We start from the raw sequence: 576,716 nt of genomic DNA on the forward strand, positions 1-576,716 counted from the left end.
CGAAGAATCAGACACAACTGAGCACGTGCCCTTTAATTAGTTTGTAACTTACTTGGGTGTATCAAGTAAAATGAACTTCTAAATGCTATTGGCACCATTTGTTACGCTTTCTTTATCACACATTCACTTTTTATATATAATACGGTATTTTTCCTGGCTGCCAAGTATGTCTCCGTGTCCCTTCTTGAACTGGGACTGTGCTGTCTCATGGAGTGGATTAGACCTCCTGAGTGTTGGAAGATTCCGCGACATTCTCTGCTGGCAGACTCAGAAAGATGTCTGTTTGGAACATATGTTTATTCTGGTTCCAGGCCCTCATGAGACTACTTGCCCTTCTTGCCCTTGGGTTCCTTGAGATACCAGTGTATCCTGCTACAAATGTCCCCTTTTTACTTGGGCCAATTTAAACAGGTTTCTGTAACTTGTGACTGAAAGAATCCAAAGGTAAACTTCACCTTTATAATGGCCTGAGGAACATCCCCAGCCAGTGAGGCTGTATTTCTACATGTCACGGAGATTAAAATGCTGTCCCCAACATGGTGTCAAAAAGTTACCTGCCAACAGGGTCAGCAAAAGACAGGAAAGCCTTCAGGACATCCACGTCCAGCCACACATACCCACCCTGCCACCACATCGATGGAGGTAGGTACCCCAACACTATGCTACAGATTCAGACAAAGCCTGAAAGCCAGGCTGTCTGACCCATTCAAGGCTCCATCAGTGCAATAGGCCATGGTAAGACCGAAAACCAGAGAAAATAAAGTATGTGGAAGTGATTCTATCAGTTCCATAGGCCGTTGTAAGACCAAAAAACCAAAGAAAATAAAGTGTGTAGAAGTACTTGAAAAAAGCCATAAAACTATATTATTATTGCCTTGTTTAATTCCAAAAAGGATATGGAATAGCATACAAAAATATTATTTTTGAATATGTCTAAGGATCTCTGTCTTAAGATCATAAAAAGACTATCAATCGCATTTTTCAGCCTATAAAGGCATTAAGAGTAGAGATTGCTCTGCACTTGCCCTTGACCCTACATGATACTTCATCCCTTGTTTTCTTTGAAAAATCCTTAATATTACCTTGGGTTTTACTGATTAATTGGCTCTCATTTGGGGAGGTGACATGTGACACATTTTCTTAGATATTAAGTACATGAGGGGAAATCTGGTAACGTTGGTGTGTGTTTCCCGTTGTGTTTGGTTTGCTGTCCTAGAGAAGGCAAGGGTGCCAAGGGGAGGTAGGAGAAGGGCTGGCAAGACAGAGCAAAAACTTGTGACTTCACTCCCCCAGGCAGAGGGAAGAGTGACTCAGCCGGACGCTCCATCTACAGGAAAACCGTCCAAGCTTGCGCATTTCCCATCAGCCCTGCACCTACTGGGATCTCCTGGCTGGCATGGACTCTGTATGGTCACCTGGTGTCCCCGGTGCAGGACACCCCGGGGCCTTTTTCCTACTCAGTCAGTGCCAGTGGGTGGGGCCGTCTTCCAGTTACAGGCAGAGCTAATAACAGCAGTCACTCCACCTGTGGATCGTGCAACACAAAGCATTTCAGAAAGCTTGAACACACAGAGAGATCTTGCCTAAGCAGAGGGACGCGGCCTTTTGTGCAAAGAGGCACAAGCCAATTTAGAAAGTGAAAACACTTGAGAATTCGACGCCCCTTCGTGCTGCTCCAGGTTTACTGCTGGCTGTGCCCTGGCCTCCCTAGTCTTTACCACTTGCTCCTGGTCCTTCTTGTAGAAAGACTCCTGGGGTGGCCACATTTCTACCTCTTTCCCCTTTCTCTGTTTTCTGGGAGGTGACTCTGTGGAAATCCACCTCAAATGCATGCACAGGCAAACGAAGACCCAGAAAAATGTGCTGGGGCCATTCTAAACACTGAAAGGTTAACACGGGGAAGAGAAGCATCTTTGAGTTCCAACACAGGAAACTCCTTTTACCCCTGTCCTTCTCAGAGGCTTGTCAACCAGGGGATGTGTGCATGCATGCTCAGTCATGTCTGACTCTTTGCGACCCCATGGACTGTAGCCTGCCAGGCTCCTCTGTCCATGGGATTTCCCAGGCAAGAATGCTGGAGTGGGTCGCCATTTCCTTCTCTAGGAGATCTTCCTGACCAGTGGATACTTCAGGTGAAATAGAGGCAAAGTTGTTTTGTTCTCACTGCTCACTGTATCCAGTCCAAAACAACCTCTGCTGGCAGCTGACCGCCTATATTTATCAGGAAATGCTGGTCCCCTTGCTTTTACCACCTGCCTATTCAAACATTTAGAGCAACAATTTACATACATCCCATTAGAAGTTCTCCCCAATTCAAATGAGTAACTGCTAGAGGAGATCGTTTTTCCATGACCTGGAGATTTGCTTGAAAATGAGGGGATCTTAAGCAAAGAAAGGCAAGTGATAGGCTTATGTTGATGTCCCAAGCTCACTCCACTGTATGGTTCAATGGTAGGTGAAGGTAAAGTCTACGACGGGCCAATAGTTCATCTCCAAATTAAATGTCTCATGGCTCTTTCTGGTCTGGAGAATGCATGTGATGCCCCAGGAACTATCCAAGTGGCTTGTCCATGCCTGGTGGATACCTTAGCACTGGTCTTGGATTTCCTGAACCTAATGGGCCTGTGAACTATTCAGATAACTCAGACAGAAACTGGCTGATTTAACAAATGCTTCTGTGAGTAACTGTTGCATGCTACGGACCATGCCAGGCCTCAGATGTGGGAATTTTTGCATTGTTTCTCATCTGGATCTTCCTGAGGAAACTCAGCTCTCAGAAGCTCCTAACCTCGTACACGGTCTTAGGTCTCCTTAGAGACTCAGATTTTTCAGCTATGAGTCCTTTCTTCTGTGTGAGACCTTCCCTTTGAAAAGTCACAGGGAGAAAGGGAAGTAAGAGGGTCTGGGGGCCCCTTTCTTCCTTGAAGCAACCCTCAATTGTGTTCTCTGACGAGGCCTCTCTTCGTCCAGGAATGCACCCTGGGTTCTGGTTCCTCTGATAGGAGTGAGTTCTATGCACATGTGGGAACTCGCAGAGGAGCAGATTGCTTTAGGGCATTTTGGAGGCTCCTTGTAGGGAGGTTCTTTCACTTCTCCAGTGTTGTTTCCAGTGTTTCAGTGATGGTGTTGCCCTCCATCAAGGTTTCTGACTGCATTAACTATTGGCTTCAGGACAACAAACTATCCCCAAACTCAGTGGCTTAAACCAGTAATGATTACTATGTTTTGCGATCCTGTTGGTTGGCTGGGCAGTTAGTTCTGCTCTACATTCAGTGAGCTGTCACTTATGTGGCTGCATTTAGTTGAGAGCTTGTCTGGAGCTGGAACGTCCAGGATGGTTTCACTCACACGTCTGGCCCCTCAGCTGGGGCTGGAAGATCAGGGAGCTGACTGGGCCTTTCCCTCCCTAGGCAGACTCTCGTCCTTCAGTTCTCCACCTAACCTTATCCATGGTGGCCAAATCCCAAGAGGCCAAATCAGACCCTATCAGGTCTTATAAGTCCTTGAGCTTGGAACTGACCGAGCATCCCTTCCTCCACATTCTTTTGCCACAGATGATCTCTGTTTAAGGGGAGGAGAGAGAACTTGCTCTGTGTTGGGAGGGGCGGCATGACCTCACACGGAGGATGGAATTGTTGGCGCCATCTCTGAAAACAATTTGCCACACTAAAGAAAGAGAGGAAGTCCACAAAGTGATACATGTTTGTATGGCTCAAAGAACACACAAACTGTAATTTTCTTCAACGTCAATGGGCTTCCCTGGTGGCTCAGCTGGTAAAGAATCTGCCTGCAACGTGGGAGACCTGGGTTTGATCCCTGGGTTGGGCAGATCCCCTGGAGAAGGGAACGGCTACCCACTTCAGTATTCTGGCCTGGAGAATTCCATGGACTGTATAGCCCCTGGGGTCTCAAAGAGTCGGACACAACTGAGCGACTTTCACTTTCAATGTTTATATTGTCTCATGTTGCCCCCTTGCAGGATTTCCAGCAGAATCAAGTAGAATGCCACTTTATTGACCATAGTATATTCTCATTAAAATCAAAGGCCTTTAAAACTAATCTGTAGAGACAGAAAGCAGATCACTAGTTAGTTGCCTGGAACAGGGGGGTTGGGAGGGGGTTGACAGCAAAAGGGTATGAGGAAACTTCTGGGGGTGATGGAAAATATTCTCTATCTTGAGTATTTGTGGTGGGTACACAATGAGTTTGTCATAACTCATTCAGCTGCACACTTAGAACAGGTGCATTTGATTGCATGTAAATGATACCTCAATAGGGCTGGTTCAAAAAATCAAAACTGACTTACTAAGAATAATCAGAAAGACTAAGTTTGAAAAAGTGGTTAAACAAAGCCAGTGTTCGGGGTATACTATATTTACAAACAATAGCAAATTCCTTCGGGGAGGGAAAGGAAGCAGCGGGCTTCGAGGGGATGTTTTGTTAGTTACAAAGCAGGATACACGTTACCATGTCCTCCTGCTGTAATACTTAAAAACATTTGCTATCATTTTCAGAATGTTGAGTGGGTGATTTTTGGTATTTTATAGATTATTGAAGAATGACTACATCCTGCTTCCTGGGGTGCGGGAAGAGCTGGGGTCACCTCAGAGCAGAAACAAACAACAAAATGTGTTACACCATCTCAGAATTAAACTGGTACCTGCCCTAGGAAAAGCTGAGTGGTGAACCTACGGGGACTTCCCAAACATCATGAGTCAAGATCCTGCAAAGCTGACGCGTTATTTGGGCTCTGAGGGGCAAACTGGGTTCTGAGGGTCAGGAAGGGCTGTCTTGGAGGACGTCGGGGTGTGGTGGGTACATGGGAGTGTTAAGCGAGTTTCATCTGCCAAACACATCTCCCCCTGGACACGTGGTGACAGCACCAGGGACTGCCCAGCTCTGAGATCCAGCCCTGGAGAAACAGACTGTTTGGGTGAGCAGAAGAGGGAAGAATGTTTAGATTTTCTTACGCATTACAAAAGCTACTCAAGAATGCCTGCATCAGGACTTCTCTGGTTGTCCCGGGGTTAAGACTCCACCTGCAAATACAGGGCACATGGGTTCGACCCCTGGTCAGGGAACAAAGATCCCACAAGCCGTGGAGTAACTAAGCCTGTGTGCCACAACTACTGAGCCTGCCAGGCCTAGCGCCTATGCTCTGCAACAGCAGAAGCCGTGGCAATGAGAAGCCTGCACACCACAACCAGAGAGAAGCCCCTGCTCACTGCAACTAGAGAAAGTTTGTGTGCGGCCACAAAGATCCAGCACAGCCAAAATGAAAGAAACCAAAGAAATGGGAAGGTCTTAACATTTCTCCCTCCAGAGACTTTGGATTAGGATGTTTCAACCTTAAATCGGGGCTTCCCTGGTGGCTCAGTGGTAAAGAATCCACCTGCTATGCAGGACGGAGAAGGCAATTGCACCCCGCTCCAGTACTCTTGTCTGGAAAATCCCACAGACGGAGGAGCCTGGTAGGCTGCAGTCCATGGGGTCGCTAAGAGTCGGACACGACTGAGCAACTTCACTTTCACTTTTCACTTTCATGCATTGGAGAAGGAAATGGCAACCCACTCCAGTGTTCCTGCCTGGAGAATCCCAGGGACGGGGAGTCTTGTGGGCTGCCATCTCTGGGGTCGCACAGAGTCGGACTGAAGTGACAGCAGCAGCAGCTATGCAGGAACTGCAGGAGACATGCATTTGGTCCCTGGGTCAGGAAGTTCCCCTGCAGGAGGGCATGGCAACCCACTGCAGTGTTCTTGACTAGAGAATTCCACAGACAGAGGAGTCTGTTGGGCTACAGTTCATGCGGTCGCAAAGAGTTGGACATGAGTGAAGCGACTTAGCAGCAGCAACTTTCTTAAATGATAGGTATAAAAATGTCTAAAGGTAGATTACACAATGGGGACATCAGAAAACCTCCTCTCAACAATATTGTGTAAGGAAAAAAATCTTCCTAGGACTAGCATTCTTCCAATGAAGCCATATATTAAACCACTCCCGGCACGTCCGTGGTGGTCCAGTGGTTAAGATTTCACCTTCCAATGCAGGGGCTGTGGGTTCAATCTCTGGCCAGGAAACTAAGATCCCACATGCCTAGGGGCCAAAAAACTAAAATGTGGAACAAAAGCAATACTGTAACAAATTCAATAAAGACTTTAAAAAATAGGAGGAAAAAAAAAACACACCACTCCACCTTACCTGCCCCTTGTAAGACCCCAGAAAACACGAACAGCATCCCCTGAAGGTTGTGGATCATCTAGAGACGTGATTTCATAGTAGCTAAAATTCCTATGCCTTTCTGAATGTCCATTCGTACTTGGTTCTGGCTTCTTTTACGCTTCTAAAATTCTCAAAAGTCTCTCGACAACCTTTAATTCGAGGGTCAGCGTTCTTGGTGCAGGGTTTCCAGGACACCCTTAGAAGTAAAGGCACAAAGACAGACAGACGCACAGTACCTCTGTTTCCCACGTGCTTACGAACTGTCAAGTGACTCAGAAGGCCCAAGCACTAACCCTGACAGAGTCCAGAGGGAAAGGATGACTTCATCCGAAGCCAGCCCAGCGGAGAAGGCGCATCTGTCATCTCCCTGACAGTGTTCCAGGCTGAGCGCGGGCTCCTGGGAGCGGGATGCGTGTCACGGCTCCGCTCACAGCGGGCTGCCTCATCCCCGAGAGCTCCCAGCCCCAGAAAGGTCAGGAACACTTCAGGCACGTCTCCCCAAACCAGAAATGGGGACTGGCCACCCAGCCCTGCAAGAAACTGACTCTGAAGGATGTTTTCCCGCAGCTCCCTCTCCTGTGCCTGAGGAAACCATGTGAGTAATCCCTCACCTCTTCCAGATGGGCCCTTCTGCAGCCACCAAAAACCCATCCAAAGCTTTCCTTACTCATGTGGACCGAGGTCTCTCTCCACGGCCACTCAGGACTTAAAGGGGACCAGCTGTTCTGCAGTCTCCCCGAGGCTCTGCAGCTGTATTTGGGAATTGATGTACACTGTGGTATTCACTCCTGTTCCTCCAGCACAATTCTGCCTGGATAGAAAAACAAAAGGCTTCACCTTCCAGCTGCTAAAATTGACCAATGACTTACCATCATGCCATGAAGTAATATATCATTCACAACCCTTAATTGCAAACAACAAGAACAACAACAACAAAAATCCCCATTGCAAGGTTAACTAGCAAACTGATTTACTGAAGGATATTGTATGGCTTATGGAATGCTCTACAGCCTGGAACAATATGCAAATCACCTTCCCACCATGACTGGACTGCAGGTGCCACTGGCACTTTAGATACGGAGATAGAGCGGCTACCCCACCTCTCCCCTGCTATCCCGAGATCCAAATGAGTGCTCCCCTCAGCCGCTAGGAGAGAATTTCTTTGTGCTTTCTCACAAAGGTGCACCTGATTGATGGAAACTGGGTCACATGCTTGCATTCTAGCTACAAAGCATCCTGGGAAATGTAGTTCTGGCCTAAAAGCAGTGTTAGTCACTCAGTCATGTCCAGCTCTTTGAGACCCCACAGTCTATAGCCCACCAGACTCCTCTGTCCATGGGATTCTCCAGGCAAGAACACTAGAGTGGGTAGCCATTCCCTTCTCCAGGGGATCTTTCCGACCCAGGGATTGAACCCAGGTCTCCTTCATGGCAGGTGGATTCTTTACCGACTGAGTCACATGTCTCTGCTCTTTCCCTTCACCCAATGAACTCACCAAATTTCCGCTGTAACATTACTTCCTCCAAGGAGCCGAGCAAATCCTTTTCCATGTGCCCCCATAACTTTGGCCCTTCTCCATCCACACCACTCACGTTATGTGTTCAATGCCTGATTCATTCTTCAGACTTGACTCTAGTAGGGCAGGAACCATGACTATTATTCACTGCCATATCCCCCAAACCTGGCATATAGTAGGGGCTCAGTCAAGTACTGGTTGTTGAGACAGCAAGGCCACCTGAAAGACAGGGGCCTTCCAGGATAGCCTGGCGTATGTGAAGAAACAATGTCACAGCTGGGGGAGTGGTCAACCACAGAAGCCTGGGAAAGGGAAGCCCAGGGTAAACGTGGCAGAGACCAGCCAGGCACCATGGGTTGCTTGAGCTCAACATCATAAGCACCTATGATGTGCCACTGAGCACCTACTATGTGCTAGATACTAAACTAACCAAAGAGTAAAACCTTGTGAAGTCTAATGTGGGATTTATAGGTAGTCCAGGGGAGAAAAAACTGTCAGGCTTCTACAAACTCTGACTCTCCTAGCAGGCATTACAGTCACCTATTGTTAAGGGTGATGTTCAAACTATTTAAGTGATATGGCAGAGGTGCTGACCAGTCAGGAAAAGATCCAGCAATTAATAACTTTTGGAGTCATTGGGAGGAACTTCCTGGTGGTCTAGTGATTAAGAATCCACCTTCCAACGCAGAGGATGTGGGTTTCATCCCTGGTCAGGGAACTAAGATCCCATATGCAACTCCCAGAGACCACAGCTACTGAGCCGCTGTGCTGCAATGCAAGATCCTGAATGCCTCAGCTCAGACACTACACAAACAAAAAATAAATTAGAAAAAAACTTTTGTGGTGTCATGGAGTATATATTTTGCTGAATATCCACTCTGAACGCAAGCAGAGACCCCTACCCTTTACCCTGGAATTGTACTTCTTACCATACTTGCTCTGAACAACACCCACAAAAGAAAGGCCCCACCCCCACCCCATTCCCCACCCACGTCTGTTGAGTTGATCGGGCTGATAGAACTGGAGCACCTTATTTCTCATTGTAAGTGATGGCTTCATGGCACTGGTGTCTTGTGAACCTCCTTAGGTCCTAGCACCACTGAGCTGTGGTGACCTCCTTTCTTTAGGGCCAGCCTAACTTGTGAGCCCCCTTCCCTGCAACTCTGGACCTCTTGGGGGTGCCAGGCAGCTGTTTTTGTTGGCTGCCATCTGCGTCTATGAGTGTGTGCTGGATCAGAGCAGGTACGGTGGCCTTTCAGAAGACAGGCCTGGAGCAGTCTTCTAACAGGCTTCTTCTGATGTTGCAGTCATGCGGGGACTCAGTACCCAGTAATTACAAACTGGTGACAGATTCAGTCTCAGATCTCAATACCAGACACAGGGCAGATAGCCAAGGGCTGCTACCCGGAGGCTTAGGAATTAGTATGAGAATCAAGCAAGAAGGCGATGGCACCCCACACCAGTACTCTTGCCTGGGGTAATCCCATGGACGGAGGAGCCTGGTAGGCTGCAGTCCATGGGGTCGCTAAGAGTTGGACACGACTGAGCGACTTCACTTTCACTTTTCACTTTCATGCATTGGAGAAGGAAATGGCAACCCACTCCAGTGTTCCTGCCTGGAGAATCCCAGGGATGAGTGAGCCTGGTGGGCTGCCGTCTATGGGGTCGCACAGAGTCGGACACGACTGAAGCAACTTAGCAGCAGCAGCAGCAAGCAAGAAAGTGCTGAAAGGTGGGAGCCTGGAGTGTCAGGGAATGGGAAATTAGGCAACCTCTGTGCGTGCGTGTGTGTGTGTGTGTATGTGTTCATTTTCGTGTTTCAAAGATGCAGCAATTTGTGCTTCTGTGTCTAAAAGACCCCATTTGTGTCAGACTAAGTAGTGCCGGGAGCCCCCCTCCCAACTGTTGCTTGGGCTTCAGGTTCTCCAAAGTGGATTTCTTTTTCAGCAGTCTTAATCCTGGCTCTCCCAGACACGAGGAGGGTAATGATTGATCCTCAAACGTGTTGACATCAACTCTTTCCAAGCACCATTAGAGCTGGGGGCACCATACAAAGGCTGAACATTAGCTACAGACTGGCTGCTGGGCTGTCCTTAGAGAACAGTGGCAGTTGTTAGGGCTGTACAGTGTGCTATGTGTGTGTTTGGAGGTAGTGTTGAGAGAAGCCCCTACAGCAGGGAGGGAAAGGCACAGCCAGACCCTCATTTGGGCGCTTCGAGCCCAGGAGGTTTCTCCCAAGAGCTGTGAAATAAATGAAAGCCCTTTAGAAGGCCGCCTGGCCCAGGGGAGTCACAGAGCGTCAGCAGCAGGAGGCTGAGGACAGAATAGGCAGCAGGGGTTAGAACTGGGGTGGGGGGTGGACATCCCTGCTGGTCTAGTGATTAAGAATCTGCCTTCTTATGCAGGGGACGCAGGTTTTAGGCCCGGCCGGCGAACTGAGATCCCACATGCCACAGGGCAACTAAGCCTGCATGTCACAACGAAAGATCCGGCATGCCGCAACTAAGACCCAATGCAGTAAAAAATGAATTAGAAAAGAGCTGGAGTGGGGGCTGCCGGGAGACACCATGCTTCAGACTCTAAGATGCGGATTGCCCAGGTGGCTCAAAGAAGTGGTCTCTAACTGAAACAGCAAAATGCATGGAACTCCTGCATGGAAGAGAAAACTCATCTTAGAACTCTCACATTCGGTGAATGGCACGAGAGGACACAGGCCAGAAGAAATTTTCTCAAAGTGTGGTTTGAGGATCCTCTGCCTGAGAATAAGTTTGAAACCAGGGCTTCCTTGGTGGTTCAGATGGTAGAGCCTGCCTGCAATGTGAGAGACCCAGGTTCAGTCCCTAGGTTGGGAAGATCCTCTGGAGAAGGAAATGGCAACCCAGTGTTCTTGCCTGGGAAATCCCATGAACAGAGGAGCCTGCTGGGCTTGTTTGGGGTTGCAAAGAGTCCATGGGGTTGCAGAGTCGGACACGACTGAGCGGCTAACGCACACTGCCTGAGAATAAAATAAGGTGTTTGCCAAAAAGGCAGATTCTTGGGCCACACCCTGGGCCTACTGAGCTGGAACCTCCTAGCGTGGGGCTTGGGTGTCTGCTCTTTTATCTGGTGACTCTTAAAACCAGCATGGTCCAAGTGCTACCAGGAGGTCACACAACCCAGTGAGGAAGCAGAGGGGATGGCTTCTCAGCTTACTAGGAAGTACCACGGAGGAAGGCAAAGCAGATAAACGCATCTTCCTTTGGATCCTGAAATTTTTCTTTTGTTTTAAAATTTTACTTTGGTTTTGAGAACTTAAAATGTGAAGAGACAAAGGCATGGCTTCTCCACCTTCCCCATCAACCCCCGTCGGCATTGAGTACTCTGTGAAAGGTGATCTGTTTTACCCCACCCTCACAACCCATTTTCCGCAGGAACTTGACTTCTAGAGGGGTTCTCGGCCAATGTCTCCGAGAGAATATGCTGTTCCTGACTCAGTGGGGTCTCCAGGCCTGAATACCCAAGGCCAACACAGAGGACTTAAAAATAGAGGCAGGAGGTGCAGTCAGACAGAAAGGAGCTGGAGGCCTCCCTGGATTGACACAGAATGATCCGAACAAAGGAGCCTGACGCCCTCTAGTGGCAATAAGCCGCTTCACAGCCCTGGTGGAGGGGCAGACACACTGACAGGGCTGGATGCCCTCCAGGTAGTAACAAACGTTGGGTGACAAGGCCCTGGAAACGCCACCTCCCTAAGATTCTTGACTAGGGGTAGAAAGAGGAAAAGTTGTGCTCCCTGGGTTTTCCTGCTGCCATGTGATTTTAGAATGCACTGCCATAAGGCATACTGTTTTCACGAGTGCCTTCCATTATCACTGGATTTTAGACTCTTGTCATTATTTCTTAGGGAGATTAAGGCTCGGTAGTTGCTCAATCATGTCCGACTCTTCGAGATCCCATAGACTGTGGCCTGCCAGGCTCCTCTGTCCATGGGATTTCCCAGGCAGGAATACTGGAGTGGGTTGCTATGCCCTCCTCCAGGGGATCTTCCCGACCCAGGGATCAAAGCCACATCTCATGCATCGCAAGTGGATTCTTTACCCTCTGAGACATCGGGAAAGCAGGCCACTACTAAAAAATCCACACACAACATATAATCTGTAAATATATCCAAGCACCTCAGACTGCTGCAGAGAGAGATCTGTCTTTGGGAAGGCTATTCTCTCACGGGGAGATCAGAGATTTAGGAGAGGTCTCCAGGGGATGGCATAAGAGGAAGGAGAGGCATCCAGACCAGGAAACCTGGCTTAATCATTCCAGGTACTCTCTATGGGGACAGGTGTCTCTGCTGGCTAAATTGTCCTCTCATCTGAAGATATCAGCTCAGGTACACTTGAATCAGAGAAGGTACTCCTTTGTATACATTCTGAGAAAGAAAATGCACAGAAGAACAACTGATATAGGTCAATACAAATAAGATTCTAAAGTGCCTACTTTGGATTTGAAGGAAATCAGATTGTGACTAAAAGACACCAGGATTTTTGTAAAAGCTTAAAAAGTAAGCGCGAATACCACCACACAGCCATCAGGACGGCTACTATGAAAAATTTTTTAAAAAGAGACAGAAAGACCAAAAGAAAGAGAGAAATGAAAATGTCTTGCTGAGGATAGAACTCTTATGCAATGTTAATGGGAATGTAAAATGGTGCAGACATTATGTGGAAAACAATTTGGTGTTTCCTCAAAAAAAATTAAACATATATGATCCAGCAATTCCAGTTCTGGGTATATACCCCAAAGAATGGAAATCAGTGTCTCGAAGAGATATTCGTCCACCCATGTTCATAGCAGCATTGTTCATAATAGTCAAGAGATGGAAGCAACTCAAATGTCCTCTGATGAATGGATGGATAAATACAATGTGGTCCATCCTTACTATGGAATATCCTTATCTTAAAAAAGAATGAATTCTGACACATGTAATAACATGGATGAACCTTGAAGATGTTATGCTAATTGAGATGAGCCAGACACAAAAGAACAAAAATTGTGTGATCCTACTTATATATATGACTACTTATTCCAGTAGTCATTATGGATGTGAGAGTTGGACTATAAAGAAAGCTGAGCACCAAAAATTGATGCTTTTGAACTGTGGTGTTGGAGAAGACTCTTGAGAGTCCCTTGAACTGCAAGGAGATCCAACCAGTCCACCCTAAAGGAAATCAGTCCTGATTATTCATTGGAAGGACTGATGCTGAAGTAGAAACTCCAGTACTTTGGCCACCTGATGGGAAGAGCTGACTCACTGAAAAAGACCCTGATGCTGGGAAAAGATTGAGGGCAGGAGGAGAAGGGGACGACAGAGGATGAGATGGTTGGATGGCATCACTGACTCGATGGACATGAGTTTGAGTAAGCTCCGGAAGTTGGTGATGGACAGGGAAGCCTGGCGTGCTGCAGTCCTTGGGGTTGCAAAGAGTTGGACACAACTGAGCGACTCAACTGCCATATACAAGAGGTACCTAGAGTAGTCAAGTTCAGAGACAGGAATTGCATGGTGGTTGCCAGGAGCTGGGGGAAATGGGGAGTGGGGAGTTGTAGTTTAATGGGGATGCCATTTCATTTTACAAGATGAACTGCGTTTTGGAGAACTTTGGATGATAATGATGTGTCAATGTGGGTTCGTGAATCATAACAAATGTACCACTCTGGTGCAGGATGTCGGTAGTAGGAAAGGTTGTGGAGAAACAAGGGACTATATGGGAACTCTGTACTTCCTGCTCAATTTTTCTGTGAATCTAAAACTGCTTTAAAAATAGTTTAGTAATTAAAAAAAAATTTTGCAGATGGATAGTGGTGATGGGTACCTAACAATGCAAAACATACTTTAATACTACTGAACTGTATTCTTAAAAATTGTTAAGATGGTAAATTTTATGTTATGTCTATGTTACCACAATTAAAAATAAAATTACAATAAGAAAACAAAAAACAGAAGCAGAGGTGGTCTAGGAACAGATTACAATTTGGGAACTTTAGAACAGTATACATTTTAAAATGTTATAACTAGATTTTAAAGTGTTTTAAAAATATATTTTAAAGTCTATTTTATATGAACAAGAAACAATTTTTTAAATTTCAATAAAGAAAAGTTTCTAGAATAAGATGGTTATTAGGCAAAGACAAGAAGAACATGCGGTAGGCAAAGGGAAGGAAGAAGAGGGAATAAATGTCAGGGCCCTTGCTCTGAAGGAGCATCACTAGGGGCTTGGAAGGAAGGAGGCATGGAACAAACACGAACTCAGCCCTCACCTGGGATCCTGGTGAATCACTGTGACTGCGCTGATGTCATCAAGGGAGGAAGTACCTGGGCAATTGTTGGGGAGGAAGATTGAGAAAAGATCTTTTGTACCTTCCACCCTTCAGATACCTTTCATCACTACTCATCCTCCAAACCATCCAGTGAGAACAAGAGAGATGAAAATTAGGAGGAAAAACATGCAGAAATAGTAGATGCAGGGTTAGCATTTGCTTTTCACTTTGAGCAGAAGGGAAGTCTGTAAGTGCTGCTTAGGTCCAGGCTTTAAGGAATAATGCATGCAAGAGAGGGTGGTGACAAGCCAACAGGACTGAGTTCATCCAGAGAGCAGTCCCTTCAGAGTCATCTCTTCGGGGAATGGTACCCACCACCCAGTGTCCGTCAGGAACTCTGATGGCAAACATTTCTAAAAGAGTGGACCAGACATTTCCTTTAATACTTTCTCTGTTGGCAAATCTTTATCCTGTCTGGGGTAGATTGAACTTTTGGAAACAGCCACAAGTTATTCACAACCAATTGCTGTGAATTACGAAAACCATAGCTGATTTCCCCTTTGTGGATCGTATGCTGATTCTTACATCAATCTGAACAGAAGCAATCTAAAGCATGTTCTAAGCCAGGCACCTGTGCAGTGCTTCCCACAGCGACTAGGGAGGATAAAAGTTACTTATCGAGGTAAGCTGGAGACACACAACTGTATCCTATCATCATGTTTTGCAGCATTCACAGTTCCCAGATAATTCTCCTCTCATGGTTTTGCTGCTGCTGCTGTTCAGTAGTTAAGTCGTGTCCAGCTCTTTTGTGACCCCATGGACCGCAGCTTGCCAGGCTCCTCAGTCCATGGAGTTTTCTAGGCAAGAATACTGAATTGAGTTGCCATATCCTCCTCCAAGGGATCTTCCCAACCCAGGGACTGAAACCCATCTCCTGCTTGTCAGGCAGATTCTTTACCACTGAGCCACTTGGGAAGCCCCTCACAACTTTAAACACCCTCAGAAAAGTGCTATGAATATCTCTGGAAGATCAACACTAATTTCCTGCTGCTTCTTGTATCTGCAGATGTTGCTGTTGCTGACAGTGGTTGTCGTGTAGACCTAGCTTTGAAAAAGGCTCTGAGATCAATGTTCTTTTCAACTTGTACCAAGACCAGCTGCTCTTTGAGAATAAAGTGCAGATGCCACTAAGCCTGGCACTGGGATAACTCTGTAAATCAGACTCAGGCACCCCTTACCTCATGTACTTCCAACTGCCCTCAGATGCCCCGGTGTGATGCACCAGAGCCAATCATCAAACCATCATTTCCCCAAAGATCCATATTTATCAGATGTACAACACTCCATGAGTATCACAGGATGGTTATAATATTCCACTTAGAGCATTTTCCTATTTTTCAAATAGCTATTTGGCTTTGTCTTCTTTTGAGTGTTTCCAGGACTGTAGTTTTAATTTCAAGGAAATGGGCTAATTTTGAGCTGTATTAATCAGAAAATGAGGCCATTTAGACAAAGATAGTCATGTGCAGGAAAAGGACTGGTGCCCCTTTGAAGAGAGGGTGACCCTGGGCTCTCAGCTGAATATCTGCCTCCTGCTTTTCTACCATCTCTTGTCTTTGGCCCGAAGCAGCAGGACCTAGAGGCAAAAAGGTCCAGGAAAGGAATTTAAGAGGTGAAAAGAAAGCCCTTTCCTCTCTACCCCTGGAATCCAGCATTCTCCCCTCCAAATTCTGGACAGATTAAAGAGAATTACAGAAAAAATAGAAAAGAAAAATGTTTTCAAATTTCTATCTAAAGCAAAGACTCTTTAAGCTTTGGATAAAAGAAAGTATTTTAGAAGACAAGAAAAATGTTTTCAATCTTTGCTATTTACTTTACAATACTGCATGTTTACAATAGACAAGAAAAGAGTAGGGGAAAAACCCAGTTAAATGTATCTTATTTATCTTTGACCATCACCTTAAGCAGCACTTATTTTTCAGATATTGGAATGCCATAACAAATATAAATATATATTAAATACATTTTATACAATGTATATATTGAAATTTACATACAAAAAATTTTGTATTTATATTAGATATACAATTCAATGAGTTTGGATATATGTGTAAATACTCATGTAACCACCACTCTGACAAATAGACAACAATTCTGTCACCCAGAAAGTTCCTAATACCACCTCCCAGTTAATCTTCACCCCCTATAGGAAACCACTGTTCTGATTTCCAGCCTATAGATTAGTTGGCCCATTCTTAAATTTTTTTACAAACGCAATCACACCATATGTACTAGTATGCCTGGCTTTTTTTACTGTAATACTTTTTGTGATTTATTCATGTTGTTGCATGTTATCAGTACATTATTTTTTATTGCTGAATATTCTATTGTACAAACATGCAACAATTTGTTTATCCATTCTGTTGATATTAGAGCTGTCATCAGTTTTTGACACATGAATAAAGCTGCTATGGATATTCTCATTCAAGACTTTTTCTGGACATTATGTTTTACTTCTGTTGGATAAATACTTAGGAAAGGCATGGAACATTTGGGTCATAGTGCGGATGGATGTGTAACAGTTTTCCATGGTGACTGGGTTATTTAACACTTCCACTGTGTAAGCGTGTCAGCTGCTTACTGGTTCTCACCACATTTGGCATTGTCAGGGAGAGAAACTGTCAGGGCAAGAAACTGTCATTGGAGTTTAAATTTGCATTTCCCTGGTGACTAATAATGTTGAGCATCTTTTCACTCCTTTTTTAACCACGTTTATCTTCTTTTGTCAGGTATCTGTTGAAGTCTTGTGCTCATTTTTAATCGGGTGGTCTGTCTTTTTGTTATTTATTTATTCCATTCTTTACATATTCTTGATGTAAGTGTTTTGTCAAACATACGTATTGCAAAAATTTTTCAACAGTTTGACTTGTCTTTTGGTTTTACTGCTGCTGCTGCTGCTGCTAAGTCGCTTCAGCTGTGTCCGACTCTGTGCGACCCCACAGATGGCAGCCCACCAGGCTCCCCTGTCCCTGGGATTCTCCAGGCGAGAACACTGGAGTGGGTTGCCATTTCCTTCTCCAATGCATGAAAAGTGAAAGTGAAGTCGCTCAGTCATGTCTGAGCTCTTTGCGACCCCATGGACTGCAGCCTACCAGGCTCCTCCACCATGGGATTTTCCAGGCAAGAGTACTGGAATGGGGTGCCATTGCCTTCTCCGTTGATTAATGGTGTCTATTAGAAGAAGAAAATTTAAATTTCTAAAAGGTCTAATTATCCATTTATAATTTGTTTAGTGCTTTTTTGTGTCTCTGCTCTGAGAAAATATCCCTAATCCCGAAGTCATGAAAATAATCACCTAAATTTTTTTCTAGAAGTTTTATATTGTTGGCATTTATGTTTAGGTCTATGATAGGGGACAAGGTTCATTTTTTTCTATACATTTATCTAATAGTTACAGCACCATTTGTTGGAAGGACTTTTTCTAATTGAATTACATTGGTAACTTTGTAAAAAATCAATTGATCATCTAAGTGTGGACTCTCTATTCTCTTCCATTGATCTATTTGCCTTTGTGCCAGTACCATCTGTCTTGATTACCATTGTAATCTTGAAATCAGATTTTGTGAATCCTCCAATTGTTCCATTTCAAGATTGTTTAAGCTATTATAGGTTCTTTCAGTTCAGTTCAGTCGCTCAGTCGTGTCTGACTGTTTGCGACCCCATGAATCGCAGCATGCCAGGCCTCCCTGTCCATCACCAACTCCTGGAGTTCACTCAGACTCATGTCCATCGAGTCAGTGATGCCATCCAGCCATCTCATCCTCTGTCATCCCTTTCTCCTCCTGCCCCCAATCCCTCCCAGCATCAGAGTCTTTTCCAATGAGTCAACTCTTTGCATGAGCTGGCCAAAGTACTGGAGTTTCAGCTTCAGCATCAATCCTTCCAAAGAAATCCTAGGGTTGATCTCCTTCAGAATGGACTGGTTGGATCTTCTTGCAGTCCAAGGGACCCTCAAGAGTCTTCTCCAACACCACAGTTCAAAAGCATCAATTCTTCGGTGCTCAGCCTTCTTCATAGTCCAACTCTCACATCCATACATGACCACTGGAAAAACCATAGCCTTGACTAGACGGACCTTAGTTGGCAAAGTAATGTCTCTGCTTTTGAATATGCTATCTAGGTTGGTCATAAGTTTCCTTCCAAGAAGTAAGCATCTTTTAATTTCATGGCTGCAATCACCATCTGCAGTCATTTTGGAGCCCAAAAATAAAATCTGACACTGTTTCCACTGTTTCTCCATCTATTTCTCATGAAGTGATGGGACAGGATGCCATGGTCTTTGTTTTCTGAATGTTGAGTTTTAAGCCAACTTTTTCACTCTCCTCTCACTTTCATCAAGAGGCTTTTTAGTTCTTCTTCACTTTCTGCCATAAGGGTGGTGTCATCTGCATATCTGAGGTTATTGATATTTCTCCCAGCAATCTTGATTCCAGCTTGTGTTTCTTCCAGTCCAGCGTTTCTCATGATGTACTCTACATAGAAGTTAAATAAGCAGGGTGACAATATACAGCCTTGACGTACTCCTTTTCCTATTTGGAACCAGTCTGTTGTTCCATGTCCAGTTCTAACTGTTGCTTCCTGATCTGCATACAGATTTCTCAAGAGGCAGGTCAGGTGGTCTGGTATCCCATCTCTTTCAGAATTTTCCACAGTTTATTGTGATCCACACAGTCAAAGGCTTTGGCATAGTCAATAAAGCAGAAATAGATGTTTTTCTTACATTTCCATTAAAAATTTTTAATCAACTTGTCATTTTCTACCAAAAGACACTGAGATTTTAACTGGCACAACATTGAATTTATAGATAAATCTGGAGAGAACGGACATCTTCCTACGGTAGGTAACATGGTGCCTTTCTCCATTGGTTTAGATTTCCTTAAATTTCTTCATGATTGTCAGGTGGTTTTCATGGTAGAGTTCTACATGCATTTTGAGAACTCTTTTTTCCTAATTTTTTTTGCTTTTGGATGCTATTAAAAAGAGATTTTTAAATTTCCATTTTTATGTGCTTGCTGTGAGTGTATAGTAATATATTTAACTTTTGCATACTGACCTAGTAATCTGTGACCCTACTAAACTCACTTATTAGTTCCAGTGGTCTTGTTTCGTAGATGCTTTATATGTGTTTGTGTCAGCTGTAAATAGTTTTTCTTCTCCCTTCCCAATCTTTATGCCTTTTATTGCATGGTTGCAATCATTATGGCTCTAGTACAATGTTGAATAAAAGTGAGAACATCCTTGCCTTTTTCTTAGGAGAAAACATTCAATATTTCATCATTATGTATATTAGCTACAGGTTTTTCATAGGTGACTTTTATCAGAATGAAGAAATTCCCTTGTGTTCCTAGTTTTCTGAGATTTTTATTATGAATGAGTGTTGCATTTATTTTTTCTTTTTTTAAAAATGCTTTTTCTATACATCTACTGAGGTGGTCACATGGTTTTTCTTCTTTATTCTGTTGGTACAATAAATTATGTTGATTGATTTCCAATATGAAATCAACATTGCACTCATGGGATAAATCCCATTGACTTGATGTATTGTTCTTTTTATACATTTCTGGATTAAATTTGCTAACATTTTGTTAAAGATTTATGTATCCATATTCATGAGGGATATTGATCTGTAATCTTCTTTTCTTAAAGCATCTCTGTCATATTTTGGCTTCAAGATTGTTTATTGCTGGTGTCATCAAATTGGAAACTCTGCCCTCCTCCTTTGTGTTCTGAAAGGATTTATGTAAGATTGACACTATTATTTTTTCCTTAAATGTTTTATTGAATTTACCAATGAAACTATCTGGCTCTGATGTTTTGCTTATGGGGAGATTTTTAATTAGAAATTCAACATCTGTAATAGACAATATTTGTAAAAAGGGACCATTAAATTTTTGTATTTATTTTCATGTCAGTTTTGATCATTTGGATTTTTCAAGAAATTGTCTCATTTCATCTAAGTTGTCAGATTTAGTGTCATTATTTATAATATTCATTATCTTTTTAACATCTGTAGAATCTCTGATGATTCTCTTTCATTGCTGATACTAATAATTTATATTTTTTCTCTTTTTTTCTTCTTAATCAGTCTTCCTAGGGTTGTCAACTTTATTAATCTTTTTCAGAGAGCCAACATTTGGATTTGTTAATTTATTATTTTTTAAGGTAGACATGATGTCCGTCTAGTCAAGGCTATGGTTTTTCCAGTGTTCATGTATGGATGTGAGAGTTGGACTGTGAAGAAGGCTGAGTGCCGAAGAGTTGATGCTTTTGAACTGTGGTGTTGGAGAAGACTCTTGAGGGTCCCTTGGACTGCAAGGAGATCCAACCAGTCCATTCTGAAGGAGATCAGCCCTGGGATTTCTTTGGAAGGAATGATGCTAAAGCTGAAACTCCAGTACTTTGGCCACCTCATGAGAAGAGTTGACTCATTGGAGAAGACTCTGATGCTGGGAGGGATTGGGGGCAGGAGGAGAAGGGGACGACCGAGGATGAGATGGCTGGATGGCATCACGGACTCGATGGACGTGAGTTTGAGTGAACTCCGGGAGTTGGTGATGGACAGGGAGGCCTGGCGTGCTGCGATTCATGGGGTTGAAAAGAGTCGGACACGACTGAGCAACTGAACTAAACTGAACTGAAACTTACATTCTTTTATTTATTTATTTTGGCTGCGTCAGATCTTAGTCGCACATGCAGGATCTTCCATCTTCATTGTATCTTTAGTTGTAGCAAGCAAACTTTTAGTTGCATCATGTGGGGTCCAGTTCCTGAAAAAGTGGAAGAAAGTTAGTCACATGGTCGTGCTCAACTCTTTGCGATCCCATGGACTGTAGCCCATCAGGCTCCTCTGTCCTTGGAATTCTCCAGGCAAGAGTACTGGAGTGGACTGCCATTTCCTTCTCCAGGGGATCTTCCTGACCCTGGGATTGAACCCAGGTCTCCTGCATTGCAGGCAGATTCTTTACCAACTGAACTTTAAGTAAGTAAATTAAATGTGTACTTTTAAATATAGATCATTTTAATGGGCTTAATATACCACACTGCTGTGTGAGATAGCCACACCCAAAATGAAAGCTGGCCCTCCTGCAACGTGTAAGAAGAAATCCACAAAAGCCATTCTTTGTACTATGGCAGTAATATTCCATGAACGCTGTCTGTAAATATATATTAGAAGAAAAGAGAAGTGTTGTAGCAAGGAAAATAATCTGCTAGTTTCAAAGTATAGCTACATCTCTATTTCCTTTCTATGCAATTATCTTACATATTTTCAAAATGTGTTATCTGCAGAGAGCTCTATGAATGCTATTAGCATAAGTGGTCCTCAAGCCAAAAATACTGAAGAGGCTTTAAAAGACACATACTGCAAACTGCCATGCATTCTGTTGCTTTGTGTGAGACCATTACCTGCGTATCTGAACTTGACTAAAGGTCTGACCATTTATGGTATAATCCCATGAGGTTTCTCAAATGCTTTAGTACTATCTGATACATGTCAAAAGTGGATTATCTGGTCATTTCCTGTCACTACTCTCTTCCCATGAAAAGTAATTCAAACTTCAAACAACCTTGGCGCCTGCACCGGAAGCGAAGTTTTAGCCACTGGATCAGGAGGGAAGCCCCTATCATTTGTTTTTTATTTTGTTGATTTCCGTTCTTATCATTATTATTTTTTCTGCTACTCACTTTGGGTTTAACTCACGCTTTTAGTTCTCCAGGTAAAACAGGTCATTAACTTTAAATCTTTCTTCTTGTAAGCATTCACTTCTATAAATTTTACTCTAAGCACTGCCTATCTGCAGTCTTTAATTTTTGATATATTGTATTTTTATTCAGCTTGAAATAGTCCCTCACTCTTCTAGTGATTTCTACCTTGTCCTATGGGTGCTGCTTAGCACCCATATGGGTCCCAAATATGTGGGACTTTTCTAGTTATTATTATTGATTTCTAATTTGTTTCTGTTGTCAAAAGAGAACATACTATATAAGACTGAAAGGTACCAAGACTTATTTTATGGTTCAGCATAGAGTCAATTTTGATAAATTTTCCATATGTACTTGAAAAGAATTGATGATGTTTGTGATAGACTGAACACTGGCTCCAAAGTTAACTGTGCTCTATTTCCTAGAAACTTATGTGACCTTATATGATGTATTAGTCAGGTTCTTCACAGAAACAGAACTAATAGGCTGTGTGTGTGTGTAAAGTTATAGAGAGAGAAAGAGATTTTAAGGAACTGGGCTTGTGCAATTGTAGAGGCTGGAAAATCCAAAATCTGCAGGGTAGCTGGCAGGCTGGAGACCTAGGAGAGAGCCGCAGCTTGAGTCCAAAGGCCATTTGCTGGCAGAATTCCCTCTTCTTCGAGGGAGGTTGATATTTTTCTATTAAGGCTTTGATGGATTGGATGAGGCCCATTCACATAACGGAGGGTAATCCATTTCACTCTAAGTCTACTGATTCAAATGACAATCTCATCTAAAAAATGCCCTCAGAGAAACATCTAGAGTAATTCTTGACCCAGTGTTTGGATACTGTGGTCTAGTTAAGTCGACACACAAAATTCACCACCACACATGGCAATAGTCTTTGCAGACAGGCTTATGTTAAGAATCCTGAGATGAGAAGATTATCTTGGATTATCCATGTGGGCCCTAAATGTGATCACAAGAGTACTTATAAGGGAGCAGAGGGAGATCTGATTAGAGAGATGGAAGAGCAGCTGATGTAATGGTGAAGCAGAGAGAAATGTGAAGAGCCACGAGCCAAGCAATATAAGCTGGAACCTGTAGGAGGAAACGGGTAGAAGCTGGAAAAGGAAAGGCAATGGATTCTCCCCTAGAGCCTCTGGGGTGGCACACCCAGGCACCTTGGTTTTGGCCCCATGAAACTCATTTCCGAAGTCTGACCTTCAGAGCTATTGATAGAAGAGAGTGAATGTGTGTTGTTTTGAGCCGACTAATACAGATTTTGCCTGGAAGTGGGGTGCTGTTATAGAAGAAGGCAATGGCACCCCACTCCAGTACTCTTGCCTGGAAAATCCCATGGACGGAGGAGCCTGGTGGGCTGCAGTCCATGGGGTCCCTAAGGGAAGGACACAACTGAGAAAATTCACTTTCACGCATTGGAGAAGGAAATGGCAACCCACTCCAGTGTTCTTGCCTGGAGAATCCCAGGGACGGGGGAGCCTGGTGGGCTGCCATCTGTGGGGTCGCACAGAGTCGGACACGACTGAAGCGACTTAGCAGCAGCAGCAGGGATGCTGTTATAACAAACACCTGAAAATGGAGTAGCTTTAGATTTGCGAAAGGGATAGAATCTAGAATTCTGAGAAACATGATAGAAAAAGCCTAGATCGTTGTGAGCAGACTATTAGTAGAAATATGGTTGTTAAAGACACTGTCAGTGATGGCTCAACCACAAGTGAAGAGCACAGTAGAAAAGCCCACGCAATCTTAGAGAATACCTAGATTATCTTAAACAGACTGTTGGTTAAAAAAAAACGTGGATGTTAAAGGTGCTGCTAGCAAAGGTTCAGAGGGAGTGAGGAACATGTGACAGGAAACTGAAGGAAAGAGAATCCTGACTCTATCAAGGCAGAAAGCCGAGCGGCATTGTGTCCTCCAGGCCTGAAGGCAGCAGAGCTTGCAAACAAGGCACCTGGATGTTCAGCTGAGGAGGTTTCCAAGCAAAGGGCAGAAGGTGCAGCCTGGCTTCTTCTCGCTGCTTACAGTAAAATTCCAGAGGTCACAGATAAGCTGAGGGAAGAACTGTTAAGCAGGAAAGAACCAAGACTTGATGATCATGGGAAACTCTCAACCTATCCCAGATTGCCAAAGATGCTAATTCGGAGATTGACTGTCCGAAAAGCAGACTGTGGAGAGAAGGCCGAGGGTGTGGTGGGAGAGCCACGTTAGCACTGAAGAGATGAGACACGTGACTGGGCATCCCCTCACCACTTGAGCAGAAGCCAGAAGCCAAGAATAAAGGTGGGGGACTCCAGGAGCCTCTTGTTTCATGGTGCGAATCTCCATGACATACACAAGGGTTTTCAGAATGTTCGAAAATCGCCAACTCAAACTGAGAGGGTGAAATGAAAGAAAGTGGTCACCAAGCTTCTATAGGCCAGAAACAGGCAGATAAACCTACTCAGCTGCAAACAGACGCCACACTTTCAAGAAAAAGGAAGATGGGGAGGCAGGGGGCAGGGCAGGGAACCTAATGCGAGTTTGGCTGGTGGGGTTTCAAAGTTGCTTGGGGCTGGTGACTCTCTTTTTCTTCTGTTCTCTCCCGTTTCTTTTGTATATTTATTTGGCTGCGTTGGGTCTTCGCTGTGGCAAGCAGTATCTTTCATTTCAGTGCACAGACTTTCTAGTTGCGCTGCCTGGGCTCAGTTGTTGCGGCGATTCTCCCTTTTGGAATGGGAACGTCTATAGCTGTTATCCTGTACCTGTCCCACAACTGTATTTTGGGAGCAGATAACTTGTTTTCTAGTTTTACAAGCCCAGAGATGGAGAGGAATTCTGCTCCAGGATGGATCATACCCAGTGCCACTGATTTTAGATGATAAACATGATGAAATTTTGAGCTTTATCGCTGATGATATTTAGACAACATCTGGGGCTTGAGATGCTGCTGTTGTGGGTTGAGAAGTAGGAAGACACCTGGATGGGACTGTTTGGTGTGCAGGAGACATGACTATGAGAGCTGAGGGTTGGGCTGTGGATGACTAAGTAATGATCCCCCAAAATATTCAGGTTCTAATCCCTGAAACTTGTGACTATTACCTTATGTGGCTTTAAAGAAAACCTCGGTCCTCCTCCAGGGCATCTCCCTTTCACTCTCACACTACTATGACATTCACAGCGCTCCTAGCACTAGATGTGTGAGAGTTTTTCCCACACTAAGCAATTCTTATGACACTGGCTAGGTGTCTGGTTTCTTCTGATCTTTTGTGTTAGCTCAGAAAATATTCATAGCAATTATCTGAAAGAGGCCAACTTAAAATCTATCATTATGCAATGCCCTTCATGGGACTTTCCTGGTGGTCCAGTGGTTAAGATGCCACACTTTCAATGCAGGGGGCCCAGGTTCAATCCCTGGTCAGGGAACTGTCCCACATGCCACAACTACATCAAGAATTCACATGTGTGACCAAGACCTGTATCAGCCAAATAAAGAAATAAAATGCCCTTCATCTCTGGTGAAGAGGTCAGCCATGGCTTTGGGGGGAATTTACATGCAGATTTGGGGAGCCCTCTGGGGGGGGGCTCCCCTCTTTGGCTCCTTCTTCCCAGGATGGCTTCCCTCAATTTCCAGTTATTCTGCCGGCCTCAAACCCCATACACTGGTCCCTGACTATGTGCCTTAGGATAAGTCTGATTGTGTCTATGACTCACTGTGGCTTTCTACTTGACAACATGTAATGAAATTAAATATTGTCCCAATGTATACACATTAAAGGGGCTTCCCAGGTGGTTCAGGGGTAAAAAAATCCACCTGCCAATGAAGGAGATGCGGGTTTGATCCCTGGGTTGGGAAGATCTCCTGGAGGAGGAAGTGGCAACCCACTCCAGAATTCTTACCTGGAAAATCCCACAGACAAAGGAGCCCGGCGGGCTACAGTCCGTGGGGTTGCAAAGAGTCAGACACGACTTAGTGACTGAGCACGCACGCACATGCATGTGAAAAGGTAAACTGACGGACATTAAAAAAAAAAAAAAGTTTGAGTTCATGTTGATTTGAATTGGACAGCACCAAACCAAAGGTGATGAAGAGCTTTCCACTGACAGGAGCTAGGGAGGGGTTTGACAGAGAAGAAGCAAAGCAGGGAGATTATTTGATTGGCCAAAGCGGAACAGTTAGTTGCCTTATTTGGAAAAGCCAAGTTGGCTGTTCGCAGTTGGTGGCTCTCAAGTTTCATTTTCGCTGATTGAAGTGCATTAACTCTGGCTTAGGTTTTGGTTTGCTTGCATGGGGCACCAAGGCATTAGAGCCAATTCAGTCTCATGGCCTCCTTGTTTAATTTCCTTAACATCCTTTACATCTTTCCCCTCCATGTTCAATGAAGTCATTCTCCACTAAGTGGGAATGACTACTGGACAGTTACTCCTTTCCTTCCTAAACCCAAACGTGTAGAATGGTACACAAAACCAAGAAAATAGCAAAGCGGAAGACAGGCTATTAAAAAAATGTTTTCTGAGCTGTCTACAAAGCATACAGTGTTAACTTCATAAATCTTGTAAGAACATGACACGATGATATGCACATCCTTAAAGAAACAAACACCAAAATGCCAAGCCCACCCTCTACGTAGCGTAGAAACATGGAACGAAGGTAGAGGCCTGAGAGAAAACAGCTTCAACTGGATGGTTTTCCAAGCATGATCTGCAGACCGCTAGGGCAACATGATTTTCATACTAATACTAAAACTTGATTATTACTCTTTCTCACCATGTTGACATGGGCACTGATGGAACAAAAGCAATGGTAGATAAACCTTCCGGGGCCTGAGTGTGGGGGAAACTCAGTGGCACAAAACAGTACTGGTCACCATTATAACAGTCATGGCCACGAATCAGTGACTTTTTAAAAGTGCCAGATTCAGCTGAAAACATACAGAAGCAAGCAGTAAAAATTGCCAATTTTGTCTAATCTCTACCCTTGATTGTGTAATATTTTCATATAACATATCTGCATAATATTTTGAATATTCTGCGTAGTGAAATGGAAAGTCGGCATCAAGCCTTACTGCTACAGTCTGAAGCGTCTTGGCCATCTCCGTGAAAAGCACTTCTGTGATTACACTCTTACGTAAGCTGCAGTAGCTGCTTTCTCTAGAGAATATCATTTTTGCTTGGAAGTATGACGGACAACTGAAAGTTATTCAGACTTGTGTATCTGGCAGACATTCTCATGAAAATGAACAAAGTGAGCCTATTATTTCAAGGAAAACAACTGATGGGAAAATGCTGACGGCATGTGTGGCTAATGACATGAGAATTCTAGAAAACTTGTGTCTGCCATAGGGACTTGAAGAGCTTCCCAGCTATTTTAGAGAAGACTACTGGTGATATTAAAATTTTGTATTTTTAGATCATATAATGAAGAATGTCAACATTTGGAAGAGTTGCATAGTTCAGTGAATCAATGTTTTTCTAGACACTCAATATATGATGTTATAAAATCATGCATGGGTAAAAAGATCCATTAAAGTGCAAGAGAGATCAATGGATTTTAATGTAACGGATATGAAAAGTTCATTGATATCATTTTGGGCTCCACTCTGCAACTAACAATTAGGAAATTACAACTGTTAAATTTAGTGTAGTATCAGAATGATCCCCAGTGATCTGAGAAGGCTACTGAAGCTCTCTTAGATTTTCCAACTTTAACAATACACAAGGCCAAATTTTCTTTATATACTTCAACCAAAGCATCATATCACAAAAGACTGAATGTAGAAGTAGATGTGAATATCCAATGGTCTTCTTAGAAGCTGGACATTAAAGAAATCTGCCAAAATGTTATGTTAGTTATCTCTTGATGTTATTAAAACAAAACCAAAAACTAACACAGTCACTTAACAATACACACTGCCTTACAGTTCCCCAGGGCAGAAGTCCAATACACCTCTTATGGGGCGAACATCAAGGTGTCAGAGGGCTGTGCTCCTTTCTCAAGGTTCTAATGAAGACTGTTTCTTTGCCTTTTCTAGCTTCTAGAGGCCACATGCTCTCCTTGGTTTGAGGTCTCTTTCCTCTCTATTCAAAGACAGAAACACTACATTCCCCTCTGACTCTTTAGTGGTTGCATCTCCTTTTAACCACAGCCAAGAAAGGTTCCACACTTTTAAGGATTCATGTAACTAAATCCACCTGGACAATCTAGGAAGATTCCCCATCTCAGGGTCCTTAACTCCAATCACATTCACATATCCCTTTTGTCATTTAAAGTCACATATTCACAGGTCCTAGGGAATAGGGTTTAGACGTTTTTTGAGGGACATTATTCTGCGTACCACAAATGTAAAACAGTGTCACTTTCCTCACTAATTCTTTTAGGTAAACACAGTTATTTTCATTAAAATGTTAACATATCACTGGTTGTTATTACTTTAAAATGAAAACATTTTTTAACTTTCTCAGTTTTAATTTCTAATGTGATAAATATTGATAGATACAATTCATATAAACAAAAGCTTTTTTGGAATTCTCAGTTTTAAGAGCATAAATTAAACTTTTAGCAAAAAAAAAAACAAAAACAAAACTTTTAGTAAAACTCAAAATGGATTAAAGACTTAAACATAAGACCTAAACCATAGGTTTTAGGAAATCATAAAACTCCTAGAAGAAAACATTGGCAGTATGCTTTTCGACACTGGTCTTAACAATAATTTTTTGCATCTATTTAAGCAAGGGAAACAAAAGCAAAAATAAACAAATAGGACTACATCAAACTAAAAAGCTTTTGCACAGCAAAGGAAATGATCAATAAAATGAAAAGGACACCTACTGAATGGGAGAAGGTGTTTGCAAAAAATACATCTGATAAGGAATTAATATACAAAATATTTGAATATAATATATCCAAAATAAACAATTCAACATTAAAAAGAAACGTAATTAGAAAACAAGCAGAGGAATTAAACAGACATTTTCCCAAAGAAGATATACAGATGACCAACACATGTGAAAAGATGCTCATCATTAATTATTAGGAAAATGCAAAGCAAAACCACAATGAGATATCACCTCACACCAGTCAGAATGGCTGTTATCAAAAAGATAAGAGATAACAAGTGTTGGCAAGGATGTGGAGAAAGGGGAACCCTTGTGCATTAGTGGTAGCAATGCAAATTAGTGCAGCCACTATGGAAAACAGTATGCAGGTTCCTCAAAAAATTAAAAATTATTTACACTTGGGCTGCTTCCCTATCTTGGCTATTGTAAATAATAGTACAATGAACACAGGCGTGTGTATTTGGAGTGTGTATACCTCTTTGAAGTTGTGCTGTCATTTTCTTTGGACAAATAGCAGGATTGGATTTGCTGGATCACATGGTAGTTCTATTTTTAATTTTTTGAGGAAGCTTCAAGTCCCCTGAACAACAAAACCTGAAGCAGAAGCCATCCCTTACTGAACTGAGGTCAGGCTCAGAAAGGCGCTTACTCATCCTTCACAAACCAGCATGCGAAAAGCAGCTGAGAATGAGTCTCAAAGGAGAAGCATGAAGGGAATTAATTCATCAAAGATCATGCAGCCACAGCCCAGCCAATGCTCTGATGTGGAACCTTCTAGGTGGGCTAGAGTGGGCTTACGCATCAGGCCAGACACACTTGAGGTTCTCACTTAATTCTGCCCCTCATTATCCATGTACATTTGGGAAACCAGTTTTTTCTCTTGTCAGCTTCCATTTCTCCACATAAAAGAGCAATAATGTTCCACCTCTCACAGGGTTGCTCTAACAGTTAAAATAAGATAGATAAAATGTAAAGCACATAAAAATGGGATCCAAGAACATCCACTCCCTATCCCTCTTTTTCTTGCCTTAATGGCAGGAATCTAAGAAATGTACAGGCCCTGCTCTAGAGATGGTCACAGGGAGTGAGGAAGAGAAGCCACTAGACCTCTATAATCCCTTGCAGTAGGTGCTGTGCAGAGGGATGCTAGCAGTGAGAGCTGCGTGTGCTTTAGCGCAGCCAGTGGGGCAATGGTGTAAGAGGAACAGGGCTGGAAGCATCTTGTGTATTAAGCAAACTTTGGTTTAGTTCCATGTGAGGGACTCACAAATAACAAGATAAAATTGCTTTTCCTCCCTAAGACAGAGTGTTAGTTGCCCAGTCATGTCTGAATCTTTGTGACCCTATGGACTGTAGCCTGCCAGGCTCCTCTGTCCATGGAATTCTCCAGGCAAGAATACTGGAGTGGGTTGCCATTCCCTTCTCCAGGGGATCTTCCCGACCCATGGATGGATACCCAGTCTTCCGTATTGCAGGCAGTCTCTTCACTGTCTGAGCCACCAGAGCAGCTTGAGACAGAGTAAGGAGGTAAGCAATTTTAAGCTAGTGGCTAGACAATTATCAAAGACACAGCTCCTTCCATTTTACTGATTCTCTATCCCCATGGTTGACATGGTCCAAGGTGGCTGCTTGAGCTCCAGCTATCACTACCATGTTCCAGATAGCAAGAAGAATGAGAATAAGGATGAACCCCTTCTCCTTCCAACCTATTAGCCAGAACTTTCTCACACAGCTTCACCTAGAGTGATCTGTGAGATTTCTGAGTGGAGTGGTTCATGGACAGTGGTCCCCATGTCCGGGGCTCTGAGAAGAGGACTAAGTTGGAGATTCATCAACACAGAGGTGACAGCTTGGGTCATGGCTGGATTCCCCAAGAAGAGTGTGCACGGTGAGAACAGAACCCCACTGACACCTGGAAGCAAAAAAAGGGCAGAGGAGGTGAAGTTCACCATGAAGGAGGGAAACAGGAGAGCATGGCTTCAAGGAGAAAACTGTTCAATCAATAGTGTCCACTGGTAAAATTGAGGCTATTTAGGAATGATGTTATGGCAAATGACAGACAAGGAGCTTCAAGAATCAGTCCCTCCACTTAAGCAACCATTAGGCTTATAAAAACTGGCAGAACCAGCTTTTTTGGACTCTGGAATCTAAAAAAAAGAAAAAAAAATTAGAACAACCAGAGGAGTGACTCATGAAGAAAGAGGCTGCTAAATTTCAGTAAGAAATTGTTGCAGCATTTTTGCTTACCTACCCACCATCTCCCATTCTCCCAGCAGCAGCCAGGAGGACAAACAGCCTGAATCCTTGCTGTGGCTTGCTGGTGCCAGACTGGGCTACACAGACCTCGTTCTCAAAAATGTGGTTTTCCATTGCGGCCCAGCTGGCAGTCCCCTGAGGCACTGGTACAGAGGCTGACCTTTGCTTCACTTCCCTCAGTCTAGAGTAGCTTCCCAAGGAGCATCTTTTGAAAGGACTTAAAAGACATACAGAAGCTTCCCTGGTGGCTCAGACAGTCAAGAATCCACCTTCAATGCAGGAACCCCAGGTTCGATCTCCCTGGGTCATGAAGATCTCCTGGAGAAGGGAACGGCAACCCACTCCAGTAATCTTGCCTGGAGAATTCCATGGACAGAGGAGCCTGGTGGGCTACAGTCCATGAGGCAGCAAAGAGTCAGATACGACTGAGCAGCTAACACATACAGGACCCATAGTTGTCTGCGGCAAGAGGCAGCAGATAGGTTAAGCAGCAGATCAACCAAAAAGTCTGGAAGGGGGAGGCTAAGGAGGAAGATACTGGAAGCAAAAAGGCTTTGAAGTGCCACCTCTTTTACCAGGGAGTCCAGACTGCAACACACAAGTCCAGGGCTAGACACAGGCTCAGAAAAGATCCAAGAGGACCCTAGGCTTGCACTTTTGGCTGAACTTCCACACAAGCAGAAAGTAAAGAGTAAGGCAGAGTTCAGGTGGCCTGGTTAAGTGCAGCAGGAGTACCCAGTTCAGGACCTATCTATAAAGACCAGGAGAGGTTTCTTCTCACTTTGGGAGTGGGAGGAGTTGGCTCCAGGTGTTTAAGGAGATCTATGTCAAGTCAGTGGCTGACCAATGAGATAGTGGAACGGTAGCCTCAGTGATTACATGTGACAGGAATACAGTCTGCACATGGACTCTACTGAAATGTCCATCAACGGAGAAATGGATAAAGAAGAAGTGGTACATATATATACAATGAAACATTACTTAGCCATAAAAAAGAATGAACTAATGCCATTTGCAACAATATGGATGGACCTAGAGATTATCATACTAAATGAAGTAAAACAGACAGAGAAAAACAAATATCATATGATATCACTTACATGTGGAATCTAAAAAAAATGATACAAATGAACTTATTTACAAAACAGAAACAGACTTACAGACTTTGAAAACAAATTTATGGTTATCAAATGACCAACCTAGACAGCATATTGAAAAGCAGAGACATTACTTTGCCAACAAAGGTCCGTCTAGTCAAGGCTATGGTTTTTCCAGTGTTCACATATGGATGTGAGAGTTGGACTGTAAAGAAAGCTGAGCACCGAAAATTGATGCTTTTGAACTGTGGTGTTGGAGAAGACTCTTGAGAGTCCCTTGGACTGCAAGGAGATCTAACCAGTCCATTCTGAAGGAGATCAGCCCTGGGATTTCTTTGGAGGGAATGATGCTAAAGCTGAAACTCCAGTACTTTGGCCACCTCATGAGAAGAGCTGACTCATTGGAAAAGACTTTGATGCTGGGAGGGATTGGGGGCAGGAGGAGAAGGGGACGACCAACGATGAGATGGCTGGAGGGCATCACCAACTCCATGGATGTGAGTTTGAGTGAACTCAGGGAGTTAGTGATGGACAGGGAGGCCTGGCGTGCTGCGATTCATGGGGTTGAAAAGAGTCGGACACGACTGAGCGACTGAACTGAACTGAAGTGAACTGAAAGGGGAAAGGTGGTGGCAGGAGGGATAAATTAGGAGCTTGGGATTAACATATGTACACTGCTTGTGTAGTTGGTAAATCATGTCTGACTCTTTGCGACCCCATGGACTGTAGCCTGCCAGGCTCCTCTGTCCATGGAATTTTCCAGGCAAGAATACTGGAATATGTTGCCATTTGTTACTCCAGCTGGGGGGTGGGGGTGGGTACCACTGCGCCACCTGGGAAGCTCACATTACAATACTGAAAGTTCCCAAAATAAGAAATATGCCTGGGCAGTCCTTTCTTGGGGATTCTGCAGAGATGGTTCATACATCAGTTAGAGTTGCAGTTTGTGTCCCTTGAGGATCCTTATACTTTTAAGAACCTATTACTTAATAATTCTTTCTGTTACTTGTAATTAATTTCTCTAATTCATCAATGGTTATTCCTTGGATCATTATTTTGTCTGTCAAAATGATGACTTGCCCCATTTCCATCTTGGACTAATTTCCATTTAAACAGCTCTTTTTAAAATTTGGATTTTTTCCCATGTATCTATAGCCCATTGATTTCTGACAAGGAGGCCAAGACCATTCACCAGAGGAAAGAACAGTCTCTTCAACAAATGGTGTTAGGACAATTAACCACATGCCTAAGAATGAAGCTGGACCTAGACCTCATACCATATACAATAATTAACTCAAAATGTATCAATAATCTAAATGCAAGTTCTAAAACCATAACACTCTTGGAAGAAACACAGCGGTAAATTTTAATGACTCTGGATTTGGCAATAGATTCTTAAATATGACACCAAATGCATAAGTAATAAAAGAAAAAACTGATAAACCAGACTTCGTCAAAATTAAAGGCTTATGTACATTAAAGGGCTCCCCATGTGGCACAGTGGTAGAGAATCCATATGTTAACGCAGGAGATGTGGGTTTGATCCTTGGGTCAGGAAGATCCTCTGGAGAAGGAAATGGCAACCCACTCCAGTATTTTTGCCTGGGAAATCCCATGTTCAGGCTCGGTGGTTGCACCGGGTGGTTGCAGTCCACAGGGTTGCAAAAGAGTTAGACATGACTGAGCAACTGAGCACGCAGATCCATGTGCATTAAAAGACATTATCAGAAAGTGAAAAGAGCCTACAAAATAGGAGGAAATATTTGCAAATCATGTATCTGACAGGAGTCTGATATAGAGCAAATATATATAGAACACTTATAACTCAGCAACAAAAAGATAACCTGATTAAAAATGGGCAAAGGACTTGAATAGATATTCCTCCAAAGATATATAAATGGTCAGCAAGTGCAGGACGCTCAACATCACCAATTAACAGGGGGATGCAAAACAAAACCTTTATACCCCCTAGGAAGGCAACAACAACAATAATAAATTTAATGGAAAATAACAAGTGACGAATGATGTAGAGAAACTGGAACCCTCTGTTCATTGCTGGTAGGAGTGTAAAATGGCTCAGCTTTATGGAGAGCAGCGTGACGGTTCCTCAAAAAGTTAAAAATAGAATTTCCATATAATCTAGCAATTCAACTCCTAGTACCCCCAAAGAATTGAAAACAGGTACTCAGACAAATATATGTACACATATGTTTGTAGCAGCACCACTGACAATTGCCAAAAGGTGGAAACAGCACAAAGGCCCATCAGTGGAAGATCAGATAGACAAACTGTGATATACATGTAACTGAATATTATCCAGTCTTAAAAAGGAATGAAGTGCTGATCCACGCCACAATGTGGATGAACCTTGAAAACACTTATGCTAAGTGCCAGAAGTCAGTTACAAAAGGTCACATACCCTATGATTTCATTTATATGAAATATCCAAAATAGGTCAATAAGCTGCCAGGGACTGAGGAGAGAAGAGGATGTGAAGAAAACATTTCAGTGGGTGGGAGGTTTTATTTTGGATTGATGGAGATGTTTTGGAAATAGATCAAGGTGGCTGGGATTGAACCACCTACATATCAAGTGAAGTCACTCAGTCGTGTCCAACTCTTTGTGACTCCGTGGACTGTAGTCCACCAGGCTCCTCTGTCCATGGGATTCTCCAGGCAAGAGTACTGGAGTGGGTTGCCATTTCCTTCTCCAGGAGATCTTCCCGACCCAGGGATCGAACCCAGGTCTCCTGCATTGCAGGCAGACGCTTTAACCCCTGAGCCACCAGGGACGCCCACCCTACATATAGGAATGTATAAATACCATTGAATTATACACTTTACATGGTTAATTTTACGTTACATGGATTTCCCCTTAATTTTTTAAGTAGACCTACTCAGAAATATCAGATTACTGACCGACCATCTCAACTCACCCCATGGATCCCAAATCCTGGAAACAACTTTGGTCAATTCTCAGGGCGTGGGTAGCGATTTCATCCATGCTTAATTTGATCTAGTGCTCCTGGTAGTTTGGAAGCTCTAGAAAATAGACCAGGAAAATTCTCAAGATGTTAGCTCACACCAGTCTCTAGCGCTCCCTTTTAAATCCTGGGGGTGGGAGGAGGCGGGGGGATGCCGGAACCTAAAACTGCAAGACAGGAGACTGTCCACGAAGCAAACGCACTACCGCCCCATGGTGCGCAAAGCCCTCTCACATTACAGGTGCGGCCTCCACTCCCTCTCAGGTCAGTGCCCAGTCCAACGTCAGGTTCATGCCCCAGTCCCTGCGGCTCACGGTGGGAAGCCCGGCCCCTCGCCTACGCGGTGCCCGGGCTCCAGTGCGGCCGGACGTGGACAGGGGAGCGTGGCGTCGCCGACGGGGCGGGGCCGGGGCGGGCTGGGGGCGGGGCCTGCGCCGGCACCGGGTCTGCCGGGCGCTCGGCCAGCGGCGTAAACACCGCTGGAGCGGCGCGGCGGAGCAGGTGAGCCGGCTGGATGCGGCGCGCGGGTGGGGGCCCGATCGCCCGCCGCTCGAAGGGCGCGAGGTGGAGCTGCACTCCGCAGGCGGGGCCCTGCCCTCCGCACGCCCCTCGCCGCGGCTGGTCGCGCCTCGGGGCGGTTCCGGGGAAGCGGCCCCAGCGGCTGGGGAGGGGAGGGCGCCGGGACCGCTGCGGTGGGGGCTGGCCCGGAACTGGCGAGTGGAAGGAGCGCGGAGAGCGGCTCCAGGCCTCGGGCCTTCAGCGGGGCCGAGTTCTCCCCGCTGCCGGAGCCCCCGCCGGAGTGGGCGCGGTGCGATCTGTTAAAGGGCCGGGACATTTAAAGGAGCAGCGCACGTGGGTCTCAAAGGCGTGCGGACGCGGCACTGTGTTCCTCCCTCCTGGCTGGACGGGCGCCCAGTCCTGCCGGCCTGCGACACGCGGCCCCGGGCTCTGCTTGGCAGTGGCAGGAGGGGAGGCGGAGGTCTTTCCCCCGGCGTGAGGAACAGGACCTAAGGACGGGCCTGGAGCCCCTAGTTTTGTTATCTGCGATGTTTAGCTGTTTTTTGACCAGGCATTTACAGCTCTGAGGAGACTCCCAGAATCTAGCTTTTGAAAAGCTGAATGAACCCGAAACAGGAGCTAATTCCCATCCCAAATTTTATCAATGAAGAAACTCAGCCCTCAAAGCTAAAGTGACTTTGTTCAAGGTCACGCAGGTAGGATATATGAGAGCCAGGCTTCGAACCTGTTGTTCTGGACTCTAGTTCTCGTGTCCAGACCTGGGACTAGAGCTCAGCCCTTGGGCAGCTGGATGAAATGCCCCAGTCTGTGACTTAATGAGTGTTCCCTTTTGACGGTGTGAACTGTGGATTGTTGCAGCAGCTGCATCCTCATTTCCAGATGGGGAGCCTGAGAGGCGGTTCCATCCAGAGCAATCGCAGAGCCGCGTTGACCCAAAATTGACAGCGTGGGTTACCAGTCTGTCCTGAGAGTAACTGATCATTATGGACTGGAGCTCTTCGCACATGGATGGCCCTCAGTCAACATAGCCCCTTCTGTAGACACCTGAGTCTCCAAGGACTTCGGCTAAGACCTTTGGTAGTAATTAAAGGCTTTGTATAAGCTGCTGCAGGTGTGTGAGCCTCAGGTTCCCCTCTGGGTGAATGTGGCTGTGTGGGGTCAGGAAAGTGTGTTAGCAGCTATGTTTTCTGGGCCCAGCTGGTGAAGGGGCCTGAAGTCCTGTCTTCAGCTCAAAGCTGCAGCTTCAGCCACTCATGAGGCAGGCCATCCAGGCAGGCCTTGGGTGAATGTGGGAGCATTCAGGGCAGAGGCTGGAGGTGGGGGACTTTGTGGGATGTTACTGTGGAGTAGGATGATGGTGCCTTGGGTTTTTAGGAAAAATTCTGTATCATTTGGTGTTGAAGTATTTATGTACCAAGAGTCTCATGTATGCAGGGTTGGGAGGTGATTGCTTTGAGCCTGTCTGTTTGAGGAAGAGGAGGACAAGGAACAGCCTGGCCAGAGGCTGCTGCTCAACTGTGCCTCGGGGCCCTTCGCCCCGCCCTCCCCACCCAGCTCCTCTGTGCCTACTCACAGCCACTCTGCACACATGCACACAGGCTTTGCCAGAACGAGAGGTTCCACCTACCTTGGCCCCTCTCTTACGTCACTGATGGTAATAATGACAATAACGTCACTTATAAGTTTGTTATATACAAGAAAAAGCCATTTTGTACAGTAGTTGTCACAGTTATCTAAAGAGTTTCCATCACACTGAAGTGGAAAGGGGAAGCTAAGGTTTACAGAGGGGAAACTAAGGTTCAGGGAATTAAGGACCTTGTCCTGTTTGTGGCTTCTGTGACTGTGAGTGCCAGCATTTGAACCCAGCTGGCTGCGTCTTCTGCATCTTTTGAGTTTTTGCTTGGGAGACCTCCCACTCTCACACCCCACCCATGTGCCTGCATGACTGCCCAGGACATTGCTGTGGGATCTCTGTTAGAACCTACTTGGCAAAGCCAAAAAAAAAAATTTTTTTTTAAAGAAACTAAAGCATTGTGTGTATAGGTCATCTTATGTTTCTATTGAAGACACATTCGGCTGTTTTTCAGCTGTTGATTTGACTTTTACACACTGTTTAGTTGGTAAGACTGGCAAGGCAACAAATGTTTCTACAAATATTTCCACCTGTCCCTGGACTCCAGCAGCTGGGGGTGGGGCTGGGGGTGGAAGGCAAAGGGCTCTGAGGTTGGCATACCCTCCATGTTGCCCCTGGCCAGGGCCTAGGGGTTTCTCCTCACCTTGAGCTGGCCGCATCTGACCTGGCCTTCAAGCCTTGTAGAATCAGCGTTGGCTTCTTGACCAGGAGGTGGTGAGGCTGCTGTGTGATTACAGTCTGGGCAGAAGTAGTTTCAAAGTGATCCTCAGTGAAGACCGGATGTCTAGGAGGGGGATGATTACTGTCCATTCTTTCCATTGCCTGGGAGAATGGGTTGCTCATTTGTCTTTGCTAAAATACAGTCTTCTGGAACAATGGGAAGAAAAGTTTAAAGGGCACTCACTTTCTGCTGTACCTTAACCAGAAACTTTCTGACTTTTTAAACATGAAAGCAATATGTGTTCACTCTAGAAAATTCAGGAAACTTTTTTCTTCAAGTCATCTGTTAGCCCCTAGTCCAAAGAACCACTCTTAACATGAACTTCCTTACAGTGCTCTATGCACATACCTGTATTCGTATATTAAAATATTAGAAGTAGGAAACTGAAAGTGCAGTTTTATCTCCTGCTTTTTGTGTTAATATCTTATGCCTTCAGAATTTTCCCTTCATTGAGTGTTCTTGGAAATCCACTGAGTATGTGACCCTCTCAAGTACTTGGAGCAGCAGGGAAGAGCTCCTCAATGGAAGTTTGGAGACCTGAGCCGTAACTGTGGCTTCTGGTCATGGGCCCTTGTCCTTTTGTCCCTCTGGGCTTCAGTTTTCCCAAGTATGAAATGGGGTGCTGACTGGATGGCCCGGAAGGTCCTTGCCAGCTCTGACCTCAGTCTACGGACGTGCCCTTTTGTTTGACAAAATGTTCAGGTTGCCAGTATGCCCTGGGCTGGGGCTGAAGAGGAAAACACCCAGGGCCTGAGTGAGGCGTGACCTTGGTACTCAACTTATGTTTGATGGTTTAGCATTTTTGTAGCTTTCCAAGGGGGCCATCAGCAGGCTTCTGTTGTCCGATCTCACTGTGTCTCTGCCTTTATTTCATTATAATTACCACTTATTGAACATCTACTCTGTGCTGGACACATTACACATTAGCTCTAGTTTTTACAGTCATCTTGCAAAGTGTGCCTATCTTACTTTTTACACAAGAGGAGGTGGGTCGTGTGAAGTTAAATTATCCGAGTATGTGGTTCAGATCCATTGGCTAGCTGATTCAAACTCTGTCCGTTTCTAAGGCTCAGCTTTTTGACTGCTGTCTTGGTGCTTTTCATTGAAAGCAAAACCACGATTTATGGGAGGCTGCTCAAAGGTGGCTCGGTAGCGCATGGCCAGTGTGGCTAGCTTTGCAGCATCCCTCTGTCACTTCCAAACTGCCCCTTTTCCAGGCTCCTTCAGGAAGTGAGAGAAAACGTTTACTGAGCACTTTTGAGTAGGAAAGGGCAGACAGAGGGAAATCTAGAGCCTGGGTCAAGGTTCAGGAGGCCTCAGAGGGTCACCTGAGGCCTGTGACTCAGGAGAGTGGAGCGGTACTTCAGGGCCTCCCTGGGGGACGTGGGCCCCTGCTCCAGCTGAGGCCGCCTCCTTGTTCTGGGGAAAACCATCCAGCAAGTGATGTGCATCACATTATGGGCTGGATGGATGGACAGATGGGTGATGGTCAGCCAGGCCCATACATGGTCAGGTGCCTGGGCCAGGGGAAATAGGCCGGCAGGCAAGCTGTGGGAATTTCTAAGGGAATTTCCTCACCCCATATAAGGGAAGGCTGGGAACGCAGGAGTCGTGGGAGCTCTATGAAGTAGCCATGTGACCATAGAAAGTGACCTTTTTAAAACCATTGCTGCCCTCTTTGAGGGAGCACTGAAAATTAAAATGAACAAACAAGACAAAACAGAAACAGATTCAAGTTGATGTTTGGCAGAAGCCAACACAGTACTATAAAGTGATTATCATTCAATTAAAGATGAATTAATAAAAACAAAAAAGTAATGCTGCAATGAATATGGGGGTGCATATATATATTTTTTGAATTAGTATTTTTGTTTTCCTTCAATAAATATCATAAGGAGAATTGAAAAAAAAAAAAGCAAAAATAGACCAGCAGATCATGGTTACCAAGGGGGAGGTGCAAAATAAAAGAGGATTAAGAGGGACAAACAACCATGTATAAAATGAATGATACAAGAATGTAATGTATAGCGCAGGGAGTATAGCCAGTGTTTTACAGTAACCTTATATGCAGTGTAAATCTGTACAAAATTTTAAGTCACTGTGTTGTACGCCTGAAACTACGGTAATGTTGTAAGTCAACTGTACTTCAATACTGCAAGAAAGGAGTACTGTTAGGCCTGCGGAGACAAAGAAAGCAAGTACTCGGATCTAAGCCTTTCTCTTTGCCCCCCACTGTTGACTCCCAATTTTCTTTTGGAACCGAAATTTCCATGTTTTTTCTTGAGGCACTCTTGTTTACGATGGAATTTAAAAATCGATTTCCTACTTAGGTAGGAATCTGTTTCCTAGTTGGGTCCATTGGCCTTAAATTTTAAGGTGAAAACCTTTGCATTTTTCTGAAATGAAAATCAGGTTGAGGAAATTGGGTCACCAGGGTTCCATAATAATTGCAGGGACTGCTGACACAGGCAAGGTTGGGGAAATTCCCTGGGTCAGACTCCCTTGGCTTGCCTCATTCAGCATTTGGATCCCATTCAGCTGATTAATGGGAGTGAATGGTGGCTTCGTTGGATGTTTGGTTTTACATCCTAATCCAAGGAGTTTTCAGCCACAGTGCCTTGTTGTGGGAAGGGTTTCCAGGATGTAGTCTGGGGCACCTGTTCCTCCCAGTGGCCTCTCTGCATTATCCTGTTGCTTCCTCGGAGAGAGTGGAGAGCTGGTTGCTATGGGGTTGATAGGATTTGACATCAGCAGGAGGAGAGTCGCCCAGCCCCACCCCCACCAGCCTGTGAGTCAGCCTCCCGGCGGGAGTTCTTGGCGTCACTAGTGCTCTGATGTGGACAAACATCTAGCAAGACTGTTTATCTGCATTTTTTCCCTCCAAGGATTGCAGAGTACCTTCAGGCTTCAGTTCCAATTTAGAAGCCAGAGGAATCCATCCCAGCTGCTCTGTTCTCCTTCAGGAGCCAGGTAATAAGAGGGGTTAGGAGAAGGTGTGAGAGCGGCTTCCCAAGGTCCCCTGGGTCCAGTGAGAGGGGATGTGGGAGAAGGCAGCATGGAAGAAAATCTGCCTAAATGTTGATACTTGTTATTTCCCTTTTAAAAATTAATAGCTTTACAAAAAACAGCAGACACAATTCATGTTTTGTTATAGAAGTTTTTAAAAATGCAGAAAAATATCATGTGTCACCCGCAATCTCACTATCCAAAGATAAGCCCCTTTAATGTTGTATAATATTTCTTGCCAGTCCTTCATATATATATATACATTTTCTAAGAAAAATCAGATGGTTATATCTGTGGTTTTAAATCTACTAAATTTAGCATCTTGGGTTTTTTTTTTCATGTTAGTAAATATTCTTTGAAGTAAGATTTTTACTAGTCATAAATCGGATGGATATATTATCATACAAAGTCAGACATCTTAGTCATTTTCACTTTAAAAAAATTATAAATGACTGCAACAACCATGTTTTCAGATAAGTCTTTTATAATTTTCGTAGGACAGATTCCGAGAAGTTAGCATCTCAGGATCAAAAGGTATGAGTGTTTTTAAAGCTCTTGATGTTTGCTGCCTTCAGAAAGGCTGGTGCAGTTTGTGCCAGGGATGCTTGAGACCCAGTTTTTCACACCCTCCTTCCAGGTGGGCATTGCATGCGTACCTTGTCAGTCAGATCACTGCATTCTCCCCCTGCAGCTCTCCTAGTCCGAGAAAGCTCCTGTTGCTCTTCCTCCCCAGTGGATCTCAGCCCAGCCACAGGATATTCAGGAGAAAGGACTGCTCGTTCTTTCACGCCTGCATTCAGCGAGCAAGTTGTGCAGAGCAGCAGGTGTGCTAAGGTGAGTGAGGCCCTGCCCTTGCGACAAGGAGGTGAACTGTTACTGGGCACTTTCAGTCCCAAGTTTGGGCCCAGGCTGGGGCATCTCGTTACTTGGCAGGAGCAGCTCCAGGGAGGGTTTAGCACCAGCCTAAGAATCGCCCAGGGACTGTCTCAAAATGCAGATCCCTGGACCTTTGGCCAGAATGATACTTAGGATCTGCATTTTAAGTAAGCACCCTAACGTAGTGTTTAAGAGCACAGAACTTGACCACCTCAGTCCAAGGATGACTTTGAACTTATCACTTTTAAAATCTTTTTCCTCATCTGTAAAATGAGGAATAACGGTAGCACAGTAAGTGCCCTGCATCGAACAAGTTCTGTTCCAAGAGGCCATAAATCCAATTTGTTTGTAAGTCCAACAAAGTTAGCCAAGGTACCCGTCTAACAAAATCGGCTATATAGTACGATACTGTAAGAGGTTTATAATACTTTTCACACAAATAATACATAAAAAGCAAACAAAATTTTTAATCTTACAGTAAAGTACCTTGAAAAGTACGCCATACATGTGAACTCACGCTACTGGCATGCAAACTCATGTTCAAATCTCTAAAAGTGTGCAGGTTGAAGGTTCATATGTAGGGGACTGACTGTATCTTGTTCCTGACTTGTGTTTAGTACACAGTGAGGGCTCAGCAGCTGCTCTGCCACCACCCTTCAGGTGGCCTGGGCCATGTTGAGAAACAGCATCTCCAGCATCTTACAGCTTTCTGAAAGTCCTAAGCCATGCCCTCAGATGCTGGGAGCCCCAGGAAGCACCTCCGGCTGTCCCCACCTCCTCCAGGCCCAGAGGGCTGTGATTAGGATGCCCTTGCTCCAACAGCCAAGACCAGCTCTTCCCGGCTGCAACCTCTCCATGCCCTGCTTTTCTGGGAGTCCTGGGCAGCATCCATGGAGGGAAGGAATCTGCTCAGGGAGCATTTGTTTTCTGGTGAGGAGGCCATGCATTACATGTGGTAGATGGCAGAGCATGTTTTGTAGTTTTCTGACTTTCTCCCTCTGCAATGCAGTTTCACATGGAAGGGATATAGTCTGTTTTTAAACATGCTCTCCCTGGGTGTGTCCGCAGACTTTGGGAGGCAGACGTGTTTTCCTGGGATTTGGTGTCTGGCTGAAGAAATGGAAATTGGAAAGGACTTAACTCCTACTTGATCGTGGGTCCCCTGCTTTTCTCTCTCCACCTGCCCTGTGGCTCCCTTTCTCCTTTAAGAAGCATCTTAGCCTCTTATTTGTCCAATCCCTTCATGCTTTGCTCCAGGGACTGAGGCAGCCTGGCTGCCGGCAGCTATGGTGTTGAAGGATGAGCTCGCCTCTTCCCTGGGGGCTGCAGCCCTGGCGTTTAGATGCAGGAACTCCTGATCCGCTCCTCCAGTCACTGTGAAGATAAATCCCAGGGCCTCTAAAGGCGTGGGAAGAACAGAAGGAGGGAGATGGTAACTAAATTATTAATTCATAGCCCAGACAAAACAAAGTATTGAAAGAGCCGCTACACTGTTCAAGATAGGATGTCCTAATTTAGCTTGGGGTGCAGCCAGCTCTGTGTTCCCTGTCGCTCAGCGTTGCCACAGGGTCAGTGAGGGCATCTCCTGGGCCCTGGGCAGGTGTATGTTTAGGATTTATCTACCGGGGCCCACCCTTGCAGAGGAGCGCTTTAGAGTTTTTCTGCCTGGGTCTCCATTAGGTAATTTTTTTCATTACTGTTAGCATAGATGAAGGATGCTAAGAGCTTCCCAGCGTCCCAGCCCTGTCCCTTCTAATGGGGCTCTTAGGTAGACTCTGCTGGTCCCAAGGTCTGGGTGCTGAGGAGCAGATCCTCCTCCTGGGTCCTGGGCGGCACCGCTCCTGGGGGCTCCGGGGAAGAGGCAGGAGGGTTCAGCCGGCCCTCTGCTCCCACCCAGTGCACTCTGGTCACATCCCTCCTTAATTCAGAAACCTTGGCTGCTCCCTGCCCCGGCTAGCTTCAGCCTTCCTCCCCTGGCCAGGCCCCCACGCCCCTCCCTCGGATGGTCCCACCTCCCATCACTGCCTCCGTGGTCCCCACGCTTCAGCCACCTCAGCCTGCTGGGTGTTTCAGAATTTCAGTCAAGGCCCCCATCCCGCCATCTGTTTACGAGGCTGCTTCCAGGTGCCCCACCTACTTCAGCCTCTGCCCAGCAAGATATTCCTAACCTTGTGTCTCATCTCATGTCCCTCTTCCTCCTAAAGACTTGAGACGTCTACTCCCCGCTGTTGATAGACTGCCCGCCAAGTCTTAACTCCAGTGGCACAGCGTCCTGTCACCTCTCCTGGAAGTTACCTTATTCTGCTTCCTACGGATGTGACTACTGCTGTCGCTCCTATACTTGTTCCTCTGCTGAACCCAGGGGAGCTGAGCTTGCTCATTTCGAATTCCCTGTAAGAGCTACGGGAAAGCCTTCTGTAAGGGCCTGAGTTGGTGAGCAGGATCAGGCTCTGCTGTGGGCCTGGACTTGGGGATGGAGCTGAAGTCCAGCTGGAAGTAATGCAGGCGATGGCCTGGGGCATTGTCTTCAAAACAAAGCAGCAGCCTCAGAGCCTCTGCCAAGGTGAACAGAACTGGCTGCGTTGGTGGAAGAAACCTGCCTGCCTTCTCCACTTGAAAATCATAGGGACTTCCCTGGTGGTCCAGTGGTTAAGACTTAGCCTTCCAGCACAGGGGATGTGGGTTTGATCCCTGGTTGGGGAACTAAGATCCCCAACCTAGTGGCCCCCTTCCCCCAAAAAAACCCAAAACACAAAACAGAAGCAATATTGTAACAAATTCAATAAAGACTTTAAAAATGGCCCATATATTTAAAAAAAGACACTGTAGAAATAGAATAAAAAATGATCATAAATTCTGAGGGCCACTGACATGGAGATGAGCTTTGAGACGAGGGCAGACCTGACCGTTCCTACTGGCGTGAGTGTCCCCAGGGTCCCAGGAGGCAGGTGATGGGGGAGCTGGCCCTGCTGGCGGCTCAGCTGACCTGCCCAGGGTGTTGGTAGGTGTTCGGGCTGCCCCAGCGTCCACATGATGCTGCTGGGTTCACACGCCACTCAGGGCAGCACAGCAGTGTCGAGGGGACAGGCTCCCTCCTCTGTGGCCCTTTCAGCTTTGGTTTTTCCTGTGGGTCCTGCCCTCAGCTATACTTCCCCAACACACGCAAACACATGCACGCTCCTCTCTTGTGGTCTCAGCTCACTGCTCCCGTGCCCACAGCACCTAAACCTATGATTCTCATCTCCCTCTCCTCCAGCTCAGACCCTGGCCCTCAGCTGCCTCCCAGTCAGCTCCCCGCTTTCAACCATTTACATTCAGCAGCTTTCCTGACACCTTGTTCTCCCACCTCCTCCATTCTACCCCCTGCCTGATCATTGTCCTGGACTCTGTCCTGTTGTGTCCCCAACATCTTGTCTGTATGGATTCTCTCCCCTCACTCCCATCCATCTTGCTGCTACCTTAGGCCCTGTTCACGACCCATCATTGTCTCCAGGGAGCTTACCTTTCCTTCTTTTTACTCTTTTTTCAATCAGTGACCAGACTGAGATTTCTAACCAGAGATCTGATCTGTCACTGTGTCCTCGGGGGACAAAGCACACCTCCTTAGCATGGCGCTGGAGACCCTTCACTTGTCCACAGCAGCGCCCCCCTCCCCAGCCCTGGCAGTGCCAGGCTTGGGCTGAGATGCTCTTCACGCCCTCTGTCCTTCCCTCCCGCCTGGGAGAATCTGTGTCCATCACAGGATGGTATCTTCTTCAGAAAACACTCCTGATCTCTGAGATTTAGTCCCTTCTGTTCCTTTTAGTGAATGCTTGGATTATATAATTTGCCATATTGGATTGGTTTTTCTTCTTTTAGGACAGACGTGTCCGTGGCACATGATAGATGGTGGTCAGATATTTGTTGATTGAACACATGAGCGTGCTGAGAGTTTAGAGAGGCCCTGATGTTTCCGGTTGGTAGTTTCGCCCCCATGGCCTGGATCCTCTCTAGCCAGTCCCTCTCAAGACTGCTGCAGCCTCAGTCGTGGCTCCTGGGGACTGTGCTTTTTTCTTAAATGTTTATTTATTTATGGCTGTGTTGGGTCTTCATTGCTGCTCAGGCTTTTCTCTAGCTGCAGAGAGCAGGGGCTCCTCTCGTTGCGGTGCACGGGCTTCTCATTGCAGTGACTTCTGTTTTGGAGCGTGGGCTCTAGGGCACGCAGACTTCAGTACTTGCAGTTTCCAGGCTCTAGAGCACAGGCTCAGTAGTCGCAACACATGGGCTTCATTGCTCCTCGGCATGTGGGGTCTTCCCGGATCAGGGATCGAACCCGTGTCTCCTGCATTGGCAGGTGGATTCTTTACCACCAAGCCACTCGGGAAGCCCTATAGCAGCCCTTTGACAAATGCATCCTGGATGGTCACCTGTGGGCAGGACCTGTGTCCAGGTTTTAAAGTCACCTCTCACTCTCCACTGTCTTTGCCTCTCAGGAGAGTGGCATGAAGACCCCTGTGCTCCTTTTCCAGGCATTTCTGGAGGCAGGGCCATGCTCACATTCATGGCCTCTGACAGCGAGGAAGAAGTGTGTGATGAGCGGACGTCCCTGATGTCAGCCGAGAGCCCCACGCCGCGCTCCTGCCAGGACGGCCGCCAGGCCCTGGAAGACGGAGAGAGTGCTGCCCAATGGGTAGGTTCCTGCAAGCAGCCGTGGTCTCCCGACAGGCCGCCGGCGTCCCATATCTCATGGATGGTAACCAGGCCTTCCCTGACATGGGAGGGAGGGGAAGTGAAGGTGAGAACTGGCCAAAGGGGCGGGTGGCCCACCGTGGTGGATCCTAGGTCTGCGAGGGCTTGATCGTGGATTCTGCACATGCACCGCCTGTCACAGACCGACTGTAGTGGACTGCGTGATCCACCCCTGCCCTGCCCCTTCGGTTCACCTTCCTGAGCAGGCTACTGCTCCCACAGGAACCTGAGAGTGAGTGGATGCTGGGGCAGGCAGCACAGAGGCTGGAGGGAACCTTTTTTTGGCAGATGCTGGAGATGGGAACCGAGAGATTAGCTGATTTCGTGTTTGACTTTTGAGCTGGGGATGTGTTTTAGTTCGTTCAGGCTGCCATAACAAAAATACCATAGACTGGGTGGCTTATAAAGAGCAGAAGTGTATTTTTCATTGCTCTGGAGGTTGGGAGGTCAAGGTCAAGGCGCTGGCAGATCTGGTGTCTGATGAGGGCCCACTTCCCGGTTCATAGGCAGCTGTGTTCCCTCTGTGTCCTCACAAGGCAGAAGGGTTAGGGAGCTCTCTTAGACCCCTTTTATAAGGGTACGAATGCCATTCTTGAGGGCTCCACTCTCGTGACCTAATCGCCTCCCAAAGCCTGTATCTCCAACACCATCATGTTGGGCATTAGGTTTCAACATATGAATTTGGGGGTCACAAACATGCAGCCCATAGCAGAAGGGGTATGCTGCACTGTGAGCTTGCCTCTGCAGCCCAAAAGGCAGGAGATTATAACAGTATGAAGTGGAGTGCGTACTTGGGAGAGTCCCTTAGTCAAGCTACCTCCCTCCTCATCAGGGTAAAACAGTGTCTGAATTTGCCTAAATCCTATTCTCTATTTTGCCCATTCTAGTATTTTTCTTTCTTCCAGCCGGCCTCATTCCCCTTTGCTATAACTTGAACTCACTTCTTCTCCTGTCCTCCTTTGGGCTCCAAGAGAGATCTTAGCAGCTCAAGGCCACAGCCCCGCTACTCCTTAGCCAGTTCTTGCTCGTTGTTTTCTTTCATCTCCTGGACTTTTTGTGCGTTTCAGTTGTTTCAGTTCCTGTTCATTAACAGTTTTCCTTTCCTTCTCAGTTGAATATCTAGATGGAATTCCCTCTGCAAAAAACTGATACCAAAGAGCAGTCCTTTTTGATTTCTGTTTCACTTGGCTTTGTCTTGGCTGTTACTGTAATTAACAAGGCAGCCAGTGATCCTGAACTGTCACAATTCTGAAACACATTCTTGAAGATCAGCGTATGTCAGTGTCTGGCAGGCATCCTAACCTCCTTTGCTGCCTCCTCATTTATACTCTCCCACTTTCCCTAACCTGGATCCTCCCACATGCTCAGTGCCTAGTTAGCCTCTGGTTCAAAGCTGCAAAGTTTGTGTGCTTGATTTTGGCGGGGGCAAATATTTCAAAGTCATTTCTTTCTCTGCAAATTCCCAGTGCCTTATTTGTTAATACAATCAAAGAGAGTCCCCATGTGTGCTGACCGTTCTGGTTTGTGATTTTTGAACCAAAAACGTTTAGTCTCTGCCTTCCTCCCGTCACCTGGCCTAGCTCCTTCCAAACTAGTATGGCCATGTGACCAGAACTGAGTCCCTTCACTGACGGAGGGGACAGATCTGCAGACCCATTCTGCAGATTGTCCTCGTCCACGGCCACCGTGGCCTCCCTTCCTGCATCTGTGGTGGCTAGTGCCAACTCTCAATCTCTAGTTGTCCTCATAAACTTCTCAATGTCCTGGAATGCCACCACTCCCACATCTAAACTACAGCCCACAGACTGGTTCTTACATCTGAAAAGCGACATTCAAACTTCGCGTTTCCAGGTCACACACACCCTTGCTCTGTGTCGGTAGGCCTCCTCTGTGGGGTATTCCGTGGTCCTCACAGCATGGTTTCCCACAGAGAAGCCAGGAGAGTGAGGAGGACCGTGAAGAGGAGGACCCTGACCGCTACGTCTGCAGTGGGGTTCCCGGGCGGCCGCCGGGCCTGGAGGAGGAGCTGACTCTCAAATACGGGGCAAAGCATGTGATCATGTTATTTGTGCCTGTCACGCTGTGCATGATCGTGGTGGTGGCCACCATCAAGTCCGTGCGCTTCTACACAGAGAAGAATGGACAGCTGTGAGTTGGGGGCTGGGGGTGGGTGAGGGAGCGGGACTTGGGGAGGAGGGTGTAGCCTGTGTTGGCCACTGTACCTGCGGCCCCATGGCAGCCACAGCAAAGAGCAGGGGTGGGGAGCTGCCCGAGTCCCCACCCTGGTTTGTCCAGAGCCTCCTGGTTGTGTGACCTGCCAGGCACCTTCCTAACCGCTCTCGGCCTCAGTCTCCTCATCTGTATGATGGGTTTGATAGCAAGGTTACCAGGAGAACCGAGAGAGTTAATCCACGTGCAGTGGCCCTGCACCCTGCTCTCACTGCAGGAGGCAGGTTCTCTGCTCCATCCCAGGTGTGGCGGTGCCACCCATCTTGCATGACCATGGACAAGTCTCTTTCTCTTTGGGGCTCTCATTCATACTCCCATGAATGTAAAAACTAAAGAGGACCACACGATTTCTGAGCTCACTCCCAGACTCACAAGGGAGATTTTGTTTATCTTAATAAAGAGAATCCAGGAAGAAGCAGCAGCCTGGGAAAATGGGAAGCTTCCCTCTGCTCCCTCCCCTAGCCTCCCATGGTATCACTGCTGAGTATCTTCTTGAAACTTTTTTTTTTTAAGGGAGTTTTTGTTACATTTTGTTTATGATTTTGATAATGAAAGGAGTAGAGAAAGAAGCCCTCACCCTCAGGAAGCATATAGTCTGTTGGGGACTCAGAGCAGCTCAGGCAAAAAGCATTGAGACCTTGAGAACTTGGCAAGCAGTTTGCTTCCCTAAGAGTATGGGATCAATGAATTGCCTCCTGAGTTTATAGCTGCCGTGCTGTGATTCATGGGGTCACGAAGAGCTGGACACAACTGAGCGACTGAACTGAACTGTGCGGCTACTGGGCTACATTGGGTGTGGGTAGGGGTAGCAGTTGGGGTGAAGGCATCCTAGGCTTGATGGGGAAGTGGGTACAGAGCTGGGGAATGGGGTCAGCTGTTATAAGCACTTCCGGGAGAGGTTTTAGTTAGTATGGGGGCCCGGGAGGCTGTGGTAAAGACCAGTCAGGCCCTCCCGTGTGGCTGTATCAGCTCAGTTAGAAGCTGGAGTTAGGTGCCAGGGAGGCAGGACAGCTGGTGAGGATGGTGGGCAGCACTCACCAGGGCAGCCAGAGTGCTGTGCTGAGGGCTGGGGGTGCCCAGGATGCCTGCATCTCCCTGGGTTGGGGGGTGCAAGCCGGCCGGGTGCAGAGTTCCAGCCCTTGTCTCCTTCAGCATCTACACGCCCTTCTCTGAGGACACCCCCTCAGTGGGCCAGCGGCTCCTCAACTCCGTGCTCAACACCCTCATCATGATTAGCGTCATCGTCACCATGACGATTTTCCTGGTCGTGCTCTACAAGTACCGCTGCTACAAGGTGAGCTGGTCTGCCTGCTCCCTGCCTCCTGCCTACCTGCCACGCCTCAGGGCCTCTCATGCAGCAACCCTGGCTTTCATGCTTCAGGGCCTCTTAGAAGCAACCCTGGATTTCATGCCTCAGGGCCTCTTACGCAGCAACCCTGGATTTTTTTTTTTAAACAGAGTTCCTTTTTTCCTGTTAAATAGACCTTGTGTTTTAGAGCAATACCTCATTTTATTGTGTTTCACAGATACTGTGGGTTTGTTTTTTTGTTTGTTTTTTTTTTTTTCACAAATTGAAGGTTTGTGGCAAACCTACATTGAGCAAGTCTGTTGGTACGATTTTTGCAACAGCATTATTTTCTAATTAATGTTGTTTTTAACATTTTTTTTAGATATAATGCTATTGCACACTTAATTGACCTCAGTATAAGCATTAACGTTTGCATGAGGTGGGAGACCAAAAAATTTGTGACTCTCTTTCATGTGATACTCACTTTATTGTGATCTGAAACTGAACCCGAATATCCCTGAGGTTTGCCTGTACTTTCTCCCACCCCACTCCTGCCCCACCACGGGTTACCCAATACTCCTGTGCTTACCACTTACACTTAATCCCACTTAACTGAGTTCCTCCTTGCTGTGTTCATAGGGTCACTTCTCATATTCAGAAGTTAATTTTATTTTGCCTCTCCTTCTGAAGAAGTCAGATTTTCTATTTTAGGCTCCTTTCAACATATACTTCCCTTCCAAGCTTATTTTTATTTTCCCATTTGCCTTTCAGCTGGGGGTGTACAACTGCTATACCGAGGTCTTCCAGCTCCTAGAGACCTTTGGGTGGGCCCTGCTCTGCAGAGCAGCTCTGGGGAGAAACAGGGGAGTTGAGCCCCACCTAGCCCAAATTGTTCACAGAGATCTATAGCTTTTAGGCACGAGTTTCAGGCTTTTCTCCCGAGGAAGGCTTTGAAGCCATGAGGACTGAAAGGAAGTTGAACAAGACGTTACTGATTTTTAAACTGTTCACACGCAGGCGTGTGCAGCACTGGATATTCAGGCTGCTGGCGTCTGTGGAGCAGGTAGAGAGAGATGGAGAGCCTCAAATAGAGGGACTGGCTGGGGGTGAGCAGTGGGAGGGGCGTGTCCAGGAGCTGGAGCTGTCTGTGTAACCGAGGCAGAGTTTGTGATCAGGGCAGAGGTGGCCTTGGATGTTGGGAAGTAGGGTGGAGGGCTTTTGTTGGGAGCAGAGGCTGCGGTGTGCATGAGGACGAGCCAGGAGCAGGGCCGGGGAGAGCCGGCAGTGCCGTGGTCAGCAGCTGTCACGTGACCACGCTGGGAACTGCTGGGAGGCCGCCGAGCCTCCATTCAGTCAGATTTACTCCACAACACGTACAAGAGGTGACGGTGGTCTGGGCAGGCTCGGGTGGGGTGAGGAGGATCAGCACATACCAGCGTGCCCCTTCCGCTTTGAGCAGACAACCAGGTGGCCGCTGCGGTCCCCAGTGGCCCAGGCTGGTGACTGATGGGTCTGTCCTATGAGGAGGCAGGTTGCAGTGACTCCCCCCCTCACCTTTGACCCTCCCTTATTTGGGCCAGGAGAGGAGGAGCCTGCCCTGAGCACGCTGTCTAAAGTAGAAGCACCCCGCGGGTCTCTTGTCACTTTGCCCAGCCAGTTTTTTTTCACAGCCCTTTTCTCTTCCTGCTAGTGGGTGTCTGTGTCTGTTGTCTCACTGCCCGCACCTGGGGACATAGCACGTGGGAGCAGAGACCCGGCCAGCTTTCTCTCTAGAGCCTGGAATGTGCCAAGCGTGTTCTTTCCAGGTGAACAAGTAGAGAGCTAGGTGTTTAGGCATGAAGGATTTCCAGCTCCTTTGTATGCTTGCTGGGTTACCTGGAGAGAACACCTTGAATGTCTGTGCCCTCCTTACCTGTAAAACAGCCACCTTCCAGCATAGTCAGGCGGAGCCTAATGAGGAAGGGTTTCCAGGCTTGGGAGTCAGTCCCGAGGACCAGGGGCCTGGGGGCCTGCAGTCATGATACCTGTTTCCACCCAGTTCATCCACGGTTGGCTGATCATGTCCTCTCTGATGCTGCTCTTCCTCTTCACCTATATCTACCTCGGGTGAGTGGCTGCTGGAGGGCAGCAGGACCTTGGGTGAGTGGCTGCCAGGGCCAGCAGGTCCCCCGAGACCCCTTCCCGGTGGCATGGATGGGTCTGAAGGACCCGGGAGGGAAGGGCTTCCCTCGGGCTCCATGCTTGCCCCTTGTTGCTGCTCCAGGAGCCTGGCCTCCTTGACACTGGAGTGGAGGGCCACACGTCTCCTTCTGGTTCCTGATTTAAAACAAAGACTCAGAGTCATCACAGAGAAGGCTGTGAACCCCAGCAGAGACAAGGATCAGAAAGGCCTCAAAATTTACATTCCAATCTTTGGGCTGGGACGGGGTCCCTCCTAGTTTTGGGGGAAGGTGGTCTCTCTTGCCCTGGATTTAGGACATCAGCCTAACCCCGGGGCCCAAAAAGACTGCAGGCACAGGAGAAAACACTTTTCCAAAGATCTTTTCCTTGGGCAGAGGGTCGTCCAGCCCAAGGACAAGATGTCGGTGTAATCCCCACCTTGTTTCAGAAAGTATTTCAAGGGGTTACCTGTAGGGCTCATGGAAATGGGGAAAGCAATGTTAATAAATGAGCCCAAGATTGGGAAAACCCAGGCTGGGACTTGATGATTGAGGGTGTTGGACTGCCTGCCTCCGGGCCTGACGTCTCCGGTGAGTGTCCCAGCCCCCGGGCTCCACTTTGGTCCCACAGGGAAGTGCTCAAGACCTACAATGTGGCCATGGACTACCCCACCCTGTTCCTGACCGTCTGGAACTTCGGGGCGGTGGGCATGGTGTGCATCCACTGGAAGGGCCCCCTGGTGCTGCAGCAGGCCTACCTCATCATGATCAGCGCGCTCATGGCCTTGGTGTTCATCAAGTACCTCCCGGAGTGGTCCGCCTGGGTCATCCTGGGCGCCATCTCCGTGTACGGTAGGTGGGCCACAGGCCTGGTGGGAGGCCGTGGAGTGACATCCAGGGCTGAGTCCTGACTGCTGGACAGGCTTGGTGGGTGCTGAGACGTGGCCCCCCCACCTCCCTTCAACCCCCTAGGGAGGCCTGGATGGTCTCCCTTCTGAGAAGTTCACCTCCATAAAAAACAAACCGGGTCCTATGGAATCATGACTGTTGACATGATTACTAATAACAGCAAATGTTTACTGAGCACTCACGCCCTTATGCGCTTTGCACTCCAGGTCATTTACTCCTCAGGACAACGCTGAGGCTGGGCACAGTACCAGTAAATAATGAGTAGCCCAAATGCGAGCTGCTCTTTAATTAGTATAATCTTGCCTCGGTATCCTTGGGGGACTGGTTCCAGAATCCCCTGAGGTGCCAAAATCCAAGGATGCTCAAATCTCTTACATAAAATGACATAGGATTTGTATATGACTTATGTACATCCTCCCAAATACTATAAGATTTTTTTTTTTGGATGTAGACCATTTTTAGTCTTTATTGAATTTGTTACAATGTTGTTTCTGTTTTATGTTTTGACCTTTTTTGGCTGTGAGGCATGTGGGATCTTAGCTACCCTACCAGGGATCAAACCCACACCCCCTGCATTGGAAGGGGAAGTCTTTACCACTGGGCCAGGGAAGTCCCCTCCCAAATATTGTAAATTATCTCTAGATTACGTATATAGTACAACATAAGCGATATATAAATAGCTGTTAATAAAATGTAAATGACATTTATAATTGCCAGTGTGCAGCAAATTCTGGTTTTGGGAACTTGCTGGAATTATTTTCTGAAATTTTTGATCCACGGCTGGTTGAATCTATGGATACAGAACCCAGAGATCTGGAAAGCCGACTGTATTAGTGAGATTACCATCACCAGTACTGCTTCTTACATTCTTAGGATAAGGAATTTGGGGCTCCGAGAAATGGGACTTCAAGCCCATCCTCTGGGTCTCTGAGCCACAACAACAGCAGTCCCTGTTTGCAGTTAGCCCACTCAGACCCCACCATGGGCTCCAGCCAGTGCTCTAGGCACTGAGGGTGAAACCCAAGGGTGGGGTTGCTGAAACAGAGGGGCATGGTTGGAGAGCCTTGCCCTGAGGTTCCAGGATACACTCACCCGTGCCTGGTGTTAGAGCGCCGGCTCCTATCTGGGGGCTGGCTGGGAATAAACGTCTTTCTTAACGTGCCAGGGATGACTTTGCTTTCTCAGATCTTGTGGCTGTGCTGTGCCCCAAAGGGCCACTGAGGATGCTGGTGGAAACCGCCCAGGAGAGAAATGAGCCCATTTTCCCTGCCCTCATATACTCATGTGAGTGACCCCCGTGCTTCCTTCAGATGTGGGAACCAGGGTTTGCATTGGCCTTGGCTTTCAGAGTTGATAGGGAGACAGTTAGCCTTCTTCCTGATCAAAGGAGGGGAGGTAGCCTTGGTGACCCCAGGAGGGGTCCACCTTCCCGAGATGAAGGCAGGCTGCGTCCTGCTGTGGCTCAGGAAGAAGCTTCGACATTTAGAACAGGAAGAGGGCTTCCAGGAGTATGGCTTTCCCGCAGTTGCATCTCACCCAGGCCACCCACTCAGCCCTCCAGGCCCCTGGAAAGGGACTTTGGGGAGGGACTGTTCAGGGAAGGGGTCTGGGGAGGCGGGTGGCAGGATGCCTGCTTTTCCCTGGGCTTTCTCAACAACTGAAGTTCAGTCTCTAAAGAAGGGCTCTTGGGGTTGCTGCTGGACTCAGGGCCAGTGTGCAGGGATGTCTATTTATAAAAGCATCAGCAAGGATGCCCTGACGGTGGGCATTTTGTGGTGGGCACTGTGCTGGGTGTTGCATGTGCAGCGGAGTCTGGGCCCCCAGAGGCCCCATAACAGAGGCCATAAGCAAATACCCACAGGGATGAGGGTCCCATGCAGGCTTTCTGGGGACACAGACTGTCCCACTTGCCTCCCAGGCCCCGGGGGCAGCCATAGTTAGTAGTGTCTGAGGCTGGACCCTTTTCTCCTTCCCCAGCTGCCATGGTGTGGACCGTAGGCATGGCCAAGCTGGACCCTTCCTCTCAGGGAGCCCTTCAGCTCCCCTACGACCCGGAAATGGGTGAGTATCAGGGGACTGACAGCCCGTCATCATGGGGGGTGCTTTTCACCGCACCCCGCCCAGCCTGCCTGGCCTCTCTGGGAGGCACAAGGACAGGAAGGGCAGGGAAGACTGTCTCTGGGCACGCACACCCTAGGGATCGGGTGCAGGTGGAACTTCACTCCTGCCTTGGCCCCACTTTTCTCCCTTCCCTTCCCTTGCTGTGTGGTCTGGAGAACCCTCTTTGTGTCGGGCTGGGCGTGGTGCAGAGTGGGGCAGGGAAGCCCTGGGCTCAGAGAACCCTCTGACCATCTCTTGTCTCTCTCCCTCCTCACCTGACAACGGACACCCAGAAGAAGACTCCTATGACAGTTTTGGGGAGCCCTCGTACCCTGACGTCTTTGAGCCCCCACTGCCTGGCTACCCGGGGGAGGAGCTGGAGGAAGAGGAGGAAAGTAAGGCGTCCAGATGGACGGTCTGCGTGGGCCTGGGGTAGGGCTCCCTGAGGTCAGGGAGGAGCCCGTTTGACATCAGAGATGCTTCACAAAGTCAGAGAGAAGCCTGCCAAGGCGCAGTCCTATGGGCAGGCCACGGGGGCTTAATGCCCAGGCTATCTCATGTGTGGCAGACGCTGGCTGCATGCCCACTCTGCACTGGGGGGTGATTGTACGGGTGCTGCTATGTGGACCTGGGCACTCACCACTCTTGGGAGCTGGGAGGACCGCACAGAAGAACATAGGGTGGTAGGGCCACTGACAAGGCCGTTGACCTGCTTGCGGGGGTCAGAGGAAGTCTCTTGAGGAAGTAACTTCTGAGCTGAGCTCCAGCGGCTGAGGACGCAGAGGGGGACACACAGTGCAGGGGGGTTCGGTTTCCAGCCGAGGGCGCCTTGGGAGCAGTGACCCTGGGGCTGACTCAGAGGAAGCGGAAGCGGGATGCTGAGACCCAAGTGCAGAGATGGGGCCGGGAGACAGACAGGGGCTCCAGGGGCCTTCTGGATCAAGATGGGGGCTCTCGTCTGTGTCTTGTGAGCGGTGGGAGCTGTGGGACGGGGAGGGGTTTGAGCTGTGCAGGAGGAGGGAGACGACGGGCAGGGCCAGGGCTGTGGCTGGTAGAGTGTGTGCTCGAGTAGCCTGAGGCCGTCCCAGTGCAGCCATGGGGTCGCAGGCGTGGGCCCTGTGTTCTGGGAGTGAGCTGAGCTGCGCAGACCCGCACTGCCCCACACTGGGGCTGTGGAGCGTAAGACGGGCAGAGTTGGGATGCAGGCTTCCCCCAGGCAGAGCCCCGAGTGGCTGGGAGCAGAAGGAGCAGGTGTGGAGGACCATCTTGAAGACACGCCCAAAGACCTTCTGACACATGGTTGTTTCCAAGCGGATTAAAATAGCCGGCCAGCACACGCATATGGACCACGAGCGTGTGCCGGGAGGCCCATGGGGCCAGGGAGATGCTGCTGCATTAACACAGCTGCTGCCCTTGAGAAGTTCCCCACGGAGCAGCCCGAGTCAGGGGAGGCTGGGTAAAAAGTACTCAGGACGGATGTGGGGAAGGCAATAGGCTGGAGGCTGGCCTGGAAGGACAAGTCAGCAGTCACCCAGTACACAGGCAGTGGGCCGGAGGCAGGCCTGGCGCTGAGCCTCTGCCCGAATCAGCATGGGTCCCACGTGGGCACCATCCCACACGACCACCCACCTTTCACATGCCAGCCACAAGCTCTGGGGGTCTCCAGGCCACCCACACTTCTGACCGACTGGCTACAAATCTGGGGATTCTCACAACTCCATCAGGTTGGAAAATTTACTAGAATGACTCTCAGAACTCAGAAAATTTCTATATATACCGTTACAGTTTTATTGATATTATAAAAGATACAAATGAGGACCAGCCGGCCGAATGAAGAACACGTCACATAGGGTGAGGTCTGGGAAGGTGCTCTCTGCCCCTGGGACCCGGGAGTCACCCCTACCCCTGCACATGGATGTGTGTATTGAGTTTCAGTGTCCAGAGTTTTTACTGGGGTCTCAGTACACAGGCATAATGGATTGAGTCCTTCCTCATGACACTGGACTTCATCTCCAGGCTGCCTCCTCTCGCCAGACTCAGCCTAGCCTGGAGTCCCAACCTCCTTATCACATGGTTGGTCTTTCTGGTGACCAGTGGAAATGGCAACCCACTCCAGTGTTCTTGCCTGGAGAATCTCAGGGACAGAGGAGCCTGGTGGGCTGCCGTCTGTGGGGTCGCACAGAGTCGGACACAACTGAAGCGACTTAGCAGCAGCAGCGCCATCCTCTCGCTTGCATAAATGATCCAAGGGGCTGCTGGACAATAAAGACACTCCCATCACTGGGGAAATTCCAAGGATTTGGTCTCCCTCCCAGAATGAAGGACAAAGGCTGGTTAGATTCTGTTCCACAACAGTGCTGGCAAAGGCTCAGATGAGAGGGGAGGAAGCCATCTGGGAGCTCTGGGATGTTTGGTGGCCAGAGAAGCTGGGGGCTGGACCTTCAAGGGTGAGCGGTACTCGTGGGAGCTCAGGCTTCATCCTGGAGGCTACGGGGAACCATTAGGGGTTTGTTGCGGGGAATTAAAGTGAGCAGAGCTGCATCCCAGGCAGATCCCGGGAGGCTGCGGGAACACAGACTGCTGGAGGATTGGGTGAGGGAAGAGCCAGAAGGGCTGACTCGGGCACCACCACCGGCATGGGATGCACCGGGGGGACCCGGCTGGACAAGGGATGGGCAGGGAGGCATGGAGAGGGATGAGAGGGGGGGCCGGCAGGTGGGAGACTTTGGAGGACCTCAGGTGGAGAAGCCAGAGACACACGAGGGGGAGTAGTGCTCAGGAAGGTCAGGGTTCCAGGCCCGAGGAGTCACCAGGATATACTTGCTGTCAAAACCGTGGGTCCCCAGAAGGTACCCAGGAAGGGTGCAGGGTCAGAGTGGAGACCAGATGGCCCGCGTGGGTGATGTTAAGGGGATGAAGGGAAGGTCGCTTGTGGAAGATCCTGGGGAGTAGACAGGGCAGGGTGCTGAGATAGACAGCATAGGGGGTGTCCATGGGGCTGGGTGGTGGCCTTGCCTGAGCGCATTGATTGGGGGATGTGGGACTTGCTGCCTCAGGTCTCTGAAGTGCATGCGAGGTGAGCTCAGTTCCTTTGAGAAAGAACTGATTGAAAACGGAGAGAGAAGAGAGCAGGCAGAATAGGGAGGCAGGAGTGGGGGTGGCATCAAGAGACCCACAAAAGCAGTCCTCTCTGTAAGAGGGCAGAGCTTACATGCTTGCCAAAATGAGGAAGTTGGGAGTGGTGGGGGGGTGAAGGAAGGGACAGACTAAGGTGAGCTGCTTCTTGCTTGGAGCCCAGAGAGGAGAGAGGAGTGGGATCAGACGGGGCAGAGCATGTCTCCTTGATGCAGACCCACTCAATTCCTGTCTGTTTCATAAGCATTTCTATTGTCCATGATGAATGAAATTATCCTATAAGAAGGTGTACAGGGCAATTGTACTGAAGGAAACAAAACATTCTAGAAGCTCATTTCCTTTTCAGTAATGGATGCGCTAGTTACAAGTTACGTTTATCTTCACTGGTGGCTCAGTGGTAAAGAATCTGCCGACAGTGTGGGAGAGTGGGTTTGATCCCTGGGTCAGGAAGATCCCCTGGAGAAGGAAATAGCAACCCACTCCAGTACTGTTGCCTGGGAAATGTCCATGGGGCTGAAAGGGTCGGACACGACTTAGCGACTACACCACAACAACAGAGTTGATTGACAATATACATTTACCTCTTTTAAAGAGACATTAGTCTCCAGAGGACCTCAGGTATCATATGTGTTCTTAAAAGCAATGAAATTAAATTTCCTAAAAAGCATTTATAATTCATACTCAGTGCTCAGTTGGGTAACTTCCCACCAGCTCTGGACAATGGATTTTATTCACTCTTGTCTTTACTCAAACCAAGAACCAAGCACCAGTTTTGCATGAATTATCAGAAATGCTGGCTTTGCACAGCTCAGAATGCAAGTCAGCCAGACCACAGGTTTCCCCCTTTTCCCCACTGGCTGCTATTTTTCTGAGACAGCTAATCCTTGTCCCAGAGTCCAGGTGAGGTGGGCTAGGCAGTGACACCACCCATCAGCCTTCTGAGGTCCCCAGCCTCTGGGCCCTGGGTCCCCTGGGCTGGGCCAAGTGCCTGGGCTGTTGGCTGGGGTCAGCCTTGGCTGCTTCCTCCGGGGGCTTCTGAGACCTACGGGTTCCCTGTCTCTCCACCACACAGGGGGCGTGAAGCTGGGCCTTGGAGACTTCATCTTCTACAGCGTGCTGGTGGGCAAGGCGGCCGCCACGGGCAGCGGGGACTGGAATACCACACTGGCCTGTTTTGTGGCCATCCTCATTGTGAGTGGGCCCGGGGTGCTCCCCACCCGCCCCTGGACAAGTGGGGGTCTTCCTGGGGGGGCCCAGGGAGTTTTCAGATGCTGCTGTCCCTCGGAAGGGCTGGGCAGGGTTGACAGAAAGATCCTCAGGATGAGACCAAGGTTCACAGGAGGATCTGGTTGTCAGTAGGTGCAGGCACAGTGCAGGGAGGGTGACCAGGAGCTCTGGTGTTACCGAGTGTGCGTGCTGGGTGCCAAGGTCTTGGCTAACTCTGTGTGTTTGTCTCACCGCACCTGTGAGGTAGGGATGGTGACCTGAGATATTTTGAAGATGGAGCAGGGTGAGGGCCTGGCCATGGGCACAAAGCTGCGAGGCCTGAGCTGTGATTTCAACTCGGGTCTCTGACTCCGGGGCTGTGTATTTTCCCTCCACAAGCACCCAGACATCATGCAGTTTTGAGTCCCCCTGGGATCTCTTGGGGCTTGAGAGGGGGCCCCTCACTTTGAACCCCAGCGGTGAAATTTGAAGGCCCCTGTCTTCACTTAGGGGCTTCCCAGGTGGCGCTAGTGATAAAAGAACCCACCTGCCAATGCAGGAGACACAAGAGACGCAGGTTCAATCCCTGGGTCAGGAAGATCCCCTGGAGGAGGAAATGGCAATCCACTCCAGTATTCTCCCCTGGGAAATCCCATGGACAGAGGAGCTCAGCGGACTACAGTCCATAGGGTCACAAAGAGTCTGACACGATTGCAGAGACCTAGCACACATGGTCACTTATCATGATCAGGTACACGTACTGGGGACACGTCCTGGGATGACTGGTGGAGGTGGAGGCCCTGAACGGCCTCAGTGCTTTGCCTGGTGAACCTTGGGCATCACGTGGCATGTTAGGACCAAGGCTCCAGTTCTTTGGACATTTCTGTTTGCCCACAGTGTGTGTCAAGGACCGGGTTGGAGACACCCAGGCTCCTCCACTTCAGACTATCCCTGAAGCCCTGCTCTCCCCGGGGAGAGGACAGGCACTCTAGGTCCCTGTCCCCACCTTGGCCCACTGCCTGCATCGGCTGGGGCAGGGACAGGATAGGCAACCACCGCGCCTGCTTGCGGCGGGGGGCAGGGGAGGTGGTCACTTGGCATCTTGGTTCCCTTGGTGTCCGCGGAGAACACTGGTGCCTTTCAGTCAGACCCGTCCAGTTCTTGTGTAAATACATGTCCCCTGGGGGAGGGCTTCATGCCGTCAGGTCACACGTCACACGTTGCACGGCCAGGGGAGGTGGTCTGGTAGCAGCGGCCCAGGTCAGAAGGCCTGCTTGCTGGTTCATCCACTTGTGGGCAAGGCGTTGGTCCTGGCTGAGAGCCTCTGCCCCCACGCACCTCGCAGAGCTGCCGAGAGGACCAGGCGAGATGCTGGGGTGTCAGGGCTCCTGAGCCCACGCCCTGGGCCGTCACTAAGTGCTCCCCTCCCCCCGTCCACACCGGTGGTCACCTCCTCCCGCTCCCCCCGCCTCTGTGTCCTGCAGGGTTTGTGTCTGACCCTCCTGCTGCTCGCCGTGTTCAAGAAGGCACTGCCCGCCCTCCCCATCTCCATCACATTCGGGCTCATCTTCTACTTCTCCACGGACAACCTGGTGCGGCCTTTCATGGACACCCTGGCCTCCCATCAGCTCTACATCTGAGGGGACGTGGGCACCATGGGCTGGAAGCTGTAGGAAGCGGTGACCGGAGGCAGCTGTCTGATTTTACACTCTAGTGCCATATATTTTTAAGACTTTTCTTTCCTTTAAAAGAAAGTGAGAATGAAAAAGGCTTGTGTTAACTTCGTGAAGAGGAAGGGCCAGCTTTGTGGTGCTAGTGGTTTTGTCACTAGGCCTGGTTCAGCCCGTCGTGAGCACTCGCTTCACCGACAGGAAACCCGGAAAGTCGGGCCAGAGGAGCTGAGGGTGGTTCCGAGACATGGGGGGCGCGGGGAAGGCCCCCTACTCTTACCCCCCAGCCTGGCGTCCTCGGAGAAGGGCCCAGACGGAGGACGAGGCAAGGATGTCTGGGACCAGGAGGCCATGCCCAGGATGGCACGAAGAGCCTGGTCACTCTGGAGAGGAAAAGCCAATTTTCTCTGCAAGGAATGTTCTGATGCTTTGTCTATGATGTCATCATTATTTGATTACCTTTAGAGTCCTTGTCACAGCAGTCGTTGCTGGGAAGTGTCTTAATATTACCATCAATAAATAGCTGAATCCTGTCACAGTGCTGGGGTTCGGTCTCTTTGTCAAGTGTGGGCCCTCTCCCTGTCTCTCCTGGGAGAACGTGTGTGCCCTGGCCATGGAAGGGAAGAGATCTGCCCGGTTGTGAAGGAGAGAGGCTTAAATGCCCCCCTTTCTGCATCGTCTTCTTGAACTAGGTTTCCTAAGCAGAGGCATGCTGGCTGGCAGCTGGGCAGGTGCCGGGCCGGCTGTCTTCAGAAACACTGCAAGGCTGTTGCCAAAACACCGGAGGAATGCGCAGTGCTGGTTCTCAGCCGTGGCTGCAGGGGGTGGGGAGGGGGCCGGGGGAGCCCAGGAACCCGTTCTCCCTTCCTTCTGTGGTCATATCTCTGGGCACTCCATGGGGCGAGGTGGGGGTGCAGATTGGTTTTTCCTTTTTCTTTCTTTTTTTTCCCAGATGGATCATTTTGAAAGTTTCTATTGAATTTGTTACAGTGCTGCTTTCTGTATTTTGTTTTGGCCTTGAGGACTGTTAGGGTCTTAGCTCCCAGACCAGGGATGGAGCCCACACGTCCTGCACTGGGAGGCAAAGTCTCAACCAGTGGATCACCAGAGAGTCCCTTTTTTTTTTTTTCCTCTACATCATTCACAGGCTGCAAAGAGAATCTCACCCTCCTACCAGGACTTGAGCCCCTGGAGGCTTCACAGAGCAAGTCACTGGGAGTGGGAAGCATGGCTGTCAGACTCCTGAGAGAACACAGGTGCTGAGACTGCTGCTCAATCTGGAAGCGCTGTCTGCTGTCCCAGAAGCGCCGCGAGAGCCGCAAAGCTGGCTACATATCACGAGGAGATGAAAGAATTGTATTTTGGTGTTGTGACATAGCTTTCTTTCCCGCCTGGGCTGGGAGATAGACGTGGAAGCCGAAAGGGCAGACTCACTCGGCCTGGGAGTGGCAGTTCAATCTGGCTTGTCCCTGGCTTGGGACTCAGGGACTGCTGTGAAAGCCGAAAGTAGGGAGAATTTTAAGAGGGCTGGTGTGTGAGAGTAAAAGCTCCCTGGAGATTAAAAGGGAAGAGAAACTGGGGAAAAACTCATTCAGTTTGGCAAGTAGGGCGATGTTTATCTTTGATAGAGTAGTTTCAGGGTAGGGCTTCTGAAGAGGAGGTATGACAACTGCTTTGACTTGTTAGGCTTAGAAGGCCTTTGTCAAAGCCCTGACCTGGATGTTGGGAGAGGAGCCACATTTAGAGGCTAAAGCAGAAGGTGGATACTCTTGCCTGGAAAATCCCATGGACGGTGGAGCCTGGTAGGCTGCGGTCTATGGGGTCACACAGAGTCGGACATGACTGAAGTGACTTAGCAGCAGCAGCAGCAGAAGGTGAAAGTGAACAGTGAGGGGAGGAGAGGTGAGCGGTGCCCTGGTTAGATGTTAAGATTAATGTGAAAAGTGAAAGGTAGTTGCACAGTCATGTCCGACTGTAGCCTGCCTAGCTCCTCTGTCCATGGAATTCTCCAGGCAAGAATACTGGAGTGAGTTGCCATTTCCTTTGGGGATCTTCCCGACCCTGGGATCAAACCTGGGTCTCCTGCATTGCAGACAGATTCTTTACCAGCTGAGTCCATAGGGAAGCCTAGTGAAGACTGGGAAGAAACAAGTGTGAGAAGGCAAAAGGGCGAGAACCCTTGGAGAGAAAACAGAGATGCTTGAGGAGACTCTGTGGGGAAGCTTGGTCCCTGAGTAGCTGGGAGACGGGGGAACCCAGCAATTAAGTGGAGGAGATGAAAAAGATACCCCAGACATGCTGCGAAGAACAGAGAAGTGGTATGCAAACACCTCTGCCCCAACCTTACCGAGCCAGCCAGTCGCGGTTCAACCCAAGCGCCGGCTTTCCCTCTGTGCCGTCCAGCACCGTGGGAATGAGGCTGCCAGGTGTGTGGTGAGGCTTGTCTGCGCTCTCTGCTCTCTGCGCTTCTTGCTCCTTCTGCTTTCTCCATCACATGCTCACTTGGCTTCTTGTTGGCCCCCCCTCGCCAGAGCTCATTAGTGCAGTCCCTTGTGCTGTGTCTCCTCTGTAAGGCCTCGAGATGGGGTAAATCCCGCTTTCCTGAGTTTCCTTATGGGCTCTGGAATAAAATGATCAGCATTCAAATTTTGGCTCTGCCAGTTACTTACTGTGTGACCTGGGGGCCATCTTTGAAACCTCCTGAGAATAGGATTAGGTTAAACTGTATATAACGAAAATAGCAGCGATTTAAACAAGATGGCTATTGTTCTCTCACAAACAAGCAGCTCATGGAGGTCATGATAGCTGGACCTATACCATTATAGGTATCAGGGGTCAGGCTTCTATCTTCTTGTTCAGTGTCCTCAGTAGGTAGCTTTCACCTCATGGTCCAAATTGGCTGCCAGGCTCTAGTCATCAAGTCAACACTCCATCTGGCATAAAAGGAGGATAAGAAAAGGATGCACTTTCTCCTCTTAAAGTTGCCCACAGCACTTCTGCTTATATTCTGTGACCTTGCTACAAGGGAGACTGGGAAATATCTTTATTTCAAATTACTGTATATCCATCTAAAGAGGATAAGGAAGTATGTGGCTATGGTATATCTTCTGGTTCATCAACATAGATCTTGAAATTAGCAATATAGTATGAGAGAACAAGGTCATGAGGGAGTGTGGACCATAGGGTGGGTGTCTTCAAAGAAGGTGGAAATGGGAGATGACAGATGACAGCCAGGGATTAAGGTAGATGGTCTCTTAGGATTTTTAGAATTTTTTTAGTTTTGCTTTTTTGAGACTTCTGTTCAGTTCAGTTCAGTCGCTCAGTCGTGTCCGACTCTTTGTGACCCCATGAATCACAGCATGCCAGGCCTCCTTGTCCATCACCAACTCCCGGAGTTCGCTCAGACTCACGTCCATCGAGTCCGTGATGCCATCCAGCCATCTCATCCTCGGTCGTCCCCTTCTCCTCCTGCCCCCAGTCCCTCCCAGCATCAAAGTTTTTTCCAATGAGTCAGCTCTTCACATGAGGTGGCCAAAGTACTGGAGTTTCAGCTTTAGCATCATTCCTTCCAAAGAAATCCCAGAGCTGATCTCCTTCAGAATGGACTGGTTGGTTCTCCTTGCAGTCCAAGGGACTCTCAAGAGTCTTCTCCAACACCACAGTTCAAAAGCATCAATTCTTTGGCACTCAGCTTTCTTCACAGTCCAGCTCTCACATCCATACATGACTACTGGAAAAACCATAACCTTGACTAGATGGACCTTAGTTGGCAAAGTAATGTCTCTGCTTTTGAATATACTATCTAGGTTGGTCATAACTTTTCTTCCAAGGAGTAAGTGTGTTTTAATTTCATGGCTGCAGTCACCATCTGCAGTGATTTTGGAGCCCCCAAAAATAAAGTCTGACACTGTTTCCACTGTTTCCCATCTATTTCCCATGAAGTGATGGAACTGGATGCCATGGTCTTTGTTTTCTGAATGTTGAGCTTTAAGTCAACTTTTTCACTCTCCTCTTTCACTTTCATCAAGAGGCTTTTTAGTTCCTCTTCACTTTCTGCCATAAGGGTGGTGTCATCTGCATATCTGAGGTTATTGATATTTCTCCCGGCAATCTGGATTCCAGCTTATGTTTCTTCCAGTCCAGTGTTTGTTATTTTTTCTAAACTATTTTCTTGTGCTTTCTCTTTGTCTCTCTACCCATCCATATTCTAATTTATCTCTCAGCCTTCCAACACTTGATTTTTTGGCAATCACATTTTTAAAAATTTAGATTAATTGACATATATTAGTTTCAACAGATGTACAACATAATGATTTGATATTAGTATTTTTTTAATTTTTTATCTTTTTTAAAATTTATTTTTTAATTGAAGGTTAATTGCTTTACAGAATTCTGTTGTTTTCTGTCAAACATCAACATGAATCAGCCATAGGTATACATATGTCCCCTCCCTTTTGAGCCTCCCTCTCATCTCCCTCCCCATCCCACCCCTCTAGGTTGTTACAGAGCCCCGGTTTGAGTTCCCTGAGTCATACAGCAAACTCCCATTGGCTATCTATTTTACATATAGTAATGTAAGTTTCCATGTGACTCTCCATACATCCCACACTCTCCTTCCCCCCAGCCCCCCTACCCCGTCCCACTATGTCTGTTCTCGGTTGTTCTCTATTTGTATTCAAACAAATTCAGCTAAAGTAAATGTAAAGATCTAATTGGCTTTATTCAATGATTTATAAATCAGGCAGCATCCTATCTTGCAGATAGAAAGGAGCTCTGAATTGCTGTACAAAATGGAAGACTTTTATTGGCAGAACGAGTCAGGACAAGGAAGTTAAAAAAGAGTAGATTCTTTCAGGGAAGATCACCTGCCTTTGGGGGATGGCAGGGGTCTAGCTGGCAGATGACCTCACTAGTACCGACCAGGAAATTCCTGATGGGCAGGTTAAGATTACAATTCTGGACACACTGTAATTAGATATTAAGTCTTGGTTTGGCAAAGTGGATATAGCACAAGTGACTCTATCTGGGGCCTGTTGTCTCTTTGTTAAGAGTATATATTATGAAATGATCACCGCAGTGAGCCTAGTTAACATCTGTCACCAAACACAGTCAACAGAAGTATGTGTGTGTGTGTGTGTGTGTGTGTGTGTGTGTGTGTGTGTGATGAATGGCACATTTTTAAACATTTCCCCAAAGTGTTCACCTCTGCTTGTTCCTTTCTCACAGCTGATCTACTAATGTTTTGATAAAGATAATATCATCTCAGATCTCTCTGGAAAAACTAATTGTTTTAAAAAGTGTTCTACTCTGAATCCTCTCAGGTTTTCTCTAGGGTCATCTTTTTCTTCATCTGCCCATCCTTTTCTTTTTTATACCTGTTCTAAAGTGGCCGATGATTCTTGCTTGACGGTTCATATTTAGCGATGAAGAACTAGAAGGATCTGGGAGTGTGAGTTGGGGTGGGCTGGGGAGCTGTTCAGTCGACACTCCTTGCCTCCTGTATGGGCCTCCATGTGAGGGGCCTGAGAAGCCTTGACCTGCTGCCTCCCTTGGCCCTGCCCTCAATCCCATCTTCCCCATATCCCCACCCTCCATAGAGGAATCCCCTCCACGGTGCACAGGAGCTGCCTGTTCTCAATCCTTGGCTCAAGTCAGCTGCTGCTGCTGCTGCTGCTGCTAAGTCACTTCAGTCGTGTCCGACTCTGTGCGACCCCATAGACAGCAGCCCACTAGGCTCCTCTGTCCCTGGGATTCTCCTGGCAAGAACACTGGAGTGGGTTGCCATTTCCTTCTCCAATGCAGGAAAGTGAAAAGTGAAAAATGACGTTTGTGCCCAACTCTTAGTGACCCCATGGACTGCAGCCTACCAGGCTCCTCCATCCATGGGATTTTCCAGGCAAGAGTACTGGAGTGGGGTGCCATTGCCTTCTCTGAAGTCAGCTGCTAGGGCAGCCAAATTGCAACAAGACCTGCTTGAGTATAACCTGTGTCTCCCTCTACCTTCTCATTACTCTAAAAAAATTGTATCTCCCTAAAGGAAATATACATGAAATTCCTCTGTAGTCACAGCTTCCTAACAAGACTGTGTTACAATAAAAGGTGTTTGGTGCCTAGAAAGTCAGTTTATAATCAGCTACCTATAGCCATGGCCAGCTGCCCAATTTACCTCTCTGGATATCAGTTTTGCACATTTATAAGAGGAAGGTTTAAAACATTAGTGATCCCCAAATTAGTGATCTGAAGAGTAGCAAAGGTGATCCAAATTGTACTTTAAGTTTTTTAAGAAGCTATGGCATAAGTGGGGCATCCCAAGTGGCGCTAGAGGTGAAGAACCCACCTGCCAGTGCAGGAGAAGCAAGAGACATGGGTTTGAGACCTGGGCCTGAGACCTGGGCCAGGAAGATCCCATAGGGAAGGAAATGGCAACCTGCTCTAGTATTTTTCCCTGGAGAATTCCACGGACAGAGGGGCCTGGTGGACTACAGTCCATGGGGTCACAAGAAGAGTCAGACATGACTGAGCGACTGAGCTCACACGTGCATGGCATGAGTACGTGACTAGCTTTGCTTCCCATTTTGCAGTGTTGTCGAGCCCAAATAAATAATGATCATCAAAGCATGTGAAAAATCATAGTGTACTTTATAACCAGAAGCATGATTCTAAACTAACAACAGTAATTATTAATGTTACAGTGAGACCTGAGTTGCCCACCTCATTTCCACTGATGTAGGAAGCCTCTTGAATATGTTATTTTAATGATTCTCTGAAGAAACATTTACATAGTAAAATGTGGCACCCTAAACAGTTTGGCGGTTCCTTAATAAGTTAAACATAAGATTGTCATATGACCGAACATTTCTACTCAAAAGAATTGAGGACAAGTGTTCAAATACTTGTACGAAATGTTGATACATCACTAGTCACAATAGCCAAAACTTGGATAAGTAAAATGGGTATATCCTTACAAGGGAATATTCAGCCATAAAGAGGAATGAAGCATTGATTCCTGCTACAGCATAGATGAAACTTGAAAACACTAGGATAAGTAAAAGAAGCCAGATACCAAAAGCCACATATTATATGATACCATTTATATAAACTCTCCCAACATGAACTCTCCAGAAAAGGCAAACCACATAGACAGGATGGAGATTGGTGGCTGCCAGGGACCAGGGGGAGGGGGCAGTGGGAAACGACTGCTCATGGGCATGGGTTCCTTTTGGGGTGATGAAAACGTTCCAGGGCCAGACCGTGGTGATGTTTGTGTAACATTGTGAGTGTACTAAATGCCACTAAATTACATGCTTTAAAATGTTCAAAATGGTAATTTTATGTTATATGTATCATACCACCATTTCTAAATTTTCTATTAAAAAAACAGAACTTCCTTAAAAACAAACAAACAAACCAAAAAAAAAAAAACCAAAGTGCATGAAGGGACTTTCCTGGTGGTCCAGTGGCTAAGACTATTTGTTCCCAATGCAGGGGTCCAGTTTATATCTCTGGTCGGGGAACTGGATCCCACATGCCACAACTAAGACCCAGTGTAGCCAGATTAAAAAAAAAAAAAGAATGCATGAAAAATAAAGCAAGTGAAGTTGTCTCTTAAAAATCTTATCTCTGAAAGGGAAAGAGGGAAACAGTGATTCAGTCAATATTCTTCCCATCTTCTCTGTCTTACAAAAGTTCAGCTCTGTTAAACATCAAAGAAAAAAAAAATGTGAAGACCTTACTACATGTTTCTGTGGATGTTTCCTCTTGGAGTAGAGGCCACCTAGGGTGCTTCCCTTCCCAACTTCCCAAACATGGGCTCTTGAGCTGGGAGAGGAGGACTCTTGAGTCAGGATTAGTTCTCAGAATGTGGTCCCGGGGGGACAACAAAGTCAAAACTATTTCAAAATAATACAAAGATACTCTGCCTTTTTTCATGCTTCTCTCATGAATGTACACAGGAATTTTCTAGAAGCAATTGAATGCAAAAGAAATGAGGGTCTCGCTGTCTTCTATTGAAATATTGTATTCTGTCAAAGAGAATTGCAAAAATGCAATAAGTGCTGCTCTTTTATTAAAGTTTCTTTTTCCCTTGCAAAATAGTTTTTTACCTTAATATGTATGTTAACATGAAATGTTTAAAGAATTGCTATGTCAATATTTTAAATAGTTTCTCAGTTTTTCTAAAATAATTTCTAAATGGAGAATCAATCCATATGGGGTCTTCAATAATTTTTATGAGTGTAAAGAGAACGGGGACCAAAAAGTTGGAGCACCACTGGACCCCTAAGTCTGCTACTTTGACCAGGTCACTCAGTTGAACTGTCTTTCCCCGGCTTCTCAAGGGCTCGTTTGCCTTTAATTTTCCTTCAGTTAGTGCTGAGCCAGGATGGCCACACGAGGGCAGCAGACTCCACCTGGAGCCACAGGGAGGCCCTCAAGCCCTGATGTGCAGGCTTCAGCCTGCAGCCCTGAGTTCCTGTCGGATCTGGAGAAGCGAAGGTGATAAACCCAAGTCCTTGCCTGCAGAAAATGCTCCCTCCCAGTGAGCTGAGGAGCCAGGAGAGGACTAGACTTGATTCAGTTACAGGCCCAGGCCAGAGGCTGACCACACTTCAGGGGTTGACATGCTTGGGAATGAACATGACCTTGATGTCAAGCTGAGTTAAGAAGCCCACTTTTCAGGTTCTCAGCTTTAATCTGGATGTGCTTCTTCTCATCAGCATAGCCCATGAGGAAGGGGCATCTGGTCTTCTTACTGTTAAGTAGCGTGTAGTTACCATAGTAATGGGGTAAGCACGGCAAGAGAGGAAGCCAAGAAATTCCTCTGCCCTTTGATCTCATCTTGGATGAAGATAGAAAAGGCATATGTTATGAAGGGCCTCATTTCTCAGCCGTGGAAACTCTACCAAAGGAAAAAACATCTCCTGGTCATTTAACACAGGCAGTCCTCTCACTCCCCGATAGTTAGTGGTTCCAATGACCTCACCGATAACCTTAAAGCAAACTGGCATGAATAGTTGGCTTGAATGCTGGTCAGTAGAAAGGGCATGGGATCTAAATTTGTAAGATAAGGCTTCACCTCCCAAGTCTCCTGGCTCCTGGACTGTCTTTTCTCCCTTTTCTTATAATGTCAACCCCACGTTGTTTTCTTCCCCTAAATATACATCATTATATTTATACTGATACATGAAAAATCAGCAGCTTCTGCTAAAGCATGGTCTAGCAGTTAAGAGCAGAGTTTTGAAGAGTAGGCAAAAAAAGAGTAGGTTGTATTCCTGGTTCCATCATGTGTTAGCTGTGTGAACTTGGGCAAACTGCTTAACCTCTCTGAGTCTCAATCTTCTCAGCTGTAAAAAGAGGCTGATGAAATGTTAAATCATGTGACGTATCTAAAATGCTCAAATCAGTGCATGGCTCATAGTTAGTGCTCCATAAACAGGAGCTGTAAACATCACTGCATTTGCAGTTCACAGCTTTCTCAGATGCCAGAGTCAGAAAGAATCTCAGAAATCATCTAACTCAATATTTCCTAAAATGTGTTCAAAACACTCCCTTCCCTCAAGATATTCTATGAAAAGGGTTCTATGGCCAAATGTGATAGGAATTTAAACATCAGGGTAGTAACAGGGCTCAGCAATGGCTCAGTGGTAAAGAATCACCCTGTGACATGGGAGACCTAGGTGCGATCCCTGGGTTGGCAAGATCCCCTGGAGGAGGAAATGGCAACCCACTCCAGTATCCTTGCCTGGAAAATCCCATGGACAGAAGAGCCTGGAGGGCTACAGCCCAATGGGTTGATAAGAGTCAGACATGACTGAAGCGACTGAGGAAACGAGTGATATTAAGGGCTCAGAGAAGTCACAGAGGAAAGAAAGCTGTTGAATTTTGATTATTCCAGCACTTGTCAACTGATCTGACCACAGAACCCTTTTCCTACACCACCTCTTAAGTTCTAGGTTGGTAGTATCGGTACAACACATCCTAACCATCTACCAATGCAGTGCAGAAATCCATCCTATGATTCTCCCAACCAGTGATCCAGGAGGTTTGCTGGAACATTCAGAGACAAGGAGCTTACACAAATCATAAGCAATAGGTAACACTGAAGGAGGGTTTGGCATGTGCCAGGCGCTACAGTAAGCACTAGGCGTGTACTAGTTTATTTAATTCTTATAATAACACTAAGAGTTGTTATCTCCTTTTACAGGTGAAGAAACTGAGGCTTAGAAGAGTTAAGTAACTTGGCCTGAGGTCACATGGCTAGAAAGTACCAGGCACAAACTCAGGTTGACCCTTTACCTGGCCCTCCCCCCCCCCCCCCACCCCATACCGCTTCCTGCAGCTGCTGCCTCACCGTTGACTGCTGGAAGTTCCTTCCTTGTATCAAACTAAGATTCAGTTCCCATCACTTCCCTTTCTACATGTGTCCACACAGCAGTTTCAGCTTAAGTAATCCAGCATCTCTTTTGGACCAAAATACTCAAAGTTGAAGACAATTGTGTCTGCTCCACTGTATAAAATACAGTAGTTGCATTTTGGGGAAGTCACACATTATCAAAAAACAACTTTGTTTAGGGACGTTCTTATCTAATGTAAGAACTATTTTAAGACAAGGTTAGGAACAAAAAAGAAGCAAGTATAGGGACTTCCCTGGGAGTCCAGTGGATAAGACTCCATATTTCTAATGTTAAGGGGCATGAGTTCAATCCCTGGCTGAGGAACTAAGATCCCAATACCGTGTGTGGCTTAAAAAAAAAAAAAAAAAATCAGACGAGGTTAGGACAGAAAGTTTTAGATGTACAGTAACATAATTAATCTCTCTGCGAGTGGTTTGATGACAAAGCTGTTTTCATAGCTCTGGTTGGATTGCTATTAACCCTTAAACATCCTTGATTACCTCTGGCTTTTGCTCTAGGGTATTAGTCTTGGTTCTCTCTTTCTCTCCCCACACCGGCACCATGTTAATGCAATTTCTCACCAGTCTCACCACTTCTATTACCTGTATGGCTAATTACCTCATTGTTTACCAAACCAAGCACAAAGCCACTAAAACCCAGTAGCTGGACTGTTCCTAACAGTCTTTTTTCCCCCCTCATATGCTGTGCTGGTTTCCAGTTTCCATCCACTTATAACCAACAGCAGTCTCAAGTGATGCAAGCTCCTTTTTGTATTTAATCAGTTTCATTCTGGCCAATTCTAGTTCTGAAAACACCACTGATGGAAAAACACTTGAATTCTCAGTGTAGTTTGACCAACATAGCTTGGAACTATCACTTTCTTGTCCTGAACTTGATTAGTTCAACTCAAGAGTTCATATTTTGGTTTAGTTGCATTATCTCACAGGTACATATGGAGTTTGTCTTCAACAAAAATTAATACCCCACCCCCCACCCCCAGGGACTTCCGTGATGGTCCAGTGGTGGATGTCATGCCTAGAACTGTTCAGGTTCATCTGATTAGACCTAGCTCACTGTGCCAGCCTTTGGTTATCACCTGAGAGGCTGACTTTCCTTCAGCCTGGTGTGCTCTGTGAAGCTGATCATCATTACCCCAACATCAACACTTTCCAACAGAATGTTCTAGAATGATGGACATGCTGTATATCTAAGCTGTACAATACAGTGGTCACTAGCCATGTGTGCCTATTGAACACTTAAAATGAGGCTAGTGCAACTGAGGGACTGAATTTTAAAGTGCATTTAATTTTAGTTACTGAGATTTTGGGGGCGGGGGTTCTGTTTGCTTGTTTTTGGCGATGTGGCATGTGGGATCTTAGTTCCTTGACCAGGGATCCAACCCGGGCTCCCTGCAGCAGAAGCACAGAGTTTTAACCCCTGGACCACTAGGGAATTCCCCTAAATTGCATTTAATTGGATGAATTTAGAACCAATTGTTCACACATGGTTAGTGGATAGCACGTTGGACAGTGCAGATGTTGACCTGAGACTAGGGTAAAAGTGTTGAACAGGACAAAGCCTATTCCTGCCTCTGCAGACCTAAATCTGGATTGGGGATGGATGGTCATTCCGTGATCAACAACCACATATATTCATAATAACTGAGTCACAATTTTATCTATGAGTGCGGTGAATAGCATTGAAATTCTTTTTCAAATACCTTGTGGAATAATGATGTCCTATCAGCTTGGTGATTTTTTTTTCTGTTTCAAAGAATAGGATTTTTTCTCTTTTTGTGGAAGTCACATGCTCACTGTGGCAAAATATAGGGAAGTACATGAAGGAAACTAACAACGACCAAAAATTCTGCCATCTGAGATCAGTACTGTTGACATTGCTGCCTATTTTATTCATCATTTTTCTATGCTGATATTTTTCACATCACTGAGAGCAGACATTCTCTGATATTTGCATCCCGATTTATCACTGACAGTATTTCATATGTATTTTCTTATATCATTATTACTCTTCAAAAAACAGTTTTAAAGTCTGTACAATAGTTCATCGTGGAACTGAGCTGCAGGAGTTGCTTGTATATTTTTGAGATTAGTTGTTTGTCAGTTGCTTCAGCAACTCCTGCAGCTCAATTCCAGAAAAATAAATGACCCAGTCAAAAAATGGGCCAAAGAACTAAGTAGACATTTCTCCAAAGAAGATATACAGATGGCTAAGAAACACATGAAAAGATGCTCAACATCACTCATTATTAGAGAAATGCAAATCAAAACCACAATGAGGTACCATTTCACACCAGTTGGAATGGCTGCGATCCAAAAGTCTTCAAGCAATAAATTCTGGAGAGGGTATGGAGGAAAGGGAACCCTCCTACACTGTTGGTGGGAATGAAAACTAGTACAGCCACTATGGAGAACAGTGTGGAGATTCCTTAAAAAACTGAAAATAGAACTGCCTTATGACCCAGCAATCCCACTGCTGGGCATACACACCGAGGAAACCAGAATTGAAAGAGACACGTGTACCCCAGTGTTCATCGCAGCACTGTTTATTATAGCCAGGACATGGAAGCAACCTAGATGTCCATCTGCAGATGAATGGATAAGAAAGCTGTGGTACATATACACAATGGAGTATTACTCAGCCGTTAAAAAGAATACATTTGAATCAGTTCTAATGAGGTGGATGAAACTGGAGCCGATTATATAGAGTGAAGTAAGCCAGAAAGAAAAATACCAGTACAGTATACTAACGCATATATATGTAATTTAGAAAGATGGTAACGATAACCCTGTATGCGAGAGAACAAAAGAGACATAGATGTATAGAATAGTCTTTTGGACTCTGTGGGAGAGGGCGGGATGATTTGGGAGAATAGCATTGAAACATGTATAATATTGTATAAGAAACGAATCGCCAGTCTAGGTTCGATGCAGGATACGGGATGCTTGGGGCTGGTGCACTGGAATGACCCAGAAAGATGGTATGGGGAGGGAGGTGGGAGGGGGGTTCAGGATTGGGAACACGTGTACACCCATGGCGGATTCATGTTGATACATGGCAAAACCAATACAGTTTTATAAAGTAAAGTAAAAAAAAAAGTTCATTGTATTAATGATTAATAATTTACATAACCATTCCCCTATTGCTGTCCTTTTAGATCGTATATAACTTTTTGCTATTATAAATAAAATAGTGAGAGTTCCCTGCTGGTCCGGTGGTTAGGACTTGGTTCTCTCACTGCCAGGGGCTCAAGTTCAATCCCTGGTCAGGGAACCAAGATTCTGCAAGTAACAGTATAGCCAAAAATAAAATAAAATTAGTGAATACATCATTTGTGCAAAATAACTCTGTCCATAATTTGCATTGATTCCATAGCACAAACTTCCTGAAGGAGTATTATGAAGACTAAAGACACAAACATTATTAAAGATAATCCTCTCAAAAGAGAAAATGAGGTTAGCTGACTACATGCTGGCTCTTCATGGACATTGCTTTCCTTCTCAATGTTCAAGGCCACCCATCTGACTATCTCTTTGAGCCACTCATCCTGTATTCATGTCAAGTTCATCACTGTGTACTTTCTAGATTCCAGTTTCTTAGTCTTTATAAATATCGGGATGATAGTGCCTTTCTCTTCAGCCTTCCAGTAGCTCTCCTGGGGCATCAAGGTGCTGTCTTCCTATCAGCTTCCATATCCTCTAACTGATACTGTTCCTCAACTTTGCACACTTGATAAGGAAATTGAAGAAGTGTGTGGCAGAGACTGCTACCTGCTGGGCAACACCTCGCTGTTGCCTTCTGGCTCTTCTGAGAGCCCACTTAGACTCCATTCCCACATTCCCCTGCAGGAGGTGTGACCACATGATCAGTGGAGGGAGTGTGGGCAGAAGTCTGCGTGCCACTGCTGGGCCAGGCCCACTGATCTCCCACAGGAGTGGAGAAGGTCCCCAGGGCAACCTTCAAGTCATGTGATGAAGATGCTGGAGCTGTTGTTGGCCAGTGCGGAAACACCCTGCTGACCCATTTACCTACCTGTGGGTGTATTTGACTGTGGAGCTGTTTTATCTTTTCCCCCAGGGGATCATTTGTAACAGGACCAGTCAGTCCTACTTGAGCTGTCTTGCCTTTATTCTTCGATCACAAAATCAATCACACCTAACTTTTTCCCAAATACCATAGGAGTCTCCTTCCTGAGAGTTGGACCATAAAGAAGGCTGAGTGCCAAAGAATTGATGCTTTCAAGTTGTGGTGCTGGAGAAGACTCGAGAGTCCTTTGGACTACAAGGAGATCAGTCCTAAAGGACTGATTCCAGTCAATCCTAAAAGAAATCAACCCTGAACATTCACTGGAAGGATTGATGCTAAAGCTCCAATACTCTGGCCATCTGATGCAAAGAGCCGATTCACTGGGAAAGATCCTGATGCTGGGAAAGATTGAAAGCAGGAGGAGAAGGGGACAACAGAGGATGAGATGGTTGGATGGCATCACCAACTCAATGGACATGAGTTTGAGCAGACTCTGGGAAATAGTGAAGGACAGGGAAGCCTGGCATGCTGCAGATCCCCCTGGCATGGGGTCGCAAAGAGTCAGACACAACTGAGCAACTGAACAACAACTCCTTCTTGAGTCTTGGCGCACACTGGACCATCTAGCCGGCCTTCCCCATGGTCATACACTCCTGGGTGACAGTGAGATTTCGGTCATTTTCCCCTGATGAGCAAACTCCCCTGGTTGTGCAGAATTAGAACCGAAATGCTGCTCCTCTTTATTTTCTCTGCTTTCTAAGGAATGGAATTGTCATTTAGGCAAGAATTTAGCAGAAGCTGTATCACAGTTTTAATAGAGTGATAAAAAAACACTTATACCCCCAATTGCCTGGTACATAAGGACGGTTGATCTTGCTGGATTATTTCACACCTTGATTAGTTTGAAAGGCTGAGTTTGGCAGAAGGAATGGTAAAGAAATAAACGACTCCACAGAATACAGTAAGAAGCATTTGGAGTTCTGGAGACAGTCTCAAAGAGAAGGGATAAGGGGAAAGCTAAGAAAGAAAGTGAAGCCACTCGGTCATGTCCTACTCTGCGATCCCATGGACTGTAGCTTACCAGGCTCCTTAGTCCATGGAATTTTCCAGGCAAGAGTACTGGAGTGGGTTGCCGTTTCCTTCTCCAGAGGATCTTCTCAAACCAGGGGTCGAACCCAGGTCTCCTACATTGCAGGCAGACGCTTTATCATCTGAGCCACCAGCAGAGCCCTAGAGATGGGAAAGTGAGGGAGAGAAAAAAAATCCACTAACTGGAAACTCCATGAGGGAATCAGCTGATAGAAGTCCTCACAGAATGGGACAGCTAAAAGACTTCCAAGGACAGCGGTGTCTACTCTCTGTCTGACGTCACGTAGATCCCTTTCATTCCCCAAAGGGGTCAGCACAGCTCTGCCTAGGGACGGTACACAGATGGTGAGACCGTCCACAGATCAGTGGACCTCAGCACTCTCAGGGGCTCAGGGCCAGAGGTGACTGTGTACATAAGCCTCCTCCCACCTTCCACCCTGGCCTCCTGGGAATTGGTCAAATTTGGGGGGCAGGATTTTAGGCTTCCATAGCATGTGGAATGGATGTTTGAACCAATCTTATTCAGGGAGGCTTCAGCTGACATCTGAGTCACATAATAAACATGGTCATTGCTAAAAAGAAAAAAAAAATAGTGGTAATATCACAAGATTAAATTAAGAATTAAGTAGGTAGCTCAGGTATTTGGCACCTTAGAACACTGAGGCCCAGAGAGGTTACGTAAGGTACCCAAGAGACCTACCTGATGTAATGGTAGAGTCCTGTTCTGTTCTCAAGTTCTCTGGCTCCTGGTCCCTTGTTCTTGCTCCATGCCCAAGAGGAGAGAGCGATGCTGCAGGGCTAGAAGCAGGACAGCTCCTCAGGCACTGTGTGCTCCTAGGACCTCCTGACCCAGCTCTTCCCTGAGCTGTTTGGGATCCATCAGTGACTAGTTCCGCCCCTGAGCTGAGCTCAGGACTATACCCGGTGGGAGTGAGGGAGAGGTTCCTTCCACTTGGGAGACACATTTTCCCTAATAAAGGCAGGGCTTCCCTGGTGGCTCAGAAAGTAAAGCATCTGCATGAAATACAGGAGACCTGGGTTCAATCTCTGGGTCAGGAAGATCCTCTGGAGAAGGGAGTGTCTACCCACTCCAGTATTCTTGTCTGGAGAATCCCATGGATAGAGGAGCCTGGCAAGGTACAGGCCATGGGGTCAGAACAAGTTGGACAGGACTGAATGACTAACGTGGGCTTCCCAGGTGGTGCTAGGTGTAAAGAACCCACCTGCCAATGCAGGAGGCATAATTGACCCAGGTTCAATCCCTGGGCAGGGAAGCTCCCCTGGAGGAGAGCATGGCAACCCACTCCACTATTCTTGCCTGGAGAATCCCATGGACAGAGGAGCCTGGCAGGCTACAGTCCATAGGGTCACAAGGAGTAGGACACGACTGAAGCAACTTAGCATGCATGCATGAGTGACTAACATTAACACACTAAGGGGATGCATGTAAGAAACAAATTCATCACAATCTCATCAGTGTTCATAAAGATATTTTATCTGAATGTCAGAAGGTTTTCTTTGTTCCCATAAAAGGATTTGGGCCCCTGAACAAGAGGAATGAACCAAAGGCAGAGAGACATTGGGGCCATCTGGGTAGAGAGAAAGAGAGTGAAGAAAGAGAGTTTGTTTATCACCCCAGTGTTCTCTTCTCTAGATAAGGAGGTGTGTTGGCTGGTGAGGAGGGGCGGAAGTTTCTTGAGTGCAAAGTGCCAAGGCACAAACCCTGAGATAAAAAGTCATAAATAGACCACAAGCCTGACCCAGAGCCAGGCTCAGTGTCCTTGGGCTGTAGGACTTGCAGGCCAGGGCCCAGGTGGGGGGGCCAGGGCTGGGCAGCTGCTGTGGAAATTTCCATGGGCCATCCCCCAGCGTTTGGGAAGCTCTAGAACTCCTCATGGCAGGAGGAAGACACAGGTTATAAAAGAGGCACAAGATGTGGTCCCAGGTCACAAGCAGCTGAGCCCCTAGAGAGGAGACTTAAGGATGATGCTTGCCAAGAAAGCAAGCTAATCAGCAGACTAGAAAACCTTAACGTTGTAAATAAGGTCAAGGCATGGAACCTTGACCAAGAAAAAGTCAAGATCGCCTTCCAATTATTCGAACCCCATTTCACCTTCTAAGAAAGATGTTGAAAGTACAAATTTCGCAAAAAGCTAAAAGCTGATTTTATTACTGTAAGTACTGTTACAGAGTCCCAAACAGCACATGATTTTTTTTTTTAAGAAAAAAATGTGTAGTTTACCAGTTGTTAGAGTCCGAGATATTCTTAAAAATTTAGGTTACAATTGCAAATTATTTTTAATACAGAAATTAGTTAAAACTTATCAAAAACATCAGTTCCATGTTGTGGTAATTATTCACAAAAGCTTTAAAATGTGCAATTTTATAAAACCAGATGTTGCCCTCATCCCAGGAACTGAAGATGTGTATGTTTTTCCCTCTCCCTAGGAAGATTCAGGCAGAGGGGTGTGGTAGGGGGAGGTTTGTGCACACTCTGTGCATACCACATATATGAACCTACAATGTTCACAGTAGGGCTGCCTTCCCGATGCACTGGCTAGGATGCTTTGGGTTGCAAGTAGGAGAAACCATGAAGAGAATTTATTAGTTCAGATGACTAAAGAGTTAAGTTAGGGAAGCCTTCTAAAATGGTTTAATCAGGGGTCTGGCTCCATCTCTGACTCTCTCTGCCCTGCCCACCTTTGTGGGACCAATTCCTTTTTAGGCTGACTTTCTTACTGGGTTCAAGATGCCTGTGAATAGCAGCCCAGTTGGAATTGAACAGCTCAGTAAAATTCCTTGACAATTAGTCTAGGGAGAGAAAGACTTCTGCTGCCTGTAGCCATTGTGGGGGAGTTCCATGCTTTGTTCTGATTGAATCACCCTAAGGAGCAATCACTACTCAGTTCAGTTCAGTCGCTCAGTCGTGTCCGACTCTTTGCGACCCCATGAATCACAGCATGCCAGGCCTCCCTGTTCATCACCATCTCCCGGAGTTCACTCAGACTCACGTCCATCGAGTCCATGATGCCATCCAGCCATCTCATCCTGGGTTGTCCCCTTCTCCTCCTGCCCCCAATCCCTCCCAGCATCAGAGTCTTTCCCAATGAGTCAACTCTTTGCATGAGGTGTCCAAAGTACTGGAGCTTCAGCTTTAGCATCATTCCTTCCAAAGAAATCCCAGGGTTGATCTCCTTCAGAATGGACTGGTTGGATCTCCTTGCAGTCCAAGGGACCCTCAAGAGTCTTCTCCAACACCACAGTTCAAAAGCATCAACTCTTCAGCGCTCAGCCTTCTTCACAGTCCAACTCTCACATCCATACATGACCACAGGAAAAACCATAGCCTTGACTAGGTGGACCTTAGTCGGCAAAGTAATGTCTCTGCTTTTGAATATACTATCTAGGTTGGTTATAACTTTTCTTCCAAGGAGTAAGCGTCTTTTAATTTCATGGCTGCAGTCACCATCTGCAGTGATTTTGGAGCCCCCAAAATAAAGTCTGACACTGTTTCTTCTGTTTCCCCATCTATTTCCCATGAAGTGATGGGACCGGATGCCATGATCTTCGTTTTCTGAATGTTGAGCTTTAAGCCAACTTTTTCACTCTCCTCTTTCACTTTCATCAAGAGGCTTTTTAGCTCCTCTTCACTTTCTGCCATAAGGGTGGTGTCATCTGCATATCTGAGGTTATTGATATTTCTCCTGGCAATCTTGATTCCAGCTTGTGCTTCTTCCAGCCCAGCAATCACTATGGGCATGCCATATACTGTCTGGCTCAGGCTCAAAAACCTATCACTTTGGCAAGTGTGTTGGAATTGGCATACACCACAAGGGACTGCCCCTGAAATTGGATAAGGTCAATCCCACTCACCAATAGTGATTACACAGTGGGGAGGGGGACAAGAGGTGTGGGAAAGACACTCTCAATGTCTACCAGAACTTGGTAGCAATTTAAATATACATATTTAAATATTAAATATATTTAATAATATAAATAAATAAATATATAAATAAATAAAAATAAAAATATATTTAAAAATAGATATAAATATATAATCATAAATAAATATAAATATAATAAATATATATAAAATAAATATAAATAAAAATATATATTTATAAATATATATAAATAAAAAATATATTTTTAAATATAAGGACTACTTGCTAGGCACAAGGCACTATAGGAGGTATTAAGATATGCAGTTTATAATTTATTAGGTATAAAAAGACAAGATGAAAGAGGTATGCAAATGCTAAAAAAAGTACTAGAAAGGTAATGGAGAATGCAAAGGAGAGAGTCAGACTGTTTCTGGGTGAGGTGGTCAGAAGAGTATCATGTAGAAAATCACACTGGAATTAGGTCTTAAAGAATAAGCAGCATTTTAGAGATTACAGGTAGGAAGGGAGGACATTGGAAGCAAGGCAACAGTTGGAGCACAAGTTCTAGGAGCTGCTGCAAAGGCAAGACATTACCCCACTACAAAAAGATCTTGGAGTCCAGATGATACCTGAGTAAATAGGATGACCACCCCACAAAGTTAGGGTGCAAAACAAACCTTTTCTTTTTCTCCTGTAAAGAAAATTAATTAATTAATCAATTCCCCATTTGCATGGTTAGCAGGAACTTCAGAGTCTCCTTCAGAGTCTCCTCCATGGGGTTACTTCACTTGATCTTCTTCAAACCCAAAGGCTTACGCAGTCCAAGGCAGTGGGTGGGGCTGGTCTGACTTTCACACGTAAGCAAGGACTACTGGTCTCTGGCCAGCCTAGCGGCCATATGAGTCCCCAGGTCTCTGTGGCTCCCCAGGAAAGACAATCCCAGTCCTGTCACCTTGAGTTTGGGGAACAGCACTCCCCACCGGTGGTCCAGGACCATGATCTTGGAGCTCTGCCCCTCAGTTAAATTCCCGGCTCCTCCGCCCTCCCAGGGACTCTGGGTAAGAGGTGGTTTGGGGTCTCCACGTGGATGCATAACTCCCATCTGCTCTGCTTCCCTGGGGTCCGCGGGACCAGGAGGCAGGAATTTTTCCTTCTCAGCTACACCTGCCCTGTAACATTACAGCTTTCTGCACTCCCTTTTATGATTGCCTCCCTGCATACATTTCCCTACCACACACAGTCACTCCTGGGATCCTTGGGGTGGGGACAACTATGTGAGATGCTTTACCATGACCACAGTATCCATCTGACACCTCTGTCATTGGCACAGAGAAAGAAAATAAAACCCAAAGTTCATTTGCCAGTGGGACCCGCTGCCCTACCCAGACTTGCAGGTTGACTGACACCTTAGTCTCTTCCACAGGTTGTTTATTTCACCCAACGGAAGCAGCCCTCCTGCCCTCTTACTGGAAGTTCACGTTGACTTTCAGCCTTCTTGGTCATTGGCAAAACGGAGCCCTGTGTGTGCCCTTGGTCTGTCCTCTCCTTTAGGTTGGGATTTTTTTTTCTTGCAGCCCTCCTACCTGCCTTGATTGACATTCCTGCCTGTAGACAGCTCTTTCTGTTTGGGGGCACACTGTTCCTCTCCTTTCTAACTTCCCTCCACAGCTTCACTCTCTTAAACACCGACCCTGGAAAGCTCAGAAGGACCTGGTGCAAGAGGTTGACACACAAGCAGGCTCTGCTCCTGGTTCTCAGCTTCCAATGTGTTTGTTGCTGCTCTAGTCCACAAACGTGGCCCTGAATCTGGAAACTACTCCTAAACTTAAGTGAATTTTTTAGAAGTTTTAAAAAAGTATTCAGTGACTATTTGAAGGAGAACAAAGTAAAGTACATATTGAGCGACTAGGATGGCTGCCCAGACCCACTCGAGAATTTAAGGACAAGAGAATGAATTACATACTCTTTTCAATTCAGAGGGTGCTCTTTCCCAATTCCTGTCACATAACCAGTTATTTCTTCCTAACAACATTAACTTAAAATCACAACGGGGGGTGGGGTTGGCCTGACTTTCACATGCAAACAGCAGTTGCCTGGAGCAAGGTAGGGGGTGATGGAAAGAAGGGCATGAAGGACTTTTTGGAGGGAACAAATTCTCCTATATTTTAATTGGGGTGTTGGTTACATGACATATTCATTTATAAAATGTATAAACTACAGACTTAAGATCGGTGCATTGTACTGCATATAAATTATATTTCAACTTTTATTTTTTGGCTACTCCTTATAGCTTGTGGGATCTTAATTCCTTGACTAGGGATTGAACCCAGGCCCCTGGCAGTGAAAGCGCCGAGTCCTAGTCACTGGACTGCCAAGGAATTCTATATATTAGTTTTAAAATAGAAAAATTAAACTGATGATTAGGCACACTTGGCTGATGTCCGTATGCGGGAGTATGTTGAAAAGAAACTAATATGGAAAAGAAAAATAATACCCCTACTGTGAAAGTAGACATGTGCTACAAGTATAGCCTAAGAAAACAGAGAGAAAAGCAGAAAACCTTTCAAGCTGGCTGCGCTGGAATGCTTCCAGCTGTGGGGATCTGAGCCTTTTCTGTAATAGGTTTAATCACTTCTAATTGTGCAGTCAGCTAATTACAGTCATTAGTCTTGCCTTAGTGGAAAAGGCTTGGGAATCCCTTCCATTTATTCCCTTAGTGGACTGGCTTGGACTTTTCTGAGTCCGGTGACCTCCTCAGGTTGCGGCCTGTGATGGCGCATCCCTGGTGCTCCAGAGATGATCCATTTTCACCCTGGGGTGTCTGGGCTTACGTGACTAATCTTGGAGCCAGTGAGTCATGGTGTCAGGCCTCAGAGCACAGCGAGGGCACTTGCGGCCTCTGCACTGGCACTGCTCTCTTGGTGTGCCAACCCAGCTTTGCTTAGGCCCAAATTAATCACATTTTGAAAACAGGATTATTCACTGTAGCGCTGTTTGAAATAGCACAAGGACTGTAACAGTCTGCATGACCATCAGTAGGAGACTGGATAAATAAATTACAGTTCATGCACGTAACGTAATACTGAAAAAAGAATGAGGACGCTTCTCCATGTACTAATTTGGAAAGAGCTTCAAGCTATACATAATCTTAAATGAAAAAAGAGAGTGTAGTGTAGAGTGTGACCGTTAGTATAAAATATGAGGTTTTATGTTTGTATTTGCTTATATATGTCTAAAGAAATTTTGGAAAGAGAGAAAAAAATCTTAATAAAAGTGGTTGCATTTGAGTGAGGAGGTTGTAGGGGTGTGGGGGCATTGGGTTGGGGAGTGGTTGGGAGAGACATGGAATAGGGGGAGAATTTTCACAGCAAACCTTTTCAAATAGTTTTTTTAAAAAATCATGTGAGTGCATTTCACTGGTGGTAAAGAACCTGCTTGCAATGCAGGAGAAGCAGTTTCAATCTCTGGGTGGAGAAGATCCCCTGGAAAAGGAAATAACAACCCACTTCAGTATTCATACCTGGGAAATCCCATGGACAGAGAGCCTGGTGGGCTACAGTCCATAGGGTCACAAAGAGTTGGACGTGACAGAGGTGACTTAGCATGCTCAGTGGAAGACTAATCTATTAAAATGTTCATAAGTTTATAAAAATAGGAAAAAGTTTTCACCTTATCCAGCATTCCCACACAGTAGTTTGAGAAGGTGTCCTAAGAAATTCATGTACTTAAAAAAGAGTGGAATTTGTTGTAATTCCTACTTTGTTACAGCTAAGGAATAAAATAGATACTAAGTGATTGATTTCCTGTAATAGAACCCTGGGGGTGTGGGTCTGCACCCAGGGCAGCCTGTGGAGAGGGGTGTGCAGCCTGTGACCCAGTTGCTCAGGCATCTTCTCACTCCTCCTGAGTGGGTGGTTTTGACCATCACACAGTTATGAGCTGTTTTTATTCTTAACCACGTGTGGTTTAAAATATATGTGAAATGGCCCAGGAATTGACGAAGATGCTTGCTTGACCAAACTTTAGTCAGGCTCCTGAATATTCTCCTAGGCCCATCTGTGTATTTCTTTGTAAAATCCAGTTTTATCAAGAACCCAGCTAATCAGTTTAGCAAGAACCCCCATCTTCCCTATCTGATCACTCTTGATACCTGATCAGGCTGCTCATCTGCCACGATCTCCCAGGTGTGCATTGATAACCGGTGCCCGCCTTCAGCAAGAATCCTTTTAGGTTAATTTAGCTAGAATTGCCTTTACCCTTCATGTTTCCTCTTAGTGATTTTCCATACACTGAGAACTTCCTACTCCAACCCCCAACCCTGCTTCTTGGCTATAAACTCCCGTTTGTCCATGCTGTATTCAGAGTTGAGCCCAGTCTCTCTTCCCTCTTCAAATTCCTACTGCAATGGTCCCGTACCTACAGCAATGGCCCTGAATGATGTCTGCTTTACCATCTTTAAACAAGTATCATAAATTCTTTTTTCTTTTACAGAATCAAAAATAAATACTGATGTTGAACACTACTAGGTAATGTAGAGCAAGAAAATCATAATTCCACAAATATGTCCCAGAATCTTTTCTCCAGGCCTGAAAGTTATGATTTATTAACTTCTTAGAAAATTAAGCTTTTTTACTTTAAAATCTAGTGTTAAAGAGAAAATACTGCAATGCGTATACAAATTAATTTTCTGGGTATTATCAATAAAGATTAAACTCTGACTTATTTAGAAATAAAGATGTAATTATTAAGTAAACTAGCTGATTTTTACTATGGGTTAGTAATACCAAGATGGTCTATGGAGTAGAAACACCATAGCTAATAAATTAGACGAAATTTCAGAAAATGTGGTCCTTTTAAATTTTTTTCATTTCAAAATCTAGCAGTGATTTTCAGGTTATGTATGATAGCAATTTAGAAAAAAAATTGATATCAATGCACTATCTTGCCAAATACATATTACAATGTTGGGTTTATCAATCATTTATTAAGTAAAAATAATAACTAAAATTATATAATGTGTACTACATGGTAGGCACCATATTATGCACTTTACATATATTAATTCATTAATCCTCAACAACTCTATTACATATAAATACTAGTATTATCTTCATTTTACAAAGGAGGGAACTGAGGCTCAGGAAAGTTTAGTAACTAACTCAGGTTCACAAGTAAGTAGCAGAGTGGGGATTCTAACCCAGACATTCTGGATCCAGGGTCAATGTTCTCAGCCATAAATATTCATTGAGCATTTACTATTTGCCAGGAACTGTTCTAGGTTCTGGAGGTACAACGGTGAACTAAAGAAACAAAGATTTTGCTCTCTAAAACTTACATTCCAGTTGGGGGATACAGACAAATAGATAATATGTTTAGTTCAGTTCAACTTAGTCGCTCAGTCACGTCCAACTCTTTGCGACTCCATGGACGCAAAAAGCAGCATGCCAGGCTTCTCTGCCCATCACTAACTCCCGGAGCTTACTCAAACTCATGTTCATCGAGTCAGTGATGCCATCCAACCATCTCATCCTCTGTCATCCCCTTCTCCTTCTGCCCTCAATCTTTCCCAGCATCAGGGTCTTTTCAAATGAGTCATTTGTTTGCCTTAGGTGGCAAGAGTATTGGAGTTTCAGCTTCAGTATCAGTCCTTCCAATGAATATTCAAGACTGATTTCCTTTAGGATGGACTGGTTGGATCTCTTCGCAGTGCAAGGGACTCTCAAAAGTCTTCTCCAACACCACAGTTCAAAAGCATCAATTCTTCGGTGCTTAGCCTTCTTTATGGTCCAACTCTCACATCCATACATGACTACCGGAAAAACCACAGCTTTGACTAGATGGACCTTTGTTGGCAAAGTAATGTCTCTGCTTTTTAATACGCTGTCTAGGTTTGTCATAGCTTTTCTTTCAAGCAGCAAACGTCTTTTATTTTTATTTTTTATTTTTTTTTCAAACGTCTTTTAATTTCAGGGCTGCAGTTACCATCTGCAGTGATTTTGGAGCCTCCTAAAATAAAGTCTCTCACTGTTGCCATTGTTTCCCCATCTATTTGCCATGAAGTGGTGGGACTGGATGCCATGATCTTAGTTTTCTGAATGTTGGGTTTTAAGCCAACTTCTTCACTCTCCTCTTTCTCTTTCATCAAGAGGCTCTTTAGTTCTTCTTTGCTTTCTGCCATAAGGGTGTTGTTATCTGCATATCTGAGGTTATTGATATTTCTCTTGGCAATCTTGATTCCAGCTTGTGCTTCATCCAGCCCAGCATTTCACATGATGTACTCTGCATGTAAGTTAAAGGTAAGGTGGTATGGTATTCCCATCTCTTGAAGAATTTTCCACAGTTTGTTGTGATCCACAGAGTCAAAGGCTTTGGCACAGTCAATAAAGCAGAAGTAGATGTTTTTCTGGAACCCTCTTGCTTTTTTGATGATCCAACAGATGTTGGCATAATATGTTAGGTGATAAAAAAAGTTCTAGGAAGAACTAGAAAGCAAGATAAGGGACTAGAGAGTCCTTTTAGAACAAGTTAAGGAATAGGATGGGTCATATTTTGGTAGGATGATTAGGAAAGCACTCCCCAATGACATTTTGTCAGAGAACTCCATAAAGCATAGGAGTGAGCCAAGAGGATGTCTGTGGGATGAGCATTCCAGGCAAAGTGCAATGTCTCACATGGGACTGTTCTTGGGATGTTAGGAGAATGCTGAAAGAAAGCCTTTTTTGGTTGGAATAAAATTAGAGGAGAGGGCAGTTCAAAATAACATCTGAGGCACTTTCCTGGTAGTTCAGTAGTAAAGAATCGACTCGCCAATGCAGAAGACACAGGTTTTGATCCCTGATCTGGGAAGATCCCACGTACCTCGGAGCAGCTAAGCCTGTGTGCCACAACTATTGAGCCTGTGCTCTAGAGCCTGGGAACTGCGGCTACTGGGCCCATGTGCTGCAACGACTGAAGCCTGAGTGCCCTAGAGCCTGGGCTCTGCAACAAGAGGAGCTATTGCAATGAGAAGCCCACACATCACAACAAAGAGTAGCCGCTGCTGGGGACTAGAGAGAAGTCTGGCAGCAATGAAGAGCTAGCACAGCCAAAAACAAACAAACGAAACGATTTTTTAAAAACTCCATAAATGTTTAAAAGATACCTGGCGGTAGGATCATGCTGGGTCTTGTAAAGCAATGCAATGATTTTGGATTTCATTCTGAGTGAGATGAGAAACCATCAGAGGAGTTTGAGTTTAGAAATAACATGATCTGACTTTTCCTTTCCAACAAAGAGACAAACAGAAAAGGATCACTGTAAGGGGATTTTTGGAAACAACACCAGTTCATTGGCTATTTAGAATAATTCAGGTGAAAAAATATGTTGGTTTGAACTAGGATGGCAGTGATACTGAGGCAAAAATTGGCTGATTCAGGGTGTATTTTGTAGATAGAGTAGAAGAATTTGCTCATGGATTTGATGTGAGGTATGAAAGAAAGAGTGGAGATGGAGAATGCCAGGGTTTGGGGTCTGAGCACTGAATGAAGGTCATTTATTTGAGGCGGGGTCTTAAGGAAGGAGCAGGAATGGGGTGGTAGATCAAGGGTTCAGTTTTGGACACTCTTTTGAGTTTGTTACCTAGTGGACACCATAGTGAAGATCCTTATAGTATGAAAAAGAGGTCAATGCCTGAGATTACAAATTTGGAAGTTTTCAGGTTATGGGAAGTGGATGAGCTCACTCAGAGAGTGGGTGTAGACAGAGAAGGGGGTATAAGGATTGAGTCCTGAGGCCCTCCAACATTTACAAGTTAAGATGATGAGGAAGAGCAGCAATTGCAATTGAGGCTAAAAGGCTGGTTCTCAGAAAGATAGACAGGAGAGTATAACGTTCCAGGGGCTAAACTGACAAAACTTTCAAGAGTGAGTGGAAATGGCAAAGGAAGGGCATTTGAGAATTCTGTCCTCCACAAAAAAAATTACAAAACTGGCAAAAATATTCAAAATCTTTTCAGAACTCTGCAGGAGTGTTTACTAAAGAAAATGGCTGAACTAGGGAGTAGTTTGAAATATAACAGTTGACATTCCCGGTTCAAACTGGCTAAGGGAGCATAATAGAGCTGGAACTTTTCAAAGCCAGTTCTCAGAGAATTGTCATTATTCTACTTGTCTGGTATTCTCTGGAAAACACCACTTGCAAGGCTGTCTGTGACCTGACTCGAGCTTATTCAGTATGAAAAGCACTTTTTTCCTAAGAAGAATTTGTCCAAAAAAAAAAATTACAGATATGTGTTTTATCTTTGCAGCTGCCTGAGATAGTGGATCACAGTTGAGACAAATAATGGACTATCTAAAAAGCTTAAGGAGAGCTGAGGAATGAGATGTCCACAGGGACTGTGAAAAACTGACCTATTCTTGGAACTCTAGAAGGCCACACACATGGCAGGGCTGGGCACATGCTTAGGGAAGGCCCTAAGATCTCACCTGTGACTGTGAGACTCTGCACAAGCAGGAAGTTAGATTGAGGAAGCATTGTCAACTGCCTGGTTGAGTGTTGAAAGCATGTCCCAACATGCACACAGAGTCTCTCAACAAACACTGGATGATTTATTAGTTCCAGGCATTTAAGGAAATCTGTCTTATCATTAGTTGACCTTAAGTTAACTGAGTAGAGACATCAGTGGCCATACACAACAAAATCAGACTTTTTAGAATTAGTTCAGAAAAATCACTAAACAAAGAACAACAATAACAAACCCTGGGTTTATATGCAAATAATGTCGCACCAAATAAGGACTATAAAAAGATAGAAATTATAAAGAAAATAGTCAAATAGAAGCTTTAGAGTTGAAAAATATGATAACTAAAATGAAAAACTTACTACAGGAGCTCAACATAGGATGTGTACAGGCAAGAGAAATAATCAATGGACTTGAAAACAAGAACCAATTCAGATGATCCAGTTTGAAGAAAAGAAAGAGAGAGAGAAAAAAGAATTTTTTAAAAAGTAGCAGAGCCTCAGAAATCTGTGGGATGTCATCAAATATAGCTTCATACATAGAGTGGGAGTTCTAGAAGGTAAAGAGAGAAAAGGGGAACAGAAAAAGTGTTTAGAGGAAATAATGGCAGAAAACTTCCCAATTTTGAGAAAAAAACCATTAGTCTATATGTCCAAAAAGCACACTGAACTCCACATAAACCCACACTAAACTCAAATAGGATAAACACAGGGCTTCCCTGAGGGTCAGATGGTAAAGAATCTGTCTGCAATACAGGGGACCCAGTTCGATCCCTGGGTTGGGAAGATCCCCTGGAGGAGGGCATGGCAACCCACTCCAGTATTCTTGCCTGGAGAATTCCATGGGCAGAGGAGCCTTGTGAGCTACAGTCCATGGTCTTTCAAAGAGCTGGGCATGACTGAGGGATGAAAACACACACACATACAATAAACACCTAGACACATGATAATCAAACTGTTAAAAGAGAGAGAATCTTGAAAATAGCAAGAAAAAAGCAACTCACAAAGCATCAAGCACAAAGATCCTTAATAAGATTAACATCTCATTTCTCATCAGACGCATGGAAGACAGAAGGCTGTGGCATGATATATTTAAAGTATTGAAGGAAGAAAACCCTGCCAGTCCAACATTCTATATAAATAAACAAAACCACGGTCATTCATCACTAGTTTATACACTCTGTAAGAAACAGCATCCATCAGGCAGAGATAAAAGAACAATAACTCAAATCCACATGGTGAAATATAGAAAATGGTGAAAGAAACTATACAGGTAAACATAAAAAGGGCAGCAAAAGTCTATTTCTGTTGGTAATTTCACCTGATTTTTAAAAATCACTGCAGGGACTTCCCTGATGATCCAGTGGTTGAGAGTGTTCTTTGCAATTCAGGGACATGGGTTTGACCCCTGGTAGGAGAACTAGGACCCCACATGCTGTGGAGCAACTGGGACCATGCATGACCACTGGAGAGCCCACATGGGACAACTAGAGAGTACAACTAGAGAGCTTCCGGCAACGGAAGCTCCCACACGACTTGACGAAGATCCCGAGTGCCGCAACTGAGACCAGTGCAGCCAAATAAAATAAAGTAACTGCATAAAGCAACAATGGTAAATCTGTGGGGGTGGGCATACCATGAACAGAGATATAACTTGTATGATAACAGCACAAAAGAAGGGGGAGAATGAGCCATATGTATGTATGTGTGTATATATAAAATATACAAAGTTTTTGTATATTATTGAAATTATATTTTTGAAATCATTATTGAAATTAAGTTAGAATTAATTTGAACTAGCGCATTATGTTAATTATACCTCAGGCAATGGCTAAGAAAAAGAGCTGGGAGTGATCAATTGTGTCAAATGCTGCTGATAGAGATCTAGCTATGATGGAATCTGAGGACTGACTGCTTGATTTGGCAACATGAAGGTCACTGGTGAGCAGGGTGGGGCGTAAAGCAGACTAGATTGGTCCAAGTAGAATGGAAGAAAAGGAGGGGGAGAAGATTATTTTTTCTTAAAAAAGAAAAAGGTAATTCTTTCATGAGTTTGCTGAAAATGGGGAGAAGAGAAATGGAAGTGGGATGAAGAATGAGAGATTAAAGTTAACGGGTTTGTGTGCTGATAACAATAATTGAGCAGAGTGAGAAAAATTGATAATTGCCTTCTCTGTCACTGTTATTAAGGAAGAAATTTTGAGATCAGAAGGGAATTATTATAGCACCTTGCTTCTTACCCAAATGTCCCAGGAATTGGCATCTTTGGTTATTGGCAGAATATGTCTATATATACGTGTGTATGTATGTATACACATATTCATGTGTATTGAATAACACTGTATTAATATATTATGCCCACTAGAAAAGATAAAAATTAAATTTTTAGAGGTTTAAGATAAATTTGGAAAAAAAAGTCAATAAATAAGATGGTGTATCATATAACCACTAACACCTCAGGCACTCAGAGCAAGGTACATAGTGAATAAAATCCATGCTTCAATTGACTTTTTGCTAATTTTGAATTTTCTGGCTGTCTTTTTATCAGCTACAGTTAGATTCATCCTTGCTCTTACTTTGTAGTGAGTTTATACCTAGAAGAGTAGCGATGATCTTTCTTTGTTTTCTTGTTTACTCTGCCTGCATTAGCATTATCTTCCAACTGGGTTTTTTTTTTTTTTTTTTGGCCCAATTTCTTTTTTAACTTTTTTATGGAGAATTTCAAACAAACACAGCATACGAACACTAATATATCCATCATTCTCCTTCTTCATTGATCAACTCATGACCTCTCAGCCCTGTAGTATTTTGTAGTATTTTGAAGCTAATCCCACATATTGTACGATTTCACCTGGAAATAATTCAGTGTGTATATCTAAAACACAAGGACTCTTAAAAAAAAAAAGAAAGAAAAAACCACCTAACTACCATGCCACTAGCGTAACTAAGAAATAATTTGAAGGAATCTTTAACTTGAAGTAATGGAGGAATCTTGGCAATAAAAAATCAGGTCAGGAAAGAAATGTGTTTTTAGCATAAAAAGCTGAGGTCATTAATTCACAAGGAGTAAGATCGAAATAATATCAATCTGATGAAGATTCTTTCTTTGCATAAACTAGTTGGGGGTTACTTCTCCAGTAAGCTAGAGTAGTGGTCTCTGATGAAAAACTAATGTTTATGGTAGTGGATTATGCTGGTCTTCAGGTACTCCGTGTGTGCTAAGTTATTCACTAGTCACTCTTTGCGACCCCATGGACTGTAGCCCGCCAGGCTCCTCTGTCCATGGGATTCTCCAGGCAAGAATACTGGAGTGGGTTGCCATGCCCTCCTCCAGGGGATCTTCCCTACCCAGGGATCCAAGCCTGTCTTGACTTCTGTATTGGAAGGCGGGTTTTTTGTTTTGTTTTGTTTTTTACCTCTAGTGCCACCTGGGAAGAGAAAAGTTAACCCTGGCATTGCTAGCAGAATGAGACTGAATTGGCCTGGAAGCAACCAATTCCCTCCCACAAGGAACCAAATCCTCTCTCCACTTTCAAAAGCAGAAGCTGGAGCTGATGAAAATCACATCCTCATCCAAGTGAAGTCCGATGGAGGTAGGGTCTGTATTGTACATTACAGGAAGGGATGAACCAGGGACTCCACCATCCCATGGGCAATGATGGTGGGTCACTAAGCTGGCAGGAGTTGAAGGAACGTAGGCGGCCGGGAGGAGCAACCCGACCTCCAAGGAGCGGTGGCTGCATGGGTGCAGGAGGGCCTAGAGGAACTATCCCATGTTGAAGGTCAGGAAGGGCGGTGGTGAGGAGATACCCCTCGTCCAAGGTAAGGAGCAGCGGCTGTGCTTTGCTGGAGCAGCCGTGAAGAGATACCCCACGCCCAAGGTAAGAGAAACCCGAAGAAGATGGCAGGTGTTGTAAGAGGGCATCAGAGGGCAGACACACTGAAAACATACTCACAGAAAACTAGTCAATCTAATCACACTAGGACCACAGCCTTGTCTAACTCAATGAAACTAAGCCATGCCCGCGGGGCAACCCAAGCTGGGCGGGTCAGGGTGGAGAGGTCTGACAGAATGTGGTCCACTGGAGAAGGAATGGCAAACCACTTCAGTATTCTTGCCTTGAGAACCCCATGAACAGTATGAAAAGGCAAAATGATAGGTTACTGAAACAGGAACTCCCCAGGTCAGTAGGTGCCCAATATGCTACTGGAGATCAGTGGAGAAATAACTCCAGAAAGAATGAAGGGATGGAGCCAAAGCAAACACAATACCCAGCTGTGGATGTGATTGGTGATAGAAGCAAGGTCTGATGCGGTAAAGAGCAATATTGCATAGGAACCTGGAATGTCAGGTCCATGAATCAAGGCAAACTGGAAGTGCTCAAACAGGAAATGGCAAGAGTGAACGTCGACATTCTAGGAATCAGTGAACTAAAATGGACTGGAATGGGTGAATTTAACTCAGATGACCATTATATCTACTACTGCGGGCAGGAATCCCTCAGAAGAAATGGAGTAGCCATCATGGTCAACAAAAGAGTCTGAAATGCAGTACTTGGATGCAATCTCAAAAACGACAGAATGATCTCTGTTTGTTTCCAAGGCAAACCATTCAATATCACAGTAATCCAAGTCTATGCCCCAACCAGTAACACTGAAGAAGCTGAAGTTGAACAGTTCTATGAAGACCTACAAGACCTTGTAGAACTAACACCCAAAAAAGATGTCCTTTTCAGTATAGGGGACTGGAATGCAAAAGTAGGAAGTCAAGAAACATCTGGAGTAACAGGCAAATTTGGCCTTGGAATGTGGAATGAAGCAGGGCAAAGACTAACAGAGCTTTCCCAAGAAAATGCACTGGTCATAGCAAACACCCTTTTCCAACAACACAAGAGAAGACTCTACACATGGACATCACCAGATGGTCAACAGCGAAATCAGATTGATTATATTCTTTGCAGCCAAGGATGGAGAAGCTGTATACAGTCAACAAAAACAAGACCAGGAGCTGACTGTGGCTCAGATCATGAACTCCTTATTACCAAATTCAGACTGAAATTGAAGAAAGTAGGGAAAACCACTAGACCATTCAGGTATGACCTAAATCAAATCCCTTATGATTATACAGTGGAAGTGAGAAATAGATTTAAGGGCCTAGATCTGATAGATAGAGTGCCTGATGAACTATGGACTGAGGTTCGTGACATTGTACAGGAGACAGGGATCAAGACCATCCCCATGGAAAAGAAATGCAAAAAAGCAAAATGGCTGTCTGGGGAAGACTTACAAATAGCTGTGAAAAGAAGAGAGGCAAAAAGCCAAGGAGAAAAGGAAAGATATAAGCATCTGAATGCAGAGTTCCAGAGAATAGCAAGAAGAGATAAGAAAGCCTTCTTCAGCGATCAATGCAAAGAAATAGAGGAAAACAACAGAATGGGAAAGACTAGAGATCTCTTCAAGAAAATCAGAGATACCAAGGGAACATTTCATGCAAAGATGGGCTCGATAAAGGACAGAAATGGTATGGACCTAACAGAAGCAGAAGATATTAAGAAAAGGTGGCAAGAATACATGGAAGAACTGTACAAAAAAGATCTTCACGACCCAGATAATCACGATGGTGTGATCTATCACACCTAGATCTATCACACCTAGAGCCAGACATCTGGAATTTGAAGTCAAGTGGGCCTTAGAAACCATCACTACAAACAAAGCTAGTGGAGGTGATGGAATTCCAATTGAGCTATTTCAATACCTGAAAGATGATGCTGTGAAAGTGCTGCACTCAATATGCCAGCAAATTTGGAAAACTCAGCAGTGGCCATCGGACTGGAAAAGGTCAGTTTTCATTCCAATCCCAAAGAAAGGCAATGCCAAAGAATGCTCAAACTACCGCACAATTGTACTCATCTCACACACTAGTAAAGTCATGCTCAAAATTCTCCAAGCCAGGCTTCAGCAGTACATGAACCGTGGACTTCCTGATGTTCAAGCTGGCTTTAGAAAAGGCAGAGGAACCAGAGATCAAATTGCCAACATCTGCTGGATCATGGAAAAAGCAAGAGAGTTCCAGAAAAACATCTATTTCTGCTTTATTGACTATGCCAAATCCTTTGACTCTGTGGATCACAATCAACTGTGGAAAATTCTGAAAGAGATGGGAATACCAGACCACCTGACCTGCCTCTTGAGAAATCTGTACGCAGGTCAGGAAGCAACATTTAGAATTGGACATGGAACAACAGATTGGTTCCAATAGGAAAAGGAGTGCATCAAGGCTGTATATTGTCACCCTGCTTATTTAACTTCTATGCAGAATACATCATGAGAAACGCTGGACTGGAAGAAACACAAGCTGGAATCCAGATTGCCGGGAGAAATATCAATAACCTCAGATATGCAGATGACACCACCCTTATGGCAGAAAGTGAAGAGGAACTAAAAAGCCTCTTGATGAAAGTGAAAGTGGAGAGTGAAAAAGTTGGCTTAAAGCTCAACATTCAGAAAACAAAGATCATGGCATCTGGTCCCATCACTTCATGGGAAATAGATGGGGAAACAGTGGAAACAGTGTCAGATTTTATTTTTTTGGGCTCCAAAATCACTGCAGATGGTGACTGCAGCCATGAAATTAAAAGACACTTACTCCTTGGAAGAAAAGTTATGACCAACCTAGATAGCATATTCAAAAGCAGAGATGTTACTTTGCCAACTAAGGTCCGTCTAGTCAAGGCTATGGTTTTTTCTGTGGTCACGTATGGATGTGAGAGTTGGACTGTGAAGAAGGCTGAGCGCTGAAGAATTGATGGTTTTCAACTGTGGTGTTGGAGAAGACCCTTGAGAGTCCCTTGGACTGCAAGGAGATCCAACCAGTCCATTCTGAAGGAGATCAGCCCTGGGATTTCTTTGGAAGGACTGATGCTGAAGCTGACACTCCAGTACTCTGGCCACCTCATGCAAAGAGTTGACTCACTGGAAAAGACTCTGATGGTGGGAGGGATTGGGGGCAGGAGGAGAAGGGGACGACAGAGGATGAGATGGCTGGATGGCATCACTGACTCGATGGACATGAGTCTGAGTGAACTCCGGGAGTTGGTGCTGGACAGGGAGGCTTGGCGTGCTTCGATTCATGGGGTCGCAAAGAGTCGGACACGACTGAGCGACTGAACTGAATTGAGGCAGTTAAGGGAACAGTTAGCTTGGGAGGGAGCAATGAATACCCTTTGAAGCCCTAAATAGGGGCTGGAAGTTTCTCTTTAGTGTGCTAAAAGGGAGCCACTTTCCTATTCAAGGCAAGGTCCCTATAAGCCCTGTACTATTTGCGGCAGTTCCTTGAAACTTGTCAAAAACTCCTTAATTATCTCTCAGAAAAATATGCTGTATTTTGTGTGGAGAAGACTGGGGGGTTGGGGCAGCAGAACTTGGACTGGCAAGAGAGTATATGAATGTTCCTGCAGAGGAGATCCAGCACCCTAATGATCAGGCCATGGAAATTCACAGTTCCCCCACGCAGGACCCGCAGGCTCTGTTCTGCCCTGCAGGCTACATGTTGCCACAGCTCTGGTCCAAACTGTGAAGTTAGGTTCACATCTGTATTCTGTTATTTTTAATACCCAGCCCCCCATTTCTTGCTTGGAAAATTTCATGGACAAAGGAGCCTGGTGGGCTCCATGGGGTGTGAAGCGTTGGACACACTGAGGAACTAACACACTTCACACTTCTTTTTTTCACTTCTCCCCCTCCTTCATTTCAGGCGTCAGCATACAATGGCTTTCAAGTTTTCTGACTAACAATAAAAATAAACCAGTTTCATTAGGAGGTTGAGATTAATATATACAGACTACTATATATAATCAACAAGGACCTACTATGTAGCATAGGGAAGTCTACTCAATACTCTATAATGACCTATAATGGAAAAGAATCTGAACACAACATGGTAAATCAACTATTCAGTTCAGTTCAGTTGCTCAGTTGTGTTTGACTCTTTGTGACCCCATGAACCGCAGCAAGCCAGGCCTCCCTGTCCATCACCAACTCCCAGAGTCCACCCAAACCCATGTCCATTGTGTCGGTGATGCCGTCCACCCGTCTCATCCTCTGCCATCCCCTTCTCCTGCTGCCCTCAATCTTTCCCAGCATCAGGGTCTTTTCAAATGAGTCAGTTCTTTACATCAAGTGGTCAAAGTATCGGAGTTTCAGCTTCAACATCAGTCCCTCCAATGAACACCCAGGACTGATCTCCTTTAGGATGGACTGGTTGGATCTCCTTGCAGTCCAAGGGACAAGGGACTCTCAAGAGTCTTCCCCAACACCACAGTTCAAAAGCATCAATTCCTCGGCACTCAGCTTTCTTTATAGTCCAACTCTCACATCCATATACGACTACTGGAAAAACCATAGCCTTGACTAGACCTTTGTTGGCAAAGTAATGTTTCTGCTTTTTAATATGCTGTCTAGTTTGGTCATAACTTTCCTTACAAGGAGCAAGTGTCTTTTAATTTCATGGCTGCAATTACCATCTGCAGTGATTTTGGAGCCCAGAAAAATAAAGTCAGTCACGGTTTCCACTGTTTCCCCATCTATTTGCCATGAAGTGATGGGACCGGATGCCATGATCTTCGTTTTCTGAATGTTGAGCTTTAAGCCAACTTTTTCACTCTCTTCTTTCACTCAACTATATTTCAATATAAAACTTTAAAAACTAAACTAGCTTGCATAATGTTATATTTTAATTCCTCAAAATCGGCTCAGCATAAAGGACAATGCTTTGACTTGAATATTTCTCTTTATGATCAGGGAGTGGAAACTGTCAGTTGGGGCTCGGGTCTGAAACACTGGTTGACGCGGAGACTTGGGGCCACTCCGCTTCAGTCCACGCACTTCCTTCCGGGGTAGCTCCGAGTGGTCCGCGGGGTCCCCTCCAGCTCCTTCCACGTGCTGGTGGGGCCCCGCTACCTAGGGCCCCCTAGAGGACACAGGCAAATAACCCCAAACACTGCTAGGGCCACTGCTAGGGCACGCCGGCCTGAGGCGTGGGAGGCCGGCCAATGCTGCCAGCCCAAAGCGAAACGCAAGTGGGCGGGGCCGGGCGCCGGAGGCGGACGTGCCTTCAGCAGGCCCGCAAGGCTTCCCAGCTCTGTGAGTCCCTTCTGGGGAACCGGGAGAGGGCTCCTCTCCTCATTACATAACGGCCTGAGCGGAGCGGGCCCGCTGTAGTCGCGACGGCTCCTTCCTCCGCCTCTACAAAGCCCGGGGAGTACCAGCCCGGGACAAGACAGCCGACAGCGGTCACCGCAGCTGCGTTTGCCGTCCCGTCTGGAGAAGGCAGAGGTCTCCGGGCACACGCGAGATGTCTCTCTAAACCCAATGCGTGGTCCTCAGTCCGGCTTTTTCAACTAGGGGAGAGAGCAGCAGCGAGGGGGAAGAATGGGAGGGGCCCTGCGCGCTGAGGAGGTCTCCCATTGGCTCCTCTCTCTCCGCTCTCAGACCCCATTGGCCGCGGGTCGAGCGCACGGGCCGAGCACGCTGCCCCGCGACGCGCGGCGTTGGGCTGAGGCGGCGGCGCAGCCAATGGGAGTGGCCCGCGGGGCAGGGCTGAGGGCTCTGGGTCTCCGGGCGCGGGCGAGTTGGTAAACAGATCCGGAGCGCGTGCCGGGCGCCAGCGCTGAGGCGAGCGCGCGGAGGTTGCGCGAAGGTGACCGCGGATCCTAGCTTCCTGCAGCCGGGTAAGGCTGCTGCCCGCCGGCCGCCGCGTGCCCTGGGCGCCGCCTGCCTGAGGCCAGAGCAGGGCTAACCTCCCGCTTGGGCCCTTCTTGCATCCTCAAGTGACAGCGCGGCTTCCCCTTTGCGAGTTTCATTTGCCCCGAGTTCCGGGCCACGGCGCGGTGGGCGCGCTTCAGAGTGCAGGGTGGGCGCCTACGGCTGTCTGCTACCCCCGTTCCCACAGCCCATATCTGTCTCGGGGAGGGTGTGAAGGCTCCCTGCCAAAGCCTTGGGTCCTCGGAACTCGCCTAGCAGCCCTGGTGACCTGATGCCTTGTTTCTTGGTCGCCAGTACTGCTTTCCTGCCTCGCTTTCTTACGATGACATTTCTCTTCACGCCTAGACCCCTTTGCACTGTCTCAGGGGCGCTAATTGTCCCTGGCCTGAGGTTTGTGTCAGAACGTTGACGCCCTTGGCCCTAGCCAGCTGTTGGGTTTCACTGGTGAGGGTTTTGTATGAACATGGGAATGAGGGTCCTTTTTGGTTCTGTTCTCTGTTGGCTTTTCTTTGGCCCGTCCTCCTGCTTCTTCAAACACTGGGGTTCTTGTCAATGGTCGTGCCTTTCCCCAGTGCCTGCCCCTCTGCCAAACGGAGGCCGGTCCTCCCATGTACCTTGTGGGATGGGGAATACTGCTGGGGGGGCCGGTCTGGATGCTGGAACTCTCCATTTGGATGACAGGTGCCAGTCCTCTGAAGGCTGAGCGGCTTCTGTGCAGCCTTTCATCCTGGGTAGGGCCTGCAGCCCATTGGGAAACTCATCTATGCTCAGTTGGGCCTTGGGTGTGCGTGACAGAAGACTGAAGAGTTGGACCTGCCAGGCCTAACTTGCTGTTGAAGGATTTGAGGGTGCATGATGCCAGCTTGCCAGCTGTTATGCTGGCAGGAGGGCCCATCTCTGGAGAAGGTACAAAGCAGGAGGGTGCGGGGTGGGGGGGGGGACTGGTGATTCTCAGGGGAAACACCTTTATGATTGATGATGGCTTTGGGTATTTTCAACTTTGAAAATGATGCAGACAAAACAGGGTTATGATTTGGGGCCTGACCTTGGACAACTCAAAGGAAAAGTGAACCAAGGTGGTCTGAATGCTTCCCTGTGTGTCGCATAAGCCAGGGTTTCTCAATTTTCAGCAGCATCCCTGGCCTCTATCCATTAGATGCTAGTAGTACCCCGCTCATCTTCCCCCACTAGTTGTGGCAACCAAAATTGTCTCCACACATTGCCAGATGTCTCCTGGAGGACTCAGTCAACCTTGGTTGAGAACCACAGAGATAAAACTGTAAGAGTCTTCCTGTGCTGCCAGAGGCCCCCTGGGACCTGTCCATGAGCAGCTGAGAAGTTTAGGTAGCAGATAGCACTGTGCTCTCTGTCCTAAACCAATGATAGAAGCCATGTTGGTTGGCCTTCAAGGGAATTTCCTTACCCTCTTCTCCATACCTGGGGGGATAGGAGTGAGATAGGAAGTTAGAAACCTATGGGCATTAGCTGAATGCATGGCAGAGACTGAATCCAGAATACAAAAGAAGTGGGGATGCATACTAAGTCGCTTCAGTCGTGTCCGACTCTTTTCGACCCTATGCACTGTAGCCTCCTCTGTCCATGGGATTCTCCAGGTAGGACTACTGGAATGGGTTGCCATGCCCTTCTCCAGGGGATCTTCCCAACCCAAGGATCCAGCCCAGGTCTCATGTCTCCTGCATTGGCAGGTGGGTTCTTTACCACTAGTGCCACCTGGGAAGTCCAAAAGAAATGGGAGACTTGTGGTTTCTGTCTTTGGGGACTTTGCAAGACTGTGGGAGATATGCATGTGAAATAACCATGGGGTGGTTTGTAAACCGTGAGCAAAGAAGTTTAAGCTGTCAGTGCTGACTGAAAGGCCAGTTCAGTTTTCCATAAGTGGCTTTTGCAAAGGGATGCTTTGCTCATCCTCACTTATTTACTAAGACATCTATTACGTTTTATGATGTGAGAGGGGGCTAGGCCCATGTCTGCAGAGAGAAAGTGTCTGCATTTCAAACATGTATGTGGGTGTATTTACTTGTACCGTGTACACCTCCAGAAAGAGGCTACCCAGAAGTGTACTGGTGCAGAATGGACACATGCTTTTCCCGTTGATTAAAGCATCAGAGACAGTGTCAGAGACAATGAGCCATTTGTTTTTGCAGGGAAAGTCATTTTACTTCTGAGTCTAGAGTTTGTCTTCACTTTAACCCAGAATTTATGCCCCAAATTCCAAAGTCCCAAACTGATGGGGATGCCAAAAAGTGAAGAAACAATGATTATTGGACAGGAAAAACACCCCAAGTCCCTATCGTGGATTTCCTTTTCTTGTCATTGATTGGTCCTATGGGGATGTATCAGGATTTTCCCATAACACTCCTTGGTTTACTAGGGGGTCTTTTGGGTACCCTTTCTTGCCTGTAGAACAGAATCTGGACAGGGAGGTCAGTCTTCCTTTCTCAAAAAGAAGTTTAGAGAAGCTTATTATTGGGAAGCTCCAAACTCGGCAGGATGATTTTCCATCAAGAGCTGTGGACACTGAGTCATTATCTTTGTCAGTTGAAACAAGAGCTGTGTGCAAAATTAGACAGGAATATTTAGAGAGTTGTCTTGATCTGACAGTGGCATCTGGAAATAGTTCCAGCATTCTTGCTAAACAACAGCCAGGAACTTGGGAGAGCCAGAGAAAGAAGAGCCGGTGGGAGGGGGGAATGTGAGGGTCCTGCTCCATTAGGAGTTGTGCCCATGCAGGGAGAGGGAGTAGTGGGAATGGGGTCTGCTGACTCTGAAGCAGGGTCAGGACCCTGAGTGGGGTGCATCTGGGTGGGCTTCTCCCCACAACTTTCAAACCTGAGTGGTGTGTTAACAAGCATGTTGTTCATTGTGGGGTTATAGGCTCCTGAGCTCTTGACCTTTTTGCTTTGAGGTCATGGGCCTACAGTATATTTAAAGTTGGAAATGATCCTGAAAAAAATCTTTTTATTCTTCATACTTGAATATGACTTATTTTTTTTGTTCTGTCCATGCAGAGAAGGATTCATGAGAAAGTTGAGAGTTTTTCACTCAACTTGCCATTTCAGAGTATTGTAGATTCTCTAATAGTGACTGAGTTCTTGTCTCCAGAGCCCTCAGCTTGCTTTCAAAAACATTGTCCCATTTCCTTCTGGGTGGAGGGAGAGGGGCTGCGTTTGGTCCAAACCTGGGAAATCGTGTGTACCCTAAGGGTTGGTGCCCCTCCATGTCCTGCCCTGAAGAAAAGCCCTCTGTGACATTGTGGGTGGGCTTCCCAGGGGGCACTAGTGGTAAAGAACCCACCTGTCAACGCAGGAGATGTAAGAGATGTGGGTTCGATCCCTGGATTGGGAAGATCCCTTGGAGGAGGGCCCGGCAACCCACTCCAGTATCCTTGCCTGCATGGACAGAGGAGCCCGGTGGGCTACAGTCCATGGGGTTACAAAGAGTCGGACATGACTGTAGCACTTTAGCAGCAACAGCAGCAGCTGGTTATTTACTCCTTGTTGAACAAGTATCAGTTGATTGTATGCCTTGAGTGTGGCATTGGAAATATAAAACTGAACAGTTCCCTGGGTCCCTGGCCTCTGGGAATTGTAATAAAGGTATGCAGATACCACCTAAGCACCCTCAGTGTGGTTTGGGCTAGGGACTCTGAGTGAGACCACTTCTGGCTAGTGACTCTTGGAGAAGGCATATTAACTGGGACACTGAGGATGAGCAGGATTTTAGCAGAAAGAGGCAGGAGTGTAGAGGAGTGAGGGGCCGGTGCTTCCCAGACTCTATGCTGAAGGCCAGGTTTTATTTTTTCCCAATTTGCTGCAGACCAGTACTTTTGTAAAACACACTAAAAGTGTCATCAGTTTAGTTCAGTCGCTCAGTCGTGTCCAATTCTTTGAGACCCCATGGACCACAGCATGCCAGGCTTCCCTGTCCTTCACCAACTCCTGGAGTTCACTCAGACTCACGTCCATCGAGTTGGTGATGCCATCCAACCATCTCATCCTCTGTTGTCCCCTTCTCCTCCCACCTTCAATCTTTCCCAGCATCAGGGTCTTTTCCAGCGAGTCAGTTCTTCACATCATGGCAGTGCTAAATTGCTGTGAGGGTTTCTGAGTGCTTGTGCTTAGTCACTCAGTTGTGTCTGACTCTTTGCAACCCCATGGACTCCTCTGTCTATGGGGATTCTCCAGGCAAGAATACTGGAGTCAGTTGCCATGCCCTCCTCCAGGGAATCTTCCCAACCTAGGGATCGAACTCAGGTCTTCCACATTGCAAGCGAATTCTTGACCATCTCAACCACCACCAGGGAAGCCCAAGAACGCTGGAGTGGGTAGCCTGTCCCTTCTCCAGGGGAACTTCCTGATCCAGGAATCTAACTGGGGTCTCCTGCATTGCAGGCAGATTCTTTACCAGCTGAGCTACCAGGGAAGCCTTTCTAAGTGCTTACTCCTATTATTTCATCAAGGATGACACCTTTAGTCCCAGGACCGTTCTTTGAGTGGCATCTGTCCAGGCAGTGGGCTCTTTGAGCAGAAGCCTTGGGGCCGGGGACTGCCTGGTGGGGGTGAGTGCAGCTTGGTAGGAGGATCAGGAGTTGAAGGGGAGCGGTGGGGGCCTGAGCTAGGGAGTGGATGGGGTGGGTCCCTATTTCCTATTGAAGTAGCCTGTGCAATCACCCTTAGGAGTTTAGAATAGTCCACTAATACTTCTGTTGTGGCATTTTATCTCAGCAGTGGGGTCAGGGGGCCAGGCGGGCTTGGCCTAGCCCTCCCACTTCTCAGCTGATTATTCAGGCTGGAAAGGGTTCCCTGAGCGCCCACAGCTCAGCTGCAGCCAGAGGGTCCCTGACAGAGAGGGAGGTGGCTCCCTGCCCTGGCTTATGTGCAGTGGACGTGAGTATCCGAGGGTACTGGGCAGACTGTGCAGGACTGGGGGCTGTGGGGAGTGGGGGCGGCCCTCTGCTGTGGGAACCCAGGGTGCAGTGCTACTGGTTCTGTTGGGAGAGGGCTAACAAAGTGGATTCCTGTGCTGGGAGGCCTAGGAGCTGGGGCCTGAAGGGTGCCTGGGTTTCTGTGGGAGAGAAAGGAACCAAAGCTGAGGCCCGAGCAGGAAGGGGCTAAAGTGGGTGCCACTATGGGGAGGGGAGGGCACTCAGTAGGCAAACTGTGCAGAATGGGGACTGGATTATGGTGGAGGGCTCAGGGTAGATGAAGGGGAGGCTAGTGAGGTGGCCTGTGAGAAGTGAGGGCGGCCTGAGTCCCAGGTGGCAGGCCTTGGGGAGATGGAATGAAAGCGTAGATTCCAGAGAGTGTAACTCTGTGCAGGTGGAATCTCTTAAGTGACTGCTTAACCTGGGCTGCAATGTCTAGTGGGGGGAGCACTGTTTGGGGCGGATGGTGGTATCAGTGCTGAAAACAGGGTCAGGCGAGGAGGAGCTGGACTGGCGGAAGGAAGATGGTGATCGTTTTAGAAGCAAAGGGGTCGAGGTGCCTTGTGGGACTTTCCCCTGTATTCTTTTGTTTTTAAGGTACAGCTTGCATACAGTAGGTTCACACTTTCTGGTGTGCAGTTGGGTGGCTTGGTAAATGCATAGAATGATGTAACCATTATCACAGTCAAGGTCTAGAACTGTTCCATTCCCCCTGCCCCCAGTTCCCTGGACCCTTTCATTGGTGTCTGTAGGACTTGGAGGGAGAGATGTCATGTATGTATAACTGGTTTGGTTCTGGAATTGATTCAGTGGTTGGGATGGCCTGCCCCAGCTGGGAATGGCATGCACAGTCCTGGGGGAGCCGCCAGCCCATGGGGAGGCTGAAGCCTGTCCCCAGGGGACAGTGTAGGAAGCCGGGAGGAGAGGCTGGGGACCAGGCCTGGGGACACCTGTGCTGTGAGGATGAGGAGCTAGTGAAAGAAGCTGAGCTGAGGGGCTGAGAGTGAGTGATGGAAACCCAGGTCAGGATTTCCCAAGAGAGTGTGGGGCCAGCAGGAAAGGCTGAGGAGGATGGTGTTGGGGTGGCTTAGGTGGATGAAGCCATCAAGTGGCCATTGTGAGTGTCATGGTGTCGGGGGTGATGGTGGTGAAGAGCTTGGGATCTGGGCCAGGCAGCCTGTGCTGAGGGAGAAGGAAGGACAAGATGGGAGGTGCCCTCTGTCCCTAGAGGCATTGGCAGGGGTGAAGCTGAAGGAGAGACAGAATCAACAGGAGGTTTTTTCATATTTGGTGCATGAAAGCTGAGAGCAGGTTTGTGGGCTTAAGGGCGGAAGCTTTTGTGGAAGGAGAGGTTGAAGGCAAAACAAAAAATAGGTCAGAGGCAAGGTTCTAGAGGAGGAGGGAGAGGGAAGAATGGGATGGCAGCGTGGGGAGGAGACAGGATGAGGAGATAGGAGATAGGGGAGGCTGGGGGAGGGCTGAGGCCTGGACCAGGGCTTGAGGGCAAGCACAGCTGATTGCCTCTGTTTTAGGGAAGCAAGATGTCAGCTAGACGTGAGGGAGGCCCTCTGCTTGATGTGAGAGGGGAGACTGGTCTGGGGTGGTGCTCAAAGGGGAAATCAGGCTCCTGGAAGCTGCTGAGGAGGGAGGGGGTGTGTGTGTGGGGGTGGTGTGTGTGTATGTGTGTGTGTGTGTGTGTGTGTGTGTGTGTGTAAGTGGGGCAGGGAAGTGTTTCCTGGTTCTCTGAGAAGGGGCCCAAATCCCTTCCCTGCTTCCTGCCTCTCCTACTGGACTTTTCCAGAGATGTTGCCTGAAAGAGGTCCCCACCTCTCCACCCCTGAGAAGCAAGTCTGCCCACCCCCGCACCCCCTACTCCACCCCACCCCACCCCACCCCCACCACACACACACACACGCTTGCTATTTTCATAGAGTGTCTAGAAGGGTTAGCACTCAGATTCTTTTGAGTGTGAAAATCTGTGTGTGTGTGTGTGTGTGTGTGTGCACGTGAAAGTTGCTTCAGTCATTTCCGATTCTTTGTGACCCCATGGACTGTAGCCTACCAGACTCCTTGGTCCATGGGATTGTCTAGGCATGAATACTGGAGTGGGTTGCCATTGCCTTCTCCAGCAGATCTTCCCAACCCCGGGATCGAACCCGGGTCTCCCGCATTGTAGGCAGCCGCTTTACTGTCTGAGCTACCAGGGATGACTCTAGACCCTGTTAAATCCCAATTTTTAGCACAGCCCTGGGTCATCCTGATCCGCTCAGGGGATAAAAGGCCATGACCTAATCTCAAATCTTGAGGTCATCTAGGTCAGTCTCAGCTTCTTATACACGAGGAAATGAGGAAGCTCAGCCCAAGGGAGAGCAAGAGTGCCCAGTGTCACATGTGGCTGGTGCCCACAGTGGGCTTCGAACCTGGGGCTGGCTGGCCGCAGAGGGTTCCTGCGATCTGCTGGGCGAGATGCGAGGTCCTGGGGATTGTTCACACACACACAACTTTTACGTTAAACCCAGATCCTGGGGTTAAGCCTGGTTTGCTTTCTGCCTGGCACATTTTCTCTGTTTGGCACCAGGCCTGGCTCAGGGGAGGGTGAAGGTAAGAATAGGTTGCCCTGTGACCCACAAGTGGTTACTGTTTGACAGATTCTGGAGCAAACATCTCCCATCTGTGTGAGATCAAAAAAGCAGTTTGTGGCTCTTGCTCCCTGCTGTGTTTATAGCCAACATTTGCTAAAGCTGAGGGCTGGGTACCATGTATGGGTCACGCCTGCTATGCCCCCGTTGCAGCCCACATGAACTCACTGTTAGTGGGCCAGACCTGCTCTCTTTTCCCCTCTTCCCTCCCACTCTTCTTCTAAGGAGGGAGTGGGGCCGAATAGGGTATCCTGGGTGGGCCACACCACTCCCTCTGTGTCTGCGTGTCTGCCTGTGCATAGGGGCAGGCTCCCAAATGTCCCCTTACGAATGTTCTTCCCTGGCTTCTCCCTCTTCTGCCTGTTAAAACACTGGGGTGCTGATCCTACTGCTGTGTCTCTGCCTCTGCGTTGGGGGTGGTTCACAGTGATTGTGGACAGAAAGCGTTTCCCAGGTGCTTAGCATCCCTGGGGTCACTTGAGTTCTGGGTTCAAAAGATGGAGCTTGAGAAGCTGGGGAGCCCCTGGGTGCCCATGGGTGTGACACTCCTGGTGAGGGTGTAGAGCAGCGCCTGCCCTCAGCAGGAGTCGGGGTCTGGGTAAGAGAGTCCCCTCTCCAGGAAGGCACCATGCAACCCCGGGAGACGGGATGGGTACATAAAGAGTCATACAGGGCATGGCAAGATGACCTTAGACCATTAAGAGATGAGGGACTTTAGAGGAAGAGAGGTGGCTTTAGGATGGAGCAGGGGTCTGCTATGGAGCGTCTGATGTTTCATGAGGATGAGTAGGCCTTTGGCAGAGGAAAGGGTGTTCTGGGGGAGGCAGAGGGCGCAGCATGTGGAAGCGGGAAGACGTGTGAGTGTGTGTGTGTGTGTTGGGGGGGGGGTATGTCCGTGTGTGTGTTGGGGATGAGCCATTCTGGCTGAAGCCCTGGTGTGGGGGAGATAGTGGGAAGTAAGCACTGGAAAGATGTCTTGTGGTCCACAGTGAAGAAGCCTGAGGGCCAGGCCTGGGCCCATGGCCTTAGTTCTTCCGGCAAAGAAGAGTGGAGGTCAGGGAGGAGGCAGCCGCCTCACCCTCTGTCTGCCCTTTTCTCATTCTCTACCTGCATACAGTCATCTGTCTAGAGTTGTCCCTTGTAGGTTAACTCACTGGTTTTAAAAATTCTTGCGGTTTTGTGTACACTTCTCTGCTGGCTCAGATGGTAAAGAATCCACCTACAATACGGGAGATCTGGGTTTGATCCCTGGGTTGGGAAGATCCCCTGGAGGAGGGCATGGCAACCCACTCCAGTATTCTTGCCTGGAGAATCACCACGGGCAGAGGAGCCTGGTGGGCTACAGTCCATGGGGTCTCAAAGAGTCAGACGCAACTGAGCACAGCACACAGTGCCAAAGGGCTGCATGGGCTCTCCGTGGCAGGAGTCATTAATTTAGCCTTCATACCAGTGACATGCCCAAGTGTCCGTGTCTGGCCTGCATGTGGTGTTTGGAAGTGCTGCTGATGAAGGTTGGTACATGGTAGGACTGGGGCCACGTACCCAGTGGAGTGCACACCCAGAGTGGACCCAGTGTGAGGCTCCTGCCTCTTTCTCCCACTGTGTCTGAGACAGAACCAGGGTGGGATTGCTGGTGCTGAGAAGCCCGACACCCTCAGTCTGGTAGCTGAGCAACTTTCCAGTAAGGCAGTTTGGCCAGGTGGCGCTTGAGAGCCCAGCCAGCTTCTGGATTTTTATGACTCATAATTTTCTGCAGCCAGCTGGATACTTTCCAAGGCATGAACTTTGTTGTGTTTCCGGGAGAGTGACTACTGATTTAAAAACATGTTTCTGACCGGGGTGCAGTTTTATTATTTGTTCTCACTTCCTAGGCCACAAGAGGAAAGGGCTGAGGGAGCCTGGGGTCAGGCAGGTGTCAATCGGCCAGCTCTTGACAGTGTTGGGACTAGAGTTCTCTTTACCGTGTGGAGCTCTGCCTCATCAGCAAGTCGAGACCGTAATTCCATACAGGGTTGTTGTAAGATGAAAGTGAAGTGAAGGTTGCTCAGTCATGTCTGAGTCTTGATGACCCCATGGACTATAGCCCACCAGGCTCCTCTGTCCTTGGGGATTCTCCAGGCAAGAATACTAGAGTGGGTTGCCATGTCCTTCTCCAGGGGATTTTTCCGACCTAGGGATCCAACCCAGGTCTCCCACATTCCAGGCAGATTCTTTACCATCTGAACCAGCAGGGAAGCCCTGGTTGTAAGATTAGGAGTAACACAAAGTGACGTATGCAGGCAGAAGGGGAATAATGACTGTTAGCTGTTCTTATTATTAATATTATTTAATTGAAATGTTTACTCTGCATTGAATGTTTTAAAAGGTTAAGAATATAAGTACTGAGAGCGTTCTGAGGGTGGGGGCTCTTACTTGGTGCGGGGCCCCACGCTGTGCAGTGCCTGGCAGGTAACACAAGTGCTCCGTGATGTTTTCAGTGTTGAACCAAGGCTGGTAGACAAATGGGGCATGTTTATACTGAATGCAAGCAGGACTCTGTCATCAGGAGCAGGAATGTGTCTCAAGCGGCCCATGGGACATGCCAGCACCCAGCACAGCCTCAGACGCTAGCTGGCACTCAGTGCCGCTTGTGGAGTGACCACAGTAAGTTATTTTAGAGGAGTGATCTCGAAATTATTCTAGAATACAGCCCTTCTTCCCAACCCAGCAATTTACCTTTGAAAAAATAGCCACTGCATTAGTTTCCTATTGTCGTTGTAAGAAATGACCACAAACTCAGTGACTTAAAACACTACCGATTTATTATCTTAACATTCTGGAGGTCAGCAGTCTGGTGTGGGTCTCACCTGGCTAAAACCAAGGAGTCAGCAGACCCTCTGGGGGCCCAAGGACAGAGCCGCTCCCCTCCTCTTTCCACTTCCGAGAGCCGCCTGCCTCCCTAGGCCGTGCCTCTGTCTTCACAACTGCATCGCTCCCACCTCTGCCTCTCTCGCATCTCCCTCTCTGACTTGCATCCTCCTGCCTCGCTCATAAGGACCCCTGATTACGCTGGGCCCAGGTGGATAGCCCTCCATCGCAAATTCTTTAATTAATCACACCTGCAAAGTCCCTGTCACCACATAAGATAACTTAGTCACAGATTCTGGGGATTAGAATATGTGTGTTCATCTGTGTGAACATGTCTGGGTGGCCATCATTCAGCCGGCCACAGCCACCCACAGTATTTTGGCCAGATTTACACAACCTTATAAATACCTGATTTTAGTTTAAGAGAAACTCCTCAACTACAGCACCAGGGTCCTTACTCACCTGTGTGACACTGCAGATGACCTTTGTGTTTGTGTGGCCTGTGTGTATGTCGGGGGGAGTGGGGGTGGAAAGAGTCATCGATGTGTGAGATGTGAGCCTCCCTCAAGAAGCTTATTATTGAAAAGACTTCTATGTGCTAAAGGTAACTTACAAATGGGGCAGAATCTGACCAGAGCTGGATTGGTCAATCAATGGAAAGTCTTAAGTTCATAAGTGCTGAGAAAAAATGAGGGCCCGATTTAGACATATGTCCTTGAATATATTCAAGGAATGTTGAATATTTTCGTCCATTTCAAAGTACTTCTGTCTCTCTTATTTAGATTGGACTTAGGCCATCGTTAGTATCCAGGTGAGGTTATAGGAAGCAGGTTCAGGGACCTGGAGCATTCTGGCTGATCAGAGCAGAGCTGATGCCCAGGCCCAGAGGCTGGCATCACGCAGACAGTCTGCATGGGTGATGGGTGCATAGGTGAAGTGCACAGGTGAAGGAGTAGGTGTGTGCATGTGTGTGTATGTGTGTGGTGGGGATACACAGGTGTGAGTACAGATTGGACGGGAGGCCTGGGTCCTGACTTCAGCCTCCACCTTCAGGCTCAGGAGTTAGGGGTTTATTCTGTAGAAAACTAGGAGCCATTTGAGCCGAGGGTGAATCGTGATGCAAAAGGCTTTGAGGATTAATCTGGCGGCAGATGGGCTGTAGGATGGAGCCAGGGAACTTGTGGGCGTCAGGGGTTTCCCTGCACTGTCCCTCCCTGAAAATACCTAGCGAAAGCCTCCCGTGCAGTTATCTTCTCTGAGAGTGGCATCGACCGTGTTGAGGATTACCAGCGGTATTTTTATCCTGCTTGTCCTGGGCACTGGTTGCAGGCTGCCAGCACGCCGGACTGCCTTTCCTGAGTAATGCCTCACACCACAGCCGTAGACGCCACACTGGTCCCCAGGAGAGGGTGAGTCTGCCCTCCCTGAGTCACATCTGGTACCGTACGTGGCCCGGCTGCTGGGAGTGTAAATCAGTAAGAGGGTTGTCCACACTGGTCTCATTCATGCTCTCTCTGGTCTCACCAAGTCCAGACCTCATTCCAGAGTGTCTGTGTGGTCTTAATAATGATCATCAACTAGCAGGTTCTGAGCACCTTCTGTGTGTGCCAGGCACTCGGGCTCCTAAGTACTATTATATGGATTATCTAACCCACTCCTCTTGAGAACAGATGAGGGAAACTCAGGTGCAAAGATGAGCTTAAATGACTAATTAGGTCAGCAGCAGAGTCAGAATTTTAACCGGGAGTGCCCAGCTCCAGAGCATCTTGACTGCTTCATCAGTATCACTTCCTGAACCAAATCTTTTTTAATCTTCTTAGCAGAATACGTTGGTTCATAATCAGACAGTGAGACTGCACTCAGGACCCCATGCTCGGCATGTTGGTGTTTGTAACCAGTTGCGTTTGCTCCCCAGTGAGAGGAAAGGTCACCTGGGGCCCCCTGAGGTACCCACCTGTGCTCTGGAGGCCTGGGCTGTGCAGGTTCATTCGTGGCCTGAGTTTCTCTCTGGATTGTCATTAGAGGCTGGAGCTTCTCCTGCTGCTGTTTTTTCGATTCCCTCCCGCTGCCCCCAGCCCATTGTCCACTTTGGGGCAACATACCAGGGAGTCCTAAGAATATCTTAATTTCCCAGTGGGTGAAGAATGGAGGCTTGCCATCAAGGATATCACTCTTTTGCTTGTTTTCTCCTTTTACCTGTTAAATGGTTGCGGGGCTCCTGAGCCATGATAGATTCGAGTTCTAGCTCTTATTTTGACTTTGGGCAAGTGGTGTGACTTGTTGTGTGACTTTGGGCAAGTTACTTAACCTCTCTCTGCTTTAGTTCCTTCACTGTACGATGGACATAATAGTAGTACTTCCTTGAGTGAGGGGACTTCCCTGGCAGTCCAGTGGTTAAAACTCCAGGCTTCTAATGCAGGGGTTGTGGGTTCAATCCCTGGTCAGGGAAGAAAGAAAAGTAAGTGAGGTAATACACATAGAACACTTAGCACACAGCCTGGCATATAATAAACTCTCAGTAAATAAGAGAAGCTACAGTTATCATCATTATGCTGGTCTTCTGCTCCAGATGTTTGGGGAACCAGTGAAATTCACTGGAGAATGTCAGAGTGCCCGCTATTCAACAAGCTCCTGAGTGTGTTAGCATAAGAGTCTATACTTTTTAAATGGTTTCCAAAAAAATCCCTATAGTCTGGAAATGGCTTTTGAAGGAACATGAAGTTCTTAGCGCAGGAGACAACTTGAGGCCCAGAAATAAACTTCTTTCCTTACAGGGGACAGTTCCACTGTGCCAGCCAAGGGCTGCGTCTTCAGCCCCGCGTGGAGTCTGTGGTGAGCAGCCTGGACCAGGGCAGGAGGCTGCCCTGTCCTGCAGCTGGGGGCTCAGTGGGCGGCTGAGAGTGGGAGCAGCAGTGGGCATCCTGTCTGCCTGGCTCTCCCCTCCCAGGCACACACTGGTGCTTGCCTGGCAGAGGGGCCCCCTGTTAGGGATATGGTGAAAGTTCTGGAATGGAGGACTAGATGATGGAGGTTAAATGATGATGGATTTATAGCCATTCAGTCTCAAGCAGTGGACTGACAGTGCACTGGTCATCTTAATGTGAGATGAGGAAACGCGGGAGGCAGCTGTATGGCTGAAAACCTTGGGAAAGGCAGGAGGAAGGAGAACAGGAAGTCGGCATCTGACCCCACCCCACCCCTGGCCTGACCCCTTCATTAGCAGCCCTCAGATCATCCTGTTCTGGGCGAGCCAGTAAAAGGTGGTCACCTCAGAGCCCCTCCTCTGTTCAGCCCCTGCCTGGGGCCTCTGGGTAGTGGGCAGCTCTATGCCTGGGAAGGTGCCCAGCTCGGGGTCAGGAGCAGAGCTCTACTGAGGTGTGCTCACCCCAATGCCAGCTTTGGTGGACTGCTCTAACTCCAGTGACCTTTCCAGATTTCCTGGGACAGTTGAGGTTATGTTTTACTCTGTTGCCCTAGAATCGGGGTCAACACACTTCCCTGAAAGAACCAGATAAGGGGATATTTTAAGCTTTGTGAGCCATAGTTCTCACTCGCAACTACTCAGCTTGGTGTTATAGCTTAAAACCAAATCAAACTAAAAAACCCCAAACAGCCGTAGGTAAGACATATCAATGAGCTGTTGACAGTACCTAAAGGAATGAGCAGTAATCTGTGTTCCAGTAAATTCTTATTTTAAAAAAAACAGGCAGCAGGACTGGCTTTGTCCCCTTGGTTTGCTGACCCCTGATCTAGAAGGGCACCAGTCATATTACATCTCTTAACTTCTGGTTCAGAAAAATGTGATCACTGCACTTACTACATTATTCTAAACTAGGATCCTGTTTTGGGGGAAAGTACCCATTAATTGTTTCTGTCTTTTAACACAGGGCCAGCATTAGACCTGCCTGTGCCAAGTGATTTTCTCACCACTTCCTGAGAAGGGCAGTTGAGCTTCTTTCCCGAAAGAGGGAGGGCCATGTTCCATCTTCCGGGTGGCCTGGTAGGGGCAGTTGTCTTCTGATGAAGGACAGTGGCTAAACGAGGGTGTGGAGAGGCCTTATTTATAGCTTTCTGATCTGCCATCCAGCCCTCTGCCCATCGCACCCAGGACAGACACTTGAGGGACGTGGGATAGTTCCTTTGAATCACACCTCTGTGTGCTTGCTTGTATTTTTCATCTTAACAGTAGATATTGAAGATTATTTTTTTTGTAACTTATTTTCTGTTATAGAAGTAGTGCATGTTCTTTGTTGAAAACTTTAGGAAATAAAGCAAATGAAGAAAGTAAAAAGAATTTTATTACCCCACCACCCAGAGAAGGCCTGTTTTGCATGTTTGCTATCTATCACCCATCACCCTTCTTTCAAACTTCTTTCCTCCTCCTTCTATCCTTCCAAAACAAAGGATAATATTGTTGTGTAACCTGCTTCCTTCCTACGTGGGAATATATGGTAAACTTTCTTATTTGCCAATGAACACCTTTCATAGTGTCACTTTAAGTGGCTGCACAGCAGTCCATCTGTGGGTGTACCACTATTTATGCAGCCAGCCTTAGTGTTGTGATTTATGTTCTTGTGGCTGAATTATCACACAGTCAATGTTAAGGAAATGCAGTTTGACAGAATTTGGCAGGATGCTTGGATAACTCCCAGAAAGGATGGCCTGGGAGGGCGACAGGGAAAGGGGACTTTGTAGTAGACACTCAGGTTGGGGTATTCCAGAGGTCGCTTGTAGCTGTGGGGCATGAATGACCCTAGTAGCCTATTCCCCATTGTGGAAGCTTGGCTCACCAGGTCTGGCTGGGACTGACTGAGAGCGGAGGGGTGGGTACGAGGTGGGGTTGGAGCGGGGCACAGGCTCTTTTTCTTTGTCTCTTTTCCTGGGTTCTTCTTCCTGTTTTCAGTTGGCTTTGAAAATTGATGTGTGTTAGGATATTTCTGAACCTGCTGATGAATGGGCCCTCAGGCCAGACCTCACTAGGGCCAGTCTCAGATACTGGCCCCTGGGGTGTGATTTTAAAGGCCAACATGAAGGGCACATCTACAGAAGTTTATGGATTTGGGCTTCAGAAGTTTAAGTCTTTTCTGTAACACACACACTCTTATCAGTCCTTGGAGGAAACAGTCCCCTGGTGTTTTCATTTTCTAAGAGGGAAAGCAAGAAGGAAAAATTTCAAGCATGTAAAGGAACTTTCCAGTGTCCATGCAGACTAAAAATTGTTCATGCCCAAAGTAAAAAAAGATTACCCTTGGCCACCTGTGAGCCCCCATCCTGGGCCTCCTGGAGGTCACTAAACGGTCTTTTCCCAGGAACACTAAGTTACAGTCTTGAGATTCCTTTGGTGGCTGTCTCCTTTTTCAGTTTCTTGAGGAAGAGGAATGGGGAAGGAAGGGGCAGTGGAAGGTTTCCACTTAGGGACAAAGCCAGACTTTTAGGGAGCAGCAGGGAGAAGCTTTGAGGAAAGGGTCTCTGTTTAGACTTCTGTCTGGCCTTGAGTGTGGGCCGCCTTGGTTCCTTTTTCCCTAGTCTTCCAGGACAGGATTCTTACGGTAAGTTTCCAGGACCAACAGCAGCAGCAGGTGGGAATCTATTAGAAAGGTAGATTTCCAGGTTCCCTTTCAGACCTAGAGAATCAGAAACCTGGGGTTGGGGAGCTGCAAGCTGTGTTTTAGCGAGTCTCCTGGGTGATTTCTGATGCCCTGCTAAAGTGTGAGAACTGTACCTCAGACAAGGCTCCTAGGAGACCTTTGATTCCATGTGTAGATTAAAAGCCGCAAGCAGGTGTGAGCCTGTCCCAGAAAAGGTAGGCTTTCTTAAATCTTGGGGGGACCAGCTGAGTTCATTTCTGTCTGCTCTGTGTCAATGTGGTGTGAGTTGCTGGTGACATGGAGAGGAGACCACAGGTGTGGTCTGTGCCCTCCTTTGGCTCACAGCTCAGTGTGGGGGACCCACAGGAGATTTAGAGCACAGTCACTGCTACCTGGGGATGGAACAAGGAGCTGTGGAGGGACGTGGGTGGGCTTTGGGGATGGGACATGTTGGGGAGAACATCCCAGAAGAGGTGCTGTTTGCGCTGAGGTCTGGTGAGAAGGAAAGACATGCATTCTTGCATAAGAAAGCGGGGGTTGGGGGGCAGAGAGATCAGTTAGGGGCTGCTGTGGTTGCCCAGCTGGGAGCACCTGGGGGGGTTAGGAGAGGTGGTCGCAGTCCTCAGGATGGGTATCCTGGGTGGGCGGGTAAGGGGAGTGAAATCAGTTCCGGATGTGCTGAGCTTGATATCCGTGGGACACTGGGTGACGTGCATGCAGCAGCCGAGGCTTGAAGCCTGCTCGGGAAGGCTTGTCAGTGAGCTTCACACACACTCCCCAAGACAAAGGGCTTGCTGTGCAGCTTGCTTTGGGGTCCTTACACCAGGCATCCCATGGCTTCCAGGCCAGCTCAGGATGGGAAGAGATCATAGGAGGGTGTGCTCGCTTTTAGAGAGACAGACTCTGGGGCTTTCCTTGGATGGGGGCTGGTCTGTCTTGTCACACTTCATACTTACAGAGGGGATTGAACAGTGGCTTAATAAATTTATTCTCTGTCCCTGGCTTACTGTCACCTTGTGAGAAGAGACAGGTGACGGATTGTGAATTCTGGCAGTGAAGGAGGGGCTTGGGGATGCATATGGGAACCCTCCCCCCAAATAAAATTCTCCCATGTGGGTCCGGATGGAAAAATTTATGGTGACCTTATTTGTTTAATGCTTGTCAGGATTGTCTGTTCTATGTAAGTATGTATTTTGTATCCCCGCATGGGGTATGTATCCCTGCATGGGGATACGCCACGCGGCTTGTGAGATCTTAGTTCCCTGAACAGGGCTTGAACCCAGGCCACAGCAGTGAAAGCGCTGAGCCCTAACCACTGGACAGCCGGAGAAGTCCCATTTATTTTTAAAAAGAACACAGCTCATTGTCCTGCTGATACATCTTACTGTAACTGGCCAGGTAGGCATCACTTGGTGGATTTTTTTTTTTTTTTTCAGTTCTGGAGGCTAGATTTGAAGGCCTTCACACCACAGGTAATTTCCAGCTAAAGGATCTCAGAGTCTGTTTTTCAGCGTGAATGAAGGCTCGTGGGGAAGGTCAGAGAGTGAAGGTTCAGCAGGAAGATTTCCTCTCGGAGCGTGAGGATTCTCATGTCAGGGGGCTGTGCTTCTTTCTCAGTGTCTGCCCCTGGGGAGTGGTGAGCTGCATTTGTTCCAGTTCTTTCTCTCTAGACAACAACTTTGTTTACTTCCTTTATAGCCCATTAGCATGTTAGACCGGAAAAGGGGCCTGGAGACCCCCTCCCGGCCCCCACCCACTCGCAGCGCCCTCCTGCTGGGGAGGCGGGCAGTGCGCTGTGTCCGAGGCTGGGCTGGCTGGGCTCCCAGGCTTTGCCGCTGCTCAGCTGCCTCCCCTGCACCTGATCCTCGTGTGTTAGTCTCAGTTGGCCTCTGGTTGTTGCCGTGGTGGCCGTGCCCATTATAGATGTGTGTGCATGCCACTGCAGCTGTGAGCGCTGGGGCCAAGGGCAGGTTCATCCCAGGACCTGCGCAGGCTAGTCCAGAGCACCAGGGGGGAATTGTGTTGAGAAAATAGACCGAGTGACTTTATTTTAGTGCTGGTGCCTTAGTGGGCGCCCCTGAATGTGAGTGCCCACCCTCCACCCCCACTGCTATATTCACTGGTGCTCGCTCAGAGGAGAGCGGGCGACGCCCAGGTTGTCTGGGTGCATGGTGCCAAGTGGGTGAGGAGCCTGAAAATACCCTTCATCCCTGTATTGTTCCTCAGCAAGGTCCCCCAAACCCGTTTAAGAACCAGCAGGGTGAAGCGGGCCGGGGTGAGGGCTCTAATACTTGAAGCTGAAATCGTGATGAGGATAAGATTTGAAACTTGTGGTTAATGTGCTTTCGGGGCTTTTGCTTTTATTTACCTAAGATCCTGATGAAAGTGCCTGCTGGTGTAGCTGAGTGCCTGGTGCCTGTGCATTCCTGCAGGGGTTTTGCACCAACATTCAGGATAGCTGAATTCTGAGTCACGTTGGGGTTCTGGTGTATTAGAAGTAGGATTTATGAGAGCCAATTTTTGAAAATCAGAAGGTGAACACAGTTCTGGAAAGGTATTTCCTCTGGCAGTTGTCCACCTTCCCATCCCTGCTCCTTGAGGGTAGACATTCCTTTGTCAAAAAATACCCGGTATTGACTAAGGTTTGAATGTTTCACTTTGTACGCAGCAGAGCAGCATGTGGGGAGGTTTGGGGGCAGTGGTCCCTGCACGTTAGATAAATATCCTCAAGGGGGCTGGCATGGGCTGCGATTTTGAAATATGTGTCTACCTACGAATCTGTTCACGAGGTCAGACTGTTTGTGAACAGCATCTGTTAACGTGAGAAGAGGCAGTATTGCCCCACAGTAGTGGGAAGGTGTATTTCCGTGATGTCATTGCCATGTGGATGGAACCTGCCTTCCCAGGGGACTGGCTCTAGTCCTCCTCCTCCATGACGGCACTCGCTGTCCAGGGTGAGACAGGCACCCATGGAAAGTTCTCCGGTATGAGGATTCAACCATGCAGGCAAGAAGTGAGGCATAGCGAATTAATTTTTCATTTTTTCAAAGATGACATATTTATTTGCCACTTTGAAAGTGGAATATGTGAACTAAAAGTTAATGAAATACAGTTAGGAAAATAGTGAAGGAGACTGTTATTACTTATATTTCCCAAATGCAGGAATTTAATTTAAAAAAAAAACGGTCAGGAGCCACGCGGCAGAGCAGTTCTCCTGGGTTTCCTTACTCTGCTGCTCTTCACCCGGGTGCCCTTTCCCAATAAAATCTCTTGCTTTGTCAGCAAAAAAAAAAAAAAAAACAAAACGGTCAGTTTATTTAACATTTTTTTCCTCTTTTGAATTTTTAAAAAATCATCATTGTAATGTAGGTGTCATCCTGGCCCATCAGGTACTATGCTCAGGGCTGACATACTTAGAAACCAAAAGAGTTAGGACTGGACTCTGGTGGTTCCAGACCTGCCTCTTCAGAGTGCAGGACCATACCTGGGTATTTCACAGTGGGGCCATTCAAGCTAGGCAGGGGAAATTGGCCAAAAAACCCACTTATCTGCTTTGCTCTAGCAAAACTTTAGTTATGTGGTTATGATAACTTGGATGAGAAATTTAGTAGAATTAGTTTTAAGCCTAAAAACAGAATGAAATAGGTCTATCAGTTAGCAGACAAGGTGAGGTTTTGGACTTATCGAGGCTTGTGGCCTGTGAGGTGCTTCCCCGGTGGCTCAGTGGTAAAGAATCTGCCTGCAATGCAGAAGCCACAGGAGACGCAGGCAGATCCCGTGGAGGAGGGCATGGCAACCCACTCTGATATTCTTGGCTGGAGAATCCCATGGACAGACGAGCCTGGCGGGCTACAGTCCATGGGGTCCCAAAGAGTCGGACACAATTGAAGCGACTTAGCATGTGTGCACATGGCCTATGAGAGTCTCTGCTTGGTTATCTGGATTGGATTTAGGAGTGAGCAAGGGGAAGATCTGTTTCTGGGGACTGCTGCAGCAGAGGGGTATGGTGGATGGTCCTGGGACCACCTGCAAGGGTCCTTCTGAACAGATGGGGCTGGGGCCCCGGCCTCTGCCATTGCGTGTCCCTGATGTCTCTTTCAAAACCTCTCTCTTTGTGAGTGAAATGTGTCATGGGTGGGACTGGGGGCAGGGCAGCTGTTGAGCGCTGGCACCAGCTGCATTTGAGCTGTGATTACGTGATCTTTTCCCAGTCCTGGACATTTGGTCTGTGGGGCTCACACTTGTTTATTGCCATAGGAGCAGGAGCCCAGAGTGGAGCCCCGGGTGTGAAATAGCACTGGGTGATGGGCAGGGCTAGCTTCCCCCCTCCTTCCCGTCTCCCTCAAGGGTATGGTCACCTTCCAGAAACCTCCTTGGCTGTGATTAGGGTACAGGAGGTTCATTTGTGTCTAATCAGTGCCTCCCTGTGGGAGTGCCTTGGTGTCTGTGGACTGAGCGTTTGGAGCTGAATGGCCTTAGCCAGTTCCTTAATGCCTCTTACTTTGGTTTTCTCCTTTGTGAAATGGGGGCAGTGATATCCATGTCATTAGGTAGCTTATAAAGATTAAAAGGAGATGGAGTGTGGAAAGCACCCCAGCCTAGTGTCTGGGAGCTGTCTTCCTATGAAGGTGAAGGGGTCTTTGAGGGCAGGTTGGGTGGGTTGTCTTAACTTTCCAGGCTCCTGTGTGTTTGTGGGTTTCTCTTCTTTTAAGTAAAAGTAGCTGTGCCCATGCTTAGAAGCTGAGCGGATCCCTGCAGGTGTCTCTGGACTGACGGGCTGCTTCCCCGTGAAGGGCGGACAGGAGCGAGCCTGCGTCTTTGAAGTCCCAAGGGTTCTGATTGAGATCCTTGTCAGTGCTCTGGCCTGACCTTCCTGTCTGCACTTCTGTTAGTTAATCTGATGAGAATCCTGAAGGTGTCTCTGGGACGGTCCCCTCCCTCTTGCTGGCCCAGCCCTGCGTCCAGGGTGTAGCTGCACTTCTGGGCCTCCTTGTGTTTGTTCCCAGGTTTGTTCCTGTGGGTCTCCTGCCCACTGTACCTTCACACCGATCCTCTTGTCTCTGGGACTCCTGGTGGATCCCAGCTCCTCCCTGCCCCCTGGCCAGAGTGCTCCTTCCCACCCTGGAGTCTCCAGCTCCTTTCTTTTGCCTGTTTTTTCTTCAGCGGCACCCCCTCATTTTAGCTTATCTTACCCTTCCCAGCAGCACAGCCCCAGGTAGGTCTTGAGCAATGCCTGGGAGATTGCCAGCACCGCCCCACCCTGTGAGGCATGCTGTGTGCACTGGCTTTCCACTTCTTCACTGCTGACATAAAGAAACGCGCTTTATGCTGCGACCCAGTAGAAAGGAGAGAACAGCTGGCACGCGCGTGGAGGGGACCCAGGTTTCAGGCCAGGCCCTGCCGGCCTCGTTCCTGCACAGTGTCCTATATCATGTTGCTGGTTTTTAATGCTGGTTAGGATTTTCCAAGAGCATTGCCTGAGTGTGGGGAGGGATTATGGCTGTCCCTTGGTGGGCGTCTTCAGGGGCTTCAGGGCAGAGCAAGAGTGCCTGGGCATGGACAGACAGCCCCTGAGGATTGGGGTTGAGGGCCCCAGAGGCCTGCAGGGAGGAGTTCCCTCCCCAACCTACAGTCTAAATCAGGGACTCCCAGATTCAAGTCCTAGTTCTGCCACTTGGTGGCTGAGCAGCTTTAGTTAAATCCCTTCACCGTGTGCCATGAGGTGAGGAAACATGGGCCCGGTGCGCGGCCCCAACTCCACAGACCCTCTCTCTGCTCAGCGCCCTGCAGCGTGGGGAGCCACTCAGTCTGCCCTGGGCCCTGGGCCCTCCCTGCCTTTCTCTCAGTCAACCCAGGGGGGCAGGTCACTGGAAAAACCAAACAGCCAGAGTTTGGGGTAGAGGGGTCCGTGTGAGTGTGACCCTGTGTGGGGCGTGGAGCCCCCACCCTGACTTGGCCCACCCCACTCTCTTCCAGCCCTGCAGGATGGCTGCCATGTTGGGGGACGCCATCATGTTGGTCAAAGGCTTTGCCAAGCTGACCCAGGCGGCCGTGGAGACCTACCTGCAGCACCTGGGCCTCGGCGGGGAGCTCCTCCTGGCGGTCAGGGCTATGCAGTCCACCGCCGCAGAGCAGGTCGGCATGGTCTTTGGGCAGGTGCAGGTAAGGAGGCCGCTTGGCGGTGGGAGGGGCCCTGGACTTGGAGGTCTTGGTGAAACCAGGGGGTGAGCCAGGACACCTCCAGGATGGCCGTCTCCTTGTGGCCAGGGCCACACAGCCCAGTGTTTAGCGTAGCCCACGTCCTTCTGGGTGTGAGGGGGAGGCTGCTGCCGTGTGACTGGAGTTTCAGTTATAGGAAGCTTCACAGATCTGGGAAGAACCCTAGGAACATGAAGCCCAGCACGCTCTCCAGTCTGACCAGTAACTCACCAGCACTTACCCTGTGCCTACTGGTGCCAGGCACGGGGCGCAGAGGGGAGAGACAGGCCCCGCCCTGTGAGGGGCTGCCTGTGGTTTGCTCTGTTCACTCTGCCTGGCCTGGGTTCAGTTCCTGGGCCTGTCCTCAAGGTACTGAAGAGAGGCCTTTTTAATTTGGGGAATTAAAAAATGCCACAAAGATGAAACTCACGGTCCCCTGTGTTCTTAGGAGAGGCAGCTGGAAGGATCCCAGTGCATCTGGAAGGCCAGATACCCTTCCTTCTCTGAAGCAAACAAGTACTTTATAAGACAGAGCACCTTCTGCCTGCCCCTCTGGCTTCCGTTAGTGTTTCTTTGTTGGTCAGCTTTGTAAAGCGACGCGAGGTCTCCCATGTGTGGGTGGGTGGGGCAGGCACATGTTGCTGGACATTGTGCCTCAGCATCAGTGTCACAGGGTCAAGTGTCAGCAGGTCTTCCGGGGCTTCGAAACCCTTGCCCCTCCCTGCCAGCCACCCCACCCCGCCCGGCCGGGCTGGGGTCTCCGGGAGCTGACTCGGGAGCCCTGCCGCTTTCCAGGGCAGCAGCCTCGCCTCCCGCCTCGCTCTCGTCCCTCCTGTTGTCTCGTGCTGAGACCTCGACGCTTTACTGTCCAAGGGGAGGGCTGTAAGCAGAATGGAGCGCTGGAGCCGTAGTGGTCAACAGGGTTGCTGTGGCAGAGCGCCGCCCACCGCGGCGTCACCCGCCTGGTCCACACCCCGTTCCTGACGGTCTGAGGGCGTGGGGAGGGTCTGCGTGTGCTTGCGTGGACGTGTGTGCACTCACGTGTGCCTGGGCACGTGTGTGTTGGGAGCCATGCTGTGAGGGAGCCCCGCTGCTGCTCCTCTTCCATCTCTGCCCTGTCCTTCTAGGCAAGGACACGCACGCTCCTCCAGGCTCTGGGCCTCCCCTCGGCCAGTCTTAGGTTAGGACTGCCAGCCTCCCCTCCTGCTCTCTGAGGTCCAGTGGTGATACCGTGTCTCTGTCTACACAGACGCCTTCACCTCGCAGAGGTCTTCACTCCTGTGGTCTCTTACGAGCCTCACCGTTGTCCTGGGAAGGGTGCAGGCCCAGATGCTTACCCCCCTTTTCAGATGGGGAAACTGAGTCTCAGCAGTCTGATGTGGTCATTGATTGGCAGGACCGGAATCCTGTGTCCTCTTCACACGCTGTCTCTGTCCGCGCCCTCTGCTGAGGCGGGGCTGTGCCCTGGCTGCCTCGCTTGGTGCCCCGGCTAGTGAGGAGCCATCGCCTTCCTGTTGAACGTTTGCCTGTGGAACACCCGAAGTGAAGTTGTCTCACTTGGGCCTCCTAGGAGCGAGGAGCGTGTAAGGTGTGGGCAGGCCTCCCTGAGAGGCGAGGGAGCTCCCCGCCCGCCCCTGCTGCCCTCGGACAGGCCGGTTCCTGGTCCTGGGAGAAGACCAGGCCACGCGCCGGCACAGGCACTTGGCAGTAGGAGGGAGTGATGGCCCCCCGCCTGGAAGGAGGCACTGCGCGGCAGTCTCCAGCGCGCTCCACTTTGCCTCTGCACACTAGGAGGGTGGAGGCAGATAGCCCAGAAGCCGCTCTCCCTCTGCTTCCTCAGGGGGTTTGCTCACTGACTCATTCAGCAGACACTCACTGGTCCCCTTGACACGCTCAGGTCCCTTGAATTCTGCATAATCAGGTCATGGTAATGCAGGGCTGGTGGCCAGCAGGGGAGTTACAGGAGTTACGTGGCTCGTGGGACCCTGCCCCAGACTCCCTCTTTCCAGGGCCTCCCTGGCCACTTTGAGAGGTGCCTCTTGATTCCAAATACAGCTCATTTCTTCTCTGAGGAAGGTGCTGCCAGGTGGCCTTGGGGCAGCCGGTGGGGCCAGCCTTGGCTCCAGGTCCTTGCTCTGCCTGGTAGGCCATGACCAGGTTATTTCAGCTCTCTCAGCCTCAGTTTCTCACTTAGAAAGAGGACAATTCTGAAAGAGATGGGAATACCAGAGCACCTGACCTGCCTCTTGAGAAACCTGCATGCAGGTCAGGAAGCAACAGTTAGAACTGGACATGCAACAACAGACTGGTTCCAAATAGGAAAAGGAGTACGTCAAGGCTGTATATTGTCACCCTGCTTATTTAACTTCAATGCAGAGTACATCATGAGAAACGCTGGGTTGGAAGAAGCACAAGCTGAAATCAAGATTGCCGGGAGAAAGATCAATAACCTCAGATATGCAGATGACACCACCCTTATGGCAGAAAGTGAAGAGGAACTAAAAGCCTCTTGATGAAAGTGAAAGAGGAGAGCGAAAAAGTTGGCTTAAAGCTCAACATTCAGAAAATGAAGATCATGGCATCTGGTCCCATCATTTCATGGGAAATAGATGGGAAACAGTGGAAACAATGTCAGACTATTTTTTTTTTTTAAATTTTAAAATCTTTAATTCTTACATGCGTTCCCAAACATGACCCCCCCTCCCGCCTCCCTCCCCACAACATCTCTCTGGGTCATCCCCATGCACCAGCCCCAAGCATGCTGCACCCTACGTCAGACGTGGACTGGCGATTCAATTCTTACATGATAGTATACATGTTAGAATTCCCATTCTCCCAAATCATCCCACCCTCTCCCTCTCCCTCTGAGTCCAAAAGTCCGTTATACACATCTGTGTCTTTTTTCCTGTGTCAGACTATTTTTGAGGGCTCCAAAATCACTGCAGATGGTGACTGCAGCCATGAAATTAAAAGACGCTTACTCTTTGGAAGAAAAGTTATGACCAACCTAGATAGCATATTGAAAAGCAGAGACATTACTTTGCCAACAAAGGTCCGTCTAGTCAAGGCTATGGTTTTTTCTGTGGTCACGTATGGATGTGAGAGTTGGACTGTGAAGAAAGCTGAGCGCCAAAGAATTGATGCTTTTGAACTGTGGTGTTGGAGAAGACTCTTGAGAGTCCCTTGGACTGCAAGGAGATCCAACCAGTCCATTCTGAAGATCAGCCCTGGGATTTCTTTGGAGGGAATGATGCTGAAGCTGAAACTCCAATACTTTGGCCACCTCATGTGAAGAGTGGACTCATTGGAAAAGACTCTGATGCTGGGAGGGATTGGGGGCAGGAGGAGAAGGGGACGACAGAGGATGAGTTGGCTGGATGGCATCACTGACTCGATGGACGTGAGTCTGAGTGAACCCCGGGAGATGGTGATGGACAGGGAGGCCTGCATGCTGCGATTCACGGGGTCGCAAAGAGTCGGACACGATTGAGCGACTGAACTGAACTTTCTTCCACTGGTGGGCATGTCTTATCTTCTAGATCCCACAGTATCTTACCAAGCTGGGAGTGAGAAGGCTTTGGGGTCTGCTGCTGTTTCTGCAGGATCTACAGGCAGTGCTCTGTGTGATGAATCCATTTCAGAGAATCCTGGATTCAGGGAATCCAGGCCACTGACCTCCCTTCAGGAGTTGGTGCTGTTCTAATTATAGCCTTCTCAGCACTGTTCTCTTGGCCCTGTCTGTGCCTCACGTAACTCTGTGACTGGGGGGAGCCCTATTTTCAGAGAAGGAAGCGGCAGAGAGGGGTCAGGAACTCGCCAGGCCACTAGGGGTTCAGAAGTGGAAAGACCCCGGGCCTGAAGCTCAAGTCTCAGCAACTGTTAACAGGGAGACCTGATGTGTCACCCTCCTTGCCTGCGCTGTGTGCGCCCTGCTTCAGGAAGAGCCAGGCCTGGTTCTGGCTGTGACAAGCCCTCTGGCGAGAGCCCCTGAGGGGGCACCCAAGGCTGACTGGTGGAGATGCAGCAAGGCACTGGCCTTGGGAGGCAGGGTGGGCCTACCTGTGTGCCGCCCTCCCCTCTGCTGGTCAATGGTCACGCTTTTACTTTGCAAAGCTTTCCCCATCTTTTGCCCTGGCTTGCCCTCTCCAAAGCCCCTGGTAGCCTCTCCTTAGTCCAGATTTACAGGTGAGGCGCATGCTCCAGGTTGGTGGTCACTCATATGGTCCGGTCTGGGCACCCAGCAGGGGCTACATGGGACTGGCTTGCCTGGCCCACAAGGTGGGAGCTTGTGTGGAATCTGGTCCTCCTGGATCCAGGCTGCTGCTCACCTCTAGAACGGGCCATGGGCTGACACGGTAGAACCCTCTGGAGGGTGTGCTGTCCTGGGTGGAACAGGGCGCACACAGGGATTTGCTCCTGGCTGCCCTCTTGCTCCTCTCACGCCAGCTTTTGTTTCCTGCAGGGTCAGGAGAAGCCTGAAGACTATTACTCCGAGAGCCTCGATGACCCTGAAGGAGCATTCCACTTCTCAGGGATGAGGGCCGAGAGCACCTCTGAGGATGTCTCTGCAGCCTCCTCCCCGGAGCAGTCACCTCCGCCCTGGGCTCATGCCGCAGGCAGCGAGGGCCCTGCTCCTGCCTATGCTGCCAGCGGACCCTTTCGGGAAGGCGGGGTCCCGGGCCAGGCCGCCTCCCCTCTGGGCAGGGTGAACGGGAGGCTCTTCGCAAGTCCCAGAGACCCATTCTCTGCCTCGGGCCTTCAGCGGAGGGTCTACCACCAGGACCAGTCGTCCATGGGCGGCCTCACGGCTGAGGACATTGAGAAGGCCCGGCAGGCCAAGGCTCGCCCCGAGAGCAAGCCGCACAAACAGACAGTGCGTGCAGGAGGCCCCTGGGGTGGGGCTGGAGTGGTTCCCACAGTCCCGCTGTGTCAGGCGCAGCCTCTGGGGACACTGTCCAGGTCTGTGGCCTGGAGTTTCAGGCACACGGAGGCCTCTTGTGGGTGGAGTGTGCTGCTCTTGGGGTGGAGAGGGGCTGTGGGGGCAGCATGGACCCTGAAGGTTGGTCCTGTCTCTGGTCACTGATGCCATGAAGGGCTCTTTCTCTTCTCCCTCTAGCTCAGTGAGCATGCTCGCGAGCGGAAGGTACCAGTTACACGGATTGGGCGGCTGGCTAACTTTGGAGGTAAGGTGCCAGTCCTGGTGAGAGGAGCTGAGGTTGCCATGGGGCCTGCATGAGGCGGGAAGGATGGGGACCCAGGGGCGTCCTGGGGAGGGTGGTAGCTCCTGTGTTCGCCATTCTTGGATATTTTCCATGAATGTGAAAACATTTATGGGATCCAATGTGATTGTGAGTGATCCAGTTGCTACCTCAGCTCACCCCTGGGGATCAGTGGGGTGTGGCTGATGCTGTGCTGTGACTGCAGCTTTGCTTCTTGGGGGGCAGCGTCTGCAGCATCAGCTTCTCACTCAGGCCTCTGGAGGCCCTGCAGAGAGGAGGCGGGACAGTGGGGCTGCTTGGCTCCTGGACACAGTAGTTTTGCCCAGTCCCTTGGGGAGCCATTTGCTGATTCCCACGGGGCTGCGGGCTCCAGTAGAATGGTATCAAGGTGTATTGATCCTGAGCTGCTGCTGTCCCTTTTAATACACTGTAGAATTGTGAGTTTGTCCTTTCCTTTGGGAGTTTGTGTGCAGTACACCTGTGCTCTCTTTGTCCATATTGGAGGATCATCTTATAATGAAGATTCACAGCAGTTGTATCTACTTTTGTGATGTTGTGTTGTCTATCTGGTGCTTATTTGCTGACCAAAATATTTCTGTTGAAAGTGCCATCCTTTGCGATGGTTCTACTTGAAGATGGAATGACTTCTCTAAAGCTTGCTTGTCCTTAGTAGGTTCTCCATTCATACTTTAATGGAATTATGGTATTAGTATGGCAGTCAGCTGTGGCAGCTTGATTGACATACCCTCGCTGGGCAAGTGCAAGGCTGTGTGTGGCAGAGGTCTCACTGGCTCCTGTCGATGCCAGTGCTGACTAGTCATGAAGGCCCACTCACCTGTCTGAGCTGTTACTGCCTGCGTTTTGCTTTCTTGGTCTGTACGTCTCCCCTCCTGTAGACTGTACATCAGGCTCTTCTCCCTGGCTGCTCTTCTCTTTTGAAAACCCATCTTCCTCCTTGTTCACAGTTGGCTCTGTGTTCCTGGTCCTCTGGGAGCTGGCCTGATGGGCCAGTGGGCTTTAACACTGAACAATGGCTGGCTGTCCACCTTATGTTCAGAGCAGACCAGGTTAATTGGATAGAATTATCTCAACTCTCAGGTTTTCTTCCATAACTATTATCTTAAAATTTGACATCTGCTGCTACTTATCTTTTCCAGAATCTGGCATCCAGTGTCATCTGAGTTTTAGTACAAAATTATTGCTTCATTTCACATTCATGGGCTAGCAGTTCCTCATAGAACATTGCACCCCCCTGGGGTGCCACTACCAGAATGGGTTTGAGAGTCGCTGCTCTGATGGTGTCCAGCGGTCCTCATGCCCAGAAGACACGGCACTTCCCTGCTTTGCTCAGTGGCTGTTAGCTGGGATGTTTATTATCATTCATATTGAGGGGAGGTTCTGTTCTCTCCTCCATGAGTCTGAGGAACCGTTCTCTTCTTGCTCTGTAGTTTTTCTCTGTAACCTGTAATCCTCTTCCCCTCACTCCAGACCAGAGCTCATCACAGAACCCTGTTGCCGGAAGGCTGAGTTTGACTAACATAGTCTAGAATGGGCGTAAGCCTCTCTCTCTCTCTCTCTCTCTCTCTCTCTCTCTCTCTCTCTCTCTCTCTCTCTCTCTCTCTCTCTCTCTCTCTCTCGTCTTTGCAGGGATGGAGTAGTAGAGGACCTGTTTGGGAAAGCGGTCAGGATGAACGTCATGATGGCTGATTAGAATTTGATGGAAATCGTGGAAAAGCCAGAAAAAGTCAAGCCCTTTTGAGGGGTGGGTTAAGGACAGCAGACTGAAGTGAAAGCAGTGGTAGAGGAAGGTGTGTAGGACAAAAAGACAACTTCCTTCAAATCGGGTGCAGGGCTTCCCTCAGGGTGTGGGAGACATGGCCACCAGAGGGAGCTGGGGTTGGGTAAGCAGAGGCCCTGGTCTCTGTAGGGGCTTTGCACCCTCCGGAGCCTCCTGAGCCCTTGCTGACAGCTGCCTGGTGCCCACAGCCCTCCTTCAGAGTCTCTGCTGAAGATTTGCTCACAGCTGCGAGTTGCTCATGCTGTCCATGCAGTTGACGGCTCATGTTTCAGGACTGGAGGGGGCAGGATGGGAGCAAAGAGAAGCCAGGTCTGGAAAGAATGTGCTGTTCTGGCCCCAGAGGTAAATTCTGGACCTTCTGTCCTATCCAGAGGTTTTCAAACTGTGGGTTATGACCCTTAAGTGAGTGTGAAATCAGTTTAGTGGGTCAGGACCAGTGTTTTTTAAAACAAGTAAATAGAATGGAATTGAAGAGAAAAGGATCAGAGTTAGTATCATAGATCCTGAGAACTTAGAACATTGCAAAAATATTTGTTTCAGATATGTTTATGCTATTGATCCCTGTTCTTCATTGCATTGTATATGGCTTACTGGTGGGTCATTGTCTAAACAATTTGAAGTGACACCGGTTTACTTTCTTCTCCTAGAAAACACTTTGAACCTTTTTTCTCCTCACAAGGGTGAGATGTTTTGAGGTGGAGAGTAACAGACTTTAGAAAGTTTTGTGAGGGGTATGAAGGAAGGCTGTTGCTCTCAACCTCAGGGAGATAGGGTTGTGTTTGGGAATGTCAGCAGCAGGTATTCAGCTATATGGAGGCAGAGGCAGGGGCTTTCCAGTTGGGATGGCACATTTTGATGCCGAGATGGGGCAGGAACTCTAGGTCCGGTTTGGCCATAGGATGTCATGGCTGTGATGCTGTGGGCATGGTGATCTGTACTTTTGTCCTCTACTTTTAGAATTTTCGTTTTGCTTTTGGTTTTCAGCAGTGTGACTGTGACATACTTGGGTGTGATTTACTTTGTTTTTACCCTGCTTGGGATTGCAGAGCTTCTTGAATCTGTGGCTTGATGTCTTTCATCAATTTTGGAAAATAACGGTCATTTCTTAACATATTGTTTCTGGCCTGTTCTCTTTCTCCTCTGTTTCTGAGACTCCTTACACATATGTTAGTTCTTTCCCTCTGTCCTATGTGTCACTTCTGCTCTTTTCTGTATTTTTCATTTGTGCCTCAATCTTACAGGTTCAGAAAGATGTCTTATCATCTCTCCTGCACCTACAAATAGAGAGAGAGCTGGATGATTATGGAAATGAGACTAACAGATAAAGTGAGCACTAAGGAAAACTTGTTTCTCTGGTGGCTCAGTGGTAAAGAATCTGCCTGTCAGTGTAAGAGACATGAGATGTGGGTTCTTTCCCTGAGTTGGGAAGGTCCCCTCGAGAAGGAAATGACAACCTACTCCAGTATTCTTGCCTGGGAAATCCCATGGACAGAGGAGCCTGGTGGCGGGCGGGGGTTGCAAGAGTCAGACATGACTGAAGCAAATAAACAACAAGAGAAAACTTACCAAAAGGAGCTGAGCACTGTGTGCGTAGCACTTTGCTGATCACTAGGACCTTCACTTAGGAATTTACAGTCCACATCATTAAGGCAGAAGGGAGAAGAATACTAAGTAAGAGAACTAGAAAGAGGAACAACAAGTGAAGAAGCAGGAAGCAATAAGGATATTTAGGTTCTGCGTGGAAAGGATTTTGAAATATGATGCATGAAAACAGAGGCCAGTCTGAGAAAACAGTGGGCCAGGAATGAAGAGTACAGGGAACGGACTCTCAGAAATCCTCTTATTTTTAAAAGGTAAAAGGTTAAGGACTCTTACTCCCAGAAAAATACATTGCTTTAAAAAATAGTTCCCAAGACACCATTGAATTTCCTCAGTGATTTTGTAAGAACAGTGTTCTCACTCATGTTAGAAAATCGGTGAATGCAAACTGATCGCCATGGCTGCTTAATTTCGTAAAGATTCTGATAACCCTAGGCGTCCTGTTAATATGTCAGCAACAAAGCTCTCTCTGAGCTCGTTTGCTCCCTTTCCCACAAAGCTTTTGTGTCATTCCCGCATCTCGCTTGGCGCAGTAGTAAAACTGAAAACAGAAGATTTTGGGATAAGTGGGCATAGTTTGGTGATTTTTAAATTTTGCTAAGTAAGAACATTTAAAACAAAACCTATCATCAACTATGAACATCATTTAATTTACACTTTTTTTGAAATTAATTTTTATTTTTAAAATTATATAACATATCATTGTAGACAATATATATTCTTTCTTTCTTTCTTTTTTTTAAACTTTACAATATTGTATTGGTTTTGCCGTACATCTACATGAATCCGCCATGGGTGTACACGTGTTCCCCATCCTGAACCCCCCTCCCACGTCCTTCCCCGTACCATCCCTCTGGGTCATCCCAGTGCACCAGCCCCAAGCATCCTGTATCCTGCATTGAACCTGGACTGGCAGTTCGTTTCATATATGATATTATACATGTTTCAATGCCATTCTCCCAAATCATCCCACCCTCTCCCTCCCCCACAGAGTCCAAAAGACTGTTCTATACATCAGTGTCTCTTTTGCTGTCTCGCATACAGGGTTATTGTTACCATCTTTCTAAATTCCATATATATGCGTTAGTATACTGTATTGGTGTTTTTCTTTCTGGCTTACTTCACTCTGTATAATCGGCTCCAGTTTCATCCACCTCATTAGAACTGATTCAAATGTCAATTTATACTTTTAAAGGCCATTTAACAACATAAAAGTACAAAGGACATGCTCCCAAGATAAAGGATGGTAAATTGAGTAACTGAGTTTTGTTGGCGGCCTCATTCTGTCTTCTTTGTTTTCAGATGTAGACCCTGCTGTGTCTTGCCAGGGGCCTTGCCGAGTTGGTTCAGCAGTGCGGATGCCAGTGGACCCCTAGGCTGCGGTGGGGGGTGCAGCTCTGTAGGGGTGGGAGTGTTCACACCTCCTGCAGTAGGACTGTGTGTTCTGAGCTCCTGGCATGAAGCCGTGTGTTGACTTGTCTGAAGTCAGGCTTCCCCCACTAGCATTTATTGATAGGACACTTGATTTTCATTGAGGGTGCGGAGATCTGAGGTCCTGGTGTCGACAGCGGCTGCCCTGGTGTCCCTCGTTGGGTGGCACTCAGTGATGCCAGCTTTGCTGCTTGACTTCCCGAGGACGCACGCTGCGCATGTGCTGTCCCTCTAAGCAGCCAGCGCTCCTCTGTGCCTCTGAGGTCACAAGACTGATGCCCCGTAAGTCCAGGAGAAGTTAGCAACCTTGGCAAGGGTGAGGGAACATGGTTTCCTGCATTTCCCAGGAGCATATAACTTCAAAGGCACTTTGAATCTGAGTCTGTCACCCTTGAACTCGTCCCTTCTCCCTGATCCAGCAGAGGGGCCGTCAGTTCTTCCCCCCCTCACCCTGGCCCAGTTCTGAGAACCAAGGAGAACACTCACCCTGCAGGGAACTTCCTCTACCACTCCTTCCTGTTTGCCTTCCTGCAGCGCTGTGGCAGGCCCTCCCAGGCCTGGAGCTGGCATGGTGTGGAGGATGCAGGAGATGAGAGCGAAGGTGGAAGTACCAAGGGTTCCGGAGCACCTTGAAGCAAAGGAAATTTCCTTGTCCACTGCCTTTTCTGTGGACTTTCTTGTTCTAAGAGATCAGAAGGACCGTGGGATGTGTTGATAAAAGTGAGGCCCCAGAGCAGTGCCTGGCACGTGGGTGGTGCAGTGTGAGTGAAGCTGTTTTTCCCTTAGGTTTGCCCCTCACCGCTGCAGGAAATCTCTGGCCAGCCTTGCTTGGTAAACATGCCTGGGGGTTCTGGCAGGTAAATGCGGAACATTTCCTCACTTCTTTCTGCTCTCAGGCACCTCTCACCAAGCCTTCTCACAAACACCGCTGTTTACTAGAAGGTGTTTTATTTTTACTTTTTCCTTGACTTCTGTGCCTGTGTGGGCGGAAGCCCAGTGGTTGCTCAGAGGGGACATATTTATCTCTTGAGGACCTGCAGAGGGCCTCTGGGGCCTGGGCTTCCTGGTCACGAGGAACAGGCCCAATTCCCTGGGAAGCAGCCCACTGCTCCCAACTCCTCTAGGGAGAACCCTGCTCCCTGCAGCTACTTACTCCTTCCGTGTTTCTAGCTTGAAAAACCTCCTCTGGTGAGAGAAATGTAGGAACCTTCTTGAAAAGGGTTGGCGCCTTCTCACAGCCTAGGGTGGTGGCCAGGCTGCTGACAGTGGCCGTGGGGCTGCTGACCTGGATCTGTGGCTGGTCTCCTCTGGGACCTCTGAGCAGCCTATGTGGTCCAGGCCAGGGCTGCCTGTGGGTCAGGGGATGGATGGCGCTGCCCTGAGGGCTGGGGGGCTGGGTGTGGGTGGGGATAAAGGTGACACACAGAGAGTGAGCGAGCCTGGGCTCAGGGTGTCCTTACCAACTCGGGGGATCTGAGACAGAGGTGCCACCTGGCTCTGTGGGAAGAAGGAACCTTCCTGCACCCTGCCCTTCTCTCTCCACGAGGCTCTGAGAGTCCTTTAAATCAGCCGTGTTGGGGACTGGCAGGAGGGCCAGTCTATTCCTGGTTCAGTAGAGCAGGAGCTCTGAGGTCAAGGTCAGGGCTGGCTGGCTGGCGGGGCTGCTCACCTCCCGGGCCGCAGTGGGGAGCCTGTCTGTTGGCAGTTCTGCAGGCCTGGCACCAGGCTGGTCCTGAGGGAGTTCGCGGGGCCAGAGGAGGAGCCTGCGGCTCCTTTGCATTCTCCTTTGCAGAATGTTCCCTCCGTGATTCAGTGTTCAGTGACATGTCCTTGGCTTGGAGAGCTTTGGCTCTGTCCCACAGCCTAGAAGTGGCCAGAGAAGAGTCTGAGGGGCCCAGCAGGAGGCGCGGGGGGCTCTGCAGAGGGAGGGGCGCGGCGTCTGCTCGCAGTGGCCAGGCTGGGTAGCCTTTGGTGTGTCTGCCTCTCTCGTAGGCTTCTCTTTGGATTTGATCTACCCAGAGAAAAATCTTGGGGCAGAGAGACACTGGTGAAGGTCATTAGGATTTGAAGGTTAACGTTCCCATTATCATTATTTTGCTAAGTCAGATAGTGTGATGAGTGGGGTGGGGATGGGCAGGCAGCAGGGAGTTAATATTTGACCAGAGATGCGGCTCCGGCTCTGTGCTCAGTGTCCCCTGGGGCTGGGTTGGGGTGTCAGAGGGAAACAGGCCACAGCATCTCCATTCAGCACACCAGGGTGTCCTTGGGGGCATCTCCAGATGACTGTGGCCTCTTCCTGTGGCTGCCAGAACTTGGCTTATGCTTGGCATGTGCTGCTAGGCCCTTGAAATGTGGCTGGTCCAAGTTGAGATGTGCTCTGAGAGTAGAACACACCTTGGGTTTGAGGGCTTAGTGTAAGAAAAGAGTAATATATCTTTTTAACAACGTTTATATAGAGTACTTGTAAGGGATGGTATGTTGAGTTGCTGTTGTTCAGTTGCTCAGTCATGTCTGACTATTTGCGACTTCATGGAGTATATAGCACACCAGGCTTCCCTGTCCTTCACCATCTCCTGGAGCTTCTAAAACTCATGTCCATTGAGCTGATGATGCCATTCAACCATCTCATCCTCTGTTGACCCTTTCTTCTGCCTTCAGTCTTTCCAGTATCAGGGTCTTTGCATCAGGCCAAAGTATTAGAGCTTCAGTTTCAACATCAGTCCTTCCAGTGAATATTCAAGATTAATTTCCTTTAGGATTGATTGGTTTGCTCTCCTTGCTGTCCAAGGGACTCTCAAGAGTCTTCTCCAACACAACAGTTCAAAAGAATCAATTCTTCAGCACTCAGCCTTCTTTATGGTCCAACTTTCACATCCATTCATTCCTGCTGGAAAAACCATAGCTTTGACTAGATGGACCTTTCTTGGCAAAGTAATGTCTCAGCTTTTTAATATGCTGTCTAGGTTTGTCATAGTTTTTCTTCCAAAGAGCAAGTGTCTTTTAATTTCATGGCTGTAGTTACCATCTACAGTGATTTTGGAGCCCAAGAAAGTAAATTCTGTCATTGTTTCCATTGTCTCCCCATCTATTTGCCATGAAGTAAGTGATGGGACCGAGTGCCGTGATCTTAGTTTTTTGAATGTTGAGTTTTAAGCCAGCTTTTTCACTTTCCCCTTTCACTTTGATCAAGAGGTTTTTTAGTTCTTCTTCACTTTCTGCCATAAGGGTGGTGTCACCTGCATATCTGAGGTTATTGATATTTCTCCTGGCAATCTTGATTCCAGATTGTGCTTCATCTAGCCCGCCTTTTCTCATGATGTACTCTGCATATAAGTTAAATAAGCAGGGTGACAATATACAGCCTTGACATACTCCTTTCCCAATTTGGAACCAGTAAATTTTTTCATATCCAGTTCTCAACTGTTGCTTCTTGAGTTGCATACAGGTTTCACAGGAGGCAGGTAAGGTGGTCGGGTAATCCCATCTCTTTAAGAATTTTCCACAGTTTGTTGTGATTCACAGTCAAAGGCTTTAGCTCAGTCAATGAAGCAGAAGTAATTGTTTTTTTTCTGGAGTTCTCTTGCTTTTTCTGTGATCTGGTGGATGTTGCTAATTTGATCTGTGATTCCTCTGCCTTTTCTAAATCCAGCTTGAACATCTGGAACTTCTCGGTTCATGTACTGTTGAAGCCTAGCTTGGAGAATTTTGAGCATTACTTTGCTAGCATGTGAAATGAGTGCAATTGTGTGGTAGTTTGAACATTCTTTGGCATTGCCTTTCTTTGGGATTGGAGTGAAAACTGACCTTTTCCCATTCTGTGGCCACTACTGAGTTTTCCAAATTTGCTGGCATTCTGAGTGTAGCACTTTCACAGCATCATCTTTTAGGATTTGAAATAACTCAGCTGGAATTCCATCACTTCCACTAGCTTTGTTCATAGTAATGCTTCCTAAGGCCCACTTGACTTCACATTCCAAGATGTCTGGCTCGAGGTGAGTGATCACAGCATCATGATCGTCTGTGTCATTAAGATCTTTTTTGTATAGTTCTTCTGTGTATTCTTGCCACCTCTTAATATCTTCTGCTTCTTTTAGGTCCATACCATTTCTGCCCTTTATTGTGCCCATCTTTGCATGAACTGTTCCCTTCGTATCTCTCATTTTCTTGAAGAGATCTCTAGTCTTTCCCATTCTATTGTTTTCCTCTGAGGAGGCCTTAGAAATAGCTGAAAAAAAGAAGAGAAGTGAAAGGCAAAGGAAAAGGAAAGATATACCCATCTGAATGCAGAGTTCCAGAGAATAGAGATAAAAAAGCCTTCCTAAGTGAACAATGCAAAGAAATAGAAGAAATATGTTGAGTACTTTGGGTTAAGTAAAATATACAATCAGAATTCATTTCGTATGCTTCTTTTTGCCTTTTTAATGTGGTCACGAGAAAATTAAAAATATCCGTAGCTGGCATTCTATTTCCTGGGCAGCACTGGTCTACCCTTTGAATAGGAGAAAGGACAGTAATAGTGAACATCTTTAAACAATGTTGCGCTATGACTGCCCCTCCTGGGAGCGCTTCAGTCTTATTCCACTGTTTAATCCTCACACCGATGGAAGAGGCAGGAGCTGCCTTTACAGCTGACAAAGTGGGGGCTGCGCATTTGCCTAATGATGGGTAAAGTGTATTCCAAAAGTACATATTTTTTAATTTGGTTATCTTTTTTGATTTTTGAAATTTATCTTCATTAAGTAGCTTTCTCAGTAAATGCAATAGTATTTCTCACAGAAGTAACACATAATCGTAGAAAATTTGGAAAATGTAAAAGCACGTGCAGGTTTCCTTGCCCGGTGTGCGCCCACCGGGCCTGGAAGGAAGCTGTTCCATCAACCTCCCCGCCCCCAGGACCGTGCTCACCAGCGCCGGCTGTTCTTGGGCCTCTTTGGCATCTTCCCGGGTCACTGCTGTCCCGTCTGCTGTGGTCAGTGTCCTCCTCCACGTGCTATTCACACTCTCGGCTAACTGCGCTCCTGCCCCTAAGCCAGCCGGATCTGTGTTTGAAGTAGAGGAGATGGGCCCTGGGCCAGGCTCCTGGGCTTTCTTTCTGTGTGGGCTGAGTGGCACCTGCTGGGCTCCTCGGGCCTCTCCTGGACAGTTGGGATCATCCAGTACCAACCTCTGGACAAATGAGGTGTTAAGAAACCTTGATTTCAAAGGTTGATGAAAGGAGAAAGTGAGGCTGGTACTCCACCATCCGTAAACCCCTGTGCGTGTCTGTGGGGCCTTCCTCGAGTGAGAGCTGCGGTCTGCACTCCAGTGAGTCCCCATGGCTTTCGCAAAATGTTCCAACCCTACCAATGACTGCTGTATGTTATGGTGGTAATATGTCTCCTTGCAGCTGCAGTGAACTAGGTCAGAGAGTTCTAGGGTGTTGAGGCTCACTGCACACACTGTGAAGTGGGTGACTGTGTCCCGAAGGGTGGCCTGTGTTGTCCTTGGCCTGCAGCCATTCCTGGTTTATTTTCCATTTGTGCTGTGCCTCCCCGTGTGTTTTTCATTGTATGTTGTCTCGGGCGTGCGTGTGTGTCATGTGAGCATATAGCAAAGACGATGGGAGTGCGGGTAGAGGGGACTTTTCCACCAGCGCGCTCGTCTTGGTCCAGGTGTTCTCTGGAAACAGTCACTGTGTATTTCCTACCTTTTCACAATGTCTGCGGTGTCAGCAGGGGTCCCTGGGGAGTGAGGTCCACAGTGTCAGCGGGGGTCCCTGGGGAGCGAGGTCCACAGTGTCAGCGGGGGTCCCTGGGGAGCGAGGTCCTTGTCTGCCTGGAGCTCCGGGGCTCATGGGGAAGGGCAATGTGCAGCTCCTGAGCGAATGCCCAGAGCCCTCAACCTCCTCTTTGCAGGTCTGGCCGTAGGTCTGGGCTTTGGGGCCCTGGCCGAGGTTGCCAAGAAGAGCCTCCGCCCTGAGGACCCCTCAGGTGAGCTGGGCCCTTGACCAGGAGGGTAGGGTGGGCCCTGGGAGGTGGGCGTGTCAGCTCCGAGCTCCTGTCTGTGTTCCCCGAGGGTTGGCCTCCATGGGCACCCTGCACCTTGTGTTTGCATAAATGGCAGCCCTGGAGTTTGGAACCTGAAGGCCGCTGTGCACCCGTCCCGGCCCATGTTGACTCACCCACCCTCCTGGCTCCTCCAGAGGGTGAAGAGGAGTTCACTTGCTCTCTCCTGACAGGAGTGTCGGGTTCCGTTGGGGCCCCGGGTCTGCTAGGCCAGCTGCCCAGGGCTCCCCGTTTGGCTGTGGCTGAGGGATGTGGGAGCTGCTGGAGCTATGGGGCCTCCATCCCCCTGCTCGGTACCCTGGGGTGGCCATCTCCTCTCCAGCCTCAGACCCTTTTGTCTCTGAGGCGAAGGTCATGACTCTCCTGTGATCCCAGGGTCAGCCTGGGGTCAGGTCAGAATGCCCAGTTCCCCCTGGTCTGGGTGGCCAGCTGTGGGCAGCACCCCATGGAGAAAGTTCTCCAGACTGGCTGCTGGAACCTGGGTGTTTATGGTGCTGTGTTAGTGGGTCAGGGGGCAGCTCCCCCCGCCTCCCACTTGTGGGGGTGCCCAGCCAGGGCCTGTCCCCCAAGCTTGTCCTGGCATGGGGGTGGGTTGGGTAGATGCAGAGAACTTTCCCTTTAATGGAATTCTGGTGGCCATTAAGGGCAGCCCTGCTAAAGCCGTCTGCTTGTGGATTTCTCAACGTGTACTTGATGTTCCGGGCTGAGTGCCCCCTGTCCCTATTCAGGGCTCATCAGCTCATTCCAGGGCCTGACACCTCCTCCTCCCATCACTGTGGACCCTGAGTGGTCCCCACGGTCCGGCTGCGCTGTGGTCCCTGAGCCCTGGCTACAGCCCTGGGGCCGGCTCCCCTGGTGGCCTGCCAGCCACCTGGATGGCCCTGCTGCACCTGCAGGACCCTCTCAAGGGGACAAGAGTCCTCTCGGGGGAGACAACACTAGCCCGTCCCACTGGCCCCTGAGCATGTATGTCCTTGGAAGGGGCCGGAGGACAGAGAGGATTAGGGAGGTATTTTTAGTGTTGGTGCTGAGGCTCCAGGAAGTGAAGCCTGACTCTGGAGTGAGAAGCCAGCCTTCCCTAGGCACAGATCCTCCCATCCTCCACTCCAAAATTGGCAGCTCTCCATCCTGCCTTGTCCAAGCAGGGAAGAGGCAACCCTGGCTCCTAGGTTACAGCTGGTGTCGTTTGTCAGGGAAGCGGTGGCCTGGCTGGGGGTCAGGGCACCTGGGTGCCACCAGACTGGGAGCAGGACGTGGGGCTCAGGCCAGAGGGTGTGCTCCCCCTTCCTGAGCAGCGCCTGGAGTGCTGGGCCTGGAGGGCACCCACCAGCCCACCCCGCCCTCCCCAGGGAGCCTCTTCTGGCTGGGGGCCAGCCCACCATGGGCTCCCTGACTTCCCCATATTGTTCTCAGACCACCCTTGCCCGGGCTGTGGAGACTGGCCAGCTGTGAGGAGGGGCTGCCTAGAAATCTCAGGGGGCCAGGCCCTGTCTCTCAATGTCAGAGTCACCGTGTCACTCGGGGTGAAAGCGCCCTCCTCCTGCCTGGGGCGGGGTCTTCTTCCTCCCCTGCCTCCTCAGGGACACAACCCAGGTCCCCCGCCCACAGGGCCCAGGGGCTGAGCGGCTGGGAAGGGCAGAGGGGACTTAGAGGTCTGCCAGGAACTCCTCTTGGCCCAGCCACCTTGGAGTGGCCCCGCTCAGGGGCTGTGGCTTCCTTGACGTTCAGCTGCTGGCCTCTTCCTGTGGAGCTTAACTCTCTCCCTTTTCTGGGACCCTGTCCTGATATCTGGTTCCCTGAGAGTGAGCCTGACCCTGTGTAGGCCTAACAGCTACCCTCAGATGCTGGCCTTCAGACTCACCCTGCTTTAGCCCCTTGGCCCTGCTATATCAGAGGCCAGGCTGATAGAGCCCTGGGCAGAGGGCAGTGGCATGATGTCACCTCCCCTGGTCCCCCCATGGGGATCAGGCTCAGACCTGCTCTGAGTGCTGGACCAGGCCAGCAGGGATGCAGGCTGAGGAAAGTGCCAGGCGCCGTGGGGGCAGCCTGGGGAGTTTCTGGTCTAACTGGGCTCACAGGACAGAGGGCAGGACCACTGGGTGACCCCTTCCTCGTCACCTTGAGTCACTACCCTGTACCCTCCCACCCCTGAGTATTCTGCTCCCCTGAGGTTCCTACACTTTCTCCCTGGGCCAGCTGGTTGCAGGGCCTCTGTGGGGAGAGGGGAGAGGTGGGCACCCACCTGGTGAGGCTGTCCTTGACCCTTCACTCCCCCTACTGGAGGACTGCACTCTCACCTTGGCCAGCGGGCCCTGGGTGACTGTGCAGGGACTCCGGGGGTGCTGGTGGCCTTTGTCCAGGACACTGAGGGGCAGTGACTTCCCTGGTGGCTCAGAAGGTAAAGCGTCTGTCTACAATGCGGGAGACCAGGGTTCAATCCCTGGGTTGGGAAGATCCCCTGGAGAAGGAAATGGCAACCCACTCCAGGACTATTTCCTAGAAAAGCCCATGGACGGAGGAGCCTGGTAGGCTATAGCCCATGGGGTCGCAAAGAGTCGGACGCGACTGAGTGACTTTGCTTTCACTTTTTTCAGTTTCACTTTCTGAGGGGCAAGGGACTGTCACTTGGCCAGGGCTGACATGGAGGGAGAGGCCCCATGGGCCAGTCCGTGTGTGTGTGTGTGTGTGTGTGTGTGTGTGTGTGTGCGCTGACATGGAGGGAGAGGCCCCATAGGCCAGCCTGTGTGTGTGTGTATGTTGGGAGGATGCTGGGGGCTGGCCTGGGGAGACCTAGGGGGCCCTGGAGGGCCTTCCTCAGTGTCTGGGGGGCAAGTGTGAGATGTGGAGTTAAAACTGCACTGCCAGTTTTGTGGCACCCCGGGAGGGAAGCCCTTTGTGTCAGGCTCTCTGCTGGGCTCTATTCCACCGCCCTTAAAACGTGTTGAACCCTGACATTTCGGTATTGTTCCTGTTTTTACTGGGAGAACCAGTGATTTGCCAAGACTCACAACCGGGGGCTGGTGGGCTGGGTTGTATTCAGTCTTGAGTGGGGGGGGTGGGGGTCCCAGGTCTGGCAGCCCCGCCTGAGGGGCATCATGGTGGCTTTGCTCCCCTGCAGGGAAGAAGGCCGTGTTGGACTCCAGCCCCTTCCTGTCGGAGGCCAACGCGGAGCGCATCGTGCGCACGCTCTGCAAGGTGCGCGGGGCGGCGCTCAAGCTGGGCCAGATGCTGAGCATCCAGGGTGAGTGTGGCCGGCGGGGGGCAGGGGTGGGCTGGCGGGGCCGGGGGGGGGGGGGCAGAGAGAGGGCGTGTGTTTTGGCCCCACTGGGACGACGAGCAGGGAGGGAGGTTTTCTGCTCACTGGCTTCTCTTGTTTGCGTCCTTGCTGTTAACCAACCTGGGATGTTTAAAAAACAATCTTAAAGAAGAGCCCCCGGTTGTTTTTTGGCTTCTTCTGAGTGTCCTGGCATATCCCAAAGTCCTGGCATCTCAAAAATTGACGAGAGTCAGGCTGATGGACCTAGGGTGCTGTGGGGGAGCTCACGGGCTGCAGTGCCGTGACATCGGGGCGTGAGGGGTGTGGTCCAGGGAAGGAAGGCTGGGGAAGACGCTGTGGCTGAGCAGGAGGCGGGCTTGGTGTAGCACTGAGAGTGGAGCTTGGGTTCAGGGGAGCCTCAGGGCTTCTGATGGGGCCCCCCCCATGGCAGAGCAGCTGAGAGGCTGGTGTCCTGAGTGGGAGCAAACCAGTTCCCCTCAAGCAGGAGGAACCTGAGGCTGGGCCTGTGCCTCGGCTTCTCTGAACCGGGGCTCAGTGTGTGGAAGGGTGGAGCAGCACTGGACCTCCTCTGAGGAGGCTGCACTGGGCAGGGTGATGGAGGTGGCCTGCACACCCTCCTTCTGAGGGGTCAGCACTCTGCTGTCTGCTCTGCTGCCTTCCAGACGATGCCTTCATCAACCCCCATCTGGCCAAGATCTTCGATCGGGTCAGGCAGAGTGCAGACTTCATGCCGCTGAAGCAGATGATGGTGAGGCCGGGGCTTCTTGGCTGGGGCACGGCAGCCCTGTGGGAGGGGATGGGGGGCCTCCTCAGGGTGTCCCCGGCTGTGCTCACAGCCCCTCCCTGGCCTCTCTCTCCAGAAAACTCTCAACAACGACCTGGGCCCCAACTGGCGGGACAAGCTGGAGTACTTCGAGGAGCGGCCCTTCGCCGCCGCCTCCATCGGGCAGGTGCACCTGGCCCGCTTGAAGGGGGGCCGCGAGGTGGCCATGAAGATCCAGGTAGGCGCCCAGGGTGTGTGCTCATGTCTTCAGGAGCTGCTCAGGGCAGAGCCGGGGCCTGTGGTGTGGGGGCCTCTGCACCCACATGCCCTGTGTGCCCCGCGCCCAGGGTAGAGTGCATGTCTCCTCGCTTATGTCCCTAGCACCAGATCAGCGCTCGGTGCAGAGAAGTATTTGTGGAGTGACTGGGAGGGTTAGCAGCCTCCCACAAGCTTGGTTCGAGTGGGGTGGGGACGGGGGCGAGTGACGGTCTGCCTGGGGGCCTGAGCTGGAGGGGTGGGGCAGCTGTCTCTGCATGGGCGTGGGGGTGTGGTAGGTGGAGTAGAATAGGTGGGTCCAAGGGTTACAGCAGCATCGTGGGGTCTTGGCTCCGCCCTAGAGCTGTGGGGTCTGGGAGAGACACAGCTGGGAAGCTAATGGGTGGCAGGAGGGTGGGCCCGCAGGGCAGTGCTCTGAGTGCCTGGTGCCCCTCTGCTCCCCGCAGTACCCTGGCGTGGCCCAGAGCATCAACAGTGATGTCAACAACCTCATGACTGTGCTGAACATGAGCAACATGCTTCCAGAAGGTCTGAGGCTGCTGCTGGGCAAGGGCAGGCGTCGAGGGTGGGGTGCTGACTCGGGGAGCCCCTGGCCACCCTGACACCCTCCTCCCCCACCCAGGCCTGTTCCCCGAACACCTGATTGACGTGCTGCGGCGGGAGCTGGCCCTTGAGTGTGACTACCAGCGGGAGGCCGCTTGTGCCCGCAGGTTCAGGTGCGTCTCCAGCCTCGGGCCCTCGCCCACTGCTCCCGCTGCGGGGACAGGAGAGGTGGAAGCCCCTCCAACGCCGAGGGGCGGAAGACCGTGGTTGGAGCCTGGAGTCGGAGCCCCGTCCCCCACCAGCTGGAGGCAGGGCCCTCGGCCTGGAGGGTTCAGCCCCTTGCTGTCCTGCGTGTCGTCTCCAGGGTGGGGGTGGGAGGATCAGGGCAAACAGGGTGTGATCTCTCGACCCTGCCAGGGAGCTACTGAAGGACCACCCCTTCTTCTACGTGCCCGAGATCGTGGACGAGCTCTGCAGCCCCCACGTGCTGACCACAGAGCTGGTGTCTGGCTTCCCCCTGGACCAGGCCGAGGGGCTGAGCCAGGAGATTCGAAATGAGGTATGTCACTTGGTGACCCTAGAGTCCCCAGCACTTCCTGTGGGGGCAGGGACAAGAGTGCTTCATCGTCTCCCTACTCGGCGATATACCTGGAATCAAAGTTGGCTGTGGGCGGGAGGTGGGGTGAGGTGGGTGATGAGAGGAGAGCAGGGGGCAGGCTTCCAGGTCTGGGTCTAGGAGGGGCCAGGCGGCCTGGCGCGGTGTGACTGGACCCACCGGCCCCCAGATCTGCTACAACATCCTGGTACTGTGCCTGCGGGAGCTGTTCGAGTTCCACTTCATGCAGACAGACCCGAACTGGTCCAACTTCTTCTACGACCCTGAGCTGCACAAGGTGAGCACCCGGCGGGCTCCCACAGGGGCTCTGAGCTCTGCTGCACCAGGGCTCCACGATCCAGGGGTCTCAGCCCCCCGTGGCCCTGTCCCTCCACCCCACGGGGGCAAACCTTCCCTGGTATCGCCCATCCTCAGGTGGCTCTTCTGGACTTCGGGGCAACTCGGGAATTTGACAGATCCTTCACCGACCTCTACATCCAGGTAGAGGAGTGTGGGGGGCTGGCCTTGGCGCGTGCCCTGCTGGGGCCTGGAGGGAGGGTGGGCTCCCGTCCGGATGTCCGTCTGTTCCTGGTGTTCGGTGACAGTGGAGGAGGTCATAGCCGCCTGAGGCGCAGAGGAAAGTAAAAGTCACTCAGTCACGTCTGAGTTTGTGACGCCGTGGACTGGAGCCCCCCAGGCTCCTTTGTCCATAGGATTCTCTGGGCGAGAATACTAGAGTGGGTAGCCATTCCCTTCTCCAGGGGATCTTCCCAACTCAGGGAACCCTGGTCTCCTGCACTGCAGGCAGATTCTTTACTGTCTGAGCCACCAGGGAAACCCAAGTAAAGGGTAAAAGTGGATGTGCTGGCATGTGAGGGGAGGGGAGGGTGCCAGCCCCTGGACCCCCCAGGATCTCCTCTCTACGTGCCACCCATGGTGCCTCTGTCCAGATCATCAGGGCTGCTGCTAACCAGGACAGGGAGGCTGTACTGAAGAAATCCATAGAGATGAAGTTCCTCACCGGCTACGAGGTCAAGGTGAGCTCTCTTGACTCTGGAGGTGCACCAGGCCTGCTGAGTCACATGCAGCCACTGGGCCAATTTTGGTATTTGTGGGAAGGGTGGGACGAGGACTGCTTTTCCTGTGAAATCTGAAGGGTATCTCAGTTTGTAAGTGGATGAAATCAGAGTTGGTACGGCAGGTCGGGCAGGCCCTGTCCCAGCCGGTGGGCCGAGGTCCTCAGAATACCAGGGCTGGTCATGAAGCCCTTGTGTCCCACCCCAGCCCATGTCGAGATCCTAGTCATTGGGCTCATTGTGGGCGCTCAGGGCCTGGGTGAGCAGGTGGGATGGCAAAACCCAGCCCCCACTTCCTGTGGCCTCACTGGGGAAGGGGTGAGGGGCGCGCTGGAAGAGATCTTAGTAGCCTCTTAAATGAAGGAGTGACCGTGTTGGGGTCCTGTCGCCAGATAGCAGCACTGTCCTCTCCTGACAGAGGGGAAGGGTTGCGGACCCCAGGTGGTCTTGGGTCTACCGCCCAGGAGTGCAGAGGCTCACCTCAGCTCAGGCCTGTGGCTCTTTTGGGATTGACAGGCATTTTATAAAACCTCTGGATTTGAGTGCCCTCAGGCTGGGTCACACCTGGCATTCTGCCACAGATCTGCCAAGCTCCCTTTCTTCTTACCTGGAAGAAAGGTCACACAGGAAGTGGTTTGAGTTCATGCCCTGGTTACCATGATTCAATCTGGGTGAAGCACTCACTACCTGCCCTGCCCTCAGGGAGCGCTCAGTCTAGCCCCTGGGGGTGTGTGTGGGAGGAGCCCTGGGCTTGAAGCCCCAGCCCTTCAGTCTCCCCTCCCGCTTCCTCCAGGCCATGGAAGACGCCCACTTGGATGCCATCCTCATCCTGGGGGAGGCCTTTGCCTCGGAGGAGCCCTTTGACTTTGGCACCCAGAGCACCACCGAGAAGATCCACAACCTGATCCCCATCATGCTGAGGCACCGGCTCGTCCCGCCGCCCGAGGAGACCTACTCCCTGCACAGGAAGATGGGCGGCTCCTTCCTCATCTGCTCGAAGCTGAAGGCCCGGTTCCCCTGCAAGGCCATGTTTGAGGAGGCCTACAGCAACTACTGCAGGAGGCAGGCCGAGCAGCAGTAGCAGGACCCTCCGTCCTCGGTCCTTGAGCCGCTGAAGCTAGTGGGAAGCTGGTGGTGCCACGCTGCATTTAAACTTCACCCGGTGGGAGAGGGCGGCCGGGCTGATGGGGGGATGCTGCTCGGAGCCTGTTGCCCGCGCTTATACATGGTTTTTTGCTAAGTGGCTGTGGGGTAAGAGGAGCAAGGATGAAAATGCAGCCCCACTACTGTCTGTCAGAATTTGCTTATTATTTAGTAATCCTCTGAAATGGCTCTCGATAAAAAGACAATTTTATTTCCTCTTCCTTTTTGTAACAGGGTTTTTTTGCTAATGTGAATGTTAACCAGAAGATAAGAGTTCTTCCTTTGAATCCCTGCCACCAAAAACAAAAACAAAACACCAAAACCAGAAAAGCCTTTTTGGATTTTATTGAGTGTGTAATATCAGGTTTGTGTGTGTGTGTGTGTGTTTCTAGAATGAGATTTGTATTTTCTGCCTTTTCCTCTGTGGCCTGGATCTAGAAGTGCTGACCTGAGCAGTGCCAACAAGTACCACTTTGCCAAGCCAGGCCCACCCACACCTGCTCTCTGGCTGGTTGCTAGAGGCTTTCTTGAGAGCGGAGGTTTCCAGAGAACTGCCGCCTCCTACAAGGAGGACAGGAGCCACAGAAGGAGAGAGGGCCACACGCGCTGTCCCTGGGCTCCAAGAGAGGTGTGCGGGGGTCCTTCCTCCCGCCCCAGGCCCCTGGTCTTGATGTGCACATATCACCTGCTTGGACCCAAGGGGTCATCTCAGGCTGTGTTAATATTCGTACAAATCTTGTAAATTGTCTGTACTTGTTTCAATTAAAAAAAAACAAGAAAACAAAACCCTAGCATTCTGGCATTAATTCTTTCACTTGCAAAGGCTTCTGAGCTGATGATGATGAGCCCGAGGTCAACGTCACACCCTTTCCTGCCTCCAGATGCTTCTGCAAGGTTTGGCCCTGTTCCCACCATGAGGCTCTCTGTACCTGAACCCAGAAGGCTTAGCCCATATTCATCATCAGAGAAAGATGGCAGAGTTGAGTCGGAGCAGGAGACAAATCTTGCAAAGCCGAGAATATTTCTTCACTGGTCCTTTACAGATGTTTGCCAACCTCTGCACAGCTCCTGTCTCTAAAGCACGGTTTCAAACAGTGAACCAACAGCTAACAGAAAAGTCCATTACATGTGAAACGGAACAGGGTGGGGTCTCAGAATAATTATTCAGCTGCAGCCAATTTAAGATCTCCTTTGTTAAGACCACCCAGGCCTTCCTGAGCGTCCTCAGCTGTGACATTCTAGCTCAAGCACAAGTTGTGGGGCGGGCCTCGTGTGGTAGGCTCCCTGTGGCAAGCACACACAGCAGGACAGCCCACAGATGTGCTGGCAGAGCCTGGCCTTGCAGACTGGGCACCAAGGGAGTTCGGACCAGAGAGCGGAGAGAGGGTCAAACACTGTTCTCACCTGAGCTATGGGAGGAACTAAGAAGAGGCCCAGATTAACTCCCCATCCTTCCAGTGTCACGAGGAAGCTGGCTGAGGGGGGAGACAGGCAGAAATCGGGGTTCAGAGATGAAAAGAGTCAGTCACCTTTTTGCCATTCCTCAGACTTCTTAAAAAAAGACAAAATACTCAGTTCTAACAGTTCTCTGTTTTATTGCAATACATCAGAGTCTGGTTAATATTAAGTGATACCAACATAAAATATCGGCGAGGAGTCTTGTTACATTTTTGACTGTCCCACCTTAAATATTTCTGTGCAAAAGAATCCACACCATTGTTTGGTAGCAGAGAATCTCCTTATAAAGTTCCCTAAGACACTGAGGGGGTAAAACCAAACAAAATAAAGAGTGATCAGAGGCCAAAGCAGTTATCTTTTCCCCTTCCATACACACTTATTTGTCAGCATTATATTCTAAACAAAAAAATGATTACACCCAGGCCATGCAAAACTGTACAATAATATTACAATGAGAAAAAACCCTAAAAAATTTATAAAATAAATGATATTACACTATCAAATAAAAAGGCAGGTCATTTTGTTTTCATGAAATTTCAAGGCTGATTTGTTTTCATCAATTTCCCCCCATAAATGAAATGGTTTGTGTGTGTAACGGTCATCCCTGCGAAGGGAGAGGAGCGCCTGGCCTGCCGACCAGCGCTGAGACTCGAGGCAGAGCTCCAGCTGAAGCGAGGGCCCCTTTGGAGCTGGGCTCTGCAGAGGACGCTGGACTTGTCATAGTGAAGTCATAACAGGGAAAGAGGTTTTTAAGATGGGCCCAATGAAATGCCGTGTGGCTTATCTAATGAATGCAGGGGCTGGGCCAGTGAGAGGAGGGGAGCGGGGGGCCTGGTCATTTCCCAACTGTGCCCAGCAGACTGGGGCAGTGGTGAAGCCTGGCCGCTGCTGAGAACGCTCCTCTGTCCAGAGAGTGGATGCTGAGCTTGACAGGGCTCCGCTGAGCTGGGAGACCACAGAGCTTGGGGACAAAGGCCAGTAAACAGCCCTGTTCTGCCTGGGGGGTCAGGGATGTCTGCCCACCTCTACTCTGGCTTTTCTTTAACGATACCTGAGAGTCCATAGAAATGCAACTGGTCTTTCACAGAAGTAGATGTGGCCACTGAGAAACAAAATGACGTGACTCTAACCACACGGAAGGCAGAGGAGGCTGAGAACCAGCTGGGGAATGACAGAATGCTGCTGTAAACAAAACAGGGATTTCAGATTCTTCCCTGAAGCTTGGGTACAAGCTCTTCTTGGAAAATTAAATAGATGGGCCCTTTTTAGTTGTGTTTCACAGCCTTAAAACTATGCTCCCTCAGAAAGAAGATTAAATCACTAAGTGTAGGTGTGTGTGCACACACATAACTAAAAAAGGTGCTTTAGCAATTATTTGACAAGGAGGAAGGCTTCTGTTTTTGGCAAAAAGATATATGTGTGTGTGTGTGTGTGTGTGTGTGTGTGTATGTATATATGTAATTTTATACACCCAAAGCACATAGCAAGATTAAAGTAGAATTCAAGAGTAGACAACAAATTGGCTGAATATAGATAGCACCAAATATCAACACATCTCGACTATGCCAGAAATGCCTCTTATTTTTCCTTTCTACTGAGAAATAAGCTCCTGCTTCCACGTTTCTTTGAATGTCCTGCTTGAAAACAAAGGACGAATGCAGACAGCAGCATCACATCTGTTCCGTAATCTTTGTTACTGATCCATTTCAGCGATCATTATGCTTTTTGTTTCTCTAGAATCCATTCCCCATCTTCCCAAATCATTCTTTTCAAGAACCTTCAGAAGGTAACTGCTTCATATTGGAGAATGGGGATAAACCCAGTTGAATGATCACTATCTTGGGAAAATAACCCCCAGATTACCACCCTTGGCAGTGTTTCTTCCCCAAGGCTCCTCCTATTGGACACGAATCACATTTGGGACTGCTCTCTTGCTACTGCTAAGACCGTTTCAGATTACTGGAGTATAACCTACTGGGTCAGTATTACACCTCCCCGTGAGTCCAAAAGCCAGGACAAGCCCTTATCTGCCCTGTTCGGGGGCTACAGGGTATGACTCACTATACTTCAGATATGGTTATTATTTTGATCCTAAAAGCATCTGAAAGAAATAAGCACCTATAGGCAACAGAAACTTAGTTGTCAAAGCTATAAACTAATTAGTGTGGAGTCCAGTGAATCTCAGCCGGATCTGCCTCTGCTCAGAGGAGAAAAGGGGGGCAGGAAGAGGTGAGGGGAAAGCAAAGAAGAGGGTGGGAGGGTCTGAAGGGGACTGGGCCACAGACACTCAGCAGTCGGCTGGCAGGTTCCCTCTCCTCCTGGGAAGTGCCAAACGTAAGGAGTGACTGGAGTCATGGCAGTAACCAGACTCAACGTCTGACTCTTGAAATCTAAATGCACAAAAGTACTTCCACATAACACTTCTCTTCCAAAAGCAAAGGATTTAGAAAGTTAGAATTGTGCAGTCATTTATGCCCATCCCAAGTTAAAGATAAATCTGAGCAAGCGCCAAGTTCAGGATGTGTAAATGCCAAACCTGTTATTATTTTAAAATTCTCTATTGTAGTATTTCACAATATAATGCCCACACAGGACCCTTTCTTCCCTCCCTGAACCTCAGTGACTTCCTCCTGAGAGTGGCATCTTCTGGGAATAGTCCAGTTCCCTGTGGCCTGCGGTGGGAAGTGGAATGGCTGTGGTGTGTGTGTGTGTGTGTGTGTGTGTGTGTGTGTGTGTGTGTGTGTGTGTGTGTGTGTGTGTGTGTGTGTGTGTGTGGGTGTGTGTGTGGGTGTGGGTGTCGGTGTGGAGGTGGTGCTGGGTGGGTAAGACGTCAGTGCTCACACACCAAGATGCGGACAAGTAATGGCAGGAATGCTCTTCCATTTCAGCTGAATTTTAAGAAGACAGCAGAAAATCTGTTGGTACTTCTCAGGGAAATTTAGATAAAAAGTAAGAGAGGCAGATTCTCTGTATGACCGTCAGATATTTTTATTTCTATCTTTCTCTACTCATGTGCTTAACTGGTGAAATGACTCTGGAGAAATAAATTCCTGGTTCTGCATCTCTTTCCTTATGGCAATTAAAATAGCAGGAATCCAAATGGAAACGGGACTAACACAATATAGCTAGGAGGGAGGCAAAGCTTACCCACTCAGGAAGGCCACGCTGGGTTGACTTCCTGTGTGCGGCAGGGATGAGCTGTCTGCTTCCTGCTCCATGTGGGAAAGAGTATTTGGTTAAGGCTGTTCAAGTCCTTGCATTTGAGGTTTTACATTATTTGGTAATTAAACCCCTTTCCCAGGCTTATCTGAGGATGCTGACACCCCCCTCCCCCCCTCAAAACAGATCCCTCTCTGAAGAGAAGCTGGCTCAGCTGGGGACATAGGCCTCACTGCAAGGTGGGGAGGAGATCAGCCAAGGGAAAAAAGCACTCTGCTGAACCTTTTTATGGCCCTTCAGAAACTACGCCATTCCTTGTATCCTTTCAGATGGAAGGGATCCAGAAGGTGACAAAACTGCGTTTCTACATTCATCTGCAGAAGATACCAAAATATAATAACAGATGAGAAGTGCGGTTCAAATTCTACTGCTAGAAATAGAAATGTCTTTTGGATAGAAGTAAATCTGCCTTTTAATGATGCTGCTGAAGAGGCTTTAAATGTTACAAGTCTGGTTCCCAATTTACACTCCAAACCGATGAAACCAAAGCCTTGGAGCATCTCCTAAAGCTCACAGGTGCCCGCGTCCAGCGTGAGAGACGCAGGTTCCCCTGCCCAGTGGGAGAGCTGGCGGTAAGGGGATGCTTGCTCCTCCCAACCTCCCTCTTCACACATCAGTGCCAGGCCTTTCTACCCTTTCATTTTTTAGGTGGAAAACAGACAGGAAACAACACAGTTCTTTAAATTAAATGATCTCTCATATATGCATCCAGTTTTTGTTGAATACAAGATGCTTCTTTTTACTATATACATTCAGTACTTAACCTCTACATTTGTGTATTTATTTAAACTCTGTTTTGTAGTAAAATATGCATCGTTTTAGTGATAAGGGATTTACTGGCAACGATCAGGTCGACATTCACTGTGGTGCTGAAGGGGCTTGGCGCGCGCCCGGGACCCACTGGCGAGCCCCACGTGCTGTCTCAGGGCTACATGAGACTCTACTGTGAAAACAAGGTCTGCTTAATCTTATTCTTATCGCTTACATGTGTGGAATCTGTCTACTTAAGCTACCTTTTAGGGGAAGGGTGAAATAGTCTGGAAAGCAATGCTAAGTGTATGAAATGAAATCAGTATTCATCTAAGCTGCTCAATGAAAGTCTGCCTTTATGGTTGTTGCTGTTAAGTCGAGGAGGGCAGGGATGAAAGTCCTAGGGGCAGAATTCCTGAACCCCCGCCTTGCTACTGCAGTTGGCCCTGGCGTTTTCAGGCAGAGGTTGGGGAAGAGATGACAGTGAGAGGAGGGGGCAGTGGAGGGGAGCCCAGAGCGTCTGAGCGCGGAGGCTGCTCATGGTCCCAGCTCCCGCTCACGGGTCCCAGCTCCCGCGGTCCGTGCTCTCCAGAGATAGGCTCTTGGTCTTCCGGGGCGACACCGGGCTGGGAGGACTGCTCAGATTGGAACTGTTGGAAGCCGTGGAATGCCGCGGAGAATCAGAGTCCTGGGAGGCCAGAGGAAGACATCAGGGAGCAGCAGAGGGTCAGGAGGGGCTCAGGCCACCATGGGTCCTCTCCAGCCACCCTGGCCAATGACTGGACGTGACTTTTCTACAACCCGTTTGCCAATGCAGGAGACATAAGAGACTTGGGTTTGCTCCTCCTCCCTGGGGAAGATCCCCTGGAGGAGGGCACGGCAACCCCCTCCAGTATTCTTCCCTGGAGAATCTCATGGACAGAGGACCCTGGCAGGGTATGGTCTATAGGATCACAGAGAGCTGGACACGGCTGAAGTGACTTAGCACGCGTGCATAACTTCTTTACTGTGGGTAGAAAGCACCTTTTCTGAGCTGAGTAAGAGGCACAGAGTATAACAAATTCTAGTCCTTTCTGCAGGTCTTTGGGAATGTAGGCTATTTTCATATGAAAGCTAGAAGTCTGAACACCTTCAGGATAACTGCAGCTTGCAACCCAAGTGACTGGCTCTGCCGCCCCTGCTGGAGCGTGTGGCTGATCCCTGCTGCAGTCCAGGCAGCAGAACAGCTTCAAGAAACACATTCACCTGTCTGGTTCAGGACCTCTCCAGAACCTGTCCCCAGGTGGAACTGCTCCCCACAGGCACTCACCTCTCCGTCATAGTCCCGCGCTGGGGCGTCGCTTCCCTGGTCCATGCCTCCCGAGGACAGCGAGCCCTCCGATGGGGAGGGCATGGGCTGCCGCTTTGCACTGTAGCTGCCTCCAGAGAATTCTCTCTTTAACGCACTGCCATTCTGTGCAGATGACCCTACGGCACACGGGTCAGGTAAAACTTCACACATGTAGAAGGGGACGACCCTCTAGACAGCACACAGACAGCTGAGGTGGGGAGCCCTCCTTCCTGCTTAAGGCAAACTGATGGACCGGGAGTCCGGCTACACTGAAGCCCACCCTGGAGCCCAGCCACCGGGGCTGCTGGATGAGTGGGCAGCACTTGCCAGGCCTCCAGGCTCTGCTCTCACTGGCTGTGCCCGGGCTGCCCTGCTTGCTAGGCGATTCCGCAGAATCAATGCCTCAAGTCTCCACCCACGTGCTACTGTCTCAGTGAGTCTTTCCTGCTCCCTGGGGCTCTTACAGTACTTCTCATCACGTCTTTCATAGCACCTGGACATTAGGTTGGAATTATGTGCCTGCCATTCTTTGACTGGATGGTCCTTGCCTCTGGAGGCCCCTGAGAAGAACGGGGCAAGGAGCAGATGTTCAAAGCACACATGCTGAACGTGAAGCCGAGGAGAACAGAGCTCAGAAGAATGAAGACCACACCGCCTGATGATGCAGAACTGTCACTTAGCTTCTAGAGAGTTTTCATTAAAGACACAGAGGAACGTAACAGAAGCATTTTCATTCCACAGGGCAAAACGCCACAGATTAAAGACACACGGTGTGTTTCTTTAAACTCACTCTCTGCTTTAGAGTTGGGACACATCAAAGGAGGACTGGCAACCACCCAGAGGAGGAAAGGGGATGACCAGAAAATTCTCGGAAATATTGGGGTACTGTTAGCACCTATATATGTTCAACTCTTAGCACTCCCTACTATTTTTTCGTTTTTAACCTAAACATATTTTAATTCTGTTGAGCTTCAATATTAAGATCGCCATTCAAGAAAGAATGAGATTGTGTTGAGGCTTTAGCACAACTAAAAGGTATTGATGGTTTCGAGTTTCTGCTGGTTTAACAAATCCCTAAAATTGAGTTATGTTACATTCAGAATTCAATGAAATGTCAAGAGGTGACTGGTCAAAGGATATGTACTTAATGATCACCCACATTCAGATGTCTTCATAGACTGAACAGGAGCCTGCCTGCTGAAACCCTGTCCTTGGCGATCTGACAGCTTCCTTTCAGTTTCTTTCCTGAGCCCCTCAAATGAGTCACCATAATCTACTTACTGCAGAAGTTACCAGTGCTGAGTGTATGCTGCATATTATACTATGGAGCTTTAAAAATACCAGTACCTGGGCCCCATCCCAGACCAACAAAAGCAGAATTCCCAACTGAACTTTTAAAAGCCCTTCTGATGATTCTAGAATGCATCTCAGGTTGAGAACCACAGACTCAGCCTTACTCCCTAAGAGATCTGCTCCCTCCCAACACTCCATCCTATTTCTAGAGGTGTCTGTCACTATACATGTGCTGATTTTCATTTGTTGATGTGTTTCTTTGGATAGGTACTCTTTACTTTTTTGTTGCCGATCTTCTCTGTCTTAGATTATAACCTAATTGAAGGCATAAATCATTTTTTTAAGATTTCTCTTCCAATTCCATGCCTAGTATAGTCCTCAATTTAACAAAAGCTGTAATGTGAAGTTACTGTTTTAAAAATTCTGTCCTTCTGAATAAAATACCCAAACCACCATAGAGTTCTGCTGCTCTGCTTACTAACCTGTGTGATCTTAAGCAAGTTATCTTGTCGGAGTTTCAGTTTTCTTCATTTGTAAATAAGAAAATGAATTCTACCTTATGGGGTCTTGTGGGAACTGAGCTCTCAATACACAGAGAATAAAATGTCAGAAAGACGGAGTCTGATGGGGCTGCCTAGTGCTTAGTATGTTCTTCCTGGGGTCCTTTCCTCCATCCTAGTGATCATTTATAGAACCTCACCTCTGTGATTTACACTTTTTCAAGTCTGGAAAAATTCCTTTCAGAGAAAAATTACACTCAAACCACCCTAATCTTAAGAAACTGAGATGGGCTATTTTGACTGAACAGCAAAGGGGACAGTCTGAAAACTGTGGTCCTAGGCAGGGTCTCTTCCCAAAAGTTCTAGATGGTGATTTGGGAGGTTGGGCACTTCTCATCACGGTTTGTAGTATTACCTGTCTGTCTCCCAGATGGACTGCGACCTCTAGAGGGACCCCGTGACGACTTTCGTAACAGCTGCACTTGCGCCTGCAAGGCGCTGCCCAGCCGGCTCTGAGACACTGGCAGCTGGTGATGCCTGAGCGCATGGCTGCTGCTTTGCTAAGCATGTGTCTCCTGCAGCCCAGGCTACTTACTTGCTGACAGGCCACTGCTGGCGCTCATGGAGCGACCGGGTTCAGGGCGGGATTTGGTGATAGACGGAATACTGACCGAGCCACTGAATGCTGTCCGACTTTCCTGAGGCCGAGGGTTCTAAGATCAAAAGAGAAAGAAAAATTCTTCATCCAGAGAGAAACTGATTTTTGACAGAGAGGCCTATTTTTCACCCTAATCTCAAGAAATAAAGTTGTTTAGACTATAGTGATACAGAACACGAAACAGATTCTATAATCCCTCCCACCCAGAAAGGCGCTAAAGCCCTAACAGGAATAGACCCCAGGCCAGTCAAACGCAAGTGCTTATTCTTGTACTCACCGAAATACTTCTCAGTAAATAAGAATTTGTTGTTGCCGTGAGAACAGTAAGTGAAAGTTATATGGTTAGAAGTGACAGTGAAACGTAGAATTACATGGACATCTGCAGATAACAGAAGCAAAGCTTTTACTATGTCTGACATTTTTATTTCCTTAGGGAAACTCAAAAGCTGACTGGGCCTGTTGAGGAGAGAGTCGCCTAAAAGCATGCTCTTCTCACGCACTCCTACTATTCTGATACCAAAAGGGCCACTTGCACGTTCCCGTTCTGGCCGCCAGGCAGCCTCCCCGCTCACAGACAAAGCAGCGAGTCCTAACTATGGCGCCTGCGACCATCGCCGCCTGGGGGAGGCGGCTTAACTCGGCAACGCTGGGGGAAAAGCTCTCCATCTAATACTGAATGATTCTGGGGCCCAATGTAGGAGCCACGGAATGCTTCGAAAGGTACAGACACCTAGACAGTTGGGGTGTGGGTCCAGCCTTCTGAATGGCTCCTCCATGGCCCCAAACTTTTCAGACCAGAAGGGGTGTCGGGAATGCAGGGCCCCAGCAATCAGGAAAACATGTGCTAATATACCTCTCGAAAAACTCCAACTCATACAGTTTAAAGAATCACACACATTGAAAGTTGGCAGGCTGGCTGCCTTCAAATACCACCACCGCCATTTTGGTTCATATATAAAATTTGCAAAGTCCATGTAATTCTTATTGCGTTATTTGTTTAAAGCAAATGTTTTACCTTTTTTTTTTTTTTCTCTCTAACAAAATACAAAGTTTAAAATGGAAACACTCAGTGCTAGCATTTCAACATCCACTCACAGGAGCCACTGTGAGGCCCCAGTGACATGCGTGCGCATGATGCCGCAGAGGAAAGCTCAAGAGAGACAGGGGTATCAGCTGAAACCTTTCCACTTTTACTGGTTTTGCTATGAACCTTAAGGTACCTTGCTGTTGTCCTGTTCTATAAAACAAACCTACTCTAGAAAAAATGGCAAAAATGAAGGCCTATAACAATACCAGTGGTTTAGGTAACACTGAATATTGAAGTGATAAAGAATGACACACAGAAGATGTGCTCTGGAAAAATTAAAAAAAACCCCACAAATCCAACAGTTTTATCATTCATCCAGCTGAAGTTCAACTTCATTATAAAGCAAAATGAAACTTAATCTGATGGTCCTCTCACAAATATGCTTAAGATTAGGATAAAATGTCCACTAACAGCAGCATTTCTCTTTATAGATGACTAACTTGAATAACATTTCCACCATCTTTTATATCAAAAATTCTTGACTGATTAGTTTATACAACCTCCTCTAGAATCCACTCACTGTAATCTGTTACCAAGCAAACAAACTAAGGCTTAGTTTATCATACGTAATCTTATGTCATCAAATAAATAACATTACAGTTTAATGTCAGTGACAATGGCATTTAAAACATACTTTAGGATAATTCTATAATACAAGCAAAAACAGAAAAATAAACTCCCCCTACACATAGTTTTCTGATTGGAAAATGACTAAATATACAAACAAAGAATGGATGCTATTTTTTTTCTAAGTCACAGGAAATGGGTTTGCATGATGTGATAAATATTATCTGCAAGACAAACTTGAGAAAATGCCCCCTTGAAGTACATATTTCTTGATGGAAATAAGGATATTCAGCTTGAATCGCTGCCAGCTCTCTGTCCCACTGCAGAGCTGCTGGTTACAAGGATGCGAGGCTGCATGGACCCAGGCCACGGTCCCCCAGAAGGCAGCACACTCCGCTTTTCTGTCGTGTTAATTTACTTCTCTTATTTTGGATCCTGACTAGCATTAAAAGTGCATCAGCAACTCAAATATTAATAAGACTACCTCCTTTTGGCAATTTTTCCTGTTATTCACTGATACTATTATACTTTATATTTTTAAGAACTGTGACCTCTTTGGAAGGGGGTTTATTGTGGATAAAAGGCCTCTAGACAGGCCTACTACAGACTTCATTAAATATTAAAAATTTCTCTGAACTGCACTGGTTAATGAGCTAATGAGCTATAAAGAATTCAGAAATTCTAGGACCTGTTTTTTGTTTGTTTTAACAGAATAAAGACTTACTTGGGGGCTATTTCTTACGGTATCTGTAATGAAATATATCATGATGGGATTATCTTATATTAAACATAGAAAAACCTCCAAAACTGTTTTAGAAATAAAACTGAAATCTTCCCTAGTCCTTATCTTTTCCCTCAAAAGAAGAAACAAAGTAGAACTTGAAGCGAGAAGAGGAGGAAGAGGAAGGATGGAAGTCTGGCAGCAGAGAAACAGGCCAAAGGAAAACGTACACAGAATGCACCCCCGTGGCAGTGTTACTTATTGAAGCCAGGCAGAGATCCGCACGTGGTTAGTACAAGTTAACACCTAACTCAGCTTTCATACCCTCAGAGTCATAAAGCTCGGTGTACCGGGGACAGAGCGCAGAGACGGGGAATATTCAGGGTTTATGGAATCAGGAGAGAGAAATTTTTCAGCAGAATTAACAGTCATGTGATAGATGTGCTCAAAGTTGATCGGAGAGGAGATCAGACCGGAGTGATGATGAGGGGATGGATAAGGGAGACCCGGCTATCAAAACAACAGAAAGAAAAAAGGTAATGAGGTAATGAAAATGGATTCACCAGATACATGTGACATTTCAGACAACATGCAGATAGAAAACCATGAAGCATCAATAACTGAATCCATCACGAAATACTTTTAGGCGTTAGAAAGTTAAATTTTGTAATCTTCTTGCCAGTTACTTGAAGAGTTGATTTGCAAAAAGTCATTCGCCTTGTAAGATTATTCTCTTTTATTGCTGTCATCAAGATGAGTAAAAACTGGACTTTCAGAAATACAAGTAGATTTTTGAAATTTAGTTCAGTGTTCTCCTTTGATTGTGATATAATCAAAACATGGCAAAAAATCTAAACAAAAACATTAAGGGTAGAAAAAGCAAGAAATAATTAAAGAACAAGTGAACCTATTAATACAACCAGCCTCTCACCAGAAGCGTTATGAAAGTGTTCCTTGAGAAACTGAAATCAGTGTATTTATAGACTTGACATGTGTTTGCTTTTACTGATCTTATCTTCCTATAATGAGTAACTCTAGAATATACTGTATGCCTGGTGGTTCCTGCCTGCAATGTAGGAGACCTGGGCTCAATTCCTGGATCGGGAAGATCCCCTGGAGAAGGAAATGACAACCCACTCCAGTATTCTTGCTTGGAAAATCTCACGGACGGAGGAGCCTGGTGGGCTATACAGTCCATGGGGTCGCAAAGAGTCGGACACGACTGAGTGAGTAACTGAGTGAATGGAATGTACTAATTATCGGTTTACCTATAAGTAGCCCAAGCTTATCTCCACTTAGACACCTATAGTACATGTTTGTTTTTTAACAAGAGAACAACCTTTTCTTCAATGTTCAAGTGTAATTTTTAAAAAATGAAATAATGTAACACTAAAGACATAGACTAAGGTCTGTCTAGTCAAGGCTATGGTTTTTCCAGTAGTCATGTATGGATGTGAGAGTTGGACTGTGAGGAAGGCTGAGCACCGAAGAATTGATGCTTTTGAACTGTGGTGTTGGAGAAGACTCTTGAGAGTCCCTTGGACTGCAAGGAGATCCAACCAGTCCATCCTAAAGGAGATCAGTCCTGAGATTTCTTTGGAGGGAATGATGCTGAAGCTGAAACTCCAGTACTTTGGCCACCTCATGCGAAGAGTTGACTCATTGGAAAAGACTCTGATGGTGGGAGGGATTGGGGGCAGGAGGAGAAGGGGACGACCGAGGATGAGCTGGCTGGATGGCATCACTGACTCAATGGACGTGAGTCTGAGTGAACTCCGGGAGTTGGTGATGGACAGGGAGGCCTGGCGTGCTGCGATTCATGGGGTTGCAAAGAGTCGGACACAACTGAGTGACTGAACTGAACTGAACTGAACTGAAAGACACAGAACAAAGTTTTTGAAAACAAGGACTCTAGTTTTTCATGTAATATAATTTGTGGATATATGGAGACATCACTTAGCACCCAGTCACCTTCTCTTATGGGAATTTTCAAAGTTCAGTTCTTACGAACTATGTTTCAAGAAAACATCCTAAGATCACCTCATTAAGACAGAGATTGAATGACTTCCCAGAGAGATGCTGACTGATATTCTCATGAGTTGAGATGAGGTTGCTTTGTTAAAAGAAATCTGATAAATTAGGGAAGCTTAAAATTTAGAGATGTGTGTTAAATCAATACTTGCTAAGCTCTTTTCCAAAAGAAAAAAACTATTCATGGGCATCTAACTATGACTTTAAGAAGTAAAATTACTTCTTAAAAGTCTAAAAGATCATTGATCTAGAAATGTTATTAACAATTTTAGGAACAGGTGAAAGACTAGGAGAAGTTTTATGTCCAAAAAAAAAAAATCTTTTAGAGGTAAAATATTATTTTTTAATTCAGCTTGAGACAAATCTATTCTTTATTACCAGTATCCACTTATGAAAAAAGGTAGATGACAAAAGGGATTCCAGGAAACTACTACAGTATATACTTGTAAGACACACATGCTATTTTATATTAATTGCTTATATTCTCATGGTTCACTAAGCCACACATGAAAGATTCACCCTGATATAGGAGACAAAATAAAAAATGACTCCCTACCCTTACTATCTTTTCCACACTCGTGAGGCAAACCACTGTTTCAGTATCATTTTGGTACAAAGGAAACAGAATAATCTTCCAAAGACATTCAATAAACTTTCTAAGCTTATAAGCATTCCACAGGAAGGCAATACTGATTTGAATAAGTTAAACATAAAAATGTCTGGGGTACATGTTCTTTGCACAAATGACAACCTAACTTTGGTATTTGAAAGTGCTTCTTATATATGTTAACATTAGATGAATTTAATTCATCTTTTTTTTTGGGGGGGAATAGTTCATTAAATATAGAAAACTACAGTGGAAGGAACATACTAAAATCTGAGATTAAAATATCACAAGGTTTTCAGTACATGTATACATATATATACACACACACAGATACAGACATGCATATTATTTTCTTTTCAGACATGCATATTATTGTGTTGTTCACCAATGTTTACTCCAAGATAAGCACAGTTCTGGTAAGACAGTGTATCAAAAGATATTTGTTAAGTGATTAAATGGATGCTTGTGAAAAGTCCCAGCTTTTATGTTCTTAGCTGGTAAAAGGAAGAAAGTCAGGTGAAAATAAAGTGAGACTGTGAAAAACAAGAGTTCAGACACATAACATTTTTGCTACAATAAATACTCCATGTACAGGTGAACAGGTTTCAAAAATTTACACCAATTTCTCGTCCTGGAAATTCAAAAGTGTTTATATGATAAGAAAACATGAAATGAACGTTAAAAAAGGAATTGCAATGCTAGGGCAAAAAACCACTTTTGTTAATGACAAAAGAACCAGCGAGGCAGTCAATGGTTAACAAGATATCAGTGACCCAAATACTGAAAATCAACAGGTCTAATGGGAATAAGTAACCAGCAGAGAAGGCCATGTGTCATGGAGTGAGATCAGGGATGAATCTTTGGGAAATGCTACCTGAACTTATTTTGCACAGTAATTAAGACTGGATCTTATTTTGAACAGCAACAACAAAAATAGAGATTTCCTTTACTTTAAGTGGTGGGAAGGTAAAGGGAGGAAAAGGAGGGATTCTGTGATACAAAAATTATTACTATGTTTGAAATTTGACATTTTGCTTCTGTGTACATATTCAGGGTGTAGAAAGACCAAATCTTATTGTGTACGAAGGTCTGAAAGAATTCTGAAACATTAGCAAACTCATTTTTCACCTGGTCAAGCATTTCACCTGGTCATTTATTTTATTAAATCCTGAAACTATTTCACCTTAAGGAACAAACTGTGGGATAGAATAGAATTTACAGAAAAATTTTCCATAATTCTTTTTGCTATGTTGTTGGAATATAATGAGAGGAAAACTATATTCTTTTTCGTGCACAAATATGAAGCAAGTGTGAAAGAAAGCTTAATTTTGAAAGGATAATACCCCTTAAACCTTTGTTCACTACTGAAATAATTTTGTGTTTGTTGATATGTTGCTTTGTAACATATGGATGTATTTGAAATTTGTATTCCTCCTGGCAGGCTACAACCCACAGGGTTGCAAAGAGTCAAACACGACTGAAGTGACTTAGCATGCATGCACATATCCCTCCAAAATGCTAACTATGTAGCAAGTGTTAAAAACTATTTATTATTTAAATTTCAAAAAGCTTCATTAAGATAGTATATAACACTTGTTCTATCAAATGTAAGCTATACATATATTCACATTTCAACTGTTCATCATAATTAAAAATTTCTCTCTCCTAAGGTACTTTGTATGTGACACTGTAGCTTCTGTAAAAAAAAAGACAAGAGGCTTTGAACTATATGGTTCCGTTACATTTACTTCTGAGAACAAAGGAAACCCAGATTGAGGGATTTCAGACTGGGGACTTAAACAAATGTTCAGAATGGGAAAGGAATAGAGAAAATTCTGAAATCTGATTCCCAGGCAAAAACTGAAAAAAACAGTGTAATAAATATGATAGATAAGTAAAACAGTTTGCGACCTTTATTTATACTCAAAGTTTTTGGCTTAATATTTATGTTCAGCCTTAAATTTCTTACTTTGTTTTAATTACTATATCAAGATTGGCTGTAATCTTTTTGCATACTTTACATTTACCCAGCACAGCTAATAAAAATCCCCATTTCAAAAGGATAAACGACTATTGTGAATGATTTGAAAGGAAGGAATAGTACTGCAATTACATAATGTCTTGATAATTGGTAAAAAAAAAATGACAGCAGGAATGTCATATTCATTCATAAACAGAACCAACTGCTTAATTGAGATATTTATAATGTGGGACTCAGATTCAAATTAATGCAGACTTTTTTTGGTTCCTTCCTTGAAATGCATGCAAGAGTACCCTTAAGAGTTTAATAAAAAAAACTTCATTGTACAAATTGTGTTACCTGTTATTTCTTGTGTCAGTGATAGATGTTTTTATCTTCTATCACAGTAGAGTTAGTAATGTGGGTATTTAACACAGACTTTCTTAGAAAGAGCTTTGGGTTAAGATTCACAAATCATCTCCCAGACTGCCACAATATATAAATTATGCCTAAAATTCTGTGCAAAATCTAGATGATCAAAAGAGTCACGTTAAAGTTTCAAAAGGAAATGGCAACCTACTCCAGTATTCGTGCCTGAAGAATTCCATAGATGGGCTACAGTCGATGGGGTTACAAAGAGTCGGATATGACTGAGTGACTAACACACATAGTTTGAGAATACCATAATACTGTAATGTTAAGTATAAACAAAGTTCAGCTAATTAGCTAATTCCAGATTAAGATTAATATTCTTAATCTCAATATATTAGGTCCAAGAATCCAATCTTCATGTTGTTAAAAAAAAATTTTTTTCCAATTTGTACTTTTTAAATATAAGACTGACTAGGTAACATGTTTGTAATTAGGCAAATGAAAAAGATTTAATTTCATGATCAGATGAGAGGTGTGAACATTAATGAACAAGCTAATATGGTTTCAATAGGAGGTGGGCCAAATATCTGTGTTGAATTGCTATAACTTAGTGAAATTTTAGTGATTTGGTAACAAAGTTCTGAATCTTGGTATAGAGCCTCTCCATATCTGGTTTATTTCTCCAAAATGGTAAATGTAGATATGGGAGAAGCTTATAGGAGATGCAACTAAGTAAGAATTGGTATGCTTGTTTTTTGATATGTAACTAAATTTAACACTTTTTCATCAGTTATGTCATCATGCATCTTACATAAATCGTGATATTCTGAGATAAACATTTCCTCATTACACTAATATACCCTTTCGACTCATAAGTATTTAAACACACACATATATGTATATACACACACACATTCATATTTATATATATATCTGCTCCCTCGAACCTTATTCTTAACCCCATCTATAGTCACATTCAGTCTTTATTTCTCTTACCATGGGCAGGTCTTTTAGGATCTGTATTCCATCTCCTGGACCCATATGTGCTATGTGGTTAAAATTAGTTGGGTTAGAAATTAATTTATTTCTCATTTCTGGATCTCGTAACATCTCCCTGTAAGAAAAAACATCTGTTTAGATACTTTTGTCCCATGACCAATCTAGATAATTTTAGAGAAAAGTATATTCAATTTTTTTCATACAAATAAACTGTGAAATCATGTTAATAAGGACAGAATTAAAATAATAGAATATACGAAATAAAATTTTAACTTAGAAGATTTTGTTTTAAATTTAAAAGATCTTATGCTTTTTGGTGGGAAAACAGAGTTAGTATTTAAATATGAAACAAGTTCTTACTCTACAGATAATTCTGACTATTTTATGTATGTCCTTTTAAATAGTTGCTAATATATTAGAAATGTTTTTGTGTGTCACTGGACATACTACCAGGCTACTCCTCATGAAGAAAACAGTTAATCTGCATAGATATGTTCTATGTTTTTTATAAAGGCCCGCATTCTAAAACTTGCAACTATTACATATATGTAGAGAAATGAATCAAAATATGGTACTTTAATCTAGTACCTACTCACAATTTGGAGGGTATTTATCAAAATTACACTGAGAAATACATTCATTATTGCAGTTTTTAAAATCACAGAGAATGACAGGCTTTCAGAGATCAAATTTTCCTTCCAAATCAAACCTAGCATCATCAGCAAACAGTCCTTCTGACGCTTCGAGCGTCTCTGGACGAGCACAAATGAAACACCGACCTCCTCTGCTGCATTCTTTCCTCTTCTGGAACTCTGAAAGAGTAACGCCTCTTATTGTTAATATTTCTAACCATCTGCTTCCGACTATTATCCGATGTTTCAGGAACTACCAGTTCATCCCCTTCTGTTAAAAAAAAACAAAAGACAGAAAAGAACAATGATGTTCTTTAAAGTGCTAAAATGCATTTTATTCATTAATCCCCAAGATGGTACAAATCTCAATCAATACAAGCATATGCAATTCTGACTTTAAAAGTTGTGTGCTGATAATCACAGTAAATAAGTAATAATTTTCAACAGAATATATGTAAACAAATATACGATGAAATCAAACATAGCTTACAAAGTATATTTTCACTTTTATTTGATTATAAACATAAAATGGTACAATTTTACTAGGAGAAAAAAAGGGAAATGTAGCTGCCTTGGTGTCCCGTCACTTTGGTTACCCCATCCTCAATATCTCTATACCAACTTCTCCCTCCTTCCAAGTATTCGTTTCAATGGCTTAAGATGTTAAAAAGTTCTTATTGTTAACCTGCACAGCAATCAGGCATAAACTGTGAATTATTCACAGAAATGATACCAATTAAACGTTTCTCTCATTGCAGGCGGATTCTTTACCATCCGGGCCATCACGGAAGCCCATTACATATACTAAAACATTTTCTTTGAAGTTCCAATTTATAAGATGTGGAGTAAAGGAAAGGAATTGTGTTTCCTATACACTAGTTTCTTTATACTAGTTTATATACTAGTTTTCCTATATACTAGTTTCTTTACTAAAGGTAAGAATCTTATTCCTACTCCTACTCTCCTGATCTTGGGGGGATACACAATCATATACACCTAGTCATCTAATATCCATATCTTTCCATTTTAATACCTAGAAGTAAACAAAACTCTCAACCATGGATGCTGGAATATGGTGAACATACTCTAAAATAGACAACTGTATCCATACAACATGAGGACTACCATTCTCTAAATAAGATAAGGAAAAAGAGAAAAGCCAACCTTTAGAGAAGCTTTTAATAGCCAGAAAGCTAAAGTGAGAAAAAGGAAGTGGGAAGAAACCAAGGGGGCCTGTAAGCCAAGCCAAAGTAACACGATCAGTAAAAAGAGCAACAATCTCCTTGTAGCAAAATAAATAACTTAGATTGCTTTCCTAATACCAAAAATTAAAATGATAATTTTTAAAAAGTAGATGAGAATTTGAGAATTATGAAGGTAAAGCAGATCTTGGTGAGTAACAGTGGCAATGGGAGGTTCTGGACAGCCAGAAGGCTACAAAAACACTCTGAGCTCTTGAGAGATGAAAGAGAAATAGACAAAATAGGGAGAAGACAAGAAAGAAACAGAATCTCCAGGAAAGAGGATTTCCTTTCCTTTGCAAAGGACAAAGACTACTATGTTGTCGAGTCTTCCTTGTCCAATCTCTACTTTTACTCCTGGCCTAGAGTAGAAAGATGAAAGCATAAAAAGAGACAAAATGGAAAAGGTTTTGCTCTGTAGACACAAACTGGATAATGGACACATTTTAAGATTATCATGGTTACACACAGTGAGAACGGGGTAGATTTAATCTTAACACAAATATTTAGAGTTCCTCTAAGAAACAGAGGGCTTCCCAGGTGGCGCTAGTGGTAAAGAACCCGCCTGCCAATGCTGGAGACAAAGGAGACTCAAGTTCAGCCCCTGGGGTGAGAAGATTCCCTGGAGAAGGAAATGGTCATCCACTCCAGTATTCTTGCCTGGAGAATTCCATGGACAGAGGACCCTGGCGGGCTATAGTCCCTGGGGTAGCAAAGAGTTGGAGCTGACTGAGTGAGTGACTAAGAAACAGATACAAAATTAAGTATCAAGTCTCGGAGGGAGGGGCCGTAAAGCACAGGTTCATGGTGAATCCATCACTGAGCAGGACTCATTTTTAACACTCGAATGTCCTTTCTCAAGTCAAACTGAATATCCTCTTAGCATAGGACTTCTCCTACAGTCACCTGTCTGTATCCCAAGAAGCCTTCAGCGCCAAGAGGATGTACCAGAGCACCAAATCTGAAGCTAAGCATTTGTGTGTATGCTAGTACTAAAAACAAACAACCAAAACAGAAACAACAAACTTTTGATGGCTTTTTGGTTGTTGTTGTTAGACAATACAAATTTATTGGAAGAGTGTGGGGGAAAAAAAGAAAGGCATAAAGAATATAATTAATCCCAACTACCCAGAGATAACAGCTAAGTATAAACATTTTAATGTGTTTTCTTAATGGCAATGTTTTCCTTATATTTAAGTCAATTTTAATTATTATTTTTCAGTACATAATGTACCACTAATTACATCTGCATTAACTAGCTCTGCCACAAAAGATCATAAATTTATGATACCTCTGTTATGGAGAAATTTGTTGCTAAGACATGAGAATACTATATAGAAGGCAAAATTATAATAATCTCTGTTAAAAATCAGATTTTAACTGTTCACAACTTGCTTATTTAATGAGATGTGTGCAGTCGCCCCGTGGCTAGGACTCACTCCACTACTTTGGACACGGCCCTCGCCCTGTCCCGGGGCACTCAGGAGCCCATTCCCTCTCCTGACTCTGGGCCCTCCAGTGACTTTCCTCTTGTCCCTGCTTCTTCTGCTGCCCACGTTGTCGTCAGCACTTCAAAAGTTTTAAGCCCTATGCACTGGCAGAAGACGTACTCCAACAGTCCCGAATCAGTACTCTGGGTGAGTTTTCACAATTTAAGTGCTACCAATTTTGGTTAAGTTCTACAGTATTAGAAGTACAGAAGAGACATTCAGTTATACTTTTTCTATTAACCTCAGTAATCCACAGAAAAATAACAAGGTAGGTCAGAAACAAATATTTTGCTTATACAGTTATGTGAGCCTGAACAGAATGAGTTTTTGTCAAGTAGTTTATCCCAGGATACTGAGGGTATGATGGTGGTCAACTGCACAGATCCTAGAGTAAGGTACACCTGAGTTTAAGCGGCTCTGCAGTCAGTTAAGTGGCTCTGTTTTTGGCAGTCAGCTTAGCGAGAATGTTTCTATGAAGCTCTCCTATTAATGCGTATTTTCTTACCTGCCATTTTATTTTTGAAATATATCAATCTAATCGTCTCCAAGCCTAAAAGATTTAATGATCCTTCACTGTTTAAGGGGCGAACCTAAAATAATAAAAAATAAAATTAATATTTTAACAAGGTTCGAAAATTAAATCATAAAATTTTGACATACTTGTAAAGCACACATTCTTAAGACCTTTATCTTTCTTCTTCAAAATATAGCCTTCTCAGAAAATCAACAAAAAATTAGAAATTAATTCTAACTAGAAAGGTATAAAATTATCTAATTTGTAATGATAAAATTTTAAAGAAACAGTATTCTTGGCAAAAAAAAAAAAAGTGAAATATATTTAAACCCTAAATTTAACTTTTAAAGCCACTAGCAAGCAGATGATGATGCTAAGATATTAATACAGATACTTTAGGAATCTTATTTGAACTAAATGCACACACAGAACAGAGATAAAACTGTACATCTATGAGAAAAGGAAGGTCTGTCAATAAATGGTGATGGAGCAATGGGTATCTACATGGAACAAATGAAACTGAATCCCTACTTCACACATTACACAGAAAATCAATTCCAAATGGATTATACATAAAGGTAGAGGGTGAAACTTTTGAAAGGAAATAAAGATCTTATCTTTAAGACCTGGAGGTAGGAAACAGTTTCTTAAGGGGGGAAAAAAAAACAACCAAAAACCATAAACAATAAGAATGATGTATTTAACTACATTAAAATTTATAACAATGAATTTTCAGCAATAATAATAAACATTCACAAAATACACCATGAAAATTAATAGATGAGTCGCAAACAGGAAAAAGACTCACCACACCTATCACTAACCCAGTATCTACAGTATATTAATAACTTCAATAAATCAATTACAAACAATGATCAACTAAACAGAAATAGGGATAAAAAACATGACCAGGCGTTTCACAGAAGAGGAAATATGAACGATGAAGAAGCATGAAAGATTATCAACAGCATAGCCAACAGAGGACATACAAATGAACACTTCATGAGGTAGCACTGGATAACCTCAGATACATTAGTCACAAAAGTCTGAATACTGACAATGGCATGGGTTGTTACAAAGTCATAAACACATGGTAGGAGTGTCGACTGGTACAGTTACTTTGGAAAAAACTGTCTTGTAAAGCTGAACACGTGCATTCTCTGTGTCCCATCAATTTCGTTCCTTGGCACATGACTTAAAGGAAACTCCTGCACACACACACCTGAAGACATACGCTGAAATGTTCACAACAGCAAAAAGCTGGGAAATAACTCACATGTCTGCTAATCAGAAGAACATACAGTGATCTATTCACCCAAGAGACTATTTTATAGCAGTGAAAAGCAATGAAGAAAAATATAGTACAATGTAATATGGATAAATCTTAGAAACACAGTAAGTACATGAAGAAAGCAAGGCAAAAGATGATACATAACATTTTATTATTACCTCAAACACAAGCAAAATGAACAACATACTGCCTAAAATATATAAAAATTCTATATTTTAAGAAAAGCAAGGGAATGATGAACACAACGTTCAGGATAAAAAATACATAGGTAGATTCAGTGATATTTTGGTAATATTTTGGCTCTTAAGTTATTTCATAAGAGGTCAGTTTATTATTATGCTTCCTTTATACATATTTCAAAATTCACATGGTAAAAATAAAAGGGAAAATTAATTGTAACCAGTCTGAATTTATAAAATCAAGGACCATATTTAGTTGTTTTACAAAATGTGGCAGTATTTACAAGAGCTTTTTCCACTGTTAAGGTTTAAAATTGGGGCAGATTTTGAAATGAGATCTTGGTTAGTTTCTGTTACTTATCCCTCTAAATCCTGTCCCTCAACTAATGACACATGCTACATATATCAAGCTATCCTTCTTCACTTTTTGCAAAATAGACATTCTATAGCAGTAAAAATTTATGTTACCATGGGGGAATGTTAAAGGAAAATATAGTTTATTAGGAATATGTGAAACCTTTATTAACAGAGCTTTGGTTCTAATTTTAATCACTTTTCTAGCCCATGAAGTTTGTCCTCACAGGATTAAAACTGCATACTGCTATGTGAAAAACAGTAAAATTACAAATGAAATGCTCCTTCAGAGTTCCTTAAAGTGAAAAGTAACACTGGCATTTTAAGTTACAGAATGTATTATAGTTGTTCATTATGATAATAATCATACTTTATATAGCGAAACTAAATGCAATAAAAATAGTATGGTGCTGAGCTACCTATAAAATGAACCAGCTTGAGTTTTCTTTTTGCTCTTAGCAAAGTCCCAAATTCCCACTTATACTATTACATATGACAGAAAATGCTAAATTAGTGAAAAATAGCTAAATTGTCATATAGTGTTTCACTTATACTCATTTGTTCACTTAGCCCATATGCTTCTTCTCTTTTTCTGGCCACACCACACGGCACGTGGGATCTTAGTTCCCTGACCAAGGATTGAACCCATGCTGCAGTGGAAGTGCGTAGTCTTAACCATCGGGCTGCAAGGCGGTCCAAGCCATATTTTAATGTTAAATTACCTTTTTGAGTGGGAGAGTCTGAATCCATTCCATGGAGTTCACATCAAAGATGTCAACTGCATTTTCACTGTACACTGAGAGATACGGTGCATTGTAACCTGAGAGACAGGAAGGAGAGAACAGAAGGCTGATTGCCTGTAACTGTTAAATCCAAAACATTCTGAAAGATCTATGCTAAGGAACTGTAGAGTGGAATCCCACCAGATTCCAGTATCAATACAGATTAGCCACAGCAAAACATTTTTGAAGTAAAAATCCCATCAATCATAAATGAAGAGGTTTTATGGCCATTATAATACAGAAGCAGTCTCTTAACACCAGGGCTATAATATTCCCTTGCCCAATACTAGTTCTATAAAGGGGTTTCATTACATTTAAAATAACTGATCCGTAAAGTAGTTAAGCTCTTGACAGTGAAACAAAGCTACCGAGCAGAGAAAGCTTAAGAATTAGGTTCACATTTATGAATGCTTGGTAAAGCATCTGGCACAAAAAATGCTCAACATATACTTATGGATGAACTGAACATCAATAAATGGTGGCACAAACAAAGGTTAAATGATTACCCAGGCTAAGATCATGAATTTTTGGCAGAGCTATTCATAAAAGCCAGATGTTCCAATTCTCACTCTAATTTCAATTCCCACAACACTCTGAATTATTTTCTGACCAGGATTCATTTTAAACATGATGCCACAGATAAGAGTATAAATTTCAGAAGAAACAAAACGTTAAGAATAGTTAAGCCTGGCTAGGTAGGATTACAAGTATTTTTCTTTTTAAATCTAGATTTCCCAATTTCTCTGTAGTCACATATGTGGCTCTCCTACGTTTTCTTACACTGAACTTTTAAGCTTGACTGTCCTCATACCCAGCATCCCTCCTGTCTTGCTGCAGTGGAAGAGAATTCCCATCCTGCTCCATATCCTTCTTCCTGTGTTCTGACTTCCAGCCTCTTTGGCCTTCTTGGGGATCTTACTCTGTTTCTTATATTTAGCACAAGGTCAACTTTTCCTGGCTCCCTAGCGGCTAGTTCCCTTCAGCATTTAAACATGCTCCACGTATCCTCCACTAAAAACAAAGCCTGCCGGGTAGACACTCGTCCTGTGTGCCTCTACAGAACTTGTACGTTGGCTACCAGAGCACTGAGACCTTACTGCACCTTGTTCTGTCAGGAATCCCTTCTACTGCATTCTATGCTCTGTGAGGGTGAGACTGTCTACTTTGCTCACTGTTACATCTCTTTCAGTAAAATAACACAGAAGTTTTATGAGTTTTATGAGCTGTTAATCTTCACAAGCACTATATCTGGGGGGCGACCATGAACATAACTCCTTAGGGTTATTTCAAAATAAAAGCATGCTGCTGCTGCTAAGTCACTTCAGTCGTGTCCGACTCTGTGCGACCCCATAGACGGCAGCCCACCAGGCTCCCCTGTCCCTGGGCTTCTCCAGGCAAGAAGACTGGAGTGGGTTGCCATTTCCTACTCCAGTGCATGAAAATGAAAAGTGAAAGTGAAGTCGCTCAGTTGTGTCCAACTCTTAGCAACCCCGTGGACTGCAGCCTACCAGGCTCCTCCGCCCATGGGATTTTCCAGGCAAGAGTACTGGGTGGGGTGCCATTGCCTTCCTCAAAATAAAAGCATATGTGTTATTAAAAATCTATCTAAGTAAAATATTCCATAAGACAATTAGCTTTAATTATGTTCCTGTTAATGTTGACCCCACTGGCCTGGGTATGGTTTAACTAGGTATGGTTAACTTAACCATACCTTAATGAGGTTAACTAGGTATGGTTATTTTCCATACCAACATAATTAATGCCTAGGAAAAACCTCACAGATGACTTTAAAAAAATCCTGTCAATAATAATGAATACACATAGGAGATGAAGTTGAAGGAAAGAGACAGCAAGGTAAGACAGCCGAAAGTAAAACTCTTACAACAAGAGGAAGGATTCGCTGGCCACATCAGTTCCTGCTGTCTAGATCTTCGGCCCTGGCAGTCAGTGTATATCCCAATGCTGTTAAAACACAGCAGGTATTCTTTACTGGAGATTTCGACCGCACAGATGGCATCCATTGGTTGATGTGCAATAAATGAGAGTGTATGGTCATTTGAATGGAGCATACTGTATGGACTTCCTTCTCCATTCAGGGGATATCTTAGAAATCCAGACTGGAATCCCACACAGAGCTGCTCACTGAAGATTGCCATCCACTGGACATTGTATGGGACTTGAATTTCCTTAAATTTTCTGTGACGCGTCTTGCTCTGAAATAGTTCATAACAGAGGACCTGCCTTTTCATAGCCACACACAAGCATGTAAGGGCTCCATGATGCACTTTTCCAGAAGTTATTGTTTGACAGCCTTTAGTTTCTGCCAGCTTATAAAAATCAGTCTCTCGCCCGTCCAGAGCTGACATAGGAAAAAGTCGGACGTGTCGATTTCGTCCTGAGATCACGGCAACAAGTTGATCATTTGGAATGAGTTCTATCTGATGAATCTTCTTATTGTCACCAACTCTAATAATTTCTATGCAAAGAAAGAATAATGAATCAACTGAAAAATAATGTTTTGTTTATTAATCACATCCCAATTATACTCAAAGGAATATGTTAACTTATAATAAAGACAGAGATACACACAGAAAAACTAAGATATCAGAAACCATATGGAGAAAGAGGAAGATAATTACACTCACTGAAAGATAATTTAACCTACCTACAGTAAGGTATTGAATTTAGCACTGAGATTTCTGGCAGCCATGGCAAAGAGTTCCTATGTGATAAAACATGACAGGTCTTTAAGAAAAACCTTTCACTCTCACCAAATTCTAGTGAAGTTTTACCATGGGGTTACTATTTTTAAAAACTGACTCACGTTTCACTAAAGGTATTTCTTTGGGTAACAAATTAATGAAGTTTAAATGCATTGTTTTCCCATGATCTTACTTGATATAGAGATCAAACCAGTCAATCCTAAAGGAAATCAGTCCTGAATGTTCACTGGAAGGACTGATGCTGAAGCTGAAGCTCCACTAGTTTGGCCACCTGATGCAAAGAACTGGCTCATTAGAAAAGCCCTTGATGCTGGGAAAGACTGAAGGCAGGAGGAGAAGGGGACGACAGGACGAGATGGTTGGATGGCATCACTGACTCAATGGACATGAGTTTGAGCAAGCTCCAGGAGTTGGTGATAGACAGGGAAGCCTGGTGTGCTGCAGTTCGTGGGGTTGCAAAGAGCTGGACACGACTGAGCAACTGAAATGAACTAAACTGAACTGAACTTGATATAAAGACATAATTTAGAAGCATTCAAGAATGCTAAATTAAATGGGTTCCTTTTTTATTTCACCTAGTATTTAATTTCTCTCTAGAAAAAAATCTGTTGTATTAACTTCTGGAATAAAAGAATCCAACAACAAACACATTTTAATGACTATTACCACTTCTAGTACCATTAGAACAATGGGAAAATCACGTTGTGTTTTTCTTTCATGTACTATCTTTAGAAATACGGTCTGAGTTTATACAGCAGAACTGTTAAACAAAATGACACAAGAAAGAAAATATACATAGAAATTTTAGAACTAAAGAGGATTATAGAGATTTAAAAAATTAACTTTTGACTTATAAATGTATCAAATTAGGTCTGGAAAATTTCAATTACAGAATAAATAAGAGCAAAGACTGTTTTTTTTAGAGTTTAAAGTCTATAGTTTAGAATTTTCTATCAATAATATTTTCTCCACAATATTTCCTCTTACCATCTTTGGTGACATGCACAACAAATAACCCTTCTTCATTCCCCAAAGCTATTCTTTCATGATCTATACAAGACATAAATATGAAATATTTTTATTAGGTGAAAACCTATATAAAACTCACAGTATAAAACAGATAAAGAAATATGGTATAAAGAAACTGAAATAAAAATAATTAAAATATAGCAATAACTTATACTATTAAATTTCCTTCATATTATCTCATGTCTTTTTTAATAGAACAATCACTAAAAAATAATTTCTATCAATGCTTACAAAAATAAAGAAATGTTTATTCAATAAAAGGTGAAAAAAACCTCTAGTTTGTCAGCACCCTGGATCCAGTTCCATTTCTCATTTGGAGAGGGAAAAATTGTGAAAGGCATTTGAACTTTACTCATCAAACTTTTCATTATTTACTAGAAAGTAACAAGAGTTGGCAGTATACATAAGAAGATGGCAAAAATTTAAACGTCCAGACACAGAAGCTGCCAATTTTGAGGGTATTTTATATATGGGTAGTCTGTTACAAATTCCATCTTACTTAAACTTCGCAATAACCTTTGTAAAGTAACCTGTATTTTACCTAGGAAACTTATGCTTTATAAAACAGCTTACGCATTAAGAAGCAACTTTTTCTGTCACGCAAGGATAAAATAGATTTGGTAATAGGTTAATCTTTAGCACTGTTGCTTTTTCAGAGGAAAATACATTAGAAAAGGTTATTCATTTTTGTTTACTGAGAAATAAAGCTTTAATATGGTCTCATTCAGGCAATAAACATTTACTGAGCATCTGTGATATAACACATACTATGTCAGACATCAGGGATTCCTAATGAAAGCCAATCCCTGTTGACAAGGTATATAAACAATTATAACAAGATAAATGTTATATATCCATACCTATGATTGCAGCTGCCTGGGTTGTTTTAATGAGGGGCAGAGTGCTGTCATAAGCCTCTTTGGGAACATAGACTGAGCGGTCTCTGAATTTGTTTTTCTTCAAAATCTTGTGCAATTCACTCAGTACTCCCACCCACTTACTCTTCTCGTTTTCACTATCAGCTAGCATCAGGATGGAACATTTGTTACTAGATGCTGAGAGCTGGGAAGCTGTGACCTAGGACAATTTAATAAAAATTCATGATATTAGAAACATCTTGACATCTTTTAAGCCAGTTTTATGCTTATGCTAGTTTGCTTTGCATTAGCCAGAAAATGAGCACTCAATAAGTGATACCTTTAATAGAGTTTAGTTATTCATAATGTTAGTGTTATTTGTATTTTCTTTGCTACAGAGTGCCAGATACATCACAAAAAACTCATTACACAGTCATTTAACAACAGCCACTGACATTTACTGAGTAATAACTGAGCACTAGACACTGATCAAAGCATTTTATAAGTATTAACTCATTAACTCTATCAACATCTTGCTCCAGGCAAGAATACTGGAGTGGGTATCCATTTCCTACTCCGCCGGATCTTCCCGACTCAGGGATTGAACCCCCATCTCCTGAATTGGCAGGTGAATTTTTTACCACTGTGCCACCTGGGAAGTTCATCAATATTTTTACAAGATAGGTATTAATGCAGAGAAATTAATTTCTCCAAGGGCACAGAACTAGACTGGAATCCTGTGTCCAGGCTCATAAGCACTACACGATACTGATTTTCAACTCATTTTAAAAAAGTAAAAAATGCTCAGAAATACTTAGATTCTGTTATTTCATAACAATAACTTAGAGAAGATTACTTGCACTAATATTTAAATGAAGGTTTATCACTTTACAATGATACTATAATCAGAATACTTAATTTATGTATATATGGATCCTTTATTAAAAGTAATTTAAGCAACAGAGACAATAAAATCCCACAATTAGAATCAGGTAAGATAAGTGCGCCTCTGTAGGTTCCCTTGGTAGCTGGAGAGAGAACAGTTTTTGGTCAGGAAACTGAGAGACTAAGTATGGTCTTAGATACAAGATACATACTTCTACTAAGTATATGGGCATACCATCAAGAGAATAGTCCTTTTTTAAAAATCTCCATTATCCTACTTAACTCATCAGTTTGAGATTGCACTGTGTTAGACAGCCTCCAAAGATGTCTACCAACAATTTTTCCTATGGAATTTCACTGTTCTTATCTAAAAATGCAGTCTATTTCCCCTTCTTTTATGTCTGGGATGACCTCATGACTTGCTTTGGCCAACAGAATGTAGAAGGGTTACTGTGCCTGTTTTGAGCCTAGGCCTTAAAAGGCCTGGCAGCTGCTTCTCCTCTCTTGGAAGCCAGTCACGGAGAGCTCAGCCAGACTAGTGAAAGATTAGAGGCCACATGGAGAGAGCCCACAAAGAGAACTGAGGTGGCCCAGAGACCAGCCAAGTACCAGGGCTAACAGCCAGAACCAAGGCCTCAGACGTGAAAGTAAGGTTGTTTCGGCCATTCCAGCCCCAAATGAGCTGAATGCAGCCATACGAGAGACTCTCCAGTCGACACCAGAAGAACTGGCCCATAGAATGGTGAAAAGTAAAGCCGCTAAGTTTTGGGGTGGTTATTACAGAGCAATAAAACTAAAACGTTCTAACTCGTAAACAAGATCTTAAAGAAACTTATTTTTTAAAAAAATTGAGAAATCTCACACTTATTCTTCTTGTGGTAGTACTTATCTGAAAATTGAATGTGACTCAAAAATATTATCCAAGATGAAACCTATTTTAGAAGCCATATATTCAAGCTTTCTATTGGTCTTTTACTAATTCAGTGTTTACTTTGCACAAACTGTCTGTAAGATTTGGTTATATTCCAAGTAAGTTTGTGATCTACAGAGAGAGGTAAAACATTTAGTTTTTAAAAGCAAATAATTCAGTGATCAAATTATAACACACAGACTTACTCTAAATATACAGGGTATATCTTTTCGACTTGCATGAATAACATCAGAAGCCAAGACTGAACTCACAGAAAATTCTTCATCCCTGAAGGAAAAGTGAGACATTAAAAGTTAGCGTATATGGGTATGTGGTGTGGTTTTGGCTGTGCATCTAAATAACACATATGAAGCAATCCTCAAAATTTAATTGCACAGAACATCCAAAGTGAATTTTTTAAATTTTTGAATTTTCTTTCTTGGTAACTGATAGTGCCGAAAGTAACTTATCAGGTGTAATTTGACAGTGCCACACTACACAAGAGTTAGAAATCATTTCTGGCTTACTACTCAGTGTCACAATGCCAGTAAGCACAGGACATGTGGATCTGGATCCTAGTAGGTCTGCTCTGATAATACACGTCAAGTGCCCTCAACACAGCTCATCTGCCATTTTATTGTTCCTTCAACACAGCTCATCTGATGTTTTACTGTTCCTTAGGAAATCCTAAGACAGATCCCTTCCACAATAATCTCTTCCTTGTGATTTCTTTAATTTGGTTATTGGTACCATCATTCTCTTGATCTTGAAGATTTGACATCTTAGTCTTATCTTTCATTCTTCTCCCTATCTTTCTATATTTGGTCCCTTAGCAGGTTCTGTCAAATTTTCCTTGCTAATATTTTAAAGTTTCTTGCAAATAAAGAAACGTATTTCTTTATATTTCACATGTATGGGGAAGATGATAATGTGTTTTAGATGCTGGTATGAAATGCTTATGTGAGCCAGAACTGGAAATTTTAGTTTTGAGCACGGGTCTGGAGACATATGTTCGGGAGTCATCTCAATGCGGAGATGATGCTTCAAGCTACAGGAGTAAATAAGATCACTGAGGGAGAATGTCTGGAGTCACGAGAAGGGGTTAAGTAGAGGAGAGAGTTTGAAAATGAGACCAGAAACATTTAAGAGATGTACTTAACTTAAATGTTCACGGCTTCATTTTATATTCCAAGAACCTGTCTGATTTTGAGATTTTTATTTCCTTTCCTCACACTGAAATTATACTGAAGCCTTTGCTTTAAGTGATGATATAGACTTTACACATTAGGCCTCTACTACCCCAGAAGCCTTTAACTGGTCTTTTGGTTTTCAAGCACTAACCTCTTTTCCCAGACTCCCAGACCCAACATGCATACACACGCACATCAACCTGTTCTATAACGATACCATATTTCCTATTTGTAATTATGTTGTGACTGCAGTATTAGTAAATGAGAAAATTACTGTGAAATTAGATTTAAATAAAAATATGGCAATATAATCAGAAGAAAAACCACACACTTTGTATTTCTGTGTTGCAGAGATACAAATATTTTCATCTCTGAAAACTTACCTCATGTCAATCACTTGACTGACTACAACACTGGGCTGAGATGCCTTTCCTTCGGCAATATCGTACAGAAAGAGCTTGAAGTCACAAACGACAGCCAGTGCTCTCTGCCATCCTTTCTTCACTCCAGCTGGCTTAGGGATCTTAGGCAAACAAACAAGCAAAACAACCAGAACTGAAATGTCAATCAGAACCCTTTTAATTACATATGTAACTGCAGGGTGAAAACCTAAAGACAACATACACATGTTGTAAGTCTGCCACTGTGGTTGGTAAAGTAGCAGATGGAACATATACATCATTAATAACATGAGCAAGCGTGACAACACATTCTTCAAACAAGGAATGACATTTGATTCTGAAAAATTTTTAACAGTACCATTTTAATTTTCTCTAGTAATTCATTAAAATAACATTCACAGATTTCTAAGTGGCATAAAAGCCAAATTTGGTAATAGGATGAAAGGCAGTGTACACTTTAAATATTATTCAAGATTATAAGTAAGATTACGTCTTGACAGTATCTCACACTTCATAAGAATATACCACCTCTCCAGCAAGACTAAGTGCTACAGACTCCTTTAAGGAGATTTAAACATCTGAACATTATGCTGTAGGGACAGTACAGACAATTTTGAGACACTCTGAAATTTATTCCAAGCAAAAACCAGGTTTTTGTGTTCAAATCATTTCTCTGAATGAAATAAAATTGTTAGGTGAATTTTATTCACTGAATTTTCGGTCAAGGACTATGTCTGTAAGGTAACTGACATTTCCTAATTCATTAATAAACCTTAAAAGATTAGTCTAAATCTAACCTAACCATACTTACCCTGACATGCCCTTCATATGCTGTTCCTATTCCTTTCTGTGGATCTATACCCAGAGGACCTTTTGTCTGTTCAGGAGGAACTGGACAAGCAGTTGGAGCTTTGTTGACACAAGTTATGTGACATGAAAATCCACACACTTTCGGAGGGGAAAAAAGAAACAGTGTTCAAGAAAAATTCATTTTTACAAAGAGAATACTCACTGAGCACTCATTATAGGCAAAGTGCCATGTTAGATGAATGATTATCTCTGGTTTTATTTTAAACCGTTTTTGTCATTTGGAGAGCTGATTCATTTGCTAATAGGTTCTTGCAAAGAGAAATAGTAAATACTTCTTTTCATTACTGTAATATTATTGTTCTGTGTTAACACTAGTGATCAAAATGAGAAGCAAATAAATGGCAACAAATCTAATCTTGAGACTAAAATGACCGTTTTAAACTGAATTCCTAAAAAAGCAGCTTCTGCAGTTCTAACTCTTCATCTCACTGCAGTTGGGTACTTATTCTGAAATTTCTCCTCTAGGAATCACTGATGGACATTAAATTACCTGACATTTCTGCAATATCTGGCAAACTTTACCAGTCCCTCTCTTTGAAATTTAAATTGCTCAATGATTAAAAAGGTATTTAAATTTTAGGAGTTGTTGATATTATTATATATATTTAAACTACTACTAAGATAATAACAATAGTTAACTTTCTTGGGTGTTTTAAATTTTTTGCAATAATATGCAATAATGTAAGATAGGCAAAATGATGGGATACTGAAAGAGGAACTCCCCAGGTCAGTAGGTGCCCAATATGCTACTGGATATCAGTTGAGAAATAACTCCAGAAAGAATAAAGGGATGGAGCCAAAGCAAACACAATACCCAGTTCTGGATGTGATTGGTGATAGAAGCAAGATCCGATGTTGTAAAGAGTAATATTGCATAGGAACCTGGAATGTCAGGTCCATGAATCAAGGCAAATTGGAAGTGGTCAAACAGGAGATGGTAAGAGTGAATGTCGACATTCTAGGAATCAGCGACTAAAATGGACTGGAATGGGTGAATTTAACTCAGATGACCATTATATCTACTACTGTGGGCAGGAATCCCTTAGAAGAAATGGAGTAGCCATCATGGTCAACAAAAGAGTCTGAAATGCAGTACTTGGATGCAATCTCAAAAACGACAGAATGATGTCTGTTGTTTCCAAGGCAAACCATTCAATATCACTTTAATCCAAGTCTATGCCCCAACCAGTAACACTGAAGAAGCTGAAGCTGAATGGTTCTATGAAGACCTACAAGACCTTGTAGAACTAACACCCAAAATAGATGTCCTTTTCATTATGGGGGACTGGAATGCAAAAGTAGGAAGTCAAGAAACACCTGGAGTAACAGGCAAATTTGGCCTTGGAATGTGGAATGAAGCAGGGCAAAGACTAATAGAGTTTTCCCAAGAAAATGCACTGGTCATAGCAAACACCCTCTTCCAACAACACAAGAGAAGACTCTACACATGGACATCACCAGATGGTCAACAGTGAAATCAGATTGATTATATTCTTTGCAGCCAAAGATGGAGAAGCTCTATACAGTCGACAAAAACAAGACCAGGAGCTGACTGTGGCTCAGATCATGAACTCCTTATTGCCAAATTCAGACTCAAATTGAAGAAAGTAGGGAAAACCACTAGACCATTCAGGTATGACCTAAATCAAATCCCTTATGATTATACAGTGGAAGTGAGAAAGCGATTTAAGGGACTAGATCTGATAGATAGAGTGCCTGATGAACTATGGACGGAGGTTCGTGACACTGTACAGGAGACAGGGATCAAGACCATCCCCATGGAAAAGAAATGCAAAAAAGCAAAATGGCTGTCTGAGGAGGCCTTACAAATAGCTGTGAAAAGAAGAGAAGCGAAAAGCAAAGGAGAAAAGGAAAGATACAAGCATCTGAATGCAGAGTTCCAAAGAATAGCAAGAAGAGATAAGAAAGCCTTCTTTAGCGATCAATGCAAAGAAATAGAGGAAAACAACAGAATGGGAAAGACTAGAGATATCTTCAAGAAAATTAGAGATACCAAGGGAACATTTCATGCAAAGATGGGCTTGATAAAGGACAGAAATGGTATGGACCTAACAGAAGCAGAAGATATCAAGAAGAGGTGGCAAGAATACACAGAAGAACTATACAAAAAAGATCTTCATGACCAAGATAACCACGATGGTGTGATCACTCACCTAGAGCCAGACATCTGGAATGTGAAGTCAAGTGGCCTTAGAAAGCATCACTACAAACAAAGCTAGTGGAGGTGATGGAATTCCAGTTGAGCTATTTCAGATCCTGAAAGATGATGCTGTGAAAGTGCTGCACTCAATATGCCAGCAAATTTGGAAACCTCAGCAGTGGCCATCGGACTGAAAAAGGTCAGTTTTCATTCCAATCCCAAAGAAAGGCAATGCCAAAGAATGCTCAAATTACTGCACAATTGCACTCATCTCACATGCTAGTAAAGTCATGCTCAAAATTCTCCAAGCCAGGCTTCAGCAATACGTGAACGGTGAACTTCCAGACGTTCAAGCTGATTTTAGAAAAGGCAGAGGAACCAGAGATCAAATTGCCAACATCTGCTGGATCATGGAAAAAGCAAGAGAGTTCCAGAAAACATCTATTTCTGCTTTATTGACTATGCCAAAGCCTTTGACTGTGTGGATCACAATAAACCGTGGAAAGTTCTGAAAGAAATGGGAATACAGACCACCTGACCTGCCTCTTGAGAAACCTATATGCAGGTCAGGAAGCAACAGTTAGAATTGGATATGGAACAACAGACTGGTTCCAAATAGGAAAAGGAGTACGTCAAGGCTGTATATTGTCACCCTGCTTATTTAACTTCTATGCAGAGTACATCATGAGAAACGCTGGACTGGAAGAAACACAAGCTGGAATCAAGATTGCTGGGAGAACTATCAATAACCTCAGATATGCAGATGATACCTCCCTTATGGCAGAAAGTGAAGAGGAGCTAAAAAGCCTCTTGATGAAAGTGAAAGAGGAGAGCAAAAAAGTTGGCTTAAAGCTCAACATTCAGAAAACAAAGATCATGGCATCTGGTCCCATCACTTCATAGGAAATAGATGGGGAAACAGTGGAAACAGTGTCAGACTTTATTTTTTTGGGCTCCAAAATCACTACAGATAGTGATTGCAGCCATGAAATTAAAAGACGCTTACTCCTTGGAAGAAAAGTTATGACCAACCTAGATAGCATATTCAAAAGCAGAGATGTTACTTTGCCAACAAAGGTCTGTCAAGTCAAGGCTACGGTTTTTCCTGTGGTCATGTACGGATGTGTGAGTTGCACTGTGAAGAAGGCTGAGCACCTAAGAATTGATGCTTTTGAACTGTGGTGTTGGAGAAGACTCTTGAGAGTCCCTTGGACTGCAAGGAGATCCAACCAGTCCATTCTGAAGGAGATCAGCCCTGGGCGTTCTTTGGAAGGAATGATGCTGAAGCTGAAACTCCAGTACTTTGGCCTCCTCATGCGAAGAGTTGACTCATTGGAAAAGACCCTGATGCTGGGAGGGATTCGGGGCGGGAGCAGAAGGGGACGACAGAGGATGAGATGGCTGGATCGCATCACTGACTCTATGCACGTGGGTCTGAGTGAACTCCGGGAGATGGTGCTGGACAGGGAGGCCTGACGTGCTGTGAGTCACGGTGTCACAAAGAGTCAGACAAGACTGAGCGACTGAACTGAACTGAACTGAAGATAGGTACAATACCACTATTTACATATGACTTTGCCTGGGTCACAGAACTCATAAATGACACGGCTGGAATTCAAAACCAGGCAGTCTGGCTCAGAGCCTGCATACATTACTATTAACACTACGGCCATGAGACCTCTTGATACTTATATGATGAACCTGAGATAACTAAAAATAAACTCTCTTCCATTGAGACTTGGTTGGTTGAGAATTAAAGAATTAAATATCTAAAATGAACAAGCTGGGTTGGAGGGGTGACAGACTAAGTATCTATTCAGACAATTCCTACTCTAAGGGGGATCCTGGAGAATATTTTGAAAGAATAAAAGTGGAGCTGAAGCGATAGCATCATGGGAACACATACACATGCGGAAATGAACTGAGTATCACAAATGGATATAAAACCAACAAAGAAGGAAGAGGGACTTGCATTAATTATCAAAAGCTATCCATCTTCTGTCACACAGCTCATTCACTTCTAAGTAGAGCATCTAACAAATTATAATTTGTTTTACTAAGCAAAATCTTACTTTCATCAGGTAATGGAAACAACAAAATTATTGCCTTATACTGGATCTAATTTAAATCAACCAAGAAGACTTAAAATGACAGGAATCTTGAGAGGTTATAACCACATTATATATTTATCAAAGCCTGGGCATAGTCTATGTGTCCCCACTGTTTTATAGGGTAGTTTCAAAGAGTCTGAAGAAAGACAGGCCCAATTTCATGGCATGGGACCTGAGAAGGGAAGAGAGTTGGAAAGATCTCAAAAATTCCTACTACAGAATTGCAAAGGATTCTGATTCATAAAAAATGACAAGGGACCTGAAGCCAAGTAGTTGCCCAGGATTCTTTCTGATCAACAGATTAAAAGAGTCACGTTTATAAGTACTGGCTAAGTTTCACAATGAGACAAGGCTTAAAAACTGTACAAATTCTTCCAGTAGACTTTAGACTCTTCCTAGTCAGTGACAGCTTATTCATTCTCAGATTATTTTGTTATCTTTATCTTTTACCTCCCCTTAATTATGTTTCCCAAGGCTTGGTCCTCATATTTATTCTCTTTTTCACTCTTATGTTTTCCTTGGAAAACATCATTCATATACATCACTTCACATATTCATACCTCAAATCTCTTATTTCTCATGTCTGCCCATTTTCTTTTGTTCTAAATCCAAGCATCTAAGAGACTAGTTAGGGTAATGCAATCTGGATCTTCTACGTGAGTTGTGAGAACTAGTCAAACATAGAACACTGTATCCCCAGTGCCTAAAAGCACAGAGCAGGCATTATGCAAGCATGTGATGGATGAATCAGTGACCGGTAGGGGAAAACCTCTGCTACTAACACTAGGAGTAAAATATCTTTTGAAGCATTATAGCAGACATTTAATATTTCTAAAAAGATACTGCATTGTTTACTTAATAATAACTTCTCTAACAAACTAAGCAAGAGTAAAATGAATAGATTCAAGAATAACTTTCACCTATTTTGTCATATAGGTTACCATTCAGGGGACCACAAATTCACCTCAATAATGAAACAAAGGTGAATGCAACATAAATATATCCCCCCTGGAACATGCTTCTAGGAACTATCTGTCTAGTTTCCAATATTCAACAGACTTTAGCAAGGCGCTCAGTTTATTATCCAAAGAAAAGCAAATGATTAAGTCAAATAAATAAACATTCATATACCTTCTAAAGAGAACAACGCTTTTTGATTACAATTTAGGGAGTAAACGTTAGGACTCTAAAGTCACATTTTCTTACTATTTAATTCTCACCTTCACAAGAACATCCTTGTCTTATCAAACCCACCATCAAAGAGGTACACTGATGACACTTGGTAGGAGTGGTAAAAGATTTGACAAAAAACTGATGAGTCTTGCGCTGCAAAACAAATTGATAAAAATCATTTAAAGGATTCCCATAAGGTGAACCTCTGTGAACACACCAGCTGCTATGTTTTCTAATTCAAAATTAGAATGATTTCTAATTCCTTTCTATAAATAATACGCTTCAAATATTTTTATTAGACAATATTGAGCTGGAGTGTTCTAAAGATAATATAAGAAGTTAAATGATAATCAACTGCTCTTGAATGCCACTTGAAAAGTTATAAAATAAATTGCAGTGTCCCCCCCCTACTCCCACAAATTTTGACTTCAGGGCCTTTGTAATTCCTCAGATTGTTCTTTGGCAATGAGTTGGGTAAAAGTTTCTATATTTATACCTATATAAAAAAAACAAATGGGCTTTTATATCTTTTTATGAAAGACAAAGAGTAACTTAAAACTCTTGTCCCTACTATAAATCACGTATTTGATTTTCTGGGACCAAAAACAAGTAATATGTTTAACAAACATCTTTCCTCCTTTGGAAGCAGGCAGTATTACACTTGAGCAGATAAAAACACACATGTATTATTCCAGAGACAGACTGAAAACCCAGCATTTAAAGCAGTCATGAGCTCTGGTCCAGCCTCAAACCAATCTATTTTAGGAGTTCCTTGGGACCTAGTTTCAAAGCAGCACCGGGATTTGACTTTATTCTAAGTAGAATACAGACTATCTTTCAATGGCTTTATAATTTTTGTATGTGGCTGATCAAGTCAAAGTGCAGACATTGTGCCAGTACTTCTCTATCATCTCATTTAATGGAGACAACGCCTCTGGGAAGATAGGTGTATTTCTTTTTATAGATGAAGAAAGTGAAACTCAGAGAGATTACATAAGTTCCTGATGAGTAGTTAGCTACTGGTAGAGTTAAAAGTCATGCCCAGATCTGATTCTGCCATCTTTCAAAGTCTGACTATTCAAAAACATGTAAATGAAAAATATGATCTTAAAAAAAAAAAATCAGACTGCATAAGACATAGTTAGCTCAATACTAAGGGCCGCTATGCCCTTAACAATGAACAAATACCTAATTTGTTAATATCACATCAATTTTTGTCCAACATTTCTCCTGTATACTGATCTTATTCTTACTTTTTTGCACTTTTAGCAACTATTTAGAGTAAAATTTCTACTGCTGATAACTTTTTCAGTTGTTCAAAATGAATTAATGAAACAATTCAGTTTGTTACTAATTTGTTCTGTAGGCTTTTAATACAGTGAAAGAGTAGTCAACTGCTCAAGGTAAGTAATTCTGTCCTTTTTTAGCTTTTTCCAAAAGATAAGAAGACATGTTTGAAATGACAGTAATAAAACAACTGTGCCAGTGACAAATTCAACAGTATTACTTCACACTCTCCAAAAATTACTTACAAAACACATTTATTATATACTTTTTCTCCAGAGATCTACTGAGAATATTATAATTTTAACTGAGTATGCAGCGATAGGAAATATAAACAACGTTTTAGCAGAACATTAATTTTAAATGATCAAGTGGCAGGTGCTGGTTAAACTGTAAGATGTAGACATGATTTATTAATAAAGATTAAAAAGCCCATGTTTCACTAATTCCAACTGAGGATAGTATAATATATAACATGTGCTCGTGCTAAGTTGCTTCAGGGGTGTCTGACTCTAGACTAGGGTCTATTCAGTCCTAAGTTCTAGACCACTTGGCTTCTGGAGGTTTCTAAGATCCCCTTTCTTGTCTTCTGGTCAATATCTGATTTCTAATACTTCCATAAAAGGTAGCTGGAGGAAGAAAAAAAAAAAGTCTAGTAAAAGGGCATTAAACCTAAAGCATGAACACATTAATTTTAGGTTATGCAGTAATTTGGAGTAAAATAAGAAATAACTATAACCTCAAAATTTAAAGAGGTGGATATGAAGACGTGTTCTTTTCATTCCAATTTGTCAGTGCTGCAGACTTCAAGCTACTCAATGGATGAGGTAAAATACTTTTAATAAGAGATGTGAGAACAAAGTAGAGCCAATCCTTTTTGAAAACTTACAAACTAGTGGTTGTACAATTAGGATTCAACACTATACAAGACAAGTAAAGGTGACTTTATCTGGAGCAAACCTTTCTTAAATAATTTTTAAATAACTTTTTTTACCTTTTAAATACTTTTATATTGAGATAATTGTAGAGTCAATCTTTTAGAAACCATGAAGTAACCTTTATTTTGTGGAGAGGGACAACAGGTGTACAAAAATTAAGTTAATATTCAGTCCATGAAATGTTATCACCAGAGCTTCGTGGAGGCCCCTCTAATTTAATTTGGTCTTACTTTCAAAAAAAATTCATCCTGAGGATCCACTGTCAATCTTTCCCCATGAAATCGATCACCCAATCTAACGTGATCTACACAGGTCCTTGGATATGTATATATCCTTAGGAATTAGAAATATTTGGGTGTTGATAACTTATATAAATGTGATTTTGTTACACTTCAGCCATATTTTACCTATTTTTCTCCTATTTCCAACTCTGCTAACATAAACAGCAGTAAGCATCTCTTTATGGTTCTGTGTAAAATGTTTTTCTTCAGGAAAGAGACGATTGGGTTAGATGGTATATGCTCATTCCATATTAACAGACTTCAAAACAGTGAATTTAAGAAGATGGAAATAAAGCAAAACAATTTGCATGTTTGCCCTACCTTTCTCAGTGGTGATTATTTCCATTCATATAGAATTTATTCTCTTTCTCAGCTTTTATGTTTGTAATTTTAAGGAAACCAGTAGTAAAAATCATGGTAAATACAAAAAGCAGAAGAAATCCATTCTCTCTCTCTCTCTTTGTTTTTTAGAACACACCATGCTTATAACTAGATTGAATACCTTCGGTGGAAAGCCAGTTGAACCAGGGCATCCCTTTTTCCTTAAGGTTGGTGTATGAACTGGAAGTGGAGTAGAGTCTACAGTCTGAATCCAGGGGAAAAGAGGAAATAAATGTCATAAAACACTCCATCTACTTCAAACATCACTAAAAATAAATGTAAGTATAGCCAAACAAAATAGCAATAAGGAAAAATTATCTCAAGGAACTAAAATTCTCACTGTTGGTAATTTAAATTCTGTCTGCAATATCTACAAATAAAACATTAGTATTTGTTCAATTTGTAAAAACTACTTCAATCTGGAAATTTAAAAATAAGTAAATTGTAAAAACTACTTCAATCTGGAAATTTAAAAATAAGTAAGTTGTAAAAGAGAATCTATAGACGAACATAAGAAAGTCATAGCATCTCATCTACATAAAAATGAGGATATTAAATTTTAATTTTCAAGTTCAACTGAAAATACCATATTAATTCTATAAAATATCTGAAAGTTTTTAATCAAGATTTATAATAAAAATATTTAGAAGAATCCTTTAACTCCTTTGACTTCTATATACAGAATGCATATTACACGTATGGAATACAATTCTGTGGATTTGTGTGTTTGTGTGCAGAGATTAAGAGAGAGTGAGTGAGCACCTGTGAGACAGATACAGAGATATACTGATTGATGGATTGATTAGTGGGATTTTGTGAAGAAAGTAATTTCTAAGAAGGTAGTTAGATTATTTAATATGATTGGAATTCAGAACTGACAGAAATTTAACTACAAGTTATATCTTTACTTTATTCAGTATTTCTATTAAGATATTTCTTTGAATGAAAGGATTTTACTGGATGCTATTGTGGTAAAAAGAGAGATCACTTATTAGCCAAGTGTAACAAAAATACACAAAGAATGACTTCCTTTAGGATGCTAAGCAAGCAAGAGGAGAAAGCTAGCTTTGTGTAGTTACAGAATATTCTAAAATATTAAGAGAAAAAATGAATGGTCCCTTTTTGTCTCTGTTACTATATAAGCTCCAAAACCCAAATACTTTATACATATGATAGCCTTAAAATGGAATTTAGGTGGGCTTCTCAGAGTTTTCTATTTAATTGTGAGTTTAGTTCAAATTTCAAGCTTGAAAAAAGTATTAAACTCAATTTAATATTAAAAAAAACCATGAAATAACAGAGTGGAATACAAAACCTTTTTGAAAGTTAATAAAGAAAAATTCACAGGAAACAGAATTGTCACTTGAATTTACACAGAAAGTCCAAGAGAAGTTTTCAGAATTAAAAGGAGTGAAGTAGGGGTGCTGAATTCAAGATCAACAGAATTCATAAAGAATAGCAACACCTAGTTTAAAAAACATTTTTAAAAGATCCCATTCACCAGAGCAATGAAAACCCTAAGGTATCTAGGAGCAATTCTAACAAGCAATTTGGAGCATATTCATGAAGAGAATAATGAAACTTCATTGAAGGATATAAAAGAGTACCTAGATATTGTTCATAGACCAAAAGGCCCAATACCACAAAGAGATGAATTCTCCTTAGATAATCTATAAATTTAAATCCAATCGAAAGCTTTACATGGAACCTACATGCTGAACCTGAAAATCATATATAAAACTGAAGGGTCAAGAAGTAAAGGAACAAGATACTTGGGAGTGGCTGATCATAATAGGCATCAGGAATTATTTTAAGACTACAATAAGACAATGTGACACTGGTGCAGAAATTGACAAAAAGAACAATGAAAGAGAATAGAGAATCCGCAGACAGACCCATTTATATAAAAAGCAGAGATAACTTTACAAATCAATAGGGGAAAAACAGGAGAACTGGTTGTTCATATGAGAAAAATAGATTAGTACCCCATTTCTCATAATACCTAATGACAAAGTTTAGTTTGTTTAAAGTCCCAAACACGTAAAAGCAAAGTTTAAAAACTTTTAGAAGAAAATATGCAAGATAATCTTTATAACTGCTGCATAGGGAAGAAATGTTTTAAAAAGACAAAAAGCAGAAGTCATAAAAGAAAAAATTGATAACTACATTAAAATAAAAACTGTTGCAAGACAAAAAGATATAAAAAATAAAAATTTTAAATAAGCCACAGACTGGAAGAAAATATTTGCCACGCATATAGCCAGCTAGGCATTAGTATCCAGAATACATAGAGAGCAATTACAAAACAACTGGAAAAATAATTCAATAGAACAACGGACAAAAGACATGAACAGGCAAATCACCAATGGTCAATAACACATAAAAAGATGTTGAATAACACTCGAAATCAGAGAAATGCAAATTAAAACAAAAATGCCACTCAATACCCATCAAATAGATAAAAGTTAATATCTGATAGTACGAAGGGTTGGAAGAATGTGGGGAAATAGAGGAACTCACTCACACACACTGCTGGTGGGAGTGAAAATGGGTCCAACCACTGTGGAAAATAATTTGACAAGATCTAGTTAAAGCTGAAATGCATATTCCACACAAGCCAATAATTCCACTTCTAGGTATATAGGCTAAACAAACTCTGCACATATGCAAAAGCAGACAGCTGTTAGGATGTTCACTTCAGCATGAATTGTAATAACAAACACTTGGCAACAACCTAAATATCCAACAACAGGAGAATGGATAAATAGTTGTGGTATATTCATACAATGAGATATAATGCAATAGTTGCAATGAATGAACTAAGCGGACATGTATCTTTATATGATGCAGATAACTTCTGTGTAAAATTTAAATATACAACAAACACAATTATATTATTGTTTATGAATACAAATGAAATAAACATGTAAAAGCAAGGAAGAAAAGGAGTACCTCGATTTCAGGTTATTCAGATATGCCTGGGAAAGGGGAGGGGAAATGGTATAGGGTAGGATGTTTCAAAAACTGTTTGGAATATTTTCTTTCTTTTTAATAGAAATTTTGGAGCAAAATGTTTATACATCTTAAATGTGTGGATGGTGGTTATGTGAGTGGTTGTAATATTATTTTCTGTATGCTTGAAATATTTTAACATTAAGATAAAAATGTATAAACTCAAAACATTTAAACAATGATAACCTAAAAAATCAGATGGTATCATCAACTTAACCTGTCTGAGGTAGTATACACCATAGGGTTGGGAAAAAATCAAGTTAGAATCTGACTACACCTCAAGCTTCACTTCAGACAGCTTTCCAAAGGGGACTCTCTGCTTCACCTGGAATGCCAGACACAGCTCTGAAGACCAAGTGGGAGGCAAAGGAGCTATGTCAGAACTGTCATGTTTGAGTAAATAATCAGAACTGCATCTGAGTCCGGAGAAGCCAATGGCAACCCACTCCAGTAATCTTGCCTGGGAAATCCCATGGACGGAGGAGCCTGGTGGGCTGCAGTCCATGGGGTCGCTAAGAGTCAGGCACGACTGAGCGACTTCACTTTCACTTTTCACTTTCATGCATTGGAGAAGGAAATGGCAACGCACTCCAGTGTTCTTGCCTGGAGAATCCCAGGGACGGGGGAGCCTGGTGGGCTGCTGTCTCTGGGGTCGCATAGAGTCAGACACGACTGAAGCGACTTAGCAGCAGCAGCATCTGAGTCAGGATGGCATTAACTGAGGAATAATATATCCTTCTGACTTGTTGAGAAAAAGATCTCTGTTGAGAAAATTGACTAACTGGCTGTTTAAAATCATATACTTACTTACGGTGCAAATACAACACTCTTTTTGCAGTATTAAAAGGCATGGTTTAGTCGCATACCTGTTGCTGATTAACACTTATAATAAACTACTGAGTTGCCAGCAGTGGCAGTTTTAAGTTCTGCTTATGAAGGAACAGTTATGTCGTATCTTCATTAGATTTATTAGAATTAAATTATGAGAATGACACCTGACATTGCCATGTATCTATAGCGTTTATCTGTCCTCTGTTCAATATAGCTCTCTACTTAAAATATAGATCACTTTAAAATTAAAAAGTTCTTATCTATTTCAGGTTGAAATTGGGGGGACCCTTTTTTACTTCAGTTTTACAGTCCTATCTATATTATAAATCAAATGTAATGATCTCCAATATGCTGTGATTTATTACACAAAACATTTATTAAAAGGAAGAGTGTCAGATTTCACTTGTTTTTGCAAGTCCCTCTTTCCTGACACAAGTGAAAAATTGAGGAGCAAGACTGCTCCAATGAGGCACCTTAACTGGCTCAGCTTCACTAGATGTGGAAGGAGAGGTGGACCTTGACTGGATGTAAAACTTGACGTTCGGATTCCGTACATATGTGTTCTCAACGGGATCAGTCTAGGAAAATAAGTCAGGAAAAACACAAACCCAAGACATCACTTTTAAACAATGTGTAGCTCTTAGTAAATTTCTTCAAGGCATGATCATGGCAACATTCTCAAGAAAGGAGAATAACAAACTTCAGTCTGAATATTCACAATAGGGATGTGTCATCATACAGACGCATAACCACCAGCTTTAAAGAAAGGTTAAGATAACAACATTTAACAAAATGCTCCAATCTTCACCACTCATCTGTTACTTTGAGCTACTGTATGTTCTTTACTTGTATTTCACAAAATAAATCATATAAGTGAAATAAATGCAGAGTACATAACAGAAATATGTTCTGCAGATTAGGAATAATTTTGTCCTTGGTAAGAATGAAACTTGGTTTGCTATAAGGCATTAGTTGAAAGGAAAACTAACTTGTCAGCTTTGTCACTAAATTAAATCCTCTTTTTATTTTGCAGCAGTAGAAATATTCACACTTATATTCAGTTGCACCATTTTAACCAAGTATTTTTAGTAGCTGAAGATGCTTTGGGTTAAAATTTAGCATAAATGGTCCTATGGAGCACACTGATTGATGATACATTCAGCTTTGCAATTTTCAGAATTACCAGGATTGGGTTTTTTAAATGAAAGGCAATTAAGATGACTTGGGAGGATTAGGAAACTGGTTTCAAATATGTTGTACAGCAAGAACAATGCTTAGATTAGCATTTGCTGTAAATCATCATTTATTATGGATCATAAGAGCAATCAGCTTAAGGATTAAATATATACTACAAAGGTTTTAAAAAAATTTCTTTGTTATAATTATGGTTCCTATTTCAGGGACTGGCTATCTGGCTGGCCAGTCCTGGAGTGGCCCTCTGCTGGTGCCCACATGTGGCCTCCCTTGGTAGTGGGCACGGGCAGGTATTCCGGCAAATTACAAGGAAAGACTTTGGTGGGGCCAACTAAGATGGCCACCAGCTGGGCCTTAAACCATCAGCTGTCAGATTAGGGAGAGGTGGGGAGAGGTGGGGTGCCCGGGAAGGGCACCAGGGGACTGGGCGCAGCAGCCATGTGCAACAGCCAGGAGAAAACTGAACTACTGAACTGGCACATCCCAGCTGTATGTTAGCTCAGTGTGCGAGATGTGGATAATTTCATAGAGCCAGTATGCCTTAAAGGCGGGGGAGCCAGGCCCCAATTTCTTCTCTTGACTCCAAACTCAGTACTCCTTGTTGTACCAAGGAACCTCCACAGCAGACATATTTAAAACGATTTAAGATCACGGAGGCTGACAAGGAACTTTGACCAGGAACAGACAGTAAGGAAGCAAATGGAACTCCAGACAAATTTTGCCTAGCTCACAATTTCACAGAGGGACAGCGATGGAGAAAGTTATCCATCTTACCTGTTAATCTGAACTATGACCCTAGGTTGGGAATAAGGCAAAAAAAAAGTCTTTTATTTTCTAAAAATCTCCTTCTGGTTTCCCTAAGATTATATAAGTTGTAAGCTGATAAAAAGTTTATGGGTGAGTGGGTTCAATTAAAATGGAATTGATAAGCAAAGCAATACTGATAAATTTTACACTAATAAGAATTTTAAAACTTTTCAAATAATCAAGAGTTAATGATCTCATAAAGTTTCAAAGAAGTGTCCAAATAGAGGATTTGCTACTTGAAAAAAATTGGATTATTTTAAGAAAATGTAAGCTTCTGACCTGTCACACAGAAGCCTTTAGCTCACAGCTTAAAAGACATAAAATCAGAAGTTCCTATATGAAGGATAATGCTGTTTAAAAAAGGTGATAAAGAGAATTCAGAAATGATTTGGTTCTATTTAGATTGAAATAGATTTTAAAATAAGACAGTGAGTTAAGACCATAAAAATTTTCAGGGAGAAGAAAATTTAATATAGCTAATATAGTGGCTTTGTTCCTCTGGGTCCAATTACTTTAAAAATCTTCAAAAATGAGAAAGGTAAGAGACTGCTGCTTCTAATAGTACTGGCTGAAACTTTAAAGCAGGCCTGCACTTTGTGCCATAGGGACACAAGCTGACAGAATTTGGACACACTGTTTTATATACTTTCTTGTGCTAAAATTGGGATATACCACTTTAAGCCATATGTGTTCTAATGAGATGTTCACATCATGACAACTGTCAAATCTAAAAATCAAGTTGGTAGCTAAAATATTTACTAATATACTTCATGACCCTATGAAAATGTGACATTATGACAGTTTAATATTGGCAAAGGAAAAAAAAACATCATCACAGCTTAATCCATAATTACATAAATCAGTGACTCTTAAGGAATGATTGAGGTTTTAAGCACATACCTCTTGGCCCTTCCGAAGAATTACTGTCATTTATAAATCTTTTTCTCCTAACACATTTTTGCTCATCAATAAAATGACAAAACAACAGAAATGAGAACAGATTTTAAAATTATTTTCCTAGTTGAAAGAGATCAAAACTGGTTATTCAGGAGTGGAAAACATTAAAATTTTAAAAATAACTCATCCTAAATAGAGTAAAATTGAATAATGAAAATTTCCACACTAACTTTTTGGAGCTTTATGCTGTTAGAGTAAAAATAAATTCCAGAGATTAAACAAAATCAAGTTAATTTTGTTTAACAAAATTCAAAGTAAGAAATACCGAAATAATATTTTGAAATGGCATTAACTGACCAAATTAAAGAGTTGAACTATGCCATTTACAATGATACTGTGATTTAACAAAAAACATGCATATATAAGTGAAGTTTAAAAATTACCACTTTATTTTCCAAGTGTGTTTCTCATAAAAATAAGGACACAAAAGTTTGGTAAAGATGAATAAACTCACGGCAAAAAATATCAAACTTAAAAAAAAAATCAAACTTAAAATATCAAAATATCAAACTTAAAAAAAAATTTCCCATGTCTTTTAAAAGACTAATAAAAGCTAATAGCTAATTAGATTAATAGGTTTTAATATTTTCTTCCCTTTCTGGATTACTACCAGTGTAAACAACATCTCAAAAGAGGTTACCATTAACAAGAAAAATACAGTACTGCTTACATATTCCCTTCAGCAAAATGTTAACCCCAACACAACTATGCTTTTAAGATGTTATTAATTTTATCTATAATTACATGCTACCAATGCCTTTATAATTAATGGCTGATTCTAGCTACTAAAAGCAATTAATTTTACTAAACTTTCAGAATACTCAATGATTATATGCCAGGATTTACAGAGAGCCTAAAACTAATTTTAATAATTAACTGGCAATGATTTAGGTATAATATGACAGCAAAGCAATTGATTAATAGCATTTAGCTACTTTTACCTTTGAAACAAATATAATTAATATTCTATTAAAACTAAGGAAGTTAAAAATTCTTTGTGCTATAAAAATAATTATAGCATTAAATGTAAGCAATGACTTAATAATGCAGGAAAAGCTAATAAATATGATATACCAAAATATCATAGCAGAGATATCTTAAATTGATAATTGAGTTTATGATTATAGAAAGAATGATAAAAGGGGGAAATAATAAGGAACAATAAATAGCTTATATTAATTGGACAATATATTGTGATATAATCCAAAGGAAGATTTTTGGAAACAGATCTTAACTGAATGGTATAAGCAATCTTGGTTCGATCCCTGGGTCGGGAAGATCCCTTGGAGAAGGGCATGGTAACCCACTCCAGTATTCTTGCCTGGAGATTTTCATGCACCAAGGAGTCTGGTGGGCTATAGTCCATGGGGGTCGCAAAGAATTGGACACGACTGAGCAACTAACACACTAACAATAATAAGCAATTCACTCAATATTTTATAAGCTGTGATCTACTGAGAAACCTATTTATGCAAAAGTAATTCTATTTTTCGATTAACTGATTCTTTTTTCCAAGTAAACATACTTTTAAGGAGTTATTCTGATGAATAAGCATTAGAAATATTTACTATACTTAAATGTCACTTTTACTTAATGCTCTACTGTTTGGAAAAAAAAGCAGAAAAGCCTAATATCAGCATATTATTCACAATGCATAACAAAGTCATGTAAAAAGTCCATAATGTTTCCTGAATTTATTAGGACTTCTCTGATGAATAACCCACAAAATGTGTTTTTAGAACAGTATGGTGAAATAGAAAATTTTTTCTGCTTTGGCTCAGATCTGATTTTTAGATGACCCACTATTCCAGATTTTCTCAAATTATGCAATATGGCCTCCTTATAAATAATAAAAAGATCAAAATGACTTTCTTGAATATGTATTAATGGGTCTTTTCTACTCCAAAAATAATTATAGATTTGAACAAGTAGCAAAACATTCACAGAAGAAACCTAGTTTTAAAAGAAAAAGATACCAAGACTTGATATGACTTTGAGAAGAGATTTAAAAATAGCTTGCATCTAATACATTGTTTTGTATTGGTAAATATAAAACTCAAAGTTAACAGAAAAAAATCCAAATTTTCATCAATTTTGTTTATCCTGTAGCTTGAAGTATTTTAGAAACAAAGAGGAAAGTAACCCAATTTTTACTATTCAGAAATGTGTTATAACCTCAAGCTTTCAGTGAAATAAGTTATTTCTTTTAATTGTGCTTATGATTTAAAGGGCTTCCCTGGTGGCTCAGATGGTAAAACCGTCTGCTCCCAATGTGGGAGACCTGGGTTCGATCCCTGGGTCAGGAAGATCCCCTGGAGAAGGAAATGGCAACTCACTCTAGTACTCTTGCCTGGAAAATTTCATGGACAGAGGAGCCTGATGGGCTATATAGTCCATGGGGTCGCAAAGAGCCGGACACGACTGAGCAACTTCACTTTCACTTTATGATTTAAACACAGTATTGCATGTCATTTAGATAACAGTAAATACATTTTATCATTCTATCATTCTAAAAGAAATAATAAATTACTGAAGGTTATGACCTGTAAATGTAATCTTACTAGTTACAAATGATGTAACTTGTTTCTCTTTATGAAAATTTCTCCTTAAATTATTTTCAGCTTATTCATTTGAATATCTACTCTGGAGAATTTACACATGTTCTAAGAAAACACAGAATAAAGTCCAGTCATATGTTGGCTATTTAGTCTCTGCTTTAATTTCTAAAGGAATAATCCAAAAGATACTCAGTGTTTCTCACTATTAATGAAAACATTATAAAACTTTTCATAATCATCTGTATTCAGACATTAATAATATTAATAACAAATCTTTTTAATACTATGATTAATTAAACTAAACCACATAAAAAGTACATAAATACCTAGGTTATAAATGAGGCTTTAGAGCACATGGGAAATAAAAATATATACCTCACTTATATAACATTTCAGTCACTTAAAGAATTTTAAATTTATGAAAATGTTATGTATTTCTTATCTAAAAACACAGTATGTAACATAAAATCTGTATGCCACAGTTAGATTCAAGGTCACTGTTAGAAATGGTAACTATTTGTGTCCTACTGTTTTCATGGATGTTTCCAGGGACTATTAAGGTTACTCATTATTCTATGTTTCTATTTAACTGTCGAATAATTGGTAACTCTTTAATCATCTCCCTCATAGACACTACCTGACTTTTTATCTGTCAAATATTCAATAAGGAAAAATTAAAGGAAGCTGGAAAGGAAATTACCAAGCCTATCACATCTGCATTTTAAATAACCATATGCAATTATAAGCCAATAGGCTCTAGTAAAGTGCGACTTAATTATATCCTAAAATATAAACTAAATAGCAGGGGCCTTATAACAGCTATTTCCCTCAAAATTTTTTCCTTAAAGATTCACAAAAATATTCTGTGTGGTCAGAGATCTACAAGGCAAGAAACATTAGTAATGATAAATTTAACCAGAAAAACAAAATCTCTCTGAAGGGATAATCTTACTCGAAACCAAACAGTTAATAAAGCAGTCAATCCACAGACTAATTATTTGAACCAAATATAACTCAGCACACACATTTTGGTCTTTCCTTCTAACTAACATATATTCAGATTGGATAAATCCAAATGCCCAAATATAAAAATAATCAATAAGTCAGTTAACTAGCAATCTTTTCATCAACTTCTTTAATTAATGAGATATCAGTTGAAGTCGCAGTTCTACTTGCCATACCACTGGGTCTGAACTGCTTATTCATTATTAAACAGTAGCTTGAAAACATACGCTATGCTACGGTTAATCATGTTTATTTTACAATCAACTGTCCCTCACACCTGAAGACAAGAGCACAGGAAGCAGTGGGTCTCTCCACAAGCAGTGTCTGCTTGTGGACCCACTGCTGCCCATGCCCTCCATAAACCAGATAATTCCCTTCAGAACTTTCCCAGTCCAAAATATGGATTGACGGTGCTGATCAACACCAAAAGTCATGAAGCTGACAAGAGAAAGTTTGAAATTTGTATAGATCATAGATTTTCCTTTTGAATGTTGTTATTTACATTACCTATGAAAACCAGAGCAAACCGTGTCAGCTATCTTTTCAACTAGTGAGTCTGAAAGTGTGTATATCGGTGTTGGGGTGGAGGCTGGTTTAGAAAAATTTGAGACCTTTTCACAAACAGACTCCCCATTCGGGACATATCAGAACCTTATAGCATAGAGATAGTGGCTTGCCCATTTCAGGTTGAGAAACACTGGATTGGGTTTAGCATAGGAAGATGGTTATAGCTTGTAATCAATACATATATAAAGAAAGCTATAAATGTTTTTTTCAATCTTGGAAATATCTTAGAATATAAATTATTATCAACATCACTGCCTCAAATCTCTAAATACAAGGTATTTGGGAATATAGCTTTGAACTATGCTAAAAAAGCTATCAAAGATTTCTCCAGAATTGATTTATAAAAATTATAATCAGTCGGATCCATACCTTATACCAAATCTTTTTTGAATTTTGCATGATGTGAATTATCAAGCTTTCTTTCTACATAATTAAAATCTCTACGAATCTCTACATAACTGCTTACATTGGATTATTTAGAAACTCATTTACTTTGTATGTGGCCAATTTAGGGAGCATACTTTAGGATCACTTTTTCACCCAATCAAAATAAACAAGATACCTTACAATTTTAGTATTTTGGTTATAGAAATTTATATGAACATTCCTAAAGCTTTGCGGCCAAAGCCAAAAAACAACAAAAAAAGAAAATACAGAAAAGCAGAGTAGCAATAGCAACAGCAGCAGCACAAAGCATGCAATAAATGTAATACACCACAAAAACATTAGCATGTACTGCAACCACAGGCAAAAAGGATAAAAGAGAGGGTAGAGGGCATCGGGATGGGCACACAAGTGCAGTAGTCTCTTACACGTCTGCCTTTGCTAGCTGGAGTACAGGATGGAGAGCGCTTCAACAAAGAAAGGAGAATACTACGTTACAAATATTTACACACATGACTCTCAATGACTAATACTGTATTAACAGACAAAGTATATAAACATACACATAAAGACATAGTTCTGATAGGTTGAAAGTACAGGCATTTTCAGAAAAAACTGGAAGACAAGAAAGTAAAGAAAGTTGTTCAGGCTCCATCTAAGAATGGTAATCAAGTTTTCACTGGACCTTGCACAGTCACCCACCAAGTAATGATCCATCAAGTTATGGCCAATCTCTTTTCTGGAAAGGTTGGTGGTAGCAACTTGAAATAAGAGTACAAAAAGGATCTGAATAACTCTGATTTAGTGCTAGTAAGCATTTAAACAAAACATTTAATTAACTAGTTTTGCTTCAGGCATTTACTACCAAATTCTTACTCTTTTCAATGGTAAGTGCTAAATTAGGCCTTTAGAATTACTGATGTTGAATTAACACAAAAAGCTACTTCAACAATATTGTCCATCCTGACTAGAGGTTAGGCTTAATCAAAAGAAGGACCTTTGCCTTTCTGACATTAAAGAATTAAGTAATTCAGAAAAGGTAACAATAAGTAGACAATTACATAGAGACATTTTTAAAGTTTTTGAAATTTGTGATGCTCAAGCAATAGAGCTTCCAAATATGTATCAACTGACTCGTTTTTCTATAATCAATTCAACCTGATGTTTATTGAGGGTTTATAGTAAGTCAGGCACTTGATAGAGAGCACTGCAGTTCACAGACTGGTGGGGGAGCATCACACCACCAACAATGTGACGAATGCTGTAATAAGGGCATGTACAAAGCTTTTTGGGAACCTGGAGGGGCATGTACAAGATTTTTATGGGTACCTAGAGGAGTGAATTTATAAACTGAGTCTACAGGAGTTACAGAAGATTTAAGAGAAAACCTCAAGGATAAGAAACATCATTCAAGATTATCAGTTTTACTTGTACAATAACTGGCAGCTTGGTAAACAGGAATTATTATTTCTTTCTGTAGGAAATTGGAACGGTAGGCGACAAACACTGTAACCCAAGAGTTAACAGCAAACTAGGATTAGAAAGTCTACAGATTTCTAAACAGGTTCTTCTTAGCCCAGACAGCCTTCCATTGTAGTAGAAGCTAAAGTCTCAGGTTCAAACCAAGTTATATTCCTTCAGTTACTAATAGGAAGTACCTGTCTCCCCCCATACTCCCCAAAACCAAACAATCAAACATTAATAACTCAACCACCAGCCCCTTCTCTAGCAAACATTTAATCTCTCCTCTCCCTTCCTTAATAATGATAATAGCTAACATCCATCACATGTAAAATATATACAGGTACTTTTCAAAGAACTTTACATATATTATCTTTCCAAATCCTCACGGAAGAATTAATATAAGGTATTACAATCTCCATTTTAAATATGAAGAAAACAGATTAACTTGCAACAGGTCAAAAAACTGGTAAGTGGCAGTGGTAGGATTCAAACCTTCATAATCAGACTTCGCAAAATGGTATACAATCACTGCCTCTACTTCTGAGCCTCTCAATCGCTTCTCCATACAGTACAATCTGGCTTCTGCTTTGACTGCTCTAATGAAATACTGTGAAGATTAGGGTCTCCTGTTTGTCTGATGGTACCAGACATCTTGGCTGTACCTGAGGCTGCTAACCATTCCCTCTTAAAACTGTACTCCCTTAGTTTTTGTGATGCAGCACTTTCCTGAGTCATCCCCTGTGACCACTGCTCCTCCTCTTACGTGGAGTCCTATTCCTCCACCCTTTTCAATGTGAGAGATCCTGTGTTTGTGTTCTTACTCATCACTTTTCTTTTGCTACTAAGTTGGTGCAAAAGTAATTGTAGTTTTGCATTGCTGAACTTTGCCATTTGATATTGAAATATATTCTTATAAATGTTGTTATGCTATATACCATTTTAAAGCACATTTCTGGCTTTATTTTCTTTTACTAATGACTTATTATATGCTGTTTATTTTGTATTTATTTTAGATTACAGAAATGACATTAGACAAAAAGTACACGTGAGTGATTTTTTTTAAAATTTGAGTTCAAAATGGGTTGTAAAGCAGTGGAGACAACTCGCAACATCAACAACGCATTTGGCCTAAGAACTGCTAATGAACATACAGTGCAGGGGTGCTTCAAGAAGTTTTGCAAAGGAGACGAGAGCCTTGAAGATGAGGAGTGTAGTGACCAGCCACTGAAGTTGACAATGACCAACTGAGAGCCGTCATCAAAGCTGATCCTCTTACAAATACCCAAGAAGTTGCCTAAGAACTCAACACCAACCATTCTATGGTCATTCGGCATTTTGAAAATGCTCTACAAATGGGTGCCTCATGGGCTGACCAAAAATAGAGAAACTGTCATTTTATTCTACACAACACCAATGAACCATTTCTCAATCGAACTGTGATGTGTAATGAAAAGTGGATTTTATGTGAAACCAGCAATGACCAGCTCAGTGGTTGGACCAAAAAGAAGTTCCAAAGCACTTCCCAAAGCCAAACTTGCACCCAACTGATCCACTACAGCTTTCTGAATCCTGGCGAAACCATTACATCTGAGAAGTAGGCTCGGCAACTTGATGAGATGCACTGAAAACTGCAATGCCTGCAGCCAGGACTGGTCAACAGAATGGGCCCAGTTCTTCTCCATGACAATGCCTGACAGCACATCGCGCAACCAACACTCCAAAAGTTGAGCAAATTGGGTTACAAACTTTTGCCTCATCTGCCACATTCACCTGACATCTTGTCAACCGACTACCACTTCTTCAAGCATCTCGACAATTTTTTGTAGGGAAAATGCTTCCACCACCAGCAGGAGGCAAAAAATGCTTCCCGAGAGTTCAGTCAACCCTGAACCATGGATTTCTATGTTACAGGAATAAAAACTTATTTCTCGTTGGTAAAAATGTGTTGATTGTAATGGTTGCTATTTTGATTAATAAAGATGGGTTTGAATCTAGTTACAATGAATTAAAATTCACAGTCCAAAACCACAATTACTTTTGTACCAACCTAATACAATCTCTCCTGGCAGATCTCAATCTAGTTTCAACTGTTGATCATTCCCAAATTTGTACTGCCAATTCCTGTTCACTCCTTTTCCTTAAGCTGCTGACTCATCTAGAAAACTATCTGCCAAACATTTCCACATGCCTGTCCCTCAGGCACCTCAAATTTAACTTGTCCAAAAGGAAGCTGCTCACCTTTCTCCTCTGTTAAGACTTTTAATAATTATTGCATTTGGGACTGATTAAATATAAGCTCCTTAATATCTCCTTTCTACTCCCATGATATGCAGTCTGTATCTTTTATTATTGTACTTCTTCCATGGTGTTATAATTATTTAGATGTCTTTTCCATCAGATCAGATCCTTAAGGTCAGGAAATACTGTATTATGCTTAGCATAAAACTTATAAACTTAAAAATTTTTAATAAATATTGAATAAATCCTTCTGAAATTATATGATATTTAACCTAAATATTTCTTATGGCATTCACCATTTTCTACTTCGCATAGTACATAACAGTGTATTTATTTTTTCTAATAATAAGATGAGTATTTGAGGTCTACTTCTATGTCTGATTTATCTTAGTATCTACCACTGTGCACAGCAGAGTACCACACATGTAAAAAGTGCTAAAATATTTAACATAGAGAAACCCTTACATATTGGCTATACATATCCTGAAAGTCCAGATTATGTTAAAATCATGAGAAAGAACATGGAATAGCTCAAATTATATTACCACTATATGCAAAACAAGTCAAAATGTCTCTTAAAACTATCTTTGCATATGAAGGACAAGAGGTTTTCCAAGCTAATAGTGATACTAAATCACCATTGTAATCGTGTTCTTCCCCAAGTGGCTATGTAGAAATCAGACCATTTTTACATTTTCAATAGAAAAGGGCAAGTTACACTTCTCCTGAAGGTACAATTAGAGGAAAACACACACACTCTTAAACCTCTTGAATATACCCATACATACCATGGTTTTCTATAAACATTGAAATTGGGTCTCATAGCAAGCACTGGAAACCAATACATTTTCTTAAGTGTGCAGTCATATACCATTTTATATCTAGATCTATAAATTTCCACCGGAACTTCAAGGCTGATTATGGGAGTAAGCATGATAAGCAGAAACGAAAAGAAGTAATCTGTCTTATGGATACAGAGTTTGGCTAGTAGATTCTAAGGTTTCAGTTAATGTATTTCAGAGGTCTTATTTAATAAAAAAAAAAAACCGAAGAGATAAAAGACTACGTAGTCGTGAGTGTTTCCCTCTAGTTACCCAAATATATTATTGATATAATATATGATATATAATACATAATATAACATGCTGCCTAAAATAGAGAAGATTACATGTGACAATCTTCTGAAATGTGAGAATTTCAAGTCAGGTTGGACTTAATATGTGGAAGTTTTAAAAAAACAAGAATTAAAGGAGGAAATTATAGAAATTTTGTTATTTTTTAGAAGGATCTAGGCCTAGCTTCAATCATAGGATTAAAAACTCTACAATGCATGTTTCAGAATTTCAGCTTTCATTGACTCTCATGTGTGATCAACTTTTCCCAGAATCAGTTAAGCCATGCTGGTAAGTTGCAGATTTCTGTGGCTGCTTAATGACAGAATATGAGAGAAGCTGAGGGGAGAACAATGTTAAAAAACAAAACATACATGAAGGAACCTACTAAGGAGTTAGGACTGAAATTAAATATTTTGGGACACCTTAATAAGCTTTTATAGGAGGCCAAAACCAAGAGTAGAACTCAGCTTGCCAATACTTTCAGGCTACTCTTCTCTTAATATGCCAGAATGCAAGAAAAGAACACATTAGGAGTACTAGACACTTGGACTAAATGTTTGATCTTTATTCCTTTATGTCTGACCTTTATATTCTAGAGCATTAATTCCTTGATTAACTCTCTTCCTCAGTATACTAGAGTAAGACAACCTCCAAAGAACAAGATGCTACATTCTCATTTGCCAGATAAGTGGGCAATTTCCACATCTGTGAACTTCGCCTAAATGAACAGAGAGTAGACCTGTAATTTAATAAAACTCAAAATTTACCTGGCATATACTTAATATATGACAATATGTTTATTAAATATAAATAGCAACTTATTCATTTATATAACTGTACTTAGTACTCCTTTAATAAAGTCAAGTATTTTGGGGGTTCACTTGAAAAGGAGAAAATGGGTTGAACAGAACGGGAAGTTTCTGTAAGCTTAGTCTGAAATGATTCCTTCATCTGCTACCATGGGAACAAAGGAACAGAAGGGGGGAAAATTCGAGCTGGTAAGCTCCACTGCTCCTGACCTGTAACCTAGAGATGAGGCTGGACCTGATATGTGGTATCTCAGGCAGTCTATGATTGGGCAAGTGGGGCTGAGAGGAAAGATGAGGGTAAAAGAGGAAATCATTTCCATAGCAGGAGGGATCCTGGTGTCTGTTTGTCTGCTGTCGTACTGGCTCATATGGGAATACCTTACCGAAGAGACTACTTATTAAAATGGCCTCAGTTTCTTTCAAAATTAACTCACCTCCCTTTTATCTGCCCTGAAGAATGCCATACGTAATCCATTTATCAACACTTCCCTATTACTCCTAAGACTGAGAATCCCAGTCACTGTCACTAATGGGGGGGAAATAGATGGGGAAACAATGTCAGACTTTATTTTTGGGGGCTCCAAAATCACTGCAGATGGTGATTGCAGCCATGAAATTAAAAGACACTTACTCCTTGGAAGGAAAGTTATGACCAACTTAGATAGCATATTCAAAAGCAGAGACATTACTTTGTCAACAAAGGTCCGTCTAGTCAAGGCTATGGTTTTTCCCGTGGTCATGTACGGACATGAGAGTTGGACTGTGAAGAAAGCTGAGCACCAAAGAATTGATGCTTTTGAACTGTGGTGGAGAAGACTCTTGAGAGTCCCCTGGACTGCAAGGAGATCCAACCAGTCCATCCTAAAGGAGATCAGTGCTGGGTGTTCATTGGAAGGACTGATGCTAAAGCTAAAACTCTAATACTTTGGCTGCCTCATGCGAAGAGTTGACTCATTAGAAAAGACTCTGATCCTGGGAGGGATTGGGGGCAGGAGGAGAAGGGGATGACAGAGGATGAAATGGCTGAATGGCATCACCGACTCGATGCACATGGGTTTGGGTGAACTCTGGGAGTTGGTGATGGACAGGGAGGCCTGGCGTGCTGCGATTCATGGGGTCACAAAGAGTCGGACACAACTGAGTGACTGAACTGAACTGAACATATCTATTGGGCTTCCCAGATGGCTCAGTGGAACCTTCTTACACTGTTGGTGGGATGCAAACTAGTACAGCCACTATGGAGAACAGTGTGGAGATTCCTTAAAAAACCGGAAATAGAACTGCCATATGACCCAGCAATCCTACTGCTGGGCATACACACCGAGGAAACCAGAACTGAAAGAGACATGTGTATTCCAGTGTTCATCGCAGCACTATAACCCCTTTATCAACACTTCGATATTACTCCTAAGACTGAGAATCCTAGTCACTGTCACTAATAGGGGGAAAATAGATGGGGAAACAGTGTGGTATATAACGACTAAAATCACTGGGCTAAAGGTTATAGTGTTGATACAGCGCTTACAATAGCTAGGACATGGAAGCAACCTAGATTTCCATTGGCAGATGAATGGATAAGAAAGCTATGGTACATATAAACAATGGAATATTACTCAGCTATTAAAAAGAATGCATTTGAATCAGTTCTAATTGGGTGGATGAAACTAGAGCCTGTTATACAGAGTGAAGTAAGTCAGAAAGAAAAACACCAATACAGTATATTAATGCATATATATGGAATTTAGAAAGATGGTAACGATAACTCTGTATGCGAGATAGCAAGAGACACAGATGTAAACAAGAGACTTTTGGACTCTGTGGGAGAGGGTGAGGGTGGGATGGTTTGAGAGAATGGCACTGAAACATGTATACTACCATACGTGAAACTGATCGCCAGTCCAGGTTCGACGCAAGAGACAGGGTTCTCAGGGCCAGTGCACTGGGATGACCCTGAGGGATGGGATGGGGAGGGAGGTGGGAGGAGGGTTCAGGATGGGGAACACATGTACACCCATGGCTGATTCATGTCAATGTATAGCAAAAACCACTACAATACTGTAAAGTAATCAGTCTCCAGTTAAAAGAAAAAAAAAAAAGAATCAGCCTATAATGCAGGAGACGCAGGTTTGATCCTTGAATCAGGAAGATCCCCTGGAAAAGGAAAATGACAACCCATACCAGTATTCTTGCCTGGGAAATCCTGTAGATAGAGGAACCTGGCAGGCTACAGTCCACTGAGTCGCAAAGAGTCAGACACAACCTAGCAACTCAACAACAACAACAACATACCTATCTACTAGCGAGAGTGCTGTGGTATATAATGACTAAAATCACTGGAAAGATTCTCTAGGGTTCTTTTCTCCTTCAAAAGTCTGTTATTGTACATGTAGAAAAGTCCAAATGCCTAAGCTCCTTTGAGTTATAGAAGTAGAGTGTGGAGAATGTATTCTGCTTTGCCTGAATCAGAGGGAAGGAAGACTGGTATTACAAATGCTCTTTCTCTTCCGTTAAGAGCTGTCTAAATAGTGTAACTTAAAAGGTAAGCAACCTGTTCCAAATGCCGTCCAAGACTGCCAGAAATTCTAGTATTCATCTAAATTTTGGATAACAGACAAAACATACTGAGAAAAAACTAGAGACAGGAAAGTGATTAGGTATACTATTTTGTGTAAAATGATTATAGAGTTAACAGGCCTGTGTGTGTGTCAGGGTGTGAAGGATAAAGTCAGAAGGTAATTTTGGAGGAGGGGAGGCACCGCTAGTAAAGCACTGAAAAGTTGGAGGGCAGCATGAGGGTGCTAGGTTACTAGGAGAAGGTCCATGATGTGTGGACACAGAAGAAAACTGCACTTGGATAATTTTGCTTAAAACCCTCCTATACCTACAAATTCCAGCTGTAATTCAATTTTAGGTCTTCAGCACAATATTTTTCTTTTCTATAGCAATGAGACAGAAAACAGAAAAGAATGAGCAGAGGATGTTACCTATGGGTTAGTTAATAGGGTCTACTTAGTAACAGAGGCCAGTCACATACTATAAACAAGATGCACAACAGCCTAACTAGTTTGGGCACATAGAACAATGAAGATTTATTTTCATCCTTAAGAATCCAAGCGTTTAAGAGTAATAAGGAAGTCAAGGAACCTGAGCTTTAAATCTTAATACTAAATACCTTCAATGCTGAACCTAAGCATGCCAGAGATTGAATATCATTACGCTATTATGACGCTGAAGATGAAATGGATGATAACGATGGGAAGGGCAGTCACAGTTACAAACTATGAGGAGAAATAAGAGGTTTATGCCATAAAATATGAATTAAGAATACAAAATATTTTTTTAAATGGCAGCTTACGGATAGTCTTCACCCTGACACGAAAAATCATTTCCAATAGTAACGCGATTCAATAGGAGGAAAGTATAGTGATTCATATTGGTGGTGACTGGAAGGCTGAGTGGTAAAGAGCTTAGAAAGTACTCAAGTGAAACTGAAATTGTGAACAAGAAAGGAAGCTAAAGAGAACACGGCAATGGAGGGGAACTGGCCTATTAAGAGTAATGAAATAATAACCAATATCATTGAGGGCATTAAATACATTGTCACTTTTTTTCAAACAAGCTTATGAGATTAGTACTATTATTATCCCTGTTTATCCAATAAGCAAACCAATGCATAGAAAGGTTGGATATCTTGCTCCAAATTATATACCAAGAAAGTGGCAGCGACAGGATTTGAATCAACTTAAGTGCTTCAGCAATAGATGGAAAGGAAAGTGCTCAGGAAGCAAATGAGAGAAAAACCATGCCCTTAAAGAGCTGGAGCCTGAATCAAAAAGACTCGGCAGTCTCTGTGAACTTAGCTCCTGCTTACTTTATAATAGGAGTTCCTTTGTAATGCTTTACAATTTAGATCTGAATTGAACTGAATTGAATCGATGAATCCATGCTGAGTAATCGGGGGGAAGGATAGGAAAGGATATTCCTGGAGCATGAGTGAAAGTGGGAAACTTAGACACTACAGTGGGGTGGGGGTGGCAGACAGGATATGAGAGTAGAGATGAGACCTCAGTGGGCTGAAGTGTGCTTTTGTTGAGAGGAGCCAATCTATTTATCCAAATACATACTACTCCTGTGCTTTACATTCCGAGATTTTGGTGAGAGAAAAAGGGATGTAGAAAAGAGTTTGTTAGAAAGAAAAATGAAAATGGTGTTCTAGGAGAAAGAGCAATTAAAATTTGTTCAGATTTCCTTTCCATTCTTTTTAAGGTGAATGTTACCTATATGGAAATACCATACTGAATATTTTAGTAAAATATACATCAGATTATAATATCAAAATTTATTATATATCAAGAAAGTTCTCTTTTTAATCACACTTTAAAAAACCATAACTAGCATAATTATGTATCTCAAGAATAGTAAAACAGTTTCCATTTAGAATGAAAAGGTGCACATTTTGGTATAAATATTTCAAGAAATAAAAAAAGAAACACTCAAAAATATAGATCAGGATTTTTGTTTAGTAAAAAATTATTCTTACTGCTCTTTTCAATGTAAGAATTATATTTAACAAAACACAAAAAATAAAACATTAAAAGAGTTCCCCCTGATTTAAAAAAGTTATATGCACTGCATTTGCATCTGAACCCATTTTATTTCCTAATTTCTGGAAAGACAGAATGCTCAATAGGAAAATACAACGCTTTACACAAGAATTACTGTGCCATTTAAAGCAGAATGGAGAATGTATATGTCAGGTATTTCTGTAAGAGAACAACAGACATTAGGAACTTCTAAATTATTAAATCTATAGAATTAATTTAGGAGAGAAAATGATAATGCAGTCAATTTACAGTGCATATGGTAACTAAAATCAATTTTCACATTAGAAGAGAAATTCTGTCAGCATTAAAAATTGATTTGCACTCAACTATTGTGTTATGTATGATAAACTCTATTGAAAGAGTTAATAAAATGTCACTTTTTATTATACCACCAGAGGCTTACTTTTAACTAACATATAAACCAAGTAGCAAACTGCTGGAAAGAAAAGGGAAATGTGAAATAGAAACTGCCTTGAAACACAAAAATGAGCAATTATTTATATCTATTTAGCTATATAGTGACAATAATCAAATAAGCATTCCAGTCTTTAGAACTGTTGCAAAGAATGGAACTACAGAGATTCTCTGATGGCCAATGCATTTTTTTAAAGTACATTTTTATTTTATTATACTTAATAATGATAACTCTTCTTTGTATTTAAGGTAAGAAAGAAGCACATTTGGCTCACAAATTATCAAGTGTGATATTTCTAAAACTGACTGCATTACTAGGTAAATTCTTCATATCAATTCACTGATCTCTTTTACTGAAGGATGCATTTGTTTGAAAATCAAAGACTTACGTCATCCAAAAAATCAATCAGTGAAGATGAGGAAGAAGAAAAGGAATCCTATTTAACGAATACAGCAATAAAAAAATAGAAAATATGGATGAAGCAATATAATAAGAACAAATAATAAATCAAAAATTTTGTAGAACAATTGAAAGGCAAATGACATTAATTCAAATAAATAAATGAGAAAAGCAGTCATTGTCATTGTTTCTCAAGAAACTTAGAAATTCATTAACTATGTTTTAAAGAGTGATTCTTTTTCCCTTTCCCAAAAGAATGAAATACAATTCATATACTGTGCTCAAGGTGTAATAAATTGAAGCTCATGGCAAATCATTATTAGTTAAATTAAATTAAAGCACTTTAAAAGGTAGCAACTAAAGGTAAACAACAGAATCTCTGCCTTCTAACTGTTCCCGCTAAAACGTAAGGTTCCTGAGGGGCAGGACTTTGTTGATTTTGTCACTATTGTATCTCCAGCACTACAACAGTGCCTTGCTCAGATATGTACAATTATCTGTTGATTAAGATATAATTACTAGCAATTTTTTTCTGAGATAAAAAGTTTAACCATAAGCTTTTTTCTAGCAAAGAATTTAAGTGCCAAAGAATGGCAGAGTCACACAGTCACTATTTCATTATTCTGGCGTGTGCCAAATAAACTCTATACGCAACACTTCTAACATAAAGCATTCCTTTGGTACACTTCTAAAAACCTGTATTGGTTTGGAATTGGAACCAGCATTGCCCTATGTGAGCTCTGGCATTTTCACTTGCTTTTTCATTGTGGCTCTTTGCTTTGGAGGAAAAAAAAAATTAAAATTATTTAAAGTTAGGATCTGTTCTGAACTTACTGTTCCTCAGGGAAAGAGATGAAATTTCTTTTAAATCTTACAATGACTCTCTTATTTAGATCTTAGATTTCTCTTAAATACAAGAAAAGTTTACGATGAAAGTTTCCATAATATTGCAGGACATATATTTCTTTCATAATACATTTTTGTTTACATAAGATTCTAGGTCCTCTTATAGGGGATGCAATAAAAGTTTTATTGCAAATAAACTTTAAATCACAAAGTAAATTTTATATCAACCACAGGGGATATCTGAAAGGTTTAATACTTACTTCAAATTGATCCAGAGCATCGGTAGGCGTATTCAAAAATGCCAAGAAAGAATGCTGTGAGTCTTGGTGCTCTATACCTAGAAGACAGCAGCAACTTTTCTTAAAACTAGAACAATTAACACTAATTTTCATGGATGACCTTTCCTGTCTGAATCTATTAAAAAGCTGCTTGCAAACTACCATATTTTAAAACCAATTAACATTATTAACTCCACATATTAAAAAAACTAAATTACATTAGTGTCTCTTGTACTATCACTCAATAGTTAAACTACATCAATCTCTAGGAAATACTTGTTTCTTGACTTACTTGAGTTCTTGAATTTCTTTTCCTGTACAGTACACCATAAAAAGCACATTAAATCTTTTGGTAGACTTGGGAAATTTTTAAAAAATAGGACTCTGGTTAGGTCTGATTTTTCTAAGGTAATTTAGCACCAAACAAGGTTTCCTATCTGAAATGCTTTCATCAAATATATAGTATACACCAATACAAATAACCTTTTATTTAAAAAATGCAGTGATAAATCAAACTTATTAAATTATGAATAAACTTTTGCTCAGGCTTCAATCTGATTTCATTTACTGTTTTATTGACAAATTGTATGACAAAAGTTTGTCTGAGAAAAACTAGGGCTGGAGAATGACAACTCCAAACCTGAGCTTTTCTCAGACAAATTTTAAAAAATTTGATGTATATCTTTTGGCTACGGTATTAACCCTAACTGCATAATTTCCAAAATAATTCTTAATCATATACATATAATGATAAATACTAGGGAGGAAAAAGGAGAAATACCAATACACACTTCTGACCTCCATATCATTAGGACTAAACTGACCCACTAAATTAGTATCAATTTATGTGCTTTTTTGAATTATTCTCTAATAATAACCCATGGTTGCTGAACACGGCAGTGCAGAAATTTGTTCCATCAATAAATATTTGCTGAGAGGGTTTTCTGCCAAGCCCTGTCTAGATACTGGAGATACAATAGTAAAGAAAGAGACAAACAAAATCCTTGCCCTCATTATATAAATATTACATCATATTATTTAAATAGGATATTATTTTATAACAGTGAAATTTTATAATTCTACAATGTTCAAATTTCAAATAAAAGCCATAGGCTAACATGCAATGTAATAAATTTAATTTCTTCTTTTGCAAATTTAGATCTATTATAAAATGATGCAATCAGTGCCCACTGGTTAAGTCATACTCCCCACTGCTCTCTTTTCTATATAAATTGCTTTTTGGGCCACAGGTCCTCCATGTCATGTATACTTTTTCCTCTACTTGCTGAAACAATTCAGCTCCCTCCATTCTTCACACATGAAAATTAAGCTTCTCATTTTAGCATGATGCCTTGTGCTCCTAATTTGAGTTCCTAATTCACTTTTTCTGGATTCCTTCCTTTCTCATTCATAACAAAAATTTATTGAACATCTACTTCTTTTAATGTTTTTTTTCATGTTAACTCCTTTGTGTGATTACTCTCTTTCCTCCAGTTTTAAAAGCAGGTGGAGAGACCCAACCTTTGTCACTCTGTGTCATAGGACTGGGAAATAGAGGGCAGCACATAAGTACAACTTAGAGCCAATTAATTAGGTCAGTATTCAGCCAGGAATACTGTCAGGAAAATGAATTTCTAATAACTGTATATAAGAGATCCTTTCATTAAGAAAATAACATTCTGAATTTTTAAAAATTAAATCTTCATATTCTTAAAGCCCACATGAAGGAAAGAAAATTGAAGTTCATGTAATAAAGCTACCAAGCACTCTGAGTTACTTTCTACATTAATTATAATGTGCTCAAGTAATATTTTCAGGAAAATGGGAATAAACTCTGAGAAATCCCACAGGGCAAACAATTTGAGTGTCAAACATGGAAGAAGACATCAAAATGTCAAAATAATTCTTTGTCATTGAATTGCCTTTCTAATATTGGATTAATCTAGTTATTTCTACATTACTTCTTCAACTACCCTGAGAGCGAATCCTCTACAACATTTGAGAATAGTATAAAGTATATGAAAAGAACAAATGTTTCCAATCACAAAAATATTGTTCAAGATATAGTCCATGGCCCTGAAAAACAGCTGAATATATGGCAAAATGAGCTTTCTCTTATGAAATCTTTAACAATGTGTATCAGGTAAAACAAAATAACTCAGAGACTTTATCTACCAAATATGTGCATGTGTGTACCGTATATTCAAGCATGTGAACAATTCTTCTGCCTACACATTAAGCTGATTCTTTTATAATAAAATGTATTCATAACATTACATCCTGATGGATGCAAAACACATTCCCATACCCTTTTCAGATCTAAGCTCTTCAGTGTCCTTTATCAGTTGTTCGATTTCTGATAGTAGTTCCAAGTTCTTCTTCTCTGAATCTTTTAGTTTACTTAAATAAGGGAACAAAAGGAAAAATGTCATTATTTATATTGTTTGTCAATGAGCCATCATGTATGTAGTTACTTGGTTTAAATGTCAGTCATGATGATGTAGGGAACTGAAAACCACTGCAGGAAGGACAAATCCAGCCTGTCATCTACTCTTGTGCAAAGAAAGATTTACTGGAACACACTCGGGCTCATTCATTTATATGCTGTCTGTGGCTGCTTTCATACTCAACAGCACAGCTGAGTAGATGGAAACTATGCGGCCTATAAACCCTAAAGTATTTACTATCTTGCCTTTTATTGAAAAAGTTGCTAGCCATGAGCTAAATTATTAAATTAAAAAAATGTATAAAATCAAACATTAACTTTAGAATTCTGTTAAATTTCTTTCATAGAGAACCATAAGACTAAGTTTATAATTTTCAGTTTGACTTGTATTCCTGATTTATAAACACTTGTGTAAGTTTATGTCCTAAGCTTAAGAAGAAAGATCTTACTAACTCCAAATTACAATACAGAGAATGACATTTAGTAGTTCTTCATGTTGGGCTCAATTCATATTCTCCAGAAAAAGTTGTTTTCCATTTTCAGTGTCACACTAGCACATTTGAGTAAAGCATATTTAATTTGTAATTGACTTATAATAAGAATTTATAATTCAATTGAGGAATTTATAATTCAATCAGAGATACATGGCATCTCTGATATAATTAAAAACATTAATGACTACAGTTTAAGGACTAAGGCTTCATACCACTAAAAATACTTTATGGGCCTCTATTTCCTTTTGTGACTCAATGACCTTGCAACCTTAAGTATTCTGAGCACTGAATGGATTTTTCTATTTGTATTTTGATTTGTGACATGAACTTTCCATTGTTCCTCCGTATCACCTACACTGACTTATTCTTAAACCAATCCAACTATGATTTTCCTTTTATCATTTATTCAGAGTATTATTTGGTCTACTGCTGTGATAATAGTGGAGGGAATGTATTCATTAGCTAACTATCTTGAAGAGTGTGGAGGATATACTTTTTTTAAAAGTAGTAAGAAAAAATTATAATTTAAATATTTTATACCACTGTGAAATTCATCATCACTAGAACATTCATTTATAAAAAATCTATGGTAAAGGCCAGAAATTACAGATGACTATATTTTATTCTGACTCTATGCTATATTTTTATACTAATGTAATATTCTTGACCAAGAGATAATTTTGAATTTAATACTATAAAATTTGAAAATGAACTAAATTTTACAAAAAAGGGAAAGGTAAATAATAGAATATTAATACTATTAATTCCACTTTAAGAACAAGTCAGATAGAAATAGAGCTGTATTAAAGTCCCATTACTGCATAAAGGCCTAAAAGAATCAATTCATTTTCAAACATTCACAGTTTTTTTGGGGTCATCATTAAAAAAAAAAGTGACAGGTTGGAACCTAAATATGTAATTTCTCTCCAGATACTTTTGGATCAAATCAGAAATCACTCTAGTGGGACTATAGAGTCTTACCATTCTGTTATGATGTTAGACGCTTTAACTTTATTCAGCTCTTCTTGGATGGCCTGTTTGGCTCTTATTTCTGCATCCAGAGCTGACTGTAACTCCAGTCTGGCTGACATATCCAGTTTTGCAAAACGTCGCATTTTCCAGGGCATATCCTATGAGACAACATGACTGTGCTTTTAGTTCAATTCTATTTTTACATTTAAGTTCAGTAATATAAGTGAATTCTGAAAGTACTTAAAATAACTATCTTGCCCTAATTATAGAATAAAAGAGATATATTACTTGTGAAAATACATTTTCATTAAATTCAGAAATAACTGTAGACTCATTATAAATACATTTATTTTTTATGGTTATTACCATTAATGGTTAGCCATACAAATGACAGCTAAGCAACTATGTATTTTAATTTCTTGAACTGGAGGAACTTGGAATGATTTCTTATGAAAAACTTTCCAGTAGGCAAAAACTAGAAAAACTGATATAATTACTCAGATTCATTACAGTGTTTTCTGAGCTTTACCCCCAACTAATATAGTAAGCCTGTTGGCTAAATGGTAGCGCTTACTGTTGCTCGGGTACCCAAGCTGGAGTTTCTTAAAGCTTCCAATTCTTCAGTCATTTTAGAAGCTAAGGCTTGAAGATACCCTCGTGCATCCTTTTCATCACTGACCCTACAATATATACAAATAAAGACAGAGATCAAGTAGCAAAGTAAAACAGAAAACTTCAGTGAGAAGTATATTATTTTAAAGCATCATTAAGAAATAAGTGAAAAGTGACAGAAATTTAAAGATGTTCTTAATATCATTTTTTAAAGGTCTACCACAGTACTACTATCTGTCAACAAGCAGGAAATGCTTTACTGAACTGTTTGGGAGTCAGCACATATGTCAGTAGTGATTAAGAACTTGATTCTTGAGTTAAGTAGACCTAGGTTCAATTTGTAGCTCACTGCTTATCAGTTGTATGACTTTCCATAAGTCATTTACCACCTCTAACTCTCTGCTATCTCAGTTAGAAGATGGGATAATAATTATACCACCTACCTCAAGGACTATTATGATAACTAAATGAGAATACATGTGAATTTTCAGCCTAATGCCTAGAACATGAGTGTGTTCTCAGTCGCTCAGTCGTGTCTGACTCTTTGCAACCCCATGGATTGTAGCCTGCCAGGCTTCTCTGTCCGTGGAATTTTCTAGGCAAGAATACTGGAACAGGTTGCCATTTCCAACTCCAGGGGATCTTCCTGATTCAGGGATCGAACCTGTGTCTCCTGCATCTCCTGCATTGGTGGGTGGATTCTTTACCATTGTGCCACCTGGGAAGCCCGCCTAGAACATACTGTTTTATCACTACAAACTATTACTGCACATGAATGAAAATTAATGAATGAGGAGTGTTTCAAATAATATGAGTGAATTTAAACAAAAATAAATGTTTCATTACTGAAATCCTTTCCTGATTATTAAAACATTTTCCTGGTTATTTTATACTAGTCTTCTCTCTCTTCTATTAATACTATACACACTCACCGTTATCTTTCTTTTCCACTCAAAACAAACTCTACCTCACTGGCCTTATTTACTAGAAATTAAATTCCTAAATTCATATTTCTAATCTTAACCTATAAGTCATCTTTTTTCTAAAGCATACTGGAAATCTCCACTCAAGATATCTGAGAATGACCTCAGGCTCACCAACAAACAAAAGAACAACTAAAACTGATATCATTCTCCCCCAAAGTTGTTTCTTCTCCTGACCTTTCCCACTTCAATGATATCACCATTTTTCTTAATCTCTCCAACTCAGAATTTCAGAAATACTAATTCCTCCTCATTTCTTGCCCTTCATTTATATTTAAGTCCTATAGATCCTTCTTCCATAATGTCTTCTCCATTTGTTCAATTTTCCCCAAACTTTCAAGAGATACATATGAAAAATGAATTTTACAGGCCAGTCTGTCACTTCAATGCCTTTTTGTAGGATCATTTCAAAGAGAAAGAATGAAGTCTTCTGATGAATCTAGGGTGAGAAGAAAGGTCCCTGTTCCAATACAAGGTGAGCAACAAGGTCTCCTTGCCCTAAAAGGTTTAAATTTTTTTTTTCATATGAAAGAGATATTTCATAGGAAAAGGCAGAGGGAGCAGAGTAAGAGGACCATCAGAAATGCATTCAAATGAAGTCTTATATACAGCGTGTTTGTTTTATTTTTAAAATGTTAATTTGACCAATGGAAACATTTACAATTCTGCATATGACAAATTTCCAAAATCTTGTGTGAGCATTTTTTAATACACCAGATTAAAAAACCAGAAACAGCTTGAGACTTTTAACCTTTATAAGCTTGCAAAGTATATCATAGTTAACTTCCAAATAGTTGAGAACCCTGAGAACAGAGTCTATCTTTTACTTTTAGCCTATTAGATATTTAATAATTTGTTATCTAATATATTAGTCCAACTAAATAACAGCTTTAATGCAGATTGACTTCCTGTATTCTTGATTTTTTTCTGCATATTTCATTTGAATGTGAAATATGCAGAAATATTTCATCTTCATCCTTTCTACTAACCCTTTCCAGACAGTCCATAATTATAGCTTCTTTCCTTTACTAGAACCACTTCCCATTCCATCTCAATTCATCATGCAATCACTTGAAAAGATCAGTGGTCTAGGATTGCAGGCTTTGGCTAAATCAGTTTTGTCTTCTATAAAGTCATTTTCACTAACATCTTACAAATTTGATTACATAATGATGGAGTTACAAATGAAGAATCATAATGTTTGATGTATAAGCAAGTCTAAAGATTATAGCGATTTTGCTTCAGAACTGCAGTTTATGACAAGGATATCAATTAAATATTAAAGAACCATTAACTGTACTATTTGGAACACAACCAAACTTCCACAATTTGAGCATTTTCCTTCAGATATGCAGTGAATAGTCACATTCATAAGCTAAAGCTGAGTTAACATAAGGGTTCTACAGATAAATCAGTATCAAAATACATGAGTCAACTGGGTAAGATTATTTAAAAAGACAGTGTTTATTCACTTACGATTTCATTTAAGAAGGACAGTATTAATCTAGTATAAGTAGGGAAAAAATGCTTAGAGTACCAAAATAAGAGCACGATAAACTAAAATTCTCACCAAATTCTTGGTGTGTATATATATATATATATGAAGAAACCAGTTGTTGTTTATGTAAATAAAACATCAATAATATGCTGAAAAAGTCATAAAGTTAAAAAGCATAAAAAGTTAAGCTACCTATTTTCATTAGAAAATATAATCCCTATTGGATTCAACTTTAAATATTATAAAAATATACAGATTTTTACAAATACCAGAACAATCATTTAATGAGTTAATTAATATGAAAGTCACTAAGTTAATTATCCCAAATTAAATCCTGTGGGCTAAAAGAACAGTTGATAAAACTAACTGTAAGCATTTAATGTCTTTAAAATGCCAGATGTGAATTAGTCTGTTTTAATTATGAAAAAGGTGAAAGCATAACATCTTTAGCTTCTAAAATTTTCTCCAGGCTTTCTGTTTCCTAAAATAATCACAAATACAGGAATTTTGGTCTTAGGAATATTGATGGCTAGCAAATGAGTTTCTTCAGTTCTGTAAGGACTAACTAACTCTCTTCAGAGAAAATAATATTTTCTTTCTTAGAAAGAAATATCAGCTTCTAATGAAACTGTAAAAGCTGATACAGAATATCCAACAAAGTTAAGGAAAAGCAGAAAAAACAGAAAACACAGAAGAAACACAGACTAATAATAAATATTCCTCCTGGAATTCATACCAATTTGACTATATGGCCAAAAATCAGCCACAAAACACATTTAAAGAGTACTCACCACTGAATTATTTCTGTGATCTGAGCCTCCCAATGGGCAACCGATTCCTTCTTATCTGCCAGATCTTTGACCTCTTCTTCTAACTGCTGGTTACGTGCACTTAAGTTCTCACACAAAGCGGTAAGCTGAAAGGCAGTGTCAAGATGCTTAAAGAAGTGTGACTTTTAGGAACAGGAATTCAAGATGCCTCAGATGCCTCTTGTTAAATCTCATAAGTCAAAAATGCTCATCTTCCTGATTTCCTATTGTGATGCACCCTCTGGTCACTGAATTTGGAAACATCAAGTACTCTGAATTCTCCTGCCTTTGCTTTCCCTTCACTCCCTATATTAATTGGTTCCCTTTGTGAACATTTTCCATTTGCTGGGAAGAACTCCCCAATTCTGCTGGTAACAATATCTCTCAGTTTTTTTGTCTTAAAATATCTCTATGTCATCTTAAAAAAAAAAACTTACAAGGAGTTTCAAGCATATACAAAAATGAACAGAATAGTATAAACAAATTCCCATGAACCCCTCATTAGCAACTTCAACAGTTATCACCTCGATGTCAATCTTATTTCATTTGTACACCTGTCTTCTTACCCCCTCCTCCAGTATTATTCTGCAGCAAATACCAGACATCATGTAACTTTATCCATATATATTTCTGGTGTATCTCTAGAAAATAAGGCTCTATATTCATAACCACAATATCATTATTACATTTAATAAACTTTCTTATATCATCATATAGGTAGTCACTGTTCAAATTTCCAGTTGTCTCAAGATATCAAAAGACTTAACAGTCTGTTAAATTGAATCATACCAATAAGTAAACAAAACATAATCGTTGCTCTGTCTTTTAACATAACATAATGGTTGCTCTATCTTTTAAGCCTCTCTTACTCATAGGTTCTAGAGTACTCCTCTTGGGCAGCTGTTAACAGAATACCATAGTCTGAGGGGCTTAAACAAGAACCACTTATTTCTCCGAGTTCTGGAGGCTGGGAGGTCCAAGATCAAGGCACCAGCAGATTCAGTGTCTGGCAAGGGCCCACTTCCTGGTTTATAGATGGCCGTTGGATGAGGGAGTTCTGTGGGGTCTCTTGTTTAAGAGCACTCATCCTATTCATAAGGGCTCTACCCTGATTGCCTAATCATCTCCCAAAGGCTTTGTCTCTAAATAGCACTACATTGGTGACGAGGTTTCAACATCTGAGTGCTAGAGGAACACACTTAGGACACAGCGGCTCCCTTCCAACACTTTAAATTTTCATGTAATTTATTTGTTGAAAAAAGTAGGTTGTTTGTCCTGTAGAGTTTTCTATACTCTGAATTTTTGCCTTCATGTTTGAAAGACATTTTCTGCTGTATAAAATATTTCAGATTGGCAGTTATTTTCCTTCAGCATTCCTTTACTTCTGGGTTCTGTTTCTTTTCTGCTGGAAAGACAGCTTTAAGTTTAGCTTCGGCTCCTTTGAATATAACATGTCTTTCTTCTCTGGCTGCTTCTTGGATTTTCTTTGGTTGCTTTGTTGTTGTTCAGCTGCTCAGTCATGTCCGACTCTTTGCAACCCCAGGGACTGCAGCATCCCAGGCTTCCTGGTCCTTTACTGTCTCCTGGAGTTTGCTCAAACTCATGCCCATTGAGTCAATGATGCCATCCAACCATCTCATCCTCTGTTGTCCCCTTCTCCTCCTGCCTTCAATCTTTCCCAGCATCAGGGTCTTTTCCAATGAGTTGGCTCTTCACATCAAGTGGCCAAAGTATCTGAGCTCCAGCTTCAGCATCAATCCTTCCAATGAATATTGAGGGTTAATTTCCTTTAGGATTGACTGGTTTGATCTCCTTACTGTCCAGGGACTCTCAAGAATCTTCTCCAGCACCACAGTTCAAAAGTATCAGTTCTTCATCAATCAGCCTTCTATATGGTTCAACTCTCACATCTGTACGTGACTACTGGAAAAACCATAGCTTTTACTATACAGACCTTTGTCGGCAAAGTTATGTCTCTGCTTTTTAATATGTTGTCTAGGTTTTCAGTTCAGTTCAGTCACTCAGTCATGTCTGACTCTTTGCGACCCCATGAATCACAGCACGCCAGGCCACCCTGTCCATCACCAACTCCCGGAGTTCACTCAGACTCACGTCCCTCGAGTCCGTGATTCCATTCAGCCATCTCATCCTCTGTCGTCCCCTTCTCCTCCTGCCCCCAATCTCTCCCAGCATCAGAGTCTTTTCCAATGAGTCAGGTCTTCGCATGAGGTGGCCAAAGTACTGGAGTTTCAGCTTTAGCATCATTCCTTCCAAAGAAATCCCAGGACTGATCTCCTTTAGAATGGACTGGTTGGATCTCCTTGCAGTCCAAGGGACTCTCAAGAGTCTTCTCCAACACCACAGTGCCAAAGCATCAATTCTTCGGCGCTCAGCTTTCTTCACAGTTCAACTCACATCCATACATGACCAGTGGAAAAACCATAGCCTTGACTTGACGGACCTTTGTTGGCAAAGTAATGTCTCTGCTTTTCAACATGCTATCTAGGTTGGTCATAACTTTTCTTCCAAGGAGGAAGAGTCTTTTAATTTCATGGCTGCAGTCACCATCTGCAGTGATTTTGGAGCCCAAAAAAAGTAAAGTCTGACACTGTTTCCCCATCTATTTGCCATGAAGTGATGGGACCAGATGCCATGATCTTCGTTTTCTGAATGTTAAGCTTTAAGCCAACTTTTTCACTCTCCTCTTTCACTTTCATCAAGAGGCTTTTGGTGTCTAGGTTTAGTTGCTGGTTTTTGCAATTCTTCTGTAGTGTGCCTGATAGGGATTTAATTTCCCTTTAGGGTCTGTGACATTTCTTGAATTTGTAGCTAAATATTTCTCATAGGTTTTGGAAAATGGTGGGCTATTAACTTTGCAAATATTGCTTCTGCCACAATCGTTCACCTCTCCTCCTGGAAAAGCAAATATTTTCTGTCAAATTTTGTCATCACATCCCCTATGTCTCGATATATACCTCTTTTATGTATTTCTGTGCTTTAAAATGTATTGATATGTCTTTACTTCAGCATGGAAAGTTTATTTACCCTTTCCTTTCTTTGCTCCTTTCCGATCTACTGTTAAAATTTTCTGTTAGGTGTTTCAATTATTTTATTTTTTACTCTTAAAGATTTATTTGACTTCTTTGTAAAGGTTCCAGGTATCTGGTGAAATTCTACATGTCTTCTATTTTCTTGAATATACCATACAGTTATTTTAAAATTCAACTGAGAAAATTCCGATACTGGGAACTGCTTGACTGGTTTTCCTCTCATTTTTTATTTTCTGACTTAGTATTTGGTTGCTGTTTATTTTTATGTCTTGGTTTTATTAGGTTGTTTCTCTTGGTATGCATTGTAATTTCTTACTGCATGCCATGCACACTGAATGAAAATTTTAAAGATAATCTGAGACTCTATAATATCTTCCTCCAGAGAGCGTTTACTTATACTTCTGGCAGGCAACTAAACAAAGACAGATGAAGGATTGAATTACTTAAAGGCTGGGTTTCAGTCACTGAGTGGGCCCATCTCTTTTTGGTTCACGCTTATTAAGAAAATGGAGTCTTTTCAATGACCTTAATTGAAAGCCTGAATTGATTATCAAGGATCCTGCACTGATACTTAAGTTTTTAATCTCTCCAAACTTGTGATAATACTGTGGAATACTGTGCTCAACTTCCTGGTTTCTCAGCGATAGCTTTCATATCAGCAAATCCTCAAGAGGAAAAGTGGCAGTGAATGCTGGGCTCATCTCTCAGTTCTACTCCTTTCTGTAGGATCTGGGTCAGTAAAGTCTAGGCTGCCTTCCTATTTTCCCAACACCTTATTGCAGATGAATACTGTAGGCAGTATTCCTACTGTATTAAAAAAAATTTTTTTTTAAACCCATCCAGCTTTATAGTTCTTGGTGAGGTGGTAGTGGAAGGTATGATGTAAGCTAATCTGTCGTAGAAGCAAAACTTCTTGCTTTATTAAGTGTTTAAAAATCCATGATAAAATATTTGCATATAATTTTTACTTCATGGCTACATTTTTCCAATAAATGGTCTCACTCTGCCATTAGCTATCACTATTCCTTTCTCCCTTTCTGGTATGTTTGTAGAGATCGTGTGCTAGTTTATTTTTGATTACTCAGTTTGAAGGAGGTGAATTTATCCTAGAAGAATTATTAACAGGTTTGTGAAGATGAGAGGCCATGGGATGGTTAAATTTATGTCAACTTGACTAGGTCACAGGGTGCCTAGACATCTGCTTACACATTCTGCTGGTATCTCTGAAGGTGTCTCTGGGTGAGATTAACATTTGAATCAATTGACTGAATAAAGCAGATTACCCTTCCTAATGTGAATGGACCCTATTCAATCAGTTGAAGGCCTGAAAAGAAAAAAAGGCTGACTCTAGTGAGTAAGAGGGAACCCCTCCTGCCTGATTGTCTTCAAGCTGCTTTCACTTGTCTTTGGTTTCTTACTGAAACACTGACTCTTCCTGGGTTTGGAGTCTTCACTAGCTTTTGGACTAGAATTACATCACTGGTTATCTTGGTTCTTAAGCCCTTTGGACTTGGACTAAACTGTCTCTCTAGCTTACAAACTGCAGATCTTGGAACACAACTTAGCAACTAAACAACAATTATAAACAAGTGAGCCAGTTCCTCACAGTAAACATTTTTATACATAATACGTGTGTGTGATTATCTGAGTGTATGTATATAAGGGTGTGTGTATATATAATCTCTTATTGGTTGTTGTTTTTTTTTTTTTTTTTGAAATACAGTTGACTTACAGTGTTGTGTAGTTTCTGATGAAATTACATCAGCAATATGACTCAGATGAATCTATATCTATCTATAGAGCGAGAACCTTTCCATATTCCATTCCATTGTAGCTTATTACAAGATACTGATATTCCCTGTCCTATACAGTAGAATCTTGCTTTTTATATATAGTAGTTTGTATCTGTTAATCCCCAATTCCAAATTTATCCCTCCCTTTGTCCTTTTCCCTTTGGTAACCCTAAGTTTGCTTTCAATGTCTAGGAGTCACTTTCTGTTTTGTAAATAAGTTCATTTGTATCATTTTTTAAGATTCCACATATAAGTGATATTAAATGATATCTGTCTTTCTCTGTATGACTTAACTTCACTTAGTACATAATCTCTAAGTTCATTCATGTTGTGGCAAATGACATTATTCCATTCTGTTTAATGGCTGAGTAGTATTTCAGGAAAAAAAGAATGAAATAATGTCATCCGCCACAACATGGATGGACTTAAAGATGAACACTAAGTGAAGTAAGACAGAGAAAGGCAAATATCATATGATGTCAATTATATGTGGAATCTTAAAAAATGATACAAATGAACTTATTTACAAATTTTCTAATGGCTGAGTAGTATTCCATTCCCTTTCATGGATCACAGCCTTGTTGTGGTGAAGGGGTTTGCACAGCTCAAAGGAGCTATGAGCTGTGCTGTGCAGGGCCACCCAAGATGGGTATAAAGAAGAGTTTTGTCAAAACGTGGTCCACTGGAGGAGGAATGGCAAACCACTCCAGTATTCGTGCCTGGAGAACCCCATGAACAGTATGAAAAGGCAAAAAGATGTAGGGCAATTACTAATAGGTCCAGAAAGAATGAAATGGGTGTGCCAAAGTAGGAACAATGCTCAGCTGTGAATGTGTCTGCTGGTGAAAGTAAAGCCCAATGCTGTAAAGAACAATATTAGATAGAAACCTGTAATGTTAGGTCTGTAAATCAAGGTAAATTGAACACAGTCAAGTAGGAGATGGCAAGACTGAACATGGATAGCTTAATAATCAGTGAACTAAAATGAACAGAAATGGGTGAATTTAATTAAGATGAACATTATATCTACTTCTGTGGGCAAGAATCCCATAGAAGAAATGGAGTAGCCCTCATAATCAGCAAGAGTCCAAAATGCAGTACTCGGGTGCAGTCTCAAGGCAAAGCATTCAACATCACAGTAATCCAATTCTATGCCCCTACAACCAATGCCAAAGAAGCTGAAGCTGAACAATTCTATGAAGACCTAGAAGACCTCCTAGAACTAACAACAACAACAAAAAAAGATGCCCTATTCATCAGGAGATTAGAATGCAAAAGTAGGAAGTCAAGAGATACCTGCAGTAATTGGCAAGTTTAGCCTTAGAGTACAAAATGAAGCAGGGCAAAGGCTAACAGAATTCTTCCAAGAGAACACACGGGTCATAGAAAACACCAGCCAGACATCCTGGAGTGTGAAGTCAAGTGAGCCTTAGAAAGCATTATTATGAACAAAGCTAGTGGAGGTGATGGAATTCCAGTGAGCTATTTAAAATCCTTAAAAAATGATGCTGTTAAAGTGTTGCACTCAATATGTCATCACATTTGGAAAACTCGGCAATGGCCACAGGATTGGAAAAGGTCAGTTTTAATACCAATCCCAAAGGAAGGCAATGCCAAAGAATGTTCAAACCACCATACAATGGCACTCATTTCCTATGCTAGCAAGGTAATTTGCAAAATCCTTCAGCAGTATGTGAACCAAGAACTTTCAGATGTATAAGCTGAGTTTTGAAGAGGCAGAGGAACTAGACATCAAACTGCTGACATTCACTGGATCACAAAGAAAGCAGGTGAATTTCAGAAAAATATCTACTTCTGTTTCATTGATTACTCTAAAGCCTGTGACTGTGTGGATCACAACAGACTGTGGGAAATTCTTAGAGAGATGGGTGTAACAGACCACCTTACCTGTCTCTTGAGACACCTGTATGTGCGTCAGGAAGCAACAGTTAGAGCTAGACATGGCACAACATACTGGTTCCAAATTGGAAAAGGAGTAAAAGCCTATATATTGTCACCCTTATTTATGCACAGCTTACATATGTACTTCTCTGCATCGTACATCACACAAAATGCCAGGCTGGATGAATCACAAGCTGGAATCAAGACTGCTGGGAGAAATATCAACAACCTCAGATATGCAGATGATACCACTCTAATAGCACAAAGTGAAGAGGAACTAAAGAGACTCTTATGAGGCTGAAAGAGGAGAGTGAAAAACCTGGCTTGAAACTCAACAGGAAAAAACTAAGATTATGGCCTCTGGTCCTATCACTGCATGGCAAACAGAAGGGGAAAAAGTAGAAGTAGTGACATATTTTATTTTCTTGGGCTCCAATTTCACTGTGGACAGTGACTGCAGCCATGAAGTTAAAAGATGCTTGCTCCTTGGAAGGAAGGTTATGACTAACCTAGACAGCATATTAAAAAGCAGAGACATCACCTTGCTGACAAAGATCCATATAGTTAAAGCTACGGTTTTTCCAGTAGTCATGTACGGATGTGAAAGTTGGACCATAAAGAAGACTGAGCACTGAAGAAGTGATGTTTTTGAATTGTGCAACTAGAGAAGACTCTCGAGAGTCCCTTTGACTGCAAGATCAAACCAGTTAATCCTAAAGGAAATCAACCCTGAATATTCATTGTAAGGACTGATGTTGAAACTGAAGCTCCAATACTTTGGTCATATGATACGAAGAGCCAACTCACTGAAAAAGACCCTGATGCTGGGAAAGATTGAGGGCAAGAGGGGAAGCGGGTGGTAAAGGATGAGATGGTTAAATAGTATCACCAATTCAATGGACTTAAATGTGAGCAAACTCTGCGAGATAGCAGAGAATAGAGAAGCCTGGCATGCTGCAGTCCATGGGGTTGCAAAGAGCTGAACAGGACTTAGTGGCTAAAGAACAACAAAGTATTCAATTTCATACATACCAATATATACCACATCTTCTTTAACTATTCATTTGTTGATGGACATTTAGGTTGCTTCCATATCTTGCCTACTGTGAATAGCACTGCTATGAACACGGAGGTACATTACCTTTTCAAATTTGAGTTTCTCCAGATGTATGTTCAGGAGTGGGATTGCTAGATTGTATGCTAATTCTATTTTTAGTTTTTTAAGAAACCTCCATCCTGTTTCCCATAGTGCCTGCAACTGTCTACATTCCCACTAACACTGTAGGAAGGTCCCCTTTCACCACATACTCTCCAGCATTTATTCTTTGTAGACTCTTTGATGATGGTCATTCTGACTGGTGTGAGGTGGTATCTCATTGTAGTTTTCACTTGCATTTTCTCTAATAATTGGCAGTGTTGGGCATCTTTTCATGTGTGTAATATTTTCTATGGAGAAATGTCTATTTAGGTCTTCTGACCATTTTTTGATTGGGTTTGTTTTTGTTATTGAGTTATCTGAGCTGTTTGTATATTTTGGAAATTAAGCCCTTGCTGGTTGCATCATTTGCAAATATTTCTTTCCCAGTCCACAAGTTGTCTTTTCATTTTATTTATGGTCTTCTTTGCTGTGCAAAAGCTTCTAAGTTTAATTAGGTACCATTTGCTTATTTTTGCTTTTATTTCTATTGCTTTGGGGGACAGACCTAAGAAACTACTGCTATGATTTACATCATAGAATATTTTTCCTATGTTCTCTTCTAGGAGTTTTATAGTATCATGTCTCACATTTATTTTTTCCCCCATTCAATTTCCTTGGCACTTTTGCTGAAAATCAATCAACTATAAATATGACATCTTATTTTTGGACTCTACTCTCTTTCGTTATATCAAGGTTGTTGTTCAGTTGCTCAGTTGTGTCTGACTCTTTGCAACTCCATGGACAGCAGCATACCAGGCTTCCCTGTCCTTCACCATCACCCAGAGCTTGCTCAAACTCATGTCCATTGAGTCAGTGATGCCATCCAACCATCTCATCCTGTGTCGTCCCCTTCTCCTCCTGCCCTCAGTCCTTCACAGCATCAGGGTCTTTTCCAACTGGTTGGCTCTTTGCAGCAGGTGGCCAAAGTACTGGAGCTTCAGTTTCAGCATCAGTCCTTCCAATGAATATTCAGAGTTGATTTCCTTTAGTAATATTTTGATTACTGTAGATTTAGAGTAAGTTTCAAACTTTGGTAGTATAAACTCTTCAACTTTTATACCTACTCCGTGAAATATTTTTGATCTTTTTGTATACCCATATACATTTAAGAATAAGCCTGTCACTTCTAACAAAAAAGCCTATATAATCTTTATAGGGACTTCCTTGAATCTACAGATTAGAGAACTGCAGTCCTAACAATACACAGTATCTCTCTCCATTTATTTAGACATTCTTTAATTTAACTCAGCAATGTTTTGCATTTGTCTTCCTTGGCACCCCACTCCAGTGCTCTTGCCTGGAGAATCCCATGGACGGAAGAGCCTGGAAGGCTGCAGTCCATGGGGTTGCTGACGGTCGGACACGACTGAGCGACTGCACTTTCACTTTTCACTTTCTTGCATTGGAGAAGGAAATGGCAACCCACTCCAGTGTTCTTGCCTGGAGAATCCCAGGTATGGGGGAGCCTGGTGGGCTGCTGTCTATGGGGTTGCACAGAGTCAGACATGACTGAAGTGACAGCAGTAGCAGTTTTCTCTGGGAACTCTGAAATTACTATTTTCGATAACTGTGTCCACTATGAAACTATTTTTTTTTTTTTTTTGGAGAGGATGCATCAATCTCTTGATGTTAACATACCCAGAGGTATACCAGCTGTTTTTGAGAATGTTTTTTGCAGATGTAGTGTCTTCACTAATTCCCACAACACATCATTTTTTGATCGCCATTGCTTTTGACAGCCCATCCAAATGATTTGTGGTTGGGGTTTCAGCTGGAGATTTGCAAGAAGAGGAAGAAATACAGATTTTTGCACTGTCATGTTACAATAGTTACAAGTACTCTCAAATAGATTTGTTTAGTATTTGTCAGAAAAAGCTAGTTTTTTCATTCTTACTAAACAAAAGCATGGGCTCTGGAGCCAGACTACCTGTGTTCTAATCCCATTCTGCCATCCCCTAGTTGTGAGATTAGTAGAGTAGCTTAACCTCCTTTTTGCCTCAGTATCTGTAAAATGCTAAGAAAAATAGGGTATACCTGAAAGATTTATTGTAAGGATTAAATGATTCATATAAAGTAAATTAGGAGGGTAAAAAGTAAACTTTACCTAAGTATTGGCTCATTTTGCATATTTGAGAATACGATTTTACTATTTGTGAACTGACGTATTTGGTTTATGATATTATAAGACTACCTAGGATATGGAAGAGTGCTCATGTTTTAAGTGAAAAGGCAGATTAGAAAATATAATGTATATATGACTGAAATTATGTAATAAAATGTGTACCAACCAACAGAACCTGGAAAGGAACATATAGAAGTAAAATAGCTGTTTCAGGTTGATGAAATCATAGGTAACTTCTATGTTGAATATTTCCCATACTTTGTATAAGTTTGATTTTACTCAAACTAATTATTTAAAAACAAGATACAAATGATCATCTTTTCTCACTGGAAACCATTTACTTCCACTGCTTGGCACAGATGGCGATTTTACTTGCGATAAGTTACCTTTAATAGAAACTTTGAATACAGACTTCTGAAAATATCAATAAGGTTTTTTCTACTTAATTTTTATTTTTGAAGTTAAAAAACCTGACTGTGAGAATCTACTAGTTATCCAAGTTTCAAAATTAACACACTAATTGCTTTTTGGTTTCTATATCTGAAGTTGGGTGAGAAGGAATTCGGTTCTCTTCCAGCTGGGACAGCTGGTGTACCAATGGCAAAGGTATTCTTTGGTTATTTCTCTTGGGGAAAATATTCCATGTAATCAAACAAACAAAAAATAAATAAATTGAAAGAAAGTGAAAATATGCAGTGGGCTGAGTAAGAAGCAGAAAGACAAGTAAAACTAAATACAAGGAGCAAAAATAGAGAAGAGGTTCAAACAGGAGACCCAGATCCTCCCCTAATTCTCAAGGAACAAATATTTCCTTGTTATCATTTATCATCGAATGCTCTCCAACCATTATGATTTGCTGTCAAAGTTCTACTCAAATTCTCTTTCATATCTTTCAATTTAGCAAGACAAGGTAATGCTCTATTTTTTATAAAATTAGGAGATAGGTTTTTATCTTTCAGATCTCATCAAAATCAAGAGTATTGTTTAAAAATTATTTCTAAAGACGTGTTTCTGGTAAGCTCACCAGAACATTATGGTTAATCACGAAATAAAGCCAAGGGGTGAATACAAAATTTGATCTGTACTCAATCTGATTATATCACAAGTCAATTTTTCTTCAACTATAATACCATCTTTTACTAGGTAATTTGCTTAGAAATTCTATATGAAGCAGCCTTCTAGACTTAAATTATATTTCTTACCTCAAGATAACTCTTAACAGAATCTTAAAATTCTGTCTTATAGACAAAAATGATGCTCAATTTTGCAGTCATATGATATAAGTCCATTCAATAACAATTATGTGACTTACTTGGATAAAGTTTAAATAATACTAGTTTTTAAGATGTTTTACTTTTGGTTGCACTGTGTCTTCGTTGCTGTGTGCGGGCTTTCTCTAGTTGCGGGGAACAGGGGTTCTCTCCGTGTGGTGTGCAGGCTTCACACTGCAGTGACTTCTCTAGTTGTGGAGCTGGGGTTGTAAGTGTGAGGGCTTCAGTAACTGTGACTCGGCGGCCCTAGAGCACACAGGCTTCAGCAGTTGTGACTCACGGACTCTAGAACATGGGCTCGTTAGCTGTGGTGCACACACCTAGCTGCTCCACAGCATGTGGAATCTTCCTGGACCAGGGATCGAACCTGTGTCGCCTGCGTTGGCAGGTGGATTCTTATCCACTGAACCACCAGGGAAGCGTTATTAGTTTTATTTTAGTGGAATTAACTAACAGCTCTTCAATAATGTTCACACCATATTCATAGTCTAAAATAACTTATACTACTTAGTATTTGGTCATTTTCCAGTGTTTGTATGCATCAGCTTTGCAAGCACAAAATAAACTAACAGAGTTCTTTCTCAAGTGGCTTGCAACCAAACAAGCAAAGTCATTTTTAAATGCTTACAAAGTTGAATAATCATGGGAAAAATAGTGAGAGAAATGAAAATAAATATGGAATATATTGGAAATTAAGATAGAATGAAGAGTTTCTTTTTTTGTGTGATTATTTAGCCATTGTCTTTCAATCTGTTGTTGAAATGACTAATTAAACATAATACTTTGGAAAATATTAGAACTCATTATACAGGACAATTATCCAAACCTTATTTATAAGTAAGTACAACCATTAAAATTGCAGATTAACATTAGGATTTCTCAGATGTTAACAAATCACACAAGAAATGCAGAATGATGACAATTTAAGAAATCTGAGATACTAAATGGAAAAAGATTCCTTTAAGTATCTGAAATTTTGTTCATAAATCTAGTTGTAATCTAGGTTTAGTCTATGGTTCAGGCCTTTGTTTGTGCTATAGGTTTTAGACAGAGTTGGTTTCTTTGGCTTCTTACATACCAATGGTATTATTTCTAGCTGTTATCAGTTCTCCATCATGAATAGGATCAGAATTGTCAAAACTTCTCTAGTTTGGCTTAATTGTTCCTGTACTTGCCAAAGGCAGGCCCTAACTTAGCTAGCCGTGACATTATAAGTGATGAATTTGAAAGAAAAGAGTAAAAGAGATGGAAAGTGAGACAAAGAACAAGGGCTCAAAAAATACTGGGACGAAGAACAAGACAAGGTGAGGCAAGTCCTTTCTCCAGAAGACTCCTGTAAAGATTGGTAAAATGAAACATTGGCTCTTCACAGAAGCAGTCTTTGATATAAGGAGAAATATTTAAAAAAAAGTATATCAAATATAAAATTATATCTACAACTACTATGGCAGTATTGAATATCTAGCATATGTCAACAAACATAAATGAGATTGAATCACTCACCTTATCAAGCTCACTTGTCAGTTTTTTATTTTCTTCAGTTAGTAACACTTTTTCTCGTTCATACTGTTGCTTGAATTCATTTTCAAATTCTTCCCTTTCACTTTGACTAATACAATTCAAAATATGCAAGAAAAAAAGGAGTTGAATTAAAACTAAAATAATGGTATTGTATCATATGCTCTATTCTGAAAAACCACTATATCTCAATTGCTCCAAATCCTGATCCTTTCCCTTAAAATGAAGAAATCTCAATCATTTCCTTTTAATTAATAAATAGATTTGTCTGCTTAATAACATTTATTTTGTTGTTCATTTGAAAATCTGAGGAAGACATCCTGATTATGCTCACCTTATCTGGCTGTGTATATGCTAGGAAGTATGGGAACATAAGGAAGCAAGGGGAAAAGGAGGATACAGGGACCACAATATGATTCTACACTCGGGTCTAGATTGCATAGAAAATTCAAGAAAACTCGAATTATACTACCAACAGTTCTCTCAACACACTCAGGCCATCCTTCCCTAATTCCTTCTTTCCTTATTCCCTACGTACCTACCAATCTACATGTATATACATATAACACATTAAATGTTATAAAACTTGTTTAGTTCTGGGGGACAGAACTGATTAACCCTTAGAGGTAAACACAATTCTAACAAACTTTTTAAAAACCTCCCTTTCACTTTCATGCTTTGGGGAAGGAAATGGCAACCCACTCCAGTGTTCTTGCCTGGAGAATCCCAGGGATGGGGGAGCCTGTGGGCTTCTGTCTATGGGGTCACACAGAGTCGGACACGACTGAAGTGACTTAGTAGCAGCAGCAGCAAGGGAGACAGGGGAATCAGTTTTTGAATACTGAATTGAAGTGTAGAGAAGAGCCTTATCTCTACTGCAGTTTGATGGAGAAAGTTGGTTAGTAGTGAATAAATTTCAAAGTGAAGTAGTTCTGGATAATTCTATAATTGCTTCCAAGTCAACAAAGAACATAAATAATGGTTGATTTAAAAATGTAATCTTAAAAATCCCTTTATCACTAAATTATTGAATATAAATTAAATTATAATTAAATGATTAACTTCTAGGAAAATAAACATTTTGTGTCCAAGCAAATGTATCACTTTATTATCTACAATCAAACTGTGAAATTCAGTTATGTTTAGAATCCTTCTAGATTCAGAAGCAACAAAAACAACAACTTAAAAAAATATGAAAAACTACAAAGATGCATTCTTTCAGAAATATAAGTAGATGAAAGTAAATTGAGTAAAATTTCTATAAAGGGCTTCTCTGGAGGCTCAGTGGTAAAGAATATGCCTGCCAACGCATGAGACATAGATTTGATTTCTGGTCTGGGAAGATCCCACATGCCTCAGAGCAACTGAGCCCACGCACCACAACTACTGAGCCTGTGCTCTGGAACCTGGAAGCCACAGCTACTGGACCCACGTGCTGCAACTACTGAAGTCCAAAGGCTCTAGAGTCTGTCCTTGGCAACAAGAGAAGCCACTGCAAGGAGAAACCCTCACATTGCAACTAGAGAGTATCTTCTGCTCACCGCAACTACAGAAAAGTCTGCACGGCAATGAAGACCCAGCACAGCCAAAAACATTTTTTCTATATGAAACCATTTTTGTTTTTTCCTATTAGCATTAAACATAAGTCTCTGCCATACTTAAACAAAAAAGGAAGTGAAAGTGTTACTCAGTCATATCCAACTCTTTTAGATCCCATGGACTGTAGCCAACCAGGCTCCTCTGTCCATGGAATTCTCCAAGCAAGAATACTAGAGCAGGTTACCAGTCCTTTCTCCAGGGAATCTTCCTGATCCAGGGATCGAACTCGCATTTACTGCATTGCAGGCAGATTCTTTACTGTCTGAGCCAATGTGCTGAGGGTCTACTATGGATGGCAGTGGTTTAGTCGCCCAGTTGTGTCTGACTCTTGCAACTGCATGGACTGTAACCCACCAGACTCCTCCATCCATGGAATTTCCCAGGCAAGAATACTAGAGTGGGTTGCCATTTCCTTCTCTAGGGGATCTTCCCAACCTGGGGAGTGAACCCAGGTCTCCTGCTTTGCAGGCAGTCCCTTGCATTGCAGGCAGATTCTGTACCAACGTAGCCACTTTCCTGGTCTTCCTGTTCACTGGCAACCACCTTGAAATCTTGAGAGACTGCCATATTCACTTAACTCCTTGCCTAATTTTTCCTCCCTGTGCCAAAATCTGGCTTCTGCTGTCATCACCAAAAAAAAAAAAAAAAAAAAAAAATGCTGTCTCAAACCTATTGTTCCAACTGTTACTATATCCAATCTACCGGCTACCTTTGACACTGTCCCCAATTCCCTCTCCTGAAATGCAGTCTTCTCCTGGCTCCAGTGATGCCCACTCTCCTGATTTCTGCCTACATTTTGACTTTGTAGCTGTCTTTGTGAGCCCCCGCCATCCCCTCTTTCCTCCGCATAAATGACGATACTCTCAGGTATTCTGTCTCAGGTGCTCAACTTTTCCTTACATGTTCTTCTGAGCTACGGCATCTATTTTATTACCTGATTTCAATGATCATCTATTATGCTGAATTTACATCTGAATCTACATTGGAGATGAATTAGAACTAATTAAACTACTTCAATCTACACTGGAGAAGGAAATGGCAACCCACTCTAGTATTCTTGCCTGGAGAATCCCATGGACAAAGGAGCCTAGCAGGCTACAGTTCATGGGTTTGCAAGAGTTGGACATGACTTAGCGACTAAACCACCACTACACTGGAAGCTTTTCTGGGTTTCAAATTGTCGACTTGATATCTCCTCAAAATTGTCTCCTAAGCACCTCCAATTCAACATGCCCAACCCTAATAACAGATAATCAAGTTACCACCAACCCCACCTTCCTTTCCCTATAACCATATATTCAACTTACTCTTCTCTTACTATAGGAAAAAACATAGCTAAGGTCAACCTCTTTGCTTATGTGCCTGCTCAAGTACACTTTTTCCCTCTCTGTCTGAATCATCTACTGGGTACTTTCTACCAGATTACAAGCATGGTGTTATTTTTGAGATAAATTTCTCCTCCAATTATTATTTCAGCTTTCACTACTTCTTGTTCTTGCAATGAAAGACTTCCAATAATAACAGTGTTATCTATACCCTGTCTCCAAACACTCTCCTTCAAGTCTTCAGATCCATTAGCGGTTTTTTGGCCACTGAAATTGTTCTTATCAAAGTCACCAATGACCTTCATATTTGATTCAGACCTCATCTAATTTGACATGCAGACAGATTTGATACACATTCATCCTAACATCAAATCTGGGCACCAAACTTGCCTGGTCTTCTTCCTATCATTCTTCCTGGCTCTTTCTTATCCACTTTGCTGTTTCTTCCTCATTTCCCAGCTTCTAAAGATTGGAGCTCCAGGGTACAGTCCGAGAACTTCTTTTTCATCCATATTCATTCACTAAGTGATCTCATATAGTCTCACCCCTTTTGATATCGTGGGAGTGATAGATACCCCCAGGATTTATTTCCAGCCCTGAAATCCAGACTTGTTTATATGATGACCTATTAGACATTTCCACCTGTATGTCTAAAAAGCATCTCACACATAATTTGTATAAAATGAGCTTCTGATATTCTCATCCCAAACTTACTTCTTTTGTAGTCTTCCTCTCTAAATGGTAACTATATTCTCTTAATTGCTAAGACCCCAAACTGTAGTATCACCCTTGATTTTTCCTCTTTCTCTCTTATCCATATCTAGTCTATCAGCAACTGTCATTATCTTTATCTTTTCTGCCACCAATCTAGGCTCAAGCCACCATCATCTTTCGCCTAGATTACTACAACAGCCTTCTAAATGGTTTCCCTGCCTTTTCCTTTATCTAGTTCAGACTTTTCTCAAACTAGCCATCAGAGTAACCCTTTTAAGTCAGGTTTTGTCCATTTTCCACTCACTATCCTGCAATGCTTCCCTGCCATGGTTTTGAAAGGGAAAGTGAAAGTCACTTAGTCGTGTCTGACTCTTTGCGACCCCATGGACTATACGGTCCATGGAATTCTCCAGGCCAAGATACTGGAGTCGGTAGCCTTTCCCTTCTCCAGAGAGGATCTTCCCAACCAGGGACTGAACCCAGGTCTCTCACATTGCAGGCAGATTCTTTACCAGCGGAGTCACAAGAGAAGCCTGCCATGGTTTTACTGTGAGTAAGTAATTGTAAGTCACTGAAAATGACTTATAAAACCTTACATGATCTGGCCCCCATTACCTCTCATACATATCTCTCACTATTCTTTCCCCTTAACTCTGTTTTATCTACATTGGCCTCGTTTTTAGTATTATTATTTTAATAGACTTTGTTTTTTCGAGTGGTCTTAAGTTCATAGCAATACTGAAAGGAAATACAGAGATTGCCCATATATTCAGAGTGGTGTGTTTGTTACTATTAATGGATCTACATTAGACACATCATTATTACTAAAACTGTACAATTTATATTAGGTTGTATAGTGACATTATAGTTTTACTGTCCAAGAAATCCTCTGTACCCTGCATATTCTCCTTCCAACCCCTGCAACCACTGATCTTTTTACCATCTCAACAGACTTGTTCTTAATGTAAAATGTTCTTCTCATACATATGTAAGGACCCACTTTCTTTGGTCCTTACTGAGAAATCACCTTCTCAGTATAATTTTTCCTGGCTATCATGTGTATGTGTGTGTACAATTTAATTCTCACCCTAATGCTTCACAGTTCCCATCTTCTGCCTTACTTTTTGTTCTTGGACTTAATAATTATCTAACATATTCTGTATTTTTCTTATTTTGTTTATATTTTATTTATAGTCTTTCACCATAACTAAAGGAAAGCTCCATAAGGACAGAGAATTTTTGTCTGTTCACTGCTATGTCCCCAGGGGCTATAACAGTGCTTTCACAGAGCAGGTTCTAAAAGAATTGGTTGAATGAATGGACCAAACTGAATTTAACTCAAGCTGCCAATATAAGTTGAGAATGACAATAACATACATTTAGCTCCCTAAAACCTAGAAACTTGAGTATCACTGATAAATTCTTCTGCTTCTCATTTCTCATATCTGGTCACTACGTCCTCCAGGTTCTGTCTTCTCAGTAGACTTTCTGAGTTCATACGCCTTTCTCCATCTTCGCTGTCATACCTAAGGTCCAGGCACCTCATCTCTCATGGATAGATTCCTGTCTACAGTCTGCTTCTTTTAATCTACACAGTAATAAGAGTGATCTTTCGAAAATATAATCATGATATTTTTCTTCACTAGTTTTAGGATAAAGTTTAAATTCCTTACATTCCTGCATGATCTTGCCTCTATTTTCCTTTCCAGTCTCATTTCTTAACACTCATCTTTATTTTTACGCCTCCACCATAATGAACACCTTTCATTTTCTAAATGTCTCATTGCTACCCTTTTCCTATAGATCTCGGCAAATTCTACTAAACTTTGCCTGGACACTCTTCCACAGCTATATATTTCTTATATCCTTGGTCTGAACTCAGAAATAATTTTTGTTCAAAAAACCCAGACACACCAAAGAAACATTTGAAAAAAAAAAGAAATAATAAACAACAACAACAAAAACCCAAGCAGCAAAGTCACCTTTTGTGTCTCTTCTACAAGTGTTCCTATACTTCCCATTTGCTTTCCTATGATGCTGTGATATAATCTTCTATTTACCAATCTTGACTTTGCTCTTCTTGAGGACTAGACTGTATTTACTGCCTATGTTACTTCAATCCTTGACACCAAACAGGTATTCAACAAATAATTATTAGAGGAGTAAATAACTTCTTACCTCTCTCTCCTGTTTTTTTCCAATTTGTCTTTCAAAATCATAATTTCTTTGTTGAGAGCAAGTTGTTGGCCTTCTGAATCATGTAGTTCTTTCTTCAGATTTTTAATTTCATTTGCATGTATTCCTTCTCTCTTGGACAATTCTTCTTCATAAAAGATACTTTTCTTTTCCAAATCAGTCTTTAGTTTGGTTATTTCTTGCTGATGTTCTATGCTGCATACTCCTGGTGAATAACTAATTTGTTTTTGCTATGGAAGTAATAATACAAGATTAGTTAATTTATAAGAATAATAAAATATCAAATAATAACTATAATACAAAGGCCTGTTCATGGAAACGAATATTATTTTTGCATATTATTATATAGACTAATACTTTATTAAGGCTGTTAACTTTCGTCTGCCATATGTTACTAATATTTTTCTACGTGTGTATTCCTTTATTGTTGTATTCTAGTCTCCTTCACACCAGGATTAAATATTTATCTATATTTCTAATGGTACTTATATAATCATTTGTTTTACATTTAAATTTCTAATTTATATATAACATTGTTTGTGTATGTTAGGGGAAAATCTAACTGCATCCTGTTTCTGATGTGAAACTAATAAAATGTTATAAACACTTTTGTGTCTTTAACAGAGTAAACTGGGGGAGAGGTGGTAGAGCTAGAATGCACAAAAAGAAACGGGAGAAGGATTCTGCAATAGTCCAAGGAGAAATGACAAAGGTCCAATCTAACATCTCTGTAGCCATTCTAGGAAAAAAATGACACAATTCTTTGCATTTAGGTAGGGTAGTAAGAAGGAGAAATTTGGTTGAAAGCCATCTTTTTTAGAAATTAGGTTGAAATATACTCTTGGTATCAAAGAGAAAGGAAAATGTAAAGTCCAACGGCTCTTCCAAGTAGTGCTTAAGGTAAGCAGAAGCATACAGTCAAAGGTTACGACTATAAGATTTCCTGAGTTTTGTACCTTTTCTATTTTGTTATATGCAACTTTCCCAGATGATCCACAATAAAACTTTTAGAATCCAAAGAACCTTTGAGATTATACTTAGTGACAACAAGGAATCAAAATCTAGAGGGTAGTGCGTTCTTCTTTTGAAGTCTGTATTAAGGGTAGGGACATATCCCGGAGTAGAAGGGCATGCACTCATCTTCCTGACAGAAGGAAGATGCTGCTCAACAGCCATCAACAGGAGAATGCTGGACCCACCAGAAAAAGACACCCCACGTCCAAAGGCAAAAGAGAAGCTACAGCAAGATGATAGCAGGGGGACCATAAAGACGACGGAGCACTGAAGGACTGACACTTTTGAACTGTGGTGTGGGAAAAGACTCTTGAGAGTTCTCTAGATTGTAAGGAGACCCAACCAGTCAATCCTAAAGGAAATCAACCCTGAATAGTCATTGGAAGGACTGATGCTGAAGCTTCAATACTTGGGCCACCTGATGTGAAGAGCTGACTCATTAGAAAAGACCCTGATGTTGAGAAAAATTGAAGGCAGGAGGAGAAGGGAAAAACAAAGATGGTTGGATGGCATCACCAACTCAATGGACATGAGTGTGAGCAAGCTTCGGGAGTTGGTGATGGACAGAGAGGCCTGACATGCTGCAGTCCATGGGGTCGCTAACAGTCAGACACGACTGAGCAAATGAACTGACTGACTGAGGAGTGTTAATAATTTTATGTTTCACATCTAAGTCTGTGATCTATTTTAAGTGAATTTTTGTGAAGGGTGTAAGTTCTATTTATAGATTTTTTTTTTTTTTTTTGGTATGCACCGTCTGGTTATTCTAAACCATTTGTTAAAAAGAACATCTTTACTCCGTTGCATTGCCTTTGTTTACTTTGTCCACAAAGGTCTGTCTAGTCAAGGCTATGGTTTTTCCAGCAGTCATGTATGGATGTGAGAGTTGGACTATAAAGAAAGCTGAGTGCAGAAGAATTGATGTTTTTGAACTGTGGTGTTGGAGAAGACTCTTGAGAGTCCCTTGGACTGCAAGGAGATCCAACCAGTCCATCCTAAAGGAGATCAGTCCTGGGTGTTCATTGGAAGGACTGATGTTGAAGCTGAAACTCCAATACTTTGGCCACCTGATGCGAAGAGCTGACTCATTTGAAAAGACCCTGATGCTGGGAAAGATTGAGGGTAGGAGGAGAAGGGGGCGACAGAGGATGAGATGGTTGGATGGCATCACCAACTCAATGGACATGGGTTTGGGTAGACTCCAGCAGTTGGTGATGAACAGGGTGGCCTGGCGTGCTGCATTTCATGGGGTCACAAAGAGTCAGACACAACTGAGCGACTGAACTTTTCATAGATGCTGTACCTATATATTTTCTTGTCAATACCATACTGTCTTGATTACTGCAGCCTGATATAAATCTTGAAGTCAATATTTCAACTGTGCTCTTTTCCTTCACTATTGTGTTGGCTATTTGGGGTCTTTGCCTCTCCATTGAAGCTTCAGGCTTAATTGGTTGATATCCACAAAAGAACTTGCTGAAATTTTGACTTACATTGCAATAAATCTATAATTGAAAGCAGGAAGAACTGACATCTTGATAATACTGAGTCTTCCTGTCCATGAAAATGGAATATCTCTTCATTTATGTAGTTCTTCTTTGATTTATTTCATTAGAGCTTTTTAGTTTTCCCCATACAGATCTTAAGCATATTTTGTTATACTTATATTTCAGTATTTCATTTTTGTAGGTGCTAATATTAATAGAATTCAGTTTTAAATTTCAAATTCCATTATTCATGGTTAGTATATAAAGAAGTGACCAACCTTTGCATATTAATCTTGTACCTGCAACCTTGCTATAAATGCCTTATTAGTTCCAGGATATTTTTGTTAATTTCTTTGATTCTCTACATAGACAATCATATCATCTGCTAACCAAGATAGTTTTATGTCATCCTTCCCGATCTGGATACCTTTTTTATTTTATTTTCTTGTCTTACTGCACTAGCTAGGACATACAGTATGACGTTGAAAAGGAGTCGTGAGAGGAAAAATCTTTGTTTTCTTCTTGATCTTAGTGAAAATTTTCAAGCTTCATTAAATATCATGTTATCTGTAGGTTTTTTGATAGATAATTTGTCAAGTTGAGTAGTCCCCCCATCCCTAGTTTACTGAGTTTTTATCATGAATGGGTACCAGAGTTTGTCAGATGTTTTTTCTGTAGCTTCTGATATAGTCATGTGATTTTTTATCAAATCAATGATGCATTACATTAACTGACTTTTAAAGGTTGAAGCAGCCTTGCATATATATATGGGATAAGAGCCCATTTGGTTGTGGTGTATAATTATTTTTATATATTGTTGGATTCAATTTGCTAATATTTTGTTGAGGACTTCTCCATCTATGTCTATGACGCATGTTAGTCTGTGGCTTTCTTTTCTTGTACTTTGTCTGGTTTTGGTATTAGTGTAATTCTGGTATCATAGAATGAGTTAGGAGGTATTTCCTCTAGTTCTATCTTCTGAAAGTGATTGTAGAGAATTGGTGTGATTTCTTCCTAAAATGTCTCGTATAATTCACCAGTGAACACATCTGGGCCTGATGCTTTCTGCTCTTGAAGGTTATTAATTATTGACTCAATTTCTTTAACAAGCAGAGCCTTTTCATATTATTTACTTCTTCTTAGTCTAGTTATGGCAGCTGTGTCTTTCAAGGAGTTGGTCCATTTCTGCTAGGTTATCAAATTTGTAGGCAAATAATTAATTGCCCATAGTATTTCTTTATTAGCATTTTAATGTACATGAGCTACAGAGTGATGTCCTGTCTTTCATTTCTGGTATTAGTGTTCTCTCTCTCTTTTCTTTTTATCTTTCTATGTGTTTTATTTTACAACCAAAGTTTAAAAATATAGCAGAAAGCACAGCAGGCAAAACATTGACTAAACATATTCTTTGCAAAAAATTTACCACAGAAAAGAAAAAAAATTTAAGGTAATTATAAGTATACAAAATGATGTAAGTTATACTGATAGGTAATTCCCCTTCTTTTCAAGTTTCCAGTGGAATTATTAAATTGATCTAAGGTTTTCAAATTTCTGAAACAAAATCTGGTCAAAAACCATAATAATAATATAATCAGACTCATCTCAATGCAAATTTAACATAAAAAATTTTAAACAAAACATTAACATTTGTAACCTACTGCTGTACTGAAATTCAACTATTATATGAGCAACTTATTCCCAGAATGTAAGAATACTTCATGCTAGAAAACTTATTATGATTTCTCTCAAATATAGATAAAGGGACCCCCCCCTTTTAGTATCCTAAGGTAGAAGCTAAGATGATTAATCTTAGATCTTTCTTTTCTAATATATGCATTCAATGCTACAAATTTCCCTCTAAGTACTGCTTGTACTACATCTGCCAAAGTTTGATAAGTTGTGCTTTCATTTTCATTCAGTTCAAAATAAAAATTTTTAAGTTTCTCATGAGATATTTTCTTTGACTCGTTTTATTTATAAGGGTGGTGCCTTACTCCCAAGTATTTTGGAATTTTCCAGCTATCTTTTCATTATTAACATCTAGTCTGATTCCACTGTGGTCTGAGAGCAGACAATGTATGATTCCTATTCTTTTAAAATATGTTAAGGATTTGTTATGGTATGGCTTAGAATGTGGTCTATCTTGGTGGATATCCCATGTAAGCTTGAGAAGAATGTGTATTCTGCTGTTGTTGATCTATAAAAGTGAAGTTGCTCAGTCGTGTCCAACTCTTTGCCATCCTGTGGACTGTAGCCCACCAGGCTCCTCTGTCCATGGGATTCTCCAGGCAAGAGTACTGGAGTGTGTTCTTCCTCCAGGGGAACTTTCAAACCCAGGGATCGAACCCAGGTCTCCTGCGTTGCAGGCAGACGCTTTACCTTCTGAGCCACCAGGGAAGCCCCATCAGTTCAGTTCAGTTCAGTTCAGTTCAGTCGCTCAGTCGTGTCCGACTCTTTGCAACCCTATGAATAGCAGCACGCCAGGCCTCCCTGTCCATCACCAACTCCCGGAGTTCATTCAAACTCATGTCCATCGAGTTGGTGATGCCATCCAGCCATCTCATCCTCTGTCATCCCCTTCTCCTCCTGTCCCCAATCCCTCCCAGCATCAGAGTCTTTTCCAATGAGTCAACTCTTCGCATGAGGTGGCCAAAGTATTGGAGTTTCAGCTTTAGCATCATTCCCTCCAAAGAACACCCAGGGCTGATCTCCTTCAGAATGGACTGGTGGGAAGCCCCATAGATGTCCTTATACCCATATGATTGATGATGATGTTGAATTCAGCTGTGTACTTACTGATTTTATACCTTCTGGATCTGTCGATTTCTGATAGAGGGGTGCTAAAGTTCCCAAGTATGACAGTGAATTTATCTCTTTTTAAAGTTCTGCACTTCTGTCAGTTTTTACCGCATGCATTTTGATGCTATATTGTTACACACATACACGTTAAGTATGCCAGGTCTTCTTGGTGACAAACAATGCCTTTCTTTACTTCTAAAAACTTTCCCCTCTCCGAATATCACCCTGTTTGAAATTAATATAGCTACTCCCACTTTCTTTTGATTAACGTTATCATAGTTTCATTAAAGTCTTTTATCTTATCCATCAGGGCTGTTTTCAATTCCTGGTCTGACCATTTCAACAACCCTGAGTCTGGTTCTGATGTTTGCTCTATTGTAACTGTTTTTTGGCTTTCAGTGTAATTTTTCATTGTTAGGTCACCATGCTGTACTGAGTAAAAGGAACTGCTGTAAATAGGCTCTTAGTAATGTGGTGGAAGTTGTGTGGAGAGGAGAAGTGTTCTGGAACTCTAAGATTAGATATCAGTATGTTATTGAGCCTGGGCTTCTGGCCTGTGAACTTAAGACAACCTTGTCAGCTACTCTCCCCCATTTACCTGTTTGGACAGGGTGACTACAGTGGGCTGGGCTGGGTTATTTCCCTTCTCTCAAGTTAGTTAGGTCTGATAAAACCTCAGCAAGTTAGGTTCTAGTTGAAGACACACTGTTAACAAGGACAGACTGCTCTGGTACATTTGACAACTGCTATCCCTATTGTTAGTACAAGGGGTATTTTCCTCTGACACTCACTGTAAAAACCTGGCAGAGCTCTAGGATGTAAAGCTGATGAAACCGTGAGGGCTCCCCAGTGATGAGGGTCCCCTGGAGTTTTTGTATCTCAGACTTGTCTGCGCTGAGCCACGAGCAATTTTTCAAGTACAGTTCATGCTTCCCTGCACTGCACTGCTTTCCTACAAGGGTTCCTGCTCTCCTAAGTTGTGATTTTTCTGATCTGCATGTCACTCTCTCCAACTTACAGGGTAGGAGTTCATTCTGTGATACTACTTTTCTTACACAGTGTCAGAATTTATTTTGGGGGGCTCCAAAATCACTGCAGATGGTGACTGCAGCCATGAAATTAAACAACGCTTACTCCTTGGAAGATAAGTTATGACCAACCTAGATAACATATTGAAAAGCAGAGACATTACTTTGCCAACAAAGGTCTGTCTAGTCAAGGCTATGGTTTTCCAGTGGTCATGTATGGATGTGAGAGTTGGACTGTGAAGAAAGCTGAGTGCTGATGAATTGATCCTTTTGAACTGTGGTGTTGGAAAAGACTCTTGAGAGTCCCTTGGACAGCAAGGAGATCCAACCAGTCCATTCTAAAGGAGATCAGTCCTGGGTGTTCTTTAGAAGGACTGATGCTGAAGCTGAAACTCCAGTACTTTGGCCACCTCATGTGAAGAGTTGACTCATTGGAAAAGACTCTGATGCTGGGAGGGATTGGGGGCAGGAGAAGGGGATGACAGAGGATAAGATGGCTGGATGGCATCACGGACTCGATGGACATGAGTTTGAGTGAACTCCGGCAGTTGGTGATAGACAGGGAGGCCTGGCGTGCTGCGATTCATGGGGTCGCAAAGAGTCGGACACGACTGAGGGACTGAACTGAATTGAACTGAACTGAACTCTTCTTTCAAGTCTAAGAACTGTTGATTTTTCAACTTGTTCAGCCTTTTACTTAGTATTAGAACAAAGTGGTGATTTCCAAAGTTCTTACACACTAGAATGGAAATTGGCAGTATTCTCTAAAGTTTTAAAATATGGGATCCTATGATCTGCAAATAGTTCTACCTCTTCATTCCCAGGTTGGATGACTTCTATTTCTTTTTCTTGTCTAATTCCTCTGGCTAGAACCACTAGCATAATGTTAAATTGCAATGGTGAAAATGGGCATCCTCGTCTCATTCCTAATCTAAGGGAAAATTTTTTTTAATCATTCATCATTGAGTATGATGTTAGCTGTGGGTTTTCCATAAATGCCTTTTCTCATGTTAAGTACATTCCATTCTATTCTTACTTTTCTGAGAGTTTTTATCAGGAAAGAGTGTTGCATTTTGTGAAATTAAGATGACCATGTGTTCCCCCTGCTCACTTTTGTTTCTTTTAATGTGATTTATTATATTGATTTATTTTCTTACATTTAACCACTCTTGCATTCCTGGGATAAACCCCACTTTGCCATGGTTTATAAGCTTTTTAATACAACTTTGGATTTGGTCTATTGGTATCTTGTTGAGAATTCATGTATCTATATTCATTAGGAATACTGGTCTGTAATTTTCTTCTTACATTATTCATGTGGTTTTGGGATTACAGCAGTGTTGGCCTTAGGGAATGAATTAGGAAGTGTTCCTTATTCTTATATTTTGTGGAAGAGTTTAAGAGGAATTGGTATTAATTCTTCCTTAAAAGTTTGGTTCAGTTCACTAGTGAACTTATCTGGTCCTGAGCTGGTTCATTCTCTTTGCCTGTTATAAGTCTGTTGCAACTTTATATTTTATCTTGCATTTAGATAATCTGCATGCTTCTCAATCTATCCATTTCATCTAGATTACTTTGTTGGCACAGAGTTGTTTATTCTCTTATAATCCTTCTGCTTTTTGATGACAGGTAGCAACATCCACTTTCACTTCTGATGTTAGTTACTTGCTTCCTCCATTCCTCCCTCTCTCTGTCAAGTCTAGTTAAAGGTTTGTCAATTTTGCTGATCTTTCAAAGAATCAACTTTGGTTTCATTCTCTTTATTATTGTCCTCTTCTCATTTTATTGAACTCTGCTCTAATCTTTATTTCCTTCCTGCTGCTAGCTTTGTTTCCTTTGCTCTTCTTTTTCTAGTTCTGTAAGATATAAAGTTAGGTTACTGATTTGAGATTCTTACTTTTTAATAGAAGCATTTATAGCTACACATTTGCCTCTGAGCACTGCCTCTGCTGCATCCTACGTGGTATTTTCATTTGATTAGCATTTTCTAATTTTCCTTGTGATTTCTTCACTTGACCCAGGGGTTGGTTAAGAGTGCCTTGCTTAATTGGCACATATTTTAACATCCAGTTTTCCTTATGATACTGATTTCTAGCTTCATTCTATGGTGAAATTGGAGTAGATACTTTGTGTGATTTCAGTCATTCTACATTTATTGAGATTTATTTTGTGGCCTAATATCTGATCTATCCTGGACAATGTGTCAATCGTACTCGAGAAGAATATGTATTCTGCTGTTGTTGGGAGGAGGGTTCAATATATGTGTTGTTAGACATCTGTATCCTTATTTATCTTCTGTCCATTTTTGGAAGTGGGGTGCTACAGTTTCTAACATTTACTCAAGAACTTTCTCTCTCTTCAATTCTATTGAAAAGTATTCTCAATGCAGTAAAGATTCGTATAACCTTTTAAACGGGCCAAAGTAAGTTTCAAAATTTACATGTATATACCTTTAAATCAAGACATTCCCACTTTTAGATTATCTTAAAGAAATATCTTAAAGAAATGATAATAATCCTAAAATATAATAATAATATCCTAAAATTATGATAATAATCATAGCTAACAATTACCGAGCCTTTACTTTGTGCCAGGCCATGGGCTAAGTATTTCGAACGTGTTAAATAATTTATTGGGTAGTTTTATTATTACCACAAATTTTTAAAAGATACAAGAGATTATGAGTGCTTGATCAGTAGGTTAGTATATGTGATTGGAAGTCTTCAATGCAGCAGTGACTAGTAAAGGAGGAAAAAAAAGGAAACAAGCAGATAGAATGGTACTGAGAATTAGAAAACCTGGGTTTAAATTGTACTCTGTCATTTAAGACTGTAAATCCTAAACTCTTCTGAGTTTCACTTTTCTCAAATGCAAATAATCTCTAAGATTTCTTCTGGTTTGCACCTTCTGATCCTGGTTTTTAACAAAAGCATCTAAAATAGTGCTGGAAACAAAGCCATCCCTGACTGAAAGTTATTTGAGATGGTAATGCAATGACTTCAAATACACTAATTCTGTTCTAGAAGTCTAGACTTTTACGGAAGAAATATTTCTAATTTAGAAAGCTAAACAAGACCAGGGAATCACAATTAATCAAAACAAAACAAGAGAAACCAATCCCCAAAGCAAGAAAAAAAAATCTAGTTCATACTTGTATTTAAAGCAGAGAAAACTTATTTGCAATCACTATTATTCAGTTTTCAGAGAAAAAGCAAGTTCTAGCCAATTCTACCACATCATTCACTCACTGATTTAACACACTTATTAAACAAGTATTAAAAATTTGGTCCTGTGCCAGGATAATAATATACCAGCCTATGCTTTCAATAAACTAAGTCATAGTTTAGATGGGGAGACATTTTGTGAATAAGTAATTATAATAAGAGCTATTGTAAATTTATTAACAAAATTCTAAAGCACCACAGAATACGGAATACTTAAACTTCCTCAGATGACATTCAACTTAATTCTTTTATTTGTTGAATGAATAAGATACTAGACTAGGCATGTAAGATACTAGACTAGGCATGTAAGGAGTATGTGGAGGTGGTGGCTGGCAGACAATGCTGAAGAAATGGGATATGCAAAGGTCAGAGTCAGGAAAAGGCAGATATCATATTCAGATTATAATTTAGCGTTATAGAAATATGATATCCATTTGATACTAATTCTCTCACTTTGACATACATAACATTATTATAGCTATTAGTAACTGAGCACATGCAATGTAGAAGCTTACATACATACATATATACTCCTTGTGTAAAACCAATGATATAGGGTTTTACAAATGAGAAAATTAAAGTCCAAAGAGACTAAATGTTTTGTCCAGCATTAAACAGCAAGTAACTGATGAGGCCAGGCTTTAAAACCAGATAGTCCAGCTCTAGAACTGGCACAAGGATTTCCCTTCCTAAGCACTTCTGTTGAGATGTTTCAGTTCAGTTGAGTTGCTCAATTGTGTCTGACTGTTTGCGACCCCATGGGCTGCAGCATGCCAGGCTTTCCTGTCCATCACCAACTCCCAGAGCCTACTCAAACTCATGTCCATCAATTTGGGATGCCATCCAACCATCTCATCCTCTGTCATCCCCTTCTCTTCCCACCTTCAACCTTTCCCAGCATCAGGGTCTTTCCCAAGGAGTCAGTTCTTCACATCAGGTGGCCAAAGTATTAGAGTTTCAGCTTCAACATCAGTCCTTCCAATGAATATTCAGGACTGATTTCCTTTAAGGGGGACTGGTTGGATTTCCTTGCTGTCCAAGGGACTCTCAAGAGTCTTCTCCAACACCACAGTGTTCAAAAGCATCAATTCTTCTGTGCTAGCTTTCTTTACAGTCCAACTCTCACATCCATTCATGACCACTGGAAAAACCATAGCTTTGACTAGACGGACCTTTGTTGATAAAGTAATGTCTCTGCTTTTTAATACGCTATCTAGGTTGGTCACAGCTTGTCCTCCAAGGGGCAAGCATCTTTTAATTTCATGGCTGCAGTCACCATCTGCAGTGATTTTGGAGCACAAAAACAAAGTCTCTCACTGTTTTCATTGGTTCCCCATATATTTGCCAAGAAGCGATGGGACCGCACGCCATCTTAGTTTTCTGAATGTTGGGCTTTAAGCCAAGTTCTTCACTGTCCTCTTTCACTTTCATCAAGAGGTTCTTTAGTTCTTCTTTACTTTCATAAGTGTGAAATTTCACCACTTTCATATGGTGAAAATGCCGTAAGGGTGGTGTCATCTGCATATCTGATATTTCTCCTGTCAATCTTGATTCCAGCTTATGCTTCATACAGATCTGAATTTCTCATGATGTACTCTGCATATAAGTTAAATAAGCAGGTGACAATATACAGCCTTGACGTACCCCTTTCCCTATCTGGAACCATTCTGCTGTTCCATGTCCAGTTCTAACTGTTGCTTGTTGACCTGCATACAGATTTCTCAGGAGGCAGATCAGGTGGTCTGGGATCACCATCTCTTTAAGAATTTTTCACAGTTTGTTGTGATCTACACAGTCAAAGCCTTTGGTGTCGTCAGTAAAGCAAAAATAGATGTTTTTCTGGAACTCTCATGCTTTTCTGATGATCCAGCGCATGTCAGCAATTTGATCTCTGGTTCCTCTGCCTTTTCTAAATCCAGCTTGACCGTCTGGAAGTTCATGGTTCACATACGGTTAAAGCCTGGCTTGGAGAATTTTGAGCATTATTTTGCTAGTGTGTGAGATGAGTGCAATTGTGTAGTAGTTTGAACATTCCTTGGCATGGCCTTTCTTTGGGATTGGAATGAAAACTGACCTTTTCCACTCCTGTGGCTACTGCTGAGTTTTCCAAATTTGCTGGCATATTGAGTGAAGCACTTTCACAGCATCATCTTTTAGGATTTGCAATAGCTCAACTGGAATTCCATCACCTTCACTATTTTTGTTTGTAGTGATGCTTCCTAAGGCCCACGTGACTTCACATTTCAGGATGTCTGGCTCTAGGTAAATGATCACACCATCACGGTTATCTGGGTCGTGAAGATGCTTTTTTGTATCATTCTTCTGTGTATTCTTGCCACCTCCTAACATCTTCTGCTTCTGTTAGGTCCATACTGTTTCTGTCCTTTGTTGTGCTCATCTTTGCATGAAATGTTCCCTTGATATCTCTAATTTTCTTGAAGAGATCTCTAGTCTTTCTCATTCTATTGTTTTCCTCTATTTCTTTGCATTGATTACTAAGGAAGGCTTTCTTATCTCTCCTTGCTGTTCTTGGAACTCTACATTCAGTTGGGTATATCTTTCCTTTTCTCCTTTGCCTTTAGCTTCTCTTCTTTTCTCAGCTATTTGTAAGGCCTCATCAGACAACCATTTTGCCTTTTTACATTTCTTTTTCTTGGGGATGGTCTTGATTACTGCCTCCTGTATGTCACGAACCTCTGTCCATAGTTCTTCAGGCACTCTGTGTATCAGCTTTAATCCCTTGAATCTATTTGTCACTTCCACTGTACACTCTTAAGGTATTTGATTTAGGTCATGCCTGAATGGTCTAGTGGTTTACCCTACTTTCTTCAATTTAAGTCTGTATCTGGCAATAAGGAGTTCATGATCTGAGCCTCAGTCAGCTCCCGGTCTTGTTTTTGCTGACTGTATAGAGCTTCTCTATCTTTGGCTGCAAACAATATAATCAATCTGATTTTGGTATTGACCATTTGGTGATGTCCATGTGTAGACAGGACAGAGGGTCTAAGACATCTAACCATGCCTCCCATGAGATTACGAATGTATCTCATCCAAGTATGCAGACCTTCATAAATTTTAACTCCTTCCTAACAGATTTCTCCATTAAACACAGTCTTCCCTTTCCTTGCAGCATGATTATGAAATCTACACCAGCTTCCTACTGATGAGAATTAAGAATACTATGTTTGAAGGATAACTAGTTTTTACTCCATACCAAAAGGAACACACGACTAGTAATCCTGTTAAGCATAAAGGGGAGAAATTTAATTCAACTTGATAAATATGAAATCAAAAGTTACCTTCAGTCCCTCTAGTTCATTCTCCAGTTGCTTAGAATAGTGCTCACTCTGTTCACGCAATTTCCTGTCTTTAGATGCTTCAGCAGCCACAGCTTCTGTACGAACTTCCAGCTTTTAAAGGAAAATGAAAAAAGCCAATTTCATGATTATAATTGTTTCTCTAATAAAATGTTTTCCCCACGAGAATTTACCTTGTAATACGGAGATAACTCAAATGTTGAAATTCATGTTAAATAACATTACCAAACTAAAAAAAACACTTTTTTCAAAAATTAAATGAAATATATATTATTTCACTAGTCTGAAAAAGCAGCTTTAATCACTACCCCATGGCCACTACAAAATTTGCCTGACTACTAACCTCTTTTTTGGCTCTTTCTGTTCTGCGCAGTTCTTGCCTTAAGCTTTCAACTTTTTGCATCACCAGGTCCACCTCTTCTTCCTTATCTCGGACATGGCGAGCAAGTTTCTGTTTTTGGGTGTGCAATTCTGTTAGCCGCTCATTGATCTCCATGAATTCCTGCATGGCCAGTTTCCTCTGACAGTGTGCGTCTTTCAGCTCTTTGGATTGGTTTTTTAATCGCTCACTAGCCTGGACTAGTTCCTACAGTTTTGTAAAAAGAATATAAGTTACCAATTCTGCAACCTAGGGACCAAATTTGGCCATCAAATTAGCTATCATGAAGCCATGAAGAGCCAAAATTATTCACCTTGGAATAAAATTAAAAGAAATGAATTACTTTTGAACAGATACTAGTAGCATGGTGCTCTGTTCGTATTCTCAATTTCTTATGCTAACATTCTAACTGCAAAGATTTAACCTGATTTACCTTAGTTTCAATAAATAAATAAAATGGTACAGAAATAAAAGATACAATGGTCAAAATAAAGATTTTGTGAAATGTAATGGCTATCTGTAAGGTTTAAAAAATTATATCAAATGATTACAAATGATAAAAACAAGGGTTATATTTGATGTGGGGGACTAACTCTTGGGCCAGCAGCAAAGAGAAAAGCTAAACTCTCTAATTAAACTGAGAAACTTAGAAGGGGCTAAAATAGACTTGGGTCAGTAGAATCACTTGCCTCCCAACAAAAAGAAAAGCAAATCTTCTTTGAGGAAAAGTGTCTCAATGAAATCTAGGGTATTTTTTTTTAAGAGCATACAAATATGAGCTCACAACCATAGATTACCCAAACACCCAAAGGGCAAACAACTATAAGCAAACATTACAAACAATAAAAATAAACCCCAATATATTTGGATATTAGAATTATCAGATACTAATATATTGCTATATATAAAATGAAGAAATGAAAGGAAATTATAAAAACAGGAGAATGACAAAAGACTAAAATGATCAGGCAAAAAGACTATTGAAGTTGTTTATAAAACAATTTTATAGAGCATTTAGAAGTGAAAAAAGTAAGAGAGGTTATAATCACAAATCTAGAAGAAATAAAAAAAGGTAAAAGGATGCAATGAAACATTTTATGCCAATAAACTTTTCAACTTGTGAAATGAACAAATTCCTACAAAACTATATTTATCAAAACTGTTTCAAGAAGAAATAGAATGCTTGAATAGTTCTATAACAATTAAAGTAACCAAACCAATAGCTAACAAAATTTCCTCATCCCCCCTCCAGCGTGAAAGAAATCTCCAGGCTCAGATGGTTTTACAGATGATTCCCAGTGTTTCAAGGAACAAAATGTTTCTCTTATACAAATTTTTCTAGAGAACAGAAAAAGAGGCAGTGCTACTCAGTGAATTCTATGAGACCAGTATAATCTTTATATATAAATTTTTTAAAAATATGATTTGTTTTCTTATTAAAGAAAACAAATTTAAAAATCCTTAAAAAAATGACATTAGCAAATAAGTTCAGTGATATATAAAGTGGATAAACATGAACTCTGGAACTCAACTCCCTGTGTTGAAATTCCAGTTTCCCCACTTTCTATCTCTATGATCTTGAACAAATGTACTTAGCTTGTTTGTGTGGGATCTCACCATTTACATAAATACTATAACTACTGCTGCTGCTACTACTACTAATACCTGGGTTCTGTAAAAGATTAAATGATCTAATATATATATAAAGCACTTAATACAGTGCTATTAAAACAGATACAACATAACTGCTACCTGTATTATCATATTAATATTTAGCAGACAATATATGGGTAATATAGTTTTAACCCAGAAAAGCAAAAATGTTTCAACATTAGAAAAAGTCTATAAACATAAGTCAGAAAACCAATTGATTAAAGGAGAACAATTATATAATTCCATCAATGGGTATTAACAAATTCCTAGAAATCTGTTCCAGTACTGTGCAAAAAGAGAACATTTAATAAATTCAATACCCATTTTGATGAAAATGATTAGCAAAATAAGAAGATAACTTTCACCAAAAACTTAGAGAAAACATTATTATTAATGATAAAATAGTAAAGGTATTTTTGTGAAATCAGGAATAAGGCAGGGATGGCTGCTATCATCACCTCTACTGAATGTCATATTTGAGGTCCTAGCTTATACAGTAAGACAAGGAAAGAAAAAACAGTAAACAAATGAACAAAATTGTCATTATTTTATAACACTTTAAAGAATCTCAAATAAATTACTACAATAAGAGTTTAGGAATGTTGCTAGGACAGAATCAGTAAGAAAGTAAAATTTTAAATGTACAATTTACTGGGGACTTCAATGGTGGCTCAGATGGTGAAGACTCTGCCTGTAATGCAGGAGACCCAGGTTTGATCCCTGCGTCAGGAAGATTCCTGGAGAAGGGCATGGCAACCCAATCCAGCATTCTTGCCTGGAAAATCCCATGGACAGAGGAGCTTGACGGAGTGCAGTCCATGGGGTTGCAAAGAGTTGGACATGACGGAGCAACTAACACTTTCTTTTCACAATTTAATATATGAAAACTTAGGATAATAAATTTAAGGAGAGGCAAACAAGACCTGCATAGAATTTTATGGTGAAACATTTTAAAATACTTTAAAGATACACAGATATACAACGTTTGTGGATAAAATAATTTTATGTTTTTGTACAGTTAGGCCTTTCTAAGCAAATTTTACTGAAACTTAGGACATGAACAAGTCTTTATGACTAACTTAGACAGTAAGAAAACTGCAAAGAGATTTAACTCCTGGGCTGAGGTGTTTACACTTCAAGGAGGGGCTGAGAGAGAGATAAGAGCTAGAACCAAGGAGACACCCTCTTTTTAGAGCTGGAGAGTCGGACTTATCTTTTCACTGGAGTGACTCATTTATATTTCAAAGGGTCCTAGATTCTTCTCTTTAGGTTTCCAAGGAGACCCTCAGAAAGGTGGGTAGAGATAGAGGGCAAGCAGGAAGCATCTGCCTCTATCCTCTGTATAAACACCCTCATTCAGTTTTTTGGGACTACTTCTCCTTGAGTTTTCTTTCTGAATGCAAATGGTAATAATCTTTCCTTGCTCTTGAAATCCTGTGAGCATTTAGAGTGATATTAATAAATAATGGATAAGAACTTAAAGACTCAATATTATAATGATGTCAATTCTCCTGAAATTGCTCTATATAGATTTAATGCAATTTTAAACAAAATCCCATCACAGTCTTCAAGGACTAGAGAGTTGAATGAATGGAAATTTAATATACGAGAGAGGTGATACTGCACATCACTGAGGGAAGGAGGGCCTATTTAACAAACGAACAGCTGGCTAGCTATATGAGAAAAAGTGAAATTGGATCCTTACCTCATATGATACACAAAAATAAATTGCTGATGCATTAAAAACTCAAATATGAAGACCAAACTTATAAAAGGTCAAGATAAAAATTTAGGAGAATTGTTTTTTACCTCAGACTTCTTACATAAGCCAGCAAATGCAATAATCATAAAAATAAAGATTGATGAATTTGGCTACTTTAAGACTAAAAACTTTTTGCTATTCAAAGGATCCTATAAAGAAAATGCAAAGACAAGCCACTAGCTGGGAGACATCTGTAACATATATAATCGACAAAAGATTAGCATGCCAGAGAATTTCAAGAATTCTTACAGACCAATAAGGAAAAGACAAACAACCCAACAGAAAAATGTATGAAGGATATTAAAAAGTATTTCACAAAATAAGAAATATAAATGATAAAAGGATATGTGTGGAGTTATTTGACCTTGTTAGTAATTAAAGAATGCAAATTAAGGACATACTAAAATATCATTTTAGACCTAAAATGTCAATTTAGATTAGGTTTTTCAAAAATAACATTTCTAATAATATGAGGCAATGCTGAATATAAAAATTCTTATGCACTACTGGTGGGAGTATAAATTGGTACAACCAGTGGAAATGATTTGACATTATCATAAAAAATAGAATATTCAGATTGCCTATGACCCAATTATTCTATTTGTGTTTGTGTGTGTGTCTGTGTGTGTATTTGGATATATGTTCAAGAATGTTCACAGCAGCATCATTTATAGTAGTTATCAATTATAAGCAACCTAAATGTCTGCAAACAAAAAATTAGGCAAGTAAATTGTAGGTTTTGAAATAATGGTGTATATAGCAACTAAGTAAATGATCAACAGTTATATTGATGAGTTATACTATTTTATAAGCTTAAAAACAAGCAACACTAATATACTGTTTTGAGATACACTAATATGTGATAAAAATTTTTTAACTAATAGAATGATTAACTTAAAATTCAAAACACTGCCAGGGAAGTAGAGAGAAAAGGAAGGAAATGACTAACCAGGGCTATGCCATAAAATAGGTGATGGTCTATTTCTTAAGTTAGATGTTAGGTTCATCTATTATTTATATCAAAACTTATATAATGTTATATAACATTATAACTTTATATATATGTATATTTATGTATATTTACATATATAATGTTACATTTATTTTGTATATGCCTCAAATGAAAAAAATCTTAAGAATATCTGCTGCCTGCAGGGTATCAGACAACTCATTTAAAATTCTTTATCAATACGTATTTCATTTTAGCACTACCCTCTTCTCAGAATATATTAAAGGATTTTTAATATCAAAACTTATTAAAAATTGACAAAGTAACCATAAATCTAGATATCAGATGCTCATCCTTATTATGTTAACTAAGTTTGGCGGAGTAATCCTACCTTTAAACACATAATAATAACCACTAATAAAATAATATTATTAAAACAAACAGGGCCTCTGCTATAAATTACAATTATTATTAAATTGACCATAAAAATATGTGAATTTGTACCAGACACTGTTTGAAAGTGATTCAAGAAAAACATAAAAATATACTAATATAATTCACTTTGACCTTCATAGCTTTCTCTGTTAATCTTTTTGACTAGCTTCATCAGCAAAAGGTTATTTGTTTTATTTTTAATTATCTCCATTTCTTTATGGGCAGCAAGACTTATGTCTTCCCCAGAAGTACTTCCTCTATATTATCAGTGAATTATATACAACATAGTTGAATACAATTTATACTATGTCATAAGCCACTCATTTCTTTTTTGTGTTGGCTTGTATTAGTTTCAACATTTTAAAATTTGTTAATGAAAGGCAAAATACACAGAGTGTGTCATTTAAGTATATTTCTCTAGTGTTCAAATATTATATACTCTATTGGATTGTGTTACAGTGTCCTAGCTATTAATAAATTTTGTAGATGTTTATAGTAATACTTATATGTTCACAAAGTTCTTACAAAAATAACTTTAGCTTATTCATCCATGCTTTGAAAGATAAACTGACACCTAAAAAAATGATTAAAGAATTAAAGAAATCTTCTGTCACAATCTTTTAGGAATGTTCATAAGCAAGTCACAGTGAAAATATACCTATATTTTTCATTTTTCCATAGATACTAAATTGATTTTTACTATTCTCTCATTTCCTCATGATATTTCTTTTTCAGTAACATTTACTTTTAATCAAGTCCTTTGATTACTAACTTTCCAAAAGAACAATAGATTCTGCACTTTGAAGCCTCAGGAATATAAAGGTTTCTTCGCAATTGCCATTCACAAAATGTCATACACCAAAATATTTAAGTTTTTAAACCAACATTTTACAGATAAAATATAATTATTGTAATTCATTATGAATGCTTTCGGTATACAAAGTAAACAAGATTAAGAATTCAGAAAAGACGTTAACAGTATGTCTATTTATTTTTACCTTATTTAATTCTTCCCTTTCTTGTTGTAATGTCTTGATTTGTTTTTCATAGGCCTTGATTTGTCTAAAAGCATCATCTAATTCTCGCCTCACAGAATTAGCTTCTTCAAGTTGCTGTTCCAAGTGACTTGATTCTGAAAATAGGAGACAATGTTTCATTTACTATTTGCTTAAAGACAAACACTCAACACCAACCATTTACAATAAATCTTCAAAAACTATCACTGAGTTGCTTTAAATCAAGTAAATTAAGTATCTTGAAACTGGTATTTAGCTTACGGACACCACAGGTCACTGACTCAAGACAATTAAATGCTTATTAGTTCACTGTAAAGATGGTGAATAGGTAATGCCAGTGTGAAGAGTAAATTTCATGTGCAAAGATTTTGCACAAAATTTATGTGCAAAAATATCTTACAGATTTATTAGAAAAAAAGGCCATACTTTCAAAAAATAGTAACTTCAGAACCAATTAAAAACTTAAAACTTACAAAAAAGAACACAATCAATCAAACAAAACAGGTACATTTTCCTCTACTATTAGTTAGCATTCCTCTGTTGATAATCCTCAAATTACTGCATGATGCTTCAAATTCTAATGCTCCAAATCACCCTGTTTGGTTTCACTAGTGGTGAAAGAATAAACTCTGATTTCTACAAGTAAATATTTGAAATAGGCTCAGGGAGTTGAGTAACTTGCCTAACGTGACATTGCTAAATGAGGATCACAGGCAACTACAGCCCACCAATCTTACATCAACTCTCCAACTAAAAAGGTAATGTGATTATAAATATTTAACCATTATCGTTCAAAAGAGTTATTTTAAAAACAAAATTATTAATGTTAACATATGCTTACATAAAATTTAATTAAGTTGATATAAAATATCCCTGGCATTAAAAGTAAATTAGCAAATCAAAGAATTAAAGCCAGTGAAAACAGAAATATTAGCACATTCATTGTTAACTTTGTTCTAGATATTTTCTATTCTTTACAACCTTGTTACTTTGAGTGTCAACTCCATACAAGTAGTGTTAGCATCCTCTGGGAGCCTTAGAAATGCAGAATCTCAGGCCCCACATCAAACCTACTGAATCAGAATCTATATTTAACAAGATTCCCAGGTGGCTCATTTGCAAATTAAAGGTCAGAAACAAATGCACAAAGCATTGCACATTGTTGAGTTTGATGTTTTCAATAAATGAAGAAGTGTTTATAATACATTAATCCTGTTGAAGAGCATTTCATTTGCATAAAAGTCCTGAAATCAAGAAGTCAGCTAAATGTATTCACAAATTACAAACTAACTGGTTCTAGATTCCTTAGATTTATTAAAAGCCTATCTATATTAGGTATTATGAAGTCTAAATACATTTATAGATAGCACAGTTTTTAGCAATTTTGAAAATATCTGCAAAGTTACATTTAATTATTTTCATTTTGTCTTAATAGTATATAATAAGAAATGTTTTCCTTGAAGAACAATAGAAAATATCAATGGATGTTTAACCTTAAGGATCACAGATTTATATTCAGAAAATTACATTTTATCATTTTTTAAAATTTCAGCAGTTCATGTGGGAATTTTTTGTTTATACTAATTTCTTTCAAACATCTTTTTTTTGTTATTTTAAGTTTTCAGCATTTTTAGAATTTTAACAATTTCTGAAGTAGGTATCAATTTAGTTATTTCCAATAACTTGGAGTCACAATTTAGTATGTGACAGCTGATTTCTGTCATTTTCGGTGTCATTTTAATCAAATTTTATGGGTAAGCTATATCAATCTAGAGTAGAAGCATGGTACATTTAGTAATGCCTTTTGAGAATGCTCACTTCTTTCTTCTATCTTGAAAAGCTCTTCCCTAGCATGCTAAAATCTTTTGCAAATTATTGAGTCATTCATTTATCAAAACTGCTCTTCGTTAGAAACAAAAAAAAATCAGTATTTCATAAAATGTCTGTATCATATAACCTTTACAGCAAAATGTATTAAATGTGACCATTTCAATACTCTTTAAGGATATTTTTATTGTTTTATTTCAATACAGGTTAAATTTTAGTTTTATCCCAGCCATTTCATGTTAGAAGCTTTACAATGAAGTTGTTAAGGAGATATACAAAATACATGTCAGATTTTCATGATTCCTATTTCAGATACTTCAGAAATGCCTAAAGAATTAAAAATATTCATTTAAATATCAGATAAATTATGAGAAGTACATAAGGAAATGTACTGGATAAAGAAGTTGAAGAAGACAAACCTACCCAATTATTTATAAAATTCTCTAATATGGAGAGAAGTACAGTACCTGTAATTTGGAATACACGGAATTTTATATTGCCCCAAAGGGGAAAAAAAAAAATCAAGAAAAGTCCAGAATATACTGAACTTTGGCCAACTATTGTAAAATGGCTCAGGCAGAAGGACCTTCACTTGCACTACAACAAAGAGCTCATTCAATTAAAATTTTGAAAGCAATCCTTAAAGATTAACAAAACTATCTATTAAATATATGTCAACTTGATTTAGTTAAAACATTTAGATGAAATTGTTTAAAATCAGTTTTAGTGAATAAAGAGAAAAGCAATACTAGGGGAGTGAGATTAGCTCATACCAACCAAAAGGCTCTTAATTCACTGCTGCGAGTAGAATCCTGAAACTCAAGGATTAAATGAGGGCAAAATACACAGCAACTTTCTTTGCACTGTGTAGTATATCTCAATATAAAATATGGTCTCTGTCTTAAAGGAGATAGGAAGACAAGAGTAACACTCTTTAACAAGCAGAAAGTCAAATACAAATTGTGGGGCCAGTTATATGGATGACAGAAGAATTAGGAGAAAGGCATAACTAAGGCATTGCTGGCGGACTACAGTACAATGGGGTCGCAAAGGGTCGGACACCACCAAGCAACTAAGCACACACAAAGTAGCGCTCACGGAGGAACACTGATAGTCTGCAGAGGGGCTCAAACTGGAGGCAGACGAAGGCGGGCAGAACAAAGCACCTCTTTCTGATACGTAAAAGCAGTGTCACAGCTTTTCCACTGTGGTCTTATTTCCTCAAATAACTGGTAACTCTTCTGATGTGAAGAGATTTTACTTCTAGACCACGATGAAGGAAAAGAGTCCCATATTATCTTCCCCTCCAGTCACTATTTTTCTCCTGAACTTACATAATGTAGGACAGTATGTACATGTATTTGTGTGTGTGTGTGTGTGTGTGTGTGAGAGAGAGAGAGAGAGAGAGAGAGAGAGAGAGAGAAAGAAGGAGAAAATGGATACAGGGAGCCAGAGGAAGGGCAAAGGTGTTTTAGAGTTGGAGACCCAGACAGTAGTACACAAGCAGGGGCAGCTGCACATACCACCAACTTTGAGGCAATAAAAAGAATGGGGACATAAAGCACATTATAGGTCACAACAGATGTTTCATTTAGAAAACATACCTTTATTTTTCATATAAAAATATTAAATGAAAATATGAATTTTTATTTGTCTGTATATGGTCAATATATATTATGTGTCTGTTACATGGTATCAGGAAACTCTGTCTAATGAAGAGTTTGGAGTGCGATGAGGAAAGCAAATATAAAAAAAATTGCAAATAATTATAAGTGTATTCAATTTTTTTAGGAGTTTTAAAATATTGGGGTAACACTGCCATAGGGGAAAAAAAGAGAAAAACATTAATATTGATTAAAGATCTTGCTCATGAGAAACACTGGGCTGGAAGAAGCACAAGCTGGAATCAAGACTGCCAGGAGAAATATCAATAACCTCAGATGTGCAGATGACAACACCCTTATGGCAGAAAGTGAAGAGGAACTAAAAAGCCTCTTGATGAAAGTGAAAGAGGAGAGTGAAGAAGTTGGCTTAAAGCTCAACATTCAGGAAACGAAGATCATGGCATCTGGTCCCATCACTTCATGGGAAATAGATGGGGAAACAGTGGAAACACTGTCAGACGTTATTTTGGGGGGCTCCAAAATCACTGCAGATGGTGACTGCAGACATGAAATTAAAAGACCCTTACTCCTTGGAAGGAAAGTTATGACCAACCTAGATAGCATATTCAAAAGCAGAGATATTACTTTGCCAACAAAGGTCCTTCTAGTCAAGGCTATGGTTTTTCCAGTAGTCATGTATGGATGTGAGAGTTGGACCGTGAAGAAAGCTGAGCGCCGAAGAATTAATGCTTTTGAACTGTGGTGTTGGAGAAGACTCTTGAGAGTCCCTTGGACTGCAAGGAGATCCAACCAGTCCATCCTGGAGATCAGTCCTGGGATTTCTTTGGAAGGACAGATGCTGAAGCTGAAACTCCAGTACTTTGGCCAGCTCATGTGAAGAGTTGACTCATTGGAAAAGACTCTGATGCTGGGAGGGATTGGCGGCAGGAGGAGAAGGGGACGACAGGGGATGAGATGGCTGGATGGCATCACGGACTCGAGGGACGTGAGTCTGAGTGAACTCCGGGAGTTGGTGATGGACAGGGAGCCCTGGCGTGCTGCAATTCATGGGGTTGCAAAGAGTTGGACACAACTGAACGACTGAACTGAACTGAAAGATCTTGCTTATGAGGTATGTAGACACAAGAGATTGAAGGTGACCTGGATACTTATTTTCCTTTCAAGCCAGGACTAAAGCCTCAAGGACTATTCATCAGGTAGGTCCTTAGGGGCGCACTTGTTTTATCTCTTGCTCTTTAGATCAACAAACTGTTTAAGACAGCTTGGATACAATTATGAATGAAACAGATCTAACCTCAATTTTACCACTATGCCTCTGGTATCTAGTCTAATTCTTGGTACACAGAAGCAACTCAACATGTATGTCTACGGACTGAATTAAGAAAGAATAAATGTTGCTGGTAAGAATGTGTATGGCAATTCCTAAAAAATCAAACACAGAATTATCATATAATTCAGGAATTCCGCTTATTATACACCCAAAAAAGACTTTGTGCAGATATTTGCACACTCATCTTCACAGCAGTATAATTCACAACAAACACAAGATGGAAGCATCCCAAGGGTCCATCAGTAAATAGATGGATCAATGAAATGTGGTATATACGTACTGTGGAATATCATATTAAGGGAGGAAATTATGACACATGCTGTAACATGGATAAATCTAGAATATAATACACTAAGTGAAATAAGTCAGTCACAAAAGGACAAATATTTGATGATTCCATTTATATGAGGTTCCCAAAGTAGTCAAATTCAAAGGAACAGAAAGTAGAATGGTGGATGCCAGGTATTAGTGGGTGGGAGGAACAGGAGTTACTGTTTAATGGATAAAGCGTTTCAGTTTGAGATAATGGAAGGTTTTGGAGATGGATGGTGTGGATGGTTGCACAGCATTGTGAATGTGCTTAATGTTACTGAACTGTACATTTAAAAATGGTTAAGATGGCCATTTTTATGTTATGTATTTTCTTACCACCACCACCAAAAAAATGTTCAGTTGCCCAGTCGCATCCGACCCTTTGTGACTCTATGGACTGTAGCCCATGGATTTTCCAGGCAAGAGTACTCGAGTGGGTTGCCATTTCCTTCTCCAAAAAGGTTTAAAAAAATGAATGAATGATATTTCAGAGATGGAATAAAATTGAGAGTATCACTGAGACTGACACATGATCAAGAAATAAGTGCTTGGAAAGGAAGAATACTAAAAGGGATACAGCCTTTTTCACAGATTATATTCCAAAATAATGAGAATAGTCCTATAAGCACTGAACTTAAAGAGAAGGTAGGAGTAAAGGAAGGACATTATTCAACTAATAATTTAATGGCCATCAATTTCCCCAATTGGGTAATTCCAGGGACTATTTATTTGCATGTAAGGGATATAAGCATGTTGGGAATTGCCTACAATGCAGGAACACACATCAGGAAGTGCTCAGAAATTTCCAAGAATGAGATTTCATTTCATTTATTCACTCAGTCATCAACACATATTGATTTAGGGATTTTTATGTGCCAAGCACTATTACAGGCACTTCAATATATCAAAGAATACAATACTCAAAGTCACTGTTTTCAAGGAGCTTACAGTCTAGTAGTGAGGCGAGGGAAGTAACGCGACATACAAATTTTTTAAAAATTGGTGGTGGTGAAGTTTCACAGTGTGTCAGGACACTGAAACTACACAGTGCTAAGTTCTCTGGCTTTTCCTTTTGGTTCTTATTTCATAGACTCAGAGCTGAAGAAACCAGCAACCCAGAAATTCTAACAGAAACAGAGAATAAAGGCCCAAACAAAGGTTACTCTTTATAGCCAAAGAACCAAGTAAGGGGCAAAATAGCAAGACAGAAAAGTTTTAGAAAATAACCACTCTGCTTAAACACAACAGAAAACACTGTGGCCCTATGCCCACCTATGTTATATGTTAGCCAAAGACAAGTGAGGAGCTGTATTCCCAATCCAATTTCCAATTGGGTATGTGTCCAAACACACCATGAGGGTAATTAGAGAAGGGAGAGCAGGATTTTTCAACCCCCTTGGCTGGTAACAAGCCTCTTTCCACACAAGTGTCAGTGAAAACTACAGGGGGAACCAGGACGTCCACCCCCCCACCCAGCAGTAACGAGGATCTTCCCCTTCTCCCTACTGGGGTGCCATCAGAAAAGAACTTTCACCACTGCCAGCAGGAATAAGGCCACCCCTATCATAGTATTAGGCAGTGGGCTGGAACTTCCATTCCCTTCCAGCAATAACAAGGAGCCCTTCATCATGTGTCAGAGGAAGCCAAGTGGGGAAACTGGATTTCTACCTCCACCTGGCAATAAGGAGATGGCAATCTCCTCTCCATTGCTGGAGTGGTGTCCAGAAAACCCAGCTAAAGTGGAAGGTTAAACAAGACCCGCTGTCATTAATCAAAACCACTCATCCTACCAAGAACTAGAAAAATCTCAACTTGAATAAGAAAAGAAAATCAATGGATGCTGACACCAAAATATTTAACAGAGATGTCAGAATAATCTGACAAGATATTAACACATCTATGATAAAAATGCTTCAATAAGCAATTATACACATATTTGAAACAAAGGAATAAATGTAAAACCACAGCGAAGACAAAAAATCTCAGCAAAGAAATGGAAGGTTAAAGAACAAAATGGAAATTTTAGAAATTAGTAAAATAAAAATCTTGATAGGTAGATTCTGCAGCACAGAGGAGGTGTCAAAGGGAATCAGTGAACCTGAAGATAAAACAACAGAAATTGGCCAATCTGAATAACAGGAAAAAAAAAACCAAAATGAAAACAAAAATGAACAAACCTCTGGGAGTTGTGGGATGATTAACAAAAGATCTTACACCTGTGTCATCAGTTTCAGAAGAGAAAGCAGGCAGGTCTGTAAAAGTACTTAGAGAACTAGTCTAAAAGATTCTGAAAATTGGCAAGACTGATAAACCTAAAGATTCGAGAAGATGAACAAACACAAAACAGAATAAACCCAAAGAAATTCATGCCAAAACATATCATTAAACACAAGAAAACTAAAGAAAAAGAAAAACTTTGCAAGCAGTCAAGAGAAAAACACCTTGTGTAAAGGGAAAAAAATACTCAGAATGACAGTGAATGTCTCCTCGGAAAACAGGAAACCTAAAGGAAGCAGTATGGTATTTTTCAGATGCCTAAACAAACAAACAAAAAAGCTAGAAAACTTGCAATATAGACCATGTTCAGCAAAAATATTTTTTAGGAATAAAGGGAAAATCAGGACATTCTTTGATGAAGAAAAATGAAGAGAATTTGTTGGTAGCAGATCTTCCTTTAAAAAATAAAGGAAAGTCTCTAAATAGAAAGCAAACAACAAAACAAGGAATTCAACAATATCGGGAAGAAAGAAGAGCATCATGTAAAAATATGGGTAAATACAATAGAATTTTTTTCTCACCTTAAGTTTTCTAAATTATACTTCATGGTTTAAGAAAACATTATAACCTTTTCTGATGTGCTTCTAAAATAGCTGAAGAGGAAATAATTAAAACAATTATATAGTAAACCAAGAGAATAAATAGCTGTCAGTTCAGTTCAGTTCAGTTCAGTTCAGTTCAGTTGCTCAGTCGTGTTTGACTCTTTGTGACCCCATGAATGGCAGCACGCCAGGCCTCCCTGTCCATCACCATCTCCCGGAGTTCACTCAGACTCATGTCCATCAAGTCAGTGATGCCATCCAGCCATCTCATCCTCTGTCGTCCCCTTCTCCTCCTGCCCCCAATCCCTCCCATCATCAGAGTCTTTTCCAATGAGTCAACTCTTCCCATGAGGTGGCCAAAGTACTGGAGCTTCAGCTTTAGCATCATTCCTTCCAAAGAAATCCCAGGGTTGATCTCCTTCAGAATGGACTGGTTGATCTCCTTGAAGTCTGAGGGACTCTCGAGTCTTCTCCAACACCACAGTTCAAAAGCATCAATTCTTTGGCACTCAGCCTTCTTCACAGTCCAACTCTCACATCCATACATGACCATAGGAAAAACCATAGCCTTGACTAGACGGACCTTAGTCGGCAAAGTAATGTCTCTGCTTTTGAATATGCTATCTAGGTTGGTCATAACTTTTCTTCCAAGGAATCAACATAAAATAGATTGTAATATGATATTTTATGCATGCTTTATGGAAATCACAAAGCAAAAATCTTCAGGAGATACATGAAAGAGAAAGAAAAGGAAATGAAAGCACCACTACGGAAAAATCATCAATTCACTGAGTGCCAAAGAATTGATGCTTTGGAACTGTGGTGCTGGAGAAGACTCTTGAGAGTTCCTTGGACAGTAAGGAGATCAAACCAGTCAATTCTAAAAGAAATGAATCCTGAATATTCATTGCAAGGACTGATGCTGAAGCTGAAGCTCCAATACTTTGGCCATGTGATGTGAAGAACTGACTCACTGGAAAAGACCCTGATGCTGGGAAAGACTGATGGCAGGAGAAGGGGATGACAGAGCGTGAGATGGCTGGATGGCATGACTGACTCAATGGACATGAGCTTGAGCATACTCCGGGAGATGGTGAAGGACAGGGAAGCCTGGCGTGCTGTAGTCCATGGGTCACAAAGAGTTGGACACAACTGAGCAACAACAATAACAAATGAACTCAATAAGAGAGGAAGCATGGAACAAAGGAACTATAAAACTGTCAGAAAACCGTAAGATGACATTAGTAAATCCATACCTACTCAATAATTACTTTAGATATAAATGGATTACACTCTCCTTTCTCTCCCTCTCCCCTCCTCCACTCCGCTCTTGCCAGCGTGCGCTCTTTCTCTCTCGCGCGCATACTGGTGCGCTCCTCCACTCCCTTCTCTTCGTGTCTTTGGGTTGGCATGTCCTCATGCTTCGAGGATGGATTCTCCTGCTATCTTCTAAATAAAATAGAGCTGTAACACTGATTTGTCTAAGAGCTATAACACGGTTTGTCCAAGACCCGAGAGCTGTGTCGCGCTGAGCGCTTTAATGTCCGTCGCTCCAAATCTTTGTTGTGGGCGAGACAGAACCAAGGAACATACACTCGCCTGACAGTTAGGACTAAGTTTGGGGCTTCCCTGGTGGCTAAGACGGTAAAGCATCTGCCTGCAATGCCGGAGGCCCGGGTCCCTGGGTCGGGAAGATCCCCTGGGGAAGGAAATAGCAACCCACTCCTGTACTCTTGCCTGGAAAATTCCATGGACAGAGGAGCCTTGTAGGCTACAGTCCATGGGGTCGCAAAGAGTCGGACATGACTGAGCAACTTCACTTCACTCAATAATTACTTTATATATAAATGGATTATACTCTCCAATAAAGACTCACATGACTGAGTGGATTAAAAACCAACACCCAACTACCTGCTGCCTATGAGACACACACAGGCTCAAAATGAAGGAATGGAAAAAGGTATTCCGTGCAAATGGAAACCGAAAGAGAACAAGGGTAGCCACACTTTTGTCAGACAAAATGGAGGATAAGTCAAAAACAGTAACAAGAAACGAAAAAGTCATTATATAATAATAAAGGGGTCAACTCATCAACAGGATACAATAATTATAAGTTTTCATGACCCCAGTATTGTAGTGCCTAAATATATTAGGCAAATACATAGATCTGAAGGGAGAAATAGACAATAGAATAACAGTAAGGGACTTTAATACTCTACTTTCAACCATGGATACATTATTTAGACAGAAAATCAGTGAGGAAACACTGGACACGGCTTATATTTCAGACCACTGGGACCTAACCAAAAAATTCCAACCAACAGCAGCACATATACAGTCTTCTCAAACACATGGAACATTTCTTCGGGGTACATCAAGTTAGGTTACACAACAAGTCTTAACAAATATAGAAAGACTGAAATCATACCACCGACTTTTTCCAACCACAAAGGTATATGACACTAGAAATTAGTAAAGAGAAAAACTGGAAAAATTCGCAAAAATGTGGAAAGTAACACATTCCTGAGTAACCAGTGGGTCAAAAAGAAATTAAAAGAGGAACTTCAAAAAAAAATCTGGAAACAAATCAAAATAGAAAAAATGTATCAAAACTTATGGAATGCAGCAAAAGCAATTCTAAGAAGGAAGTTCACAGCATTAAACACAGCAAAACAAAACAAAACTCAAGACATCTAGCTTTACAATTTAAGCCACTAGAGTAAGAATCCTGAATTAGTAATCAAAATCGTCCCAACAAAGAAAAATCTAGGACTTGATGACTTTACTGGTGAGTTCTACCAGACACTTTAATAAGAATCAATGTCAATTCTTCTTAACCTCTTTCAAAAAATAAAAGGAGTAATCTCAAACTCATTTTACAAGGCCAGCAATACAATTACGTTGACACCACAGCCAAAAGCAAAAATCAATAAATGAGACTATATCAAACTAGAAAGCTTCTGCACAGCAAAGGAAACCATAAAAAAAAAAAATAAAACGCAACATACAGGATGGGAGAAAATGTTTGCAAATCAAATATCTGACAAGATGTCTGTGAAAATCAATAGAAGCTTCACTGAAATGGAGTTGGGAGGCCAGATGGGGGAAACTCAACACAGACCTCTCTATATCAATTACAGAAAGAACTGTTAATTATAGACCCCAAGAGAGGAAGCATCAATTACAGGCCCCAACAGGAAAGACAGTATATCACATCTCCTATGAAAAAATCAACTCAGCCAATGAGAAACCATCATCACCCTAAACTCTCACTTTTCTCCAATGAACTTCCATTCAAAACAATCCTTCTCAACTTTCTCATTTTTCTCTATAAAATAATGTTCCTCTATTTTGTTAGACTTGCCTATGGATTTTGCTGTGGCTTGCTTGCCCTATTGCAATTTTCTGGTATTCCCAAATAAAACCATTATTTTTTCTGGAAAAATAACTGACTTTTATTTTTAAGGTCAACAAGTTAATAGAGACAAATAATCCCATCCAAAAAGGGGCAGAGGAGCTAGAAACATTTTTCTAAAAAAAAAGACATACAGATAGCCAACATGAAAAGGTGTTCAACATCACCAATTATCACGGAAATGTAAATCTAATCACAGTGAAAAATTACCTCACACCTGTCAGAACGGCTGTCTCTAAAAGATAAGAAATAAAAAGTGTTGGCAAAAATGTGGGGAAAAGGGAACCCTTTTGCAATACTGGTGGAAATGTAAATTGGGGCTCCTACTACAGTAAACAGTATGGAGAGTCTTCAAAAAATTAAAAATGGAACTACCATATGATCCAGCAATACTACTTCTGGGTATTTATCAGAATGAAACAAAAACACTGACTTAAAAAGATGTGTGCACTCTCATATTCATTACAGCATTATTTAAAGTAGCCAAGACACAGAAGCAAACTAAGTGCCCACTGATGGATGAATTGATAAAATGTGTGTGTGTGTGTGTGTGTGTGTATGTATAACAAAATATTTTTCAGTTATAAAAAATAAAAGAAATTTTGCCATTTGTAACAATATGAATTGGACCTTGAGCACATTATGCTAACTGAAATAAATCAGAGAAAGACAAATACGGTAAAATCTCACTTATAGTTGGAATCTAAAACAACAGCAAACTGAACTCATGGATAAAAAGAATACTGGTGGTTCTAAGAGACAGGGGTGCAGGGTATGTTAAAGGAGGGAAGATGGTCGAAAGATACAAACTTCCAGTTATATAATAAGTAAACACTGGGGATGTAATATAAAACACTGTATATACACTACAGTGTATATAAAACACTGTAGACAGTAAATAATACCATACTGGAGAAGGCAATGGCACCCCACTCCAGTACTCTTGCCTGGAAAATCCCATGGATAGAGGAGACTGGTAGGCTGCTGTCCATGGGGTCGCTAAGAGTCGGACACGGCTGAGCAACTTCACTTTCACTTTTCACTTTCATGCATTGGAGAAGGAAATGGCAACCCACTCCAGTGTTCTTGCCTGGAGAATCCCAAGGATGGGGGAGCCTGGTGGGCTGCCATCTCTGGGGTCACACAGAGTCAGACATGACTTAAGTGACTTAGCAGCAGTAGTATATTTCAAAGTTAATAACAGACTAGATCTTATCTATTGATAAGATCTTATCTAACAGAATAGATCTTATCTCATCGCCAAAAAAAAAAAAATTGAGACTATGTATGGTGATGGTAGCTCAGAGGTTAAAACGTCTGCCTGCAATGCGGGAGACCCAGGTTCGATCCCTGGGTTGGGAAGATTCCCCTGGAGAAGGAAATGGCAACCCACTCCAGTATTCTTGCCTGGAGAATGCCATGGACGGAGGAACCTGGTGGGCTACAGTCCACGGGGTCGCAAAGAGTTGGACACGACTGAGCGACTTCACTTCACTTCACTTCTAGGTGATGGAATTGAACTAAACTTAATATTTCACAACATATACAAATACTGCATTTTTATGTTGTGCATCTGAAACTAACAATGTTACATGTCAATCATATTTCATTTTAAAAAAACAAAAAAAGGAAAAGCAAACTAAAAACTCAGACAAAGGTAATATAAAAAAGGAGAAAAAACACAACAAAGACCAGTATCTCTCATGTATACAGATTAAAAAAATCCTTAACACAATACTGAAAATAGAATTTATAAAAATAAACATACACCATAACCAGGGATGTATATATTCCAGGAATATAAAGTTGATTTAATGTTTCAAAATCAACCAGTTTAATTCACCACAGTAAAAGGTTAACTAAGGGAAAAAACACATGCTTATATCAATCAATGCAAAAAATATATTTGACAAAGTTAAATATCCATTCATGAAAAACCCTTAGAAATGTAGAAATAGAGGAGAGTTTTTATAACATAAAAAGCTTGATAAAGAGTATCTATAAAAATCCTACAGCTAATATTACACTTAAAGGTGAAAGACTTAATGCTTTCCTCCTAAGACTGGAAAGAAAACCAGGACGTCTGTCCTCACCAATCTTCTGCAACAAAGTGCTACAAGTCCTAGCCAGTAAAATAAGAAAAGAAAAGGCACCCACATCAGAAAGGGCAAAAGAAAATTGTTCCCATATTTCCAGCCGCATAATGGTCAGCAAAGAAAACCCCAAGGAATCTTAACAAAACCAAAAAACCCTCCTAGAACATATTAGTGAGATGCGCTGTGCTATGCTTAGTTGCTCAGTCGTGTCCAACTCCGCACCCCATGGACTGCAGCCCGCCAGGCTCCTCCATGGGGATTCTCCAGGTAAGAATACTGGAGCGGGTTGCTGTGCCCTCCTCCAGGGGATCTTCCCAACCCAGGGACTGAACCCAGATCTCCCGAGTTGTAGGCAGATTCTTTACCATCTGAGCCATCAGGTAAGCCCATTAGTGAGGTAGTTTATGTAAATAAGTTTTCCAAATCCGTATCACCTCTTTGAAGATACTTTAGTAACCATACTATCTGGTGTCTTGTGTTCTGCTGCTTTTTTAGTGCCATAAAACTCAAATATATGAAGTGCTACATAATGTTTTGGTGTTGACATAGAAGTAAATTTTTCTATTTATCATATTCCAAATCTTACTCATGTTTAGAAAGATAAACCTACAGAAATTTGATGAAGATATCTTTCTCAAAAGAGTTACTTAAAAAAATAGAACAGCATAAATTATGCTCAAATTTTAAGTCTCCTTGTGTCTTAATATTGTATTTTAAATAGTCCTTTTTATAAAAGACACTGTCAGATTCCTTCTTTTCTGTACTTGTTTTGGCCTAAAACCACTTTTCTAGAGAGGTCTGACTTTCCTAGCTAAAAAAGGTACCTTTTTTCTTCCCTCTACTCTCTCTCTCCCCCTATACTTACTGAGATCATGTGATGCCTTTAAATCCTGAAAATGTTCACTCACAGAACAAACCAAAGACTGAAAGGTCAGTAAGACTCCATTGATCAGGCCATGAGCCCTCCTCACCTCTTTATTTCTCTATCTTCATCTCCACTCATTCCACCTGCTTGCTCATTCTGCTCTAGCCACGCTGTCTTCTTACGTTTAATTTGAACTCACAAGGCATATTTTTGACTGTAGGGATTTTGCACTGGTTGAGCTGTCTTCTTGGATTATGTGTTTCCCATTTAACTGTATGGTTAATCCCCTTTACCTTTCTCAATATTTTGCTCACGTGGACTACCGTATTTAAAACAATAGAACTTTTCATCTTAGACTTGTGACCCACACTCCGTATTCACTTCTATTTGTAAGCGCTCATCAGCTTCCAGCCTACCATGTCATTCACAAAGGTGCATAGTTACTGTTTCACGTCTCATGTTTGCCCTCCACTCCAGTGAGAGTTTTTATTGGTTTGTTTAGTACTGCATCCCAAGAACATAAAATAATGCCTAGTACATAAATATTTATTGAATGGAATAAATGATGAATAGATATAATAGGTATATCAACAATTATCATAATTAATTTCAATTAACTTCAGCAATACACTGAAAAATGAACTACTCATTTAAATGCTTTGCCAGACAAGTTTCAACTAATTATTCCAAACTGATAGGTCTTCCCAAAAAGTCATGTTTTTTCACTTAAATCTGGGTAAGGTGCTCCTCTTTGTGCACTCTCCATGTACCTGCGTTTATTTTATCTTCTGACCTTTGCCCATGTACTGCAAAAAACTATTTCTTTATCTTTTTGCAAGACCAAAACATGAGCCCCTTGACAGCAGAGCCATTCTTGTTTGCTTTTCCCTCACTGGCATATAGCTCACATCACATAACACATAACAGGTACTCAATAAATTTTTTTTGTGTGTGAATAAAACACTTAAAAATATCTACTAAACTGAATTAATAATGAATCATAGGTATTTACCTCTTACTTGCTTCCTTAGTTTTTCAATTTCTTCTTTTAAGCTTTTTATTTCTAAATCTTTGCTTGCTGTTAGTGGACCATCAGCAGTTGAATACTGCAGAGCCTGGACAGTCTGCGTTGACTCTTTAAAAAAAGAAAGAATGAGAAATACACTCACATTCTAAAATTGAAAAACTAATGCCAATATATTTCTTTCTAGGGAAATCCTTATTTAATCCAACTAATCAAAGCATCTACCTACTGACAAAAAAAGCATGTAAACAGATTAAAATTAAGTCACAAAACTCCTCTAGAGTTATAATGTCACTAGAATTATAACTATCTACCTTCTAATATGTGTGGTCTTCAGTTTTAAATACTGTTGGTACACTCTGCCAGTGAGTCGACTATTCAGTTCCCTTTCATCCTGGCACAAACTGTCATCAACATGTATGTCAGATGACATATGAAAACCTGAATCTGGGGTATGAAGAGAGGTTTAAAGATGTTAATGCGAAATATGTAGAAGAGCTGGCCTTCCAAACGTCAAGGCCCACCTACAGATGACTTGGCTCATCAGCTTAGCTAAAATAGGGATAATTATTTTAACTTGTTGTTCTCATTGAAAGATAAAAAGTACTAGAGAAGCATTAAATCTAGTGGGGCATATTTCCAGACACCATCAAAACAGGTAGGAAAAAAGGAATGGTCCTAAAATAGTTCTTCTGTCAGCTTATGGAAAGATCCCAAATAGTAAATTCCTACCTCACCATAATTTTTTGTTAGCACAAATCATTACTGATTGCTTTAGATTACTAATCTTATGCATACATTGTTTAATGTAATCTATTACTTATATACATATATCACTTATTTATATATATTTAAAACTCCAAGGGACTGTGACCTTCAGAAGATGGAGATTTTCTAATTTATACTCATCATCGGTAGAGAGAACAGTATCATATTCACATGATGGTGGTCAATATTTGTTAGTTTGAATTAAAGGTGTAAGATATACCATATTGTGTATTCAATCATGACCTTTCACATCCAGTATTTATTACACATTTCTTTTTCTTTGGGTTCAAAAACATGTTAAAAATTGGTACATTCTGTATTTATTATTTTTTAAAAACATATTTTCTTTATTTTAAGACCTCTAAGTTGAGAGTAGAAAATGGGGAGGGATAAAAATATCCACTGGACGTTAGTCACTTTTTTCCTTCTCCAACCCCCACACTGCAGGGTATGGAGGTGCAGGAGGTATCCTTGTTCCTCTTTGCCACCTCTGTCCTTCCTATAAATCCCAGATCTTCTAAAATGTCCATTACCTATTTATCACAGTTACCCACTGTCCTTCTTTTCATTACAACTCTTTTTATTATTATCTTTGGTGACTTTAACAACAAAAGAGACAACCTATCCAGCTGGCTTCACAGGCACACAAATCTGCTATGCAACCACTGTTAGGGCTGTTTACCCAGCAGCTATTCCTCTCTCCAGGTGTTTTAATTAGTGGTCAGGATTTTGAAACAACTATTATTAATATGTTAAAGAAAACAAATGAAAAAGTAAACAATGGGGAATTTCAATGGAGAACTGAAAACTGTAAGAATAAAGCAAATGGATATTCCTGAACTAAAAGAGACTATCTGAAATTAAGACTCACTGAATGGATTTCATATCAGAACAGATATAGCAGATGACAAGACAAATGAACCTAAAGGCAAGTCAGTAGGGAATTAAGCACAAAAAACCTAAGAATGGGAGAAATAAGACTTAGAATAAAAGGAATAAGGGACACAGTCTAAGATATATGTAACTGGAGTCCCAGAAGGAGAGGAGACTGTGAATGGGGCAAAAGAAATATTCAGAGATTATGAACAGAATTTTCTAAAATTGATGAAAGATATCTATCAAGTATTCAGAAGCTCAGTGAATCCCAAACACGATTTGCATTAATACAAAGAAACTTTACCAGGTAGATCATAGCCATCCTGCTTGAAATTGAAGGAGAAATACTTAAAAACAGCTGGAGTATATTCAAGAAACCAAGGCTAACAGCTGACTTTTCAAATATACTGGAAATCAGAAAACAATGCCATGAAATCTGTAGAGCATTGAAAGAAAAAAACCTTCCATGCTAGAATTCTAAACCAGCAAATATTCTTCAAAAATGAAGGTAAAATAGAGGCATCTCAGACAAACAACATCTGAGTGATTTAGTCACAACACATGTAATCATAAGAAACACTAAAGGAAATTTTTCAGACTAAAAAAAAAAGGTTCTGGATGGATACATGGATCACTGGGAGAAAATAAAGAATACAAAAAGAGTAAATATGTGGGTAAATAAAAAGATATTTTAAAAATAAATGAGTAGTAAATATTTAAAGCAAGAATAAAATAAAAGTATTGAAAGGTTTGCAACACAGAAACAGGTAAACTATAAAACAATGACATAAGGGCTATTAGAAGGGTCTGATACTGTTTGTGAAGTGGTAAAATAAAACTTATTTAAAAGACATGTAAAGATCTAATGGAAAAAAAATGGGGTTGAATATTGACTGAATATTCAATAGTCAAATAGACAGTAAATATATGAAAAGATACTCAACTTATCTTGTAGATATTACCTATAAGGAAAATACAAATTTAAAGATATTACCTACAAGGAAAATACAAATTTAAAATCATAGCAAAACTCCAATATACAGATATCAGAATGGTTAAAATTTTGAAAAGCTGACAATATCTAGTTCTGATGGGAATATACAGTAAGTGAAACTCATTCATTATTAGTGAAACTATTGATGCAATTAATCACTTTTGAAAACTCTTTGCAATACTTTCTAAAGCCGAAAATACACTATCCCATGATCCAGAAATCCTACTGCTAGGCAGATATCCAAGAGAAATAAGTACATATGACCATCAAAAGAAATACATAACAACATTCACAGAAACCATGTTTGTAACAGTCAGTATCTGGAAATAACTCAAATGTTCAACAACAACAGCTTGGATGAAATGGTCTGAATATCTGTGTCCCCCCCAAAAATTCCTATGTTAAAATCCTATTCAAAAATGATGTAATAAGGAGGTGGGGCTTTGGGAGGTGTTTAAGTTATAGTTACAAGAGTGGAGCCCTCAAAAATGGGATTAGTGCCTTATAAAAAAGAACTCAGGGCTCCCTAGCCATTTCCCTCAGGTGAGGACAGAGCAAGCAGGCACTGGCTATAAACCCTCCCTTGGCCATGCTGGCACTTTGATCTTGGACTTCAGCCTCCAGACCTCGGAGAAATAAATTTCTGGTGTTTATAAGCCATCCAATCTGTTTTATTTTTTAATAAAAGCCAGAAAAATCCAGACATTGGATAATTTTAGTATTTATGTACAATGTAATACTATACTAAGCAGCAGTTTTAAAAAAGGACAAACTACTGATTTACATATAACATGGAAATCTGTGTTATCAAAAAATAGACACAAATGACAATATACTGTATGACCATGCATACTGTATGAATGTAGATACTGTGTGGCTTCAAGAAAAGGTAAAATTAATGCTGAAAAATTCTGAATACTGTTTACTTCAGAGTTGTAAGTTAGAAACTGGGAAGAGAGCATGATGGAACTTTACACTATGCAAGAAATGTTCTATATACTGACTGGGGTGGAGGTTACATAAAGGTACACTAATATAAACATTTATAGGGAGTACACCTTAGGATACTTGTCCACTTTATGGATATCACCGTTTAAAAGTCAAAACTGAGTGACATCAGTAGCAGGTCCCTGAGTCATTCCTTTTTCCTCTCCACTTCAATGTACAATTAATTGGATATCCACAACTGAACAAAAGTGCTTCTGCACTGCACTCACATCTGAGAGTGGGTCGACTGGACCTTGGAGGAGGCTGCAGATCCAAGGTATTGGCAGCAGTGACCTCTCTAGCAGAGGAGGTAGAAAGTGAAAGTGATGAGCGAGTGCAAAGTGGGCTGTGATGAGTGAGAGCAAAGTGGGCTGTGATGAGGCTACAGCTGGAGGATTTCTGAAGGGGAGGGTACGAAAGGAAAGAAGGCAAGCAAAGAGAAATGAAGGAATGCATTTCTTGCTGTCTGTCCACAAATCTCTGAGTTCTTCCACAAAAAGGTCCAGGTACCAAGCATACACTTCCTAGACTCTGCCAACAGCTTTTACCATGCACACACTCCAAACTAGTGGTGAGTCAGCTCCGGGAAGAGAAACCCAAAATTTGTGCTATAGCGCCACCTTTTGGAAAGCAAAAGAAAGGCTTCTGATTGTCACTGGTGAAGGAAAGTGAAAGTCACTTAGTCCTGGCCGACTCTTTGCGACCCCATTGGAGCCACATGCAGCCATAGCGTCCCCTTTCGGAGAAGGCAATGGCACCCCACTCCAGTACTCTTGCCTGGAAAATCCCATGGACGGAGGAGCCTGGTAGGCTGCAGTCCATGAGGTCGCAAAGAGTTGGACATGACTGAGCGACTTCACTTTCACTTTTCACTTTCATGCATTGGAGAAGGAAATGGCAACCCACTCCAGGTTTCTTGCCTGGAGACTCCCAGGGATGGGGAGCCCAGTGGGCTGCTGTCTATGGGGTCGAACAGAGTCGGACACGACTGAAGCGACTTAGCAGCAGCAGGACCGTATAGTCCATGGAATTCTCCAGGCTAGAATACTGGAGTAGGCAGCCTTTCCTTTAACCTTACCTAAATAAGAAAGGTGTTTGCTACTTCAATGTTATGGCAGAGACACATTTCATGGAACACTATGAAAACCCACGTAATACAGTATCCAAAAAGGAAAATGACAATTTTCTAGGCAACCGTCTCAAAGATACAGAATACTGCAATCTAACTGATAAAGAATTCAAGACAACTATGAAGAAATTCAACAAGCGACAAGAAAACACAGAAAGGCGACTCAATGAAGTCAGGAATAAAATTAATGAATAGAAAGAGCACTTATTAGAGAGACTGATATCACAAAAAAGAACAAAACAAGAACTCTGGAGCTGAAGAACTCAGTAAGTGAGAGGAACACTGCGTGAGAAAGTACTGGCAGCAGAACAGGTCAGAGGGAAGAAAGAATAAGCCATACAGAGGACAGGAATGGAGAGACGATCTGGGCGTAAGGGGAGTGAGAACTAGGACAAGAGTTATCAGACTGCATTTAAAAAGTAAAAATAAGAATAATGGGTATTCCAGAAGGAGAAGAGATGGAGACGGGGCAGAGAGTTTATGTGATGAAATAATAGCTGAGAACTTCCCAAATCTGGAGAAAGAACTGGACATCCAATTCTATGAAGCTAATAGAACACCTTGCTGTCCCAATGAAAAAAGACCTTTTCCAACACATTATAACGAAAACTGTCAAAAGTCAATACTAAAGAAAGAATTTTAAAGGCAGCAGGGGAAAAAAGAAAGTATCCTACAAAAGAATCTCCATTAGGTAATAAGCTGATTTCTCAGCAGAAACTCTACAGGAGAGAGCACAATAACATACTCAAAGTATTGAAAGATAAAAGCTCCTAGTCAAGAATACTGTACCTGGAAAAGTTATTCTTCAGATATGAAAGAGAAATAAAGGTTTTCCTAGACAAATAAAAGCTGAGAGTTCACCACCACTAGAAATGCTGAAAGGAGTCCTTCAAACCGAAACAAAAAAGATGAAAGTACGCAAGACTCTGATCAAGGTAACAAATACAGTCAGAATTAGAAAACTGTAACTGTATTTTAGAATAGTATGTTAAACAATCAATTATAGCATAAATGTTAAAGGAAAAGAGCCTTAAAACTTACTATAGCTACTATCATTTGGTAGCAAATTCACAGCATAAAAAGTGATCATTTGTGACATCAAAAATATAATAGGAGATGTAAACTGATGAAACCTCTATAGGTGAGTGAAGATGGGTTGCTATCAGCAGAAAAAGGACTAGTTTATCAATTAGTTATTTTATGTAAATGTCATGGTAAAGACAAAGCAAAAATTTAGAGGAGAGACATCACATAAAAAAGGGAACAATGAGCAAATCACCATTGTAAATCATCAACTTACAAAGGTAGACAAGAAAAGAAGAAGAAAAAACCCAATGGAGATACAAAATAACCAGAAAGCAAAAGATCAATGGTAGTAATAAGTCCTTACATACCAATAATCACCCTAAATGGATTGAATGGATTGAATTTACCAAATGAATGGCACAAGTGGATGACTGGAAAAAAAAGTCAAGTTCCAACTATATGCTGCCTACAAGAGACTCATTTCAGCTCTATCAACAAAAATAAGCTCCAAGTGAAGGGATGGAAGATAATATTTCAGAAAGCAAAACAAAATGAGTGTAGCTATACTTAAATCAGACAAAATATACTTCAGCCACAAACGGTAACAAAGAGACAAAGAAGGTCATTATAATGATAAAGGGGTCAATACATCAAGAAGATATAACAACTGTAAATATACAGGCTCCAAACAGCAGAGCACCAAAATATATTAAATACTAACAAACCCTAGGAGAGAAACAGACAACAGAATAATAGTAGGGGACTTCAGTATGCCACTCTCAGCAATGATAAATTGTACAAACAGAAAATCAACAAGGAAATGTTGGAAATGAACCATCTTAGAAAAATAGATTTAACAAACATGTACAGAACATTGCATATAACAGCAGCAGAATATACATTCTTCTCAAGTGCACACAGAACATTCTCCAGAACAGATCATATGACAGGACAAAAAACATATCTTTACAAAAATAAAAAGACTGCAATCACACCAATTATCTTTGCTGGTCACAATGGTATGAAAATAGAAATTGATAAAAAGAGGAAAGTGAGAGGATCTACAAACATGTGGAAACTAAGCAACATACTTCTGAACAACCAATGGGTGAAAGAAGAAATCAAGAGAAAAAAAATCTCAAAACTAATGAAATTGGAAATACGACATTATCAAATTTGTGGGATGCAGCAAAGCAGTTCTGAGAGGAAAGTTTATTGCAAAAAAATGCATATATTAAAAAATTAGAAATATCTCAAATAACCTAACTTTACATCTCAAGGAATTAAATAAGAATAAATTAAGCCCTTGGATGGCATCACTGACTTGATGGACATGAGTCTCAACAATCTCCAGGAGTTGGTGATGGACAGAAAAGCCTGGCCTGCTGCAGTCCACGGGGTCGCAAAGAGTCAGACACGACTGAACTGAACGGAAAGTTAGCAGAAGGAAGGAAATATAAAGTTCAGGGCTGAAATGAATGAAATAGACCAGACAAACTACAGGAAGGATCAATCAAATTAAAAGCTGGTTGTTTGAAAAGACAAACAAAAGTGACAAAGCTTTCGTCTAGACTAAGAAAGGAGAGAGAAGATTCAAATAGAATTAGAAATGAAAAAGGAGACATTACACGGGATGCTATAGGAATACAGAGGCTCATAAGAGGCTACTATGGATAACTGTATGCAAAGAAATTACATAACCTAGAAGAAGTGAACAGATTTCTAGAAACAAAACTGACCAAGACTGAATCATGAAAAACTAGAAAATCTGAACAGACCAATAATGAGTAAAGAGATTGAATCAATAATCAGAAACCTCCCAGAAAGAAAATCTCAGGACCAGATGGCTTCCTTGATGAATTTTACCAGTCATTTTAAGAAGAATTAACATCAATCCTCCTCTTTTCCAAAATATTGAGGAGGAGGGAACATCTCCAAACTCATTCTACGAAGCCGGCATTACCTTGACACCAAAACCAGACAAGGAGACCACAAGAAAGGCACAGTTGTCCCTTGAGCAACACCACTTTGTACTGCACAGGCCCATTTATATCCAAATTTTTTCAGTAAATATGTACTACATGATCCCCAGTTGGTTGAATTTGCAGATGCAGAACCATGGTTACAGAGGAACAACTGTAAAGTTATACACAGATTTTTGACTGCACCGGGCTTGTGCCACACACCCCTGTGTTGTTCAAGGGCCAACTATATTAACCAATATCTCTGAAGAATATAGATGTAAAGTTTTTCGGTAAAATATTAGCAAATCAAATTCAAGAACACATTAAAAGGATTATACACCATGATCAAATGAGATTTTTCCCTGGCATGCAAGAATGGCTCAACACACACCAAACAATAAATGTAATGCATCACATCAATAAATTGAAATATAAAAATCACATGACCACTTCAATAGATGCAGGAAAAGCATCTTAAAAAATACAACATCCTTTCATGATGAAAACCCTTAAAAGGTTGGGTAAAGAAGGAACACAACAACACAGTAAAGGCCATATACAACAAACCCACAGATAACTTTATACTCAATGGAGAAAAACTGAAAGATTTTCCTCTGAGATCCAGAACAAGAAAAGGATAGCCATTCTCATTATTCTTATTCAATATATAGTACTAAAATTCCTAGCTATAACAATTAAGCAAGAAAAGATATACAAAAGGCATTGAAATTATAAAGAAGTAAAATTGTCAGTATTTGTCAATGTGATTTTATAGGTATAAATCTCAAAGAGACAACCGAAAAAAAAAACTGTTGGAACTACTCAACTATTTTGGTAAAGTGTAGGATACAAAATTAACATATAGGAATTAGCTGCATTCCTTTACACTAATAATGAATATTTGAAAAAGAAATAAAGAAAACTATTCCATTCATAATAGCATCAAAAGCAAGAAAATACTCAGGAATAAACTTAACCAAGGATGTGAAAGATATGTACAATAAAAATGACAAGACTTTGCTAAAAGAAACTGAAGAAGATACAAACAGAAAGACATCCCAGGTTCATGGGTCAGAAGAATTAACACTGGTAAAATATACATACTACCAAACCCATCTACAGAATCAATACAACTTGTATCAAAATACCAAAGGCATTCTTCATAAAATAGAAGAAACAATCCTAAATGCTTGTGGAATCATGAAAAACACTGAATATTGAAAGCAATTTTGAGAAAAAAGAACAAACCTGGAAGTATCCCGATTTCAAACTATATTACAAAGCCATAATGTTAAAAATAGTAGTGTACTGGCACAAAACAGACGTAGACACCAATGGAGGAGACAGCCCAGAGTTAAATCCCAGTACATACAGTCAACTGATGCTTGACAAGGGAGTCAAGAACCTAAGGCGGAAAAGACAGTCTCTTCAACAAATGGTGCTGGGAAAACCAGAGAAACACATGCAGAACACTGAAAATGGACTTCTAACTCATACTCCTCACAAAAATTAACTCAAAATGTTTCAAAGACTTCTGTAAGATCCAATACCATATGTTTCACAGATGAAAATGTAGTGAAAAAAAAAAAGCTCCTTAACACTGGCCTTGGCAATGATTTTTTTGGATATGTCGTCAAGAATACAACAAAAGAAAAAAATCAGTAGACTACATCGAACTCAAGAGTGTCTATATAGCAAAAAAAGAAAAAAAATACAGAATGGCAGAAAAATTTTGCAACTGTACATTGGATAAAGTGTTAATATCCAAAATATATATATAGAACTCATACAACTTTATAACAAAGCAAGCAAGCTGACTTCTAAAAGGGCAGAAAAACTAAACAGACATTTCTGCAAAGAGAACATTATAAATGAGCGACAAGGCACATGAAAAGATGCTTAACATCACTGATCATCTGAGAAATGCAAATCAAAACCACAGAGAGATATCACCTCACACCTGTTAAAATATCTAAGAAGAGACAACATGTGTAGGTAAGGATGTGGTAAAAAGGGAACCCTTATAGACTCTGGAAAACTATATGGAGGGTCCTCAGAAATTCAAAAAGAAATGTACCTTAAAGATACAGCAATTCCACTTCTGGGTATACACATAAAGAAAACGAAAAAAGATGTTTGAAAGGTCTGAGTTCAGGACAAATCAGCAAATGAGACTGGAAACAGTTGGTTTATTAAGAAAAAGAAAACCAGGAGATAAAGTGCTCCAAAAGCCAAGAAAAAGTGCTATCAGGAGAGGGATATGATCAACTGGGTCATATTCTAATAGGCTAGAAGATGAAGACCGGGAAATAATCATTGGATTTTGCAACACAGTCAAGAGAAATGAACTACGGAAAAAAAGTAGGATTGCTGGGCAGCATCAAGGTCTTAGTAAATTTGAGATTAGTTTTCAGGAATTTCAAGTGGGATTAGCTGGCATGTTGTGTGTTTTCAGTAAGCAACTTTTAGCCACATAGTTACATGCAAAGTATTTAAACATGGTTGGGGTTCTGCCAAAGGAGTGTGACTAACAGAAAGAGGAGCAATAGATTTAAGAGTGTATGTAAGGGTATAATTAAGATTTACCAAGAATGAGACCTGAGGGTATAAGGGGAATAGGGAAAGGGTGATAGAATTATAGGTAACGGTGGAATTGAAGGACACCACATAAGACACCAGAGAGAGTTAACTAGAAAATTATGAGCAGGAATATACAGCAGGTTTGCTTGAAATTGAGATTAATAAAGAATTTTAGACACTGTAATCTAATATATGTCTTACTACCACCAGAAGGAGTGGTAGAGATAGGGTGGAGAACAAGCTCACTGAAAGTGAAGAACCAACAAAGAAGTCAGAATATTAAAAGGTTCACTAACACGCACTTTAAAATCACCAAATATTACAACAGGAGTCACACTGTAGAGAATGACAGTTCGCTAGAAGCTAGAATATTTAAGGACTGAGGAAATATGGTAGGGAGTCTTATATAAAGTGTTATGCAGATGACACCATCCTTATGGCAGAAAGTGAAGAGGAACTAAAAGCCTCTTGATGAAAGTGAAAGAGGAGAGTGAAAAAGTTGGCCTAAAGCTCAACATTCAGAAAACGAAGATCATGGCATCTGGTCCCATCACTTCATGGGAAATAGATGGGGAAACAGTGGAAACAGGGTCAGACTTTATTTTTGGGGGCTCCAAAATCACTGCAGATGGTGACTGCAGCCATGAAATTAAAAGACGCTTACTCTCTGGAAGAAAAGTTATGACCAACCTAGACAGCATATTCAAAAGCAGAGACATTACTTTGCCAACAAAGGTCTGTCTAGTCAAGGCTACGGTTTTTCCTGTGGTCACGTATGGATGTGAGAGTTGGACTGTGAAGAAGGTTGAGCGCCGAAGAATTGATGCTTTTGAACTGTGGTGTTGGAGAAGACTCTTGAGAGTCCCTTGGACTGCAAGGAGATCCAACCAGTCCATTCTAAAGGAGATCAGCCCTGGGATTTCTTTGGAAGGACTGATGCTAAAGCTGAAACTCCAGTACTTTGGCCATCTCATGCGAAGAGTTGACTCATTGGAAAAGACTTTGATGCTGGGAGGGATTGGGAGCAGGAGGAGAAGGGGACGACAGAGGATGAGATGGCTGGATGGCATCACTGACTCGATGGACGTGAGTCTGAGTGAACTCCGGGAGTTGGTGATGGACAGGGAGGCCTGGTGTGCTGCGATTCATGGGGTTGCAAAAAGTCGAACACGACTGAGCGACTGAACTGAACTGAACTGATAGGATGAGATGGGCTCCATTTTCATTAGTAGTATTGAATACTACTTTCCACTCCCCAGAGGTATTTATTCCCACAGATTCATATACATAAATATGTACTTGTGGGAAACAAATGCTATTTTGTTGTTTACTGTTAGTTTTGTGAGTTTATGTGAGTGGTATTAAACTGTAGGAGCTTCCCTGGTGGCTCAGACGGTAAAGAATCTGCGTGCAATGCAGAAGACCTGGGTTCGATCCCTGGGTTGGGAAGATCCCCTAGAGGAGGGCATGGCAACCCACTCCAGTATTCTTGTCTGGACTTGTCAAATCTACTCTTGTCAAATCCCCCATGGGGATTTGTCCATCCCCATGGACAAAGCAGCCTGGTGGGCTACAGCCCATAGAGTTGCAAAGAGTTGGACATGACTGAGCAACTAAGCACAGCAACACAGCATTATACTGTATTTATACTGTATTCTGCATAAATTTCATTTTTCCATTTAATAAAAAAAGTTCTTTTCAAGATAAAACAATCACTTACAATAAACAGCTTCTACACTGTGAGTCCAACACAAAAAAGGGAAAACATTATCTTTAAAATATATTTACCTTGAAGCTTTCTACTAAGTTCAAGTTTTTCCTGCTCAAGGCGCTTAATTCTTCTTTCATAAGCTTCAGTTGCTAAGTTGTTATCTAGAGTCCTCTGCACATTAACATCGAGATCCAATGGCATGGGACCAGCTGTAACTCTTAAACAGCTCCGATCAGAAAGAACACTGGGAGAAAAAAAAAAAGGGAAAATATGGGTTTACATTGAAATAATAAGTCTGAAGAGAAAAGATAACCTTTTGAAACTGTTCATTTAAAACATGGATCTGAACATCTATTTAAACTAGCCATCTGGAGTGATTACAAAATACTTTTTTTTTTTTTTTTTTTTCCCAAAATCACCATAAACAACCTTTTGGAAGCAGGGGCTGTGCCACATGGCTTTCAGTATCTTAGTTTCCCAACCAGGGATCAAACCCAGGCTACTTGCACTGGAAGCACCAAGTCCTAAGTTCAGCAGAGAATTCCTTAGAAGCATTTTTGAAAATAAAAACTTAACTAGTCCTAATTATCTTGAATTTATTCTAGTAACGATAAATTATAAAATGAAGCTTGCTGAAGGGTTACTGGTAGCTTAAAACAATGTGACCACCTAAGTGAAACAGCAATCAAAAGCACCAACCACGGTCTTCTGTGGAATTATAAATAGCTTTCATAAGCTACTTATATTAAATGCTTCATAAGCAAAGATATACTGCTCAACACAAGGAATATAGCCAATATTTTATAATTACTATAAATGGAGTATAACTTTAACTAGTGTGAATTAGTATACTGTATATCTGTAACTTGTGTATCAACTATATACTTTGATTAAAAATGTTTAAGTGAAATGCTTTAACTCAATACAATTTAATTAAAAACATTTGAAGTGTTGGACACTCAGCAGTGAACAGAACAGACAAAATGTGCCTATATAGAGGCTTTTATTCCAGTGGCAGAGACAAACAAACAAGGAAAATACTCAGTACATGGTAGTGTTAATAGGCTAGGAAGAAAACAAAAAACAGGAAAGGAAGGCAACTTCATTTCCCCTTTCTGCCTTTTGAAATGAAGTATTGAGGGGGAGTAAATTAAAGTGTAGATAAAGTGGTCAGGAAAGTCATCACTCAGAAAGTAACCTTGAAAAAGTCCAGAAAAAATAAGTGGCCCTGTCAAGGTAATATGAGAGGAAAGACATTCCCAGCAAATGGAACAGAAGTACAAACACACCATCAGGTGTACTTCAATAAAATAAACTTAATACAAGAAAAAAAGAAGTGCAAAAGTCCTGAGGTAAGAGTTCTCTGGCATGTTCAGAGGCCAGAAAGGAGACCTGGGGGGCTGCAAAGTGAGCAAGGACAAGAGCAGTAGGAAGCAAAATGAGAAAGGTAAAGTGAGCCTTGTTGGATCTCAGAAGAACTTTGTCTGGCGTTAAGATATGAAGCCACTGGAGGTAGGGGCAGTGAGGATTGGTCCTGCACAGGTGACTGACATACTATGACTTATCATTTAGCAGAATCAATCAGATAGGTTCAGAGAAATTTAAGAAATGACATTATGAACATCTGAAGTAGGTGAGTAAGAGAGATTTTAAGTAGAAGAGAGGCTTCAGCTGGAAATATACATTTTAGAAGTCATCAGCAAATACCACCTAGGGGAGCATCAGAGAGCATAAATGGAAAAGATTCAAAGACAAAGCCACAAGCCACAGGAAATTAGGAGGGATGTGGAGAATGAGTGGGAGTGGCCAGAAAGACAAGGAGAAATGAGGCAAGTGTCCTGGAAAGTGTTGTAATGGGAAGGAGCTGTGGCAAGGAGATGAGACTAGGCAAATAAGGATGACTAGGACCAAAGAAATGACCATCAAACTTAGCGCCAGGGAGGCCAGCAGTGACATCGATAAAAATCAGTTTGTGTCAAGTGACGGGAGCACAAACTTGACTGGAATGGTACCAAGAAAGAAGAGGATGAGAAAAATGGACAAAGCCAGGGCAACAGTTGGAAGTAATTTTGCTGTATTGAAGAGCATAAAAATGGTTGGTAGCAGGTAAAGAAAGCTGGATTAAGAGAGTTTTTCTATTTTGCTTTAAGATGAAAGAAAAACCTACATTTTGTAAGCTGATGGAAATGATCTGCTATGCAAATTACACACAGGGGAAATTTTATGATGTAACAGCAACGCACTAGAGTAGGCAAGAAGGAACAGAAGGGATGGGCACTGGGTAGGGAGCTCACATGGCCATACACATGAAGAAGAGCGTGTGGGTCTAGAGGTATGTATGATGCGGCCTGCGGAAGCCGTCTGCTGATCGCTCCGATCTCTCTGTGAAAGGGGAAGGAAGGTATTCAGGTAAGAGTAAGAACGACAGAGGTTTCAGAGGCAAAGTATAAAGCAGGAAATAGTTACCTAGGAGAGTGAAGAGTGAATACGCTAGGGTAATGCAGCATATTTGCCAGGCAGCAATAAGGGGCACTTGGGATTAGTAATCATGAACTTAAAGTGAGAGCAGTAAGACACTCAGATATTTTCCTCTAGACAATCTGAACTGCACTGGTACAGGCAGAAAACTGAGCTGTAATAGGAATGGCAGCTTAGCAAGACCAACGTCGTAGAATGAGATGGTCAGGAACTGAGAAGCTCCCAAGGAGTGACTGTAACCATTCTCAGTGAAAGTCAAGGAATGGTAAGGAGGAAACAGGGCTTCCCTTGTGGCTTCAGCTGGTAAAGAATCCGCCTGCAACGCAGGAGATCTGTGTTCGATCCCTGGGTTGGGAAGACACCCTGAAGAAGGCAAATGCTATCCTCTCCAGTATTCTGGCCTGAAGAATGCCATGGACTGTATAGTCCATGGGGTCACAAAGAGTTGGACATGACTGAGCGACTTTCACTTTCACAAGAAGGAAACAGAAGATAGAAGGAGAATGAGGGTTAGTGGAAAGAGGGCTAAGATCGATAGGTTGAAAGACTGATGTTTGGAACCTAGAAAATGTTTCTTCGATAGCCTAAGACTTCTAATTCCTGTTCCATTGCTAACAGATTCTGAGCTCTCTCTGTGTTCTATTTTTTCTCCCCCCAAAATGAGTTAAGATTCTTATATTAATATGTTTTATTCACTTCATAATGGCTAACTTTTCCTAGAAGCAGCTTCAAGCTATTAAAAAAATTTTTTTTACTTACAAGGTTCTCTTATGCATTATAGTTTTAAAACCTCAATTCATTTTTAATTTGCTTTAAATTATCCAAATCACATTAACTTTTCAAACTTACCAGCTACTAGTATATGTAAAACCAACAAATGGCAGATGGTGACCAGAAAAGGCAGTGTGTGTTGGTGGGGGCATCGTTTCCTAAAGGAGGAAGAAACATCCGGTAAAACAGGAATAACTATAACCTGCAGACTGGGCTATAAAAATTCACTGTCAACAATTTACAAACACTGATAAGTTTGGTCTAGACGTTTAGTGATAAAAAATTTAGACCAGAAACACTGCTACTGTAGAATTCTAATAAAAAGAAAAGAAAGATTTAAAGTCTGATGGATATTGAGAGTACAATCATTATTCATGTATTCCATATATGTGAATTTGCCTAGTTGTTAAATTTTATTTGTAATCCCAAACCAATATTCACAAATACTTTTGTAGTTATTTTCAGATATTTACAGAGCAAAGAAAAATTTGCACTGCCCTACACACATGTTCCCAGCCAGAGCGGAACAAGGAGATGCTCTGCCCTCTTGTTTCAGATCTCTTTCAGTAAGTAAGCGGTCTTTTTCAAGGTCTACATGTGCCTTGACAGCTGTTGAAGTGATAAATGGTAAGGTGGCCTATAAAATTTCTTTATAACCATATATATTTTTTAAAAAAAGCAGAGAGACAGAACTTCTTTAAACAATCATACTCACAGAATTCTTTAAACAATCATCATCCACATCAAAATTCGACGTATCTGTTGGGCTACTAACTTCTGGAATATAAGGTGCTTCACAGTTTCGAATATTATCCCAATCAATTCCATTGAAAAATGGGTGCTTCTTAAAGTCTTCTATTCCATTTTGACCAAGTCGATGTTCTCTGCTACAGATGAGTCTTCGAATAAGATCCTTAGCATTTTCAGACACATCACTCACTTGCGGGGGAAACTGAAACCTCTCCTAAATAGAGAATAATACAAACAAAATATAAATCACTAATTTCCTAAGTAGGTTGAAGCTAACACTGACCTTCTTAAAAACATATATACTTTTTAAAATATCTAATAAATATGTACTGGTACGAAGTACTGACACTAAAGGAGAGTCAAGAATAAATTTAAAAGGATCATTTTTGTAAAAGAACTTTTCATATGTAACCTAGTCATACAGGTACTACAGAAAGAATAAGTTAAATGTAAAAACACCTTAAATGTTGTCAAAATAAAAAGAATTCACTAAATGTAATAGAATTTACATAATCAATAGTATATGTGATTGATTTATGATAACGATTATATCATAATCAATATGATATTGATTATATGATAACGTTCATATAAGTCACACAACTAATGATTAATACTAAACATTTGGAAAGAATATAACATGTACTACTAGAAGTATGTTACTTGTTTAGCCCATTTAATCCGCAGAGCCACTGTATTACTCTAATTTTATAGGAAAGGAAACAAAGAAACAGTTAAAACAATTGCCAAAGGCTACATAATCAATGGTAGAGCTAGGATTTGAACTGAAACTGTCTGATTCCAGAGTCTGTGCTCTCAACAACCATGTTACAGTGCAATGCCTCCTATCAGAAATGCTTTACATGCTATTGACAACTTTGGAGCTATTTCTTGTTTTCAAACTCTTGATAACTTTGCAGCCAGACAGAAAAGCATCAACTTTGTAAAACTAACGTGCGTGTGTGTGCCTGTGCGTGTGTGTATGTGTATTTGAGGCTTCCCTGGTGGCTCAGTAGTAAAGAATCCGCTTGCGATGCAAGAGACCTGGGTTCAATTCCTGGGTCAGGAAGATCCCCTGGAGAAGGAAATGGCAACCCACTCCAGTAGTCTTGGCTGGGAAATCCCATGGACAGAGGAGTCTGGCAGATTACAGTCCATGGGGACACAAAACAGTCGGACATGACTTAGCACCTAACAACAACTATATATAGCAATTAATTATAACTGTACTACCATAACAAATTAAAAAGAACAGATTACCACTCCCTTTATGGGATATTCCTATTCATATTCTAGGTTTTTGCAATTACTCATAATCTTCTGAGACTGATAATCAGAGTCTCCCTCCTCTCATACAATCTATTTCATTTGGTATTAAATGGATTAAAATTTTATTCTTTCCTGCTGTGTATCTGGACTGTTTCCAATGTTTGATGATCATAAATAATACTGGGACAAGTATTCTTACAGATATAGCTTTGTTCTGTGAATATTTCCTTATGGTAGATTCTTAGTATTGAAGGTGCTCAACCAAAAGTTTTAACCATTTATTTCTAAGGTTGTTGATGAATACTTACAGACTTCTTGACAGAAAGATTATATCAATTTACGCCCCTATCAATGATGTCTAACACTGTTCTTCTCAATGGATCATTTATAGTAAAGAGTACTATTTTCTTTTCATCTTTGCCAATTTGTCAGGGAGAAAAAGTATACCATTCTTATTTTAATTTGGATTTCATCTATCTATTATTATTAAGATCGAGAATTTTAAATGCATTCTAGTCATGATTACACTTATACTATAGTTCAGTTCAGTTGCTCAGTCGTGTCCGACTCTGTGACCCCATGAATCACAGCACTCCAGGCCTCCCTGTCCGACACCAATTCCCAGAGTTCACTCAGACTTGTGTCCATCGAGTCAGTGATGCCATCCATCCATCTCATCCTCTGTCGTCCCCTTCTCCTCCTGCCCCCAATCCCTCCCAGCATCAAAGTCTTTTCCAATGAGTCAACTCTTCGCATGAGGTGGCCAAAGTACTGGAGTTTCAGCTTTAGCATCATTCCTTCCAAAGACATCCCAGGGCTGATCTCCTTCAGAATGGACTGGTTAGATCTCCTTGCAGTCCAAGGGACTCTCAAGAGTCTTCTCCAACACCAGAGTTCAAAAGCATCAATTCTTCGGCACTCAGGCTTCTTCACAGTCCAACTCTCACATCCATACATGACCATAGGAAAACCATAGCCTTGACTAGACAGACCTTAGTTGGCAAAGTAATGTCTCTGCTATAGTAGTAATGATAAATTGTCTGCTCATGATCTTTGTTACTCTACTGGAGAGATCATTTAATTGTCTTACTTATTAGCATCTCTGATAAATTACAAGATGAAGACTATCAATTTTATATACAATTTATAGATTAAAAAATAATTTATGGACTTTGATTACTCATGTTGGTCATGTTCCCTACTAGCATAGAAATTAGATTATTTATTGTTTTTGGAAAATTATTCTCTTTTTAAATATCACATTTTAATTTTATTATGTGTATTATTTGCCACACTAATGTGAAAAATAGTAAAATATACTAACTTTGTGATTCATGATTTTTCCATATGTTTCCACCAGAGATTCTGCATAAAATGGTGTTTCTCCATAAAGCATTTCATACATACAGACCCCCAAAGACCACCAGTCACACTCAGGTCCATATCTGCCTTTTCCATCTTCCATGGCTTGAAGGATTTCAGGAGAGATATAATCTGGAGTTCCAACAGCCACTGAGGATTGGACCTGAAGAAGTTCACATTGTTAGTAATCAACCATAATATATTAGAAATAAATAATTATTTTAGTTAGAAATTTTTATATAGAAACACAATAAGCACTATTTCATAACAACTTCAATTTTGTCATTATCTGAATTTAGTCTCCTTGTCCATATAACTTAAAATATATATAATTACCACACCGACAAGTTCTCCAGATTTTCAACACTATAGAATGTTTATTATAGCTGTGACTTAGTTGACTACACTTACAGTAAAGATATATGATTTGAACACCACAGCCATGAACCACAAATTGAATATTTATTTTAGAACATTCTTATTTTTGATATTATCTGTCCAACACTGCCATATTTTAAGTGGAACTTTGAAAGTTTTACCATTAATTATGTGGGGAAAGAAATAGAAAAAAACCTGGCTACTATTATAAGCAGCTTGGAGATTATTTTAAAACATTTTAATGATAATCTAACTAAATAAATGTTAATAATGTCCTGCAAACTATTTATTTATTTAAAAAATTATAAAAGGGGAAAAATATTCTTCAAAACACTGAGTCTAAACAGAGAACATACAATTATGGCAATGTAGATATAACTTAGAAAACAACAGCTAAAAACAGATCCTGGGCACATATCTTTTAAGGTATTCCAAAATAAAAGAAAATTAGTTTTTTATATGTTTTTAGAGAACATACCAAGAAATGAACATTCTCAAGATAAAATAATGGTTAATACTCTGAATTTCCTAAAGTACCATTCTTAATAATTATAGAACAGACTTCTTTCGCAATACTGAGATTAAGTAACTTGAACATTCTTGAAAACTCTTAAAAATACTAGATAAAATATAAAAAACATTTTCTAAATGTATAAATGAGCCTTTAAATAAAGAGACATTCTTAGATATATGTAATCAAGAAATGATTAGAAACCAGGGCAATAAGCATTAGAGCAGGAGTGCAGTTGGGAAATTGTTTTCATTTTCTAGGTACTTGACTTTTAACATATACATAAGGTCAAAAGGAAAGATCCTGCGCTTACTTGAGTTTTGAAGTAAAAGTCTGCCCCATATAATCTTTATCCTAAGAGGTGTGCGTATGCATGCGTGTGTTAGTCAGTCAGCCATTCGCTTAGTCATGTCTGACTCTGTAACCCCAAGAATTGTAGCCCGCCAGACTACACTGCCCATGGAATTCTCCCGGCACAAATACTGGAGTGGGCAGCCATTCCCTTCTCCAGGCCTAAAGGGTATATTGTAAGTAAAAAGGTGAATTACAAAATCTGCCATTCAGCAGAGAAAGACAGTGACATATGTGAAAAAAAATTTACTCCTTTAGAAATTCGTAACTTTTAGGTCACACAGTCCCACCACTTGGGATTCTAATGCACAGGACTTCCGGGATTCAGAAATTCTCAAGCCAAGAAACTGGTAAAACACTGGCATCTGGTTAGGGGCGCCTAGAAAGCTTCTCATAACATATTCAAAACTACCTGGAGGATACATGCTCAAACTTGGCCTCATATAATTCTCACACACAAAAATTCACTAAAAGATGAGTTCAGAATCCAATAATATAACTAAATGAGGAAACATTCCATTTATGAGCAAAAGCCAGAAATCCAAACACACACCACAATCAGACCTCAAAAAATTATCAGTTCCACTTCATAAAATAAGTATGTTTAAAATTATTAGATGTTAAAAAATCTAAAGCATAAGAAAAAGCTGAAAAAAAATAAAGTCCCAAAATGGAAAAAACTAGTTGTTGAAATAAAAGATATGAAGAAATAAAATCAGATCCACATCTGTACACTTTGTTAAACTACAGAGCACTAAAGGTAAGAGATTTTAAAAACCTCTGAAATAAAAAGAGATTTTCTACCCAAGAAATGATAATTAGAACGACAGCTGAATTATTAATGCTAATGGAGCTGTTAGAAGAAAATGGAATTGTATTTTTCAAAGTGATGAAACAAAGTAATGGTCAATATTATATTCCCTACTCACCTAAATTATAAAATAGAAATGGGGATTAAATAAAGATATTTTCATACAAAGAGTGAGTAAACTACCACATATAGACTCTTTTAGTTAAACAGGAGTACTAAGGGATATACTTCAAATCAAGAAACATAATCCAGAGGAAGAAATGTGACACCAGAAGCACCTGTGAGCAAAGACATTGGTCAACTTTAGCACGCACCTAAACGGTGACTACCTGGATAAAATAATGATGAAGGAGAAACAGGGCAATAAAGAGTAACATGAAGATGAGCAGGAGCAATAACAGCGATAGGAGATGGGGGAGGAGGAGGAAGGAATAACTACTCAAACGATGGAAAATAGTATGGAACTAAAACACCGGAAGACAACCAGTTACTAAGGGAGTGATCAGGATTAAAATGTTCCGAGCTCCTTGGTTTTCTATTTTTTCATTTATTTCTTAATTATTACTTTTAATTGTGGTAAGATACCCATGACAAAATTTACCACCATAACCATTTCCAAGTGTATAGTTCGGTGGCATTAAGTACATTTACACTGCTGTGCAACCGTCACCACCGTCCATTTCTAAAACTCTTTTCATCTTACAAAACTGAAAATCTATTAAATAATAACTCCCCCATCCCCTTCTCCTCCCAGACCCTAGCAACCACCACTATAGCTGCTAAGAATTTGACTACTCTAGGTAGTTTATACAAGTGAAATCGCACAATAACGTGTTTGTTTGTGTCTGGTGTATATCACTTGGCATGTTTTTTAAAAGGTCTATCCATGTTGTAGGATGGATCAGGATGTTCTTTTAAAGCTGAATAACGTTCCAGTGTATGGATATACCACATTTTTTTTCCCCATTCATCCTATAGTGGACACCAGAGTTGCTTACATCCCTTGACTTTTGTGAATAATGGTGCTGTGAACACGGGTGAACAAATATTTCTTTGAGACTCTGCTTTACCTTCTGTGGAATATGTACACAAACGTGGAACTGCTAGATCATATGGTAATTTTGTTTTCAGCTTTTTGAAGAACTGTTATACTATTTTCCACAGTGGCTACAGCATTTTACAACTCCATCAGCAGTGCACAGAGGTTCCAATTTTCCCACAACTTTACTAAAACTTGTTATTATTGTTTTTTTTTATAGTGGCCATCCTAATGGTATGAAGCAGTATCTCATTGTGGTTTTGATGTGCATTTCCGTACTGACTAGTGATGCAGAGTCATTCGTCTATTTTCTTAGGAGAAACATCACTTCAAATCCTTTGCGTATTTTGAACTGGGTTGTTAGTCTGTTATTGAGTTGCAGGAATTCTTTATACATTCTGGATAATAACCTCTTGTCAGACATACAATTTGCAACTACTTTCTCCCACTGTACAGGCTGCCGTTTCACTATAACAACTGTATCTTGTGATGCATAGAAATTTTTAATGATGATGTAGTCTATTCCTCTATTTTTGTTGTTGCATATTGTCTTCTGTCATATCCAAGAAATCACTGCCAAATCCAATATCATAAAACTTCTCCCTCTGCCCCTTAAATGTAAGTTTTAACTCTTACATTTAGGATTTTGATCCATTTCGAGCTAATTTTTGTATATAAGATACACTAAGTTTTTTTCTTTGATTAGGAATATGGGGAAAACTATATTTAACATAAACGATAAATGCTTAAATTTTTAAGATAAACATTAAAATATTTGAAATAGAATGTATAACTTTCAAAAAGGAAAAAAAAAAATGAAATAAAAACAAATTTGACTCAGCCAACAAAAAGCAGGAAAGGGGGTGGGAAGCATGATGCAAACAAACAAGCAAAACCTATAGTAAATAGTCCAAGATACTAGAAAGAAATACAAACAAATAATGAAATTCACAAGTGATTAAGTTCACCTATCAAAAAGCACCATTATCACATTAGATGACAAAACCACAATGAAAATTTTTTTGAAAAATCAGCAATAATCTGTTTAATGCACCTAGACATAGAACCTAAGAAACGTTTTTTAAGAAAAAGGATGGAAAAATATGCCAGGCATATGCTAAACAAAAGAAAGCTAAGGGAGCTGTATTAATTATCAGTCAAACTAGATTCTAAGGCCAAGATGATTATTATGATTTTTAATCATTTATTAACATAAATAGAAAATACCATGGAAGAGCAATCCTAAATAATATGTAACTAACAACACAGCTACAAAAGAGTTGTGAAAATTATAAGGGAAAATTAAGAAATTCAACATCATAGTAAAGATTTTTAAATAATAAATAGATGAGAAAGAAATAGAGGTAGTAAGAATATTAAAATTTTGAACAAAGTTTACAACTTTTATCTTATTACAGATATCTGCAACCAGAAGTTAGAAAAAGATTCATAATTTCAAACAAATATGTAATAGTTAAAAGAACTGGCCCATGCGAAATCAAAACATAATCTTGACAAATGCTAAAAAACTGCTAACAAACAGATCCACTCTTCAGTAAAAGAAAACTTTCTATAAACACCAGATAAGTAAATATTGTACTATGAATACTAAAAGGCACACATCTAAATAATTAATGGTCCACAGAAGAATTCTAACTAAAGCTGGAAAATATTTAGTAAAATGCTCTATGTCAAAACTTACGAAGAAAAAGTTAAGCATAAATAAACAATATTAGGAATGAAGAAAGTGGTGAAATATGCATGTAATGGAGATTTTAAAACTAGAAAAAGTGCAATCTGAACAATTTTATACAAATAAAATTGAAAATGCAGAGAAAAGAGATAATTTCCATAGAAAAAAATGTAACTTACCAAAACTGACTCAGGAAGAAATAGAAAACCAAAGAGACCTATAACCATTAAAAAGTTTGAATCAATATAAAATCTACCTGGAAAACAAACAAAATAAGAAGAAAACAAAACCTCACTGAAGCAAAGGTGATTTAAAGTGAGTTCCACCAATTACATAAGAAACAGATAACCCCAGTATTATAAGAACTGTTCTAGATCCAAAATGGGTAAGGGTGGGGGACATGGCTCCCCTGTTCATTTTATAAGGCTAAAACAACCTAAATACAAAACAAGGCAGACAAGAAAAATTTGAGAAGGAAAATTATACTGCAAACTCAGATATAATCAATGTCAGATATGAATCTCAGGTAACAATCCAATATAAAATTTTAGCATGGTCAATCTAGCAATTTGATCAAAGATAGCAAGTAATACAAGCTTGATGATAAAGTTACATTTACATTCAAAGAATGTATGCTTTAACACTGGACAATCTATGTCACTCATCATATAACAGGAAAAACACTCTGATATCCACTCAACAGTGCAGAAAAATGATTTGAATGTACAACATTAACAACCATAACATGGCAATCAGAAACAGAAACTTCCTTAATCTGATGAAGAATACATACCAAAAGCTTCCAGCAAATATACTACTTAACTTAAAACTACAGGGAAAACACCAATAAAGCTATGAACAACGCAGAGAAGCTCCCAATTCCTAAACATTAATCCTGTGCTGAAGATCACTAACTGTATGATAGGAAAAAAAAAATACAGCAAAGTAAAAATGTAAGGACTGGAAAGGACAAAACACAAAGCTGGTCATTATTTGCAGATTATAAGATTGTCTATATAGAAAAATATACATATAGAATCTATAAATTGTTTTGAACTAATTAAAAAAAAGCTTAGCAAGCTTGCTTGTTTCAGGATGAATACACAAACAAAAGTCAACTGTGGTCCTAAAGAATAGCAGCAAACTATTAAAATGCAAAATTTTAAGTTATCCATTTATAATAGCCCCAAAACAAAAAACTCTACAAGGTATCTAGGAGCAAATCTAACAAATAAAGGTAATGAATTTACCTTTACACAATTAACCTTTACCTGAACATAATTATAAAACTTTACACAAATAAGAGAAACCTACAACAATGAAGACAGAAACCATATTCACAGATGGGAAGATGGCAAGTTATAGACAAAGTTTTCCCAAAATTAGTCTCTAAATTCAGTGAACGTCTACAAGCTTGCATATGTGAAGGGGTGTTTATATGTGTCTGTATGTATATAAACCAATAATACAATCCTAACAGTCATATGGAAAAACAAATGGCCAAGAACATCCAAAACAGGTTCATAGAAAGAAAAAGAATTACAGCAAGACATCCCCACACAAAAACTGACTTCTTATAAACGTATAGTGATTTAAATTGTTTAATTTTGACTTCAATGTGAGAAACAAAAAGCAAGCTGAAAGTTAATATAGAAACTCACAAACTTTGGGAAAGGTTAAAATTGAAGCAACTATCCAGGTAATAATGATCCACACAAAATTATATAATTACAAAATTATATAATTACAAAATTATATAATTACAACATTACAGAACAACAGAAATAAACATAACACGCTAAAGGCTTCCAAATAAGGGGGGAAGATTATAACAGAAGCTTTGATAATTAGGATGGCATCAGATGCCTCAACAGTAAATTAAAAGACAATGCAGTGTCTTCTAAATTCTAAGAGAAGAGTAAGTTCAAATCTATAATATTATGTCCAGTCTAGACAATTTATTCATCAAGTATAAGAATAGAAATGAAGGCATTTTTCAGACATGCAAGATTATGAAATATTTACTTCCAATGGAACCTGTCTGAGGTTCAGTTCAGTTCAGTTCAGTCTCTCAGTCGTGTCCGACTCTTTGCGACCCCATGAACTGCAGCATGCCAGGCCTCCCTGTCCATCACCATCTCCCGGAGTTCACTCAGACTCACGTCCATCAAGCCGGTGATGCCATCCAACCATCTCATCCTCTGTTGTCCCCTTCTTCTGCCCCCAATCCCTCCCAGCATCAGAGCCTTTTCCAATGAGTCAACTCTTCGCATGAGGTGGCCAAAGTACTGGAGTTTCAGCTTTAGCATCATTCCTTCCAAAGAACACCCAGGACTGATCTCCTTTAGAATGGACTGGTTAGATCTCCTTGCAGTCCAAGGGACTCTCAGGAGTCTTCTCCAACACCACAGTTCAAAAGCATCAATTCTTCAGCACTCAGCTTTCTTTATAATCCAACTCTCACATCCATACATGACCACAGGAAAAACCATAGCCTTGACTAGACGGACCTTTGTTGGCAAAGTAATGTCTCTGCTTTTCAATATGCTATCTAGGTTGGTCATAATTTTTCTTCCAAGGAGTAACTGTCTTTTAATTTCATGGCTGCAGTCACCATCTGCCATGATTTTGGAGCCCAGAAAAATAAAGTCTGACACTGTTTCCACTGTTTCTCCATCTATTTCCCATGAGGTGATAGGACCAGAGGCCATGATCTTCGTTTTCTGAATGTTGAGCTTTAAGCCAACTTTTTCACTCTCCTCTTTCACTTTCATCAAGAGGCTTTTTAGTTCCTCTTCACTTTCTGCCATAAGGGTGGTGTCATCTGCTTATCTGAGGTTATTGATATTTCTCCCGGCAATCTTGATTCCAGCTTGTGCTTCTTCCAGTCCAGCATTTCTCATGATGTACTCTGCATAGAAGTTAAATAAGCAGCGTGACAATACACAGCCTTGATGTACTCCTTTTCCTATTTGGAACCCATCTGTAGTTCCATGTCCAGTTCTAACTGTTGCTTCCTGACGTGCATATAGGTTTCTCAAGAGGCAGGTCAGGTGGTCTGGTATTCCCATCTCTTTCAGAATTTTCCACAGTTTATGGTGATCCACACAGTCAAAGGCTTTGGCATAGTCAATAAAGCAGAAATAGATGTTTTTCTGGAACTCTCTTGCTTAACTACCACTAAATTGAGAAGACACACACAAATGGATCCAGGAAACAGAGGATCCAATACTAGAAAGCAACATATTAAATTCCATGATGATGAGGAAAGGTAATTTTAGGATGACAGTTGTACAGTAGGCCTATTGGACAGTGGGCCTACAGACTAGAATCAGAGTATGCAAACCTCCAAACAAGAGAGTCACTAAGTTATTCATTGTGTCTGAGAAAGAAAGGAATTGCTCAATTTCCTAAATGTAGTGGAGAGTTTGGGGATAAACTAGTGAGAAGGCTGAGTGCCAAAGAGTTGATGCTTTCAAACTGTGGTGCTGGAGAAGATTCTTGAGATTCCCTTAGACAGCAAGGATATCAAAAACCTGTCAATCCTAAAGGAAACAACCCTGAATATTCATTGAAAGGACTGATGCTGCAGCTCCAATACTTTGGCCATAAGATGTGAAAAGCCGACTCACTGGAAAAGACCGTGATACTGGGAAAGATTGAGGGCAAAAAGAGAAGGGGCTAATAGAGGATGAGATGGTTAGTAGCATCACCAACTCAATGGACATGAGCTTGAGTAAACTCAGGGAGATAGTAAAGGACAGGGAAGCCTGGCACTCTGCACTCCATACGGTTGCAAAGAGTTGGACACAGTAACAAAAGTGAGATTTATACAGAAAACTAAGCAAAGCAAATGAGTCACTTACTCCAAGGAAAACAAAGAGCTGTTCAAGAAAAGAAATGTAATTAAAATAAACAGCATGGCACAGTCATAAATAATATTTGTAAAAGTATATTTGGCTTAAAGCTCAACATTCAGAAAACTAAGATCATGGCATCTGGTCCCATCACTTCATGGGAAATAGATGGGGAAACAGTGGAAACAGTGTCAGATTTTATTTTGGGGGGCTCCAAAATCACTGCAGATGGTGATTGCAGCCATGCGATTAAAAGACGCTTACTCCTTGGAAGAAAAGTTATGATCAACCTAAATAGAATATTGAAAAGCAGAGACATTACTTTGCTGACTAAGGTCCATCCAGTCAAGGCTATGGTTTTTCCAGTGGTCACGTATGGATGTGAGAGTTGGACTGTGAAGAAGGCTGAGCGCTGAAGAATTGATGCTTTTGAACTGTGATGTTGGAGAAGACTCTTGAGAGTCCCTTGGACTGCAAGGAGATCCAACCAGTCCATTCTGAAGGAGATCAGCCCTGGGATTTCTTTGGAAGGAATGATGCTGAAGCTGAAACTCCAGTACTTTGGCCACCTCATGTGAAGAGCTGACTCATTAGAAAAGACTCTGATGCTGGGAGGGACTGGGGGCAGGAGGAGAAGGGGACGACAGAGGATGAGATGGCTGGATGGCATCACGGACTCGATGGACGTGAGTCTGAGTGAACTCCAGGAGTTGGTGATGGACAGGGAGGCCTGGCGTGCTGCGATTCATGGGGTTGCAAAGAGTTGGACATGACTGAGTGACTGAACTGAACTGAAGTATTTTTTAAACATTGAACAGGATTTAATGAAAGACTATGTGATAATTACAACATGGGGAAGATAGGATGTATAAGGATTGGTTGAGATAGGTGTAAGAGATCTGAATCCTCATCTTTCATGGTGGGAAATTAGTAGATAATATCTGCAACTAAATAACAAGAGACAGTAGTATGAATACGATAATAAAAAATAAATAAAAGAAACAACAGAAGACAGAGCTGAAGGATTTGTATGTGTCTGTCTATAGAAAAAGAGATTTGGAGATGAGAAGGACCTAGGACAAAGGAATGCTGTTTTTGTGATAAGTCTTCCTAAAATATGTAAACATCACTTGATAAAAATAAAATAAACAAGTAAAAAAGAAGATTCCTTCATTATAACTTTCTAAATGGAGGACCAACACGCTATTATGTCAAGAAAAACAATTTGGAGATGATTAATAAAAAATGAATGACTAGAAAGAATTTCTGACTCTACAGAATTTCAGAAATAAATCAGATCAAGGGAAACACAGACAGACAGAAATAGCACTCAGTGCATTCTGGAATGCACAGGAATTTGGAGAGCTGAACATCAGACTCCAGAGGAGTCCCAGCTTTGAATCTAAGACGCTTATAACATGCAGGACTGGGCAAACACTACCTCTTCCCCTGGAATTCTGTTTCAGTGTATCTCTCTCCTCTTCAGAATTACAGACCACTTCTTTATGGTGCCACAGCCTCCCTGACTTTAATCTGTGTTTTCTCAACTCAGCAAGACCACCATGCTATTTCTCTCCCTCTTATGTCATACCCAGCACTGTCCACTTCCCATTTTATACTTCCCACACGTGCAGTTACCTTAGAGCAGAGTAATTACATACACCGGTTTTACAGAGTTTGTGTGATATTGCCATATCTTTTATTTCCACCCATGTCATAAAACCCACACTACATTTATTTTTGTTTTTAATAATCAGATGTCTTCTTATGCAAACTTGAAAAGAAAGATTAGTATAGTCTTTTTCTTTATTCTTACCCTATGAATCTTATTTATCGTATCTGATATTCTTTATTAGACAGATCTAAGCATCCAAATGGAATTGGCTTCTTTGTAGTGGACATCCTTTAGCATCCAGGCCTCTTTCATTTATCTGAAAAGGTCTTCATTTTGAAGAGTATTTTTATTCTATATAGAATTCTTGGCTTAGAGACTTTTTTTTCTTCTTTCAGGACTTTAAAGATATCATGCTGTGATTTCTCATGAAAGGTCAATGGTTATTCTTACCATTTTCCCACAGTATGTATGGCTTTCTCCTTCTAGCTGCTTCCCATTTTTATTTTTTAATCTTTAATTTTCAGTAGTTTAATTGTGATGTGGCCAGGCATGGTTCTTTTCATAACCTTGAAATATACCAGGATTCTTAAATCTGTTTTTCATCATACGTAATAGCTTGAGCCATCAATTTTACAAATGTTTTCTATTACTATCTCATCTTTTTCTAGGCTTTTAATTGTATGCATCCCTAGGGCCCCTATATCAATTTTGCTTCAATCTTTTTCTCTCTGTTCTTCAGATTGCTTGATCTCTCTTAATCTATCTTCAAATTCACTGGCTTTTTCTTTTTTCATTTCTAATCCACCATTAACTTCTTCCTATGAACTTTTTATTTCTATTAATATAATGATCAAATTCTAAAAAGATATACTTGATTTATTTTTCTGCTGACATTCCTTGTCTGTGTAATTACCAAGAGTAATATCTTCCTTTGAACGTATTTATGACAGTTTCATTAGTCTTTTGTCTGGCAAATCCAACTTCTGTGCTACCCAGGTTTCTACTGACTACTTTTATTTTTAAATTCTGCATCACAATCACTTAAATTACCCACTATTTATTTTTGGTCTAGTGATTTTTTATTGAATGCTGGTCACTGTCAATAAGACATTGTAGAGAATATGAATTCTTCTATCTTCCTCTAAAGAATATTAATTCTTCTTTAAGCAGTTAAAAAAAAATACTAAGTGGAATATGGGATGGCTTACAGTTTACTCTTTAAGGGCAGATTTATAAAAAACCTAAGATTCATCTCCTGATTCCCAGGTGGCTGAGTATTAAAGAATCTGCCTGCCAGTGCAGGAGATGTGGGTTCAACCTCTGGGTCAGAAAGACCCCCTGGAAGAGGAAATGGCACCCCACTCCATATTCTTGCCTGGAGAATCCCATGGACAGAGGAGCCTGGTGGCTACAGTCCATGGGGTTACAAAAGAGTCAGACATGACTTAGCGACTGAACAACAGCAACAAAGATTCATCTCAAGCCTCTTCATCTGGAGGAGCACTTTCATACTCTGTTGATTTTACCAGGACTTGGATTTAGGCTGTTAGATAGGTTTAGGGTAAGACTTACAGGTAACAAACATCTTAACTAGCTCTCCAGAGCTAATAGTCCAATGTCCCCTAGCACTGTGTCTCCTCCAGCACTACTTGATTTCAAGTAATCTGTTTGATTTTCAAATGGATAGAATTTACTATTTGGTAATTCTCAGATGTTCTTATACAGTTGGCCCTCCATGTCTCCTGGTTACACATTTGCAGATTCAACCCATCAGGGATCAAAAATATTTTTTTAAAAAATTTCCAGAAAGTTCCAAAAGGCAAAATGAATTTGTTACATGCTGGCAATTAAGTAGGTATTATAAGTAATCTAGAAAGAAAAGTGAAGTCGCTCAGTCATGTCCAACTCTTTGCAACCCGATGGATTGCAGCCTGCCAGGCTCCTCCATCCAGGGGATTTTTCCAGGCAAGAGTACTGGAGTGGGTTGCCAGTTTCTAAGTTATCTGCTTAGGGTAAATTCTCAAAAGTCAAATGACTGGTCCAGAATAATGGGATGTTTTTGTGGCCTTTGGAATGTATTATACCAAATTTCTTTTCAAAAAGTTCCTACCGATTAAAATGATGTATATTTGGACATCTACTATACAACCAGGAAATTAAGATAAATATTACTACTACTACAACAAACATGGAATAAAATTGAGGCATGTAAACCATTAAGTAATTGAGAGAATATAATGGAGGGGTCTAGGAGACGACAGAGGATGAGATGGTTGGATGGCATCACTGACTTGATGGATGTGAGTTTGAGCAAGCTCCGGGAGTTGGTGATGGACAGGGAAGCCTTGTGTGCTGCAGTCCGTGGGGTCTCAAAGAATGGGACATGACTGAGTGACTGAACTGAAGTGAGGGTTAGCAGAAATAAAGCAAATGGTAACATAAAACTTAGACGATTTTCTGATAAAAAGCATTCACTTGTTATACACTGACCCTCGGGAAAACTAGACAACTAGTAAAGAAAGAGAAAAGAAATGAAAGTGAAGGAGTCACATCTTTTCTTTTTCCCTCTGGGATTTATTTTCTTCAGTCCTCTGGAACTGTGAAAATAAGTTATGCTAAAGAAGAAACAAACAAGAGTCTCAAAAAAGGCACAGTATATCAATCTTAAAATCATTGATATAAGCAGTAGAAAATGGTGCATGAATTTATAGACAAGCCTTATTATGAGTAAGCATGCCTAAGTGGAGGGAAGTTAAGCACAGAAAGACAAATGGATAGAAGGATATTTGATAGATAATATAAAGAGAAGGACTCTAAAACAGATAAAGGAAACAAGGAGGAAGGGTGTAACAGTTTAAAATTTATCTTTATTTACCGTTCCATCTTCCATCAGCTTCAGACATGAACCAAAATCCGCTAACCGAATATGTCCATTCATATCCATCAATATATTGTCAGGTTTGATGTCTCTGAAAAAAACAGACACATTCAATTTTTAGTTGGAAAAAATAAACACAATTAGTTACTTGGTAAGATGGAAAAGACTCTTAAAAATCCCCTGGACAGCAAGAAGATCAAACCAATTAATCCTAAAGGGAATCAACCCTGGATATTCATTTGAAGGACTGATGCTGAAGCTCCAATACTTCGGCCACCTGACACAGGCAAAGAGCTAACACATTGGAAAAGACTGGGAAAGACTGAGGGCAGGAGGAGATGAGGGAGACAGAAGATGAGATGGTTGGATGGCAACACCGACTCAACGGACATGAGTTTGAGCAAACTCCAGGAGAAAACAGTGAAGGACAAGCAAGGAAGCCTGGCGTGCTGCAGTTCACTGGGTCGCAAAGAGTTGGACACAACTTAGCGACTGAACAACAACAACTTGTAAGATAACCATTTTTGTCTGAAAATCTCAACTTTTTTCAGAATTACCACTCTAGGAACACATATTTCTTTCATTACTTTATGGGTTCAAATCCTCTCTCTGGTTCGTATTAAAACGTTCTTAAACACACGCAGTTTCAGTGCTCCGGAGATAAAAAGTGCTTGGTAATTCTCAGGTTACATTGGTCTTTCCCTGCTTCCTTTAGATACGCAGTCTCCAGTGTGACCGTGGTAGGCCTACTTTCTGCACACAAAGAAGGGTCATAATCACTTGATTCTAACCCATGAAATTGAATAGGAAAAAATGTACTTCCTAGACCCTGCACATAAATGTAGATAAACACTCAGTTACTGCAGGTCACGACACAAAAATAACTGTTTCATAAAAGTGATTTGGGAAACAACTGAAACAACTACTTACTAGTGATCTACATTATATAAAGCTATTTACAGATGTTAAGTCAAAGCCTTGTAAGATACCCAAATTTAATTAATAACAAGCTCTATCACTCCAGCTTTGGCATTTGTTTTTACAGTGTTGCAAAACTCTGTGGCAGGTATCCCACTACAAGGGCAGAGCTGAGCAGTTCTGATAGCCTATGGCCTTCCAAGCCTAAAATATTTCCTACCTAGCCCTTTATAGAAAAAATTTTCTGACCCCTGTATTGGCTGATTGCTTAATATAGGCAGGCAGATGGACAGGCTAAAAAACTACAAACTGTATGGGAAACGGGCTTCATAATCCTCAATATTTGAACTTACAACCTTGACTGTCAGAAATGCTATATTAAGAAAAGATTTTCTGCTGTTTGGAAACACTAAAAAAGTACACTTTAGTGCTAGAAGGAACCTTAGATATTACCTAAACCATTTTCTGATGCAGGGAAAACTGTACTTTATTCTTTATTTTTAAAAACATTAAAGCTATATAATCATTATGCTGCTACTGCTACTGCTACCTCGCTTCAGTCGTGTCCGACTCTGTGCGACCCCATAGATGATGGCAGCCCACCAGGCTCCCCCATCCCTGGGATTCTCCAGGCAAGAACACTGCCATTTCCTTCTCCAGTACATGAAAGTAAAAAGTGAAAGTGAAGTCGCTCAGTCGTGTCCGACTCCTAGCAACCCCATGGACTGCAGCCTACCAGGCTCCTCTGTCCAAGGGATTTGCCTGGCAAAAGTACTGGAGTGGGGTGCCATTGCCTTCTCCGATATAATCATTATACATAACTGCTACTGGCAGATTTCTCAGATTTTAAAGAAGACAAAAGGAATTATAAAGACAGAATTTATAAACATCAATAGTATTTTTCAGTTATCTGGAAAATAATCTAATACTATGTTTCTAAAATTTATCCATATTGACACATATTTGTTTTAGTTCATTATTTTAAATGCTATATGGAATATTTTCATACATGTAATTTACTTATCAATTCTCCAGATTATAGAATTTAAATTATTCCCAACAATTTTAGGTTTAGATTTTTATTTTGCTATTACACAAAATTCTAAGATGAATGTTTTTTACAAATACCTCCTTGTACTCATATAGGAACATTTCGCCACACTATCTGGAAGTGGAATCGCTATGAAAAGACAAGTATGTTTTTAACTTTACTAGCAGGATTACTATTAAAATTAAGACTCTTTTTTGTGATGAACAGGGAGGCCCGGTGTGCTGCAGTCCACAGGGTTGCAAAGAGCTGGACAAGACTGAGCAACTGAACTGAACTGAATGGTCATCTTAGATTTTTCTTCAATAAAATGCTAATTAAAATCTTGTGCCTTTTTTTATATTGTGTGTATGCTGATTGCTTTTAGTTTATCTTCAGGAATTTTGTTTCCTCAAATTTACCTACATGTGTTAGAAATCTGTTCTCCCAGCATGTGGGCTTGCTCTCCCATACTGTTTAATGGAGCTTTCTTATTCATAAAAAAGTATTTAATGATAATGTAGCCTTATAATTCATCATTTGTTTTTCTGTCTTTTTTCACTGTTTTCAGCTTTACAGGGACAGAATTGACAAGCAAAACTGCAATACATTTATAAGTGTACAAATGATAATTAATTCGATATACATAACATTATGAAAGGATCTTCACCATCTAGTTACCACATTCATCATCTCATTGAATATATTTACTTTGTGTGTGTGTGAACACATATGTTCTACTCTCTTAGCAAAAAGATATTATCAACTATCATCATCATGCTATACATTAGCTCCTTGGATCTTGTACATCCTAAAACTTAAAAGTTTGTACCCTTTTACCAAGTTCTCCCTGTTTCCCATACCCTCAGTCCCTGTCAATCACCATTCTACTCTCAAAATTTGCCTTTTCTGTCCTAAGGTAGCTCCCTTATCTTCTCCTCCCAGGAGTCATCAAGACAGTGTCCTATATATTCTTTTAAAAGTTTTATTTTTCATTTCAAGTCTTTATTCTCCCTGTAATTAATTTATGTTTTGTGTGAGATAAAGGCCACACTATATTTCTTTTTGTCCCAATACCATTTATTGAATGACATCCTTTTTACCACTGATTCTTAATAGCACCGAGGTCATAAATCAAATGCATCTATTTCAGGACTTCCCATGTAATTTCAATGAACAGTCTTTGGAACAAAAGGGAGCCTATTAACAGGACAACAGGCATGAATTAGAACTGTCATAGGCAAACAGAGTAGGGCCACCCTATCCATATGCCTATACTTAGACTAATATCACAGTCTCTATTGTGACAACTCTATATGACCTCTTTATACCAGTAGATCATGTTTTTAAATTGCCATGGCTCTTCCAGATAAATGCTAGAATTAGCTTAGTAAGTTCTATAAAACATATTGAGATTTTGATGGGAATCACAATGACTTCGGGCTTCCGGGGTGGTGCAGTGGTAAAGAGTCCACCCGTCAATGCAGGAGACACAGGTTCAATCCAGGAGACACAGGTTCAATCCCTGGGTCGGGAAGATCCCCTGGAGAAGGAAATGACAACCCACGCCCATATTCTTGCCTGGAAATTCCCATGGACAGGAGAGTCTAGCAGGCTACAGTCCATGGAGTTGCAAAGAGTCAGACACGACCTAGCAACTGAGCACAGCGCAATGACTTTACAGAGTAATCTGAAGAGAAATGGTATCTTTGCAATATGACTTTTCCCGTCCATGTATCAATTAACACTAAAGACACATTATATCTTACTTAATGTATATAGACACATTATATATTAGTTACAAGTCTTCTTTTATGTCCTTCAATAATACTGAATATTTTTTCAGAGAGCTTACCCATCTTTTGTCATCAATAATCTTACGTACTTATTGTGAATAGGACTTTCTTCATAGAAGCATTCTCAATTTGCTTCCAATTTTAATGGGAATGTTTCTAATATTTCACCATTAAATATGATCTTTGATTTAGATTTTTAGTAGAACCTCAATATTAAGAGAATTTCCTTCTATTCTCAAACTGCTAAAAGTATCAGGAATGGATATTCAATTCTGTTGTCATTTTTGGTATTTTCTTTTATGCTTTTTCTTCTTTAACCTATTAATACAGTGTATTACACAAACAGATTTTTCTTCTTTTCATGGTCCTTCATTTTTGAAAAAATTTTTAATGGGAGGAAGATTGCTTTACAATGAATGTTGTGTTGGTTTCTGCTGTATGACAACACAAATCAGCCATAATCACAGTTATGTCTCCTCGCTCATGAGCCTCCCTCTGCTCAAATAGATTTTTTATTGAAACTTCCTTGCATCCTGGGATAAAACCTACATGGTCACACTTTTGTTTTTAATGTGCCATCAGTCACTGAGTCTAAAGTTCTATCATAAAGATACACTAGTAAATCATATGCCACTAAAAGAACATACTGACTACTATAATTTTAGAAGGGATTAAAAACTTTCAGAGAGATTAAGTTTGTCTTAGCATTGAAAATACATAATATGCATATTACTGAATTCAACTTTTATTTAAAACCTTACCTTCATATTCATAAGCGACATTGTTTCATATAACATTCTCTTCTTGTACTATCCTTGTCAAGTGTTGTTGTTAAGGTTTTACTATCTCCATAAATTAAGGTAAATGGCTTTTCAAATTTTCTAAAACAGTTTAAACAGGATTCAATTAAAAGTAAAGGACCACTCATCCGTAAAACCATGTGGAGTAAAAGACTGTTAATAACAGCTATATACATTAACAGTTCAAAACTGGAAAAAACTCAAATGACAATCAGCAGGTAGGTGGATAAACTGTCAGAAAAATAAACTGTCAGTGGAAGGCTACTCAGCAAGAAGGAAAGATCAAATTGGATGAATCTCAAAAAACTTATGCTGATCAAAGGACATCAGACCAAAAAAAAATATGATGAATGACTCCATTTATAAGAAATTTCTTCTTAATTTGAATATAAGTCATACCATTCATCATTAATTAAAGCTTCTGTAATCTATAATTTTCTTTATCTCCAAGGAAAAGCATTATTTGACTTAAAAAGAACACGACTTAAAACATTTATCTTAAAAAGAACAATATTATTTAAAATTCTAAGTCAAAATTAATACTCATGATATACATTTTATATATAACAATTACTTATATAACTGTTACATATATAATATTTAACAATTATTCTATATTATTCTTCTTTATAAGAATAAAAAAGCATCCCGAAACAATGACCATATTAAAAGGGAAATATTCTATAGGTCATTCTTATTTTAACATTTCACTAGAATATCAGTACCAGAGCATGATTATTATAAATATTATTCCTATAATAGTAAAATGTGGCTATAATAACATTAGTTAACCTTCAAAGCTGCAGTTTTCAACTCTGGATGGACAACAAAATCAACTAGAGAGGTTGCACCTACATATACATCCGCCCCAGTCCAGAAACCACAGTTGGATTATTGCATAGTGGTTGATTACTGAGAACTAACTACTCATTTAGGACACATGTCTCTCCTTTCATCAACATCACGTCAGTGTCTCCCATCTGGTTCCTTGTCATCATTTACACAGGTTGAGGATGTAGGCTCTCACATATGAATGCTTTCATTTCCTGGTCTTCCTACTCCTCCTCTTTATATACCAATATAGAAAAAAATTAGCATACTGTATTAAAACATCACAACCAAAATGGTTATTAAAATTATATCATAATTTTATCAAATACATATTACATCAGTAATACAGAAAAGGAAACCAACACTGGTAAAATTATGTCACAAACTGCCTCTTTGTTAGCCATACATTTGAATATTTTATAGGAATATTAATTTGAAGCTTACTTTACAACTGAAAAAAGTTATTCATAACATTCTGTCAATAACTTTTCTCAAACTTATCTTTCCCAACAGTGGCTGCCCAAATTCTAATCTTTTTATTGATGCACATCCTTCAAGAAACCATCTAGATACAATTAACAAGAGGAAACAAGTGAAACTGACAACTCACACCTATACTGTAACTCAAAGAAAGTCTACCATGAAATTAAAATCATTTCTAATTACAAAAATAAACATTCAGATCCAGCAGACCAAACTCTAATATGCATGTAGAAGCAAGACAAAGGAAAGAGACTATGGGAAAAAGAAGAAAAGAACAGGGAGTCCAGGGATGATAAAATGTAGATTAAACTACTACCCACTGTATCATTGAAAGGAAAGTCCTAATAAGCATGATATGCGTGTGCATGCTAAGCTGCTTCAGTCATGTCTGACTCTTCAAGATCCTACAGACCATAGCCTGCCAGGCTCCTCTATCCATGGGGATTCTCCAGGCAAGAATACTGGAGTGGGCTGCCATGCCCTCCTCCAGAGGATCTTCCAGACCCAGGGATCAAAAGCACGTCTCTTGTGTCTCCTGCACTGGCAGGTGGGTTCTTTACCACTAGCAATACCTGGGAAGCCCCTTATTAAGCATGGGGTAAGATGGAATAACGGAGAAGGCAACGGCAACCCAATCCAGTACTCTTGCCTGGAAAATCCCACGGATGGAGGAGCCTGGTAGGCTGCAGTCCATGGGGTCGCTAAGAGTCGGACACAACTGAGTGACTTCACTTTCACTTTTCACTTTCATGCATTGGAGAAGAAAATGGCAACCCACTCCAGTGTTCTTGCCTGGAGAATCCCAGGGACGGGGGACCCTGGTGGGCTGCTGTCTATGGGGTAGCACAGAGTTGGACACGACTGAAGTGACTTAGCAGTAGCAGCAAGATGGAATAAAGGGGGAAAATGAGTAAAAGGTACATGAGATCTTTTTGAACTGAGTGCAATTTCCTGTGAATCTAAAATGGTGTTAAAATAAAAAGCTTCTTTTTTTAAGGCCCAACCCTGAAAACTACCTTGAGAAAATTTATAGGCTTATTATTTTATGCTCCTTATTGTTGTTATATTAAGATAATCTTTTTAACACATATTTATATTGTACTTAAACAATGTATCACTAAGGAGAAGAACTTAAAACTGTGTAACAGTCAATGGTATGTGATTTTCTTTCATCAGTGGACCTCCTATGTCCTTGTCCCTCCCAGCTCAGTCATTTCTCACATCCCCTTTTGCCCATGATCTTTACCTCCACTCCTCTGGTTAAAATCCCAACTGGCCAATCGCCAACTCCTAAACTGCAGAATAACTGCTTTCTCTTCTGAGATCAGCCTTTGACACTACAGGTACACCTCAGAAATATTGCAGGTTAGGTTCCAGACCACTGCAATCAAGCTTATCAGCAATAAAGCAAGTCACATGAAGTTTCTGGTTTCCCAGTGCATATAAAATTATGTTTGCACTATAATGTAGTCTAGTGAGTCCAGCATTATGCTCTATGTCTTAAAAAACAATGTACATACTTGAATTTAAAAATGCTTTATTACTTAAAAATGATAACCATCATCTTCCAATGCAAGGTTGCCATAAAACTTCAATCTACAAAAAGCATAGTGCATTTGACGTATAATAAAGCAAAGCACAATTAAATGAGGTAGCTCTCCCCATATTCCCTCCACATGACCTCACTTGCTAAAGCTCTATAAAATCTGCCTTTCCTTCCTAAGGCAATGTCTAAGTCAGCTTGAGCTGCCATGATAAATACCATAAACTGGGTGGCTTAAACAAAAGAAATTTATTTTCTCGCAGTGAAAGAGGTTGGGAAGTCCAAGATCAACGTCCAACAGGGTTTGGCTTGCAGTTAGGACTATTTTCCTGGCATGCAGATGGCTGCCCTCCAGTTCTGTCCTCACACGGCCTTTCCTTGGTGTGCTCACAGACTCGGGGAGAGGGGAGCACACTCTGCTACCTTCTTTCACTAATCCCATCATGAGGACCCTATCTTAATGACATCATCTAACCTAATCACTTCCTAAAGACATACTGGGAACTAAGAGCTTCATCATATGAACTGAGGGTGTGGGGAACACATCCTCATTCCATAACAAGCAGTATATTCCTTGAAAGCATCTCATGCCCTAGCACTATGAATAAAGGCTTATTTATGCTTAAAAGTGAAAGTGGCTCAGTCGTGTCCCACCCCACCCTCTGCAATCCCGTGGATTGTATGCAGCCTGGCAGGCTCCTCTGTCCATGGGATTTTCCAGGCAAGAACACTGGAGTAGGTAGTCTTTCCCTGCTCCAGGGGATCTTCCCAACCCAGGGATGGAACCCAGGTCTCCTGCAATGCAGGGGTATTCTTCACTGTCTGAGCCATCAGGGAAGGCCAAGAATACTGGAGTGAATAGACGATTCCTTCTACAGGGGATCTTCCTGACCCAGGAATTGAGCCAGGGTCTCCTGCATTGCAGGCAGATTCTTTACCAGCAGAGCTGCAGGGAAGCCCTAACATTTACCTAGTCAATGTTCTTCTACAGTTTTTACTAATCACTTAATCAGCTAACAACTGAATAATCACTATGTACCACAGATTGTGCTTGGTGCTAGGGTTACCGAATATATATCTCAGATTAACCAAAGTATTTCTACTGCTAAAGTTAAATAATGAGAAATAGGCGGAAAATAGCAAGTTAATGGCCAAAACTTATCTATTTTAAAATACCACATAATTATTTACATAAGATGCTAATGAGTAATCAAATAGTTTAACAGACTTTTCTTTTTAATAAGTATATGATGATACTATTTTTATATACACACAATAGTCATATTTGTTGATAACATAATGGTTCCTACTTTATATAATGCAGTAAGATATATCAATATTTCATGATATTCCACAAAGTTCACTTAACACCTATCAGAACTCTGTGTTGGTTTCAGATACCATGAAGCAGAAGTGAGACCAACTGAGCCAAAACCCAGCATGTTCTGTTTTACAATGAAATCAGCCACCAACTTGCAAGAAAATGGCTAGCCATATTCTGCATTCTTCTGGCTGAAGTTTCTTCAAATAATTCTCGAACAGATGGTACTACTAAAATAATATAAAATTACTTTAAAATGTATTTATACACTGTTATGTTGTCTAGGCACTTCTGTCTTCATCAGAATCCATTTCAAAACTTACTAACTTCACTGTTTTTATTAAATTCAAAAATCATATTGTAAAAATCAACACATTTCTTGAAACAAGTAATGAAAGCACAAAAATAATCACTAATAACAGTTATTGATTTTTTTTCCTGGATTAGCAAGTAGAACAACTAACTGCCATATACTAAAGAGAGGCTCAAAATGAAAAGCATAAAAACAAGAAGCAAAAATTCAGAGGAATATGCCTACCAAAGCCTGGTATACTTGCATTTACAATACAAAGTTAGTTTCAAGGCAAAACAAAAGCCTTCTTAGTGATAAAAAGAAAATTATTTCACCAACAATACATAACAAGTAAATCTGTGATACCTCACTTTCTTAGGGGAAGAGGACATGAAGGAGGATGATGGTTCAGTTCAGTTCAGTCGCTCAGTCGTGTCTGACTCTTTGCGACCCCATGAACGGCAGCACGCAAGGCCTCCCTGTCCACCACCAACTCCGGAGTCCACCCAAACCCATGTCCATTGAGTCAGTGATGCCATCCAACCATCTCATCCTCTGTTGTCCCCTTCTCCTCCTGCCCTCAATCTTTCCCAGCATCAGGGTCTTTTCCAGTGAGTCAGCTCTTCGCATGAGGTGGCTAAAGTATTGGAGTCTCAGCTTCAGCATCAGTCTTTCCAATGAATATTCAGGACTAATTTCCTTTAGGATGGACTGCTTGGATCTCCTTGCAGTCCAAGGGACTCTCAAGAGTCTTCTCCAACAACACAGTTCAAAAGCATCAATTCTTCAGCACTCAGCCTTCCTTATAGTCCAACTCTCACATCCACACATGACCACTGGGAAAATCATAGCCTTGACTAAACGGACCTTTGTTGACAAAGTAATGTCTCTGCTTTTTAATACACTGTCTAGGTTGTTCATAGCTTTTCTCCCAAGGAGTAAGCATCTTTTAATTTCATGGCTCCAGTCACCATCTGCAGTGACTTTGGAGCCCAGGAAAATGAAGTCTCTCACTGTTTCCACTGTTTCCCATTTATTTGCCATGAAGTGATGAGACCAGATGCCATGATTTTAGTTTTCTGAATGTTGAGCTTTAAGCCAACTTTTTCACTCTCCTCTTTCACTTTCATTAAGAGGCTCTTTGGTTCTTTGCTCTCTGCCATAAGGGTGTTGTCATCTGCTTATCTGAGGTTATTGATATTTCTCCCAGCAATTTTGATTCCAGCTTGAGCTTCATCCAGCCCAGCATTTTGCATGATGTATTCTGCATATAAGTTCAATAAGCAGGGTGGTGATATACAGCCTTGATGTTCTCCTCTCCTGATTTGGAACCAGTCTGCTGTTCCACATCCAATTCTAACTGTTGACTCTTGACCTGCATACAGATTTCTCAAGAGGCAGGTCAGGTGGTCTGAAGAATTTTCAGACCATCTCTTGAAGAATTTTCCACAGTTTGTTGTGATTCACACAGTCAAAGTCTTTGGCGTAGTCAATAAAGCAGAAACAGATGTTTTTCTGGAACTCTTTGCTTTTTTGATGATCCAACGAATGTTGGCAATTTATCTCTGGGTCCTCTGCCTTTTCTAAATCCAGCTTCAACATTTGGAAGTTCACGGTTCATGTACGGTTGAAGCCTGGCTTGAAGAATTTTAAGCGTTACTTTGCTAGTGTGTGAGATGAGTGCAATTGTACGGTAGTTTGAACATTCTTTGGCATTGCCTTTCCTTGAGATTGGAATGAAAACTGTGGCCACTGATGAGTTTTCCAAATTTGCTGGCATATTGAGTGCAGCACTTTCACAGCATGATCTTATAGGATTTCAAATAGCTCAAATGGAATCCATCACCTCCATTAGCTTTGTAGTGATGCTTCCTAAGGCCCTCTTAACTTCGCATTCCAGGACGTCTGGCTCTAGGCAGGTGATCACAGCATCGTGGTTATCTGGGTCACGAAGACCTTTCTTGTATAGTTCTTCTGTATATTCTTGCCACCTCTTTTTAATAACTTCCACTTCTGTTAGGTCCATACCACTTGTTTTATTGAGGCCATCTTGCATGAAATGTTCCCTTGGTGTCTCTGATTTTCTTGAAGAGATGTCTAGTCTTTTCCATTCTATTATTTTCCTTTATTTCTTTGCATTGATCACTGAGGAAGGCTTTCTTATCTCTCTTTGCTTTCCTTCAGTTCAGTTCAGTCGCTCAGTCGTGTCCGACTCTTTGTGACCCCATGAATCGCAGCACGCCAGGCCTCCCTGTCCATCACCAACTCCTGGAGTTCACTCAGACTCACATCCATTGAGTCAGTGATGCCATCCAGCCATCTCATCCTCGATCATCCCCTTCTGCTCCTGCTCCCAATCCCGCCCAGCATCAGAGTCTTTTCCAATGAGTTAACTCTGCTCATCAGGTGGCCAAAGTACTGGAGTTTCAGCTTTAGCATCATTCCTTCCAAAGAAATCCCAGGGCTGATCTCCTTCAGAATGGACTGGTTGGATCTCCTTGCAGTCCAAGGGACTCTCAAGAGTCTTCTCCAACACCACAGTTCAAAAGCATCAATTCTTTGGTGCTCAGCTTTCTTCACAGTCCAACTCTCACATCCATACATGACCACTGGAAAAACCATAGCCTTGACTAGACAGACCTTTGTTGGCAAAGTAATGTCTCTGCTTTTCAATATGCTATCTAGGTTGGTCATAACTTTTCTTCCAAGGAGTAAGTGACTTTTAATTTCATGGCTGCAATCACCATCTGCAGTGATTTTGGAGCCCAAAACAATAAAGTCTGACACTGTTTCCACTGTTTCCCCATCTATTTCCCATGAAGTGATGGGACCAGATGCCATGATCTTCGTTTTCTGAATGTTGAGCTTTAAGCCAACTTTATCACTCTCCTCTTTCACTTTCATCAAGAGGCTTTTAGCTCCTCTTCACTTTCTGCCATAAGGGTGGTTTCATCTGCATGTCTGAGGTTATTGATATTTCTCCCAGCAATCTTGATTCCAGCTTGTGCTTCTTCCAGCCCAGTGTTTCTCATGATGTACTCTGCATATACGTTAAATAAGCAGGGTGACAATATACAGCCTTGACGTACTCCTTTTCCTATTTGGAACCAGTCTGTTGTTCCATGTTGAGTTCTAACAGTTGCTTCCTGACGTGCATATAGGTTTCTCAAGAGGCAGGTCAGGTGGTCTGGTATTCCCATTTCTTTCAGAATTTTCCACAGTTTATGGTGATCCACACAGTCAAAGGCTTTGGCATAGTCAATAAAGCAGAAATAGATGTTTTTCTGGAACTCTCTTGCTTTTTCCATGATCCAGCAGATGTTGGCAATTTGATCTCTGGTTCCTCTGCCTTTTCTAAAACCAGCTTGAACATCTGGAAGTTCATGGTTCATGTACTGCTGAAGCCTGGCTTGGAGAATTTTGAGCATGACTTTACTAGCATGTGAGGTGAGTACAATTGTGCGGTAGTTTGAGCATTCTTTGGCATTGCCTTTCTTTGGGATTGGAATGAAAACTGACCTTTTCCAGTCTGGTGGCCACTGATGAGTTTTCCAAACTTGCTGGCATATTGAGTGCAGCACTTTCACAGCATCATCGTTCAGGATTCGAAATAGCTTAACTGGAATTTAATCACCTCCACTAGCTTTGTTTGTAGTGATGCTTTCTAAGGCCCACTTGACTTCACATTCCAGGATGTCTGGCCCTAGGTGAGTGATCACACCATGGTGATTATCTGGGTCGTGAAAATCTTTTTTGTACAGTTCTTCTGTGTATTCTTGCCACTTCTTAATATCTTCTGCTTCTGTTAGGTCCATACCATTTCTGCCCTTTATCGAGCCCATCTTTGCATGAAATGTTCCCTTGGTATCTCTAATTTTCTTGAAGAGATCTCTAGTCTTTCCCATTCTGTTCTTTTCCTCTATTTCTTTGCATTGATTGCTGAAGAAGGCTTTCTTATCTCTTCTTGCTATTCTTTGCAACTCTGCATTCAGAAGCTTATTTATTTCCTTTTCTGCTTTGCTTTTGGCTTCTCTTCTTTTCAAGGCTATTTGTAAGGCCTCCTCAGACAGCCATTTTGCTTTTTTGCATTTCTTTCCCATGGGGATGGTCTTGATCCCTGTCTCCTGTATAATGTCACGAACCTCCGTCCATAGTTCATCAGGCACTCTGTCTATCAGATCTAGTCCCTTAAATCTATTTCTCACTTCCACTGTATAATCATAAGGGATTTGATTTAGGTCATACCTGAATGGTCTAGTGGTTTTCCCTACTTTCTTCAATTTCAGTCTGAATTTGGCAATAAGGAGTTCATGATCTGAGCCACAGTCAGCTCCTGGTCTTGTTTTTGTTGACTGCATAGAGCTTCTCCATCTTTGGCTGCAAAGAATATAATCAATCTGATTTCGGTGTTGACCATCTGGTGATGTCCACGTGTAGAGTCTTCTCTTGTGTTGTTGGAAGAGGGTGTTTGTTATGACCAGTGCATTTTCTTGGCAAAACTCTATTAGTCTTTGCCCTGCTTCATTCCACATTCCAAGGCCAAATTTGCCTGTTACTCCAGGTGTTTCTTGACTTCCTACTTTTGCATTCCAGTCCCCTATAGTGAAAAGGACATCTTTTTTGGGTGTTAGTTCTAAAAGGTCTTGTAGGTCTTCATAGAACCGTTCAACTTCAGCTTCTTCAGCATTACTGGTTGGGGCATAGACTTGGATTACTGTGATATTGAATGGTTTGCCTTGGAAACGAACAGAGATCATTCTGTCGTTTTTGAGATTGCATCCAAGTACTGCATTTGGACTCTTTGTTGACCATGATGGCTACTCCATTTCTTCTGAGGGATTCCTGCCCACAGTAGTAGATATAATGGTCATCTGAGTTAAATTCACTCATTCCAGTCCATTTTAGTTCGCTGATTCCTAGAATGTTGACGTTCACTCTTGCCATCTTCTGTTTGACCACTTCCAATTTGCCTTGATTCATGGACCTGACATTCCAGGTTCCTATGCAATACTGCTCTTTACAGCATCGGACCTTGCTTCTATCACCAGTCAATCCACAACTGGGTATTGTTTTTGCTTTGGCTCCATCCCTTCATTCTTTCTGGAGTTATGTCTCCACTGATCTCCAGTAGCCTATTGGGCACCTACTGACCCGGGGAGTTCCTCTTTCAGTGTCCTATTGCTTTCCCTGGAACTCTACAATCAACTGGTATATCTTTTCTTTTCCCTTTTGCCTTTAGCGTCTCTTCTTTTCTCAACTATTTGCAAGACCTCCTCAGACAACCATTTTGCCTTTTTACATTTCTTTTTCTTGGGGATGTTCTTGATCACTGTCTCCTGTACAATGTCACAAACCTCTGTCCATTAGATGATGGTATGACTGTATAATTCTTCCCTCCTCATCTCACCTTCCTACCAGATGCAGAGTCTCAGCACCAGGGCTGCAATTGTAAATGCCAAAAGCAAGGATAGTTCCTAAGAAGAAATTCTAGCCCTTAAACCTTAATGTCAGTATTCCCAAGGACTTGGTAGGGTGAGTCATGCCATCTTCTCATCTGGTAAAATGGAGGCTGGCAGGGAATACTGTTGGGCTGCTTGGTCACTCAGATAGGTATTTCTGTATTTATGCAACCCTACACTGCATCAATGCATTGGTATGGAGGCACCTGCTAGTACTGCTGCTGCCAATCTGGACCAGCACAGGGTCAAACCTAACATTTTTCCCAAAGGACCAAAAGTTTGGGCGAGAATAAGTGACAGATGGAGAGAAGAAAAAGTAATAGCTAAGGATAAAAGTATAAATAAATAGATTATGTAATAAGGGGAATCCAATATTATATTGAAGCTCTGTGAGAGGCTTAGAGCAAGAGATGCTATTGTCTCTTAGCTCAATTACACAAGATACCACAAGGGGTGAAGCCATATGTTGCTGAAACAACTTCCTGCTTTTGGCACCTGGCATCATCAAATGGAATTCTGCAAACCTGAGTGCCATTGTTCTGGGAGACAATTTAGTCATATGACATGATGATGGACTATAGGTTGCTAACTCAGTGGGACCCTGGTAATATGCCAGCATCTTCTGACTCACCATATGGTGTTAACACTGGCCTTGCTGGTAAGATTCAATTATATTATGTAGGTCTTTTGATAATACTGATATTAATAAATAAATGTATCAGAAGATTTAGTTAAAGCCTCCTCAGGACACAATAAAATGATCGGCTAGAGAAAGAACTCAATTTTGCTAACCCTCAACTAGATTCTATGCTAAACAGTTCTGCACAAGTTTATCATATGGTAAAAATAACAGATCAAAGGGGGAAAACAAGTAATTAACATAGTAGTACAAAAATATGAAGACCATCTAATATGGCCTTATTAGATGAATTACTGGTTTCTTTGAATTTATCCCTACTGAGCTCCTCTAAATGACAGACATACTCACACTAGAATTATTGCTCTGTTCATTATATAAACGTTACACTAAATCTAAGCACCCCACCCCCCAAATATGACCATTTTGTTGTAAAAAAGCCTTGGCTAAAGGCCAGGAAGTGGCCTGTGCAGTGAAGAACTAATCTTATCCAAAGAGATGTCTGGCTTTTGCTGCAGCTACTGGTAGGTGACCTCGAGGACCTTGGCACATTATACCCAATAGGGCATCTTTGTCTGGGGCCTTGGGCCACCAAACAGATTAACAATGTAATTCATGATGATGTAATTTGTTTGGTCCATGTAGTATCACTTTTATCTTTGAAAGGGACTGGAAAATATCATCTCAACTGCAGGAAAGGGCTGAAGATGAAAGGTCAGTCGTGTAGGCAATATGTGATTGAGCAATCCCCAAAACTCTGGAAACCAAACGCTCAGGTGAGTTTCTGTGATTGGCAGTACTCCACTTGTACTGTCACATGGATGCCCGGGAAGTAATGCGATCCTCACTTCACAAGGAGGAGAGGACAGAAGCCCTGGGTTTGGTACTTCTGAGAGCTGCCCTGTGCACTTCTTTCTCCCAGCTGATTTTACTCTATACCCTTTCCATGTGTTAAACTGGAACTTTAAGTAGAAGAGCTTTCAGTGAGTTTTCTGAATCTTTCTTAAAAATTGTTAAAATTGAAAGTGGTTTTGGGAACCCCCCGAACTGTAATTGGTGCCAGAAGTAAGGGTGGTCTTTTGAGACTGGTCCCTTTAAGTTGTGAAGTTGGCCCAGATTGCTTGCAGTTACTGAAATACTAAAAGCACTGTAATACAATGACTATCTTTAAGTAAAATGATCTCTATAATGGCTGACATCCCAACTTCACCTACAACTCTAGTCTGACAATTTCTAACTATAAAACTATCTATTCTTTAGTAATTTTAAGGTATTATACAAATAACTCCTTCATTAGTAGTATCAAAAATTCTAGTTTTCAAATGAGACTCAGACCTGTAGGAGACTGAAGGGAGTTTTTTAGTAGCCTTGGGCTTCAAAGTATTTCTATTTCATTATAAAAGTATAATGATTTTACATATACCAAGAGAATAACTGACAAATCATACTACATATCCATGCTGAAAAGAGAAGAAATCTGCCTGAAGCCCTGGTGGAGGCATGTACATACCTATCCTTCGTAAAATCTTATGGGATAAGGGATGAAAAAACTTTTTTGAAACTGAATTCTGTGTTATTTCCCTCAAAAAATTCTATAGAAATAGGTATGACCCATTTCTTGTAATGTATCAGTATACTTTACCCTAGAGTTAACCATATTACATAAAACAGTATTAACATTACTAGGTGAGGTTTATAAAAACTATAGTCATGAATCTTGAATACTGAATAAATTCCATGAGGAAAAAGAAGTGATGAAGAAATCCATGAAAAATAAGGGAATTATTTTTTGCCTCTTGTTTTATTTTTGGACTAGAGTAAGGACAGAGTACTTCAAAAAATACTTTCCACCCTAGGATTTGTTGAAGCCAGTACTTAATATTTAAGACAAACACAGGAAAGCACACACACTCCATTAGCTTCCACAAAACCAATCTAATCTGACCTCAGAGACAGAGTCTATCCAACAAAAAAATTGGTGTGCCTGAGACCTTAGGATTCTTGTCTGATATGAAATATGAGCATTTTTACATGAATAAGCAATATACCAAGTAAAACAAGTAAAGGCAAGCATGAAAAACACAAAAACATAGCAACAACTGCTGCTTATTGGTTATTTTTTCCTGATTTAGATTCTTCATCTTTAATTATAAGTTCTATCTCATGATTCTTTACTCATACAAATATTCTGCCACTGTTTTATTGGATGCACTTTAAACTACCTAAGTCCACTGTGGAATGATAGGAGAAAGAAAAGGAAAGAATAAACATGTAGATAAATTACTACAGTGAGGAAATACAATCCAGTGGACATAACACAATCACTGATTTGACTATTTTTTAAGTTTATGTATAGTCTAAATAATAGATGCAATAGTAACTGTTCCTAAAGTATGATTTGACAATGGGAATACTATATTGCAAAAACCAACTAACCCACATCCAGTAAGATGACTTTGAAACAAACACAAGGTTTCCTGTCTAGAGGAAGGAAACCTCCAGAGATACACAATAAAATTTATCTATTAAACACAATAAGGAAAACATCATAGTCTCTACCTCCAGAAGCTTAAAAACTATGGAGAAAAAGTATTAGTCACTTCCAATCATGTTCAACTCTTTGCAACCCCTATAGACTGTAACCTATCAGGCTCCTCTGTCCATGGAATTCTCCAGGCAAGCACAGTGGAGTGGGTTGCCATAAGGCAAATATAAAAGTAAATAATTTGATCAGTACACTATTCTATGCTTTAACACAGCATACAACAAATTACCAAGTGATCATTCATTACATGTACTGTTTATATTAGCTCATTTGCATACACACACACACACACACACACACACACACACATATATAGTTCCTTTGGGCTTTCCTGGTGGTTCAGTGGAAAAGAATCTGACTGCTGACACAGGAGACACAGGTTTGATCTCTGATCTGGGAAGACCCACTGGAGAAGGAAATGGCAACCGAATCCACTATTCTTGCCTGGACATCACTAGGGACAGAGGAACCTTGTGTGCTACAGTCCATGAGGTCACAAAAGAGGTGGATAAGATTAAACGAATGAACAACAACAATAGATCTTTTATGTTATCTATTTCACTGAAGAGATTCATTCATCTCAAATGTGTCTTCCTTTACTTCATACTATGTTTCCGCCATTAACTGCTTTTGCAACTTGTCAGAATCAGCTGGGAGTGATTGGTGTCAGTCTATGACTGGGTTCTCTATTCTATCTACTGATCTATGTGCTTATTCCTCCACCATTACCAGAGTCTTGCTTAAGACAACAATATAGTATGTCTTAATATCAGCTACAGTGATTCTTTTTACTTTATTCTCCCTCTTCAAAACCATTTTAGCTATTTTTGTTCTGTGGCCTTTCCATATACACTTTAAAATAAGCTTGGTTTTATCTTTAAAAAAATCTTCACTAAATTTTATTTATCTTATATTTCGTGCTCCAAAATGGACAAGAAGCTTGTCTTCAGTGTCAGAACTGTATGCTATACTTACTTAAAATTTCACATATAAATAGTAAAATGCTATTTGTAAAAGAGGACTCAACAAATATTTCCTCAGTAAACTACTTGCTGAAAACAGTCTATCAAGAAAATGGGAATAACATTTTAAGAAGAGCACTGACGTACCTGAACATGTTCACTGCCAAGCAAAAAGAAAGACAAGAAGGGAGAGAGAAGAGGTATGGAAGTGGTCATAGGGTGATAAGAGAGAGAGTATGTGTGTGTATGTGTACATGTGTGAGACAGTGGGAAAGAGAATATATAAATTTTGATAACAGAGACACTATAAATATTTAGATATTTAACCTAAAGAAGAGATGACTTCAGAAAGCATGATGACTATAAGATAAATTAGATTACTATATTTGACTCTAAAGGCAAAACTAGGACCAATGATTAGGAGAAAAAGAAATTGAGCTCACCATAAAGTAAAATTCTGTAACACTGGAGCTGTCCAATAATGGAATGAATAGGATTCATTTAACATTAAGTTGTTATTGTTTAGTAGCTAAGTCATGTCTGACTTTTTGTGACCCAATGGACTGCAGCATGCCAGGCTCCCCTGACCTTCACTATCTCTCAGAATTTGCTCAAATTCATGTCTGTGGAGTCAGTGATGCTATCTAACCAACCCAGCCTCTGCCGTCCCCTACTCCTTTTGCCTTCAATCTTTACCAGTATCAGGGTCTTTCCAGTGAGTCCACTATTCACATCATGTGGCCAAAGTACTGGAGCTTCAGCATTAGTCCTTCCAATAAATATTCAGCATTGATTTCCTTTAGCATTGACTGGTTTGATCTCCTTGTTATCCAAGGAACTCTCAAGAGTCTTCTCCAGAACCACAATACGAAAACATCAATTTTTCAGTGCTCGGCCTTCTTTGTGATCCAACTCTCAAATCTGTAAATGACCACTGGAAAAACCATAGCTTTTCACTCTATGGGCCATTGTCAGCAAATGATGTCTCTGTTTTTAATATGCTGTCTAGGTTGGACATAGTTTTCCTTCCAAGGAGAAAGGGTCATTTAATTTCATGGTTGCAGTCACCGTCTGTGGTGATTTTGAAGCCCAAGAAAAAAAAATGTCACTCCTTCCACTTTTTCCCCTTCTATTTGCCAGGAAGTGATGAAACTGGATGCCATGATCTTAGTTTTTTGAACGCTGAGTTTTAAGCCAGCTTTTAAACTCTCCTCTTTCACCCTCATCAAGAGGCTCTTTAGTTCTTTGCTTTCTGCCATAAGGGTGGTGTCATCTGCATATCTGAGGTTATTGATATTTCTCCTGGCAATCTTGATTCCAGCTTGTGATTCATCCAGCCCAGGATTTTGCATGATGTACTCTGTACAGAAGTTAAATAAGAAGGGTGACAATATATAGCCTTGCCGTACTCCTTTCCCAATGTGGAACCAGTCCGTTGTTCCAGGTCTGATTCTAACTCTTGCTTCTTGACCTGTATATAGGTTTCTCAGGAGACAGGTAACATGGAGTGTATTAACACCTCTTTAAAAATTTTCCACTGTTTGTTGTGATCCACACAGTCAAAGGCTTTAGAGTAGTCAATGAAACAGTAGATGTTTTTCTGGAATTCTCTTGCTTTCTCTATGATCCATCGAATGTTGGCAATGTGAACTCTGGTTTTCCTGCCTTTTCTAAACCCAGCCTGGTACTCAAGCAGCACTGAGGGTTGAAATGGATTTCAATCCAGATGTCAGTATCAGAAACAGTTGATACCCAGAATGCTATGTTGAGAATAATTATAAGACTGCATATATAGTCAGTGGGAAAGGGTCCTATGATCAGTTAAGAATATCTGTCACAACCTGGCAGAAAGTAGGGTAACAGAAATACCTTATACTTACTATCTCTGTATCTGGATGCATTATTTTCAGAAATGATCATTCCTTGTTGAAAATTTAGATGTGAGCTAAGTAAAGTTTCTCTAAACTCCACAAGTCTAAGACTAGCGTTCTTTAAATGTTCGATGAAATTATATCTTAAAGTATTTTTAAATGACAGTCCTTAGTCAAAATCTTGGATTACTGCTTAAGCAACAAAAAAGCACTTTGGGTTCTTATACTATAATTCACTCTGGAGACCACAGTACCATCTTAAAAACTGCATTGTGCTTTACCATTTTTAAAGTGTGCTCATGTTTTAGTTTTCAATAAAATTTGTGATTATCAGATATCAACAGAGAAAAGCATGTAAATAGGAAAAGTAAAATTGAGATCTGAAAAATACAAAAATTTTTAACCAAAATATTATTTTAATGATGTCCTAAAACTTCATTACTAATTAAATCAATCATCATAAGATATCCATAACATAAGATACCTACATCAAAATAAACATTGAGGCAGGGAAAATTTTTTTCTTCCCCCATTCCTGTTCTTCACAGAGATTACACTTATCACTTGCCACTCAAAAGAAACACCCATTGCTATCTTAGCATAAGTTACCCAAAGTGAGGTCACTAGACCAGCAGCAGTATCAGTAGCCTCACCTGACAAGGTGTTAGTTAGTTAGTTTAGTCGCCAATCAGGTCCGACTTATGGGGTTGAAGAGTTGGACACAAGTTAGTGACTAAAACTAACTAACTGACACCTTTTCAGGTGATGCTACTGATAACTGCTGCTGGTCTAGAGATGCCAATTCTCCAGCCCCATCCAACCTACTAGATCAGAAACTCTGGAGTTTTAACAGCACTCCACGTGACTCTGATGTATATCCTGAAGTTTTCAAGCCGCTGTCTTAGTAAATGGTTGTTCTTTCTAACACGCCAAGATCCCTTTACCTGCCTCTCCTTAGTGACTTTGCTCTCCCACATTTTGCACAACTCAAAAGATTTTCTCATCTGAATGATTAATTCACCAATAACTCTGGGAGGATTTCCTACTTTCTTTCCTTTTAAAATGTGAGGCTGCCTTTTAAACCATCCAATAAGTTTTAACATTTTTTATTACACATAAATTATGAGATGTTTAAATAGAGATTTTTAACATCTGAAAACAGGCATAAAAACAGGCCTATATAAAAGTCATTTTGTAAATGGCCTTTTTCTTTTCATTTCATCTTAAACTATATACAAAATAACACATTTGTAGGAAATTTTTAAAATAAATCATTATACCTGTCAAACAGTTTACAAAGAAGAAATCATCCCACGGCCATCAAAATGATCACTTTCTTACAAAAACATCTCTTCTGACATGTATATAATCCACTCCTTCACTGCATCTTACTCACCTGTGTACATAATGCAGCTGATGAACTGAATCAATTGCTATCACCATCTCAGCCAAGTAAAATCGAGCCATGTCTTCAGGCAATCTATCTTCAAATTTGCTGAGTAGAGTAAGCAAATCCCCACCAACATAATAATCCATAACCAGGTACTAGGAATGAAAATATAAAATGTACTCAATAAATACAAGTGAAAAATCAATGTACTTAACGTACAGCAAGGTCAAACAGCATCAGATTAAATATTTTTCTGTTAGTTAACAAGAAGCTATGTAAGATGACCAGCAGCACTGTCAGCAATAAGTCTAACCAGCAGCAATAAGTCTTAAAAATTTCATAGAGTAGTAAATAAATCTTCTAACAACTTGAACAGGGAAAAACATGGGATTATCATTGCTTTGATGTTGTCTTTAAAAGTGAAAAATAACATCATTATTGTCAACCTACAGCAGACCACAGTTTTACCAACATTTCATATAAGAGTCATTTATGTTAAATAAATTCATCTTCATCATCACTTTATTTTCCTTATTTCATCTTGAACCAGTCAAAACTTTTCTTAGGTATACATAAACAGAGGAGAACTAATTTTAGATACAAACTCTGATGGGTTTGTAATATTTTGGTTTATAATAAGAAATATATATATTTTGGGAATAGAGCAGAGAATTTCTTAAAACCATTGGAATTTAGAAAAATGGTAACGATAACCCTATATGCGAGACAGCAAAAGGACACAGATGTATAGAAGTCTTTTGGACTCTGTGGGAGAAGGCAAGGGTGGGATGATCTGAGAGAATAACACTGAAACATGTATTTTATCATATGTGAAACAGATCGTCAGCCCAGACTTGATGCATGAGACAGGGTGCTCAGAGCTGGTGCACTGGGATGACTCAGAGGGATGGGTTAGGGAGGGAGGTGGGAGGGGGGTTCAGGATGAGGAACACATGTAAACCCATGGCTGATTCGTGTCAATGTATGGCAAAAACCACTACAATATTGTAAAGTAATTAGCCTCCAATTAAAATACAGAAGTTAAAAAAAAAAATTGGAATTTCCCAAATGACAAGATAAAGGTGTCTTTTGTTATTTATAACAAGTTCCTTTCAGCCACACCAGAGTTTATAAGGTGACTTCTGGAAAACCTCTAGGAAACCTAAGGATGGGGGCTGGTTGCCTGGGGAACCAATCAAGAGTACAGTATCAGAACTTTCAGTCCCACACCCTTACCCCCAGAGCCCTCACTCGTGACCTCCAGGGAAAGGAACTGGAAATTGAATAAACCACCAACATCCATATCACCCAGCAACCCCACCCCTGGGCATATATCTGGGGGAAATGATGATCTGAACAGATACATACACCCTCAATGTTTATAGCAGTACTGTTTATAACTGCAGAAGCAACCTCAATGTCCACTGACAGCTGAAAGGACAAAGAAGATGTGGTATATATACATGATGGAATACTACTCAGCCCTTAAAAGCATGAGATAATATTTGCAGTAATGTAGATGGATGTAGAGATTATCATATTAAGTGAAGTCAGTCAGACAGAGAAAGACAAGCACCATATGGTATCGCTCATCTGTGGAATCCAAAATGTAACACAAATGAACTTATTTTCAAAGCAGAAACAGACTCACTCACATACATAGGAAACAAACGTAGGTATGGTTACCGAAGGGGAAAGGAGGTGGGAGAGGGATAAATTAGGAGTTTGGGAATAGCACATACAAACTATTGTATATAAAATAAACAATAAGGCCCTACTCCATAGCACATGGAACTATATTCAATATTCTATAATAAAACATTATGGAAAAGAATATGTATATATATGTGTGTGTGTGTGTGTGTATGTATGCGTCTACCTGAATCACATTGCTATACACCAGCAACTAACACAGCACTGTAAACCAACTATGCTTCAATTAAAAAAAAAAATCAATGGCCAATTATTTAATCAATCTAAGCAATCATGCTTAAGTTGTGAGGCCTTCATAAAAACTCAGCATGGGGTTTTACAGAGCACCTAGGCTGACGAACAAGTGGAGGTGCGGGGAGAATGGTACATCCTGGGAGTGGGCATGACGCTCCGTGCCTACCCTTCACATCTATTTCAATGGGCTGTTCCTGAGTTCTGTGAGCTGCTTTAGCAAAGACACTGAATTTGAGGAGAGGGCGGTAGAAATCTCTCATCTACAGCCTGGAGGTCAGAAGCACAAGTAACAACATGGACTTTGCTTTGGGGAGTATATAGTGGGGACATCTTGAAGGACTGAACCCTTAACCTGTGAGATTTGATACCTTCTCCAGGTGGACAGTATCAGAACTGAGTTAAATCAGAGGACACCCAGCTGGTGTGGGAGAATTGCTAGATGTGTGGAAAATCCACACATCTAATGTCAGAGTGAAGTAGTGTACAACAATGTAAATAAAAACAATAGTGTCCCTTTACAGTGCATGTATATCAAAAAAGATAAAACAAGGAGTAGACAACAAAATGCAATCTGGGTTGTTAGATTATAGACTATGTCTGTCGTAACTTTTCGCTATTTTCTAGACTACTTCTTTGTTATTTTCTAGATATGTATTACACATACATGAGTATTTATACAGTGAGTGAAAGCTAAACATAGTGGAAAGAAGGTTTTGTACTTAGAAAGACCTGTATTCAAATTCTAACTGTGGGTTATAAGTGGCTTTTGAAAAATTAATTATTTGGTACTTTACTTTCTTATCTATATAACCATAATAATGATACCTTCTCCAGAGTACAGCATTTAACAAGAAGGTTAGTAAACAGAATATATTTAAATGCCAGTTATAATGTCTTTAAGGTGATTTTATTATAGAAGACTGTTACTATTTCAAGTTTATTACCGAGCTGACATTAAGATTTAAAAGTCTTGAGAAAATTCACATTCTTATTATTATACATTAAAACTATAAGCATGGGCAATTGTGTTAAATAAAATAAACATTTCATTTTGTTAATCCTTGAAAATCAGGAAAACAATGTATTTTAAATTATGGTCTATGGTTTAGTTGCTGTATTTACAAGGTCTAATGTTTAACAGACTGTTAAGAATGTTAGAACAGAGTAATTTAATGTAGTAAAATTTTGTTAACCTAAACATGTTGTTAAAATTGGCAATGGATATGGAGAAGAAATCCATAGCTCTAACTTTAAAAGAAGTACTCTGAGTATAGTAGCAAACACAGAAACTTTTCAAATTTAAAAAAAAAATCTATTAAAACTAGAATCTAATATTTATACATAGAAAGTCATAAAGCAAAACTTATTCTCCAATAAACATTTACTAGGTACCAATCAGGATTTTTTTTGGTACCACACAGAGTATAAATAGATCAAAGGCTTTTACATCAAAAGCTCTCCTTTCTTGAAAGTATACTCTATTCTTGCCATACCAGAATCCTAAAGTCTGAGTATACCATCTATCAATATCAGCTAAAAAATAATCATCCTAACATTTTTTCCACCCACCGTCACCATTTAAAACTTAGGTTCCAAGAGTCACCACTTATTTCTACATTCATCCTCATATGCTTTGTGCTTCCCTTAACAAACCCAAAACTCCACGAACTCCTTCCCTTCCAATCTTTCAGTGTACATCACGTGTCTCTTCTACAGTATACAACCATCCTTGAGACAGAATAAAACATAAGTACTTAAGTGTTCCTTGCTTTCCTATCCTGCCTGCTAAGAGAGTTCTGCCTCTGACTATTCACATTTACCTGCTGCCTTGTCCTCAGAGGTACAGTAGGTGCAGTTAAGACAGAATTCAGCAACTGGGAAAAGCAAGAAGCAGAAAACACAAAAGGAGATTTGCAAGAGAAAATGAAATGAACTATACTCGCAATAGGGTTTTAGTGTTAGAAAGACAAAACGCATCCAAAAAGGCAGACAAGTAATAATCTCACGTAGGAAAAAAAGGCCCTTTTCTTCTACAGCATATCCCAGTGACTGTCTCTAAGTCATTCTTTTATGCTTTCTCCTTTATTGTTCACTACAACGTTCAACTAAATCATCAGGGTTTTGTTGAGTCTGCTGCCGCTAAGTCGCTTCAGTCGTGTCTGACTCTGTGTGACCCCATAGACGGCAGCCCACCAGGCTCCCTCATTCCCGGGATTCTCCAGGCAAGAACACTGGAGTGGGTTGCCATTTCCTTCTCCAATGCATGAAAGTGAAAAGTGAAAGTGAAGTCACTCAGTCATGTCCGACTCTTCATGACCCCATGGGCTGCACCCTACCAGGCTCCTCCATCCATGGGATTTTCCAGGCAAGAGTACTGGAGTGGGGTGCCATTGCCTTCTCCATTGTTAAGTCTATTTCCTACTAAATCTGTGAAGTCCATCTACTTCTAACCCTACCAACTATCCTAATCCAGGCTCCAGGCCTCTTTTGATTATATCACTACTGTAAGTTTACAGCTAAAGTGAACAGCTTTCTATAATACATTTTATTCTGTAGATAATTTTCTTGGGAGTGGCAAATAGAATACAGAACAAAAGAGGGACAAATTAAATCACTCACTAATTCCATATATATATATATATATATATATATATAAATAATGTACTAGGTGCTAACATTACATGCATGCAGGGGAGATACAATTAACAAGACACAGTTCTTGCCTTTGTGGTATTTACAATCTAATGAAGAAAAAATACAAATAAATGGGTATTTTTAATGTAATATAAATCTCTGACAGAGATAAGCAGAGGGTACTATAGGAAGAGGAAAGGAAAAGAACCTATTTTTAATCTGGTTCACTTATTCATCTGAAATTTATTCATTTTTTTGTACAAGGTGTGAAGAGTATTTTCTCATATGCAGAGAGTCAATTATCTAAAACAAGTAGTTAAATACTCCATTCTTTCCTCCAATTTAATTGAAATGCCCCTTCATCATATTTTAAGATGCTAAATACACTTGGGTCTGCTCTTGGGCACTCTATTCTGCTATAGTTGTCTATTTCTGTATCAGTATCATACTGTTCTCACTGACTAATCAGTAAAATTTAATATCCAGTAGGACAAGTATCTACTTCTTACAGGCTGACCACCTTTAAAATACTCAATATGGCAACAATGTCTTTAAACAAATTTAAGAAAATCAGAGACTGAGAGGCAACATTCAGACGACATGTTGAGGAGATGATAATCCTAACATAGAGAGGTCCTACCAACTGTCAAGGAGAGGGGAAGCAATCCAGTAAAACTAGGCTGAGTCTATTAACAGGTAACTCACTTAAGAGGAAACACAATTAGCCAATTAATACATAATCAAAACCAAAGCAACAGTGAGATATCTTTCATCAATGCAACTAGCAAAAAGATCACTATTGTTTTAGAGAAAGTGAGTTAAAAAACAAACACTGATTTTTTAAAAGATGAGTGACTACAACTATTTGGGAAAGTAATTTCACAGTATTTATTGAATTTTAAAAGATGCATACCCCTCGATCTAGCATTTCCACTCTTAGGAACATCAGTTCACTTCAGTCGCTCAGTCGTGTCTGACTCTTTGCAACCCCATGGACTGTAGCACACCAGGCCTCCCTGTCCAACACCAACTCCCAGAGTTTACTCAAATTCATGTCCATTGATGTCATCCAACCATCTCATCCTCTGTTGTCCCCTTCTCCTCCTGCCTTCAAATATAGTCAATTAAAATAAAAGCTCCAATGTGTAAGGCTTACAGGCAAGTACTTACTGCACAGCACTGTGGATAACTGGAGCAAATATGAAAATATGAATAGAGATCAACATCAAAACTTGTAATTGGATCTATTGAATATTTCATTCTGTGAAACAGTACTGTTGCCCAAGAGAAAATTAAACATATATGCCGATGAGATATTTTAAGTGACAACAGCAAGCTGCAGTATAATACGTACTTTGTAATTCCATTTTTATAAAAAGGAAGAAAATATCATACACACAAAAACATGCAATTCTACAAAGCATAAAAAATGGAAGGATACAACAAAGTTAACATCCGTTACCTTAAGAGGGTGAGACTATTAACTTTTTAATGTATACAGATCACTGTACAGAGATCACTGTATAGAAGGGAGAAAGAATCTAGTCAAACTGAAGTTGACCACTGGAGTCAAATTCTGCTAAAGGTCAAAGGTGATGGAGTCAAAGGCAAAGGACAATAGGAATAATCCTAAATATAAAGATATACCTCATTCACATTGAGAGAAAAGAAGAGGTCCAAATATGGATAAATTTCTATACAGGGGAGAGATGAAGATGTTGAGGTCAGAGCATAGAAAGTTAAAGTTCATGCTGGAGTAGCCAGTGGCTTTCACTTTCCCCAGAAGTAGGAACTATAGAATGAAAGTACAGTAATTGTAATTTATATAGCGTCCTATACTAGAGATGGGGATATGACTGTTTATTCCTATTTTATGGCTATGTAATAAAAGAGAATGAAGATAAATTATTTGTCCAAATATACATTCAAGAGTGGGAAAGTCAGAACTCAGGCTTCTTGATCCTCTGATCAGTTTCCATCTTACTGAAATTAAAGAGTCTCAGCGTTCAGTAAAAAAGCTGCCAATATCCATGACATAAAGAGCATGTACTAAGCACCAGGATAACAAAAAAAGAAATTAAGGATACAGGCCGAGTCTTCAGAAATCTTGTATCCCTCCAAAATAAACAGGTCTTTAGATGTGAACGTACACATCAGAAAATTTCCAATTCTGAATTTCTAAAAAATCCTTAATTAAAAGTTTTGCTTTTAAGGAACAACATTCCAAGGAAAGAATGCTAAAGTGTGTGAAAACATACAATAAGAGAATGCTACGAAGGCATACAATAAGCCATGCAAAAACATACAATAAATAAACAGTGCCAAGGAAGAAACGTTTCACGGAACAGATATGCTGTAGAAGTCTTCTTAGGGAGAACACCAAACTCCTTTAGTCATCTTGTAACATGAAGAGATTAATAGTTAGTCCTCAGAGTCCCACTTTTATTTATCCCTTCTAGCTTTTTGTTTTTTTTTTCACTCTTTACAAAAATACCTTTCTAACTATTCCTATCTTCAGTACAAACTGGACTCCTGTAAGAATTTGAAGTTCATATGACTAAATACAATTCAATAAATATCTTTCACCCACTAATCAGTTTACAAATGTTAATTCAAAAAGTAAAACTTTTGCTTTAAATATCTTCCTGTTTTTTCCCTCAAACCAAAAAAATAAAACAAATAACTAAATAGGAAAGAGTGGATAAAAAATATGAAGAAGAAAATTTTGTTGATTTGTAATATTCTAAATGATGTCTAAGTGAGTAAGTTTATGTGTCCACATACATGCAACCAAGTAGGCTTGTCTTTAGTGAGTTTTTCTTAAGGAAAAAAATGTCCTAATCACATCGTAATATCATTTATTAAATTATCCAACTTCTTCCTAGTAAATAAAATGCACATATGCTATGATTATTTTATAAACTGACTATAGTGAATCTGAACTTATTACAAATGAAAGTCAAATTACTGAATATTTATCACGGCTTTCTTGAGCTGTATAGCTCTGAAAATTCTATTACTTGTTTGACTGGTTTAGGGCTACTAGGGTTAAAAGTTATTCTGGAAAATAACTATGTGTAATAAAATTTCCTTTTGGGTATCTACAGTTAGGCTTGTCAACATTTTTAAATGATTTTATTTTCTTATATTTTATAAATATTCAAAAGAAAATCTTTGATGATAACTAAGATAATTTAGGACTTCTGACTCGTACCATGAAGGTTTCTGTAAGGAAAATGGACACTTTACAGGAAATCTGAGTTCTAGAGCATTTCAGTCCTCCTCAGTTACTGTGAAACTTTAATTCTAATATAATTAATGACTGGCTACACACACAATTTCTTAGAAATGTCTCTGAAGAAGAAGTATTAATCCTAAGTCAAATACAAAAAGCAAAGACTCAATAACTCAGAGGAGAGAGAATCTCTGAACTATAAATCAGGCTTTTTAAATTTAAAATTAGGTAAGATTGTGCTATATAAAATTTGGTATTTGAACACTTTATTTCCATTCTATATATTTCTATATTTATGGCAAAATATAGATTTTAAGCAAATCATAAATATACGGTGTTATATCTATCCACAGTAGACTATATTGTCATAGAGGTCTACAGTCCTTAAAATTTTTGCAAAGCTATGATAAACTGTTATAGTTTTGCTAGGCAAATACTTGGCAGATATTTGACTTACTTTTAAATTTGCTTATCTATGCAGATTATATTTGAAATGATACATTCATCTCTAAAATTTCATGTAAGTATGGTCAATTCAAGTCAAATATTCCATTCAGTTTAACAACTAAGCAACTAAAATGTGCAAAGCTCTATGTCATGACTTTTAGGCAATTCTGACTATAATTCACAATAAAAAATATGGTTTTATGAATATTCAGTAATTATAAAAGAAATAAATGTTATGAAATAATATTACTTGAACTCTCATTTGATATTCTATTTAATTTTTTAAGTGCTGGTTGTAACCTACTAAATTGATTTTATAACTCACTGCTAAGTCACTTCAGTCATGTCCGACTCTGTGCGATCCCATAGACGGCAGCCCACCAGGAGTGGGTTGCCATTTCCTTCTCCAATGCATGAAAGGAAAAGTGAAAGTGAAGTCGCTTAGTCGTCTCCGACTCTTCGTGACCCCATGGACTGCAACTTACCAGGCTCCTCCATCCATGGGATTTTCCAGGCAAGAGTACTGGAGTGGGGTGCCATTGCCTTCTCCTTATAACTCACTAATGGGTCACAATTAGAAGTTTGAATAACACTACTATACTCTGGAAGCATGTATGGAATATAAGAACAAGTAATGACCCTGCCTGAACACCTTGACCTGTCCTGATATCAGATAAACCCCACAACTATTAAGTTTCACTAATCTCTGATTATATTTTAGCTAAAGATAACAGGGTTCATGTCATTTATTCAAAAATTTTTAAGTTGTACCAAAAAAAATCAAAGACACACACACACACACACACACACACAGAGGTTAATCATATAATAGCAGTACTAAAAATGTAAAGGTAAAATGAAATAGGAAAGATTAATTCAAATTGTGAATTCTGAATTACTTTAAGACACAGAATTTGAGCACAGTTTTAAAGTACTGGCTAGACTTCAACAGGACTAGTGGCAGGAAGAAGAGGAGGAGTGACATAGTATGAAAGGTATTATGGAAAATAAAAATGAAGAAAAGTACAGAAGAGTACAGAGAATGTTCAAGAATGGAGGGTATTCCACTGAGGCTGAAACACAGGATTTGGGTGAGCACAGTATTTCCAGTCATCTCTTTTTTATTTAGCACCTTGGACTGCAAGGAGATCAAATCAGTCAATCCTAAAGGAAATCAATCCCGAATATTCACTGGAAGGACTGATGCTGAAGCTGAAGCTCTGATATTTTGGCCACCTGATGCAAAGGGCCAAATCATTAGAAAAGACCCTGATGCTGGGAAAGATTGAAGGAAGGAGTAGAAGGGGACAGCAGAGGATAAGATGGTCAGATGGCACCACCAACTCAATGGACGTGAGTTTGAGCAAGCTCTGGGAGATGGTGAAGGACAGGGAAGCCTCGTGTGCTGCAGTCCACGGTGTCACAAAGAGTTGGACATGAATGAACAGTAACAACAATACTACACTGTTAATGGTTTCCTCTACCAACTCTACTTTCTTTAGCTTTCATGGTGCGGTATTTTGATTCTCTTTCTTGCTCGGATCATGTCCACAAGTTTTCTACTTCAGGTGTCCTATCTCCGTCTTCTCTAGGCACATGTTTTCTCATTTCTCAAGCACTATTTATTGATTCTCATTCGTTCCTTGTATTCGCTGTTATCTGCAAAAGGTGTTGGCCAAGTTTTCTTGTAAAGGACTACATAGTAAATAGGGTTTAGGCTTGGCAGGCAAGAGGCAGAATCAAAATAACATATAGGTACATGTATAATAACAGAAAAAATTTCCACATATTTCATTAGCAAAATTCAAAATATAATAATAATTAGTACAATTTTGGTAATACAGACTGCTAATGAGAAAATGTAATCCTTTTGTAAGCAGAGGGGAATATAAAAGTTTGCTTAACTGGGGCTCAAAGTTCGTGATCCCTATCATCAAAAGAAAGTTGAAGTGAAAGTCGCTCCGTCACATTCAACTCTTTGCAACCCCATGGACTATACAGTCCATGGAATTCTCCAGGCCAGAATACAGGAGTGGGTAGCTGCTCCCTTCTCTAGGGGATCTTCCCGACCCAGGAATTGTACCAGGGTCTCCTGAATTGCAGGCAGCTTCTTCACCAGCTGAACTAATAGGGAAGCCTCAAGTCATCAAAAATCTACTACAAATGTAAATCTGTAAATGCTCATCTACAATGAGATTCTACACATCCCATCTGTGAAACTATCTATTCACAAGAAAAGGTACTGGTGTCAGTTCATGAGTATATAATTTTGATTGAGCATATTCCTCAGCTGTAAGGCATTTATAGAATGCTATTAAATTTTTCTCCTGATACTTGGGTTTAAGCACGTCATTACTGCAGATTAACCACTTCTAAGTGAAAGTTAGATGGAAGTTCTTCACTGCCCAGTTAAACGGATTTTGAACTATGAACATTTTCTTTGCACTTGCATCAGGTGCCAAGAACTGATGTTAGAACTGTAGTTTGACCTCAAAAGATCTACCTGCTGCAAATCTATACGGAAATGGAGATCTCTCTCTTTTTCACTTTTGACAATATGGGAAGTAGATACAGCAACTTGACATTTCTTGTAATTCAAACATTAGCTGTCAAAATGACTTCACCACAGCATAGTTTTTCATATAAGTGTTGTTTTGTCTTGTAATCTTATATTAAATTTATTTTGAGAACATATCAAGTCTACAGGAAAAGCTAATTTCCAAGCCTATTCAATACTTTACAATAATGGTTGAAGGTGTGGTTTTGGATTCAGAAATATTTCAGCCAACCCTTTGTTCAAAATACTGTAATAAAACGTTACCACTGTAAAATCAGTGAATGGGTGTATGGCATAGCAAGAATGTCTGGCTTTTGATTTGACAAAAAAAAAAAAAATCCATAGAAATGATTATAGTTGTTTCCAAAAAACTGAATGAAACACAACTTTGATACTACTGGTTCAATACATGATAGATTCAAATACTTGCAGCAAGCTGCCGCTGATTAACACAAAAATGAACATCCACAGGCTTCAAGCACCTATTATTTTCACATAATTTATAAATCTGTCCAAATAAGCCTTTTCCTGTTTTACCACACTCCATTGACACATTTTAGCAGATTACAATTCAGGTTGTATCAAAACAATATTTTCTCAAATTCTTTGAAAATACTAGGTTGGTGCAAAAGTAACTGCAGTTTTTGCATTATTGAAATTTGACTTTGATACTGGAATATATTCTTAAATAAATGTGGTTATGTTATGTATCATTTTAATGCACATTTCTCGTTTTATGGTTTATTTTTTGCTACTGACTTATTACTTGCTATCTACTTTGTATTTATTTTAGACTAGGGAAATGATGTTAGACCAATAAGTAAACTCAAGCAGTTTTCTTCAGTTCAAAATGGCTCATAAAGCAGCAGAGACAACTCACAACACCAACAATGCATCTGGTCCAGGAACTGCTAAAGATGGCACAGCGGTGGTGCAAGAAGGTTTGCAAAGCAGACAAGAGCCTTGAGGCTGAGGAGCACAGTGGCCATGCACTGAAAGTTTACAACGTCCACGACAGAAGCCGTTACAGAAGCTGATCCTCTTACAAGCACTCGAGAAGTGGTCCAAGAATTCAATATTGGCATTCAATCTTCAAAGCCATTCTACAGTCAGTTGGCATTTGAAGCAAATTGGAAAGGTGAAAAGGCTCAATAAGTGGAAGCCTTACAAGCTAACCAAAAAATAAAAAAAAATCATTGCTCTGAAGTGTCATCATCTTTTGTTTTACTCAACAGTGAACTATTTCTCCATCGAATTGTGATCTGTGACAAAAAGTGGATTTTATACGACAGCTGGTGATGACCAGCTCAGTGGCTGGACCGAGAAGTTCCTCCAAAGCCCTTCCCAAAGCCAAACTTGCACCAAATAAAAGGACATGGTCACTGTTTGGTGGTCTGTTGCAAGTCTGATCTACTATACCTTTCCGAATCCCAGCAAAATCACTACATCTGAGAAACAGGCTCAGCAAATCGATGACATACATTAAAAACCACAATGCCTGCGGCTAGCACTGATCAACAGAAAGGGCCCAGTTCTCCATGATAATGCCCGATTGCACAACCAATGCTTCCAAAGTTGAAGGAATTAGGCTACGAAGTTTTGCCTCATATGCCATATCCACCTGCCCTCTTGCCAACCGACTACCATACTAGATACTTCTTCAAGTATCTAGACAACTTACTGCAGGGAAAATGCTTCCACAACCAGCAGGATGTAGAAAATACTTTCCAAGAGTTCATCAAATCCCAAAGCATGGATTTTTACACTACAGGAATAAACTTATTTCTCATTGGCAAAAATGTGTTGATTGTAATGGTTCCTATTTTGATTAATAAAGATATATTCAAGCCTAGTTATAATGATTTAAAATTCATTGTCAGAAACTGCAATTACATTTGCGCCAACCTAATAATATGACAATAATGATTCCACAAAATGTTCAGAGAGGCTAATTCCTCAGATACTTCAAACTCAAACACTGATTGCTCAAATAACAAGGATTGAGCAGAATCAGCAACATCTTTCCACTCAAGAGTCAAAGAAAACTGCTCAATGTGATAGGAAATGATTATCTCTTTCTGCTTTTATAATCCACCACTGATGCTCCTTCCAATGTCCTCAATTCTTTGAGTAACTGTTCTCCTTAAGTCTTAGACGAGTTTATTTTCTGTGGACACCTTTCTTTGGCTGCTGCAGTCGTACATGATTTCATTAACTCAATATTGGTCACTGGCTTTCCTTGCCTGATTAATAAATGAGACACTCGGGTGCTATAGTTGCAGCCTCACTCTTCATTTTTTATTTTGTGAAGAGATTCTGCTATGGTAAGATACTGGGTTACATTTTCTAACTTTTCTGACCGCTGCTTTCCTGTGAGTTAGGAATGTTGTGATGAGTGCTCAGTTCAGCCATGTAGACATTCACTATATTCTATTAGGACAAGTGAAGCACAGTGGTGTGATGAACACCATGCTGTATTTTATTAATAAAATAATCCACAATCTTCTGTGCCTGAAAAGCATGATATTTGAAAAATCTACCTTTCTTATTTTGACATGAGGCATATGTGCTATTAATTTAAATAAAAAATGCCATGGTATAGCGAGATATATATATATGTGTATATGTATATATACACATATATACAGCACTTGAAATGTCACTGCAATTTATAGTCTGCTGAGCACAGCAGTGCAAAGCAATGAGTAGCACATATAGTGTTACCCTCTGTCACAGTGCCAGTCTCCATCACAACTAGTCAACTTTGCCACTGAGGCACAAAAGCAGCCACAGGTAGCGTGCAAATCAATGGCATGGCTATGTCAGTAAAACTACAGACAGTGAAATCTGAACTTTAAAAGAGTCACTCTTCTTTTGATTTTCTTTCAACTGTTTAAAAGTGTAAAATAATTCTTAGCTTGCAGGCTGTGTGAAAATAGGTGGTGGTCCAGACTTAAACCACCGATAAGAGCTTACCAAAACCTGGTCTATAAGATAATAACTCCAAAATAAATGGTGCTATTTACTCTTAGAAACACCAGACTAATATCTATAACCCATTAAATAGATCACACTATAATTCAAACCCAACATATACCAAATTAAACTAACCATTTTCCCATCTACTCTAAATTTTCTCTTCCTTCCTATATTCCCCAACTCTGGAATCAGCTACCGAGTACAGAACCCTGTAAGTCAGACACCAGAAAACTGGGAATCATTTTGATTTCTCTCTCTGCCACTGACATTCACTCTAACACAAGTTCTAATTATTTTATTTCCTAAATAGTACCTAAATCCATCCCCTCCATCAGCTTTATTCAAATTCTCATTATCTGTCACCTGAATATTGTCTCCTAACTTGTCTCTCTAGTCTGCTGCTGCTAGGTCGCTTCAGTCACGTCTGACTCTGTGCGACCCCAGAGATGACAGCCCACCAGGCTCCCCCGTCCCTGGGATTCTCTAGGCAAGAACACTGGAGTGGGTTGCCATTTCCTTCTCCAATACATGAAAGTGAAAAGTGAAAGTGAAGTCGCTCAGTTGTGTCCGACTCTTAGCGACCCCACGGAGTGCAGCCTACCAGGCTCCTCCTTCCATGGGATTTTCCAAGAAAGAGTACTGGAGTGGGGTGCCATTGCCTTCTCTGCTCTAGTCTTGCCCTCTGAAATCCATCCTTCACACTGCTGCTAAGATGTTCTGTATAAAATACAAAACTGATTATCACACTGTCCTTAAAATCCTCCTTGAAATTAGAATAAAATTTGAACTCTTCTGCATGGCCTACACTCAGGAAGCCTCAATTTATCTATCTCTCCCCTCCTTATCATAACCCTATTAGCCTTCCTCTCATTCCTCTGACAACCCCATCCTTTCCTGCCACAAACCCTTCTAACAGTCCTAAAACAGCAGTTTTGCTCCAAGAAAGAACCCTGGAAAAGCATGACAGAAAGTAGGAGGAGGAAAGCTAAGATATCAATCAGTTCAGCTGCATTTCTATGGCCTTCACTGTCTAGGCTTTCAGATAGGAAAGTGAAAGTCGGAGCCACGCTGCCATGTTGCAGCCCCATGGACTATACAATTCTCCAGGCCAGAATACAGGAATGGGTAGCTGTTCTCTTCTCCAGGGGATCTTCCCAACCCAGGGATCGAACCCGGGTCTCCTGCATTGCAGGCGGATTCTTTACCAACTAAGCTGGCTTTCAGATAGAATGTCATTTTAAAAATCACACACATGAGTTCTATGATTTAAAAAAATTTCGCCTTTGAAACTCATGGCTGTTAAAGTCTAATTTACATACCACAATGTATAAAGTGCTACACAGTGTGACTCATATATCTCTCCTCTCTCATCACCAAAGCCTCTTTATCCTCATCAAGAGGAACATAACAGGTGGCTTCAGATGTCCATGTTTACCAGCCCCTCTCTGCCTCTTCTCCCTTCTTGGTTTAGCCAACTTACACTTGTCTCAGAAGAGCCCTTATTGACTTTATATCTTTGAATAGATGTTATATTTTTCTTTATAAGAATCAATGTGAAAATACTATTTAATTGACTGTGAATTTCTTATCTGGCTTCCCTCACAAGAATGTAAGAATAAGATTTACTACCAAAATTATTTACTACCAAATTGCTAGAATCTAAAGAACAGTGCCAAGCACACAGGACATGTTCAATAAACGTTTATCAAATGAAAAATGTCTTATTAATTTTTATATACCAGTACATATATAGTGGCTGGCACAAAACAGTCACTAAGCATATGCATGCTAAAAAATAAACCTTGAAATAAAAATTGGGGTCAGAAAATGAAGACCCCTGAGTAATAGCCCAGGAATCTTATGTTCAACTGTGGTAGATTCTGTCTTATTTTCCTATTCACTTGTTCATCTCTTCAATCTTCATTTGGCAGTGTTTCTAATAGTTTGATTTTCCTCCAAGCTCTTCCCCAGCTTCTTTTGTCTAGTGGTCCATGATGTTAATATAAAATTAAACAAAGCCTACATTTAAAATATGGCTCTCCTTAAAGCAGCACATGACAACTTTGAAAAATATGTGAAATTCTAAATAGTTAATAGAATACTATTACAATAGAAATAAAATACATTGACAGAATCCTGGGGAAAAAATCCTGACCATCTTTTACAGAATTTAAATGTTTGGATTTGACTTACTTACTAAACAACATTAAAAATTCCAATTTAAAGGTATTAAATTACCCAGGGAAACAAATCATATATCAAACTTATACTCTCTGAAATACAGTGGTTTTCTAAAGAACATTGACATTTAAACAATGCTTCACAGAAAATAATGCTAAATTTTGCCAATAAAAAGGTAATAAATATACAGAAACATATAACAATGATTCTTACTAAGTTATTGTCATCCTGGAAAGCATAATGTAAAGTTGTAATCCATTTATTGTCTCCATTCACTAACACATCCCTTTCTTCACGAAAACATGCTGTCTGAAAAGGAAAAAAAATAAATTTTTAGATAAAGAATACTTTATGTAAAACTAGGAAATATATTATGCAAACAACTACTCAAATATTTATTATATTTTCTGTTCTGAAAAAGGAATACATTATAGGTATGACTTTCCAACATTATTATATGACTTATAGTAACAATAAAGTCATATAATGTTATTTCCAACATTATATGACTTTCCAATAAGTTTCAAAGAATCCTCAAAAGCTGAACAACTGAATAGTAAACTTACAAGTATTTTATATTTAAAATTACTGTCACAGTTCAAAAAATCAGAAAAGTACACAGAAGTATTTAACAATCATGGTTCAATCTACCACTTAGATAACATAAATGTCAACAATGTCACGTTTACTCCTAACCTATTTGCTTTTAAGAAAATAGAAGTTGTAGCCTTCCTATTTCTAGAGAAGTATCAGCAGTTCTTCCTCTAAGAAAAATGAATAATCTGAAGTTAGCATATATTCCTCCCATCACATGCTTTATTACACATGTATGTGTCCAAAAACAATAGAAATGCTTTGTGTCTTGAAAATTTCTGTGAATAGTGTAACTGTATCTATCCCTTTGCAATGTGATTACTTTTTAATCAATAATGGCTGTTTAATTTTTAATTGCTACAGTATTCCATTCTATGATCATAGCAGAAGTGCCTCATGTAACATCCCCCATTATGAAAACATACGCTATTCCCATTTTTGCATCATTTCAATATCGCAATAAATATATTTGTACAAATGTACAAGAGTTTCTCTAGGGTATACACTTGGAAACAGAAATGCTAGACAAGCGTTTTCAACTTTATCAGACACAACCTAGTTTCTTTCTTAAGTGCCATACCAATTTCTACCTTTACCCCAGTGTATGAAATCACCCATTTTCCACAACATCCTGAATTCTACTTGGCACTTTTAAGCATGTTTCAATAAGACTTTTAAGCATGTTTCAATAAGATGGGTATGAAATAATATCTCATCATTCTTTTAATTAGCATATTCTTAATTACAGGTACAAATAAATAATTTTACCTATGCTTATTGGATATCTGAGTTTTCTCTTTGAAAAACTCCCTTTGCCTATTTTCTCTAAAGGATTATCTTTTTCTGAGTCGTTAAAGTTTTAATTTATTCTCAGGATATACTTCCATTATTATAAAGATACAGCCTGGAGAATTTTAGAAATATGTTACTAAAAATAAAAAACAACTTTGTATGATACAAGTCTACAATATATTTTTAAAATTTTAATTAAAAAACCACTATGCCAGAAAGTTTCAAAAAGAACTAAAAGGTAAAGTAGAAACCAAAACTTTTCCCTCACAGATTCATTGTCCCCTTGTTACAGCCAATGATTAACACCAATAACTCAGTTGAATTTCTTTTCAGAAAATTTCTTTGTACATACACACATACAGACACACGCACATAGACACACACATCCTATATTCATGTGGTATCCCATCTGCCCTAACTTTTCTTTGTTTACACAAATGAGATCACAGTGCTCTATAAATCCTTTTTTCAAGTAACAACATATCTGAACAGCCTTCCATACCTGTACTAGAAGGCTACCTAATTTTTCTCAATGGCTATACCACATTTCATACACATTTAAAAATCATCATGCAGTGTCCTACACATAGTAGGTACCTAGTAATTTATTTCCCACAAGATAAATTCACTAGTCATGATATACAAAACAACTCACATTATTTAACCTAAGTAAGTGCCCTAATTTTTTTTCATGTATTTCCATAAATTTTATTTGATGCAATAGAATTTTTTTTAATTAATTAATTTATTTTAATTGGAGGCTAATTACTTTACAATATTGTGGTGGTTTTTGCTATACAGCAACATGAATCAGCCATGGGTGTACATGTTGTCCCCCGATCCTGAATGCCCCCTTCCAGTGCCCTCCCCACCCCATCCCTCTGGGTTCTCCCAGAGCACCAGCTTTGAGTGCCCTGCTTCATGCATCGAACTTGCACTCGTCATCTATTTTACATATGGTAATGTACATGTTTCAGTACTAGACCCTCAAATCATCCCACTCTCGCCTTCTCCCACAGAGTCCAGGTCTGTTCTTTATATCTGTGTCTCTTTTTCTGTCTGATGCAACAGAATTTCTAAAGCCACTAATTAAATAGCATCACCAAGGAAAATCTTAAAAACAAAACTTAAACCAAATGAATGGGCAATTTACTCATAAATTCAATTATTAAAATCTACCATAATTATGCTTCTGTTCACTTTAGGGGGGAAATAGTATCATTTGACTTACTCACTACTAAATTCTGTCTTAGACTTTAACTGACCTGAGGTTATGGTTTGCTGCTAACATTTTAAAGAAGTAGTGAAGTTTATCAAGTCTAGGAGACTCCTTTCTCCTGACTTATCTCACCAGAAGAGCTGAAAATTTAAAGATATTTCCAGCTAAAATATGGAAATGTGACTTATTGCTAACTCTAAATAAAACTCCTGTTAACAGAATTAACTTTAGTAGATTCTGATCCATGCTAAACTATACAGTGAAAAAAAATTTTCAACATAAAACGTAAACTATAAAACTTTAAACACATACAAAATAAAGTAATCCCCTGCTTTCAATGTACCCCTCAACCAATTTCAACAGTTATTTTTCAATCTTATTTCATCTACACTCTCATGCACTTAGGCTTCCCCAGTGACTCATCAGGTAAAGAATTCACCTGCCATGCAGGAGATGCAGGTTAGATTCCTGGGTCAGAAAGATCCTCTGGAGGAGGAAGTGGCAAGCCACGCCAGTATTCTTGCCTGGAAAACCCCATGGATGGAAGAGCTCGGTAGGCTACAGTCCATGGGGTTGCAAAGAGTCAGACAAGACTGAGCAACTTCACTTTCACTTTTCAATATAGTAAAATTTTCTATTAAGGATAAATAAGAAACTCTTATTTATAAGATGAAAGTCTGGTTTTCCCACTCCATTGTTTTCCTCACAAGTGAAATTGGTTAAGAAGAAATAAAAGGTATATAAAGATTACTAAGGAGAGCGAAGCTGTAACTCCAATACTTTGGCTACCTGACGCAAAGAGCTGACTCATTTGAAAAGACCCTGATGCTGGGAAAGATTGAGGGCAGGAGGAGAAGGGGACGAGAGAGGATGAGATGGTTGGATGGCATCACCGACTCAGTGGACATGAGTTTGGGTAAACTTCAGGAGTTGGTATTGGACAGGATGGCCTGGCGTGCTGCAGTTCATGGGGTCGCAAAGAGTTGGACACGCAAAGAGCGGACAACATGGATGCATAGAAAGAAATCACAAAAGAAAACAGATAAATTAACAGAATGTAAAAGTTCAACATACATAATTTATATTCCTATATAATTGCAACAATTAGAAAATCTTTTAAAATAGTTATCATTTTCAAAAAAATATAAATAAATAATACCATTTCCAAAAGCAAATTAAAAACACCAACTTATCTCAGAGTAAACTCAGTAAAAGATATGCAAGGCCTCTACAGAGAAAACTCTAAAATAATAGTGAGATTAAGTAACTAAATAAATGAGAGATGGAGGGGTGCAGTGTTTAAGGACTGCAAAATTCAATTAAAATCATAAGCCAACAATTAGAAATAATTTTCGACATTTCATGATAGCAATCAATGTGAATAATAGTCCCAAACAGAAAAAGAATGAAATGGAGGAAACAGAGACAAGGCAAGAAGGATGTATATACATAAATATATAGAGACACACAAATATATATTTTAGAGATAAGAAAACATTGCAACCATGAAACAAGACATACAAAAAGGGAACATATTGCAGCTTGCCAGACCAGAGATGCCAGCGCAGAAAGAGCTGCAGAAACCAGAAATGCTGCTGCTGGGAGTAAGACAAACTCAACTGGGAATGATTCCTAGAGTCTGGACAACTCTGGGAGTTCAAAACTGCAGGGGACCCAGTCAAGGAGAATTACACAATTTTTCAGTCTCACCTCAAGGAGCTCAATCACACGACAACAGTAAGTAAAGGAGAAAAATCTCCTGGATCTTCCAGTAGGAAGAGAGGCAAGGAAACCATTTTGAAACTTGCCGCAGCACTCAGTTCTTAACAAGGCCTGCCCTTAGAAGGAACCAATTAACCAGATCCAAATCTGCTGGAGTACGATCAGAGCCTAATTGACCTTCTGACTGGTAGAAAGGAGAACACCTAACACCAGTCAGCTGGAGCATCCTGTCTTACCTAAAGAGGGAGGAAAAAAACTGAGAAATTCTTTAAGTTTATAGTCCAGAGGCATAAGCTCACTAAAAAGGAACATGAAAAAAAAAGATCAAAGGGAGGTGCTGCTGCTGCTGCTAAGTCGCTTCAGTCGTGTCCGACTCTGTGAGACCCTATAGACGGCAGCCCATCCCTGGGATTCTCCAGGCAAGAACACTGGAGTGGGCTGCCATTTCCTTCTCCAATGCATGAAAGTGAAAAGTGAAGTCGCTCAGTCTACTGAATACTAAAAGGGTGGCTGAAGAAATAAAACACCCAATTGAAGTATTACAGCAAAAGCCAACACAACCTCACTAGTAAAGAAATGAGGAGAAATTCGCTAACTGGTCCATTAAGGGTATATCCAAATAAAAGTTTCAGAAAGAGAGAGCAAAAGAAACAGAAGAAAGGAAATTACCAAAGAAGTAATACGAGAAAACTTCCTAGAACTGAACAGCATGTATTTCAAAACTGAAAGGGCCTACAGAGGGCCCAGCACTAACAAACCCCAAAACCCCCATGATAAATATTCATATCCCATGTGTTTATATTTTCAATTCAGTAAATCCTCATAAATTCACCATCTATTTTACTCAAAAATATCAACAAGGACAATTCTACGAATATGTTCAAAATTTTGTCCACTGCCAGGGGGAAAAAAAAAGTTTGCTTCTGCATAGAAGTTTAGCCCTGTTTGGAACTACCTCTAAATCACCTTAATGTTCACTGAGAATGGTCTTTCCCAAGGTAACTCACAACAGAAAGAACATTATACAACATGAATAGTATAAAATAAATATGTATTTAGATAAATATATATTTATCTAAGAGAAAAAAGGATAAATAAGACTCTAAACTCTTACTAATGATTTACTTTGAACAGAAAGACTGGTTATCTGAGGGAGAAGAAAAAGCTTTTGCCTTTTTACTTATTTTCTACAGTGCTTGCATTTTCTTTTTTTATTACAGGTAACAGGTCGGGAAGGAGAGGAAATCCCAGTCTAATGAACTGAATTTATTACTACTGTTACTACTGCTGCTACTGTTAACTACTACTATTGGCATGTCAATTATAAAAATAATAAAACAGGGCTAACAACAATAACAAAAATAGTAAGACAAGAGGCATAAACCAGTACTATCCCGGTTAAACTGAGATATATTATTCCTCCACTATATGGTACAGAGACAACTGAGCCTCAGAAAGGTTTGACCCTTGAGTCAGAGAGCACTTCCGTAAACGATTTTGCATCTTCCAATGAAATGAGTAACACATCTTGCATGTGAGTGAAATCCTTAAGAGTTCAATACATTTGAAGAGAAAGTAAAATTTACAGAATTGATTGGGGGAAGTTAACTTAAGACGTTGTTGACATACTAACAAAGTTTGTAAATGATGAACCTATAGATATATTAATCTTTGTAACTGTAAGTGAAAGTCTCTCAGTCATGTCCAACTCTTTGGGACCCCATGGCTTTCTCCAGGCCGGTATACTGGAGTGGGTAGCCTTTCCCTTCTTCAGGAGATCTTCCTAACCAGGGATCAAATCCAGGTCTCCTGCACTGCAGGCAGATTCTTTACCAGCTGAGCCACAAGGGAAGCTCTTGTAACTAACTACAAGATTATTTACTAATTATTTATCTGCCAGGTACAGAAAGAGACAAGTTTCCTAGTACCTTCAAATAATATGTGTTGCACTAACTATATATTTGTTACATAACGAAAACAGAAATAAATACGACAAACAGATTGGAGGTAAATCTCTGAAAATTGTTTTAAAGTATCAACAATATACAGACTAAAAAAAGAAATTTTGCTGTTCACTTGTAATTTATTAAGCATCACTGGTAGGACCAGTTTTCTAAAACTGGGTAAGTAATGATCAAAATAAGTTTCTTCTTAATTTTTTTAAAGAAGGATTTGACAATTCAAGTATAAAAATATAATTCCATTTTGCTTTAAAATTAATTCCTTTTAAAAGTTTCAATGGAGAAATTCCTCCTAAAAAAATGAAAGTTTCAAGTAGTTTGAGTCAAGTTCTTTTCAAATAATGAACCAGCCTTGTATCCCTCAAACAAATCACACTTGCTCACAGTGTATAATTCACTTTATATATTGCCAAATTCTATTTACTAGTATTTTGCTAAGGTATTGGTATCTATGTTCATGAGGCATACTGATCTTTAACTTTCTTTGTATGGTCCTTATCTGGTTGTTCCTTCAGAATAATACAGACTTCACAGAATGAGTGATGTTCCTTGGGTTCCATGGCCCCTAGCTGGTCCTCATTCTTTCTGCCTTTTAGAGTCTTCATGTATTTGTTTTATACATAACATCCATGGTCTTTAACTGTATTTAATGGGAGAGATTAAAAGAAGCATGTCTATTCCATTTTGCCCCAGAAACAGACTATATGAATGATTTTTTAATTCAACAAAATCATATTTAATTTTCAATTACTCCTGTTTTATCCTCAATTTTGCCACTTCCTCCAGTCAATCAGTAAAGCTAAACCAGTTACTCTTTCTTTTCAAAATTCTTCCCCAACAGCCAACATCATAAAAAGTAAGTACAAAGTTTAATTCAATCTTTTAAAAGTTCTAACCCTGGAACACTAACCCACTACAATTATGAATTCTGAAAAACAATTAAGAACATAATTATTTACTATTTTTTAATAACAAGACTTAATTGCTCCAACTGTCGGCAATGCCATCAGCCCCTCCTGGCTTTGTCTCAGCTACCAAAAGCCTACTAGTCCACATCCATGTCCTTCTGGAGGCAGCCCGTATCCAGTGACTGACTAAGGCAAGTGCAAAGAGGTCAATCATTTGATCTAAGGCAGGACAACTCTGACGGACCATTTCTGCTCCCCACTTCCCTGCTGGATTGACAGAGGCTGCTGGGACAGCCTGATGTCTCCCTGATAAATCATGTTTCACCTCCTTTCCCTTCGATCAAGGCCAATTTCAAAAGCACTCCCTAATAAATAGACTGCATACTGAACTCAATCTGACCAGTGACAGTAAGGGGAAATGCAAAAGTAAATACTGAAGTTATTGAATATAATAGGCACTGGCACATATGTCAGAGATATGACATGAAACTTTCCAGATACTTTTTTAAACAGGATTTTATTAACTCCCTGTAATTACCTCTGGGAGGCAGAGAGGGGCTGGATTTGGGTGGGATATAGTCAATGAGTACTTTAGCTTTATCTGTAATGTGACATTACAAAGAATTTATCTGTATTTCACTTGTGCAGCTTTTTCAGTAGACAAAAAAAAGGAAAAAGACTGAAAGCAAAACATGCCCAAAATGTTATTAATCCTAAGTGATGGAATACAAGGGATTATTATTTTCTTTTCTGAATTTTGTTATATTTTCCATATTTTCTAAAAGAAAGAAATACTGAAGTATTTGCTTTCACTACTGGGCTTCCTTGGTGGCTCAGTGGTGAAGAATCCACCTACCAATGCGGAAGATACAGGTTTGATCCCTGGATTCAGAATCCCGCTCCAGTATTCTTGGCTGGGAAATCGCATGGACAGAGGAGCCTGGTGGGCTACAGTCCACGGGGTCACAAAGAGTCAGATACGATGAGAAGCTGAGTACGCACGCACTTTCACTCCCATGGTATGTATCTATCATCGTGGGAACCATTTTTGCTTTCCCCTATGTGTTTATTGTTTTTTAGGTTGCTACAAGTACTGATATATAAAGATTTCTAAGGGCTAATTTCTCATTATTCTCTTATGTATCTTACTAACCTCCAGGGCTAATACTCACCTATTCAGCAGTATAATCCTTCTGCAAGTTAAAATATTTAAATACTTCCACACTAGTAAGTTCTGCATCCCTGAGGCCCCTGAATGCCCTACCTCATCCAGGAACTCACTATAACCCAGCGCAACAGGAGACCTCTAGAACCCCTCCCCAGAATTTACATATAATGTCAGTTTTGACCATACCATACCAGCTATTAGACATTTTTAACATCACTCCAGTCAGTCTTTCCCTCAAATTTAGTACCAAGATAAAAATGCTGACAATTCTTACAACAGAAGATTTTACTCTCATTCTCTATATAGAACATAGTGACTTAGCAGCAGCAGCAGCAACATGAATTTAACTGCATAGTCAGTTAATTATATTTATCAGCAATAAATAGAATTCTTATAGGCCATATTCAAAATTCCTGCTGGCTTTTGCTTACAGCAGAATAGAGATAAATACAAAATAATATAAACAAGTTACATCAAATTGGATATCAATCACTACAAAATTTCTTCCTATAAAAGAAACTGGTTGCCATACATCCTTTTAACATAAGGGTCAAACCCGACATTACAGGAGTTTCCATTTGGTTTTCAGACAACATTAAAATATCTTCACTAATGCAACATTTATAATAACTATATCACAACTATGAATTCCTAAATTCGTTTCAGGCCTGAAAAACTGATGCCATCATAGATAAAAGGTTACTAAATGATACTTAAAGATCTATTGGCTCTCTATAATTTTATTTTTCTCTAAAAATATTTCTAAGATATTTAAATATTCTAATAATTAGAATCTTACCTCAGCTCTTTTCAGCATTTCCCATTTATTCAATATTTTCATGGCAAATACTTTATCTGCATTTTTTAGTTTCACTACAGCAACCTAGAAAAGGAAATACAACTTTTAAAATACAACAAATAATACTTTTTTCAGTCATCCATTTTCCTTTTTCCTCTCTGTAAAAAAAATAAATACCAAAATTATCAATGATTTCCATGCAGTTCAAACTCTAAGATCCTAAATCAAATAATACTGTCAGTTGAAAAAGTTACATTAGTGAACATGAGCCAAACAACTTTGTTTTTTGAACGTGGTATCAGTTGGTGATTATATATTATATTCTCCTTTTTGAGTTTTCTTCCCTGGAATTTAAACTCAGTATCTACTCTCTAAAAAATTGACCAAAATGTACCATATGAAATAACTAAAGCTTAGTAAACACTGCGGGCTTCCCAGATGGCTCAGTGGTAAAGAATCCGCCTGCCAAGCAGGAGACATGGGTTCAATCCCTGGGTTGGGAAGATCCCCTGAAGAAAGAAATGACAACCCACTCCAGTATTCTTGCCTGGGAAATCCCATAGCTAGAGGAGCATGGCGGGTTACAGTGTATGGGGTCACAAAGAATCGGACACCACTTAGCAACTAAAGAACATTAAACACTGCATGCCAAATTCCAACACAATGTTACAGGTAAAGCCAGCTGCCAAAACAAATACATTTCATGGGGATCAAACAGTATGACATAAACTGAAAATGATATTATTTTTCATGCCACATAGTCTTGCACACTAAACCAAACCCCCCCCCCCCCCCCCCCGCCCCACAACACACACAACCCCTAAAGATCAATTAAGGCTGATATCTCTACAAATCGTACACTTCACACATTCCTTCCCAACAACAAAAAAAAACCCAGACACTTCTGCATTTTGTATTTTAGTTGTGGATCCAAAAACTGTCAAATATAAATCCCCCTCTTTTTCCCACTCTCAACAAAGTGATGACACTTCTGTTTCTACTTCTCTCCCTCAGTTTGACTAGATAATGTGAAAGGGCCTTTGCAGCTCTCTGAGCATGCTACACAGCAGATGATGAACTACAGAAGAGAAGACAAACGCTGTTATCAGCTGTTGGAGGCTGGAAAGGGAACACAAATACTACTCTAATATGAAGAAACAGAAAACAAACTATGTACAGCGTATCTTCAAACAGTTTAAAGGGATATTTCCAAGGAGAATTTTTTAAATTTGAGGTTTAAACTCAAGTGCCAAACTTTTAAAAACCCTAATAGTAAATGTACATATCAGGGTCATTTAATAAATTCATTTTTGGATCAGAGTGCAATAACAATAATATGACCATGTATAATGGAAATCAGTATATAATACTATAATGTTATCTGAACTAGAATATAGCTTGGTAAATGTCATAAACAATGGATATGAGTTTGAGTAAACTCAGGGAGTTGATGGACAGGGAGGCCTGGCATGCTGCAGTCCATGGGATGGCAAAGAGTCGGACATGACTGAGCGACTGAACTGAACTGAACTGAAATGTCATAAATGGTTATACTAATGACTGTGACTACAGTTTCTTATCAATTATTAATAAAATGGTGGGAAGGAAGAAAAACTATCTCAATTTCAAGTGCAATCACTTCAGTCTTTAGTCATATCTGGTCATATCTGCAGAATGATGAATCAGTTATGGAGCCACCATTTCTGCATCAGTTACAGATCTCTTAATGGGTTCCCGTTTAAAGAAAAGGGGCTGTACAAGATATAGAAACAACCTAAATGCCCACTGACAAATGAATGGTTAAAGAAATAGAATATTATTCAGCCATTAAAAAGAAGGAAATCTGTCTTTTATGACAACATGGATAAACCTGGAGGGCATTATGCTCAGTGAAACAAGCCAGAAACAGAAACACTAAAACTGTATGATCTCACTTATATGGAAAAATATAAAAAGGTAAACTCATATAAACAGAGAAACCTATTTCTAGAATTCTAATTCTAGAATGGTGGTGCCAGTGGCTGGGGGTTGAGGGAAAAGGGGAGATGATGGTCAAAGGGCGTGAGTTTTTCAGTTATATGATAAGTTCTGGAGATCTAATGTACAGTATGTTGACGATAGTTAACAGTATCATATTATATTCTTGGAAATTGCCAAGAAAGTAGATCTTAAATGTTCTGATCACCAAAAAGGAGGAGGGGAGTACTGTAATAGAGAGCACAGAAAAACTTAAAACATTTTTTTCACTAAGATCTCTGATAGACTGAAAACACAAGTTACACTACTGTGCAGACTCAAATCATATACTGCACAAATGGATGGAAGGATAGGAGCACAGAGCTAGACATGCCTACACTGAGGACAGGGAAGAGATAAGGAAGGCTATCACTTAAGGCTTCTCCTCTTCTGATTTAGAGAAGAATTGCTGAAAGACTCCAACACTTAGATTTGCCCTCTTCAGGTCATATGGAGTGATAAGAACTCCTCCCAGCACGGTATGATTCACCAATTTTCTATGCATATGAATACAGAAGTACCTGAGGATACCCAACAGTGTAGTAGTAATCCACCAACACATATTGAGTGTGTACTAAATGCCAAGTACTCTTCTAAGAGTTTTATGCAGGTCCACAATCCTTTACCTGCAATTCTGCAAGATAAAGGGTTTTCACAATTCATTTGGCAACATACACTGACATCAGGCTAATCACAGTTTGAGGGGAGTTTTTTTGTTTTTTTTTAATCTCACTTAGTATAAAAATAAATGCGCTTCACTGCAGAAACAAATGCTTATGAGATTCTGCTCAAAACCCCATTAAGAGTGCAATACAGAATATATGTACTAAATTATCTTTCTAAAATCCAAAAACTACTGGAATCAAAACCAACTCTGGATTATAGAGATGTGCAGTAGAAATAAGCAAGCATTTATTGAACACTCAAACACTGAGCTAGCACTTACTGTTCAGGGTAGTGGTGATAACACAGTCTGTGCAGCCAGATTCAGGTTATACACAAGTATAAAGTGCATACAACAGGGTCTGGCACTTGGTAAGTGTTCAATGGGGCTTCCTTGGTACCTCAGCTGGTAAAGAATCTGCCTGTAAAGCAGGAGATCCCAGTTCGATTCCTGGATTGGGAAGATCCTCTGGAGAAGGGATAGGCTACCCCTTCCAGTACTCCTGGGCTTCCCTGGTTGCTCAGACAGTAAAGAATCCACCTGTAATGCAGGAGACCTGGGTTTGACCCCTGGGTTGGGAAGATCCCCTGGAGGAGAATACAGCAACCCACTCCAGTATTCTTGCCTAGAGAATCCCCATGGACAGAGGAGCCTGGCGGGCTACAGTCCATGGGGTCACAAAGAGTCAGACACGACTGAGCGACTAAGCACACAGCACAAGTGCTCAATAACCACTAGCTATTATCACATGCCAGGCACTGCACTAAGCACCTTACAGCCCAGTCCCTTAACTGTTGCTCGCTCTATCACTATGATGTGGCAGACCTTATACATCCTAATTTCTTCAATTTCTTTAACTGGGAAATAAGCAGCTTTGGTCTCTTCAACACTCAACTTTATAAATTTTTATCCATGACACATACATATATATAGAAATATAGTTAGAAATATCCTCAAAGGAATATTCATACAGATAAAAACTAAGCTACAATATTTATGTGAAATAAATAGTGAAATAATTGAAATAGTGAAATATTGAAAATAAATACATTTTGAAAGGTAAAACTGACTGAATATATCACAAACATTAGAAAATGTTTTAAATTATTGAATATGTTGTTAAAGATTACTAATTAATAGGAGAAAGTTCACAATATACTGTTTAAAAGAATTCTATTAAACTTTATAAACTAAAATATTCTATATATACACATAAAATATATACCCATACATTTCTATATGTATTCTGAGAAAGACAAGCATCAGACCCTTAAAAATCAGTTATTTCTAGGGGATATGATTTCTATCCTCCTTTCTATATTTTCTATACAGGACATACAAAATTTGAAACATGGAGGGGCTAGTATAGAATACCATAATTCATCCTGAACACGAAATGACCACTAATTGTTGAGATATTATATTGTGGCTGATAAGGGCCAAAATTAGACCCACACTTCACATCTATGTGTTAATCAGGAATGTCAAGCTGCTGCAGGGTGAAAAACATTCTCAACACTGTCTTACAACAGTTTCATGAGCTGCCTAAAATCTTCTCTGGAATGAAGTGGGATGTGGTGAAATTAAATAGGTCAGTTAACACAGAAAACAGAATTACGGTTCCCAAAGGGGAAATAGGGTAAGGGAGGGACAAATCAGGAGTTTGGATTAGCAGATACAAAGTACTACATATAAAATAGATAAACAACAAAGTCCTGTTGTTTGCACAGGGAACTATATTTAATATCCAATCATAAACCATAATGGAAAAGAATATTTAAAAAAATGTGTGTGTGCATCACTTTGCTGTACACCAGAAACCAACACAACATTGTAAATCAACTACATTTCAATTTTTTAAAAGTCAAATTCAGAAACAATTCTTCAATTATCAAATTGATGACATAATGAGACAAGAATAATGAAGGTGATGAAGCAATAAAACTGATCATGCTTTTCTCCTTTAACACTACAGCTCATTTTCATGTTCATTTCTGTAAACTTGAAGAAGGGATTGTCCTAAAACTCTAGGTTCTAGACATTTAAGAACCACAGCTAACTGATATACAAAAGAGCAGTATGTTAAAATGTCCTTTCTCATCTAATTTGATCAAAATGTAAAGTACATTTAGTATGAACTGGAAAATTATAAATTTAATGCAGAACAAAGATGTAATTTTAAAAGCGCCAAATACAGAGATGTCTTATTAAAAGCACTGTGATATCAGAAAAACAGCAAACGCTACAGAAAAATCAGTAGGTGACAAGTATAAATGAATGAGTTCTGAATTATCACTTATAGATACAGCATATAACTAAGAATGATCATACTATACTAAACAATTTCAATAATCAAGAAGCAGTTGCCATGCAGTTCCACAGATCTAGCCTACATTCAATATATCTAAAATTCACCATTCCTCCTCCGGCCCATCCCATTCCTATCCACCAGTCTCGCGTGGACTGTCCTCTATTACTTCTTACTTCTACTCTCTCTTACTGTCCTCTCTCACTTCTGCTCTTATCCCCCAAAATGTATTCTCAAAACAGCAGCCACAGTGGTTCTGTTTAAACTAGCTCTCATATCGTGACACTCTGCTCCAAAACTTTAAGTTTCCTCTCTCCATGTAAAATTCAAAGTTCTAACTATAACTTGTAAGTATTATGGATTCCAACACACCCTGGTCTTCCAGTCTCCCAGATCTCATACTACTCTCCTCCTAGCTCACTCTGCTCAAAACACACTGATCACCTTGTTCAAAGTCAACTTGGTGTTTGTGCACTTAAGTCTCAAACAGTCTTCCCCCTCCCCACACTCCGCCATAGTTAGACGGTTTGCTCTCTCACTCTCTCACTAAAATGTCATTCTGCCCTTCACACTTTCTATCCCATTTCTTTGCTTCTTTTTTCCCTTAGCTCTTATTATTTAACAAATTATATATTCTATTTCGGAGAAGGCAATGGCACCCCACTCCAGTACTCTTGCCTGGAAAATTCCATAGATGGAGGAGCCTGGTAGGCTGCAGTCCGTGGGGTCTCTAAGAGTCGGACATGACTGAGCGACTTCACTTTCACTTTTCACTTTTGTGCATTGGAGAAGGAAATGACAACCCACTTCAGTGTTCTTGCCTGGAGAATCCCAGGGACGGCGGAGCCTGGTGGGCTGCCGTCATGGGGTCTCACAGAGTCAGACACAACTGAAGCGACTTAGCAGCAGCAGCAGCTTCTATTTACTTATTTTGCTTATTGTGTGCCTCACTCACTAGAACATAACCTCTACGAGGGCAGAAATTATTTTTTTCTCATTTGTTCACTAGTATGTGCCAGTGCTTGGGAATCAGTAGGTACACAATAAATATTTACTGAATAAATAACAAGTGATTTGTAGTCTATATGAACATATATACTTGGTACTACTGAAAACCATCTGTATGCTCAAGCTTCAAGTACACTACTAAACTGAGACTGAAACTAAAATAAAGACAAGGCATTACGACAAGAGATACAATTCTCTATCTTAAGGTTTATTAAGTGTGTACCAGATTATTCCAGCTCATGCTGCTCTCTTAATCATATGTATGGCTTTTAAACTCTCAACTTTGCAACTTAGCTTTCACTATCTTTTTTGCCTATGGTTACTGTTCACTCTTACTGTTTCCTGTCATTATCTCCTTCTTTCTCTACTGTATAATGTCTACCATCATTCATTATTAATAAGAATAAAATATTAAAAACAACTCAATTATAGAAAGCTTACTCTGTGCCTGGCACTGGGCTAGGCACAATCCATATACTGCCATAATCAATTCTTATACCATGCTAAAGTAGTTTCTACAGTCCTCACTCTGTGATTACAAAGCTGGTGTCATTTACTGCTATGAGTGCTAGGCAGTTCTGTAGGTCTTTATGGAGATCGTCCCATTCGTCTCGCCTGTAGTCTTGCTTCCTGCTGCCATGTTAATGGTGATTGTGGTTAATATGTATGGAAATAACTGTATTTGTTTTTTATAAACTGTTCTGTTAGTGATCAGCTTGTATTCAAAATATTTAATAAAAAATTAAGACACTTTAACAAACCAAAAACACTACAAAGAGTTAACTAAACTGGCTAGAGGTATCCCCTCTATGGAGATGCAATTTATATATCTACTAGTGATAGTCAAAATATTTAGAAATTGGTATAGCCTGGGCATTGACCACTTAGAGCAGCCATTAGCTATAAAAATACAGTATGCCCATGCCAGAGTACTCCTATGGACTGAAGACTAGCCCTGTATATACAGAGGCTCTCAAAGGTGAATCATGCAACATAACTTCAAATTTCTTTTACTCCCCATAGAGCCAGGGAACAGAGTTTTTAAGGAAGAATGAATGGCTAAAAATAATTCTCCTTTCAAACTCTAGGACTAGGTTATGCAGACACATAAGGGCCTACTTATGGTAATTAGAGGAAGCAAGCTAATTAAAAGCTTTTGACACCTGAAGCAGGGGTAGCAGGCCAAAGCAGCAAGCTTTCACAACAAGCTCTGAAGCCCAGAAGCCTTGAAGCTGCCGGAGCAAGGCTGGAGCAGGCAGAAGCGGTGAGCCACCAGGAAACTGTGGACAGGCAACACCCAGGGCGTAAGTTAAAGGTTTTCCTGAAAGCAAAAAGGAAAACCCAGCGTTAAGTTAAGCAGTCACTGACAACAACTGAGTCGTAGAGAGAAGGTTCTTAACTCGTAGAGCTGTTGATTTTCAACTGTATCTTGCTCCTTTATTATTTCCCATAATTTATGCATTTCTTGTAGGAGTTATATAAATTATGCTTGTATTTTCATAGTTATATTTTTTTAAGAAGAAGCATAACTGAGAGAGGTGCTATTCCTATCAGACATCTGTGCCAGAGATGAACCTATCCACTGGGTCTATATAATATCTACTGACAAATTCCTGATAGAAGACAAAATACTTTAGAGGAAAAAAATGATCTCTTTAGGACAGTCTTTGAATTTTGAAATCTATTAGTTGATAAATACCACAAGGGTATGTAAGGCCATCAAAGATACTTTAATCAGGAATGAATAGCTAAGCAGCAAGAGCTCATAAACTAGTCAGTACTACTTTTCTATACAAAATTCACTGTGTCTTAAGAGTAAATTATCTACAACCTAGTGGTTGCTTTTATTTTATATACTTTAATTGATATATATAGAGAGAGGAAGAATAAAGAGAGAGAGAGGGAGGAAGGGAGAGACAGAGAAAGGCACCTTTTCATACAAAATCTCAAATATTATCAGTCATGCATTAAATACTCTGAATTGACTCCAGATCACACTGGCCTATGACCCAGTAGGACTTATTCTTAGTCCACTAACAGCCAGACTACTGTCTGCTACAGCCCACTCCCCAGGCCCTGCATCCATTCTTCCAAACATTAGGACTGCAGAGCAAATATCAGTGTCCTTACCTATATGCCTCACTTAATCCTCATGAGTAACTTTAAACAATTCTTCAGTACCCTGTCCTTTCCTTCAGTCCTTTTTATGGAAAAAATATAAAACAACACATATGCAGTTACTTAAATATTTATGTTATTGCTTTATTTGTTCCTTAGTTGCATCTCAACAGCATCCTAAATCTATTTGCAGCCCCACCATTAACACTTTGTCCTTTACCAAGCTTCTAAAATTACCTACGTCACCCTGCCATCACCATCTATCCTAACCCTGAACTATCCAAACCCTACCCTGCAACTAATAACCTAATATTCGACTTCATAGAAAATAGATCCTTCACATTTCCTCATATCACCTTTAAATATTTCTGTATTTCTACTTCTCCTTATTTCTTTTCCTTTTGAGACCAAGGAAGAAGTGTCCCCATCTCCTGCAAGGATAACAGCATCATCTGAAATCTTAATGCCAGACTCTCCTTTCTTTCCTTCTTTCCCTTGTTTAATTAAAGATTTGTTTCTGAACTTCAAGCTTGCTTTCTTATGGCACCTGAACACCAACTGATCAACATTCCCATGACCATCTCCTATCCAAAACCAAATATAAAACAAAAACTTTATTGCTATCCTATCTTCCCCTCAAGAAAGTGATATCACATCCCTTTCCATAAAGCACATTTCTAAAGAATATTATATGCCTGCTTTCTCCACTCATTCATCATCAGTTTCTCAGCCTCTTATAATCACCTATTTCAATCTACTTGCTATTTCCCTCTATTGGACTGAAATTACTCTCTCAAAGATTAATAATGTCCTTCTAAATTCCAAATAAAATATATTGTCCTCAACTCTCATCTGTTTCAACCTCTCTTCATTACTGGACATCGCGGACGATCAATATATTTTCCTACTTATTCTTTTTTTCATATCCTATTAAATGATTTTCTCCAAGGATCCCTACTCCACCTTTTTTAATATCTCCTCTCTTCCCTGACCTATATATGATCCTATTAATATCTATATGCTGATGACTCATAAATTCTTATCTCCTAATAGGTAGACCCATACTTCTAGTTGCCTACTAGTCATCTCTCTGAAATGTTCAGCATATATCTCAAATTTAACAAGTCAAAAACCTGCACATTAAACCCATTTACTCAGAGACTGCATACCTCAATCATCCATGATTTCTAACTTTATCAGTGACATATAAAGTGATTCCTTTAACATTCTGTCTATCCTATCCACCCTTCTTGCCCACTTCCACTGGCCAAGTTCAAGCCCTCATTTCATCTGAAAAAATGATAATAGGTTCCTTTTTGACCACCTTACTCTACGTCAAACATTATGCTAACTGCTGAGAGTACAAAGATAAATAAAAGAGCCCTCGCTCTCAAAAATCTCCAGTATGGGAAACATCACTAAACAGATAATTATAGTACAACATGAAAAGAAAGGTAAAAACAAGGTCCTATAAAAAGCAAAGAAAAGAGATTCCTAACCCAAAATGGGGGAGAAGGGAGGGATCTATGTAATTTGTGAATATATATGTTAAAGTTTCTTGAAAGAGGTGACTGACATATGAGTCTTACACAGCAAACCCCAGAAAAGGGGAACCAAGAGGATCTGATTAAAGAGGGGAATATTTTGGGAAATGGGGACAGCATGAGCAAGGCACAGAAGCAAGTGATGTCTGTGAGGGGGAAAGGGATGAAGATCATCAGGGATAATAAGCAGTTGTCTTTCTCAGGAAAGGGTTTCTTCCAGCAGGGAATAGCTAGAAATGAAACTGAAGGGTCCAAGTAATGCAAGAGCTTGTATGTCATCTTAATCAGCTACAACCTTAAATGAAGATAATACAGAACAACTCTTCATAATTCGTTACATCACTTTAATAGCTCTGTGGAGTCTGGGTCTGAGGCAAGGAAAAACATGAGTTTATAGCAGTAGCGGAAGTGAAAGATTTGATAACCTAACTAAGGAAGAGAGGAAGAAATTCAAGAAATACTTAGAATTTTGAAAAATCAATGATTAAATATAATGTGGCTGTTGGGAGTGAGATATCTAGGATCTCCCTCCCTTCTGGTCTCTTCTCTACCAAATCCTTCATCAACACTATCAGTATTATCTTTCCTATCATTCTGATTATATCACTACTCTGCTTATTAACATTTGATAGGAGTTCCATTTCTATGAAATAACGTTCCTTACCATAGCATACCAAATCATTCACTGCATTGCCCAAGAGAACTTTCAATCCTCATCTTTCACCACCACCACCAAAAACCCTTATATTCCAGGCACAAGGTCACTAACTGCTACCTGAATAAAAGAAATGCAATTAAAAGAAAAAAAATTCTTTTGATTCTTTTAGAATTATTATAGGAAATTTATAAAATTAAAGTGTAAAAAAGAGCCACAGACAGCATTATTTCACAGACAAAACCACGAAATCATGTAAGTTGCCTATATCCTTTCAACCAGCAAAGTCCTCTTCTAAAGTTTATTCCAAAGTAATTATTTAAGAAATCAGCTGAAATACAGCAAAAGCAGTTTGTTCAAAAATGCTCTGGAGAGCATCATCTCTAATATAGAAAAAAATGGAACTTAAATAATTCATTTTTTTATGTTCTGAGTACCTACTATGTACTATTAGGTGCTGAGGAGTCATAGTGAACTGACAGGGAATAAAATCCTTATACTCATACAGCATACATTCTAGCTTAACATTACTGTTTGGAACCATTAGAACCATCAGGTTTAAAAGAAAATGTTTCAGCACATGGGGAAGAGACTTAAAATATTTGGTAAGAAGAGCCAGTTTGACATCAATGTTTACAAAACTAGCCCAATTTTATTACCTATGAGTAGAAATACAATTGGGGGGAAAAATGCCAGAAAATTAGAGAAGTAGATTTCAATTCTGTGTACCTTTTCCTCTTGTAGATTAGACTGTGATCCTAGTCACGGGCATGGAACATGTTTAGATTACAGTGTATGATTAGTAAGTATTTTTTTTTTTTATCAGTCAAAACAGACAAGGATGAAAGAAAAAAAAAAAAACTTCACTTTTCTGTTTTTAAGCTCCAATAAGGAAAATGATTATATTTAAAAGCACTGTGCTAAGTACTGAGTATAAAGTATAAAGAAATTCAGTCCTTGCCTTCACTTAGAGTTTATTGGTGAAGACAAATATTAAACACAGAAATAAGGAAACTTAAAAGTACAAGTGCTAGGAAGGAGTTATACAATGTTCTCACCTTCCCCAATAAAAAGATAAAAGTGTCTTACATCTGCACTCCCATTTTTCTGAACTCATTAATCCACTTATTTCATTTTCCCATTCATTTCTTTCATTGATTGTATTCTGCCATCAATTCTTTCTCTGATTTCAAAATATGTAATGATTTTAAAGAAGCCATAGTAATAACAAAATATATTTTGTTAGGCAGGATGATCTCCACTTCTTCTGGAAACACAATATCCATTAATATTGGCCACAAATATAATGCAAGAGTCATTTTAAACTATCAGCAGGAACAGTATCAAAAGAGGTGAGCCTGGGCAAATTTACTCTGCTCTAGTTCTAGCTTCTATAAAACTTTTCCTGCTGCCGTTTTCTTCCTAGAGATCAAGTTTGGAGTGAATAAAAACAGTTTATCTTTAAAACAAGAAAGGTTCTACCCTCTCTGGGTCAAGAGACAAGTGTTGAAAAACCATAGTAATTCTCCTTCACTTCTGCCCACAATTAACAAATGGATTAAGCCTCAAAGCAATCAGCCTGGAAGCCCGTATCTCAACATGACTCTATTCCACTAGCAAATGAGTTTTTAAGGCTGACTGGAAACTTCAGTGCAGCTAGCTGGATATGCGTATTTTGAGTCTATTTTGCGATCCAAAGTGGGGAGCAAAGGTTTACATTTGGGGGAAGGTAGTTAAGTCTCCAAGCTGGTTCATGTCTTAATCTTTTTTTAACAGGGGATCCTGATAACTCTGAACCTGATATGGCTCCAACATATTGATTAAAACCCAATGAGGCAAAGAGAAGAGAGTGATTGGAACCTCATCTCCTTACACGGATACAGTATCTTATAGTCCAGAAATAAAAAATATAAAAAACAACCAGGATTCTAGAGTACAAGGACTACAGACATTCATGAAGATATGTAGAGGCAGAACATGGAAGACTGGGATTCTCCAAGGATGAAAACACTGAAGTAATATAAAGAACCTCAGTCTGTGCAGACCAGTCAAGAAATATTTAATTACGGAAGAACAAGAGCCAGGCATACTGACTTTTATTAATGATAACATTTTTTGTTAGTATTTAAAGTATTTTGAGATGGTAAATGATATTTACTTCTCTCTCACCCTCAATCTTATGAAATTATAAAAACTGTAAGTTGTTTAAAGGAATAAAATTACAATATCAGAAAATAAGAACATCAACTAATCAGATATTTTAAAGAACCCCTAAAATCTAGGATGGATAAAATGAGATTAGATAGAGACAAGAATGGTGAAAGGAAGAAAATTAAGGCACAGGTTAAGAGCAATGACATAGGGAGTTAAAGTTCGAAATCAATAAACTCAAAGACTAAAGAGAACTCACAAAGAAACTGTCAGTCTTCATTCCAAATTTTATCATTTTTGGTACAAGTCAGAATTGTACGCTTTAACATGAATAAAATAAGTGAATGAACAGGAAACTACCAAAAACCACAAAGTACTTTGGTAAGGCAGCTGGTAAAAGAAGCTTTCCTGAGAAATCTGTATGCAGGTCAAGAAGCAACAGTTAGAACTGGACATGGGACAACAGACTGGTTCCAAATCAGGAAAGGAGTATGTCAAGGCTGTATATTGTCACCCTGCTTATTTAACTTATATGCAGAGTACATCGTGAGAAATGCTGGGCTGGATGAAGCACAAGATTCAAGATTGCTGGGAGAAATATCCATAACCTCAAATATGTGGATGATACCACCCTTATGGTAGAAAGCAAAGAACTAAAGAGCCTCTTGACGAAAATGAAAGAGGAGAGTGAAAAAGTTGGCTTAAAACTCAACATTCAGAAAAACTAAGATCACGGCATCTGGTCCCATCACTTCATGGCAAATAGACGGGGAAATAATGCAAAGAGTGGCAGACTTTACTTTTGGGGGCACCAAAATCACTGCAGATGGTGACTCTAGCCATGAAATTAAAAGACGCTTGCTCCTTGGAAGAAAAGCTATGACCAACCTAGACGGCACATTAAAAAGCAGAGACATTACTTTGCCAACAAAGGTCCGTCTAGTCAAAGATAACGGATTTTCCAGTAGTCATGTATGGTTGTGAGAATTGGACTATAAAGAAAGCTGAGCACCGAAGAAGTGATGCTTTTGAACTGTGGTGTTGGAGAAGACTCTTGAAGTCCCTTGGACTGCAAAGAGATCAAACCCGTCAATCCTAATAGAAATCAGTCCTGAATATTCATTGAAAGGACTGATGCTGAAGTTGAAACTCCAATATTTTGGCCACCCGATGCGAAGAATGGACTCATTGGAAAAGACCCTGATGCTGGGCAAGATTGAAGGTGGGAGGAGAAGGGGACAATAAAGGATGAGATGGTTGGATGGCATCACCAACTCAATGGACATGAGTTTGAGCAAGCTCCAGGAGTTGATGATGGACAGGGAAGCCTGGTGTGCTGCTGTCCATGGGGTTGCAAAGAGTCGGACTCAACTGAGTGACTGAACTGAACTGAAAAGAAGTAATACTAAACAACTAATATATATTTTTAAAATGACATTCATATTTTTCAAGAAAGAAATGAAAATATAATGGTAGAGAAATATCCCAATCGCAACAGAAGAAAAAATATGTAGTAAATGAGTCAATCTTTCTTCTTTAAATTTATAAATCATATTATAAATTATATAAATCCCCAAAGAATACTGGGCATCAATTCTCCATTAATTAACTTATAAATTTAATATTATCTCAATGAAAGCAACACTTTAAGTAGACAATTGAGTCTAAAGTTCATATAGGAAAATGAACACTTCTATTTTTGGTGGTATGTAAGGTCAGAAACTGTGAACGAGTTTTCTAAACATATCAGGATGGCCAAAGGTTCATTCGGCTTTTCCAGTGATGGCTCTAGCAGCGCTTAGTTGTCTTTAACTTCATTCGAAACACTTGTTAGATTGCGTGGCGACAGCGGTCATATCAGTGTGCATTTTTTAAAAAACTTATCAAAATTGGTGAATGTTCATGTAGCCATTTGAAGATTGAAGATGGAAGAAAAAAGTAACATTTTTAGCCTATTATGCTTTATTATTTCAAGAAAGGAAAAAATTCATCTATAATGGCAAAAAACGTTTTGTGCAGAGTATATAGAGAAGGTGCTGTGACTGACCAAATGTGTCAAAAGTGGTTTGCGAAATTTTGTGCTGGAGACTGCTCGCTAGTAGAATAGGAAATGGAAACCTATTCCAGTATCCTTGCCTGGAAAATTCCACGGACAGTGGAGCCTGGCGGGCTACAGCCCATGGAGTCACAAAGAGTTGGACACAGCTGAGCATGAGCACGGGCTGCTCGCTAGACAATGCTCCATGGTCAGGTAGACCAGCTGAAGTGGTCAGCGATCAAATTGAGACACTGACAACAATCAACACTATACCACATGGAAGATAGCCAATATGCCCAAAATATCCAAATCAAGCATGGAAAATCATTTGCATGAGCTTGGTTATATTAAGGATGTTTGGGTTCCACACAAGTGAAAAAAAAAAAAAAAAACCTTCTTGACTATATTTCCATATATGATTCTCTAAAACACAACAAAAATGTTCCATTTTTAAAACAAATTGTGATGGGGATGAAAAGTGGCTACTGTACAATAATATGGAATGGAAAAGATCTTGGGGCAAGTGAAATGAACCACCAACAACCACAGCAAAGGCTGGTCTTCATCCAAAGACGGTGATGATGTTTATATGGTAGGATTTGAAGGGTTTCCCTGGTTGCTCAGATGATAAAGAATCTGCCTGCAATGCAGGAGACCTGGGTTCAATCTCTGGTTTGGGAAGATCCCCTGGAGGAAGACATGGCTACCCACTCCAGTATTCTTGCTTGGGCTTCCCAGGTGGTTCAGTGGTAAAGAATCCACCCTCAATATAGGAGACACAGGAAACACAGGTTGGATGTCTGGGTCCGGAAGATCCCCTTGGAGGAGGGCATGGCAACATGCTCTAGCATTCCTGCCTAGAGAATCCCATGAACAGAGGAGTCGAGTGGGCTACAGCCCATAAGTCGCAGAGGCTGAAGCAACTGAGCACACAAGCACACAAAAAAAGAAGTGGTGAATAACCATCTCAATGACCTCCTCAAATCTACTTGGGAGGGCGGACCTGAATGATGGTTTTTGGATCTTCCCTGCTAGTTCAGCGGGTAAAGAACCCATGTGCAATGCGGGAAGCCCCAGTTCGATTCCTGGGTTGGGGAGAGCCCCTGGAGAAGTGAAAGGCTACCCATTCCAGTATTCTTGGGCTTCCCTGGTGGCTCAGCTGGTAAAGAACCCACGTGCAATGCGGGAAGCCCCAGTTGGATTCCTGGGTTGGGGAGAGCCCCTGGAGAAGTGAAAGGCTACCCATTCCAGTATTCTTGGGCCTCCCTGGTGGCTCAGCTGGTAAAGAATCCACCTGCTGTGTGCGACTTAGCAGCAACAATGTTGGAGACCTGGGTTGGATCACTGGGTTGGAAAGATCCCCTAGAGAAGGGAAAGGCTTCCCACTCCAGTATTCTAGTATTCTAGCCTAAAGAATTCCATGAACTACGTAGTCCATGGGGTCCAAAGAGTTGAACAGGACAGAGCAAGTTTCACTTTCACTTTCTTTCTGTACTAGGAGCTCCTTCCAGAAAAACAAAAGGACTCATTCCAACAAGTATTGCTCCCAATTAGACTAGCTGAAAGCAGCACTCAACAGAAAGGGCCATGAATTAGTCAACAGAAAATGCATAATCTTCCATCAGGATAACCCAAGACTGCACTGTTTCTTTGATGAACAGGCAAAAACTCTTTCAGCTTGGCTGGGAAATTCTCATTCAGCTGCTATATTCACCAGATATTTTACCTTGAGATTTCCATTTATTTCGGTCTTTACAAAATTGTCTTAATGGAAAAAATTTCAACTCCCTGAAAGACTATAAAAGGCACCTGAACAGTTCTTTGCTCAAAAAGATAAAACGTTTTGGAAGATAGAATTATGAAGTTGCCTGAAAAAAAATGGCAGAAGGTAGTGGAACAAAACAATGAATACGTTGCTCAATAAAGTCCTTGATGAAAATGAAAAATGTGTCATTTATTTTTACTTAAAAACTGAAGGAACATTTTGGCTAACCCAACAGTAAACATGAAAAACTATTAAAATCACCTTTTAAGCAAATTTCAGAACTAGAATGAAAGAAAGTGGTATAGCATCAAAAATAAGCGCATCTATGAATACTATAACGCAAGCGAGCATAGCTGGCTTTCACCATGACGGCAGAAACTTTACCCCATACTCCAGAGACTGAATTTTCTTGTTGGTAACTGTAAAGCAGATAGGAAAAGGAAATAGAGACTAGGCAGCACACAAGGCAGATAACCTAACTGGCAGCCAGTATATATATATTATAGATATTATAGATATTATATATATATATATAAAATACCTCCTAAAAGTAATAAATGGATTTAAAACATGGTCACAGCATACCAGGTCCATGTACCGAAATACCTATTGCATCTTGATACACTAACAAATGGTAAATGCTCCATATGCGCTAGATAAGAAATAAGCATTCATCAGCTGCTGAGCATAATGTACGGTATCAATTAAGTAGTCCGTTAATTGTTATTCATATCTTTTATTCCTTGTTGATTTTCATCTACTTGTATCAGCTATGAAAACAGTGTGTCAAAATTTCCTATTATGAAATTAATAGGTCTACCCTTTTAGTTTTGTCCATTTTTGTTCTACATACATAAAAACTGTCAATTAAAAAATATATAGTTATAATGGCTGTGGTATAATACAAATAAATATTTGATCTTTGTCCCTGGCACACAGTTCCTAAAACCCTTTGAATTTGTGCAGTGATAAAATTCTTCTGTATGTTAATGAGATAAGTGGTGGCGCTAGGTAGTTCAGTATAGGAGGATGATTGCAAGAAAGACTAAGCCATTATTAGAAGCTTGTAATCTTCAGCCTTACACCCAAGCTACAGAGAAGGGGAGAGGGACCAGAGATCTTGTTAGTGGCCTACAATTTCATTAATAATGTCTTAAGTAATGAAATCTCCATAAAAATTGAATGGGTACCTTCCAGGTTACTCAGCACATCAAGGTGCTGCACGGAGAAGGCAATGGCACCCCACTCCAGCACTCTTGCCTGGAAAATCCCATGGATGGAGGAGCCTGGTAGGCTGCAGTCCACGGAGTCGCTAAGAGTCAGACACAACTGAGCAACTTCACTTTCACTTTTCACTCTCATGCATTGGAGAAGGAAATGGCAACCCACTCCAGTGTTCTTGCCTGGAGAATCCCAGGGACGGGGGAGCCTGGTGGACTGCCGTCTATGGGGTCGCACAGAGTTGAACAAAACTGAAGCGACTTAGCATATAGCAAGGTGCTGCCACAGGGGTGCACTCAGAGAGGTCATGGAAGCTCCATGCCCTTCCTTCCATACATTACCCCATGTATGTCTTCCACTTGGCTCTTTCTGAGTTGTGTCTTTTACAATAAACCAGTAACACCAGATTAACTTCCGGGAGGGGTTAAAGAGAGCCCCATAGGAGGGCCGTGAACTTACCTCCTCCCCTTAACACAACATATTTACAGCTACATAAGGAGCAGTTCTCCTTTCTCAAGGACCTGAGAACTAGATGAACAGCATCTTGACAAGAAAAGATAAAGGAGAAGTATGGGGAGAGGCAGGAAAGGCAGAGACATGGCTTCATGTGGGACTCCACACCAGGAGCAGTTACCCACAGTTGGGAGGGATTCCAAAAATACAAAACTTTTCCCCAAGGAGTGAGGAGACTGAGCAGCACATGAGGGACCCCAACCCTCAGGTGAAGCACAGGAAAAGGACCCCCTCAAAACATCTAATTTAGTGAATGAATGGGAATTAAACCCAGGAAAACAGCAGGACTGAAGGGAAGGGAGAACCTACTATTAAAAGGCTCACATGCAGACCCACTCACCCTGAGATCCAGTGCGAAAGAAATAGTTTGAAAAGCACCTAGATCATACACAAAGGAGACCCACATACTGATCCTAAAGTAGCTGCCAGAGAGACATGAGCCAGCTGGAACATTCTCTGGGGACAGAAGCACTGGCAGGCTTTGCAATATCACTCTAACTTGCAATATCATTCTTCACAATATCATCCTAGCTGGTGGCAGAGCTGATGGATGCCATTTTTGGTGTCCTCCCTCTAGCCTATTAGCACCAGGGGGATGCTCTACCTACCCCACGTCAAAACCCTGAATCCTCATTTACCTCATACAGCAGCCACGCTACAACTGGGCTGGGCAAACATCCCACACTCAACCAACCCCATACAGCAGCCTAGCCAGCTAAGTGCAACATACCCTCCCTCCCTGCAAAGCAGACACAGCCCTGCCACGGCCATCAGGTGCATACACCCCATACAAGTGCCACACCTTGACCGCCTAGCAGGGATGGCCAGGAAATGGCACTTCACGGCTCACCAGCCATCTACTACAGAGGATCACTCTTTCAAGAATGGAATCGGTAGCCATTTCACCCAATACACGAAGACAAACACAGAGAGTCAGGCACCCGAGGAGGCCTAAAAATATACCTTCCAAACTAAAGAACAAGACAAATCTCCAGAAAAAGACCTTAATGAAATGGAGACAAGCAACTTACATAATAGTTAGAAGTAATATTCATAAAGATGCTCCCTGAACTTGAGAAAACAATGAACACAGAACATCAACAAAGAGAAGGAATTCCTTGGCAGTTCAGTGGTTAGGAGTTGATGCTTTTACTGCCAAGGCCTGGGTTCCACCCCTGGTTGGGGAACTAAGACCCTGCAAGCCACACAGTCAAAACAAAAACAAAACAAAGAGATAGAAAATATAAGAAAGTACCAAACAAGATATAATTGAACTGAAAAATCTACTTGAGGCATTCAGGATCAGACTAGATGAACTACAAGAACAAATCAGTGAGCTGAAAAACAAAGCAATGGAAATCACCCAAACTGAGCAGCAAAACGGAAAAAGAATTCAAAAATATGGAAGATACCATAAGGGACCTCTGGAACAACATCAAGATAACTAACATTCACGTTATAGGGGCCCCAGAAGGAGAAGAAAGAAAGAAAGGGCCAGAAAAACTACTTTAAGAAATAATGGCTGAAAACTTCACTATCTGGGGAAGGAAGCAGACATATAGGTTGAGGAACCCCACAGAGTTCCAAATAAGACCAACCCAAAGAGAAACACAGTGACACACATTATAATTAAAACAGGGAAAGTTAAGGGTAAAGAGAGCATCTTAAAAGCATAAAGAAAAAAAAAATACCTATTACATACAAGGGAAACCTCATGAAGGTATAAGCAGCTTTTCAGCAGAAATTTTACAGACCTGAGAGAGTGGCATAACTTATTCAAGTGCTAAAAATAAAATTCCAACCAAGAACTCTCTAGTCATCAAGGTTATCATTCAGAATGCTATGGGAGTGGAGATTATCACCACTGTACCAGTCATATAAGAAATACTAAAGTGAAAAGATTCTAATTAATAGTAAGAGAACATACAAAAGGGAAAAGGTAAAAATACAGTAATAGTAGTGGATAAATCACTTACAAAGAAAGGATGAAAGCTGAAAGACAAAAGTAAACTAAAAATATATAATAATTAGTTAAGGAAAATATGATATTAAAAGATGGAAAGTTATCATCAAAAATATAAAAGGTGACAGAGGAGTAATAATTTACAGTTTTCAAAAAAGTTACTATCAACTTAAAAAAGATCACTATATACTTAAGATTATATGTGAACCTCACAGTATCTGTCTGCACACGCACACACATACACACACACAAACTTATAATAAACACACAAAAGAGAGTGAGATTAAATAAAACACTAAGGAAGTGAGATAAATAAATAAAACACTAAAATAAAGCCAGTGAACAAGAGAGAAAAGGAAGAAAGAACAGAGAGGAGCTACAAAGACACACAGAAAAGTACTAACAAAATGGCAGTAAGTAAATACCAACCAGTAATTAATTTAAATGCAAATGAACTACAACTCAACAATCATACAGTTCTTGAATGAGCAAAAAGAAGACCCATCTCCAAGCTGTCTACAAGAGACTCAATTCATAAGTAAGAATACAGACTGTATGTGAGAGGATATAAGATATTTTACTAAAATGGAAATGAAAAAAGCTGGTGCAGCAATATTTATGTAAGACAAAGTAGACTTTAAAACAAAGACTGTAATAAAAGACTCCTTGTGACCCTATGGACTATAGCCCACCAGGCTCCTCTCCCCATGGGACTCTCCAGGCAAGAATACTGGAGTGGGTTGCCATGCCCTCCTCTAGGGGATCTTCCTAACCCAGGGATCGAACCCAGGTCTCTTGCATCTCCTGCATTGACAGGTGGGTTCTTTATCACTAGCACCACCTGGGAAGCCCTGTAATAAAAGACAAGGGTACTATATAATGATAAATGGGGTCAATCTATCAAAAAGACATAACATTTATAGATATATGTGCACCCAATATAGGAGAATGAAAAATACATAAAGCAAATATTAACGGACCTAAGGAGGGAAAGTGAAAGCAGTACAGTAAGAGTAGGGGATTTTTCACACCCCATTTACATTGACGAACATATCAATGCTCTTAAATGGAACATTATTCAATATGGACTTAATGGACATATAAAGAGTATGCCACCCCAAAGCAGCACAAAACACATTCTTCACAAGTGTACATGTAACTTTCTCCCTCCCATGCAAAGATCACATGTTAAGCCACAGAACAAGTCTCAATAAATTCCAAAGAAAATTGAAGTCATAGCAAACATCTTTTTTGACCACAATGGTATGAAACTAGACATCAATTACAAGAAGCAAACTGAAAAAAGAAATGTAGATTAAACAAAATGCTACTGAACAGCCAGTGGGTCACTGAAGAAATCAATAGATATATCAAAAAATACCTAGGGACAAATGAAAACAGAAATAAAAGGTACCAAAGTCTATGGGATGAAGCAAAAGTAGTCCTATGTGAGACATTCACAGCAATATAGGATTGTCTCAAATCAGAAAAAAAATCTCAAGTAAACAATATAATTTTACCTAAAGGAACCAGGAAGAAAAAGGAACAAAGCCCAAAGTTAGTAGGAGGAAGGAAATAATAAATAGAAAATAATAAATAAACAAGTGATTTAAATAATTAAATAATAAATAAAACTGAGGGGAAAAAAAAAACAGCAGAAGAGATCAATGAAACTAAGAGCTGGTTCTCTGAGAAGATAAAAACAAAAGTCAATAAACCTCTAGGTAGACTAAGGAAAAGAGACAGTACTCAAATAAAATAAAAAATGAAAGAAGGTAAGTTACAACTATTAATACAGAAATACAAAGGATTGTAAGAGAATATTAAGTACATATACACCAACAAACTGGACAACCTAGAGAAAAGAGATAAATTTCCAGAAATATACAGTCTACCAAGACTGAAAACTTAGGAAATAGAAAACCTGACTACACTAATTGCTAGGAAATGAAATTGAATCAGTAATCAAAAAATTTCCAAGAAACGAAAGTCCAGAACTAGATACTTGCCTGGTGAATTGTTCCAAACATTCAGAGAACAGTTAATGCCTATTTTTCCAAAACACTTTCAAAAAACCAAAGAGGAGGGAAGGCTTCCAAACACTTTTTATGAAGCCTGCATTACCCTGATACAAAAGCAGACAAGGACGCCACACACACTCACAAACACACACACTCACACCTAAGAAAGGAAGGAAGGAAAGGAGGAAGTGAGGAAAGAAAGTTACAGGTCAATATCCATTATTAACACAATGTAAAAATCTTCAATAAAATATTAGCAAACTGAATTCAACAATATATTAAAAGGGTCATACACCATGAACAAGTAGAATTTATCCCAGGGGTGCAGTGATATCTAAATATCCACAAATCACACAATGTGACACACCACAGTAACAAACCACAAGAATAAAAATCATATAGTCATCTCAATAAATGTAAGAAAAACATTTGATAAAATTCAACAACAATTTATGATAAAAACTCAACAAGTATGCACAAATGGACATGTACCTTAACATAGTAAAGGAAAAACATGATAAATCTACATCATACAACTCAACAGTGAAAAGCTGGAAGCTTTTCTTCCATTAGGAACAAGATAAGGATGCCCACTCTCACCGCTTCTATTCAACATGGTATTGGAAATCCTAGCCACAGCTATCAGACAAGAAAAAGGACTCGAAATTGGGAAGTGAAATTGTCACTACTTGCAGAAGACAAATTGAATACAGAAAACCCTAAAGACTCCATCAAAAAGCTAATAAAGGAATTAAGCAAAGTCACAGGATACAAAATAAATATCCATGGCATTTCTATATACTAATAGGGAACTACCAGAAAAAGAAATTAAGAAAACAATCCCATTTACAACTGTGTCAGAAGAATATCTAAGAATAAATTTATTGAAGTAGGTAAAAGATCTTACATTAAAAACTATAAGACACTGATGAAAGAAACTGAAGAAGACCCTAATAAATAGAAAGCTTTTCAGTGCTCATGGGTTGTAAGCATTAGTATTGTTAAAATATCCATACTACCCAAAGCAATCTACAAATTCAATGCAATCCCTATCCAAAGTCCAATGGCATTCTAGTTCACAGGACTAGAACAAATAATTCTAAGATTTGCATGGAACAACAAAAGATCTGGAATACCCAAGACAAACTTGAAAAGAACAAAGCTGGAGGTATCAGGTTCCTGATTTCAAGCTGTACTATAAAGCTGGGTGTTGGCACAAAAACAGACATAGCAATCAATGGAAAAGAACTGAGATCCCAGAAATAAACCCACACATATATAGGCAATAAATTCACAATAAAAGGTCCAAAGAACTTACAATGGAGAAAGGACCATCTCTTCAGTAAATAGTATTGGGAAAACTGGATAGCCATGTACAAAAGAATAAAATTAGACCACCACTACCTTATGTCATACACAAAAAGCAACTCAAAATAGATTAAAGAACTAAATGTTAAGACTTGAAACCATAAAATTCCTAGAAAAAAACATAGGCAATAACCTCAGTGAAATCAGCCTTAAAAATATTTTAGGGGATCTGACTCCAAAGGAAAAGGAAACAAAAGCAAAAATAACCAAATGGGGCCACATCAAACTAAAAAGTGAAAAGTCAACCTACCGAGTAGGAGAATATATTTGCATATCATATATATATATATAACAAGGAGTTAATACTGAAATTATACAAAGAACTCATAAAACTTAACAACGAAAAACCCAAACAACCCATTTAAAAATAAGCAGAGGAGCTGAATAGACATTTTTCCAAAGACATACAGATGGCCAACAGCCACACGAAAAGATGTTCAGCATCACTAATTATTACAGAAATGCAAGTCAAAACCACAATGAGATAATACCTCATACCTATTAGAATGGCTATCATAAAACAGACAAAAAATAGCAAGTGCTGGAGAGACTGTGGAGAAGAAGAACACGCACACTGTTGGTAGGGCTGTAAATTGGTACAGTCACTATGGAAAACAGTGTGAAGACTTCTCAGAAGGTTAAAAATAGAACTACCACATGTTCCAGCTATTCCACTTCTCGGTATTTAGCCAAAGAATATAAAAACACTAAATCAAAAAGATCTATGCACCCCTATATTCACTGCAACATTACTGACAATATCCAAGTTACAGAAACAACCTAAGTGTCAATCAATGGATGAAGGGATAAAGATGAGATAAAGTGCGTGTATACACACACACACACACACACACACACACACACACACACACACACACACACACACACAATGCAATAGTACTCAGCCATAAAAAGAATGAAATCTTGCCACTTGCAAAAAGACAGATGACTCTAGAAGCTACTATGCTAACTGAAAAAAGTCAGAAGGAAAAAGACAAATACAATATGATTTCATTCATACATGGAATCTAAAAATACACACAGAACGAAAGAGAAACAAACTTATCAATAAAGAGAACAGATCAGTGGTTACCAAAAAGGAAAGGGGCTGGAAAGTAGACAAAAGTGGTGAAGAGGGTCAACAATATGGTGATAGATGGTAACTAGATTTTGGGGAGGTCATCACTTTGTAGCATATGTACATGACAAACTATAATGTTGTACACCTGAAACTTATACATTAATAAAAATACATATTGAGGATATTTCCTCAGTTCTGTGAGTCTACAAGAAAATTACTGAATTTGAAGAAGGAGCTATAGGAGCCCTTAATATATAGCTGGTTGGTCAAAAGCATGAATAGCCTGGGACTTGCAAATGGCGTTTGTAGTAGGGGCAGTCTTGTGGGATCTCTTGATAACTCCAGGGAGATAATATCAGAATTCAGTTGAACTGCTGGGTGCCTAGATGGTATCCAAAGAGTTGGAGAACTGGTTGGTGTGAGAAAAAGAAAACCCACACATTTGGTGTCAGAATGTTGTAACTAAAAGAGCTTAATGAGTGTATGTATATTTTCCTTATACATTCATCTGCTAACGTGGCACTGCTTTTTTTATATGTGGCTAGATTACTTCCCTGGTGATGCCAGTGGCAAAGAACTGCCTGCCATGTCCCTTTCCTCTAACTATTATTAAAATTTTATCTTCATCTTTGGTTTTCAGAAGTTTTAATATTATGTGGCTGGATATATTATATGCCTAGATGTATCAATATTTATCCTGTCATGGAGTCAATGGAATTCTTGAATCTATGTACAGATTTATGTATTTAGTTGGCTCCAAAATTCTCAGCCATTATCTCTTCAAATATTGTTTCACCCCATTTTCTCTCTTTCATCTTCTGGAATTATAAACACAGAATGTTAATTTTTTTACTGTGTCTAATATGAACCTTAAACCATTTTTAAACTTTTGTTTCTTTTCCTTTTCATGTTTCAGCCTCAGTATTTCCTTTTGACCTGTTTTCCAGTTCACTAATCCTCTCTTCATTTGCTGTGAAACCTATCAAGTTTTAATGAGCCACTGTATGTTTCATTTCTACACTAGGGTCCAGATTACTTTAGTCCAATCTGAGATTGACTTGATCAGAACTGAGTTTCAGTTTTGTGAGGGCTTGCCTATTTCCATTTGTTCTTATACCAAATGATGTACCCTTTCAGATGTTCCAGTTAAGCACCTGAGCCCCCCCTCTTTAACAGAGCTCTCCCTCTTTATTGAGAACTGAACTCCAATTTCTGTTTCCCTTACCTACGTAAGATTTCTGAAAGTGAGCTTTAACTTCTCTATCTCCAGAAAACTGCTTACAAGAGAAAAGTAAAGCTGAAGGTTGGGGGTTCACCTCTCAAAAAACCTGTTTCTGTGACTCTTAATACCTTGAGTATTTAATGATTTTATAGCTCTAACACCTTCAAATGGATGAATTTATATTTTAATCAAGGTTTTTTGCTGTTTTCAGCAGAAGAGTTGGTGCGATATAAACAAGTGTGTTAGAATCAGAAGTTTTATGCAAATTATTTCATATGTCAAATTTCTCAAAATATTTTACTAGATTTTGATTGGCATTTCACAAAATTTATAGACAAATTTAGGGAGGAATTATATCTTCAGAAATATTTTTTATAGAGTTTACCTCTTTCTCCTATAGTTTTTTATACAGGTGAACTATAAATACTCACAGGTTTATCTCTTTTCTTTCAATCCCATTAACTCATCTCTATTTTCTTAATGCACTGGCCAGGAACTCCAGTAACATAAAAAATAGTGGTAACCATCTTTGTCTTATTCCTGATCTTAAATGGAATGCATGTAAAGTTTTTCCACTAAAGGTTTGCTTTAGGTTTCCGGCGCATATCCTTCATCAAATTAAAGACACTCTCTTTTACTATTTTTCTGGCTTTTTAATAAATATATATTACTCTTATGCTTTTTCTGAAATTGAATAAACCATGTCTCCAACAATTTTTAAATATATTAACTTTTAAAGAATCAATTTTGGATTTTTATAATATCTACTCTAACATATTTCTGGCCTTACTATTTCCTTCCTTCTTGTTTACTCTGTGGTTCTTTTTCCAGTTTCTGAAATATCTGGCTCACTAGTTACTGTATTAGTTTGCTAGGGCTGCTATAGTAAAGTATCACAGACTGAGCAGCTGTCAAACAGCAGAAATTTATCTTCTCTCACAGTTCTGGAAACTAGAAGTTCAAGATCAAGGTATCAGCAGAGCTGATTCCTCTCAAGAGTCATGAAGGAAGGATCCGTTCCAGGCCTCTCTCTTCGGCTTGAGATGGACAACTTCTCACCATGTCTTCAAGTCATCTTCCCTCTGTCTCTGCCAACGTCCAAATTTCCCCTTCTTATAAAGACACCAAATGATATTAGATTAGGGCCCACCCTATTGACCTCATTTTAACTTAGTTACCACTGAAAAGACCATTTCCAAATACGATTACATTTTGAAGTAGTGGAGGTTAGGACTTCAGCATGTCTGGGGTTTTGGTGTTTTTTTTTTTTTTTTTTTTTTTGAGTAGGTGGAGAGGGAGACATAATTCAACTGATAACAATTACCAGTTTCTTGTTTAGTTGCTAAGTCACGTCTGACTCTTTCGCAACCCCACAGACTGTAGCCTGCCAGGCTCCTCTGTCCACGGGATTTCCCAGGCAAGAATACTGGAGTGGGTTGCCATTCCATTCACTAGGGTATCATCCCACATCTCCTGCACTGGTAGGAGGATTCTTTACCACCAAGCTACCACAGAGGCGCCAAGAAAGATTTCAGTGCATACTGGACTACCTTTGTTTTGTTTAGTCGCTAAGTCCTGTCCATCTCTTTTGCAACCCCATGGACTGTAGCCTGCCAGGCTCCTCTGTCCTTGTCATTCTCCAGGCAAAAATACTGGAGTGAGTTGCCATTTCCTTCTCCAGGGGATGTTCCTAACACAAGGATCTAACCCATGTCTTCTGCACTGGCGGGCAGATTTTTTACCACTGAGCCACCAGGGAAGCCCACCAGAGTTTCTTATTTCCTGGCAAATGTAAGCCTTTCTTTAAGTACTTTACAAACTGTGAAATGCAATGTTTCCATTAATGTCTAATTATTTTATAATTTTTCCTATGATTCATGCTTTTCAGTCTGCAAACATGTCTAATTTTTTGTATCTGACTGATACCGATTGCATTTTACTAAGGTCAGATATCATGGTCTGCATAAAGACGATTTTTTTTTTTTTTTAAGTTACTGAGGCAACTTTTGTGGGCTTCTCTGGTAGCTCAGATGGCAAAGAATCTGCCTGCAATGTGGGAGACTTGAGTTAGATCCCTAGGTTGGGAAGATCCCCTTGAAGAGGGCATGACAAACCACTCCAGTATTCTTGCCTGGAGAATCCCCATGGGCAGAGGAGACTGGAAGTCCATGGGGTCACAAAGACTCGGACTTGCCTGAGTGACTAAGCAGCAGCAGAGGCACCTTTTGTGGCCTAAAACATGGTAGATTTTAAGAAGGTTCTTCATGTGCTAGAAGAAAAAAGTGTATACTCTTATGGATGGAAAACTCTCTATGTATCTATTAGGTTCAGCATGACAATCATGTCATTAAAATACTTTATATTTTGTCCAAATGGCAACATGGTGGACTTGGGTTACAGACACCAGACGCTGAGATTAGACATAGCAACTGCAGGCTTAGTCTCTACAACTTCCGTAAATCCAGGATCCAGATCCAAGGATGTGGTAGGCCCTAGCCATGCTTTTTGGCCTGATGGTGCTACTCAGTTTTCCAAGCAGACCCTAGTTTTGCCCCTCTGCAGATGAACTGTTTAGGCTCCATAATGGGGATATGAGTTCAACAGGCTTTTTGAGCATTTCCTGGATAGACTCAAGCTGCCTTGGAGAGGATAGCTCGCTAAGAAAATAGATCTGTCAAAAAAAAATTGTGCTACCCACGAATAGTGGCTAAACTGCCTAAACACTAAAAGAGACATTAGCAGCAGAGGCCTGTGTTTCTTCCTGGGGCCCTGGGGTCACAGAAACCCCTTCTGATCATGTCTGTATTGACACAATAGGAATGCAAACAGAGATCCCTGTTGAAACTCTACTGTGAAGTATGGGGATGGCTATCTGGGGGCTTTCCCTTTAAAACCTAGAATTTCTGGACCAAGAAAGGTCTCTGGTAGCCTCTATGACTCCCATGTAGGCTTCAGGCCCTATTCTACCTACCAATGTGAGCACCATCTCAATGGCTCTCACCCACCACATGATGAAAGTGAAGAGAGACTCCTGAGGGCAGAAAGACCTATGAACCTGGTCTACTCCTTCCTACAAAGACAACAAGCACCACAGCTGCAGTTTCCACAATGTTCTTGAAGATCACAGATGATATTTACAAGAATGGCCAGCCCATAGAGGTAACCTTCCCTGTGTATGCCAACTTTCAGCAGTCCCAGCCTAAAGTTCAACATGTCACCAGTGAAATGAAGGGAAGTCACACCACCTGCCCCCTGGAGAATGCCACTCCCTAACGGCTGGCTATCAACCTCAGAAAACTGAACGCAGTGACAACTGTGTGTTCAAATTCTCTGAGAAAAGGACTACTGTGAGATCAAATCAGAGATAGTGGACAGAATCTCATGCACTGATCAATACAGAAAAAAAGTTTAGCCTGCTGCAGCCTATCCAGCCATCCTCGCACAGTTTTTGCTTTTAATATGGCAGGTTGGGTTAAGGTGATTATGGGGATGGAAATTCTCTTTCTCAGTTAAGACTGAAGAGTTTAGACAGTGGCTATGAAAGACTTGGGACTTCCCAGGTGGCAGCTAGTGGTAAAGAACCCGCCTGCCAATGAGAAGACACAGGTTCAATCCGGGGTTGGGAAGATTCCCTGGAGGAGGAAACGGCACCCTACTCCATGACTCTTGCCCGGAAAATTCTATGGGCAGAGGATCTTTGGTGGGCTTCAGGCCATGGGGCCACAGAGAGTTAGACACGACTGAGTGACTAAGCAGCGTGAAAGGCTAGACTAGGCCAATCCTGAGTACACGATTTGAGTTGATCCTTTCTGGATTAAACAGAGCTCTCCTACACAGAAAATAACTCCAAATCCTGGCTGCATCTCAGCCTCATCTCCTTACTGCTGACAAGGCAGAGCGCCCTTTAAATTTCCTAATAAGGACTTTCACAGAGACTAGTTCTACACAGAGCCTGCTGCCCTAAAGCTTGCTACAACCAACCTCCAACCCTTCCCCCACCAGAACATCCCCAGGGAGCAGAATTCACTGAGAACCTGAAGGGTTTAAATGGAATATAGAATTCCTAACAAGTATTTAAAACCCTATATATATTTACTACCTCGTTCCAAGTAGTTATTTTCTAGGTTTGGAATAAGTTAGGAGAAATGGTACACAGCCCTTTAAGTGAAGAAAGCCATTTTTTCTTGGGAAAACTGTTGAACTTCCAGTGTTATATACCCTCTGTGTTCTGTAGCATGATTCTTTTTTCTTAACAGAAACTTTATTTGTAAAGTTTTTACGAAGACTTTATTTGTAAAGACTTCCCTGGTGGCTCAGATGGTAAAGCGTTTGCCTACAATGCAGGAGACCCCGGTTTGATCCCTGGGTCAGGAGGATCCCCTAGAGAAGAAAATGGCAACCCACTCCAGTACTCTTGCCTGGAAGATCCCATGGATGGAGGATCCTGGTAGGCTACAGACCATGGGGTTGCAAAGAGTCAGACACGACTGAGCAACTTCACGTCACTTCACTTGGGCTGATCATAGTATGAGCAATCTAACACTGGCTAGAACTGCTGTGCTCGTTGCAGAGTATACATCCTAACCAGTTCAGTTCAGTCATTCAGTCGTGTCCGAGTCTTTGTGACACCATGAACTGCAGCATGCCAGGCTTCCTTGTCCAGCACCACCTCCCAAAGCTTGCTCAAAGTAATGTCAATCAAGTCGGTGATGCTATCCAACCATCTCATCCTCTGTTGTCCCCTTCTCCTCCTGCCTTCACTCTTGCCCAGCATCAGGGTCTTTTCCGATGTGTCAGTTCTTCGCATCAGGTAGCCAAAATATTAGAGCTTCAGCTTCAGCATCAGTCCTTCCATAGAGTATTTAGGACTGATTTCCTTTAGGATGGACTGGTTTGATCTCCTTGCAGTCCAAGGGACTCTCAAGAGTCTTCTCCAACACCACAGTTCAAAAGCATCAGTTCTTCGGTGCTCAGCTTTCTTTATGGTCCAACTCTCACATCCATACATGACTACAGGAAAAACCACAGCGTTGACTAGATGGACCTTTGTTGGCAAAGTAATGTCTCTGCTTTTTAATATGCTGCCAAGGTTGGTCATAGCTTTTCTCCCAAGGAGCAAGCATCTTTTAATTTCATGGCTGCAGTCACCATCTGCAGTGATTTTAGAGCCCCCAAAATTAAAGTCTCTCACTGTTTCCATTGTTACCCCATCTATCTGCCATGAAGTGATGGGACCAGATGCCATGATCTTAGTTTTATGAAAGTTGAGTTTTGAATGTTGAGTTTCAGGCCAGCTTTTTCACCCTCCTCTTTCATTTTCATCAAGAAAGCAAAGTTTCTCTTTGCTTTCCGACACAAGAATGGTGTCATCTGCATCTCTGAGGTTATTGATATTTCTCCTGGCAATCTTGACTGCAGCTTGTACTTCATCCAGCCTGGCATGTCACATGATGTATTCTGCAAAGAAGTTAAATAAGCAGGATGACGATATACAGCCTTGACACACGCCTTTCCCAATTTGGAACCAGTCCGTTTTTCCATGTCCGGTTCTAACTGTTGCTTCTTGATGTGCATACAAATTTCTCAGGAGGCAGGTCAGGTGGTCTGGTATTCCCGTCTCTTTAAGAATTTTCCGCAGTTTGTCGTGATCTACACAGTCAAAGGCTTTATAGCATAGTCAATGAAGCAGAAGTAGATTTTTTTTCTGGAATTCTCTTGCTTTTTCTATGAGCCAATGGCTGTTGGCAATTTAATCACTTGTTCCTCTGCCTTTTCTAAATCCAGCTTGAACATCTGGAAGTTCTCAGCTGACAATAGAAATAGCTTCAAACAGCACTTGCCTGGTGGCACAGTGGATAAGAACCCACCTGCCAATGCAAGGGACACAGGCTTGAACCCTGGTGTGAGAAGACTCCACATGCCACGGAGCAACTAAGCCCACGCGCCAGAACAACTGAGCCTGCACTCTAGAGCCTGCTTGCAGCGATTACTGAAACCCACACACCTAGAGCCTGTGCTCCCCAACAAGAGAAGCTACCACAACGAGAAGCCCTTGCACCACAACAAAGAGCAGGCCCCGTTCGCCACAAGTAGGTAAAGCCTGAGCAAAGCAATGAAGACCTGGGACAGCCAAAAATAAATAAACAAATAAAATTAGCCTTTAAGAAAGAAATGTGTGTGTACCTCCTCCCTCATTCATGTCCAACTCTTCGCGACCCTGAGGGAGTAGCCCACCAGGCTCCTCTGTCCCCGGGGTTTCTCCAGGCAAGAACACTGGAGTGGGTTGCCGAAACTTAAAACAAAACTAGGTGTTGCCCACTAGGTACAGATTTAACTGACCTGTAACCCCCTTGTGAAACTAGTTTGGGAGAAAACAGTTTCTACCATTTTTAAAAATCACTGCTCTGTCAAATATTTAAACACAGAACGGAATAACTATGTCATTAAAAAGTTCCACCCTCAAATAATAAATACTTTTAAGTCTTGATTTTTTTTACATGCTTAACTTGACAATTTCTGAGGAGAGTTAAAAGCTCTACAACTGTTGAAAGTTCTTATAGTTTATCAGTTGTTACTTTATACATTTTAAAGCTAATTTGTTAGATGAACATATATTCCATGATTATTATAGCTTCTTTCATTATTTTATAACATTTGTAATTGATTATAAGATACATAAAGAAAATAAAGGTAGAGTCCAACACAATTATAAAGTGAACAAAACAGAACTAAAACTAAGATCAAGAAACAGAACCCCGGGGCAACCTTTAATCCCTGATGCGTTCCACCTGCCCACAGTTTCTGCTTTCCCAGTAGAGATAACCATTACCCTGAAATATGTGATAAAAGCAAATCATATGCATTTTTTCCCTGTTGCCTCCTTTACTCAGTATACTGTCAAGAGTTCAGAAACAAGATTGTTCTAGCCTCACAGAAGGAACTGGGCAGTGGTCCCTCTTTTTCTATTATTTGAGGAAATTTAAATTTAGAATTGCTTCTTCCTTAAATGATTCACAGAACCTGCAAATTAATTCATCTCAATCTGGAAGAATTTTTTAGTGACTTTTAAAATAGATTACACACACACGCTTCAAAAATCAAAACACCATAAAAAGGTTTCCAGTTAGAAGTATCACTCATACTTCTGCCTACCCCATTCCCTCTTGTCCCTTTAAAATGTTACTTTATGAAAACACAAGTATGAATCATAATATTTCTACCTCTTTTTAACAAAAGATAATATTCTAAATCCATTATCCTACCCCTGATTTTTTCACTTCACAACGTATCCTACAGATTTCTCCATAGAAGTATAGTGAACCTTTTCTTTACTGCAGCTACACAGCATTGCATAGGTGGACAGACCATAGCTTAGTCAACCCATTGATGGGTACTTTGTATTACATTTATTTTACTTTTATACTTGAATATTTCATCCATTTGTACTTTCTCCTAATTTATGGTAAGAATTTTAACTGGATCCACAAATGGACTTTTCCAATTGGCTATCCAGTTGTCTCAAGACTATTTATTATGAATTCTACCTCTTTTGTAGTAATGGGAGGTCCTGTCTTTAGTAAATTTTAAATTCCTTTATGTAACTGACCCCATTTCTGGACTTCTTACTCATGCGTTATTTGTTGAGGCTTTATAACATGCTTCAAATATATAATGGGTCTGTCATCATTCTACTTTTTAAGAGTTCTTCTGATGATTCTTAATTATATTCCTAAACTTAGAGTCAGCCTAATAATTAGCATATATATTAGTTATTTAATCTATAATTAATTTAGAAAGAATTAACACTTTTAAGATGTGCATTTTTTTCTTCCAGTATCTTTCAACTGTGGTTGTTTATACATATGAAAACTCATGACTTCTGTATAATTATTATCTCTTTAATTTACAGTAGCTTTCAGTTATTATCTTGGGTTTCTAAGATATATAATAATACTGGCAAATTAGAATTTTAACACTTTCCAGTTCTTATATCTGATTATTATACTTTTTGGCAGAAACTATGTGTATGTTTTTCTGGGTCACTGCAACTCACTTCTGTTTGGCTCTAATTCTCGGCAATTTATTTGGTGCTACTCTCTGGCTTATGTAAGAACATAAAAGAAGAAAGCAAGCAAAGTTATCAGCAAGAAGGAAACTGACATTGATGTTTCTGTGATAAATAAGAATACTGTGACACTTCTTCAAAGACACTAACTTCTTGGAATGGGGGAAAAAGATCCATAATACAGGGCAACCACTAAGAAAATAATACAGAGATGTGTGGTAAAAGAGTCAACAGAGAAATCATAAATAATAAATCACTAAAAAATGCTCAACTCAAAGGAAGGATCAATAGAATACTGATGAGACAAGGAGAAAACAAACAACAAATGACATAGCTAAATCTACTACATTTATAAATATATTAATTAAAAATAGTCTAAAGCAGGCTTCAGCAAACTGTGGCCTGAGGGTCAAATATGACACAACACTTGTTTTATAAATAAAACTGTCTTTGAACACAACCAAATCCATTCATTTGCAAATTGTCAAAGGCTACTTTCACACTACAGAGACAGAATAGAGTAGCTGCCACACAAACCATATGGTCTTCCTTCAAGATCTAAATATTTACAGTCTGGCACTTTACTGAAAAAGTCTGCTGACCATGGTCTAAACAGTGCAGAGATTATCACAGTGTATAAGGAAGGCAAAACCCAACTATATGGTATGCATGAGACATTCCCTTTAAATACAAATACAAAAAGAAAAAGGCTATATTTATGTAAAACAAATTAAGACTACACTACAAGGAATATCACCTTATCTAAAGTAAACATTTCATAATGCTAAAAGGGTTGGTATATCAGGAAGACATAAAAATTGAAAAAGTGTATACCCCCATTAAGAGTTCCAAAATGTATAAAATAAACAGTGATAAATTACAGGAGGAGGAACAGGCATACTCACAATTATATTTGGAGACTTTAATACCCCTCCCTCAAAAACACTGAACAAATTTCAACAAATTATGGAAGATCTAATGACAACATCAACCATCTTGACCCAACTGACATTTATAAAGACTAAAAGCAACAAATGTAGAATAAAAACTAATTCCAAGTACACATGGAGTGTTCATAAAGACAAGCCATATTCCAATCATACGGCAAATTTCAATAAACCTTAAAACTTTTGAAAAATTAAGAGTGTGATGTCTGATGATAAAATGAATTAAAGTCAATAACAGTAAGATAGTTTACAAAGTCCAAAAATTACCAAAGTAAATGATGCACATAATGACTCACCAAAGAAGACATCAACATTAAATAGTATTTTGATATGAATGACAGTGAAAATATAACATCAATATATACACCTAACTCTGCTTAGAGAGAAATTTATAGCTTTAATGCTTAAACTGGAATGGAAATGAATCAAAGATCTAAGTTTCTGTCTAGAGAAGCATAAAGAAGAGGAACAAATTAAATCCAGAGAAATTAAAAGGAAAGAAATAACAAAGATTTTTTAAATGCTTAAAAAACAAAAAAAAAAGGTTTAAGGTAAAAAGAGGCAAGTGAGTGAAAGTCGCTCAGTTGTGTCCAACTCTTTGAGACCCCATGGACTGTTCAGCCCATGGAATTCTCCAGGCAAGAATACTGGAGTGCGTAGCCGTTCCCTTCTCCAGGTCTCTAGCATTGCAGGTGGATTCTTTACCAGCTGAGCCACCAGGGAAGCCCAAAAAGAGACAAAAGTATAGACAATTCACAAAGCCGAAGTAGCTTTGTTCAATTATTAACAACACTGAAAAACTTCTACATGACTGATCAAGAGAAATAAAACATGAATTATAAATATATGCAGTAATAGAGAGAATATCATCTTGTATTCCACAGACATCAAGAAATAACAGATATTATGAACAACCTTATACATTCAAAAATTTAAAAGAATTATCCAAATTCTATGAAACACAAAACTTACTGACGGCGACAAAAGATGAAATAGAAAATCTTACTAACTTTGTAAGCATCAAGAAGTTAAATTAGTAGGATTAAATGCCCCAGAAAGAAATAGCCAAGTCCAGATGGCGTCACTGGTAAATATTAAAGAAAAATAAATACATAAATAAATAAACACATATTTTTTCTGAAAAGAGAAAACACTCCCCGATTCATAAGTCCAGCATAACCTGATGTCAATATTTGACATAGACATGATTTAAAACAAGAAAATTATAGGTCAACATTTGGCTCAGACAGTAAAGAATCTGCCTGCAATACAGAGGACCTGGGTTAGATTCCTGGGTTGGAAAGATCCCCTGGAGAAGGAAATAGTAACCCACTCCAATATTGTTGCCTGGAGAATTCCATGGACAAAGTAGCCCAGTGAGTTACAGACCATGGGGTTGCAAAGAGTTGGACACAACTGAGCAACTTTTACTTTCTTTCCCCTGAATATAAACATGGAAACAGTTAAGAAAATATCAAGGAACTGAATAAATCAATTATCTCAAAAGGACAGTAGTGAAAGTGAAAGTGGCTCAGTAGTGTCCTGGAGAAGTCCATGGAATTCTCCAGGCCAGAATACTGGAGTGGGTAGCTGTTCCCTTCTCCAGGGATCTTCCCAGCCCAGAGATCGAACCCAGGTCTCCCATGTTGCAGGTAGATTCTTTACTAGCTGAGGCACAGGGAAGCCACAAAGGACAGTAAGTCATGACCAAATGGAGTTTATCCTAGGGAGTAATTTAATATTTGAAAATCAATCTACATAACATCAAAGGCATAATTCATGAAAGAATTGATAAGCTGGGCTTCATTTAAAAACTTCTGCTCTGTGAAGGATACTGTCAAAAGCATGAGAAACATGCCTTGCGAAAAAACTATTTGCAAAAGATATCTGATGAAGGATTATCATCTAAAATGTAGCATAAAAAAATCTCTTAAAGTTCCACAATAAGAAAACAAACCATCCTGTTAAAAGATTAAAGATCTTAATATATGCTTTACCAAAGAAGATATACAGATGATAAATAAGCACATGAAAAGATGCTCAACATCCTCTAGGGAACTACAAATTAAAACAATAAGATGCCACTACACACCCATTAGAATGACCAAAATTCAAAATACTGACAGCTGCTAAATGATGGTGAGCATGTGGAGCAATAGGAACTCTCATTCACTGCTGGTGGGAATGCAAAATGGTACAACCACTTTGGTAGACTGTTTGGTGGTTTCTCACAAACTTAAATAATGCTCTTAAACATATGATTCAGCAATTCTGTTTCTTGGTATTTAGGCAAACGAATTGAAAGTTGATGTCCACATGACTGTTTATAGCAGTTTTGTTCATAATTACCAAAACTTGGTAAAAAACAAAGATGTCCTTCAGTAGGTGAAAGGATAAATAAGCAGTGGTACATTCAAACAAGGAAATATTCCCTGGTGCTAAAAAGGAGTCATCAAGCAATATATAGACACAAAGGAAACTTAAAATGACTATTATTACATGGAAGAAGCCAATCTGAAAAAGCTATATACCGTATAATTTCAAGTCAATGACATTTGGGAAAAGGCAAAAACTATGATGGCAGGAAAAAGATCAGTGGTGATCAGAGGTTAGGAGAGGGAAGGGATGGATAGGCAGAGCACAGAGGATTTTTAAGGCAGTGAAAAACTATTACGTATTATACTAAAATGCGGGATAAATGTAACTATACATTTTTCTAATGTATAACACCAAGAGTGAAGTCTAATGTAAACTATAGACTACACCTTATGATATGTCAATGTAGATTCAACAGTTATAATAAATGTATCATTCTTGTGTGGTAGGCTTGTGTCCAAGGGAAAGGGGTATACAAAAATTCTTTGTACTTTGTGCTCAATCTTGCCATGGACCTAAAACTACTCTAAAATAACAAAGCCTATTTTAAAAATCCATCAAATTAATCCACCAAATTAACAGAATAAAAGAGTAAATCCGCATGACTACTAAATCCTCAGAAAACTAATAATAGAAGTTAATTTCCTTAATCAGATAAAGGGTACCTACAAAACCACATACAATTAATATCATACTTACTTGTCAAACACTAAATCCTATCTCCTTAACAGGAATAAAGTAAGAACATGTACCCTCAAGATACCCATTCAGTGTTTCATTAGAGGTCCGAATTAGTAAAATAAGTCAAAATAGAGAAACAGAACACAAACTTTAGAAAGTGAAAAGGATACTATTCCTATTCTCAGATAATATGGCTCTTTGCAGGGAACAACTAAGAAAGTAACAACCAAAAAAACCAAGACTATTTAAAAAATAATCAATGAATTTAGAAAATAAAGTCAGATAAAAAATGAAAATAAAGTCAGATAAAAAATGCTCTTACACACTAACAGCATACTATGTGAAATATAAATTTTTAAATATCATTTACATTAGCATCAAAAAACATAAAAATTTTAGCAATAAATTTAACAAATTATGAACAAGATCTATACACTAAAATTACAAAATACTCTTTAAAAAAGTTAAAAGACAAAGAAAATTGCCATGTTCATGGACTAACTAGTAGCCTGAAGATTAAGATGTCAGTCTTCCCAATATTAATCTACAAATTGAATGTAAACTCAATTTCAATACCAGTAAGTTTTTATGGAAACTGACATACTGATTTCTAAAATTTATATAATAATGGAGAAGTCCTCAGTTAAAACAAACACTCAACTCTACAGTATAAACCTACAAATCAAGATTGTGTGGTACTGACATAAGGATAGAAAAAGATATTGATGAAGTAGAACAAAAGAGGAAAAACAGATCAACATTCGTATGGTCAACTGACGTTTTTGACAAAGGTAATGAAGTAATTCAAAAGAGGAGAAGCAGCCTTTTCAACAAATGGTGCTGAAACTGCCATGTGCCATGTGGATAGCCACAGGGAAAAAAATTAACCTCGATCCTTATCTCATATCAGACATGAATTAATCTGAAATGAATCACCAATCTAAACATAAGAGCTAAAACTACAACAGTTTTAGGGAAAGACATAAGTAAATATCTCTGTGAACTGGATATAAATAAGGATTTATTACAAAGAACACAGGAAAAAAATAACCATTAAGGGAAAAAATTGATAAAATTAAACCTAACTTCTGCTCATCAAAAGACATTTTTAAGAAAATTAACAGGAAATTTATCCAGCCTTTGAGAAAATACTGACAAAATATTTATCTGACAAAAGACATCTATAAATATAAAATATAAAGAATTCTTACAACTTAATGACACAAATACTTCATTTTTTTCACTGAACAAAATATCTGAACATATACTTCACAAAGGAAGATATAACACAAAAATTCATCATTCTGTTTTCATATAACACAAATCCACATAACAATGCGATTTAGCCATAAGACACTATTATACATCCATTAGAATGACTAAAATTTAAAAGACCCAGAAGAAAAAAAATACTGGTGAGAACACAGAACTGATAGGAATACAAAATGGTATAACCCTATTAGAAAAAAAAATGTAGTTTCTTTTCAATTTAAATATGCATCTACTACTTAGCAGTTCCAATCCATTACTTATCCAAGAAAAATGAACACACAGTTCCGTAAAACTTGTACACAAATATTCACTTCAGTTTTAATCCTAACAACCAAAAATGAGAAACTATGCAATTGTTTATCAATAGAAGAATAAACTATGGTATACTAAAAAAGCAGTGTACTAATCAGCAATAAAAAGTATTACTACATTTGATCACAAGAATGAATCTCACAGACATTATTCTGAGCAAAGGAAGCCAGACACAAAAGATTATGTTTGGTATGATTTTCATTTACATGAAATTTTCAAATGGTCAACACTAATCCATGGTTAAAATACAGAACAGTGGTTGCCACTTGACAGAAGTTACGGGAAACTAACAGGAAAGGGAACTTCTTAGAGTGACAGAAACATTCTGTATCTTGAGAAAGGTGAATCCATTTGTCAAAACTCATAGAATTGTACCTAATACAACTAGAGTATTTCAACATATATAAAATTTACCTCCAAAGATATAAACAAACAACCAAAAGAAACTGCACTCCCAGTCTAGATGGCTTCACCAATGAAAATACTTTCAAACATATATAGAAACAGCAATAACCTTAAACAAACTCAGAAAATTGATAATATGCGAATAACTCCCAACTTGTCTTAAGAGATATGCATAACATTTTTAAAATATAAGGAAATTAAAAGATAGATAAATTAAAGGCCAATCTTTTTCATGCACATAACAAAAAATGGTAAACAAAATATTAGCAAATCAAAACCAACAATATACTAAAAGAATACATCAGAAACAACCAGATTTATATAGCAATCCACTATTGGTATATTTAAAAATTAATCAATATTACTTCCACATTAACCAGATATAGAAGTTAAGTCATGTAATCCAAACAGATATAGAAAACCTTTGGACAAAAGTTAATTCTGATGCATGATAAAAGCTCTCAGCAGACTAGGACTGCAAGGAAAACCTCCTTCACCTAAAAAAGAGTACATCCTTAACCTAAAAAGAGTAACAATTAAAAAAAAAAAAGCTGTAGCAAACTTTGTACTTACCCCTGAATCACAAACCACACAAAAATTTGTTTTCAAAAACTGAATTCAATGTTTTAAGCAAAAAACTTCTCTATTGCAACAATATGGAAAAAGAAATAAAAGGAAAAATGAAAGAACGAAAAAAGCTGTCTTTATTTGGAAATGGTATGACTACGCACATGAAATTTTTTTAATTTATAAATACACTAGACTTAGTTAATACATCAAGATATTTAAATACAAGATCAATACACAAAAGTTAATTGTATTTCTAGTCTAGCAGCAGTTATAGGCTCATCAATAAACATCAGACCCAAAAATAAATTTAATGAAACCATGAACAAAAATTCTACATTGAAAACTACTAAAAATTAATAAAAGTGTTGAAAGTGAAAGTAAACTCACTCAGTTGTGTCCGACTCTTTGCGACCCCATGGACTGTACCCCACCAGACATGGGATTCTCCAGGAAAGAATACTGGAGTGGGTTGCCATTTCCTTCTCCAGGGGATCTTCCCGACCCAGGGATTGAACCCGGGTTTCCCACATGGCAGGCAGATGCTTTATCCTCTGAGCCACCAGGGAACTCAAAAATTAATAAAAGTAGCACACATAACACCTGACCAACAGAAGTTCCTTTGCAATCAAATGTAGAAAAGTAGTCTTTAAATAAATGATGACATGAAATCCACAAAGAATAAAATGAACCTTGACTATACCTCACAAAGCACAAAATAATACCAGATGGATCACAGACATAAATGAAAAAAGACTTTTTATAGATTATATAACAGGAAACATCTTCATGACTTTCAGGGTAGAAAAAATTTAACAAATACAAAAAAACACTAAAAATAAAGAAAAGCTTAATTAAATGCATTTCACCAAAATTAAAATCTTCTCTTCAATAAAAGATCTATACAGAGGAAAGTCAAGCCACAGACAGGAAGAGATTTTGTTTAATACATGAGCATGCGTGCACACACATGTACACACACACACACACCTCTAACAAAGAACTTGTGTCCAGAATATACCAATGAGTCACCTGTTCCCACTCCCCCAGGCCCCAAATGTGGACTTTACAAAAAAGGGTGTCCAAGTTACATGAAGTGATACGAAAATGGGCTCAACTTTAAATGTTATCAGGAAATATGAAATCACAATCAATACCACTACTCATGCACCAAAAAAATGTCTAAAGTCTAAAAATTGACCCAACTGCTGGTGAGGTCGTGAAGCAACTGGGACCTTCACACATTGTTAGCAGGAATATAATCTGACCTAACCAACCGGGATATTATTTGGCACTACCAACTAAATCTAAATATGCTTACCATATGACCGAAATTCTACTAGGGTTACGGCAAACAGAGATGAATGCTTCTGTCTCCCAAAAGACATGTATATGAACGTCCATAACAACATTATTTACAACAGTCAAAAATAAATTTGAGTAGTTGTAGTATATTCATACAGAGGAATATTGTAGATCAATAAAAAACAAAAGTGAATTATACAAGCATAATACTGAGCAAAAGAAGCCAGAAACAAAACAAATATATATATATATAATATAATTCCACTAGTACAGCATTCAAAAACAGGCAAAATAAATCTATAATTATAGAAGTCAGAATAGATGGTTACTGAGAAGGTGGTTATTCACAGAGAGGCGGGCAATAGAAGGCTATTCTGATCAACATAAAGGTTACAGAAGTTCATGCAAATGTACAGATTCACTGAGCTAAGTATGTATATGGATGTGAGAGCTGGACTGTGAAGAAGGCTGAATGCCGAAGAATCAATGCTTTTGAACTGTGGTGTTGAAGACTCTTGAGAGTCCCTTGGACTATAAGGAGATCCAACCAGTCCATCCTAAAGGAGATCAGTCCTGGGTGTTCACTGAAAGGACTGATGCTGAAGCTGAAACTCCAATACTTTGGCCACCTCATGCAAAGAGTTGACTCATTGGAAAAGACCCCGATGCTGGGAGGGATTGCGGGCAGGAGAAGGGGACGACAGAGGATGAGATGGCTGGATGGCATCACCAACTCGATGGACTTGTGTTTGGGTAAACTCCGGGAGTTGGTGATGGACAGGGAGGCCTGGCGTGCTGTGGTTCATGGGGTTGCAAACAGTCGGACACGACTGAGCAACTGAACTGAACTGAACTGAAGTATGTATATTAACACAATTTTGTTAATACCTCAAAATAAATGTATTTTCAGACCAAAAAAGGCAGATCTGGCAGACCTGGCAAAATATTACTAAAGGATACTTTTAAGTCAAAAGGAAAAGCCTATCAAAGAGAAATATATCAATGTAAATAAATATGTGAATGTGAAGAGTAAAAAACTGTAAATACACAGGTAAATCTAAAATGAAGAGGGATAGTATAATCATATCTTTTGGGGTTTCAAATATATTCAGAGCTAAAAGACAATAATGACAAAAAAAAAAAAAAAAGGGAAATGGCAAAATAATGGATTGGCCAAAAGTTCATTCAGGTTTTTTTGTGAGATGTTCTGGAAAAACCCAAACAAACTTTTGGCCACTCAGTACAAATTTACTAAGAATAGAAGAAGCAATCTCAGGAAACCAATAAAAGAAGGTGCATCTAAGAAATAATAGAAGGGGGAAAGACTAATTTAAAATACTCAGTTAATCCAAGAATTGAGAGAAAGACAATACTAAATGTGCAAGACAAATAGAAAACAAATAAGAATAATGTGATTATATTTAAATGCCAACTGACTATATTCCAATTAAAGATAAGAAATTTATCAGACTGAATTTAAAACCCAAAACTATATTCTATTAAATGGTAAACATGCAAAGTTATAGAAAACTGAAACTAAAAGGGTGGAATAAGATATTTCATGCAGAAGACTAATAATAAGAGCTGGAATCATTCAACTAATCTCAGATGAAGTAAAGGTGAACTTTATTACTTAGAGATAACAGGCATGATCACATCCTGATAAAAGAGTTAATAACTAGGGAGATATAATAATGTTATATCTGCTATCGGTAAAAACTGAAAGAAATAAAATAAAAAAGAAATAAGCAAATCCTCTCTCAGGAAATGAAGCAACAAGCAGGAAAAACACTAAGGATATGGGAGATTTAAACAAGATTAGTATCTTTCACCTAACTGATATTTACAGAACACCATACAGCAAATTTCAAAGATGGGAAAGCACACAGTACATACTCCCTGACTGCTCTAGAATTAAATTATCACTCAGAAGCAGAAGCATAACTAAAAATGCACCAAGCAGAGACTGAGAAATAAACTTCTAAAATCAAAGATGAAAAAGATCCACTAGAGAAATCTAAAATCACATTGGAAATTACACTGTATTTAAGGAAAACTATAATGAAAATATGACACATCAAAACTTCGCTATAGCTAAAGCTGCATAGAGGACAAAGTATAGAAAAGAGCTAGAAATCAATGCTCTGTCTCCACAAGTTAGGAAAGGAACAGCAAGTTAAAACCAAAGACAGAGAATATTTTAAGAGCAAAAACGAGTGAAACAGAAAACAAATCTAGTATAGGAAAACTGAAAGGGCAAAAGTTAATTCACTGAAAAAAATAACAGAATTGATCAACCTCAAAGCATAACAAACAAAAAAAATGAGAAGAGTAAATGACCAATACAGCAATAAATTTGAAAAATTAGGTGACGTGGATGAACCTAGCAAAACTGACACACCTGTGCAGAAAATCCACACAGCCCAACTTCAATTGTTAAAAATGAATATAAAATGTAAAACTCTCTCTCTAGGAGGCTCAAATGCAATGTGGGAGACCTGGGTTCAATTCCTGGGTTGGGAGGATCCCCTGGAGAAGGAAATGGACCAGTGAAATTTTCTAAGCATTTAAGGAAGAAATAATAATCTTCTCAAACTCTTCTAGAGAACAATAAAAGAGGAGACACCTCCCTCTTTATGAGGCCAGTATAACCAAGATACCAAAATCTGATCAGGATGTGGTAAGGAGGAAAATGTCAGGCCAATTCCTGTTAAAGATCCAAAACACACACACAAATAGTAAACCAAGTCCAACAGTAAATTAAAAGGATAACATATCTCAAAAAAGCTGGCTTATTTTAGAAATGCAAAGTTAGTTTCACATTTGAAAATAAATCGGTGTAACTCAAGTAATTAAGGAGAAAAGCCATGTCTCAAAAGATGCTAATAAAGCATTGATTAAAATCCAACACAATTCATGATTTTAAAAGTACAATTAGCTACGTTGCTGAATATGAAGTCAATACACAAAATTCAATTGCAGTTCTAACTACTAGTAAAAACAATTAGAAAATAAAACTTAACATAACAATCTAATTAAAACAGCATGAAGAATATAACATACCTAGGAATAAATCTGCTGAAAAATGCATAAATTATCTCTACTGAATGAAAACTACAAATAATTCATGGGTTAAATTTATAAGGCCCTAAATAAATGAAGGAACATACTATGTTCATGGATTGGTTGAATCAATATTATTAAGATGTAAATTAACTTCAAAGTAATCTCTAGTTAAGTGCAATCCTCATCAAAATTCCAGATATGTGAGTGCTGAGTATAGATGTGGGAGTAAGTACAAACTGAAACATTTATTCCAAATTATATGAAAATATAAAGGGTTAACAAGAGAGGCAAAGAGAGAAGTTACAGTAAATATACTACCAGATATTAAGACTTCTCAAACTAAAGGTAATTTAAGGCAGTGTACTATTGACACAGGAGAGACAAATATACAAACAGAAGAGTCCACATACTCAAACTTCAATAACATATAGAAAATAGAAATATACTGGGAAAAAATCCAGGCAGAAAGATTTCATTCAAAATTTTAATCATTTCTGATCAATAATATCAATTACAAAAGCAAGTAAATAATATTTTAGTTAAGTACTTTCAAAGACTGTATAAAATAGCTTGCAAAACAAGTATCAGATCTCTACAAAATCTTTATCTCTTACCTCTCCAAAAGCCCCTCGACCAATCACCTTTAATATTTCAAAGTCTTCTCTATGTAATCTCATCTGTTTCACTTTAGAAGTAAATGGTTTAGCTGAAACAAAAACATAATATCAATTATTGAAATGTGATACAAATTAGATATAAACAGTATTTCTTAAACATGATTAAGGATTAAGCTGAAGTATTTAATAGTCCCATGAAACTATACTGCAAAGAAATAGTTTTAATTTCCATGTTTCATTGATTTCTTACATATGAATTATATTTTTGGTGGAAAACATATTTTTAAAAGCCAAATAACATAAAATAATGCAAAGTAGCAGTGACATACAAATGAGATCATTATATTCTTATGTTAAACATTCCATGTATTCTAACTCAATGCTAGATATATATTTTAACACAAAGATCCAAGGAGTAAAAGGAAGTATGTTGGCACCAGAGAGATTCAGCAGTTCCCACACAGTAAATTAAAATTTCTGCCACGTTCATTCATTTATTTCTTCTTTTAACATGCCTTTAGCAAGAGCTGATATTATACAAAGCATGGTGACAATTACTGGAGTTTTAAACAAATATAATTACAATATGGTACCTTCATTCAAGAACTTCACAGTCTTTCTGAAAGACTGTTTACACAGTATGTAAACACATAACACAATAATGTGATCAAAGTTTCTAACAGAGATAGACACAAAGCGCTTCAGGGTCAGTGAGAATGGAACCCTAATTCTCTTATGTGAACACTAATGAGGGAGTAAGTTTGGACCTGGGCCTTGAGGACTAAGTAAACTTTGCTACTTTACCTGTTTGCACTGTAGATATTCCCAGCAAAGTGAAAGTGAAGTCACTCAGTTGTGTCCAACCCTTTGAGACCCCATGGACTGTAGCCTGCCAGGCTCCTCTGTCCATGGGATTCTCCAGGCAAGAAAACTGGAGTGGGTTGCCATTTCCTTCTCCAGGGGATCTTCCCAACCCAGGAACTGAACCCAGGTCTCCCACATTGCAGGCAGATGCTTTACCCTCTGAGCTGCCAGGGAAGCCCCATTCCCAGGAAAGGGAGAGATATTTGCATATTAAGGGAAGCAAGAAAGTGAAATTTGGGTGATAATGGTAAATAATTGATTGCTATAATAGAATTGTAACAATAAAAAAGAAATCAGGGCTAGAAAACGGAAAATGGAAATGGCCTTGGATGCCATGCAAGAAACTTAAACATTATTAACTATAAAGAGTATATTGAAATTTAAAAAAATTATAAAATAAATTATACGTTCTGCTGTCTCTGAGAGAAATTTAGACCTTTCACCTTTCCTCCCCTGATGTCGCTCCTTATTCTCACACAAAAAGTAGTTAATGATTAAAAGGTCTTTATATATGGGTACAGCTCTCTTCTCCTTCCTATCATGGACCAGAATGTAGAAGATTAAAGGTATGTATTTAAGCTCTAGAAGAGTGAAAGAAACACAGAATGCCTTACCACTTGTTTTGGTCTAAGATATTTAGCCCTAACTAGTTTAGAAAAGAGGGGTATTCCACATTGCAGAACACAGTCTATGAGAGATTTCTGCATTGGTTTAGAAGTTTCTGCAGTGGTTTAGATTTCTGCTTTAGATTGTCAGGAAAGGAAATACAGATTGAATCTCTATTTGGAATTCACATAACAGAAAAGATGAAGATCAAATAAACAGATCAAATCTGAATGAAGGTATAAAGGATCTCATATTGTGAGAGAGAGATGTAAAGCCAAGCAGTTAACATTTCAATAAAATAACCAAGACATCTTAGTCTTGAACAAACTGGACTGGACAAACGGTGAGACTGTGAAATCACTCAGGGTCCTAATAGAAATAAATTATTCCAATCTGAGGATAGTTTATTTACAAATAGATTATTTACAAAGAATGGCATCCCACTCCAGTACTCTTGCCTGGGAAATCCCATGGACAAAGGAGCCTGGTAGGCTACGGTCCATGGGGTCACAAAGAGTCGGACACGACTGAGCGACTTCACTTTCACTTTTCACTTTCATGCATTGGAGAAGGAAATGGCAACCCACTCCAGTGTTCTTGCCTGGAGAATCCCAGGGACGGGGGAGCCTGGTGGGCTGCCGTCTGTGGGGTCGCACAGAGTCGGACACGACTGGTGCGACTTAGCAGCAGCAACAGCAGGTGGGTTATAAGCCATGGCAAGAAATAGTGCAATAATCTTGAGACCAGTGTCCTTCTCTTTCCCTGCTTCTACACAAGTGTATCGGAAATACTTGGCTAAAATTGGTACACATAGAATGTGTAAATTAAAAATAAAGACCTGGAGCCAGCCAGGGGAGACTAGAATTACTCTAGTTGTCAGCTAGAGCTGGAAAATATCACAACACAGCTTACACTACATTGAACAGTTCTTTGTTTCTTCTACTTCTCTTTATAACCCTGTCCCCCTCAAGATTTCCAAATATCTTAATCCAAGCAGAGGATACGTTCTATACCTCTGTTTCATTCTGACCCTAAATCCAAAGACAGCAAATTCAACACAGACAACTATGGCTAAAGAATAATTCTATATATGCCTTCCTCTGGGTAGCATTATCTAAAAGGTTAGAAATCCAAGTATTTCAATCCTCTAAAACACCATCATAAAACAGGAAAACTTTTTTTGAAAACTAAAGTATCTGAAATACAATTCAGGTAAGCAAATGGTTGCTGAAACAATCTTTAGCAAAGGTACAAAGAGTAACAATATGTCAAAAAATAAATGATATTATCTTTCCATGCAACAGTATACATTCTGCAAGCACCAAGCAAATGAGTAGTTAAATCATGTATGATTATGGATTCAGTCAGATATCCACATTTTATGGCACCTTGTAGTATTATTAACAACATGAATTAAAAGAATAATTCTGTCCATTCTTTATTTCCTGGAAACTGCTAGCAAAAATATCATTTCTTTAACACAACAAAACAATTCTATTTACAGACGTTCAAAAATGAGTTTCACAAATTTCTTCAGAAGTCTCACAGTTTACCAATATTTATTCACTCAAAAAGTATCTCTGAATATTCACTATAGGCCAAGCATTTTATAAGATGTAAAAGGTAGAAAGATAAATAAAATAGTGCTTTGTTCTCAAGTAAACAAACTATGCAATAAGTGTTACTCTCCCAATTTTTCAGTGTTGAATGCAAATGGCTAATAAAGAGAAAATTATGTACACAATACAAGAATTAGAGAAATGCAAATAAACTTAGTAATATTCTATTATTTAACAACCAAATATGGCAAAAATAAAAGAATCTGAAACCACCAAGATTTTCCAGAGTGTGACTAACAGGTATTTTCATACATAACTGGTAGGACTGTTAATTACAACCTCTGCGGACAAGATTTTGTTTTCTTTTCTATTCTCTTAACATGGCATTTTACTTTAAAAGATTTTAGAAGTTGATACATCTTTGTACAGTTTGAGATAAATCTGCCTTGCTTATAATGTATTTTTTATTTTTTTATTTTGGTATTTTTAATTTTGTAATATTGTATTTATGATTTCTTTTTATATTTATTATTTATTTATTTTGGTTGTGCTGGGTCTTAGTTGCAGCATGCAGGATTGTTTGTTTGTCTAGTTTCAGCATGCAAACTCTCAGCTGTGGCATGTGGAATCATGCTCCCTGACCAGGGATTGAACTTGGGACCCCTGCACTGGGAGGGCACAGTCTTAGCCACTGGGCCACCAGGGAAGTCGCTGTAATGTATTTAAGAAAAAAAAAAAAAAAAAGAAACTGGTTTGCTTTCATTTTACTTAGGTATTTTACATCTGTGGGTATAAACAATGTTGGTTTACAATTATATTTTTTTCCCTACTATCTTGATCTGATTTAGTACCAATGATAAACTAGCCTCATGTAATATGTTGAGTAGCTTCTTCTCCTTTTCTCTAAAATGAAATAATTCCAGGTTGTTTGAAGATCTTACTGTGAAAGACAAACTAAAGAAGTTTTAGAAGACAAAGGAGACTGTGACTGTACGGTCTGCTAAAACTTACCAGTGAAACACCTTACATGCGTCATTATGTTGCACTTTTGATATTCTGATTTCCTTCAGACTGTCATTTTCATTTTTCTACTTCTACCTGTGACAACTGTATTAATTATATTCTTCAAAGAAATTATACACTGTACTGAAATTTTCACAAATTTACTGGAATAGAGTGACAAAATGCTCTTTTCTTTATAAAACCCTGCTATACAGGGGCTTCCCTGGTGGCTCAGTGGTAAGAAATTGCCTGCCAATGCAGGAGACACGGGTTTGATCTCCAATCCAGGAAGATCTCACACGCCACTGAGCAACTAATCCTGTGCAACACAACTACTGAGCCTGGGCTCTACAGCCTGCAAACTGCAATAGTGAGTCCATGCGCTGCGACTACTGAAGCTCCCATGTCCTGGAGCCTGTGCTCCACAGCAAGAGAAGCCACCACAGCGAGAAGCCCATGCACTGACACTAGAGAGTAGCCTCCACTTGCCACAGCTGGAGAAAAGCCCGCATAGCAACAAAGACCCAGCACAGCCAAAAATAAGTAAAATAAACTTTTTAAAATGAATAAACCCCACTATATGAATAGGTTTGATCCCTTTTCAGTTCCTAATACAGAGATTCAAGTCTATATTCGTTACTTTTCTTTACCAATGTTGCTGGAAGTTTCCATATTTTGTAAGCATTTTTCCAAATATACAATATTTACATGTGATCATCCTTTCTAAAATTCTGTTTTAGTAGGTTCTTAACTAAATTTACATAAAATTTCAGAAAAAGTAAATAGAGGCTAATATTAACCATCTGTCCTCACCCCCAAAATCAATACAGAGATAAAAATTAAACAAAAGAGATACCAGGTAGGGAGGCACAAGTGGAGCAGAGATTTAAAGAAGTCATACCTAAGGATTAAAAAAACAAAAAAAAGAAAGACCAGCTGAACTTAACCAGGACATAATGAGTCTAAACATGGATACACTCAGTAACAACCACAAAGTACGTAAAGCCAAACTGACAGACGTAAGAGAACAAGCTCACCTTCCTGAAGGGGGATTTACTCTCTCTCTCGGTAACTGATAGCTCAAGCAGACCAAAAAAGGTTTTACTGTACTTTCAGTGTACCGAGTGGTATATATATAACACTCCACCTAAGAGTTGGAGGATTAATTTTCAAACACACACTGAACCTCTACAAATTTCTATAATATGCAAAACATAAAACTGTCTCCAACAAAAATTCAAAGTACTGGGAACATAAAAACAAAATTCTATGAATAATATGAAATAAGCACAATTACACATCAATAACAAAAAGACCACAAGGAAAATCCATAAGCTCTGAAATCCAAAAACAATTTTGAAGCAGAAACTAATTAGGTAGCTAGGAAATATTCAGAACTACTTAACAATAAAAATACTACATATCAAAACTTCTATAATATAACTGGGATGGGAAAGTGCTCAGTATTTATAATGAGAAAAGGAAAGCTGAAATTTAAGATGTTAAAAACACAACACAAAAGGTCAGACCAAGAGAATAAAATCAAATTGGAAGAAAGAAAACAAAAATATAAAGAAGAAAAAAATAAAATTAACTTGAAAATAAGCATAAAAAAGAAAGGCTCAACAAAGCCAAAGGACAAATCACTGAACACAGTAAAATAAAAATATAAAAAAAGGAAAAAAATAGGAAGGTATAGAAAAGTCAACACTGGAAATGAGAAATTAGAGAAAACTACAGATGCTACCAATATTAGATACTAAGAGAATGTCATAAACAACTCAGGGCGTAAATTTGAAAATGAAGTGAACAAGTTACTAAAAAGAGCAAATGATAAAAATTGAAAACATGAATTGTTCAACAAGTAACCGAATCAATAGTTTAAAATCTTTCACACATAAAATACCAATCCTGAACCGCTTTACAAGCAAATTCAACCAAACATATAAGAGATAATTCCCACAGTAAAACAGATTTTTGAAACAATAAACAAAGGGGAGACGCTATCCAATTCATGTAATCCTAACCTCATGCCAAAGTACAGTCTTATTCATGAACATTCATGAGGATGAGATGGTTGGACTGTATCATCAGCTCAATGGACATGAGTTTGAGCGAACTCTGGGAGTTGGTGCTGGACAGGGAAGCCTGGCATGCTGCAGTTTATGGGGTCACAAACAGTTGGACACAACTGAGTGACTGAACTGAACTGATTCGCAAACACAGATGCAAAAAGTCTCATCAAATTATCCAACTAAATGAATCAAGCAATGTATAAATAACATAACATGATATGACCAGGTTGGGCTTATACCAAGCATGCAAGGAATCTATAATATTAGAAAATTGACTAGCATAATTTATCACATAAAGAGATTTAAGGAAAATCAACATATCAATATTTATACAAACACATTTCAATTAAACAACCATTCATGCAACTTTAAAAACCACATTTATAACAAATGACGAATAAAAGGAAATTCCTATGGCCTGATAAATGACAGCAATACCAGCAGCAGTTGCAAACAGCATATATAACTTACAGGTAAAATGTTAAAACTGTTCTCTTTAAAATTGGGAAATATGGCTTTCCTGGGGACTTACTGGTAAAGAACCCACCTGCTACTGCAGGGGACATGGGTTCAATCCCTGATTCACGAAGATCCGACACGCCATGGAGCAACTAGGTTCATGCAGCTGCTGAGCCTGTGCTCTAGAGCCCAGAAGCCGCAACTACTAAGCCCACGTGCCACAAATACTGCAGCCCATGCGCCTTCGAGCCTGTGCTCTGCAACAAGAGAAACCACTACAATGAGAAGCCCACACACCACAACCTCAGAGGAGCCCCTGCTTGCCACAACTAGAGGAAAGCTCGCACAGCAAAGAAGACTCAGCAGTCAAACATAAATGAATAAAATTATAAAATTAGGAAATAAAGGATGACTTCCACTAAAATAATTGTCAGTTTTATTTAAACACTGTAATAGTGGTCCAAGTCAGTGTAGTAAGAAATAACAGACAAAAGGATTGAGAAGACTATTACAATCTGCAGACTGTGTGATTTATCTACATCAGTCAGTTCAGTCGCTCAGTCCTGTCCGAATCTTTGCGACTCCATGGACTGAAGCACGCCAGGCTTCCCTGTCCAACATCAACTCCTGCAGCCTGTTCAAACTCATGTCCATTGAGTCGGTGATGCCATCCAACCATCTCATCCTCTGTCGTCCCCTTCTCCTGCCCTCAATCTTTCCCAGCATCAGGGTCTTTATCAATGAGTCAGCTCTTTACATCAGGTGGCCAAAGTATTGGAGTTTCAGCTTCAACATCAGTCCCAATGGATGTTCAGGACTGATTTCCTTTAGGATTGACTGGTTGGATCTCCTTGCAGTCCAATCGTGAGTCTTCTCCAACACCACAGTTCAAAAGCATCAATTCTTTGGCACTCAACTTTTTTTATAGTCCAACTCTCACATCCATACATGACTACTGGAAAATCCATAGCTTGGACTACATGGACTTTTGTCAGCAAAGTAATGTCTGCTTTTTAATATGCTGTCTAGGATGGCCATAGCTTTTCTTCCAAGGAGCAAGCATCTTTTAATTTCATGGCTGCAGTCACCATCTGCAGTATATTGGAGCCCAAGAAAATAAAGTCTCTCACTGTTTCCATTGTTTCCCCATCTATTTGCCATGACATGATAAAACCAGATGCCATGATCTTAGTGTTTTGAATGTTGGGTTTTAAGTCAGCTTTTTCACTCTCCTCTTTCACTTTCATCAAGAGTTTCTTTAGTTCTTCTTTGCTTTCTGCCATAACGGTGGCATCATCTGCACATTTGAGGTTACTGATATTTCTCCCGGCAATCCTGATTCAGGTTGTGCTTTGTCCAGCCCAGCATGTCGCATGTAGTACTCTTGCGTATAAGTTAAATAAGCAGGGTGACAATATACAGACATCACGTACTCCTTACCCAATTTGGAACCAGTCTGATGTTCCATGTCCAGTTCTAATTGTTGCTTCTTAACCTGCATACAGACTTCTCAGGAAGCAGGTAAGGTGATCTGGTATTTCCATCTCTTTAAGAATTGTCCACAGTTGTTGTGATCCACACAGTCAAAGGCTTTGGCGAGATGTTTTTCTGGAACTTTCTTGCTTTTTCAATGATCCAGTGGATGTTGGCAATTTGATCTCTGGTTCCTCTGCCTTTTCTAAATCCAGCTTGAACATCTGGAAGTTCACACTTCATGTACTGTTGAAGCCTGGCTTGGAGAATTTTGAGCATTACAAAGATCAAAAAAAAAAAAAATCAGTATGAGTCATTATTATTAATGACTGAGTCAAGTAAGATGCTGGACAGAAACAATATTCACAAATCAACTTCATTCCTATACCTCAAAAAAGCTTCTGAAAAATCATCTAGAAAGATATCTAAAATAGCACTTTATTTATTTACAATATTATAATAATTTCAGGTGTAGAGCATAGTGATTCACTTTTTTTTATAGGTTTTACTCCATTAAAAGTTATTACAAGATAATGCCTGCAATTAACTGTGCTATACAATACTTTCTTACTGTTTTATCTACTTTATACACAGCAGTTTCTGTCTTTTAATCCCATACCCTTAATTTACTCCTCCTTTCTTCCCTCTCTCCATTTGGTAACCAATAGCTTGTTTTCTGGAGAAGGCAATGGCACCCTACTCTAGTACTCTTGCCTGTAAAATCCCATGGACAGAGGAGCCTGGTGGGCTGCAGTCCATGGGGTCGTGAAGAGTCAGACACGACTGAGCAACTTCACTTTCACTTTTCACTTTCATGCATTGAAGAAGGAAATGGCAACCCACTCCAGTGTTCTTGCCTGGAGAATCCCAGGGACAGAGGAGCCTGGTGGGCTGCCGTCAATGGGGTCGCACAGAGTCAGACACCACTGATGCGACTTAGCAGCAGCAGCAGCAGCAGCTTGTTTTCTATAGCTGGTGTTTCTATTTTGCACATACATTTGTTTGCATTACTTTTAGTTCCCACATATGAATACCATACAGTATTTGTTTTTTCCTGACATTTCACTAAGTATAATATTCTCTAGGTCCATTCACATTACTACAAATGGCAGAGTTTCATTCATTTTTATGGCTGACTAATCGAAAAAGCAAGAGAGTTCCAGAAAAAACATCTATTTCTGTTTTATTGACTATGCCAAAGCCTTTGACTGTGTAGATCACAATAAACTGTGTGGAAAATTCTGAAAGAGATGGGAATACCAGACCACCTGACCTGCCTCTTGAGAAACCTATATGCAGGTCAGGAAGCAGCAGTTAGAACTGGACATGGAACAACAGACTGGTTCCAAATAGGAAAAGGAGTACGTCAAGGCTGTATATTGTCACCCTGCTTATTTAACTTCTATGCAGAGTACATCATGAGAAACGCTGGGCTGGAAGAAGCACAAGCTGGAATCAAGATTGCCAGGAGAAATATCAACAATCTCAGATATGCAGATGACACCACCCTTATGGCAGAAAGTGAAGAGGAACTAAAAGCCTCTTGATGAAAGTGAAAGAGGAGAGTGAAAAAGTTGGTTTAAAGCTCAACATTCAGAAAACGAAGATCATGGCATCTGATCCTATCGCTTCATGGGAAATAGATGGCGAAACAGTGGAAACAGTGTCAGACTTTATTTTGGGGGGCTCCAAAATCACTGCAGATGGTGATTGCAGCCATGAAATTAAAAGACACTTACTCCTTAGAAGGAAAGTTATGACCAACCTAGATAGTATATTCAAAAGCAGAGACATTACTTTGCCAACAAAGGTCCGTCTAGTCAAGGCTATGGTTTTTCCAGTGGTCATGTATGGATGTGACAGTTGGACTGTGAAGAAAGCTGAGCGCTGAAGAACTGATGCTTTTGAGCTGTGGTGTTGGAGAAGACTCTTGAGGGTCCCTTGGACTGCAAGGAGATCCAACCAGTCCATTCTAAAGGAGATCAGTCCTGGGTGTTCTTTGGAAGGAATGATGCTAAAGCTGAAACTCCAGTACTTTGGCCACCTCATGCGAAGAGTTGACTCACTGGAAAAGACTCTGATGCTGGGAGGGATTGGGGGCAGGAGGAGAAAGGGACAACAGAAGATGAGATGGCTGGATGGTATCACCGACTCGATGGACGTGAGTTTGAGTGAACTCCGGGAGTTGGTGATGGACAGGGAGGCCTGGCGTGCTGCAACTCATGGGGTCACAAAGAGTTGGACAAGACTGAGCGACTGAACTGAACTGAATACTCCATTGTGGGCTTCTCTGGCAACTCAGTGGTAAAAAATCTGCCTGCCAATGCAGGAGACTCAGGTTCAATCCCTGGGTTGGGAAGCCCCCCTGGAGAAGGAAATGGCAACCCACTCCAGTATTCTTGCCTAGGAAATCCCAGGAAAGAAGAGCCTGCGGTAGTCAGAGTCAGAAACAACTCAGCAACTAAACAACAAGAGTACTCCATTGTACTACATCTTGTTAATCCAATCCAAGATACATTAAGTGAGGAAACAAGTTCAGTTCCGTTCAGTTGCTCAGTTGTGTCTGACTCATTGCGACCTCATGCACTGCAGCACGCCAGGCTTCCCTGTCTATCACCAACTCCCAGAGCTTGCTCAAACTCATGTCCATCGAGTTTATGATGCCATTAAGCCATCTTATCCCCTGTTTTCCCCTTCTCCTCCTGCCTTCAATCTTTCCCAGCATCATCTTTACAATGAGTCAGTTCTTTGCATCAGGTGGCCAAAGTATTGGATACTTACGAAGTCTGCTACTATATTTTTAAAATGTCCTTACTTCTTCAAAAAGAAATTAAAAGTTAAAAGTATTGCCTACAAAGTGTGAGTAGGAATGAGGTGGAAGTGACAGGGTGGTAACAAGTGACAGTGACACTTATCTGAGTATTCTGTTCTGTGTGTAATTTTAGCCTTCAAACAAATAACATAACCACAAGAGAATTCTTTAAAAAACCTTATCCAAGTAACTTTACAACAAAGTATTTTAAATATTTGTCTTCAGTCGAGTGGGAAAAAAAAAGGAATACAAACAACTTGACCTCCACTTAGACTGGTTCTCTGAATCAGTAGGGAGCAATTATGAAACTATTTTACATGTAGTGTAGTTAATCAAACAAATCAATAATGTTTAACTGTTGCTGGAAGCCTTGGTTCCCAATGTGAGGAAATACAAACATGGAAACAAGGGGTGTCAAGAAAGAAATCTTTCAGTGTTAAGTTAGAATACGAAGAACCAGGACTGCCCTGGTGGTCCAGTGGTTAAGACTCCATCCTTCCACTGCAGGGGGCAGGAGTTTGATCCCTGATCAGGGAGCCAAGATCCCAAATGCCAAGCAGTGTGGTAAAAAAATAAATAAAAAATTAAAATGTTTAAAAAAGAATAATACACAGTATAAATATAAACTCATAGACACGTACACAGCATAACATACTGAAGACACTGAAGCATGACATACAACTATCTCAGCAGCAATGAGCATACGTAACATCCAGACTTTGATTTCTATTTACCAGCCCTCACCAAAAGCAATCTAGGTTACTGGGCTGAATGTCTAATGTGCTCAACACAACACCATGACGATGGACAAAAGACGTTATGTGCCTTCTGGTATGATGTACTGAATGAACAGAGTATCACTTATTACTACACACCTGCCAAAGACAGGTAAGGTGAAGGTGAAGGTGAAAGTTGCTTAGCCGTGTCTGACTCTTCGCGACCCCATGGACTATACAGTCCGTGGTATTCTCCAGGCCAGAATACTGGAGTAGGTAGCCTTTCCGTTCTCCAGGGGATCTTCCGAATCCAGGGCTCAAACCCAGGTCTCCTGCATTGTAGGCGGATTCTTTACCAGCTGAACAACAGGGGAAGCCCAAGAATACTGGAGTGGAAAGCTTATCCCTTCTCCAGCAGATCTTCCCAACCCAGAAATCGAACTGGGGTCTCCTGTATTGCAGGCAGATTCTTTACCAACTGAGCTGTCAGGGAAGCCCTAGAGACAGATACCTCGACTCTAATCACATGGAAATAATCAGAACTTAAATTGAGGAACAATCTATAAAATATCTGGCCTGTGGTATGACAAGTTTTAAGATACAACACAGACCCTAAAAGATAAAAAAAAATATATATATAGATATACAGATATATATCTGAAGAACTGCTCCAGATTAAAAGATTTCAAAGAGACAATAAAACGAAATGCAGAATTCCCTGGTGGTCAGTGGTTAGGACTCCATGCTTTCACTACTAAGGGCTCAGGTTCGATCCCAGTCGGGGAACCAAGATCCTGCTAACTGCTAAGTGTGGCCAAAATATAAAATAAAATAAAAACTAAATGCAATGTGTAATAAAGGATTGGGACTCACAGCCAAAAATAAAAAATAAATATTGCTGTAAAGGAAATTATTGGGATAACTGGTGAAACTTCAATATTAAATTAATATTTTATATTAAATATTAAATTAATATTATATAATATATATTATATTAATATATATTCAATTTAATATTGAAGTTTCAATAAATAAAAATTTTACTGTATCAGGGTTACATTTGCTAAATTAATCATTATATGGTAGAAAGATCTAAGAGCATGTTTTAATTTCTCAGAAAACAGACGTTGAAGTGGGTATAGGTAAGGGGGCAAGAGACCTACAATTTAGTCTCACTAATTCAGCAAAAGTAATAGGTATGCATGCGTGTACAGAGAAAGAACAGCACAAATGTGGCAAAACATTAAAGACAGAAAAATCTAGGATACATGGGAGTTCATTAAAGTATTCTTCAAACTTCTGTAGGGCACTGTAATTTTCATAATAAACATTTTAAAACAAGATCTCAACATTAAAATGTGAAGAAACAAAAATTTTCTCCACAGTCAACAAATGATTCAAAATGGAAAAAAAAGTCAGAAATGAAAACGTATTAGACTAATAATACCTAAATTCAAACTCGCTGTTTAAAGTTGTTGTTCAGTCATTAAGCCATGTGCAACTCTTTGCAACCCCATGGACTGCAGCACGCCAGGCTTCCCTGTTCTTCACTATCTCCTGGAGTTTGCTCAAATTCACATTCATTGAATCAGTGATGCTATCTAACCATTCCATCCTCTGTCCCCTTCTTCTCTGCCTGCCTTCAATCTTTCCTAGCATCAGTCTTTTCTGAAGAGTCAGTTTTTTGCATGAGGTAGCCAAAGTATCAGAGAGAGCTTCAGCTTTAGCATCAGTCCTTCCAGTGAATATTCAGGACTGATTTCCTTTAGGATTGACTTGACTGGTTTGATCTCCTTGCTGTCCAAGAGACTCTCAAGAGTCTTCTCCAGCACCACAATTCAAATGCATCAATTCTTTGATGCTCAGCCTTCTCTTTGGTCCAACTCTCACATCCGTACATGACTATTGGAAAAACCATAACTTTGACTATATGGACCTTTGTCAGCAAAGTGATGCCTCTGCTTCTTAATACGCTCTAGATTTGTCATAGATTTTCTTCCAAAGAGCAAGCGTCTTTTAATTTCATGGCTGCAGTCACCGTCTGCACTGATTTTGGAGCCCAAGAAAATAAAATTTGTCACTCTTTCCATTTTATTCCCACCTACTTGCCATGAAGTGATGGGACCAGATGCCATGATCTTAAGTTTTCTAAATGTTGAATTTTTTAAGCCAGCCTTTTCACTCTCCTCTTTCACCCTCAAGAGGCTCTTTAGTTCCTCATCGCTTTCTGCCATTAGAGTGCTATCATCTGCATATCTGAAGTTGTTATTTCTCCTGGCAATCTTGATTTCAGCTTGTGAGTCATCCAGCCCGGCACTTCACATGGTGTATTGTGTATAGAAGTTAAATAAGCAGCAGTGACAATACACAGACTTGACCTACTCCTTACCCAATTTGGAACCAGTCTGCTGTTTCATGTAAGGTTCTAACTGTTGCTTCTTGACCAGCATACAGGTTTCTCAAGAGGCAGGTAAGGTAGTCTGCTATCCCCATCAATTAAAGAATTTTCCACAGTTTGTTGTGATCCACACATTCAAAGGCTTTAACATAGCCAATGAAGCAGAAATAGATGTTTTTCTGGAATTCCTTTGCTTTCTCTATGATCCAACAGATGTTGGCAATTTGATCTCTGGTTCCTCTGCTTTTTCTAAAGTCAGCTTTTACATTTGGAAGTTCTCAGTTCACGTACTGTTGAAGCATAGCTTGAAGGATTTTGAGCTAGCAATGTGAACTAAGTGCAACTGTATGGTAGTTTGAACATTCTTTGCCCTTGCCCTTCTTTGGGATTAGAATGAAAACTGACCTTTTCCAGTCCTGTGGCCATTGCTGAACTTTTGTGATGCATTGAGTGAACACTTTAACAACATCATCTTTTAGGATTTGATATAGCTCAGCTGGAATTCCATCACCTCCACTACCTTTGTTCATAGTAATGCTTTCTAAAGGCCCACTTAACTTCATACTCCAGGATGTCTGGCTCTAGGTGAGTGAGCACATCGATTCTTTTGCAACCCCATGGACTTGCAGCCAGCCAGGCTCCTCTGTCCAGAAGATTTCCCAGGCAAGAATACTGGAATGGGCTGCCATTTCTTCTTCCAGAGGATCTTCCTGACCCAGGGATCGAACCTGCAAGCTCCTGCCACATCTCCTACATTACAGGCAGATTTTTTATCACTGAGCCACCAGGGAAGCCAAATAAGGCTATGAACTTCTCCCCAAAAAAAAGCACATATACCTCAAACTTTATATATCATATAAAAAAGATTATTAGATATTGCATAATCCTAGATTAAGAAATCATGTTCTAAAAGACATTAAGTATGTAGATATATTATACCAAATTATATGTCATCAGAGAAAATACCACCTGGTTTTAAAATATTAGCCTTTTAAGCCACAGGATAGGCTGAGAATGTCATTTTCCACACTCCAAGCCTCAGTGAATTCTATTTCCTATGACATACTTAGAGGGAACTAGGAACTAGTAAGGAACTTAGGATTGTGGTATTCAAATAACTGGGTAAACTTACTGCAAAGATTTAAAAACATCTTTCTTTACAAAATCTTTCTTTCCTTACAAAATAGTCTTTAAAATAAAAACAGGTGGTGAGTTAGATTTGTCCAATGGTGTCATAGTTTCCTGAACCCCAGAACAAAACAATTAAACAGAAATAAGTTCAGTAAAATGTCCATGAATATGTGAAAATTTAGTGTAAAATCAAAGTGGTAATTCAAGTCAGTGGCTAAAAGATGGACTATTTGGGGGCAGGGGGCGGGGGATTAATCCAAACTCATTCAACTCCAATGAAAGAAATAAATGTTTGTAAAAACTACAGCACTACCAGAGGAAATAATGGAGCATATTCCTGTAATCTTGTTTCTTAGCAAAACATAGTCACATGGCCAGAAGCCATAAAAGAAAGAAGTGTTAGATTTATCCACATAAAAATTTAAGTCTTCTACCTACATAAAAACAGATTTAAATCTAAGTTTAAAGATAAGTTTTTTAAAACGATGGGAAAATCTGCAAAATATACTTTAAAGAATTAATATATAGAATAGTTTTTTACACATCAATGAAAAAGAAAAAATGTTAGAGAAATGGGCAGAGCATAAAAAGAGGGTAATTTAAAATAAAAAAGAGCATATGAAAAATTATCAAAGACCTGGAAGCAAATCAGAATTTACATATAAAAGTCAAAATATCAATTACTGATCTTGGGATAGAAGAAAAAATGATCCATAATATCCTGTTTCTGGCAAACAGGTACACTCATACACCATTACGGGGAGTTTAATAACCACTTTGGGGAAAGAAAACATTTCAGTAACTTTAAGTATTTTCAATGTGCATTGCATTTACCCCAAAATTTCACTTGTGATTATCTAATCCTGAATAGTACAAAGATATATGTACAAGCCCTGTAACACTCTATGTAAAACAAATATCTAGAAACTACCTAAGAAACAGGGAAATGGTATATCAATTATGGTATACCCATACCATGAAACATTATGCAGTCAATAAAAAGAATGAAATAGACCTATATGAATAGGGAAACACCTCTTAGGTGTATTATCAAGAGAAAAAAGGCAGTGACAGAACAGTATGTACAAAATCATCAGGTTCATTTTAAAAAAGGAAAAATTGTACATATTTTTACATGCACACATATCCCACCTAAATGAATGCACAGAAAAAGGGTCTAAAGGGATACAGGCCAAAGAATTAATAGAGATAATATCTGAAAGAGAATGGACATAGGGAGTAGAAAAGGAGGGACTTTCACTTTCATTACTGAAAGCAGAGAACCATTTGGTTAAAAATATGGAAGCTGAGATTAGATATGAGTTCAAGGCTAGGGTTTGTAACCTATTAGCTATATGATCTGTGAGAAGGCAATGGCACCCCACTCCAGTACTCTTGCCTGGAAAATCCCATGGACGGAGGAGCCTGGTAGGCTGTAGTCCATGGGGTCGCTAAGAGTCAGACACGACTGAGCGACTTCACTTTTACTTTTCACTTTCATGCACTGGAGAAGGAAATGGCAAACCACTCCAGTGTTCTTGCCTGGAGAATCCCAGGGACAGAGGAGCCTGGTGGGCTGCCGTCTATGGGGTCACACAGAGTCGGACACGACTGAAGCGACTTAGCAGCAGCAGCAGCAGCTCTATGATCTCATACTAGTTACTTATCTTTTCTGAACCTCACTGCAAAATGGAAATAATAGAACCTAAGTCAATGGGTTGTTTTTCACTTTTATTTTATGGTAAATATATATACTTAATATTCCATTTTAACCACTTTTGAGGGTACATACCAGCATTAATCACATTCACAATATTGTACAACCATCACTAATTTCTATTTTCAAAACATTTTCATCACCCCACACAGAAACTCTGCAACTATTAAGCAATAATTCCCCATTCCCCTTTGGCCCCAACTTCTTTTAAACTCTATAATCTACTTTATTTTTCTGTGAATGTCCCTTTTCTAGATTCCTCATAAGTGAACCATTCAATAAGTGGCTTATTTCTGGCTTATATCACTTAGCATAATGTTGTCAAGGCTCATCCAGGTTACAGCAGTATCAGAACATCATTCCTTTTTATGGCTGAATCATACTCCATTGTGCACATGTGTATATCACATTCTTTTATCCACTCATCAATTAATGAACACTTGATTATGATTATCACTATGAACATTGGTGTACAGTACCTTTGTGGTGGTGTTGTATTGTTTTATAATTAAATAATAAAATACTTAAAATGTATTTCACATATATAAAGGTTCAATAACTGCCAATAGTTTAAATAAACTTGTGTTAATGTACAACATGTACATTTTTAAAAATAATTGCTTGTAAATCAGAGCAAGATCTGATGGTAAAATAATAATATAACTAAATTAGGAAAGAATGTATCCAAGAGGAAGATACTGATACAGATATTCGCAGAGAATATCTGTAAGTGAAAAACCTAAGTAGTAGCCTTTCATGCACAGTAGATTGGGATGCTGACAAATGAACAAAATATTAATCCATTTGATATGTCATTCCTGTTATGGGCTTTTAGAACTTAAATCCATTAGAGTAACTATCCTTATTCCAACACCATTCTTCAGATAAACTTCTAATAAAATATTTTCCACAAGAAAAAATAAGCACTGATAGACTGACACAACTGACTCCGATGCTTGATAGACACATTCCTTATTATAAATCACTAAACTAGCTTTCTAAATTCACCTACTTTGCTTCCTACCAATGAGATTAGTGAATATATGAGCATCCCTAACTTGATCAGTTCTATAAGGTTGAACTCATAAATTCTCCCAGAAGATGTCTCCATTAATCATTTAATTCTATGTTTAATTCTTTATCGAGTTCCTGTTCAGTACCAGCCACTGTGCTAGAAAGGGCCAGTTACTTCGTTTTCCCATAGTAACAATTTAATCTCATCACATACCTCTTTCATGTATCTTCCGTTATCACCACTACTAATTATGCATAAATAAATAACAGGTTCAAAGGCTACTTTATGTGAGAGTTTTATGGGAAGTAAATCTCAAAAAGACAAATTAAACATGATACTATATAAATTTATTTCCACTAAGCTGGTCAGAATACTGCAATCAAATGGTGGGATTTTGTTTTTGTTTTTTTGGGCAGCGCCATGCAGCATGTGGGATTTTAGTTCCTTGACCAAGGATTGAACTCGTTCCCCTTGCAGTATAAGTAGGGACTCTTAACCACTGGACTCAAAATGATGTTTTAAAGTTACTCCATATGTATAAAATATGACAAAAGTGAAAAAAAAATAGTTTGGCCATTCAGTTTATATTTCTTACATGTTTTTAAAACATTTAAAAAGAAACATGAAGGGTTTTGTCTTACCAGCTATTTAAAATGTGTTTTAAAAGTATCAGTCCAAATATAGGTAGATTATCTAAAAAACAACCTATGTATACCATAAATGTATTAGAAAAGGGTATTTTTATGTTCTTGGGATGAGGAATAACTTTTCTAATCAGATGCCAAAAGCAAAAACTCTAAAGGAAAAGATAGAAAGATTTAACAAAAATTTAGTTATGTTTTTATTTTTTTTGTTTTGTTTTAAATTTATTTAATTGGAGGCTAATTACTTCACAATATTGTACTGGTTTTGCCATACATCAACATGAATCCACCACGGGTGTACACGTGTTCCCAATCTTTTTAATTGAAGCATAGTTGATTGACAATATTAGTATCAGGTGTACAGCATAGCGATTTGTTATTTTTGCAGATTATACTCCATTATAAGTTATTATACATAATGACTATAATTCCCAGTGCTATGCAATATATCCTTATTGCTTATTTAAAAGTTATGAATTTAATTCTCTGAATAAATTTAAAAGAAAACTAAATTATTGGATAAGTTTCTTAAACTAATTCTCAGTTTCTTTATGGAGACTATTTATAACCGAAAAGTACTGGCAAGGTAAGTATTAATATTTTATAAACAGATAAGATGAAAACATAAAAGAAAGCAAGACCAGGCTATAAGATGATTGATAAAAATGATAAGGAGCTCAAATGAAAATAATAATGGCCTGTGGAGAATTCAGAAGAATGTCTTTGCCTGCTAAAATGTTTGTGTTTGGGACGGTGTCAGATATATATATAAATATATATTCAGTCTTGAGCCTCCTTTAACTGTTAAGGTATAGTTCATTCTAATTGTGGAACACCTATGTCATATTCAAAGTTTCCTAGGAATTTTCAAGCAGATAAACACTAACAGAAAAGAAGGGAGAGAACAAGGAAAAAAACATACCCAAGGCTTTTGAAACAGCTCAACCCTGAAAAGATGACCAGCTGGGGTGGGGAACTACCTTTGATAGGTTTCAAATACTCACATATACAAAAAGAAAAAGGAAAGGAAAGTGGAGGAGAAGAGAAAGAGGAACTGCTAAGAAGAGGAAAGGGAAATGGAAGGGTAAAGGGTAGAGGGATGAGAAAGAAGAGATTTCCCCACGCCGTGAGTTTGTGGGGAAAAGAAGTCTTAGAGAAAGCGTATACAATTAGATACATGTGTGTTTGCCGCAATTCTGCGGTAGATAGCTCCTAAATGGCAGGTAAGCGGCATGGTAATATATGGCACAGGGAAGGGAAGGGAAAGGAGGGGTGCTAAGAGGTAAAAGAGAGGAACCCAGGGGCCATATCCCTGCTAAAATCCTCCTCTTCCCCTACACCTCACAATAGCTACTAGAGCTAGACACCTGATCCAAGCTATCTCAATTAGATTCTCTCTCTCTCAATTAAAAGAAATAGAGAGTAGGAATCATAGGAGAGCATCCTTGGGAGACATCTAAAAGAGAGTGATTAGCTTTTACTTTGATACTTACATTTGGAAGTTTTAACTGAGTAATCTCTAAAGGAAGAGAAATGGAATGTATGTTAGGCAAACAGGAGGGAAAATTGACTCAGGAAAATAAACTAGTCCAAAAAATAAAGAGAACATATGGAAAATAAATATTTTTAAAGTTTTTTAAAAGGAAAAAATGGTAGAAATAAATCTAAATAATTCTGTATTTACAATAAATGTAAGTAGTCTATACATTACAGTCAAAATACAAAGATTTCACACTGAGAGAGAAAAACTCAGTCAGATGCTTTCCCAAAAAAAATCCAAATACAAGAATACAGAATGTAAATAGAAGGATGAAAAAATAAACCACAAAAATAACCAAAATAAATTCACATTATTTATATTAATAAAAGAAAAAATTGTAACTGTAGGGCAAAAGTCCTAACTAAAGATAATGATGGTCATTATATGAAAGATGCATTTCATCATGAAAATGTAATAATTCTATATTTTATGTACTTAATCTAGTACTACTCAAAGTATATAATAGGCAAAGCCTGACAGTTACATGGAAAAACTGGAAAATATCCCATCAAGACAGGTAACATTAATACACATTAATTGATGGGTAAAGCAGACAAAAATCAGAAAATCTAAATAATAAGCTGAGTCTAGTGGACACATTCAACAACTGCAGGAGAAACATTACTTGGAAATACATGTGAAACATTTACATACATGGAACAAATACTGGGCCACAATGGAAATAAGTTGGAAATTTTTTTAAATAATAACTTTTTAAAGCATTTGGAAATTAAAACATATCTCTAAACAACTGACAGTTCAAAGAAGAAAACAGAAATAGGAAATTAGAAAGCATGTAACATGGAACATTTGGAAGTTTTAACTTCCAAATTAGAGTAACCTCTAAAGTAAGAGAAATGGAATAAAAAGGCAACATATCAAAATGTGTGAGATGCACCTACAGTGGTAGGTAGAAATTCAAAGCCTTAAAATTTATATTAGAAAAGAAGAATGCTGAGAATTAATGAACTAATCAAAGAATTTCAAAAGATGAGGAAAAGAATGAAAGTAAATGAAAGAAAATAACATAGATGAGGGTACAGATTAAAAGAAAATAGAGAAAATCAACCTTACAAAAACTTGGTTCTTTCACAAGACCTCTAGAAAAGAGACCAAGAAAAGAGAAGACATAAATAAGCAATATTAGAAATGAAAAAATGTACACAATTACTGATATTAAGAGAATAAACAGAAAATCATTATTTTGAAGAAGCTTATGCCAATAAATTTTAAAATTAAGCACACAAATTCCTAAAAAAGCTTAACTTGTCAAATGACACAAGAAGTCACAGAAAACTTAAATAATTCTACAGCTAATAAAGAAACTACTTCATCAAACTTTATAAATTCTACTAATAAATAAACTACTAAATCCCTACTTTAAAATCTCTCCAAAAAGAAAACTCCAGGATAAAAGATTTGTCATTGAATTCCGATGCCAAAACTTTACACCAAAACTTAAGAAAAGATTCTCTCTGTGTATACAATGTAAAAAATCGTAATCAAAGTTCTAGTAAATCAAATCCAAAAATATACATTAAGCATCACAATTAAGTTGGGTTTAACGCAGGAATGTCAGATTGATTCAATATTCAAACCTCAATGCTTATCACCACATCAACAGAATGAAGATGAAAAATCAAATGATTATCAAAACAAATGCAAAAAATGACAAAAACTTAATACCAATCTATATTAAAATGACAAAACACCTAAAATCTTTAGAAAATTAGGTGTATCTATAGATGTGTGTGTGTGTGTGTGTGTGTGTGTGTGTGTGTGTGTATCTCTCTCTCTCTCTCGGATAAAACTGTTGAGTAGTTTTTAAGTAAACTTCTGAAGCCATATTGCCAAGGACAAGATTCAAAGCTAGGGTACACATAATGACTCTAAAACCCAGCCATTCCCACAATACACTAGCAGTGGTCATGAAATTATTTTTGTTCACATACTATCTCCATAAAGATTTTGAAAAATAACATACTCTTTTGAACAGTTCTACATTATAACTCGAATAATTACAGGTTTAACAGTTGTAAATGATGTAATTTCCAGTGTATTTCCTATTGCATATATGCTTTAAATAGAATTCTATTAAAATCTGGAATTTATGAAAATTTATGGGAAATGTCTACTGTATAATTCAATTAGCAAAGCAAAGCCTCACTGTCAAACCAATCTACGAAGACTTATTTTCTGTTAGAAAAGTTCGGACTTAAATTTTTGACTCAAATGTATGTTAATACATAGGCCAATATCAGCACTTTGCTTCAGAGTTTTCAGAAAGATGATGGATGACAGAGTTTTGTCACTATTTTGTAAGCTAGTGAAATAAACACCTGCTTCGATACTTTTTATAGGTTTTTGTTTTGCCCTTCTTTGGGAGCTATGCATTCTCAAATAGTCCCTTTTGTTACGCACCCAACACATCTTCACAAGCTAAAGCATGCACCAAAGCAAGAAGTGAGACACTATGTACGTGAGATGTGAGAAGTATGCCTTTATTTTATAAAGTGGAAGATGAGCAATTATGTAATGGAAGCGGAAAAAGAAAAAGAGACTTGGTGTTCTGAAACAGATGGGTTTTAGGAAAGAATATTTAGGGAAGTTGAGGATCTGGAATCCCATTAAACTATATATGTCCACAGACCCCTTGGGATGCCTTCATGCACCACGGGTACAGATACTTCAGTTTGAACACTACTACACTAGATTATCATAATCTTGAGCTTTAGTAGATGTTTACAAGTGAAATTCACAATTTGCATTTTAACAAAAACATGTTAACCTGATGTTTAAAATTACTCTCAGGTGTAAGTGAATTAAAATGACTCTCAGGTGTAAGCGAATGAAGAAATCTTTAAAAAGGACTCCATGCTAGGGGCTCTGTTTTTTCACAGGGAACATTAGCCATATGGGCGGAGAGGTGTTTTGGATAGGGACAGGGATCATTTTCTCAACCCTCTCCCTTTCCTCCTCACTGGAAGGTAAGCTTGCCAGCTAGGGATCCCAGTCCAGCAGTGCAGAGTGTCAGAACCATTTCTCAGGGCCAGAGCTGCCGCTGAAGTTCCCCGGGACACGACTGCTGGCACTGGTGGCCAAGGCTCCCTTTAATTATTAGAACTCATTTTCTTGACTGGCTGCTCTGGTTTTACCAAAAACCAGATGGGGATAGGTAGGTTCAAAGTCCTAAATCTTCAGGCTTTTCTTTCTGTCCCTACTTCTGACACCCCAAGCATGCCTGGGGAATTCCAAGGCTTCTCAGAACATAGCTCCAAAGGGTATCAATCAGCAGGCTGAGTTCCCCAATCTATGGGACAGAGGCAGTCAGCCAACAACAGGCCTCCAGCCTCATCCCAGCCCCAGCAATTCTAAGTAAGGGTCCTGTCTTGGGTCCCAAGGCCCACTAGACATGAGGCCCTCAGAAGCAGCTATCCCAGGTCTCCCAAAAGCAGCCCAGAGCACGCAGGCCTGCCCACCTGCAGCCGGTGCGTCTACTGTGGCAGACACTCCGTGCCTGCACTGAGCCAGAGGTAGTGGACCTAGAGAAGCATGTCTCTGAGCACCCTCATCCAGAGCTAGAGCTTTCACAAGTGCTCCAACTCCAACTGAATGTGATAACAATGCCTCAGGCAAGAAACTGGAGTAGGACAGCCTACAGAGACTCAGAAGACCTGAACTTCTGTACTGGACATAATAAGAACTCCCAAGGAATCCTAGGCAGGCTACACACATCCTTTAGTGTAAGACAAGAGAGAGAAAACCCACCTGGTCCTGGGTAAAACCAGAGCAGTCAGTCAGAAGAAGAAAAAGTTAGAGTGAAGGAGTAAACATTGCCTAAGACTGTAATATTAATATTCTTCAGGCCAGAACAGCAATTTTCTGAAAATTATTTTTATGGCTCCTAAGCAGCACTTCCAGTGAGTAACTAAAATTAAACAGTTGTTTACAAAACACTCTAAAATATGTTAGAAAATAGCAGGATCACTTCTAGTGTTTACTTATGTGCATTATACATATGTGACATAAGAATTTTGATGCCAGCTGAGTGGAAAAAGACAACAGAATTTCTCTAGCACAACACTGTAACAGCAATGGGCTCTCTGTTATTACCTGCAGGCAGCTAAGTCTTTGCTTAATATAGCTTTTTAAAAACACAGATGATAAATTATTTAAGTATTTAAATTAAGTATTTAAAACACAGATGATAAATTATTTAAGTATTTAAAATACTAGTTGCTCAAGAGCAGGTAAAAAGCAAACAGCAGAAAGGCACACCTCTACCTCACCTTTTGCTAGTGGTTCTTACATTTACTCAAGTGTACAGCCAGTGAAATAAGCCAGTCGATAAAGGACAAATACTGCATGATTCCACTCCTATGAGATACTTAGCCAAATTCACAGACAGAAAGTAGAATGGTAACGGTCAGTGGTCAGGAGTAAATGAGGATCTGTTTTTAATGGGTTCAGTTTAGTAAGATGAAAAAGCTGTTGATGGATGGTAGTGTTGGTTACACCAGCATGTGAATATACTTGATGACACTGAACTGTACACTTAAAAATGGTTTAAAGGGAAAATTTTATGTATATTTTACCACAATATTTAAAATAAAGATTTTTTTAATTCATAGAAGAATGAAAAACTCAAAACCTGAGAAACTGAGAAATTTCCATTCATTAACTTAATCTTTTCTGCAGTTAAATAAATTGTCCATTATTCTTTTATTAGCAGAGTATCAGTGCTCTAAAAAATATGACTTAAAAGTCCACACACTGATGCAATACCAGCGTCCTGAAAAGATACAGATAAGTCTCATAGGTATTTTTGCAAGCAGACATTTATAATTCTTTTGATATAAAATGATATAGAAATTCCTATATAGGTTTTCTAAATATACATAAACAAGAGAAATATAAATGAGTAAAAAGTATTTAACCCACAAAAAAATGATGTTTCATAAGCCATTGTAAAAATATCTACTAAGAGCTAATACAAATTTTGTCTTACCACTCTTTCTGCATGAAAAAATAGCAAACATATCTAAGAACCAAAAAGTAACATCTATTTGTGATGAAAATGTTTGTAATACATTTACTTTCAAAATGCTCTACTAGCTTATTTTAAATAACTGTTGAACAATCCATAAACTCTTTCTTCTATAACAGGAAATGAATATAAAGTAATTAATGCTTTGTCTTACTATATCAGATATGATGGTGTAGTTTGATAGGGATTTAACAAAATGTTACAAGAATTACTTTGTAAAAAAAAAAAAGATTTACTTTTCTATATTTTATACTCAAAATGAGAAACTGAAGTTCAAGCAGTTTACGAGGTATGAACTAGTCATAATCCAGAAATTTATTTCCAAATAATTAATCTGAAACTTGGAATACAATATCTCATCAAAAGTGTTACAAATAGTGGTTAGTTTTCCAGCCCATTTAAGTGGGTAAGTTTAAACCTAAGAGTAAACAACTAATTATCAATTCTTTCATTCACCATCACTTTCAAGAGAGTGCCTGAACTTAATAGCACTGAAGATGTACTAATATTCTCAATCTACGATTCCTAAAGAAATACTAAATTGGTCCCTGGGTCTAGACTTCAAGGCAACATTTGGCTGAGCTTCTCTCTTACAAGACACCAAAGTTCTGCCAACTAGTAGAAATTAGGCAGGCTGACAAAAGGATTCAATTCCCTGGCAAACATCTCCAGGTGGAGATACATGGTCCAATCAACACTCCCCATCTATCCAGCCAGACACACGGCCCAACAGGACCATGACAAAATTCTCCTGGATTCTTGCCTTAAACAGGGAGCAAAACAAACTGCCTCGACGGTACTAACGGAGGAGCCAAACATTTTATAAAGAGTAAGCCGACACTCTCCAGTGTGAAGCTGTGATTCTTAAGCAGAAGTGCACATTAGAATCAACAGGAAAGCATTTTAAAAATTCACATACCATTTCCTCATCCTGAGTTAACTGAATCATAATCTCTGGAAGTGATTTAAAAATCACATGTATTTTGAAAAAGCCACACGAGTTATTTGGACGTATACCCTAAGTTGAGGCTTCCCTGGTGGCTCAGACAGTAAAGAATCTACCTGCAATGCAAGTGATCCAGGTTGGATCCCTGGGTCAGGAAGATCCCCTAGAAAAGGGAATGCCTACCCACTCCAGTATTCTTGCCTGGAGAATGCCATGGATAGAGGAGCCTGGCAGGCTACAGACCAGAGGGTCCCAACAGTTGGATACAACTGAGGGACACTCTCTCTCTCTCTCTCTCTCTCTCTCTCTCTCTCTCTCTCTCTCTCTCTCTCTCTCTCTCACACACACACACACACACACACACACACACACACACACACACACCCCTACCCTAAGTTAAGAGCCACTGCTTTTGAGGACTTTTACATCTTAAGCAATTGTTCAATAGCCACATATACCTATGAAAGAAGGACCAAATTCACTTTCTTGGTTTCATCTATCTGCTCCTGAAATAAAAGACCCAAATTCCATCTGGCCCAAACTAGGTAAAGGGACCCCATTAAAAAGTCACAATGAAGGCTTTTCAGGATTTGGTGCTGTTTTTCTTGAAGAGTGCCAGGTAATTCCATACAAATTCTAACCTCTAAGTCCCACATGCTCCTGTCATCTACCATGGAAATATCAATTGAGAATAAAATCTAAGAAACTCCATCTTTGTCTCTGTCTCAGACTGGTATGAGAAAGGAGCAATCTTATTTTTGCACTAGTCAAATGATTTTGGCACAGCCTAGTTAAAACTGCAGGCTTCCCTTGTAGCTCAGTCAGTAAAGAATCTGCCTGCAATGCAGGAAACCAGAGTTCAATCCCTGGGTCGGGAGGATCCCCTGGAGGAGGGCATGGCATCCCACTCCAGTATTCTTGCCAGGAGAATCCCATGGAGGGAGGAGCCTGGTGGGCTACAGTCCATGGGGTCATAAGAGTGAGACATGACTTAGCAACTAAACTACCACGATAAAACTGCAACATAGCCTGCTTCTGAGCAGCTGGATGTAGATACAGGGGGGTAAAAAAAAAAACCACAATCCCACTAGCTGATTAAGCTTATCACCACGTGTGTCCTGTGAACACAACATTCCTGACGATCTCTATACCTCTCGTTAGGATGGCATCACTGACTTGATGGACATGAGTCTGAATGAACTCCGGGAGTTGGTGATGGACAGGGAGGCCTGGCGTGCTGCGATTCATGGGGTCGCAAAGAGTCGGACACGACTGAGCGACTGAACTGAACTGAGCATGGTCACCTCATATCCTCTAAAATCACTATTTCATACTGCGCAGAAAAGAGGTGGCACTGCAGGCCTAAGGCTCCTATTCTTAGAAAGACCTGCTGGCAAGGCTGGTCCTTGCCTCAAGTCTGGGAACTCGGGTGTGGGAAGCGTCCCCTCAATCCTGACAGGAGTTAGTGGCTCAATGTGCTTAAACTGTGTAAACAATATGGCTTAGGCTGAATGCTTGTGTTCTGGGCATCTGGAATTTTGTACGTGCTAGTCAGAGTGAGCCCATGTTACCAAGCTCCAAGGAAAATCTTGGGCAGTAAGTTTTTCTGAGTTTCACTTATTAAACATTGTTGGTAGTCAACACTTCACACATGATGTCGTAGTACACTGTTGAAGGGATTAATAGCATCTTAGGTGAACTATGGGAGAAGATTCTTGGAAGCTTCTGTTTGGTTTCCTCTGCCTTCACCCCATGAGCTTTTTGTCTTTACTGATTTTGCTTTGCAGCTTTTTGTTACACTAATCATGACTATGACTACATGCTGAGTTCTGTGAGTCCTGCTAGTGAAGCACCTAACTGAGGGGTAATCTTGGGGACCCTGTCAAACACATCTCCTCTCTCCTGAAATTTCCAATAACTCCCACCACTCTCAGCTGATTACTCTGTCTTAAATATTAATGAAATAACAGAAGCAATCAGAAGTGAACTCCTTTATCCTCCCACAACCCTGTAACTGTACCCTTGTGCTCTGCCTTTCTACTATATATATATATATATATATATATATATATATATATATATATATAAAAGTGCCCTGCTTCAGTCAAAGACCAATCCCTGTATTTATTCTCCTCTTTCCTATATCATAAATCTCTGTCTCCTCAGTGGATCACTTTTATCAACCATAGTTTTCCCCCATGCTTAAAAACCCTCCCTAATCCCATGTCCCCTCTAATTACCACCAGAATTCTTTGCCCCCTCCATCACAGTGAAAGCTTTGTAAAAACTGTCCATATAACTGTCTATATACAAATACATAAACACATATACGTGTGCTCATGTGTGTGTCTTCCACTTTGCTCCATTTTCTCACCTGACCCAATTTAGACTTGTGCCTGCATCCTAGCCACATTCACAACATGTGACAGTCCTTTCTTCTGAAGCTTTTCTTTTGACTTCCTGACAACATGTTCTCCTGGTTTCTTCTATCTCACTACCCACTCTCCATTTCTGGCTCCTCTACTGCTCAAGCTTGAAATTGTGAACGCTTCCAGAGTCAGCCCTTAATCTTTTTCTTTTTATCTACACATTAAAAATTCTCATCTAGTCCCATGGTTTTACCTATAAGCAGATGAATCTGAAGTTTGCGTCTCCAGTCCTAACCTCTGAAACAACTATGTTTCCAGACTAACATATCAACTACTGACTATTTCAAATGTGGCCAAAACAGAATTCTTAATCCTCACCCTACTCCACTTCTCAGGGATAACAGTCTGACTTCCTAGAGGACTCAGTGACAAAGAATCCCCACCTGCTAAGGCAGGAGACACAAAAGACGAGGGTTCAGTCCCTGGGTTGGTTAGAGTCCCTGGCACAGGAAAAGCCAATCCAATATTCTTGCCTGGACAGAGGAATCAGGTGAGCTACAGTCCATGGGGTCAAAAAGAGTCAGACACAACTGAACACAATGGCAGTACAACTGAGTAGCTGTGATTAAGACTGTGAGCTCTAAAATCAGATTAAATGGTTTAGACCTTGACACCACCACTTAATACCCCAGTTTCCTCATCTATAAGAATAATGCTACCTTCTTCATAAGGCTGTGCTGATTATTATTAAATTGGATAATCCATGAAAACTGCTTAAACACAGTAAATAATCAATATTATTATATTGATTATTCCTGGCACACAGTAAATAATCAATATTAGCTATTGTTATTCTGCTGGTTGCCCAGAGCAAAACCATGGGTCATTCCATGACTAATGATCTAAATTATGACCCAAAACACCCTGTCATGTTAAACTCTTATCTTCTTTAGCACTCCTAGAAATATCTAAAGTAATCCTATTTATTTACCTGTTTATTTCCTGAATTCCCCCCAAATTTTGATGTAAGTTCCATGATAGCAGAGACCCTGCTTGCCTTGGTCATTGCTGGATGATACCTACCACATACCTAATATGCCATAAATACTTGTTAAAATGAATTCATGGGTGAACTCCAAAATCTTTCTATCATAACAAGTGACTACAAATCCTAAGGCTACTTATGCTTTGATAGAAAGCAATTTCCAAGATTCCTTGCTTTAAAAACAAATACATATTCAATGGCTTCCTACTGTCCAGAGTCAAATTCAACTTATGTAGTAATACTTCTCAAATGGCCCCAACCCACCATTCCAACTATATTTCCCACTATTCCCTCACTTTGCTTCAAAGCACATGCCTTTGAGCTTTCCTGCCTCCATACTCTAGCTCCACTCTTCCCTTCCATCTAAAATGCCCTTCCTCCTACCTCTAATTCACAAAATGCTGTTCTAAGGATCAGCTTAACTGATCCTTTTTCACTCCCTACTCCCCTTATCAAAAGTAATCCCTCTTGTGCCTCCTTTAATACATTTATATTCTGCTTAATTCCTTGAGGGTAGGAACCACATACTGTCCATCTTTATTGTTCCCATACTCTCTATATATAATAATATATATTATTATTATTAATAATACTCTATATACATAACTCCCACACTCCATTATACATATAATATTTACTGTGTACAATAAATATTTATGAATTAACTTTGAACAGACCTTCTCCTAACCACACCATCTGGAGATATCATAACAATAAAGATACACTGGAATTTATTTGTGTCAGAGATACAAGGAGAGTTGATTCTTGGTGTGACATATATAAAAAGACAATTAATAATCTAAGATTATTCATTTTAGTTGCCAAATGAGCACCACAAACAAATTTTACAGGCATTGAGAGGAATAAGCCAACAAAAGATGTCATGGCTTATGCTCCAATTAAAAATAAATTTTAAAAAAGATGGAATGGCTGAGAAAAGTATCATTTTAATGACCATCTGCAATCTTGAAGTTAAAATTTAATTGTATATATCTATAACGCATCCTTTTCTCTGTTCTATACAGCAACACTGGCTCAGAATCCTTAAATCAAAAGCACACATTAGAGAAGGCATTACTTAGAGGTGGTCAGGGAAAAGGCAAAGAACACCATAAAACTTTACTGTGGCACTAATATGCCTAAAGAAATTGCTATAAACTGCTAAAAACCACAGTGCCAACTGTAGTAGAGACTGCTTGTGGTTTACCCAGAACCCAGCCACTCTTTCTAAACAGAATCCTAGTATTGTTATCTATACTTCCCTTACATAGCCTATGCATCTTCAATAATCTCACCAAAGTAACCACTAGCTGAAAAACAGACATGTTTTCTCATTCTGGCTATTCACACTAGAGGGGAGATTTCGGGGGTGTTTCCATGAAAGGTAGGCTTGTCCCTCTTGAAAGGGCTATAGGAAGCCACTTCTGTCTGTCCCCGTCTCTCAACCGCTCTCTTCTCCCACTTAAACAAGGGATCATGTTGCTCCAGTGCCATCAGTACCGCAGTCTCAAGGGAAAAGTGTTAAGAGAAGCCAATGCTACAGCCGTCGTGAGTACAAAGATACAGTAACACAGAAATGATATAGAATACAGTCTACATAGAATAATGTAGAAAAAAAGATTATGATAATTCAATGTTAATGACAACTAATGCTGAGGGTGTTCTATGTGCCAGGCACTGGTCTAGTACCACATGTGCAACATTTTAGTTAATCTTCACAACTCTGTGAAGTATATATAATAACTATCACCACTTTTAGAGATGAAGAAACTGAGGAACAAAGAAGTTCATCAAGATGCACCATGGCTTTGTCATGTTAAGTGGGAAAAGGAGAATATACAAATACCAGAAGTGTTTCCATTTAGAAAGCTAAATGTGCATATAAAAAACCACCATAATAAGAAGGTACAAAAATGACAAAAGCTGCTACGTCATAGTGGCAAATTTTTTTCTACTTTTTAAAAAATTGTAGTGGCCATTTATATATTAAGAACAAATAATTTTAAAGTGTAATTTATAAAACATATATATAAATTAATCCCCTCAAACACTGCACACAAAGAGAAACCAAATTAATATAATTGGAAAGGCATATCAATTAAATTCAGATCTAGAAAACCAAAAATCTCAAGTTAACCTCAACTTAAACAAAATAAAAATGTATTTCTTTTTCAAACAAAAGAAGTCTGAAGGTAAACAGTCCAAGGCTGGTAGGGCAGTCTGACAAAGTTGTCAAGGGAATCAAGATGCTTTCACCTCCTACTACGTCATCCTTGGAGCATAGCCCTCATGCGTCCATCCTTAGGGTTCAAGCTCAGAAGATATCACCTGACATGTTCTCTGTATAGCAGAAGGGAGTGAGTGGGGAAAGTTCACCTTTTAATGAAGCTCCTGATAAAACATATCACTTTCACTTAATGTCTAATGTCCAAAACTAGTCCTGTGTCCAAACCTAACTGCAAAGAAAGCTAGAAAATACAGTCAACTGAGTATTACTAAAGAAGAGGAGCCCGCTCAAAATTCTAACAGCCTTTTTTAACAGAAATGAAAAAGCCAAACTTCAAATTCCCATGGAATTACAAGGGGCCCAGATTAATTAAAACAGTCTTGAAAAAGAAGAACAAAGTTGGAGGGCTCACTCTTCCTAATCTCAAACTTATTACAAAACTATAGTAATCAAGGTCCTGTGATACTGACATAAGAACTGACACACAGACCAATGGAATAGAACTGAAAAGTCCAGAAATAAACCCATACATTTATGGCCAACTGCTTTTTGAAAAGGGTTTAAAGTTCATTTGATGGATAAAGAATAATCTCTTTAAGGAATTATGTTGGGAAAATTGGATTTCCACATGTAAAACAATGAAGTTAGACTTCTACTTCACACCATATACAGAAATTAACTCCAAGTGGATCAAATTAAAAATAGAGCTAAACGGCAACCCACTCCAGTATTCTTGCCTGGAAAATCCCATGGACAGAGGAGCCTGGTAGGCTACAGTCCATGGGGTTGCAAAGAGTTGGACACGACTGAGTGAATTCATTCACTCACTTGCAAACCGTAAAACTCTAGGAAGAAAATATAGAGAAAAATCTTCATGATATTGGACTTGGCAATGATTTCTCAGATATGGCACCACAGGCAGAGGAAACAAAAGACAAAATAAATAAACTGGACTTTGTGAAAACAAAAAAACTTTGTGCATCAAAAGACAATTATCAACAGAGTGAGAAAAGGCAAAGCACAGAATGGGAGAAAATGTTTGCAAGTCATATATCTGATAAGAGCTTAATATTCAGAATACATACAGAAGAACTCTTCAGCTTCTTCAGTATAGAAGAACTCTTCAATCTCAACAACAACAAAACAAACAACTCCATTTAAAATACTGGCAAATGACCTGAATAGACACTTCTCTGAAGAAGATATGCAAATGGCCAATAAGCACATGAAAATCCGTCACTAATCATTTGGGAAAGGCAAATTAAAACTACAATGAGATACCGTTTCACACATACTAGAATGGATACAATAAAAAATGTCAAGCTACCAAGTGTTGACAAAAATACAGAGAAACTGAAACGTTAGTACATTTCTGGTAGGACTGTGCCATGGTACAACTGCTTTGGAAAACCGTTTGGCAATTCCTCAAAAATGTTAAACATAGAATTACTATATTACCCAAAAATTCCACTCCTGGGTACACGTCCAAAAGAATTAAAAACAGGAAATCAAACAGATATCTATATACCCATGTTCAATGCAGTATTATTCATGATAGCCACAAAGCAGAAACAACCCAAACGTTCATTGAAAGATGGATGGATAAAAAAATGTGGTAATATACATACAATGGTATATTATTCAGCCTTAAATACAAATGAAATTGTGATATATACTACAAAAAGGATGAATCTTGAAGACATTAAGTGAAATAAGCCAGATACAAAAGGATAAATACTGTATGATTCAACTTTTATGAAACATCCAGAATAGGCAAATTCATAGAGAAAGAAAATAGATTACAGGTTGCCGAGAGCTTGGGGGAGAAGGAAATGGAAAGTATTGCTTTATTAGTACAGAGTTTCTGTTTGGGGTGATGAAAATTTTCAGAAATAAGACAGCTGTGATGGTTACAAAACACTGTAAACATGTCACTGAATTATACATTTTTAAATGGTTAAAACAGAAATTTTTGACATATGTTTAGCCACCAAAAAAAATTGGTAAAAAAAAAAAAGAACAAAGGGAGACAGGAAAATGGGGGAAACCAGAGAGATTACTGTGTTTTTCATCCATCTCAGAATCAAAGACATACACACACACACACACACACACACACACACACACACACACTCATGTTTAGTAAGAATTTCAGGCAGCTACAATTTTCAAGGGTCCTTCCCACCATGACTCCAAATTCAAATATATTTCCAAAGCACTGGTAACAAGGAGCATTTAGAGCACATCCAAAACACATACACAAACACAAAATAATCACAAGTTTAATTATAATCAAACAGCACCAGAATTCAACCACTATAACTGCCTTTACTCACGCTGTATTATTTTTGTAGTAATAATCTAAAGTAACAACCTAATAACGTTTTTTTAGTTTTAATAATTTGGCTAAATATGTGAATAAACCAGATGGCATTCATATAGCCATATCTGCTATACCCTAAAAACTCAAAAGGAAAATTAATCAAAACTAAGCCGAGCTTTCCTTGGAAGAAAAGCTATAACAAACCTAAACGAAATATTAAAAAGAAGAGACATTACTTTACCGACAAAGGTCTGTCTAGTCAAAGCTATGGTTTTTCCAGTAGTCATGTATGGATATGAGAGTTGGACTGTAAAGAAAGCTGAGTGCTGAAGAACTGATGCTTCTGAACTGTGGCACTGGAAAAGACTCTTGAGAGTCCCTTGGACAGCAAGGAGATCAAACCAGTCAATCCTAAAGGAAATCAACCCAGAATATTCATAGGAAGGACTGATGCTAAAGCTGAAGCTCCAATACTTTGGCAACCTGATGCCAAGAGCCAACTCATTGGAAAAGACCTTGATGCTGGGAAATATTGAAGGCAGAAGGAAAAGGGGTCGACAGAGGATAAGATGGTTGGATGGCATCACCAACTCAATGGACATGAGTTTGAGCAAGCTCCAGGAGATAGTGAAGGACAGGGGGGCCTGGCATGCCCCCATGGAGTCCATGGGGTCGTCCATGGGGTCGTCCATGGGGTCGCAGAGAGTCAGACGCGACTGAGCGACTGAGCAACAAAGCTGAGCTAAACACACTGGTCATCTATAAAACTCCATATCCAATATGCTGGAATAGAGTCATACTTAAAGGCATGTAAACACTAGCCTTTACATTTTGGAGGCTAGTATCTTTTAGAAATGGACAACCTTTAAAATAGAAGACATATAAACCAGGTGAAACAGTTAATCATAGTGAAAATCCTTCTGTGAAAGGACAGTAGTAAACTGAACTAAACATTTTCTCGGTATTTTTTCAGAAAGTTTTCCAAACTTTCAAAATGAGAAATTCTGACTCCAATATAATTTGAGTAACACGCGGAGAATTTTAGGGGAAAAAATTTAGTCCAAACAGCTTTACCTGAAAATTCTTAGTATTGGGGCTTTTAAAAATCTAAGTAATTTCTATTTCAAAAACTACATACTCTTACAAAAATCATCTTTGTATACTTCAGAACTGAAATGTAAAGTAGATACTGCTACAAAGGAAATATTACTATTGCTACAGGAAAAATTCCTTCATTATTTCCAAATAGCAGCTATATGACATCATTTCCTTTTATCTCTGTTTTTTAAAAATGGGATGGTTGAAATTTTATTTTTTATAGCATACCTAGTTGAAAACAAAATGATACTAGGTTATTATAAATATTTCATTCTAACCCTGGGTAACTATTTCAAACTATGGACGCTGCTATCTAGGAATTCTGGTTAGAGCTACTTTCAATTATTTTGATTCTAAGTAAAAGCACTGTATCCAGAAACTGAAAAATGATCACCAATTTAAGATTTAAATTGTAGTTTACAGCAATACTATTTTTAATGTTTTCTTTTCCTCTTTTAGATGAAATGCAAGAATAAGTACAGAATGTTTTAAGTATACAATCACCAATAAAATAAGTTACCAACAGTCTGGAAAACAGTAAAAATGACCTTCAACAACAGCAATGCATTCAAGAAAACAATCAGGAGAATAATCTCTCATGTAAGGAAACAAAGTACTGAATAACTGTTTAGTCCTTTGGGGTGCTATAATAAAATACCACAGATCTATTTCTTAAATTCTGGAAGTTAGAACTCCAAGACCAAGGTGCCAGCACAGTGGCCTTCTGTGTCCTCACATAGTGGAAGGGTTCGCAAGCTCTCTGGGGCCTCTTTTATTATAAAGGAACGAATAATCCCATTCAGAGAGGTTCCACAAAGGCCTCACTTGCTAATGTTATCATCTTTAGGGGTCTGGATTTTAACATATGAATTCTGGAGGGACACTAACATTCAGACCTCAGCAGCAATTCAATAATAACTTGTTTTAGAGTGTGTTTTTCAAGTATCCTAGAGTTCAAATTAAACAAGGAAATCATCCCCTGAAAACCTGACCCAGGAGTAGTTAGAACACAGCCCAGTTTCCCACTAAGTCCTACTGCTCAGTAACTACCTGAAACAAACTTCTCATAACCCAGCCCTAAAACAGATATGAAAAGGATAACTCAAATTATTTAGGTTTAAAAAAATTTTCTCTGTGAAATATTAAAATTTATTTCAAAAAGATCTGATTTAATATGAGGCATTTCCTTGCATTTACAAGGTCCAACAGGAATTTCAGAAGACTCAAGAGAGGCTGTGTGCTTAGTTGCTCAGTAGTATCCAACTCTTTGTGACACCATGGACTGTAGCCCATCAGGCTCCTCTATCCATGGATTTTCCAGGCAAGAACACTGGAGTGGGTTGCCATTTTCTCCTCCAGCGCATCTTCCCGACCCAGGAATCAAACCTACATCTCCTGCACTGGCAGGCAGGTTGTTAACCACTGAGCCACCAGGTAAGCCTACAAGAGAAGCTGAGTACTGTTAAAACAAAGCTATCCTGCAGCTGCGTATCTGACAAGCATTCTGATGTCTGTTGTCATAATACCTGGTCGCTTGCTACTTTATAGAAGTGATCATTTCATCCATCTTTCATATAATTTGTATAATTTAGTTTGTCTTTATTGATCTACTAGAGTTCTTTTGTTGTGTGTTCAATTCCATAAACATTGAGTAATATGCGTGCCTTATGCAACTTCATTAATGTAATTACACAGAATTTACCCTACCTTTTCCTAAGATAAAGACTATTCATAAAGTGCCATCTATAAGAACAGAGCAATCACTAAAAAGGAAAAAAGACTATCTGCTCAAAAATAAACTGATAAACTTTAAATCTCCTATTTACCATATCCAGTTTTGAGCTCCTTGGTTAAGGACTTAGAAAAAAATTTGAAAATGAGATTAATGAGGAAGGATTAAAGGAACAGGGACTACATAACTCTTCAAAAACTATTTTTTAAGTATTCATGTTTATTAGTTATTCATAAACACAGATTCAATTGCCAATTAAGGTTCAAGAAAACCACCAGGCCCTAGTAAGTACCTTCACCCTCACCAAAAGCCTTTCCCTTTCTGTACCAACCTCCCAACACAGTTACAGCATAACCTTATTCACTGTTTCCATTCCTGTAACATGATGTGTGACCATCTTCTACACAAATCTTTTTCTTAATAATTGCTTTCTCATTTGCTTCATTTTCCAAGCAACTCTAAGCTCTCCCCAGATTTCTGAATATCGTCTCAAGATATTCACTTGTATCAGATATTAAAGAAGTCTCTCAGGGAGATTTCTTTGCTGCCTCTTATCTGGGCTGACTGACCTCTGTGCCCCGTGCAATCACTGTATTCTCCCTTCACCATCATCCTAGGAAATCCTTTCTTCTCTCCCCTCTACTGGATCTCCTACTAGGAGATATCCTATATTTTCTCATCTTAATTTCCTCTCTCATTTAGTTGGGGCTAGAGCATCCAACTCATCACAGTTTGTCTATGTCTCTCCTGGTTTCAGCACAAGTCGATATATTAAGAAAATCCCTAGTCCCAGGTAAACCTGGATGGTGGGTTACCTTACTGGGAGTCCACGGGTTGCAGGCAAAACATTTTTTGAAGACCTGCAGCTCTTAACATGTCCTCATCCCACCTTCACACCTGATTGAGAAAACGGATGGCTACAGAATTTCAGTTTGGAAATCTTTTTCGTTCAGAACACTATCATCTAGCTTCCAGTGTTGCTCCTGAGAATTTCAGAGCCTTTCTGATTCCTGATCCTTTGTATTGATTAGTTTCTTTTTGTAAAACTTCTGAGTCTGTTTTTTGTCCCCAGAGATCTGGAAATTCCACAGTGAACTGGCTGTAAATCTTGGTATGAATCTATTACCACCCCTTGTGCTGTACTTGGTGGGGCCTCTCTGTCTAGAAATTCATGTCCTCCAATTCTAGAATATTTTCCTAGAGGTTCCTCCCCTCCGTCCTCCCAATTGGAATTCCTATTATTCAGACCTCTTAAACTGGTCCTCCAGTGTTCTTGTCTTCTATCCCTTTGTGATTTTTGCTCTATTTTCCAAGAAACTCCTTGTTTTACCTTCCAGGTCTTGAACTGAGGTTTTAATTTTAGCTATTACATGTTTAATTTCAAAGGATTTTTTTATTCACTTTTATTCCTTTTTAGGACATCCTGACTCATGACTTACTTCATGGTCCTTCTCTTATCTCTTGAGAATATTGATAGCTTTTTTGAAATTATGCTTTCTCTGCAGATGCTGTTTCACGTAAGGTGTTTTTTCCCTGTTTTTCTGTTCATTTGCAGTTATACTTATTTCCTTACAGGCTTTCTTCAGATATTTGACAATCCTTGGTTTTCTATTAGGTTTGAGAAAATGAAAGAGCTAATCAAAGCTCTGAAGCCCTGGGTAAAGCCCACTGATAATGAACTGCACTGAAGTGTGATTGCCTAAGCCCTTTGCTGAGGAATCCCTGATATATCTATATCTTAATTCTTGATTTTGGAGCTGGTCAGATGCTCGAGACACTTCTCTAACCTCCTGCCTTTGTGATAAAAGCCTAGTTGTCCACATTCTGGTAGTCAAGCAAAAGTAAATAAACATGTATTTACTCTCCTGTTTTCAGTATGAAATGCCAATCCTAAACTATGCCTAACATCACTCAACACAAAAAAACCTCTGTTTTACTGAAAATGAACATCCAATCTTTGAGGAGGAAAGACAGGAGCCAGGTGGCATGGAGGAGGAGAGGGGCACTAAAGCTCCTACTGTTTACACAGCAGTTTCAATGGATCATCCACATTTTAGCTCCACCCCTACCTCAACTTTCACAGGTTCCTGACAATACCAACATCTAAGACTTTTGAGGATTCTGCCAAGTAAAAGGGATTGCTTTACACAATTAACAACTTAACACTGGTCATTCTCAGATGTGCTAAGTCAGCAGTTATCACCCGTCTACCTGCTTTTTCAGCTTCCAATATTTCACTGTATCCTCCCGTTTTTCTCATCCTTGAAGATTCATGACTTTTTAAAAATTCCTTCACTGTAATTTTAATGGGGTTGCAGAAGAAAATGCAACTAATTTGTGTGTTCAACTCATTAGCACCAGACTATGATAAATGTCGTGCAAATAAACACACACTCAATGTAAGAAAGTTTTATCTTCAAAAACTAGAGATTATTTGCATTTTATCTTATTCCTTTAAATAGTAGCATCCTCTTCTCCTTACCTTTACCCTGATTAAATACTTATAGACTGTCTACTGCTAAGGGAGGGGATGATAAACCACTACTTGTAAGAAATCTCTTTTGAAATAAAACAGGATACATCAGTGAGAAAAGAAATCAATGGAATACTAATAGCTAAAAAATAAGCAAGTAAAAGATTTGATTAATAGAAGATTCAACACTTTATATATAAAATACAGCTTAGGAAACACTAGGGTATACTGTGAGTTTTCTTCGTGCTTACTATCAGTCCACAACATGCATTTATGGGTGCTACATAATCTTTACTCCACAAAACATCCTAAGTGAATGAATACCAATAATTTTTCAGGATTATTTTCATCTTCTGAGTTGAGGTCTAGAACTCTACCACTGATGTGCAGGTTGGAGCTTTATAAATATAAAAATAAATCATAACTACCCTTTTCATATTTGCTGTTGGTGATAAAAATATACATGAACTCAATATTTACTGAAAAACAGTTCTGTTAATAACAACAAAATGTGACAATGCAAAATATCCTAAGAGAAGGAATAAGATGCTGTCTGCATAGTCAGACATCAGAAGGAAAGACACCTCTGATGCCAATATAATTCAATAAAATATTATCAGTAAGTTATGTTTGTCAACAGTAAAATAAAGTTATTTACATCCCTGTATAACTATACATGCCAACTAAACTTTCAAAACTAGCGTTTTATCTTCCTTTATCATAAGGCCCAATAGAAACTTCAAAACCAGAATGAGAAAAAAGACAACATAATTTAACTATCAGTTCAGTTCAGTCGCTCAGTCGTGTCCAACTCTTTGCGACCCCGTGAAATGAATCGCAGCACGCCAGGCCTCCCTGTCCATCACCAACTCCTGGAGTTCACTTAGACTCACGTCCATTGAGTCAGTGATACCACCCAGCCATCTCATCCTCTATCTCCTCCTGCTCCCAATCCCTCCCAACATCAGAGTCTTTTCCAATGAGTCAACTCTTTGCATGAGGTGGCCAAAGTACTGGAGTTTCAGCTTCAGCATCATTCCCTCCAAAGAAATCCCAGGACTGATCTCCTTCAGAATAGACTGGTTGGATCTCCTTGCAGTCCAAGGGACTCTCAAGAGTCTTCTCCAACACCACAGTTCAAAACCATTAATGCTTCTATAAATCACCAGAAAAAGAAAATTCTAAACCAACCTTCAACCTTTTGGAAGAATAAGCTATTATTATTATCTCAATTTTCCACTGATGATAAAACAGACTTAGAGAAGTTAAGCAACTTGCTTAAATCAACCAGCCCATAACCAAGGGAGTCAGTCTGAAACCCAAGTCCCTGCTATTGTTTAGCATATAGGTTTAGAACAGAAATATTTCAGGGTGAGGTATTCCACTGTAGATCTTCACCATGGAAACTCTAAGTATTAAATTTGATTAAGCTTTTATCACTATGAATAGAACAAAGTGAATAGAAGTGTGTTTTTTGTAGATTAAATCTACAGCGATGCGTAAGCAATTTGAAATAAAAACTGAAATTTAACAAATGACTGCATGACTGAACTCATGTATTCTTAAAAGACTGTTTTCAATCACATAGGTACGTATTTTCAAACTTAATTAGATCAGGGTTGAGAGGAATAGTGTTGATGAGGAAGAATTAAAGAGAAAAATTAATGTATGTCGAAGTGAGTGGGAAAAAAGACTAATTGATCCTGTAAGTTATTTATCTTTAAAATCAAGTCAAATTACTCTCCAGTTTATTATCTACCACTCTATACTCAGAATAGAAGTTTACAGTAATCACAGAGTTCTACTTGCTCACAGAGTGTTGAAACAGCACCAATTATATATGGCTTCCTCTTTAATAAAAGTACTGTATATTCTGGCTCCTTTGCAATACACATAAATAGGTGCTGGCACTTGGAACCCATAGTTTCACAGATGCAAATAAACAGTGAAGTTCCCACACTAATCCTAAAGTCTGAAACCAACAGCTTAGCAAAAACATTATAACCTTAGAAAAAACAATACTTAAAACTATAATGAATCCTGAAATTGCATGTCCATGATCTTTTTCCTCTGAAATATCACAAAGTAATGAAAATAACTAAAGCTTCAAAAAGATACGGTGAGAACTTCTGAATTTGTTGTGAATGCCTAGAGCTGAATAGCAAGTTGATATGAGAGCAAGAAAAGGTCATAAACAGAGACCTATCAGTAATGTCTAGGACTTTAGACGCTAACAGCACTGATCCATTATTGTATTTAATTTCATTCTGCTTTACGGGGTACTTTTCCTGGACGCAAATGCTCGCCAGCCTCACTCATGTCCTACTCCACCATGATTAAGCTTATCTTTCAGTTCTTGTGACTATCACACAGGAGACAAAAGTTCACAATCACTAAGCAAAATCTAACTTACTCAGATGTGGATTTTCTCTCCGAACCATACAGTGTTCCAAAATTTCCCTGAAAATTAACTCTTTCTATCCCTGACACAAGGGACACCATGACTTCATACTCAAAGAGCATTTCCCAAAGGGTGTTCCATGGAACACTGGCTTTCGTCCATCTTCCCCAAAACATAAAAAATTTCAGGATAACCCACAATATTTCTAATGTTTAATTTTGTTCAAAATACTTTCCCGTATTTACTTAGCCACATAAACCTTCTCCCCTCCGAAAGCACCTATTCATATCCCAGATTTCCAGAACCCACTTAAAAACTAGGGAGGGGGCTAGAGTAAAGAAACCCTAACTCCCAACAGAACAGTTCCTGTGAGGAAGAATTAATGGGCAAATAGTGAGACTGGAAAGTGGAGTCAGGTCTTTGAGCCTCCTGTTAACTATGAAAGCCGAAGTGCTACTTTCCTACAGCAGCAGATAAAGAAGCACTAGAATGGGAGGAGGGGTACTGGCCAATAGAGGCTCATAGCTGTTAACTGGAAGAAGTGGACAACGCAGAGGGGAAGTATGGAGCAACTAGCTGAGAAAAGCAATTCTGTTACTCTGGTCAGTATCAAAGGGGGGAAAAGGAAATCCCCTGGATCTGGAAAGGAGTTTTATAGGCAGTGATAACAAAAGACAGTCATTCATATGTCTGGGATGACCTGTATTTATAGTGCGGGTCATTCAAAAAAAAAAAAAACCTTTATGGAAAGAAGTTCTTGACTCAAGACACGCAAAATCTGCTGAGCAATTCTTCGTATTAGCTACTGAAACTTGAAGGCAACCTCACTGGAAGTTTTGTGAGTAACAAGGGATGAGACCATGAGTAACAAGGGACCCAGCAAACCTTGCTCACCTGTATCTACTGTAACATGCATCTGGAGTACTGGGAAGGCATAAACAGAAACTACAACCAGTATCCGTAGGTCATATCCCTCACGTTTGACAAGTTACACAACTTTACAGTCAATGGAAGTCAACATCCAGGAGCCCAAAGTCAGAGAAGGAAAAATGTGAAGAGAAAGGAAATGAACCATCAAAGACAAAACAAATGAGTGAATTCACCTGTCTATTAATTTATAAGTTAAAAGTACCCAGTTATTCACAAATCAGCCTGAAGTAGCAACCCAGGAAAACAGTATATTCATGCTCATCATCTCATTTTTCCTCTCTCCTATTCTCCCTCTCTCCTTCCAAGTATCTTATCCCTATCTAAGTTCCTTTTCTTTAAATTCTTCAGTCTGTCCCTAATTTAAACACGTGTGCTTTTTGAAAAGGATAATTATGTCCATAATCTTTTCACTGTTAAACATCCAACATGCTTTAGTATCATCTACCCTAGAATTCTAACTCTGCTCATTCCAATCTTCAGTAAAATATACAAGAAAATACAGGAATTCTGTATAATAGTTATTCTTTCAACACATGGCTACTTAGTATTTTCTATTCTAGTATATTTAATTTTTTAAATGCTAGCTGGACTTAGTAAACTGATTCTAAAACCTATCAAAACCAATAGGATGAAATCAGCAATATATACAATATACTGGCAATAAGTGAACATGAAGAGAAAAGGTTCGGGGAGAATTTTTTTTACTACCATAGAAGAGGAGTACAGTAAAATATTAATTTGCAACAAGCTCAGTTCTTTTACTTTAAAATAGCCTGAGCTTACTATCTAGTATTAGTCAAGTCCCAGGAATTATTTCATAAAATTTCCAAAATTATTTCATAAAATTTCCAACATATTATGCTCTTTGTGTTTACACCACTATGCTTAGGTATATCCTACATTTTCTTTTTTTTAATAGTTGATAGTTTTTTTTTTCTTTAATTGTATTGGTTTTGCCATACATCAACATGAATCCGCCACGGGTGTACACATGTTCCCCATCCTGAACCCCCCTCCCACCTCCCTCCCCGTACCACCCCTCTGGGTCATCCCAGTGCACCAGCCCTGAGCATCCTGTATCCTGCATCGAACCTGGACTGGGGATTTGTTTCTTATATGATATTATACATGTTTCAATGCCATTCTCCCAAATCATCCCACCCTCTCCCTCTCCCACAGAGACCAAAAGACTGTTCTATACATCTGTGTCTCTTTTGTTCTCTCCCATACAGGGTTATCGTTACAGTCTTTCTAAATTCCATATATATGTGTTAGTATACTAAACTGGTGTTTTTCTTTCTGGCTTATTTCACTTTGTATAATAGGCTCCAGTTTCATCCACCTCATTAGAAGTGATTCAAATGTATTCTTTTTAATGGCTGAGTAATACTCCATTGTGTATATGTACCACAGCTTTCTTATCCATTCATCTGCGGATGGACATCTAGGTTGCTTCCATGTCCTGGCTATTATAAACAGTGCTGCAATGAACATTGGGGTACACGTGTCTCTTTCAATTCTGGTTTCCTCGGTGTGTATGCCCAGCAGTTGAAATAAGTTCCTAAAATTATTATTGTTGTTCTTGACATCCCTGTTCTCACTCATGGAGCAATGTATCCTTTTGAAAAGAAAGAAATAGAAGAGAAGTGGAAATATAATGGCCACCACTTATGAACATGCTTCTATCATGTGCCAGCATTGTGTGAGATCAAATAATTGTACTTATTACCACTCTTAGAAGAGACTAGATTATTAGGTGACTAGTATAAAGGAAACTATCCAACCTATATTTCTGGTGACATTTATGATGATCCTAATTGAGGACTTAAATAAACCTAATTATGTGTATTAAATGAACTCTTTGATAATTTGGTATGATTAATAAACTCTACTTAGGAAAAGCTAACAATGAAGAACAGTATAAATGAAAAACAAAGAAAAGATTCAGATTTCTGTAATTAGGCCATCACCACCTCCCTTAACAGACCTACACATCAAAAAATGTGAATAAGCTTTAAAACTACTCTAACAAAATGAAAAGTTTAAACCACAGTACCTACTGATGTACTCTAGTAACAAGTTTATTAACCATTCAGGCTATTTTATGTGTGTGTGCATACACTGAATAAACCATAAAATTACTGTTGTTAAAGGATAATTTAAATGAAATATTGTAAACTCCAATATTCAGAAAGCATCAAAATACAGTTAGCCACATACAGTCTGGCTTTTTTAAATTTGAGTAATATTATCTTTCCTCTATTTTTTAAGCAACTTGATTCAGAATTTCCTAAAATTTTAACTTTCCATTTCAAAGTAGAGGACAGCCAATTTAACGAATAACATATTCATTTAGTCACTACCAGCAAATTAGCTTATAATGTAAAAGCTATTTTTACAACTCTACTGTAGAGTTACACTACTGACATCAAAACTATTATTTTATAAACAAAACATATAAACCATGATCATTTTGACAAAAAATAAGGACAAAACATAATCTTTCAAGTCTTACTGTGTATAACTGTAAAATATAAATTTGACAGTGATCTATGGCATTAAGGTATAAAAGCACTCTTATCCCCTTGCTCTATTGCTCAATGGCTTAATCCCCTCTTCCTCTCTAGAACTCTACTTACTTCCTCCCTGAGGCCATCAGCACCAAATGCAAGGAGCACTATCCAAAAACAAAATCTGACTTTGAACTGTCCGTTTTCTCACTGTCATGCTGCTGTAATGAACAAAACATTAACAGTATCAATATAAATATGAAATAGGTCATAACTAGGAATAAAGTGAAACTGATGGAAATGAAGCAAGTCAAACAGAATTTTGCTGACTCCATTTTTAAAAATAAGGCATATGTAGGAAGGAGAGTTTGGGGGAGAATGGATGTAAGTACACATATGGTTCAGTTCCTTTGCTGTTAACCTGAAACTATCACAATATTGTTAATCTGCTATATCCCAACACAAATTTAAAAGTTTTCTTTTTTTAAAGATATTATCTAGATGACACTTTCATTAATACAGACAGCCAAACACAAATATACAGCATGTATTAACAGAGTATTTACTACTGCTCTCCTGTTGCAAATATTGGGTCCTTTAAAACTCAAACTAAAAACTGTATCATTTAAGGCAAATCTAAATTATTAAATTTAACTGCAACAAACAAATTCTTTCAGTCTATCACAGACCAAATAAATAATGTTAAAAAATTAAACTGAGGCCAATTCACTATCTGGAAACCTCCTTAATCTAACTGCTTTTTATATAATGCTAGGTAGTGAGAATAATGGAGAAGGCAATGGCACCCCACTCCAGTACTCTTGCCTGGGAAATTCCATGGGTGGAGGAGACTGGTGGGCTGCAGTCCATGGGGTCGCCAAGAGTCGGACACGACTGAACGACTTCCCCTTCTCTTTTCCCTTTCAGGCACTGGAGAAGGAAATGGCAACCCACTCCAGTGTTCTTGCCTGGAGAATCCCAGGGACGGGGGAGCCTGGTGGGCTCCCGTCTATGGGGTCGCAGAGTCGGACGCAACTGAAGTGACTTAGCAGCAGCAGCAGCAGTGAGAATAAAATAAGACATTTCCCAAAATGCGTAATCAAATCATACTCAAAGAACAACGGATCTATTTCAATAATTAAATGAGGAGACTTAAATTGTTAAATAACCCAGTTTCTCAAATAACTTAAAAATAGTCAATACTACTACTCATGATGTGCTTCTTGACAGATTTTTCCATTCTTTTCTTCCTCCTTACCCAGACTTCTATGATTGGTATCTTCCACTTTCAGACCTCAAACACCAACTTAAAAATGCCTGAGACTTAATAGACAGTGCCTAGTCCCAAAGCCTGGCTTCCCAGGTGGCTCAGGGGTAAAGAATCTGCCTGCTAAGCAGGAGACACAAGTTCGATCCCTGGGTCAGGAAGATTCCCTGGAGAAGGGAATGGCAACTCACTCCAGTATTCTTGCCTGGGAAATCCCATGGACAGAGGAGCATGGTGGGTTACAGCCCATGGGATCCCAAAAGAGTTGGATACCACTTAGCAACTAAATAACAACAACAAAAGTTCTAAAGCCTACAAAATAAATCCTAAAAATTCTAGTCCCTTGTTTCCTATTACAACAGGAGTGTACTTAAGAGACTGTATATATTATTTTTGTTACATCACACCAGACTTCTAAAAGACAAAATATGAAGGATCATACTAAAACTCAATTTACTTTAAAATTGTGAAAAGTCCCTGTTTTAAAATTATTTAAAAATCTACTATATTATAAAAATAAAATGTATTTGGCCAAACACTTCTTTGACTTTTTTGGTTTATGTGGTTTACATTAAATATATACAAACAAGTTTTTTTTAATACAGATAAAAGAAACAAGATCCAGGAAATCATAATTTACTGGAAAATGTATATAAATTTTTCTGATAATACAGCAAAATATCTCATAACATAAATGTAAGTTCTTAACAACCAAAAGGCAATTGAGGATAGTTTTCTCTTTTTTCATAATTTTTACATTACATTTACAACTGGTACATACAAAGAGTTCTCCCATCATTTTACAGATGAGAAAGAATAGATATTAAATGACAACCATAATCATAGACTAGAGTATTGCTATGGAACCATAATTTAAGAACTGAAACTCTAACTCAAAGTATCAGAATCTTTTTGTTAAATTTTGAAAAAAGAACTAGAAAATTTCTAAATTTATGAAACATGAAGTGTAAAACTACACAGGCTTTATAAAATATTTTGCTCTACATATAAATACTCACTAATCCAGTATCAAAGTCAAACCTGTCTCATTCTTAACTCAGTGAGCTCTTGAAAGATGATTTAAAATTCTTACATTTCCAGTATGAGTTTAGTAATCTGTTTCTTAAAATCATTCATGTCTTATACACACACATATACATAAATTTAACCCTATGACATCAAGTTACTAGAAAATTCCTGACATTGACATATTGAATAATTAAAGTTATTATGTGCATGCAATTCTGAATACGTGATTTACCTGGCAAATGAATTTTTAATAAATTTCTAGTCCAAAATATGGAATAATCACCAACTTTTTGCTTCAAAAAAAAATAAAGCTTTACTTGGGAACAAAGACATTTTAGTATAAAAACTTTCCAACAAACTCATGTATCCTTATTCCATAGATACAAAATAACTTCTTTGGCTAATATCCTTCAAAAGTCAGTGTACCGATACAGATGCATTGATATGTACTATATTAACAGTATGATGTGTGATGATGTATACTCTTCTCACAGTGAAGTGGTGGATGCTGGAACTTGCTCACAGGTAACACTGGAAGCAGAACTTAAACTAAGACTTCAAGCTAAAGGTCACGTGGAGCATTTGCTCTCATCATTGACCTACTCCAACATCTATGTCTTCTAAATTACATCTAGATTTCGGAGAATGAAGATAAAAAATGAACCAGTTTAGGTCTGAATTAAATTTGGAGTGAATCTAACTCTCAGGCAGGCAGGAGTTGCTCCCAAACATTCCCTAGCAAATAGTATCACAAAATTTTTAAACTATTTATGTCATCTTACAAACATGACAATTTTTGGCAAGTCCAAGTTTAGTCATTTCCTTGCCTTGTACTATATAGAGATGTAATAAAACCCAGTGATGACCACCTTCAAGTTCCTGTTGACCTAAGATATTTTAAAACCTCCTCCCATTTCCAGAGTGACTTCCAAAGCCTTGGAAGGAATGTTTCCACTAATAAATACCTTTCACTTAAATGCCTGTTAGACCACCACTTTTTAGGCAAAATGAGCAATAATCCATTTCCGCCCATCATAGAATTATTCAAAATTTGTCTGACCAAAAAAACGTAAGTTCTTCCCCTCAAGTTTCACATTAAATCAAGGCAACAACTGAGTACCATGCCTGCACTCTTGGGAAAATAGTTAACAAAAACTACTGAAAAAAAAAAACCTTGAACTGGTGTCTACTCTTTTATTGTGTGTATACATACATATTTAAATACATAATACATACACAACAGATAGTATATGTTTATATACTCATTTACAGAGTAGAGAGTTTATCACGGTAGCTCTCTGTAACAAATCACAATGGCCAGCTAAAGAGTTTTTTTTCAAATACAAACTTACCCCATTCTAGGTATTCAAGAATGTTCTTCTCTCTTCTCAATGGAGAATTATTGCATTCATCGTACAGGCAGATGAGGATATCCAGTAACGTTTCCACACTGAAGCACTGCCCATTGGTCTGAGCGGGCCCATCCAAAATAAATTGCTCCAACTGCCTCAAACGCACTTCTCCAGACATGTTTGCTTCAATCTCCGCTGGTTTTCCTTTCAATCACTTAAACGATTTTGACTATGATTACTGAAACCTAAATGTTAAAATGTGTGGTTTAAAAATAAACCACTTGTTATTCAAATAACTGTCATGCAATGCCGGCCGGTGCTGAATTCAACATCCAACACGCCAGTAACCTCACTTAACTGAAGCGTCTTCAATTCCGCACATATACATATATTTTTGAGGAAAAGTTACCATAAAATATATATTTAATACATTTTTTAAAAGAATAATACAATTAAATCGTATATTTAAATAAAATAATTAAAAAGTACAGCGAACCAGAGTCAACACTTCTTTAGGAAAAAAAAAAAAAAGCTCTTCTCCTTCATTCAAAATTCAACTCGTGCAACAGAATCCTGAAACGAATCCGGCTGCATCATTTATGAATTAAGTCCCGATCTGCATCAGCAATTCACTTCCAGGCAGAAGGAAAATCGAAAGGGGAGGAAAAAGCCAGAATATATATAAGGGGGAGGGAAAACCAAAAATTCTGCTGCAAATCCTCCCAGCCACCACTTGGATAACGCATCAGAGGCAATTTCTCCAGCGGGAAAGGGAGGGGGGCGAGGTCCCTGAAGCAGCCCCTCGGCTCGGAGCACGCCAAGTCTTCCCTGGAGGAGGCTTTTCCTTTCTCCTTCCGAAGTCCTTCTTTTCTAAGGCTTTGCAGTTAGTCCTATTTCCAACCGATTCCGATGAAAACTCTTCATTTTTCTCCCCGCTTCTCCTAGGGGCCTGACTGACTGCGGGCGGCACTCGCCCCCGACTCCGGGAGCGGCGGCTACTTGGCGGCCAGAGCCCGCTCCATGTCGGTGGTCGCTGGGCCGCCGGCCTGGGCCGCGCCCGGCAGAGAGCCGGGTCTCCCCCACACCCGCACCGCGGCCGCCCGCCCGCCGACGCTCCCGATGCCCTGGCGAGGGGGTGCTTTTCTGGATTCAAAGGACACGAACGGCGGCAACTGCGGCGGCGAGGGCGCGGGCGGCTCCGGCAGCTAGATCTCCCCCTTCTTCACACCCCTGGCTTAAGGGCATCTTTCCCCGGCGAGGAGGGAAGCGGCCGAGGCGCAGGAGGAGGGGTTGGTGCCGCTGGTAAGGAGACCAGAGGCTGCCGCAGCCCGGCTCGCAGCCACTCCCTTCCTTTCCCTCCACCCCTCCCCCGCCTTCCCCGTTCTCTCGCGCTCGCGCCCTGGGCTCCGCGAGGCAGCTCCAGGGCCCACCGCACGCAGGCGGAGGCTGGCGGACGAGTCCAGATCCAATATGGCGGCCCGCGCCCCCGCCCCCCGACACGCGCGCGCCCGCCCTCTCTCCCCTCCCCGCCCCCGCCCCGCCCCCGCCCGAGCCCAGCCGGCCCGGCGGGGTCCGGTCCAGAGGCCGCGCAGAGCCGAGCCCGGGCCCTGGGGGCGGGGGGCGCGCGCGGGCGGGGGCCGGGGGCGCGACGGCTGCGCCAGCCCGAGGGGCGGGTGGGACGCATCGGCCGGCGAGGCTGCCGCTGCCGCAACGTGGAATGCAGGGATACGGGAGGACTGAGGGAGGCCGCGGCGGTCGGCGGCGGCCGGTCTGGAGGTGGGAGGACCCGGGCGCGGGCTGGGAACTGCGCCACCGCCTCGCCGCTGTGTTCCCGGTCCTCGAGGCTTCTCGTACGGATCGCAGAGCGGGTCTTCCTCCTGGGCCTCGGAGGCACCACCTGACTGGCACGTTTGCTAAGGAGGCCCAGAAGCAGACGGCTTTAGGCTCCCGACAGATCTCTAAAAACAGTGCCCTTCTCAGCGCCTCTTACCTGCTCACCACAACCCGTCCCCCGTCCCCCCCTGCCCCCCGCCGCAAATTCAGTTCTCAAGCACTCCAAAGTAATAATTCCTTGGGTGTCTAATTACACCACTTCTTGTGTCACTTCCCAGGACGAATACAATGACACACTTGTACGCGCTACCTAAAAGCCCTGAGTGCGAGAAAAACAGACTTCCCCATGTCTATTCCCAAGTTTCCCTACGAAGAGCACTGTGTTTTCTTCTCCGGAACTATCCTAGCTGTTGCCTGTTTATCCCCAGCCAAGGTTACCACCTACACGGGATTCAGCCAATGAAGGGGAGTCAAGACAGTTCACTATCCTCAAACCTCCATCCCCAGAGCGCGCTCGCGTGCGCGCGCACACACACGTAGCCCGGTGGCACAATGCAGAAACCTGGCAGCAAAGACGAGTCATTGAATAGGTAAGGCCTCTGATGCATGTAGGGCCTTTCAAGCTGTTTTTTGTGGGGGTTTTTTTGACCCTGTTTAGGAGAGCGCTCTACGGATTTCTCATGGAAGAGCCCACATTTAAATGTGTCACTGAACTGGGTCACTGCATTTCTGTCATTCCCTTTCAAAATGCCATCTCCTTTATAAAAACTTTCTGCAAAATAGTTATTTTATATTCTTTCCCTACATCCCTGAGGCAGTTATATTTTCTATGTTAATACGCACAATTGTGGTTTTCACATCTTACTAATATGGAAGCTAAGGAAGGTCTAGGAATGAAGACTAAGATTAGGGTTCAAGATGCCGTCATTCACAAAATATTGTGAATCTTTTGTTAATTCTACACTTGCCTGATTTCAAAACATTTCTAATGAGCTCTTGATACATGAGTGATACATAGGTTCAGACAAAAGATGGGTCATTATACCCATTACAACTTTGTGTGTGTGTGTGTATTGACTAATTATAAAAGTAATAGAAAAACAGAAAAGGTTAATACACAAATAATAATATTTTGGTGTTTACTATTGAAGTATCTTTCCTATTTATTTTAATAAAATGATCCATTAAAAAAAGACAGTTTTATAGCCTCCTGTTTTCACATGTTGTTCAGTCACTAAATTGTATGTGACTCTTTGCATCCCCCTGAACTGCAGCACACCAGTCTTCCCCTTGACTATCTGGTAGTGTTTGCTCAAACTCATGTCCATTGAGTCAGTGAGGCCATCCAACCATCTCATCCTCCGTCACTCCCTTCTCCTCCTGCCCTCAATCTTTGCCAGCATCAAGGCCTTTTCCAATGAGTCAGCTCTTTGCATCAGGTGGCCAAAGTACTGGAGCTTCAGCTTCAGCATCAGTCCTTCCAATGAATATTCTGGGTTGATTTCCTTTAGAATTGACTGGTTTGATCTCCTTGCAGTCCGAGAGACTCTCAAGAGTCTTCTCAAGCACCACAATTCAAAAGCATCAATTCGTCAGTGCTCAGCCTTCTTTATGGTCCAACTCTCACAGCCATCCATGACTACTGGAAAAACCACAGCTTCCACTATATGGACCTTTGTCAGCAAGTTGATGTCTCTGCTTTTTAATACAGTATCTGGGTTTGTCATAGCTTTTATTCCAAGGAGCAAGCATCTTTTAATTCATGGCTGCAGTCACTGTCTGCAGTGATTTTGGAGCCCAAGAATATAAAATCTGCCACTTTTTCCCCATTTACAACTTTCCTGGTGGCTCAGATGGTAAAGAATCTGCCTGCAATGCAGGAGACCTGGGTTCGATCCCTGGGTTGGGAAGATGCGCTGGAGAAGGGAATGGCAAAGTACTCCAGTACTCTTGCCTGGAGAATCCCCATGGACAGAGGAGCCTGGGGGCTACAGTCCATGGGTTCACAAAGAATCCAACATGACTGAGCTACTGACAACACAACACAACATTTGCCATGAAATAATGGCAATATGTTATCAACATGTTTTCAGGTCAACACATATTCTTCAACAACACGGTTTTTAACAGTGAAGCCAAAAAAAAAAAAAAAAAACCAGTGAAGCCAAGACATTTTAACATTTTGAATTGACCATGAGGTGGGATAGCAAAGAAAATTTCCTCTGCTTTTATACCCTAGAGCTGGTTCCAAGATAACCACGTATCCAACTTGTAAATAACTCTAAAAAAGAGGTTAAAAGAGAGAATCTAAAACATGTTGTCTCAATAAATGCTAATTAACAGTGGAAGTATATGAGATACAGGTATGTTTTTTAACAGAAGAGTCACACTGCCAGTCCTCTCTCTACCTATTCTGTTAGCACTTTGGTGCCACCCACAGTCCAGGGTATTGATGATTGCTTAATAAGCTTTTCCATATTATTTAGAGAATAAAGAGGAGAACTCTTTTATTTAAAGAGTAACACACACACACACACAAAGAGAAGGAAGAAGGGTGAACCCAATCAATTTTGCTTGAATAATTCAAGCTCAGAGACTTAATCATTAACTAGACCCTAAACATTGTGTGGGTGTTATTTTAAATGTTCCGGTTAAAGTGTGAACATGCTTGTTAATGAAACCAAAGCAAGGCGAAGCCCCAGCAGTCCCACAGTGCTTGAAGTGATCCTACAAAACGTGAGTGCTAAAGGCTACATGGCAGGGTGTTCTTTGGATAAAGAACCTGGAGGAGGGCTTTGTGAAATTTTGCTGAGGGGACTGGAGATTAAATGTAACCCCAAACACAAATTATTTAAAATAATCAGGAAAAGCTTTACGAAGATGCTAGAAAGTATTCTGACCTTTCAGAAAAGAAATAGGACAGGAGAGGACAGAGATAGGAGAGTGAAAAGAGTAAGACAGGATAGGAGTCATTAAGCCTAGTCCAACGAATCCTCCAATTCTGGCCTACAAAGGGGAGAACTGATCCAACAATTAACATTTATAACAACCAGCCCACTCTTACCTTGCTATATCTTACTCCAGAATAACTATAGGTTCAATAATGAAGAACAGAGCCCAAAAGCAAGGTGAGTGTCACAGCAGAGCTTCATGTATAGTAACACACAAGTATTATACTACATTGCCTTTCAACCCAGTTAGCACATCCTGACCCTGAAAATGATTGACTTGGTTTAGTGCTTTCTGAGAATAAAATGCCGCCAAATGCTTGTCCTCCCTTCAGGTCTGGCTCCTGACATGAGTAGTACCAGCTGCAAAAGCTGCTGTTATTAAAAAAAAAAAAAGAAAGGAGGGGCAAGGGGAGAACACTTTACAATATGACAACACTCTCATGAATACTTTGAGCATATTATGCAATGCAATCATTACAACCATATGAAGTAGACAAAGTATCATTTCCATATGTAAATAAGGAAACAGGTTTAGAGATACCTTGGATAACTTGTTAATGACTGCATAGCTAGCAATGACATAGAAGCTGGGAGTCAACACCAGGCCTGAGTCAATGACTTTAACCACTATACGAGAGGGGTCAGAAAGATCTGTAGAATTCTATAAACCCAACTCGTCATTCCTGTTGTAACCAGGAAGCAGTGGGCTATAGTTGCTAGTTCACATATTTGGATGTTAGAAGATGACATCAGGGCAGAAAAGAGAGACACATATGATGGATCAGGATCCAGCCAGAAAAAGAGAAATCAATCATGTATTTAAACCAGAAGAACTTTAGCTATGAGAAATGGTTACAGAGGTGATGGAAGAGCTGAGCTGAGGAGACAAACGGGAGAGTGAGGTGACCCTCAGTTTGGTGGCAGTACCATCTACTACCCCAAGACTGGTGGAAGCTAAAACCAGGCCTGGAGGGAGCTGGAACCACAAAGGAGGTACAAAAAGAACAGAGAGAGAAGAAGGAGAATCCTCTTACCTAGAATCTCCCACCATTTGCAGCTGAAACAGAGCTTGTGTTAGAGAGCCTGCAGGCATTGTCCGCGAAGATACAGAGCAGAGCAGGTGATGAAAGTGGACTGGCTATAAACTGGTCAAGGATTTACATGCATATCATTAATGCAGTTTCAGTTTTACCTAAACTATTTAAAAAATAAACAAAGCAAATGTCTTATCTCTGAATAATAATTAAGTGGATATTTAAGTGGCATGGTTTTAACCTAGGAGCAGTTTTTATTGCTCTCTTTTCAGATTTATTTTGCTTTGTTTTAATTTCTCAAAAAGCTAAAATCCCAACCAAACCAACCCTCCATGTCTAGGGCATGTTTACTTAGGTTCACAGACTAATATTTCCCTCTTGCTTATCAGTGGATCTTGTCTGCTTTGCCCTACCTTTAAATCTTGCTTTTGAATTTCTCTTTAAAGCTCTGCATAAACAAGCTGTACTATAAATGGAATTTTCAAAAATAAGTTTAGAGTCAAACATTATGATGCAGATATTGCCCCCCTATTACAGCAGTTTAGTAAATTTGAATATTGGGAAGATAGATGCCATTCTTTTAAAAATTCCATTAGCAGGAAACATTTGGCAAAAGGCTCCATGCCATGTGTGATGACAAAAACCAAGCCAGTTAAGCCAATGTGTTCTCAGTCCCAAAGTGGGGCTGGAGGTGACACTGCCAGGACCTAGGGGCTGGCAGCTGGAGAAATAAGTTGAAAAACCTGGTTATCCTTCTCTGGAAATCTCTCTGCCAAGGTTACCATGACTTACACATTATCAAAGCCAATGGTAAATCCTGAGTCCACATTTCACGTGAACTTTTAGTTCTTTTGACAGCACTACTTAACCCCCTTAATTGAAATACTTTTCTTAATGTGCCTTCTATGCTCTCCTTACATTCTCTTCCTTCAGTCTTCCTTGCTAGGTCCTCCTGTATTCCTGATTTCTAAAAACCAGAGTGCCTCAGGGCTCAATCTTTGCACCTTTCCTCTTTTTTATTTATGTCTAGTCTCTAGGTAACCTCAATTAGTCTTAAAGATTTAAATACTATATATGATGGTTTGAAAAAAAAACATGTCATGAATTCTTCAACACTTCTCTCAGTGAAGATTGGGTCTGCATCTCGAATCTAGGCCAATCTTAGTGAATTATTTGTAACAAATAGAATGTAACAGAAGTGACCATTTAGCTTCCCAGGCTGGCCATGCAGCCTCCCCTTGACCACTGGAATATTATCACTAGAACCCTACACTGCCATTAAAGAAGTTCAATTATCATAAGATGTTCAACTGTCCCAAGGCTGCCATGCTAGCGGGGAGCCCAGATCATGTGAAAGAACCACATGCAGGCACTCAGACAGCAGCTCTGGGCAGTACAACTACCAGACATATGATTGAAGATGCCAGGTGATTCTAGCCTGTATATGTCATCACCTCAACCAAGACTCCAGGTCTTCCCAGCTGACACCCTGGTCATTGTAGAGCAGAGACAAACTCTCATCACTGTAATGTTTCCAAATTTCTCAAGCATATCATCCATAAACCTAGTAAAATGATTGTGTTAAGCTACTAAGTTTTGAGCAGTTTGTTATGCAGAAATAGTAGCCAGAATAATTTATAAATGCTGATAACTCCAAACGTGTGTTTTTGAGCTGAGCCTTTAAACCCTGAGTCCCAGACCTATTTTTCTTACTGTCTACTTGACACTTATTTTAAGGCAATATGTTTAAACAGAAGACTTTAACCTGTTACCTCCAAAAACAAAAGAACCCATGATCCTTCTCCAGAGTACTCCATCTCAGTAAATGGCACCTTCGTTTACCCAGCTTCTTGGTATTAATCCAAATGTTTCACTTTCTCTCACCCTCCATAACCAATCTAACAGTAAATTCTGTATCTTAAAAGCAGGTATATAATTTAAAATATTTAATAACCAGAATAATATGGCTCTTGATGAAAGTGAAAGAGGAGAGTGAAAAAGTTGGCTTAAACCTCAACATTCAGAAAACTAAGATCATGGCATCTAGTCCCATCACTTCATGGGAAATAGATGGGGAAACAGTGGAAACAGTGTCAGACTTTATTTTTGGGGACTCCAAAATCACTGCAGATGGTGATTGCAGCCATGAAATTAAAAGATGCTTACTCCTTGGAAGGAAAGTTATGACCAACATAGATAGCACATTCAAAAGTAGAGACATTACTTTGCCCACAAAGGTCCATCTAGTCAAGGCTATGGTTTTTCCAATGGTCATGTATGGATGTGAAAGTTGGACTGTGATAAAGGCTGAGCACCGAAGAACTGATGCTTTCAAATTGTGGTGTTGGAGAAGACTCTTGAGAGTCCCTTGGACTGCAAGGAGATCCAACCAGTCCATTCTAAAGGAAATCAGTCCTGGGTGTTCTTTGAAAGGAATGATGCTGGGGCTGAAACTCCCATACTTTGGCCACTTCATGTGAAGAACTGACTCATTTGAAAAGACTGATGTTAGGAGGGATTGAGGGCAGGAGGAAAAGGGGATGACAGAGGATGAGATGGCTGGATGGCATCACCGATTCGTTTGGGTGAACTCCGGGAGTTGGTGATGGACAGGGAGGCCTGACGTGCTGCAATTCATGGGGTTGCAGAGTCGGACACGACTGAGCGACTGAACTGAACTGAACAAATCAGAACAGATCCCAATCTGAACATCAAAACAGATGTGTCTTACTGTTGCCTTCATACTCCAGCTTGAAATTTCCAGTTGCTTCCCATTATAGAAAGAATGGGCTTCCCTGGTGGCTCAGACAGTAAAGAATCTGCCTGCAATACAGAAGACCCAGGTTCCACCCCTGGGTTGGGAGGATCCTCTGGAGAAGGGAACGGCTACCCATTCCAGTAGTGTTGCTTGGAGATTTTCAAGGACAGAGGAGCCTCGTGGGCTAAAGCCCATAGGGTCACACAGAGTTGGACCGACTGAACATGCACACACGCATAATACAAAGAATAGAAACCAAGATCCTACCATAGCCTATAAGGCCCTCCATCATCAGGTCCCTGACTCTCTCTCTCATTTCATCTGTCATTCTCTGCCCTCAGTCTCATGTGTTCCAGCCATGCTATGCCCCATGCTGTTTCTCAACTACCACACACTCCTACCTCTTTGCAATTTGCCATTCCCTCTGTCTAGAACGTTCTTCTGCCATATACCTACATATCTTATTCTCCCACTACATTCAAGTCAACATCACTTCATCAGAGAGACCTTTCCCGTACAAGCTATTATCAACAGCAGCCCTCCACCTTGCCTTTCTCTAGGCTCTTATCCTGCTTTTATATAACGTGTCTACACGGCATATGCTATATTGTTGTTTATTTGAATATTGCTTATTGCCTGGGTCTCTCCACTAAAATGTAAGCTCCACGAAGGTAGAAATGCTGTGTCATTCACCAACACTTAGTACTAGACACCATGCTCTACTTTCTCCTGGGCTTTGTCTGTATCCTGTAAACTGCCCCAGGAGCAGGCACTGCCTACCAAGCAGGAAATGGAGAGGACTTTTCCTAAGGAAAGAGGTTCCCTGTTGCACGGCCTACTAAGATTTTTTTTAATGCCACCGCTTCTCCAGGATCTTGTTGGCAACCAGTAAGTCAAGTGCCTTTAAGGAAGTAATCTCTAGGATCCTCTCATCCTAATACAACAAGCCTGCAAACACTTAAGGCATAAAGTCACAGACACCTTTCTCTAAGAAAGGTGGATGATATGTGCGCAAAATTCAAACATTAGAGAAAGAAAAACTTAATGTGTGTTATTGAGGTTGGGAAAATGAGATGTGAGGGCCATATCCTTTGTTGTATGGTGCCCATCAAGTACCACTGCTGCTACTGCTGCTACTAAGTCGCTTCAGTCATGTCTGACTCTGTGCGACCCCATAGACACCAGCCCTCCAGGCTCCCCCGTCCCTGGGATTCTCCAAGCAAGAACACTGGAGTGGATTGCCATTTCCTCCTCCAATGCATGAAAGTAAAAAGTGAAAGGGAAGTCACTCAGTCGTGTCCAACTCTTAGTGACCCCATGGACTGCACCCTACCAGGCTCCTCTGTCCACCAATAGCCGCTAATATTAATTAAGCATCTTCTATGTCAAGTACCTGGAGAAGGAAATGGCAACCCACTCTAGTACTCTTGCCTAGGGAATTCCATGGACAGAGGAGCCTAGTGGGCTGCTGTCCATGGGGTTGCACAGAGTCAGACATGACCGAAGCAACTTAGCATGCATGCATGCATTGGAGAAGGAAATAGCAACCCACTCCAGTATTCTTGCCTGCAGAATCCCAGGGACAGAGGAACCTGGTGGGCCGCCGTCTATGGGGTTGCACAGAGTTGGACACAACTGAAGCAACTTAGCAGCAGCAGCATGTCAAGTACCAAACTAAGGACTTTCTATTCATTGAATCCTCTTAACAACTCTATAGGACTGAAACTATTATTATTTCTTGCCTTAATCAACTCAGGCTCCTATAGTAAATTACCATAGAATGGGTAGCTTAAACAACAAACTCTCATTTCCACACTTCTGGAGGCTGGAAATCCAAGATCAAGGTGCTGGACAAATTGGTTCCTGCTGAGAACACTCTTCCTAGTTTGCAAATGGCTGGCTTCTCATTGTACCTTCACATGATGGAGAGCAGAGAGAAGAAGCAAGCTCTCCTGTGTGCCTTCTTGTAAGGGTACTAGTCCCACCCATAAGGACTTCACCCTCATGATCTATTTACTTCCCAAAGGCCCTACCTCCTAATATCATCACATTGAAGGTTAGGATTTCAACATATGAATTTTAGAAGGGATACAAACATTTGGTCTATAACATTTCCATATAGAAAAACAAAAGATGAATAGTTTAAGTAACTTTCCAAAGATTGTAAAGTTGATAGGTAGTAAGGCCAGGGTTTCAATCCAGGTGAGGTTCATTCTAAGGCCTATGTGCTGAAATGTTTTGCTAACCTGTCTCAGAACAAGTCAGAGAAACTAATAGGAGTTAACTGACTAATAATTAGACTATGCTCTCTTGTCTAATAAAAAGAAGAGAAAACTAATATGACTTGATTATAACCTCAAAACATAAAAGACATTCTCCGGCAGGAGTTTGATCGATTGTTTTCCATATAAAAAAGAGCAAAACCAGAGAGAACAGTATTGAAATAGGGTTTATGTCAGGCAGACAAAAAGAGAAACTCTTAATTGGCAAGTTGGTAAACCCCAAAATCAGACACAAAGAGAGATTGTGGAGTTGTAGTATCTGAGGATCTGTAAAATGATCATTTTCAATTCGATTTCAACAGCCATCTCTCTTAAACAGTTTGAAATCCACCTGCCAGAAGTTGAGGGAATCAGAACAGATGTGCTCTCCAGGCTCCAATCAGCAATAAGATCCTGTGTGGGGGACCAATTAAACCCACAGGCATACGGTGGAGCCAGCGATTCTGTTTTAGAACAGACTATGACCTCTCCCCGACCCAGAGGATAGCCGCATCAGCACTTACAAGCCAAATGAATTAAGGCCCTGTCAGCAGTGTTCCTTACAATAAAAAGTATAACAATAATAGTAATAAAAAGTATCAAGACATAAACCCACATATAGGATGGTATCTGGAGCACCCCTGGCATTCATGCAAATAAGGGAAATGAAAATTCAAGCAAATTAAATCTGAAATAGCAAGAGGGGCTTTCCTTGAATAAGAAAGGTTCCTAACACGACCAAGTACAAGCAGAAATCCCTGCAGGAGATAGGAAACAGTGTAAAACTCTTTGTAAGTATTAAAACTTGGGTCTTGTTTCAATCACTTCTTCAGATACTAGGGTGGTCAAGGTAAAAAGCTACAGAATAATATTAAGAAATGATGTTAGAATAAACAAATTAAGTATTTTTATTTACTCTAACATTAGATTTCCCTGTACCTTGAAACTTGGTTTCTCATAATGATAACATGTTATCCTGTTGATCTTTAGTGGATTATTTTTTCATCAATGGTGCTGAATTTCTCTGAACCATCCATACCCTTTTGCTCACCCTGCCTTGTGAGAAAAGAATGATTTATTTAATGACAAGCCACAGTACAAAGTAGTACTGTGGAGCAAACACTTTCTCTATATAAAAATATAGGCAGTCCAGGCAGTGATAAAGCTAGAACATTATCCTCATGAGTACTTCATTCTAAAAATAGAATTTACCATCTCATAAAACTATTAGCTAATCATTAACAAATACAAGAGCAATCATTCCCAATTTTTTCAAACCACTAACCTGTTCTTGTTTCTTCATTCATTCACTCACCATTTACCAAGCCCCCAGTCTGCATTAGGAACAAAGTAAAAAGTATATGTGGATGTTGTTTAGCCTTCATTGTGCAAATCCCCAAAGACACACTTATAAATTATAAGCAAAGATATCACAATACTGTTAATATCCTTTTAACTGGAAGAGGAAGATTGGTTGGTAGCAGGTGATAAGGCAGAGAAGTTTCCCTGAGGAGTTGAATTAGAGTATACCTTTTGGTAAGCTTTGGGTTACTCACAGAACAGAGCAGGCAGGGATTTTTCCAAATAGGAAGAAAAGAAAAAGCCAACTTCAGCACCGTGGGAAACAAGCCAGGACAGAAGAAGCAGAGCCCTCCAGGAAGGGATGAGGTACAGACAATGAAATCTAAGTACAGCTAAATGAAATCTTATGTGGGTGATTTAATATTCAGGTGGCCATTTCCATGAGGACAAGGTTGAAAGAAGCAGTGATTGTTATCATATGGGTGCCAGTATAATGATGGTTCTTCTAGGCTAGTAAGAGAGGGGGGAAGAGGATCTATAGGCAGGAACCCAGGATGCAGGAACCCAGGACTCAGCCCACAAGGAATGGACTCATTTCAGAAGGAAATTGGAACAGAAACCCAAAACCAAGATGCAAAGCTTGACATACAAGGTGACCAAGTAGAATAGGGGTCAGGTAGAAGTTCTCTAAGGTGTTTGGGAGCTAAATGTTTCTTTGGACCCACTAGATCCAAGATGTAGAAGCTATGATGTAGAACCACTGCTGCCTAATGGTTAGAGTTGTCAGTGTCTTATAAGGCCAGGCTTACCCTATTCAGGGCCTTTATGGGATGGAGCGTGAAGGTCATCACTGCTGACATGTAGTTAGAACCAGAAGAGCCACAGACTGATGCCACCTGCCTGAAACTAGCTCTCTCCACATCCTACGTAACGCTTAACCCCTTCAGCAGTCTGACATGGCTTTGAGTTAAGGTCGAGTTGGGGGAACATCTTTTACAGGCTGGATACAATCTAGAGCTTTGTGCATACAATCCACATACTGGAGCTAAAATTCAAATAACGCTTTCTCCTTTAACTGTCTGCTCTGACAATCCTATTCGGAGTGGAACCTCTGAAGGTTCAATAATAAACTGCTGTGGAGCTATGAACCAGCCTTGTAAACGAAAAGTCATTAGAGGAAATAATGAAAGGAGAATATCCTCAGCTCAAAGAGCAAGCAGATGGTGACAGTGTCCCTCTATGACCCAGTGTCTCAACATGTCTCTCTCGCGTGCTAACTGTGCCAGGCAGTGTACTGGACGCGCCCCAGTCTCTGTGAAGGTTGACAATACAAAGAACTCTCTCCGCAGCTCTCTCTTTTTCCCTCCCTCTGTTTCTACCTTTGAACCCCACTTCAGTCTCTGCTAACGTATCTTTCTGCAGCAATTTCCATTATCTACCTCTTCCCTGGTTTCCTCTAACTTCCCTCCCTTCCCTCTTTATGTGTTCTTTCTCTTTTCTAGTTTTCTTTCATTTCTCTTTCCTTTTCCTTCTGACTTCCTAACTATTTTCCTTTCCCTTAACTTCTCATAATACTAAATGAAAAATCATTTGTAAATACTTAGTAGAGTTAACCTGTCTCAATGGAGGAAAATATCCTTTCAAGAAGGCAAATGCATTACCAGGGACAAATAAAAAGAAGTTAGAGCTTACTTACACATTCATATAAATTTAGATGAACTTACCTAGAAGAGACAGGGCTGAAGGAAGAGCATGCCAGGTATAATTTTTCCTGGCAATTGGTGGCAGGTAGAGGGACGAAGGAAAAGCCTTTGCTGTGGGACACTCCATAAGGATAGTGAGCATTGGAGAACTCTGAGCAAACATTCAGTGGGGAGGGGGGTCTGTTCTGAACGTTTTTCTCACATCATTTCTTTGATCCTCACAACACCTCTGTGAATTAAGTAGCATTATCGATATTATCTCCAGATGTGGAAACAGGTTAGAAAGTAAGTGACAGAGGAAGAAGTGAGACTCAATCTGTCTGTCACCAAAGTCCACGGTGACAAAACAAAAAGAAACTTCACTAGCTTGATAGTTCTATCTGTTAGAACAGTAGTGAAAAGGAACAACAGAAAGATATTCTGAGGGCTCATGGTCCCACTGGACTACTCCCATTTAGCTTCACATTTGTGGTCCCTACCAGCGTGTTGGCACAGACCAGGGCGCTGAATAAATGATTATAGAACGCATGAACAGGATTCAAAGCAGCAAGCACTGGAGTTTCTGAACTGGAAAAATCATTATCGTACCCAATTCAGGGGTCATGCAGCCTCTGGGTAAACATTCCCAGGGACAATCCTCCTACAAAATAAGAGTCACCATTGAGCCACATTTTTGATACCACAGTTTTAAGGCCTTAAACTCCCGTGTATGCAGAGGCTTTAAAATAACTGTCTGATACTCCCACTTTTGTAACATTTCATCTGTTGTCAACTCTTTAAACATCGCCAGAATGTAATGTGAACAGATTTAATGATGCTGGACTGCTTAAAGATAGTTAAGATGGTTATGTTTTGTGCATTTTTCACAAGAAAAAATTTTAAAATCATCCTAATATGAACATGTGTGTCTATAAAATATATATAATTTTGAAATATATAATCTTGCAAGTCGGTGGCATGGACAAGTAAGCTATTTGTTTTATTTCAGAAAAAAATTAAAATTCGAAGGATGACTAAGCAAGTCTATTTGTCTTGAGATTGGGGCCTAGCTGTTAACTGTGCTGAACGCCATGTTAGTGCCACTCTTTCATCTATTCTTCTAGAAGTTTTAATAACTCATATTTCTCTTCAGCCTTCTGTATAAATGTACTTTTACATTTTCTACAGTAGTTCAGTTCAGTCGCTCAGTTGTGTCCGACTCTTTGCCACCCCATGGACTGCAGCACACCAGGCCTCCCTGTCCATCACCAACTCCCAGAGTTCACTCAAAGTTATGTCCATTGAGTCCGTGATGCCATCCAAACATCTCATCCTCTGTCGTCCCCTTCTCCTCCTACCTTCAATCTTTCCCAGCATCAGGGTCTTTTCCAATGAGTCAGTTCTTCCATCAGGTGGCCAAAGTATGGGAGTTTCAGCTTCAGCATCAGTTCTTCCAATGAATGTTCAGGACTGATTTCCTTTAGGATGGACTGGTTGGATCTCCTTGCAGTCCAAGGGACTCTCAAGAGTCTTCTCCAACACCACAGTTCAAAAGCATCAATTCTTCGGCACTCAGCTTTCTTTATAATCCAACTCTCACATCCATACATGACTACTGGAAAAACCATAGGTTTGACTAGACGGACCTTTGTTGGCAAAGTAATGTCTCTGCTTTTTAATACGCTGTCTAGGTTGCTCTACAGTAGTTAGCATTTTACAATTACAGCTGTCCCTCGGTATCTGACAGGGATTGGTTCCAGGATACGCCCCCTGCCTTGAATACCAAATCCATGGATGTTCAAGTTTCTCATATAAAATGCTTAGTATCTGCGTATAACCTATGCCTATCCTCCCATGTACTTTTTCTTGGGGGAGGGGATATTACTTTTTCGAATATATTTTTAAAATCTTTATTGGAGTGTAGTTGGTTTACCATGTTGTGTTAGTTTCAGGTGGACAGCAAAGCGAATCAGTTATCCATACACATATATCCACTCTCTTTTAGATTCTTTTTCCATTTAGGCCATTACAGAGTTCTGAGTAGAGTTCCCTATGCTTCACAACAGGTCTTTATTAGTTATCTATTTCTCTCTTATACTTTAAGTCATTTTTAGCTTACTTAGGTGGCACACTGGTAAAGAATCTGCCTGCCAATGCAGTCACAAGAGATTCTGTTTCAACCCCTGTGTTAGGAAGATCCTCTTGAAAAGGAAATGGTAACCCACTCCTGGAAAATTCCATGGACAGAGGAGCCTGGTGAGCTACAGTCCACAGGGTTGCAAAGAGCTGGACGTGACTAAGCAACTGAGCACTCACACTCAGCTTACTTAAAATCATTAAAACAATGCAAAGTCTATGTTAATAGTCATGTATACAAAGTAACTGATATAATAACTGTAACTGTTATAATAACTGCAAATAATTCAAGTTTTCCTTATTGGAACTTTCTGAAATTTTAAAAAATATTTTGATTGCACGCGTAGGTGTGGAACCCATGAATACTGAAGTGTCGGTCACTCAGCCGTGTCCAGCTCTTTGTGACTCTATGCACTGTAGCCCGCCAGGCTCCTCTGTCCATAGAATTCTCCAGGCTAAAATACTGGAGTGGGTGGCCATTTCCTTCTCTGGGGGATCTTCCCAAACCAGGGATGGAACCACAGTCTCCTACCTAGCGGGCAGATTCTTTACCGTCTGAGCCATCAAGGAAGCCCTACAAATCCTGAAAAGCCCACTGTAATTCAGTTTGATCATTTGTATTCTAACCTAATTATTTCTTCAACGACACTTTTATTTGGGAATATTCACACATCAGGTGACATATTTGTTAGGATACTCTCATTTTGAGATTTATTCTCTGTATATCAGAGTGCTTCATATGTATATTTAATCTAACTTGGATTCTCAGCTGTATAGAAGGACTATACATGATTGGCTCATACCAAGTTTCAAGACAGAGGAAAGATGATTGTGCCTATTTTATTGGTCATGAAACTAAAACTCAAAAGCATGAAGAATTTAGCTGAGGTGTTACAGCAACAGTGGGAAGATATTAAAGACATGATCATGACTTAGAAATTGATATGTGTGTTTCAGAATCTATCATTTCTCTTACACTGTCATTACATGACCAATTGGTTGTTTTGAGTCCATGCTCAACAGATGTTTTATTAACTTCGGATATTTTAATGCTAACGTACAAGAGTTTCGCTTATGGAAAGAAGAAAGCAACATGATTTAAATTGTTTATTTGCAGTTAGAATGGGTTTCCCTGGTGGCTCAGATGATAAAGAATCTGCCTGCAGTGTAGGAGACCAGGATTCGATCCCTGGGTTGAGAAGATCCTCTGCAGAAGGGAATGGCTATCCACTCCAGTATTCTTGCCTGGAGAATTCCATGGACAGAGGAGTCTGGTGGGCATTCAGAATGAGGGAGAAATGAAACTATCATAACACAGAATTTTGGAATCATGCATTTGAAAATACTTCTTGGGATCTTGTCACAAGTCCAGTATAGGAATCATAAAGTCTCGGCTTAGAGATCCCAGACCACCTGACCTGCCTCCTGAGAAATCGATATGCAGGTCAAGAAGCAACACTTAGAACTGGACATGGAACAACAGACTGGTTCCAAATCGAGAAAGGAGTACGTCAAGGCTGTATATTATCATCCTGCTTATTTAACTTATATGCAGAGTACATCATGCGAAATGCCAGGCTGGATGAAGCACAAGCTGGAATCAAGATTGCCAGAGAAATATCAATAACCTCAGATATGCAGATGACAACACATTTATGGTAGAAAGTGAAGAAGAACTAAAAAGCCTCTTGATGAAAATGAAGGACGAGAGTGAAAAAAGTTGACTTTAAACTCAACATTCAGAAAACTAAGATCATGGCATCTGGCCCCATCACTTTATGGCAAATAGATGGGGAAACAATGGAAGTGAGAGACTTTATTTGGGGGGCTCCAAAATCACTGCAGATGGTAACTGCAGCTATGAAATTAAAATATGCTTGCTCCTTGGAAGAAAAGCTATGACCAACCTAGATAGCACATTAAAAAGCAGAGACATTACTTTGCCAACAAAGGTCTGTCTAGTCAAAGCTGTGGTTTTTCCAGTGGTCATGTATGGATATGACAGTTGGACTACAAAAAAAGCTGAGCACTGAAGAATAGATGCTTTTGAACTGTGATGTTGGAGAAGACTCTTGAGAGTCCCTTGCACTGCGAGGAGATCCAACCAGTCCATCCTAAAGGAAATCAGTCCTGAATATTCATTGGAAGAACTGATGCTGAAGCTGAAACTCCCATACTTTGGCCACCTATGGAAGAACTGACTCATTGGAAAAGACCCTGATGCTGGGAAAGATTGAAGGTGGGAGGAGAAGGGGATGACAGAAGATGAGATGGTTGGATGGCATCATGGACTCAATGGACAGGAGTTTGAGTAAGCTCCGGGAGTTGGTGATGAACAGGGAAGTCTGGCGTGCTGCAGTCTACGGGGTCGCAAAGTCGGACACAACTGAGAGACTGACCTGAACAGAGAGATCCCAGTGATAAGCATCTTATTGTTTTTCAAAGTTGTCTTTGAAAGTGAAAATGAATGTTGCTCAGTCATATGTGACTCTTTTTGATCCCATGGACTATGTAGTCCATGGAATTCTCTAGGCTAGAATACTGGAGTTGGTAGCCTTTTCCTTCTCCAGGGGCTCTTCCCAACCCAGGGATTGAACCCAGGTCTCCTGCATTGCAGGCAGATTCTTTATCAGCTGAGCCACCAGGGAAGCCTAAGGATACCTGAGTAGGTAGCCTATCCCTTCTGCAGCGGATCTTCCCAACCCAGGAGTTGAACTGGGGTTTCCTGCCTTGCAGGCAGATTCTTAACCAACTGAGCTTTCAGGGAAGCCCAAGGTTTTCTCTATTGCTAAATAATTCTACCTTTTACTATGAATAATAAGCAATATATTGCACTAGTTAGCAACTGATATTGTTGCATAACAAACCACTTTAGAATTTAGTGGCTTAACACAATCATTTATAAAGTTCATGAAACTAGAGTTGGCAGTTCAAGCCCTACTTGGCAGTTCTTCAGCTAGGTCTCTTCATGTCCCTGTGGCCAACCCCAAAATGGGTTCTCTTATGCTTGGGTGGATTCTCACACATCTAGAGCCTTAGGTGGGACAACTGAGCCATCTCTGCTCTGATCCACATGGTCTCACATTCTCCAGCAGACTGGCATGGACTTGTTCCCATGGCAAAAGGCAGGAGTCCCAGTGGTGCAAATAGAAATAAATAAGGCCTCTAAAAGCCTAGGGTTGGAATCAGCACACCGTCATTCTGCCATACGATATTGGCCAAAGCAAATCACAAATCCAACCTAGATTCAGAGAATTGGGAAGTAGACTCTACCTCTGAATGGAAGAAGATACATTATAAAGAGTGTGGACATATGGAAGTAAGAATGATTGTGACCATTTTTGACACCTACCACATATATCATAACAATTGCATTTAGGGGCTTCCCCAGAGGCCCAGCTGTAAAGAATCCACTTGCAACCCAGGGGACACTGGAGATATGGGTTCAATCCCTGAGTAGGGAAGATCCTCTGGAGAAGGAAATGGCAGTCCACTCCAATATGCTTGCCTGGGAATTCCCTGGACAGAGGAGCCGGCTGGGCTACAGTCCACAGGGTCGCCAAGATTTGGACACAACTGAGACACTTAAAAAAAAAATTGCATTTAGGAGATGTTGGGTATGTTATTAAGGATATAAGAGATGACATGCAAAATGTCTAAAGGACAACCAGTATGAAATGAACAGTAAACATTCCAGAATGGATGACAACTGTAGACAACAGATAAAGCCACACTAATGTATACTCATTGTCTCGAAGGATGTGATACTCAGAACAAATACATACTCAAAAGACATAGCAAGTTACCTTATCATTGGCTGAAACTTTGAACTTCTAGCAAACTCAAGTTAAATCTGAAAAACTTCAAACTTAAGTTGACCCAAAGACCAACTTTGTGTTTTTCCACTGGAAGCCTGAACTTGAGTCTCACATCCTTTCACTCTTCTGCACGGTAGGTCATATCCAGTATACTTGGATGATTGAGAAATTCAGTAAATTTACATAATATGTTTGTTCTAAAAATATGAAGATAGGAAGCAAAAGATCCAAAAGGGACAGACAGCAAAGATTTGTCTACTTCATAGCTTCTTAGACAAGGGCAGAAACACAGTACTTCTCAGATTAGACACAGAACGGGTGGGGACTCAAAGAGGGGAAGGACATCTAAAGAGAAGGATATAGTGAGTGTTTCTCACACCAGGTGCCTTACACTTTGGTGATGGATGAGAGAGCCTTGGGTGAGTCTCCACTCTTAAGAAGGAGATTCAGGCTTTATCTCATTTGTCTAACTTTCTAGCAGGAGTCCAGAACGGAATTTTTCCTTGTACACCAAATATTTCACCCCAGAGCAGTGATTCCATCCACTCATATAGATTGGCTAAAAAAGTTATCTTTAAACCTGAATATCTGTACCGAAGCCTGGTTTTTGGTTTAGAGTAATGGATGAAGGAAGAAGAGCAGAGAGAAGACTAGAGGCCAGTGCTATACGCTGTTTAACATTTTACAAAATACTTGTGCACACAAATCCTCTTAATACATCCTGAACTTTCAGAAATCACTGTGAATTTACTTGAATAGTCAACTTTGCATAAAGTATCTCTATTGACTGTATTCATAAGTAAGTTGGAATTCTGTGGTTGCAAGCAACAGAAACCAATGCTAACATAAGGAATTTCCTGGAAGATTATGAGATAGCTCACAAAATCAAAGAAAAGCCAGAGTCACCCAGACAGCTGTTAGGATCTAGGCAGCAAGAAATAATGTCTTGTTTAGCACGTGTCTTCCAGCTGCCAAGGATAGAATAAATCAGCTTCAACATTTTTGATCTTTGTATCATAGAATATAAGAACCAAATTTTAGGAAAACAATTTTTAGCTGACCTAACTTGATTGCATGTTCATCCCCTGGACAGAGAAAGTCATGGAACCTAATGAACTAATTTGAGTAGAGAGGACTCACTTCTCATCTTCCAAAGGAATAGGAAAGACTGCAGGGTCATCCAAGAGTCCACTGCAATATCATGGCACAGTATCTTTAAAGTGCTGAGTGAGGACATGCAGTGAGTGAGGTTAAGGGGACTATAATGTGTAAATAGTCTAACAGACAACCTCAGAAGAATGTGTTGAGTTAGAACAGTCTATTTGAATGGTTGAGAAACTCAGTAAATCTACAAAACACAGTTGTTCTAAAATTGTACTTGGCACTTATTTTGAGCAGGAAAGTAAGACAAATAGGCATAAAAATGATTGCCTAAAGGAAGAAGTTTTTATTATACTGACAATCCTCTAGAAATAGGAGATTGTGCCATGCTATACCACGCTGTGCAGGGCCACAAAGGGAAGCACCAAGATGAGACAGCAGAGGGGGTGGGGGGAACTGCAGGCAGGAGCTTTTATTTCAGTTATACAGAAAAGAATGACAGAAGCAAGCAGTACAGACTTATGATTGGATAGTTCGAATAGTTTTAACAGGCTCTGCTCTGCAGGGATGGTTCCCAGTTGTCCAGTACCCAGTCCTGTGGTGATTAGGGCAGAAGACAGTGTCCCAGACTGAAGAAGCATGAGAAAAGGAAATTGGTGGACGATGTGGGTTGCATATCAAAACCATGCTGGCAAGCAAGCTGTTGGTCTCTCTAGGAATCAGTTAACCCTGGGAAGGCAGTTCCCAGATCTGTAGGGCTCCCAATTCTAGAGCCTTTACTGTTGTTGGTTTTTAGTTGCTGAGTGTCTAGGTCTTTTGTGAGCCCATGGACTGTAGCCCACCAGGCTTCTCTGTCCATGAGATTTCCCAGGCAAGAATGCTGGAGTGGGTTGCCATTTCTTTCTCTAGGGGGTCTTCCTGACCCAGGGATTGAATCTGCATCTCTTGCATCTCCTGCTTTGGCAGGCGAGTTCTTTACCACTGAACCATCTGGGAAGCCCCAGAACCTCATTCTAAGTTCCATTTTCTGACCATCTGATATGCTGTAGGCACAGTCTGTTGAATCTCCTTCCAATACTCCAGTTCCTCTTCTTCCAGCCTTATCATGCTCAGATTCTTGAGTTTATCAAAGTAGTTGCTGTAGCCACAATTATTGTCTGAATCTGCTTTTAAACATGTTATGATATATGCAATCATACATTAATAATCTATTTTAAGATATTAAAAATCTTGTTTATATTATAGATTTATGGATATATGATTTTCCAACTGCCAAAATATAATAAATCCTCAGTGATTTAAAATGTTTAGCGTATGAAACTAGTCATTTTTTTTTCTACTGTGATGTTCCTGTCTTCACATTTGCTTCAATTTCTCTACTAGAATCACATTCTTATTTATTTTCTCTCTGTGCATTCTTGGGATATTTCTGCTCAGTAGAAATGCAATATCAAGCTTCACTGCTTTATTAAATATATCAAACATCAGACTCTCTGAATGGTGAGCCAAAAGTTGCCAAAGGACATATTTCTTTTGTCTGCTGTGAATTATGCCAGCAGGCTCAACAAAGTGTTAATGACTGTGTTTTATATTATTTACTGAATGTGTGAGAACTGATCTTTTAAGGACCTCAGTATCCTGTAGCTTTATGACATCATCAAGAGAAATTTAAGTATTTTTTATTTTCTCCACAAATGAAGTGTATATTTTCTTTGGCTTTACTTCTACTGAGTTTGGTTAATCCTTTTCAAACCAGGGAATTCAGACTTAGTATATATACTTTCCTTAACACAAAATCTTCAGTATTTTACATTGATTAACACACAGTTTGTCTGTCCTTTAATTGTATTCACCCAGACTGTGCCGATTTATACTTTACCATACCAAATTTCATTTGTGATTCCAGTTTTGGTTTTTGATTTTCAAAAGCAGTTGAAAGTGAGTTAGCAGAATACTTTGAATGGTTTCTTTTGTAAAGAGTGATGATGTAATACTCCCCCACAATTATTTCCTATAAAGATATTTGGTTTTATGTTGATAGAAAAGGAAACACAGCTAATATTGACTCTCTGCATTTGAAATCAGTTCTCCAGTATCTTCACAAGACTATGCATATAGCGCTTAGTCGTTCAGTCGTGTCTGACTCTTTGCTGCCCCATGGACTATAGCCCACCAGGCTACTCTGTTCATAGGATTCTCCAAGCAAGAATCATGGCGTGAGTAGCCATTCCCTCCTCCAAGCAGTCTTCTCAACAGAGGGATCAAACCCAGGTCTCCGGCATTGTAGGTGGATTCTTTATTGTCTGAGTCACCAGGGAAGCCCTCACATGACTATGTCTACCCCTACATGTCAAGCTTTTAAGTCTGACTTTTATTCATCGCATAAACCTGGAAAAATAGCTTTTTTTAAAAAATTTCCATTCCCTTATATATAAAAGTTAATAATTTAGCTACCGCAGATTACATTGTGAAATTCCACTTAAGAAACCACCATGGGCAATATGCTGCTTTGAGAGAGAGAAGAACCTCCATGAATAGTGGGTTGCATCAGTGTTCCTTTTAACACCTCTCCACAGACCCACAATTCTGATACACAGGTTTCTGCCCAGTTCTAGAATTTCACATTTTCTCCTTTTATGAAGTAACAATTTCTCATGAAGTTTAGTAATATACCGCTCATTCTCTGTCTCTACTTCCTAAATAAACATATGGCATGGACTCAAATGCCTGAACTCTAGGAACTTCAATAAACTGAGATTGTTTAAACAAAACTGTTAGTGAATCATTATGCTATCCCTTTCCCATGAGGCTGTAGAATTTTAGCTTTGAAGCGAACATAAAGAATATCCAGTCCAATCTCTGCATTTTAGAGATGAGAAAAATTGAGCTTTGGGGAGCTCAAGAAATCTTGAAATTTGCCCAAAGCGGCAAGACTAGTGACATATCCGTATGTGTCTAGTTTTAAAAACATGTAATATTCATATTTACTTCTTTTAAAAAAATTATTTAGTTATTGGGCTGCACCAGATCTTAGCTGTGGCACACATGATCTTTGTTTCATCACGTGGGATCTTTTGTTATAGCGTATGGATTCCCTAGTTGTGGCTTACAGGCTCATTAGCTGTGGTGCGTGGACTTAGATGCTTCACTGTATGTGGGATATTAGTTTCCTGACCAATGATCGAACCTGTTTCCCCTGTATTGCAAGGTGGATTCTTAATCCCTGGGCCACCAGGCAAGTCCCTTTATTTCATTTGCATTAGTTTCTTTTTTAAAAAAAAATCTGAAGACTGATATAGCCTGGTTAAATTTTTGAAGTCTCCAAATACAACTAAGGGAGTTCCCTGGTGGCCTTGTGGTTAGGACTCTAGGCTTTGACTGCTGCAACCTGGATTCAGTCCCTGGATGTGGAACTGAGATCCTGAAAGTCAAAAGACAAACAAGCCAACACAACTGAAATAACCCGTAGTGTCTCTCTTTTTTTTTTTTTAAATCAAAGAATTCCTCCTGGGCTTGTGCCTTTAAGAATGTTTCTAATAAAGCATTACTCAGAGGTGATATTCAGCGTATTTAACAACAGGATATCATAGACATTGCCCAACAATTGGTTTGTCTGTTCTGGTTCTGCCAGCTGCATATGACCTTGGGTATATTACTCAAAAATAGACAATGCCCCATGTTAGAAAAAAAAAATCCTGAGAGGTTGTCACAACACAAGGAAAACAGTACCAAGTAACACTATAATATTTTCACTATCATGTTTGTTATGCACAATTTGTTATTTCTCAAAAGTTTAAAAAGGAAACAAAGGACTTTTTTCCCCCCCACAGGGTAATCCTACTGGACTAACTGTTAGATTTACCTGTTGGTAATGATAACAGAACTGAACTTCTGGAGCTGGTAAAATTGATTGCCTCCTCAAGTTAGAACTTTCTATGTATTATAAAGTAAGCTCTGGATATATTTATCCATGTATTTAGTTTGTAGTTGTTACATTGGGTTTGGGCAGTGAGGACATAATAATATACTTTGTTAGCAGACTTGAATAGGGGTTAAATTTGTGTTTGCTGATACACTACAAAACTTCATAAACAATGCTAAGTCGCTTCAGTCGTGTCCAAAACGATGGCAGTGTGTATTTCCCAAAGTCAATGTGGGAATGCACTGTGGTACTGGCTTTACTGCACAAGTCTGAATTTGTGGCAGGAACACATTTAGTTTTCCTGTATTTGTATTATTTGGAGGAATCAGACAGAGTGTTTTGTTGTTCTCTCACTTCCTTCAACCTAGAAGAAATTTTAGAGAAACATAAAATTTTAGTGTTATATTAGAAGGGAACCTAGAAGTGTAGTATAATTTTCCTACAATGCAAAACCCCTTCTGCCAGCATCCCTGAAAAATCTTCATCCAGATGCTTCCTGAATATTTTCGATGATGTAGTAGTTCAATGCTTCTTTTCCTTACTCAGGAGCTCTGGTTGTGTAAAGATCTGTTAACCCTTAACCTGTGTTTTTGAAAGTGTGCTCTCTAGATGAGCAGCATTAACATGGCCTAAATATTTGTTAGAAGCACAAATTCTCAGGCCTCCACTCCAGACTGATTGACTAAGAAAGTCTAAGAAAGGAGCCCAGTAGTTGTTTAGCAAGCCCTCCAGGTGATTTTGATGCACACTGAAGTTTAAGAACCACTGTCCTATATATCTGGAGAAGGCAACGGCACCCCACTCCAGTACTCTTGCCTGGAAAATCCTATAGACAGAGGAGCCTGGTAGGCTGCAGTCCATGGGGTCGCTAAGAGTTGGACACGACTGAGTGACTTCACTTTCACTTTTCACTTTCATGCATTGGAGAGGGAAATGGCAACCCACTCCAGTGTTCTTGCCTGGAGAATCCCAGGAACGGTGGAGCCTGGTGGGCTGCCATCTATGGAGTTGCACAGAGTTGGACATGACTGAAGTGACTTAGTAGCAGCAGCAGCCCTATATACTGGAGAAGGCAATGGCACCCCACTCCAGTACTCTTGCCTGGAAAATCCCATGGATGGAGGAGCCTGGTAGGCTGTAGTCCATGGGGTCACTAAGAGTTGGACAGGACTGAATGACTTCACTTTCACTTTTCACTTTCATGCATTGGAGAAGGAAATGGCACCCCACTCCTGTACTCTTGCCTGGAGAATCCCAGGAATGGCGGAGCCTGGTGGGCTGCTGTCTACAGGGTCGCACAGAGTCGGACACGACTGAAGTGACTTAGCAGAAGCAGCAGCAGCAGCCCTATATACAACCTCGTACAACAAAATTAACAAGGACACTGCGTTTTAGCCCTTTGGGTTGCAGATATCAGAAATCTAGCTATAAATTTAGCTTTAGCATAAGAGGGCATGTCCTAGTTCATGAGGCTTTTGATAAGGGAGTACTTCATAGGATCAAAAGAATTGATCCAGACCTACAGGATCTGAGCTTCTGGGACTGAAAAGAAGGCAAAGAACATCTTACTCTTGTCCATGCTCAGTACTGTGCACCTTGGCTCCACTGCCTGCCCCCCGCCCCACCCTCAGCCCACAAGTTGCTCATTTCTATCTCTGCTTAATTTCATCCTCTACTACCGAAGGTTTCTGTTCACCCTGAAGATGTCAACCTTCTACCCTCCCACCCTTACAACATAACTTCATAAGCCTTGAGCACCTGACCTCAGGGGCAGGACTATTACTCCTCAGACTCCAAATCAAGAAATCCCAGAGAAGGACTCCTAGAGCAGGAAATGTTAACCAGAGAAAGTCTTGGAAAATCTTGCTGGGCCAACAAGCAACAATAGTTGCTGCCGTTTATTACTTAAACTATAGTCAATCTTACTTTGTTTTATGTACTTACTTGACTGTGCACAGGCTTTCATTGCTGCATGTGGGCTTTCTCTCATTGCAGCGAGCAGGGGCTGCTCTGTAATTGTGGTGCATGGACTTTCCATCTTGGTAGCTTCTTTCTTGTTGCAGATCAGAGACTCTGGAGCACGTGGGCTTCAGTAGTTGTGGCTCTCGGGCTCTAGAGCGCAGGCTTAGTAGTTGTGGGGCACGGATAGTTGCTGCATGGCCTGTGGGATCTTCACGGACCATGGATCGAACCTGTGTCCCCTGCATTGGCAGGCAGATTCTTAACCCCTGGATCACCAGGTCCCAATCTTATTTTAGTAAAGGAAGTTTAGAAAGACTAGTCACCTTGCTCAGATCAGTGAAATTGAAACCCTCAAAAGTTTAAGTAATAATATTTAAGACTATAGTGTAGTCACTCTTTTACCAAAGACTTCCCTTGAAAATTTATGTTTGGATTTTAAGTCAACATATTTGTACTGAACTTTCTTCCCCTCCATGAAAAAAAAAATAATTTTATAAAAATAACTTCATGAGCCTGCAGTAAAACAATGGTGAAAGAAATACAGTTTTCCTATGGCAGACAGACGGTCGAGATTTTTTTGCATTTATGTCATTCAAAAATGATTGTTATAAACTTCCAACTTGGCAGGAGTGTACTCCCAATGGAGGAAAAGAAAAAAATCAAGCCAATCTAAAGTCATAAAAATTTAAATAAAGTAGTTAAGAACAAGCACAAGAGAGGACATTTTACGGATTTTCACAAGAACTTTGACTTAAGGCTTTCTGATTCCCAAAAATTACAACTTAGGGGTTTGACTTTAGCAAAGTGATATTTTTTCTTTTGATATACCTTCTACCTAAACTCAAAAAATATATATAGTAATGAAGCACAAGCATTAGGAACATACATTATCCAAGCATAAGGAATTCCAAAGTTTTCATAGCAATGTTCAGTTGACCTCTTTACCCATAAATTGATCTTCCCATTTTCCCCTTTGTATGGTATACAATAGCATAACACAGTATGGTTTATACTTTTAGGGCATGTTATAAACCATATTGAATGTGCTCTATAGTTGAATCAACAGAAGAATTTGAACTCTGGAATTTCCTGGTTCTTGAATGTGTAAATTCACAAGACTGTGGCGATACACTATTTATGGACAGTTTCATAAAAACAAGCACCATTCTAGGTTTTTTCTACTCTACCTTATGCTTCCTTTCACCCATTAGGTCTCTGTGGCTTTCCGCGGCAGCCTGGGACAAGGGACTCTGTCAGCCAAAGCAGAGTTGAGCTAGTGTGGCACTGGAGAATTCTGAAATTGAAGTTCGTATTAATATTTTTTAAAGATTAATATGAAGCAATCGTTTTTTAATTCTTAAAATCATTGACTCTTACTACAAATTTTTGTCAAACAAGCAGGACAGAAGCTGTTGGAAAAGCAAGGAAGTGTTAGTGGCTCTTATAGTAAAACATGAGCTCGCTGTTTTTCCGTGACCTCTTGCGCTAAATGCTCAATCTGAAGTGGTGGATGAAGAGGGATTAGATTCAGTTTTTCCTTACTCACAATTTTGTTTTAGTAGACAAGTTATAAAAATAAAATCAGAGAACCTCATTCTGTTCTCTATTTTGGGCACCAAATAAGTCCATCCATACTATTTTGCCATAAGCAGATTACTCCAGAAATTCCAAATCTCGATATGACCATCCCCAAAGTCATCTGATTCTACTGTCCCTTGTCACTTTCAACTGAATCTCAAAACTACCAGCATGCTAGAACCAGTTGTTATGTTAGCAGGAACATACTCTAAGTCTCTGGCTCAGATCGGAATCTTGTTTGAGGATGGTTTTTCCTTATCGTCCCTTATATGCTGGTTCTGTGAATGAACTGTATTCTGAATGCCTGATCAGGGGAAATTAACATATATGATGGTTATTGTGATGATGAGTATGATGAGAATGATGTTGAAGATGACTTTGCAATAAATTTAAGGAGCATCTACTATAAGGCGGCCATTAAGTTCAGTCTGTTCTGCTCCAGTGTCTATACATACAAGGCAAATTAGCTCACAACTCAAATAAGGAGATATCAATATAATCAAGATCACTTTGATTCATAAGTGATTTGCCCCCCAGCAAGCGAATATTTTGCAGCTCAATGCACACATGTTAATATGTTTCAGCTCAATGCACACCATTTAATAAGATTTTTTAAAAGCACAGGAAGTCATGAAGTAATCCAGTCCGAACACAGTGCCCATTCACCCCACTTTCTTCCTCTTGGCTCTATCTTGGAAGTGCTTGCTGGGAGTTTTCCTGGATCTTACTGCATTTTGCCCTCATCTCCATAACTTGGCAGCATCTGCCCTTACTCATACCCTCTTCCATCAAGTAGCCATCACATTTTCTTAAAAGGCAAGTCTTAGATTTACTTAGCATTTTTTTTTAAAGAGAACTTTAACTGTGATAGTATTTTATTAGCATATGCGTTGTGATTGTCAGTGCTTTGGTTACAAAGTTGCACAGATTTTGAGCAACCTGCCCAACTCTGTTTTCCATAAATTGTGTGTGCATGTTTACAGAATGAATGGCTTGTGGCTTCTGCACTTATTACAGAAGTGTCTGTCCTTTACCTATGTAGTCCTATTCAGTTCTTGTCACTATCTTATTGATAGGAGTTATCCCCATTAACTGAAGAAAGGAAAGCAAGGCTCAGAGAATTTATAACTCATCCAGAATCTCACTGTAATGAGAGGGCAAGATGACTTTGAATCATTATATACTCCCCACTTATTATTGGACTTCCCTGGTGGCTCAATTGGTAAAGAATCTGCCTGCAGTGCAGGAGACCTGGGTTCGACCCTTGGGTTGTGAAGATCCCCTGGAAAAGGGAATGGCAACCCACTCCAGTATTCCTGCCTGGAGAATCGCATGGACAGAGGAGTCTTGTGGGCTACAGTCCATGGGGTTGCAAAGAGCTGGACACGACTGAGGGGCTAACACACACTTAATATTAATAGCTGGCCTCATAAACTTCTACTCAGCAACACGTTCCAGTCAGAACCAAAGTGAAGGCAGAAGCAGGAAGGACACAGACCCCGTGAAACAGAGTTGTGGGGAAAGCAGCTCCTGCCCTGCCATTCTCCCAGACTGACAGCACTTTCTCTGCATTTCTTGTGGACGATATCCCAGAATACCTTTTTTTAATTATTCCAGAAAAAGCCTCCATAAAAATAAATTAAATATATGGGTCAGCTTCAGCAAGCTACTGATAACATCACATGAGGCAGGCTGTGTATTTCTGCAGAGGGAAAAAGCCAGGCTGAGCTTACCCTGGCCCTGGCTTCATGGTACCATGATATAGCACATTCCAGAAGATGAAAATAGGATGTTGAGCATTCAAATAAAAAAATAATAATCCCAGAAGAGATTTCCTATTGTCCGTTGAGTTCCTTTCAGAAATTGAATATGATTTGAGGGAAGCACTATTGTTCGTCTCACAGATGAAAATAATGCATTTTTAAAAGAAATTGTCTGACACAGCATGATCCTGTTTTTATTAAAATAGAATACAGACACACAAACCCTTTGAAGAGTAAGCATCAAATTATTCATGGTATTAAACTCTGAGTGGTAAAATTACGGGTTTTTTTTTACTAGCTTACATTTTTACAGAATGTCTAAAATGAATAAGCATAATTTTTCTAAAAAGTGATGAAAATTACTTTTGAAAACAAATTCTTAGGATAATTTTGTGATTTTCTTTCCTGAGAAAAACTGATTTTTGTATTGAGGAAAGGCATTAATATTTTTGAGGCTGGTCAGTCTTTTGGTGTCACTCAGCTTTGCTGTCCTTACAGATGTTACAGACTTGCTGCTTTTTTTCCCCTAGTCTTTCATTTCAGCTTTTCATGACTTTGCTTCTCCCTCGTTCCCTGGCATTTTACCTCATCCACATTTAAGGACCGTTCTTCAGCCTCACTTCATGCCGCTGCGTCTCCCTTCTTTCCTTCTCTCCGGCATGTCTGCTTCCCTGGGATACCCAGCCACCCCTGTGCTGACTCTAGCATTCTCTTCCAGAAACAGTGGCAGCGTTCACATTTGATTGCACACTCCTATTGTTTTGGAGGGATTTTTTTGCATCTTTTTTTGCCTCTTATTTTTCCCAACAATAGCAGTGACTATTTGTTTACTTCTAAGAAACCCATGTCATTTGGGTTTCCTGGCAGCATCAGCAAGAAGAGGGATTCCTTCTAGAACACCTATGCACAAAACAGCAACGACAATAAATCTCTACTTCTAAGGCTTTTCATTACTTCCTTAGTTGAAGCAGAAAAATGGTCATAACTAAAAACCGGGAGGCTTGGTCGACACATGAGAGGTTATTGTAAACTCCTGTCTCAAAACCTTTTCCTTTAATTGTCTACTATGAGTGAGGTACAGTAATTAATGTTGTCCAGTCACTCAGTCCTGTCTGACTCTTTGCCACCACATGGACTGCAGCATGCCAGAATTCTCTGTCTTTTCCTATCTCCTGGAATTTTCTCAAACTCATGTTACAATAATATCTCACTGGTAGTTTCATCACCTCTGGGGAAAATTGCCCAGAAGCTGCCTATGCACGCCTATCTGCAACTGTGGCTACTTCCATCCATGAATGGCTCTTTGCATCAGGTGACCATAGTATTGGAGCTTCAGCTCCAATCAGACACGAGGGACTCAAAACATCAACACAATCCTCCATTAATCGGCGAGTCTTCTGGAATCCAGGTAATAAATGGAACAGTGTCCAACTTCATCTCCCGGTGGGTCTACTGAGGCTGCAGACCCGTCTATGGTTATTGTCCCAGTTCCCAAGGGCATCACTGGGATACATATACTTAACAGGAAGCAGGTGCCTTACACTGAATACCTGATCTATGGCATAAGAGCTATTATGGTAGAAAGACCCAAGGGGAGGTGTCTTAAGATTGTATCATTCCCTGCTCCCTGAATCGGAATGAGCATAAAGTCATTAATTCAATTGATCAGCCTGATGTACTGATGATCAGTCATCCGGGTTCCACAGATGATTGAGATGGCCAAGGTCTCTGTTGGGTTTTGTTGTCATGGAAAGAAGACGTGTTAACACAGATCTGTGGCAAGACAGTGATGGTCTCTTGATGCCTTATAAAAGGAAATGGGTTTTTAATTTTCCTTACTGATCACATTCATGGCATCAATAGTGACACTTCAAGTGCCAGAGACTTTTTGAATATATTCCAGTAAAGATCCGACATCTGGTACAACTGTCCCCAACTATGCAGCCCCGGTTACTACCTGCCTTGATCTACGTAGTTTTCACGAGGGCCAGAGGGGCAAATTGAATGGGGGTTTGATGGAGGTTGCTACCCTTGCATTCTTGTGCTTATCACTACAGTTTTTCTCGGGATACATGACAGCTTCTGATTTACTGTCTTGGCTAGAGGAAGGCAGTTTTAAGGACCTCCACTTGGGTCTTTCTACCATAATAGCCCTTATGCCATAGATTAGGCATTCAGTGTAAGGTGCCTGCTTCCTGTTAAGTATACGTATCCCAGCGATGCCCTTGGGAACTGGGACAATAACCACAGATGGGTCTGCAGCCTCAGTAGACCCACCAGCAGATGGATTTGGACAGAATTCCACTTATCACCTGGACTCCATAAGATTTGCCTGTAATTGGAGGATTGTGTTAATGTTTTGAGTCCTGTATGGCCAACGGGAGCTGAAGCTCCAATACGATGGCCACCTGATGCGAAGAGGCGACTCATTGGAAAAGACCCTGATGCTGGGAAAGACGAGGGCAGGAGGATAAGGGGGAGACAGAGAATAGGATGGTTGGATGGCATCACTGACTCAATGGACATGAGTTTGGGAAAACTCCAGGAGATAGTGAAGACAGGGAAGCCTGGCGTGCTGCAGCAACTGAACTGTTGGACAGAACAATGTCCAACAGCCTTCAGAAGGCATGGTCCCTTATCCCTCTGTATACTTAGTTTAATTGCTGTTGTAGTGTAGCTGTATATTCCTATAGTGGCATTGTGGGGTCCTTTCTGAAGTGGATCTAGCCTCTCCTTCAATCAATGGCCTCTGGGAGTGAGAACTGGCTCAGATCTGGAAACTAGGTGAGGGGTTGTGATTTTCCGCTTCTGCAGTTAATGTTAACTTTCTGTTCACTAAGCTCTAGTGTTTTTCTGGTTATATAAGTGAAGTAATATCTTAGTTAGCCACCCATTTATCTTGCCTCCCTAGCATCACTGGTCTGTTTGTTAACCGTTGCCATAAAACTTTGTGTGACAAAGCACCCTGTTTGAGTTTCTGACTAACTGCTTGTTTCTGTTACATTTACCTTGCTCTCATCTGTTTAGTGCTAGTATCTGGACTTGGCTATCCCGGAATTCTCTTACCTGTGCTAATACTAGATAGCCCAGTCCAAGGCAGGATCTCCTATAGTAGTTGTTGCTGTTAGTTGCTCAGTCGTGTCCAACCCTTTTGTAACCCCGTGGACTGAAGCCCTCCAGGCTCCTCTGACAATGAGATTCTCCAGGCAAGAATACTGGAGTGGGTCGCCATGGGATCTTCCTGACCCAGGGATCCAACCTGCGTCTCCTGAATTTGCAGGTGGATTCTTTACCACTGAGCCCCCAGAGAAGCCCACGGCTACAGTAACCAGTGAGGATAAGCATCACCGGGCATCTCAAAGGTGCTGGTCCTCTGCTCACTGGCACAACCTTAGTGCTTCGATGGAAGGCATGTTCTTTGGACGATGTGGGGCTCAGTAACGGGTTCTCTTTATCACATAATAAAAATTCTTATAGTTTCATCTCCCCAGTATTTATAATGTCCTCCTCTATATTCTATAAGACAGTTCCAACATCTCAACCTTGTTTACTGCAGGTCGTTGCTATGTTAACTTCTTTGGAGCAATTCCAGCACATATTAGGACTGATTTTGGATTTTATTGCCAGCACATGAAACTCCTAAGTTTAGGGAGCTCTTCTATCAATGAATTCTCACCTGCACAGTCTTAGATCCTGCCCTTCCTAGCCCAGCGCCCTCAAGACCCATCCCTGGATGTAGCTTCCTATTTCCTGCCAGTATATGTTAGCCAGATCTTTGGGCAATGAAGGGAGGTAGGAGCAGACCCAAAGGAGGACACTCATCCATGAGGCAACTGCTCCAAGCCAGTTCTCTTTTTAAAATGTATCTCTTTCTGGCTGCATTGAGTCTTCGCTGCAGCATGTGGCACCTTTTGTTGGGGTGCTTGCGCTCTGCATTATAGCATGAGGGCTTCTCTCTAGTCGCCATGCCCAGGCTCAGTGGTTGCACTGCAGCATGTGGGATCCCAGATTCCCGATCAAGGATTGAATCCACATCCCCTGCATTGGAAGGCAGCTTGTTAACCCCCGGACCACCAGGGAAGTCACTCAAGTGAGGTCTTTGCAGGATCTCCAGAAGGGGAGAGGCTTCTCTCCTCCACCCTGAGATAAGTGAGCCACATTTGCCAACCTGGAGTGTCCAGTGGAACCAAGATCTTGGGTGTCCAGATTCTTTAGTTCATCCACCCCACTATTCCCATCCCACATGCCAGAGCCTCACTCATTCCATCTCAGGGCCCTAACGTAGAAAACTTGACAAGGCTTCATGTTCACTCTTTGTTGTAGGTCTTCTACCCTTAAAATTAAATCCTGGGTCTGAGGTAAGAAAGACAAGATCCGTTTAAAATGCTGCTGTGAAGGTTTGCTGACTTTCACAGCATACTTCAGTTGATATTTGATTCATCTGAGCCTGCCGTCTTCTTTCTCCTGACTTGTGATGCTGTTCATAAGACCCAGCCAACTCCACATGCCTGTAACACACATCATTCCCGTACCCTCCAGATGCCATTACTGTGGTATAAGACCATGTTCCAGTGTTTGCCTGCATCTCACGCCAGCCCATCACTGGTGAAATTCTCCATGATTAGGATGCTGCTGCAAGCCAGTGGTTGTTATCACCTCACTTAACACCAGTCAGAGGCCCTTGCCTGGTGGAAGAGCCAGACTCCTCTCTGAAAGTTTCCTTTCTATTCAGCTTCTGGCTCTGACTGCCTTAGCCTGGGTTTCCCTAGAAAGTAGAACCTAAGAGAAAGGTTTGCATGCAGATTTTTCATTTTGGGATGTGATCTCGAGGAACAGAAATGAGGCAGGGAGGAGAAAAATAGGGAAGGAGGGGAAACAAACCAAAGGTGTGTTATTAAGCTGTTATCGAGCTCAGTCCTGGTGAGGACTTTCTAAAGGATCATGTAAAATGTGCCTCAGAATCAGAGGCATCAGAGCCTCTAACACAGGGCAAGGGAATATCTGCCCCAGGAGACGAAACTCCCTGCCAGGTCCGCATGGCCACTGTGTCAGAATGGCTGAATGGGTTCCTCTAGGGGTCCAAGAGAGTACAAAGTGAGAGAAGCTGAGAGAAATGTGATACAGGGTTGAGGTGGGTTCTGTCCAGTTATACCTGCACACTGTTGGTGATATTCTGACTGATTAGGGTGCAAGCCTACTTGCAAGCCTACCCCATTTAACCCCACATAACGCCAGTCACCTCAGTGACTAGAACAGGAGATGGGTCAAGGGGCTTCCCTGGTGACTCAGTGGTAAAGAATCTGCCTGCCAATGCAGGAGACACCCTTTCGATCCCCGATCTGGAAAGATCCCACATGCGGCGGAACAGCTAAGCTCGTGTGCCGCAACTATTGAGCCTGTACTCTAGAGGCCAGGAGGGGCCACTGCTGAACCCACGTGCTGCAGCCTCTGAAGGCCACGTGCCCAAGAGCTTGTGCTCTGCAACAAGAGAAGCCACCTCAATGAGAAACCCACGCACCGCAGCTAGAAAGTAGCACTGCTTGCCGCAGCTAGAGAAAGCCCACTTGCAGCAGTGAGAACCCAGCACAGCCAAAAATAAACAAAAAAATAAAATTTTTAAAAAGAAAGAAGATAGATCAAAATGTTGTATGATAAGATGCAAGATGTCTGTGATATGCCTCTCCTCCCAGAACATTGCCTAATATTATTCTTTTTGCCCAAACCTTCTATTTCATTTATCATCACTCGGACTTCTCTCCCAGAAACAATCTCAACAGGGAGTCCCTCCCCATCTGTAAAGCTTAACCCAACAACACTCTTATTATCTAATAGCAGTATTCATCCAGTTCCTCCGTGTAATTTCCTTGGTGAATTATCAGATAGTGACTCTTTCCTCAGGTTGTTTCCATATTATTTAACTGCCCCTGGTCATAAATTGCAATAGATTTGTGACAAAGATTTCTGAGGTCATATCCTCTGAGACATCCACTTTAAGATTGGTTTGTTTGCTGGATGTTTATTGGGGAATGCCTTCAGGATCAGCACCAATAAGAAGGGAAGGAAGTAGGATTAGGCAGAAAGAGAAGCTGAAACCTCACAGAAACCAGGCTGCCAGCAAAGGGGAGGTTGTTGTTCAGTCGCTCAGTCAGTCCGACTCTTTGAGACCCCATGGACTACAGCACACCAGGCTTCCCTGTCCATCACCATCTCCCAGAATCAATGATGCCATCCAAGCATCTCATCCTCTGTCACCCCCTTCTCCTCCTCCTCCTCTGGTCCCACCTTGACACAAAGAGGATAGACCTTTGTATCCTACACCCATCAGTCTTTGGCTGAGGACTGGCCCCAGGGAGGGTGTGTTCTTGGGCGAGGGACTGAGAGCATTTCCTGGAGAGTGACTCAGCCGAGAGCTTTCAGCTGGGAACACTCCCCACAGCTGGGGAGATGATATCTCAGTTCTGAAGGGAAAAGCTGGGCAGTGTATCAGTGTTAATTAATGTCACCCTTTCTGCTGCTTGGGTTATTTTCTTTGTAAGTCAAGTTCTACAGATAGTCCTTCCAGGATTCTGACTGGTTCTTCTTGTGGGAAATTTAAAAGAGGAACATTAGCAGGAAAAAAAAACCCACAACTTCCGTCACTGAGGCAACAGAGCTTGAAGCTCCAGCTAACCATCTCCCCCTTAACTGCCTATTCTATGTTCCTCCCACCCTTGGCTAGCACCTCTGATGGTCTTGGTGCCTTTATCTGGTAGGGTGACCTAGACTTTCATCCCTGACAGACCTGAGACCCTGGTTGCCATGCCCTTCTCAGGCGGTGACTGTGGCAACTTGCCCACTTACTGTCAAAATTGAGAGAGTACCAGGGAACTCTCCTGTAGATGGCTGAGTGCCAAGCATGTTTTCCCCTAGTGCCACCTCCTCCTGGTGACCAGAGCCAATCACCCCTATTGTTTTCCCAATATAATTCAATCCCAGAAGGATAATTCCTTTTTCCCCCTTGTCTCTTACTACAAGGAACCTGAAGCAGTTGGGCAGCAGCTGTAGCTTATTGCCTAATGGAAAGATTACTGTATCCCTGGTGGAAGGGTTTCCCTCTAGGATTGTTGTTTACTTGCTCAGTCGCGTCCGATTCTTTGCATCCCCATGGACTCTAGCCCACCAGGCTCATCTGTCCATGGGATTCTCCAGGCAAGAATACTAGAGTGGGCTGCTAGCTCCTACTCCAGGGGATCTTCCCTACCCAGGGATCGAACCCATGTCTCCTGCATTGCAGGCGGATTCTTTACTGCTGAGCCACCTAGGATACAGGATCTCTAAAACCACAGAGTCCAGAGATCTAAAGACAGAAGGCACAAATGCCCGACAGTCACCGACAAACACACCCATTCCTACTTCACCTCCTTTCTCAGGCCCATGTGTTCTTCCTGCTGGGGACAGAGCACCACATAGCTGTTTTGGGGTGTGTCCTGTCTCATCCTCACAGGTTATCTGCAAACCTGAGCCTCGGGGACTCCTTCAAATTCCATTCCATTCCTGTGGCAGGTTGGCAGGGTCCAGTTGATACTACAGTCATGAGCCCATATTTACACTCATGTGCTATTTTTACACTCCATTGACTGATAACAGAGTCACGTAGGATTCCATGTTTGTGGGTGAAACACTCTGTAATCCCTCAGAAGGTTGTGCTGGCAGAGATCATGTAGGCAAGAAAGGCAAAACCGCATCTGTAGGTATTGATTTCTGTCAAGATTAATTGCTGTCCCTTTCAGGGTAGAAAGGATCCAGTGTAATCAACTTGCCACCAAACAGTTAATGGGATTTCTTGAGAGATGGTTGCTGGCAGGTTGGACAGGTGGCAGTTGCAGGAGCTGGACCAGCCTTGGTAAGTGGGGGTCCACGTCCTTAATCCATGTGTAGCCTCCGTTCCTGCCACCATATCTACCCTGTTCATTCTGCCAACACTGGGTTGACTGACGATAGGGACTGGGTGATGACTACCAGTTGAGTCATTCTCTCCATTTGATTCGAGTGCCCCTTCCCTTGTGGGTGCTCTCTGATGAGCTAATGAACAATGGGGTTCAAAAACCTGCACCCTTTGGGCCACACTCTTAGGTCTATCAATGTACCTCTCCTTCAAATGTCTTTACCCCAATCCTCAAATATTTCTGCTTCTAGCCTCCTGAGGAATCATCAAAGCTAATCACCAAGAGTAGATGACCAGATGCACTGCCCAGATCCGCCAGCTGGTAGGATTTCTTTCCCTTTCTTTCAGGGTCTTCCACTGTGGGGCTACAATAGAGCTGTTGTGCAGGCACAGTTCATTTTTATCTTGCATCCAAACACCAAGCTGACCCTGTGAATTGAACATGGCCTCTTTCCTCTCTGTCAGTTGGTCTCATCCTTAAGACCTTCCATGGTCCATAGGTATGAGCTCAGGGAGAGGAACCGTTGCAACAGAGACAGAAAACATGAGCTCAGTCTCTCCTGGAGCTTTCTGTAGCTTGTAATTAAGTTCTGGTCCTGATCCTCAGTTTTCTCTGTGTTCTAGCTGTAGGGCAATAGTCTCTTAATGTGATATCAGCGAGAACTGGCTTTCTGATTGTTGACTAGTCATCCTCAGCCTTTCATTGTCTCTCTCTAGTGCATTAAAAGTCCACAGTAACAGCCACCCATTTCCATAGTTCTTAAAATTACTACTTCCCCTGAACGTCTCAAATGCTTGAGCCTAACCCTAATCGCCCCTCTGTTCCCCTCCACCAACACCCTATCCGAGCTCACCTCCAGGGAAAGTGAATCTCATGGCAGCCACCCACCACAGTGTCGATGTCATTACCAGTGACCGTGGGTGCATGTGAGCACGCCAAGTCACATCAGTCGTGTCCAACTCTTCACAACCCTGTGGACTGTGGACTGTGCCTGGCTCCTCTGTCCGCGGGATTCTCCAGGCCAGGATGCTGCAGTGGGTTGCCATTCCCTCTTCCAGGGGATCTTCCTGACCCAGGGATCGAACCCGAGTCTCCTGTGGCTCCTGCAAGGCAGACAGATTCTTCACCACTGAGGCACCAGGGAAGCCTGACTGTGGGTAAACCAGCTGCAAAATCCATTTCTGAGTTAGCTTGGTCAGACCAGTCCTGGAGCCAGCTATCCTAGGTCAGGCTCTCCAAGAGACAGACTGAGATGAGGCTTAGCATACAGTGAACTTAGGAGGGGAGGGGTGTCATCAGATCATCATGAATATGAGATGAAGAAAGAAGGATTTAGAAGAGGGGGAAGATGAACTGTGCTGCAGTCGCAACAAAAAACCTTGGCTGATCTTCTAGGGAGTTCTGGGGTGAGATGTGGGTCACCTCCAGGGAGAAGGTGACTTGTCAAAGTGGCTGATGGGAATTCACACAAATGTGTGCACACACAAACACACACACACATATTCAAAGGAGAGTAGTCTGATGTGAACACTCTTCTCAATCAGTTCAGCTCAGTTCAGTCGCTCAGCCGTGTCTGACTCTTTGCGACCCCATGAACCGCAGCACGCCAGGCCTCCCTGTCCATCACCAACTCCCGGAGTCCACCCAAACCCATAAGAGTTAGGTGAATGAGAGCCTCAGTCTTGAAGGGGCCTATGGACACCAGGCCATAGCATACACTGTGTGAAGCCAATTCTTTCTCCAATGAAGAGAACTAATAAGCATATAACTTATTCCATTATAAGGGAGGACACTTAGCCCAGTAAATCAGGCCTAAAAATGGCAGCAAGATTAATAACCTGGTATTAATAACTGTGGGTGACTTCATTTAATCCCAAGGTCTAAAAGGCAAAAATGCATCTTCTCTCACCCCAAGGATGTCCTCTGCATATTTTGTAGATCCTTCCCTGTATCAATCCTGCAGCAGAGAAACACCATCTATCTTCTGTACTTCCCATAAACTTTTAATATCACCCATCTATAAAGATGAGACAAAGTGTGTCCAGGTTTTGAAAAACCAACCCTTCTTAAATCTATTTTCTGACAAAGTAATTCTGGCAGAGTTGAGGATAGGATAACCTTTCTAAATTGCTCTTCTTCGGATGAGTGATGCTGCTTTCACACCTGGGTACCTTTGCAAATTCATTCTTTCTGCCAGAGTGCTTTTCCTTACCCCTATCTTCCCCCAGGATTCTATTCATTCATAGGGTCGCCAGATTTAGTAAATAAAAGTACAGGGTGTCCAGTTAAATTTGAATTTCAGCAAATATTTTTAGTATAACTCTGTCCAACTATTCCATGGGACATACTGATACTAAAAAATCACTTGTTGATGTGAAATTCAAATTTAGATTGATATCCTGTACTTTATTTAGCAAGCCTATTCATTCTTCACACATTTACTGAACACTTACCACATGCCAGAAACTATTCCAAGTATTGGGAATAGAGCACCAAACAAAAGTAACTCCAATTCTGGCTCTCGTGCAGTTTATATTCTAATGGAGGAAACCAGGCCATAAACAAACTTTACACAAGTAAATATGCAAAGATACTGTTAGAGTATAAATAAATGTCATAAAGAGGACGTTGTATGATGTTCTTGCTGATTAGGTAAAATTTCTCAGTATAAAGCCAGCCATATGAAGATTTGGAGGGGGTGTACACTTCAGGCTTCCCAGGTAGGTCAGTGGTAAAGAATCCACCTGCCAATGCAGGAGATACAAGAGATGTGGGTTCAATCCCTGGGTGGAGAAGATCCCCAGGAGCAGGAAACGGCAACCCACTCCAGTATTCTTGCCTGGAGAATTCCATGGACAGAGGAGCCTGGAGAGCTACAGCCCATGGGGTGGCAAAGAGTCAGATGTGATTGATCATGCAGGTACATGTATGTGGGCACACGTACACATACACACATGCACACACACACACAAATACACTCCAAGCAAAATGAGCCCCAAGTACAAAGTCCTAGAGGTGGAGGAACAGCAAGGAGGCTGATGTGGCTAGATCACAGTGCACAAGAGGGGTCCGCTAGGAAACGAGGTCAAAGGAGCAAGGGGAACACCGTTTTTAGTCTTTTGGCCACAGTTAGGGTTTTGGCATTGACTCTAGAGAGATGGAGCAAACACTTGATGGGATCTCACATGTCAGACAGAGCAGATGTCCAGTTGATACATATTTGTTAAATAAATGGCTTCCAAGTCCAGTTAACTCCTCTTGCTGGGGCAGGGAGGTGAGGCAGAAACAAGGAGATCAATCAGTTCAGTTCAGTTCAGTTGCTCAGTCGTGTCCAACTCTTTGTGACCCTATGAATCGCAGCACGCCAGGCCTCCCTGTCCATCACCACAAGGCCAATTCAAGAATCCAGGAGAGAGGTAACGAGCGTTTGGACCACAGCGGCAGCAGTAGAGATGCTGAGTGCTTGGATCTTGAACATACTATGAAGGTGATAGCATTTGCAAGGAGAAGAGTCAAGGCTGAGTTGAATCTCTAGAAAGATGGAGTTGCAATTCATGTGTTAGTCACTCAGTCGTGTCTGACTCTTTTGCCCACCAGGCTCCTCCGTCCATGGGATTCTCCAGACAAGAACACTGGAGTGGGGTGCCGCTTCCTTCTCCAGTTGCCGTTCACAGAATTTGGGAAACATGCAGAGGAAGCAGGTTTTATGGCATTCTGTGGGCAGAAACATGGAAACCTGGGATTCAGCTTCAGACTTGTTGATTTTGACATGTTATTAGAAATCCAAGTGGATATGTTGAGGCAGCAATTAGATGTTAAAGTGTGGAGTTCAAAAGGGAGCTCTGGGCCATCTGGAAGATATAAATGTGGGCGCAGTCACCTACATAAAGCCGCGGCTCTGGATGAGACCCCTTTGGAGTGGGTATAGACACAGAAGAGAGTTCTAAGAACTGAGCTTTGGGGTCTCTAAGTGTTTAGAGATTGAGAAGAAAAGTGGAAAAGGAGTCATCAGCTTGGGAGGAGAGCACCAAGAAAGAATGACCCAGAAGCTAAGTGGGGAAAAAAAGTGTTTCAGGAATGAAGACGTGATCATTCATGTCAAATGTCTCTGAAATGTGAAGTTAGATGAGGCCTGACCATTGGGCTTAGCACCCTCGAATTAATGACTCTTCAATAAGAGCCATTTTGGGGACTTCCCTGGTGGTTCAGAACCCGCCTTCCAATGCAGGGCATGTGGGTTCCATCCCTGGTGGGGAAACTAAGATCCCATGTGCCCCAGAGCAACTAAGCCTACAAGCTGCAACTAGAGAGACGCCTGCGCACTCCAACAAAAGACCCCGCATGACACCATGAAGATCCCGAGTGCCGGAGCTAAGGCAAAATAAATAAACATTAAAAGAAAACAAAGACCTATTTCTGTAAGATGGTGGGAAAGACAGCTTGATGGGAGTAGGTTAAAGAGAGAATGGAAGTCGGACTTCCCTGGTGGTCCTGTGGTGAAGCCTCTGAGCTCCCAATCTAGGGGGCCCAGGTTCCATCCCTGGTTGGGGAACTAGGTCCCACACACTGCAACTATGAGTTCACAGGCAGCCAAAGGTCCTGCATGCCACAAGTAAGACCTGGTACCGCCAAATACATAAATACATACACCCTTAAAAATAATTTTTTTTAAAAAAAGAGGGAGAGAGAATTGGAGGAGGAAAATAGTGATAGCAATGATAGGCAAGTCTTACAAGGAGTTTGGCTATAACATGGGGCTGATCCAAAAATGGAGGGGAAAGATAACGACATTGGAGATGAGGGAAGCTGTATCAGGAGCAGTGTTTTCTTAACTGAAGAGCCTCAGAAAGAGATGGGAACTAGCAGATGAATGAGAAATTGGCCCGAAACAGGAGCACAGGGAATTCATCTAGAATCACAAGAGTAGCAGTGTGTAGTGGTAGGGATGCAGGAAGGTGGGCAAGAGGGGTGGGAGGACAAGGTGCTGAGTGGGAAGGCAGGGGAAGGTATGAGTGGACTCTGAAAGTGTGATAGGATGGCTGGGCAGCACGAGGGCTACTGGAGATTAGTGATTGTTTAATTTAGAACCAACAGCATGGTTATGTGTTTTTCTTCAGCTGTCCAAGTGCAGGCAAGGAGTAGGCAGAAAGCTGGCTATGAGCAGGGGTGGAATTTTGGCAAGCAAGTATATCAAAATGAGAGAGAGGCGAGGGAGGCTAGAGTGTGGGCAAGGGAATGTTTACAATGACTGCCCAAGAAATCTAAATCGGGTTAGGAGGGAAACCAGGACATCAGTGGGTGAAGGACAGTGAACAGATGGTAGGATCAGTAGATTGGAGGATCCAGTGGGATTGAAGGATTACTGGAATCAGGGCAGTTGAGAGAGCGCTGGAAACATAGGAAGTGATGGTCAAAGTGAGATCTTTGAAAGTGAAAGTTATAGAAGGCTTGAAATTATTGGTAACATTAAAACTAGGCTATCACCAAGTGAGTGAGTGACAAGTAGGATAGAAATCACTGAAAGAAATCACTGAACAAAGAGGTCTGAGAACTTGGAAGAGAGCAGGCAGTGAACCAATACATTAGTTTCCTATTGGTGCCATTTGCAAACTACTGCAAACTTAGTGGCTTTAAAAAATGCAAATTTATTGTCCTACAGGTTTAGAGGTTGGGCAATGGCACCCCACTCCAGTACTCTTGCCTGGAAAATCCCATGGACGGAGGAGCCTGGAAGGCTGCAGTCCATGGAGTCGCTAGGAGTTGGACACCACTGAGCGACTTCACTTTGACTTTTCACTTTCATGCATTGGAGAAGGAAATGGCAACCCACTCCAGTGTTCTTGCCTGGAGAATCCCAGGGACTGGGGAGCCTGGTGGGCTGTGGTCTATGGGATCTCACAGTCGGACACGACTGAAGCGACTTAGCAGTGCAGCAGTCTAAAATCAGTCTTATAAACCTTGAGCCAAAGAGTTAGCAGGGTGGATTCTCTCTGGGGTTCAAGAGCAGAGCCTTCCGCCCTCTTTCCAGCCTCCAGGGGCTGCCTGCCTCCCTTGCCCATGGCTCCTTTCTCACAACTGCATCACTCCAACCTCTGCCTCTCTTCTCTCTCCCTCTTCTGACCCTGATCCTCCTGCCTCTCTCTCATAAGGACCCCTAATTATATTGAGCCCAGCTGGACAATCCCTCCTCTGCCCTCATCTCAAGATCTTTAACTTCTAAGGTTTTAATGTTCAACATCTGCAAAGTCCCTTCCATTGCTTACATAGGCACATGTACTGGAGATGAGGACATGGAGATCTTTGGGGGAGATGTTATTCAGCTGACCACATCAGCAATATATATTTTCTCTTCTGCGAAAACTTTCCTGATTCTGGCTTTCCCACCCCACCCCAGACTGAGTTGATAAATATTCCTTTTGATTCATCATTCTACCTTCTTAGCTTCCCTGGTGGCTCAGCTGGTAAAGAATCTACCTGCAATGCAAGAGACTGAGGTTTGAGCCCTGGGTTGGGAAGATCCCCTGGAAAAGGCGATAGTTACCCACTCCAGTATTCTCGCCTGGAGAATTCCACGGACAGAGGAGCCTGGCAGGCTATGGTCCATGGGGTCGCAAAGAGTCGGACACGACTGAGCAACTAACACACACACACCCCTTTTTAGAACATTCATGTATTAGAGAATATGCCTTCTTCATTTGGGCATGTACTAGGCTAGATTCTGGGTTAATCACTGTTACCACAAATGTGAAACAACATCTTAAAAATTCTCACCGTAATTGCCAATGTTTGCTTATTTGCCTATCTCCCCAGGTAGACAGTGGCCACACCAGAACAGGATCTACTCACACTCATCTCTTTATCTTCAGTGCCTGTCATAGCATGTGATATATACCATGTACTTGGAGGTTCTTTTCGTTATTTATTTATTTTTGGCTGTGATGGGTCTTCTCTGCTGCTCGGGCTTCATCTCTAGTTGTGATGTAAAGGTTTCTCATTGCCGTGGCTTCTCTTGTTGCAGAGCACAGATTCTAGAGCAAGGGCTTCAGTAGTTGTGGTTCATAGGTTTAGTTGCTCCACAGCATGTGGGATCCTACCGGACCAGGGATCAAACCCGTGTCTCCTGCGTTGGCAGCTGGATTTTTTACCACCGAGTTACCAGGGATAGTCCTGGAAGATCTTTTTAAATGAGTCAATGAACTCTGGTTACAGTTAGCAAAAGAAACATCTTCTCTAAGTGACCACGTGCACATGACCTGACAACACTAAATTAGTAGGCCTTAATATACTCATGTATCATCCTACTAATCTGCAAGCTAATCCCTTAGATGTTTGGAAACAAATGCTAGTCTTCTGAATTGTGACTTTTTAAACAGCTACCAGCTACCATCTTAATTTAGAAGCATTTGGACATCAAAGTTTGTAACGATTCTGCCAAATGTATTTGTTCAGAGAATTTACATTGGGTTACTTAGCCACCAGGCTTCCCTAGTGGCTCAGCTGGTAAAGAATCTGCCTGCATTGGAGGAGATCCCGGTTCGATTCCTGGGTTGGGAAGATTCCCTGGAGAAGGGATCCCCTGGAGAAGGCTACCCACTCCAGTATTCTTGGGCTTCCCTGATAGCTCAGACTGTAAAGAATCCGCCTGCAATGCTGGAAACCTGGGTTTGATCTCTGGATTGGGAAGATCCCCTAGAAGAGGGCATGGCAACCCACTCCAGTATTCTTGACTGGAGAATCCGCATGGACAGAGAAGTCTGGTGAGCTACCATCCATGGGATTGCAGAGAGTCAGGCATGACTGAGCGACTAAGCACAGCATATAATCTCCAGGGAAATTGCCTGAAATAAAAAAGAAAGTATCATCCATCTCTTATTCAATCATGATTAGAGACTGACGAAAACACATCAGCAATCATATTAAAAAGAACTGAATTTCTCAAAAGCAGCCTGACAAATAATATCCTGTAATAAATAATATCCTGTGCAAAAATCAACTGTAGACACATTAAATTAATATTGTTTTATGATTATTACCTCAAAGAACTAGACAATAACAGAATCCAGTGAAGATTTTTATATCTACAGTTACATAATGGTGAAATTAGATTTGGGACACTGAGTCCATTGTAACTCTTTTGTAAATGGAATTATCAAAGCATAAATCATTTTTAACCAGACAACTTGCTTTATTCAGCTGTGCAATTCGACAACTGTGGGTACATATTTTGTAGATTATAGAGACCTACATTATAACTCCATCATAATGGCTGATCATCTATTCAATTGGAAAAGCCCCAGAAGAGTTCTGTCATCAAAATTATTTAGATGCTGCCTTGATTTGTGAATGCCAGTCCTTGCCAAACTATTATCCCTGTGAACAGTAGGCGTATTTTCCGTCAGAATGTAGACAGAGGTTTGTCCATTCCATTTTCAGAAAATACTCATGCTTTAAACTAGTAGATCATCAATTTCTTCAAAACTCTAGACCTGTTTCTTTTTGACAAATTATTGGGTCATAGTTTCTCAATTGAGACTTCATGTAAAGAACAAACAAACCTCAGGCAATGGAGAGGCGCTGGTCACAGTCTGTTTTAGTTCGAAAGAATGCAAAACAACTTTAAGCTATTAGCAGCATTTATCAATCATTCATAAGTCCTTGACTTCCTAGATAAAAGCCATCCAGAGACCAAGTCATACAGTCCTAATACAGACGCAAGGCACTCATGTTTCTGTGGAGTATCCTCCTTCTGTGAAAATCAGAGTGGGTCCACGTACAACCCTAGAGAAAAACATGCATTTGTGAGTAAAGGGACACAGACAAATGTATTCATTGGAGTGTTGCAGTGAAGAGTGACAATGAAAGACGGCAGATTCTATTTACCTTAAGGATAAAGTGGTAACTGGACGGAGCACAACGTGGGCCTCTGGGGTGCTGGCAGTGTTTTAATTTTTGATCTGGGGACTGGTTTATACAGGCGTGTTCACTTTTTGGAAATACACTGAACTCCGATGCTTCGTGCATATTTCTGTATGCATGTGATTCTTCAACAGAAAGGTTTTGGTTATTTTCCTTTTAAAGATCAAGAAGAGAGTTTTCCCAGCTCTCAAGGGGTTGACCTTGTAATGAAAGTGCATTCCATGGGGCTAGCAGCGTGGACTTCTAGGAGGATAACAGAAACATAGATTCTCCAGCCCCACCCCAAACCTACTGAACCAGAATCTGGATTTTAACAAGATTCCCAGGTGATTTGAATGCACATTTAAGTTTGAGAAGCACTGATCTAAAGTATAAAATTAGAAGCAGAAAAGCACAGGGGCTTCCCTAGTGGTCCAGTGGCTAAGTCTCTGTGCTCCCAGTGCACGGGGGCCTGGGTTCGATCCCTGGTCACAGAACTCAATTCCGCGTGCGGCAACTAAGACTAGACACAGCCAATAAGTAAATAAATAAATATTTTATTAAACAAGGAAGAAAAGAAAAGCACAACATGACAGTATACTAAATGATGTCATAGAAGGAAGCACAGGGTGCTGTGGAGGCCAGAAGAGGCACCCCTCACCGAGACCAGCTCTTCTGCCCCACAGTTTGCTCCCAAGCTCAGTAATTCTGAGAGGACCTAACTGCCTGATACACTGATTTAGAACCTCAGGTTTGCTCCCTCCCTTACTTTTGGTTTATCATTTTTAGTGAAGAGCAGTAATTGGCTAGAACTAATACAAAAGAAGCCTGGGTTTCAGGCCAAGAAAGTGCTGCTGTGCTTCTGCAGTTGTTTAAAAAAGATAAATGGTCTCTATAGCTAGGGACAAAGAAAAGTAGGACAAACACGAGGAGAGCCTGATGGAGGAGTGCTTTGCAAATAATTAGTGGCTAATTTTAGCCCACCAGTTACCTATTTTTTCATTATTTAGTAATACTGAGTTCCAAAGTCAAAAACTGACCCTGCAGAAAAGACCCCCAAACAATATTTAAGATCCAATGATCCTATCTCACGTAATAGACACTGAAGGCAGGGCCTTATCAGCATCTCAAGTGTGAAGAGTCATTACCTCTCTATTTCTTCTATTTGTCATTCCTATGATCATTGTTATTATATTTCGCCAAAGTATTTGCTCTTTCACAAATGGGATCATAAAAAATGAACACCAAATGTAATGCTGTTAAACACCATGGAGAGATGATTTCTTGTCTTGTATGGCATACTCCCTTTAATTTATCTTTGAATCACAATAAATCATTTTAATTATATTACTACACTGCTAACTCATGTAGTGTGTGGTCTGCTCTTGGTGGCTCAAACGGTAAAGAATCCATTTGCAATGCAGGAGACTCACGTTGGATCCCTGGGTCAAGAAGATCCCCTGGAGAAGGAAATGGCAAGCCACTCCAGTATTCTCGCCTGGGAAATCCCATGGACAGAGGAGCCTGGTGGGCTACAGTCCATGGGGTTGCAAAGAGTCGGACACAACTGAACAACTAACACTGGCATGGAAACGCTTTCTACTCAGTTTGTGACTCGTTAGACTTAAGCCTCTTTGAGTCTGTATTTCTGACTCCTCAAGATTATAACATGCATTCATCTCTGCTGAGACTGAAAGCAAATTTTAGTTTTAATAGACACATTTTCTGATTCTTCAGTCATGTTACATTCTATTTCTAATATTCAAGTTGATAGCATCTCTTCCCTGCAAATGGGTGCCCTCTTCAAATTTAGTGAATACTTTCAGTATCTTCATCTAAATTACTGATAAAGAACTAGCCCCAGAGAATGTCATTGAGTTAATAAGGAGCCACTGATAATCACTGACTGTTAAGGAATTTTTAGTAGGCTAATAGTATCTCAGCATCTGACTTAGCAAATCATGTGAAATAGAATCAGCTGCTTTATTCATATTCACATGGGCTCCTTCTCTCTACCCCACCGTCCACTCTCCACCACCCACCACCATGTATCCTGCCCCTGAAGCACAAAAGGAAATAACATTGGTTTGGCATAATCTTCTTTTCACCAACCCATGCTTTGGCATTAAAAATGTAAGGAAATAAGACCGTTTTCTTTGCATCATAGCCAAAGCACTCTGCAGCAAACCCAGTGTGGTTTCTGAGTAGCATTTAATAAGTGGAACAGAGAACAGGATGGATCACTTGATGCCCGGAAAGACACAAAGGATCAGTTATTTATTAGTAAAAGTGGTAGGAATGACTCAAGATCCAAGACCTCAAGGAATGATTTGAGGTCACCAGGGTCTGTGAACGACCCATCAGGAGGACAAGCAGCCACTCCGGATAAGATCAGACCTCCTTCCATAATCCCATTCAGCATCTTGAACAGACTACAGTCACAGCCAAGGGAAGCTCCCAATCTTTTTTTTTTAATCTAAAATAGACATGCAGACAATCACCTAGCAAAGACAACTACATACTGTGTGATAGGAAAACATACACTGATCTGTGTTAAATGATACCTTAGCCAAGCTCAGGCAGGCCCCATAGAGGTCTACTCCTCTGCTTTAACTTGTCCTGCTTATTCGCTTTTTGAATAAAATCCCTGCCATTTCCATGGGTCTCCCTAGGAAATTATTTTCAGAGAAGTAATCCTCATTCTTCTTTTCCTTGTTCTAACTTGACCGTAGAATATGCAAAATTTGTTCAGGGTCAAATATCTGCTCTTTGCATATCAGGTTCCTTTTCAGTGTCGGAACCTTTGTTTCAATTGTAAGCAGCTAGATAGCAAGGACTATATAGGGGTGTGTGTGTGTCTGTCTGTCTGTAGATTCTTTTCTTAATACAAGTATTCCTCATCCTGTGGCAAAAAAGAAAAAGTTTGCCAGATTTTAGCACTAGAATGTAAATAAAGCAAGGAATTAAATCCTTAATAATGGCCTGAAGACTCTGAATTTCAGGATTTAAAAATTCCTTTCTCATTGAGTTCAGTGGGTTGAAATTGCTATGCTAAAATGTTGACAGGGAAGGAACTTCCTTGGCGGTCCAGTGGTTAGGACTCTGTGCTCCCAATGCAGGGGGCCTGGGTTCGATTCCTGGTCAAGGAATTAGATCTCACATGCTGCAACTAAGACCCGACACAGTTAAAAGAAAGTTGACCTGGGATGGCATGCACTTCTGGCTGAAAGAGCTGCAGAGGGGCCGGTGCTCAGGAGCACCTGGTCACACCCGTGATGCCCCTACCAACACCAGCACAAGTGCTTCTAGACCAGGTCTCAAGGGCCTAACACAATCACTTCTTTTCTCATGATCTGACAAATGCCTGGGAATCAAGTCTCCAATTCAGAAGGCTCCCTACCTCCCAGACTCCCTTCCCTCTCCCTTATTCCCCCATATGGCTTCACCAGGCCTCAGCCCCACTCTCTTAACTCCAGGTCTCAACCCCAGTGGGTCAAAGGCTTAATCTCCCCTCTCTTCTGCCTAATACTCCTCTATTTGGCTCTGTGTCCTAACCTATCCTCCCTCGACTCTACTGCCTCCAGAACTCATCTCCCCAAAATAGTGTTCATGATACAGAATCTCACTTTACACCCAACTTAGCTGGTATATCTGGTTTTCCAAACTGAGCACCACATGCAATGTGATCTAAGTCACTTTTAACACCCACAGGTGATAACTGGTTACACTCAGAGGAGGGGACTTTTAGCCCCACAGCAGAACCACTGAATTTCTCTGTGCCCAATGATGTATTTGTTCTTGCAGAGCTGATTTATACATACATATGCTCATGCAGCTCTATGGTGGGGTTAATGGCAACCTCCTCCATGAGGGCTTATGCCAAACCCAAGTCTGCTGCACCCAGAGCCCCTGTCCCTGCAGCAGTCCACTGCAGACCCATACTTCCTTAGGAGACACTCAAACACAGTTCTGTCTCAGTCTCTGTGGGGTCTCTGGGTCCTGATGCGCACAAGGTTTGTTTGAGGCCTCTGAGCATCTCTGGAGGGTATGGGGTTTGATTCTAAACATGATTTCGCCCCTCCTACCATCTTGCTGGGGCTTCTCCTTTGCCCCTGGATGTGAGGTATCTCCAGTGTCATGCAGCCGCCGCTCCAGTGCCTATTATCTTGCTAGGGCTTCTCTGCCCTTGGGTATAGGGTACCTGACCTGATACCTCACAAGACCCCTGAGACCACCTGACCTGCCTCTTGAGAAATCTGTATGCAGGTCAGGAAGCAACAGCTAGAAGTGGACATGGAACAATAGACTGGTTCCAAGTAGGGAAAGGAGTACATCAAGGCTATATGTGTAACCCTGCTTATTTAGCTTATATGCAGAGTACATCATGAGAAATGCTGAACTGGATGAAGCACAAGCTGGAATCAAGATTGCCAGGAGAAATGTCAATAACCTCAGACATACAGATGGCACCACCCTTATCGTGAAGAAGAACAAAAGAGCCTCTTGATGAAAGCGAAAGAGGAGAGTGAAAAAGTTGGCTTAAAGCTCAACATTCAGAAAACGAAGATCATGACATCTTGGTCCCATCACTTCATGTCAAATAGATGGGGAAACAGTGACAGACTTTATTTTGGGGGCTCTAAAATCACTGCAGATGGTGACTGCAGCTATGAAATTATAATACGCTTGCTCCTTGGAAGACAAGTTATGACCAACATAGACAGCATATTAAAAAGCAGAGACATTACTTTACCAATAAAGGTCTGTCTAGTCAAAGCTGTAGTTTTTCCAGTAGTCATGTGTGGATGTGAGAGTTGGACTATAAAGAAAGCTGAGAACCAAAGAACTGATTCTATTAAACTGTGGTGTTGGAGAAGACTCTTGAGAGTCCCTTGGACTGCAAGAAGATCAAACCAGTCCACCTAAAGGAAATTAGTCCTGAATATTCACTGGAAGGACTGATGCTAAAGCTCAAACTCCCATACTTTGGCCACCTGATGCGAAGAACTGACTCATTTGAAAAGACTCTGATGCTGGGAAAGACTGAACGTGAGAGGAGAAGGGGACAACAGAGGATGAGATGGTTGGATGGCATCACCAGCTCAATGGATATGAATTTGGGTAAACTCCGGGAGCTGGTGATGGTCAGGGAGGCCTGGTATGCTGCAGTCCATGGGGTCACAGAGTCAGACATGACTGAGCGACTAAACTGAACTGACTGATGTTCATACATTTAACCAAGGAAAGGAAAGGAAAGGATGAATTGAGAAAGTAGCATTGAAGTATATACATTACCATGTGTAAGATAGATAACTTGTGCGAAGCTGCTTTATAACACAGGGAGTCCCATCTGGCGTTCTGTGACAACCTAGAGAGGTGGGATGGGAGGGCGGCAGTGCTCAAGAGGGAGATGATATATATATATGACTGATTCATCTTGCTGTGCAGCAGAAACCAACACAACATTGTAAAGCAATTATCCTTCAATTTCTTAAAAAAAAAAAAAAGGCAAAAAAAAAAGCATTTGTTAAATATCTGCCATGTGCCAAGCAAGGAAGAAATAAACAATATAATATTGTTATCCTCAAGAAACTAACAATATAGTAGTAGAGTCAGATAAATAAAGATAATGATGGTATGAAACAGTAAGAAAAAAATCAGTAATAGTGAAATGCAGAGGGTATTATTTTGGAAGCTTGAGAAGAGGTATCCTAACCAGCTTGGAGAAGGAAATGGCAACCCACTCTAGCATTCTTGCCTGGGAAATCCCATGAGTGGAGGAGCCTGTAGATTACAGCCCACGGGGTTGCAAAGTCAGACATGACTGCGCAACTAACACTTTCACTTTTCACTTTCAACCAGCTTGGAAGGGTTAGGGAAGACTTTTTGGAGAAGGCCGGGGTATAATCTAATTTATTGCTTTCTGGGTGGGAAACACAGAAGTAAGGCAGCAAGTAAAACCGAATTACATTTCAGAAAATCAAACCATAGGCCCATAAAGCTTTAGTCAACATATGGAAAAATTTGTATCATGCCCTTGACCAAATACATCCAATCTCAGTAGGCAGTTTCTTGCTGTGAGCACAATTAGATGGTACAAAGATGTCAGTTTGAGGTAGTCATGAAATCCCTGGACGATGTTTTGAGGATTCCAAGTTCACTTTCTCTGCGCCTACTCATTAACGATTTTCATAATAGATCTTCAGAGGGGCCAACATATAGGAAACTCAGCTGTTTCTGAAGATGACCTCTAAAATCGGAAAAGTTGAACATAGACTAAAAGAAGGTTTGTACTCGACTCTGCTGACAGAATTGCATCCAGAATCTTTCATATTTAAAAATACCTTAAAAAAAATTCAGCTGCCCATATGTATACAAGCCACAGTGCTGATCTACTTAAGGCCTGCTGCTTCCTGCAAATAGAGAAGGAAAAAACACCTTCCAGTCAAAATGAGATCAACTCATCTGACCCAAAAAGAAAAAAAAAAAATCCAATTACTCTACAATAAGACCATTACAGCAATTCCCATGGAATAAGCTAGCTTGGGCTTTTAACTAATCCTGGGTAAAGCTTGGAAGCCAAGTTGATTTTAAAAAGTGATCTAAACATTTACATGCTTATTTGGAGTTTGGCTCTCTTAAATTCCTAAGAAAGGACGGTCTGCATTTTTCTGCATAGTAAAAAGGTCTTCTTATATTTTCCTAAGTTTTGTCATTACCAAGCCGCCAACATGCAGCAAGATGTCTTGTATTTTGTATCCCCAGTGTGTAACAATTAGCAAATGGGAAAAAATTTAATGAATGTTGATGAATAAATTAAAAACTCCAAATTTGGAGAGAGGGTGGATAGATAGGGAGGAAAGAATCCGATCTCTGTTCGCCTGGGGGAGTGAATCCTGCACCCCTGGACTGGCTCCAACCATCTTAACAGAGAACAGAAGAACAAGTACTAATCCCTTTTCAGAATGTCAGTATTTCAAATTATGTTTATTTGCTGGATAGGGTCTCTGTGTATGTTTTTCCCAGTGTCACGCAGCTCTGTTTGTCTGCCCTTTGATGTGTTTGTGCACCCTGACGGAAAGCTTAGACAGAGTGGAAACGATGCCTGTTGTAATGGCTTCATGGCACTTAAGTGGGCACTTAAAGATGCTATTCTGAATGGCGGCTTTGGGAGACCCTAATGAGTGACACCATTCTAAACGAGCTGAAATACCGAAAGAACAGTCTCTCTCTTTGGAAGAAGAATACTGAATGACATCACTGTGTTTTCAAAGGACAACACCATCATTTAGAAAACATTGCTCATTCCTTCAGAAGCCTCTCCCGCTGTGCCCCAGGGCCCATTTCCCTAAAGGGGCATTTCTGGGGTTCGCAGAGGAAGGGAACATAGAAGTGAAGGAGCCACTGTTTTGCTGCTTCTTTCTTAGGCTGAGGTGCCCTATATACATACAAATGTCCTGCATATAAAAGGCTACCACGTTTCTACCCACCACAGCCAGCAAACCTTTCACAAGTGACTCTCAAGCTGGGGCCAAAAGGGGGATTTCCAGCTCACCCGGGCTTCCGCCCTAATATAAACCAGCACCATAGAAAGATGGAATCAGAGGCCTGGGAGCACCTGTTAGACCCACAGCATCCCTAGCTCCTCCTCCGGAGGCTCTGATCCAGTGGGTCTGGGGTGCATGTGTGCATGCTAAGTTGCTTCAGTCGTGTCCAACTCTGTGCGACCCTATGGACTGTAACCCACCAGGTTCCCCTGTCCATGGGATTCTCCAGGCAAGAAGACTGGAGTGGGTTGCCATGCCCTCCTCCAGGGGATCTTCCCAACCCAGGGACTGAACCCATGTCTCATGTCTCCTGCATTGGCAGGTGGGTTTTTTACCACTAGCGCCACATGGGGTAGGGCCTCGAATTTATATAATTAATAAGAACCGCAGGAGATGCTGGTCATCAAGTAAACTAAAGAGGCACTAGTTCTTATTTAGCTACTTGATTATATAGGTGACGAGATTGAGAATAGAAAGTTGCAATGACTTGGCCAAGGTCACCCAGCAAATCTGTGTTTAAGTCTAGCTTAGGCCACAAGGAGACACATTTTTTAAATGGTGCTATATTAATACCATCATAGGTTAGTCTTCTGGAAATAAACCTTAAGCAAATTGGTCACGCTGATCTTCAGGAAGCACATGAAGCAGTGTTGGCATATCTCATCTGGTGGAGTTCATTCCCACGTGAGTGGCTACATGAGACAAAATACCTCCATGGGTGGCATCTGTCTCCAAGCTGTGCATAATTAAAGGTTATACAAGCCAGGTCCCCAAGTGCAGAGGGATTTGCAAGGAGACAGCAGAAAAAGGAGTGGAGAAACAATTAGCTGAATGTTAACAACAAAAAAATGATTCTTTACCGTATTTCAATGTCTATGTTATTATTCTTATTCTAACAAAATGAACTTCAAGCAGGAGAGGTTCTGTAAACTTTCAAAGGCATTTTTGGCTGACAGCATTCTCAAACAATTTAAAGAAAGTGACTGCTTGCTTATCATTGAAGATCTGTATAACATAGCCAAAAATTCAAAACATGACTTAAAGAAGACCAACTCTAGGCAAGATCATAGAGACAGCAAGTGTGCTCCGACTGACTTCCTCACTTGGCTTTGGTTACCGTTTGATCCATAGCTGCAATTACTCACCTCCGCTGGTGCTAATCCCCTTCTGCTCCCAGTCTCCCCTGTCTTGATCAATTCAGTACCCATTTTTTGGTATGTTCTCAGCCTCCTTTCTCTCTCTCTGTTTATAATTTGGTTGTACTGGGTCTTAGTTGCAGCATGTGGGATCTAGTTCCCTGACCAGAGATTGGACCCAGGCCACCTCCATTGGGAGTGTGGAGTCTTAACCACTGGACCACCAGGAAAATCCCTCAGTCTCCTTCCTTTCTTCCTCTTTGCTTTCCCCAGGGCTGGCTCCAAACCCTCCTTCAGGTTTTCACACCACTCGTCCCTCCTGTCTCATCTTCTTCCTCCTCTGCCTCTCTTGCCAGCTCTTCTCCTCTGCCTGCATCTTAAATGGGCCCCACGCTAAGGCCCCTCTCGCTTTGACACTATATACTTCCCTTGGACAATTCATCCACCTACAGACTTAAAGATGCCCTAATCTGTGTCTTAGCCCAGATAGCTCTCCCGAGCTCTGGACACATATTTCCAACCGTCTGGACACTCCACCCGGATGTCCTGTAGGCACCTGAAGCGTACATAACATGTTCAAAATCGAACACTTTTCCTCCTGCCAAACCTGCTTTCACTCACGTTTGTATTACAGAGAATTGTGTCTCCAGCCATTTTGCCTTTACCATTAGACTCTCCAGCATCAGCTCAGAATCCTCCATCACTCTCATCTGAATAAACCCACTCTACATATTCTGGCAATCTATCTCAAGAATGCTTCTTGAGCACAGTCCAGCTAACCTTCCTGGTGTTACCACCCTTATCGTTTTGGGTAAGAGCCTCTGAACTGGTTTCCATCCCCCAACCTCTCCTTGCTCAGCTCCTCCAGCACTGTTTGCAGAGTTACTGTCTCTTTTGCCTGCCTTTCCTTTGCCTGTAAAATAATGTTGTGATTTCTTAAAATGCCATAAAGTTTCCTTCAGCCTAGCTTTCTTTGTCATTCTTACTAATTTCTCACCATTCTCCTAGAAATGCACCCTATTGCCAAATGAATTTACAATTCCCCAAATACCCTGAGCACTCCAGTGATTTTGTGCCTTTATATATACTGTTCTTCTTTCATTGTCCTACTTGTCCATAGTATCTCAGTTTAAAAATCACCTCTGAAAAATTCCCTTCAATTCTGGGCACAACTATGAAGGAAACTATAAGCAAGGTGAAAAGACAGCCCTCAGAATAGGAGAAAATAACAGCAAATGAAACAACTGACAAGGAATTAACCTCCAAAACATACAAGCAGCTCATGCAGCTCAATACCAGAAAAATGAACAACCCAGTCAAAAAGTGGGCAAAAGACCTACACAGACATTTCCCCAAAGAAGACATACAGATAGCTAAATAAACACATGAAACGATGCTCAACGTCATGCATTATTAGAGAAAAGCAAATCAAAACCACAGTGAGGTATCACCTCATGCCAGTCAAAATGGTCATTATCAAAATGTCTACAAACAATAAACGCTGGAGAGGGTACAGAGAAAAGGGAACCCTCTCACACTGTTGGTGGAAATGTAAACTGGTTCAGCCTCGACGGAGAACAGTGTGGAGAGTTCTTAAAAAACTGGGAACAGAACTTCCATACAACCCAACAACCCCACTGCTGGGCATACACTATAAGGAAACCAGAACTGAAAGAGACGCGTGTACCCCAGTGTTCATTGCAGCACTGTTTACAATAGCCAGGACATGGGAGCAACCTAGATGTCAGTTGGCAGATGAATGGATAAAGAAGTTATGGTACATACACACAATGGGATATTACTCAGCTATAAAAAGGAATGCATCTGATTCAGTTCTAATGAGGTGGATGAAGCTGGAGCCTATTACACAGAGTGGAGTAAGTCAGAAAAAGAAAGACAAATACTGTATATTAATGCATATATATATATGGAATTTAGAAAGATGGTACTGATGGTCCTACATGCAGGGCACCAGAGGGGACACTCATATAAAGAACAGATTTTCGGACTCAGTGGAGAAAGCGAGGGTGCGATGATCTGAGAGAATAGCATTGAAACATGTATATTACCATATGGAAAACAGATGACCCGTACCAGTTCAATGCATGAGGCAGAGCACCCAAATCCAGTGCTCTGGGACAACCTAGAATGGGGAAGGAAGGGAGGTTGGAGGGGGCTTCATGAGGTGGGGGAACCCATGTAAATCTGTGGCTGATTCATGTTGATCTATAGCAACAACCATCACAATATTGTAATTATCCTCCAATCAAAATAAATTAACTTAAAAAAATACTGGGCACGGGGGCTTTTTCTGCCTTCCTGGACCCTGCAGTGCTTTGAATTTCATTTTTTTTAATTTATGTGTTTATTTTTGGCTGTGCTGAGTCTTCGTTGCTGCCTGCGGGCTTTCTCTAGTTGTGGCAAGCAGGGGGGGGGGGGCTACTCTTTAGCTGCAGTGCATTAGACTCCCCTTACTGTGGCTTCTCACTACAGAGCACAGGCTCTAGGTACTTGGGCTTCAGTGCTTATAGCTCATGGGCTTAATTGTCCTATGGCATGTGGGATCTTCCTGGAAAGGGATTAAACCCATGTCCCCTGCATTAACAGGTGTATTCCTAACCACTGGACCACCAGGAAATCCCTTCAATTTCTTGGTGGATGTGTTTGGATTTTTTACCTAGCTGTGAGTTAAGGTGCTCAAGGGAGCATTATGTTTTATCTATAACTCACACAACACACAATTACTCTTGTACACAATTCCATGGCTTTTAGTAAGTTCACAGGGCTGTGCAACAATCATAGCAATCTAAATTTAAAACTTTTTCTTCCCCTGGAAGAAAGCCCCATACCCTTTAGCTATCATTTCCCCAACCCCCCAGTACTTCTGACCCTAGGCAATCACTAGGCAGTCCTAGGCAATCACTAATCTAGTTTCTTTCTACATAGATTTGCCTACCCTGGACATTTCACATAAATGGAATTATACAATACATGGTCTTTTGTGACTGGTTCCTTTTATTTAGCTTAATGTTTTCAGGACTCACTCAGGTTGAGGCATGTACAACTACTTCATTCCTTTTACATGGGTGAATAATATTCCACTGCATGGATATACTACATTTTTTAATCCATTCATTAGTTGATCATTTGAGTTGTTTTCACTTTTTGGATATTATGAATAACATTGCTTTAAACATTCACATACAAGTTTTTGTGTGGACATATGTAAACTACCACACAATTGCACTCATCTCACATGCTAGTAAAGTAATGCTCAAAATTCTCCAGGCCAGGCTTCAGCAATACGTGAACCGTGAACTCCCTGATGTTCAAGCCAGTTTTAGAAAAGGCAGAAGAACCAGAGATCAAATTGCCAACATCCGCTGGATCGTGGAAAAAGCAAGAGAGTTCCAGAAAACATCTATTTCTGCTTTATCGACTATGCCAACGCCTTTGACTGTGTGGATCACAATAAACTGTGTGGAAAATTCTGAAAGAGATGGGAATACCAGACCACCTAATCTGTCTCTTGAGAAATCTGTATGCAGGTCAGGAAGCAACAGTTAGAACTGGACATGGAACAACAGACTGGTCCCAAATAGGAAAAGGAGTACGTCAAGGCTGTATATTGTCACCCTGCTTATTTCACTTATATGCAGAGTACATCATGAGAAACGCTGGACTGGAAGAAACACAAGCTGGAATCAAGATTGCTGGGAGAAATATCAATAACCTCAGATATGCAGATGACACCACCCTTATGGCAGAAGGTGAAAAGGAGCTAAAAAGCCACTTGATAAAAGTGAAAGTGGAGAGTGAAAAAGTTGGCCTAAAGCTCAACATTCAGAAAACGAAGATCATGGAATCCGGTCCCATCACTTCATGGCAAATAGATGGCGGAACAGTGGAAACAGTGTCAGATTTTATTTTTGGGGGCTCCAAAATCACTGCAGATGGTGACTGCAGCCATGAAATTAAAAGACATTTACTCTTTGGAAGAAAAGTTATGACCCACCTAGATAGCATATTCAAAAGCAGAGACATTACGTTGCTGACTGAGGTCCGTCTAGTCAAGGCTATGGTTTTTCCAGTGGTATGGATGTGAGAGTTGGACTGTGAAGAAAACTGAGCGCTGAAGAATTGATGCTTTTGAACTGTGGTGTTGGAGAAGACTCTTGAGAGTCCCTTGGACTGCAAGAAGTTCCAACCAGTCCTTTCTGAAGGAGATCAGCCCTGGGATTTCTTTGGAAAGAACCAAGCTGCCAGTGCAGGAGTCCTAAGAGACAAGAGTTCGATCCCTGGGCCGGGAAGATTCCTCTGGAGGAGGGCACGGCAACCTACTCCAGTATTCCTGCCTGGAGAATCCCCATGAACAGAGTAGCCTGATGGGCTGCAGTCTATAGGGTCACAAAAAGTCGGACACAACTGAAGTGACTTAGCACACAGGCACATGTGTTACATTTAGATCTGTGATTCATTTTGAGTTAATTTTTGTGAATGGTTTCAGATAGGGGTCCAGCTTCACTCTTTTGCATGTGAATATCCAGTTTTTCCACCACCACTTGTCAGAAAGACTATTCGTTTCCCACTCTATTGTCCCGGCATGCTAGAAAACCAACTGCCCATAAATGTAACTGTTTGTGGACTCTCAGTCTTATTCCACTGAGTTATATGTCTGTTCTCATGTTAAAACCTTTTATCTTTAATTTAATTTGAAAGACATCATCCCTGTCAATAATTACATAGGAGGCAATACAATTTGAAGTTCAGAAGGCCCCCTAAAATTACCCTAAACTCAAGATCCTGAGATAGCTCTTGCCCTAGAGGAAAGCAATGAACTTCAGCTGCTATAGATCTATTCTTGGATTCTGTTTAGGTGAGGGAATCGTGCAGGGGTAAACATTCCTGGGAACTGGCTGTGTCTTGCTCAGTAGGCCTCTTTCCATGTGGTCCCTCTGAAGTCCTCCCTTCTTCTTTTGCTTAAAAACAAGCTCCAACCTGTCCCTATCTTACTCTCTCCCTTATCCTTAAATCCATATTTGGAGTTTCTCAGGATATTAGGTATAGTTCTTAGTAGCATGTATTTCATTGAGCATCTGCTCTGTGCCAGACATTGCTCTTGACGTGGGGAATACAGTGGTAAACAGAACAGAACTCATAACCCTCAAAGAACTTACATTTTAGAGGCACAAAGAAGCAGAAAACAAATAATCAAATAAAGTAGTTTCAGGCAGTGATAAATGCAATGAGGTAAAGAGAGGTCATGAAATTGCAAATGAAAGGGGGACCCAATTTAAATAGACTGGTATAAGGGAGCTCCCCAAGAGGTGGTATTTGAGCAGTCTTCAGTGTTAAGTGAGCCGTATGAAGACCTAAGAGGAAAGTAATCCAGGCCGGGGAACAGCAAGTAAAAGGGCTCCAGGAGGGTATGTGGTGGGCCACCGTCTCTGGGGTCCCACAGAGTCGGACACGACGGAAGCAACTCAGCAGCAGCAGCAGCAGCAGCAGCAGCAGCAGCAGCAGCAGCAGCAGCAGCAGCAGCAGCAGCAGCAGCAGCAGCGTATGTGGAACAGTAAGAAACAAACGCAGTTGGAGCAGAGTGAACAGCGGAGAAAGGGGAAGGAGGCAAAGGTCAAAGAAGCCTAAGGCCAGACCATGCAGGCCTTTGTAGACTAAAATCTGGAGTTTAGATTTTATTTTAAATGTGAGGGAAAACCCTTGGAGAGTTTTAAGCAAAGGAGTGATGTGATCTAATTTACACTTTAAAAAAATTACTCTGCTAGAAGAAAACAGATGAAAATCTTTGTGACCTTGAATTCGGCAAAGATCTCTTAGATACAACACACAAGAGCTTGATCCATTAAAGAAAATATTGAAAAATTGGACTTCATTAAAATTAAGGATTTCTGCTGTCTGAGAAACACAACTTAGAGGATTAAAAACAGAGCACAACCAGTCCAGTGGGTAAGGAGCTTGGAAGTCGCTGCTCCAGCCTAAGAAGGAGATGGCTGACCAGCTGAAAACTCAACCACTCTCCTTAGATCTATAAGAGCAGTGAGGTCACACGGCAAACTGCTCCCCGCAGATTGAAGAAATGGACAGACAAAGAGAGGGAAGCACAACTTGCCAGAGCAGAAACCTGCAAGCAAAAACCTCCATGGGAACCAGTGGAGGACAGAGAGACCTGGATTGTCAATGACAAATTACTGTAGGCTGAGGGAAACACTACAGGAAGATCCCCCTGTTATGCGGAGGGCGTCACATTTTTGTGGGTTTTCCCTCTAAGAACTCAATCAGGTGCTCGAGGGCATATCAGAGAAAAATCCCATTGTGCTTCTGGCCAGGGAAGGAAAAAAGAAATCATTTTGAAGCACAATAGAACATTCTATTCTTAACAAGGCCTGTCCTCAGCAGAAACTATTTAACTAGAACCTAACCTGCTGGTGTTTTATCAGAGCCTAACTGACCTTGGGGAAGGAAATATCCAACTCTAGCCCCTTCTAGCCTTCTGGTAGGACCTAAGGGAAGTTGGCGGGTGGCGGGGGGAGGGGTGCAGTTCATGAACTGATAAGCACTTGTGTCCAGAAGCACAGGTTCACTAAAAGCCTAAAATGTAATCACAGGGTCACAGCATGCTTTCCCTCCCCCATCACACTTTACCACATTCAGTTCAGTTCAGTTCAGTCGCTCAGTCATGTCCGACTCTTTGCGACCCCATGAATCGCAGCACGCCAAGCCTCCCTATCCATCACCATCTCCCAGAGTTCACTTAGACTCACGTCCACCGAGTCCGTGATGCCATCCAGCCATCTTATCCTCGGTCGTCGCCTTCTCCTCCTGCCCCCAATCCCTCCCAGCATCAGAGTCTTTTCCAATGAGTCAACTCTTCGCATGAGGTGGCCAAAGTACTGGAGTTTCAGCTTTAGCATCATTCCTTCCAAAGAAATCCCAAGGTTGCTATCATTCAGAATGGACTGGTTGGATCTCCTTGCAGTCCAAGGGACTCTCAAGACTCTTCTCCAACACCACAGTTCAAAAGCATCAATTCTTCGGCGCTCAGCCTTCTTCACAGTCAAACTCTCACATCCATACATGACCACTGAAAAAGCCTTGACTAAACAGACCTTAGTTGGCAAGGTAACATCTCTGCCTTTGAATATACTATCTAGGTTTGGTCATAACTTTTCTTCCAAGGAGTAAGCATCTTTTAATTTCATGGCTACAGTCACCATCTGCAGTGATTTTGGAGCCCAGAAAAATAAAGTCTGACACTGTTTCCACTGTTTCCCCATCTATTTGCCATGAAGTGATGGGACCGGATTCCATGATCTTCGTTTTCTGAATGTTGAGCTTTAAGCCAACTTTTTCACTCTCCATTTTCACTTTCATCAAGAGGCTTTTTAGCTCCTCTCCACTTTCTGCCATAAGGGTGGTGTCATCTGCATATCTGAGGTTATTGATATTTCTCCCAGCAATCTTGATTCCAGCTTGTGTTTCTTCCAGTCCAGCGTTTCTCATGATGTACTCTGCATAGAAGTTAAATAAGCAGTGTGACAATATACAGCCTTGACCTCCTCCTTTTCCTATTTGGAACCAGTCTGTTGTTCCATGTCCAGTTCTAACTGTTGCTTCCTGACCTGCATACAGATTTCTCAAGAGGCAGGTCAGGTGGTCTGGTATTCCCATCTCTTTCAGAATTTTCCATAGTTTATTGTGATCCACACAGTCAAAGGCTTTGGCATAGTCAATAAGGCAGAAGTAGATGTTTTTCTGGAACTCTCTTGCTTTTCCATGATCCAGCGGATGTTGGCAATTTGATCTCTGGTTCTTCTGCCTTTTCTAAAACTGGCTTGAACATCAGGGAGTTCACGGTTCACATATTGCTGAAGCCTGGCCTGGAGAATTTTGAGCATTACTTTACTAGCATGTGAGATGAGTGCAATTGTGTGGTAGTTTGAGCATTCTTTTGCATTGCCTTTCTTTGGGATTGGAATGAAAACTGATCTTTTCCAGTCCTGTGGCCACTGCTGAGTTTTCCAAATGTGCTGGCATATTGAGTGCAGCACTATCACAGCATCATCTTTCAGGATTTGAAACAGCTCAACTGGAATTCCATCACCTCCACTAGCTTTGTTTGTAGTGATGCTTTCTAAGGCTGACTTGACTTCACATTCCAAGATGTCTGGCTCTAGATTTACTAAAGGCCTATTTATAGTACTTCTTTTTACTTAATGCATCATGTCCAGCTATCAGCGAAACAATTACAAGGTATAATGAAAAGCAAAAAACACAGTTTGATGAGATAGAGCAAGTCTCAGAACCAAACTCAGATATGGCAGGGGTGTTGGAATTATTAGATCAGGAATTGTAGGAACTACGATTAATATGCTAAGGAATCTAACGATAAAGTAGACAATCTACAAGAGTAGATGGGCAAATTAAGCAAAGAGATGGAAATTCTATGAAAGAACCGAAAAGAAATGGTTGTGATTAAAATGAACACTGTAACCAAAAGGAAAAATGCCTTTGATGGTCTTATAAGTAGACTGGACACTGCTGAGGGAAAAAAAAAAAATCTCTGAATTTGAAGTTATCTCAATAGAAAGCAGTGCTTAGTGGGGAATTTATAGCATTGAATGCGTATATTAGAACAGAAGAAAGATCTAAAATCATAATCTAAGCTTCTACACTAGAAAATTAGAAAAAGAAGAAATTAAATTCAAAGTAAGCAGATCTCATGGATATTAAAAAGATAATAAAGAAATACTATGAACAGCTTGATGGCCACAAATTTTATAATCTAGATGACATAAAATATTTCCTTGAAGGATGCAATCAGCCAAAACTCACAGAAGAAGAAATCAAACAATCCAACTAGATGTCTATCTTTCAAAAATCTTAATCAATAATTAATAACTTTCCAAAAGAGAGCACCAGACCCAGATGGGTTCACTGGTGAATTCTACTAACCTTGTAGGAAAGAAATTATACCAATTCACTCCAATTTCTTTTAGAAATGAGAAGCAGAGGAAATACTTCTAACTCATCCTATGAGGCCAGCATTTTCTGACTACCAAAGAATATTACAAGAAGTTTATAAACCACTATCTCTCATGAAATAGAGGCAAAAATCCTCAACAAAATAATAACACATTGAATTCAACAATGCATAAAAAGAATTATACACTGTGACCATATGTGATTAATCCTAGTTATGCAAGGCTGGTTCAACATTGAAAATCCATTAATCTAATCCATCACATCAACAAGCTAAAGAATAAAAAACACATGATCATACCAATAGATGCAGAGACAGTGTTTGACAAAATCCAATACCCATTCATGACAAAAATCCTCAGTAAACTAGAAATAGAGGGAAACCTCAACTTGATAGAGAATATCTACAAAAAATACCCTACAGATAACATCATAGTTAGGAACAAGGCAAGGATGTCCCATCTCAGCACTCCTTTTCAACATTGTACTGTATGTCTTAGTTAATGCAACAGGACAAGAAAAGAAAAGTGTACCAACTGGGAAGAAAGACATAGGACTGTCTTTGTTTGCAGGTGACATGATTCTGTATGTAGAAAAGCCAAAAGAATTAACAAATAAACAAACAAAAACTCCTAAGCAATTACAGCAAAGTTGTAGGATAAAAGGTTAGTAAACAAAAGTTGAGTGTTTTCCTATATACCAGTCATGAACAAATGGAACTTGAAATTACAAACACAATAGCACTCCCTTAAATTAAATACTTAGGTATAAATCTAATATACTATGTGTAAGATCTATATAAAGAAAACTACAAGACTCTGATGAAAGGTATCAAAATAAAATCAGGTTGAGATACAGTCTATGTTTATGGACAGAAGGACCCAATATTGTCAAGATATCAGTTCTTCCCAAACTGATTTATAGATTCAAAGCAATCCCAATCGAAATCCCAGAAAATTGTGAGACTATTAACAAACTGACTCTCCCTGGTGGTTCAGTGGTTAAGACTCTGTGCTTCCAATGCAGGGGGCATGGGTTCAATCCCTGGTCAGGGAACAAAGATTCCACGTGCTGCATGGCATGGCAAAATAAAATAAAGTATATATGGAAAGGCAAAACAACCAGAATAGCTGACACAGTACTGAAGGAGAAAGTTGGAGGACTGACAGTATCCAACTTTAAGACTTTAAGCTGCAGTAATCAAGACAGTGTGGTTTTAATGAAAGAACAGATAAACAGATTAATGGAACAAATACAGAGACCAGAAACAGACCCACATAAATATAGTCAACTGATCTTTGACAAAGGAGCAAAAGAAATGCAATGGAGAATAGTCTTTTCAACAGATGATGCTGGAACAACTGGCCATCCACATGCAAAAATAAATCTGGACATAGAGCTTACACCCTCTACAAAAATAACTTTAAGAGGATCACAGTCTTAAATGTAAAATGCAAAACCATAAAACTCCTAGAAGACAACATATAGGAAAAAAACCTAGACTTGGGTATGGCAATGACTTTTTACATACAACACAAAAGGCATGATCTATGAAAGAAACAATTGAGAAACTGGACTTCATTAACACTAAAAAAAATTTGCTCTACAAAAGACAATGTCAAAAAAATGAGAAGACAAGTCACACACTAGGAGAAAATACTTGCAAAAGGCACATCTAATAAAACACTGTTATTCAAAATATACAAAGAGCTCTTAAAACTCAACAGTAAGAAAAAAATTTAAAAATAGTCCAAAGACCCTAACAGATAACTCACCAAAGAAGATAACAGAGGGCAAATAAGCACATGAAAAGATGTTTTACATCATACGTCATCATGGAAATACGAGTTAAAGCAACAATGACAAACCGCTAAACATGTAAAATCTAGAAAATTGAAAACACCAAATGCTGGTGAGGGTGTGAAGCAACATGAATTCTCTCATTTATTGCTGGTGAGGAATGCAAAATGGTACAGCCACTTTGGAACAGTTTGGCAGTTTCTTACAAATTTATGTGCACATAAAACCCTGCATACAGATGTTTATGGAAGCTTTATTCAGATTGTCAAAACCTGGAAACAACCAAGATGTCCTTCCATGAGCAAACGGGTAAACAGAGCTAAATTCATTCAATGCATTATTATTCGGCCCTAAAAAGAGATGAGCTATCAAGCCATTAAAAGACATGGAAAAAAATCTTAAAGGTGTATTACAAAGTGAAAAAAGCCAATTAGAGAAGGCTAGATCTCATATGATTCCAACTACAGGACAGTTCTAGAAAAGGCAAAACCGTGGAGACAGTAAAAAGATCAGTGATGGTCCAGTGTTAGGGAAGAAGAATGAAGAGGTGGAGCACTATTTTTAGGATTTTTAGGGCTTCTCAGGTGGCGCTAGTGGTAAAGAACTCACCTGCCAATGCAGGTTAGAGGTAAAAGATGCAGGTTCCATCTCTGGGTCGGGAAGATCCCCTGGAGGAGGACACAGCATATCACTACACATTTGCCCAAACCCATAGAATGTACAACACCAAGAGTGTACCCTATTGTAAACTATGGACTTTGGGTGATTATGATGTATCAGTGTAAGCTCATTAATTGTAACAAATGTTCCACTCTGGTGGTCGACATAGAAGAAGCTGTGTGTGTGTAAAAGAAGCTGTGCACGTAGGGGGCACAGGGAGTACATGGGAAATCTCTGTACCTTCTGTTCGATTTTGCTGTGAACCTAAAACTGCTCTAAACAAATCCTAACCCTAAAAATATAACCAACAAAGTACGTATATTCAGATTATTTTTAAAAACTTTCTGAACTCAGCAGTTAGAAAACAATCTAATTAGAAAATAGCAAGGTAATTCCCTGGCAGTCCAGTGGTTAAGACTTGGTGTTTTCACTGCCAAGGGGAGGGAATTAATCCATGGTCAGGAATTTAAAACTCTGAAAGCCAAAAAAAAAAAAAGAAGAAGAAGAAGAAGAAGAAAGGCAAAAGATTTGGATTCTTCAATAAGACAGTATAGCTTCAGAGAGTATATAGATGGCAAATAAGCATATGGCATCTTTAACTATAAGGAAAATGCAAATTAAAACCACAAGAGCTATCACTGCATATCTACCAGACCAGTTAAAATAAAAACTAATGTCAATACAAATGCTGGTGAGCTCAGGGAGAAATGAATCTCTCATACATCACTGCATGCTAAGTCACATCAGTCATGTCTGACTTTGTGACACTGTGGACTGTAACCTACCAACTCCTCTGTCCATGGGGTTCTCCTAGCAAGAACACTGGTTGTCATTCCCTTCTTAAGGGATCTTCCTGACACAGGGATCAAACCCACGTCTCTTCGTCTCCTGCACGGCAGGCAAGTTTTTTACCACTAGTGTAACCTGGGAAGTTATCACTGGTGGGAGTATAAAATGGTGCAACTATGCTGAAAAACAGTTTGTCCGTTTCTTCTAAAGTTAAATATATACATTAAATATATACTTACCATACAACTTAGTGATGCCACTCCTGAGTATTTGCCCAGAAAGAAATGAAAATGTATGTTCATTCAAAAGTACACATATGAAGGTTTACAGCAGCTCTATTTATAATCATCAGGAACAACCTAAATGTTCTTCATTGAAACTATTCTATATCTTATCTGTGGTAGTGTTTACAGGAATATATACATGTGTCAAAACTTGTAGAATGACCAACCAGGTGAATAAAGATGCTGTTAACTGAATTGGGGATGGTTGGGGAAACAGCAAGTTCCAGGAGTATGGGAGTCAAGAGTTGTTTTTCAGACATGTTAAATTTGAGAAGACTATTTGACACTAAGTTGAAATGGTATGTATGACCTTGGAATTAAGGAGAGTAGTGAGAAATGGGAGTATAATTTAGGATTCATCAGCATTTTGGTGGAATATTTAGATCAGAAGCACGCCATCAATAATCACCAGATCAATGTGATCTTATTTAGACACTGGGCACTGTGGGCACATGCTACCAACTGTATTTTTCTCATTAATCTCGACATGAATGGGAATGAGACAAAAGTTATTTCCTCCATGTTACTTATAACTAAATCTAGATATATCTGTCAAAGGACTTTTAACCAAACTTTTACCTTTGAGCCACCTATTTTGTGAGTATCAAGTTAACTCAAACAGGGCTAAGGCCTTGAAATCTTGAACCATAGTAAGCTACAAAAGAGTGCCAGATTTGAAGGGAGTTTCAGGGAGAATGGATCCATGTATACCTATGGCTAAGTCCTTTTGCTGTTCACTTGAAACTATCACAATGTTTTTGTTAATTGGCTATATTCAAATACAAAATTAAAAGTTAAAAAAAAGCAAACAAACATAACAGCTGACTCAAAAGTAACAACCTCAAAGCAAAAAAAAAAAAAAAAAAAAAGAATGCCAGGTTTAGTAGATCCTATAAAAATGGTTTATTGTACATATGCATGTGTGCATATGATTCATAAGTATTCTCAGCAAATTGTAAACATTTTAAATGTATGAAAATTAGCAGAAATAAAAATGAACAATAGACAGAAAGGGGAATAAGATACTTGATTTGCTGCTTCACAAGGTAAAAAACAAATTGCTTAAACAAATCCATCCTATGCAATTAAGAAGTTAAAAGGAAAAAAGTAGAAATGTTAGTCACTCAGTCATGCCCAACTCTTTGTAACCCATGGACTATAGCACCCAGATGCCTCTGTCCCTGAAATTCTCCAGGCAAGAATACTGTTGTGGGTTGCCATTGCCTTCTCCAGAGGATCTTCCTGACTCAGGTTTCGAACCAGGGTCTCTGGCATAGAAGGCAGATTCTTTACAGTCTGAGCCACCAGGGAAGCCCTGAAAGGAAAAGTCAGCTCCAACTTACTCTATATTTACACCCTTGTAGTCCAGTGGTCATGTATGGATGTGAGAGTTGGGCTATAAAGAAAGCTGAGCGCTGAAGAATTGATGCTTTTGAATTGTGGTGTTGGAGAAGAGTCTTGAGAGTCCCTTGGACTGCAAGGAGATCCAACCAGTCCATCCTAAAGCAGATCAGTCCTGGGTGTTCATTGGAAGGACTGATGCTGAAGCTGAAACTCCAATCCTTTGGCCACCTGATGTGAAGAGCTGACTCATTTGAAAAGACCCTGATGCTGGGAAAGATTGAGGGCAGGAGAAGAAGGGGACAACAGAGGATAAGATGGTTGGATGGCATCACCGACTCGATGGACATGGGTTTGGGTGGACTCCGGGAGTTGGTGATGGACAGGGAGGCCTGGCGTGCTGCGGTTCATGGTGTCGGACATGACTGAGCAACTGAACTGACTGACTGAGTCACAACATTTAATTGTTTGGTCTTGGAATTGGTTCCCTTATATAACACATGTCAAAAGAGCTGGCAAAATGTGATTAACAATTGCCAGCTGAAATTCCTGTCCCACAAGGACAACTCCCTCCTGGCTTCCTTATTTTCTTCTCATATTTTGGGTACCGGGAGCTAGTGGTTGGAGCGCAGGCAGGCAGGCAGTGTGGCTCTGCAGGAGAGAGAATTCCAGGGTTGGGCCTTCTAACTTTGCAGCTATCATTCATTTCCTAAATCCTCTTGCCAGAGCCCCTTACAGTCTCACTGTGGTCTCACACAGGGTGTGGTGAGCAGGAATTTTGCCATTATCTGGATTCCTACAAGAGCCCAATCTTGCTAAACATATAATTTAGGTGCTTAAGAAAGAGGGAAAGGTGAACCAACCCTAACGCCTTGGCCTGGATTTCCTCATCCACCAAGAAGCATAGCCTTGTACACGATCAAGACCATCTAAGGGAGGTTTTTGAACAAACATACAGCCAAATTCTGATTTTGGTTCCACCAAGTGTACTGTTATGCACATCTAGCAACCTCTCCATTTCCCAGGAAATACTCTAAAACGCAGCTCATAAATGTGGTTAGAAAGTTCCTTTGATAGGAGACCCTATTAGAAGGGAATACATTCAAAATGGATAGCATAGTTTTTGCCACATGGGTACTCAGAAAAAAATTTCTCTGAATTTATTTATTTTTTTTTTTGAGTTGAGCTCCTTAGATGACTGGAAAATAGTACTAAGTGGCATTTGCAAAAACAATTATGGGAATAAAAAAATAATTTCTAAAATCCTTTAGTTTTTAGTGCGTGCATGCATGCAGGCACGTATGCTTAGTCACTCATCATGTCCAACTCTTTTTGACCCCATGGACTATATAACCTGCCAGGCTCCTCTGTCCATAGAATTTTCCAAGCAAGACTACTGGGGCGGTTGCCGTTTCTTACTCCAGAGCATCAAACCTGGATCAAACCCACATCTCCTGCTTCGGCAGGCAGGTTGTTTACCATAGCACCAGAAATTGACAAGCCTTCTTCCCTGTGTCTCAGACACTGTCCTTTGTTGCTTATCAAATCCCCTTTTGCTACCTTCAACTGATCAATATTCATAGATATTTGCGATATAACTGACAGCATACTTAGCACCAGGGAGGATCCAGAAGATATGGAATGCATGGTCTTTGCCCTCAAGTAGTTTATAATCTATTTTAGACATACTAAAATTCAAAACAGCAGTAAATGACATATACCATCTACGCATTACATCTATTCTTTAGCAATGGAGTCAGAATCTGAGGCAAGGGAGGTCCCTGAAGTTTGGAGTACTCAGGAAAGTTTTATAAATCTCATCTTTCTCCTGGGGAGGGAAGTGGGGAAGGAGGAAGGTCAGGTGTGGAATCTTGGCACTCAGAGCCTGGACACAACAACAATACCATTTCTCACAAAGCAGACAATTGTGTAACAAAGTTCAAAGGGACAGCACAAGTAGATTTATCAAAATGGGGTGCCAAGCTAATCTAAAACTGTGTTGACTGTTATGCACCGAGCCCGTATCTCCAAACCGACCGAGAGAGCGAACAAGTCCACCTCAGTAATGCAAAGGCAAGAAGGGAATTTTTTATTTCTAGCGCACTAGGGCTCAAGCCTCATCCAATGCAGCGGAATCAGACGAGAGCCCCGAACGAAGCAGTATGGCGGTTTATATACAGTCAGCTCTTTGTCTCAGTTACAGGGTACTTGGTGATACCTGACTGGACAGGCAGAATGAGCTCATGCAACACTTTCCTTATGCTATCACGTATAGAAATTTTTCCTTATTTGGTTAAGGAATGTTCTTCAAGAAAACAGGAAACGTGACTCAGGTCCCCGGCGCTGTTATGCACCTCATTGAGCCGACCAGCCTGCCTAACATTCCCCCCTGTTCTTAGATCATACAGAGGAATCCTCCTCTGGGTCCTGAGATACTGTTTGATATTGCTGCCGAAGCACGAACAGCTGTACTGTATTAATGCGCTCTTTTACAAAGGCTACAAGTTTATTGATAATACAAGGGCCAAACGTAAGCATTATTAGAAGGATTATCAGGGGTCCTAGCAGGGTAGAGATTAAAGTAGTCAGCCAGGGGGATTGTTGAAACCAGGACTCAAACCATCCCTGTTGAGCCTCATTCTCTCGTTTACGCTGGGCTAGCCCCTCTCTCACTTTGGCCATGGATTCCCTAACTATTCCAGTATGGTCTGCATAAAAACAACATTCTTCTCCTAGGGCGGCACAAAGTCCCCCCTGTTGCAGAAATAGCAGATCTAGCCCTCTTCTATTTTGCAAAACTACTTCAGGCAGGGAAGTTAAAGATGACTCTAAATGACTAATAGACTGTTCTATACGAGTGATGTCTTCATCGATAGCTGCTCTTAAAGAGTTAAATCCTTGACTTTGCATGGACAAATCTGTTATTCCAGTTCCGGCCCCAGCTATTCCCAGACCGAACATAGTTGCTATGGTTATGGCAGTAATGGGCTCTCTCTTAACTTTATAAGCTCTTTCTTGTTGATTAAGAGTCAATTTGTGGGCCCAATAATCATATACAGCTTCTGGTCGATACAGTATCTTTGGTATCACAGCCACCATAACACAAAATTCTTTTTTAGGATCAAAAATGGAGCTATGTACAAAGGGAGTCAACCCAGTGTAAGAGCACACCCACCATCCTCCCATCTGTGGAACTAACCACCTGGCTACAGGCAGACTCACGAGGTCAACAGTCAGGGCACACAATGAGGATCTGTCTGGCGGCACTTTGCCCATACATAGTCCCTTTCCCCACACTTCTTTTATTGTAAGTCCTACCTTCCCGTCCCCCCACTGACATTGGGGAGGGTCAGTGTTGTTACCCAAGTCATAAGAAGCGTTGAGGCCTATTGCCTCATAGTACCGGGGAGCTAGATTATAACATAACCAACAAGATTTAGTTACTTCTGGATGGGTTTGATTTAAAGCTTCAAAGGCTGCCTGATTCACAAATGCTAGCATAACTGCTGCTCGAGACTCATCTGCCTGTGGGTCCATAGGAGTATACTGTCTAAAAGCTCCCATTATCATTTCAAGGAAGGCTGCTGGGCTCTCATTTGGCTCTTGCCTCACTGAATTTACCTTGGCCAAATTAGTTGGCTTTCTGGCGGCCGCTCTAAGGCCAGCCATGAGAGTCTGATGGTACACTCAGAGACGCTCCCTACCTTCAGCACGTTCAAAGTCCCAGTTGGGTCGCACCAAGGAGAACCCCTCTTCAATGAGGTGAGGCTGTATTGTGGGCCTCCCATCCACCCCTGGCACATTTTTCCAAGCTTCTGACAGGATCCGTTCGCACTATTCTGTAGTAAAAAGTACCTGTAACAGTTGCTGACAATCATCCCAAGTGGGATTGTGAGTAAAGAGGATAGATTCTAAAAGATCAATAAGACCCTGCGGTTTCTCAGAGAAAGAGGGAGTTTGAGTCTTCCAACTGTACAAATCACTAGTGGAAAAGGGCCAATACTGATATGTCCGTTCCCCGCCCTCTCTGGCTGGCCCCGCCCGGACTGGAAACACGTGAACAGTGGAGGAGGGAATTTCCGAGCCTTCTTCTTTCGCTGCGCTGGCCATTTCCCTTGCTCTTCGCCGAGTTCCCTGGGTGGGGCCCCCTTCCCTAGGAGGAGCGGAGGGTTCGGCTCTCCTCCGGGCTTCTCCCGATGAAACCTGTGGAACCTGTGGAAGCAAGGGCAGATGTGGATCCGCGTACAGGGGTGGGAACAACTCAGTTTCCAGGTCAATCAGATTAGGATACAGAGAAGAAGATTCCTGGAACACTGGCTTAGGTCGTTTTTCGTCCTGTTTTTCTTCTTTTTCTTCAGAAGCTTTCATGACTAGCACCTGTGGGTTTAGCAAGGTTGGAGTTGGGGAAGAGGGACGAGGAGGTTTAGGAGGTTTAGAAGGAGCGAGAACAAAGGGTTTAAGCCATTCCGGCGGGTTTCTCACTAGATCCTGCCAGACCAGAATGTAGGGAGTCTGATCTGGGTGCCCAGCAGGACTAGGGGTAAGCACCCTCTCTTTAACTGCCTGGATAATTTGGGGATTGAAGGTTCCCTCTTGTGGCCATCCGACATCAAAGGTGGGCCACTCGGCGGAACAGAAAGTCACCAGTTTGCTCTTCTTCACCAGTAACGAAAGATTCTGAGCTCTAGACTTAAAATCAGAAAAATGGTCGGTCATCAGAGGCAGCGGAGTAGAAGTAGATTGCCCCATGGGTACAGAGAACACAGACAATGACAACAAGACTCACACAGACAGTGCCAGCACACAGAGTCACAAAAACGACACAACAAACAGATTCCAACTCTCAATATTACTTTCAGTCTCCTTTATAGCACTAGAGACCCCTTCTCTACTTACAAGTGTCTTACCGTCAGGACGTCCTCAGTGCCAGCTGCCCTCCCAGTTCGCTACCAGGGACCCGGCCTTACGCTGGGCTTCCTCTTCACTTAACATCTAGATGCCTCCCCAGTATGATACTGGGCCCTGGACTTAATCTAGGCCTCTGCACTGCTAGCACCGGTGCTCAGAGCTCTCAACCCCTAACGAGATTATTCCCTTCTACCAGGAGAGTTGTCCTCCCCGGTAGGCCGGAGATCCCGGTCGAGCCCCCAAATGTTATGCACCAAGTCCGTATCTCCGAACCGACCGAGAGAGCGAACAAGTCCACCTCAGTAATGCAAAGGCAAGAAGGGAATTTTTTATTTCTAGCGCACTAGGGCTCAAGCCTCATCCAATGCAGCGGAATCAGACGAGAGCCCCAAACGAAGCAGTATGGCGGTTTATATACAGTCAGCTCTTTGTCTCAGTTACAGGGTACTTGGCGATACCTGACTGGACAGGAAGAATGGGCTCATGCAACGCTTTCCTTATGCTATCACGTATAGAAATTTTTCCTTATTTGGTTAAGGAATGTTCTTCAAGAAAACAGGAAACATGACTCAGGTCCCCGGCGCTGTTATGCACCTCACTGAGCCGACCAGCCTGCCTAACATTGACTAGTATGGTAACACGTAGCTCTCTAAATATAACTTAATTAAAATTAAATAAAATTAACATTTCAATCTCACTAGACATTCAAATGCTCAGTGGCTATACGTGGCTAGTGTTACCATATTGGACAGTACAAATATAAAGCATTCTCATCATTCCAGAAAATTCTTTTGGGCACTGCAGGTCTAGAATCACTGAAGTGTGAAGAAAGCCTGGATCCCCCAAGCCACTGGCATATTGCTGCAGCTGCTTTCTATATCCTGTCACAAGTTTCCAATGTCCAAAAGAAGTTTAATTATTTTAACGAATATACATTGAGCACCTACTATTAATAATACAAGTCTGGGTAATACGATAGACACAAAAGTGAAATCAAGCAGATTCCAGTCCTCAAAGAATTAGATATCCGGAGGGTAAAGTGAGCACAAACAACTGTCATACAATATTTAAAGTGATAACTATCCATAGGGGTTTAAAATTAAACATTTAGGATCTCAAGGAAGGGACCCATTACTTCTATTTGAAGATTTCAACAAAGCTTCAGAAATAAAGCATTATTTGAGCGGAACCTTGAAAAGGCAGTGGGTGTGGTAGACAAAAATCCCTGGGAATCAAGAGTCCAGAGGTGACTTTAGGCTCAGTTATGACCTTACTAACCTCAGATATGCAGATGACACCACCCTTATGGCAGAAAGTGAAGAGGAACTAAAGAGCCTCTTGATGAAAGTGAAAGAGGAGAGTAAAAAGTTGGCCTAAAGCTCAACATTCAGAAAACTACAATCATGGCATCTGGTCCCATCACTTCATGGCAAACAGAGGGGGAAACAGTGGAAACAGTGTCAGACTTTATTTTTCTGGGCTCCAAAATCACTGCAGATGGTGATTGCAGCCATGAAATGAAAAGATGCTTTCTTCTTGGAAGGAAAGTTATGACCAACCTAGATAGCATATTAAAAAGCAGAGACATTACTTTGTCAACAAAGGTCCATCTGGTCAAGGCTATGATTTTCCAAGTAGTCATGTATGGATGTGAGAGTTGGACTATAAAGAAAGCTGAACACTGAAGAACTGATGTTTTTGAACTGTGATGTTAGAGAAGACTCTTGAGAGTCCCTTGGACTGTAAGGACATCCAACCAGTCCATCCTAAAGGAAATCAGTCCTGGGTGTTCATTGGAAGGACTGATGTTGAAGCTGAAACTCCAATACTTTGGCCACCTCATGTGAAGAGCTGACTCATTTGAAAAGACTCTGATGCCAGGAAAGATGGAGGGCAGGAGAAGAAGGGGACAACAGAGGATGAGATGGTTGGATGGCATCACCGACTCAATGGACATGGGTTTGGGTGAACTCTGGGTGTTGGTGATGGACAGGGAGGCCTGGTGTGCTGTGGTTCATGGGGTCGCAAAGAGTCGGACACGACTGAGTGACTGAACTGAACTGAACTGAACTATGTGACTTTGGGTGAGTCAAGCTCCAAGCTCAGTTTCTTTACCAGTTGGGTAATGGTAGCAAAAGAGAAACAAAATATCCAGATGGAGTGTGACCACTGCAAGCAAAGGCATAGGGATAGATGGTTGTGTATAAGAAATCTAATAATTTAATTAATATTCAGGTGCAACCACAATACAATGTATATATTGTATCATATATAATAGTTATTATATATGTTATATGTGTTTTATATATATTAATATATATCAATAATATATTATATATTTGAGGATTTTATAATATAATTATAAAATTATATATTATTATATACTGTATAATAAATATATTAATTAATAGACAATAATATATAAATAATATAAGTTATATAATATAACATATTCCTGGGCATTACATAATTCTGAGACAACTCAAAATTTTTTTTTTCAACAATTAAAAACCACCATCATGAAAACAAAAGCTAGATTTTGGTAATGCTTCTCCCCGACTCCATTTTATTGACATACAACACTGTGTACATTTAAGGTATACAAAATGGTGATTTGATACACTCAAATATTGCAAAATGATTGCCTTACAGCATTAGCTAACACCTCCATCACATGACATAATTACCACTCCCTTGTGGTGAGAACATTTAAAATCTATTCTCTTAGCAACTTTCTAGTATTTTATACAGTATTATTATCAGCAGTCGCCATCTGTACACTAGATCCCCAGAACTTATTCATTTTATATCTAGAAGTTTGTCCCTTTTGACCAACTTTTGCCTATTTCCCCCACTCTGTTGTAAGTGTGTATATATGTATCCCACGTCTTCTTTATCCATTCATCTGTTCATGGGCACTTAGGTTGTCTCCATATCTTGGCTATTGTGAGTAATGCTGCAATAAACATGGGAGTGCAGATATCTCTTTAAGATCCTGTTTTCATTTCCTATGTGTATGTATATCCAGAAGTGGGATTGCTAGATCATATGGTGGTTCTATTTAGGATGTTTGAAGAACCCCTATACTGTTTCCAACAGTGACTATATACATTTGCATTCCTACCAAGAGTGACAGCTTCACCAACACTTGTGTTTCTTGTCATTTAATAATAGCCATTCTAATAGATAGCAAATAGCAAACTCCAGGAGATAGTGAAGGACAGGGATGCCTAGGGCGCTGCAGTCCATGGGGTCGAAAAGAGTCAGACACGACTTAGCAACTAAGCAATAACATTCCAATAAACGTAAGATAATATCTCACAGAAGTTTTAATTTACATTTCCCTGACAATTAGGGACAGTAAATCATTTTGACCACCCATATATCTTCTTTGGGAAAATATCTATTTAGTACATTGGCACATTTTAAAATCTGATTGTTTAACAGTTTTGCTTTTGAGTTGTATGAGTTCTTCATATATTTTGAATTTTAACCCCTTATCAAATACATGATTTGCAAAAATTTTCTCCCAATCTATAGGTTGCTTTTTATTTATTTGTTTATTTATTTTTGCTTGCTTCTTTTGCTCTGAGAAGCTTTGTAGTTTGATGTAGTGTACTTTTTAACCCTGGCTTTTGCTGCTGTGCTTTTGGCATCACGTTCAAAAAATCATTTCCAAGACCAACATTAGGGAGCTTTCCCCCTATGTTTTCTTCTGAGATTTTTATAGTTTCAGAGATCATGTTTAAGTCTTTAGTCCACTTTGAGTTAACTTTGGTGAGTGCTGTAAGATAGAGGCCCAATTTCACTCTTTGCGTGTGGTTATCCAGTTTCCCAACACCATTTATTGAAGAGGCCATCCTTCCCCTGTCGAGTATTCTTGGCTCACTTTTCAAACATTAGTTGACCATATATGCAAGGGTTTATTTCTGGGCTCTCAGTTCTTTTCCATTGGTCTATATCTGTTTTTATGCCAGTGCCCTACTGCTTTGATGACTATAGCTTCATAGTATAATTTGAAATTAGGGCGCATGATGCCTTCAGCTTTGTTCTTTCCCAGGATTGTTTTGCCTATTCAGAGTCTTCTGTGGTTTCGTTTGGTAATGTCTCAATAGTCTAGATTAAATATGAGAAGCAAAGCTAAACAAATGGGAGCAATTATATTTGCGTTTAAACACAGTTTTTAAGTGGAGCTAGAGGATGGCTCCCTCTGGGAAAAGGTTGTTATTCATGGAAAATATGAGTGACAGCCACGCTTTGGGAAACAAGAAATAAAATTACAGGACATTTCTGAAGGGGAAGAAAAGCAAGTCAGAGTCTGAAGCTGAGAATCACTATTAAAGCATAGTGAATTAAAGGACGCTTAAAAGATAAATCTGACATGACAAGAACAAAGCCAAGAACATGGTAGTTAAAATAAATGTAGATCATATGTGGAATGCGGAGTCCCTTGTTAAGAAGGAGACAGAAAATAGTGCATAAGTGAAATACCAGCTCAGCAGGTTTATAGATCTCTATCTCTAGAGTGATTATGAATATATAGAGAGAAATATTTTCATTTTGCAGCTGTACCAAAGCATCTGTCAGTAGCTCCATTATCATTTTCTTGTATATTTATTTTTATATCCACACAGAAAGATTAGAGTAGGTAAAAATATATGCTCTGTGTATACAAATATGCTAAAGTATTTATTTAATGGATAAAATTAAATCTTACCAGAAACTGTTTTTTGAACACTACAGCTCCCTGCTGGCTAAGGGCACATTTCTCAGTCCCTTATTTTTCACCTAAAAATCTGAAAATAAGGCCCAATATAAGCCCAAGGAAGAGACATAGCTATTACAAATAGAGATATTATGTGATCATCTACCCATCCAAGTTTTAAAAATAGATTGAAGTGCTACTCTATCCAAGATTTATAGAAACTGTTTTAAAAATAAGTGTGAATTGTATATTAAGTATTTGACTGAAATTCATGCCCATATTTGTTCAAGAGCCCTTTAATTCAGACTTTTTCTATTGCTATAGATGACTGTCATTACTGTATGAAATTAACCAGGTAAGGTTAATTGTTAGGTACTACAATTAAGTGAGTGTAATTAGCTTTTGCTTGATAAATTTCTGATTTAATCACGTGTTCTTTTTTCCTTTTGCTTTATTTTCTTTTCTCTAAAATGTTAACTCCAGAAGGTAAAGTTAACATCTAGTCAGGATCAGTTTTAAGTGTAAGACTGCTATAACATGTGCCTTTTCCCCCTCGAAGAGCCTTGTTAAAGACTGTGTATCCACCTTCGATTTTTTTCCTAAGAACTAACTTTTGGTTGTACTTCTTTATTACAACTTTGCTTTCTATTCAGCCATTCTGCTCTTATTTTTATTCATACTTTCTGTTATGGGCCAAATTGTGTCCCCCTACCTCCAAAAGCTGTTGAAGTCCTTACCACTGGTACTTGACAATGTGACCTTAGTTGGAAATAGGGTCATTGCACATGAATTTAGTTAAGTTGTCACGAGGTCATACTAGAGTAGAAAGGTCTCTAATCCAACATGACTAAGGCCTTTTTAAGAGGAGGGGGATCTGGCCACAGACACAGGTACAGAGGGACGATGTGAAGATGCACAGGAAGAATGGCAGGTGAAGACAGGATTAGAACAATGCGTCTATAAAACAAAGGCTTCCCAGGTGGCACTAGTGGTAAAGAACCCAGCTGCCAGTGCAGGAGACCTAAGAGACAAGGGTTCGATCCCCTGGAGGAGAGAAAGGCAACTCATTCTAGTATTCTTGCCTGGAGAATCCCATGGACAGAGAAGCCTGACCGGCTATAGTCCATGAGGTCACAAAGAGTCAGACACGACTGAAGAGACTTAGCACCCACGCACACCTCTAAGCCAAAGGACACCTGAGGTTCCAGAATCTAGTAGAGAGCCCTGGACAGTTCTTGCCCTTCACATTTTACCTACATCTTGATTTCAGACTTCTGGCCTCCAGAACTGTGAGACAATAAATTTCTGTTGTTTTAAGCCAACCAGTCTCTGGTACTTTGCTATGGCAGCTTTAGGAAACAAATGTTTCCTTCCTTTTGCACTCTTTATCACTCTATCATTTTTCCAGTTTCTATTTTAAATGGTTAGCTCATTTGCTTTCAATCTTTTTCTTAATTTAAAAAAATGATATAGGTTTATCTCTAGATACGACTTCATTCATTTTTGTAATTTTCATTGTGATTTTCTTTTTAATCCTGAGTTATTTGGTTATACGTTTTTAAGTTTGAAAACACATGGAAATTTAAATATGTTTAGTGTTGATTTCCAATTTAAATAATCATAAGACTGTAGTCTGTATGATATTGATTTTCTTAAATTTGTCTTGACTACTTTTTAACCTAGTGATAAATTTCATTTTTAGAAGTTAGATGACCCTGAAAAAGAATCCACTGTCCATATTCCTTATTTGCTTGGTTCAGAGTATTACATGTATTTGATTTATGTATTAGATCAAACTTTTAAATTTGGTATTCAAATATTCTGAGGAGTTGCTAATTTTATTTTATTTTTAACTGGAAGATAATTACTTTGCAATATTGTGATGGTTTCTGCCATACATCAACATGAATCAGCATAGGTATACATGCGTCCCCTTCCCCTTGAACCTCCCTTCCTCTTCCCACTCCATCCCACCCATCTAGGTTGTCACAAAGCACCAGATTTGGGTCCCCTGCATCATACAGTGAATTCCCACTGATTACCTATTTCACATATGGTGTGCGCATGTGTTGGTTCAGTAGTGTCTGATGCTTTGTGACCCTATGGACTGCAGCCCGCCAGGCTCCTCTCTCCGTGAAATTCTCCCGGCGAGAAGACTGGAGTGGGTTGCCATGACCTCCTCTAGAGGATCTTCCCAACCCAGGAATCAAACGTGTATCTCTTCTGTCTCCTGCATTGGCAGGCGGGTTCTTTAGCATTAGCATCACCTGGGAAGCCCTTACAAATGTAATGTATCTATTTCAGTGCTGCTCCTTCAAATCATCCCTTGCAAGCGAGTTGCTAGTTTGTAAAGTTCTGCTTGATCTATCAATGGTGTGTTAAAATTCTTTACCATGATACTGGACTAGCAAATCTCTGTATAATATGGTCAGTGTTGCTTTACATATTTTGAGATATTTACAGGTTTGTGATTGTTATATATATATCACGTTATTGTATAGTGTACCTCTATATACCGGCTGAGAGGTTAAAGGGTCTGCCTGCAAGGCGGGAGACCCGGGTTCAATCCCTGGGTCGGGAAGATCCCCTGGAGAAGGAAATGGCAACCCACTCCAGTATTCTTGCCTGGAGAATTCCATGGACAGAGGAGCCTGGTAGGTTACAGTCCACGGGGTCACAAAGAGTCGGACATGACTGAGCGAGTTCACTTTCACTATATACTTATTAATTTTTGTGTTTTTAAATTCTATTGTATCTGGTATTAAGATTTCTATACCAACTTTCTTTCTGTTATTATTTTTTCTGTGAACCATTTCCTATATTTTTTATTTTTCCAAATGACTGTTTTAGATATGTCTGTTGTGTATAGTATGTAACTGATTTTGGCATTTTTTGTATTCTGGTAATATTCTTGTTTTAAATCAATTTTTAACACATTTGTGGTTGCAGAAGTTAATGAGTATTTGAACTTATTTTTAACTTTTTTATTTTATTTTTACCATCTTTTGCTCTTTTCCCCCCACTTTTCCTGCCTTCTCTTGCATTAAAAACATTTTGTACATTCCCTTTTTCCTATTCTGCTGGCTTAGGAGCCAGACATGGTATTTTATTTTAGTAGGAATTTTTAAATTGTTAACATACATACTTAACTATTCCATTTTCTGAAAACATCTAAGATTATTCAGTATTTTTATCTTTTCCCCTGACATGAAACTGATCTTAGCATATATATAAACCTCCCATTGAGTAATTCTCATTTTCTTTACCCTTCCTTTACCCCCTTTGGCTTTTTCACTTTTGTTTAGAGTTTTGTCTAGAGTTCATCCTTTTAATAAATGCAAAAATGGTGAGTTTTTTAAGAAAACTAAATTTGCTAATCTAATTTATCAATTTCTCTATTTATTGTTATCAATCTCTGTTTCTTTTTGTTTTTCCTGAAATGCATTCTTACTAGTTATGTTCATGAGAGTCTCTGAGTGGGAATATTTTAATCACTGTCTTTTTAAAAATGTCTTTGACCCTCACTGTTAATAATAGTTTCAAGAGATATAAGATTTTTGTACTCTCAGCTATTTTGCCTTGGGACTTATAAAGATACTATTTAATTGTCTTCTGGAATAGATTTCTACATATGAAAAGTAAGCTATCAGTCAAATTTTCATTCCTATGAAGGTGATACATCTTTTCTAACAGCTTTTAAGTTCTCTATGTATCTTTGATGTTACACAGTTTCACTAGGATGTGTGAATATATGTTTTTCCTCCTTGGCGGTTTATACGACTCTTCAAATCTAAGATAGAAGATCGTTTTTAACTGTGGAAAATTCTTAGCTATAACCTCTTCAAATAGTGGTTTCCCACCATTCTGTTCATCCTCAAGTCCTAGAACTCCTTGGAGATGTTATGTTGAAGACTCACTTGACCTCTCTTTCTCTTAATTAACTAGAGTTTCCCAGGTGGCACTACCAGTGAAGAATCCACCTGCCAGTGCAGGAAACTCAAGAGATGCAGGTTCAATCCCTGAGTCAGGAAAATCCCTTGGAGGAGGAAATGACAACCCACTCCAGTGTTCTTGCCTGGAAAATTCCATGGACAGAGGAGCCTGGCAGGCTGCAGTCCGTGGGGCTGCAAAGTGTCAGACACGACTGAGCACGCACGCACTCGCTTAACATTTCGCTCACGTTTTTTTAATCTGTCTTCCTGCCTTGTTTCTTGGGTGAAATCTTCAGCACTATCTTTAATTCATTCATTTTCTTTTAAACTATTTCTGGTGTAGAGCTTATCTCATCTGTTGGATTTTTATTTTAATGACTCTGCTTTTCATTTCTAAGATTTCTAGTTGTTCTTTTCAGCCTCCATCCATTCTAATTTCCTTTATGCTGGCATTTTTTCTCACAATGTCTTGCTCTTTTTCTAATGGAAGTTATTCCTTCACATATCTCTTTGAACATTCTAAATATAGTTAAACCTTTTCTCAGATTGTTCCATAAAGTAGTTTCAACAGTAATAAATTCATCTTCTTTTGTCTAGTCGGCTCTTACTTATCATTGGATTTTGGCTGAGTAGCTCATTTTGAGACTAGGCTTGCCTTCCTTCCATCTCTCTTTCCCTCCACTCCCAATGTGTTTTCTCCTTCCTGTCTAGTGGTTTTATGATTGCCCTCATGCTGCTCTTGGCTCTGTGGACCCCAGTTCAGACCCAGATCTACTAACAGATCTTCAGAGATCCAGCCCACAGGGATTGAAGACAGATCCAGGCACCAAGCCAGGTGATGGACTGCTCCCTGTCCTAGTCACAGGGGTCATATCTGTGTCTTCTCTTTCCTCTAAGACCACAGTTTGCTAAAAGCTGTAGCCCCAGGCAGGAACAACTTCTTTTCCGACCTCCTTTCAAGAATAGGAGGAGCCTGTGTCTGCCTCTGGCTTCAAGCAGTGAACCTGGCTTCAGTCTCCCATCTCTGCATGGAATGCTTTTAATTTACCCTGGAAGAGCCAAACTCTAGCTAGCATTGCCTGGTTCCAGACCTAGAGCCCTGTAAGCTTGTGGCTTCCGCTCGGCTTGAGTTTTGTATGTCTATCCCAATTCTGGGCCACAGAAGTGTTTATTTAGTTTTTAAGCTTGATACATTTCATTTATCATTGCTAGGTTTTTGGAGTAAAGATGCATCAAGTACAAACTTTCAGAGCGGCCTGGATTAGGTTTGCATGCCAGCTTCTTCAGTGAACTGAAGACTGTGTAATGCATTCAGCTCAATCCTTAGTTCACTTTTAGGTGAGAACAGGATTTAACTTGTGGCTAGATGTCACAACTGAAATGATGTCAAAAACGTAGCTCTTTAAATGATTTCATCTTAACATCTGTTTATCTAATAACTAGCTTGATTATCTAATAATCTAATTCATTTGTCATGATACTGAACATATCAAACTTTCCAACTTCCAGTTACTTTTCTTGTCAACATTTTCATAGAATCACAAGCATTTTTTTGAAATGGAAAAGAAAGATGGGAGAAATATCATCTCTTAGCCCTTGAATTCTGGAATCTTCTAATGATTATTTTTACCAAGTAAATAAACCCAGGAGTAAATGAAATGTGGTTTACTGTTATGCTTCCCAGAATTTCTTGCAGCCAACTCAGAATTATAGCATCCTTAGACATGGAAGAATTTCTTCCTATGAGCACACGGAATATTTTTTTCCTGTTGGTCTGCATCCCATTTGCAAAGTTTAATGACTAAAATGCAAAGACTTTATTTAGAAGGTCCTGTGCAAAGGTAAAAACCCATTTCAAAGGAAGTTCAGACATTCAGCTGCTTTCTTTGAAGGGAACTCATTTCCATGAAAAATGTTCTGAAAACTTTCTGATGGGACCAGAGAAAGCAGAGAAGGCTGTTTCACCCTTCATTTTGTTATAAAAGGAGTTGCGTTGCCGGTGGCATGTTGGTACATGTTTAATAACTAGCTCTCAAGGGGAAAAAAAAAATCATAGTGTTTGTCAACTTCCGTGTTGTAAATACCCCCACTGTGGCTCTTTTCAAACTAACAGTGTGTCATTGCTAAACACAGAACTGAAAGGAGATGCTCACAATAGGTTTCCTGGGCAGGTAGGGCTCAGCTTCAGCACCATAGAGTGCTAATGCCAAATCCAATAGATTCTTTCCAGATCTCAGCTTGACCTCTCAGCAGCACTCAGCACAGTTGCTTGTACTATTATTGAAACACATTACCCTTGCCCTCTCTGCCAGCAGTGCTGCCTCATCTCCCCTAAGCTTGGGTTAATATAAGTATCACTGTCAGCAACTCCTTCTCTCTGCTTCTATTACTAGAGACGCTCGGCCCTCCTGGAGCTGTTGTTCATTTCTCTCTACATTCCCCCCACCCCCCACCCCGGGTGATCTCATCCAGTCCCATAGCTTTAAATATCACCGAAATGCTGTTAACTCCCGTATTTTTATCTCCAGCCCAGACCTTTTCTTTGATATCCAAGCTTGATACCCAACTGCCTACTCAGATATCTCAGTGGCAACTCAAACTTAAATTGTCCAAAAACTGAATTCTTAACCCTCCTCCTCCCATCTTTCCTATCTCAGTAGATGAAACTACCTTCTGTTCATTCTCTAAAACCACAAACCTAGGCGTCATCTAGGCAAGCTCCCTCCCCTTTGCTCATAACAAGCAATCCATTCCGAATATTACTGAAGCCACTTTTGAAATATTTCTCGAATCTCTCTGTATCTCTCCATGTCCAAGCTCTCACCATTGCCAATGAACTACACCAGCTGAACTCCTAAAGCACTATCCCATCTTCTCTTGCCCCTTCCTCCTGTGCTCACCACAGTGGGTAGAGAGATTGTTTAAACATCTTTAAAACCTTTATTGCTTTTTCCATTGCATTTAGTAGAAAATGAAACATCCTTACATAGACTACAGTGCTTGCATGATCAGATTTCATTTAATTCTCCAACCTCATTTCCTACCACTCTCCTCCTCACTACCACAACTTGGCCCCACAAGTTGCTTAAGAGTCTTAACACACATAATTCTGAGTATTGAACTGTTTGCCAGTTTTATGTCTATCTTCTCCCATTAAACTGTAAGCTACATGAGTACAAGGACCATGTCTATTACACTCACTGAGTACCTAAGGCCTAGCCCATAGTAAGTGCTCAATAGATATTTGTTGAAAAAAAAGTAATAAGTAAATGAATGAACACAAGATCAGATTTTCAAATGGACCTTTTAAGGGTATACATTTTGGACATATGCAAAGAGGCACTGGAGTGGCTATTGCCATTGAAGCTTCTAGAATGCAGTGACTGAAAAAAATTCACAGTTCCTTTGATGACAATATAAAGTTGGGAGAATTTTCTGGAAAGAAAGCATAGAAAACAAACCAAGGAAATGTATGAACCTCCCAGAATATGATTAAAATGCAAAATAAAGCAACATCGTCACCAGGTATATTTACTTTTATGAAAAAAAGTGTTAAAAGAAGAGAGTCTAGCATAGAGGTTAGACCACAAGTGGCAGTTCAGGTGGTAAAGAACCTGCCTGCAGTGCAGGAGACCTGTGTTTGATCCCTGGGTCAGGAAGATCCCCTGGAGAAGGGAATGGCAGCCTACTCCAGTGTTCTTGCCTGCAGAATTCCATGGACAGAGGAGCCTGGCAGGCTACAGTCCATAGGATCACAAAAGAATTGGACATGACTTAGCGACTAAACAACAGCAACTTATACTTCATTAGGATGGGAGTTGTATCCACCCCTATTTATTTACTTTTTAATGGACTTTATTTTTTAGAACAGTTTTAGCTTCACAGCAAAACTGAGCAAAGCATACAGAGATTTCCCATAATACCCCCTTTACCTCCCCCCACACACAGCCTTTACCATTATCAATATCCCCCACCAGAATGGGACAGTTTTTACAACTGATAAGCCCAAACTGACACATTATAATTACCCAAAGTCCATAGTTTACATTAGGGTTTATTCTTGTACATGCTTTGCTGCTGCTGCTAAGTCGCTTCAGTCGTGTCCGACTCTGTGTGGCCCAATAGACAGCAGCCCACTAGGCTCCCCCATCCCTGGGATTCTCCAGACAAGAACACTGGAGTGGGTTGCCATTTCCTTCTCCCATGCATGAAAGTGAAGAGTGAAAGTGAAATCGCTCAGTCGTGTCCGACTCTTGGCGACTCCATGGACTGCAGCCTACCAGGCTCCTCCGTCCATGGGATTTTCCAGGCAAGAGTACTGGAGTGGGGTGTCATTGCTTTCTCCATGTACATGCTTTGGGTTTTGACAAATGTAAAACTGCATAATGACATGTACCCATCATTATAAGATCATACAAAATAAATAGCTCACTGTCCTAAAAATCCACTATGTTCTGCCTATTCACCCTTCACTTAACCCTTGGCCACCATTGATCTTTTTTCTGTCTCCATAGTTTTCCATTTCCCAGAACTGTCATATAATTGAAATCATACTGGCCAGTTCATTTCTTTTCAGCGCTGAATAGTATTCCATTATCTGGATTTATTACTGTCGTGAGAAATGCTGGGCTGGATGAAGCACAAGCTGGAAATAAAATTGCCAGGAGAAATCTCAATAACCTCAGATATGCAGATGACAACACACTTATGGCAGAAAGTGAAGAAGAACTAAAGAGCATCTTGATGAAAATGAAGGAGGAGAGTGAAAAAGTTGGCTTAAAACTCAATAGTCAGAAAACTAAGATCATGGCATCCGGTCCCATCACTTTATGGCAAATAGATGGGGAAACAGTGCAGACAGTGAGAGACTATTTTGGGGGCTCCAAAATCACTGCAGATGGTGACTGCAGCCATGAAATTAAAAGATGCTTTCTCCTTGGGAGATGTTATGATCAACCTAGACAGCATATTTAAAAGCAGAGATATTACTTTACCAATAAAGGTCCATCTAGTCAAGGCTATCGTTTTTCTAGTAGTCATGTATGGATGTGAGAGTTGGACTGTGAAGAAAGCTGAGCACCAAAGAATTGATGCTTTTTAACTGTGGTGTTGGGGAAGACTCTTGAGAATCCCTTGGACTGCAAGGAGATCCAACCCATCCATCCTAAAGGAAATCAGTCCTGAATATTCATTGGAAGGACTGATGCTGAAGCTGGAACTCCAATACTTTGGCCACCTGATGCGAAGAACTGAGTCATTTGAAAAGACCCTGATTCTGGGAAAGATTGAAGGCAGGAAGAGAAGGGGATGACAGAGGATGAGACGGTTGGATGGCATCACCAACTCAATGGACATGAGTTTGGGTAAACTCTGGGAGTTGGTGATGGACAGGGAGGCCTGGCGTGCTGCAGTCCATGGGGTCGCAAAGATTCGGACACGACTGAGCAACTGAACTGAACTGACCTGATTACTGTTTATGTATCCATTCACCTACCGAAGGACATCTTAGTTGTAACCAAGTCTTAGCAATTATGAATAAAGTTGCTATAAACATCTGTGTGTAGGTTTTTGTATGTACATAAGTTTTCAATACCAAGGAGTGTGATTGCTGGATTTTTTGGTAAGAATATATTTAGTTCTATAATAAATTGCCAAATTGTCTTCCAAAGGGATCATACCATTGTGTATTCTCACCAGCAATGAATGAGATTTCCTATTGCTCCATATACTCACCAGCATTTTGTGTCAATATTCTGGACTTGACAATCCTAATAGGTGTGTAGTGGTATGTTACCAGTGTTTTAGACTGGCATTTCTCTTTGACTTTTGAGAAGATGTAGAGCATTTTTTTCATATGCTTATTTGACATCTACATATCTTCTTTGGTAAAGTGCCTGTTAAGGTTAATAAGCCATTTTTTTAAAACCCAGTTGTTCATGCTCTAATTGTTGACTTTTAATTTTTATGTTTATCCAAGTTATGCTTGCATATATTTTTTTAAATCAAGTTATCTATAAGTATTGCTATTCAAATCAGCATTTTCTTGAACCCAGTCTTGTTACCTATGCCTCAGTGACAGTGCTGGCAACTGATTCTCCTAGTAATTATTTCTAAATTTCTAAAAGCTACTCTTATATTGGTACTCTTTGATTTTTCAGTTCCCGGCGTTATCTATTAACTTCTTACAGTGGAAGATGAGGGTTTAGTGCTCTCTCACCTTCACAGTTCTCCCCCTGTATTGTATCTCATATCCACTCTCTCCTCAACTCTCATTCTACAATACAGTTGCAACAAATTTTATTTTTATATTTAGTGTTTATACTATTTTGACTATATGATATGATTAACAGCTAAGCAATGTAGTATACTGTCTTGATTTTTTCTTTCCCAAACATTTTATTTTATGTAGTCTTGTTTTGTTTTTAAAACGTGTTTACTTTTTAATGTACTTATGGCCGAGTCATCTCCAAATCCTTCCCCAGTTGTGCAAATATCTTCTCAATAGAGTGATTCCCATTGTTGCTGTCATTCAGTCTCTAAGTCATGTCCAACTCTTTGAGACCCCATGGACCACAGCACGCCAGGCTTCCCTGTCCTTCACAATCTCCCAGGTCATTTCATTAAAGGACACCCCCTTGGCCCACCTATGTCAATATAAATAGATCTTTTCTCAAGGGCTGGACAGACGCCCCAGAGAAGACTTCCAATTTTCTACTTAGATGAAAAGCCTAAGCTTGGCTGCCGGTAGACCAGGAACTGATTAAGGAAAGAAGTAATACAGGTGCCAACACTGGGTGAGTAAAATGTCACCTAATACCTCTGGTTTTAGTATGGTATTCCCATCCTCAATTAAGTCTGGTGTTCCCTGGTTCAGAAAACATTCCTGGGTGGGAGAGATAATATGGACATCAAACTGTTTTGATCTGTTTTTTAAAAGCAGACTTATTGAAATATAATTCACTTATCATATAATTTCAACCAATTAAAGTACACAATTCATTGATTTTTACTATATTCACTGAGTTGAGCATCCATCACCACGAACAGTCTTAGAATGTTTTATTACCACCAAACAAAATTCATTTCCGTCAGACAAAACTCCAGTTTTACCTCCCACTAGCTCTGCTGCTGCTGCTAAGTCACTTCAGTTGTGTCTGACTCTGTGCAACCCCATAGACAGCAGCCCACCAGGCTCCCCCATCCCTGGGATTCTCCAGGCAAAAGTACTGGAGTGGGTTGCCATTGCCTAGGCAACCATTAATCTACTTTCTATTTCTATAAATTTGTCTATTCTAGGTGGTTCATATAAATGGAGCCAGGCAGTATGTGGTCCTTTGTACTTAGCTTCTCTCACTTAGCATGATGTTTCAAAGTTCACCCTTGTTTTATACTAAATCAGAACTTCATTTCTTTCTTTGGTAAATAATATTCCACCGTGCGGATATATCACATTTCATATATCCATTTATCCATCTAACTGCTTTGTAAGTAGACTTTTATCCAATCTGCTGACTGTAGCCCCGCTTCAATATCAGTTCAAAAAGAACCTCCAGTCCCCACTTCCTCAGCCTTTTGCAGGTTCTTGAGTGTAAACTGGGTCGCTTCTCAGTTTCCCAGCCACTGTCATAAACTCGGTATTCTCCAATTTTCCAAGTAGCTGTCACTAGACCAGGTGTTTTCTAGCAGCCCAAACTTTGTCTTTGTTTCCCCTTGTTCTAGTCTCTCCGTCATTATGGTTTATTGCCTTCCCCTCTCAACCCCAATCCTTCTGTTTATACTTTAGAACAGCTTAGAAGGGACTGCAGGCTAATGCATACATTTAATCTGCCATCTTCAACTAAAGTACCTAATATCAATATTTATTAATATAAGAAGAGATGGCTTTAATCTAGATTTTTCAAAATCTGAAATCAGCAGAAAGAGCATAAAATGCATCAGCATCATAAAACAACCATAAATAAGTATCTTAGACAAATGCATGCATGCAATAAGCTAGTATATGGTGTGGCTCTGGGTTTCATTTTAGACGAATATAACCAAAGGAAACATACCTGCCCTGGTCCTTACTGATCCTTCCATCATCCCTGGTTCTTGTTCATCTACTGATCCTTTTCTGCATCCCACACTGTCCCACATCCCATGTCCTCCTCTATCAACAAAACTTCCTGATGTCAGGAAGCATTTTATACTAATTACAAAACATTCTCAGTCCCTCAGTCCACCATTGCTCTTTTAAGTAGATTCTTCATGTTCTCTGGTTCTAGCTATGTACATTCTGGTCTACATAACACCAGAGCATAAAGACATCTGCTTGCTTCAAAGATCCAGTGAAAATGATTTCAGCATGTGCCCTTTCCCTGGAAACAGCTTTTTCAGTGGAAACAGCTGCTATATAATATGGTAGCTTACACAGACTACCTGGGTTTCCCTGGTGGCTCAGGGTTAAAGAATCTGCCTGCAATGCAGGAGAAGAGAGTCTGATCCCTGGGTCAGGAAGATCCCCTGGAGAAGGAAATGGCAAACCATTCTATATTCTTGCCTGGGGAATCCCATGGACAGAGGAGCCTTACAGGCTACATAGTCCATGGGGTTGCAAAGAGTTGGACACAACTAAGTGACTGAACAACAATAAAATTTCATATCTAGTCACTCTGCATAGTACTACTAGTTTGAAGTCTCACTTTATATCTACGGATCAGTATGCACCAGGGGATCTCAATGTCTTAGAAAAACTGAGCCTAGTGGATCAGGTTGACAGACCTGGGTAGACAAGGAAATCCTAAGTTCTAATTCAGAACCTTCTTCCAACTTGCTGTGTGGCTTGCATGAATCATTTTACACTCTCAGTTTTCAGCATGCAATAGTGCCTATTAGCTTCTCAAGGACATTGCAAGAAAGGGCATAGTGGTGGTCAAAAGAGAAAACGAACTGAAAATACAATATGAAGAGCCCCTCAGGGCTTCTCCTGAAGGTCCAGTGGTTAAGAATCTGCCTCCCAATGTAGGGGACGCAGGTTCAATCCCTGATTGAGAAACTAAGATCCCACATGCTATGGGGTAAGTACTGAGCCCAGGCACTTTAGAGTCCTTGCCGAAACAAAGAACCCACATGCTGCAACTAAGACTGACATGGCCAAATAAATAAATGCATATTTGATTTAAAAAAAGAACTCCTCAATAGTTCCAACCTGTAGCGAGAAAAGAAACAAGGCCGCACTGGAAAACCCAGCACGAACACAGCCAAACCAAAGGCTTGTGAAAAAGAAAAGGGAACAATGTCTGATTTTAACATTCACACATTCCAAACCACAGTCATCCAAGCCTTTCTCCTGCAGCCAAGCCCGTTGATGGGAGCCAGGTCTAGAGGAAAATTTCCAGAAATCAGATTTTGGCAAAGTTTTGCCACTAAACCTGCAAAGAATACAGTTCCGTTTGGGGGGATTTTTTTTTTTTTTTAAAGAACATATTCATTCCTCTTAGCCACAGGCTTTCATGGACTATGTTTATTTTTCCTTTTCAGGTTATAGTACATGGATTTTTTCATCGTCCGATGTGAGAAACACACATTTCTTTCCTTTCTTCGTTCCTTCCTCACACAATTCTTTCAACTCGTGGGTGGTTAGCCAAAGTGTAAGACTGTATTTTAGAGAATCTATTTTCTTATATTATCATTAAATTATTTCTGAGAAAGAATGAGTTAATAAGTCCACTTTCTGAGGGCTTTGAGAAGAAGCGAACACGCGTCCAGAGCAAGGTATGGTTATGGATTTTAAGTACAATTCCTGGACGAGTGGTCTAAGTGGCCCAGAGTCCTGCACCCAGAGAGGACAGCAGGCCCTGGGTCTGCTTTGGATGGTTTCATAAACCAAAAACAATCACTGCAAGTGCACTGGTTTGAGAGGAATGTCTAAGAAAATTGCCTTCCTTCTTCTCACAACATGTCATTACAGAAAAATAGGAACCCGTACATTCCAATCTGATTTCCATTTAACTCTGCAAGCTTGTAAATTTTGCCATGAGGTAAGGGGCTGATTCAGACCTCTAGAATCCTTGTGGTTCCACAGACACTATTTTAAAATGGATATTCCTTTGAGTTTCTTAATGTTATTCTGCGAGAGTCATGGAATAAATGGAGCTCTGTCTGATGAGAACTCCCAGTCCTGGTAAACAAGAACGGGGATGCCTGGTAGCCAAGTAGCTGCCTTGTATTTTAAAGGTTAGGAGTTCAAATCTTGTGGGTTTGCACTTGGCCTCAAGCGTGCACATATCTTGGTTGAAGAAGCAATAACATTACACGATGGAATCTGGCCTACCCCCAGCTGAGTTCTGGCTACAATTAATCAAACAAATACTTCTTATGGAATGCTTTACCTCCTAGATCCTGAACAAAGGCTCTACATTCCAGGAGGCATAGGAAAGCCTTATTTTCAAGTGTCCTGCCCCCTACAGTGTATAGCTACTTGAATTCCATCACATAGACTAGAGTTCATACTTGACACATTCTTTAAATTTTGATATACCTATAGTCCCAGGTCTCGTTTCCCCTCTTCATTTTCTTTCCTTCTGATTTTCCAGGGAGATAATAATTTACAGATTTAAAGTCATGCTTCTTGTGCCATTGACCCATTGGAAATAGATGCCATTGGCAGAAAACATAACCGGAACTAGGGGCTATAATTTTAGTGGTCCATCAGCTTCATAATAGCATTTTACTGTTAATAAAGCACTTTACAAATATGAGCTTTTTAATTTATTCACATGTGGGTATACATGCTCAGTTGCTCAGCTGTGTCTGACTCTTTGCCACCCTATAGACTGTAGCTGGCTAGGCTCCTCTGTCCATGGAACTTTCCAGGCAAGAGTACTGGAATGGGTTGCCATTTCCTCCTCTAGGGGATCTTACGACCCAGGGATCAAACCCTGATCTCCTGCACTGCAGGCAGATTCTTTATCGCTGAGCCACCAGGGAAAGCCATTGGTTACAGTAAATATTTTTGTGCCCGTTTTGCAGACAAAAAAGAGAGATAAAGACTCAGATTAAGAGTTTTACTCTAAATCACTCAGCAAGTTACTGTCAGAGTTGGTACTCCAGCCCAGACCTTTATAACTCTAAATGTTTTCATCACTATAGCAGAATTGCTTTTAATAGCAAAAAACTGTATTTGTTGTTAAGTCACTAAGTCACATCTGACTCTTTGTGACCCCACGGACTGCAGCATGCCAGGCTTCCCTGTCCTTTACTGTCTCCGAGAGTTTGCTCAAACTCATGTCCATTGAGTCAGTGATGCCATCCAACTATTTCATCCTCTGTCATCCCCTTCTCCTCCTGCCTTCAATCTTTCCCAGCATCAGGGCCCTTTCCAGTGAGTCGGCTCTTTCACATCAGGTGGCCAAAGTATTGGAGCTTCAATTTCATTATCAGTCCTCCCAGTGAATATTCAGGACTGATTTCCTTTAGGATTGACTGGTTTGATCTCCTTGCTGTCCAAGGGACTCTCAACAGTCCATTTATGTTCCAGAGTCTGTTGCTAGTCCTATTTTATTGAACTGTGCTTGGTGATGCCACTACAATCATGGAAGGAAAACAAATGCAGAAGCTCCCTGTAGACGCTGAACACAGAATACCAACAGTTAAATTGATTTAATTAAATTATCTGCTACCTCATTCCCTATACACCCACAATAAAGGGAAATAGCTAATGCTTTATGCTCCCTTGCTTCAAGAATGCCTGAAATTAGAAATATTCCAGCACTGTGACCTGAAGTTGCCTCAACAGGAAGTTCTGTTTTTTAAATCAAAACACCAGTCATTTTCTTTCTGGTTGTTCTTATTGCCAGTGGGACTTTGGACAAATAATTCCCAGGGAAGCTATCACCATACGTGTGAGAAGAAGATTGTAACAATACCTGTTCCCTACCTTGCTGGCAAAGGTGTTGGGAAAAACAATCAGATAATGTGTATCGTGTGCTTTGAAAGCCTAGAAAGAAAGTTTACACTCAAAGGTATAATTATATAGAGTTAGCCATGATACCACCATCTATATTTTACATGTGTGGTTTTTACCTAAGATACTGATGAATATAATTTGGTGCTCATTTTGATGTTTAAGGTTATGATCATATTACAATAAAATAGTAAAAGAGCCTAAGTTGAGAAAATGAGGCATCTTCTTCTTTTAAAAATTTCTGAATGACAGAGACATTTTTGTCTATCTTCTCCACCTGGTTCTGCAGTTAGGACCACCTTCTTCCACTTCTTTATCAGTCATGTGATTCCCCCTCTAAAAGGGTGAGGATACTGTAGCAAGGGGTAGCTGGAGAGGAGAATAAACTGTGTCCAGTTGTACCGAGGGGTTACCATAATGTGAAACCCCAGTTTGAGGATTTCTATGAGCGTGCCTCTAGAAAGCCTATACTCATCAAGCCTATGCCCACAGAGCAATATCCTGTCCACAGTTAGTAGAATCAAACTAGATGACCTTCCCCCACCCCCTGGCACCATTTGAATTTGTTCAAAAGAATAATTTTTAAAAATTATTTATTTGGCTGTGCTGGGTCTTAGCTGTAGAACACAGGGTCTTCATTGTGGCATGCAGGATCTTTTATTAATAGTTGCAGCTTGAGAACTCTTAGTTGCCGCATGTGGGATCCAGTTCCCTGACCGTGGATTGAACCCAGGCCCCTTGCATTGTGAGCACAGAGTGTTAGCCACTGGACCACCAGGGAAGTCCTAAGAACAATTCTAAAATCTACAACCATAGCGTGTAATCCTACTGAATCTCTTTTAGGGTGCCAGGCATTATCCAGCCTGCCACACCATCACTATCTGAATCATGGGGTCTCCAATACAGACCTGTTAAATACTGTTCCTCAGAGAAACAGGCATCCAGTGGGGAGACAGACAAGCACTCAAGACCAACAACCAGCGCAGGACCTGACACACAGTAGGACTCACAGGAGACTTGCTGCACAAATGGGCAGCCTCTGCTGTGTGGTGACGAGGACCCTTAAGAAAGGAAGCAGGAGGGGCCGTGGGAACACACACCAGGGCGCCTGACCACACTGAGCAGGAGAGAGAGAGACTGAAAGAAAGACCTTGTGTGGGGGCTGTGTGTGGGAAGGTGGGAGGGCACGTGGTTTACAGAGGCAAGAGCATTAGGTGTCAGGCTTTTCATCTCCCCCAGTTGACTTTTTAAAAAAAATATGCTGTTCACAGCCCGGTAAGGTCTCAACCCTCAGTGTGAAAAATGCTACATTTTAAAAAGAATTTTCTCTTCTACATAATTGCTGACCTTGCAGTCAAGAACTAGGCAAAAGAACTGAAAGGTTTGCTTGGGAGTCTTACGTTTCTGCTGGGGAGCACAATTCACTCACATCCCATGTCCATCATACTCAATCTGCAGTCGTGCCAACCAGCTGTATTAGCTTCTCATTGCTGCTGTGACAAAGTGCCACCAACTTGGTGGCTCAAAACAACAGAAATCTAATTTCTCTCACAGTTCTAGAGGCCAGAAGCTTGAAATAGTCTCTCTGGGCTCTGAAATCAGGGTGTTGGGTCAGCAGCACTTTCTCCTGAAGCTGCAGTGGAGAATCTATTCCTGGCCTCTTCTTCCAGGTTCTTGCGGCTGCTGGCATTCACTGACTCATGGCAATATCACTCCAATCTCTGCTTCCCCGGTCACACTGCCTCATTCTCTTCTGTCTATTGTCAGTCTCCCTCTGCCTGCCTTTAATGATGATGCTCACGACTGCATTTAGGGCCCACCTGGATGGTCAGAAAACTCTCCCCATCTCAAGATCTGTAAAGTCCGTTTTGCCATAGAAGGCAGTATTCACAGGTTACAGACGTTGGCTCATGGCAACTTTTTTTTAAGGTGGGGGAGGGGGGCATTATTCAGCCAACCACACCATCACTATCTCAATCACTGGGTTTCCAGTACGAACTTGCTAAATATCTCAGTTGAGTTTCTAGTTACTTTCCTTCATGAAGACAGAATAACCATTCTCTCCTTTCTTCGGAGGAGGAGTAAAATAGGCAAAAAGATGGGAGATAATTTTTATTGAGTCCCTATTATATGTTAAATAATTTCTATGCACTCTTCATGACAAGATTAGTAGCTATTGTCACCATTTTACAGATGAGAAAAGTGAGGCTCAGAGAGGCCAGGTAACTTGTCTAAGGTATCCCAGTGAATAAACTGTAGAGACAGAGTTTGAACATGGATCTATGTGATTTCAAAGCCCATGTCCTTTCCACTATACCAGCATTCCTCGAATTTCATTATTACTCTGAAATCTCATTAAGAAAAAAATTTCTTACAGACCCTAGTTGGAGAAACAAAGTTATGCTCTATGAAAACATAAAATTTAAAATTGTCAAGTTCTCCCCAAATCCTGAGGACCTCCCTGGAAGAAATACTACAAGAAACCACAGTTTCCCTAACCCCTCATAAGAACTCCATTTCCAAAGATCTTAATATTAAGGTCCAGAAGGGCTGCATTTTAACCACATTGTTCTCTCAACAAAGAAAGGCTTCAATGAAACAAAATATTTGCTACAAATAAAATTATTTTAATTGAGGTATAGTTGCTTTACAATGTTGTACAAGAGAGTGGATTAGGAAGATTTTAATGCTAGCAATTTGTCACTATTACAAATGCAAGTTAACTATTTCCACTATAGAGACACTTGATGAACACGCCAAAGTAAGTGGCTGTAGCATTTTTTTAGTTTCATCAAATGAAAGCTTACCTGGATGTCTTACACAAGTTTTGAGGTTTAAAGATGTCGTCCTTCTTCTGGCACATGCTGATCCACTATAATAATATGAAGCACATCCATATCAGTTCAAGAACAAAGGGATTTTTCTCATCTTTTAATCACTGATTTCTAGTTCCACTCTTAAGACTCCAAACTCTGAAGTGGTCAACCCCACCAGTTTTGTCTTATACAGTCCAATATGGGGTCTGTGTCTGGCATCGAAGAATTTCACAGCAGTCAGAGCAGCAGAAATTCTGCCCCGGGAACTCATCTTTTGGTCTCTGTGCTCAATTCCGTTGTTTGGACAGTCGCACACAGAAAGATACATTCTCAAATAAGGAAGTCAATAAAAGATCCTCGTTTACACTTTCCACTCCTTTCTCATTCCCGGTACATACAGGGCCTTTCTCTGAGGTAATATCAACCTGTTATATTTAATCAGTCAGCTTCCTTATCCTGAAAGTTCTTCAGAGGAAAAAAAAATTCTTCTGATACCTTGTACTCCTTCACTTCTCTTGGTCAGTGTGGTACAGACAATGCATGTGCCTGACACACAGAGTAAGCCACAAATTTTAGCCCTCCCAGCCACCTGGACATTTCACATGAACCTCCTGGTTCTACTGGAAAATGGTTATTCTTATTTTATTATTTAGTGTGGTTTTTATTAGGAGAGGTCAGTTATTTAGAGGGGCAGATTTTTCTACCAACTGATCAAGAAACCAAGGGGAAGTTTTCCCATCTTAGGAGCCCAGTTTGATAGGAAAGCTTGCAGGACTTCCCTGGTGGTCCAGTGGGTAAGAATCCACCCGCCAGTGCAGGGGACACTGGTCCCCTCCCTGGTCAGGGAACTAAGATCCCACAGGCTGCAGAGCAGCTAATCCTCTGCACCACAACTACTGAAGCCTGTGTGCCCTGGTGCCTGTTCTCCACAACTGCAGAGAAGCCCCAGCTCTCTGGAACTAGAGAAAGCCCATGTGCAGAAGCAAAGAGCTTGTGAACCACAGTGAAGACCCAGCGCACTCAAAAAATAAAATACATTTGTAAAAATATATCAAAAAAGAAAGGAAAGCTTGCATTAGGTAGCTGTGGGAGGGTGGGTTCTCCTCTGACCATGACTGGCCTCGATTTGCCCCCTGCATCATCCTAGCAGCCCCTCTGACAGAGTACCTATGCCTATTTGTCATTCTGGCTACCCAGCCTTTAAGCATCCCATCCACCTGGGAAGAACTCCAGAGGAGAGGAAATACAAGACTCTACTTCCTACTTTAGAAGCCAAAGAGGGCAGAGAGTCTCTATGCACACAATGAGGAAACGAGGATCTCACCTGGGCTCGGCAGATGGAAGGTCCCATCTGGGACACGCAGTCTATGGGGAGGCAGTGGTCTTTGGCAGGGGCAGAGCTGGGTTTGAGTGTCCAGCAGCTTGGTGACAAATGCCCAGGGGTGGCAGAGCCCGATAGCCCCAGAGGTAGCATTTTATGCAGATTACTCATGTGGCAGCAAGATCTCCGCTGTGTCTTGCCTCCTTTGATTTCTTTTTAATTAATTTTTTTGGTGTATAGTGTTCTACATGTTGTGTTGGTTTCTACTGTATAGCAAAATGAATCAGCCACACATACACACATATTCCTCTTTTTTTGGATTTCCTCCCCATTCAGGCCACCACAGTGCAAGAAGCAGAGTTCCCTGGGCTACACAGTGTTCTCATTGGCTATCTATTTTATACATAGTATCAATAGTATATCTGCATCAATCCCAGTCCTCCCAACTGCCCACCCCAGCCCCCTTGGTATCCATATGTTTGTTTTCTTCATCTGTGTTTGCCTCCCTTGACTTTTACTCATTTCCATAGCTGGATTCTCTAGCCTTCTCACTGATTCTCTGAGCTGCACCTATTCCTCCAGTAAATTCATCTTATGCTCCAGTCAACTAGAAGAGATTTTTGTGGGTTGCAAACAAGAATTTTGACCAATATGCCAATCTCTCCTTCATGGACACGTGGTCCAACAACAAATGAGTATGGCAGGCTTGACTGGATCATTTCCATCTCTCGGGTCAACCTTCCAATCATGTGAACTGCTTTGCTTCATCTTAAATCAGAAGGAGCTGTTTGAACTCCAAAGGACAGGTACATGGGACCTTAGAAGACAAGTGCCACACAGCCCCCCCAAAAAATAGGAGAATTGACTGGGGACGGAGGATGTTCATCTGACATCTTCTCTGCAGAGAGGTACGGTCACTTTAAGAACAAATGGAAAGAACTTTGTATATTGACTCTTTTCTTATAAAATGAAGTTTATTTTGCTTTTCACCCCAAATATAGAATGAATTCATGTTCATTGTAGAAGCATGTGAAAGAAGGAAAAAAAAATTACCTGTCATTCTACTGGCCACCAAGGGCCACAGTTGAAGTTTTGGTGTGTCTTTCTAGTATTTTTTTCTATAAAAATGTTTTCATAGCTATGAACATCCTAGTCTATGCTTATTAAAATTTGGAAAAGAGTTGGAAATTACCTGGTGGTCCAGTGACTAGGAAAGCATGCTTTCACTGCTGAGAGCATGGATTTGATCCCTGGTGGGGGAACGAAGATCCTGTGAGTCACAAGGCCAAAACAAAAACAAATGTGGAAAAGAACATTTCCATTACACATTGATAGATAGATAGTAGATAGTAGATGGAAGATAGATAAATAATAGAAGATAGAGAGACATATTCCCAGCTGCTAAATGCAGGACAGAGAACTCTATTATTTGGTTGAAGGAAGTATTTTTCAAAATGTCTCCCATGGAACTCATGGGACAGCTGTTATAGATATAATATAAAAGGAAACGTCCTCGATCAGGTAAGTTTGGGAAATGCGGAGTTAAAGTTGAACACATTGCTTTATTGCATTAATTTTTAGAGCTTCTAACACATTAGGGTACAGTGTGATTCTTTTGCTTTCTGTTTCTTTTTTGGCTGCACTGGGTCTTAGTTGAGGCATGCAGGACCTTGATTCCTGACCAGGGATTGAACCCTGGCCCCCTGCATTGGGAGCTCAGAGCTTTAGCCGCTGGACCACCAGGGAAGTCCCTGCAGTGTGAGTCTTAAAGAGAGCAGCATTTCCCAAACATATGTGACCATGGAACTCCCCTTTGAAAACACATTTCCCAGGACCAGTGTTCTAAGGAGTACTGACCCAGAAAGGTTAGATCTTCATATTGTTTTACCTTCCTTCCACTTCATTATTGAAACACCAGTCCAGGATCAGTCAGGAAAATGGAGAATGTATTTCAGATACATATAAGCAAACTTTGGAAAAGAAATGACAGAATGAGATCTTGGAAGTAAAATTTCTTTGCTGATTTATTTACCTGTAAGATGGCACCCCACTCCAGTCCTCTTGCCTGGAAAATCCCATGGATGGACGAGCCTGGTGGGCTATAGTCCATGGGGTCACTAAGAGTTGGACACGACTGAGCAACTTCACTTTCACGCATTGGAGAAGGAAATGGCAACCCACTCCAGTGTTCTTGCCTGGAGAATCCCAGGGACAGGGGAGCCTGGTGGGCTGCCATCTATGGGGTTGCACAGAGTCGGACACGACTGAAGCAACTTAGCAGCAGCAGCAGCAAGAACATGTTCTAGGGAATAAAGTTCATAGGCCAACATCAAATCCATAGCTGAGAGAACTGAGAATAGAGCAATGGTGAATTCTAAGGGAACAATCTTATCTTGGGAAATGTTGCTGCATAAATGAGTTTATCCACATTTAAGTAGAAAATCCAATTAACCTATTAGACTAGAACGCTGCATTGCTAGACTAAGGAGATTAGCTTCATGTTGCTCAATATCATCTTAGTACCTCCCCCCTAAAAAGCACAGTTCCATATGACCAAAAAAAATTTTTAATGATGCAAACAAGGATAAATGGGAAAATGAAGAACCCAAGAAGTATAGTTTAGGAAATGAGAATGTCCTCACCAGAAGGAAGCATGATTGACAGAATAAACTTCAGTGAGAAATCCTGCTCTTGTCTCATCTCTTTCCCAGCCAACCTAACGTCTGGTTGGACTCCGAGTAAAGAACCTACCGCAGAGGCTGTAGTTCCAGGGGCAGAGTAAGTATGAAAAAGTGGCTTCTTCCATTAATCCAACAAGTTTGAATGTCCATTTGACATTTGCAGGAGTTGAGGTGAGCAGGAAGTAAAAAAGAATCTTGAGATGGGTGCTGTCTCCTAACACACACCTTATTTACCACCTTGGGGTCAGCTCAGTGACCTCGCCTGGTGCCAAAACCAGCCCCAAGACTCTGCAGTATTCCTGAGTCTGGTATCTGTCACTTTAGGAATAAACTAAATGTTTAGGAAAGTCTGGGAATTACCAAAGTTCAAAAGTACCTTTATTCTTTTGTGAAGGAGCCTGAAGTATATTCTAGGACAACTTCCTAATTTTTTCGCCTAAAGATTTCATCCTGCTTCTGTTCGGTAAGCCACCAGGCAAGACCCCCGACACCAAGCTAGACAACTCAAGCTGCAGGTGATCCTTGAGAGGGAAACAGAATCTGAGAACGTCAGAGCTGGAGGGGACCTTGATGAGACTCTCTTCTAACCCAACCCCCTCCATTTATAGATCCAAAAATATGAAGCCAGAAACCCACCCAGAAGCCTGAGAGTCAATGTGCTTTCCTCCCTTCGTCTATTTTTGTGCACTTTTCCCACGGCGTCTGGCCAGAGCATCTACATCAGTAATGTCTGGAGGATTTATGAGGCCAAGCAATCCTTCGGGTTTCTACACAGACCTAAACAGGAAACCCACACAAGGAAATGCCCTTTCTGTTTGCCGGCCGAATTCCCAGGATGCCTTTCCCAGAGTGCCCTGGCTGGAACAAAACAAAGCTGGCACAACCAATGCCCTCAGCTCCAGAGGCAGAGGTGCCCTCCCCACCATCGCCACCCCCTCCCCAGTCCTGTGCTAATTTAACAGCTCCTCTCAGGTCTCCACTAGAGGTTGTGCCATCGGCCTAGATGCTGAGTAGGGGTCAGGCTGGAGACCCCCCACCCCTCGGCTCTCTGACTGAGTTCAAAGCTTGACTCCTGCTTTTTTTACCTGTGTGAAATTAATTACCAGGGGAAACCAGGCATCCCTCTCACACCTCTCCCGGTCGGTCCTGTATGTTGCATTTTGCTTCCAGAGGATGACTTGGGGCTGAAAGAATGTGTGCATTTCCCAGCTGAGGAGGACCCGGAAGCTTCTGAGCCCCTCTGAGCCACCCTGGTACAGTGTGACAGCCTCCTGATGGGGCACAGCTCTGCTCCCCTTTGCTGGAACCCCAACCCCCAGTGTCCTGCCAATCTTCTCTCCCTGCACCAACAGTTCATCTGCCCTCCCGTCCAGCCATTCTGGATGGGCATGGCCTGTTTAAATCTCTTCAGTTCTCCTTGCAAGATTTAAAACTGCAGAAAGAGACTGTTGCTCAGGGCTGGACAGGAAGGAAGCCTGCATTCCTGGCTCAGCGAACAGAACAGCGGTGCCGCTGACCCTTCGCCCCCTCCTCAAGGCATCCTCTCAGGCTGACACTAAAAATAGACTCTCTCCTCCTTGGTTGCCTGCCCCCACCTCCCCTCGGGAAAGAAGACAGAGGCAGCTAGTGAGCCAACAGTATTATCAGGGCCTGACTGTCTTTCAGGAATTACCAGATGTTGGGAAGAGGATAATGTGTCATTTCCTTGGACAAGCAGTCTGGGCATTTGTGCATTTCCTGTTGAGCCAGCTCTTTAGGAGAATGTGATGCACCACTCTCAGGTACTGAGGGGCCTCTCCAAAGCCTTCAGTTCCAATCCTCCCTTAAGAAAGTAGCTCTGTCCTCTGTAGGCACACGTGACACACGAGGGATCAACACAAGTTAAAACCAAGGCTTTGGGGACTTCCCTGCTGGTACAGTGGGTAGAAGTCAGCCTGCACATGCAGGGGACAGGGGTTTGATCCCTGGTCTGGGAAGATTCCACTTGCTGCAGGCAACTAAGCCCGTGGGCCACAGTCACAGAGCCCATGCAAGTACAGCTCATGTACCGCAACTGCAAAGTAGCCCCTGCTCGCCACAACTAGAGAAAGCCTGCATGCAGCAATGTAGACCCAACACAGCCAAAAATATAGATACGAAATAAAGCAAGGCATTGGAAGCAAGACGAAGGCTCAAAGGGAAAAGGACAAGGAGCCAAGGAATGACGGGAGAGGGCTTGGAGTAATCCAACTGTCCCTCCATCTTCCCATATCATCCAGCTCAGTGGTGAACCAACAGAGGCCACATCCCCCAGGATCCTCCCAGCCCCCAGCCATCCCTACCAACCTGAAATTCTGGGGCTGAAGCCCAGTGCTCTTTTTTGAGCCTTCCAGGTGATTTTGATGGTGCCTTCAAGTTTGAGAACCTTTGACCAAGATAGAGATGCAGGTTAAGGGTCCTCAGAAGGCAAAAGAAGAAGAGATGGTGTGAGATGGTTACCTGAGAAAATGCTTTACAGACCTTGTGAACGTGGGAGGGAAGGATGGGACCTCTGGATGAGGTTATCTTGACAAGAGAAACATTTTAGAAATAAAAAATGAAATGACAGTGGATGAAATGGAGCTACATCTCTTTATTCAGGCTGCAACTAGTTTGTGGCGCTTCCAGAACGTGATTCAAGGATATAAGAGCATATGCACAGAGTATTTTTCAGTTCAAGTAAGATGTGCAATGTGGGCCCAATTATGTAAACTTTGTGTGCATATTAATTGATATATAGAAAAAAATATTGGGAAAATATACATCAAAATGTGTTCATTCCTGGGTGATGGGTGATGGACAATTTTTATTTCATCCATTATACTTTTCTGGGTTTCCCCCAATTTTTCCATGATAAATAGGTATTTTTACAACCAAAAAAATTTTAATAAAGTGACAAGCTTGTTGGGTCAAAATGGTCATTTAAACAAATTCTCTAGCACTCTCCAGAGGCCAGCTCTCCAAGAATTTATGTCACACAGATAATTAGCACCACCTGTTACACTCGTGCTAAAACAGGGCATGAGGAACATTGGATTCAGAATGCATAAAGAGATTGTTAAAGTCATCAGCTCCAGTTCAAACCAGCACAGCAGGGAGAGCTCCAGAAAAATGAGCCAGCCCACCCTGGGGCACCCTGGCCTCACTGGGGCCCAGCCACACACCCTGGCCTCCTCCCCTGCCTACTGAGTGCCTCCAAGCGGGATCTGAGTGCCCTGAGTGCTGCAGCCCATGGGGATGGGCCATCCCTCTGGATGGCTTTGTTCAGAAACCTCTGCAGCCTCTCCATTTTTACACCCCTTTTTCCTAACAGGGATAGGCCGGAGGCTAAAACAGAACAAAACCACTGAAAAAGCCCTTAAAAGCCTGGAAAGGAAGAAAGGACAATGGAACGTGATGTAAGGGCAAGCAAACAGCCAGTGACTCAGCGCTTCTGCGCCATCAACACCAGCTGCAGTCCGAGGTGGCAGCCGCAGTGGCAGCTCACACAACAGCCACACACACACACACACACACACAGTGCAAACATCGCCTGGAGAGCAAAAATTCTGGCTCTTAGACTGTGCTGCTGACAAGACACAGAATCAAAGGTTTCTGGAGCAGACTTGGCAGGATGTATAAGGATTTCGCATGTTCATTCGGCTTTCCACTAACATTTTTTATCAAGACTCTCTCTCTCTAAGGAGCTGGACATGTGTCCCTGGGGTCAAATTCTCCAACCAGAACCGGTATCCACCTGCAAGCACAGCTATTGCTCACAGTTATGACTCCGTGAAACATCCCAAGATGAAGTTCGGTTAGCATGGTAGGTTTCAGTATTGGCTTCTCAAGAGGACTATGTGTGGGTGGGGTGGGCATGCAATTCCCACCCTTCATGAGTCACGGAAGGGGCTGGGAAACTACAAATGGGAGTGAGACTGTCCCACAGAATTCTGACTCAGGCAATAACTCTGTCTGCAGAAGTATCATTTTATTGACAGATGCATTTCTTAACTCAGCCTTTACCACAGTTCACAGTGGGCTTCGGCTGGCCCCCACACCTTGCAGGTGGCTCTGTAACCACAGGGCCCACCCCCAGGAACCCTGCGGATCAGTGGCCCTAGAGGCCTGGCGCTTACAGCTTACCACCAAATCCACACATGTGATCAGTACCACTCATGGGATGGGATCCAGAAGCAAGTTTTTCTCGCCCACTGCTCCTTCAAAATATATTCCATGAGCTCTTTCCTGCCATTAGACTAAACTCTGCGGACTCCAGAATTTTTACGTTCATGCTGAGATACTGGATCTTTCTATGGACAGATGTTTAAATCACAAAACACAGTTTCATTTCAGAAATTAGGTGTCTGGGCCAAGTATCCAGAATATTAACATTGTGATATTCATTTCAAGGTGGGGCTTCACAGCCCTTCCCACACCTAGCCTGTAGGTAGGAGCAGAGGTCAGGGGACAGCACAGCTCTTAGCAGGCTCTCTGAGGCCCTGGCAGATGGTGAAGACGACCCTCTTCCCTAGGTCTGACATTTGTTTCAGTCTCATGTTGGCACCTTGATGCCTCATTCTGCCTGCTGCTCCTCCCACACAAATTCTCTCTCCCTGTGATAATCCCCTCACCCCCTTACCTTCTCAGGTCAACTCATTTCAAATGTCTTTGGCCTGCTCTCTTTATCATGAGGCCCATGTTGGTTGGTCCTTGCTTTTTGTGAAAGGACAGTTCTTTCCTTTTTTAAAAATCTTTTTTATTTATACTTTGTGTGTGTGTGTTTCTTGGGCAGTTCTTTCTTAAATGAAGCCCTATTTTTTTTTCCTCTCTCTCTCTCTCTGCCTATTCCCATGCCCATGCCAGGCTGGATGAATCACAAGCTGGAATCAAGATGGGCAGGACAAATATCAAGAATCTCAGATATGCAGATGACACCACCCTTATGGCAGAAAGTAAAGAGGAACTAAAGGGCTTCTTGATGAAGGTGAAAGAGGAGAGTGAAAAAGCTGGCTGAATCAACATTCAAAAAAATGAAGAACACAGCATCTGGTTCCATTACTTCATGACAAATAGATGGGGGAAAAGTGGAAACAGTGACAGACTTTGTTTTCTTGGGCTCCAAAATTACTGCGAAATTAAAAGACATTTGCTCCTTGGAAGGAAAGCTATGACAAATCTAGACAGCATATTAAAAAGCAGAGACATCACTTTACTGACAAAGGTCTGTATAGTCAAAGCTATGTTTTTTCCAGCAGTCATGGATGGATGTGAAAGTTGGACCATAAAGAGAGTGCCAAAGAATTGATGCTTTTGTATTGTGGTGCTGGAGAAGACTCTTGGGAGTCCCTTGGAGATCAAACCAGTCAATCCTAGAGGAAATCAACCCTGAATATTCATTGGAAGGACTGATGCTGAAGCTGAAGCTCCAATACTTTGGCCACCTGATGCGAAGAGCTGACTCATTGGAAAAGACCCTGATGCTGGGAAAGATTGAGGGCAGGAGAAGAAGGGGACAACAGAGGACAAGATGGCTGGGTATGAGTTTGAGCAAACTCTGGGAGAAAGTGGCGGACAGGGAGGCCTGGCATGCTACAGTCCATGGGGTCACAAAGAGTCAGACATAACTTTGTGACTGAACAACAGCAACCTATTCCCATGGCCGCAGCAGCTGTAGCCTCCGCAGGAGTTCCCCAAGGCAGGTCTCAGTCTGGTTCTCCTCTTGTAACTTGATGTGTAGGAGGCAATACTCCCAGCCCCACACCTCTTATGGAACGCTGTCAATCATAACTTTCCTCACACATTCTCATCTCTCCATTTTCTTGATCCTTCTCTCTTCCTTCATGGATGGGGGTTTTTAAGGGTTGTATAAAACAGTGTTGAGATATTTCATTTGAAAAGCATGTATGGTCTGTTGCATACATGCCCAAAATGAACATACTATTCAACCAACCACCTGTGTGGACACATAAGAGTTGTCATCTATAAAAATGAGAATAATATCTGCCCTTCTTACCTCACAGAAGTAGTGTCAGGATTAGGACAGGATCAGACAGGAAGTTCTGGAAATGCATGCCATCAGTGGTGTGCAAGGCTGCTCCATCTGCTCTGACAGCTGTTGCGATCACCTTTGGAAACCCAGTCACCATGTTCTGTGATATCATATGAGTAGGTTGAAATCATCCATGGTGAGAATATTTATACCATGGAAATGAGCAAGTGTTACACGTTAGAGCTTTCTCCCATCTCTCCATCCAAGGGTGGCTTTAAACAGTTACCTGCATCTTCTTGTTATACATGGTTTATATCTGGAGCCCTCACATGACATGGCTGGAAGAGAAAGCTCCCAGTTAGAACCATGACAAAGAAGAGGGCAGGCAAGTGAATCCTGCATTCCACATAGGAATATCCTTGGGAGTGGCCAGCAAAGATGTGCCGAAGGGAAGGGACAATTGAGTTCTCAGGGCCTGAGGAAGCACCTATTTTCTAGGAAAAGTAATTTGCTAACAGATGGGATAGAGGAGGGAGGGCTCTTTGCAGTGGCTATGCAGGTTGGAGCAGCTGCAGAGTGGCCCACCAGGCTGGGCCACCCCCTTCTCAGGCCTGGAGGAATCTCAGCTCCCACATGCCTTCCCCAGGGCCCAGGAGCAGAGAGGTGCACTCTGGCCCCACAAGCAATGTGGCCTTCTTGGTCCCTGAGCTGTGCTCAACATTCTGACCTTTGAAGGCTGCAGAATTGAGGATCATGAAGGCCATTCACATTAGAAGGGAACAGAGGGGCTTGGGTAGCAATGGGGGATGGTGGAAGCCTTCTTGGGAGGTGGAAAGGCCAGGAGGACCTTGGCAGTCTGCCCCTGGCAGGTGTGCAGTCATCTGGCTTGACATCTTTTCCCATGGTGTGAGGATGGGCCAGACTCGGAGATGGTGGGGGCAGGGGGGTCAGTCAGTGCCCAGGCTCGGGGTGTGGAGGGTCAGCTCCTGGCTGTGACAATTACAATATTCCCTGGAGAGGGCATGCCATTAGAGAAAAACCTAAATTTCAACAGTGAAATAGCTGTGGCAATGACCTAACGAATGAATGATGGTTAAGGTCAGGTTCCTAAAGGAGCATCAGCTTCTGGGGCTGAGGACACTGAGCCCTACCCTGGTAAACTGCCCTATTTGCAAATCTCTCTACCGCCTTGATTCTGAAGCAAAGAAAACCTTTACAAATCAAATTCACTGTTTTCTCATGTCTCCCGGTTTGTTTTCTTCTTGGACTCTTTATCTTTCCTGAAACTAGGTCTAATTGGATGTTTTCTTTCTCTACTAGCCATGGATAGCCCCATTAGCTTTCTAATACTATTAGAGAGTCTTTCAATTATGTTGGAAATTAAGCCAAACTTGCCATTCTTAAAAATGTTTAAATTTCCTTGGAAGTCCCCTTAACCTGGTTTCCTTCGTCCCCTTGGGCACAGAATCCTGATCTTGACACCTTATAACTCACTGCAGAAGACAGGAAGACACCAGTGTCAAAGGGCAGAGGACTCCTGAAACGGAGGAGGGATAGAACCTGAGAAGAGCCATTTCTTTCTGCCCCAGGTCACGAGTGACCGAGGAGAGAAGCTGCCAAACACTAAGCTTGCTTCTTTTCAAAATAGCAGTTTAGGAGCTCAGAGACATGAGGGGTTGAAAGTTATATTCTAATGTAAAGACATGCATTGGATTTGATGTTGGAAAAAATGACAGCTCTATCAGAGGGTAATGATAAATTATATATGATAGCATCCAAATTTAGAAAAGTAGAGAAGCTGAAAGCTCTGCTAAGGAGTCTCTGAACAACTTTCAACTCCAATCAAGTTTTCTTAGGCTTAAATGATAATTATCCTCGATCCAAAGCTAACAGAGCTAAAAGTAAGTTCTGTTACCAGGGTAGCTTTCCATGGATTCTTATTTAGGACAGAGGTCCCAGGCCCAGACCTACCCTGTTGGGGCTGCCCAGGACCTGATGGCTCTACTAGACCAACCAAGACCTCTCTGAGCATATTCAAATGGGTGAAGAGATTGTCCCTCTGCCCCCAACTGCTATGCCTATTACTATACTACCATCTAATGGTGAGGTGCATTAAAACATAAATGTAACCTAGTTCAAGGACCACTGGCAAATAGTTAGAATGTGTCTCTCTGTCTTTCTAGATAAGTCACCAAATGGTCCCATAGGTCATAAAACATGGCCCCAGATCTAAGATTCCTGATAAGGAGAAGGTAATGAAGTCTAATTTGCCTATCTAAAAAAAGATTGTGCTAGCATCAGGGAGAACAGCAAGGCTTCTAAAACACTCCCGAAGTGTGCAAGGTAAGAGAAACTTATTTTAAGATAGATGTTGCTTAAACTTTCCTATATATGAAAATTTAATAATAATGAAAAGATTTGTACAATATCGTATGTGTACAATGAGTTACTGTGTTACAGAGGGGATAAAAAATTAGACTATACCCCATATGCAAAGACAATGCTCTAAAAATAAAGCCCCACAGCAAAAATCAAGGTTTAATTGCTCTATAAGAAAACAGTAATATCAACCCTTCAACCTCTGCTCCTGTTGGTCAAGATTTTAGATTATTAAAAATCCACTTTGGGGATTTTCCTTCAGTGCTAAATGTTGGAAGTGGAGATTGTTTGGGGAAATTTACTGAGCCATGAAAACAAAGACTACTCCCCTCCCCCGCTCTCCCCTTTCTCCAAACACACAAGACACACACATCAGGGATTTTTCCACTTCCTGAGTTAGCACCACCAATAACTCAACTCTAAATAAACATCAGAAGACAGACCGAACCTCAAGAATTCCTGGGATGCAGCTAGCTAGCGGGTCCACAGTGCATCAAGACTGGCTGCAGAAACCCCAGAGCTAGGTCCTTCGTGGGGCTGGGAGACTGGCCTGGACAGATGACAACCAAATACTCAGCCAGCTTGTGAGGGATGAGCTGCCATGGGAACAGCAGGCAGGATGGGTAGGTAGAATTAGGATATCCTGAAACATAGCTTCAAACGCTCATTATGCTGTGAACATTTGAGAAACATCATTAGTAAACTTAGCACAACCTAGAAACACAAATTGCAAGTTGGCTTCCAACCAGGAAAGTGGGCAGGTGGGTCACCATAAGACCAGACAAAATCCTTCCTGGCTGAGGTCCACCTGGATGTGCCTCTTCCCAAACAGCACCCCTCCCCCACGTCTGGAGCTCAGAAGAGTGGAAATGGATGTGCTGCTGTCAAAAGCACACTTAGAAGCACTGAGCTGTGCAAAGCCACCACATCGCCTCCTCTCCTGACCTTGGTCTCACCCCAGCACAGAGATAAGATAAAGCCACCAGTCCTATCTCCTAAATCATTGGTCCTCTGAGGGTTGTTCCTCAGCCAACAGCATCACCTCAGAACTGATTAGAAATGCAAATTCTTGGGTTCCACCCCAATCCTATGGACCAGAAACTCAGAGTCTGGACTTTTAACAAGTTCTCTTGTGGGACTTGTTGATTCTGATGTCACATAAGCTGGAGAACTGTGGTTGTAAATGGAGACACTGCAGGGAACATACAGAGATGCAGTTTGTTGGTTGTGTGCATGCTCAGTCGCTTCCGTCGTGTCTGACTCTCTGCGACCCTGGGGTCTGTAGCCTGCCAGGCTCCTCTGCCCATGGGAATCTCCAGGCGAGAGTGCTGAAGTGGATCGCCATGCCCTCCTTCAAGGGATCTTCCCGACCCAGGGATCAAACCCACATCTCTTATGTCTCCTACATTGGCAGGTGGGTTCTCTTCCACTCGGGCCGCCTGGGAAGCCCCAGTCTGTTGGTTAACCAAAGGCAAACGAGGGTGCGATCAGTTGAGCCTAAACTGTAGCTTGGAGTCAGTAGCTTCATTCTGTACCCTCAGCTCCCTTGAGGGTCAAGCACTGTGTCATCTGGGTCCAGACTCCCCCACCTCCAGTAGCTTTAGAGGGTCTGCCCACTTCCTTTCCCTGGGAACTGGAGCAAAGCACAAGACAAGGCTAGTAATCCATGGTAGAGTCAAGCAGAGACGTCCCCAGGGGACACTATAGCTCCTTATTTTGTTTGTTAATCTTTGGGATCAGTGGTTCACTTCCAGGTCCGGCAAGAATGGTTGGCAAGCGGTGGTTGTTAGGTGGGAGAAACACCAGCCTGGAACACTAAGATCTCACTGTTCTCAGAGGAAACGGCGTGGCCCGGCTGGCAGCTTGGGAGCTGAGATAGCAACCAAGCCACTAACAGAACCGAGGGCAAGAGGGCGCAAAGCAATTGATTTCAGGGGTTTTCTTTTTCTTTGATAAATATAAACGTTACGTAAAAGTCTAAATAATCCTTTAACTAAAACCCACACTGTTAGCATTGTGTCAACTGAGAAGGCAGTGTCTTAAAACTAAAACGACTGGATGTGGCAGTGAGCTGGGAGAGGGTAGGGGTGCAGAGGAGAGAGAACAGGGAGGACAAGACAAAGTATCTCTGAGTTATTTTTTAACCAAGTATGACCCCGTTCTTTTATCAGAAAACATTCGGACTATGAGGTTTTCCACATAGCTACTAATAATAACTTGTCAATTTGCCTAGCTGGAGGCTGGAGAGTTGGAATTTACAAATAATGAAGAGCAGAAAAAGAGCCGAAGAGGAAGCCAGTTCTTTTCCTTGGGAATAAACAGAACATGCTTTTGGACAACCACCCCCTGGGAGGAAAGCAATTGGGCTAGTCCAAGAGAAATTAGGCTATAGATCAGTATGGAGTAAGGCTTTCCCATCTCTGTTTATAGAGCTGGAACCAACCCCGGAAGCCCCAGAATAGAGAGTCATCACCAAGGGCACTCCCCTCCCTGGCTGACCTTGAACTGCGGCTCGGTGCTCTCATCAAGGTTGAGAGGCAGTGACAACATGTGCTGAAGCAAAGTCCATGAGCCTCCAGGGCTCGACCCCAGGGTGGGGACAGATTGGATGTCTCTAGGCTATACAGTTGGTCGCCAAAGAGAACAAAGCCCCACAGTGTTGAGATGACCCTGGAGCAGGTGGAGGGGCCGTCATCTTTGCTCTGAGCCAGCCAGTCTCACAGCTGCCAGAGCAACATGTAGAACCTCCGAAATGAAATCACCTGTGGCACTGAGGCTCTGCTTCTGCTCTTTGATAAGCTCATTCCCTCAGTGAAGGGAAACAATCTATTAAAATACACATGTTCCTCCCTCAGCCCCTCCTGTGAATCTCATCCTTGCTTAAACAAACCCATTTCTCCTACAGGCAAGACAAAGATCAGGGGTCGGGGGAGGGGGTGATAGGGGCAGGGAAGTTCTTTTGGACAGAGGAAGGGAAACTTCCTCGATGACTTGATAACTACTAGGGACTCCCTTTTGTGTGCATGCATGCTAAGTCCTTCAGTCATATCCAACTCTTTGTAACCCTATGGGCTGTAGCCTGCCAAGCTCCTCTGTCCATGGGGATTCTCCAAGCAAGAATACTGGAGTGGGTTACCATACCCTCCTCCAGAGGATCTTCCCGATCCACGGATTGAAACTGTGTCTCCTGTGGCTCCTGCATTGCAGGAAGATTCTTTACCACTAAGCCATGGGGAAGCCCCTCCACCCTCACCTTTTTGTGTACCTGTTGGTGAACTGAATACACTCATTGGAGAGTTCACACTGCCCACTCCCACCCTCCACACTCACCGGCCTGTGCTTCTTCCCAGACTCTTCAGAACCTCAAGCCATGCAATGGAAGTGTGAAGGCTGCTGCCAGAGCAAACTGCCAAGGAAGCCTGCAGAAGCGTTCAGGCTCATTAAGAGCCAATAACAAGAAATGAATTTTTCACCTGGTTTCCTATGGAAAAAAATAATACCAGGGAGAAAAAAAAATGTGTGTATAATACATGTGTGAGTGCATGTGTGTGTGTGTGCTCCTCTCTCTCTTCTCAGACATTTATTCTTTCAGCCAATAAACATTTTTGATACCTACTATGTGCAAAGCTCTGTGCTAGATTCTGTTAACAAACAGGAATGAGACACAGTCCCTGACTTCCAGGAGCTCACAGTCTAGAGGAGACATAAAAACTAGGAAATCGCATTAAAAGTTCTGTAATAAAGGCTCATTCATCTATCCAACAAAGATTTACTGTGCACGATGTGCCAGCCTCAAGTATGAACAAATAATTTTAAAAGCACAGAGGCCACATATAACTACCATTCCTCTTTCAAATAGGAAAGATAGGATAAGAGAGCTCCCATGTCTACGTTCTGAAAGGATAGGGCCCAGATCTTTTCACAGACTCATCATATGTGGTGTGTGACAAACACTGAATGAACAATGTCTCCTTAAGAATGAATTTCCTGTCCTGTTATTCACCATGCAATTTCAACCTAACCTTTCTTTGCCAATCATTCATCAATTCTATAAACATTTATTGAACAGCTACAATGTGCTGGGAACAGGGGCTGCAGAAACAAGAAGTTCTCTGGTTGTTCACATTTCAGAGGGGAGAACAAGCAAACAACCACCAGATAGCGTGGCGAGCAGTCTTTCGTGAGCATCGGATCCCTGTGGAGTGGCTACAGAGGAGGGGACTGTTATCCAGCCTGGGACAGGAGGGAAAGGTCTACAAAGGCTCTCTGAAGTGAAGCCTGAGTCTCAAAGAAGGATGCATAGGAATGAAACCAAGTTGTGTCTGTCCTAGGGATGACCTTTCAGACAGAGATTTCAACTTAAAAAGACTAAGAGGAGAGAGGCAGCCAGGGCTCATGGGGATCTCCAGCAGTTCAATATCTGGGGCTTTGTACTTCCAAAAACTCAATTTTGTCAGAGTTGTTTGGCATCCAGTTAGCTTCCTTCAGCTAACCAAATTCTTGAGAAGATGCGGAGCAAGTAGAATGCCAATTTTTCAAGTTAGAGTGACTCTGTCTCGTGGGCCAGATGTTTGTGTGGGCCCTGGAATCCAGATGCATGAAGAAGGATGCTGAGTGAGCATGAAATTGGAGCAAGTTGCAAAGTCAATGATCTTGTCATCAACTTCTGATGGCATTGTATCTGTCTCCAGTCCCAGCTCCTCTTCCCCTCCCTTCGCAGCCAAGCTTCCGGGATGCACTTTTCTCACTATCCTTTGCCCATAAACTCCCCACCACACTGTAATTTGGATTCTACCCCAACTTCTCTCCTGAAACTGCCTTCACCTTGGTCACAAATGCTCTTTGTTGCTAAATGCAGGATCCCTTTTAGTCCCCCTCCTTAGCATCTCTTGGTGAAGGAAATGGTAACCCATTCCAGAATTCTTGCCTGGAGAATCCCATGGATAGAGGAGCCTGGCAGGCTACAGTCCATGAGGTTGCAAGAATTGGACAACTTAGCGACTAAACCACCATTAGCATCTCTATAGCTTCTGCGCCTGAGACCTGCTCTCGTTCCTTCACATCTGTACACCATTCCTCCAGTTTTCCCTCTGATGCTTCGAGCTGCTACTTCTCAGGTCCCTCGGTGTCAGGTTCCTTTTCCTTCCTGCAACTGGTAGCTTCCTCTCTATCCTACTCTAGGTGAGATCGCGGCTTCAGTTGCTATCTATATACCCTGCTGCTGCTGCTGCTGCTACTAAATCGCTTCAGTTGTGTCTGACTTTGTGCAACCCCACAGACGGCAGCCCACCAGGCTCCCCCATCCCTAGGATTCTCCAAGCAAGAACACTGGAGTGGGTTGCCATTTCCTTCTCCAATGCATGAAAGTGAAAAGTGAGAGTGAAGTCGCTCAGTTGTGTCCGACTCTTAGCGACCCCATGGACTGCAGCCCACCAGGCTCCTCCGTCCATGGGATTTTCCAGGCAAGAGTACTGGAGTGGGTTGCCATTGCCTTCTCCAATCTATATGCTCTAAAGATTCCCAAATCACTATCTGTGAATCAAATGGATTTTTTTTTTCAATTGTGGTAAAATACACATAAATGAACCATCATAACTATCCTTGGGGTTCTTTTTTATCATAACTATTTTTAAGTTCAGTAGTGTTAAGTACATTCACATTGTTGTACAACCATAACTATGGCTCTTCTCCGGAATTCTTTCTCATCCTGCAAAATTTGATTTATATGCAGAGTACATCATGAGAAACGCTGGGCTGGATGAAGCACAAGCTGGAATCAAGATTGCCAGGAGAAATATCAATAACCTCAGATATGCAGATGACAACACCCATATGGCAGAAAGCGAAGAATTAAACAGCCTCCTGATTAAAGTGAAAGAGGAGAGTGAAAAAGTTGGCTTAAAACTCAGCATTGAGAAAACTAAAATCATAGCATCTGGTCCCATCACTTCATGGCAAATAAATGGGGAAACAGTGGAAATAGTGGCAGACTTTATTTTGGGGGGCTCCAAAATCACTGCAGATGGTGAATGCAACCTTGCTATTAAAAGACATTTACTCCTTGGAAGGAAAGTTATGACCAACCTAGACAGCATATTAAAAAGCAGAGATATTACTTTGTCAACAAAGGTCCATATAGTCAAAGCTATGGTTTTTCCAGTGGTCATGTTCGGATGTGAGAGTTAGACTATAAAGAAAGCTAAGCGCTGAAGAACCGATGCTTTGTTGGAGAAGACTCTTGAGAGACCCTTGGACTGCAAGGAGATCCAACCAGTCCATTCTAAAGGAGATCAGTCCTGAGTGTTCATTGGAAGAACTGATGTTGAAGCTGAAACTCCAATTCTTTGGCCACCTGATGTGAGGAACTGAGTCATTGGAAAAGACCCTGATCCTGGGAAAGATTGAGGGCAGGAGGAGAAGGGGATGACAAAGGATGAGATGGTTGGATGGCATCACCGATTCAGTGGAGATGAGTTTGAGCAAGCTCCGGGAGTTGGTGATAGACAGGAAAGCCTGGTGCGCTGCAGTCCATGGGGTCACAAACAGTCGGACACGACTGAGTGACTGAACTGACTGAACTGATCTTAATGGGTATAAGATTCAAATGAGTTTTGTCAACTCTAGACTTGTATAGCCAGCTGCTTACTGGATATCTCAGTCCAAATATCTTAGAGAATCTTGGACTCAATTTGCCCAAAGCAAAAACTTTTCCCCCAAACCTCATCCCCCGTGGTGTTCTCTGCTTTTCCAAACCCTCCCACCATTCATCCAAGTGCCAAAGCTAGAGACCTAGATGGCTTTCTTGTCAGTTTCAACAATTCTAGCTCCCTGCTAGCTCCTGAATTTTTTCACTTCTCCACATCTGGCGCCAACACTACCATCTCAGTTCAGGCCAGGGTCATCTGACATCTGAATGGCCACCAGAGTCCCTGCCTCCTGCCTTGTTCCAGCTGATATAATCTTCTCACTTCAGTCATTTATCTCTTTAAAATGCAGATTTGATCCCATCTTCCCCTGTTTAAAATCCTTCAGAGGCTCCACAATGTTTTGGCCATAAAGCTAATGTCCTTAGAAGGAAAAATTCTGCAGTGTGGCCCTTTATGATCTGGTCATATGACCTTCTGATTCAAGCCTAATTTCTTGTCACTTCCTGGTTTTGTCTTTCGAGCTCATTTGGAATCACTAGCCATTGCCCAGATGTGTTACAATTACAACTCCTCTCCTCAGGAATTCTCGATCTGGAACATCCCTCCCCTCCCCAGCTTCCTCTCTTGCCTAACTCTATTGAAATGTCACATTCTCTGGGATCCTTACACCCTCCCTGAGCTGGGTGTTTTTTCCAGTGTTCCCATAATACTCACCCCTAGACTATGAGCGCTTTCAGGTTCTGGACTCTAATTTGTTTATCTTTGGATTCCCAGAATCTAGCACAGAGTTTGACACACACTAAGTGCCTGTTGGGTGGTCAAGGAAGGCTTCCTGGAGGAGATGACAACTAACCTGAGTCCTAATTAACGGCTAAGAATTGACCAGATGAAAACAGGTCAGGGAATATCTTGAGCAGTTGAGGCAACAAGCAAAGATGCAGTAGAAAATAAGACAATAGAGAATAGTAGGTTATTCAAGGTGGCTATAGAATATGACATGTGAGTTACCAGAGACAAGCCTGGGGCGCTTTCACCAACAGACTCAGAGGAGAATCTATCAGGCAACCCTGGCCAAGGTGCCGAAGTATGGAACTATTTACATAAAATGATCTAGGGGTGACTCCTGAGCACCAGGGCTTCCCTTGTGGCTCAGCTGCTAAAGAATTTGTCTGCCATGCAGGAGACCTGGGTTCAATCCCTGGGTTGGGAAGATCCCCTGGAGAAGGGAAAGGCTACCCACTCCAGTATTCTGGCCTGGAGAATTCCATGGACTATAGTCCATGGGGTCACAGAGCTGGACACGACTGAACCACTTTCACTTCACTTCACTTCACCTGAGCACCAACATTCAAAATTAAAGAGCAAGTGACAGATAAATGTGTTTTCCTCCCAGAGTATACATGTTTGAATTAAGTGATGGATGTGTCATTTACCAAGTAGCTCCTCATCACGTATTTGTTAAACTCAACTGACTAAAGCATTAAGATAAAAAAAAATACTGACAATAATAATAAAATACATAATATACACTACTGCTGCTGCTGCTAAGTCGCTTTAGTCATGTCTGACTCTGTGCAACCCCACAGACGGCAGCCCACCAGGCTCCCCCATCCCTGGGATTCTCCAGGCAAGAACACTGGAGTGGGTTGCCATTTCCTTCTCCAATGCATGAAAGTGAAAAGTGAAAGTGAAGTCACTCAATCATGTCTGACTCTTAGTGACCCCATGGACTGCAGCCCACCAGGCTCCACCATCCATGGGATTTTCCAGGCAAGAGTACTGGAGTGGGGTGTCATTGCCTTCTCCGATAACATACACTAAAGTATAATAAGATAATGAAAATTAATAAAAATACATTAAATAAAATGTAATAAAATATAGTAAAAATAATATCAATAATGTTATAAAATGAAATATAACACTTCAGGAAATGAGTCAGAGGTTGAGGGATACATGCATGAAATCAGGAGAGCTCGAGCTCCCTGAAATTAGGAACCGCTAGTTGTTTATAGTCTCGAAAGATCAAGAAGTCAGAAGAGAAAGGAGTAGAAGCAGAAAGGGTGGAAACAAGAGAAAAGAGGTTGAAAGGGGTTCGAAGGTGAGCATTTGGCACAGGAGAGCACTAGTGGGGTTGCTGGTGATTTATTTTGAGGAGGAAAGGCCTTCACACTTGCTCTGTCAATGATGGAAGAACCTGAGCAATGGGAGAGAAGTCCTGTAGCCACAGACCTTTTGCCTTTAATGTACAGGAACCTACCCAGCCCTGAGTGAGATTTTCGGGATTCTGACTTGTGTCCTTCCTGGCAATGTGTCCCCCTAAACTGACCTTCAACTTACTATGTCCATCACGGGGTCCTTCCTCTCCTGCCACTCAACCCCCATCTTTCTTGTTCTTAACTCAGTTATGTTTGCTTGATAAATCAAGCTTTATGTTTAACTTGATGAATCAAGAGTTATGTTTACTGATAAATAGGTCCTGTCACATACATCCTTGGGGTAATTTCAGCCTGTTCCCACTGGCCTTTCAGCCTGGCTATTCCTTCTCTGGCTACCTGCATTCTGGTTTTCCTTTCCTGGATCAAACCCACCTGATCGCCCCCTCTCCCGCCCCCGACATAACTGAGAAGGGCTCGCTTAGACTACCTGGTGTTTGATGCCCAGCCTGGACAACAGGAAGGGGAAGAAATTCTCCGTTGGCGCTATCAGCTTGTCCTGAGAGCTCTGTGAAAGGCGGGAATGCTGACAAGAGACGCCTGTGCAAAACCACTGCAGCTGAAAATATAGAAGCTCTGGCCACAGAATCACCGAGTAAATTCAGGCCTTGTCCCCCACATGAAAAGTTCCCCGGCTAAGTCACACCCTCCAGTGAGGCAGCTCGGAAAGGCTAGGGAGTGCTCTCTTTTCTGGGAACTGGGAATGTGGGAAACTCCCAAAGGGAGTCAAAATCGCAGGCTGCAGGAAACAAATTCCGGGCACGGGAACTGTGATCGGTTATGTTTTCGTGTGCTGCCACCTCCCGGGAGAGTTAGGAACTGCAGAACTGCCGGCCCGTGGAAGAGAGAAGCTTACTCATTCTCCAGGGACACCTGGAGTTGGGAGCATATATTCACTTCCTCAACCTTGAAGAGGTTACAATTTAGGTAATTTGTTGTAAATGCAGTGGAGAGAAGTGTGCAAGCCAGAATCCTGGGAACACTCTCCACCTCCAATCTATTTTCAAGTTCTTTCAATTCCAAGTCGAAAATGCTTCTTAGATCCATCCACATCTCTCCACTTGCGCTTTCTTCTTTCCTGAGCCAAACCACCCTTTGCCAAGCCTTAATATTCTCTTTCTTCCCATCAATGCACTTCCTGCAATTCATAGCAGCCTGCTTAAAAGCATTTAATGTTTTATGGTTGCTCTTAGGAGTAAGGGCTTCCCAGATGGCTCAGATGATAAAGAATCTGCCTGCAATGCAAGAGACCTGGGTTTGATCCCTGGGTTGGGAAGAACCCCTGGAGGAGGAAATGACAATCCACTCCAGAACTCTTGCCTGGAGAATCCCATGGACAGAGGAGCTTGGAGGGCTACAGTGCATGGGGTCACAAAGAATCAGATAAGACTGAACGATGAACACTTTTGCTTTAGTAATAAGAGCAAGCCCCTGCCACAACCCGGGGGGCTGAGTGGCTGCAGCACCTCATCTGGTGCTCACTCCTCCTGACCCTCTCATATCTGCACATAGATCTTCTTTTGATTCTCCAAATCAGACAAGTTCGCTCTTGCCTTCACGTCTTCGCTTCTCAGTCCCTTCTGTCAAGCACAGTCTTTCTTAGTTAATTCCCCCTCTGATTAATTCCTTTCACCCTCCAGATGGCAGCTCAGACATCATTTCTTCAGATAACAGGTCCTTTTGTGATCTAGTCTAGCTTTCGTGTGCTTTTTCCTCATGGCAAACATCAGAATTTAATTTTCTATGTGCACATTCAGTTGATTAATGTCTCCTTCCAACCCCGCCCTCCCCCCAGCCTGTCAATTCAACTGTGTATCACTAGCATCTAGCATGGTACCTGGCATGTGGTAAATGCTGAATAAAAACTTGTGGAATGGATTCAAATGGGCCTGTGGCCTTACGTTGAAAAAGGGAACAATTTGGCTTTCTCAGTGAATATAAACATATACTCCCCACCACAGGAATAGGATCAGGACCGGGATTTCCCCTGCCACCTGGTGGGATGCTCTAACCACAGTGGCATCTTCCTCTGAACATTTCTGGAAGGCTTAGCATAGTTCTGTCCTGGATGGATGGTCCCTAAAGTGGGTCATTGGTGGAGGGTGGTGAGGCTAATGACAGAGGGTGGGTGTGAATGGAGCAAAGAGCAGGGAAAAGGAGTACAAAGAGACCATTAAATTCCACATATAAGCCATAACAAATGATATTTGTCTTTCCCTAGCTTACTTACTTCACTTACTATGGTAATCTCCAGGTCCATCCATGTTGCTGCAAATAGCATTATTTCATTCTTTTTAATGGCTGAGTAATATTCCATTATACACACACACACACACACACACACACACACACACACACACACCCCACATTTTCTTTATCCATTCATCTGTCAATGGACATTTAGGTTGCCTCCATGTCTTGACTATTGTAAACAGTGCTGTAATGAACACTGATTGTTTTTCATGTATTATTTGTGTGAAAAGTGTTACAAACCTATTACAATATAGTACTATATAGCAGATTGTGTTAGCTGGAAGCCAAGCTAACTTTGTTGGATTTATGAACAAACTGGACTCACAAATGTGCTCTTTATACTCCTTTTCCCTGCTCTTTGCTCCATTCACACTCACCTTCTGTCATTTAGCCTCACCACCCTCCACCAATGATCCACTTTAGGGACCATCCACCCAGGACAGAACAATGCTAAGCCTTCCAGAAATGTTCAGAGGAAGGTGCCGCTGTGGTTAGAGCATCCCACCAGGTGGCAGGGGAAATCCCGGTCCTGTTCTGTAATAGGTTTGTAACACTTTTCACACAAATAATACATAAAAAACAATCAAATACAGAAAATAAAGAAAACATTCTAAACTTAGAGAACAGTACCTTGAAAAGTACAGTGGTATAGTCCAACAACTGGTATACAGGGGCACGTTCACATCTGTGAAAGTTTGCAACTTGAAGGTTTCTATGTAGGGGACTTGATGTTGAAGCTGAAGCTCCAATACTTTGGCCACCTAATGCGAAGAGCTGATTCGTTGGAAAGAATCCTAATGCTGGGGAAAACTGAGGGCAGGAGAAGAGGGCGACAGAGGATGAGATGGTTAGATAGCATCACCAACTCAAAGGACGTAAGTTTGAGCAAACTCCAGGAAATAGTGAAGGACAGGGAAACCTGGGGGCATGCTGCAATCTATGCGGTTGCAAAGAGTCGGACACAACTTAGCGACTGAACAACATGTAGGGGACTTCTTGTCCTTCAGGAAGGTATACAGCCCTTGGCCCCTAGAGGGCACCCTGGAGGCACTTCCGGGCAGCCTGTCCTGAACTCAGGTTAGTGGAGCCTGATGGGAAAGCTGCTGAGGTGGAAGCCATCTTGTTATGAACCAGCCTGAGTTGGGGAGTCGGGGAGGGCTCCTCGGGGTGGTTTCTGCAGTGGTGAGGTGGGTTGATTAGTCATGTGTTAGGTAGAACATGCAGCAATCGAACTACGTATAGTAGCCATTAGTTGTTTGTTTTTTTAATTGCCAGCATTCGTTTCCCCTTTATTGGAAATAGCACCCCAGCTTTTGTTTGTGGAGTTAACCCTCTCTCCAATGTGCACTCTGGGTGGGACAGTGAATCAGGGGACTCTCCTACAGCCAAGAGGTGGGAGCACAATGCAGGCCAGGCAACTCAGACTCTCCTGAGATTTTGAGTCTGTTTTTTTTTTTTTTTGGCAGAGCCACATGGCTTGTGGGATCCCAGAGTACAGAGTCTTAACCGCTTGACCGGTAGGGAATTCCCATGAGACTGTGATTCTTGAAGAGAACAAGGTATCATCAACAACGAACACTTGGAGCATACCCATCAGTGACTCTCAGGTCCAACACTTGACCAGTTTCTATTGGTTCCTGTCCCATTTCAAGGCTGGGTACCCAGTCTCCTGTCTACCCTGTGAGCTACCTGTGTTTCAACAAGCTTCTCCTTTTGTCTGAATCGCTGAAGTTGGTTTTTCTTGCTTACAACCAAAGAACTGTGATGCATCATCAGCTGGTTCATAACCTGCGTTTGGCTGACTACAGATGGTGGGCAATAGTGTAGAGGCTTGGATAGCAGTTGCCAAAAGAAGAGGTAGTGGGAATGCCTGAAATGTGGCCCATCAGGGTCCTTGGAGGATAAACAGGCTGACACTAGTTGGTGGGGGTAGGGGGAGTATTAAGTGACTGTCTTGCTGACAGTATCTCTTACCACTGGGAATGAGCCAGCCAAGGGTATATAAGCACAGAAGGTCAGAGATGGAGCCCAGAGAACACATATTCCAGGGACAGTTGGGATTGGGAAATGTGCAATGATCCTCAGATGTCCCCAGGCACAGAAGCCAGAAATGATGTCACAAGATGGGATGTCATCAAGCACACAAATATCGCTTTCTGAAAAGGATATCTGCCTCTTACTGCTACCAGATTCAGAGAAAAACAGGCATAAGATGGCCCCATCCTCTGATGGAGAAGTCATTCATTCTCAGCAGTGAGAGGCTGGTCAAGATACACTGGGACTCTGCAGAGGTGGTAGGTAGGAGTCTGTAGTGGAATGAGAATTTGGAGTCCTCGAGGGGATGGATCCTGGTTTATACGAGCTGGGGTGGGGGTGATGACAGTAAGTTGGACATGCTTGTCATAAGCAGCCGGGGAGGCGGGGAGAGCTTAGGAGTCACATGCCCTCCTCAGAGCATATATGTTGGCAGTGTCTATCTCTGCACAGGTGGCCCTGGGTTGTGTTGGAAGCCGGCTCTGTCAGACCAAGGCTTGCTCCATAAGGTCTCCTTGTGCTCTGAGTCCATAAATGCTCTGACCTGAAGGCAGAACCCAGCACTTCCCTTGCCTCCTCCCTGCCCTCAGAATGCCAGCAGACTGTGGAACCCTCTCCTGGGGCTGGGGCCTGGTGACAAGAGTCAGGGACCAGGCCACTGGCATCGGGCCCATCCTCGCCTCGGTAGTCCTGAGGGTGGGGGTGTTGGGGGCTCTGCAGCACAGCCCTGAGAGGGTGTGCATCAGGAATCTTGGTTGTAAGCAACAGAAATCAGCAGGTTAGAGTGAAAAACAAGTATACTGAAAAGATACTGGGTAGCTCAGAGAAGGGCTAGGACTAGAAAATCTGACCTGGAGAAGACAGGGATAAAGAATACAGGGCAGCGCTGCTTGTACTGCCCACTCTGGACCATGGACACTACAGCCACCATGCCCACACTCGTGACACTGTGGGCGAGCGTGACTGTCGTTCTGTCACAGGTGGGAAGGGTCCTTTGTTTCTTTGTTTCATTAACTCTCAGGTCTGACTCTAGGACAGTGCTTTTGATTAGGCTGAGTCTAAAAGATAAAACGAGAGAGAGAAAGATATCTAGAGAACTCTTCTCTACCTCAACTTAATCTCCTTCTTTGACTTCTATCATCTGAATTCTTCCCACACATTTTATTTATTTATTTTTTGGCTGCACTGCTTGGCATGTGGCATCTTAGTTCCCCAACCAGGGATTGAACCTTCACCCCCTGTGGCTTCCACACACACTTTATAAAGAAGAGATCTGAACTGTCACCATAGTGGAAGCTGTGGTGCCCACCCAGATCCCCAGCCATTCGCTGGGTGCTGGCAGCTAACACGTACATCATGGCTACGCCTTTTCCTCCCCTTCTCAGGACAACTGCCCTTGACTGACAAGAGCTGCCTGCTGGGAAGTTACGAGCTCTTTTCCCTAGGAGGAGCGGGCAGCTCCAGCCACTGACTGACTGATAATGGGACTACAAACTGCCCCCCGTGCCTCAGAGTAGGTTACATTCCAGAGTCCCCCTCAGCCTTTACCTGAGACCACAACCTTCACCTGAGTTAGTACTTACCTTACAAACACCCTTACTTGGAGCTTCCATTCCCCGTACCTGTTTTGCCTCCTTTTCTCACTTGCTGGCTTTTCTTAAAAACAACCTCTCAATAAATTACAAACACCCAGTACCTTGTCTCAGGCTCTACGTCCCCAGTCCCACCTGCAATATCATTTCTCTTCGAGCCCTGCAGTCTAAGATGTCTTCTCTTCTGCTTCCCGGGCAGACGAGTTACAGTGATGAGGGGCAGGCAGGAGAGAGAAGTCAGGCTCTCCAGCCAGAGAGACAGGTCTTAACCCGGTAATCACGCCCATAGCTGTAGGAATAGTGATTGAGACAAATCTTGTGAAGGAAAGGCTGTATGAGAGGATCCAACCCAGTCAAGATGTCGGGAAGGCTTCCCTGAGGAAGTGAAGAAATTCTCTGTTGGGGCTATCAGCTTGGCCTGAGAGCTCTGTGAAGGGAAGTTGAGTAAATTAGTGTAAAGCGGGTAAACAGAGCCTTCCTACACAAAGGCCCCGAGCCAGGAGGGGATACGGGATGAAACAAGGCCATTGAGATTGGAGCCGAGAAAGGAGGTGGCACTGAGGATGTGGGGGCAGAGGGGGCTGACTCAGCTTTTTAGGGAATCTGGTCTTCATCCTAAAACAAAACAAGTGTTGGAGGGTATCCCACTCCTGGGAGAGGGGTAAAGGGACACGGTCCGTCTGTGGCTGGGAAGATCTCTCTGGCTGCAACACAGAGAAAGGGTAGGAAAGGGGCGGCTGGGTGAGTTGGTGAGGGGCTCCACAGAAGAGCGAGGAGAGCTCATGGGGTGTAGGGCTGGCAGTGGGGAGGGGCCACAGATCTGGAAGATCTTTAGGAGTGATGTTAGCAAGATTTGGTGATGGGTTTTACGGGGCGGAGGTAGGAGAGGGAATTATCAAGGATGACATTTGAGTTTCTGGTTTTAGTATCTGGAGGGATTGTAGGAAAAGCTGGGAGAGCCGAGGGCAGGCGGCCACAGACCTCTGCGTTCCTCTGGAGCAAAGGAAAGAGAAGAGAAACCAAATGCAGATGCCTTTCATCTGCGTCCCCCGCCCCTAATAGGGTCACCTACACACTATCTCTCAGGCGAGGTGGCTGGCTGTCCAATGGGGTTTTGCATACTGGGGAAGTATCCCAACCAGTGGTCTCAGATGACAAAGGGTGTCCTTCCACTCCTTATTTTTAAAAAGAAAGTAAATATGTGTGTAACCGAGTCACTTTGTTGTACAGCAGAGACTGGCGCAACATTGTAAATCAAGTGTACTTCAGCAAAATTAAAAGGATAGGAATAAAAGGAATATACATTTGCTCAGTCAGTCCATCATTACCTTGAACAAACTCCTACTACGTTTATGATAAAGATAATGCAATTATTTTTTTTAAAAAACCAGCCTTCCAAATTTTTATGGACCTTTAAAAATAATAAATGCATTCACCACGGCATAGTCAAAAGTTACAAAAAATAAGAACCCCCGCTCTAAAGCTTTCTTGGTTTAGGGATTTTTGCCAGATAAAAAACAAATGCCTTCAGGATAGTTAGTGCTCTAAAATGTCACTGTCACTTTTATTTTGGTGTCTGTTCAGATCGTTTTATGAAAATGAGTCCCTTTGAAAGGAAATGGGAGACTGTGAGAGCACTAGTCACCTGAGAAAGATCAGGAGGCACCAGATTGGGAAAGGAGGCTGGAGAGTGGAGGACCAAGGACATCTCAGCTTTCCCAGTGACAAGCTGTAGGAGTCTTGGTCTGTCATCAAGGGCAGGGCCCGAGTCAGGTGTGTCTGATCCTTTGTGGCATCTCTGTGGCCCAGGTCATACAGCATGTGTCCTAGTGCATTGCAGAAATCAGTGGGCCCCTTTTCTCCTTCAGATCTCTTTTCCCACCTGCAACCCCATTCATTAACTCAGCAAGTACATATGGAGTTAAAACGTGTACCAGGAAACACAATAAGTGTAAGCAAGGACTCTGCATGCATGGAAGTTACATTCTCTTCTGGAATGGATGTGAAGATAGACAATAAACAAGTAAATAAACAAAACCAAGATCATTGCATATCTTGTTGAGTGTGGCCAAGAAATAAACAGGAAATGGGAGAAAGTGCTCAGGAGTGTTTTAGATAGAGTCACCAGGGAAGTCAGCTCTGCGTGAGTAACATCTGAGCTCTACTCGATGAAGATGAAGTCATAGGTGAGAAGGGTCTAGCCTCATTAAATAATGAGAATGAAGTCATAGATGAGAAGGGCTTAGCCTCATTAAATTCCAGGGGGAGAACATTCCAAGCAGAGGAGAAAAATACTCAAAGCCCAGGAGATAGGAAAGAGCTTTCTGATAAAAATTAGGCTGGTGCAGCTGAAGAACATGGATTGAGGAGGAGAGTTGTGTGAGATGAGATTGGTAAATTAGGTGAAGCAGATCACTTAGGACCTTAGGTGATTAGGGCTTAGTTGGGAAAGAGAGAAATCAAACCAGTTATTTTAAAAGAGAGAATTCTATGTAAACAATTGCTAACTAGGTAACTGAAAAGTCTAAAAACATAGAGTTAAGGTATCATGAAACTACAGGTTCAGGAAGCAGCTAACGTCCCTAGAGGTGAAGGAACAAAGGGAAAGTATGCTTTTGTTAGAACTCACAAACTTGGAGGAGGGGCCCCTCAGAGCTGAATTTCTGGACCTTAGAGAAGGGGGTGTGGCTGAGCTTCTGTTAATGTTTCTAAGTTCAGAGGAGGGGGCCTCTCAAGCCTGGACCCAGCACTCAGAAAAGAAGGAGGCACTAGCCAACTAGTGCTGGTATTTCTGTGGGTCATGATAAGGCTGGTTCTGTGAGCATCAGAAAAACTGAAAACTAGACTTGACTATTGCTAAGAGGAGGGGCAGTCACTGACGGAATGAAGAAAAGGTGATGTGTTCAGAAAAAGGAAGCAGACAGGACGCAGTGAGAAACAGCTCCCTTCTTCCTCCTCTGAATTTACAGTCTCACTCTACCACCCTATTGGCAAGGTACTAAAAAAGAAAAAAGCTGTCAAAAACAAAAATAGAAGTTTTAGACCCTCAGATCCAGAAAAACAAATTCAGAATAAAAGGATGAGTTTAGACCTGAGAGGCAATAGACGAATAATTGACATAGACCGTGTGTCCCACAAAAAATAGGAATTTGGGTTTTAAGAGCAGTGGGAAGACACTGGTTGGTTTTAAGTGCAAGTCGGTGTGATGAGATTTTTCCTTTGAGAATATCTCTCAGGCTACTGTGTAGGAAGCAGAGCAGAGACAAGCAGGATCAGAATCAAGAAGACCAGTTAAGAAGCTCTAGAAGTTTCTATATTATGCATTCAATTTTTTTTTAATAATTACAGAGTATTTAAATGATTTTTATTGGGTGAAATGTGTTTTTGGGGAAACTGTGCAATATTTATCTAAGTTGTCAAAATTTCTCCAGGCAAGAATACTGGAGTGGGTAGCCATTCCCTTCTCCAGGGGCTCTTCCCCACCCAGGGATTGAACCCAGGTCTCCTGCATTGGCAGGCAGATTCTTTACCATCTCAGCCTCCAGGCAAAATAGTAGATGCTTGCTTTGTGGGATATTTTCATTATAAAACTACATGTGTTATGTAGGTTTTTTGAGGTGCAACTAACAAATGTTCACTAGAATAAACTCAGATATTCAGGCCCTATTATTATCATGCCCATGAAAATAAAGATGGGAACTTTCCTAATAGCCTGACTTAGGGTCAGCCAAAGAGCCACATTACTTTAATGTAGTTTTGAGGAAATTTCAGTGGGTGTATGCTCCATGGAATCCAATGACCCTAACTAAACTATGATTATTTCTTATAACACTATTTGGCTTAGGACATAGAACACAATGCTAGCCCATGACTCACTGTGAAGGGGCAAAGGCATATATCAATTTGAAAGTCTGGCTTAAATGAAAGAACAATTTTAGATTAAGTAGGAAAATGAGTTGACTACTTCTCAGACCATCATTCATACATATTATTTTTGTAACCAAACTTTTGATATGTAGTCATGCCGTTATACTCCCAAACCATATCTGAAGAGCCTGGCATATAGTAGTTGCTCACTAAATATTGTTTAAATGAATGAGAGCCATTTTATGTTGCTGATTAAGAACATGCTTTAATTAAAGATAGGTCACTTGACTGAATAAAAGCCCAATGTGCAAAGAAGGGCCAAGGGAGTATTCATAAGGAAAGCACATTTTATGTTAGAGAACAGTTCTGAGATTATTCCAGCACAGAACAGATGGGTGGCTAAAGTCCAAATTTCTGTGCCATGAAACACAGTTTTTTATATGTAAGTATTAACAAATGCTCAAAACAACCACTATGAAATTTCAATAAAGCAGTAATAGAATATCTAATGCCAAGAAAACAATTAGCTATATATATATATTTATATGTGTGTGTGTATGTGTGAATTTCTAGGCTGTATTCTGTTTCATTGGTCAGTATATCATTATATTAATATACCAATACCATAATGTCTTAATGAATATAACTTTATAGTAAATATTAAAATCATGGAATATAAGTCTTCCAACTTATTTATATTTCAACTTTTGGTTAATTCTAAGATTTTGCCTTTCCTCATAAATTTTAGTATAAGTTTGTCTGTTGGGATTTTAATTAGGATCCCATTGACTCTGTAATTTGGACAAATTGACATGTTACTGTTGAGTCTTCTAATTGAAGAACAAATGATATCTTTTCGTTTATTTAGATCTCCTTTAACTTCTTTCAGCAGTGTTTTGCTTCAGAGGTAATCCCATATTTTATGTTTATACAGCAGAGTGCTGGTGAGCCAACTCTTCCAGCAAGTTGGGAGGTCACAGAGCCCTAATGTGTTTTGTTTGCAAGGTTCTGTGGTGTGAATACTCAAACCATGATCAGCTTCAAGCTCTCAATGTGACCTCACCCAACATGGAGTTCTGAAGAGATGGGAGAATGAGCTGTTGTGTGAGCTGATTCCAACACACATTGGATATATCTGTAAATATTTCATAGTTTTGGTGCCATTTTAAATTCCTGACATTGTAAATGTTCTGTTGTTGAGTGATGGGATTTTCTTGTCTTCCTTTAAAGAGAGTTACAGTCTGTTTTCTTGGGGCAATTAAGTTACTTGCAGATCAGGCTGATCTTTTTGAATTACAGCTTTATTTTACAGCCTTTACTTTGGGCTTAGTTTAGCTCTTCTGTTGATACTAAGGCATGACCCTTCTGAGGTCTTTACTCAGTACACCAAGCATTCAACAAGCACTTTTCACTCTGCACAGTAAGAACTCAAGTCTCTCAGTCCTGTGTTAGCTTTGGGGATTGCTTAGCTTGGAGATTCCCATCAGCTGTTCTTTGCTAGGCCTTCAGGGTTTCATCCAAAATGTGCCCAGATTAGTAGTTACACAAAGTCTCAAGGGAGTCCCCATGCAGATTTTTGAAGCACTTCATTATTTTTTTAATTTTTAATATTTCATATTGGGCTGTAGTTGATTTATAATGTGTTAGTTTCAGGTTTACAGCAAAGCGATTCAGTTATACAAATACATATGTCTATTCCTTATCAAATTCTTTTCCCACTTAGGTTCTTATAGAATATTGAGCAGAGTTCCCTGTAATATATAGTAAGTCCTTGTTGTTTATTTTAAATATAGTAGTGTGTATATGTCAATTCCAAATTCCCAGTTTATCCCTCCCCACCACCTTTCCCCTTTGATAACCATAAGTTTCCTTTCTATGTCTGTGAGTCTATTTCTGTTCTGTAAATAAGTTCCTTTGTATCATTTTTTAAATATTCCACATATGAGCAATATCATATGATATTTGTGAAACACTTTCTTTATATAGTGTCTCTTTAATACTACCCCCCCCACCCCCGCCCTCACCACACTCCCCCTTCAGCCTCCAACAACTCCAGTCTTTGTCTCTTTAATTCAACAAGATCTCATGGGTTTTGACTGGGTTCCCCACCCCTGAGCAGCAGTTTAATAGCTAGAGTGATTATGGGGCTCAATTATTTGTTTCCCTCATCTCCGAGGGCACATTCTTCACTCCCTATTGTCCCAATATCTGAATAGTTGTTTCATTGATTTTGTCCCCTTTTCTAGTTGTTTATACCGGAAGGGCAAGTTCCATTTCAATTACTCCTTCACAGCCAGAACAGAAGTTATTGGGTTGTTCTTTAATCTGAGTCAATACATGCTTAATGGAGACTTTTTGTGTTAAAAGGGCTGCTTTGTGTACTAAGGACTCTGAGAGCAATAGAAACCAGTTTAGGGGAAAACCAATGTGCATACTCTAGGTGAACAGAGAGAACTGGGGAGGCTTTTAGGAGAAGAAACTCAGAAGAAGTTCAGATGTTTCAAATCCAAACCAGAACTCCTAATCTTTGCCCCAGACCTGCTCCTCCAAGTATGCCCTATCTCAGTTAATGGCAACTCCTTCCTTAGAGTTGATCAGACTAAAAACTTTGATGACATCCTTGTGCCCTTTCTTTCTCTCTCTTATCCCACATCCAATCTGTCAGCAAACTCCATCAGACCTATCTTTAAGCTAGATGTAGAATTCAACCCTGTCTCATGGCCTCCACTGTCCCCACCCTGGCTCAAGCCATTAGCAGAATCTCTTGCTTCCACCCTTGTCTTCCTACAACCTATTCTCAATTCAGCAGCCAGAGAGATCCTTCCATTGTGTAACTTCCCAATTCAAACCCTCCAATAAGCTCCTCATCTCCCTTAGAATGCAATGGGGACTTCCCTGGCAATCCAAGTGTTAAGAATCTGCTGGGCAATATAGGGGATGTGGGTTCGATTCCTGGTTGGGGAACTAAGATCCCACAAGCCGAGGAGCAGCTAAGCCTGCAAGCTGCAATTACTGAGCCTATGCACCACAATTAAAGGATCCATGTGCTGCAACGAAAGATCCTGCATGACGCAAGGAAGATTCTGCATGCCACAGCTAAGACCCAACACAGCCAAGTAAATATTTTTAAAAAGCTTTGCAGTGGTCTACAAGGTCTCCCCTTACCTTTCTCCCTTTGACCTTTACTCTTCTCCCCCATGCTCACTCTCCTCAGACCACAGTGGTCTCCTTCCAGTTCCCATTTTCGAGGGCTGCCTCGACCTCAGGATCTTTGCCCCTGCTCTTCACTTTTCCCTTAATACTTTTCCCCCAGATACTCACATGGCTTGCTCCTTCATTTCCTTAAGGCTCTGCTCAAATGTCCCTTCTCAGTGAGGCCTTCCCTGACCACTCCATTTAAAATTGCTGTGGCCTGACCTCCACCCCTGCTCTGGCATCCCCACCCCATCCTTCTTCCCTGCTTAATATTTTTCCATAGCACTTACCCCTCCTAGTCTGTGATATAATTTATTTATTTTGTTCATTGTCTGTCCTCTCCCACCACCACTGTCACCACCACTATAACGTAAATTCTGTAAGTCAGGAAGTTTTGTCTGTATTAGTCATTGATGCTCAGCACCTAAAAGAGTATTAGGCACAGTCAGCCTCAGTAAGCATTTCGTGAATAGATGAATGCCAAGGCAATGGTAGGGGAGGTAATCAGTGAAGGATCACTTCAGGATGAGGGGATGGCACAAAACAGCAATGAAAGTTTAAAGACAGAGATGATGGTGAAACTGAAATGAGATGTATATAGCTGGAATGAAGGGCCTGTGGAAATATAGCCAAGAGGCAGGGGATGGTTTGCCATGATAGGGTCTTTGAACTTCAGCCTAAAGCAACAAGGTGTCGTTGAAAGATTTTTAAGCTCAGTGGAGAGAGCTATGAAACCCGATCATGTCAGTAGTTTAGGAAGATCGCTCTGCCAGAGATATCAGTTTAGAAGTGGTGAGGCCAGACCCAAGGAGACCACTTGTTTCTAATTGCAGCAGATCTGATGACAAATGATGAGGACTCTAAATCAATGGCCAGAGGTATTAACACAGAAAGGGAGTGAATTTGAAGGATAGTTAGGAAGTTAAATCTTCAGGACTCTGTAAACAAATCAGTTGTGAGTTGTGAGACAGAGCAAGAATTCAGGATGACAACCAGATTTCTAGCTTGGGTAACTTGAGAGGTGATGGTGCCATTCACTGAACACAGATGAAAAGCAATTATACAGCCTCACCAGTCATCTTCCTGTTATTGGGTCACCAGGGCCCAGTGATGATGGCGCAAAGCCCAAGCCATTTATCTGAATTCACCGTATGTGAACACCCAGCCGGTGGCAGGAAGTCTGACCTGAGCACCATGAGTCAGCAGCCTCCCTTCTATTATGAAAGCCCAAGCCTATAATATGAACACTGCTTTAATTTGTTAAACAGGGCTTTGTGGCTTCTTGCCCCACCTTAACTGCCCTATGAAGTAACTGGAGAAGGAAATTATGCGTGTTTCCCTAAAGAGAAGTTTAGATTTGCCTAAGATTAGAAAGATACAGGCGACAAGGATTGTCACTACCAGAACCTGCCGTGACAATGTTTATGCAAAGTACAGTGTTAGACACTAAACTAAGCTCCTGTGCCTTTGAGGTGCTACTTTATACCTCTGCCTTTGTAAGAGGATCTTTTCCTTTAATTGGGTAGTGAGGGGAATGGTGAAGAAGACACTTGACTGACCAGACT

The 576,716-nt window shown here is 41.1% G+C and overlaps 4 protein-coding genes, 1 long non-coding RNA gene and 2 other non-coding genes across 69 annotated transcripts; 4 read left to right on the top strand and 3 right to left on the bottom strand.

The window, feature by feature from the left end:
• Positions 1-15,333: 15,333 nt before the first annotated feature.
• Positions 15,334-35,300, bottom strand: LOC105607267 (uncharacterized). Of its 3 annotated transcripts, none has more exons than XR_009595672.1 (4): positions 35,174-35,300; positions 34,892-34,997; positions 20,732-20,853; positions 15,334-15,662 (listed from the first exon to the last, which is right to left on the bottom strand). It is a non-coding gene; the product is annotated as an uncharacterized LOC105607267 (long non-coding RNA). The 3 variants fall into 3 exon arrangements; XR_009595673.1 differs by lacking the exon at positions 15,334-15,662 and adding an exon at positions 15,875-17,257; XR_001043913.5 differs by lacking the exon at positions 15,334-15,662 and having other exon boundaries at positions 20,722-20,853.
• Positions 25,120-25,192, top strand: TRNAE-UUC (transfer RNA glutamic acid (anticodon UUC)). The gene has a single exon. It is a non-coding gene; the product is annotated as a tRNA-Glu (tRNA).
• A 110-nt stretch (positions 35,301-35,410) lies between the features above and the next one.
• On the top strand, positions 35,411-61,656 carry PSEN2 (presenilin 2). 19 transcript variants are annotated; one of them, XM_027976315.2, is made up of 14 exons: positions 35,411-35,440; positions 40,698-40,782; positions 41,316-41,352; positions 41,510-41,652; positions 46,203-46,363; positions 48,353-48,570; positions 49,804-49,945; positions 51,978-52,045; positions 52,730-52,950; positions 54,193-54,291; positions 54,985-55,068; positions 55,401-55,502; positions 59,315-59,433; positions 60,933-61,656. In XM_027976315.2, the coding sequence occupies exons 5-14, from the start codon at positions 46,223-46,225 to the stop codon at positions 61,086-61,088; spliced, it is 1,350 nt and encodes a 449-aa protein (XP_027832116.1). In that variant the 5' UTR covers positions 35,411-35,440; positions 40,698-40,782; positions 41,316-41,352; positions 41,510-41,652; positions 46,203-46,222; the 3' UTR covers positions 61,089-61,656. The 19 variants fall into 19 exon arrangements, with proteins under 19 accessions (XP_027832116.1, XP_027832117.1, XP_042113091.1 ...); XM_027976316.2 differs by having other exon boundaries at positions 55,404-55,502; XM_042257157.1 differs by having other exon boundaries at positions 41,321-41,352.
• Positions 61,657-98,099: 36,443 nt separating this feature from the next.
• On the top strand, positions 98,100-145,551 carry COQ8A (coenzyme Q8A). 5 transcript variants are annotated; one of them, XM_042257166.2, is made up of 15 exons: positions 98,100-98,355; positions 120,780-120,965; positions 125,464-125,874; positions 126,118-126,184; positions 136,943-137,017; positions 140,211-140,333; positions 141,032-141,117; positions 141,230-141,370; positions 141,855-141,936; positions 142,031-142,124; positions 142,369-142,510; positions 142,737-142,844; positions 142,982-143,047; positions 143,497-143,583; positions 144,416-145,551. In XM_042257166.2, the coding sequence occupies exons 2-15, from the start codon at positions 120,789-120,791 to the stop codon at positions 144,701-144,703; spliced, it is 1,947 nt and encodes a 648-aa protein (XP_042113100.1). In that variant the 5' UTR covers positions 98,100-98,355; positions 120,780-120,788; the 3' UTR covers positions 144,704-145,551. The 5 variants fall into 5 exon arrangements, with proteins under 5 accessions (XP_042113100.1, XP_027832123.1, XP_027832121.1 ...); XM_027976322.3 differs by having other exon boundaries at positions 98,100-98,163; XM_027976320.2 differs by lacking the exon at positions 98,100-98,355 and adding an exon at positions 98,657-98,750.
• A 792-nt stretch (positions 145,552-146,343) lies between these two features.
• Positions 146,344-444,672, bottom strand: CDC42BPA (CDC42 binding protein kinase alpha). Of its 21 annotated transcripts, XM_042257163.2 has the most exons (41): positions 443,201-443,252; positions 394,438-394,529; positions 356,331-356,488; positions 349,172-349,255; positions 340,222-340,317; positions 324,035-324,183; positions 302,151-302,244; positions 288,983-289,183; positions 286,355-286,603; positions 285,718-285,797; positions 282,468-282,634; positions 270,344-270,466; positions 255,025-255,158; positions 249,192-249,434; positions 248,831-248,941; positions 235,962-236,209; positions 230,131-230,236; positions 217,274-217,398; positions 213,964-214,069; positions 213,399-213,547; positions 211,786-211,877; positions 209,460-209,536; positions 208,343-208,390; positions 197,738-197,776; positions 190,311-190,415; positions 186,116-186,199; positions 183,158-183,263; positions 177,607-177,743; positions 176,778-176,917; positions 175,411-175,492; positions 173,413-173,629; positions 172,511-172,573; positions 170,683-171,276; positions 168,741-168,838; positions 166,186-166,270; positions 163,097-163,220; positions 162,315-162,432; positions 156,673-156,858; positions 153,911-154,028; positions 151,502-151,659; positions 146,344-150,880 (listed from the first exon to the last, which is right to left on the bottom strand). In XM_042257163.2, exons 4-41 carry the CDS (start codon positions 349,211-349,213, stop codon positions 150,749-150,751), a joined length of 5,226 nt encoding a protein of 1,741 aa, XP_042113097.1. In that variant the 5' UTR covers positions 349,214-349,255; positions 356,331-356,488; positions 394,438-394,529; positions 443,201-443,252; the 3' UTR covers positions 146,344-150,748. The 21 variants fall into 21 exon arrangements, with proteins under 21 accessions (XP_042113097.1, XP_012042539.2, XP_012042548.2 ...); XM_012187149.5 differs by lacking the exon at positions 356,331-356,488 and having other exon boundaries at positions 443,201-444,672; XM_012187158.5 differs by lacking the exons at positions 249,192-249,434; positions 356,331-356,488 and having other exon boundaries at positions 443,201-444,672.
• Positions 444,673-483,741: 39,069 nt separating this feature from the next.
• Positions 483,742-518,092, bottom strand: LOC132657504 (uncharacterized). Of its 19 annotated transcripts, XM_060396367.1 has the most exons (9): positions 516,380-518,092; positions 512,678-512,945; positions 511,290-511,312; positions 510,211-510,269; positions 495,417-495,489; positions 490,107-490,267; positions 489,782-490,004; positions 488,073-489,064; positions 483,742-484,940 (listed from the first exon to the last, which is right to left on the bottom strand). In XM_060396367.1, exon 1 carries the CDS (start codon positions 517,422-517,424, stop codon positions 516,510-516,512), a length of 915 nt encoding a protein of 304 aa, XP_060252350.1. In that variant the 5' UTR covers positions 517,425-518,092; the 3' UTR covers positions 483,742-484,940; positions 488,073-489,064; positions 489,782-490,004; positions 490,107-490,267; positions 495,417-495,489; positions 510,211-510,269; positions 511,290-511,312; positions 512,678-512,945; positions 516,380-516,509. The 19 variants fall into 19 exon arrangements, with proteins under 19 accessions (XP_060252350.1, XP_060252352.1, XP_060252351.1 ...); XM_060396369.1 differs by lacking the exon at positions 511,290-511,312; XM_060396368.1 differs by lacking the exon at positions 511,290-511,312 and having other exon boundaries at positions 483,742-485,077.
• On the top strand, positions 493,198-493,270 carry TRNAG-CCC (transfer RNA glycine (anticodon CCC)). Its single transcript has one exon. It is a non-coding gene; the product is annotated as a tRNA-Gly (tRNA).
• Positions 518,093-576,716: the final 58,624 nt, after the last annotated feature.

This window comes from Ovis aries, chromosome 12, assembly GCF_016772045.2.
Source record: "Ovis aries strain OAR_USU_Benz2616 breed Rambouillet chromosome 12, ARS-UI_Ramb_v3.0, whole genome shotgun sequence".
Lineage (NCBI taxonomy): Eukaryota > Metazoa > Chordata > Mammalia > Artiodactyla > Bovidae > Ovis > Ovis aries.

Bases quoted from the DNA above. Each gene is read 5' to 3' on its own strand.
- COQ8A (XM_042257165.1), top strand. From the start codon at position 99,637: ATGATGCCAGCTTGCCAGCTGTTATGCTGGCAGGAGGGCCCATCTCTG. The intron at 125,875-126,117 runs GTGCGTGCAGGA...TTCTCCCTCTAG, and splicing joins GCAAGCCGCACAAACAGACA to CTCAGTGAGCATGCTCGCGA. The intron at 141,118-141,229 runs GTGAGGCCGGGG...CTCTCTCTCCAG, and splicing joins TGCCGCTGAAGCAGATGATG to AAAACTCTCAACAACGACCT.
- PSEN2 (XM_060396057.1), top strand. From the start codon at position 46,223: ATGCTCACATTCATGGCCTCTGACAGCGAGGAAGAAGTGTGTGATGAG. The intron at 52,046-52,729 runs GTGAGTGGCTGC...TTGGTCCCACAG, and splicing joins TTCACCTATATCTACCTCGG to GGAAGTGCTCAAGACCTACA. The intron at 55,069-55,400 runs GTGAGTATCAGG...ACGGACACCCAG, and splicing joins CCCCTACGACCCGGAAATGG to AAGAAGACTCCTATGACAGT.
- LOC132657504 (XM_060396375.1), bottom strand. From the start codon at position 517,424: ATGGGGCAATCTACTTCTACTCCGCTGCCTCTGATGACCGACCATTTT.
- CDC42BPA (XM_012187149.5), bottom strand. From the start codon at position 443,378: ATGTCTGGAGAAGTGCGTTTGAGGCAGTTGGAGCAATTTATTTTGGAT. The intron at 176,918-177,606 runs GTAAGTATGGTT...TGTTTGCCTAAG, and splicing joins CATATGAAGGGCATGTCAGG to ATCCCTAAGCCAGCTGGAGT. The intron at 172,574-173,412 runs GTATGGATATAT...TGTCTTGTATAG, and splicing joins CCAGGCAGCTGCAATCATAG to ATCATGAAAGAATAGCTTTG.